The sequence below is a fragment of the Heterodontus francisci genome, chromosome 36 (assembly GCF_036365525.1).
Source record: "Heterodontus francisci isolate sHetFra1 chromosome 36, sHetFra1.hap1, whole genome shotgun sequence".
Taxonomy (NCBI): domain Eukaryota; kingdom Metazoa; phylum Chordata; class Chondrichthyes; order Heterodontiformes; family Heterodontidae; genus Heterodontus; species Heterodontus francisci.
This window is the reverse complement of record NC_090406.1, coordinates 15,305,788-15,882,503: the sequence shown is the minus strand read 5'-3', so window position 1 is coordinate 15,882,503 and position 576,716 is coordinate 15,305,788. Positions and strand designations below refer to the sequence as shown.

The 576,716-nt window shown below is 43.0% G+C and overlaps 4 protein-coding genes and 1 long non-coding RNA gene across 16 annotated transcripts; 4 read left to right on the top strand and 1 right to left on the bottom strand.

Annotated features, from left to right (window-relative positions):
• Positions 1-30,732: 30,732 nt before the first annotated feature.
• LOC137351439 (sperm microtubule associated protein 2-like) lies at positions 30,733-89,704 on the top strand. The gene is made up of 9 exons (XM_068015884.1): positions 30,733-30,856; positions 32,066-32,168; positions 32,790-32,913; positions 36,949-36,971; positions 39,752-39,804; positions 46,818-46,884; positions 53,106-53,238; positions 84,930-85,110; positions 89,454-89,704. Exons 1-9 carry the CDS (start codon positions 30,733-30,735, stop codon positions 89,702-89,704), a joined length of 1,059 nt encoding a protein of 352 aa, XP_067871985.1.
• Positions 89,705-190,665: 100,961 nt separating this feature from the next.
• Positions 190,666-292,424, top strand: LOC137351611 (mesoderm induction early response protein 2-like). 5 transcript variants are annotated; one of them, XM_068016219.1, is made up of 14 exons: positions 190,668-190,839; positions 199,408-199,495; positions 199,992-200,235; positions 216,904-217,025; positions 217,913-218,047; positions 222,814-222,937; positions 238,051-238,139; positions 240,865-240,937; positions 249,797-249,948; positions 253,499-253,580; positions 253,985-254,079; positions 257,268-257,395; positions 280,653-280,783; positions 281,387-292,424. In XM_068016219.1, the coding sequence occupies exons 3-14, from the start codon at positions 200,220-200,222 to the stop codon at positions 281,854-281,856; spliced, it is 1,617 nt and encodes a 538-aa protein (XP_067872320.1). In that variant the 5' UTR covers positions 190,668-190,839; positions 199,408-199,495; positions 199,992-200,219; the 3' UTR covers positions 281,857-292,424. The 5 variants fall into 5 exon arrangements, with proteins under 5 accessions (XP_067872319.1, XP_067872320.1, XP_067872325.1 ...); XM_068016220.1 differs by lacking the exon at positions 190,668-190,839 and adding an exon at positions 191,912-191,950; XM_068016218.1 differs by lacking the exon at positions 199,992-200,235 and having other exon boundaries at positions 190,666-190,678.
• An 11,588-nt stretch (positions 292,425-304,012) lies between these two features.
• Positions 304,013-454,804, top strand: LOC137351608 (interleukin-6 receptor subunit beta-like). Of its 7 annotated transcripts, none has more exons than XM_068016214.1 (18): positions 345,818-345,906; positions 348,630-348,734; positions 350,240-350,299; positions 389,700-389,788; positions 398,933-399,244; positions 409,076-409,208; positions 413,712-413,893; positions 416,327-416,484; positions 421,037-421,190; positions 421,641-421,723; positions 423,020-423,224; positions 433,519-433,704; positions 441,948-442,049; positions 446,299-446,445; positions 448,045-448,185; positions 449,041-449,137; positions 449,248-449,329; positions 450,022-454,804. In XM_068016214.1, exons 4-18 carry the CDS (start codon positions 389,704-389,706, stop codon positions 450,514-450,516), a joined length of 2,562 nt encoding a protein of 853 aa, XP_067872315.1. In that variant the 5' UTR covers positions 345,818-345,906; positions 348,630-348,734; positions 350,240-350,299; positions 389,700-389,703; the 3' UTR covers positions 450,517-454,804. The 7 variants fall into 7 exon arrangements, with proteins under 7 accessions (XP_067872311.1, XP_067872310.1, XP_067872315.1 ...); XM_068016213.1 differs by having other exon boundaries at positions 348,630-348,738; XM_068016210.1 differs by lacking the exons at positions 345,818-345,906; positions 350,240-350,299 and adding an exon at positions 304,013-304,122 and having other exon boundaries at positions 348,630-348,738.
• A 15,845-nt stretch (positions 454,805-470,649) lies between these two features.
• Positions 470,650-473,552, bottom strand: LOC137351610 (uncharacterized). Its single transcript, XR_010969522.1, has 3 exons — positions 473,434-473,552; positions 472,136-472,265; positions 470,650-470,734 (listed from the first exon to the last, which is right to left on the bottom strand). It is a non-coding gene; the product is annotated as an uncharacterized lncRNA (long non-coding RNA).
• A 7,597-nt stretch (positions 473,553-481,149) lies between these two features.
• On the top strand, positions 481,150-569,442 carry LOC137351609 (phospholipid phosphatase 2-like). Of its 2 annotated transcripts, none has more exons than XM_068016217.1 (7): positions 481,150-481,438; positions 481,814-481,905; positions 551,366-551,517; positions 553,655-553,929; positions 558,966-559,023; positions 564,799-564,975; positions 566,679-569,442. In XM_068016217.1, the coding sequence occupies exons 2-7, from the start codon at positions 481,851-481,853 to the stop codon at positions 566,817-566,819; spliced, it is 858 nt and encodes a 285-aa protein (XP_067872318.1). In that variant the 5' UTR covers positions 481,150-481,438; positions 481,814-481,850; the 3' UTR covers positions 566,820-569,442. The 2 variants fall into 2 exon arrangements, with proteins under 2 accessions (XP_067872318.1, XP_067872317.1); XM_068016216.1 differs by having other exon boundaries at positions 481,152-481,695.
• Positions 569,443-576,716: the final 7,274 nt, after the last annotated feature.

Here is a 576,716-nt window from a genome sequence, read left to right as displayed (position 1 = left end):
ATGGGGGGGCCCTCCTTGGTCAGGCTAATTGCCCGTGCTAAGCAGTACCATGCTCAAGGCTGCAAGCTAACTAACTTGTCCCACAATGCCTTGGGTAAATACCCTATTTTGTAACAATATGTGGCTACACTTTCATCTTATATATATATGTGTGTATTTATTTAGCTGCATCGGCCACAATTTTTCCCTCTACAATCCCCCCTTTCGGTAAAGGACTACCCCTAGTCCTGTTAACCGACAGACCTACTTTATTATCCCCGTTTTAACCCTGTCCGGTATTCCCTGCCTCTACGTGCTGGCCAGTCACGTGATTTCAGGAATCCCGGTCACTTAAATCAAATCAATATGACCCAAATTATTGTGCCCCTTTGAGGTTAACCTCCTGTGTTGTTCGTTTACCAAAGCCTTTGCTTTCTTTCACTTAGTATATTGTCCGCATGATCTACAAGTCAATATTCCCTAGGTGGGAGCCAGTACCAATTGCACTCCCACCAACACGTGTGATATTATCCTGATCCAAGGGTGAATATTGATGTTCATCCCCCAATACCAAACTCTTCCCCGCCAGCTTGTTTTCCTTGTTTTGACGTTCCTGTTCAGTATTTTCCTTGAGAACCTTTAACTTTCTTTTTAACTGATGGTAAAGCTTCACTGAGTGACCTACTTTGTCCCGTAATCCGCTCAATTTCTCATCTATGTGTGGGATTGGGGCTTGCTCTGACTCTTTATAATGCTGGAGGTGATCGTGGAGCTGATCAGTTGCATTAATGGTTTCCAGCCCCTGCTGTTGGATAGAAACTATCCAGGCTAGTCCTATAGTGACTGGTTGTTGAGGGGTAAAACAGAAGTCTGGGTATGGTATGGGACAGCGTCAACTTCCATAGCAGTATGATGTTTCGATGGTGGAAACGCAGTACTTTCCATTTCCCTGGTACCCCAACCTTGTAAAATCTCTGTCAGATAATATCAGAGGGAGGTATTGCCCTGTCAATCCAATCTGGTACCTCCCCCCTTTGGAGCTGATCGAGGTTGTGTCTCATTTGTTCCACCATCCACAGCCCATAAGCGTGGCACAATTGTCCCTGCCGGGTCCGGCATCCAAAGTGATTAATAGTCTTGGCATGGGCCTCCAGCACCGCTATTCCATCTAATTGTATTTTCATTGTTCTCTGCTCCAGACCTGTTTGATTGGGCCCCCTCAGCTTGAATTATGAGCTCCCTTATAACCCTCCAGAGTCGTTCCACATTCTCGTTTATCGCTTGTGTATGTAAAGAATTGATTAAAGAAGTCCCAGTATTGATCCCTGTTACTTCATCATTTAATATTTTTTTCCTCCTGTCTCTATGAAATGGGTTACGTCCCCTTATCCTTGTGGCCCCTGTGGCGTCAGCAGCTTGTCGCACTATTACAGTGGCTAACATACTATACAAATTCTTAGCCTGTTCTGAACAATACTCTGGCATCCGGATACCTGAGACATTGATCAACACAGGCACAATTTCATGTTTTACATTATCATACAACGCTTCCCCTGGGCTCGATGTACCCACACACATCCATGTTCCTTTCAACTTTCCTTATCATCTGTTGCCCAATGGGAGGAGCAAACAATTCCAAAGACACAGCTCTCAGTTACCCCTTCCCCTTTCTGTCTGATCACGCAGTTAACACGGTCATCTGTGGAGCACAGTACACATACTGCGTCTTTGCCCGGATTCACCGTAAGCCATGCATTCAAGTAGGTTTACTCGCCATTATACACTTCCCATCCAACATGTTGTGCAATGCCCCATAGTTCATATAGTCCATATTAATACTCCTTTCATTAATCCGTTGTGCATCCATTACCGGGTCTTTGTTCTTCCTCTCTGGATATTAGCATCAGGCCCCACAGCCACTGCAGTCCGGTTCTTTCCCATTCTCCACTAGTGGTTATATCTGTAATTTAAACACACTGCCCTGGTGGTCACCAGGTGTTAGCACTTGTCCATGTTGTGAGTATCCCTGATGAGGGATACATGTCTACCTGTGGGGACCGAACATGTCCTGGGGAATCCAGGAGTTAATTTATATTCTTATCATCTCTACTCTTTGGAAATTATCTATATGGTCCCGTCGTGCTCGGGCTTCGTTCCCCACAATCCTTGCCCAGTTAGTAGCCCATCTAATAATAATCCAAATGCCTATCAATACTACCATTATTCCCAGTCCCCCGAGTAGTCCATTCTCAAGTGTATTCATCCATTCCCGGTATCTCTTTGCGTACCAGGTGGTGTTTATTTCGGAGTCTATCATTTGCTGTTGTCTTTATATACCTTCAGTTGGGACCAATGTTTCCATCGGCCCTTCCCTTTACCATTACTTTGTCTCCCACAATAGGCACCTTTGTCTGTTCCTCTTTCATGTTTCTATAGAACCTCCTGCCTCACCTTGTGCAGTTGTCTGCACAACTCCTTCAAAAATCTTTTAACCCTTTCTCTTGCAGGTCCTATTTCCTCATTACCTGCTACGGCATCCCCTGGCAACCTCATTGCCCTTCCTGTCATTATTAAGGTGTTTAATTTATCCTGATTATTATAAAGTCATTTTCTCTATGTGAGTTGTCTCACTGCACTGGCTGCATTAAACATTTCATGCCATGCTGTTTCTCAAGTCAGTAAACATGTTTGAGACCCACTCGTCAGGTGATCTTATCAAAAGATCAAAAATGGCCAGACTTTCAAATGTAGCTCTCCTAAAAACTCATATCTCCAAGAGAAAACTAACAATTGCCAGTCTTATCTACACTTTCCTGACTTTCACTGGAAAATTCTAGACTTCTTGGAAATTTCACACTATATTAATTTAGCTGTTTGAATTCTAATTTCACCATTTGTTTATCCCCAGAATTCCTTTATTCGCTCTTGCATCAGCCAGATCTAATTGCCAATTCCTATTAATTATAATTCTATTTCATTGAGTCCTGGAGAACCTTTACAATCAATATTCATAATTCCTTAAAACAGAAATCAAACATTTCCATTTGATTCCAGGCATTACTATATATTGTTTTTTTTACCTTAGATGACATTTTAATTCCTTAAATAACTTGCCAAATTAAACCTGGATTTTCGACATCTCAGATTATTCCAAATTCAAATAACTGTAAATTTTCCTTTGAATGCTTTAAATAACCACTCATATCAATTTAATTTTGTTTATCGATTCCAATTTCTTATGCCCAGACTTGGTGATATTGCATTTTTTTACATTAAAGACAGAAGTGCTTGCAACTATCTCTCCTTCTCAAGCACTTTGTCTCATTGATAAAGATAGCTGCAGCAAGATTAATTTCTTTGCTTGGCTCCAAGGGGGCGGAGCATAGTATTCTCAGCTGCGTCGCTTTCGGTAACCTTTTTTTTTCCTTTTCGAAAAGAACTAAACTCCACTTTAATCGTTTTTTTTGGTATCCTTAGGATTTTCAAACAACAAAATCTTTAGTAACATTATCAACTTCAAAGGAAACCATCTCCATCAGGAAAGACAGCATTTTAGATTAAACTCCAATTATTTCCAAACTTTTAGCATCTTTTGTAAGAGATTTCTAGTCCAAGGATTTTATACGGCCGAGATGATTCCAAATTCAGGTTCACGCCAATAAACATTTAAAAGTTTTCCTCAACTTAACAGTTTAGTTAACCTTAACAGTACTAATTTAATTCAGACTTATTAACTTATAATACTTATTAACTACACACAGAACAGAATAGCACGTGCTTATTTTAAAAGATAGGTAAATTACGTCAATTTTCTTCTTTCTTCAGGTGCCTTTTCAAATGACTGTAATAAAATCAAAAACTAACGAAAAAATTAATTAACATTCTTATAACAAAAGATTTAACACCAGCTTTTTAAACAGACAGAATCTTTCCTATATCTCCTTTGTTTATCCATCTCTCCCTGAAACCAATATCCAACTCCTGACATTTGCTACTTAAAACAGTCAGTAAAACATGTCTTTAATTTAAACTCCAAAAAAACTAGAACAGATTTTAAACTGGAACTCCAATTAAAGCAGTAGTTGTAAACTTCAAATTGGATTTCTGCCAAACATCTTCAGACCTTCAAGGCTGAAGCCTATCTCTTAGAAAATTGTTCATTGCCTTTTCACAGTTGCAAAACCAACTTTTAAAATCAAAATAAAATTTTAACTTAAAATATAATTAAATTTTATATCCCATTCCTGGGTGCACAATCTTAAATCGAAATGAACACACTCAACAATCACTTTTCAACCTCATTCAATTCCAAACAACTTAATAGACTCATGCTTTCAACATTAAAGCCAGACAACAAAGAGTTAACGACAGTCAGTTCTACAGAACACAAGTTGTACAGAACACAAGCTGTACATCCCAGACATTCAATTCATTCGTGGATGCTTCCAACATTCTCACATTCGAATCAAAGACAGTAACTTGTTTTTACTCTAAAACATAGTCTTTTACGTCACTCTGCCATAAACATCGTGAATGCTTTTCTTCTTTTTGTCACCACTCCCTTTGTTTTGCGGCAGGGTCGTGGGGATTCCAATTAGATTTAATTATCTTATCGATAAGTTTCTTGTCCTGAACTGCCAAATAACACGTAAGGGAACCCTCTGGTCCCCGCTCGAGCTCTATCTTTTCACTGGCCAGGTTTGGGTAGGATTAGAACCGTTAGAAATCTACTCTCAGAGGTCCGCTTTCAAGCTAGTGCAGCTTGTAGTAGACCGTCTCCTGGCTAACTGTCGGGTCACAAGTCTGTCAGTGTTTTATACAACAAGCTTCTGATATATTCCAAGCCCTCCTCGACAGTGCCCTACGTATCTTAACGAACTACCTACCACCGTTTGACCATTGGTCAGATCCTGTTCACAAATTTGGAATTCGTTGGTCGCTGAACACCAGCCAGTCCCAAGATAAGCTTTGAGCACTTATTATGAGTAAATATACTCACCCGGTACCTCTGATGGTATCAAACGACCACCGAATCCTGTTCTCAAGTTCGGGATCAGACTCCAGCCAACTCCCCCTTGGCCCCTTGGTTCCCTTCGCCCACTTGACCCTGGCCGTCACATGGGACTAAGTCCTCTTAATTCAGGCTCAGGCTGGGTGATTGGGATATCGGGGTCACAGAAGAGCTGACTTACACCTGATCCTGCCGACTACGCCAATTGTTAGCGGGAATGAATCTAGAAGAATCACTCGACACTCAGGTCTGCTCCAACGTCAAACAGTTTATTGAGTTATGCCAGCGGGGTGCAGGTCACTGGGCTGTCCAGATGCCTCTCCACCGAACAAAGGAAAATTCACAATAGATATACAGTTACTCAGCCCATCCCGGCTGGACACAATCCAATCATAACGGTTATTGATTACATATATTACATTCATTACCAATAAAATTATTAATTATGCATCATGTGGTTGTGGGGATAGCTCATGGTACGCCCCTGACCATCTCAGCTTGTTTACCAAACCCCCCTTATCAACTATCCTTGAGTCTTCACAATGAATCCTTCTACCTCTATCAGGCCTGCATTCCTAGTTGCTTTGTGTAGTCTGCAATTAGACAGAGCAGTTGTCTTATGCACTGATATGGGGGGGCCCTCCTTGGTCAGGCTAATTGCCCGTGCTAAGCAGTACCATGCTCAAGGCTGCAAGCTAACTAACTTGTCCCACAATGCCTTGGGTAAATACCCTATTTTGTAACAATATGTGGCTACACTTTCATCTTATATATATGTGTGTATTTATGTAGCTGCATCGGCCACAATTCTTCCCTCTACAGTGGACAGTCTATCCCCAGAGATGGAAACAGAGAAGACGAGGAAGGGAAGCGAAGTGTTGGAGACGGACCATGTGAAGGTGAGAGGAAATTGGAAGTAAAGTTGATGAAGTTTACAAGTTCAGGGTGAGAGCAGGAAACAGCACTGATACAGTCATCAATGTACCTGAAAAAGAGTTGGGGGAGGGGGCCTAAGTCAGACTAGAACAAAGAATGTTCAAAATACCCCACAAAAAGACAGGCATAACTAGTAACACCTTTTACTTGAAGGAAGTGAGTGGAGTTGAAGGAGAAGTTGTTCAATGTGAGAAAAATTTCAGCCAGAGGGTGGTGGTGGATCGGGACTGGTTGGGCCTCTGTTCAAGGAAGAAGCGGAGAGCCCTCAGACCGTCCTGGTGGCGGTTGGAGGTGTAGAGAGATTGGACGTCCATAGTAAAGAGGAGGCGGTTAGGGCCAAGAAACTGCAGAGTGTTGAAATGATGTAGGGCGTCAGAAGAATCACAGATGTAGTTGGGAAGGGGAGAAAAAATAGAATCAAGATAGGAGGAAATGAGTTCAGTGGGGCAGGAACAGGCTGAAACGATGGGTCTACTAGGACAGTCCTGTTGGTGGATTTTGGGAAGGAGGTAGAAATGTGCTGTGCGGGGTTGTGGGACTATGAGCTGGGAAGCTGTAGAGGGAAGATCACCAGAGGAGATGAGCTCAGTGACAGTCCTGGAGACAGTGACTTGATGTTCTGTGGTGGGTCATGATCATGGTTAATCACGCTTGGACAACAACACACTTGGCCTTTCATTGAGTCTTATTGGAGATCAACGTTAAAGCTTTGGGTGCTGTGAGTCAGAACTGATCTTTAAACTACATCAAACGTGCATCTCATCCCCATCCTACCATGTTGCTGGAAAATGAGAGACTTGCAAGCTATAAAAAGCACTGGCTGATGACATTTGACGTGACATCCTTTCTCGCATCCATTACGTTGCAACTCTCCAGTACGTCTTTCTGTTGCTAGGCAGCGCATTTATGTATCATCTGTCATTTCTGCACCGCCTTACATCAGTCACCGAGAGGCGGCAGACAGGAATGAACATCTCTCCAGCATAAAAAAAACAGGCTGACTTCTATCCGTGAAATAACCGCCTTGGCGGTTGTTGTTTCTTGCACTCACCCCTGCAGTCAATGGACCCTCCGAGCGATGACACCGTTTGCCCACAGAATAACGATGGGTGAGATAAGTAAAAGTGTAACAGCCGCTGCTCCTTCTGTTCATTTCTCCCCTCCAAAAAAAAAAATGCGTGCATGGATTTAAGCTGAAAGTTAACGACCTGGACTGTTTATTGCGCTCCAGTCCGCTGGCGTTCACCAACTAAATTGCTTGCCCTTTAGCTTTTTAAAAAATTACACCAAACACCCATCTCATTCCTGTCCTGGCACATTGCTGCAATAAGTATTGACACTGCAACTGTAGGTGAAAGAGAAATGAATAGGCGTCTTTATCAAGGATGATAGATTCATAGTAATGCAACATCTACAGCTCCACGATCATTGTTTCTTCCATGTGACACGTTGGACCACTGGTGTTCATTAATTAATTAACTGGTGTTCTCTGCTTACTTTATTGCCTGGTGACGACTGCCCGTGCATTTTTCTACTGCTATTATCCAAGATAAGCTTTAAAGCTCCATACCTTTTGCAAAGTAATAGTACACCATAGTGATTCAAGCAGGCATGTAAAGCTAGAGATAAGCTAACTAGCAATAATGTAACCCACAATATTTCGCGTTGAACAGTATAGATGCTTGCAATGTGATGTAAGTTAAATCACATAGCACTGTATTCAGCCAAAAGAACACAAACGGCTGTGTAACGTTGGCACTATTGTAAATGGAATTGTTAAAAAGTTATGGGGAGAATCTGAAAAGTGAGTTTCTCCTCCAACTCCAGTGTCACAGTAAATCAGTTTCCAATGCCTTGTAATGTTGGAGTGTAAACAGAGTCAGGTCAAGTGAAATAAAAACAAGAAATGCTGGAAATACTCAGCAGGTCAGGCAGCATCTGTGGAGAGAGAAGCAGAGTTAACGTTTCAGGTCAGTGACCCTTCATCAGGACAAGTGAATCTCCCAGCAGCTGAGGGTGCCTTGAAGTCCACATTCTTTCCCTCAGTGTGGGTAAGAGTTTGGGTGTTTCGGATTTATCAGTTCCAATGGCACTGCCCTCCTCCAGCTCCGCACATTGCGACATCCTGCCCTAAATTAATGTTCAATCTCCTTCCACCCCTGAAGATGTGTCTCCTAGGCCAAACTAGACTATCCCAGTGCAGAAAAAAAAATCAATCAATTCACCTTTATCCTTTTTCTTTTCTCTACCCACTAGTTCTCTCACTACTGTCCAAATTTCTGGGATCTCCCTTCAATTGAGTTGCCATTGTTTACACGCATATTTTGGACAGTGAGTGTTGGCAGACTAATCCATCCAAGGTATGCATGACAACCAGATTAAGGGAGCATTTGGGGGTCCTGGACAGGCAGATACACTCCCAAACCACTGAACGCCTGTACATGGAGACCCCTTTGCAACAACGTGAACTCTCACAGGATCAGTGTAGCCGCCAGGATCGTGCCCCCGCACATTTTCTACTACACAATCAATAATCCTTCTGGAGGGAGACTTACTCATAAATTGCAGTTGCTTTTGACTTCAGTCGCCCTAAGTAAGATGTTTTCTGAACTAGATTCTTACAAATTTTCTCTGCACTTTGGCTATTTCATGAAACTTGAACGAATATAATCAAGGTTGTTTTCATGGTCACTTTTAAATCCTAATAGCCAGCCTACTTGCATCATGCATGCACTTGAATAGATTTATTTTATGGGGACATTATTTGCAGCTTTAATTTCACTTCTTGGTAGAAAAGAAATGAATGAAATTGGTATTGCAGGACCTGTTCAGCCATGATCTTATTGAATGGCGGGGCAGGCTTGAGGCGCCGAATGGCCTACTCCTGCTCCTATTTCTTATGTTCAGTGGGAGAGTCAGTTAGCGGATGTGAGCGGCTATTTGCTTGCCATGTGTGGCACTTCAGTCAAGGTTCAACAGTGACCAAGTTCCAAATATCTCCAAATCGGGGGTCATAGGGTATATGCTGTCTTATAGACATTGATAATGACGTTATGATTTAGTTGGTAAGATTCCCTTTCCTTTTGTTGGGACATTGTTGCCTTCTTTCAGTTTGATTGGGCTCTCTTTTCCCATATTAGTGATGCCTTAAAAGGGATACTTCTGATGACTCTCAGTTGGTGACCTTGGGGCAAACCAACATCACCCTTATTGCTCCATCAAAAAGAGGCCCAGCTGATGTACAGCTTGTAAATTCAGATTGTTAGTGACAACATTGACTTTGCCCCTGTAGCTGAGTTCATAAGTCAACTGCTCAGTATGCAACTTTACTGCATAGAACATAGGGGCGGCACAGTGGCGCAGTGGTTAGCACCGCAGCCTCACAGCTCCAGCGACCCAGGTTCAGTTCTGGGTACTGCCTGTGTGGAGTTTGCAAGTTCTCCCTGTGTCTGCGTGGGTTTCCTCCAGGTGCTCCGGTTTCCTCCCACAGCCAAAGGCTTGCAGGTTGATAGGTAAATTGGCCATTGTAAGTTGCCCCTAGTGTAGGTAGGTGGTAGGAGAATGGTGTGGATGTGGTGGAGAATATGGGATTAATGTAGGATTAGTATAGAACAAAGAACAAAGATAATTACAGCACAGGAACAGGCCCTTCGGCCCTCCAAGCCTGCGCCGATCCAGATCCTCTCTCTAAACATGTCGCCTATTTTCTAAGGTTCTGTATCTCTTTTCTTCCTGCCCATTCATGTATCTGTCTAGATACATCTTAAAAGACTCCATCGTGCCCGCGTCTACCACCTCCGCTGGCAACGCGTTCCAGGTGCCCACCACCCTCTGCGTAAAGAACTTTCCACGCATATCCCCCCTAAACATTTCCCCTTTCACTTTGAACTCGTGTCCTCTAGTAATTGAAACCCCCACTCTGGGAAAAAGCCTCTTGCTGTCCACCCTGTCTATACCTCTCATGATTTTGTACACCTCAATCAGGTCCCCCCTCAACCTCCGTCTTTCTAATGAAAATAATCCTAATCTGCTCAACCTCTCTTCATAGCTAGCGCCCTCCATACCAGGCAACATCCTGGTGAACCTCCTCTGCACCCTCTCCAAAGCATCCACATCCTTTTGATAATGTGGCGACCAGAACTGTACGCAGTATTCCAAATGTGGCCGAACCAAAGTCCTATACAACTGTAACATGACCTGCCAACTCTTGTACTCAATGCCCCGTCCGATGAAGGAAAGCATGCCGTATGCCTTCTTGACCACTCTATTTACCTGCGTTGCCACCTTCAGGGAACAGTGGACCTGAACACCCAAATCTCTCTGGACATCAATTTTCCCCAGGACTTTTCCATTTACTGTATGGTTCACTCTTGAATTGGATCTTCCAAAATGCATCACCTCGCATTTGCCCTGATTGAACTCCATCTGCCATTTCTCTGCCCAACTCTCTAATCTATCTATATTCTGCTGTATTCTCTGCCAGTCCCCTTCACTATCTGCTACTCCACCAATTTTAGTGTCGTCTGCAAACTTGCTAATCAGTCCACCTATACTTTCCTCCAAATCATTAATGTATATCACAAACAACAGTGGTCCCAGCACGGATCCCTGTGGAACACCACTGGTCACACGTCTCCATTTTGAGAAACTCCCCTCTACTGCTACTCTCTGTCTCCTGTTGCCCAGCCAGTTCTTTATCCATCTAGCTAGTACACCTTGGACCCCAAGCGCCTTCACTTTCTCCATCAGCCTGCCATGGGGAACCTTATCAAACGCCTTACTGAAGTCCATGTATATGACATCGACAGCCCTTCCCTCATCAATCAACTTTGTCACTTCCTCAAAGAATTCTATTAAGTTGGTAAGACATGACCTTCCCTGCACAAAACCATGTTGCCTATCACTGATGAGCCCATTTTCTTCCAAATGGGAATAGATCCTATCCCTCAGTATCTTCTCCAGCAGCTTCCCTACCACTGACGTCAGGCTCACCGGTCTATAATTACCTGGATTATCCCTGCTACCCTTCTTAAACAAGGGGACAACATTAGCAATTCTCCAGTCCTCCGGGACCTCACCCGTGTTTAAGGATGCTGCAAAGATATCTGTTAAGGCCCCAGCTATTTCCTCTCTCGCTTCCCTCAGTAACCTGGGATAGATCCCATCCGGACCTGGGGACTTGTCCACCTTAATGCCCTTTAGAATACCCAACACTTCCTCCCTCCTTATGCCGACTTGACCTAGAGTAATCAAACATCTGTTCCTAACCTCAACATCCGTCATGTCCCTCTCCTCGGTGAATATAAATGGGTGGTTGTTGGTCACTACAGACTCGGTGGGCCATAGGGCCTGTTTCAGTGCTGTATCTATAAATAAATAAACAGGAAGGTTCCAAGTTCAATCCTATGTCTGTGGTGTGAGCTGACCCCAGTCCCTGCCCTATGAAGGGAAATATCAGCCTGGTTCCTGCTCCTGATGGAAAGACCCTAATTATACACATTTGATTAGAAAGGAATTTGATGAGGAAATGTACTTAGCTGTGAAACCCTCATGGTAGAGATGTTTGTCAGTACCTACAGTTTGTGTTGACACATGGTCTTTTAGATTATATGTTCATGGAATTTATACCTTAACAAATCAATGATCAGAAAAAAAAGACTTGCATTTATATAGCACCTTTCATGACTACAGGATATCCCAAAGCACTTTACAGCCTATGAAGTACAGTCACTGTTGTAATGTAGAATCACAATAGCCAATTTTCACCAAGCAAGCTTCCACAAACAGCAATGTTTTAATGACCAGATAATTTGTTTTTAGTGATGTTGATCTTTTACATCCACTTAAGAGCACAGGGCATCCCACTTTCTAATTGGTATTCAGTTCTGAGTACTGATGGGAGAGAGGGTTTCTTTGGAGAGTGCAGCGAGAGTAATGACCAGATCAGCATGGTTGGCTCAGCTGTGCAGGGAGGGAGGAGAAAAGACAAGAGAGCAATAGTGGTAGGGGATTCTATAGTTAGGGGAACAGATAGGCATTTCTGTGGTCGCAGACGTGATTCCAGGATGGTATGTTGCCTCCCTGATGCAAGGGCCATGGATATCACCGAGCGGCTACAGGGCATTCTGAAGAGCAAGGGTGCACAGCCAGAGGTCGTGGTCCACATTGGTACCAATGATATAAGAAGAAAGAGGGATGAGGTCCTGCAGGCTGTGTTTAGGGAGTTAGGAATGAGATTAGCAAGCAGGACCTCAAAGGTAGTAATCTCTGGATTACTTCCAAGGCCACATACTAGTGAGTATAGAAATAGGAAAATACACCAGATGAATGAGTGGCTGGAAAGATGGTGCAGGAGGGAGGGCTTCAGATTTCTGGGGCATTGGGATCGGCTCTGGGGAAGGTGGGACCTGTACAAGCCAGATGGTCTGCACCTGAACAGGACTGCTACAAATATCCTTGCAGGATGGTTTGCTAGTGCTGTTGGGGATGGTTTAAACTAGCTTGGCAGGGGGATGGGAACCTGAGCGCAGTCTTAGATAGGACAATTTCAGGGCAGGGAACAGGAGGCATAAAATTAGCGAGTGACTCTGAAAGACAGAAGAAGCAAAGGTTAAAAAGTGTACAGCACAGGAATTTGGCAGTGTTAAAGGGTATTTATTTAAATGCAAGGAGTATAGTAAATAAAGCCGATGAGCTGAGGGCACAGATAGACACAAGGCAACACAATATCGTTGCTATAATGGAAACTTGGCTTAAAGAGGGGCAAGAATGACAATTCAACATCCCTGGACGGGATAGAGAGGGAGATAAAAAGGAGGGGGTGTAGCATTATTAGTTAAGGAATCAATAACAGCTTTGAGGAGGGATGATATGCTAAATGAATCATCAAATGAGGCCATATGGGTAGAGCTCAGAAATAAAAAAGGGGCAGCCACACTACTAGGAGTGTACTATAGACCCCCAAATAGTGAGAGGGAGGTAGAAGAACAAATATGTAGACACATTTCAGAGTGCAAAGACTATAGGGCAATAATACCTGGGGATTTCAACCACCCTAATATCAACTAGGATACAAACAGTGTGAAGGGTACAGAGGGGACAAAATTCTTGAACTGCATTTAAGAGAACTTTTTTAGCCAGCACATAACAAGCCCAATGAGAGGGAGTTTTAGTCTTCAGTGATCAAGCTGGGCATGTGGAGGAAGTAACAGTGGGTGACCATTTTGGAGATAGTGACTATAATACAGTCAATTTTAACATAATCATGGAAAAGGACAAAGATAAAACAGGAGTAAAAGTTCTAAATTGGGGGAAGGCAAATTTTCAGAAACTGAGAGGTAACCTAGCGAAAATGGACTGGATACAGCTGCTTGAAGGAAAATCAGTGCCAAAAACCAGTGGGAGGTATTCAAAAGTAAGATACTATAGGCATAGTGCAGGCATGTCCCCACAAAGATAAAGGGTGTTACTGCCAAATCTAGAGCCCACTGGTTATCTCGAAGCTTACAGGGTAAGTTAAAGCAGAAAAAGAAAACATGACGATCCCTAAAATCTTAATACTTTCGAAAGCCTAGAGGAGTATAGAAAGTGCAGGGGTGAAGTAAAAAAGTAAATTAGAAAAGCCAAGAGAGGACATGAAAAATTATTGGCAGGTAAAATCAAGGAAAACCCAAAAATATTTTATCAGTACATTAAGAGCAAAAGGATAACTAAGGAAAGGGTAGGGCCTATCAGAGATGTACAAGGGAACTTTTGAATAAATGCAGAAGATGTGGGCAGGATTCTGATTGAGTTTTTTGTCTCTGTCTTCACAAAGGAGAGGGTTGATGTAGACATTGTAGTTAAAGAGGAGTATGAAATATTAGATATAATAAGCATAATGAGAGAGGAAGTACTAGAGGATCTGACATCCTTGAAAGTGGATAAATTGCCAGGGCTGGATGGATTGCATCCCAGATTGTTAAAGGAAGCCAGGGAGGAAGTAGCGGATGCGCTGAGGATCATCTTCAAATCCTCACTAGATACAGGAGAGGTACCAGACGATTGGAGGTCTGTGAACGTTGTACCATTGTTTAAAAAGGGTGCAAGGATAGGCCTAATAATTATAGGCCAGTCCGTCTGATCTCGGTGGTGGGTGAATTGTTAGAATCTATTCTGAGGGACAGGATAAAGTGCCACTTAGAAAGGCATGGATTAATCAGGGATAGTCAGCATGGATTTGTTAAGGGAAGGTCATGTCTTACTAACTTAATTGAATTTTTTGAGGAAGTAACAAGAAGGATTGATAAGGATAGTATAGTGGATGTGGTCTACATGGATTTTAGTAAGGCATTTGACAAGGTGCCACATGGCAGACTGGGCAGTAAAATGAAAGCCCATGGGATACAGGAGAATGTGGCAGCTTGGATCCAGAATTGGCTCAGGGACAGGAAACGAAGGGTAGTAGTCGACGGATATTTTTGTGAATGGAAAGCTGTTTCCAGTGGCGTTCCACAGGGCTCAGTGTTGGTTCTCTTGTTGTTTGTGGTATATATTAATGACTTGGACTTAAATGTGGGAGGCATGATTGGGAAATTTGCTGATGACACAAAAATTGGCCCTGTAGTTGATAGTAAAGCGGATTGCCGTAGACTCTGGAAAGATATCAATGGTTTGGTTGAATGGGCTGAAAAGTGGCAAATGGAATTCAATCCAGATAAGTGTGAGGTAATGCATTTGGGGTGGGCAAATAAAGCGAGGGAATACACAATAAACGGGAGGATATTGAGAGGGGTAGAAGAAGTGAGAGACCTTGTAGTGCATGTCCACAGGTCCCTGAATGTGGCAGGACAGGTAGATAGAGTGGTGAAGAAGGCATATGGAATGCTTTCCCTTATTAGCCGAGGTATAGAATTTAAAAGCAGGGATGTAATGCTGGAACTGTATAACATGCTGGTTAGGCCACAGTTGGAGTATTGCGTACAGTTCTGGTCACCACATTACTGGAAGGACATAATTGCTCTGGAGAGAGTACAGAGGAAATTTACAAGAATGTTGCCAGGGCTCGAAAGTTGCAGCTATGAGGAAAGATTGGATAGGCTCGGGTTGTTTTCCTTAGAACAGAGGAGACTGAGGGGTGACTTAATAGAGTTGTACAAAATTATGAGGGGCCTAGACAGAGTAGACAGAAAGGACCTGTTTCTCCTAGCGGAGAGGTCAATTACCAGGGGGCACAGATTTAAGGTAATTGGTAGAAGGATTAGAGGGGACATGAGGAAAAACTTTTTCACCCAGAGGGTGGTGGGTGTCTGGAATTCACTACCAGGAATGGTGGTGGAGGCAGAAACCCTCAAGTCTTTTAAAAGATACCTGGACATGCACCCAAAGTTCTGTAACTGGCAAGGCTATGGACCAGGTGCTGGAAGGCGACTAGTTTTTTCGGCTGGCACGGACACGACAGGCTGAATGGCCTCCTTCTGTGCTGTAATTTTTCTATGGTTCTAGATGGGGCCTCCATTTAACATCTCATCTGAAAGTCGGCACCTTTGACCGTGCACCACTCCCCCATTACTGCACTGGAGTGTCACCCTTGATGTTTTTTTTATGCTCATGTCCTGGAGTGTGGCTTGAACCCACAATTTTCTGACTGAGAAGCAAGAGTGCTCCCAACTGAGCCATACCTGACAAAGGAGAAACAATTGAAGCAAAAAAGGAAAACAGGTACTGGATTTATCCAAAATTATATATACCAGAAATACTAATCGCATTGTTGATAGAGAAATTTTGATTTGGGTTTAGCGAAGGATAAAATTGTTAATTTTGAAACAAGTACCTTGCATTTGCAATGACGGCAACATTAATGAAGCCATAGAACAGATTTCAATTAATAGCAAGCGTGAAGGTATACAACAATTTATCATCTGTGTGGAACAAATGAGCCTGGCAAATACTGTTGGTGATAATGGCAAATGAATACTCAACGCACTCATATGACTTTTCATTGTTTGCTGTTTCAATAAAAAGTGAATATAAAAAAGATTAACACCCATTTTAAAACAGTGGATGTGGCATGCAAGCACATCAAGAATTTGTCAATTAATATCACCAACATTACCTTTTAGACTATGCTGACAATACCTGTTGACAAAGTAAGTTCTTATCTACTAAAAGCTGTATCGTCTTTTGACAGACAATCAAATCGCAAAGGCAAGAACAGATTGTCCAAAAATACTGGTAAGACTCATAGACTCAAGTATCTGAAAACTATATAAAACTGATTCAGAATCTTTAAAATTTCTGTTTTTGTAGTGAACTGTGTTAAAGGTGTCTAATAGAAAAGGTGAAACAACCTGTTGACATTTTAGGTTTAAGGAATTGTAAAAATATTCAAGCACGAGGGCAGGCTGACCTCTAAATGCTCAGGATCAGTACCTCTCAGTATCTGAGAGGGCCCTGCTGCAAATTGCAGTCACTCAGCATCTACCGGGCAGTCTGGCCCAGCTGGTTTCTTTGCATCTGGGCAGGCATTGGCTGAGGAGGGTGGCAACACTTTCCATTTCCAATGCATGGCTGCCCTGTTATCTGACTGCAACCCAAAACTCCCATTAATCTGCAGAAGAGCAGACAGTTGGTTGGACGTCTGTGATCCAATTGAAATCTTTATCTTTTCAGTCTCCCAGCCTAGACAAGGTGGAGGAAATGTTTGAGCCCAGAACCTGCACAGTGGCAAAATGTGTATCTCTGAGAGATGCTAGTAGTGCTGTGACATGTTCCAGTAGGGAGGGATAAGATGTAGCATCCGTTGTGGTGACCACATGCGCCATAATAGACTGCAGAGTGTCAATGCCATGCATCAGAACCCCTCAAAGGTTAATAGTGGACTCTGCCACACTCTCTGACATGTTGCTGAAGCTCTCTGGCTGGCGACCAATGCATTGAGCAATTTGATGGTACACAGAGTCATTTTCCTTTTACAGGTCTGGTCTCTAAATTTTGCATTTCTATTCTCTTCAACTTCTTTGTGACAAGAGCTGGCCCTGTAGTGAGCTGTTGCCTTGGCCATACTTGTAGAGTCATAGTGTCATACAGTCATTACAGCACAGAAGGAGGCCATTTGGCCCATTGAATCTATGCTGGCTCTCTGTAAAGCAATCCAGTCAGTCCCATTCCACTGCTCAATCCCTGTAGCTCTGCAATTTCATTTTCCTCAAACGTCCATCCAATTTCCTTTGGAAATCATTGCTCCTCTCTGCTTCCACCACCCTCATAGGGAGTGAATTCCAGGTCATTACCACTCGCTGCATAAAAAGTTCTTCCTCACATCCCCCCTGCACCTCTTGCCCAAAACCTTAAATCTGTTCCCCCAATCCGTGTGTCTACCTTATCTAAATCTGTCATAATCTTGTACACCTCTGTCAATCTTCTTTGTTCCAAGGGGAACTACCCCAGCTTCTCCAACCTAACCCTTGTAGCTAATAACCCATATCCCTGGAGCCATTCTGGTAAATCTCTTCTGCACTCTGTCAAGGACCCTCAGATTCTTCCTAAAGTGTGGTGACCAGAACTGGTCGCAATACTCTGGTTGTGGCCTAACCAGAATTTTATAAAGATTCAGCATAACCTCCCTACTTTTGTACTCAATGCCTCTATTTATGAAACTTAAGATCCCGTATGCTTTTCTAACTACTCTCAATATATGTCCTGCCACCTTTAAATATCTATGCATATGAAGCCGCAGGTCTCTCTGTCCCTACAAATTCTTTAGAACTGTACCATTTAGTCTATATTGCCTCTCCCTATCCCTTCTGCCAAAATGCATCACCTCACATGTCTCTACAGTAACTCAATCTGCCACCTTCCATTCTGCTAGCCTATCTAAGTCCTGTTGCAGTAAATTGGTATCAATCTCACTGTATGCCACACCTCCAAGTTTGGTATCATTTGCAACTTTTGAGATTTACTCTGTATTCCACTATCCAAGTCATTTATATATATATATCAAAAAAAGACATGGTCCTGCACTGAACCTTGGGGTACACCACTATCTACCATTCTCCAATCTGAAAAGCAACCTTTTACCACAATGCTGTTTTCTGTCCTTAAGCAAATTTTTTAAATCTAAGTTGACACTCACCCTCCTATTCTATGAGCCTCAATTATGGCTTTTTATGTGGTACTTTATGAAACACTTTCTTAAAATCCATGTGGACAACATCCATTGCATTTCCTTCATCAACCTTCTCTGTTACTTTATCAAAAAATGCAGTTAGATTAGACAAACACGATCTGCCTTTTACAAATCCATGCTGGCTCTCTTTAATGAACTCAAACCTCTTCAAGTTCCTGTTGATTTTTTTCTCTGATTATTGTTTCTAAAACCTTACCCACCACTGATGTTAAACTGACCAGCCTGTAGTTATTAGGAATGTCCTTACACCTTTTCTTGAATAAAGATGTCACTTTTGGCAATCTTTCCAATCCTCTGGCACTTCCCTATATCTAGGAAGATTATGGAAAGCCCTTTCAGTATCTCCACTCCCACTTCCTTTAGTAGCCTGGGATGCAAGCCATCCAGACCAGCCTTTCCAGTACATCCGGCCTATCAATTTTTACCCAATCCATTACAACTACCACCTCCACTTCTACCGATATTTTGTCAGCATCATGTTCCTTAGTAAACATTGATACAAGGTTCTCATTAAGTAGTGTAGCCTTACCCTGCACCTCTATCACCCTCCTTGTCCCTAATAGGACCCACTCCACCTCTTACCACCCCCTTTCTATTCACATACCAGTAAAATATTTTTGGGTTTCCTTTAATGTTAACTGCCATTCTATTCTCATATTCTCTCTTTGTCAGTCATACTTTCCTCCTCGCTTCCCCTTTCAACGTATTGTATTTGGTCTGGTTCTCACATGAAGAATTCAACTGGCATACATTATGCACGCTCTTTCATTGTTTCATCATATTTTTTGTCTCCCTTGTCTTCCAAGGAGTCCTGGCTTTGGTTCCCTTGCCTTTCCCTCTTGTTGGAATCTATCTAGCCTGTACCTGAACATCTCCTCCTTAAATTTCACCCATTATTCAGTTACAGTCTTTCCTGTCAATCTTTGGTTCCATTCTACTCTGGTTAGACCCCATCTCATTCCATGGAAGTTAGCCCTCTTCCAATTTAGAAGTTCTACTTTAGATTGTTCCTTGCTGTTCTCCATTACTAATCTAAACCTTATGATATGTTGATCACTCTTACCCAAGTGTTCCACCGGAGATACTTTGTCCACTTGGCTCACCTCTTTACCCAGCACCAGATCCAGCAATGTCTCTACTTCATTGTTGGACCGAGAACAAACCGGTCAAGGAGGTTCTCCTGAACACATTTCAGAAAATCTTCCTCCTCCGTACCCTTTACTTTAACATTATCCGAATTGATATTTGGGTATTTAAAGTCCCCAAATATCACCACTGTGTAGTTCTTGCACGTCTCTGTGATTTCCCTGTAGATTAGCTTCCCTCTCACACTATTTGGAGGCTTATAGAATATCCCTAGTGTGATCATACCCTTTTTGTTTCTCAACTCTAACCAAATAGATTCTGTCCTAGCCCCCTCAAGGATATCCTCTCTTTTCAACACTACAATATCTTCCCTAATCAATACTGCCATCCCACCTCCCTTTTTTCCTTCCCTAACATCATGAGTAAACCTTCCAGCATGGACATTGGTCCCAGTCCTATTGAAGTGCAGTGTATCCCTTTTGAATAGATGTCTCCTGCCCCAGAACTGGTCCCAATACTCCAACAATCTGAAGCCCTCCCTCCTGCATCACATCTTAAGCCACACATTGAGCCTGTTTCTTCCTGTTTCTACTTTTGTGAGCATGTGGCACTGGGAGTAATCCGGAAACTCTTGCCTTTTAGGTCCTACTTTTTAACTTCTTCCCTAGCTCCTGAAAATCTGACCATAGGACCTCTTTCCTGCCCTTGCTCAGTGGTGCTCAATCAATAATCCAGTGTAAACCCTTCTTAACTCACTATCATTGCCCCATGGTGTGCTGATTTCTGTGCAGGTACTTCGAAAGATAAAAGTGAGTAACAGCTCATCATGTGAAGGGGTGATCCCCCACCCCCCCCCCAACTCCCCCAGCCCCCCTTCAATCTGTGGGACTACATCTGTGTCACCTGAAGGACCTAGGCAAAGGGGAAGGTGGATATTATTAGCACGTAATGGAAAGGGTAAGCAGTGGCAGATGAATGGCTGTGCAATGCACCACAGTTTGTTATGCTGTATAAGTTAGACAATTAAGCAGAAAGTGAAAGTGAAGTGTTTGGCCTCCAGCTTAGTCATCTCCAATGTGGTGTTCCCTCTCTCTCCCAATGATATCAAGAGTGGTCTTTGCCAGTGCTGTCAGTGTGTGCAGTTTCTACAGGAAAAACTCCACTCTGAATTATTTTAAAAGTTGTTAACACTTTATTAAACTATATTGATATGAAATCATGGCTTGCTACACTAGTGTACAAAAGTTTAAAGAATGCTTAAAGCGTTCTTCTGAAATTCCTTCCTCTGCTATTTACCTATGTAAATGGTCTGTTTTAGGTGGGGCTGCCAGCAACACGTGAAAAATGTCTGACCCAATATCAGCTCAGATGTCTTTCAGGCAGTCCTTGTGCGTGGGGGACATTGCTCCTCGAAATTGGGCTTTGCTGGACCCATTTTACATCCAATTGGCACGTTAATTGCTGCCCCCAAAAGTTTTATCTTGCCATTTGTAAATGAACAGCCAAGCACACAGAACTAGACCCCATAGGCTCCATACAGAAACAAGGTCTGTACATGTCAAGTAGAATGTCCCAAGATCAGAAGTAACAGAAATATATTGTCATTTTTATCACAGAATTCTATGTACCATGTGGGACACCAACTGGACAAGGTAGGAAATGTTAAAATTGGCTACATGCAAAATGTACTTTGTGACAGTTACAATAAACTTCTCTGCTTGTAGCAGAGCTGTGCAAGTATATCAGTGCATATAGCAACCCTCTTTTCCCCTTTATCAGCCCCTACCAAGCCATGTATTTCCTGCAATCATTTGAATTTGTGAGTAGCCTGAACCCAAGCCACCACCACTTTCACTGCCTGGAAACATCTGCCAGTCCGCTAAGAACATCTTACCCAATTCTTCCCATGTCCTTGGGAGGAGATGCCTTGTCCTGTGTTTGATGCTTCTCTACATGTGCACTGCTGAAATTAGGAATGCATGGAGTGGGGAAATCAGTTCTGTACCCTTGTACATAATGGTGCTGTATGTTGGTCCATGAAAGCACTACAAGCATTGTTAAAAACAATTGCCAATCATTTAGGCTGCTATTTATGCTAATTCATTTACATGAATCTACTACTGGAGTTACAATGGAATATTGGAAGAATTCCAAGAAATTCTATTCCAGTAGGAGGAAGAATCATGTATAATGATAACATGAGTATGGCCCTGAATTTCCTTACTATCTTCATTTGTGCCATTAATGTGCTAGAACAGATGAGGAAAATCGTGTTCAGCACATTCGGATGTTGATGCACTAAATGCAAGTTTCCATGATGTTTTTGTCAGCTTAGATGATCTGGACAGCCAAGTCCCACCAGATTCATTTGCATCGAAGTGTCAGTCACTTGGTGGCACTGTGCCTGAGAATTTCCTGCTTTTATGCCACTACTGCACCTTGGAAAAGGTAGACCCATACAAAACGGGTGCAGCTGCTTCCCCCAGTCAGCTTAGTTAGACAGAGTGGAAACTTTGAGAGCTTTGAGGAGTCCCCAAACTTTACTTGCTAATTTCTAGCTTCAAGGAGGGCATTGAAAACTCTCATCTAATGTTCGCACAGATATATTTCCCATTAGGAATCTCTGGGTGGTGATCAAGGGCAGGAATTTCCATGGCTGTGCTCCCGCTCCACACTCCATTAACTTTGTGGAAGTGTGGCAGAGGCCCCATTAGCACATTTAAGCAGGGTATCCACCGCACTTACATCAAAGTTATAGCAGCAGAGTGAGAGCAGCTCCAGGGAAATTCCCATCCCATGAGTGCAAACACTAGCTGATTGTCCATTCTCCACATGTGGTGGCAGGGACAAGGGAAAGGAGGGGGTGATTAAGGTCAGCTGTAGCATTCCCTATGCTATGCCATCTCAGATCAGCTAACTCAGCCCATTCTGCGTGTACTGATGCACTTACAGCCTAGAGAGCCATCAGAATAATTACATAAATGAATTAAAAGCTGAATTATAATGTAACTTTTATTAACACCTTGTCTGCCAGTCTGGAGAAGAAAATAAAGGTATTTAAGACTAAGGGCTTCAGTTAAGTCCATTCAAAGAGCACCACAGCTGTGCTGGCTTCCTAATTCCGCCTTCAAAAATGTTATTGGGACAAACCTCTGTTGAGATGGATGCCAGAATCTATTTGTCATTGTTCTAGTAACTAGCCCATCATCTTAATTCACAGGTTGGCAGTTTCTTATTGAATAATAAGTTAGCCAGGGTTTTACTCATTTCAACAATTTCATTTTCTTCAGGCAATGCGCCAAGATACATCAAACTCAGCAAACACAAAAATCTCCATAAACAGTTTCAACCAAACAGGTAAATACTTAAATATAAACAGAAAATGCTCGAAATACTCCACAGGTAAGGCAGCATCTTTGGAGAGAGAAACAGGTCTGTGACTTTTCATCAGAATGTACAGGTAAATACCTAAGCTGCTTAGCAATTACAAATGGATGTACAACAAATGTCACAAATTTCTTAATGCATTTTAATAGGTATGACAATAGTTTATGGAATGCAGAAGCGATTTTATTAAGTTTCCATTGCAATTAAATATTAAAAGTGTGACCTAGTGCGATTCTTCTGGCACATCAACTCATTATGGGTACAATTTTGTCCTGTACACTAGTAAAGAATTTTATGCCAGCCCCGTCCTGTTCTTTATAACATTTCTTTCTGTTTGTTTTTAGTTTCAGAAATGTGATCAAGGACACTTGTCCTGTGAATTATTTTTTTTGGAAGTATTTGATGCTGGGTAGGATTTCCATAGGGGTTCTCTCAGTTTCCTGCCATCACTTCAGAAACCCAAGCATAAATGACCATTTACCCCATTTCTCTGGGGTTTCATGGATCTTCTACCAATCTTACGGTGGGAAAACAGGAGAACCCCCACAGAAATTCTACCTCAAGGTCCCATGTGCATTAACGTGGAAAAAAAAAATCCATTTGCACCAGAGGTATAAAGCTATATTCATAGCACTTAAAACACTGTCTATTTCATAATTTAACTTTGAACTCTTCCAGGGCACTCAAGGGCATTTATATGGTGCTGTTAGGTAAATTAAAAAGCAATTTACAGATTACATTAATTTTTGCAGCTCTATTAAACTTGATTAGTATTACATAGCACAATTGGAGTTTAATCCATGAAAATGAGTAGTGGGATAAATTTTCAACTTTTGCATTTTCGACGCAAAGCATCATGTGGCAGGATCACATATCAGCAATTTAGGCACATGTCCAATTTGCAGGCTTACAGTTTTCTATCCACTGTATGGTACGGTATGTTCGTAGACAGAAAACCTCGATAAAATAACTGAAGTGAGTACTTACATCGCTTTATGACAAAATATCAGACAGCGATCCATTGTGTGTAGAACTCACAATACTTCAAGAACTATTTCTGATTATTATTTGGAAGACCCTGATTAATAGAGGATTGACTGATAGGAAATATCTTAACCATAGCCGATGAACTGAGATCAGTAGCTTGCAATTCATTTCATAAGAGAATCTTATACAAATCTTTTAAGCATTTGCGATTGGATACTTCTATTCCAATACAATGCTATAGTTGCAGCATTTCATTATCTTTGACAGACACTACTCCAACAGACATTTATGATAAGTTTTCCCACTACCCTGTTTTAAAATGGTCATAGATCAGGTACAACATAGGTCACCTCACTTATTTCTGGAATAGTTTTTTGTGCAACACGCTCTCCATGGCTGGGATTTTACAAAGCTCCCGACATCAGAATCTGTGGTGAGGGGGTGCCGGAAGATCGTTCTAGTAGCGGCCCACCACAGAGTCCGACGCTGGGAATGCCGGGCCCGATCCTCCTGGCGGCAGCAAGGACCTGTGGAGATCCCCCCACCGCAGGGTGAGGGGACTCGAATTACAATATTTAAATTAATGAGATGAATACATTGAATAGAATTATGAGCAATCGTACCTTCGGGCCGCAATCATCGGAGTGGTGGCTGGTACTCACACGCCTTCACTTTCCCGTCCAGAGAAATACAGCTTAAAACAAATTTTGTTTGAGCAGTTAAAAACTGTACTATAATGGCAATTACTACAAGATATTAATGCTGGGGATGGGAGAGCTTTTGACTGTTAGTGGGAGGTGGGGTATGGTCAGATTTACAGTACTAATGTAGGAGATGGTGGGAAGAGATGACTTCAGCACTTTGTTCAGTTTGGGTGGGGGGTGAAAGGTTAAGTGTTTAAGGTAATAAAAACAAAAAGTGCTGGAAAATACTCAGCAGGTTTGGCAGCATATGGAAAGAGAACCAGAGTTAATGTTTCGGGTCAGTGACCCTATCTAGTTCCGAAGAAGGGTCACTGACCCGAAACGTTAACTCTGCTTCTCTTTCCACAGATGCTGCCAGACCTGCTGAGTGATTCCAGCATTTCTTGTTTTTGTTTCAGATTTCCAGCATCCGCAGTATTTTGCTTTTATATACAATGGATGTTAGGACCCTAGGAAATACAGAGGTTCAGAGGGACCTTGGTATACTTGTTCATAGATCACTGAAGGCAGCAGCACAGGTAGATAAGTGGTTAGGAAGGCATATGGGATACTTACCTTTATTAGCTGAGGCATAGAATATAAGAGCAGGGAGGTTATGAGGGAGCTGTATAAAAAGCTAGTTAGGCCACAGCTGTATACAGTTCTGTTTGTCACACTATAGGAAGGATGTGATTGCCCTAGAGAGGGTGCAGAGGAGATTCACAAGGCTGAAGCATTTCAGTTATGAAGAGAGACTGGATAGGCGAGAGTTGTTTTCCTTAAAGTAGAGAATGCTGAGGGGGGACCTGAATGAGGTATACATGGGTCCTAGTTGTGTCTGTCTTTTTCTCATAGAGTCATAGAGTTATACAGCACAGAAACAGGCCATTTAGCTCATCGTGTCTGTGCCAGCCATCAAGCACCTATCTATTCTAATCCAATTTTCCAGCACTTGGCCTGTAGCCTTGTATGTTATGGGGTTTCAAGTGCTCATCCAAATACTTCTTAAATGCTGTGAGGGTTCCTACCTGTACCGCCCCTTCAGGCAGTGTGTTCCAGATTCTAACCACCCTGTTTAATGTGAGAACAAGTTCAGCAAGGCGGAGGAGGGTGGTGGTGGATGGGGACTGGTTGGGCCTCTGTTCAAGGAAGAAGCGGAGAGCGGAGAGCCCTCAAACTTGGTGGGGGGTGGAGGTGTAGAGAGCTTGGACATCCATAGTGAAGAGGAGGCAGTTAGGGCCAGGAAACTAGAAATTGTCAAAATGACGTAGGCGTCAGAAAGGTTGAAGGTAAGTGTTTTGTGGGGGAGAGGGAAAATATTGAATTTAATTGTTATGGGGGGGGTGGGAAAGGGGCAACAGATTTTTAATCAGTACAGTGGGGGGGGGGGATATAACTTTAAAAATGTAAATGAGCTGGCAGGGCTGGCTGCCCTTTAAAAATGGCACTAGCACCTGTGCACAAGCAGCTGACGCCATTGCCCGCATCGGAGAGTCTGCCCCCTCTACATGATGGGAGCCGGCCCAACCGGCATATTATCATGGGCCATCAGGAGGACGATCATGATGGTCATGGCCCATATGTGCAGGCCGCCATTTTATTGGCCCATCAGCAGCATAAAATCCAACTCCATTTGTGTCACTTTCCACAGTAAGATCAATGAATTGCTCCTGAATTCTGGGTACATGCCTGCACCAAAAGCACAATCTTCCAATATCCTGTGCCAAACAACCCCCATACTTGTTCTTTTTGCGTGTCAGTTATTTGGTAATGCTTGCATGTCTGCGTGATCACAACATGTGGTGTGATGTGAATAGTTGGCACAACAGCAACTTGTAACTGTTACATTTCATAGAAATATTCATCAGTGTAATTACACTGATGTAGGTTTTTTTATTGCCATTAAATATACTCACTTGAAACAAAATCATATTCTTATCAATATTCAAGTGGCCTCTCTGTAGAACGATCATATTTTGATACCATATAATTAGTGTGGTGATTAGTACTTTGACACCTCGTGAATTAGCAGTTTCCACAGGCATGTAATTATACATTTCCACGTGTGCAATAGTATCCATTGTAAGAACTGTAAAGAATCCATCCCTTGATCGTGACAAAAATTGGACTTTTTGAATGCTTTCCGCATTGGCCTTCCTGCCTCCACCCTTTAAAAACTGCAGCTGATCCAGAACTCCTGCAAAGTCACACATGCTCATGTTCTCCATTCTTGCCTAGGTTCCTTGGTTCCCTGAGCCCCAGTGACTTCTATGCAGTGTTTTATTTTTAATTTTAAGTAAAATATAGTTTAACTATTTAGAATTTAATATTTAAAAAAAAACAATAGATGGAGTGGAGTTCTGCTGTACAGTTTAAAACCCATCACATATTTTTAAAGCAATAATATCTTGTAGTAATTGCCATTATAGTATAGTTTTTAACTGCTCATACAAAATTTGTTTTAAGCTGAATTTACTCCTTGGACCCCCTTCATCTCAAAATTTAACATTGAGCCTTTTCAGTATTCTATATTTTAAAGCATCTTGCTGGGAAAACTTGGGAATAGCCTGCTGGATATCCTGCCAAACAGCCTTTCTAGGGTCAATAAGCATTCTTAAAATCAACATCTTGCCTAGGCTTTTGTAATTGTTCTCAAATGCTCCTACGTAAGTATTCACCAAAATATCTTGCTGACCTACGTAGGCAGAGATCATTAGATTCACATAGCAGGGTGAGGACCACAAAATCAGTATTAAAAGATACAAGAAATGAAGGAGGACTGGGCAGTGCAAGTTCACTCAATAGTATCACATTTCCTAGCTGGGGAAAAGTTCTGCTATACCCACCATCCTCACTTTGCCCCGCAACCCCCCCCACCCCACCCCCGCAAACCCACACCCTCGTACCCCACCACCCATTGCACACTTCTTCTGTGGCCTGAATTTTATTTGCGTTTCAACTCGGCAAGGTGCCCACATTCAGCAGCCACCGTCGAGCCCCCGCGATATTACCCGTGGGGGCGCATTAGCATCACTGTGACGCACCTCCCCCATATTACGTGGGGAGAGGCGGGACATCAGGCGCAGTGAGGAACCTTTTGACAGCTGTGCAGCAGGTGCTGGGACCCTATTTGAAGTGTCCCAGCACCTGCTTCCTGACAGCTGTCAAAGAAATACCTCACTGCTGAAGAATGGTGCTGCTGTAAATCTGGCAGTAAAGCAGAAAGTGCTGGAGAAACTCAGCAGGTCAGGCAGCATCTGTGAAGAGAGAAGCAGAGTTAACTTGACCAGGTTCGCAGACCTGAAAGTTAACTGTGCTTCTCTCTTCACAGATGCTGCCTGACCTGCTGAGTTTCCCCAGCACTTTCTGCTTTGCTGCCACATACGTACCCTGCTGTGTCCCGGTGTCCTGTGAAGTTGCGATCCACTTCTTCCATTCAAGTGTTAGATTGCTTCTTGTAGGCGTGCCACACCTGGGTGAATAATCTTCATTTTGAATATTCCAGGACGTGAGGCTTAAATGTACCATAAAAGGCAAATACACAACAGAAACAAAACTATAATTGAAGAATATTTACATACTATGGGCTTCTGATCATCTGACTGTGAAAAGCCGCAGACTAAAATGCATTTGGAATCTGTAGTCATTTCTCTGTTAACTGTTATGTGAAAAGACATGTAACTGCAATTAAACAATCTTCGTAAGAAAACAGGAAAATATGTTCATATTCTAGCTGCATTGACAACTAGAAATATTACACCAATAACTATGATCAGCTGCTGCAGAAGCAAAGTGTTTGTGAACATGTGTCGACATGTGTAATAGTTGAAAAACCATGACAACAGCACAGATTTCCTCACTAATCCTGTACTGGTTTTCAAACATGTGCAAGAGAAACCTTACAGCCAGAAGTTAGAGAGCAGTTATATGGTGGACTCTCCTTTGCATTTAAAGTACCACACCAAAAGTCGAGGATGGCAGACGGGTACTCTAGGGTGGCCCCACAGTTTAGTAAAGCCTCCCTGGTCACGCGCCTCCAGGCTGTGCAGGCAAGGCGGGAGATCCTTTTCACCAGCGCAGGTAAGAAGAGGCCCTCCCGCCTGAACAAGACAGCCTGGCTGAAGATGGCAGAGGAGGTGAGTAGCCGTGGGGGCCATCTGGTGTCAAAAGGTCCAATGCCGGAAGGGGATGAACGATCACTCCCCCAGTCAGCCGGGGCTCTCTAGGCCTCGTGTGCACAGGGTATGACCACAAAATTCATCCACAGCCAATGGGCCATCATATCAGCAGCCTTCCTACAGTCAGGCTGTTGTGGCACCGCATTGGAGAATCCGCAAGCATTTCCAAAAAGCATCGGTGACACAACAATGTAGAAAGGCTGAAAACAAAATCGTCTTCACTAATATGTGCATTTCTTTTACTGTGTGAATGAAATGTGCCAGCATGTACCAATCATGTGCGTCTCCACGGATGCAGTAATATGGACAATGGCTCAGTATTAGTTTAGTTTAGTTTAGAGATACAGCACTGAAACAGCACCGAGTCTGTGCTGACCATCAACCACCCATTTATACTAATCCTGCACTAATCCCATATCCCTACCACATCCCCACCTGTCCCTATATTTCCCTACCACCTACCTATACTAGGGGCAATTTATAATGGCCAATTAACCTATCAACCTGCAAGTCTTTGGCATGTGGGAGGAAACCGGAGCACCCGGAGGAAACCCACGCAGACACAGGGAGAACTTGCAAACTCCACACAGGCAGTACCCAGAATTGAACCCGGGTCGCTGGAGCTGTGAGGCTGCGCCACTGTGCCGCCAGTAATGGTGGATGCAAAGATGTTGCAGATGCGGACTGCTGCACAACAGGTGAACGAGGGTGTTGTGCAGAGCCCATAGTGGTTCCTATGGCGTGGAGAACCTTTGATCAATGAGGTACTGCCTGGCATCCCTAGCTCTTTGCGCGCCCTGCATGCGGTGCTCTCTGTCCTCCCTTGTGCCTTTCCTGTTGTAAGTCCTCAGTGTCCTCATCATCCGAGGATGAGCCCTGCTCATATCTCTCCACTATTGAGTGTGTAGTTGTGCAGAGCACAGCAGACAGCAATGATGTGAGCTACCCTTTCAGGCTCATACTGCAGGGCACCACCCGATCTATCCAGGCAGCAGAATCCCATTTTCAGCATGCCGATTGCCTGCTTAATGGTGGCTCTTGTAGCTCCATGGCTGGTGGTGTATCTCTCTTCTGCAGCAGTGGTGGGGTGTCTCACTAGTGTCAGGAGCCACGTATGCAAGGGGTAGCCCTTGTCTCCAAGAACCAACCCCTTCATCTGAGCCATTTCAGTGAACAGCCACGGCAGCTGGGACTGGCGCAGGATGAAGGCAACATGGCAGCTGCCTGGAAAGCAGGCACAGATTTGCATGAATCGTTTCCGGTGATCACATACGAGCTGCACATTGATTGAGTGGAAACCCTTACAGTTTATGTATTGAGCTGGTCACCCGGCAGGAGCCTTGATGGCCACATGGGTGCAATCTATGATCCCTTGCACCTGTGGGAATCCTGCGATGGAGCCAAAACCAGTGGCCCTCTGGGCCTGGCTTTCAGGGTCCGTTATGAAGCGGATATAGTCACCAGCCCTCTAGAACAGGGCATTGGTGAATTCCCTGATGCAGCGGTGCACTGCTGACTGTATGACCCCACAAAGGTCTCCGGTGGGCCCCTGAAATGATGCAGAGGTGTAAAAATTGAGAGCCGCTGTCACTTTGAGTGCCACAGGCATAGGATGTTTCCTGAAGCCCCTGGGCTGCAGATCATCATTCAGCAGGGCACAGAGATGCGTCACCGCCTCTCTCGACATCCACAGTCGCCTCTGACACTGGCACTCAGACATCTGCAGGTAGGTCACGCGGCAATCTATAATGGTGAGCTCACCTTGGGTGCTGCTGCTCAGGACTGGGGGCCTCTATGTGGGCAGCAACTGCCTGTTGGTTTAGCCTGCGGTGCATATGGATCCTCTCAAGAAGCACATCAATCAATATAGGGTGAACCATCCCCATCTTCAAGTTGCAATTCAACTCGGTTCCTTCAATTCTTCGAAGGTTCCTGACAGGGCAGAGATTGATGTTGAGTGGTACATCAGGTGCTTTCATGCAGCAGCTGTGTGGCATGGCATGGCATTGCCCATCTTAGCTCCCACTAAGAGTGACACCGCATGACCACATAAAGATTGTACAAGCTGCATCGATTGGCCCACAAGCCATATAAGCTTCGCACGCCTACCATCTCTGACACTCTCCACACATACAGGCTGACTTGAGTGCCATTGCTCCTTCACTGACAGAGGCAGTCAATGGCACAGAGCTGCCAACCATTATGGAGGGCGGAATCGCAGTGGCTCCCTACACGTCTGCGGAGGGAGACCCCTGAATATCCCCTCCCAGTGTGCAGAGTGAGACCCCTGAATATCTGAACTTACCTTCGCTGGCAAAAATGTCTACCTCCGATGACCCGTTGGCTTTTCTGTTTGTGAACGGGATGGCACGTGATGGCCAACCGTTCAATGTAAAATCCGGAAGTCTACATGGAGACATGGTGGGCTGCATAATCTGCACAGGTAAGTACCGTTTTGAATATGGTAATTGGGGTGCCGCCGCCGAGCGGTGGGGGAGGGGACCGCATTGAGGTCCCCCCGCCATGAGTAATATGCGGTGGGCCCTGCTCGACGTCAAGGGTCGAGGCAGGCCTCTCCCCGCAGAATTTTACTGGCCCCCAGGCTACGACCCGAAGTGTTGAAGGGTGGGTAAAATTCAGCCCTGTATCGCTGTGTCCAAAGTACCGCTCCACCTTTTTGACCATACTCCTGGGTCTGGGCCATCCTACAAATATGGAGAAATTCTATCCATTGAAACGTGCTGGTAGAACACCAGGACATTGAAGTAATATACCTGTTGCAAGCTACTTTGGTAAAAATGCAGTTTACTGCTTTGTGCCAATTCTTTTGTTAATAATGTCACAATATAGTACAAGGTTTCCTTGTACTAATATCATTCTACAAATGTGACTTGATATTACCTGCATGGCAATTGTCTCAGGCTAGACCAGATTGTGCACAACCATCACCATCCTATTTGACCCAAACTGAGCTTCCAACCCCATATTCTTTCCAGCCAGCATCATCCACTACAGCCTCCGCCTTAGCCCATCAACCATTGAAATCCCCATCCAAGGCTTTGTCACAACCAGACTGGATTATTCCAATGATCTCCTGCTCCAGCCTCCCATCCACCACCCTGAGTAAACCGCAGCTCCTCTAAAGCTTTGCAGCCTGTATCCTGTTTTGTACCAAGTCCTGCTCATGTCCACATTTGCTATTTTAATTTTAAAACTTAAACCCCCTTGTGGCCTTGCATCTCTTTATCTCCATAACATCCTCCAGCCTTACAATCGCCTCGCCAAACTCTCTGTTACTGTGACTCTGGATTCTTGTACATTACCCCTTCCCATAAGCCAAACATAGGTGGCCATGTCTTCAACCACATAGTAACTCCCTTTTTAAACCAATCCTGTCCAGTTTCTCTCCTATTTTCAGACATCCATTCAAGGCCCCTCCTAATTGCTTTCTTTAGCTCAGTGTCCATTTTTTGATTATACCTCTGCGCAGTAGTTTGGAATGGTTTTCTCTATTAATGCTGCCATAAATACAAGCTATTGTTACTGTAGAATTCCCAGTTGCACTGTGTATACCATACATTGATCATGCACCATTTAGATTGACAGGTAGGCATGAGTTAACATTCCCCCCACTGGTCTATAACTTAACTAGATAAGGATCCTACTGTGAATATTCTCTTGGGGCAGTATTATGCTAATAGACTTCACTTGTGGAATAATTTGCGTGGTAAAGCTGTGATGATCCTTACGGTAAGGTTTGTGCTGCAGCAGATGGAGCCAATTCCTATGAAACCGCACTTCTGTTGCAGTGACAGCAATTTCACTGATATAAATTCTCTTTCACATTTCTTAAACAAATCAATCAACATTTAATACAGGGCACCTTGGTGAACAGCTACCCTATTGTGTATGGCACATCTATAAATTGAGTTGGCTTATAAATAGAATTGTCTTACACAACTTTCAAGGACAAGAGCATAGCATCAGTAATTTTTGCCAATGAACATGTAATTATTAACCTGTGCTGCTACTTTTACTGATTTGTGTAACTGTACCCCTAGATCCCCTTGTTCCTCTACCCCATCTAGATACTAACTTTCCAAGGAGTATGTGGCCTCCTTACTTGTCCTTCCAAAATGCACCACCTCAAACTCAAAAATTTGCCAATTACTTGCTCATTCTGCAAGTTTATTAATATCTTCTTGCATTTATTTTATTGGCACATTGGTGTATTTGTTTAAAATTTCCATGGTGACAATCAGAGGCCATGCTTTGCTTGCATTAGGAATGGAACTGCCAGTATGTTATTCTATTGTATACATACATTTTTGTTGTGTAATCAACTGTTCAAAGTAACATTTTCACTTAAAATGTAGACCAGCCATGTGGCCTGTGAAAACTGATGCAATGAAAGCTAAGCCTACACCCAGAACTCAAGAACTAGCTAAGCCAAAGCCAATTCGTAAAGACAACAACTCAATCCAAGCAATTTACGCTAAGGTAAATTGCGCAATTTTTATTTTACATTGTTATTGTAAAATGTTAGCTCTGGTTTACACTGTTCATTTCTCCAAACTAACAATAATAATGCGAAATGTAATATGTTCAACTTATTTTTTTGCTTAAATCTTTCCATTCAGCATGCAGAAGGAAAACTATTAATCAACACTTTTTGGCAATTAGAGCGTTTCACATCTCTGCTAAATTTGAAAAAGGGTACTAATTTTTTATTTCAGGTTCTAAAGATTAAAAATGCACAAGAATGTCTACAAATTAGATTGTGTTTAGCTCTTGTCTAGTTTACAATTATAATCCTATTTGCATTTTAAATCTACTTATTCAAAAATACATACCTGAAAAACATTTTAAAAAAATGACTATAAATTTTTGACTGACCAGAATTTCTCCAGAAATTTTCTGTTAAAGCATTTTAGACTTGGGTATTTGTCACTCTGTATCTCATGAAAAATCCACAAGGAAGGTTACATAGATTAAATTGTGAAAAGTATCCAAGTGTGCAAAATTTTGTTTAAAGACCTCTCTCAGCTGTTCACAGTTAACAAAATCCAACTAAAGAATTTTGAGGTTTACATAAGGAAGCTCTGATAGGCTACTGCATCATAGCCCAATTTTTAAAACTGTGCTAGCTATTAGTAAGTCTTCACACCTGGATTAAGACCTCACAAAATAATCTTTTTGGAACCAGTGAAAGCATGGATTAGCGTAGGATCATCATACAATTATATCAATAACAACAAAACTCAAAAGGCTGAAATATGTGGTGACTAATCACAAGATGTTATCAGAAAGGCTAATCAGGTACTGACACACATCCCAAGAGCTGTTGACTATAGGGTAAATTCAGTAATCCTGCAATTACAGTGAGTAACGACACTCACAGGGAGCACACTTTGGATAAAGGCATTTTACCCCTATCTCTGACCCATCTCCTTTTATAGAATCATAAAATCATAGAATAATACAGCGCAGAGGAAGCCATTTGGCCCATTGTACCTATGCCAACTCTTTGAAAGAGCTATCCCATTAGATCCATTCTCCTGCCTTTTCATAGCTCTGTAAATTGTACCCCTTCACGTATTTATCCAACTCCATTTTGAAAGTTTTCATTGAATCTGCTTCCACCACCTTGTCAGTCAGTGCATTCCAGATCATCAGAACTAGCTGTGTAAAAAAATATTCACCTCATCTTGCCTGTGGTTCATTTGCCAGGTACTTTAAATTTGTGTCCTCTGGTTCCCAACCATCCAACCACTGGAAACAGTTTCTCTTTATTTACTCTATCAGAACCCTTCATGATTTTGAAAATCTCTATCAAATCTCCTTTTAACCTTCTCTGCTCTAAGGAGAAAAACTTCAACTTCTCAAGTCTTTTCATGTAACAGAGGTTCCGCGTCCCTGGTACCAAATAATATGGCACAGAAGTCGGCTCTTCTCATTTTGCACCTGTTATCTCTTAAACGTGGCTATCCACTGGGTGTATGGTATTGTTGAATTTACTGTTGCAGGTCAAATAACCTTAAAAAGATCACATTTGAAATATTTTGGGCTGAATTTTATAAACTAGCCGCACGATTTGCGCGGCGCTGAGCCCCCGCGATATTTCGAGTGGGGGCTCATTTAAATGGAGGGGGCAAAACGGCCGTCCCCGATGACATAGATTCCTCTCCCAGAAGAATTTTCTGGGCACCCCCTCCGCCATGTCCCCCGATACTGGAGGCCTCACAAAATTCAGCTCTTTGTGTGCAATTTCAGGCATCATACTTTGAAAAGAACATTGATGGTTTGATGAAGGAAAAACAATAAGAATAATCCCAAAATTTAGTGATTTAAGTTCTGAAGGGAGACTCACAGAAATGAACTTGTTTACATTAGAGAAAAAAGATTGAAGGAAAACACTCCCCATTTTTAATAAAATTAATGATGCTGTAAAGAAATCAGCATGCAGATTATTCTTAGGGTGGAAGAGAAGCCCATCAAGATTTCCTGGCTGAGGTCATGACCTCTGATGCTTTCTGGACATTCTTTTTGCTTTGTAAAAAATAGAGAGAATTTGAAAGCCCTTTCCTCTGAAATAAATTATTGAGTAAAGTTCTTGAGAGAGCAAGTTGTACATGATAAGCGAACAAAAGCAGGTTCCAAACGAACTTTTCTCATTTTATGCTTCCTGATGTTCTTTCTTGTTAATGTTTACACACTGGGAGGGAGTACTCTGTGAGTATGTGTAGTAACATTGAGCATTCCAGTCGCTGATCCATGCATTGGGAATGCATATCAGGAACTTGGCTGGACCACCCAACCACACCCCTCCCCCACCAAACTCCCCCCAGCCTTCCCCCCCCCCCCCCCCCCCAACCCCCCACCTCCCCTCCAACCCGTCCAGGAATACAGAAGACATAAAAATGACCCCATCATAAGTGTGTTGATGAAGATGTTCCTTGATCAGTATTTAGAGTGTAAAAATAAATACTTTAAGAAAGAATGCTTACAATTTCACTCGGAATCCCAACCAGGGGACATCTTTACGAATCCATTTACAGTGTCACCGCACATAGCGACCAGAGCAATTTGCCCTTCCTCCAACCACACCCCACCCCCCCCCCCCCCCACCCCAATAATGAGTCCAGACAGGACATTAATTCAGGGAGTTTTTTTTTTCCTAGTTAACAATATTTATTTTTCTTGACTGAGCATCTTTCCCCCTTTACTCATCTTGATACATGTTGACATGGTGATACCAGTGGACAGTTATTTTTGTCACATTGATGTTATACGCTCTTCAGTGTGATTTACATCACTGTGTCAGGTGTTTGCAAATACTCACAAAGCCTTTTTGTGAAGATGATGTTACTCAAAATGAATTTTCAAGATTTTAAGTATTGTTTATGGGATCTGCTTGTTTAAAATGCATCCACTTAGGGTCATCATTATCATGCAATATATTTGGACATGACATGCATGCACTTCCAGATCTGTGGCACGTTGCTTAACATTTCTATAAAAACTGGGGGCTGAATTTTATGAGTGTGCCACAGTTCCATGTGGATGCGCCGTCCCTGAGCCCCCGCAATATTACTTGTGGGGGCCCATTTAAATAGAGGAGGCAGAGCAGCCGCCCCAATGACAGAGAGGGGGCAGTCTCCGCGTCCCCGGCAGCGGCATCCGGCACCACCACGCAGGTCCTGCCGCCATTTTTAAAGGGCTTTAAGCCCGCACAAATAAGTTTAATTCTTAAAGGGTATAAAGTAAAAGATTTTTAAGCCATTGCAAGGTACGTGATGGAGGCCATTCCCCAACCCCCCCCCCCCCTCCAATGGTCATTTCAGGCAATGAAATGACCATCAGTTGTTTGTTCCAACACCCGAACTTTCCCCCCAACCTCCAACCTTTTGCCCTTCAACCCCTTCCCACCATCCCCACAGCCAATAAAAGTTGATTTCCCCGCTCCTCCACTCTTCCCACCCTGAAAATCTTATTCCTCCCCCCTCCCCACCAAGTTCTTGCCCGGAACTCTGTATGGAGTTCCGAAGGCGCGCAGAGCACCAACGGCGGCCATAATATCGGAGTGGGGCAGCCACCGCCTGCAGGTAAGTTTATTTAAATATTTTACATGGTCATTTACATATGCTGATGAAGGGCCCGCCGCCAGGCAGCGCGGGGGGGGGATGTGTGTGGTGGGGGCAGGGGGGGCACATAGAGGTCCCGCCGCCACCTGTAATATGCGGCGGGCCCTTCTTGACATCGCAGGTCGAGGCGGGCCTCTCCCCATAGCATTTTACCATCCCCTGCGCCATGACCTGCATTGTCGAGGGGCTGGTAAAATTCAGAGCTGGATGTTTGATAGCTTCCAGTTCCGTGTCTCCATATTGCTAGCTGACCTCTCCTGCATCATCTGAAGCCTTTGAAAAAGAAACCTCAATTACACTGAGGTAGAACATGGGTATTAACAAGCTTAAGCCATAAAATATAACACAAGATTTTCTTGATTCATTAACTGAATTCATGGTTACTTTTCAGGACAAGTCAAAGGCTGCTGATGGGTAAGATATACGTGAATATATAAAACTAATGATATTTTAAAGTATAGTCTCCAGATACTCTTTCAATGTTCCTAGTATAAGGAAAGTTGCAAATTCAGTTAATGTGAAATTTATTGGAATAAGCCATTATTTTATAATCCAGTCTACAACTTGTGAAGCAAATGCATTTCAGTTGGCGGCAGGTTCATGTGCTTAGGATGCAAGACTTTAATGGCAGGCAAATGGAGCGTGGAAGGATGAGTTCCAAAAAAAGCTAGGATCTCCTGGAAGGTAACATGGCCTGGGAATAGACACAACAGCTAGTCAAAAAAAAAATGGGTAGAATTAGGACACTGGTGTGAGCCCTTTGTGCCAATGTGCAAGACAAAACTCAAATAATACAATCTGTTAGGAAGCTGCAGAAATGAGTTCTGCACAATAGTTCTATTTTTCCCATTGGGCAAAAATCATCTTGAGTTTGAACAGATCCAGTGAAGTGCACTGATCCATTATATAACAATAGCTTATTTTTGTAATACTACTGTTGTTTTGCCAGCTAAAGAAATGAATGAGGCATGAGGATCTTTAGCATGGATGAAAGATAAACAGTCATGCAACATCTACTGTGTGATTATCTGTTCATTCTAGTCCTGTAAGAGTGAATTTTAAGATTTTTCTTAAGTGTAAGACACACAGTGTGGGTCACCATTAGCTTATCAACATTTGTTCATTACCCGCTACTGTAAAATATATCAGTGCAAAGAAAAAAATGACACAGGTAAGATTCTTAACTTGCTGCCCAGGCACAAAACTGGCATTGCAGGTCAGCTGCCAGTTGTAGAAACCACCCAATCAGCATGCCAGTTTTATACCCGGGCAGTAGGTTGGAAAATATGCCACATTTTTTTTTCTACAACAAAAATTGTCACAAATTGAAAGCTTCATAGCTTGGGAATGGATTATTTGGCCTGAATGATTCAAGAAACATTAAGGAATGTGAATGCTTTGTAACTTTTTATTCTTTCTAAACATAAAGGAATTATGTATTAGTTGAAATTCATTTTCTTTTATTGCAGATGCATGTAACTTACATTTCATTACACAACAAAACCTTGTTTACCACTTACGAAACTGGAACAGCTCTGACATATGTCAGTTGCTCATCAAGAATTTAAAATTAGCATGATCACAAAAGGTGTACTAATCTGAGAGGCTTTAAAGCATTCGTACAATCTTGATGTTCAGCTAAGTTAGGTAGACCATTCAGACATTTATAATACCATTTGACCCACTCACAATGTGCCTGTGCCCCCCTTTTAAGACAGCCAATGATTCTAGATAATTTCATAATTAAGTGTCTTTTCCGCAGTAACATGTATCGTTGCTTGGAAATCTTGCACACTATTCCGTTCCATGCTTTCTGGTGCAAATCTGATCAATTCATTGTACATTTACCTATTGTTTTATGAAATTACCCAGTTTGTACTGTAGGTTAGCTTCGAGGTTGTTCTTACTCTCCCACTGCTGTCTTATAACAAGCATGCCCCTGCCGACATTTACAGATTTCTGCTTTGTGTGTTTTATTTTGAGTTTAAGTTTCCTACAATGGTTTAATATATCAAGTGGATGCACCAAAATCTGCTGTGTGAGAGGGCAAATCACCAATGAAGAGTTGAGAGCAATTCGAAAAGGCTACCCTTCTTTTTGAAACCCATGTTAAAATGACCAGATACCATATGCCAGGATTGTCCTCTTCTGAGCAGAATTCCAGAAAGGCAGGAGATCTACCCACTCCTCCAGATCAGCCCAACCCTGTATAATCTTGTATGAAAAATGGGGTCCTGGTGGAATTCGTGCCATCAAGAGGGAGTCCACCAGTATGAGAACAGAATATCCTGATGGTGCTGCAATGCAGTTGCCACTGTAGTACCACAAGATTGCTATCAAGGGACCTTAAAAGGGCAGAAGCGCCACAGAGATTGGATCAAGGTTCCAACTGAAGGACTCAGCTGAGGCCTAGACCCTTAACAGGTTAGTTTTTGGGGCCAACTGGAGGGACACGAGGCTGCTACAAGGCGCTCTCCTCCACAGAGGGACCTCAAGACCTTTAGCATTGCTTTCTGGAGTTTACCAATACCTACCATGTATTTGGGGTGGGCAGGAGCAAGACCCCAGGGACCCTGCCACACCCCCCGCTATTTATATTCAGTTGTCAGGGAAGATAGTTGCAGGAGGTGAGGCAAATCCTGCTCAGGCTGATGGCAGTGGGCCTCACCAGCCCAGCATTTCCTCATTCTCTGTCATGATATTTGCCAAATTTGCATGACTCCAAATGATTGGATAAGGCTGCAAATAAAAAAGATACTGTATTATCTATATTGTCACACCTTAGTGCAGTTATGGTACAGATATTAACAGAGCACAGCGGAGAATGAGGAAAATTGGTGTGGGTGTGGTCTACTGTCAGCTCACCTACCTGACTGGGACATCCCTGCCATTCTGGAACTGCCTTCCTTGCCACGAAAGGTGGCAGGAGGGTGGGGGCAAGGCCTAGGTTCCCAGATTTCCATTCTCCCTGTCTCACTTACCACCAGTTCCCAGTGTTCCCACAGAAGAGATGGCGATAGACCCAGAAGGCAATGGTAAAGGTCGTTAACAATTAACAAATTTATTGTCTGCTTTGAACAGATAATGTTACTGACTGGCAATTGTTCCCTATGGCTTTAATAGCTTTTCTAGAATGGGGTATTTAAATTCTCACATTGTTATTCCTCACTAAAATCTGTATCCTCTTTCAACAGTGAACATCCTACAGGCAAAACATCAAAGACAAATAAAGAATACATCATTTATGGTATGTTAGCAAAGAGAAACTGGAGAGGAAGATATGGGATGGAGGGGTGTGGTTGCATGGTACATTGGAAACTTGAAAAATGATATACTGAATGTTAAACTTATACTAAACTTAGTGTTTAAAGTGATTGATTACAAATAGGTCTCTAGAGCTTAATAGAAACACATAGATGCAGTGGGGTAAATTCAGCTAGCATGTGCTACCATCAGGGGAGTATACTCAAAGGGAGAGGTAACAGTGTTGTGTCAATTCTTCAAACATGCTCCCCATTTGCAGCAATCCCTACTAGGAGCTAGGATTGGTAAATTCACCATTATATTGCTGTGGCTGGGCAGGAAGGAAGTAAACATGTAGAGATGACTAACTGAGTAAAATAAACAGCAAGGAAATACAGCTATTATTGTAGATAATCTGTTTTTCCTCCATTATGTACATTTATCATGTACATTATGTACTGTTCTATTTCTCCATTTTGAGGTGATTATATTACACTTTGTTCCCATGAGATTCCACAATCCATGTACTTTACTTAAGCACCAATGTTTTTTAAGTGAGACGCAAATGCTTTTGACTGGTCTTCGGCCTCAGAGAATGCTGCGTCAATTCGAAGAAGGAGTCAATCATTTGATATTAAATATATGAAGAAAATAATGTCAGTGCCAATCTGTAGTGAGATTGCTGTATGTGATAACAACATGCTGCCTCTGGTAATCATCATTTGCTAATAGGCTTTATTCACCAGAGCCCTCAAACTAAGTTACTCCTCTTTAGCAACATTTCAAGTTTTATAAATAGGGGCATAGGTTATTCTTGTAATGATAAATTTGTGCAAAGCAATGGTTAGGCCACCATTAGAGTACTGTGTACATCTTTAAGTACCCCATTCTAGAAAAGATATTAAAGCCATAAGGAACATACAGCATGGATTCAACCATGTCAGCGATAAGAAACTACGGTTATGAAGAATGACCTGAAATTATGGGACTATTTCCACTGGAGGAATAGATAAACCATCAAAGAAGATTTAATAGAGATTTTTTTAATTATAAAGGAGGCGGGAGAGGGACTAGCTGAATTGTTCTTGCAGAGAGGCAGCACGCATACGATGGGCCGATCGGCCTCCTCTGCACTGTAAGCATTCTGTGATTCTACAAAGGACTTTGATGAGCTGAATAAGAAAAGGTTATTTTCTGTGGTTGGAGAATCAGTGACAAGGGATCATCCAATTAAAATTGTCAATAAGAGAATGAGTACAAAGGCTGGGAGAAACTTCAGATACTCCCTGGAGCTTTACCCCAGGGAGTAGAAAGGCAGAGACAATTGCATTTTTTAAGGAGAAATTAATTTAAATAATCAAAACAGAGGAATTTACAGGGATATGAGGAGAGAACAGGGCACTGAGATTGGCTTTAGATTGCTCAGATATGATAAACCAAACTGTGTGGCTATGGTTCTATAAAGGCTCTCGCTTGGTTGATCTGTAATTACCTCACTCAGATTCACAGGAGGTGCAGGCAATTTCAATAACTGAGCCAAGTAACAGGCTTCACCTCACTCTAGCTGCATGTTGAAGAGAGAGAATTAACAAGAATCTGAGCATCAGGCTTCTGTCAAAGACCCCCAAAGAACAAAAGGAAGATCCTTTCGTCTCCTCTCCAACTCCCTCAATACTTTACCCAAGTGACCTTTCTTCACATGAGAGCACTGACAATAGGCTGGATTTTGCAGTCAGTGGTGAGGCAACAGCACTCACTGCTGACTTTGAAGAAAGCTGCCCATCAAGATCTAGCGATCTCTGTGGCATGGATTTTCCCCTTTTCTGAAGACAGTTTAAATCTGGAACCAAGTCAAGGGGATCTCCAAGTGTGCAGCAGCAATGATGTCAGTAAGCAAGGTAAGCAGCCAATCACATTGAAGTATTCTTGCAGACAGCAAACCAAGAATTTAAAAGCATTGAATCCTCTCACTTTTAATTTGTATTCAGAATTGTACTCAACCACAATCTGTAACCTCATGGCCCGGCATATTCCCCACTCTACCATTACCATCAAGCCAGGAGAGCAACCCTGGTTCAATGAAGAGTGCAGGAGGGCATGCCAGGAGCAGCACCAGATATACTTCAAAATGAGGTGTCAACCTGGTGAAGCTACAACACAGGACTATCTGCGTGCCAAACTGCATAAGCAGCATGCAATAGACAGAGCTAAGTGATCCCATAACCAACGGATCAGATCTAAGTTCTGCAATCCTGCCACATCCAGTCGTGAATGGTGGTGGACAATTAAACAACTAACTGGAGGAGGTGGCTCCACAAATATCCCCATCCTCAATGATGGGGGAGCCCAGCACATCAGTGCGAAACATAAGGCTGATGCATTTGCAACAATCTTCAGCCAGAAGTGCCCAGTTGATGATCCATCTCAGCCCCCTCCTGAAGCCCCCAGCATTACAGATGCCAGACTTCAGCCAATTTGATTCACTCCACGTGATATCAAGTAACAACTGAAGGCACTGGATACTGCATAGGCTATGGGTCCTGACAATATTCTGGCAATAGTACTGAAGCCCTGTGCTCCAGAACTTGCCGCACCCCTAGCCAAGCTGTTCCAGTATAGCTACAACACTGGCATCTACCCGGCAATGTGGAAAATTGCCCAGGTATATCCTGTACACAAAAAGTAGGACAAATCCAACCTGGCCAATTACCGCCCCATCAGTCTATTCCTGATCATCAGCAAAGTGATGGAAGGGGTTGTCAATAGTGCTATCAAGTGGCACTTGCTTAGCAATAACCTGCTCACTGATGCTCAGTTTGGGTTCTGCCAGGGCCACTCAGCTCCTGACCTCATTACAGCCTTGGTCCAAACATGGACAAAAGAGCTGAACTAAGAGGTGAGGTGAGAGTGACTGCCCTTGACATCAAGGTAGCATTTGACCGAGTATGGTATCAAGGAGCCCGAGCAAAACTGGAGTCAATGGGAATCGGGAAAAACTCTCCGCTGGTTGGACTCATACCTAGCACAAAGGAAGATGGTTGTGGTTGTTGGAGGTCAACCATCTCAGTCCCAGGACATCACTGCAGGAGTTCCACAGGATAGTGTCCTAGGCCCAACCATCTTCAGCTGCTTCATCAATGACCTTCCCTCCATCATAAGGTCAGAAGTGGGGATGTTCACTGATGATTGCACAATGGTCAGCACCATTTGCGACTCCTCAGACACTGAAGCAACCCATGCCCATATGCAGCGAGACCTGGACAATATCGAGGCTTGGGCTGATAAGTGGCAAGTAACATTTGTGCCGCTCAAGAGCCAGGCAATGACCATCTCAAACAAGAGAGAATCTAACCATCTCGCCTTGATGTTCAATGGCATTATGATCACTGAATCCCCCACTATCAACATCCTGGGTTCACCATTAACCAGAAACTAAACTGGACCAGCCACATTAATGCTGTGGCTACAAGAGCAGGTCAGAGGCTGGGAATTCTGTGGCGAGTAACTCACCTCCTATCTCCCCAATGCTTGTCCACCATCTACAAGGCACAAGTCGGGAATGTGATGGAATACTCTCCACTTGCCTGGATGGGTGCAGCTCCAACAACACTCAAGAAGCTTGACACCTTTCCAGGACAAAGCCGCCTGCTTGATTGGCACCCTATCCACCACCTTCAACATTCACTCCCTCCTTTACTGATGCACAGTGGCAGCAGTGTGCTCCATATACAAGATGCACTGCAGCAACTCACCAAGGCTCCTTCGACAGCACCTTCCAAATCCGCAACCTCTAACACCTAGAAGGACAAGGGCAACAGATGCATGGGAACACCAGCACCTGCAAGCCACACACCATCCTGACTTGGAACTATAATCGCTGTTCTTTCACTGTTGCTGGGTCAAAATCTTGGAATTCCTTTCCTCACAGCACTGTTGGTGTACCTACACCCCAAGCACTGAAGCGCTTAAAGAAGGCAGCTCACCACCACCTTTTCATGGGCAATTAGGGATGGGCAATAAATGCTGGCCTAACCCATGATGCCCACAACCACGAACAAATTAAAAAAACTACAAGCCCTGACCCCAAGGAAAGCCCTTCCCTAGTTACGCCCAAAAACCCGAAAAGGATAAAAGGTGGGTGGGCAATAGGAGCCCGAGCAGCCATGGGCGAGAAGGCAAAGCTGGACAAAGAGCTGGCCCTCCTCAGGCCAAAAAGGATGGTGCTGAGAGCAGGAGTGACGCCCAAAGACCTGCGTGTTTCCATTGTAATAACGCAGGTCACCTTTGAGCTGACTGCTGAAAGTTACAGGGAAAATCTGCAGCATCAATCAGGGCACACCAGACCAGTGCAGGAAAAGGGGCCCTGATGGAAAGCAAAGCAGACCAGGCTGTGGCTTTAACTGCGGCAGTAAACCTACTGCTGTGAGTGCGGGAAAACGTAACGAAATCCCTGTAAGTTACCAGGATTTTGTGTCCCAAGGAAAAGTGGCCCCATACCCCTCCAATGAGGCAAGCAAGCCCATAGGCAAACTTAGGGATACAGGAGCCACCCAATCCCTTCTGCTGGGAAAAGGTATGACCTTTCCCCCTGAGAGTGCATTGAATGCTAGAGTGCTAGTGAATGGTATGAAAGAGCAGTATATGCCTATACCTTTATATCGGGTACACCTAGAGTGCGACCTTGTTTCAGGACCATTAACCATGAGGTTTGTCCCTGGTTTACCTGTGGATGGGTCGACCTGCTCCTGGGTAATGATCTGGCGGGGGCAAAGGTGGCAGCTTCCCCAGTGGTTTCAGAGAAACTGAAGGAGGTCAGGCAGACAGAGCAGTTGCAGGAGAAGGTCCCCGGCCTTTTCCCTGACTGTGTGGTGACTAGGTCCATGGCCAAACAATCTCCATCAGTGGAGGCTGAACTGGCACTGCAGACAGATGACCCTACTATCTGGTTATCTGAAACCTTCTTGGGCATTTAGAGGACCCAAAGGATGTGTTAAACAGGTCTTCCTTGGTTGAGGCTCAGCAAACCGACTCACTATTAAAAAAGTTAGCACAGACTGCCCAAACCGAAGTCAAAGCAGAGGGATTCCTAGAGTGCTACAGGAAGATGGTTGTGGTTGTTGGAGGTCAATCATCTGAGTTCCAGGACATCACTGCAGAAGTTCCTCAGGATAGTGTCCTCGGACCAAACATCTTCAGCTGCTTCATCAATGACCTTCCTTCAATCATAAGGTCAGAAGTGGGGATGTTCGCTGATGATTGCACAATGTTCAGCACCATTCGTGACTCCTCAGATACTGAAGCAGTCCGTGTAGAAATGCAGCAAGACCTGGACAATATCCAGGCTTGGGCTGATAAGTGGCAAGTAACATTCGCGCCACACAAGTGCCAGGCAATGACCATCTCCAACAAGAGAGAATCTAACCATCTCCCCTTGACATTCAACAGCATTACCATCGCTGAATCCCCCACTATCAACATCCTAGGGGCTATCATTGACCAGAAACTGAACTGGAGTAGCCATATAAATACCGTGGCTACAAGAGCAGGTCAGAGGCTAGGAATCCTGAGGCGAGTAACTCACCTCCTGACTCCCCAAAGCCTGTCCACCATCTACAAGGCACAAGTCAGGAGTGTGATGGAATACTCCCCACTTGCCTGGATGGGTGCAGCTCCAACAACACTTAAGAAGCTCGACACCATCCAGAACAAAGCAGCCTGCTTGATCGGCACCCCCATCTACAAACATTCACTCCCTCCACCACCGAGGCACAGTGGCAGCAGTGTGTACCATCTACAAGATGCACTGCAGCAATGCGCCAAGGCTCCTCAGACAGCACCTTCCAAACCCACGACCTCTACCAACTAGAAGGACAAGGGCAGCACATACATGGGAACACAACCATGGGCAAGTTCCCCTCCAAGTCACACACCATCCTGACTTGGAACTATATCGCCGTTCCTTCACTGTCGCTGGGTCAAAATCCTGGAATTCCCTTCCTAACAGCACTGTGGGTCTACCTACCCCACATGGACTGCAGCGGTTCAAGAAGGCAGCTCACCACCACCTTCTCAAGGGCAATTAGGGGATGGCAATAAATGCTGGCCTGGCCAGCGACGCCCACATCCCATGAATGAATAAAAAAAAAATTAATATTTCAGATAGTGAAATAAATGATTATGATTAGATAATCATAGAAGCAAAAATATCATAAACTTTAAAAATAAATTATTATTCTAAAATATGTATAATTTCTGTATCATAATGGAGGAATTTGACATGCCACAACTATAAAGTTAGCATTTCAGAGCCGGTGGGTGTGTTTAGGAGCACTATTAAAAACCCAGTTACACATCATTCAACGAGCTGTAACTTTTTCAAGGGATTTTACAGCGAGACTAACAGCCTAAGAGTGGAAGTTCTCCTTAATTCATGTATTACCTATAGATTGCAGTCTGGGGGATGCCTCAATAGCACACCCTCTGGAAAAACATAGAATCACTGACAGCAGCTTCTGGATTTCTGCTTTATTCTGCACACGTGTGGACTTCCGAAGTTGCTGTCAGTTTCACTGGAGTAATGATGGCCAACGTCAACAGTTTCATTGTCATTACCATTGCAGAATCCAGGCCAATGAGTTTTGGCAGGCTGTTCATCCATGGGGGCCATTGCAGCTGAACATGATCTGTTTCCACCTGAAATCTACACAGGCATTTTTCGGCAGGAATCTCTGGCAAAACACTCCAACAAAGCGACTTGAAATAGGCCCATAGTTGTCTGTGGCATTGGACTAAACCAGAAAAAAAAAGTTGGAGGTTGAAATTGGTCTTGGGCAGTATTGTAAATCGAACGATAGGGAATCGATAGCAGATTTTACACTCTGTTCAATTTTATTTTCCATGGAAAATATACAACCCAAGGTCAGTTTCACCTTTTTTTTAAATGATGCTGAATTAGCTCATAGGGCAGAGGTGATCATTTGCTGTTTTCACTTATTTGACCAATTTTATTCCCTTCAGCTGAAACACCGAGATTCGTTTATCTCAGTGAGCCCAAAAAGCTCTCTGAAGGTTTTGCATCAAACAGGTAAATACATTTAGTCATTTAGCAGGACACAATAGTTCTTAGCTCAGATCATTTCTACACTTACTAATACTGAAACATCTTTAGCAGCACTCCTGTCCAATGCTAATGGCACCGTAACATTGCCTTAATAGTGACAAATGAAGCAAAGTACCTGTTTGCATCTTGGCCATATCCTTTCTGTATACCCAGAGGACACAGTTTGCTAGATGTAATTTTACTGTTGCTAGTATATAAAAATCATTTGTGATTGTTAATTTGCATTGTATTATTGCTCTGCATGGAATGCAATATCCCATCCCCCATTTACCCATTCTTCCCATTTTCTATGTGTTTTTTCCAATTTGAGGGATATGATCATGGACAGTTGTCTCATAGAGGAATGTTTTTCTATTTGAAACTAGTTTTTAATCAAAGAAAGTATTGCTTGGTGATGTGCAACCCTCATTCTCTGGCATCAAGCTAAGGGCCCAGAAATCCAGGAGGAAAGTATATTCCCTCTACCTGAATGGTAAGGCTCAAGTCTCCCAGATATTGGAACTTGGACCTCATTATAGTGGAGCCAGCACAGCATTAGAGCTTGCTGGTGAAAAGTGGTACACAGTTGCTTGGCTACTAAGTCTGGGATTGGAGCCAAGGGTCAGTTCAGGGATCATGGAGGGGAGGAAGCGGCCCAGAAGCGTGGGGCCTAGGATCAGGGGAGTCAGGAAGAGTGATTGTGGGGATTTAGGGCTGGGCCAGGATGTGAGGAGCTGGCGCTGGGAATGGGACAGATTGGAAATCAGGGCTGGTAGGCAGCGGTGATGTGGGGGTGGGAAGTGGGGTTGCTGGTGGCAGCAGCAATGGGGGGGTTGGGGGGACACGCTGATTAGTTTCTTCAATGTGGGGTCAGAAGGCATTCAGATAAGTCACTTACCTTCTTGGACTGCCTCAGGGAAAACCAATCTTGGAGAGGGAGCCTTTTATTTGTATTTGCAAAGGGTCTAATGCCTGGTTCAGGTGGGGGTAAAGGACACATATTTTTGTCCTTACCCAATATGGCAGGTGGCACATTTTCTGTCTGAAAATGTGCATATGCTTCCAGCCCACATATTGGGGCTTGAGCAGCATCAGTAGTGCCTGAAAAGATGATGCTGAATGGACCAATATCATGTGCATCAGGGTTATAAATCATTAAAATAGCACATGAAACATTGGCTTATTCCATAATTTTGATTGTTCTAAATTTTCTGCTATAGCTCAGAACATTTTTAGTTTGATACACTTTTTTAAAAATTGGTTAGAGGTTGGATTCTGCAGTGATTTAGGTGTTGGCCTTTCAGTTCTTGGTTTAATTTAACTTGATTCCAAACTGTATGGTGAAAATCTTGCCTGAGTCTCCTGTTTAGCAACATCCTACATGAAATGAGCTGGGACAATCTCAGCCTAAATTTTTAGTGAGCATTATTTAAGCAAAATTTGGCATTACTTCATGCTGAATAGTCAGTCCTATTCAGAGCAGCCATAGGATCCCTGTGAAATAGAAGTGGAAAAATACAAAACTATTGCAGCAAGAGATGCTATTCTAAGATTAGTGTTGAGGTTAGTCTGTCTGGGTCAGGGGAAGGGGAATTTACTTTGTGCAATGTCTAACTTGGCATGCTGAATGCTGATGTGCCCAGAAATAAAAAGGTGTCCCATTCTCCAATACTGCCACTTCAATCAGCATTATTTCCTGTAAGACAAATTACAGTTTTATTACAATCCTGAAAAATATACTTCTTTTATATGTGTTATGTGATAATTGTATTGCTGTTGCAAACGAGCTAAAATTAATTTTCTGTGTGTGCGTGTAGTTTCCCAAATCCAAATTCAAAACATTGCATTTAACCACATTGAAAGACATTTGCCACACAGGCCCATCCCTCTAACTAACTTAAATCGGATTGCAAGCTGTTGTTCAATTCCAAATTCCCAATCCCTGTGCACAACAGGGTATCCCTCAACAACAGGTATACCGTTTTGGATACTGTTGGGGGAGACGACTTACCAGGGGTAGGCAATGGGATACAGGTCTCTGGCGCAGAGTCTGTCCCTGTTGCTCAGAAGGGAAGGGGGAAGAGGAGCAGAGCATTAGTCATTGGGGACTCCATAGTTAGGGGAACAGATAGGAGGTTTTGTGGGAACGAGAGAGACTCACGGTTGGTGTGTTGCCTCCCAGGTGCCAGGGTACGTGATGTCTCGGATCGTGTTTTTGGGATCCTCAAGGGGGAGGGGGAGTAGCCCCAAGTCATGGTACACATAGGCACCAACGACATAGGTAGGAAGAGAGATGGGGATTTAAGACAGAAATTCAGGGAGCTAGGGTGGAAGCTTAGAGCGAGAACAAACAGAGTTGTTATCTTTGGGTTGTTGCCCGTGCCACGTGCTAGCGAAGTGAGGAATAGGGAGAGAGAGGAGTTGAACACGTGGCTGCAGGGATGGTGTAGGAGGGAGGGTTTTGGTTTCCTGGATAATTGGGGCTCTTTCTGAGGTAGGTGGGACCTCTACAAACAGGATGGTCTTCACCTGAACCAGAGGGGTACCAATATCCTGGGGGGGAGATTTGCTAGTGCTCTTTGGGGGGGTTTAAACTAATTCAGCAGGGGGATGGGAACCTAAATTGTAGTTCCAGTGTGCAGGATGTTGAGAGTAGTGAGGTCAGGGATAAGGTTATAAGGACACAAGAGGGCACTGGCAAGCAAGAGCTTGGTTTAAAATGTGTCTACTTCAACGCCAGGAGCATCCGGAATAAGGTGGGTGAGCTTGCAGCATGGGTTGGTACCTGGGATCTCGATGTTGTGGCCATTTCAGAGACATGGGTAGAGCAGGGACAGGAATGGATGTTGCGGGTTCCGGGATTTAGATGTTTCACTAAGAACAGAGAAGACGGTAAAAGAGGGGGGGGGTGTGGCATTGTTAATCAAGGAAAGTATTACAGCGGCAGAAAGGACGTTTGAGGACTCGTCTACTGAGGTAGTCTGGGCCGAGGTTAGAAACAGGAGAGGAGAGGTCACCCTGTTGGGAGTTTTCTATAGACCTCCAAATAGTTCCAGAGATGTAGAGGAAAGGATAGCAAAGATGATTCTTGACAGGAGCGAGAGTAACAGGGTAGTGGTTATGGGGGACTTTAACTTTCCAAATATTGACTGGAAATACTATAGTTCGAGTACTTTAGATGGGTCTGTTTTTGTCCAGTGTGTGCAGGAGGGTTTTCTGACACAGTATGTAGACAGGCCAACCAGGGGCGATGCCACATTGGATTTGGTACTGGGTAATGAACCCGGCCAGGTGTTAGATTTAGAAGTTGGTGAGCACTTTGGTGATAGTGATCACAATTCGGTTAGGTTTACCTTAGCGATGGGCAGGGACAGGCATATACAGCAGGGCAAGAATTATAGCTGGGGGAAAGGAAATTATGATGCGATTAGGCAAGATTTAGGATGCGTAGGATGGGGAAGGAAACTGCAGGGGATGGGCACAATCGAAATGTGGAGCTTACTCAAGGAGCAGCTACTGCGTGTCCTTGATAAGTATGTACCTGTCAGGCAGGGAGGAAGTTGTCGAGCGAGGGAGCCGTGGTTTACTAAAGAAGTTGAAGAGCTTGTCAAGAGGAAGAAGAAGGCTTATGTTAGGATGAGACGTGAAGGCTCAGTTAGGGCGCTTGAGAGTTACAAGCTAGCCAGGAAGGATCCAAAGGGAGTGATAAGAAGAGCAAGGAGAGGACACGAGAAGTCATTGGTGGATAGGATCAAAGAAAACCCTAAGGCTTTCTATAGGTATATCAGGAATAAAAGAATGACTAGAGATAGGTTAGGGCCAATCAAGGATAGTAGTGGGAAGTTGTGTGTGGAATCGGAGGAGATAGGGGAAGTGTTAAATGAATATTTTGCATCAGTATTTACAGTGGAGAAAGAAAATGTTGTCGAGGAGAATACTGAGATACAGACTACTAGGCTAGATGGGATTGAGGTTCACAAGGAGGAGGTGTTAGCAATTTTGGAAAGTGTGAAAATAGATAAGTCCCCTGGGCCAGATGGGATTTATCCTAGGATTCTCTGGGAAGCCAGGGAGGAGATTGCAGAGCCTTTGTCCTTGATTTTTATGTCATCATTGTCGACAGGAATAGTGCCGGAAGACTGGAGGATAGCAAATGTTGTCCCCTTGTTCAAGAAGGGGAGTAGAGACAGCCCTGGTAATTATAGACCTGTGAGCCTTACTTTGGTTGTGGGTAAAATGTTGGAAAAGGTTATAGGAGATAGGATTTATAATCATCTTGAAAAGAATAAGTTCATTAGAGATAGTCAGCACGGTTTTGTGAAGGGTAGGTCGTGCCTCACAAACCTTATTGAGTTTTTTGACAAGGTGACCAAACAGGTGGATGAGGGTAAAGCCGTGGATGTGGTGTATATGGATTTCAGTAAGGCGTTTGATAAGGTTCCCCACAGTAGGCTATTGCAGAAAATACAGAAGTATGGGATTGAAGGTGAATTAGTGCTTTGGATCAGAAATTGGCTAGCTGAAAGAAGACAGAGGGTGGTGGTTGATGGCAAATGTTCATCCTGGAGTATAGTTTCTAGTGGTGTACCGCAAGGATCTGTTTTGGGGCCACTGCTGTTTGTCATTTTTATAAATGACCTGGATGAGGGTGTAGAAGGGTGGGTTAGTAAATTTGCGGATGACACGAAGGTCGGTGGAGTTGTGGATAGTGCCGAAGGATGTTGTAGGTTACAGAGGGACATAGATAGGCTGCAGAGCTGAGCTGAGAGATGGCAAATGGAGTTTAATGCGGAAAAGTGTGAGGTGATTCACTTCGGAAGGAGTAACAGGATTGCAGAATACTGGGCTCATGGGAAGATTCTTGGTAGTGTAGATGAGCAGAGAGATCTTGGTGTCCAGGTACATAAATCCCTGAAAGTTGCCACCCAGGTTAATAGAGCTGTTAAGAAGGCATATGGTGTGTTAGCTTTTATTAGTAGGGGGATCGTGTTTATGAGCTACAAGGTCATGCTGCAGCTGTACAGAACTCTGGTGCGGCCGCACCTGGAGTATTGCGTGCAGTTCTGGTCACCGCATTACAGGAAGGATGTGGAAGCTTTGGAAAAGGTGCAGAGGAGATTTACTAGGATGTTGCCTGGTATGGAGGGAAGGTCTTACGAGGAAAGGCTGAGGGACTTGAGGTTGTTTTCGTTGGAGAGAAGGAGGAGAAGAGGTGACTTAATAGAGACATATAAGATAATCAGAGGGTTGGACAGGGTGGATAGTGAGAGCCTTTTTCCTCGGATGGTGATGGCAAACATGAGGGGACATAGCTTTAAGTTGAGGGGTGATAGATATAGGACAGATGTCAGAGGTAGCTTCTTTACACAGAGAGTAGTAGGGGCGTGGAACGCCCTGCCTGCAACAGTAGTAGACTCGCCAACTTTAAGGGCATTTAAGTGGTCATTGGATAGACATATGGATGAAAATGGAATAGTGTAGGTCAGATGGTTTCACAGGTCGGCGCAACATCGAGGGCTGAAGGGCCTGTACTGCGCTGTAATGTTCTATGTTCTATGTTCTACAATTGTGTATCATTTGCAAACTTGTGAATGGTCCTATTAATACACTCAACCAAATCATTCATGAAGATGATGAACAGCAGTGGTTCTAATATGAAGCCCTGTGTTCCTCCACTCACTAAGATACACCTTCGGTGCTCGGGCAAGCATATCAAGGTATCATGATCATTCCAATAGACAGTCAGCTACCAACTACATCAATAATATTATCGCATACACTATGTTTGTAAGTAAAATTCTCTTACTAAACATTCTGCACACATAGTAACTAATGTAATATGACTTCTTGTAAAACGACTGAATGAAAATCTGATAAACTCATCAAATATAATTGCTTATTGAACCTTGGTTGATTATTGAGACGTGAGGTTTATGCTTGGAAACCAACAATAGAACATTTTTATGACCCTTTGTTCCATAGATAACAGAAAGACATAGATTGGCAACATATGTCTGTCATTTGTATGTGAATGTATGTGCGTGTGTGCATGTTAACGTGGCCACACATTAGTTTTTTTGGTTATCTAAGATTTCCTTGGTGACTATCAGATGCTGTTCTGTGATTGTATTATGTATGAGATTATCAATATTTGAATACATTGCATTAAGAGCAAGCCGATGCTAACGTGAGCATTTATGATCTAGATTGTCACCTATCTGGCCTGTGAGCCCTAAAACAATGAAAGCTCGGCCCAGTTCCAGAATCCGTGAACTAGCCAAACCAAAGCAGCCTCACAAGGATTGGCAGCCTGGCCGATCAGTTTATTCAGCGGTACGTGTGCACACTTGACTTAATCCTCTGTTTAGTAAATACTAGCCCCAAAATTATGCTGTGGAACACATAAATGTTTAACATGTTTATCTGAAATTCCTTTCTCCATTATTTTAGGTAAGTGTTGATCTGTTTAGGATCTTTGTTGAAATGATTTTCTTAATCATGTCATGTAATATGTCAATTAAATTTGAAAGGATTCAGTGCTTTATTGTTTAGTATCATCTTCCAAAAGAATGAAAATACCACAAGGGCATTTATTTTGTGCATGCTCTGATCGGAATTATAATCTGATGCGAATTTTAGACAGTTATTCAAAAAGCATGCCCAGGAAGGAAATAGAAAACTGAGTTTACCATTCATTTAGAGCTAAGTAAATCAATGTTCTCAATAGAATCTGAGCTGAATCATTTTAAACTTGGGTATCAATCTCTAGATGTCTGGTCATTCATCAGTGAACATTGGTGAGACATAGATCATGATGCAGGAGGTGACTTGAATCTAAATCCACTTTTGTACAATATAGGACCCGCAAATTTATGAATTAGATTTAAGCAGCATTCACACTACAACTTTAGCATCGCACGTGCTTGAATCCAGTGCTAGGATCCTTCCAGACTCAGGAGTGAAAAGGAGTGAGTCTTGCTGGTGTTACTCTGCTTCACTTCACAATTAGCTCAGATTTTGATACTGGATTTGCGCTGCATCAGCAGTATGTTCCAAGGGAGGCATGGGAACGGGTGGGGGTGTTTTCTCATAATCTCCGGCCATAAATTCCATGGAAAACTGGTGACCATCCCAAAGAAACGCTGCAACTAGCCGTTCACTCTGCTTTTTCCGCCAAAGTTGCGGCAGGAGATTGGGGCACCCCTGTGGAAATTCTACTATCACGTGTTCATTGCTGGTGCAAAGCACATTTGTACGCATGAAAAGTTCACTCCTAATCAGGCTCAAGTGGTTGAGAGCAATTTTCCATCTAGTTACGCTGCTAAGCTACAATATTAACAGCTCTGCTGCAATGGGTTGAGAACCATTCTATCAGTTTGACAAATAGTGGCCAGCATAAGCACATAAGAAACAGGAGCAGGGGTAGGCCTTTCAGCCCTTCAAGCCTGCTCTGCTATTCAATACAATCATGGCTGATCTTTTACCTCAATTCCAGCTTCTCGCACTATCCTCATATCTCTCCTCTATTCCTGAAAGCCAGGTGGCAAAGGATAGAACTGTAGCCAATCTTTACACACTATATAAGCTTTTATTTACAGAGATACACATTACAAACATGCACCTCCAAACCCTACTGCTACAATTTCAGGCTCTTTTTTTAAAATATTCTTTCATGGAAAGTGGGCGTCGCTGGCAAGGCCAGCATTTGCTACCCATCCCTAATTGCCCTTGAGAAGGTGATGGTGAGGAGGACAAGTGAATCCCCAGTTAAAGCCCACAATTAAACACAATATAACAATCCCTTAATCCCCTTAGTGCTCAAAAACCTATCATTCTCTGTCTTGAGTATACTCAACCACTGAGCATCCACAGCCTTCTAGGGTAGAGAATTCAAAAGATCCAGAATCCTTTGAGTGAAGGAATTTCTCCTCATCTCAGGCCTGAATGGTCGACCCCTTATTCTGAGCGTGTGGCCCCTAGTTCCTGACCCCCAGCCAGGGGAAACATCCTTCCAGCATCTATCCTATCAAGCCCCTTAATAATGTTATGTGTTTCAATGAGATCAATTCTCATTCTTCTAAATTCTAGGGAATATAGGCTTGTCTACACTATTTCTCCTTATAGGACAACCCTTCATCCCAGGAATCAGTCTAGTGAGCCTTCATTGCATTCCCTCCAAGGCAAGTATATCCTTCCTTAGGTAAGGAGACCAAAACTGTGCACAGTACTTCCAGGTGTGGTTTCATCAAGGCCCTATATAATTGCAGTATGACTTCTTCACTCTTATGCTCAAATTTATTCATGGAAGTGCTGAGAAGAAACTTCACTATTCCCTCCTGTTTGTATATTTCTATATTCCTTCTGTTTCACAACAAATAATCTGTTAAAGATTCAACAGAATCTCACCATTTGTTGACAGAAAGTTTATAATCTATGAACTCTTGGTGATGCACTTTAGAAAATTCCTACATTTGTTTGGAGCACCTCATATTCATGACCAATGATTTGTAGCTCAAAATGTTCTTTTATCATTTGTACTAAGTAAACAAAAAATTGATGACAAGAAGAAGTCAATAGTTCAGTGCATGAAAGTTTCACCACAATTCACTATTGGATGCAGAGTATTGAAACAAAGGAGTCTATTTAGACTGGCATGACCAGCTTTCAAGAGTCCAGTATTGTTTCCAATTGTCAAAGTTGAGTAAATATTGGTGAAGGAATAAGATGCCAGATGCCATATATGGGATGGAGGTGAAATTATTCAGTGAATAGGCAACTTACTAAATGGGAATTCAAATTTTGGTCTTTTTAATACATTCACGGGATGCCCAATTTTACTCTACATAGGGTAGGCATTAGGGTGTGGTTAAAATAAATTTTGTAACCAAATAGCCAATCAAAAAGCTGCTGAAAACATGCTGCTTAACTAGCTAAAGTGCTAGTTACCAGTTATAAATGGCACACTCCAACCCATTCCATGTGTGAAGTGCGCAATACTGTGAGAAACCGAGGGAAAGCGCAGAAAGGCACATAGCAAGATTTTTGAATCAAGATCTGTAGATGGTATGTGCGCGCCTGACAATGTCTAGAGGATGAAGCAAACAGTGTTTGTTATCAGAAAAGTGGTGAATATGAAATCTGCATATCAGGAGATTCTGGAAGGCTATTTGGAATGTGTCAGACTGGAGGAAAGAGACTGAAGCTATCCCTTAAGACCTTAGTGTCTCCTGCTGTACTCCATACAGGATGTCTCTTGATTCTCCAATGTATTAAATGGAGGGAAAGCCTGAAATAATTTGCACCTTTCCCTTAAATTGGTGCTGAACAAATTTATTTTTTAAAAACCTCTTAATACTGGACCAATATGTGAATGTGTATTAATCCAGTCAGTCACAGGACAAATTTTGGTAAAATGCAGTAATGCTTTATCATTGCCAACCAACCAAATTACTACACACTTAACCCACGGAGTAATTTCACCCCCAATAGGTATTCTGTACAAAGTGTTCTAGTGGCCTCTATTGGTAGACCATCAATACTGCTCTAACCTCTTTCTTTTGTAATATTAACAGCCTGTCCATTAAGGATGGCTTGAAGCATTTCTGTGAGGTCCTGAATGGAATAATGAAGAACTATGAACACCAATGGAACACAATTCCGACTAAGATCACAAACGGTGGATGAACGCCATAAGTGGAAATAACAGTTCAAGACATTGTCACTGGTTTAACGGGACAAAAATACAAGTTCCAGAGGTGAAAGTTATGTTGGAAGGAAGTGTAAACAGGATCTTACTGTTAGGTAAACCCATGATGGAGTTAATAAGGATTAATAGTGTAAAATAAAGCATATTCGTTCTTAAGGTCATTTAGTCAGACTAAATGCGAGTCTTTTACTTCTGAAGAATTTTACAGGAATAAAATGCTAAAAAGAAAGCCTAAAAGCCAATCATTTAAAGTAAGCAAATCTCAAATTGGAGCAAGAAAACAATTAAACATTTACAGATTAACAGTCAAGGGGCAAGCATTTTCTCATCAGTTATCAAGATATTCCTATTTGGAGCAATCTGAGAAAATAAAAAATACAGCAGAGCACAGCAAGCATAAAGAAGGTTATCAGAATATCAGAATCTAAGGGAAGAGCAGAGGAACAGAACAACTGTGGCAAATGGGGAGAATAGAGCCCATCATTAAAAGTAAAGGAGAGACAATGCAAAACAGAGGCCCCCTGCTATGGTCCTTTACAAAACTACCCCCACGGCAAATCAGCAAGTTTAAGGAATGGGAATTCTGCAGAGCAGAGGGAATGAAAAGGACGCCCACACCTATAATAAAATAATAACCAATGGTGGACTACATCTACATCAAACCTTCATCCCCATGGCTTAGAAAAGGAAAGATTACTATTCTAGCACGAACAGTACCAAATTGAGATGGGAAGAATATTTGATCTATTCAGATTGAATATCCTTCATTCCATCCAGACAGAAGATTTATCGTAGTCGTTTTCTTTGATCCTTTCTATTTTTTTACACCTGGCAGAGGTATAAGAGCAATACGTTTGATAATATTTAAAAAGATATGTGACTAGCCCTCCATCATACATGCCCTTCTCCCCACCCCATGCTTTAAAAGCAGAAGGGAGTTGGACTTATTTTAAGTATGAAATATACATTAAGGATATGCTGATGGGGTTAGATAAAGTAAGGTGGGAGGGAGACTCGTGTGGAGCCGAAACATTGGTATAGATCTGTTGGGCCGAATGGCCTTTATGTTGTAAATTCTATGTAAAATATTCTTCGCCCAAAATCTATTCATTAATAATTACAAAAATTGCACTTTGTTTTTGCTTTCCTGATTCCTCCCCCACCCCCCACAATATCCCTGACCCCTTGGCGATGCTACATTTTGGTTTTCTTTTGCATATTAGTTATTCCACTGGCGGCACAGTGGCGCAGTGGTTAGCACCGCAGCCTCACAGCTCCAGGGACCCGGGTTCGATTCTGAGTACTGCCTGTGCGGAGTTTGCAAATTCTCCCTGTGACCGTGTGGGTTTTCGCCGGGTGCTCCGGTTTCCACCCACAGCCAAAGACTTGCGGGTGATTGGTAAATTGGCCATTATAAATTGCCCCTAATGTAGGGAGATGGTCGGGAATATGGGATTACTGTAGGGTTAGTATAAATGGGTGGTTGTTGGTCGGCACAGACTCGGTGGGCCAAAGGGCCTGTTTCAGTGCTGTATCTCTAAAATTAAAAAAAAATAAAAAAACATTCTCTCCTCTCCCGCACCTAAGTAAAGAAATAGCTACAAATGAAAATGCTTGCTTACAATTTTTTCAAAAAGGATTTGGAAGACCTTTGACTATTAGAAACCTTAACAGACACAAGAGGATGCACAAAAGGCCCCATCACAGACTGATATTCTACTGAAGTGCTACAGTATATGAATGAATGCTAAATTTTAAATTGCTTTGAAAAGCTTATACACAGGTTCTTGGTATTCAATGGAGGATGTGCAGACTCTTCGTTTGTTAAGCTCGTGAAGTTCTTTACTAAAACTTTCAGTCTAAGATGTCAGGTTGTGTGAAAGAGGTACCACCTTGGTCTTATTACACCAGCTTGAGAAAGATGTCAGAACTTTTGATAGATACTTTCTCAACATAAACGGTAGATCTTCTACTTCTTGAGAACAAGTTAGTCAAACCCTGCAACACCGGAAATTCTCTATAGGGAATTATATAGTATGAGGTCAATACGCTATCAAAAGAAAAGCACCATAGGGCTTATTTTGATTTTATGGTCTGTCCTTGGGACCATAGAGAGAAGAAAAATGTGAAAAAAAGATAATTCTTAAAGCCACCAGGAGATTGTAAACACATTCATTTTGAAAGTTTCTCCTTACAAATTTTAGGATGGAACTCATTTTGGGCAGTAATACAGAATGGGCGATAGCTAATCGGCAGTCCATTTTACAGTCCAATAGAGAGAAAAAAATCAGGCTGAATATAAAATGAGCTGGTGATTCACGATTGTTTGTTTGGTGCTACTGCCCAAGATGTATTTCACCTCCTTTAGTTCCAAAGCAGAGGATGTTCTTTGTTCTCTATGCCTGTGTATAATTCCATGGAATCAGTCTGATTATGGCCTGCTAGCAGCTAATCTTAAATAAAATAGAGTTTAAGCTAAAGGTGGCTTCATACTCCTGCAGAAACTTAGAATGCTATTCTTCCGCTTTCTCCCATCCACCCGAAACTACTAGCGTACATTTCTGTAGGCAATTATCCTGCAACTGGCTCCCTCAAGACCCAGGCAAATTCCTCTTTTCCTGCACCCAAAGACACTGAGGACAGTTTTATTGGCCTTACCAGTAGTCCAGCTGACATCATCCACATCGGTAGACATCAGGAATTAGTCTAGTATAACTCAGTATCACAACTGAGTAGAGTCTTTACCCATTGATCACATGCCTTTGTTCCTCTTCTTGTAGAAGCCCACAGTGGGTCTCTCTTTTTTTAAAATGTACATTCTGAGAGCTGGTATTTTCTTTGAGAGATTTGTGATCTGCATTTCCGGTACCACTGATGAATGACCAAAATAATTGCAAATTGATACCTAAGTTTAAAAGTTATTTCCAGAGGGTTTACAGGAGCAATGATGACTGACGGGCTTAGCAATGTTGTTGAAATCAGCTGACGTGCTGAGGTCAGAGAGTTGGCCGTGATGTGCAATATTAACATACAAATATCATTAATGTAATGAAACCAAAATGAGCCTGGGTTTGAAAATAAATAGCCTGCTTTGCACTTTCCTGCCACAAACTGTTATGTATTTCAGGAGAGGGAAGTACAATGCATGTAAATTAAGTGTGTGGCTATCTGTTCACATACCTATACTATTCCATAATTTGATAGCCATTATTCCCCAGGCTTTTAATTATTCAGGATCCAAGTTCATTTCTGCACCATGGGTGGAAGTGTTAAATGCAACAATGAATTGCACTAACATTGCTAGCCCAGAATTGAAAAATTGATGAGTGGAAGATTACATGTTGCATATGCAATAATGGAAGCTGGCTAGGGATTTCTAAGTTTGTAATTCAGTTGGAGTGTTTTGATACCATCAAAAACCATGGCTTCTAGAAGAGCTCAAGGGATTGATAAACATCATCAACCACAGACTCTTAAATTACAGCCTGAATTTCTACCTCAGAGCTGACAGCATTTGTTTTTTTCCAATTATAAAGACTGAAATATTCTTTAAATAAATGTTTTCTGTATCCTCATTTCAGCTGAGATGTTCATAAGCAGTTGAGTTGGTTTAAAAAAATTACACTGCCAATTGAGCACGATTGAAATACTATAGGAGTGTACATGCTCCCACTCTCAATCATTCTTTCCCAGGCGTTCCAACTGAAAACTTCATACCTCCTTCAGCCTTTCTTTCTTCACACAATCTTCAGACTTTGAAACCTCAAGTTTGGTGCCTCCTGGCCACTACTTTTTGATTTACCTTGTGCTCCCAGATTATTGGATCATTAATAAATTATTGTTTGTGGGACCATACTGTGCGTAAATTTCTGCGGCATTTCCCACATTACAACAATGACTAGATTTCAAAAGTGCTTCATTGGCTGTAAAGTATTTTGGGATGTCCTGAGTTCATGAAATACACTGTAAAAATGCAAGTCTTTGTTTTCTTTATGAAACTTGTAAAAAAAAGACACATGATTGACAGAAGCTAGATTTCTGCAGTAATTTACTAGCAACTGTAAAGTATATGTGTGTTTATAAAAATGACTTCCAATGAATGCAACAGGGTCTGAGGTTAATAAAGGATCACAAGGTAATTACAGATGAAGGAAGTCATTTGGCCCGTCCAGAAATATCCACAAGATAATTTTTTTAGATGTTCTGGAGCAATAACCTGACTAATCAGCCTAAATCATTAGTTGATATCCCACCAGCATAAAAATATATGTCCACATGAACCTTAATAGAATTGATAAGTAGTGAAAAGATACAGTCTGCTCCACTATTCAAACAGATCATGGCTGATCATCTACCTCTACGCCATTTCCCCCGCTATCCCATATCCCTTGATGTTGGCAGTATTCAGAAATCTATCTATTTCTGTCTTGAACATGCTCAATGATTGAGCTTCCACATCCCTCTGGGGTAGACAATTCCAAAGAAAATGTTGTTGAGGAGAATACTGAGATTCAGGCTACTAGGCTAGATGGGATTGAGGTTCACAAGGAGGAGGTGTTATCAATTTTGGAAAGTGTGAAAATAGATAAGTCCCCTGGGCCAGATGGGATTTATCCTAGGATTCTCTGGGAAGCTAGGGAGGAGATTGCAGAGCCTTTGTCCTTGATCTTTATGTCGTCATTGTCGACAGGAATAGTGCCGGAAGACTGGAGGATAGCAAATGTTGTCCCCTTGTTCAAGAAGGGGAGTAGAGACAGCCCTGGTAATTATAGACCTGTGAGCCTTACTTCGGTTGTGGGTAAAATGTTGGAAAAGGTTATAAGAGACAGGATTTATAATCATCTTGAAAAGAATAAGTTCATTAGAGATAGTCAGCACGGTTTTGTGACGGGTAGGTCATGCCTCACAAACCTTAGAGTTTTTCGAGAAGGTGACCAAACAGGTGGATGAGGGTAAAGCAGTGGATGTGGTGTATATGGATTTCAGTAAGGCGTTTGATAAGGTTCCCCACGGTAGGCTATTGCAGAAAATACGGAAGTATGGGGTTGAAGGTGATTTAGAGCTTTGGATCAGAAATTGGCTAGCTGAAAGAAGACAGAGGGTGGTGGTTGATGGCAAATGTTCATCCTGGAGTTTAGTTACTAGTGGTGTACCGCAAGGATCTGTTTTGGGGCCACTGCTGTTTGTCATTTTTATAAATGACCTGGAAGAGGGTGTAGAAGGGTGGGTTAGTAAATTTGCAGATGACACTAAGTTCGGTGGAGTTGTGGATAGTGCCAAAGGATGTTGTAGGGTACAGAGGGACATAGATAGGCTGCAGAGCTGGGCTGAGAGATGGCAAATGGAGTTTAATGCGGAAAAGTGCGAGGTGATTCACTTTGGAAGGAGTAACAGGAATGCAGAGTACTGGGCTAATGGGAAGATTCTTGGTAGTGTAGATGAACAGAGAGATCTTGGTGTCTAGGTGCATAAATCCCTGAAGGTTGCTACCCAGGTTAATAGGGCTGTTAAGAAGGCATATGGTATGTTAGCTTTTATAAGTAGGGGGATCGAGTTTCGGAGCCACGAGGTCATGCTGCAGCTGTACAAAACTCTGGTGAGACCGCACCTGGAGTATTGCGTGCAGTTCTGGTCACCGCATTATAGGAAGGATGTGGAAGCTATGGAAAGGGTGCAGAGGAGATTTACTAGGATGTTGCCTGGTATGGAGGGAAGGTCTTACGAGGAAAGGCTGAGGGACTTGAGGTTGTTTTCGTTGGAGAGAAGGAGGAGGAGAGGTGACTTAATAGAGACATATAAGATAATCAGAGGGTTAGATAGGGTGGATAGTGAGCGTCTTTTTCCTCGGATGGTGATGGCAAACACGAGGGGACATAGCTTCAAGTTGAGGGGTGATAGATATAGGACAGATGCGAAAGGTAGTTTCTTTACTCAGAGAGTAGTAAGGGCGTGGAACGCCCTGCCTGCAGCAGTAGTAGATTCGCCAACTTTAAGGGCATTTAAGTGGTCATTGGATAGACATATGGATGAAAATGGAATAGTGTAGGTCAGATGGTTTCACAGGTCGGCGCAACATCGAGGGCCGAAGGGCCTGTACTGCGCTGTAATGTTCTAATAATCTCTGAATGAGGAAATTCCTCCTCATCTCAGTCTTAAATAGCCTACCCCTTATTCTGAGACTATGTGCCCTGGTTCCAAACTCACCAGCCAGGGGAAACATCCACATCCACCCTGTCACACCCTGTAAGAATTTTGTAATTTTCAATGAGATCACGTCTCATTCTTCGAAACTCTAGATAATACAGGCCCAGTTTCTGCAATCTCTCCTCAAAAGACAATCCTGCCATCCCAGGGATTAGTCCGGTGAACCTCCGTTGCACTCCCTCTATGGCAAGTATATCCTTCCTTACATAAGGGGATCCAAACTGTACACAATACTCCAGGTGTGGTCTCACCAAGGCTTTATAAAATTGAAGCAATACATCTTTACACCTGTACTCAAATCCTCTTGCAATGAAGGCCAACATACCATTTGCCTTCCTAAATGCTTGCTGCACCTGCCTTTTAGTGACTCATGAACAAGGATACCCAGGTCTCTTTGGACATCAACACTTCCTAATCTCTCACCATTTAAGAAATACTTTGCAAACCCCAAACTCACATTGCAACCCACTCATGTGTTCATGGGGATTAAATTGGGTCACACAGCACCCGCTTTTCAGGAGTGAATTGAATTTGAACTAATTTAAACTGAATTTAAAGTAATTCTAGCTTCAGTGTGAAAAAGAGACATGAATGAGGCTTCATTGAACTTCTGGTCACTAGAGCTGATACTGATGGATTAATGGAATGAGTAACCTCAAATGGAAACTCACCATGCCGACTTGGAGGCGTGGCCAGGTTTTGTGGGCAGGGACTGCTTCGGGCAAATTGACTTTTCAACCAATGTAAAAATCAGGGAAACTTGAGTGTAATTTGCATTGTTTCTAATGAAAGCAGACACCTTTGTTGAAATCTGCACCGTATGTGAAATGGTTTTGATTATCACTTGGAAAACCGGTGTAATTAACAGCTTCTAAGTAGACGCAGTGTGCGAGCACTGTTGTTAGCTTTCCTGAATGTACATCTTCGGCCTTACCAGACATAAAAACAAACAAAACGTGCAGAACATAATTGTATTGCTCATCAGTGGACTCATCACAAATAATTAAATTACCCAGGGGACTGCTGGGTAAGTTAAAAACTATATATTTGGGCGGTGGCTGTACCCGAGACACTACATGTGTAGTGTCTCCCACCCACCCTCCTCCTCGAACCAAAAAAAAAAGGACTCTGTTGTGTTGATAAGGTAAGCTTTTTATTTAAAAAGTTCTGTCCGTTGGATTGCTAACCTAACAAGTTTTGACTTTTTTTTGGTTTTTCAGTAGATTTGTTGGGAATTTAGAATAGAGGGAATGGAAGTTAAGGCAGTTGTATGTTCCTCCTGCAGAAGGTGGGAGGTAAGGGTCGCCAAGAGTGTCCCTGCTGACTGCATCTGCGGGAATTGCACCCAACTCCAGCTCCTCGAGAACCGCGTTAGGGAACTGGAGCTGGAGCTGGATGAACTTCGGATCATTCGGGAGGCGGAGGGGGTTATTGAGAGGAGTTATGGGGAGGTAGTCACACCTCAGGTAAAAGAAGTAGGTAGATGGCTTACCGTCAGGGGAAGGAGAGGGAACCAACAGGCAGTGCAGGGATCCCCTGTGGCCGTTTCCCTCAACAACAGGTATACCATTTTGGATACTGTTGCGGGGGACGACTTACCAGGGGTAAGCAATGGGGTACAGGTATCTGGCACAGAGTCTGTCCCTGTTGCTCAGAAGGGAAGGGGGAAGAGGAGCAGAGCATTAGTCATTGGGGACTCCATAGTTAGGGGAACAGATAGGAGGTTCTGTGGGAACGAGAGAGACTCACAGTTGGTATGTTGCCTCCCAGGTGCCAGGGCTCGTGATGTCTCGGATCGTGTTTTTGGGATCCTTAAGGGGGAGGGGGAGCAGCCCCAAGTCGTGGTCCACATAGGCACCAACGACATAGGTAGGAAGAGAGATGGGGATTTAAGACAGAAATTCAGGGAGCTAGGGTGGAAGCTTAGAGCGAGAACAAACAGAGTTGTTATCTCTGGGTTGTTGCCTGTGCCACGTGATAGCGAAGCGAGGAATAGGGAGAGAGAGGAGTTGAACACGTGGCTGCAGGGATGGTGCAGGAGGGAGGGTTTTGGTTTCCTGGATAATTGGGGCTCTTTCTGGGGTAGGTGGGACCTCTACAAACAGGATGGTCTTCACCTGAACCAGAGGGGTACCAATATCCTGGGGGGGAGATTTGCTAGTGCTCTTCGGGGGGGTTTAAACCAATTCAGCAGGGGAATGGGAACCTAAAATGTAGTGCCAGTGTACAGGATGTTGAGAGTAGTGAGGTCAGGGATGAGGTTACAAGGACGCAAGAGGGCACTGGCAAGCAAGAACCTGGTTTAAAGTGTGTCTACTTCAACGCCAGGAGCATCCGGAATAAGGTGGGTGAGCTTGCAGCATGGGTTGGTACCTGGGATCTCGATGTAGTGGCCATTTCGGAGACATGGGTAGAGCAGGGGCAGGAATGGATGTTGCAGGTTCCGGGATTTAGATGTTTCAGTAAGAACAGAGAAGATGGTAAAAGAGGGGGGGGGGGTGTGGCATTGTTAATCAAGGAGAGTATTACAGCGACAGAAAGGACATTTGAGGACTCGTCTACTGAGGTAGTATGGGCCGAGGTTAGAAACAGGAGACGTGAGGTCACCCTGTTGGGAGTCTTTTATAGACCTCCAAATAGTTCCAGAGATGTAGAGGAAAGGATAGCGAAGATGATTCTCGACAGGGGCGAGAGTATCAGGGTAGTTGTTATGGGGGACTTTAACTTTCCAAATATCGACTGGAAATACTATAGTTCGAGTACTTTAGATGGGTCAGTTTTTGTCCAGTGTGTGCAGGAGGGTTTTCTGACACAGTATGTAGACAGGCCAACCAGGGGCGATGCCACATTGGATTTGGTACTGGGTAATGAACCTGGCCAGGTGTTAGATTTAGATGTAGGTGAGCACTTTGGTGATAGTGATCACAATTCGGTTAGGTTTACCTTAGCGATGGGCAGGGACAGGTATATACCGCAGGGCAAAAATTATACCTGGGAGAAAGTAAATTATGATGCGATTAGGCAAAATTTAGGATGCGTAGGATGGGGAAGGAAACTGCAGGGGATGGGAACAATCGAAATGTGGAGCTTATTCAAGGAGCATCTACTGCGTGTCCTTGATAAGTATGTACCTGTCAGGCAGGGAGGAAGTTGTCGAGCGAGGGAGCCGTGGTTTACTAAAGAAGTTGAAGCGCTTGTCAAGAGGAAGAAGAAGGCTTATGTTGGGATGAGACGTGAAGGCTCAGTTAGGGCGCTTGAGAGTTACAAGCTAGCCAGGAAGGATCTAAAGGGAGAGATAAGAAGAGAAAGGAGAGGACACGAGAAGTCATTGGCGGATAGGATCAGGGAAAACCCTAAGGCTTTCTATAGGTATATCAGGAATAAAAGAATGACTGGAGTTAGATTAGGGCCAATCAAGGATAGTAGTGGGAAGTTGTGTGTGGAATCAGAGGAGGTAAGGGGAAGTGTTAAATGAATATTTTGCGTCAGTATTTACAGTAGAGAAAGAAAATGTTGTCAAGGAGAATACTAAGATTCAGACTACTAGGCTAGATGGGATTGAGGTTCACAAGGAGGAGGTGTTATCAATTTTGGAAAGTGTGAAAATAGATAAGTCCCCTGGGCCAGATGGGATTTATCCTAGGATTCTCTGGGAAGCTAGGGGGGAGATTGCAGAGCCTTTGTCCTTGATCTTTATGTCGTCATTGTCGACAGGAATAGTGCCGGAAGACTGGAGGATAGCAAATGTTGTCCCTTTGTTCAAGAAGGGGAGTAGAGACAGCCCTGGTAATTATAGACCTGTGAGCCTTACTTCGGTTGTGGGTAAAATGTTGGAAAAGGTTATAAGAGACAGGATTTATAATCATCTTGAAAAGAATAAGTTCGTTAGCGATAGTCAGCACGGTTTTGTGACGGGTAGGTCGTGCCTCACAAACCTTATTGAGTTTTTCGAGAAGGTGACCAAACAGGTGGATGAGGGTAAAGCAGTGGATGTGGTGTATATGGATTTCAGTAAGGCGTTTGATAAGGTTCCCCATGGTAGGCTATTGCAGAAAATACGGAAGTATGGGGTTGAAGGTGATTTAGAGCTTTGGATCAGAAATTGGCTAGCTGAAAGAAGACAGAGGGTGGTGGTTGATGGCAAATGTTCATCCTGGAGTTTAGTTACTAGTGGTGTACCGCAAGGATCTGTTTTGGGGCCACTGCTGTTTGTCATTTTTATAAATGACCTGGAAGAGGGTGTAGAAGGGTGGGTTAGTAAATTTGCGGATGACACTAAGGTCGGTGGAGTTGTGGATAGTGCCGAAGGATGTTGTAGGGTACAGAGGGACATAGATAGGCTGCAGAACTGTGCTGAGAGATGGCAAATGGAGTTTAATGCGGAAAAGTGCGAGGTGATTCACTTTGGAAGGAGTAACAGGAATGTAGAGTACTGGGCTAATGGGAAGATTCTTGGTAGTGTAGATGAACAGAGAGATCTTGGTGTCCACGTGCATAAATCCCTGAAGGTTGCTACCCAGGTTAATAGGGCTGTTAAGAAGGCATATGGTGTGTTAGCTTTTATTAGTAGGGGGATCGAGTTTCAAAGCCACGAGGTCATGCTGCAGCTGTACAAAACTCTGGTGAGACCGCACCTGGAGTATTGCGTGCAGTTCTGGTCACCGCATTATAGGAAGGATGTGGAAGCTATGGAAAGGGTGCAGAGGAGATTTACTAGGATGTTGCCTGGTATGGAGGGAAGGTCTTATGAGGAAAGGCTGAGGGACTTGAGGTTGTTTTCGTTGGAGAGAAGGAGGAGGAGAGGTGACTTAATAGAGACATATAAGATAATCAGAGGGTTAGATAGGGTGGATAGTGAGAGTCTTTTTCCTCGGATGGTGATGGCAAACACGAGGGGACATAGCTTTAAGTTGAGGGGTGATAGATATAGGACAGATGTCAGAGGTAGTTTCTTTACTCAGAGAGTAGTAGGGGCGTGGAACGCCCTGCCTGCAACAGTAGTAGACTCGCCAACTTTAAGGGCATTTAAGTGGTCATTGGATAGACATATGGATGAAAATGGAATAGTGTAGGTCAGATGGTTTCACAGGTCGGCGCAACATCGAGGGCCGAAGGGCCTGTACTGCGCTGTAATGTTCTAATTCTAATTCTAATTGCAAAAGACTCACATGCGCTAATCTGAGAATTCATCTCCTCACAATGTGTAGCAAAAACCTTCAGTAGATAATCCTGTATAGTTTATTTGTGCTTGGCAAGCAACCGCCATTTTGCACATTATATTGAATGAATACCCGCAGCTTTGGGTAATCAAGTTTTTCCAATGGTATGTTGGTGCTTGCAAAAGCATCCACAAGCTCCATTGTAACCAACTGACGATTTTCTGAGCTCTCAGTTGACTTCTTATAAAGAAACCAAATTGTTGCTTGTTTTTTGGCATGCTCGTTTTCCAGCAGTGTGGTGCTGATTGCTCCCTTTCTGCTGTGATGGCTTTCGGAGTCTAAGTGGCGTTGAACCGTTGCCCGCTGTTTGGGATGTAACAAAATTGTAGCTTGTACAAACTGATATAGCACCATTGGCATGCAGAATTTGGCTTCCAATCCAATGTGCTGCAGTGATGGTTGTGGCCATTTTTGATTTGCTCATTCTGGCATTCTCACTTGTCTACTAACACTGGACTGTTAATTTTGAAACTGCATCGGAAGCTCTCCCTCATCTACCAATCAGTGAACTGAGCCTTGTGTCAGTCAATAAAACATGCAATGTTCGCAACATGCCCAGCAATCAGCAAGGTGAGCCTTGCCTCAACCAGTAAAATGCGCAAAGTTTGCAAAATTTCATGGCGGACCCAATACATCATGATCCATGATGCATTTTTCCTGGCTGTGAATTTGGTAGGGCCCTAGTTATGGGCATAACTCTTTAAATTCTGTGATCTTTCATGCTCTATCAGTTGCTTCCATCCAGATTGCAGTGAAATCTGAGCGTAAAATATGCAGAAACCCCAGGCCCTTAAACTCATTGAAGAGTTCCTCCACTAACCTCAACAAAACCTCTTCATTCACCAGCAGTTGCACATTCTTCACCCTTCCACTTTCAATAACCATCCTATCTCCATCAAGATTTATTGATACCTTCCGCATTGACTGCAGGCATAAAACCATCACCAAATGCAAATCAACATATGAATTAATAAATGAATTTATTAATATATGAATTAATGGCCAGAATTTTACTCTTGTCGGACAGGAGCCATCCAAAAAGTCGGTGGCAATCCCGCTTCCGCCTGGCCTGGGGATCTAGACCACATTTTACGGTCCCCAGGCCCTTACTTGGTCTGTGGCGGAACTTCCACCTCATTGAGGCAGGAAGTCCCACCGAATGGAGCGGTTGGCAGCTATTAGTCCCAGCAGCGCCACCGGGAGCGGTGGTCACTGCTGGGACTGCAACCCAGCTTCAAGAAGAAGAGGAAGGACAGCCCCGAGTAAAGGTAAGTTTTTGGGGCATCGCCGGGGGTGATCAGTCGAGCCCCGGCGAGGCAAGGGTGGTCGATTATGGGGAGGGGGTGTGTTGGGCATTGGGGGTGGTTGGGGCATCGGGTGCAGCCCTTCGTCAAGCACAGGGTGCCTGATCAGGAGGGCCCCCCACCCCCCCAGGCCATCAGAAAGCCGCCTACTTTTAACAGGCAGCTTTTCTCAGGCCTGGGCCACCTGCTTGCCAATGGTAAAATCCCCGTGGCGGCGGGCAGAGGTCATTAGCTGGCTACTTAAAGGCCTTGATTGTCCTGGGCGCAAGGAGCGGTTTTCGCCATCGCCCCACATAAAATTGCAGCAGAGGCTGGAGCGGGTTGGGAAGGACGCCCCGAGCCTCCCACTCTATTTTACGCCACCCCCACTACCATCTTGCTCTTTGGGGGGTGTAAAATTCCAGCCAATATGTCACATTCTGCTAATCACCCTTGTGTATTTCCTTAGTGCCTGTGTTACATGTACCTTTCCCTAACCTTGTGTTCCTATGAGGTGCTTCCCCAATGGCTGGATCTAGGGATGTGTCAAGCTGCTGAAATTCCATTGAGGAGATTGCAGATGGCCTTTGGAAGAGGACCTCAAACAGCTCTGCTTCTAGAGGGTCCGGCTGTAGACTGTACCAACTTGGCCTGGGCTGTAGCCGTCTGGGCCAGCTGGAACTCAGGCAACAGCAAGGGCAATGCTGGAGTTACAGAGATGGAAGCAGGTGGGTGTCACTTTGGGAACTCCTTGCAACAGTGGCACCCATAGTCAAAATAGCATCTGTGCTGTGATGGAAGCTGTCAGATTGATCATTAGATACTCCATCATGGTGGTCCTACATCTGTGCAAATCACGGTGACCACTTGTTTGACATTGGAAAGGACGGGCTCCAAGTTCTGCATAAAGCCCTGTGCTAACTTGAAGCTTGACTCCTCCATGCTCCTAAACATTACATGCAAGCTTTCCAGTTCACCAAGCATTTTGTGGTGCTTGTCCATGAACCATCTTCTGTAGCCTGGCCTATCAAAGTCATCATCTGATTACGCTGCAGCAGCACTGGTGTGTGAAATTGCTCTTCAGTCAGCTGGCACCTGTCGAGCCCTTTCCTCCACCGTCTCACCCCTGTCTCCAGCCTGGTTCCTGCGCACTTCTGCCCAGTGACTCACCATATGCAGATCCTTCCTCTAAACCATTGTCTAAAGTCTGCGTAGTGTAGGTCTCTGAGTTGGTGGCTGCTAGAGTGATGGTGTATCTTCATCATCACTCTTTTCTTCCTCCACTAGCTAAAAAGCTTCAACTTCTGTAATGAAAATGGGATGGTTTAGGCTGTGGTGTGGGGAGAGGAAGAAGAGCACACTGCCACCATCTGAAGCTTCTCAATCAGAAAGCATGGGGAAAGGGATAAGGGACAATTAGGTAATTGGATCAAACTGCTCTACTCAAACATCAGTAGCGCAGTCTCAATCAATGGGTGGGAATCGGAAAGTTTCCCGATCCAACCTGGAGTCAGACAGGGCTGTCCTCTCTCCCCGGTCTTGTTTGTTTGCTGTATTGAACCCTTTGCTGAGTCTATTAGGAAGGATGCGAGCATAAGAGGGGTGACAATCCCAGGCAGCGGAGGCACTCAGGTTAAAACCTCCCTGTACATGGATGACGTCGCCGTCTTCTGTTCGGATCTGCTGTCTGTGCGCAGACTGATGAGCATCTGCGACCAGTTCGAACTGGCCTCGGGAGCCAAAGTTAACCACGGCAAGAGCGAGGCCATGTTCTTTGGGAACTGGGCTGACCGATCCTTTGTCCCCTTCACCGTCAGGTCAGACTACCTGAAGGTGCTGGGGATATGGTTCGGAAGGGCCGGGGCATGCACCAAAACCTGGGAGGAGCGAGTAGCCAAGGTACAACAAATGTTGAGCATGTGGGGGCAGCGATCTCTCTCCATTGTGGGTAAGAATGTGGTCATCAGGTGCGAGGCGCTCACGTTGTTGCTGTACGTGGCGGAGGTCTGGCCCATACCCCACTCCTGCGCTGTGGCCGTCACCCGAGCCATTTTCCGCTTCATCTGGGGATCCAAAATGGACCGGGTCCGGAGGGACACGATGTTCAAATCTCTGGACGAGGGTGGGAAAAATGTACTCAACGTGGCCCTCATCCTGATGCGGCTGCATCAAGCTGTGTGTAGACCTCCAGTACGTAAACTCCAAGTGTCACTACGTGCTGAGGTTCTATCTGTCCCCGGTGTTGCGAAGGATGGGCCTGGTCACATTGCCGCAGAATGCTCCATGCAGTTGGACCCACCTCCTCCTGGAATGTGTCTTTGCAAAGCAGGTTTGGAAAGAGATGCAGTGGTTTTTGTCGAGGTTCATCCCAAGCAGCTCTGTAACACAGGAGTCTGTGCTCTACGGGCTGTTCCCAGGGACGCACACCGAGACAAACATCAACTGCTGCTGGAGGACTATCAATTCAGTGAAAGACGCCCTTTGGTCTGCCCGAAACTTGCTGGTCTTCCAGAACAAAGAGTTGTCCACCACCAAATGTTGCAGACTGGCACATTCCAAGGTCCAGGACTACGTGCTGAGGGACGCACTAAAGCTTGGGGCAGCCGCAGCAAAGGCTCAATGGGGAAAGACCACAGTGTAAGGTCCCCCCACCAAGCTGAACTGAGGGGCTGGATCCATGGGAAACCCTTCGAACTGTATCAGGAAAATTTTCATTTGCTGTAAATGTAATACTGTAATTGGCATGACAAATGTGAAATGGAAGGGTTGTGAAGCAACTCATGATTGTATTGAAGGAAACTGATCTCCCTTGCAATGTTTGTATTTTTTGACTTGATGCTGTTTTAAACTGTTTGGGAATGTATTTTTTACAGATTTTTATGAATAAAGTATATTTTGGAAATTAAAAAAAAATTAGATATGCAATAACCCTACTCAGTGATCCCTCCAGCATTTCCAGTGACCATGTCCTCATCTCTACCCTTTCCCTTGATGGATAGGAGAATCTTCTCCAGAACTGAGTTATGTGAAGGCGTGCTGTTCTTTCACCAGTTGCTGTCTGCTGCCTCTTATTATGCACAATGTTCTCCTGCAAGAAAGAGGGAAATGTATTAGTGAGAGTTCTGCAATATGTCTGGGCAATGTAGCTGTCACAGTTAAATAACTGCCAGTGTGTTTGTGAGCTGTGAGGTTTGGGTGTACAGTTTCTATTGTACTGAGATATGCACTGAAGTGTACAGAACAGATTAATAGAGGTTATAGGCCAGTGGGATGGTGATGGTGTGAATTCAGTAGATCATGAGGCTAGTGGTGCAGCTGTTACGAGATGTCATTTTGAGATCTATCTTACGCTGGAAACTCTTGTCAGATCATTGAACAATACTACATTCAAGTTAGAGCAGCCACACTTTTGGTCACGTCCTTCCACTGCCTCCAATTCATGTTCCTGGAAGGCTTCCTGCATCCCCCTCTCCCTCCCACCGGCAGGCAGATAGTGTCCCTTTGGCTTTCCACCTTCTGCACCAAGACCTCCAGTGCAGCATTGGAGAACCTTGGTGTACTCTCTGGACCACTTTCTGCTATTCTTCAATATAGAACCACAGGTTTCCTACAGATCCAACTGCAGCAAAAATGCAACTCCTTTTTAGGAGGTGCTGCCTGCCTTTAAATAGCATGGCACATTCCCCATTTCCAGTCCCCTCTTGATGCATGCAGTCAATCAACAGCACAAGTAATGTTGGCTGCACACAATGATCACAAAGATTAAACATGCTGCCTGTATCACAATAGAATTTAACCTCCAATAGGCTGTATGTTCTGACATTTGGTCGCTTGTTAAATATTTTCCTTGTTGAATGGTTACCTGCTATAGGGCCTATTAGGGACCATAAGAGTAACCTATGTGTGGAGGGGAAGGATGTGGGTATGGTTCTTAATGGATACTTTGTGTCTGTTCTTACAAAAGAGAGGGATGATCCAGACATTGCAATCAAGGAGGAGGAGTGTGAAATATTAGATGAAATTAACATAGTGAGAGAGGAAGTATTAAGGGGTTTAGCATCTTTGAAAATGGATAAATCCCCTGGCCAGATAAAATGCAGACTAGACTGTTAAGGGAAGCAAGAGAAGAAACAGCAGAGGCTCTGACCATCATTTTCCAATCCTCTTTGGCTACAGGTGTGGTGCCAGAGAACTGGAGGACAGCTAAAGTTGTATCATTGTTTAAAAAGTGAGAAAGGGTTAGACTGAGTAATTACAGGATAGTCAGCCTAACCTCAGTAGTGGCAAAACTTATGAGGGACAGGATAAACCGTCATTTAGAAAGACATGGATTAATCAAAGACAATCCACATGAACTTGTTAATGGAAGGTCGTGTCTGACTAACATGTTTACATTTTTTGAGGAGGTCACAAGGAGGGTCCATGAGGGGAATGTATTTTAGCAAAGCTTTTGATAAGGTCCCACATGGCAGACTGGTCATGAAAGTAAAAGCCCATGGGATCCAAGGCAAGTGGCAAGTTGGATACAGAATTGGCTCAGATGCAGGAAGCAAAGAGTAATGGCCAATGGGTGTTTTTGTGACTGAGAGGATGTTTCTAGCAGGGTTCCACAGGGCTTAGTATTTGGTCCCTTGCTTTTTGTGGTATATGTTGGTGTATAATAAGCTCTGTTAATGAATGTTAAATACCTAGTAGTTGAAGAGAATAGGATGAACAGATGTTGGGTGTTGATTAGTTAATTGTACTCAGATGTATATATAAAGAAGAGTAAGCCAGCACTGGCTAGGTGGGGTTCGGAGTGGAGAAGTAAGCTCTGTGACAAGCAACAAACAGTTTTCACCAAAGCATCCTAGTCTCAGTGTCTTCACAAACAGGTTTGGAAGTTTCTCTAACATTGGTAGCAGAGGATGGATGCCTGAAAGTTAAGATTGTTTTCAGACAGGAGATTAGAATTGGAGTTATTTTTTTTTTGAGAAGGCTGCAATTGGAGTTTTATTTTGAAGAAAGATGACTGAAACCAGATGTAAGGTGTCAGGATATGATTTTCCACTGCTGTTTTGTGAAGCCGAACCTTATGATCAATGGAAGAATGAAGTTGATCTATGGACAGGGGTTATGTTTTTACCAAAAAGGAAGCCAGGAATAGCCCTTGCATTTCCTGCCAGAAGCAAGATCAGGGGCAAAGTGTTCTCAGAGCTAGAGGCTTATCGTTTGGACAATCCCTTTAAAATGTTTGGTAAGACGAATATGAAAGATGACTTATTGAGTGCCTATGAGGCATGGTTGGACATTGATAAATTTAGAAAAATGGATGGTTCTTCCATAGAAGAATATATTATGGAGTTTAACTGACTATACAAGGTTGCAGTGATTCTACTTGGAAATTCCTAGATCAGTACTTGCCTTCAAATTATTGGTTTGTGCTAGGATAGTGAACATGGATAGGCTCTTGGTATTAACAGGAGTTAGATTCAAAGAAAGAGATACTTTTTTGTTCAGATGTCTGACACCCTGAAAATTTTGGGGGGGAAAATATTTCTTTCAGGCCACTTTCATGGTGCAAATGGACTCTTCAGTGGGGACACCGAAGGTGGAGGATACAATGCTAGCAGCATTTTGAGGCTGATCAAATATGGGACCCAAATGTCAGTACGAAAGGAGAATCACACACAAAATGAGGATTGTTATGACCGAGGTGGGAGCAATGCACTATCAATTCAGTTCCATCACTCCACAGGTTGCAGCATATTATTAAAGTTTTCCCACCCAACTGGAAAACAGCCAAATTAAACACTCTAGTAAGCACCAGAATAAAACAGACCAAACCAGATATCTTTAGACCACAACAAATTAACTATTTATTAAAAACTAAATCTTAAACACTATTAAGATAAACCTATGTCTGAAGACCTGAGAACTTCTTATTTTAACCTAACCCCCCATTCTCACACACATACACTCAAAAATCACGGTTAACCCATTTCTTTAAAAACAAAATGATGCTTTTTAAAAATCAGCTGTTTCTTAAAAATAAATAAATAACTGGGTTAATAAGTCTTTGTGGCTTACGTTCCTGGTGGGTGAGGTATCCTAGTGTAAAATAATTAGATACCACTCGAAGTCTCTATGTGGATTTTGATGAAACAGTCTCTTAGTAGATAGGCATTTGGCTGCAGCAGGCATCAAACAGTTCTTTCGACGATGAACACAGCAATAGGTCCACTTGGATTTTAAAACCGACAGTCTCTCAGTGGAAACTTTACTTCAGAAATACAAATGGTCTCTTCAAAGGGTTTTTTCCTCCTTAGGCAATTAACATGGCCTGTAGCTCTTTGTAGAATTTTTGCTGAGAAATAGACAGTCCCTCAAAAACTTGTTCAGACTGGTTTTTGCCAGTTTTTACAGTCAAATTGAAACATTATACCATGTGATCTCTCTCTCCCACTGTGGCCTAGGAGCAGATGCAGCTGGCACACTGTGTCCTGCAGTTTTTAAAGGCACACTGTTTTTAAACAGAGACTTAAAGGCACACTGTTAAACAGAGGAGCAGAAAAAAATAATTCTGTGACAGAATAGAGAACCTTTGGCAGCTATGACAGATGGCAGGTATTGAGCAATTATGGCAGAAGGATGAACCCTAGGAATAACCAAGGGTTGATCAACAGGTGTTTCCGATGTGACTCAAAGTATCATCATGCGTTGCATTGTTTTTGCGTTTTTGAGATGAAACAGAGTTTTTGAGATGACGCATGACCTGGAAGGTTTGGAAGGCGAGGATGGCGCTACTGATCAATCAGAAGGAATTGTACTAGTCACGAGAAACTTCAATCCATTAATGAGTGTCCTCGTCACAGATTCATTCAATTGTGGAGTACTAGACAGTGGGTGTACGTCCACGGTATGTAGAGTGGACTGGTTAAGGTGTTCCATGGATTCTTTAAATAAGGAAGACTGAAGTAAGGGCAAAGAATATAACAGTTGTACCTGTTTCAGGTTTGGGGACGACAACACATTGAAATCACTAAAAAGAGTGGTAATTCCATGTAAAATAGCAGGATAAACCATTTTATTAGTACGGACGTAGCATCCAGTGAAATATCTTTGCTGTTAAGTTAACCATCTGAAAAAGGCTCAGATGAAATTGGATAGGCAATATGATAAGTCTTTGGGAAATCTGTAGCTTTGCACTTTACACAGTCGGGACATTATTGCATTCCTTTACCGAGACCTAACATCTTTAAGCAGGATATTAAAGAGGTATTAATGGCATCCGGGGGGGGGGGGGGGGTGGGGGAGGGATTTATCGGAGAAAATGCAAATTATTTCAAAACTACATTGATGGTTTGTACATCCATTTTGTCATAGGTTAATGATTCTGTTTAAAGATGCAGGGATAATAGATGATGACTACTAAACTTATCGAGGATAGCAGTGAAAAATGTGATATCTGTAAAAAATGCAGGAGGATGCCATCGCAACCCATAACGAGTCTCCCATTAGCAAGGAACTTTAATGAAACTGTAGCAAGGGACTTGAAAGTATGCGATAAAGACAAAAACATTTTTCTTCTACATTTTATAGACGTAGCGACTAGATTTAGTCTGTCAACAGTAATTTTTAGTAAAGACAAAAAGGTAATAGTGGACAAGATAATGAAAAGGTGGATAGGAATGGGATTGGGAGCACCGGCTAGATTTCGAACTGACAATGGAGAAGAATTTGCCAATTATGAGTTCAGCAGTATATGTGAAAATATTAATATTGTAGCAATGAAAAACATGCTTCAAATGGTTGGGGGCTACAGCCCCTATCAATTAGTTTATGGCAGGAATCCGAAAATACCTTTGGTAATGTGGGATCAATTAAACATAGGAACATAGAAAATAGGAGCAGGAGTAGGCCATTCGGCCCTTTGGGCCGGCTCCACCATTCAAAAAAGATCACAGCTGATCGTCTAATTCAGTACCCTGTTCCTGCTTTCTCCCCATATCCCTTGATCCCTTTGGCATTAAGAAATATATCTATTTCCTTCTTGAATATATTTAATGACTTGGCCTCCACTGCCTGCAGTAGAGAATTCCAAGGTTCACCACCCTCTGAGTGAAGAAATTTCTCCGCATCTCAGTTCTAAATGGCATACCCCATATCCTGAGATTGTGACCCCTGGTTCTGGACTCCCCAGCCATCAGGAACATCCTCCACAGTATTATTGCTAATGTGGTTTGACCAATTTATATGTAGATGAACGTCACCCATGACTACAGTTGTACCCTTATTACATGCCTCTCTAATTTCCTGTTTAATGCCATCCCTCACATCTCAACTACTGTTTGGGGGCCTATAGACAACCCCCACCAACTTTTTCTGCCCCTTGGTGTTTCTTAGCTCCACCCAGACAGATTCCACATCATGATTTTCTGAGCCAATATCCTTCCTCACTATTGCATTGATTTCCTCCTTTACTAACAATGCTCCCCCTCCTCCTTTCCCTTTTTGCCTGTCCTTCCTAAATATTGAATCCCCCTGGATGTTCAATTCCCATCCTTGGTCACCTTGCAGCCATGTCTCCTTAATCACTACTATATCATAACCGTTTATATCTATTTGCACTGTTAATTCATCTACCGTATTGCGAATACTCCACGCATAAGACACAATGCCTTTAGACTTGCCTTTTTAACATTATTAGTCATCTTAGCTTTATTTTGCACTGCAGCCCCATTTGTTTCTTGCCCTTGTTTTTTTTTTGCCTTTCACTTTTGCTTCTTACCTTTCTGTCTTTCATTTCTATTCTTGTTTCCCTCTCCTCTGTCTCCCTGCTCAGATTCCCATCCCCCTGCCATTCTAGTTTAAACCCTCTCCGACAACACTAGTGAATACCACCAACCCCCCACCCCCCAACCCCCGAGGAAATTGGTCCCAGTCCTGCCCAGATGCAACCCCTCCAGCTTGTACTGGTCCCACCTTCCCCAGAACCGGTCCCAATGTCCCAGGAATCTGAATCCCTCCCCACCACACCATTTCTCCAGCCACGTATTCATCTGATATATCCTGCTATTTCTGCTCTCGCTAGCATGTGACACTGGTAGTAATCCTGACATTACTACCTTTGAGCTCCTACTTTTTAATTTTCGTCCTAACTCCCTATATTCAGCTTCTAGGAACTCATCCCTTTTTCTACCTATGTCGTTGGTACCGATATGTATCACAACATCTGGCTGCTCACCCTCCCACCCCCCCCCCCCCCCCCCCGCACCCCCACCTCAGAATGCCCTGTAACTGCTCAGAGACATCCTTGACCCTAGCACCCGGGAGGCAACATACCATCCTGGAGTCTCTTTTGCGGCCGCAGAAACTCCTGTCTGTTCCCCTTTCGATTGAATCCCCTATCACTACCAGTCTTCTTCCTCCCCTCCTGTGCAGCAGGGCCACCCATGGTGCCTTGAACTTGGCTCTTGATGCTTTCCCCTGTGCCATCTCCCCAACAATATCCAAAGTGGTATATCTATTAGAGGGGGGGGGATGGCCACAGGGGACTCCTGCACTACCTGCCTTCCTCTACTCTCCCTGGTGGTCACCGATTCCCTTCCTGCCTTTGCAGAACATTTGAATGCCATGCATGCAGGGAGAAGAGGATTTATTAAGGCAGAGCTTTCAGAAAAAATCAAGAGACCTTTGAGGCATCGGATCAGGCCATCAGTAAAGAATTTTAATACCGGGACATGAAGCCCAGGAAACATTATAGGCACAGATAGCAAAATGGCAAAAAAATTTTGCAACATGGCAACCAAACTGTTAGAGTACATTCCTCGCGGCTTATTGGCACTGATTATACATTGATAGAATCTGAACAAATGATGCACCATATACTTCGCATGCACATGTGTCGGACCTTTACAAGCAACAGATTATGGCAGATAACCGGCTAATTGAGAATGGACCAAGTGATAGTGAAGATCAAGATAAGGCCATTTATCCCAAAGGTCAACTAGAGTAACATATATACTAGAAGGGGCTAGTGAATGGAGGGAAGCCACAATTATAAGAAGGGCAGGAAAGGCCACAGGGAAATACAAACATTGGCTAAATGTGCAAGACCAGGGACAGGATATCAGTCCTATAGATTGGCAGAAGGAAGTGAAAATGTGGAAGGCCAGAAAATGCAGTGTAAGTTCAAACAGTGGACCTGAAGATGATCATAGTCCAAGGAAAAGGTCACAAACTTGTGAAAGGAAGTCTGGTCATGGGAGGGACGGGTCGAGTAAAATCAGTCGCGAACAGGATAGAAAATCTCATAAGGGATGTGGTTTCACAACAGCAAGGACCAGAGAGCAGGTGAGGAGCGCCACATGAAGTAGAAGCTCCAGTGGCCATTAACAAGTTAGATGGTAAGTTGGTAAAGGATGCAAAAGAAAAAAGCTCAAGAGTTGGAGAGAGTTTGGTGTATACACAGAGGTGCCAGATAGAGGACAACCAGCATTGTCCCATAGATGTACTTCCCGATGGTACATATAAAGCTAAGACCAGACTTGTAGTTTGAGGATTTGAGGAACAACGAGGTAACCAGGAAGTTAGAGTAGACTCCCCAACAGCAGGAAAAACAAGTGTGAGCATTTTCCTGGCCCTTTTAGCGACACACTCATGGGAATGTATGTCCATTGACATCAAAGCAGCATTTTTGCAAGGGATAAGTATTTTTAAAATCGCCGAAAGAAGCTGGAGATATAGAGAGGAAATTATGGAAGCTAAAGAATGCATCCAGGGTGTGGTATTTTTCAGTTAGGTCCGTCCTAATAAATGCTGGTTGGATTCAGCTAATAGTGGATCCAACAATGTTTATTGGTACAATGAAGAAAAACAAGCAGGTATTTTCTTGATGCACGTAGGCGATTTTATGTGAGGAGGATCAGCAGCATTTGAGATAAAGTTCTACAGGAATTTTAAATTGGAAGTCAGGCTTCTGGAGCTTTTAAATATATAGGGTTGAGTATTAGGCAGACTAAGTTGGGGGTAACCCTAAATCAACAGTCTTACCTAGAGAATGTTAATAGGATTCCAATAAATCAGGCCAGATCCTCTCAAAAGGAAGACCCTGCAACCAAGGAAGAAGCTTAATCGGGCAATTAAACTGGTTGTGTACACAAGCTAGGCCGGATGCTTGCTATGATGTATTAGAATTGAACACTGTGCTGAAACATGCTACTGTTGGGGAAGTGCTGAAAGCAAATAAGACATTGAAGAAATTGAGTTTAAACAAATGTACACTCAAGGTTCCAGCACTGGGTGACCCAGAAGAAATGAAATTAGTCATTTTTAGTGACACCTCACATGCTAATCTTCCCGATGGTTATTCGAGCGCAGCAGGGTTCATTATATTTTTGGTGGGAAGAAATGATAAATGTTGTCCATTAGCCTGGGAGTTGAAGAAAATAAAGAGGATAGTTAAAAGCACCTTAACTGCTGAGACACTTGCACTGGTAGAAACAATAGATTTGGGTATATATTTATCGACTATTTTAAAGCAACTCATATAAGGCACAATCGGAGAAAAATTTTCCTATAGAATGCTCTATAGATAACCATTCTCTCTGGGACAATGTCTATTTGACAAAAAGTGTCACGGAAAGGAGGTTGAGGATTGATCTTGCGAGTATAAAAGAAATGTTGGAAAGAAAAGAAATTTCCAAAATAAAATGGATCGACGCAATTCATCAGTTGGATTGTTTTACGAAGAGAGGTGCTTGTTCAAATAAATTGTTGGATGTCCTCGGAGAGGGCTGTCTTGTGTTGTAATGAGTTAGGAAAATGTGGACATTTTTTTATGTTAAGATCGCTTTGTAATTCTTTAAACAAGTATTTTTGTTAAAAGGGGGGAATATACAGTATGTTGATGACTGGTGCTATTGAAGGTTGATGGTATAATAAAGTAAGATATAGAAAAATTTATCATTATTTTGTCTCTTTGCTTAATATATATGTGTTTAATTTAAAGAAAAGAGGGGAATCTGTTAGTGTGTAATAAGTTCTGTTGAAGGAATGTTAAATACCTAGTAGTTAAAGGTAATAGGGTGAACAGGTATTGGATGTTAGAATTAGAACATTACAGCGCAGTACAGGCCCTTCGGCCCTCGATGTTGCGCCGACCTGTGAAACCATCTGACCTACACTATTCCATTTACATCCATATGTCTATCCAATGACCACTTAAATGCCCTTAAAGTTGGCGAATCTACTACTGCTGCAGGCAGGGCGTTCCACGCCCTTACTACTCTCTGAGTAAAGAAACTACCTCTCACATCTGTCCTATATCTATCACCCCTCAACTTGAAGCTATGTCCCCTCGTGTTTGCCATCACCATCCGAGGAAAAAGACGCTCACTATCCACCCTATCTAACCCTCTGATTATCTTATATGTCTCTATTAAGTCACCTCTCCTCCTCCTTCTCTCCAACGAAAACAACCTCAAGTCCCTCAGCCTTTCCTCGTAAGACCTTCCCTCCATACCAGGCAACATCCTAGTAAATCTCCTCTGCACCCTTTCCATAGCTTCCACATCCTTCCTATAATGCGGTGACCAGAACTGCACGCAATACTCCAGGTGCGGTCTCACCAGAGTTTTGTACAGCTGCAGCATGACCTCGTGGCTCCGAAACTAGATCCCCCTACTAATAAAAGCTAACACACCATATGCCTTCTTAACAGCCCTATTAACCTGGGTAGCAACTTTCAGGGATTTATGCACCTGGACACCAAGATCTCTCTGTTCATCTACATTACCAAGAATCTTCCCATTAGCCCAGTACTCTGCATTCCTGTTACTCCTTCCAAAGTGAATCACCTCACACTTTTCCGCATTAAACTCCATTTGCCATCTCTCAGCCCAGCTCTGCAGCCTATCTATGTCCCTCTGTACCCTACAACATCCTTCGGCACTATCCACAACTCCACCGAACTTAGTGTCATCTGCAAATTTACTAACCCACCCTTCTACACCCTCTTCCAGGTCATTTATAAAAATGACAAACAGCAATGGCCCCAAAACAGATCCTTGCGGTACACCACTAGTAACTAAACTCCAGGATGAACATTTGCCATCAACCACCACCCTCTGTCTTCTTTCAGCTAGCCAATTTCTGATCCAAAGTTCAGCTAGCCAATTTCTGATCCAAAGTTAATTCTGATTAGTTAATTGTTTTCAGATGTATATATAAAGAAGAGCCAGTGAGCGGTGGCTGGATGTTTTTAGGGGTGGAGAAGTAAGCTCTGTGGCAAGCAATAAACAGTCTCCACCAAAGCATCCTAGTCTCAGTGTCTTCTTCACAAACAGGCTTGGAAGTTTCTCTAACAGTATATATCAATGATTTGGGCTTGAATGTAGGGGATATTATTGAGAAGTTTGCAGACAATGTGAAAATTGGCTGTGGTTGATAATGGAGAAGAAAGCTGTGGGAAGTTATCAATGGACTAGTCAGGTGGGTGGAACAGTGACAAATGGAGTTCAATCCAGAGAAGTGTGAGGTAATGCATTTGGGGGAGGCTGACAAGGCAAGGCAATACACAATAAATGGTAGAATACTAAGAAGTGTAGAGGAACAGAGGGACTTTGGAGTGCATGTCCACAGATCCCTGAAGGTGGCTGAACAGGCAGATAAGGTGGTCAAGAAGGCTTATAGATACTTGCCTTTATTAGCTGAGGCACAGAATATAAGAGCTGGGAGATTAAGCTGGAACTGTAAACTATAAAGGCCACAGCTGGAGTACTGCGTGCAGTTCTGGTCACCGCACTACAAGATGTGATTGCACTAGAGAGGGTACAGAGGAGATTTACAAGGATGTTGCCTGAACCAGAGAACTTTAGTTATGAGGATGGTTGGGGAGGTTAGGTTTGTTTTCTTTGGAACAGAGGCTGAGGGGAGACCGAATTGAAGTGTATAAAATTCTGAGGGGTCTAGCTGGAGTAGATAGGAAGACCCTATTCCCCTTGGTTGAGGGGTCCATAACCAGGGGGCATAGATTTAAAGTAAGAGGTAGGAAATATTTTCACCCAGAGGCGGTGGCAGAAACCCTCATAACATTTAAAAAGTACTTGGATATGCACTTAAAGTGCAATAACCTACAAGGCTACGGATCAAGAGCTGAAAAGTGATATTGGGCTGGATGGCTACTTATAGGCTGGCACAGACACGATGGACCAAATGGCCTCCTTACATGCTGTAAATTTCTATGACTCTATGTGTAAGGCATTTGGATATCTCTTGTATTTCTGTTTATAAGTAAAATGTAACCAGTTGTGGTGTTGACTAGTGTGTGGAGCTCACTGGGTGGTGAGAACATGGAGGCGAAGGACATTGAGATGAAGGGAGAAGAATTCTGACTGAAGACATTGTCGCTAGGGTTCATATTGGACTTTTTAAAAATAAAGACAGTGTAACGGAACAAGGACACACACACGCGCGCACGCACACACACGCGCGCACGCACACACACATTCATGCACACACAAACAGACAAGTCAAGACATGCCACTACGGTGGCAGCCCTGGACTATTACCACATCAGACACTCTGCATACCACCACTCTCCTGGACAATGACCTTTTTGGAATATGTGTGAATGGTTTCCTTCTTGCCTTATCAATATGCAGATATTGCATCCATTGCTGGTATACACCTAAGCATCCCCCCCCTTGCTGAGAGCAGGATATGACCTGCAGGTGGTCTTGCATAGCCATGGTGGGATTGATTAGGCACTGAAACCCAATCGGATGACCCAATTTGAGACATTACCTTGTATGTCGAGGGACCAGGGTCAGAAAGGGGTATAACGCCACAGCCCTCAAGGACATTGTTGCTGCAGCCGGGACGTGTGACTTGGTCAGTCACAGGAAGTCGTGGGGAAGAATTCGTTCAGCGGATCTGACCACTCGGGAACGAGCTCCTATATGCGGGTTTGCTAAGCAACTGGTGTTGTAAGTATATACTACTGCTTAGTGAAAATTGTATCCAAAGTTCGTTTCATGCCATTGATATCTAGTACAGGGTGAGGACCTGAAAGGGAAGTGAGACCCCCTGTTTAAGAGTATTGCATATGATAATGCATGTTCTCTATATATGTCCTGTTTAACCATCATTCCATTTTCTTGCTGACCTACATTAGCTCCAGGTCTGACAACACCTCAATTTTAAAATTCTTATGCTTGTTTTCAAATTCCTCCATGGCCTTGCCCTTCCTAACCTCCATAACTGCCTCGAGCTCTACAACCCTCCAAGATCTCTGCACTCCTTCAATTCTGCCCTCTTGTACATCCCTGATTTTAATCACTCCACCATTGGAAACCTTGCTTTCAGCTGTCTAAACCCTAAGCTCTGGAATTCCCTCCCTAAACCTCTCCGCCTCTCTCCTCCTTTCAGATGCTCATTCAAACCTATATCACTAGCCAATTCCTAGTATTTCTTTACATGGCTCGGTGTCAAATTTTGTTTGACAATGCTCTTGTGAAGCGCCTTAAGATGGTTTATTATGTTAAAGGCACTATATAAATGCAAGTTGTTCTTGTTGTAAGATCATCAGCATCACATTGATTCTAGTCTTATTTTATTTTGCAATTTTTGAATCAGATCAATGAAGATATTCTAACTGCTACAAGTTCAGACCGAACGGACCAGCTCGCTCAGCATAAAGCCCACATTGATCCACCTGTCCGAACATCCTACCTGTGGGACTACCCCTACTGGGACCCTGAGATAAGTGAAGGAGCAAAAACCATTTCTCCAAGTAATAGGATTCTAGAATTAGCAAGTAAGAAATTACTGAATTTAAGTGTACCAGCAAAAGGTCTTTACTTTAAATGCTAATTGTAATGCTTAACTGAGAAAATTGAACTTATTTCTAATGCAGCATAAATTTACCAGGTAGAATGAAAAAAAACTTGCTTTCAAATTTGTATCATGGGATACACCAATTGTATCATACACCTATTTGAGGATTAGATAGTAAAAATCCAGTTAAGAGGATAAGAAGCTGTTAGCTCAATCGGTAGTTTTGAAAAGAATTGGCTTGGCTCAGTTGATAGCATTCTTGCCTTTGAGACTTGGAAATTCCCTGGGTTACTGTTTTGGCCACATAGGTGCGAGATTTCTGATGTCTTCAGAGATCAGAGCATTTAAATATTGTTGGTGGGACAAGGGTGAATGTCCCACTAGCAGGATGCTGGATATTCTAGGCCAGGGGGAGGGGTGTGTGGAAAATTTTGGAAAGGGTTTAAAGGAAGAGTGCAGCATGCTTATCTGAAGGGCTACATACAGTTAAAAATCTTGGAAGACGGACTGATAATACTGGTGCTACAGACGGGATAAGGTGAGCATCTGACATCTCTAAGACTGATATTGAGGTGCATTTGGTACATATTAGAGGAAGGAGAGTTGGAATACCAGGGAAAAGCCTGGTAATGGCAATGGGGAAGGAAGTGACAGTGTCTGTCTCAGACCTCCATGTCGTAGAGTTTATTAGTGTAGTGATTATACTAATGGACTTGTAATTCAAGAGAATGAGAGTTCCCAATATGGCAGTTTGATTTGAATTTAATCTAATAAAAATAAAATCTGGAACTACAAAGTTGATATCAATAAAAATAACAATGGCCATGATGCTGACAGACTGTTGTGGAAATCCTGAGAAGGTATGCCCAATGGGTCTGGCTCTCAGTTTCCTAGCAGGCATTGCCACTTCATCTAATTGCTGCCACTTCATCTAATTGCTGCCACTTCATCTAATTGCTGCCACAATGTGTGAGATGGTCTTGGTCACATGTTGCAAGGCTCCCCACATCCCCGCCCCCCCATTCCCACCCCCACACAAGCAGACTGGGCTGAATTTTAAGTGACCATTGAAAATGGGAACACGGCTGGGGTGGGGGGACATAAAAACGGGATGAAAGATGTCAGACAGGAAGTCCAACGTCCAGATTTCTCTTCCACAATTTACTGTCGGCAACCGACATGGAAGGTGGGCTTTGCCCATCCACATGGTGGGAAGGCAATTCAGGTACTCAAGAGCCCAACTGACAGCAATTTTACTCACTGGATCTTATTTAACTGATGGTGAATGGGAACCACAGGCTTCAGAGTCTTGCCTGGTCAAAGGAGGTGACAAAGAGTGGGGAACTCAATGTTGGCTTCACTGGGAAGCTATCAGGAGTTGCAGCATCACTTGGCAGTGAGGGTGGAGGAGGGAGGACATCGGGAATCGCTGTCAGGAGTGGGAGCAAAGATGGCAGCACTGCAGAGAAGCCAATGTTGGTTGAAGCCACCACTGAGCAACCCGCCCCCCCCCCCCCCCCACTCCTTGTCACCTCCTTTAACCAGTGGAAAAGGAGGACCTCCAGGTATGTATCAGCGAATTGAGGGGCAGCCCTGCCCCGGCTTCTCCTCCAAGTCACACACCATCCTGTCTTGGAACTATATCGCCATTCCTTCACTGTCGCTCGGTCAAAATCCTGGAACTCCCTTCCTAACAGTACTGTGGGTGTACCTACCTCACATGGACTGCAGCAGTTCAAGAAGGCAGCTCACCACCAACTTCTAAAGGGCAATTAGGGATGGGCAATAAATGCTGGCCTAGCCAGCAACGCCCACATCCAGTGAATGAATTAAAAAAAACCTCTGCCTTACCTGCTCCATGACTAATACAGCAATTGAATCGGGAAAATGGTCTTTTTAAATCTGGCCTGCACTCTATCAGTCCCCTCTCCATTCCAACCCCTCCCTGCAGCTGCTAATTGACCGCCCAACCTGCCCTCCAGCCAATTAACAGGTCATCCCCTGAGCACCTTTGCACCATCAATGACACTGAGCAGTCAAAGCTATCGGGTTTCACTCTCTCTAAGCATATTAGTGCATTGCTGCTGCATCCATTCAGAGTGGTGCTGCATATGTCTCTCCAAGAGGTTGCCCAATCTCTTAAAGCAGGAGCTCATGTGATCAAATCCCTGAATCATGATGAAGCACAAGCGCTGCATGGACTCCTCCATTGCCTGTCCATGGCTCCTCAAGGACCTCTGACAAATGGAAACTTATTGTTAAACTCCAGAAAACTTGTTATGGAAGGATAATGCTGGAGCCTATCTTTATTCAGTTTCACATCTATTGTACAGAGTAAAAGGATTACAAACATGTAGCTCCTCACTGAAACCCTTCACCAGTCTCAGTAAGTGTCTGCTTATAAGTGCTCAACGAAGACTCCAATTAACACCCTTCACCTGCATATAATCAAACCATTGATATACAATTAAAAGATTAACACTTATTTGCCTCTGGTTCTCGAGGAAGGCCCTCCTTGTCTGTGACACCCGAGGCCCAGCATCTTTGCCCAACGATGCATCGCTATGTCTGTCCTCCATCCTCTGAGGGGGACTGCACACTGCTGACTCTACCTCACCCTCCTCCTCCCGCTCACACGTGCTGTGAGGTTCACCCAGTGCTCTCCTTTCTACACTAATCTGTGGCCCAACCCGAGGTGAGTGTGTCTGCACTGTGGAAGGTGCCGAGGTATGCTGTGACGGAGCAGGTTCCGTAGACACACTGCACCCTCCCTGCCGAGGATGGTGGCGCTGATTCAGCCAACTTTGGTGCCCTTCTGCAACTGGTCCTGGGGGAGAGACAAGAAAATGGTAGTGAGAACTGATCCTTCTCAACAAGTGTCCCATCACAACCATCCTCTCAGATGACACTGGTCTAAGATCCATAGCATACATTGGGTAGGATCTCGTCCATGACTTTCACCTCAAGAAAGCAATCCAATGACTCTGTTGCTCATGTCCTCCTGTCTCACCATCCCCCAATAAATGCCTCCACGGCACCCTAATGATCTCCAACGCCGTCTCCTCCACTGCTGTCAGTGTGGAGCAGGGCCACTCCACCTCCCTATCTCCCTTGTATTATGGGCTCTGTTCTCCCACAGGATGAGAGGAGAATGATTCCTGAGTAGACTGCCCTCCCTCATCTCTTCCAGCATGACATACACTTGGGCTGATGTTCCCTCTGTGATGTTCCCATCTAAATGTCGCTCCATATGTGAGGGTCCCTGGGTCTCACTGTAGTGACCATTGACTTACTCTGACAATGTGAGGGAGAACTATGGACATTCTGTTAGGTCATCTCGTGTGCATTCTGGTGCTTAGAGATTTGGTGTCCAATGAACCAGGTGCCACTGGCCGCTCCCCTTATAGGTCATTGAACCTTTTTCTACACTGGACCCAGATTCCTCTCGTGGGTCCCCAGCTGCTGACCTCAGTGGCCACCTCTATCTATGCCCTCTTAGTCTTGGGGGGCAAATTTCTCCTTACTGAGGCCAGGAAGAACTGTTCTCTCCTCTGTGACATTGCATCAATGAGTGCTCCCAGAGAGGCCAGGGAAACATGTCCATACAGGCCCTCCGATCTCCCTGGTACTGCATCACTGATGGTAAAGGCAAGCCCAGTCATGGCTGCCACTTGCCTTTTAAAATTGCCTTCAGTGACCCATGCGCCCGACTCGTCCCCAGGCTAATTTTATGACTTCCGTTTGAAGATTGCGTCATCACTGACGCGGTGTAGGGTTGGGACCCAGAAATATTCCAGGCGTTGGGTTCCCAACCCCCGTAATGAAAATCCCAGCCTCTAAGTCTGTAGGCGTGATACAAACGGAAAATCCCAAACCTAGATTATAGGATAATACATACAGAACCAGGATAGCATTTTTAAGCTAAAATAAAAGCAAAATACTGCAGATGCTGGAAATCTGAAATTAAAACAAGAAATGCTGGAAATACTCAGCAGGTCTGACAGCATCTGTGGCGAGAGAAGCAGAGTTAACGTTTCAGGTCAGTGACCCTTCATCAGAACTGGGTCCCTGACCTGAAACGTTAACTCTGCTTCTCTCTCCACAGATGCTGCCAGACCTGCTGACTATTTCCAGCATTTCTTGTTTTTATTAGCATTTTTAAACGATGTGCATTTAAGTGAGTTGAGCAACTGAAAAATATATTTGGAATGGATGAAAGAAGACAACAAGAATAAACTTTTCCTGAGCTGCTCAGCTGTGTAATTTGTTTTACATTTTCCCAATGCTTATGTCATAATGCAAGCAATATTATATATTTTCTAGAGCCTAAAGGAAATTATGAAGGCTATGTTCCCAGTAGACCATTGGAGCAACCCGTATCTGAAAGTTCATTAAACTATACAGCCACTGAAAGAATTCAAGAACTTGCTAAACCAAAGGTCCGCACTGTAGTAACCAAGTCTGAAGATCCCTTTGAAATTTCAGCAGCTGCTAAAAATGCCGTTGCAACTCCGAGACTTGAACAACTCGCTGTTCCAATTCCTAGAAAAGTAACACGCAAGAAATTTGGATAAAGTATTCTTGTCTAAGAGTTTCTCATACTTTCTTAATTTAGTACTTTGTATTTTCACTGTTGGTATCTCACTTCTCTTGGGTTGATTAGCTCACTCGCTTCAGGTTAGTTCATTTAATGAAAGTAAGAATGTGCACACAAGCAATTTTTCACTTATTCAAAGTTTAATCCTTCAAATAATGTGAAGTGCTGACAAATCAAGTGAACCTGATTCATAGAGATGAGGCCTATCAAGTGTACAGCTCTTGAGCACAGGTCGAATCATAAGTCCTGTTACAATTCTAAGCAACAAATCATTAATTGAAAAAAGGCATGCAAATACCTCTCTGAGCTGCAAAATATATAATACCAATGGGTAAAGAGGTACTATTGTACTATTGATTGACATGGGTGAGTTGACTTCATCTCAATGTCGTCCTTTCACTTTCCTAGAACATCTTTTCTACCTTCGAGCTTTCTGAACCCATTTTATTAGGCTTTCACCCAGCAGCATTTTTGCCTGTCAATAACCAGGGGCATAGATTTAAGGTAGGGGGCAGGGGGTTTAGAGGGGAATTGGGGAAGAATTTTTTCACCCAGAGGGTGGTTGGAATCTGGAACACACTTACTGAAGGGGTGGTAGAGTCAAGAATCCTCACCACATTTAAGAAGTATCTAGATGAGCACTTGAAACGCCATAGCAGACAAGGCTACGGGCCAAGTGCTGGAAAATGGGATTAGAATAGATAGGTGCTTGATCGCCAGCACAGACGCGATGGGCCAAAGGGCCTGTTCCTGTGCTGTATAACTCTGTTCCTGTATTGAACAATTGGGCTCACAGGTGCTTATCTCTTTCTGGAGACCCAGCTTTTTCACCCCGGTAGAAAAAGCACAAGCATGAGGTTTAGTGTTCATCATCTGCTGTACTTTTGAACTTGGGCTTAAAAATAAATTTAGCTTTTTCTGCCAATGTTGCTAAATAGGTTCATATTCAGCACCATTCACAACTCTTCAGATACTGAAGCAGCCCCTATCCAGATGTAGAAAGACCTGGACAACATCCAGGCTTGGGCTGATAAGTGGTAAGTAACATTTGCACCACATAAGAGCCAGGCAATGACCATCTCAAACAAGAGAGAATCTAACCATCTGCCCTTGATGTCCAATGGCATTACAATTGCTGAATCTCTCATTATCAACATCCTGGGGGTTACCATTGACCAGAAACTGAACTGGACCAGCCACATAAATACTGTGGCTACAAGAGCTGGTCATGGGCTGGGAATTCTGTAAGTAACTCACCTCCTGTCTCCCCAATGCCAGTCCACCATCTACATGGCACAATTCAGGAGTGTGTTGGAATACTCTCCACTTGCCTGGATGGGTGCAGCTCCAACAACACTGAAGAAGCTCGACACCATCCAGGACAAAGCAACTCGCTTGATTGGCACCCCATCTATCACTTTCAACAGTCACTCCCTTCACCACCAACACACTGTGGTAGCAGTGTGTACAATCTACAAGATGCACTGCAGCAACGCACTAAGGCTCCTTCAACAGCACCTTCCAATTTGATGGAATATAGGTAACACATAATTAAGTAGAATTTAGAAATAGTTAAAATATTATTCTTTTAGAATTAAAGATTGAATAAATGGTCAAGTTTTTAAGACTCACTGACATTCCCCTTTAAGAAGGTAGAAAATTTCAAGGTCCCTGTTATGAACCAGAAACAAGTTGGGAAATGCATTTGTGTCTCTGTTGTCAGGGGCTTGGAAGATAAACAGACATTGAAATATCCTGTCAGTAAGAGGTAGCAATAAACTTAATTGGTTTGTGCAGACAGATCGGCTCCGGAAGTTGCTTTGGGGTGCCATGGAAAGGGCAATTATAGATAATGAAACAATAAATGGAATGGACTCACAGGATCAAGAGGTTAAGTAAACACAATTATAAACATTTTGACCAGATAAATGCTCACAACTTCAAAAGCAAAGGAATTCCAGTAAAACATTAAGTGGAGATGGCAATTAAAGATATGGATTTTAAAAGGAAAATAAACACACACGGGAAGGTCACATCTATATGGTAAAAGTCAGATGACACTTCAGAAACAGTATAAATATGAGGTTTTGAAGCAAAGATTAGAAGTGTTGAATCCTCAAACAATGCTTCTCAACTAAGTGGAATTTAAGGTAAAAAGTTTACTTTAAATTTTGATGGATATTCTGGATATTCTAAGATATCTTGCTGTAACATTAGCAAGGTTAAACGTTTGGATTCTGTTAGAAATAAGATTATGTATTACATCTTTTAGTAATATTTGATGTCATGATATGCTTATCCGCTTAGAAGTGTATTAAGTTTAATAAATTTATATAAGTTAATAAATAGTCTCATGTAGTATTCAATATATAACTACAAAGAACTCCCTCTCTGTGTCTCTAAGTGGAGAGATATGTATTGAAGAGAGTTCCCAGATCTTTTAATGTCTGGAATATTTATGACTTAACAATAATTATTAAAAATAGGCTATCCGAATGATGGTAATATTCTGTTGGTTTCCTTTCTTTGAGGGAAAGCTAGTACAATTCTATGGATCCAATTAAGTGTCTATGAGAATTTTGTCTGGTTTGAACTTGATTAAAGAAGATTCATAGGGATATACTCCTGATTTGGTTTAGTCCCTATAAGGGGTTAAAGTCATAAATCACTTCAACAAACCCGCGACCTCTACCACCTAGAAGGACAAGGCAGCAGACACATGGGAACACCACCATCTGCAAGTTCCCCTTCAAGACACACACCATCTTGATTTGGAACTATAATTGCCGTCCTTCACTGTCGCTGGGTCAAAATCCTGGAATGCCCTTCGTAACAGCACTGTTGGTGTACCTACACCCTAAGGACTGTACCGGTCCAGGAAAGCAGCTCACCACCACCTTCTCAAGGGGAATTAGTGATGGGAAATAAATGCTGGCCTCGCCACTGATGCCCACATCCCACAAGCGAATAAAAAAAACCAAATCATCACAAGAAACACGTCATTCTTCAGAGCACAGAAAATATCACTCAAAGCATTGAATCAGATTCTGACATCGACACCTCAGGTGAAGAACATGAGACTACACCTGACGTCAGATATTGTATTCATGAGAGAAAACACCCACCATACTTAATTGACAATGTTATGAAGTGGACTATATATGTTTAAGTTTATTGTTTACATTTTTTGCAAGCAATCTATTGAAACATACTATGTCTCTCATTTACTAAGAAGAGGAGGGATGCAGTGTTTTGAGAATTGCGTTGTACATATTGTTCATTTGAGGCTACTATGCACACATGAGCCAGCAGGGGGAGCTGAAAGTGAAAGTGTCATGCAGGCCCCCTCCTGCCAAGCATGAGGCATATTAATTTTGCCACGTGGACATTAAATTTCAAACTGTTGTTGAAGTGAAAAAAGGACTTGCTTTAAAAAAATTGTCAGATCTTGGCTAGAAAGACATTTGCATATTAACAGACAGTGTTTGGAAGGACAACGCAGCCATTTCTTGACACATTCAACCCACAATGGACCCTTGGCTGGAAAGACATTTGCATATTAACAGACAGTGCTTGAAAAGGACAAAGGATCATTCCTTCACACATTCAACCCATAATGGACTTTTGATCACCAGACATTGAAGGTGAGGGAGCTCACATTCCAAATTGACTACTAAGATGGTCGAATACACAAACGGACATGGTCAAACCAGCTAGTCATATGACTTACCTGCTGGGCAACCTGAGTTTTTTGAATTTGTACAAACAGTTTCGGCAGAAAGCAGAATGCTCCTGGACAGAGAAGATATCTCCTGGCTGGCTCACCACAGCCTCTTCTGTCTGCCTGCTCCCATCTCTTTCTCATGGAACTCCAAATCCCCAAGAGAGAAAAGTCTCCTACAGCAAACAAGGTTTAAGAAGAATACTGGGACACAATGAAAAGCAAGATCTACCTGCAATAAAGGACACTACAGTGAGCTCTAAGAACCGTAACACAAAAAACCTCCTCAAATATTGCCTCAAACTTTTCCACTTTATTTCTCCTGTTTTCTTTCTGTCTGTATCTGTATGTGTGTATCGCATGTGCATGCTGGCGTGAGCGCATCGTGTATCCGTAGGCGTTAACCGAATTAGAGTTTAAGTTTAAGTTTAATATATTTTAACTTTTCTTTAAACCTAAGAAAGCCTGTTTGCACAGGTTTCTTTGCCTCATAATTGGAAAGCGGTGAACAAGGATTCACCAAAGAGGAGCTAAAAACACAGTGTGTTTAAAATTAAACCCTGTTACGGTAAGACCAGGTGAAGGCTGAAAGGGAACCCTAGACCTCTTTTTCACCTGGTCGTAACGGAAAGTAAATCAGAATAAAGAAGACTCCATTATGCTCAACATCATGCTGCCTTTGTCTCATTCTTTGCCTCATATTTCTTACAAAACTCAGTTAAGCCTCACTCCATTCCTGGGAACATCACAAGTCTCTCTTTTGTCCTTGCAGGTGAAACAGGCTCATAATGTCTGGGAAAAGGCCCAAACTGGTGGAGTGGTTCCCTACCTTCATGTGAACTGACTCTGAAAGTGTTGGTGCTCTGGGCAGGGGTGGGACGGTTCCAAGAGAATCTCTCCTCGATAATTTGCTGCCTTACAGCTCTGTCAGCTCATTGTACTGCTGAGCCATGCTTTTCTTCTTCATTGTCCAGCTCCTCATTGCCTTCTCCATCTTCCTGCTCTATTTCCCCTTTCGACGGCAAGGTTGTGGAGCATGCAACAAACAAGAACCATCTTAACACTCTTTCTGGGTGGTACTGAAGGATCCGTCCCAAGCTATCCAGCCAGCGGAACTGCTGTTCAGGATATCGATAATCTGCTCAATCAGAATCTTTGTTGCTCTAGAGTTGTGATGGTACTCCATATCAGTGCCCAGGTTCCTGACAGAGGTCACAAGCCAGTTGGTGAGAGACTATCCCATGTATCCCAGGAGTCAGCATGCCTCCCAATGGTCTAGATGAAACACAGGGAGCGTTGAGCATTGGCATGGCATGCAAGCGTCATTGTTCCATGTGGGGTGTATAAAATGGCTCCTGCCCAAAATCCTTCATTTACAAATCATGACATCAAAGGTCACGTGTATGGCAAAGCAAAGTATACAAAAATATTAAGCCCCAAATATCCCCCATTTCATTAAAAAAATTAATTTCTTTCTTGTCCTTTCAAATTTATCTGTCCCGACATTTATTTCACACAATCTTTAAAGCGTTCAGTTCGTTTTATGGTACACATGTGCAAGTTGTTGTTGGCTGTTCGTCTGGTGTTCCTTGGGTGATGTTGTTGTTGTTCCTTTGAGGAAAGTTGTTGCTGAGGTGATTGTTGCTGCTCATCTGTTGCGCTGGTTGGAGTACAGTTGACCTCTGGGACTGATGGTCATTCAGTTCCTTGCTCAGTTGGTGAACTCAGATCTGTCTCATCAGCTGTTTGCTTGTGAGGGAGCAGCTCCTCCAGTTGAGTGTAGATGTTTGCGGTTGCCTCAATAGATCTGGTCGTTCACCTTCACCTGGTATGATCAAGGTGACAACTTCTTCATGCAGGTCTCAAGTTGCCAAGCGGGCCCAGATGTCATGTGTGTATTGAATAGTTACACTCTGACCTGCTCTCCAATTCGCAGCTCTGGCAATGATTTGGCAGTTTTATCAAAGTGACATTTGACTTTCTTACATTTGCTACAATCTTGTCCCTCACACTTGTTACTACTTCTGGCTTCAGTAGTTTCGTAGCTGTTGGAAGAGTCATCTGGGTGTGGTGCGACATTAGTCAATGGACTGGACTACTTCCCATGCCCTCAGTAGGTGTGTTTCTCCACTTTAAAATTGCCTTCTACACATCTGTGGCAGATCTAGGAGATTTCTTTATGATCCTTTTGGCAATTTTCACTGCTGCCTCAGCCTTTTCATTTGACTGGAGATAATATGGAGATGATGTGCAGTGCTGAATTTCCCAATCGTTCATGAAGCGTCTGAATTCTTCACTCATGAACTGAGGGCCATTGTCGTTCATCACAATGCCGGGAATGCCATGATGACTGAAGTGTGCTTTTAGGCATTCTATGATCTCACTTGTTGACGTCAGCTGGTCTAAATCCCAGTAGTCCAAACAGTAGACGATATAATCAGTTCCAGTGAAAGTGAAGAGGTCTACTCCAAGCTTCATCCAGGTCTGTCTGGGATGTCATGAGCCATGAGCGGCTCTTTAGCTTGCTTAGCTTGATAGTCATTGCAAGCACTGCACTGGCTGATGTGGTCCTTAATTTCATTGCTCGTATTTGGACAGTAGAGCACTTCTCTTGCCTTCCTCACACTAGGCTCGATTCCTTGATGGCTTGCATGGACTTCAGCATCTCTTTTCCCATTTCTTTAGGAATAATGACCCTTGCCCTTTGTACAAGATGCCATCTTGGGCGGTCACATCATCTCTGTATGCCCAATACTCTCTTACAGCAACAGGTGTGTCCTTGATGGTTTTATGCCATCCTTTCATCACAACTTCCTGTAACATGTGAAGAGTTGCATTTCATTGTGTAGTTTGCTTGATCTGAGCAAGATGCTTGTCTCTCAGATTCAATGTCTCTGCTGGGTTGCTGACTTCCAGAGCATGTTGTGCTGTTGCTTCGTTGTGAATCTGGAAGATTTCACACTCTGTAATAGCAGAACAACCTCCTTCAAAGGGATTGCAGCTCTCGACAGCATGTCGGCGATGTATAGCTGCTCCCCTTCCTTGTACTTTACTTTCAAGTGATATCTCTGCAAATGAAGTAACATCTTTTGCAAACACTTTGGAGCAGATAGAAGTGGTTTAGAAAAGATGCTTTGAAGTGGCTTTTGGTCAAACTCTAACATCACTTTCTCGCTCCCTAACAGGTACTGGTTGAAATGCTCATAAGCAAAGATGATAGCCAGACACTCTTTCTCGATCTGTGCATAGCGTTGTTCAGTTTGCATTGATGTCCTGGATGCAAACGCAACTGGTTGTCCTTGCTGCATGAGGGTGGCTCCAAGTCCTGTTTCACTGGCATCACACTACAGGGTGACTTCCTCATGGTCATCATAGTATCTCAGCACCAGTGTTGTCATCACTAGTTGTTTGATGTGAGTGAAAGCTGCTTCTTGTTCTGTGCCTCAATACCAATACCTCAAATACTTTGCAGTGAGATTACATAGAGGTTCACACTCTGACAACAGATTGGACAAAAACTTGGCTAGATAGTTCACAAGCCCACAAATCGTTGAACTGCCGTCACAGGTGTTTGTTGCTGCATCTCTGCTACAGGTTGCACCTTATCAGGATCACAACAAAGTTCTTTAGCTGTCTGTACAAGCCCTATGTACCTGACTTCAGTCATCTACAGCTGCAACTTTTGCTTATTCAGCTTCAGGTTCATTTGGTGAGCTCTCTCCAGCAATCTCATTAGATTCCCACCATGGTCTGCAATGGCAACTTCTATCATTTCTCCACATCCACAGACTAGAAGATCATCCATGATTGCTTCTATTCCTCATAGACCATTAACTATCTGATGCTGAGTGCATTGGTACTCTTCCAGAGCAGTAGAAATGCCAAATGGCATGTGCAATCACCTGTACCTCCCAAATGGTGTCCAGAAAGTAGTCAGAAAGCTGCTGCTTTCATCCAACTTCACTTGCCAGTCTCCATCCTTCGCATCTAGGGTAGTAAAGACATTTGCCTTGGCAAGTTGAGGCAAAATCTCTTCAATGGTTGTTATAGGAGAGTGAGATCTCTTCAAAGTTTTATTGAAGTCCTTTGAATCTAAACACACTGTTGACTTTCCAGTCTGTAGGAGTTATCTCTTTCTTGATTACTCCCATCTTTTCAAGCTCCTCTATCTTGGCTTTCAGGCTAGACTTAAGGGCACTTGGAACTCTCCTCAGAAGAGTTTGCCTCACACTCTTATCAACTTCGAGATGATATTCACCAGGAAGGCATCCAAGACCTGTGAGCACATTTTTGTAATCTGTCAGGATTTGTTCAACAGTCAATGGTTTGGTGTCATGCGAAACACTGCAAATCTCTTCTGGCACAGGGAGGGTTACCAGTCCAAACTTTTAACTTGTTTCAGCTGAGATGAGGGGACTTTGCTTCATGTTCGCTATTTGGAATTGAAGTTCTTCTTTCTTCCCATTGCAGTGGACTCTCAGCTTGGTTTGTCCTCTTGGGGTGAGCATCGTTCCATCATAGAGCCTCAACTTTACCTTCGACGGCTTCATTCTCGGGTCACCATTTTGTGCAGTTTCACACAAGTCTGCGAAGCTCGTGATGTTGCACGTAGAACCAGTGTCTATTTGCGCCTCACATCAGCTTGATGCTCTGCTTCTGCAGTCATCATTTCAACAGTCACAAACCACTTTCTACCTCAAGACTTGACATACCAACATGTTCTAGGGTAGAGACTGATTCGTCAGAATCATCATCCAACATCTTTCCATCAACCATCTTTACAGGTTTGCTTTTCTTCTTTCTAGCGAAACATTTATTTGCCGAGTGGTTCAGCTTCTTGCAGTTAGAGCACTTTCCCCACACTGGACATGCTTCCTTTTCCTTTTTGTCGTGGCCCCACAGTATTTACATCCAGTTCTCTGGCCTTGATCTTTCTGCTGGCCCTACTGAAAGTTTGTACTTCCTTTTCATCATTGACTTGTGCTTGAAAGACTTGGACTGCCTCTCAGCATAGTGCACAGCCTCATTGGTTCTCCCATCAATATTCTTCAGCTTTTGGTTAGTCACCTCAGAGCTTCTGCACGTCAATAGCTTTCTTGAGAGTAAGCTTCTCTTCTCTCAGCAAACCTGCTCTCACAGCAGAATTTCTTGTTCCTAAGACAACCCTATTTCTGATGAAATCATGCTTCAGATGCCCAAACTCACAAGACTCGGCTATATCTCTCAGTACAGTCACATACTTTCAATATTCTCCCTCTGTTCCTGAGCTCTAGTGCTAAACACATAATGTTCATAAATGATATTAGTAGAGGGTTCAAAGTGGGTCTTCAAGACCTTCAAAATTTCACAGATTTCTCTGAGATCTAAGGTGCAATACAGCTTTAACACTCCTTCCCCATCACTGATAACAGAGTTGCTATTTTTTATCTGCTCAGGTTTCTTGTCTTACTCTGTGGCAATCTCATAATTCTGCCATTGAGATTGGAAGAATTGCCAATTCCCTCTCAAATCTCCCTTCATGTCGATTGGAGCAGGTACTGGAAAATTCAAAGCCATAAAGATGTACTCAGCTGTCAATGTCCTGTGCAAAGTTACAGACAGGAGTTGTTTTAAATTCTGACGTTTTGCACATCTGCTGTCTGTCGTACAGCTATCAAAAGCCTTCAAATCCTGGCTGCTCACTTCTGATACCATGGAGGGAATTTTATCCCGGCAATGGGGGTGTTGATGCGGGCAGAAACCGCGCTGAGATCCCTGTGTCACCTCTTTTTCGGAAGGCCTGCCGAATTTAGTGCCAATCAGGCACTTAAGTGGCCTTCCATATGATCTAGGACCCTGTCGCCAGGAGAGCTGCTGGCCAATCAGAGGCGGTGGATACTGCTGGAGGTGACCGTACTGGAGGCCAAGGAGTATTGCTGGAGCCAGACCTCAGGTAGGTCAGGGTAGGATGGGTCTTGTGGGATGGGGGTAATGTGGAAGGTGGGGAGGCAGCAAGGGCAGGGTGTGGCCCTCAGCAGGCCTCCTCTTCCCGATGCCGGATCTCTCATTCAGGCACTGTGCCTTTGAATGAAGGACCCGCACCCCCCCCCCCCCCCCCACCCCCACCGCCCCCGGAGCCGGGCGTGCTTCCCATGCCGAGACAGGGCTGCCCACTGCACAGCTAATTGTGGCTGCAGTGGAAAAGGCCCTTAATTGGGGGTTAATTACCCAGTTAAGGGCCTCAATTGGCAGTGGGACCATTCTCAGGCCTTACCGCCCTGGACTAAATTTTGGCAGAGGCGGGATGATGGCGAGAACCCCCTGCCCAATTTTATGCTCTCCCTGCCTCCATACCCACAGCGGGGGAGAGCATCAAACTCCTCACCACCACCCACCCCCACCGCCCCCCACAATGTTCCATGTGGTGTATAAAATGGCTACTTCCCAAAAGCCTTTATTTACAAATTGTGACATCAGCGGTCACATATGTGTACAGAAAGCCAAACTGTACAAAAGTATTTAGCCAAATAGTGATGACTACTGCCAGGAAACTGGGAACAAACCTAAATGAGTCACTGACTGCAGTCACAAACAAACTGAACATTGAGTGAATAGTTGCCCTACCTGTTAAGAAACAGAGCTGTTTCCTGATGGGAAGCATGCAGAGCTACGTCTGTGTAGTCTAAAATTTAGATGGCTTGTGAAAGCTGCTTATCAATTGCTCCCACTATGATTTGCTGGGCATGTTAATGAAATGATATTTTACCCAGGCACAGATATCAGTTTAACAAAAGGGCCTTGATTAAGGTGCAGGACCCTTATTATCATATTTAAATGATGCCTGTGCTTGTTGCAGGCAGCCACTGAGAGTGGTCGGACCAATATTGCATCATACACACTTGCAGCAGTGTTGCTGCACAGAACGTCATGATGTTGTATTGGATGTTGTTGTGCCCTTTTTGAACCCTGGAAATGTGTGAGAAGCATTGCAATTTCTCCCTCTCTCTGTCAAGATAATACGATGGAACAATTGTTAAAAAAAACCACTTGTGATGCTGGGATTGCTCTGTAGCCAGATCAATGAGCTACACACCCTCAAATGCTGCTAAGACTTTCCCATGCATTGGTTAAAGCACCCTTGGTGTTCGTTGTGTTCAAATTTAGTTATCGTGCTACAAAATGGTTTGAATGCATTGGAGCGGGAGCAGAGGGAAGCAACACAACTGATTTCATGTGTGAAGGAAATCAGCTACGAAGAATGATTCAAGAAAGTCAAGTTCTATAGTTTAAAGAGAAGTTTAATGGAGAATTCATTAAGGTTCATATGGTTTTAAGTGTATAGATAGGGTAAATCCAGAATATTATTCCAAAGTAATTAACTCAAAGGATTCGAAGATATAAATTTAAATCAGGGAAAGAAATTGAAAGCTAATATTAAGAAAGCTTCTCTAAATGTTTCTCTAAATGCTTCTAAATGCATTTCCCCCAGCTGCCATATTAACTGCAACATTTTTTTTAGTTAGCTGAGACAGTCTCCTAAGGCAGGCAGGGCAGGAGCCTCATAAATTCATGCAAATCGGGGTCCTATGGTGCAATAAAGATGACAACATCATTTTAAGATGGAAATCCCAACTAGAGTCCATTCTACCAGTAAATCCTATCAGACCACTGAAACAGTATTTGAAGGGGCACTCACCTGTAGACAATTGGAGTAAAGAATTTGTGTGCCCTTGGAATTGGAAACTGAAGTCTTGCTTCCTAATACTTCTCAATTTTTATATAACAACCAGTTTGATGGTCCAGATTTTGCTGTGACAGAGCATCTAAGGGCATCTGCCATTAGTTAGACTTTTCCTTGCACATTTAAGTTTTGAAATTTTTTCACAGCAGGTTGCTGAAGTGCGAGCTGATAATGTCGCAGTCAGGGAAACTGAACATTTGGGACCTGAGTGAACAGGGAAACCAACTGTGTGTCTCCTTAACCAATCAGATTGAAGAATTGTGAAATTAACAGCAAAAGGCCTAAGAAGGAAGCCTAATTTAGAGTGGGTAAATTCAATGTCAAATCATGTACAGAAAGAGAAATACAGAGATGGAACGAAAGATTGGATTAAGGGAGGAAAAAAAAGATTAAAAAATTAAAAATTTAATATTTTAAAAATCTCCAACAATTAAAACACAGTGGCGCAGTGATTAGCACCGCAGCCTCACAGCTCCAGGGACCCGGGTTTGATTCTGGGTACTGCCTGTGCGGAGTTTGCAAGTTCTCCCTGTGACCACGTGGGTTTTCGCCGGGTGCTCCGGTTTCCTCCCACAGCCAAAGACTTGCAGGTGATAGGTAAATTGGCCGTTGTAAATTGCCCCTAGTGTAGGTAGGGAATATGGGATTACTGTAGGGTTAGCATAAATGGGTGGTTGTTGGTGGGCACAGACTCTGTGGGCCGAAGGGCCTGTTTCAGTGCCGTATCTCTAAATAAATAAAAAAATGAATGAGTCGCCCAACTTACAATGTTTAATTTTCAGTGTCAGAGAGGTTTATTAGTGGCAGCTTACACTTCTGTCATTGTTAAAAGAGTTGAACTGACAAGACTTAACTTTCTATGGTGAGTTTAGTTACATAGAATTACACAATATATATGGCAGAGAAACAGGCTATTCGGCCCAACCAGTCCATGCCAGCATTTGTGCTCCTCTTGAGCCTCCTCCTATCTTCCTCATCTAAATCTTCGTAACTCTCTATTCCCTTCTCCCTCAAATGCTTGCCTAGCTTCCCTTAAACGCATCTACACTATTCACTTCAACCACCCCCTGTGGTAGCCAGTTCCACATTCTCACCACTCTTAGGGTAAAGAAGTTTCTTCTGAATTTCCTATTGGATTTCTTGGTGACAATTTTATATTGATAGCCTCTAGTTATGCTCTTCCCCACAAGAGGAAATATTATCTCTGTATCCACTCTATCAAAAGCTTTCATAATTAAAGATCTCTATTAGGTCACCCTTCAGCTTTTGTTTTTAAAGAGAAAAGAGACCTGGCCTGTTCATTCTGTCCTGAAATGTATACCCACGCATTTCTGAAATCATCCTTGTAAATCTCTGAACTTTCTCCAGTGCCTCTAGTTTGTATCTACCACATAAACACAGCCACTTCATGCCATTCAATACATTTCATTGGTGAAGCAGGTAAGCAAGGTGCCATTTTCATGAAGCTAACAGCAATGTGGCACAACTTGGACAGTAACTTCTGGATATCCGCATTTAACTGCACCTCACCTGAAGTTGCTGTACTATTTGCACATCAGTAACGGAAGAGCCATTGGCCTCACCATTATTTTGACAGCAAATTCTGGTCCAAAGTAATTTAGGAATTGGTTATAAGTGAAAGTCAATTTAAGAACTGTACCAGAATTTGATAAGCCCTTTATTCATGCTGGTGAACTTTGGTCCAGTTCAATTTAAATTATAGCATTCAAAAATGTAAGTAATCTTTTCTTCATGAAGTAAAAACAATTACATATTTTGTGTGAATTGATGTAAACATTCAAGGTTTCCCACAGAATGACTTGACGTCATTTCTGACTAACTGCTGCCTTGGTTTCTATGGTGAGATTATGTTGCATGCCATTTGGTTGTTACTTTGTGCAGCGAATCATTTTAACCAATTTTTACTGAAATGAAATAACACTCTTTCACGCTGAAAATGGTAGAACTGTCAACTGAGGAAGAATGACAATACACGACTAGCAGTGTAATCAGACCTTTGATTTTAAAAGTCAGAAGGACAGTGTAGGTCATCTGTTGAAAATTTCAATGATGCAGCTAATTTTTTCTGACATTCAGAATAAAAGGCAGGTTTAATTATAAAAGGCATCCTTTAACTATTGTGTTCTTCCTCTCTTGGGATATGAACCCCTTTTGCTCCAATTTATTCCTTTTTTTCTGGTCTTCCAATGCCGCATGGCAAATGGCAAAGGGTGGGGGGGGGGGGGGGGGGCGTTCAGGGAATTAACTCCCAAACCTCTTGTAATACCACATTGAGGTCTTGAACATACGAATTAGGAGCAGGTATAGGCCACTCAGCCCTTCAAGCCTGCTCCACCATTCAATGGCTGAACTGATTACTCCATATTTCCACCTACCCCTGATAACCTTCCACCCCCTTGAAAGCTGATATATAAGATTGAGCTGATGATGACCTTGCCATTGATTTTGCCTGGCCCATAATTAATACAAGTGAGAGGGATTTGTAAGTATGAACCCAGAGAAAATATTGCATTTGTATCGTATCTTGTCATTACTCTGAGAAATGTCGCAAAGTGCTTCACATACAATGAATTAATCTGAAGTGCTGTAATGGATTTCTGCCCATTTTCCCAACTGGATAAGCCTGTAAACGTGACAAATCTCACTGGAAAATCTAGCCTTCAACATCAAGCCTCACACCTGAATAATAGACACATGGGGTTGTGAATCTTTGGAATTCTCCACCCCAGATGGCTGTGGAAGCTCAGTCATTGAGTATGTTTAAAGCAGAGATTGACAGATTTCTAAATGCAAATGGCATAAGGGGATATGAGGATAGTGTGGGAAAAAGGCATTGAAGTGGAAGATCAGCCATGATCATATTGAATGGCAGGGCAGGCTCGATGGGCTGAATGGCCTACTCCTGCTCCTATGTATGCAAATAGGACAACCATTGTATATGCAGCAAGACCCCATAAACAACAATGAAATTAATGACCTGTTTTTGATGGTGTTGACGCAGGGAGGAATGTTGGCTAGCACACCAGGAGAGCTTCATGAATTTCCTCAAAGAGTGCAATGAGATATTTAACATTCACATAAATCACCAGAGGAGATGGGAAGATCTTTGGTTTAATGACTCATCTAAAGGACAACACAATGAAAGGTCAGCAACCCCAGGACTGCACTAGAGTGTCACCCTAGAGAATGACGTCACATCCTGCCATGCAATTGCAGAGTGCATGGCACCCCAACAAGCTACACTCAAGCTGCGCCAGTGGCAGCCGCACTTTCAGTAGGAAAATAAGCTGGTCCAGTCATTAAATAATATTGTACACTCCTTAAATCTGAACATCCGTAATGTCACACTGATTAACAAGGCAAATACTAATGCAATTTTATTTTCTATTTAGTCCGCTCTCTCCTCAATTCGAATTTTATCTTCTTCCCTTTAGTCTGTGTTGTCTCCATTAGGTTAACAGCAAAGGATGGATCCATAGATTCCATCAATATATGTCTTTGCTCAAGCCACCAAGAAGTATATTTGAGAAATGTGGGAAAGAACTCCCATTAACATCAGTTTCCAATAGATGACCAAACTGCAGGCAGAAAACTCGACCAGCCCCTAGGGAGATTCCATTCTTGATTTAGTCCCAGCATTTAGGTTGAAATGAATCTGTAGGAACAATAATGCAGTGGCAGATGCCTGGAGTAATGCATCATTTTGGTTGCCAGGATTCTATATAATTGGGGACAGAGACTAGAGGCCTACAATATACCCAATGTGCTTAGGGTATGACATATAGGGGGGTAGAGGGAGGGGATCCCTGCCCTTATGGACAGGGCATGATAGGACCCTGTGTAAAAGGCTCATTTAAACCCCAAAATTACTTAATTAGGAAGAGAGGCCTCTTCATAGTCCAGCCGGAGCACTTGAGCAGTGCGCAAATTGCTAGTTGCCCATTTTCAACAGGTGTGGATGGGAAGGCCTACCAAACACAATTAAAATTTTTGTTTCATTTCCTTGGTTTAGGATGACCCCAACTTAATGTCTGAGTTTTCATGTGGCCTCCAACAGCCAGCCATTCCTTCAATAGGGATTTTATGCCCAACCACTAAAATGACAGCCTTTTACAGCAGCCCTTACATGAATGCTGGCAACTGGTATTCCAGTCTGAGACCCTTGTGGTGCCACCCCTTCCTCCCGTGTCCCACAAAGATATATCATGATCTATGTAGAGAAAGTGCCATTAAAATATTTAAATAAGTTAAGTTCACATCATCATGTGTGGTTACCTCATTTCAGCACAGGGAAGGACAGCATCTAGAGACCATATTTTCAGTCCTCTGGACGAGCTCAGCATCATTGTCATGATGATGCCAGATGGAAAGAATGTGATGACATTTTTGCAGCATTTAGACCTGCTTGTGACATGATTGAGATTTTTGCAATATGAATGGTTTTTTGCCCCAGTGTTGATGCCTTCAATGTATAAATTATGCCTTCTTTTCCTAAAATTAGGATTTGGCTATGAATGTAAGCTCCAACTGATATTATGCAGATTGTTTTATACCTCCTTGTTCCACTGTTAATGAGATGAATGGATTATTCACCTTCTCTTCTCAACTACTTAATGCTCAAAATAAGAGAAGACGTACAAGCAGAAGCTACCCATTAAATTATACAAATTTCTCAGCTTGAATTTTTAAATGGCCTGGGAGGCATGACCAGAAACAGACGGGACTGCAATTTCCCGACAATAGCCGCGTGCTGGTCTCCCGCCATGTTTCAGCCTCCTGGCCATTTTTGTTCCAGGAGGAGCAGGGTGGGGTGACGGCTACCCACCCACAAGCGGCAGGTAGTCTATTAGACCAATTAAATGGCCTTTCATGGCCACTCAGCAAAAGCCGACTGGAATTTCCATGTCGGCTTTCAGGCCCACCACCGAGGCCGAAATAGGGCCAAGAAATGGAGATGGCCTCCCAGCTGCAGACTGATGTGGGAGGGAGCTGGTGGGGGCAGCGCTCCATCCTGCTAGGGATGCCCTCTCACCCCCTGCACATGCCATGGCCATCAGGCCACCACTGCAACCAATGGAGGTTTCCCCTCCACAATGACAGACCGGCAGCTGTGGTCTTTACAAGGATGAAATTTTTTTTTAATCTCTTCATCATGAGGTGCCCCCCCCTCTCTTACCTGTATCAGCAAATCCCACCGCAGACGGTAGGGCAGCTGGTGTCACTGCTGGAGAGCTTCCTACTGGCCTTGGGAGACCGCCCGCCATTCTTAATTGGATGACGAGTGCACACTCCGGCAACTAATTGGCCAGCTGGCCATAGATCGCATCGGGCATCAGGCGACAACGCAACACGGGGTCATGACTCAGAAATTCACCCAATGTTGGGGTCCTGACCCCAGAGCAAAATATCCACCCCCTTATTTTAATTTTAGAATAAACATCAAGGATAAACTTGGAATAAGCATTTTGACTAAATAACATTCCTACATTGTGTGGATAGTTGGAGATGGAAGCTGCCATTAATATGACCTTTCAGTGATGGTAAGATAATCTAAGGTATCTTGTTAAGGTCAGCACTAGTGAAATGTAATACTTCATCAGCCATGGAGGCAGCAAAGCATGAAACTGAACCAACATATCAATGCACTAGTTCATAACGTAAGGTGTTTTGTTTTAATGAAAGCAAAATATACAGGACTCTAATTAACATGAGGAAATCAATCACTTCAGTATAAGTGGAGAACAAGGTATTCTAAGGTTAAAAAAGTGCAATTGATTTAAAAAAAATAATCAGCCAAGTGATCTATTTTCAGCATTCACTTTAGTAAGGACAAAAATATGAGAAAAGAAAATATTATTTTTCATTTTCTGCTCTCTTAAAAGAGTTGTTCTCCTAATGGGGTATCATTCAATAAGCCTTTGGTACCTTCCCCATGTCTGTTATTCAGGTGTGAGGCTTGACATTGAAGGTTAGATTTTCCAGTGAGATTTGCCACATTGACAGGTTGATTCAATTGAGAAAATGGGCAGATCTCCATTACAGCACATATCCACCCATTTTACATTCTGCTGAATTTCTCATGGACAGAGCAAGCCAGTGTATTAATTGTCCACTTCAAACATGTGGGAACTTTATTTAAATGCTAATTTGAAGACACAGACATCCTCCACATCAATTCCCAACATTCAGGCATGCAAATCATTGGGCTGAATTTTATTAGCCCTCGAGGGATTGGCACTCCCTCACACAGCCCCACTCCCACACACCCCCCCACACACTCCCCCACACAGCCCCACACCACCACCCACACACCCCCACATCCACACTCCCCCACACACCCCCACACCACCACCCACACTCCCCCACACCCACACACCCCCCACACCACCATCACACACCCCCACACCACCGCCCACACACTCCCCCACACCCACACACCCCCCACACCCCCACCACACACCCCCACACCACCACCCACACACCCCCACACCCACATACCACCCCCCACACCCACACCCCCCAACACCCACACCCCTCCACACTCCCACACAGCCCCACACCCACACCCACACACCACCCCCCACCCCCACACCCACACATTCCCCCACCCACATACCCCCCACCCCCATATTATTTAATCTGCTTCCAACACCCTTTTAGGCCATGCACTCCAGATCAGCAACTGGATGTGTTACATTTTATTTCCTCATGTCACCTCTGATTTTTTTTGCCAATTATCTTAACTCTGTGTCCTTTTCGTTACTGACCCTTCTGCCACTGGAAACAATTTCTCCCTATTTATTCACCTGAGGTGGGGGGGGGGTTGTGGGGACGAGGTAGAACATGGTTAAGGGGGAATCAGGAGTGATGGAGTTGTTCAGAGCTTGGGTCAGGGTGGGTCAGTGTTGGGATGGATGTATAAGATAGAAGAGATTTGAGCATTTTGTAGGTACTCTGTAACTCACTTGTGCCCAAAATTCCATGATCTTTTAAGCCATGTAATCTGTCTGCAGCCAGTCAGCCATTTTATACGTCTCTCTGCGCATAAATGTGGAGGAAACCCCAGGCCTTTAAGTGGAATTGAGTGGAGAGCAGTGCCTGTGTGGAACCAGTAACGTAACAAACAAGGCCTATGTACTCTTAACAAGCATGAAACCAATAGAAACTCTGCTGAAGAGACCAGTTTGAAACTAACAGAGAAAGGGAACCTCTAATTACTGCTTCCACTTCAATTTCTGATGGCCTCTGCTGAGTTTAGTGTTTATGACAGTGGCCTCTAAACCAAAGACCCAGTGGTCACAGAGGCAGATTTATTTATTTGTGTTAAAAAAAATAAGAAAAAGAGAAAAATAGGTTTAGAGAAACATCCTGACAACAGAAAATACGCTTTAGTTTAGCCCCTAATGTACCAAAGAGCAATTAACCTCCAAATTGACTCCAGGATTTTCTTATTATGGGATCTTGTGGCCTTAAAGAGATGGGACAGCTGGGTGCAAAATAATGCATTGTGAAACATGTGCTGTAATAAGCCTGTACTTATAAATCAGTGTCTTCCAATTTACCAGGATCACTGGCACAGGAGTTCTGCTAGTCTGTAAAAATAAACATTTAATTATTTGGAACACATTCATAAATTGGAAAATAAAACATATGCTGCCAAATCATTTTGTGCAGTTTCCAGCTATCGCTAGTAATGATCATAGCAGGAGTCTTAGGTTCTGCAGTTGCGGAATTACTTGCAACATTAAGTTACTTTTTTTTACATTAATAAAATTTAAATATTGACATATTTGAATATAATGGGATAAGGACTGTTCATGTGTAATTCTGAATCATCTTAAAAAGCTCTCAGTGAATGATATTCTCCACGGCAAACTCTATAATGCTGTCAAGCAAATGTTTCCCTAAATGCATGTTCATGGCAGAATTGCTAAATGAACATTTTGATTTGGTTTTCACAGTAGATGATATAGTAACAGAGGTTCAGGAAAAACTAATATAACACGATTAAAGATGTACAAATCCCCAGGCCCAGAGGGTTTCCAGACAAGGGTATTAAAAATGTAAAGAAATTGGGGCTGCATTAGTTATAAACTTCCAAAACTCACTGCCTTAGTGATAGTACCAAAGCATTAAAAGGCAATATAATACACTTAATTTAAAGAAGGATGAAGGGACAAGCTAAGTAACTATTGATTTGAGAGTTTAATACCAGTTATAGAAATTACAATTGGGAGAGATGTATAATAGGCAACTGATTCGATATCACCGCTGTACACTGTCGCTTAAAGTCCCAATTACCCCCACAGACATCTTCATTACTTGAACCAAAACACAGGCAAGTAGACATCTCATTATTGGTATAGAAATGGATGCCTTAAAAGAATTATCACTAACAATGTTTTGCTTTTCTCCATTTATTTCTGTTAACTCATGTTTTTTTTCCCCCACAGGATATTTGATATAAAGGAGAGGCTCCCATAAATCTAGTTAGTGTTCTGTTGGCTAACTCAGTAAGAAAGACTAACAACTGATTATAAAATGGAGTGAGAGTTATGGGGATCAGTGTAGGCATGGGATATGAAATACCTACATAACATTATCTGTCCTTGGGAGTGTCAACTGTAGATAGGACAGCTTCGGGTCTAAAAGCTACACTGATATTCTAGTTTCTTGTTTGATTGACCTCTGGGTACTCACCCACTTCAGGGGACTAAATAAATGAGAAAAGTCCACAATAGCATAAGTTGTCCACTGGAAAATTGGACTCGATGGGCTGAATTTTATGAGCCCTCCGGCCTCAGTGTCATGGTGGGGGGAACCCGGAAAATTCTTTCAGGAGAGGCCCGCCACGACCCCCGATGCCGAGAAGGGCCCCCCACCCCCACTGCCGCTCGGTGGCGGGGCCTTCATTTCAATATTAAAATGAAGTAAATCAAATGCAAATTAACTTACTTTGTCCTGACAGCCGTCCCATGCCGATATTCTGGCTGCCGGCCGCAACTCGCGGGCCTTCGGAACTCCATTCGGAGTTCCGAGGCGTGACACTGGTGGGGAGGGGATAGGAATGAAAAGGCGGGAGTTGGGGGGATTGGAGAAAACACTTTTTATTGGCTGTCGGGATGGTGGAAAAGAGCAATTCACTCAATTTCATTCTCCCGCCTTCTCCCCGTAACCCTGCACATTCTTCCTTCTCATCTAACAGTCTAATTCCCTTTAGAATGCTTCAATTGAATCTGCCTCCACCAGGTTCTCACACAGAGCATTCCCGACCTTAACCACTCTCTGTGTGGAAAAGTTTTCCTCATGTCACATTTGCTTCTCTTACCAAATACTTTAAATCTGTGCCCTCTCGTTCTCGATCCTTTCACGAGTGGGAACAATATCTCTCTATCTACTCTGTCCAGACCTCTCATGATTTTGAATACCTCTATCAAATCACCTCTCAGCCTTCTCTTCTCCAAGAAAAACAGTCCTAACCTCCAATCTATCTTCATAACTGAAGTTCCTCATCCTTGGAACCATTCTCGTGAATCTTTTTGGCTTCTTCTTCTATGTGAGTTTTCTTTCTATGGTTCTTCTTGTGTTCTTCCTGTCTCTGTGTCTCTGCCTGTGTGTTCGGTAGTCCTGAGCACCCTTCTCTTCTATCTTTTTTCAGAGCTGCCTACATGCCAAACTGCACATTCTCTTAAGTTTTTATTATTCTTTTATTGAATGTGGGCATCACTGGCAAGGCCAGCATTTGTTGCCCATCCCTGGCTTGCTAGGCCATTTCAGAGGGCAGTCAAGAGTCAACAACATTGCTGTGCGTCTGGAGTCACACATAGGCCAGGCCAAGTAAGGATGGCAGATTTCCTTCCCTAAATGTCATTAGTGAACCAGATGGGTTTTTACGACAGTCAATGACAGTTTCAGGGCACCATTACTGAGACTAGCTTTCAATTCCAGATTTTTATTAATTAATTGAATTTATTTAATTGAATTTAAATTCCACCAGCTGCAGAGTCCCTAGGGCATTAATCTGGCCTCTGGATTACTAGTTCAGTGACATTACCACTACGCCATTGTCTCTGCACGCTTGTGCTTCCTGACCTGATACAATTCTAATACTTTTCTCCTAACCTGGGTTAATTTGATTGGCTTCTTTTGTCTCACACCAGACTTTATGGCACCATTTTAGTGTCCTTTTGCAACAGTACAGAACAATTTAAACCTTCACAAAACAACTTTTTAAACAATGCATCTTTAAAAACTATTAATACAACAATCCTTTCAATAAAAACCTTTTCGTAAGTGACTTTAAACGTATTTTACAGTTTTTCCAATCAAAACATGAAGTTAAATATATTTACACCTTTCTAATCAGAACCAGAATTTAAACATATTTTACACGTTCCTACATTGTTACCAGTTTGAAATTATTCAGCATATCTGACCTGGTGTACCCTGTAATTTGTTCTTTCTTCTCATCTTTGTTTTGATTAGTTGGTCTGATGAAGGGACTTCTCCTACTTGACTGTGACAGGTTAGTCATAACTCAGGTGTCATCATTGGCTCAGTGGTAGCAAAAACAGAAGGCTGTGGGTTCAATGCCTATTCCAGAAAAATGAGTATATAATCTCGGGCAATTCTTCAGTGCAGTGCTTTGGGAGTGCTGCATTGTTGGGGATTTTGCCTTTTGGATGACACATTAAACCAAGGCCCTGCCTTCTCTCTTAGATGAATGTAAAATATTGCCTGGAAGTATTCAAAGTGCAATGAAGGTATTCTGCACAACAATTATCCCTCAGACAGCATCACCAAATCAGAGTATCTTGTCATTTACCTCAGCACTGTGTGTGTGAACCTTCCCATGTGCAGCCTGACTGCTGCATATGCCTGTATTACAACAGTGACTAATGTTATGAAAGTGCTTCCATATTTAAATATTTTTTGAGGACTTGTGTTTTAGAATTGTGGAGATGGATTCATTTGAGACTGAAGGGATTCATTCCATGGATGTATTTTTTTAAAGAGTCACTGTAATGACTGTTTAAAAACATCATTTACTGGATATCACATGTCTTCAGTTTAGTAAACAATGGGTGCCTTCTGACTATGGGAGTTGTTTACAAGAGAAATGACATGTCAAGATATATGGTGCTCAAGAGTGGGTTTCATTTTTGAATACTGTCTCGAGTCAGTTTGGCGGTCAGCCTGCTAAAAGAGAAGACCAGTTCATCTTTTCTCCACCTCTTTGAGAAACCCTGAGACTCAAGTGTAAGAAAACCGAAGCAGCATTTCTCCTGAGAAACTTCTGGAAGACTTCCTCTCGACATCTCCTGAAAGAACTGCTTCTGAAAAGATCCCAGTGACCCGTCTACGTGTATGCCATCTGGAACATAACATATCTTATCATTTTTCTTCAAGAATTAACAAGTACTTTGGCCAAAGCATCTTTATTTTTCCTTTAACCAGTGTGTGTGTGTGTGTTGGGTATTTAGAAGGGAATATATATATTTTCTGTTATATTTTAACTTGTGTTAAAGCTTTGCATCTTTATTGACTATGTCTTGTTTTAGAATAAATTAATATTTTGTTGTTTATTAAAGAAACCTGGTTGGTGGATTTTATTCTAAAATAAAAATAGAGTATATAACTGACCGTATCGGTAACTGGGTAAACATTTATATACATGTTGTGACCTTTGGAGAAATAGAACTAGAGAAAGACAGTACACTCCTCCGGCCCCAGTCATAACACTATACTTCAAAAGTATTTCATTAGCTGTAAAAGTCTTTGGTATATTGTGTTCATTCTTTCTTACTTTCTTTTTTTCCCCAAGACATTAAATAATCTCTGTCTTTCAGATATTGACTGACCTGCTATGCATTTTCTGATGGGAAATGGTCAGTCCACTATCCAAACACAACTAAGAAGCCATACATAGGTTAGAGTTGTGACTTCTATATCATAATATTTCTTAAGTAGACTATAAGTAAAGGAACGCTTGCATTTGTCACTAGAAATTGTGGCTAGGATTTTACCAACTCCTGAAAGGGGCATTTCACCAATGACGGGACGAGAAGAAGCGAGGCTGCCTGCTCCTAGGAGGCGGGCAGCCAATTTCCATAAAGGCCCAGTTAGGGGCCGTTTTATGGTGCCTTTGGAATTTTGCTAAATGGAGGCAGCTTCCCAGTGGCAGGCTGACAGAGGGAGCCGCGGGTAGGGAAGGCAGACCCGTAGCCGCAATGATTTCCCCAGAGGAGTTTCCTCTCCAACACTGGGCCCCATGATTTTATTTTTTTTTTCTAAGTTGCTGTCGGCCCAAGATTTCCTGCATTCCTCAGCAGTCACCACCTCTCTCGGTGATGCTGCTGAGGCTTTAGAGCTGCCAGCCCTCTGGCAGCATCAGGAGACCATCTGCCATCCTTACTTGGATGGGAGTGGGGGGGCGGGGGGGGTGGTGCACAGGTGTCCAATTAAGAGGCCACCTGTGGTTAAATTGCTGAGCTGGTCCTGCTGCCGGCAAGTGCAGGCTTGGGACCCACTTTTTGCACCAACATCGGGATCCCGACTCCCCTCGTAAAAAATTCAGTCCTGTATTTAAGCGCAATTAAAGGCGATTGATGAAGGGAAATGCTCATGAGCAGGAATGTTTTAATACGACAGCATAACATCTCATTGTAAACATCTGGGGTGGAAATATAAATAGAAGATAGTCATTCATGAATATTTTATGTTTTTTTAATCTAACACTTAAAGATGTAAGGTCTGAAAGATATTTAATGTAGCTATGCCACTAGTAATTAAAACGCTTGGTTTCCTCAAGTATTAGCATTTAAAATATCAAAGACGTAGTCAGAGATTGTGAAGTATTATTGAAGGTTTAGTCATTCAATTATACTGGCCAGAGATGATAGAGGTGGTTCATCGTTCATAGTACAAGCTCTGTCTTTGATCATACTTCCTATTGTGTACTAGCATGGCCCAATCTATTTTATAGGCTAAAATGTTGATAAATGTACAAAAAAGTACTTGTGAGTATGAGAGGCCTCTAAGACATCACTGTAACCATGGTGATACTAGTTTAAAAAGATCTGTTAAACGTTAATTTGAGGTAAGCGGATTTATGCAATTTGAGGATGGGATTTTGATGGTTGGGAAGAAAGGCAGGAGTTTTAACTGTACAGTGCTGTTTTACATATATTTATTATATTAATTATATCTCCAAAGTAATAGAGTAGACAGGTTAATATGGCTCAACCAACCACTGAATCAATGCACTGAGCTATCAAGGGAACATACCACTTTTTCTCCTCTGCCATTTTCTTGAGCCTCCTGGACTATCCCAGCTAATATGCTGTTCGTAGACCTTTATCAACATTGTTCTTAAATTGCCCATTAGGTGATACATGAACGCATTCCAGACATTTCTCTGAGGAAATATCTGATATACTCGATGCCTATTCGGAGCAAGGCAATTAAAATTGATAAATTAACATATGGGGAAATTGGGCATGAACCCGCAACCTAGCATTCCACAGTAAACTCCTTTGGGGCTCCAATCCACCAGCTGTGTAGTTTACACAAAGGAACTTATCCATGAACAGGGTTCATTGACAATATAACATGACTGTGTTAATGACAATTTCTGTCTGCTTAATTTCTGTTTTCTGGCAATTTTTCCTCTCCCACAGGCATGAATTCCTCACTGGGGTACACTTTCACAGGCATCAGGCACCCTCCAGTACCTTACCCAAATAGTTATTCTTCATGTGTGAGTCTACACACAGTGTCAGTGGGTTTATTAACTACATGAAACATCAAAGCTGAGCTTGATTGTCTTCACCTGAAATCAATTTCCAAAAAAGATCACTGGATAGAAATCAGAAGCAAGTACAGGTCAATTATCCCTCCTTATCCCATAAGTTAATTGCAGTGCCACTAACCCTACTCACCACTTACTGACATCAGCCAATTTAGCACAGACCAGTAATCAAACCAGGAGCTTTCTTGGTTGGTATCATTGAGCTACCTGCTTGAGTAACCAAGAGAGATAATAATGCTGGTTTTGTATGGCTCCTATTCCAGCATGGAGCCTCAGGGTGGAAGGCAGTCATAAAATGGGCCTACAGACGTATGCACACCATATTTTATGGCAAAGAGATATTGAACTTGTGTGAGAGGCACAAAATTTATACAAATAGACCCATTGTCAGAACTCCCATGTTTTTGGCTTGTTCGTTCCCCATAAAGCAAAGGAGCACAATTAATCATTTAACTTAGCATACTCAAGATGAATTCCTAAAGTGGAATTACTGTTATAAAATTTGATAACATTATTTTTCTTTTAACTTTGATATTTGGTTGCATTTTACTCTTTTGTTACTACTTGTTACTGGGGACTGCAAAATGTCTGCATTTTTAGATGCCTTTATTTTATCAACACTCTTTTACATTATTCTTAGTTACTCCTGCAATTGCAATAACACCAACATGATCATCTTTTGGAGTTTCCAATAGTGCTGTATGGAGCTTGATATATGCATAGGGAAAGCACCTACCACCTTTGGGCGACTCATGAATAACACATGGGATAACACCAAGCTGACCCTTAGGACCAAGCTGATGGTTTATAAGGCCTGTGTTCTCAGCACCTTGCTGTATGGCTGTGAAACATGGGTGACTTACAGTTACCATGAAAAAAAGCTCAATAATTTCCAACTTCGCTGTCTGTGGCACATTATGGGTATATCCTGGCAGGACGAAATCACGAACGTGGCAGTCCTCGCAAAGGCAGAGCTCCCAAGTGTGTTGGCACTAATCATACAGAGGTGGCTTCGGTGGATTGGGCACGTCCGCAGGTTAGAAGTAGGTCATACACCCAAGGACATTCTGTATGGTAAGGTAGCTGGAACCAGATGACCAGTGGGGCGCCCAAATCTCTGCTTCAAGAATGCCTGTAAGCGTGACATGAAGGCCCTAAACATTGACTATCGCGCCAAGCTGACGAAAGAGGGAAATGTGACACCTCTTGTGGGCTGGCACACTTCACCATGATAACCAGTGGCTACAGCAGCTTGTCAACAGGCGCAAATGCCAGAAGCAACAACCCAAAACGGCAAATGGCAACTTCATGTGTGGCTCTTGTGGCAGAACCTGCCTCTCAAGGAACCAACCATCAGGAAAGGTGCCCCATATGAAGACACCCCATCTAAATGTATTGTTTGCTGTGTGTCCATCATCTTTCAGAGAGGGAAAGATGCCAACAAACTATATATGGTTTAGATCAGTGGACAACAAATATAGACGCAACACCTGTGGTGTTATGTCCATGCCTTCCGTACCCCAGGGCCCTATTTACAGACCCAGACACTGTCTATTGTCTCTTGTTCACAAAGCATTCGCCACATAGCTATACCATCCCTTGTAGGCCCATCTGCAGCAAACTTGTACCACTGAAAAAGTGAGCTTTAAGCATTTATAGTACTGGATGTCTCCAAGCTCCCACTAAAAAGAGTTCACTGTCCACCCATGCATCAGACAATTATCAGAAGCCTTCTTTGTAAGAGGTAACGTGTTCCTCATTTTCTCTGTGCAAAGGAAGCATCAAATCAATAAGTTACAGAATGCTTCCCAAATTCCATGGTTCTTAAGAGTACAGGGTGTGATACTTGGCACCAATGCACTACAGTCCAACCACCACCTTCTGACACTATCCAAGGCCCCAAACACTCCTTTCAGGTGAAGCAGCGATTTACTTGTACTTCTTTCAATTTAGTATACTGTATTCGCTGCTCACAATGTGGTCTCCTCTACATTGTGGAGACCAAACGCAGATTGGGTGACCACTTTGCGGAACACTTCCGCTCAGTCCAAAAGCATGACGCCGAGCTTCTGGTTGCTAGCCATTTCAACACACCCCCCTGTTCTCATGCCCACATCTCTGTCCTGGGATTGCTGCAGTGTTCCAGTGAACATCAACTTAAGCTCGAGGAACAGCACCTCATTTACTGATTAAGCACACTACAGCTTGCCGGACTGAACATTGAGTTCAATAATTTCAGAGCATGACGGGCCCCCTCCCCCTTTTTATTTTTATTTTTAGTTATTTTTTCTTTTTTATTTGTTTATTTATTTTAGTTTGTTTCTACTATGCCTACCCACTGTTTTTTTCACGTTTGTGCTTGGGGCCAGGGTTGTTCATTTTTCTGTCAATTGACACCCTCTCTGCACTAATGCTTTGTCTTTCAGCACACCATTAACATACCACTTGCCTTTGCTCCATGACCTTCTGGTCAGTTATTTTCTGTGAACTTGTCCTATCAACACCTTCTGTTTGGTTACCTCTTGTCCCACCCTCATTTTACTTGCTTAAAACCTCTTACATTTCTAATATTTGCCAGTTCTGATGAAAGGTCATTGACCTGAAACGTTAACTCTGCTTCTCTCTCCACAGATGCTGCCAGACCTGCTGAGTATTTCTAGCATTTCTTGTTTTTATTTCTGATTTCCAGCATCTGCAGTATTTTGCTTTTAACCTTCTGACATAAAATGGGCGGCAAGATTTTTCAGCTGGCGCAGACATGATGGGCTGAATGGCCTCCTTCTGTGCCGTAATTTTTCCATGGTTTCTAAAAGTCTATTGCTATCCTCTGGGGATGGTGCCCTGAAGTGCCAAAAAATCACTATGCTTCACATCCACCTTACCCCGTTACAAATCCATGTTGCCAGCCATTACACATGTGCTTTGATGTGATTCCACTATTGCATGCTGTCATATTGGGTTTTCTTCCATTTCCTTTTAATCTGCCACTTCTCACCCTATTACACCCCCACAAGGCCTTGGCATAGGCTGAATGTATGTGCAATTCACTTGAAGCCTTATAAAGTCTAAACCATAACTTGCACACATATCTTGTCACTCACCTTTAAATGTGTGTATCTCTTTAAATTTGAACTGCTTGCCAGAATTTGTTTATCTTTCTCCGGGTCATGAATGTGGACTCAATGTGTCACCTTGTCAAAGACTGAAAAGTAGTCTTGAAATGCTGGAAGTTGAAGGAGCACATTCACGTTGTCAAACACGTACACAACCCACACACCAACCTGTGTAGCAATAAGTAACAATGCATCATGCAACTAGGTTTCCTACACTACAATTCAAAAGTAATTAAAAGCGCTATGGGACAGTCTGAGGTCATGAAAGGCACTATATAAATGCAAATCTTTCTTTTTTTGTTAGGTTGTCTGCAATGACTTGAAGCATGACACCCTTGGCAGATTTGGGTGTGGCAAGACTTTCAATTGTATGGTGCATCTTGTACATGTGCTCTTCTGTGATATGGATCTCTATGAGATGTGAGCACTGCCATGGGTGAGCAGTGAACACGGAACAGATTGACAAGCAACATGTAGTAATTTGCAGTCATTGGTCAGTTAAGGTCTACATGAAGCATAATTGGCTTGCCATTCCAGATTCTTTAAACATGCTATCTTCTAACACATTTGTTTCCAGGTCCTGTAGATAGTGAACGCAATGTTGAGCGTGATCATTGGAGAGTAATTGTATCACAGCATTAGATTTATGAATCACTAATCAAATATCTTCTATATTACCACTCATAAATGAGATCCATTATCACATTGTCATATAAACAGCACAAATTAACATATGGTGTGATAATCAGTGCAACGTGTCTGATTTTTTTTAACAAAATGCTAGATGAAACATAGGCCTTTCATCATTAGCTTAGCTTCACAGTTGCATTTCATCTGCTTTCAATAAAGCATTGCAGACTTTATTGCAATTTTATTATGCCAAATGGAATGCGAACGCATAAACTTAATTTTAAACACATAAATTTAATTCAAAAGCTACACAAGTAGTCAGCAATTTTAATAGATGAGCATGATGCACAACAGAGCAGCAAATGAGAGATGGAGGTTATCAATTATATGATGGCATGACTGCCTTAGGAATAATTAATTAGTGTAGTAAAATTTATTTCATTAAAACCAGACGAAAGTTTTAATTTAACATTGATTGAGTCTGAATCTATTATTCTTGGCTATTACTCATAAATGTTAATCTTTTTAACTTGTTAAAATCATCATAGTAGCAGCTGAATATTTCTAACTGTGTAGAGGACAACCAGCATTATGCATGTACAAATGTTTCACCCACTTCTACTATGATCTTCTGTGCTTTTCGCTTACGACAGGTGTTAATGCATTCAAAGCAACTAGGTTAATTCCTGCTATAAAAATGCATAGAAGTCTGAGTTCCAACAGGAGCAGTGAGAGCTGGAAATATATCCTGTAGAACAAACAAAATTCTTGAATAACAGCACAATACAAAAACGCATTTATTTAGCACATTTAATGTAGTAAAATGTCCCAAGATGCTTCATAGACATGTCAGAAAACAAATTTGACATGGATAATAAAAGCAAAATACTGCAGATGCTGGAAATCTGAGACTTCTATACATTTTTACAGCAGGAATTACAGAGATTGGGGAGGGCTGAGGTCATGGGGCTGGATTTTACCAGGCTACCGGCTTTGGGCTCCGTGGCAGGGGTGGGGGGTCGGGGGATGCTGGAAGATCAGGTCTGGGGAAAGCAGGTGTGACACTGGTGGGGAGGGCGAGTAGTTAAGATTTTTAGAATGGGGGGGTGGGGCATGGGGTCAAATAATCGTCATGAGTGTAGGAGATGGTGGGAAGGGGTGAACTGTGAGTTTTTGTACAGTCTGGGGGGGGGGAGATCATATTTGTAAGGGAAGTGTTTTGGGGGTGTGGGAATGGGGCATTAGAATTTTGTTTACAACAGTGGGGCTGGGTGTCTCTTTAAAAATGTAAATTTACCAGCAGGGCTGGCTGCCCTTTAAATACGGCACCAGCGCCTGCCCACAGGCAGCTGACGCCATTGCCATGTGATTGTGGAGGCCCGACCCAGGCATTTAAATGATCTGCCAAGCGATAGATCGCAGTGGCTCAGTGGCGTGCTGCCTGCATGTGCAGGCTGCCATTTTTTCGCTATCCCTTTTAGAACCTTAGGGTATAGGCCATCTGGTCTCAGGGACTTGTCAGATTTTAGTCCCTCAAGTTTCCCCAATACTTTTTTCTTGGCTGATATCAATTTCCTTAATTTCCTCACTCTTTATAGCCCCTAGGTTACTATCTATTTCTGGTGTCGAACTCATGTCTTCTACTATGAAGACAGACACAAAATATTTGTTCAATGCCTCTGCCATTTCCTCATTCCCCATGATCATTTCTCCTGACTCTACCTCTAAGGGACCAACGTCTACTTTAGCTACTCTCTTCCTTTTTATGTACTTATAAAAGTTCTTACAATCTGTTTTTATATTGCTGGCTAGTTTACTCTCATTCAATTTTTTACCCTTTTTATCAATTTTTTGGTGGCCCTTTGCTGGTTTCTAAAACATTCCCAATCCTCAGACTTGCTGCAATTTTTTGCAATATTGTAAGCCGAATACTCTCCTTATTTCCTGAGTGAGCCACAGATGGGTCTTTCTTGACGAGTTTTTCTTTTTGAATGGAATGTACTTTTGTTGAACTCTTTGAATTGTTTCTTTAAATTTTTCCCACTGTTCATTTACCACCGTACCTTCCAGTCCATTTACCCAATTAACCTTAGCCCACTCTCCCCTCCTACCTTCGTAATTGGCTTTGTTTAAGTTTAAGATTCTTGTTTGTGATTGAAATGTGCCACTTTCAAACTTAACATGATATTCAATGGTATTATGATCACTATTTCCCAGTGGATCTTTTACTATGACATTGCTTAGTAAACCTACTTCATTACACAATACAAGATCTAAGATAGCTTTAGTCCTTGTCGGTTTGATTACATATTGCTCCAAGAAGCTGTCACGAAAACATTCTACAAACTCATCTAATAGATTACTGTTGCCAATTTGATTGTCCCAGTCTATATACAGATTAAAGTCCCCTACAATTAATCCTTCTCTAGATAGGTATTCAATAACTCTGTTAGAAGACATGTCCATGAACTTCAGAGGTGAACAAGATCAGGTTTTTCTGTGTTTCTCCCATGAGCAAGTAACCTGTTAATGTTGGAAATGCAAAATTGACAACAACTTTATATAGTGTCTTTAGCATAGAAAAATGAACCAAGGTGCTTCACAGGAGTACTATCAAACAAAATTTGACCCCGAGTTATAGAAAGTAATATCAGTGTTAGTCTGTTAATTGTGTATCAATTGTGTGATTACATGCAGGTGGAGGGTATTAGTTGGAGTCTTACTTGAGCACTTATAAGCAGACATTTACTGAGACTGGTGGAGTGTTTTGAGTGAGCAGCTACATTTTTGTAGTCCTTTTACTCTGTACAATAAATGTGAAACTAAGTAAAGATAGGCTCCGACATTATCCTTCCATGACAGGTTTTCTGGAAGTTAACATGGTAGCAGAGGATGGTTGCTTAAAGCTGAAGGTTGGAAACTAGGATTTTTTTTTACATAGAAAACTAAAATCTCACAGACTATTGTGGAAAATATGGCAGAAAGCAAGTGTAAATTGTCAGGGCATGATTACCCTCCAATGTTCTCTGAATTTGAACCATATGACCAGAGGAAGAATAACGTGGAAATGTGGACACGGGTTACATCTCTACCAAAGAGGAAACAAAGTATGGACTTGGTGTTGTCACTTCCTACCAAAATTAAAATCAAAAGTAAATTTGATTGACCCAGCCCATTGCGCCTTGGGTCCTGGCAGGGGGTGGTGGTGGTGGGGGCTGGGGGGGCAGTAAAATTCTGTGGGGAGAGGCCTGCATATTACCAGTGGCGGGCCCTTCATCTTAATATTCAAATGAACAGTAATGATATGTAAATGCACTTACCTGCTGGCAGTGGCCATCCCACTTCAATTTTACAGCCGCCATTTGTACCTCGCACGCCTTCGGAACACCGTACGGAGTTCTGAGACGAGAACCTGTTGGGGAGGGGGGGACGAATAAAATTTTCAGGGCGGGAGGAGTGGGGGACTGGGGAAAACATTTTTTATTAAATGTGGGGATGGTGGGAAGGGAAAAAGTTAGAAGATTGTGGGGTAAAGTTTGGGTAGGGAAAAAGGTAAGTTTTGGTGATATCAGGCAATGAAATGACGATTGTGGGGGGTTTGGGAAGGGCCTCCACATCATTATTATTTGTTAATAAAAAAATAAATGCATACAGTACCTTTAAAAATTAAAATTACTTCAAAGGGCTTAAAGCCCTTTAAAAATAGTGCCGGCGCTAGACGCTGTTGCCGTGGACACGGCAGCCGCCCCCTCTACGTCATCGGGGGCGGCCGCTCTGCCCCCTCTATTTAAATCAGCCCCCGCGCATAATATCGCAGGGGCTGTGCGGCAGCACTTGCATGTTGGAAGGGCGCCAAGTTCAAAAATCCAGCCCAAAGTGTTTTGTGAATTGGATGCTGGTCGGTTGAATACTAATGAAGGGTTGGATCTTCTGCTCGAATTCTTGGATGAAATTTACAAGAAAGATAACCTAATGAATATGTATGAGCCATGGTCAGACTTTGATAGATTTCAGAAAACAGATTTCAATGGAGGAATATATCATGGACTTTAACAGACTGGATAGATGATTGAGGAAATTCAGTTTGGAGATCCCTGGTTCAGTGCTAGCATTTAAAATGCTAGATTGTGCTAGGGTGTCACCTATGGACAGGCTCCTTGTTCTAAATGGGGTTCGGTTCTTGGACAAAGCCTCCCTGTTGGATCAAATGTCTGCTGCCTTAAAGATATTTCTGGGGAAACAGTCATTTTCTGCAGCCCTGGTAGAACAAATAGAGAATTCTGCAGTGTCACAAAGAATGGATGACTCAATCTTTACTAGATTTTGAAATGGTCCAGATACTGGAAGCAGGCATAAGTACAATGGAAGAGTTAAAGACAGGAGGAAGGAGGATGAAAGCACCTTTAGCAGGTCAGACTATTACAGTGGAAGACAGAATTGGAACAGCAATCATAGGTTAATAAATCCTAGGAATGCCCAATGAACAGTTAATAGGTGCTTTAGATATGACTCAAAGTATCATTATGCAATGAGCTGCCTTAAGCAGAGGGTGGGGGGAGAGCCCTCGAAATAACACCACAATGCAGAGAATTCTGACACAGAAGAGGAAGATACTGATGAATCTGAACGAATTGGACTAGTCATAAGGAGTTTTAGTCCTGTGATGAATGTGTTAGTTATGAATTTGTTCATCTGTGCTGTATTAGATAGTACTTGCACATCAACAGTATGCAGAACTGATTGGTTACAATGTTATCTGGATTCACTTAATAGTGAGGATCGCGCAAGGTTAAGGAGCATAAAAGTACTACTGGCTTTAGGTTTGGTGATGACAACACATTGAGGTCAATGAAGAGAGTAGTAATTCCACGTAAAATAGCTGGGGTAAGCCACTTTATCAGTACTAATGTAATCTCTAGTGAGATACCGGGCTGGACTTTTCCAGGCCCCACAAAGTTGGGGCCCGGAAAATGCCTTCAGAAGAGGCCCGCCATGGGCCTTGACACCTGGAAGGCCCCTCCGCATATTACTGGCAACGGCAAGGCTTCATCGCGGCCCCCTGCCTTTCAGCAACAGGAGCAGGATTTAAATATGTTAATTAATGAATTAATTACCTACCTGCTTCTGTCAGCCGTACCACTGCCATATTCTGGCTGGTTGCCAGGACTCCTGCGCCATCGGATCTCTGACTGGAGATCCGATGCAGGATACTGGTGGGGAGGGGGGAGGAGATGAGTTTTCAGGGAGGGAGCGGTGGGGACCAGTGAAAACTATTGCGATTGGTGGAGGTGATAGTGGGAAGGGATTGAAGGTGAAAGTTAATAAAGTTCAGGGGGAAAGGTAGGGATTGCAAGGTAAGCATTTTTTGGCAGGGAGAGGGCAATCAATAAAGTATTTTGTCATGGGGGGTGTGGGAGAGGGGCTTGAATCATTTATTACATTTTTCAAATTAAATTTCTAATGACTGTTCCCTTAAAAATGTAAATTAAATTTAAGGACTTGAAGCCCTTTAAAAATGGCACTGGACACCATTGCGAGGGACGGAGCACCCGCCCTCTCCGTGTCATCGGGATGGGGGTCTGCCCTGTCCATGTAAATGAGCCACCAGCGGCTCCATGGAGTACATCTCGCACATGCACCCCACCATTTTTGAAGCTCGCCGCTGAGTTCGGAGGCGAGCTGGAAAAATTCAGCCCACCTTTACTATTGTCAGAGATTAAAAACCCTGCTAAAGGATGCAGGTGTGATTGATGAAGAGTATACATGGGTAATAAAAGAGATTCGTGAAAAGTGTGAAATCTGTAAAAAATTATCAGAGGACACCAGCACGTCCTATTGTCAACCTTCCATTGGCATGTGACTTTAACGAGCTAGTTGCCATGTATTTAAAGGTATGGGAAAAAGACAAGAATATTTTCATTCTACATTTTATAGAACTAGCAATTAGACTTAGTCTTTCTACAATAATAAATAGCAAGGACAAAAGGGTGATTATAGAGAAAATTAGAGAAATGGATAGGGACTGGATTTGGGACACCAGCTAAGTTGCTGACCGATAATGAAAGGGAATTTGCCAATGACAAGTTTAGAGGTATGTGTGAAAACATGAGCATTATGGTTATGAATACTGCAGCTGAAAGTCCTTTCAGCAATGGGCTCTGTGAAAGGAATTGCACAGTGGTTGATGAAATGCTGCATAAAATCTTAGCTGACCAGCCAAACTGCAAATTGACAATTGCCCTGGCAGTTGATCTATGTGCGGAATCCCAAATTGCCTTCTGTACTGTGTGACAATCCTCCTACTCTAGAAGGTACTACAATTATTTCCATTTTTTTCTGCACATTTGAATGCTTTACATGCAGGGAGATGGGCTTTCATCAAGGCTGAGGTCTCAGAAAATTCTGAGACTTCTGAGGCATTGTATAAGGTCATCTGAGATGGAATTTAATTCAGGAGATTTGGTGTACTATAAAAGAGAGGGTCATAGGGAATGGAAGGACCCTGGTAAAATAATAGGTCATGCTGGTAAGACAGTAGTTATCAAGCATGGAAGTCAAACTGTTAAAGTTCATTCCTCGTGATTGATTGGGGTTGATTACAAAATCTCAGAATCTAAGCAGTTGATAGAGGGAAATGCTGCACCTTGTACCTCAAATGCTCATATGTTTTGTGATGAAGGTCCCGAGGAACAGAATGAGGTAGATCAAGGGTTGGATAGTAATGTGAGGGATCATGACGCTCAAGAAAGAGTATCGCATCCTAAGGACAATTTCCCCGAGTAGGTACTCAGGTGACATATATTCCAGAGGGGTCTAATAGATGGAGGGATGCAACAATTGTGGGAGGTGCAGGAAAATCTACAGGCAAGTTTAAATATTAGTTAAATGTTCAAGATGATGGCCAAGAAGCAAGGTCTATAGACTGGCAGAATGAGGTGAAAGAGTGGAGGGTAAGAAAGCATAGTGCAAGTTCTAATAGTGAGTCTGGAAGCGACTCTTGCATAAGGAAGCGATCACGTACTGGAGAAAAAGCCTCTGATAATGTGTGAGGAAGAGCCTCTAGCAGTAGTCCTGAAAGACATCAAAGTGCTAATAGAGGCCATAGTTTGAGCAGATTCCACAATGAAACGAAGGCTAGAGAGCAATTTTGGAATAGAATTAAAAGTAGAAGTCCTCATGACTGTGAATTTTTAGTGGCTGCCAATAAACTTGAGGATAAACTAATAAGAGAAGCAAAGCATAAGGAATTAGAGAGTTGGAGAGAGTTTGGAATTTATTCTGAGGTACCAGGTAGGGGACAGCTAGCCTTGTCACATAGATGGATTTGTACTGAAAAAGTCCTTCCTGATGGAACTTAAAAGGCTAAAGCAAGGCTAGTTGCGAGGGGTTTTGAAGAGCAACTGGGTGATACCGATGTTAGAGTGGACTCTCCTACAGCTGGAAAAGTAATCTTGCAAATCTTTTTGGCTCTTTTGGCCACATATTCAGGGGAGTGTAGATCCATTGACATAAAAGCCGCATTGCTGCAAGGTGATACTTTTCAGAGAGAAGTGTTTCTGAAACCACCCAAAGAGGCAGCAGATGCAGAAGGAAAACTATGGAAACTGAACAAATGCATCTATTGCCTAAATGGTGCTTCCAGGGTGTGTTATTTCTTGGTGAGATCTGTTTTGTTGAAAATTGGTTGTGTTCAACTGTCTTCACCTGGTCTTATTGTAATGGGGTTTAATTTTTAAACACACTTTGTTTTGAGCTCCCCCTTGGTGAATCCTTGTTCACCACTTTCCAATTATAAGGCAAAGAAATGAGCACACCAGGTTTTCTTAGGTTTAAAGAAGAAAAATGAAATGTATTAAACTTTCTTAAGCTCTAATTCGGTTAACGCCTATGGATATATGACCCGCCCACACTAGCATGCACACGCAATACACACATGCAAATAGTGACAGAGAAGAGCAGAAGGAAAATAAAGTAGAGAGGTTTGAGGCAGTCTCTGAAGGGGGGCTTCTTGTTACTGTTTCTGTGTTTCCAGCTCACCGTAGAGTCTTTGATTGTAGACAGCTCTTACTTTTCATTGGGGCCCAGTATTCTTCTTAAACCTTGTTCATGTAGGAGACTTTTCTCTCTTTGAGTTCACGTGTCTTCAATGGGTCTTCCGTTCTGTGAGAAAGAGATGGGAGCAGATAGGAGAGAGGTGTTCTCAGTCCGGGAGCAAACAGCTTTCTGAGTTTCTTTCACTCAGCAAGTTCAAATTCAAACAGCCAGTTAGTCATGTGACTAAACAGACCTTACCGGGTCTTCTGTGTATTGGAGAAGCAAGGACTGGGTCCTTTGTTCCAACACTGTCTGCCAGCATGCACATGTCTTTCCAATCAGGAGCTTGGCAATTCCTTGTGGTAGGCCCTCTTCTTCTCAGCCACAATTTTAAGTTTTAATGTTCATGTGATGAAATAATGTGTACTTTAGTCTTGGCAGGTGGGGCCCTGCATGACACTATATTAAGTCAAACCAAGCAAACGGTTATAACACATGGATGAAGTTATAATACGTCATAGAGTGATACAGCACAGAAACAGGCCCTTCAGCCCACTGAGTCTGTGTTGATCAACAACCACCCATTTATACTAATCCTACATTAATCCCATATCCCCTACTACATCCCCACCTATTTACACTAGGGGCAATTTACAAAGGCCAATTTACCTATCAACCTGCAAGTTTTTGGCTGTGGGAGGAAACCAGAGCACCCAGCAGAAACCTACACGGTCACAGGGAAAACTTGCAAACTCTGCACAGGCCGTACCCAGAACTGAACCCATGTTGCTAGAGCTGTGAGGCTGTGGTGCTAACCACTGCACCACTCTATGTTGAACACAGTTATGTTATAATTCTGAAACCAATTTATTGTACTGTTTGTTATGATTGCTTTAGTAATAATTTTATTCTTGACTATTTAGAAATAGTATTATAGGGTTTAGTTATCCACAAAAGTCAGTCCTTGATATCTTGGAGAATTAGTTGAGTTAAATGGGTCCTTTTAATTGAGTTGGTTTATGATGGTCAACCAAGAGTCTAAATGAACTAAGAAGCTATGGAAACCTCAGTCTATATTTCCTACAATGTTTTCTTAAATATTGATTATAGAAGTTGCTAACAGAACACAGTTACAGTGGACTCCATACTCCTTGTAGACATAACGGCCGGAATTTTACGCCGCCCCAGCGGGTCGAATGGTGGCGTGGGGGCGGCATAAAATTGAGCGGCAGGCTTCGGGAGGCCTCACTGCCCCGATTCCGCCTCCGACCAACTTTACGTTGGTCCGGTGGGGGGGCGAGGGGTGAGAGACAGCCTGCCCACCCGATGCCAATCAAGACCCTTAAGTGACCACTTAACGGCCACTTAAGGGCCCTCGCCCACCTCCACGGGTATTTTACCCATGGCAAGCGGGTGTGCCGGGGATGTGAAAGGCCACCCAGCTACAGCTGCTGGCCTTTCTGCACCCTGGGGTTGGGAGGGGGGGGTGCCTGGCAATCGGGCACAGGGTGCCCGATAGAGTGCTGTCCCCACCTTCCATCCCAACTCCAGGAACCAGGACGCACCGCACCCCCCCCCCCCCCACCCAAACGACCACTCTAGCCTCACCAGGGCATGACTGATTCCCCTGGTGAGGCTGCCCGAACTTACCTTCTGTCCCGGTTCCATTGCATCCTCCTCGGTCAGCTGGGCTGCAGTCTCAGCAGTGGCCACCACTCCTGGTGGTGCTGCTGAGACTAAGAGCTGCAGGCCCGCTGATTGGCTGGCAGCTCACTGAGGCGGGAGCTCCTCCCTCAAGTGGGTGGAAGTCCCGCCTCGGGCCAATTAAAGCCTGGGGATCCGTAAAATACGGGACGGATCACCAGGCTGGGCAGCAGCGGGATCGGCACCGACATTTATGTCGGAGTCCGGCTCCCATCCGCCCAGCGTAAAATTCCGGCCAACATGCTTCTTTTGTTCTGTGACTGTGGCTCATGCCTGTAATAGGCTAAATTTGGCATCAAGTTCACAATTCAACATAGCCACATGCTGGCACTAATCTAACACTAATGCATCCAGACGGTTATCACAGAGACCTACTTAGTCTAAAAGTAGACTAGTGCCACAATGGCTTTGTCCCCAATTTTCTTCACTCCACCTTTGGTGTCCGAGTCTTCAGCTGCCTAGGCCCTAAGCTCTGGAACTCCCTCCCTAAACCTCTCCACCTCTCTATCTCATTCTCCTCCTTTAAAATGTTCCTTAAAATCTATCACTGCAACCATCTATCTGTCCTAATATCTCCTTAAGTGGCCTGTGTCAAAGTTTGTTTGAAAATGCCCCTGTCACCTCAGAGCGTTTTAAAAACATTAATAGCACAATATAAGAGCACGTGTTATTCTATGACAGCCTGCGAAAGCACAGTTTCCAAGAAATTAATGCACATCGCAATGCCATGAAGGATGTTGCATTTGGTTAATTTACAGGGTAAATTTTCTCAGCCTCAGCTCCCAGTAAGCAGCCTTGCTGGCCAGCAGCATAGGTCACAGAAATTAGGTCCGTTCTTCCAATTCATCGCGTGCCACTTTGTGATACCATCCAAAGTACTCCTGTTAATTGGTCCATGTCAAACGTCAACTTTTCTTTTGCCATAGCGCTGCATGCCCACCTAAAATGGCTACCTGGATGGCCTGACCTTTAAAAGTAGGCTTCTTCAAGACATGCAACACTTCTCAGAGTTGGTTTGACAGTTTATTTTTGGCTTACTACATTGCTTTTCATTGTTGCAGCATCATTTGTTGCTATTTCTTTACACTGAAGGACACTTATTTCCAGCAAAATGTTTTGAAGATTTAAGATCAGAAGTAAAGGCTATTTTGCACATTCATCCCAATTTGTAAACAGAGCATATGCAACCTACCATGGTATAGACTCTACTTCACCTATTTAATATCCCAAAGGAAATCTTTGCATAAGTATTTACTGATTCTCAAAGGTAATCAAGCAGAACTGTAAAATATTTCCATATTTCCACATGTTTACTCTTCCACTTTGACACCATTGTATCCTGTGATGTACCATTTGGTCACCTCAGTCTATACCTATTTCATAGCACCCAAAATTCAATTCCTATAAGATACATGTCCAGTATCATCCCTTAATTTCTTGAAAGGCTTGGATGAGTAGATTTTCCAGCTGGCAGGCAAAAGTTTTGAACTTGGGCAGGAATCTGTATCCATGTCTCAACCCACATCGCACAGCACTTATTCTTCTCAATCGTTCTTTGACTGTGTCCCTGAAGGAGCAGCTCCATAGCTGCATCAGTCACTGGAGGCCTCCTGTGTGGATGCTGTGCTACTCCTCAGCAACTTGAACCATTTCCTGGCACCTATTTTGTTTCCTACAGAAGCAAATTCGAAAGTCTTTAATAGCACACTGTGATAAATCATTTGCCCTAGACATAAGTTTGATTATTTTCTATATTTGCTGAGGCTTAGACTAGAAGGAAAATGACACAAGCCAAGTGAAAATCTACTAAAAGTTGACTGGGAATTATTTTAAAGTTTGGGAGTTACCACTAAAAATGGCACATCATCGACTTTGTCCTTTAAATTACATTGTAAGATGTTAAGTAAATTAAATGTTTAGATGGAATATCCCACGGTCTCGGTTTAAGGCCTTTAAGAATAAGAATTATTTATAATAGGATGAAATTAAATAAATGTATTTTGTTGAACAAAGACATAAGTCAGCAGAAATCAATGGAATATAGCTTTGCAACTCCCAGGGTTTTGTTTTACATGATACCTGTAAATTACAGATTATAAAATGTTATGAACCAGACAGGGTGTAATAATTACATTTAGTGAAGTAACATACTCAGATGCACAATAAAGCTGAGGGTGAGTGTGACAAGTAACACTGCATTATGTGTTCTAGTTGGTATTTTAAATAATACTGCTGCAAATAAAATAAATAATTCTTATGCAATTCACTATTATCTTTATTTTTGCTAGTATCGTGAAGTGTCGCTTCTAATTTGCTTGCAATCCAAAAATGTGTTAATAGTACCAAGTGTAGTGACAATAATAAAACAGCTGTCACTCCCACAGACTGACTCCCTGAGGAAAGTGTTTGACTATGATTTCAAAAATGATTATGTCATAATTATTTACTTGTATGTGGTGTCTGTTACTAGGATTTCGTAAACATTATGATAACCTTACCAATTTAAAGTGAAGCGCTACTCCTCAGAGAGCTGCAGGTACTACTGCAAACTGCGCATCTGGCTTTATAAGCTGCAGGAAATCAAACTCAAAGGAGCATGTCTATGATTACATTGGTCCCAAACTGTGAACCACTGCAATTAAGTGACATTAAAAATCTCACTTTAGCTGTTTATGTTTAACTTTTCATGCATTAGTGCTCAACTAAATGACATCTTTATTTTCCACAAATTTCTAATAATGAAAAACTTTATAAATGAATGTCTTCAATTATAGCACATCATTAGCTGTACTGTAGAGGGTTCTTAAAAGTGCAATCCTGCATATACGCTAAAGAGAAAAAGAAAGACTTGCATTTATATCGCGCCCTTCACGACCACAGGACCAAAGCACTTTACAGCCAATGAAATACTTTTGAAATGTAGTCACTGTTGTAATGTAGGAAACGTGGCAGTCAATTTGCACTAGCCTGGGAATTATTGTATATGATAATAACATGCAAATGTTTAACACATTCAAATGGCATTATTTTGGCCCTATAATTATGCTGTGGGATCGTAGTAGATGACGACTTACTGCACTTATCCAAAATTCCCCTGACACACAGCTCCACAGAACCCAAAGTGTACATCAGGAGTGCTTAGAGGTCAGTACACAATGTTCTTCTGTTAGATCAGAACTATTAGGGTAGAATTTCCTCAATGGGTGCCCACTGGGCCTTTAGATGAGCATACAGCAGGAGTTACTTAAATTTAAGGAAGGTATTAAAATAAATTACCCCACAGAGCGATGTCAGGGACTTTGTCCACTACTTTAGTTGCAGTGTTATCGTAATTTAATTTAAATAAATAGGCAATGTTACACAAACATATTGGGCTGAATTTTATTAGCGTGCCACACATCGCAGCGGTGCGCTTTGAACTCGGCGGCCTTAAGACACGGAAGCGCCGCCACTGAGCCCCCGCAATATTTTGCGTGGAGGTTCATTTAAATGGAGGGGGGTGGAGCGGCTGCCTCCGATGACATAGGGGGATGGCTGCTCCGTCCCTGACAGGCGCCGGCGCCATCTTTACAGGGTTTCAGGCCCTTCAATTTCATTTTCATCTTTAAAGGTGCTGTTTCAGTAGAAAGTGAATAAAATAGTAAATTATCTTGGATTACCCTCTTTCCTCCCCCCCTCCTCCACTGAGTTCGCATTTCATAAATTTATATTTGCCCCCCCAAAAACCACCATGGAGGGCGTGCGAGTTGCAGCCGGTGGCCATAATATTGGTGCGGGGCAGCTGCCGGGACAGGGTAAGTACATGTAAATTAATTTGCATTGATGTTACTATTTAAATGAAGGCGTCCAGTGGGGGGGGGGGCGGTGGGGGAGGCCGCACTGAGACCTCGCCGCCACCGGTAAAATGCGGCGGGGCCTTCTCGGCATCAGGGGTCGTGGTTGGCCACTCCCGCATGTATTTTATGGGCCCCCCCGCCACAACCCCTGACGTCGAAGGATGGGAAAATTCAGCCCATGAAGTGTTTGGACACTATTATCTTACACAACAATTTAGGCTCATAGGAATATATTTTATGATTTAACACTCCCAGCACAAAGTGTCACATGATATAAAGTTGCCCAAAAAAATGGTTAAGCCTGAGGATTGGGGGTATTTTAAAATTCTGCAAAAGATAACCAAGAAAAAAATTAAGAAAGGGAAAATAGAATATGAAAGTAAACTAGTAAGAAACATAAAAACAGATAGTAAAGGCTTTTATAGGTATTTAAAAAAGAAATGATTAGCAAAAACAAATTTGGGTCCATTACAAGCGGAGTCAGGAGAATTCATAATGGGGGATAAGGAAATGGCACAGAAACTAAACAAATACTTCATGTCAGTCTTCACGCAGGAAAATACTAAAATCTTCCCAGAAATAATGGAAAATCAAGGGACGAATGTAAACAAGGAACTGCAAGATATTATTAGTAAAAAAAAAGTACTAGAGAAATTAATGGGACTTAAGATAGATAAAATCCTCTGGACCTGATGATCTACATCCCAGAGTGTTGAAAGAGGTGGTTGTAGAATAAAGCCTGGCTACCTGACTCAAACCCGACCAAACCCGACTACACGTGTTGGGTTTGGTCGGGTCGGATCTTTATTCGGTGTCCAGCATTCGGGCTCAGGTCGGGTTCAGGTTGGCTGTAGTCGTGTTTTGTATTGTTTTCTTTTTATTCTGCATTTTGACGCGTTTTTTTCTGTACTAACAACATGTTTGCTATTTTTGGGTCGGTGTTTGATATTTTCAGGTCGGGTCGGGCATGATAAAAAATTGAAGGACTCGGGCCTGGGTTGGGCTCGGTTTGGCTGTGGTCGGGTCAGACCCGGGTTGGGTTTAATTTATACCTGAGCCAGGCTTTACTGTAGAGATAGTAGATGCATTGGTGATCATCTTTCAAAATTCTATAGACTCTGGAATGGTTGTAAGGTGGCAATTGTAACCCCACTATTAAGAAAGGAGAGAGAGAGAAAAAGGGGAACTACAGACCTGTTAGTCTAACATGAGTCATAGGGAAAATGATAGAATCTATAATAAAGGATGTGATAACAGGAAACTTAGAAAATAATGGTAGGATTGGGCAGAGTCAACATGGATTTATGAAAGGGACATCATGTTTAACAAACCTGTTGGAGTTTATTGAGGATGTGACTAGCAGAATAGACAAGGGGGAACCAGTAGATATGGTATATTTAGATTTTCAGAATGCTTTTGATAAGGTCCTACACAAGAGTTTAGTAAACAAAACTAGAGCAATTGGGGGAAATATACTGGCATGGATTGAAAACTGGTTAACGGACAGAAAACAGTCAGAATAAGTGGGTCATTTTCACGTTGGCAGGCTGTGACTAGAAGACTTCAAGGGCAAGATGAAGAAAATAAGTCAGCCCTGCCATAGGCACATCTAAAGCCTCTGTGTGTACCCATTGAGGAAAATCTACCCTAACGTCTCTGAGCTAACAGAAGAACATTGCACAATTTCCATTTCGTCATACTGTCTGATGAACGCTGCTGGAAAGTATACATTCATGGTAATCAAATAAGGAAAGTGCAAGGATCAATGCTTGGGCCTCAGCTATTCACAATCTTTATCAATGTTTTGGATGAGGGGATTAAATGTAATATTTCCAAGTTTGCAAATGACACAAAACTAGGTGGAAGTGTGAGTTGTGAGGAGGATGCAAAGATACTTCAAGGGGATTTGGAGAGGTTAAGTGAGTGGGCAAATATTTGGCAGATGGGGTACAATGTGGAGAAATGGGAGGTTATCCAATTTGATAGGAAAAACAGAAATACAGAGTATTTCTTAAATGGTGAGAGGCTGGGAAGTGTTGAACTTCAAAGGGACTTGAGTGTCCTTGTTAAAGAGCCACTGAAAGCTAACATGCAGGTACACAAGCAATTAAGAAGGTAAATGGTATGTTAGACTTTATTACAAGACGATTTGAGTATAGGAGTAAAGATGTCTTTCTGCAATTATTGATAGCTTTGGTGAGACCGCATCTGGAGTATAGTGTGCAGTTTTGGTCTCCTTGCTAAGGAAGGATATGCTTGCCATAGAGGGAGTGCAATGAAGGCTCACCAAACTGATTCCTGTGATGGAGGGATTGTCCTATGAGGAAAGATTAAATAGACTGGGCCTTTAGTCTCTGGAGTTTAGAAGAATGAGAAGTGAGCTCATTCAAACATACATAAATTCTTACAGGGCTCGACAGGGCAGATGAAGGAAGGATGTTTTCCCTGGCTGGGGAGGCTAAACCAGTTGCAGAATAAGGGGCAGGCCATTTAAGACTGAGGAGGGAACACAGGGAGAGAGACAGAGAGACAGAGACAGAGAGGGAGATCAAGATCACTCCTGACAGATAGATATCTATCCAGAATACTCTGCATCACTACATCAAGTATGCGGACAGAGATTGACTACTTATGCAAGCAAAAACACTGCCAGGAATGTCATTAAATCAGTTTTCAATATGGTGATGAGAAAGTAAGTCAATAAATTAATCTTCTCATTTAAAGCTTCTTCACAAAAATGCACATTTGTTGTTGTTTTTATTAGTGAGATAAATTGGAATCGCGGCGGCTCTGCAGAGTGTGCTGGCCACCATGTTTTTCACCCGCCGCCTATTTCGGCAGTAGGCTTTTAAAATGCAGCCCATTAGGTCAGATGACCAAAAGCTTGGTCAAGGAGGTCAAACAGGATATTTATCATGTGCACTACTGTACGTAATAAACTTACATGGAAATTAATTGCAGATATTATTCTGAGAATATAGAAGAATAAAAGAGTTACCATTTTATTCCTCCTTCTATTTCATGCAACTAGATCTGACAACTTTTGTGATTTTGGCATGAGGATTATCACATCCTTACTCAATTCATGACTCGATTTTTCTATTTTATTGTCTGCAGTGAATAACAGAAAAGAGTTGAGTACAGTTGAAAGGTGAAAAAAGTAGGGCAGATTTTATGAATGATCGCTGTCAGTATGGAAATGCGTTGGTTAGCAGGGCATACCAACAAATCATGTGGAGCCCCGCAGGAGTAAAAATTCATAGAATTTACCCTACTTTGAGAGTGAATTAGCATCAGAGGGTGTTCCACATGCACAGGTTAACACTCAAGGGTGTTGTGACTTTATGCATAGAGTAAGACTGTTGATTAGGGAATCGGCAGCAGTTTTATCTCTGTCCTGATTTTTATCGGAAATCACTCATTTTACACGATGGTACAAAGTCAAATTTACCCACAAGGTGTCAGAGCTACACAGTATTTGAATTTGTTACTGTTTATGCAACCTCTTACTCATTCGTTTCATTGTTTTCCTCCTATAATTTTCTCCTCCAGTTGCTGACCCATGCTTGTGCATAATTCCATGGGAGCAGGCTGTCCTTTGATAAGTCACCCAAACACTTATTCTTCATGTATAAGTCTAAACAATGAGTCATGGAACATTACTCATTTGTCTGCTCCTACATTTACCTGACGTTCACACTTTCTAGCACAATTCACTGAATGACAAACCTTTACTGAATCTTTCTCTCCCGAGACCAGATGTACTGAATTCAACTGTTGCTCACCTTCTGCTGCTAAGGCTGAGATCAGCTAATTCAACATAGACCAGGGACTGAATATTCCTAGCCCTTTGGAGATGGGCTGGGAAGAGGGATGGCTGGCAATATGGTGGGGTAAGGCATCGGAGTCTGATGTCTTCCCACCACCATGGCATATTGTCAGTGGTGGGAACCTCAGTTGTGCAGCCGCCCACTGGGCAGCCAACTGAGCCACTTAAGAGTCCAATTAAGGGCCACTTCTGACCTGAAGATAAACCCTGGAGATCTCCCAGCTGGTTCTCGGGGGATGCTCTCCTTTACGGAGCAACGGCACCGTCGATGCACCATGACCCCCCCACCCCAAACCCCACCGATTGCCAGGGCTTCCCTGCTCAGCCCTGGCTTCCTCACAAAAACTTACCTGCTCTTCAAGGGCACCTCAGCATTGAGGCACCCTCTTCCTTGTGCTACAGCCTTAGCAGTGGCCACTGCTAGCAGTGGAGGTGCCAAGGCTGCTGAGCTGCCAGCCTTCTGATTATTCTGGCATCTCTGGGGGTGCGGGCAGCTGCCTTCAATAGGACTGTGGCCCCGGGCAATTGGCCATGGTCGGCAAATTGTCACCCCAGGGTCCAACCGCCCGCCGGAGCAGGGTTGGCTCCCGCTTTCTTCCCCAGCACCAGGACTTGACCCCAAATGGAAAAATTCAACCCCAGGAATCAGATCTTGGCCCTCCCAGTCTATAGCCTCGGTTACTCATTTCTTTATCAATTCAACCATCCATGGAATTCTTTTCGTCCTTCAAATATTGGCAGATATGTGTTACTATGTAGAACTCCAATCTGCAAAGTTCACAAACAAAAGTTTACTTTTGCTAAGCACCTGTGCACAGTATTTTAAAGAAATCATCACTTGATTTATTTTGTATAGGTTAACATTTACATCAAAATAGCAGCCACACGAATTCAGTAGAGCACATTAAGCAGTCATAATCGAATCTTGCCAATTGACATTTTGCCCTACAGAGTTTGGTCTAATTTATTTCAAAATATGAAAACACTAGTGGAGCTTAGCATACTTTGGCAAACCTTCTAGTACTCTGCAGTCATAACCTAAACTTTCTGGCATGTGTGGAAGACAGTGCAGGCCATATAATGTTGTTTAAGCACACAATGCAAGACCTTTATTAGAAGCAGGCAACAGGAGATTCTCCCTCCCCCAACCAGCATCCTTTCATGAATGAAGAATATAGTTAGCAATTAATTCCATGAAATATTAACTCCAGATTTCAGGGAAATATTCACGTGTGTGCTTTTCCAAAGGGTTTCTTTGCTCCCTCTCATCACTATGGCTCTATCTGCTAGATACATATCTGGTTATTCATGGTACTTTTTGCTTCCCATGCTCAAAATGATTATTCATGCAACTGTACCATTTAACAGCAGATTCTAAGGTTAATTATCTGTACATTTTGCACTGCTAGGGTTGGATTTTCTTCTCCTACCACTGAGTGACAGCAGGCAAAAGAGGTGGCGGCCCCACACCACTATGTGGCCACAATCTTCCTTGTGGCGACCCATGACAATCACATGGAGGGGGTGGGCTCTCCGACGCCAGCAATGGCATCAGCTGCCTGTGCGCAGGCACTGGCGCCATTTTAAAAGGGCAGCCAGCCCTACTGGCTCATTTACATTTTTAAAGTAATATCTGCCCAATGTACCGATGAAAAATATATCGTCCCTTTCCCCACACCCCCCAATAACAATTAAATTCAATATTTACCCTCTCCCCCAAAACACTTACCTTCAACATTTAACCTTCCCACCCCAGGCTGAACCAAGTGCAGAGGTCACCCTTTCCCACCATCCCCTACACTCGTAATGCAACTTTGACCCCATTGTCCCCGCCCCCTCCACTGCACTAAACATCATAAGCTCCACCTTCCCCATCACAGTGGCTCCTGCTTTCCCTGGACAGGAAAGTGAAGGCACGTGAATACCGGCCGCCACTCAGAAGATCGCGGCCCGAGGGTAAGATTGAAGTGTATTGTATTTAAATTTATGCATTGTGTTCATTTAAATATTTGAAGCTAGGTCCTGTTGCCCAGCGACGGAGGGGCTGCCACGGAGCCTCGCCACCATCAGGAAGATCGGGCCCGGCACTCCTGGCATCAGACTCCGTGGCGGGCCCATTCCGTGGCCGGAATGATCCCCCAGCACCCCCACCGCCATGGAGCCCGATGTCGGGAGCTCAGTAAAATCCCAGCCCTTATCTCACATATTCATTGTACTATTGCCTTTTTTTCCCCAAAAATATACTTTATTCATAAAAATCTGTAAAAAAAACACATTACAAAACAGTTCCAAGTTGACATTCCAGAAAGTGCAAAAGAAATCAGTTTTCTTCAATACAGAACGTGAATTGCCTCACAACCCTTCCATTCCATTTTACATGCCATGTACATTTGCATTACACAGCAAAACCATATTTTGGCACACACAGCCCAAGGGGTTTTACACAGGTTCCAGCTCCTCAGTTCAGTATGGCCGGAAGACCTTACACAGTGGTCTTTCCCCATTGAGCCTTTGCGGCAGCTGCCCCAAGCTTTAGTGCGTCCCTCAACACGTAGTCCTGGACCTTGGAATGTGCCAGTCTGCAACACTCAGTCGTGGACAACTCTTTGCACTGGAAGACCAGCAAGTTTCGGGCAGACCAAAGAGCGTCTTTCACTGAGTTGATGGTCCCCCAGCAGCAGTTGATAATTATCTTGGTATATGTCCCTGGGAACAGCCCATAGAGCACAGACTCCTGTGTTACGGAGATGCTCGGGATGAACCTTGACAAAAACCACTGCATCTCTTTCCACACCTGCTTTTCAAAGGCACAGTCCAGAAGGAGGTGGGCAACCGTCTCTTCCCCACCACAGCCACCTCAAGGACAGCGTGCGGAGACGGTGAGATTCTGGGTGTGCAGGAAGGATTTGACGGGGAGGGCCCTTCTCACCACCTGCCAAGCTACGTCTTGGTTCTTGTTTGAAAGTTCTGGTGGTGAGGCATTCTACCAAATAACTTTGGCAGTCTGTTGAGGGAACCATCCGACAGGATCCACCATCTCCTTTTCCCGCAGGGCCTTGAGGACCTACAAAATTCTAATAGGACTAGACAGGGTAGATGCAGGAAGGATGTTCCCGATGGTGGGGGAGTCCAGAACCAGGGGTCATAGTCTAAGGATACGGAGTAAAGCTTTCAGGACTGAGATGAGGAGACATTTTTTCACCCAAAGAGTGGTGAGCCTGTGGAATTCGCTACCACAGAAAGCAGTTGTATGTTTTCAAGAAGGAGTTACATATAGCTCTTGGGTCGAAAGGGATCAAAGGGTATGGGGCTAAAGCGGGAACAGGTTACTGAGTTGGATGATCAGCCATGATCATAATGAATGGCGGAGCAGGCTCGAAGGCCCGAATGGCCTACTCCTGCTCCTATTTTCTTTGTTTCTATGTTTCTGGGACATTCCATGCAGACCACTGCCTGATGGATTAGTGGTCAAAGGTGTTTTTCTGCACAAAATTTTCCACAAAGGATAGGTAGTATGGCACGGTCCAACTGGGTGGAGCATTCTGCGGCTATGTGGCCAGACCCATCCTTTGCAACACCAGACAGATAGAGCCTCAGCACGTAGTGACGCTTAGTGTTTGCGTACTGGGGTTCTACGCATAGCTTGATGCAGCCGCACACAAAGTTGGCCATCAGGATGAGGGCGACGTTGGGTACTTTTTTCCCCCTTTATCCAGAGGTTTGAACATTGTGTCCCTGTGGACACAGTCCATTTTGGATCTCCAGATTAAAGGTCTGCAAAGGAAACCCGACCTGAGCCCGAATGCTGGACCTGGAAGCCCGACCTGAGCTGACCCAAACCAACACATGTTGTCGGGTCGGGTCAGGGAGCAGGCCTTTACCCATGTACTAATGTAAAGCAAAAACAAGAAATGCTGGATTCACTCAGCAGGTCTGGCAGCATCTGTGGAAAGAGAAGCAGAGTTAACGTTTCGGGTTAGTGACCCTTCTTCGGAACTCTAATGTAAAGGCCTGCTACACAACCTGACCCTGATGGGTCCCAATGGCATGTGTCAGGCTTGGGTCAGCTCAGGTCGAGCTTCCGGATCCAGCGTTCGGGCTCGGGTCGGGTTTCCTTTGCAGACTTTTACTCCAGATAAAGCAGAAAATGGCTCGGGTGACTGCCATGGCGCTGGAGTGGGGTATGGGCCAAACCTGCACCACGTACAGCAACAACATGAGCACCTCACACCTGATGACCAGGTTCTTACCCACAATAGAGGGAGAACACTGCTCCCACATGCTCAATTTATGGTGTACCATGGCTACTCGCTCTATCCAGGTTTTGGCACACGCCCTGGCCCCTCCGAACCATATCCCCAGCACCTTCAGGTAGTCTGACCTGAGGGTGAAGTGGACAAAGGATCGGTCAGCCCAGTTCCCAAAGAACATGGCCTCGCTCTTGCCGTGATTTACTTTGGCTCCCGAGGCCAATTCGAACTGGTCGCAGATGCTCATTAGTCTGCGAACGGACGGAAGGTCCAAGCAGAAGATGGTGACATCGTTCATGTTCAGGGAGGCTTTGACCTGAGTGCCTCCGCTGCCTGAGATTGCCACCCCTCTTATGCCCGCATCCTTCCTAATGGACTCAGCAAAAGGTTCGATACAGCAAACAAACAAGACAGGGGAGAGAGGACAGCCCTGTCTGACTCCAGATTGGATTGGGAAATTTTCTGATTCCCACCCATTGATTGAGACTGCACTACTGATGTTTGTGCAGAGCAGTTTGATCGAATTGCGGATTCCCTCCCCAAACCCCATTTTGGAGAGCATGTCCATCATGTTGGTGTGTGATATCCTGTCAAAAGCCTTCTCCTGGTCCAGGCTGATGAGGCAGGTGTCCAGCCCCCCGTCCCGTACATAGGCGATCGTATCCTTGAGTAGAGCGAGACTATCAGAGATCTTCCTGCTGGGTACAGTACAGGTCTGGTCAGGGTGAATCACCAACTCCAGAGCAGACTTGACCCGACTGACGATGACTTTGGATAGAAGCTTGTAGTCTATATTAAGCAGTGAGATGGGCCGCCAATTTCTGATTTCTGCCCTCTCCCACTTCCGCTTGTAGATGAGGGTGATGATGTCTTTCCTCATGGATTCTGACATGCTGCCAGCCAGAAGTATACTCTTGTACACTTCCAGCAGGTCTGGGCCAATCCAATCCCACAGAGTCGAATACAACTCAACTGGTAAGCCATTGCGTCTGGGAGTTTTACTCGTCTCAAAGGACCTGACGGCCTTTGTCAGCTTGTCCAGAGTTAGCGGTTTGTCCAGACTCTCCCGCGTGCTGTCACCTAAGATCTCCATGATAGATGACAGGAAGGACTGGGAGGCCGTGCTGTCCATGGGCTTCACGTCGTACAGCCCGGCATAAAAGGATTTTCTGATCCTTAGTATGTCAGACTGCGATGACTTCACCGAGCCATCCTCTTCCTTCAGGCTGCTGATCACAGAGCTCTCTCTGTGTACCTTTTGGAAGAAGAAATGTGAGCAAGTCTCATCCTGCTCAACGGAGCGGACTCAGGACTGGAAGATGATCTTGGAGGCCTCCGTGGCAAAGAGCAAGGCCTGCTGGCTCTTCACCTCTTGGAGATCCTCCTTGACCTCAAACCCCATCGACTGCAGCTGGCGCAGATTCTGCATTCTTTTCTAGAGTTGGTACATTTCCCTCTGCCTCTCTCTCACCTTCTGAACTCCTTTGAGGATAAAGAACCTCTTGATGTTCGCCTTGATCGCTTCCCACCAGTGCACCAGAGACTCAAAGAGGGGTTTCATGGTTCTCCAAACTTTGTAATCCCTTTTGAGTTCCTCACTGTTCTCTGGGGTCAACATGTTACATTCAGCTTCCATGTCCCCCTGCCACACCGCTGGTCATCCTGTAGATGACAGTCGGCCAGTAGGAGGCAGTGGTCAGGGAAGAACACTGGTTTGATGTCGGTGGATCTGACCGTGAATGCACGGGACACAAACAGGAAGTCAATCCTGGAACGGGCAGACCTGTCCGGTATTGACCAGGTGTATCTACGCTGTGCTCCGTCTGCAGGGTTGCTGAAGACGTCGTGCAGCTTGGCATCTTAAAAAACATACTTGACCTCGTCCTCGCCAATCTTCCTGCTGCAGATGCATCTATCCATGACATTATTGGTAGGTGTGACCACTGCACAGTCCTTGTGGAGACAAAGTCCCATCTTTACATTGAGGATACCCTCCATCGTGTTTTGTGGCACTCCACCGTGCTTAATCTGATAGATTTTGAACAGATCTAGCAATGCAAAACTGGGCATCCATGAGGCTGTGGGCCATCAGCAGCAGCACAATTGTTCTCAACCACAATCTGTAACCTCATGGCCCGGCATATTCCCCACTCTACCGTTACCATCAAGCCAGGGCACCAACCCTGGTTCAATGAAGAGTGCAGGAGGGCATGCCAGGAGCAGCACCAGACTTGCCTCAAAATGAAGTGTCAACCTGGCGAAGATACAACACAGGACTACTTGCATGCCAAACTGTGTTAGCAGCATGCGATAGACAGAGCTAAGCGATTCCATAACCAACGGATCAGACCTAAGCTCTGCAGTCCTGCCACATCCACCCGTGAATGGTGGTGGATAATTAAACAACTAACTGGAGGAGGTGGCACCACAAATATCCCCATCCTCAATGATGGGGGAGCCCAGCACATCAGTGCAAAAGATAAGGCTGAAGCTTTGCAACAATTTTCAGCCAGAAGTGCTGAGTTGATGATCCATCTCGGCCTCCTCCTGAAGTCCCCTGCATCACAGATACCAGACTTCAGCCAATTCGATTCACTCCGTGTGATATCACGACACGACTGAAGGCACTGCAAAGGCTATGGGCCCAGACAATATACCAGCAATAGTACTGAAGACCTGTGCTCTAGAAATTGCTGTGCCTCTAGCCAAGCTGTTCCAGTACAGCTACAACACTGGTATCTACCCGGCAATGTGGAAGATTGCCCAGGTATGTCCTGTACACAAAAAGCAGGACAAGTCCAACCCGGCCAATTACCACCCCATCAGCCTACTCTCAATCATCAGTAAAGTGATGGAAGGTGTCATCAACAGTGCTATCAAGCTGCACTTGCTTAGCAATAACCTGCTCAGTGACGCTCAGTTTGGGTTCCACCAGAGCCACTCTGCTCCTGACCTCATTGCAGTTTTGGTTCACACATGGACAAAAGAGCTGAACTGAAGAGGTGAGGTGAGAGTGACTGCCCTTAACATCGTTGATTGCAGCTGCCTCCCCTTTTCTCTCCTTCTCAGACAGATTTTGCTCGCTGTGGGGATGGTTGCTGGCCTTCTTCACAGCATGAGGCACGTTCACCGTTTCTTCCCCCAGCCTCTCCTGTGACCTTGCTGCCTGTCCGTAACTGAGGCAGCACTTGGGGCAGGTCTTGTAGCGGTGGCCTGCCCCACAGGTTGCAGCACTTACTCTGTTTACAGTCCTTTGTATGATGGCCTTCCTGCTTGCAGTTCTTGCAGACGACTCTGCTGCAGTTGGCTACCATGTGACCAGATTTGCCAAAGGTACGACAAACTCTGGGCTGCCCCGCATAGACCAAGAAGCCTCAACTTCCCCCAATAGTAAAGCTGGAGGGAGGATGAACGATGGCTCCGTTGACGTCAACCTTCAAGGTGACCTTGACCTGCCACTTGCTGGTCCAAAGCCCAAACGGGTCCGTGACCTCGATGCTGCTCCCGGCCACCTCGACGTACCTGGCGAGGAAGGTGAGCACATCGACGACCAGGACATGGGGGTTGTAGAGGTGGATTGTCACCACCGGGTTGCTTTGCAACGGCAGCATGAAGAATGGCTCTGCTGTGAGGATCGACAGTGGTGCCTGGTTTCCCCTCTCCTTGAACACCTTAAGGAACTTGATGCATCCTGCCACATTCTTGAAAGTTACGTCGAAATATCCACTGCTGGGAAAGTCCTGCAGGCAGAAGATGTTCACAGCTTGGAATCCACAGCATTCGATCAGGATTTTCTTAATGAAGAAGGCGCGGTCAATGGGTGCACCTCCTTCACTATCTTTCACCTCTGCCCTAACGGTGTTACGCACCCCCTGGCCTGGAGCTCTGGTGTTGTTTGCAGACATTTTTTGCTTGAAGCTTTCCTGGGACAGGTACTAAAACCCCAACCAACAGGAAAACAACAACCACGGTAGATCTCCAATCCCAAAAGGCGAAATGCTGTAAAAAGGTTGCTGAACACCACCACCCACCCCCCCCCACCGACTCCCCCAAAAAAAGCACAAAATCAGCACCTGCAGGATCAAAGCTCACTGATGATGGTCTCTCCCCTGCCAGATAAGTAGCATGGGTGATATCAATCCCCGTATTCTTTATTAACAAGGAATTCTTCCCCTGTGCAATTCACTCAATCTGATACTTTATTGACCACTTTTAATTGATACTGGCAGGAGGGAAAGTGCCTGGTGTATTTTCTAAAGAATCACAATGAACAAGGGATGAATTACAGATGTGTATGGACCCCTTCAGATTTTTGCTATTCATGCACATCTGGGCCAAAACTAATACAAAACTGCATGCATATCTGCATTTTACTCATTGCCAGATCTTTCAGGTTCAATTACTTTAAATAAACTGCTATAGCACCACAGTTACTGTTATGTTTCAAATCAGTTTTAGTGCACAGTCTGTACCAAAGATGAAACTATTTCACATTGATGAAAACTGTGTTGTATAATTCTCTTGTGAAGTCTCCCAGATCAAATGGTGTAACACATCCCTGAGGAAGAATCACACTACTATGGCTTTGCAGCATTTGTAACATAACTGCAGCCAGTAAAACATAAACTTTTAAGAAGTTCCCAGCCAGTCAAAAAAGGCTGCCCTAGAACGTTTTAAACTTTACTTTTAACTTGGTAAAGGGCCAACTGTTCAGTTGGCTCTCTGTTAGTGTTAAATTTAACTGATGGCAATAATTCTATTGTGCCTGGGCAGAAACCTACACACTGCTAGTGGAACAAATCAAGCTAGCTTCACATCACTCCAATGAGGAAATACAGATCTCAGATCAATGCTTGTAAAATATCTGTCCCTTGTTCATATTCATGTGAAACATAATATAACATTTTTTTTATTTAGAGATACAGCACTGAAACAGGCCCTTCAGCCCACCGAGTCTGTGCCAACCAACAACCACCCATTTATACTAACCCTACAGTAATCCCATGCTCCCTACCTACACTAGGGGCAATTTACCTATCACCTGCAAGTCTCTGGCTGTGGGAGGAAACGGGAGCACCCAGCGAAAACCTACGAGGTCACAGGGAGAACTTGCAAACTCCACACAGGCAGTACCCAGAATCGAACCCGGGCCCCTGGTGCTGTGAGGCTGTGGTGCTAACCACTGTGCCGCCCAAAGAGATAAATTTTTATTTTTATTTATTTATTTAGAGATATCGCATTGAAACAGACCCTTCAGCCCACCGAGTCTGTGCTGACCAACAACCACCCATTTATACTAATCCTACATTAATCCCATATTCCCTACCACATCCCCACCATCTACCTACACTCGGGGCAATTTACAATGACCAATTTACCTATCAACCTGCAAGTCTCTTGGCTGTGGGAGGAAACCGGAGCACCTGGCGGAAACCCATGCAATCACAGGGAGAACTTGCAAACTCTGCATAGGCAGTACCCAGAACTGAACCCGGGTTGCTGGAGCTGTGAGGCTGCGGTGCTAACCACTGTGCCACTGTGCCGCCCATGATGCAAACAGAATCCTGCCTATTGTCAAAGCAGGTGAAAGCTAAATTCAGACAAATTAGGTTACTTGCAACCTTTTGCTACTTCTACAGAGCATATTCAGCTCTCTCAGTGTTAGCTTTGGTTCTGTGGTAATACTCTTGACTGTGAGTCAGAAGGTTATAGGTTTATATCCCACTCCAGCCACTTAAACACATAACCCTATTCGAGAGCAGTGCTGAGAGAGTAAAAACAGAAAATGCTGGAAGTACTCAACAGGTCAGGCAGCATCTGTGTGACAGAAAGAGAATTAATATTTTAGGTCAATGATCTTTCATCAGAGCTGGGAAAAATTAGAAATGTAAAAGGTTTGAAGAAAGTAAAAGGGGGGAGGGTGGAAAAAGAACGAAAGGGGAGGCCTGTAATAGGGTGGAAGACAGAAGAGATCAATTGATGAAAGAGTTGGTGGCGCAGGACCAAAGGGATTGGTAATGGGACAAGTAAAGAAAGAAAAGATGTGTCTAGAGGAGGTGTGAATGGCAGAATCATGAACAACTGCTGTCCGAAAGCAAAAACAAAAGCAATACTGAAACATGCAAAGAAAAAGATACAAATGGGGGCAGAGATTATGGTCTGAAATTGTTGAACTCAATGCTGAGTCTAGAAGGCTGTAAAGCACCTAATCAAAAGGCGAGGTACTGCTCGTTGAGCTTCATTGGAACACTGCAGGCGGCCGAGGTCAGCGTGAGAGAAAGGTGGAGAATTAAAATGCAGGCGACTGAAAGCTCAGGGTCATGCTTGCAGACTGAATGGAGGTGTTCCATAAAACGGTCACCCAACCTGTGTTTTGTCTCCCCAGTGTAGAGCAGACCGCATTGTGAGCAGTGAATACAGTATACTAAGTTGAAAGAAGTACACATAAATTGATATTTCACCTGGAAAGAGTATTTGGAGCCTTGGACAATGAGGAGGTAAAAGGGCAGGTATTGCATCTCCTGAGTTTCACACAGGAAATGGCAGAGGATTATCCGTTGAATATGGGATGGGGGGGATGGTAATGGTGGAAAGGTGAGGACAAGGGGAACCCTATGGTGGCTCTGGGAGGGAGGGGAAGGGGTGAGAGCAGAGGTGCAGGAAATGGGACGGACACGGTTGAGGGCCCTGTCTAACGTGGTTGGTGGGGGGGGGGTGGGTGGATTCATCTGTTGTGGAAAAAGATATATCGGAAGCGCTGGTATGGAAGGTTGCATCATCGGAACAATGGAGAAACTGGGAGAATGGAATGGAGTCCTTACATGAAACAGGGTGTGAGGAAATGTAGTCGAGGGAGCTGTGGGAGTCAGTGGGCCTATAGCGAATATCCCCTGATAGCCTATCCCCAAAAATGGAGACAAAGAAATCGAGGAAGGGAAGAGTAGAGTCAGAGATGGATCTTTTTAAGATGAGAGAAGGGTGGAAATTGGAAGCAAAGTTCATGACGTTTTCTAGTTCAGGGTGACAGAAGGAAATGGCGCTGATTCATCAATGTACAGAAAAAGAGGTGAGGGAGAGGCCCTGAGTAGGACCGGAACAAAAAATGTTCCCACATATCTCATAAAAAGGTAGGCCGAGCTAGGACCCATGCAGGTACCCATAGTTTCATTTTCCCTAGGTTTTGTTTTCGAATAGCAGCTGTCCATTATTTTCCCATTAACACCTCCTCTAGACACATCGTTTGTTTCTTTACTTATCCCATTACCACTCCCTTCAGCCTTGCACCATCAACCCTTTTGTCATTCAATCTCTCCGGTCTTCCACCCTATCACAGACCTTTACTTTTGATCTTTTTCTACCCTCCTCCCTGTAACTTGCTTAAAACCTATTATATTTTGAGCTTTACCCAGATCTGATGAAAGGTCACAGAACTGAAATGTTAGGCTGTTTTCTCTCTCTACAGATGCTGCTTAACCTACCGCGTATTTACAGCATTTTCTGTTTCTATTTCAGATTTCCAGCATCCGCAGTATTTTGCTTTTGTATAAGTACTGAGGGAGTGCCGCATTGGTGGAGCTGTCATCTTTCAGGTGATATGTTAAACTGAAGACTTGCCTGGCCTCTCAGATGGATATTAAAGATCCCTTGGCACTATTTGAAGAAAAGCAGAAAAACCATTTCCTGATGTTGAAGGTTACTTAATATTCACAGTGGGCTCCCAGTCTGATGCCTGCTGCCAAGAACAAACCCACCACTGCCCAGGTGCAAAGCAGAGGTGGTGCTGCAGTTGGCTTTTTAAAGGGGCAGAAAAGGCCTGAAGATTTGAAAAGCAGCAGGCCCTAGCAGAGAACAAGGTATTGCAAAGGAAGGTAAGTGGTGCGCATGTTGTAGGGAGATGAGGCCACTGCAAGGGGGACCTCAGAGTTAACATCCCTTCCACAAGTCTATCACCACATTGCACATAGTGGCCCTGGCAAGCAGTGGTAAGAGGGGAGACACTAGGAAAATCCATCAAGGATCCAGGTCCATCTCCTAAATGCCATGGTTGGGAAAGAAGATGGTAGGCATCACCACTGGAATTTTGCCACATTGCTGTGGTTCTGCCCAATTTCTGAGAAGATCACAGAGGAGAATCCAGTCCTAAGATTGCACTCAATTTATTATTTTGGGAATAGTTTTAAACATTGTACAACTCAAGCATTGTATTTCTGTTTATTTGTTGTATTTCCTTCATCATCATCATTTAGGCTGTAGGATGTAACTCCCCTCATGCCTTTTCCATTTATCTCTATCCCTTGCATTTCAAGCCCACGTGGTCCCTAGGTGTGATGTTATGGGCTGAATTTTACCAGCTTGGCTGCGTGCACGCGCGGGATTTACTCCGCAGAGCCACTACAATATTATTTAGCAGCGGCCCCTTTACATGGCCCGTGTGGACCGCCCACTGCCTGATGACATGCTGAGGGCAGGCGTGCCATCCCCGGCAACAGCGTCCAGTGCCACTGCGCAGGCACCGGCACCATTTTTGAAGGGCTTCCAGCCCTTCAATGTAATTTGAATTTTTAAAGAAACCTGATTATAAAAAACTGAATAAAATTATCGTGACCCTCTCCCACCCACCCCCAATGACCTTAAAATTTATTACTTGCCCTCTCCCCCCAAAAAAAACTTACTTTGCAATCCTGACCTTCGCCCACCTCCCCAAGGTTAATGAACTATTAACGTTACCCCTTCCCACCACCCCCCAGACCAATCAAAAAGGTTTGACACCGCTCCCCCCTTTCCGCTCTGAAAATTTACCTCCTCCCCGCTCCCCACCAGTGTTCTGCTATACTTCACTGGTCAGAGATCGGATGGTGTGGGAGTGCTGGCCATCGACTGTAATATCGGAACGGGACAGCCGGCGCGACGAGGTAAATAATTATTTGTTCATTTACATTTATTGACATATTGATCCCATCTGCGAGTGGCGCAGGCACACGGGGGTCTGGTAAAGTACAGCCCGATGTCACTGGGATCTTTTGGGAGCAGTTCTCTTCAGGCAACATCGAGGATTAGTCTGGCAGACTTTCCAGGAAAAACGCAGCACCAGGGGTTTCAGCTATCACACACTGGATTCTCAGGGTTTCTCTGAGAGGTGGAGAAAGGATGAGCTGGGTGCTTCTCAGCAGGCTGCAAACCCAACTGAGTCAAAACAATACCCAAACCACAGCCATCATTTGACCACCATAAATCTTAACATGTCAATTCTCTGTAAACAACTCCCATAGTCAGAAAGCATCTGCTGTTTACTTTTTTTTATTTATTCATTCATGGGATGTGGGCGTAGCTGGCTAGGCCAGCATTTATTTCCCATTCCTAATTGGCCTTGGTTTGATACAACTGAGTCACTTGTTAGGCATTTAAGAGTCAACCACATTACTGTGGGTCTGGAGTCACTTGTAGACCAGACCAGGTAAGTAGAGCAGGTTTCCTTCCCTAAAGGATTTTGGTGAACCAGATGGGTTTTTACAACAATCGACAATGATTTCATGGTCACCATTGGACCAGCTTTTTTTTAAATTCCAGCTTTATTACTTGAATTCAAATTTCACCATCTGCCTTAGTGGGATTCAAACCCATGTCGCCAGAGTATTAGCATGGGCCTCTTGATTACTGGTCCAGTGACATTATCACTATGCTACCATCTCCCCCACACATAGCTGAAGACATGTGACTTCCAGTAAGCGTGTTTTTAAAGCAAGTCCCAAAGTCCTTCCAGTGAGCTTTAAAACAAAACAAAGTCCAGCATCTATGGAATCACTTCAGTCCTTCAAAGAAATCCATTTCCACAATTTTAACACACGAGTCCTCACAAAAATATTAAACATTGGAAGTCCTTTCATAACACAAGGGACCACTTAAACATATTTGTATGACATCCCTCCATTCATTACAATAGCAGAGACATTAACCAATTAAAACTAAAGCTGTAAATGCTGTGTTAAAGTAGCAGACTTATGAAAGTCATATGTCAATGTTAAACGTTCATCCATTAAAACCACCAACAATAATTTCTAGGCTGTTGTCATTCCTGTAAAAATCGACTAGTTGTTTGTTTCAGCTGCAGAATGTTCGAGTTAATTACAGCTCTTAAATTGTATTATTCCAGATGTGTAGTTGAGTATCTCTTGAGGGTATAATTGTTGGTCGGATGCAGATAATACTCAGTTACTGTAATTGTGACTATACTGGACAATCAATGACTCAGGCTATATTCAGCTGAATGCACTCCAGAGCTTCAGTAAATAGTTGAAAGTTGTGGAGTTTGTAATTAGTGTGATTCTTAGCTGGAGGTTCTATGTTAAAATTACTATTATAGATTTTCCAGTCAGCATTAACTCATTTATTTTGAATGGGTCAACACTGCTATTTAAATAACACCAAACAGACAGTCTAGGTAATGTTATGATCCTGTAGTTTATTTTTCCGGGAAGAATGCGGTGTGCCTTTAAGGCTGGAAAAGGAGCAGTTCTGCTTTAAGGCAACAAGCTCCAGAGTCAAAGAGTGCATTCTCGTTGCCGGGATTCAGTCATTTGGAGAACAAGGACACAAGATACACTGTTGCCAATTGGCATTTGAAACTAGCTGGAAAACTGGCTTTTGAGACACATTTAACAGACAGACACAAACTGTCTGCCAGCATATACTGAAGGAAAAGAGAGCTCTCTCTGGGTTTATTTAAACCCTGTTTATTATACTCTCAGAATTCTGATGTCAAACCAGATTAATTTCTTAAAAGAAAATAACCAATTTCTTTAACTACTGAACTGTAATTGTTGAAATTCATCTCTGGAAAAGAAGACTGCTGAATTAGACTATGGACTGTTCTGCTGTTGAAGAACCTTTATTTTCCCCATCGGATGTCTATGAGGACTTCAAGCAACCTTGGACAATTCCACATTGGAAGATTTCACTTCGGCAGGAGCGTAAATATGCAAGGACACTAATTTTTTTCTATTTTAAATGTTGTTTATATCTTAGTAGCGTTTAAGAATTTAGTTTCTCTAATTAAACAATTGATTTGTTTATCTAAAGGCATCTGGTTTGGTTAGCCTCATTCAGGGGTTAATAGATGGTAGAATTTGGCTGGGTCTTTCTTTCTTTATTTATTTAGAGATACAGCACTGAAACAGGCCCTTCGACCCACCGAGTCTGTGCCAACCAACAACTACCCATTTATACAAACCCTACAGTAATGCCATTCCCTATCACCTACCTACACTAGGGGCAATTTACAATGGTCAATTTACCTATCACCTGCAAGTCTTTGGATGTGGGCGAAAACCCACGCAGACACAGAGAGAACTTGCAAACTCCGCACAGGCAGTACCCAGAATCGAACCCGGGTCCCTGGAGCTGTAATGGCCGCGGTGCTAACCACTGCGCCACTGTGCCGCCCATAATTTGGACAGTTTAAAAATGATATGTTAGGTGATCTGTGGAGGGACAGGACTGAATCAACAGTGTGTTTCTCCCACCACAATCAGAATTGTATATTTGATTGGGGGCTTTGACTTGAGCAGTCAGTCATAAGGGTAGTTTTGTTTTGATAAAATCTTGTGGAAATGCTCTGGTTGCTCCTTTGACAATCACTTGAATCAAAACTGAAACATTATGATATGATAGCATTATCTGAAAAATTTAATTTAGCATTAAAATTGTGAAGCATGCAGGAGTTAATGCATTTTGTTGAAAATCTGGCTGTTTTAAAAGTCGTTAAGTATTTTATTAATAGATTGCTAAATAGAATATCTTCAATCTAGTTTCTTCAAAATTAGCTCTTTTCTTGTGTAAACTCTTACACCGTTTTACTAATTAAGACATCATCTAACATGAATATAGTAGTATAGCCTTATATTTAACTTCCCTTAAAAGCTTAACCCTGGATGGCTGGATTCCCCAGATCTCGAGAGATGCAGCCATGTTAAATAAAGCAAGAACAGATTAGATTTTTGGTAAGCAAAGCTATTAAGGGATATGGGCCAAAGGCAGGTATATGGAGTTAGGTCGCGGCTCAACCATGATCTCATTGAATGGTGGGACAGGCTCGAGGGGCTGAATGGCCTACTCCTGTTCCTATCTTCCTTTGTTCCTATCTTCCTATGTTCCTTACAGCTTCAAAGAAAAAGTAAGTGCCCTTTTACAGTGATGCTTGTGTATCAAGAGGAGCAGCAGTGCTTGCTCCAGCACTCAAGCTCCCATTTCCTTTGGACTGGAAACCCCCACCCCCACCATCAGAACCACCCCCCCCCCCCCTCCCCCCCCACCAGTCAGTGATTGGATACCCCCAACAGGATGGGATCCTCCCCTGGAGCCGTGGATCGGATTCCCCCATGGCTCTCCCCCAATGACTGACCTGAATTGTATCCTACCCAACATATTTCGGGTCAAGAAATACATTATTGTGTAAAAGTGATACTAAAGTAACACTAGACATGAACCATTCTCTCTGCTGCTTAAAGTTGAAAACCTAAAAATCATTGCAAATTCTGTGATTACAATATAGAAATAGAACAGACTGCAAATAATCAATTTATTTTTAATGTGAATTTGGATTGATATATGTATATGGTGGCGAATGGACCAGTAGCAGAAGTGTTGAAAATCATTGTATTTATCTGCAAGTCAGGAGCATCTTTCTGCCACTGTTATATATACTACAGCCTGCACAGTGACAGCCTCTATTTTAATCCTCCTAACACACAGTACCACTACCTATCTATGAGCGTGGACTGGGTGGATTATGGTTCTAATTCAATGACTGACGTATCAATAACATACTTAGAAAATGGGCACCTGATGGCTTGCGTGTTCTCAGAAGTGGCACCGCTGAAATTCTTGCCTTAGGTGTAAAGCGAATGCTTTTCCACTTTTAGGGAATTGGTTAGACTTAAGTGATCATCTTGCACAAGCAAAAAATCTGCTAGAGACATTCCCTGGAATGAGTTCTATTGTAGAAATAAAATCACACATTAAATTACTTCTTGAAAATAAATCTGTTTTCAAGCTAAAACAAGCTTAGTCCAACTCATATGATACTACAAATGTCATATAGTATTTCTCCAGATCCTTGGATTTTGGCTCTATAGAAGAATTGAATTGAGAGCTCTTAAACAGCTTGGAACTCCTGTTCTTCATCAGAAACAACTGAGTTTATTGTCAGAAGTTTGAATGGGGTTATCGTTTATGAATCATCCAAGAAGATATGAATAAATAAAGAGCCTCATCCAAGGATAAATATGTTCATCTCAATCTGTGTTATACATTGTAAAACTATAGAATATATTTACTAATCCCATGTTCCCAGCAGAGAGCCACCCAGAAAAGGACCATGGGTCAAAGTAGGACCACAATTCTATAGTACCAATTCTCCATCCCACAGTCTTTCAAATATAGGTCCTCATTAGGAGCAGCGGATGCTATGAATTTTCCTTATATTTTCTTCAATTAATAAGTAGCAGATTTGATGTAGTTCTGCTCATAGCAAATCATCTGTTTAAAAGGGCAGTAGTAATAATACTGCTAATACACAATGTATTACTCTGCTGGAACAGTACCGCTGTAAATTAATGCAACAGTATGTCTTTTTAAGGTGTAATTGTTTGGCCTTCCTGAGTCAACTACAGACTATTTGTTCTTAGGTATATGTTCCCTTAAGGCTACATAGTCCAAACACTAGTGAGTTTACATGGAAGTCATTTAAGAAACTGCTGTACATAGAATGTCATATCGCTTCTTCTAAGAATGTTCCAGAATTGACTGAATGTCAGAAGATGTTCCTGATTGACGCATATGGAAGAACCAAGGAGAGAGTGATGTGATTTGATAGTGGGAATAGTGGGAAGGGGTGGTGAGGTGTGGGAGTATTAGAGATGAGAGCTCTTGGATTATGATAAATGGAAGAAGCTTCCAGGTATTTGGAAAATTGGGGGTGATGTGGGCGTGCATGTAGTAGCACGGTATGGAAGTACTGGTTAAGGGGTTGCTGGTGTGGTCTGAATAGTTCATTACAACAATGGCACTGTGTGGGGAGTTGTGGGGCATAATGTTATATCCTTATGCAGCTGATGATTCCAGAAATGATTATGCTGTTCAAAGTGCTTATTAAGGCCTGTGGCAGCAGGAAGTACAGTGCTACCTGTGTTAGAGACATAGCTTGGGGTGACTCAGTGGGAGGTAAGTATAATAAATGGTTATGTTTAAGCATGATAGGGAAGTTTGAGAACCAAGTATGTGAGACAGAAGTGACATAAATACCATAGTTAAAAATAGTGTTACAGGAAGTAAGTGTGACATTTACAAGAAGTGCATGCTAGACACATGGCTTTTAATATAAGAGAAATAGATAAATAAATACAATGAGATGTTAAAGGTCAGACATATTTTCAAGAACTTTCATTGTAGTGAGCAAGTTATCTGTACCAAATTATTTAACATTATGTGCTGCAAAGTCATTTATAGTAAACAGCATGTGATGCAAGCGAACATATCAGAAGCTGCCCAGGTTGTGTTTTGGAGTTCCTTAAGATTAAAAAGTAATCAATTCTTAAACTGCTTTAAAGATTGTTTGGGTGATGCTGATGCACCTTTTATCTGCTGTTGGCTGCATGCAACCTTGTTATTTTATTTGAAATCATATATTTCTTATGTTCTTTTGTATGATGTAAGGAACATTTTGTACCTTAACTTAAATATCCATATCTAGGCCATTCACGCCCTCTGACTGCTGCAACTTTACTTGGAGTGTTTGATGCATTTTCTAACTAAATTTTTGTATTCACCTTCTTTGAATCTGGATTTTCCTATGTGCTTTTTTAAAAACTATGATGTCTTTCTTCTTTACCGTCAACGTCCAGATCATTCATAAAGGTCAGGAGGGTCATTAACAGTTGTAAAAATGATAAATTTGCATAACTTCAACTGACCCATCAATAGATTGCTTGTTATTACTGGGACTCTACTATAACAAGAACAGTTTTGTACTAAATACATATCTCAGGTATCTAGTTACTGTTAAAAGTCCATTAAGTAAATCAAACAAAACAACTACTGCCATATAACAACAGACAGAGAACGTGTTTAGAGAAATGTAATATCTACAAGTCATAAATGGCATTTTACCAGCAATAATGTTAAGTAACTCCTGAATTACAAGATCATCTTCAAACAGTCTTCTGCATGCAGAATCTTTATTCAATATAGAATTCACCCCTCCCCCCACCCCCACTACCACCTTAAAGTTATTGCTGGTAAAATTCCATTCATGACTCATTTTATTTCTTCTTTTTACTTTGAAGTGCACTTTGTTCATGGGAGAGTGGAGTGTTGTCCTTCCTGTTTATCATGTGAGGTCTACAATGAATATTTTTAGAACTTTATATCAGTTAAATTTGCATTGCCGTTAAATAGCTTGTAGCAATGGTAGCTTAATTGATGTCGTATATAAGTTCTAAAAATATCCATACTTGACACTGCATGAAAATAATGTGTTGATAAACCTTGCTGATGTTACTGCAGCAGGACTTTTGCCATGTTTTATTGACATAGTTTTGCCCAAGGTATAAGTCATATGTACATAAATAAATATCCCTTCCTGATACCAGTAAAATACCCTGAAATCATATGTTACTAAATTATATTTCCTACTTACAGGAAGATCTGAAATTATTCCAATTTATACATTTCTGGGTATCATAGTCTAATTTTTGTATATTCTGTTTGTATCTTTTTATCTATCTTTGGCCTCCTTGTCTCGAGAGACAATGGGTAAGCGCCTGGAGGCGGTTAGTGGTTTGTGAAGCAGTGCATGGAGTAGCTATAAAGGTCAATTCTAGACTCTTCCACAGGTGCTGCTGATAAAATTGTCGGGGTTGTTACACAGTTGGCTCTCCCCTTGCACTTATGTCTTTTTTCCTGCCAACAGCTAAGTCACTTCGACTCGCCACACTTTAGCCCCACCTTTATGGCTGCCTGCCAGCTCTGGGGATCACTGGCAACTGACTCCAACGACTTATGGTCAATGTCACAGGACTTCATGTTGCATTTGCAGACGTCTTTAAAGCGGAGACATGGACTACCGGTGGGTCTGATACCAGTGACGAGCTCGCTGTACAATGTGTCCTTGGGGATCCTGCCATCTTCCATGCGGCTCACATGGCCAAGCCATCTCAAGCGCCGCTGGCTCAGTAGGGTGTATATGCTGGGGATGTTGGCTGCCTCGAGGTCTTCTGTGTTGCAGATACGGTCCTGGCACCTGATGCCAAGGATTCTCCGGAGGCAGCGAAGATGGAATGAATTGAGAAGTCGCGCTTGGCTTACATACGTTGTCCAGGCCTCGCTGCCGTAGAGCAAGGTCTGTTTGTAGAGACATATTAATAATCTATATAAGGGCTAAAAGTTATGGAGGCGAGATCTTTTGCTCTTTCCCTCTCTGAACTTATTGTACATCTGATTTTAACCTGTTCTTGCTGTTTATACTTTTACACAAAGCATGTAGATTACTAATGTACACAAGATGCAATGATTAGAGAGCATTCCTAAAACAACAGTAATAATATACTGGACCTTGCACATAGATTGCCTCTAATTCAGGAATAATTACCAATCCACCTCTGGTGAGCATTTTCACAGATTTGGTACAAGGGCTGAAAGATAGTCTTTCACGGACACTATGCCAGCAATGTATAGAAGGAATTCTCACTGCTTCTACACTGCTGAACAAAAGTGATACATTTGACTATGTTAAGCAAGGTAATATTGTTAAACCATTATTTTAAGGGCTCGACATGGCTGTGTAGATATACACACTTCCAATGTGGTACTCAATCCTAAGGACCAGGAGGTTCCAGGTTCAATCATTGGTTTGTATTAAGGTTAGCTGATCTCCCTTATGAGTACACATTACATGAATAGTTTGAGACAATACATTGTTAAGTATAGTATGCTGATTAAACAAATGTGACTTTGAACCTATGGTTCCTAAAGCTTTCCACCACTGGAGTTTTTCTTGCATCATTTCTGGGTTTGTTATAGACCAATTGATAGAGATTAATTGCTACAATCAGTCAACAATTCCATTTTGCGTATCAGGATGGTAGAAGGTGAACGAGATATACCTTGATCTTCTTTTGTCTAGCAATTCCTATGTTCCCATGAGACATATATAATGCATTACAGTTAGTTGAAGCACACAGTCAAAAAATGTGCCAAGATTCCATGAACTAATCACTATCCAGTGAGCCCTACTGGAAAATTATGTGTATGAGTTTCAACTAAAGACAGGATTAGGCTCGACTGTAATTATCTTCTAGTTGAAAAACTTGGCAATACACATTGCCCATGTTCACTAACAAAGAAGTCACTTGCACAAGGAAAGGTGGGAGAATTAAAAAAAAAATGTAAGATGACTGAGTGAGGTTTGTTCTCCAGTCAGTATGTGGGGAATTTTAGTGCTGGGTTGCTTATTTATCAAGGAATGCGCACAACTTAGCAGTTTAACTGATCTTAAATTCAATTGTATTATATTTTTGCAATGTATCAGAGTAATCAAGTTGTTATGTCGTATCTCAACCAACAGAATGATTGTCACATGTATACCACAATGTTGAAATATTTCATAAGTAACTCCTTTTTTATTGGTAAATATTAAAATGCAAAAGTTTGTTAGTGAATGGCCAAAAACTAAAAGTCAAAGTGGTGAATTTTAACTTGCAGGAAAATATGGGTTTGGGAGTGATGAGGGGTGGGGAGGATGGGGGGATGTTAAAAGTGTGGAAATTCACAGCCAATGGGAAACTGGCTCAAAAGTGCCAACTGCAGCATTTAAGTGCAGCGCCTTAGGCTGCGTGTGAGCCACTGTCTCGGGAGTGGTGAATCAACAATTACAGTCTGTTAATCACTCAATTAAAGTGATAGTAACATGGCTTTGGGAACTTACCCATGGATCCATGGATTTCCTGCACTTCCTGGAACTCGCCAATGAAAGCAAGGTGATAACATAGTGACAATTGAGGAGGCCGAAGGCATGTAGGGAAATACGCCAATAAGTACTGAAACCTCACAGCTGATTTCTAGGGCTAGATTTTTGGCTCCCTCCAGGGCCGGGATCTCGGTGGGCAGGAGTTAGAAATCACCCCACCAGCCAATGAGTCATTTCTCCATCTCCATCCCGTCTCCAGGCCATTTTTGCAAAGGCGGGATTGGGGGCCGACATGGCTACCCGCCCGCACACAGCAGTTGACAATCAGGCTCATTATGGCCAATGGCTAGTCAGCCTCCAAGTTCCTGCAGGCAGTGGGGACCAGTTTAAGTGCCTGGAGGCAGGCACCCAGTGGCAGGCTGGGGGATCAACGCTCCAGACAGATCTGCTTACCTGGGTGCAGGAGCAGCCATAGGCTGACCTGTAGAGGGGCTCCCCCGCACCGAAAGTGGTGGCCTGGCTGCTAAATCTATTCCTTTAATTAAAGATTTAAAAAGTTGGGGAGAGGGCACCTCCATCTTGAAGTGCCCTTTCCCTTACTTACCATCCATCATTCCCTGCTGCTCCATTCAAGCTGAAAGCCCTCTGATTGGCCCTCTAGCTTCAAGAACCTGCCAGCCATCCTTAATTGGACATTGCGCTTGGCCATTGACCATCAGTTGGCCAAATTGAGGAAAATCAAAGGTGAGTGACTGTTTCTTTCCGGGGACAGGTTCAAAACCTGGAAACAGTCCAAACCTCTATTTCGCACCCCCGGATGGAAAATCCAGCCCCTTGTCTATGCAAAAGACTTTGCTCATAGTATTTTTGCAGTGGGATTACTTTCACAACTTTGGATGTTTGTATGTCTGATTTCCACTTTGGAGCTGTGATCCACCAGATCAGCATGAGTGCTGCTCATGCTATTTTACTTTGAACCTCAGATGACGAATCTCGATTTCAAAATAAGGGGAAAGCCACTTAGGACAGAGATGAGGAGAAATTTCTTTACTTAGAGGGTTGTGAATCTTTGGAATTCTTTACCCCAGAGGGCTGTAGAAGCTCAGTCATTGAGTATGTTTAAAGCAGAGATTGACAGATTTCTAAATACCAATGACATAAAGGGATTATGGGGATAGTGTGGGAAAAAGGCATTGAAGTAGATGATCATCCATGATCGTATTAAATGGCAGAGCAGGCTTGATGGGCTGAATGGCCTACTCCTGCTCCTATGTTCCAATGTAAAATGTAACTGATGACACCCATGAGCAAATCAATGAGGCCCAGGAGTAATACAATGAAAGCCACATGGAACTAGATGTGCCATTGCATGCTGAAGATGTGCTTTACTGCCTGGACAGATCTGGAGGTGCCCTTCAATAGCAACAGCTAGGGTCTTCAGAATGGTCTTGGTGTGCTGAGCTCTTCACAACATTGCACAGCAGCTCAGGGTAATGCCCTAGGCTCAATCATCTTCAGCTGCTGCATCAATGACCTTCTGTCCAAGATAAGGTCAGAAATGCGGTTGTTTGCTGACGATTGCACAGTGTTTAGTACTATCCATAACTCCTCAGAAACTGAAACAGTCTGTGCCTGCATGCAGCAAGACCTGGACAACATTCATACCTGGGCTGATAGTGGCTAACAACATTTGTGCCACACAAGTGCCAGACAATGACCATGTCCAACAAGAGAGAGAATCTAACCATTTCCTCTTGACATTCAATGGCATTCCATTGCTGAATCCTCAGCATCAATATCCTGGGGGTGACCATTGACCAGAAACTGAACAGGACCAGCCATATAAATACTGTGACTACAAAAGCAGGTCAGAGGCTGAGAATTCTGAGGGAAGTAACTCACCTTCTGACTCCCCTAAGCCTGCACACCATCCACAAGGCACAAGTCAGGAGTGTGATGGAATACTCTCCACTTGCCCAGATGAGTGTGGCTCCAAGAACACTCAAGAAGCTTGAGGGTGGCACAGTGGCGCAGTGGTTAGCACTGCAGCCTCACAGCTCCAGCGACCTGGGTTCAATTCTGGGTACTGTCTGTGCGGAGTTTGCAAGTTCTCCCTGTGACCGCGTGGGTTTTCGCCGGGTGCTCTGGTTTCCTCCCACAGCCAAAGACTTGCAGGTTGTTAGGTAAATTGGCCATTATAAATTGCCCCTAGTATAGGTAGGTGGTGGGGATGTGGCAGGAATATGGGATTAATGTAGGATTAGTATAAATGGGTGGTTGATGGTTGGCACAGACTTGGTGGGCCAAATGGCCTGTTTCAGTGCTGTATCAATAAATAACCATCAGGACAAAACAGCCCACTTGATCACACCCCATCTACCACCTTAAACATTCACTCCCTCCACCACTGGTGCACAGTGGCACCAGTGTGTACCATCTACAAGATGCACAGCATCAACTCGCCAAGACTCCTTTGACACCAACTTCCAAACCCGCAACCTTTACAACATAGAAGGACAAAGGCAGTAAATGCATGGGAGCACCACTACTTGCAAGTTCCCCTCCAAGTCACACACTATCCTATATCGCCATTCATTCGTTGTCACTGGGCCAAAATTATGGAACTCCCTCCCTAACAGCACTGTGGGTGTACCTACACCACATGAACTGCATCAGTTCAAAACGACGGTTCACCACCACCTCACCAAGGCCAATTAGAGATGGTCAATAAATGTTGGTCTTGCCAGTGATTCCCATAACCCATAAATAAATTTTAAAAAGCAGTGAGGTTTTGACCTACAGAGCATCTTCACATGATTCTGAGGAGGAAGAGGTCAAGCATGGCACTCATTGCTGTCGGAATGCCCTCATTATTGCGAGGTTCACTTTGGTTCCATCAGTCCACCCATCTGAAAATCACAAGCAAAAGCCACTCACGCTCCTCTGCGCTTCCCCCATACCCGCCACATCTCTCTATGTCACTAACACAAGCAGTCCTGCAAACCACCAAGCTACCCTTTCATGGACCCTCATTGCTCGGCATCAATTATTGTTTCACCATCCATCACAAGTGAAAAGGCCACCTGTCTGGCAGCACCCAAAAATGGGCAACACGGGAAAGTGTTGGAAACAATTCATATTTCTGTGGCTCAAAAATTAAACAGAAACTTAATCTAATATTGAGCAACACACCCATGTGCACACACTTGTGCAACTACAAATCTTTACTCTTCCTGTTCCTGGCACGTCTATGTGATGCAACCCCTCGGGCTTCAGAAGGGGGAGCAGCAGCCATAAACATGTCAGCCACCAGGCAGCGAACCACCCCCTATGGTTCAGTGATGCCTCCCTGCAAGTTCTCCTCCAGGCCATCAGGGAAAGGCGGAAGGTCCTCTTCCCTACCGATGGACTCAGAAGACCGTCCCGCCTGACCAAGGTAGCCTGCATGGAGGTAACGGAGGAGGTATGGAACCGTGGGCTTATGCGACAAACCTGGGTTCTGTGTCGAAAGCAGATCAATGACTTGCTCAGATCGGTGAGGGTAAGTGGTCTTGCTGAAGCTGTTGCATTGTTTTTCTCCCTGGCTCGGTGTGCTTAAGACAGAGGGCAGCCAAGGCATGCAGTGGAATGCATGAGCAGCTTTTGTGTCATACACCAAATGGTTGTGTGGAAAGTTGACGTCTGGCATTTTTTATGTGCTTGAATGTGTTGTGCATGTATACAATGGGTGTGATGTATCTTTTGACATGTCCTTAAATCTGCACTGTCTCCTCCAGGATAAACACACCCACAACCAGCGGGAGGGGGCAAAGACTGGTGGAAGTGTCCCAGACATCAGAGTCCTGACAACAGCTGAGGATGAGGCTGTAAAAATTGGAAGAGGAGGGAGGCAGAGCCGTCGCAGATGGCGAGGCAGGATCCTCAAGGCGAAGGATGAAGTATCATCTTCAGCCTTGCAGCCATATGTGCACACCAAAGGAAAGTGTGTGACCTCATGTTTTGCTGATGTTTAAAGCGCGTCTGTTTTTATCTCCACTACAGGTGCCCGAGTGACAGAATGCAGCAGGCCCAAGACTCCGCTTCTGGGGAGGATGCTGCCAATGCCCCAGAGGGTGCACCATCACCTGCCTCTTCTTCCACCTCCGCCAGTGCAGATGTATTCACATGGTCTGTGGGGCGTTTCAGATTAGGACCTGGGTCACAAACTGGTGTGCATGACACAGACATGTCCCAGCAGCTGAGGGAGCATGTGCCAACTGGGTCCCCTGACAATCGGAGGACTGCTGGGGACCAGGCCGCTGTTCAGCACCACACTGATTGTTGCGACAAGAAGTCTGCTGGATTTGCAAAGACATGTGGAAAATATACTGGAGATGCCTGAGGTCAGGCATGTTGTGGAGGAGTCCATGCAAACCATGACATCTGCCATGTCCCATGCATATGAGTGTATGGCTTCCTCAGTCAAGAGTTTGGCGAGCTGCTTGGCAAGTCTGGTTGAGCACTCAAGCCATATGTGCTCTGTCCTGCACTCTATTGCTGTAGCCATGGGCTCCATGCAGCAAAGTCTAAGAAAGAGGCGGACGTTGAACCTGGACTTCCCTATGGGAGATAGGCAGATGCCATTATGCACCCAGATGGAGGATGAACGCGTACCAGTTGTCCCAGGGCCTTCCTCTCAGGACATCTCGTCCTCCCCCACCCCCCAACATTGACCCTTCTACCTCCAGCAGGTGAGCACAAGGGGCATACTCATGCACCAGTGCTGCAGACCCCCAATAGGATGGAGCCATCAAGGCCCTGTACCTCCAGAGGACGCCCGCCACAGTCATCCAGAGTAATGGGGCAGTGCAGTGTGCAGACTGCCTTCACCTCAGCTAATAATAAAGGGGTTGCACCTAGATGTGGTGCTTGGAAAAGGAAAAAAAAAACATTTTTGAGCATGAAAGAGGCACAGGTATTGTAAATATTTGACCCAGATTAATGGCAATTCAGTACAGATTTATTTGCTTTAATGTTTGATGCACTCTTGTAAATCATTCACTTTGTTTCAGTTGAAAAGGAAAATGATTATTGAAGGCCTATTGTAGAAAGACATTGATGCTTGCAAAGCATTTCTGAAAGTGTCCAGTGTCCTTTTATCATTGTGTAACGAAGGTGCTTCCATTTTTAATATTTTTTGAGGGCTCCTGTTCAAATGACTGTGGAAATATTAAAGGAGATGCTGGACTTGTTTTTTTTAAAAAGGGTCACTGGAAGGACACTTGGGACTTGTTTAAAAACAAATACTTACTGGAAGTCACATGTCTTAAGCTAAGTAAACAGCAGGGGCCTCGCTGACTATCGGAGTTGTTTACAGAGAAGTGACATGTCTAGATTTATGGTGATCAAGAGTTAGTTTTGTTTTTGGATATTAGAACATAGAACATAGAACAGTACAGCACAGTACAGGCCCTTCGGCCCACGATGGTGTGCCGAACGTTTAACCTACTCTAAGATCAAACTAACTACCTACCCTTCATTCTACTTTCATCCATGTACCTATCTAAGAGTCGCTTAAATGTCCCTAATGTATCTGCTTCTACTACCACCGCTGACAGCGCATTCCACGCACCCACCACTCTCTGTGTAAAGAACCTACCTCTGACATCTCCCCTAAACCTTCCTCCAATCACTTTAATATTATGCCCCCTGGTGATAGCCCTTTCCACCCTGGGAAAATGTCTCTGGCTATCCACTCTATCTATGCCTCTCATCATCTTGTACCCCTCTATCAAGTCACCTCTCATCCTTCTTCGCTCCAATGAGAAAAGCCCTAGCTCCCTCAATCTTTCTTCGTAGGACATGCCCTCCAGTCCAGGCAGCATCCTGATAAATCTCCTCTGCACCCTCTCTAAAGCTTCCACATCCTTCCTATAATGAGGTGACCAGAACTGAACACAATATTCCAAGTGTGGTCGAACCAGGGCCTTATAGAGCTGCAGCATAACCTCGTGGCTCTTAAACTTAATCCCCCTGTTAATGAAAGCCAACACACCATACGCCTTCTTAACAACCCTATCAACTTGGGTGGCAACTTTGAGCGATCTATGGACATGGACCCCAAGATCCCTCTGTTCCTCCACACTACCAAGAATCCTGTCTTTAAGCCTGTATTCCGCATTCAAATTCGACCTTCCAAAATGAATCACTTCACACTTTTCCAGGTTGAACTCCATCTGCCACTTCTCAGCCCAGCTCTGCATCCTGTCAATGTCCCGTTGCAACCTACAACAGCCTTCCACACTATCTACAACTCCAGCAACCTTCGTGTCATCGGCAAACTTGCTTACCCAGCCTTCCACTTCCTCATCCAAGTCATTTATAAAAATCACTAAGAGCAGAGGTCCCAGAACAGATCCCTGCGGAACACCACTGGTCACCGAGCTCCATGCTGAATACTTTCCATCTACTACCACCCTCTGACTTCTATGGGCCAGCCAATTTTGTATCCAGACAGCCAACTTTCCCTGAATCCCATGCCTCCTTACTTTCTGAATGAGCCTACCATGGGGAACCTTATCAAACCTTGCTGAAATCCATATACACCACATCCACTGCTCTTCCTTCATCAATGTGTTTTGTCACATCTTCAAAGAATTCAATAAGGCTTGTGAGGCATGACCTGGCCCTTACAAAGCCATGCTGACTGTCTCTAATCAAACCATGCTTTTCCAAATAATCATAAATCCTGTCTCTCAGAATCCTCTCCAATAATTTGCCCACTACCGACATAAGACTGACTGGTCTATAATTCCCAGGGTTATCCTTATTCCCTTTCTTGAACAAGGGAACAACATTTGCCACCCTCCAATCATCCGGTACTACTCCAGTGGACAGTGAAGATGCAAAGATCATCGCCAAAGGCGCAGCAATTTCTTCCCTCGCTTCTCGTAATATCCTTGGGTATATCCCGTCTGGCCCCGGGGACTTATCTGTCCTCATATCATTCAAAATTTCCAGCACATCCTCCCTCTTAACCTCAACCTGTTCGAGCATATCAGCCTGTTCCACGCTGTCCTCACAAACGACCAGGTCCCTCTCACTAGTGAATACTGAAGCAAAGTATTCATTTAGGACCTCCCATACCTCCTCCGACTCCAGGCACAAGTTCCCTCCACTATCCCTGATCAGCCCTACCCTCACTCTGGCCATCCTCTTGTTCCTCACATAAGTGTAGAACGCCTTGGGATTTTCCTTAATCCTACCCGCCAAGACTTTTTCATGTCCCCTTCTAGCTCTCCTAAGTCCATTCTTCAGTTCCTTCCTGGCTACCTTGTAACCCTCTAGAGCCCTGTCTAATCCTTGCTTCCTCACCCTGTAGTAAGCTTCCTTCTTCCTTTTGACTAGCTGTTCCACCTCTCTTGTCATCCAAGGTTCCTTCACCCTACCATCCCTTCCCTGCCTCATCGGGACAAACCTATCCAGCAGTCGCAGCAAGTGCTCCCTAAACAACCACCACATTTCTGTCGTGCATTTCCCTGAGAACATCTGTTCCCAATTTATGCTCCCCAGTTCCTGCCTAATAGCATTGTAATTCCCCCTCCCCCAATTAAATATTTTCCCATCCCGTCTGCTCCTGTCCCTGTCCATGACTATAGTAAAGGTCAGGGAGTTGTGATCACTATCACCGAAATGCTCACCCACTGATAGATCTGCCACCTGGCCTGGTTCGTTGCCAAGCACCAAGTCCAACATAGCCTCCCCTCTAGTCGGCCTATCTACATATTGAGTCGGGAAACCTTCCCAGACACACCTGACAAAAACTGCTCCATCCAAACTATTTGCATTAAGGAGGTTCCAATCAATATTAGGGAAGTTGAAGTCACCCATGACAACAACCCTGTTACTTCTGCACCTTTCCAAAATCTGCCTCCCAATCTGTTCCTCCATGTCTCTGTTGCTATTGGGGGGTCTATAGAAAATTCCCAACAAAGTGACTGCTCCTTTCCTGTTTCTGACTTCTACCCATAATGACTCAGTAGACAAACCCTCCTCGACGACCTCCCTTTCTTCAACTGTGATACTATCCCTGATTCGCAATGCCACTCCCCCACCTCTTTTGCCTCCCTCCCTATTCCTTTTGAAACATCTAAACCCCAGAACATCCAACATCCATTCCTGCCCCTGTGATAGCCACGTCTCCGTAATGGCCACAACATCGTAGCTCCAAGTACTTATCCATGCTCTAAGTTCATCACCCTTATTCCTGACATTTCTTGCGTTAAAATAGACACACTTCAACCCATCATACTGGCTGCAACTTTGCCCTGTCAACTGTCTAACCTTCCTCACAGACTCTCTGCACTCAGTATCTGCCTGTTCAACAGCTACCCCATCCACTGATCCGTAGCTCTGGTTCCCATCCCCCTGCCAAACTAGTTTAAACCCTCCCGAAGAGCTCTAGCAAACCTCCGCCCGGGATATTGGTGCCCCTCCAGTTCAGATGCAACCCGTCCTTCTTGTACAGGTCCCACCTTCCCCAGAAGATATCCCAATGATCTACATATCTGAATCCCTCCCTCCTGGACCAGTTCTGTAGCCACATGTTCAGCTGCATTCGCTCCCTGTTTCTAGCCTCACTAGCACGTGGCACCGGTAACAATCCTGAGAATACTACTCTGCTCATCCTGCCTTTCAGCTTCCAACCTAACTCCCCATATTCGCTTTTCAGGTCCCCATCCCTTTTCCTAGCTATGTCATTGGTACCGATATGTACCACGACCTCTGGCTGCTCCCCTTCCCCCTTAAGAATCCTGTAGACTCGATCCGACACATCCCTGACCCTGGCACTCGGGAGGCAACATACCATCCGGGAGTCTCGTTCGTGACCACAGAATCTCCTGTCTGTTCCTCTAACCACTGAATCTCCTATCACTATTGCTCTCCTATTCTCCCCCCTTCCCTTCTGAGTCACTGGGCCAGGCTCAGTGCCAGAGACCTGGCCAATGTGGCTTTCCCCTGGTAGGTCGTCCCCCTCAACCGTATCCAAAACGGTATACTTATTATTGAGGGGGACGGCCACAGGGGATCCCTGCACTGTGCGCCTATTCCTTTTCCCTCCCCTGACGGTCACCCAGCTACCTTTATCCTGTAACTTAGGTGTCACTACTTCCCTATAACTGCTCTCTATCACCCCCTCAGCATCCTGAATGATCCGAAGTTCATCCAGCTCCAGTTCCAGTTCCCTAACGTGGTCTGCGAGGAGCTGGAGTTGGGTGCACTTCTCACAGGTGAAGCCAGCAGGGACACCAGTGGTGACCCTCACCTCCCCCATCCTGCAAGGGGAGGATGCAACTGCCCTAGCTTCAATCCCCTCCGCACTAAATTGACAACAGAGATTTTAAAAAAAGGAAAACCTTACCAAACCCTCCACACAAGAGGCCCTTTTTTTTGGTTAGAGGAGGAGGATGGGTGGGAGACACTACACGTGCAGTGTTTCGGGTTTATCCACTGCCCGAATATACAAGTGATTCCAGCATTTCTTGTTTTTGATACAAGTTTACTTACCCAGCAGTCCCCGTGTCCGCCGAAACAAAAGGTAAGTTATTTTAAACTGAAACTCACCTCCCCAGCTGACACCTTGCTCGCACTATCGCTGCTTCAGAAAAAGCTGCTGAAACAAAAGGTAAGTTATTTTAAACTGAAACTCACCTTCCCAGCTGACACCTCAGCTGATATTGTTTGGAGTTCAGTTGGGGTGTATGCCTGTTAAGAGAGAGAGGCTACCAGCTCATCCTGTTCCACCTCTTTGAGAAACCCTGAGAATCCAGTGTGAGAGCTGGAGAAACTGATGCAGCATTTCTCCTGAGAAGCTTCTGGAAAACTTTCTCTTGACATTTCATGAATGAACTGCTTCTGTAAAGATCCCAATGACAACCGCATGTGTCTAATGACAACCGCATGTGTCTAGTGACACCAGTCTACATGTATCCAGAAGCCAGATCAACTGGAATATTCCATATCTTATCCTTTTCCTTCAAGAATCAACAAGTACTTGGCGAAAGTTTTTTTGTTCTTTAGTAAAGTTAATCTCTGCAGAGAGAGTTTCTTTATTTTTCCTTTAACCAATGTGTGTGTGTGTGTGTGTGTGTGTGTGTGTGTGTGTGTGTGTGTGTGTGTGTGTGTGTGTGTGTGTGTGTGTGTGTGTGTGTGTGTGTGTGTGTGTGTGTGTTGGGGTTATTTAGAAGGGAATATATTTATACTTTCATATTTCAACCTGTGTGTTAATAAGCTTTGCATATTTATTGAATGAGTCTTATTTTATAATAAGTTAATAATTTTGTTGTTTGTAAAGGAAATCTGGTTGGCAGATTTTTATTCTGAATAACGTATATAACTGGCTGTATCCGTAACTGGGTAAAACATTTCAATATATGTTGTGACCTGTGGAGAAGTGGAACTAGAGAAAGACAGTGCACTCCTCCATCCTCGATCGTAACATATAATTGGGGACTTGGTCTGGGATAACCCATAGCTGATGAAGTGCAATTGTAAGCAGGGTAATAATAATTGAAAAGGGGGAAAAGGAAAACACCAGGTTTCTTGTATATTAGAGTAAAGCTGACACTACTGGAATGGTTACTTTTGATCCAAGTGCGTTTGTGCAGCAGTTTGGAATAAGTTATGATTCCTTAAAGGCATTGTCCACTGATGAGTTGTCAAGAGTGGCCGCGCACTTGAAGTTAGATATTGGACCGAAAGCTAGACGGGCTGAAATTCAGAGACTAGTGGCCAGAGAGCTGGCAATTGAAGTGAAAGAGCCAGAGGGATGAGTAGAATCGGAAGAAGACAAGGTAACACTGGCACAGATTCAGTTAGACATGAAGAGGTTAGAGCTAGAATTACAGGACAGACAAAAGGAGCAAGAAAAAGAAAGGAAAATGGAAGAAAGAGAAGAAAGGGCAAGAGAAAGAGTAAAAGAAAGAGAGGAAAAGGAGCGAGAAAGGGAATATGACAATAGAAGGCTGGAACTATAAAAAAAAGCATGCCCTTGACCCTGATGAAAATTTGGGTGGGAAAGACCTGACTCCAACCCAGGACCCAGTGGAGAGCTATTTAAATTTTTGCAAACCCTCCTGAGGTTTGAGGAAAGGGACTTAGAGGCATTTTTCATTTCTTTTGAAAAGTTAGCTAAACAGATGAGGAGGCCAAAAGAAAACTGGACACTGCTCCTGCAAAGCAGGTTGATCAGCAGAGCTCATGAAGTTTATGCCATGCTTTCTGAGCAGGCTTCTGCAGATTATGAGATGGCAAAAAAGGCTATTCACGCCGCTGATGAGTTAGTCCCTGAAGCTTACAGGCAGAAATTTCGGAACCTCCGGAAACAGCCTGGGAAGACTTATATAGAATTTAAGAGGGTAAAGCAAATTAACTTCAATCGTTGGATGTGGGCACTAAATATAGAGACCATGTATGAGACCCTTAGGGAAATAATTCTCCTGGAAAAATTTAAAAATTCACTCCCTTGTTAGTAAGAACCCATGTAGAGAATCAGAAGGTTTCAACAGCCAGATAGGCAGCCGAGATGGTTGATGATGATGAACGTGTTTACAAGCCCAAACCCTTTTTCTGTCACCCTCCCCACAAACCCAAGAAGGATAGAGGGTGGGAAGCTAAAAGGAAGGTAAGTCGCCAGAGCATGAGAAAGGACAGCTGGGAATGTACCAGGATCTCCTCCTCAGGCCAGAAAGGAAGGTGCTAACAGTGGAAGTGAGGTCCAAAAGCTTAAGAGTTTGCATTGCCACAAGGTGGGACACCTTCATGCAGAATGTTGGAAGTTGCGAAGTCAACCCATGGGACTTATTGGGGTATACAAGGCCAATGCAGAGAAAGGGGCTCTGATCGAGAGTATGACAGATAAAGCTGTAGCTCGGACTGCAGCTGTAAGACCAACTATAAACACTGCTGTGAGTGTGGGGAAGGCGAACAAGATACCTGAGAGCGATAAGGAATTCTTCTCAAAAGGGAAAGTAACTCCCTATCCCTCAAATGAGGAAGGTAAACCTATAGTTTTTACTTAAGGATACAGGAGCCACTTTTGCTGGGGAAAGACATGACTTTTCCACCAGAGAATGTATTGAATGCCAAGGTTTTAGCGAATGGTATCGGTGGGGAGCATACACCCATACCTTTGTATCGTGTGCACCTGGAATGTGACCTAACGTCTGGAACAGTAACTGTAGGAGTTGTTCATAGTTTGCCTGTAAATGGAGTTGACCTACTCCTGGGGAATGATTAGGCAGGAGCTTAGTAAAATGGGCGAGGTACTAAATGGGTACTTTGCATCAGTATTCACCAAAGAGAAGGGCTTGGTGGATGATGAGTCTAGGGAAGGGAGTGCAGATAGTCTGGGTCATGTCGTTATCAAAAAGGAGGAGGTGTTGGGCGTCTGGCAAAGCATTAAGGTAGATAAGTCCCCAGGGCCTTTTGGGATCTACCCCAGAATACTGAGGGAGGTAAGGGAAGAAATTGCTGGGCCTTGACAGAAATCTTTGTATCCTCATTGGCTACAGGTGAGGTCCCAGTGGACTGGAGAACAGCCAATGGTGTTCCTTTGTTTAAGAAGGGTAGCGAGGATAATCCAGGAAATTATAGGCCGGAGAGCCTTACGTCAGTGGTAGGGAAATTATTAAAGAGGATTCTTCGGGACAGGATTTACTCCCATTTGGAAACAAATGAACTTATTAGCGAGAGGCAGCATGGTTTTGTGAAGGGGAGGTCGTGTCTCACTAATTTGATCGAGTTTTTTGAGGAAGTGACGAAGATAATTGATGAAGGAAGGGCAGTGGATGTTGTCTATATGGACTTCAGTAAAGCCTTTGACAAGGTCCCTCATGGCAGACTGGTACAAAAGGTGAAGTCACATGGGATCAGAGGTGAGCTGGCAAGATGGATACAGAACTGGCTCTGTCATAGAAGACAGAGGGTAGCAGTGGCAGGGTGCTTTTTTGAATGGAGGGGTGTGACTAGTGGTGTTCCGCAGGGATCAGTGCTGGGACCTTTGCTGTTTGTAGTAGATATAAATGATTTGGAGGAAAATGTAGCTGGTCTGATTAGTAATTTTGCGGACGACACAATGGTTGGTGGAGTTGCGGATAGTGATGAGGATTGTCAGAGGATACAGCAGGATATAGATCGGTTGGGGACTTGGGCGGAGAAATGGCAAATGGAGTTTAATCCGGACAAATGTGTGGTACTGCATTTTGGAAGGTCTAATGCAGGTGGGAGGTATACAGTAAATGGCAGAACCCTTAGGAGTATTGACAGGCAGAGAGATCTGGACGTACAGGTCCACAGGTCACTGAAAGTGGCAAGGCAGGTGGATAAGGTAGTCAAGAAGGCATACGGCATGCTTGCCTTCATCGGTCGGGGCATAGAGTATAAAAATTGGCAAGTCATGCTACAGCTGTACAGAACCTTAGTTAGGCCACATTTAGAATATTGAGTGCAATTCTGGTCGCCACACTACCAGAAGGATGTGGAGGCTTTGGAGAGGGTACATAAGAGGTTTACCAGGATGTTACCTGGTCTGGAGGGCATTAGCTATGAAGAGAGGTTGGATAAACTTGGATTGTTTTCACTGGAACGACGGAGGTGGAGGGGCGACATGATAGAGGTTTACAAAGTTATGAGTGGCATAGACAGAGTGGATAGTCAGAAGCGTTTTTCCAGGATGGAAGAGTCAGTTACTAGGGGACATAGGTTTAAGGTGCGAGGGGCAAAGTTTAGAGGGGATGTGCGAGGCAAGTTCTTTACACAGAGGGTGGTGAGTGTCTGGAACTTGCTGCCGGGGGAGGTGGTGGAAGCAGGTACGATAGCGACGTTTAAGAGGCATCTTGACAAATACATGAATAGGATGGGAATAGAGGGATACGGTCCCCGGAAGTGCAGAAGGTTTTAGTTTAGACAGGCATCAAGATCGACGCAGGCTTGGAGGGCCGAATAGCCTGTTCCTGTGCTGTACTGTTATTTGTTCTTTGTTCTTTGTTCTCCAGTATTCACGAAAAGACCAGGTGAAATTAAGGGGACAGAAGAGTTCCAGGAAAAGGTTCCAGGAATTTTTCCATCAAGTGTAGTGACCCGAGCAATGGCTAAACAAGTTCTATTGTCAGAGGTCAAATTGGCATGACAGGTTGCCGAAATCTGAAATTTTCTTTGGGTATTTGGATAATAGGAAGGAAATGTTCAGTAAGTCTGCTTCGATCATCGGTCAGCAAGCTGATCGAGAGATATATAAAGTGGCACAATCGGCTCTAACTGAAGCTGAAGCAAAGGGAGTTCCAGAAGGCTACTATATTAAAAATGGGATTCTAATCAGGAAGTGGAGACCTCCTCACAGACCTGCGGACGAAGAATGAACAGCTGTTCACCAGATAGTGGAACCGCCCAAGTATCGCTGGGAATTATTAACGATGGCCCATGAAATTCTATGGTGGTACATGTAGGGATCCGGAAGACCCAAACAAGTATTCTTTCTTTTCTTTCTTTCTTTTGGGCCTCCTTATCTCGAGAGACAATGGATACGCGCCTGGAGGTGGTCAGTGGTTTGTGAAGCAGCGCCTGGAGTGGCTATAAAGGCCAATTCTGGAGTGACAGGCTCTTCCACAGGTGCTGCAGAGAAATTTGTTTGTTGGGGCTGTTGCACAGTTGGCTCTCCCCTTACGCCTCTGTCTTTTTTCCTGCCAACTACTAAGTCTCTTCGACTCGCCACAATTTAGCCCTGTCTTTATGGCTGCCCGCCAGCTCTGGCGAATGCTGGCAACTGACTCCCACGACTTGTGATCAATGTCACACGATTTCATGTCGCGTTTGCAGACGTCTTTATAACGGAGACATGGACGGCCAGTGGGTCTGATACCAGTGGCGAGCTCGCTGTACAATGTGTCTTTGGGGATCCTGCCATCTTCCATGCGGCTCACATGGCCAAGCCATCTCAAGCGCCGCTGACTCAGTAGTGTGTATAAGCTGGGGATGTTGGCCGCTTCAAGGACTTCTGTGTTGGAGATATAGTCCTGCCACCTGATGCCAAGTATTCTCCGAAGGCAGCGAAGATGGAATGAATTGAGACGTCGCTCTTGGCTGGCATACGTTGTCCAGGCCTCGCTGCCGTAGAGCAAGGTACTGAGGACACAGGCCTGATACACTCGGACTTTTGTGTTCCGTGTCAGTGCGCCATTTTCCCACACTCTCTTGGCCAGTCTGAACATAGCAGTGGAAGCCTTACCCATGCGCTTGTTGATTTCTGCATCTAGAGACAGGTTACTGGTGATAGTTGAGCCTAGGTAGGTGAACTCTTGAACCACTTCCAGAGCGTGGTCGCCAATATTGATGGATGGAGCATTTCTGACATCCTGCCCCATGATGTTCGTTTTCTTGAGGCTGATGGTTAGGCCAAATTCATTGCAGGCAGACGCAAACCTGTCGATGAGACTCTGCAGGCATTCTTCAGTGTGAGATGTTAAAGCAGCATCGTCAGCAAAGAGGAGTTCTCTGATGAGGACTTTCCGTACTTTGGACTTCGCTCTTAGACGGGCAAGGTTGAACAACCTGCCCCCTGATCTTGTGTGGAGAAAAATTCCTTCTTCAGAGGATTTGAACGCATGTGAAAGCAGCAGGGAGAAGAAAATCCCAAAAAGTGTGGGTGCGAGAACACAGCCCTGTTTCACACCACTCAGGATAGGAAAGGGCTCTGATGAGGAGCCACCATGTTGAATTGTGCCTTTCATATTGTCATGGAATGAGGTGATGATACTTAGTAGCTTTGGTGGACATCCGATCTTTTCTAGTAGTCTGAAGAGACCACGTCTGCTGACGAGGTCAAAGGCTTTGGTGAGATCAATGAAAGCAATGTAGAGGGGCATCTGCTGTTCACGGCATTTCTCCTGTATCTGACGAAGGGAGAACAGCATGTCAATAGTCGATCTCTCTGCACGAAAGCCACACTGTGCCTCAGGGTAGACGCGCTCGGCCAGCTTCTGGAGCCTGTTCAGAGCGACTCGAGCAAAGACTTTCCCCACTATGCTGAGCAGGGAGATTCCACGGTAGTTGTTGCAGTCACCGCGGTCACCTTTGTTTTTATAGAGGGTGATGATGTTGGCATCGCGCATGTCCTGGGGTACTGCTCCCTCGTCCCAGCACAGGCATAGCAGTTCATGTAGTGCTGAGAGTATAGCAGGCTTGGCACTCTTGATTATTTCAGGGGTAATGCTGTCCTTCCCAGGGGCTTTTCCGCTGGCTAGGGAATCAATGGCATCACTGAGTTCCGATTTGGTTGGCTGTATGTCCAGCTCATCCATGACTGGTAGAGGCTGGGCTGCATTGAGGGCAGTCTCAGTGACAGCATTCTCCCTGGAGTACAGTTCTAGGTAGTGCTCAACCCAGCGGTCCATCTGTTTGCGTTGGTCAGTGATTATGTCCCCCGATTTAGATTTGAGGGGGGTGATCTTCTTGATCCAAACAAGTATAAGTCGACATTTTCACTGGCAAGATCTTTACTGGGACGTGGTGCTGTTTTATAAAACGTGCCATACGTGCCAGATTTTGGGAAAACCGCAACCTGCAATAAAAGTGACAGTTCTAATTCCCATACCAGTTTTTGGGAAACCATTTAGTAGGGTGTTGGTCGACTGTGTGGGACCTTTACCAAAAACAAAAGCGGGATATCAATATTTACTCACTTGGTTCCCAGAGGCCATTCTCCTTATAACAATTTCTGCAAAGGTAGTGATAGAAAAGTTAACTCAGTTCTCCCCTGGATATGGATTACTGAATGAGATCCAGTCAGATCAAGGTTCCAATTTTATGTCTAAAATTTTTCAGGGAGGTATGAGTAATCTGAGGGTAACACAGTGTTACGACCAGTTGAGAAAGGTGTCAAGGGGTCCCTCTCAACCTTTACCTGGTCTTGCTGTAACAGGGTAATTTCAAACACACAGTGTTTTTAGCTCCCCCTTGGTGAATCCTTGTTCACCACTTTTCAATTATAAGGCAAAGAAACCAGCACAAATGGGTTTTCTTAGGTTTAAAGAAGAAAGTTGAAATTTATTAAACTTGAACTTAAACTCTAATTCGGTTGACACCTGCAGACACACAACGCACCCACGCTAGCATGCATATGCGATACACACATGCAAATAGAGACATAAAAGAGCAGAAGAAAAATACAATGGAAAAGTTTGAGGCAATATCTGAAGAGTTTTTGTTATGGTTCTTCGAGCTCACTGTAGAGTCCTTGATTGTAGGTAGATCCTGCTTTTCGTTGGGGACCAGTATTCTTCTTAAACCTTGTTCGCTGTAGGAGGCTTTTCTCTCTTGGGGTTCATGTGTCTTCAGTGGATTCAGAGGCTTGTGAGAAAGTGATGGGAGCAGACAGGAGAGATCTTCTCAGTCCAGGAGCAAACAGTCTTTTTGCTCAAACTCTCTGTGGTTAGTTCAAAAAACCCTGGAACTGCCAGTTAGTCATATGACCAGCTAGTCCAACCAGTCCTGGCCCCTGTGGATTGCATCATCCCAGCAGGCCCTGGAATGTGCTTCCCCAAACCCTCACTAGCCAGTGATCAACATCCATTGTGGGTTGAATGTGTCAAGGAATGGTCCTTTGTCTACACAAGCACCATCTGTTAGTATGCAAATGTTTTTTCCATCCATGGCTGATCTATTCAACAAGTCATTTCCTCCCTCCTGCAACAGTAAAGAATCAATGTTCATATGACCAAACCAATGTGCCTTATTCTTGGCAGGTGGGGCCCTGCATGACAACAGTTAAAGTACTCAGAATACCACCCGCAGACACAAAGCACTTTGGAAAGGTACCATCAGACCCTCAAAATGATGATCAGGGCATACTGTCATGAATATCCCCATGATTGGGACAAAAGGCTGGAATTTTTTTTTGGTTGCCACCAGGGATTCACTAATGAGTCTACCTATTTTATTCCTTTTGAATAGTTTATGGATATGAGATAAGAGGGCCTCTGAAACTAATCAAAGAAAGGTTTTTAGAACAGAAGGACAAATCTTCCATGTTAGATTATGTATCCGCATTCCGGGAGTGGCTCATGAGAGCCTGCAAAATCGTTCAGGAACACTTTAAAGCTTTTGAAACAACCATGAAGAAATGGGTAGACAAGCATGCCAAGACCCGAACATTTCAACTAGGGTATGAGGTATGAGTATTGCTGACTTTACAGGGAGAACCGCTGAAAGCACAGTTCAGTGGTCCATATAAAATGGTCAAAAGAATTAGTAAATTATTTGATTGACACTCCAGATCACTGGAAAAAAATCGGCTGTGTCACATCAATATGTTGAAACAATATCATTACTGGGAGGAGGATAAGCAAGTACAGGTATGTCAGGTAGTAGGGACAGTGAAGGATGAAAGGGATAGTGAGGATGAGGCAAAAGGAGGCCTAGATAATTCCCAAATTGAACCTCCTATTAACTGATTAGCTAAACACTATGCTTTCATATTTAGATGCAGAATGAGGAGACCTAACAAGGCTACTCACAGCATTTAAAGGAGTCTGTAGGGACAAACCAGGATGTATGACCTCAGCCATACACGATGTGGATGTAGCAGAATCCTCCCCTATAAAACAGTATCCTTATTGCTTAAGCCCAGAGAAACAAGCCCAGGTAAAAGGAGAAATCCAATACATATTGGAAAACCACCTAATTGAACCCAGTCAAGGCAGCTGGAGTTCCCCAGTTGTGTTACACCTAAACCTGACAGTTCAACTAGATTTTGCATCGACTGCAGAATGGTTAATGCCGTAACAAAGGCAGACTCCTACCCAATTCCTCGCTTAGAAGACTGTATTGACAAAGTTGTCAGTACCATGTTTCTTACCAAAATAGATTTGGTAAAGGGATACTGGCAGGTTCCTTTAACACCCTGAGCTCAGGAAATATCAGTCTTTGTCACACCAGATGGTCTTTTCCAATGCCGACTGATGCTATTTGGGCTAAAAATTGCCCCAACAACTTTCCAGAGACTAATGAACCAAGTGGTAGCCAGTGTTCCTAATTGTGAGGTTTACCTTGATGATGTGCTGGTATACAGTGACACTTGGAAGGACCACTTTGAACAACTAGAAGCTCTGTTTGTAAAAACACGGGTAATCTACCTAGGGTATATAGTAGGGAAAGAACAAGTGTTGCCGAGAACATCAAAAGTACAAGCATTGGTGACGTTCCCTGTCCCTACGTCTAAATGAGAAATCATGAGGTTTTTGGGGACATGTGGTTTCTACTGCATGTTTGTACCAAATTTCAGCACTGTAGCTGCTCCACTGAAAGATTTGCTACAAAAAAAGCCAAGGTATTGAGGTCAGGGGAGTGCCAAGCATCTTTTGAGAGGCTGAAAGCAATTTTGATCAGTGAGCCAGTGTTGGCTGCCCCAAATTTCACTAAGCCCTTCAAGGTAGCAACTGATGCTAGTGACCTGGGGGTAGATGCAGTCCTGTTACAAGATGATGAATCGGGCATAGAGAAACCAATGGGATACTTTTCCAAAAAGCTAAATTGACACCAAAAGAGATATTCTACAGTAGAAAAAGTCACCCTGGGCTTAGCACTAGCTCTTAAGCATTTTGAGGTAGATGTCTGCCACGGCTACAGAGAGACAATTGTATATACTGATTATAACCCCCCAGCCTTCGTGGAAAAATTCAAAAACCAGAATGCCAGACTATATCAATGGAGTTTATTATTGCATCCCTATCACTTAAAGATTATCCAAATTGCAGGTAAAAAACAATGTAATTGCTGATGCTTTGTCTGGAATTTAACTTTGTTTTGAGTTATCTGAGTACAAAGATGGTACAGGGCAGCACTGTATTAGTTACAGCTATAGAGTGAATGAGAATGAGTCTGTAAATGTGTTTCAGATTTTTTTCCATATTCTGTTTTTTTGTCAACACTTTGTAATAAAGCACATTTAAAAATGGCATTTCATTCCTCCAAGGATGGAGGTGCTATGAAGTTGCTTCTATTTTTTATATTTTTTGAGGACTCACGTCCAAATGACTGTAGAAATATTTGAGGAGATACTGGACTTGTTTTTTCTAAAAGAAAAGGGTCACTGGAAGGACACTTGGGACTTTGTTTAAAAACAAGCACGGAAGTCACATATCTTAAGCTAAGTAAACAGCAGGAGCCATTCTGACTATCAAAGTTGCTTACAGATAATTGACATGTCTAGATTTATGGTGGTCTAGAGTTAGTTTTGTTTTTGGATATTCTTTGGAGTTCAGTTGGGGTGTATGCCTGCTAAGAGAGAGAGGCTACCAGCTCATCCTGTTCCACCTCTTTGAGAAACCCTGAGAATCCAGTGTGAGAGCTGGAGAAACTGATGCAGCATTTCTCCTGAGAAGCTTCTGGAAGACTTTCTCTTGACATCTCCTGAATGAACTGCTTCTGTAAAGATCCCAATGACAACCGCATGTATCTAGTGACACCCATCTACATGTATCCGAACGCCAGACCAACTGGAAGATTCCATAACTTATCCTTTTCCTTCAAGAATTTACAAGTACTTGGCAAAAGTATTTTTTTGTTTTTTTGTAATGTTGATCTCTGCAGAGAAAGCTTCTTTATTTTTCCTTTTGTGTGCATGAATGTTGGTGTTATCTAGAAGGGAATATATTCATATTTTCATATATCAACCTGTGTATTAATAAGCTTTGCATCTTTATTGAATGAGTCTTGTTTTATAATAAATTAATTATTTTGTTTATTAAAGAAACCTGGGTGGTAGATTTTCATTCTGAAACTAGAATAGATAAAGTATATAACTGGCTGTATCCGTAACTGGGTAAAACATTTAAATATATGTTGTGACCTGTGGAGAAGTGGAACTAGAGAAAGACAGTGCACTCCTCCATCCTCGATCATAACAATTGATATTTGAGCCTTCAGTCTTCAATGATGGCAGTTTGTCGTATGAAGATTTTGCACATTTTTCCTTACCAACATGCCTTACAATTATAGTTCTGTGATCACCCCTTACATAGGCGTTGTTGCTTTTCCATCGTAACCCAGAAACGATTTCATCTGCCAGTCACATCAAAGTGCTGCTATGTTGTATTTCCATGGGGATGAAGGTCGATTTCAATGAAGTTGATAGCAGACAGGCCGTTTGGCACATCTCCCACTGCAGGTAACCGTGCTGTTGGCAGAAGAGCGCTTCTTTTAGATTGCAGCAATGAATGAGAACTTAGGCATGTGTGAACATATTTTGAGAATTTATTTTCTCCTCCAATGTTCCTTTATTAAGTGCCTCAATGTTGGCTGAAACATGCAAATATGAGGTTCTCCCTGATGTCCCTTGCACGTCTCTCCATGGCCCTTATATCCATAACGGCATCGTTTGCATTGTTTTCCTCCTCCTCACCCTCTTCCTAGTCATCCTCATCTGAGGAGGAATGCTGTTCCTCCTGTTCCTCTACATGCAAAATATGAACGCGTCTAATTGCTAAGTGTGCACAGCAGACAACGATTATTCGTGAGACCTTCTGTGGCGCGTACTAAAGAGCCTCTCCAGACCAGTCAAGGCAGCAGAAGCACATTTTCAACATGGCAATGATGATGGCTCTGGTCGATGTGTGAGCAGCATTGTATCACTCTTCAGCTGCACTTAGGGAATGAAATCATGTCCAAAGAGGGTAACCCTTGTGTTACACCAATGTGTTTTGTTAAATGATAATTTTCTTTGGTCCACTGACTGGAGATCTGAATTTTTTTTGAAGAAGAGAAATTTAAGAAGATCATTTGAAACAGAATGACTGCTAGCAGATTAAGATGATCACCTAGTTTGCTATACTGTATCCTACATTGCAAAGGACTGAGAAGAGGAAGACGAAATGACTGTGCATTTCTCAGCAGGAACCAAGACCCAGGAAGTTTGAAGGAACTACCTGTTCTTTTCAGCAAGCAGAAAGATACTGCTAACTGCTATGTTTGAATCACTGAGTGACTGTCATGTGACAAGACCCTCCCTATCTGTGGTTTTAAGCTGGTATTTTCTCTGCAGCAGGGGAGACGTTACTGGCCACTGACATGAGCAGAACCTAAGTGGGGGTCCCTCTCTCTTTCTCTCTCTCTCTCTCTCCATTCCAATGTGAAAGCTTTCAAATCCTGCCTGTTGACTGACCACCTTTGCATACTCCGGCTACAATCCTAAACCCTTCTATTTCCAAGAGACTCACAGAACCAGTCATCTACCTCTTCAAACTAAAAGCCTCAGGAGCACTGAATTTAGCTAGAAGCCAGCCAAATCTCCAAACTCCACAGATCGTATTTTTGTTTTATGGAATCTAACTCAACCAATCTACCTTTCACCTGTTTGTAACCTACTGGTGTGTGTCTAAACCTCGAGGCTGGGATTTTATAAAGCTCCTGACATCCGGCTCCATGGCGGGAGTGGGGGGCGGTGGGGGGGTGGTTGGTGGGGGTGGGTGGGGGTGGTGCTGGAAGATCATTCCGGCAGCAGCCTGCCACAGAGCCCAACGCCGGAGGGCTGGGCCCGATCCTCCCGGCAATGGCGAGGCTCCGTGGTGGACCCCTCGCCGCTGGGTGATGGCACCCGGATTAAAATATTCAAATCAGCAGAATGCATACATTTCAATAAAGTTGACTCCAATCTTACCGTCGGGCCGCGATCTTCTGAGCAGTGGCCGGCACTCACGCGCCTTTACTTTCATCTGGGGAAAGCAGGTGCCACAGTGCTGGGGAAGGGGGGAGATCTGATTTTTAGTGTGGGGGGGAGAAATGGCATCAAATTTACTTCATTAGTGTAGGTGATGATGGGAAGGGGTGACCTGTGCACTTTGTTTAGTTTTGGGTGGGGAGGAAGTTAAGTGTGGAAGGTAGGTGTTTTAAGGGAATGGGGACAAGTAATGAATTTTATTGTTATTGGGGGTGGGAAAGGGGCAGCAGATTTTTAATCAGTACAGTGGTGGGGTATAACTTTAAAAATTTAAATTAGCCGGCAGGGCTTTAAAATGACGCCAGCATCTGCACACAGGCAGCTAACGCCATTGTCAGTGTCGGAGAGCTTGCCCCCTCCACGTGATTGCGGGTGGGGCGGGGAACAGCCTGCCAGCACATTATTGTGGCGTGGCAGCATAGCGACACGGGCCGCCATTTTATTTGCATAAAATCAGCCCCAAGTATGTGTGTGAGAGTGAAAGCTGGCATGTTGTTTATTATTCTATTAGTTCGGTTTAGGTGCAATAAAGTTAACCTCTTTTTTTGTTAACTCAAGAAAATATGTCCGGTTGGTTCTTGTTATGATCATAGCAAGTAAGTAATCAAACACCTACTGAATTGGCCAGTACATCCACTTTAAGAAAGAATTAATCCTGTTGTGGTCAAACAAGGAGAGGGAAAAGAGGGAAGCCCTTCGGCCCCTCCTCACTTGACTGAAACATCTTGTCACCCAGGATCCAGCCATTAACTTCTGGTTTGTCAAAAATGCCTGGCAGCTCTGAGTTCCACAAAATGTATGAGTCATGGCAGCTCCCTGGGAAGGAAATGCAAATCTGTATGATTCTTCTGTGGTTGCAAAACAGGTTATACGTTCAAGAGTGGAAGACTTTGCAATTCACAAGTGCAGCAGGCTGATCCCAGGGAGCTCTAAAGGCCACATGAGTGCAGTCGATCACCCTTTTCACTCTAGGGAACCCTGCGATGGTGCTGAAGGCCGCAGACCTTGCTGCCAGGCTGTCCTCATCTACAGGTAAGTAGATAAAATCATTGGCATGATGAAATAGGGAATTGGTCACCTCTGCGATGCAACTATGGGTCGCAGACTGTGAGATGCCACATATGTCGTCCGTTGATCCCTGGAAGGCACTGCTAGCAAAAAAATTGAGTGCAGCAGTAACCATGAGAGCAACTGGACTGGATTCCCACTAAATCCAAGGGGTTGCAGGTCATGCTGTAGGATCCTACAAATTTCTGTGACTATTTCATGTGACATCCTTAGAAGTCTCTGGCATTACCTCGCTGACATTTGTCGTTGTCCTAAGGATGCGATGATGTGCCAGCACCCGTCTTCAATAATGACTTTCCTGGATGTTATCATTCTGAGCATCTTCACCTTCTTGTTCTGCCTGCTATTGGCATTCAGGCTTCATCCATTGAAGGAAAAGAGCCCTCCCCAGTCGCTCCCTCTGCTCTTCTCCCTGTGGTAGGAGACAAATTGGGTGTATGAGACCCACATCTTTGCAGTTTTGCATTCCAATTCAGCCTCCTGTTGCCAGTCAGCTGAACCATTGAGGTAATGAGCAGATCGCCTTTATGTGCCTTAACATTGCACCCAGCAGGAAATCCCACCCACCATCATTGGTCTCCTCTCACTCGACTTGTAATCCTCGAGTGGCCACGTGGCTTGCATTATCCTACGAGAAAATGTTGTGTTTATGCTACCAGGCAAGTTTCCCCATCTTCCAACTTCCTCCTGCCACCTTCCAGCCTGCACCCATCACCTTTGACCCTCCCAATGTATCTTTACACCTTACCTCTGTTATCATTAAACCTCCCCCCATTACCTTGGACTGGATCATAATCAATTTATTCATGCCATCCTTCCTCCCTGTTCCTACTCTCGTTACCATCCAACTGCTGACTCTCACCCTTGATCCTCCTCAAATCCACCTTGATGTTATTGCTGAGACCCATTCCCTCGCTGTGATGCTGTAGAATACCCAACCCTAAGTCTTGACCTTCTCCCCCATGAAATCCAATTGCCCCCTGTGACTGTGACCGTTCCGTCTGCCAGCCAGTACCCTGAATTCGCCCCACAGGACCCCAACGGACGCAATACTCTTCCCTCCTTTTAGGCCCCTCATGACCATCTGTTGACTGTAATGCTCAAATCAACCCACCACCCCCGCAGTCACCCTCGTACAGCTTCAGCAGCAATAACAACCACAACACACCCTGAATGCTTTCCTCCTCCCTCCCCTGTTCCTCCATGATCCCAATAACCAACCCCACCCTGTCCTGCCTGTTTTAGGCCGATCACCTTTCATCAACTTGAAACTTTGGACAGGAGTTTACTGGCGGGGTAGGAGGTGGTGGCGGATTTGTAAAATCACAGGGAGCTGTGACGGATCAGCACCCTACATAGTCCCGTCTTCAGCCATTTTACCGACAGTGGGACCAGAAGGCGAGAGGCAGCCCGCTACAAGTCGGCGAGCAGAAAATTTCCATAATTAAAGGCCCATTTTACAGTGCTGTCGGCAAAGGGCGATACCTCCCCATGTGGGGAGGCTGCCAGCTAAATGAAGGCAGCCTCTGAGTAGCAGCTCAGGGGGTAAGGTTTCATTGAACGAAGAGGGGGCCACGGGAGGGAAGACAGGGTTTCCCCTCTGATACGCAACTCCCTGATTTAAAAAAAAATTTAACTTACCTGCTGTGGGTCCGAGGTCTCCTGCATTCCTCAGCAGCGACCACCTCTCCCAGTGGCACTGCTGAGGCTGCAGAGCTGCTGGCTGGCTATTTTGGCCGGCAGCATTAGGAGCCTGCCCACCCTCCTTAATTGGATGGCGGGCCCACAGGCAGCCAATTAGGAGGTAAAATTGCCGAGCGGGTACCGCTGCCCACAAGTGCAGCCTCAGGACATGCTTTTTACCCCGACCTCGAGGTCCTGACTCCCCATGTAAAATTCAGCCTGTTAACTCTGTTTCTCTCTCCACAGGTGCTGCCTGACCTGCTGAGTATCTCCAGCATTTTCTGTTTTTATTTCAGTTTCTCCAAAGCCCTCTTCACAGGTCTCCCAAACTCCATCTGAAACAAACTCATCCCAAAGTATATTGGTCACGTCCTGTCCCAATCAGCCATTGTCCTTGTCCTTGCTGAAATCCATTGGCTTCTTTTCCTTCCAGACACAAAATTTTAATTCCTCATCATCTTTGTAGCCTCACCATTTCTAGTGTAACCTCTGCCAATCTGTATTTATGCAAGTCTTTCTTTAGCACAACGATCTCTAATACTATAGAAGATCAATGCTATAATATGTTTCTCTTGGTTGATATTGTTTGTTGTGTTCTTTATTAAAATTCTAATTATAATGTGACAGTAAATTGGCATATCCATTTGATTCTGTTCTATCTTTTTGTTGAATAAGACAGATCAAAATAGGTGACATTTTGGAACCAAAGTAGAGGGAGTGTGTCTGTTAGGTTTGTCATTTCAAGTGAACTATAATATTTGGTTCCAGTGTGAACTATTTTGATTACAATTTAACCTTAAAACTCATATTTAATGAAAACTAATTAAACTAATATTGACTCTGGGACTGAAATATGCCAAATTTAAAGTAAGAAACATAACAGAATGAAGAATATAACGGCACTAAAGAGTGACAAATCCCCAGGACCAGATGGTTTCCATCCCGAGATTTTAAAAGAAGTAGGTGAGAACATTGCATGTTCCCTTACCATAATCTTCCAAAATTCTCTTGATTCAGGAACTGTTGCTTTAGATTGGAAAATTGTGCATGTCACTCCTTTATTTCAGAACTATGAGAGAGGAAAACTGGGGAATTATAGACCTGTTAGCCCAACATCAGTTGTTAGGAAAGTGCTAGAGTCTATAATTAAGGATAGAGTGACTGAACACCTTGAAATTTTTCAGCTGACCAGAGACAGCCAGCATGGATTTGTAAGGGTAAGTTATGTCTGGCGAACCTCATTGAATTTTTGGAGAGGTGACCAACGTGATGGACATGGAAATGTCTATGGATGTTATCAATATGGAATTGCAGAGAGCATTTGATAAAGCTAAAGTTGAAGCTCCTGGAATTGTTAGACACGATCTCCCCCTGACAAAGCCATGCTGACTATCCTTGATTAATCCCTGCCTCTCCAAATGGAGATTAATCCTGTCCCTCAGACTTTTTTCCAATAGTTTCCCTACCATTGATGTTAGACTCACTGGCCTGTAATGATGACCTGCAAGAATTGTGTTGGGGCCTTAACTATTCACTTCATTTATTATTGACTTAGATGTTGGGATAGAAAGCCAGATATCTAAGTTTGCCAGTGACATAAAGATATACAGTATTGTAAGCAGTTTAGATGGGAGCCTAAAATTACAAAGAAATATTGATAGATTAAGTGAATGGGAAAAACTGTGCCAAATGGATGTTAATGTAGGCTATTGTGAGGTCATCCACTTTGGACCTTAAAAGAATAGAATAGGGCTATTTTCTAAATGGTGAAAACCTAGAAACAGTGGAGGTCCAAAGAGAGTTGGGGGTCCAGGTACACAGATCATTAACATGTCATACACAGGTAGAGAAAATAATCAAAAAGGCTACTGGAATTCTGGTCTTTATATCTAGAGAACTAGAATACAAGTCAATAGAAGTTATGCTGTAGCTGTACAAAGAAAGTCCTAGTTAGACCATACCTGGAGTACTGTGAGCAGTTCTGCGAACCACACCTTAGAAAGGGTATATTGTATATATTATATACTCTGCAAAGGTAAACTTTCCCTCTTCATCATTCTCAACTTATCTGACGCCTTTGACATGGTTGACCACACCCTCCTCTTCCACCTCTTTACTGTTGTTGAGCTGGATGGGACTGCTCTCACCTGGTTCCATTCTTATCTATGTAATTGGATCTCGAGTATCACTTGCAATGGCTTCTCTTCCTGCTCCCGCACCATTACTTCTGGTGTCCACCCGCAACCCTCCCACCCCCCCAAATGATCTATCCTTGGCCGCCCTCCTGTTTCTCATCTACATTCTGCCCCTCGATGACATCATCCAAAAGCACAGTGTTATTTTTCACATGTAAGCTGACAAAATCCAGCTGTACCTCACTACCACCTCTCTCAACTCCTCCAGTGTTGCTAAATTATCAGATTGCTCATCCAACATCCAATACTGAATGAGCAGAAATTTCCTCCAATTAAATATTGGGAAGACTGAAGCCATTGTTTTCGGTCCCTGCTCCAAACCCATTCCCAAGCTACTTACTCTGTCGCAACTCTCCAAGACTAAACCAGTTTGTTCACAGCCTTGGTGTCATATTTGACCCTGAGATGAGCTTCTGACCACATATTCGTGCCATCACTAAGCCCACCTATTTCCACCTCTGTAACATCGTTTGACCACTCCTGTCTCAGCTCATCTGCTGCTGAAACCCTCATTCATGCCTTTCTTACCTCTAGACTTGACTATTCAAACACACTCCTGGCTGGTCTCCCACATTCTACCCTCCATTCTACCCTAAACTTGAGGCCATTCAAATCTCTGATGCACGTGTCTTAACTCTCACCAAGTCTCATTCACCTATCACCCCTATGCTTGCTGACCTACATTGACTCCCGGTCAAGTGACATTTTGATTTTAAAATTCTCATCCTTGTTTTCAAATCCCTCCATGTCATCACTCCTCCCTATTTCTGTAATCTTCTCCAGCTCCACAATCCTCCGAGATATCTGAGCTCATCTAATTTTGGCCACTTGAGCATCCCTGATTTTAATTGCTCCACCAATGGTGACTGTGCCTTTGGTTGCCTAAGCTCTGGAATTCCATCCCTAAACCTCTCCACTTCTTCACGGTTACTTTCCTCCTTTAAGACACTCCTTAAAATCTACCTCTTTGACCAAGCTTTTGAACATCTGACCCAATGGCTCCTTATGACTGGAGAATGTCAGACAGTGGTATTCAGAGTGGAGGATGGTAGATAGTGATGTTTCCCAAGGGTCAGTGCTGGGACCACTGCCTTTTTTTTTGCTATATATAAATGACTTGGATCTTGGAATACAGAGTAGAATCTCAAAATTTGCTGATGACATCAAACGTGGAGTTGTGGCAAATGGTAAGAACTGCCTGCAACAGGACATAGATAGGCTAGCAGAATGAGCAGAGAGGTGGCAGAAGAAATTTAATATAGACAAGTGTGAGGTGATGCATTTTGGCAGAAGGAATAGAGAGAGGCAATATATACTTAATGACTCAGTTCTAATGTGTGTGCAGGGACAGAGGGACCTGGGGGTGCATGTGCATCAATCCTAGAAGGTGGCAGGACATACTGAGAGGGTGGTTAGTAAAGGATATGGGACCTTGAGCTTCATAAACAGAGGCATTTAGTACAACAGCAGGGAGGTTATACTGAACCTTTATAAAGCTCTGGTTAGGCCCCACTGGAGTATTGTGTCCAATTCTGGTCACCACACTTTAAAAAGGATGTGAGGGTCTTTGAGTGGGTGCAGAGGAGATTTACCAGAATGGTTCCAGGGATGGAGGATTTTAATTACAAGGTCAGGTTGGAAAAACTGGGATTGTATCTCCTTAGAATAAAGGAGATTGAGGGGAGATTTTATAGAAATGTGCAGGATTATGACAGGGTTTGGTATGATAAGTTAGACAAGGAAAAACAGTTCCCATTAACTAATGGTACAAGGACTAGAGGGACACAGATTGAAGGTTTTGTGAAAGAGATGCAGGGGGAATATGAGGAAGAACTTTTTTACGCAGCCGGTGGTAATGACCTGGAACTCGCTGCCCACAAGGGTGGTGGAAGCAGAGACAATCAATGCCTTCAAAATGAAATTGGATGGCCACTTGAAGGAAATAGACTTGCAGGACTACGGGGATCGAGCGAGGAAATGGGACTGACAGAACAGCTCTGTGGAGAGCTAGCATGGACTCAATGGGCTGAATGACCTCCTTCTGTGCTGTAAAATGACTCTATGACTCTATGTGACTTGGTTATATTTTGTTTTATAATACTGCTGTGACGCTGGGGCTCTTTTATTACATTGAAGGCACTATTATATAAATATAAGCTGTTGTTGTTGTATTTGCCTTGGAGTAAGTGCAGCATCGATTTACCACAGCAACACCTGGACCCCACGGGTTAAACTACGAAGCGAGATTACATAGAGTTGTATTCCCTGGAACTCAGAAGGGGAATGGGCGATTTGACTGAAGTTCTCAAGATATTAAGGGGAATTGATGGGGCAGATAGAGAGAAACTATTTCTGCTGGTTGGGGAATCTAGAACGAGGGGCATAGTCAAGAAATTAGAGCTAGACCTTTCAGGAGTGAAATTAGAAAATACTTCTACACACAAAGGATGGTAGAATTTGGAACTCTCGTCTGCAAATGGCAATTGTTGCTGGATCAATTATTAATTTTAAATCTGAGATTGATAGATTTCTGTTAACCAATGGTATTAAGGGATATGGGACAAAGGCAGGTATATGGAGTTAGGTCGCAGGTCAGCCATGATCTCACTGAATGGCAGGATAGGCTTGAAGGTTTAAATGGCCTCCTCCTTTTCCTATGTTCCTAAAAGTAAACATAGTTTCATTCTGACTGAGGGTTCCAATGAAAAGCTAACCTCTCTCTTTGGGTGCTAACAGATTTCCAATGTGTTTCTAATATTTTTAATTCATACTGTCATGCAGGTCCCCACCGGCCAAGAATGAGGCATACTAATTTTGCCACAAGGACATTAAATTTCAAATTTTTGCTGGGAAGAAGAGAATGCCTGTTACAAGGACTGCCAGGTCTTGGCTGAAAAAATCATATGCATACGAACAGACATTGAAGGCAGGGAAGTGCATTCCATTCCCTGCTAAGATGATACAATATACAGAGCCAAGACGTGGTCAGACCAGTTAGTCACATGACTAACCTGCTTGGCAACCTGGGGGTTTCTGAATTGTACAGTTTGAATTGACAGCCTTCAGAAAACTGTTTGCTCCTGGATTGAAAAGACCTCTCCTAGCTGGCTCGCCACAGCCTCTCCTGTCTCTTTCTTACAGAACTCCAAAACCCACTGAAGACACATGAAATCCAAGAGAGAAAAGTCTCCTACAGTGGACAAGGTTTAAGAAGAATACTGGGCCCACCAAAAAGCAAGATCTACCTACAATCAAGGACAGTGAGCTTGAAGCACATTAACAAAAAACCCTCTTCAGAGATTGCCTCAAACTTTTCCACTTTATTTTTCTTCTGCTCTTTCTGTCCCTATCTGCATGTGTGTATCACGTAAACCTGCAAGCGTGGGTGCATCGTATATCCGTAGGTGTTAACCAAATTAGAGTTTAAATTTAAGTTTAATAAATTTCAACTTTTCTTCTTTATACCTAAGAAAGCCTGCTTGTGCTGGTTTCTTTGCCTTATAATTGGAAAGCAGTGAACAAGGATTCACCAAGGGGGAGCTGAAAACACAGTGTGTTTAAAATTAAACCCTGTTACAGGAAGAGCAGGTGAAGGCTGAAAGGGAACCCTAGACCTCTTTCTCACCTGGTTGTAACAGTACCCTTTGAAACAAAAAAACGATTGGTTTGTGATCTGTTTGGCGGTTCCAAAAATGAGTCTCTCGCCGCGAGGTGAATGAGATTTTCACTTTCAGTTAGTGACACTGGGGCGACCCAATGTTTCCTAATGGGTCATTTTAGAATATACAGCTACTAACAGACAACTCAACAAAGCAAGAAAGACTCGCAATTATTTTGCACCTTTCATGACCTCAGGACGTCCTAAAGTGCTTTACAGCCAATGAAGTAATTTTTTGAGGAATAGTCACTGTTGTACTGAAGGAAACACAGCAGCCAATTTGTGCATAACAAGCTCCCACAAACAGCAGTGTGATAATGACAAGGTAATCTGTTTTAGTGATGTTGATTGAGGGATAAATATTGACCAGGACACCAGGTAGAACTCTCCTGCTCTTCTTCAAAAGAGTACAATGGGATTTTTTATATCGACCTGAGAGAGGAGGCATGCCCTTGGTTTAATGTCCCATTTGAAAGACATCACAGCACTCCCTCAGTACTGCACCAGAGTGTCAGCCTCCATGTGTGTGCACAGGTCTCTGGAGTGGGACTTAAACCTTCTGACTCAGAGAGAGGAGTGCGACCAACCAAGCCACTGCCAGTGCTGTTGGAGTGAAAGACGTGCATTTCTATAGCGCTTTTCACAACTCCAGGGTGTCCCAGAGAGCTTTACAGCCAAATGAAGTGCTGTAATGTAGGGAAGTGGGGGCTGTTGTTTTGGAGGAGCCAAAGAAAGATGGACAACGTGTCTCTCTCTCTGCACATGCAAGGAGGAGAAAACGGTGACTTGCGACCAGTGGGTCCCTTGAAACGCAATGAAGGCAACTACACTTCCCCAGTGTCAGCCACCCCCTGCTGTAATGCTCTGCAGTCCCGCCGAGCGCCAGCTGCGGCGCTATCTAGCACTAGCCGCCTTCACATCCGGGACCCGGCACTCGGATTTCCCAGGCAGAGACAGAAACAATATGGCGGAGGTGAGGCGGCGCAAGTGCTGGTTTTACCCCGATGTGATTTAATGACTGCGCCGCGTTTTTACCGGCTCCCGAGCGGCCGGCTGTTGAGGTATAGATCGAGGGAGCGGCGCTTGAGCCGCCGGGGTTGGTGAATTTGGAGTCGGCGGGTGCAGGCATTAACGGCGAGTGATTTTTATTTTGTTTTTTGGCGGGGGGGAGAAGGGGGGCGCCTGTCCCGGCCCGGTGCAACCTGACAGCTCCCGGCGCCCAGTGCGCCTGCGCACCAGCGTACTCTGTTTGTAAACTTACTGCCACATTGCCTCAGAGGAGCTCAGCAACTGGAGGAATGAGCCTCAAGGGTTTCCTTGCAACCTGGTGCATAACTGCACTCCGTTTTATATATATATATATATAGATAGATAGAGAGAAAAAATACATATATATTCATAACCGTGTGCCTGCATTTGAGTGCACATCCTTGAAGTCCAAGAAAGCTGAGCATTTCTTGCTAGAGATCTTCCAGCTAGTTTCTGACCAAATATTGAACAGCCCCTGTTGTGCATATGCAGAATGTGATCCAGTGGATGATCCAATTTATACTCGAGATATATATATATATATATATATATAAATGTTGCAGTCAGAATTAATTGCAAAGGTGGGATTTTACTTTTGCAAAATCCGCTTGCAACAGAAGAATTGTTTTTAGTTGTGAAGTGGACCTGGTCAAACCCTCTCATTCGTTTCCAGTCCACACCCTCTCTAAACTGACTGATTGCAGCCTACGGTAAAGTCAGTTGTGCAATGGCAGAAGTTGAAGTGTTGGTTGCCTTTTTTTATAATATATTTAATGTTTTCCCAGAACTTCGAAACAGTTTTATAGTTTCGAAAACTAGGCAGAGTTGTCGGTTTGTGATTGGACATGTTTTGATGCTTGATTTCTGCCGCTAGATTCCACGACCGTGCTGCCACTGCTGTATTCACAGCAATGCTAGCTTGCCTGGAGTATGGCACAACAGCAGTGTAATATAAGACATTATTCCATCACAATTGTATGTGGTAAAGTGTGTCCAATGATCGGCTAAATGACGTAATGTCAGCAAGATGGAAATGCTAGTTTAACTGAATGGGGGAGCGCGTCAAAGGGCTGAAATGCACATAGAACGGAAGATTGTTGTTGAGTTTTAAAAACTCCGTTTTAAATAGACCAAAAGCGTTGGAACCGGGAAGCTTGGAAGAAGCTGGACAGAACGGCAAGCAATGCAGAAGCATATGAGAGCCGAGTGTTGAAAGGTGAAATAATTCTGCATTGCAAAGTAAGGATGAGGATATCCTCAATTAATTTTAATTCGCAAAATGGTAACAACTCCATGTAATCTCTATTTATTATTTCCCAAAAGGTTAAGCATAACCATATATTTCCTATTAAAAAAAAACCGTTTCTTCCCTTGCCACCATGGAATGTTACCTACAAGACATTTATGTTAATGGGTAAAAGAAGCACTGGATATAATGTTGTGGCATAGTACTGTTAATATACTTTTTAGTATACTGTCAACAATTAAATATTCCTTTCAAAAATACAAATTTCATGATCCTACAAGATGAGTGATCCTTGAGTAATGGTTGTTGTTTCTCATGGAAAACTGTAAACAAATTCTTAGCAGTGAAGAGTATTGGTGTGTGTGTGTTTGTGTGCACATCATTGCTGAAGTACAAGAAAGCTGAGAATTTCTTGATTGAAATCTTTTAGCTAGTTTCCTACCAAATATTGGACAGCCATATATTGTGCATATGCAGTGGGTGATCCAACATACAATGATGATCAAAAGAGAACCAAAGCTGCCAGTGTTTATTGATGTCTTTGAGAAACATAGAATGGATTCAGAACAAAAAGAAGCACAGTCAACATCGTTATCCTGCATCAAATATAAGAAAAATACAGAGAGCAGCCTGGACTTCTGCTTAGACATTTGATAAAAGTTGGCAGATCTTGACTGCAGAAACTGCAAGTTTGGATGTCTGGAAAAGGTTGTGCAGATTGTTCACCAATTACATGACTGTTTGTGTGTTAATGATGCCCTTTCCAAACCATTTGACATCTTCAAAGAATCAAACCTGGTTGTGTTCTTGTACTGCACTTCTGTGGTCTCTTTACAACAGTGATTAATGTCACAAAAGATTGGAATGCAGTCACACACATCAGGTTTGGTACATCTGGAAAACTCTTCAGTTTGAGTAGACTGCATGGTTTGGCCAAGGTCATTCACGGACTGTTGATTCCGTTTGAAGCACATACCCAGCAATACTGACAATGTTTCTCACACAAAATCTTACAGTAGTGAAGAATAATGGCCTTACCACAAATCTAAAGAAAGCAGGTGAATGCCAGCCTGCACCCAATAAACAATATGTTAAACCAACATCAATATGCTAGAATGAATATAGTTCATCCACCCTGGAAAGTTTTCTGTTGAATACTACCCTTACTAATCGCAAAGCGTTTTCACATCTGGAAGAACATTTTCTGCTTTGGCAGACTGGAAAGACTGAGGTTAGGGCCAGCCTGGTACAACTTTAAACATAAAACTGGAAGGCTGCTACACAGTTATGATCTCAACTTTTTTCAACCTGGTAATACTACTATGCCATCAAGTTACAGCTGTGTACCCTCCGATTCCTTGTGTATATCAGATGGGAGGATGGCATTGCCAATTGTGAGGTGCTGAAATGTGGTAAATCACTAGCATTAAGACTATGTTAACAAAAACACAGCTGCACTAGGCAAGGCAACTTGTTTGAATTACTGTGGATTTCCCAAGCAGATTCTGTACAGCAAGCTCAAACATGGCAGATATTCTTGTGCTTCCTTTGTCAACTCCATGAAGTTGTGCATGCTTCTGAGGCACTGACGAAGATGATATTCAGTGCTACACAGAAAAAGCAACTTTTGAAATGGAACAAGGGTAACCACATCAACCAAGTAATGGAAGCAAGGCTTCTGTATGCATATGCATTGGGATACCCTGTTTCACAGATCGGGTTAACAGCAATAGAGAATGACAAACTCTTGACCAGCCAGCTGTGAACCACAGTCAATGGAAGTGAGTGGAACTTATCTTGGGATTATATCCCTTTATCAATTTCCAGCCTGGTTCAGTTGGTACTGTAGCAGTACTACTGAGTGCTAGGCTGCTGCTCCACTCAGGATTGAGTATATAATCTAGGCTGATTGTAGCACTCCCTCAGTACTGCACTTAGTCAAAAGTGCCAGCTTTTGGATCTGACTTCAAACATCTGTTAAGTAGACATAAATAATCCCAAGGGACTATTTAAAGGAGAGCTGGATTAAGCTAACATCCTTTTAACTAAAACAACCAAACAGATTATCATTTGCTGTTGGTGAGATGTTATGTGTGCAAATTTGCTTCTATTCTTGCCTACATATCAGTGATTACACTGGAAAAAGTCATTTATTGGTTCTGAAACACCTCAGTATCTAAATATACATCCATTCTTCCTTCTTCACCCACTGCCCCTCACTTTTTGTTTTCTAATTCTGTTTTTCTATTTCCTTGTTATCCGTCAGCCTCTATCTTTTTTCTGTTTTCCTTGATGATTGATGACATTGTATAAGGAATACTCTTGAAAGAGAAAAGTGAAACAAAGATAACAAATTGTCCAACAGAAATTGTCAATTATAATTTCTGCTGATGGGTATGTCATTTTTATTTGGATTGATTTACAATACTCCCATTTATTGACAAAATGTAGTGATGGATCATATCTACATTTTTTTTTTTATTTCCAGAACATCCTGTCACTACTGTGATAGAGCTCTGTTGGGGTACTCATCATGCTGGGTGTCTACACTGTAGCAGATGACCCCTCAAACCTCCTCTGCTGCTATATCTTTCTCACAAGTGCTTGGTGCCTTACTTTTAAGCTTTCTCATCAACATTACTAGGTCTTCTGCCATAATATGTTTATTTCTTGTGGTGACATTTGGTGCTCAGGTGTGTGGTGCTCTTCAGATGGTAGTGTTCTCTGTGTGTTCATACTGTAAGGTAGAGCAGGTAAAGCACATTTGCTCATTTTTGTACTTAATTGCATGTACTGAGGTGATTCACTTTGGAAGGAGTAACAGGAATGCAGAGTACTGGGCTAATGGGAAGATTCTTGGTAGTGTAGATGAACAGAGAGATCTTGGTGTCCAGGTACATAACCTGGGTAGCAACTTTCAGGGATTTAATAGGGCTGTTAAGAAGGCATATGGTGTGTTAGCCTTTATTAGTAGGGGGATCGAGTTTTGGAGCCACGAGGTCATGCTGCAGCTGTACAAAACTCTGGTGAGGCCGCACCTGGAGTATTGCGCGCAGTTCTGGTCACCGCATTATAGGAAGGATGTGGAAGCTTTCGAAAGGGTGCAGAGGAGATTTACCAGGATGTTGCCTGGTATGGAGGGAAGGTCTTACGAGGAAAGGCTGAGGGACTTGAGGTTGTTTTCGTTGGAGAGAAGGAGGAGGAGAGGTGACTTAATAGAGACATATAAGATAATCAGAGGGTTAGATAGGGTGGATAGTGAGAGTCTTTTTCCTCGGATGGTGATGGCAAACACGAGGGGACATAGCTTTAAGTTGAGGGGTGATAGATATAGGACAGATGTTAGAGGTAGTTTCTTTACTCAGAGAGTAGTAGGGGCGTGGAACGCCCTGCCTGCAACAGTAGTAGACCCGCCAACTTTAAGGGCATTTAAGTGGTCATTGGATAGACATATGGATGAAAATGGAATAGTGTAGGTCAGATGGTTTCACAGGTCGGCGCAACATCGAGGGCCAAAGGGTCTGTACTGCGCTGTAATGTTCTAATAAAACTCTTCATCATGGTGATGGCTTGCCAGGTGTGTCGGATACCTAGTTGACCTTAAGTCAAAAGGTATTCCTGAGCTCTACGTTTACCAGCCGTTTTATACTTGAGCAGTCCTTGACCAGTTCTGCTGTGTTCAGAACAAATCTCGGCAGGAACCAATTTTTAGAATGAGAGTGGTGTTCTCAATTGTCTAATGACAGACCATGGAACTGAAAACTGCAAGTGATGTGCACCATAGGATCTCTTTGCTTGATGTCAGTAGATGTCTTTTCAGCCACAAAATGCTGGTTATTTGAGATCTTTGTGGAGCAATTACACTGCAAAGGTAGAACAGTGTTTGAACCTAACACTGCTGGACAGCTATGGGGTAAGTACTTCCCTTTACAGTTTCCTTCCCTCTAATTTGTTATTTATGTGGCATTATTTCATTCCCTGCCGATAGCTGTACAAAGAAAGCTCCAAATTCACAGCATGTTGCACACTCCAGCATTTGAACTTCATTTTGTACAATAACTGCATATAAATGATTTCAATCTTGCTTAAATGCACCATGTTAATAATGAGTAACATAGGTAAATTCATCACTTTTTCAGAAGGTATTCGATAAATATATTGCCGGGCCAGGTGTTCAGATATAATTTTAACCGACATGGAGTTAGCTACAATTGTTCAAGATGTATGTTTAGGTTCATTTTGATTTGCCAAACTTTGTAAAAGTACTGACTTATTAATCCTGTTGGTTCCATGTTACTCTCTGAACATGTAGGGAATGCAAAGCTTAGCTTTAAGTCTTTCCAATGTTAACAAAACTGCAACAAACTGGTAACTTCTCAGCATTTACTACGATAGTTTGAGTCCTCTGACATATTTTGAAGCCTGTTATTTACAGTTACTTTTGCAGTTTTGTAGTACAGTTATGTCTTTGTGTTGTGGTATAGGGAGATAGAAGGTAGATGTAAAAAATGGACTGCGTGTGGCTTACAGAGCATCTCTTTACCAATTTGGTTTAATGATTTTAATGATGGACTACTGCAGTTGTAATTAATCCATTCTCTGATTGAAATTAATCCAATATTAATGTTGGTTTACAATTTCCTTTGTGCATGAACTGCCACTGCCACATATAGAACCACAGATGTGTGATATGCAAGTTGTTGGTCATGAGTGGCATTAAATGGCAAAGTATTTCAGCCCAGTGAGATATGTGGCGCTTGCATTAAGTAGCAGCTCATAGTCCTCTTGTTACAAGTTGGTGCGCTGTGTAACCAAGTAACCAAATGCTGCTTCCATCTCCATGATTCTAAATTTTAAAACTGAAGCACATTGTTTACTCGCTGTGTGGGCATGCGCTGGTATTGGATAACAATGGCAACTTGCATTTATATAACACTTAATGTAGTAAAACGTCCAAAGGCACTTCACAGGAGTGTTATCAAACAAAATTTGACATCGAGCTACATGAGCTATTGGAGCAAATGACCAAAAGCTTGGTTAAAGAGGTAGGTTTTAAGAAGTGTCTGAAAGGAGATAGAGAGGCAGACAGATTTAAGAAGGGAAGTCCAGCGCTTAGGGCCTAGATAGTTAAAAGCACAGCCAATGATGGTAGAGAGATTTAAATTGGGGATGTGCAAAAGGCCGGAATTGGAAGAGGACAGAGATTTGTGACAGTTGTAGGGCTGAGGAGGGGCAAGGCCACAGAGGGACCTGAAAACAAGGATGTAAATTTTCAAATTAGGTGTTGTCAGACCAGGAGCCAGTGTAGGTCAGCAAGCAGAGGGGTAATGAGTGAATGAGACTTGGTGCGCGTTAGGATATAGGCTGCAGAGTTTTGGATGAGCTCAAGTTGATGAAGAGTGGCAGATAGGAGGCTGGCCGGGAAAATGTTGGAGCAGTAAAGTCTAAAGGTAATTAAGGTATGGATGAGGGTTTCAGCAGCAGATGAACTGAGACAGGAGCGGAGACAGGAGGTGGAAGTAAGCGGTCTTAATGATGTGGTAATGTGTTTGGAAGCTCATCTTGGGGTCAAATCTGACACCAACGTTGTTAATGGTCTGGTTCATCCTCACAGTAGCCACGGAGAGGGATTGAGTCAGTACTAGGGAATGGAATTTGTGACAGGGATCAAACGCAATGGTTTTGGTCTTCCTGATATTTAGTTTGAGGAAACTTCTATTCATCTGGTAATGCATGTCTGGCAAATTAGAGACAGTGGAGGGGTCGAGAAAGGTGATGGTGGGCAGAGTTGGGTGTCAATAGCGAACTTGTAGAACCTAAGGTTGTGTTTTCAAATGATGTTGCTGAGAGGCAGCATGTAGATGAGAAGTAACAGGAGAGCAGAAAGAGAAGCCATTCAATAGATAAGAATAGAATAACTTGTAGAAACTGTGTCTCTCAAAGTCACTAATCCTTAGAGTGGTCAATCTAAGTATAATCTGCATGTTGACCAACCAAGGAAGGGATGATGTTTAAGTTTTAGGAGTATCTTGGCGAAGTCAGGTTTTCTAATTGAAGGAAGTTCTCTTTGTGTTGAGGCACATTTCTTCCCTCCTAAACTATTGAGCTGTGTGTGAGACTTTGGTAGTTTTAAGATTATTCTTAAATGTGGAAGCTCTCTTCCTGAATGCTGATATCACTGTCATAGAGAGATACAGCACTGAAACAGGCCTTTCGGCCCACCGAGTGTGTGCCGACCATCAACCACCCATTTATACTAATCCTACATTAATCTCATGATCCCTACCACATCTCCCACCTTCCCTCAATTCTCCTACCACCTACCTACACTACGGGCAATTTACAATGGCCAATTTACCTATCAACCTGCAAGTCTTTGGCTGTGGGAGGAAACCGGTGCACCCGGCGGAAACCCACGCGGTCACAGGGAGAACTTGCAAACTCCGTACAGACAGTACCCAGAACCGAACCCGGGTCGCTGAAGCTGTGAGGCCGCAGTGCTAACCACTGCGCCACAGTGCCGCCCGCTGTATAATTACTTCTTCAATATCTGATGTATTTAGCAACAGCATTATATAATGTATTGAAAATTTGAGATATAAAATTGATACTGACCAGGTATTATGGTGATAATGATGGCAAAGCTGCCAACATTCACCGTTATTGCTCCACTGACACCTTAGAAGTCTGCACCTGCATATTGCAGAAATCCAGAAGTTACTGTCAGTGATTCTAGACTTAGCCAGAGGCTGTTAAGGCAGCTTCCACCATCCCCCTTCTCCCCTCTCCCCGCCCTTTTCTCAGACTGCAATTAATAGGAAATCTTATTAACAAGAACTTACTCTTTAACACTGTTAGTCTCATTGTAAAAAGCCTTGAAACTGTTACATTTGTTGAATGAGGTGTAACTGGGATTTTAGTGGTGTACTAACTTCAGTTACTGCTGAACACTCACTGGCTCTGAGAAGCTAGTTTTATTTGTGGAATGTCAAATTTCTCAATAATAAATTCTACATTAATAAAATTAAGGTTTGTTTATTTTTACCATCTATCTTAATTCAGTCATAATCATTTATTTTGCTATGTGGAAATTGAAATTAGAAATGAAGGCTATCAAATGCTTTTAAATTTCTGGTTTGCTGTCTATGAGAACACTTCAGTGTGATTGGATGCTTATTTGCTCACAGACATCACTCCTGCTGCATGCCAAGATGTCCCCTTGACTTGGTACCATATTTAAACTGCTGTCGGAAAGCGAAAAACCACGCCACAGATATCGCTAAATCTTTGTGGGCAGCTTTCTTCAAGGTCAGCGCCGAGTGCCCTTGCTTTGACGCTGACTGCAAAATCTGGGCTGACACCTTTCTAAAGAATGCTAATAATTTCTGTTGTGGATAAGCTAATTGTTTTTCATTTTGTGTTTTTAGGCCTCTGTTGGTAGGCAGAGTCCACGTGTGGTGTTATATCGAACACAGAATCTATGTTCCTTAGAAAACGGACTTCAGTCTGGAGGAGGTATAGTATATTAGTGGTTTAAGAACAATTCTGATTTATTAAGGATGATTGAAATTCACTTTTTCTGTTCAAAGAATTCTCCTTTCATATCTCAGTCAATGGTTTTTTTTCTGTATAAGACTTTTTTTGCTAACTTAATAGACTCTGGAATAGGTTCTTTCTCTCCCTGCCTGACTATTCTGGCGATGTCAATTCCGGGGAATGACTCCATTGTAAATGTAGGGGTTAAAGCACCAGAAGCCTGAGAATATCTGGGGAGTTATTCACCTTCGGGGATCTGCATTAAATAGCAAATGGAGATGGGTTATAAGCGTGCTATTTTTGTTCCCCCAGTGTTGATGTTATTCATGAGCAATGTTTTGAAGAGTATGCTTGTGTTGTTATAACGTTTCCTAATAATAGTAATCTGTTTTTGTAGGTGGTGAGCAGAAATTTTATGAAATTTTAGTTTAAATACTCCGATTTATGTTCCTATGATTTTGTCCCAAATCTGTAGAAACCCTCAGATGGTGGATGGAGCTGTCGCTCACTCTGAGGGAGGGCACCCATCTGTTTCTACACTGGTCGTAGATTCCTGTTTATTATGGACCCATCTGACTCCAGTTCTTGGTCTGTAAAGCTGAACTCTCTCGCTCAGTCTTAGCCCCTATGCAAGCTGCCCCTGCCCTGGAAATATGAGCCTTAAGGGTAACAAAGTGTGGATAACCGTTTCAGTCGAAGAGGAATGAGGTGGCACAGAGGTAGGCGACTGTATAGAAGTGGAAATAAGTAGTGTTGGTTGAGAGTATGATGTGGAAGTTAAGCTCTGCTTTCAGTTGACATGGACTTTGAGGTATGTTACTGCCTGGTTCTCCCTGAGCGGTTGGTTGGGGAAGGGTTGGAGCCAGTGACCAGGGAATGGTTGGAGCTGAAAATTATGACTTTGGTCTTCCATGAGTTGGAGGTAATTTTGGCTGATTCACGACTTAATGTAGACAGACTGACAACATAGAAATTGAAGGATTAAGGAAAATCATGGAGCGGTAGAGCTGGTTGTCAAGAACAACACATGGAAGCATCCCTTTGACACTGAATGATACCATATAAATAAGTAAAAGGTGGGGTCTGCAGAGTTGATGGGCTGTCGGAAAGAGAAGTCATCGCTGGAGGTGCACTGCGTTAAATTGGTGAGAATGGAGTCTGCTGAGGGCAATCGCGCATCTGGACAGCGCAGGAGAGTCAATGGAGGAGGATGGAATCACTCACTGTATGGAGTGCTATGGATAGGTTGAGGAAGATAAAGAAGGACAATGCGCCATCCTCACAGTCGGAAGCTGTTCATGGGTTTGGCCAAAGTGGTTCTGGTGCTGTGTGTACTGGCAAGGAAAAAGTCTAGAACTGTAATACTGTATTTCATTTGGCATGGTATAAGTGCATCACCTCTGATTCCTCAAGGCAGCAACTAGTGAATTAGAAGATATGACGCTCTGTAGTTCTGCAAGATCACCTCCAAATCCTTCAGAGAAGAATGCAGCTAGCCTAATAATGATGGAAGTAGAGATGGTGTCAACAACTGCAGAGTAGTATCAAGATGATGATCCTTCATCAGACTGATGGCAAAATTGGAGCTAAATTAATTCACTTTTTTTATTCATTCCTATGATATGGGCGTCACTGGCTATGCCAGCATTTATTGCCCATCCCGAATTGCCCTCGAGAAGGTGGTGGTCAGCTGCCTTCTTGAACTGCTGCAGTCCATGTGGGGTAGGTACACCCACAGTGCTGTTAAGAAGGGAGTTCTAGGATTTTGACCCAGTGACGGTGAAGGAATGGTGCTATAGTTCCAAGTTAGGTTGGTGTGTGGCTTGGAGGGGAACTTACAGGTGGTGGTGTTCCCATGCATCTGCTGCCTTTGTCCTTCTAATTGGTAGAGGTCGTGGGTTTGGAAGGTGCTGTCTAAGGAGCCTTGGTGCGTTGCTGCAGTGCATCTTGTAGATGGTACACACTGATGCCACTGTGTGTTGGTGGTGGAGGGAGTGAATCGTTGTAGATGGGGTGCGAATCAAGTGGGTTACTTTGTCCTGGATGGTGTCGAGCCTCTGGAGTGTTGTAGGAGCTGCAACCATCCAGGCAAGTGGAGAGTATTCCATCACACTCCTGACTTGTGCCTTGTAGATGGTGGACAGGCTTTGGGAAGTCAGGAGGTGAGTTGCTCACCGCGGGATTCCCAGCCTCTGACCTGCTCTTGTAGCCACGGTATTTATATGGCTACTCCAGTTCAGTTTCTGGTCAATGGTAACCCGCAGGATGTTGATAGTGGGGGATTCAGCGATGGTAATGCCATTGAATGTCAAGGAGAGATGGTTAGATTCTCTCTTGTTTGAGATAGTCATTGCCTGGCACTTGTATGGTGCGAATGTTACTTGCCACTTATCAGACCAAGCCTGGATATTGTCCAGGTCTTATTGCATTTCTACCCGGACTGCTTCAGTATCTGAGGAGTCACGAATGTTGCTGAACATTGTGCAATCATCAACGAAGATCCTCACTTCTGACCTTATGATTGAAGGAAGGTCATTGATGAAGCAACTGAAGATGGTTGAGCCAAGGACAGTACCCTGAGGAACTCCTGCAGTGATGTCCTGGGATTGCTAGTGAGAAAAGGCAGCGAATGTCCATTTATTTTGACCTAATGCGTGGTCACATTGATGAGCCTAGGGGAATAGTAACTTATATTTGTAGAGTATCCTCTTGTGAAAATATTGTAGGATGCTTAATAATGAAGAGACAGTTAACTAGGTGGTGATGAGAGAGAATGTGGGAGGTTGGACCCAAAAGTAGAAATCGAAGAGAAATGTTTTCAAGATGCTTTTGAAGGAAGTTAGAGAAGTGACCAGGAAGGAATGATTTTGAAAGAGAATTCCAGAAGGCACAGGAATGATTTTTGAAAAATTAGTCACCAGTGGTTTAGCAAGCAGGAAATAAACAACGAGTCAGAAGAGAGCGTAAGATGTATGATAGGGCAAATAAGATTAGTGAAATAAATACGTGGTTCAAAGACTGGTGTGGGAGAAGTGGGTTTTGGTTTGTGGGGCACTGGCACCAGTACTGGGGAAAGTGGGGGCTGTATGGTTGAGACTGTCTGCACCTGAACCGTGCTGGGACCAGTGTTCTAGCAAACGGTATAACTAGGGATGTAGAGAGGGCTTTAAACTAAACAAGGCGGGTGAGGGATCAAGGGGTAGAGTCAAGGCAGGAGAGCAGAATAATAATATGGGAAATGAAAGTCAGAGAATGGCAGGAACAGACCGAGAGAAAAGAACCTAATAATACACCAACAGTCAAGACTAGATGTTACAAAAATAACCATTGGACAAAACTAAAGGCTCTGTATCTGAATGCACATAGTATTCATAACAAAGTAGATGAACTGATAGCGCACGTTGAAGTAAATAAATACGATCTGATAGCCATTATGGAGATGTGGCTGCAGGATGACAGGATTGGGTCCTGAATATTGAGGGGTATATGACGTTCAAGAAGAATAGGAAGCTAGGTAAAGGTGGAGGGGTAGCACTCTTAATCAAGGATGGCATTGGTGCAGTAGTTAGAGATGACCTTGGTTCAGAAGATCAGGATGTAGAATTGGTTTGGGTGGAGATGAGGAATAGTAGGGGAAAGAAGTCACTAGTGGGAGTAGTCTGCAGGCCCCCTAACAGTAACCATAATTTAGGACAAATTATACAAGAAGAAATATTGGGTGCTTGTGATAAAGGGACGACTTTAATCATGGGTGATTTTAATCTACATATAAAGTGGAAAAATCAGATTGGTAATAGTATCCTTGCTGAGGAGTTCATAGAATGCTTTCAAGATAGTTTCTTAGAGCAGCACGTTCTGGAACCAACCAGAGAGCAGGTTATATTAGCCTTGGTGTTGTGTAACATGATAGGTTTAATTAATGACCTCAGAGTAAAGGCATCTCTAGGTAGCAGCGACCACAATATGATTGAATTTTACATCCAGTTTGAAAGAGAGAAGAGTGAGTCTAAGACCTAAATATTATTAAAATTTTAAACCTAAATAAGGGCAACTATGTGGGCATGAAAGCTGAGCTAGCTGAAGTGAACTGGGTTACTAGGCTAGAAGATAGATCAATAGAGAAGCAGTGGCAGACATTCAAGGGGGTATTTCAGAATACTCAGGATAAGTATATTCTGACTATAAAGACAAATTCTAAGGGGAGGACTTGCTATCCGTGGTTAACTAAAGAAGTTAAAGAAAGCATCAAACTTAATGAAAAAGCATATAATTGCGCAAAGATGAGTGGCAGGTCAGCTAATTGGTCAGATTATAAAGAATGGCAGAGAATGACAAAGATTAATCAGGAGAAAGAAATTAGAGTACGAGAGGAAGCTAGCTAGAAATGTAAAAACGGATAGCAAGAGCTTCTATAGGTAATTAAAAAGGAAAAGAATAAATAAATGAGTGTTGGTCCTCCAGAGAGTGAGAATAGGGAGTTGATAGTAGATAATAAGGAAATGGCAGATGAAATTAACAAATATTTTGCTTCTGTGTTGGCTATAGAGAATACAAAAACATTCCAGTAAGAGCTGTAAATCAGGAGGTGGAAGGAATAGAGGAACTTGGTGAAATTACAATCACCAGGGAAGCGGTACTGACCAAACTGATGGAGTTGCAGCTGCCAAGTCCCCGGGTCCTGATGGGCTTCATCCTAGAGTTTTAAAAGAGGTGGCTAATGAGGTAGTAGATGCGTTGGTGTTAATTTTTCAAAATTCGCTAGATTCTGGAAAAGTTCCATCAGACTGGAAAATAGCAAATATAACCCCTCTATTCAAGAAGGGGGGGTGGGGAAGGCAGAAAACAGGTACCTATAGGCCAGTTAGCTTGACGTCTGTCGTGGGGAAGGTGTTGGAATTGATCATTAAGGAGGCTATAGCTGGACACTTAGAAAAACTCAAGGTAATTGAGAATAGTCAGCATGGCTTTGTGAAAGGGCGATCATGTTTTACCCATTTATTGGAGTTCTTGGAAGGAGAAACATAAAGGGGAGCCCATCGACGTACTGTACTTGGATTTCCAGAAGGCATTTGACAAGGTGCCACATATTGTACAAAGTAAGAGCTCATGGTGTAGGGGGTAACATATTCGCATGGATAGAAGATTAGCTGCCAAGCAGAAAATAGAGAGTATGCATAAATCGGTCATTTTCTGATTGGCAGGATGTGATGAGTGGAGTCTGTGCTGGGGCCTCAACTTTTTACAATTTATATCAATGACTTAGATGAGGGGAGTGATGGTATGGTAGCTAAATTTTCAGATGACACAAAGATAGGTAGGAAAGTATGTTGTGAAGAGGACATAAGGAGCTTGCAGACCGATATAGATAGGTTGAGTGAATGGGCAAGAATCTGGTAGATGGAGTATAATGTGGGAAAATGTGAAGTTGTTCACTTTGGCAGGAAGAATAAAAAAATCAGAGTATCACTTAAATGGAGAGCGACTGCAGAACTCCGAGGTGTTCTAGTGCATGAGTCAAAAAGTTAGTATGCAGGTACAGCATGTAATAAAGAAGGCTAATGGAATGCTATCCGTTATTATAAGAGGAATTGAAAGTAAAAATAAGGATGTTACGCTTCAGATATACAGGGCATTGGTGAGACCACATCTCGAATACTGTATGCAGTTTTGGTCTCCTTATTTAAAGAATGATGTGAATGCGTTGAAGGTGGTTCAGAGGAGGTTTAGTAGATTGATACCTGGAATGAGCGGGTTGTCTTATGAGGAAAGGTTGGACAGACTGGGCTTGTTTTCACTGCAGTTTAGAATAGTGAGGGGAGACTTGATTGACATATATAAGATCCTGAATGGTCTTGACAAGGTGAATGTGGAAAGGATTTGCCTCTTGTCAGTTGGTCCAAAACTAGAGGGCACCATTTTAAAATTAGGAGAATTTTTTTCTCTGAGGGTTGTGTGACTTTGGAAATCTGCCTCAGAAGGTGGTGGAGGCAGGGTCATTGAATAATTTTAAGGTGGAGGTTGATAGATTCTTGTAAGGCAAGGGAATCAAAGGCTGTCAGGTAGATGGGAGTGTGGAATTCAGGACACAAACAGATCAGCCATGATCTTATTGGATGTGGAGCAGGCTAGAGGGGCTGAATGGCCTACTCTGCTCCTAATTCATATGTTCATAGAACTTGTTAGAGGTGATCACTTTTCTAAAAAGAGGCAAGGCAATGTAAGTATTATTAAATGTAGATAAAGAAGTTGAGATCAGTGCCAGGAAAGAGTAAAGCCATTATAGTAGTTGGTAAGTGTTTCTAGATAATAGTCTAGACATGGTGGGGAACCTTAGCCCCGTGGAATGTACATCCTGTGCTGTGTGGGAAATCCTGGATGCTTCTCATGGCCTGAACGATCACATGTGCAGTAAGAGTTGCTGGCTTGAGCTCCGGGTTTCGGAGCTTGAGCGGCAGCTGAAGTCACTACAGGGCATCTGCGAGGCTGAGAGCTTCGTGGATAGGTAATTTCTGGAGATGGTCACCCTGCAACTTAAAGACGTGAAGGCAGAGAGGGAATGGGTGATCGCCAGAAGGAAAAGGAAGTCCAGGCAGGTAAGGCGGGGATCCCTGTGAGTGCAACTTGCTCTCCAACCAGTATTCAAGTACTGGTTAGAGTGATAGTTCATCTGGGGGCAGGCAGAGCCACGTCTGTGGCACCGTGGGTGGCTCAGCTGCATAGGGCAGGAAGAAGAAGAGCACAAGAGCAATAGTAGTAGGGGATTTGATAGTGAGGGGAACAGACGGCATTTGTGTAGTCACAGACGTAACTCCAGGATGGTATGCTGCTTTCCTGTTGCCAGGGTCAAGGGTGCCCCTGAGCGGCTACAGGACTTTCTCGGAGTTAACAGTCAGAGGTCATGGTCCATGTCTGCACCATTGACATAAGCAGAAAGAGGGATGAGGTCCTGAAAGCAGAGTTTAGGGAGCTCAGAGAACGCTGGAAAAGCAGTACCTCAAAGGTAGTAATTTCCTTATTACTCCCGCTGCCACGTGCTGGTGAGCACAGAGATAGGAAGATGGACCTGATGAGTACGTGGCTGGAGAGATTGTGCAGAAGGGAGGGCTTTAGATTTCTGAGGCATTGGGACTGCTTCTGGGGGAGATGAGACCTGTATAAGTCGGATGGGCCAGGGCCAATATCCTCGCAGGGGGTTTTTCTCGTGTCTTTGGGGAAGGTTTAAACTAGCTTGGCAGGGGATTGGGAACCTGAGAATAGATTCAGAAGGCAGAGAAGTAAAGTTGGAACTGGAAGGCAGCAAATTAGTAAGCATATTTGAGAGGCAGAGGAACCAAAGGCTAGCATGCAGTCTAGGGAATAAGTCAGATGAGCTGAGAGCACAGATTGACATATGGGAGTATGATATTTTAGCCATTATTGAGAGATGGCTAAAAGAAGGGCAGGAATGGCTGTTCAACATTCCTGGTTGCAGGGTTTTCAGACAAGATAGAGGGATTTTAAAAAAAGGAATGGTGGCCACAATATTGATTAAAGAAACAATTATAGCTGTGAGGAGGGATGATATGGTAGCAGGATCGTCAAATAAGGGCATATGGGTTGAACTGAAGAACAAAAAAGGGGAAATCACACGACTGGGAGTGAGTTTTTTTGTTCTTTCATGGGATTTGGGCGTCACTGGCAAGGCTAGCATTTATTGCCCATTCCTGAATTGCCCTTGAAAAGGTTGTGGTGAGCTGCCTTCTTGAACTGCTGCAGTTCATCTGGTGTGGGCATATCCACAGTGCTGTTAGGCAGGGAGTTCCAGGATTTTGGAACTATACTGTACTATAAACCCCTAAACAGTCAGAGGGAGTTAGAAGAGAAAATATGTAGGAAATCTCCTGAAAAGTACAAAAACAAAAGGGCAGCAATAGCGGGCGATTTCAACTACCCCAATATTAACTGGATAGAATTAGTGCGAAAGGCATAGAGGGAGCAGAATTCTTAAAATGCATTCAGGAGTTTGTAGCAAGCCCAACGGGAGAGGGGGTAGTTCTGGACTTAGTTTTAGGGAATGAAGCTTGGCAGGTAAAAGTTGGGGAGCACTTTGGTGGAAGTGATCATAATTTAGTTAGATTTATGGTAGTTATGGAATGGACAAAGATAGACTAGGAATAAAAGTTCTCAATTGGGGAAAAGATAATTTTACAAAACTGAGATGTCATGGAGCTAGACTGGGAATAGCTACTTGAAGATAAATGCGTGGGAGGCATTCAAGGCAGAGATAGTGAGAGTTCAGAGCAAGTATGTTCCCTTAAAGAAAAATGGTGGGATTAACAAATCCAGAGCCCCCGGATGTCAAGGGGTTTAAAGGAGAGGATAAAGAAAAGAAGGCATGACAGATACAGAGGGCTCAATACTGCAGAAAACCTAAAGGAGTATAAAAAATGGCAGGGTGAAATTAAAAAGAAACTAAGGAAAGAAAAGAGGGCATGAAAAAATATTGGCAAGTAAAATCAAGGAAAGCCCAAAGATTTTTTCTAAATACATAAAGAGAGGATAACTAAAGAAAGAGTAGGGCCTGTGGCGGTGCATGGCACTGATTGTGGATCTCAGTATGCAGCGAGAACAGTAGTAAGAGGAACAGAGTAACAGAAGAACATTGTAAGAGTTGGGCCTATTAGGGACCATAAGGGTAACCAATGTGTGGAAGGGAAGGATGTGGGTATCGTTCTTAATGGATAGTTTGCGTCTGTTTTCACAAAACAGAGGGACAGTACAGACATTGCAATCAGGGAGGAGTGTGAAATATTAGATGAAATTAACATAGTGAGAGAGGACGTATTAAGGGGTTTAACACCTTTTGAAAGTGGATAAATCCCCCCAGGCCCAGATGAAATGTATCCTAGGGTGTTAAGGGAAGCAAAAGAAGTAGTAGTGGAGGCTCTGATCATCATTTTCCAGTCTTCTCTGGCTACTGGCTTGGTGCCAGAGAGCTGGAGGACCACTAACATTGTTTAAAAAGGAGAAAAGGGGTAGACTGAGTAATTACAGGTTTCTGCCTCTACCACCCTTTCAGGCAGTGAATTCCAGATCCCCACCACTATCTGGGTGAAAATATGTCCCCTTGAATCCCCTTTAAACCTCCTACCTCTTACCCACAAAATCCGAGTGTATCAAGCCTGTGTCCTCAGTACCTTGCTCGATGGCAGCGAGGCCTGGACAACGTATGTCAGCCAAGAGCGACGTCTCAATTCATTCCATCTTCGCTGCCTCCGGAGAATCCTTGGCATCAGGTGGCAGGACCGTATCTCCAACACAGAAGTCCTCGAGGCGGCCAACATCCCCAGCTTATACACACTACTGAGTCAGTGGCACTTGAGATGGCTTGGCCATGTGTGCCGCATGGAAGATGGCAGGATCCCCAAAGACATATTGTACAGCGAGCTCGCCACTGGTATCAGACCCACAGGCTGTCCATGTCTCCGCTTTAAAGACGTCTGTAAACGCGCATGAAGTCCTGTGACATTGATCACAAGTCGTGGGAGTCAGTTGCCAGTGATCGCCAGAACTGGCGGGCAACCATAAAGACGGGGATAAAGTGTGGTGAGTCGAAGAGACTTAGCAGTTGGCAGGAAAAAAGACAGAAGCGCAAGGGGAGAGCCAACTGTGTAACAGCCCCGACAAACAAATTTTTCTGCAGCACCTGTGGAAGAGTCTGTCACTCTAGAATTGGCCTTTATAGTCACTCCAGGCGCTGCTCCACAAACCACTGACCGCCTCCAGGCGCTTAACCATTGTCTCTCAAGACAAGGAGGCCAAAGAAGAAGAAAAATACCCCATGTTTATGGACCCCTCAACTAAGGGGAATAGGGCCTTCCTATCCACTCTATCTATACCCCTCATAATTTTATACACTTCAATTAGGTACCAAAGGAAACAACCCTAGCCTATCCAATCTTTCCTCATAACTAAAATTCTCCAGTCCAAGCAACATTCTTGTAAATCTCCTCTGTACCCTTTCTAGTGCAATCGCATCTTTCCTATAGTGCAGTGACCAGAACTGCACACAGTGCTCCAGACTGTCACAAAAGTAAAAGCCCATGGGATCCGAGGCAAAGTGGCAAGTTGGATCCGAAATTGACTCGGAGGCAGGAAGCAAAGGGTAATGGTTGGTGGGTGTTTTTGTGACTGGAATGCTATTTCTAGTGGAGTTCCACAGGACTCAATACTAGGTCACTTGCTTTTTGTGTTATAAATCAATGATTTGGACTTGAATGTAGGGGGTGCGATTAAGAAGTTTAAAGCTGATACAAAAATTGGCCGTGTGGTTGATGATGAAGAAAGCTGTAGACTGCAGGAAGATATCAATGAACTAGTCAGGTGGGTGGAACAGAATCACAGAATTATTTCAGCACAGAAAGAGTCCATTTGGTCTGTCGTGTATGTGCTGGCTCTGAAGGAGCAATGTACCAAGTGCCACTCCCCTGCCTTCTCCCCATCGCCCCGCACATTCTTCCTTTTCAGACAACAATCCAATTCCCTCTTGAATGTCTCAATTGAACCTGCCTCCACCACACACTCAGGTACTGCATTCTGGAACCTAACCACTCGCTGCTTAAAAAAGTTTTTCCTCATGTCGCTATTGCTTCTTCTGCCAATTACCTTAAATCTGTGCCCTCTTGTTCTTGATCCTTCCACCACTGGAAACTGTTTGTTCCTAACTATCTGTCCAGACTCCTCATGATTTTGAATGCCTCTATCAAATGTCCTCTCAACCTTCTCTTCTCCAAGGAAAACAGTCCCAATGTCGCCAATCTAATCTATCCATGTAACAGAAGTTCCTCATTCCTGTAACCATTCCCGTGAGTCTCTTCTGTACTCTCTCTAAAGTGTGGTGCCCAGAACGGGACACAGTACTCCAGTTGAGGTCAAACCAGTGTTCTATACAAGTTTACTATAACTTCCTTGCTTTTGTACTGTATGCCCCTATTAATGAAGCTCAGGATGCTGTATACTCTATTAACTGTGCTCGCAACTTGTCCTGCCACCTTCAATGATTAATGCACATATACTCCCAGGTCCCTCTGCTCCTACACCCACTTTAGAATTGCATCCTTTAGTTTATATTGTCTCTCCGCGATCTTCCTACCAAAATGAATCACTTCACACTCTCTGCATTAAATTGCATCTGCCCCTTGTCCGCCTATTCCAGCAACCTGCCTGTGTCCTTTTGAAGTGCTACACTATCCTCCTCACAGTTCACGATCTTTCCAAGTTTCGTATCATCCGCTGATTTTGAAATTATGCCCTGCACACCAAGGTCTAGTTCATGAGTATATATTAGGATAGCAAGGGTCCCAACACCGATCCTCGGGGAACTCTGCTACAAACCTTACTCCAGTCTGAAAAACATCCATTAACCACTACTGTCTGTTTCTTGTCACTCAGCAAATTTCGTACCCATGTTAAAGGCTGGCTTGGGTCTGCAAATGAAACCCGACCCGAGCCCGACAGAACCACATCCGACCCGAGCCTGACCCAGCCCTAGTCCTTGCATTTTTTCCCGCGCCCGACCCGACCATCAGTTAACCTACCTTCCATTTTTCACTTTGTTACTTATCTGCACAAGCTTAAAAAAATTGTAACTAAACAACCTTTCTAGTCAAAAAAGTACATTAACATTGGAGCCACTTACCGGAGGGCATGCCAGGAAAAGCACCAGGCCCGACCCAAGACCGAATGCCAGACCGGAAGAGCGACCTGATCTGAACCCGACACATGTCGTCTGGGTCGGGTAGCCATGCTCTAATCCATGTTGCTACTGTCCCTTTTATTTCATGAGCTATAAGTTTGCTCACAAGTCTGTTGTGCGGCACTTTATCAAATGCTTTTTGAAAGTCCAAGTACACCATGTCAACAGCATTACCCTGATCAAGCTTCTCTGTTACCACATCAAAAAAACTCCAGTAATTTAGTTAAACACGATTTTCCCTTCACAAATCCGTGCTGGCTTTCCTTAATTAACCCGCATTTGCCCAAGTGACTATTAATTTGTCCTGAATTAATGTTTCTCGGTGCTTCCCCACCACTGAGGTTAAACTGACCGGCCTGTAGTTGCTGGGCTTTTCTTTACACCCTGTTTTGAACAAGGGTGTAATATTTGCAATTCTCCAGTCCTCTGGCACCACTTCTGAATCTAAGGAAGACTGGAAAATTATAGCCAGTGCCTCTGCAATTTTCACTCACTTCCCTCAGTATCCTTGGATACATCTCATCTGGTCCTGGTGCCTTATCAATTTTAAGTACAGCTAGCCTAGCCAATACCACCTCCTTATCAATTTTAAACCCTACAAGTGTCTGAATTACCTCATCTTTCACTATGACCTGCGCAGCATCATCTTCCTTGGTAAAAAAAAGATGCAAAGCATTCATTTAATACCTCAGCCATGCCCCCTGCCTCCATGTCTAAATTTCCTTTTTGGTCCCTAATCAGCCCCACTCCTTTTACCACCCTTTTACTTTTAATATGCCTATAAAAAAAACTTTTGATTCCCCTTTATATTAGCTGCCAGTCTCTTTTCATATTCTCTCTTTGCTTCTCTTATTTGCTTTTTTACATCCCATCTAATTCTTCTTTATTCTGCCTAGTTCTCGGTTGTATCATCTACCTGACATCTGCCATAAGCACAATTTTTCTTCATCTTAATCTGTATTTTGTCATTGAGGGAGCTCTGGATTTGTTTGCCCTACCTTTCCCCTTCGTGAGAATATACCTTTACTGTTCCCAAACTATCTCTTCTTTAAAGGCAGCCTTTAAAGTAAAGTTCAGTTACTGTTTTGCCTGCCAGTCTTTGATTGCAAAACAGTGGCACTTGGAGTTTAATCCGGCGAAGTGTGAGGTAATGCATTTGGGGAAGGTTAACAAGGCAAGGGAATACGCAATAAATGACAAAATACTGAGAAATGTAGAGGAATAGACGGACCATGGAGTGCATGTCCTCAGATCCCTGAAGGTGGCTGGACAGGTAAATAAGATGGTCAAGGAGGCATCCAGGATACTTGCCTTTATTTGCTAAGGCATAGAATATAAGCGCAGGGAGGTTCTGCTGGAACTGTATAAAACACTAGTTAGGCCACAGCTGGAGTACTGCGTGCAGTTCCGGACACCGCACTATAGGAAAGTTGTAATTGTACTAGAGAGGGTACAGACGAGATTTACGAGGATGTTGTCTGGACTGCAGAATTTTAGTTATGAGGAAAGATTGGATAGGCTAGGGTTGTTCTCTTTGGAACAGAGGAGGCTGAGGGAAGACATAATTGGTGTATAAAATTATGAGGCGTATAGATAGAGTGGATAGGAAGCCCCTATTCTCCTTGGTTGAGGGGTCCATAACCAGGATGCATAGATTTAGGGTACATGGTAGGAAGTTTAGAGGGCATTCGAGGGAACACTTTTTCACCCAGAGGGTGATGGGGATCTAAAATTCACTGCCTGATAGGGGTGGTAGAGACAGAAACCCTCATAACGTTTAAAAGGTACTTGGATATATACTTGAAGTGCCGTAACCTACAAGGCTATGGATCAAAAGCTGTAAAGTGGGATGGCTGGATTACGGGCCGATGGACTGAATAGCTCCTTCCGTGCTGTAACTTCTGTGATTAAATGAAATATTTGCAAATAAGAACAAGGACCTTGACATCCTTACACTGGGAACGGTGGAACCCATAAAGTTTGGCAAGAACAGAGGTTATGGGAGTGCATGAAAAGATGTGAGCCATAGATTTCTGAATTATTCAGCACCGTACCCCATCAGCAACTTTAGAAGTGTCAAGGGGTGATGCTTTAATGTCAGTCACATTGAGAATAAAAAGAATCACTTTCTTGACCTTGAGAATGAGAGCATGTGAATGTTATGCCAGTGTGATTTGTTGAATGATAATTTTCTTTAATCCACTGACTGGAGATCTGAATTTATTTTAAAAGACATTTAAAAAAAAAAGCTAAAAGATGATTTTGCTGGCAGCTTTGGATGGTCACTAGTTTGTAACACTATCCTGCATTGCAATGCTTATGAGGAAGAAGACAAAATGTCTGCTCATGCCGCACCAAGAACCAAGACCCAGAAAGTTTAAAGGAACTACCTATTCTTGTTAGCAACAGAGAAATACTGCTAACTGCTGTTTGAATGACTGAGTGACTGTCATGTGACAAGCCCCTCCCCCTTCTGTCATTTTAAGCTGTGTCTTTCTGCAGCAGAGAAAAGAGAAACAACTGGACTCTGACACATACAGACCCAAGTGGGGGTGTCTCTGTCTCTCTCTCTATTCCAGCTTGAAAGCTTCAAATCCTGCTTGTTGACTGACCACCTCTGCATACTCTGGCTACAATCAGAAAACCTGTTGGTGGAAATCATCCACATTGCTGTCTCCAAGAGACCCACCAAACGAGTCATCTACCTCTTCAAACTAAAAGCCTCAGGACCACCGAATTCAGCTGGAAGCCAGTTGAATCATCAAACTCCATAGATTGTATACCTTTTTTTTTCTATGGACTCCAACCAACCGAATTACCTTTCCCCACTCAGTAACCTATTTGTGTGTGTGTGTGTGTGTGAGAGAGAGAGAAAGCTGGCACATAGTTTATTATTATCATTAGTTCGCTTTAGGTACAATAAAGTTGCCTCTTTCTTTGTTAACTCAAGAAAACCTGTCTGATTGGTTTTTGTTATGATCATAGCAAGTAAGTAATCAAACACCTACTGAATTGGCCAGTACACGTGCTTTAAGAAAGAATTAAACCTGTTGTGGTCAAGCAAGGAGAGGGAAAAGAGGGAAGCCTTTCACCCACTCCTCACTTGACCGTAACATGAACATAAGAAATAGGAGCAGGCAATTCGGCCCTTCAAAACTGGTCTGCTATTCAATACGATCATGGCTGATCTATCTCAATTCCACTTTCCCACACTATCCCCATGTTTTTCAATTCCCTTAGTATCCAAAAATCTATCCATCTATCTTGAATATACTGAGAACAACTGTTTGTTTCTTGCACAGAAGCAAGATTTCCAACTATATTTTAAAATTTGTGCATTTGCTTATTTATTGTTTAACTTTCTGTTGTCATAACTTTTAGTCATGTTTTTATGTCCGTCCTTAATGTTGGAACATTTAGAATGGAATTCCTGTATGTAAACATTTGCGGACTCTGGTCAGTATGTGGCACTGTGGATCGAGTTTCTGAAATTTTGCCCAACTCTGGCATCTTGTTTATATGCTTAAAAATCCATCAACTTTTTTTTTTAGAATTAGAATTAGAACATTACAGCGCAGTACAGGCCCTTTGGCCCTCGATGTTGCGCCGACCTGTGAAACCATCTGACCTACACTATTCCATTTTCATCCATATGTCTATCCAATGACCACTTAAATGCCCTTAAAGTTGGCGAGTCTACTACTGTTGCAGGCAGGGCGTTCCATGCCCCTACTACTCTCTGCGTAAAGAAACTACCTCTGACATCTGTCCTATATCTATCACCCCTCAACTTAAAGCTATGTCCCGTCGTGTTTGCCATCACCATCCGAGGAAAAAGACTCTCACTATCCACCCTATCTAACCCTCTGATTATCTTATATGTCTCTATTAAGTCACCTCTCCTCCTCCTCCTCTCCAATGAAAACAACCTCAAGTCCCTCAGCCTTTCCTCGTAAGACCTTCCCTCCACATCAACTTACTATGGGTTCACAGACAATTTACTAATTGTAATTGAGATGTAGCAACAGCAGTTGAGATGTTCCCTGAGCAGGGACGCAAGTCTTGCTTTGATTGATGTGATATTTGCAGTCTTCCACTTGGAGGAAACATGCAAGACTTCAGATTTTTCTCAATTTCATCTGTGATTCATGTAATTCACATGAGTAGCAAAGTGCCCTGGGATTCTCTTAACAGTGTCTGTGTTTCCATCCTTGAGTGGACTAGGAAATCTTCATTAAGATAAAATTTCTGTCCAAGCTGCACTCCTTTCATTTCTATGCAAATCCACAATATTATAAAGTACTTTTACAATCTTAAATTATTTGCTCCACTTCAGCATGTTTATTCTTGCTGGCATGTATCCTTTTAGAAGTATCTACCTTTTGCAGTCCCATTTTCCTCACAGGCATTATTGCAAATGCAACTCTATTCACTTATTTTACATAGGATGATATAGGAGAAACAGCACAAAAACAAGCCATTCGGCCCAGCCAGTCCATGCCAGTGGTTATGCTGCGCCCGAGCCTCTGCCCGTCTTTCCTCATCTAAATCTATCATCATATCCCTCTATTCCCTTCTCCCTGATATGCTTGTCTAGCTCCCCTTTAAATGCATCAATACTGTTCGCTTCAGCTACTCCCTATGGTAGTGAGTTTCACATTCTCACCACTCATTATCTAAAGAAGTTTCTTCTGAATTCCGTATTGGATTTCTTGGTGACTGTCTGATATTGATGGCCTCAAGTTATGCTCTTCCCCACAAGTGGAAGTATTCTTTCTCTATGCACTCTATCAAAAACTTTCATAATTTTAAAGACCTCAATTAGTTCACCCCTCAGCCTTTTTTTTTTAAAGAGAAAAGCGACCCAGCCTGTTCACCGTTTCCTGATATGTATATCCATGCATTTCTGATATTATCCTTGTAGTCTTCTCTGCACCCTCTCCAATGCCTCCATATCCTTTTTATATGGTAACCAGAATTGCACGCAGTACTCCAAGTGTGTTCTAACCAAGGTTTGTTGTTTACTGAATTCTAGTTGCTGTTGGAGGGAAACAGTGTTAATGTTTAGGAAATCCTGAATAGTTATATATACATTTTGATTTTAGCATTCGATTTCAGGCAGAACATTAACAGATCACAAATGAACTGTTTTTTTAACAGTCAGGTAGACTGGCCGCTTCCCATAGAGAGGAGCTGAGCATTGTCCAGCAATAATTAGCCTGTAATTTGCCTCGGCATGTGCTGAGAATTTGAGCAGATGCCTTAAGGGGCACACCAGGATAGTGGCTAAACGTCACAAATGTTTTCCAAATGCTAAAATACCATTGTACATTGTAGTGAAAGATTGGTTAATATGTTGTTCATGATGGGCCAAGTGGCCTCTTTTTGTGTCTTAAAATTTCTATGATTTTATGTTGGTATAAATATAAAATTACATTTCTTTACCAGGCAGCTTTTACACTATCATTTTTAGGACAACCAAAATGTATATGTGGAGAAGTATTTTTTTTGAAAAAATAACGTGAATTAACTTGAGGGTTACTGCTTTATGTCCGTCAGTTCCTAACTCATATTGAGTTGTGTATTTCTCTTTCAGCTGTACTAATATGTGCAAGAGAATATGTAATTGTTAAATTTGATTTTGGTCTTTCAGCTGGCTCAATGGGCTCAGCGGATCACAGATTCAATTTGGCCGATATCCTGTCTCACAATTACACACCTCAGGAAGAAGAGGAAACGCCTGAGGCAGATAAATCATTTGAGGATCTGGAGAGGGTAAATTCATGTTAAGAATTTTTAAACTTTTAAATCCTGAATGTACAGGTATAAGCCTAATGTATCATTTTGTTCAATACTAGATGTGTTTGAGTGTCATCTGTATGACTCTAGAGTGTCATAGCGTATACTGTGTTCTGGTTCTCTTTTCATCTTTTGTTTCCACTTTTCTGCCACTCCCCAACTCGGAGCAATGAACATCATTTGTGCATGATTATACATTGTAGCTACAAGATATATTTGAAAAAGATAGCTGAAATACAGAATTCATTGAATGTTAAAACTGTGTATTTCTTTGATAATTGAAGGCAGATATAAGAATTCCCTGGAAGTTCAGCATTTCAGTCACACAATCGACTTGCTGGCAGACAACTGTAGTGTACTCCGAATAATGGTCTTTTCTTCACTAAATAGGAAATCGTCCAATAACTTACATTTTTTTTATTCATTCGTTGGATGTGGGTATTGCTGGCAAGGTCAGCATTTATTTCCCATCCCTGATTGCCCTTAAGATACAACTGAGCGATTTGCTAGGCCATCACAGAGGGCAGTTAAGAGTTAACCATGTTGCTGCGGGTCTGGAGTCACATATAGGCCAGACCAGGTAAGGACCACTATGTTACCGTACTCCATAAATTAACTAACATAATACAACAAAGTGGGATTCAGAGCGAAAACAACTCATTTGAATTAAGTATAGGCTGTATTTAGCAAAATTGTCAAGTAAAGGCTAGTAATGTGATTTCATCCAGCCTTCCCTTGTGTGGTTTCACTCCTCTGTGTTATGCCATATGTCCTTTTACAGTTATGGTGTATTATATTTGCATTTAAAGAAGGGGGAAAAGGAACCAAAGTTCATGTATGTTTATTTTAATCTCTTTATCTAGGAAAGTGATATGCCTCTAGAAGAACTTCTCGCACTTTATGGTTATGAAGCATCTGATCCAATCTCAGAGCATGAAAGTGAGGGCAGCTCACACAGTGAGCTTGCTGATAACTTGCCAGATATGACCCTGGATAAGGTAAGCATTTCTAGTTGAGTTGATCTGCTCTTCTTAAAGCAATCAAAAATTGGTCCCAACATTTGCTTTCACTTTTATAATAAACTAGCAGATCTTCCTTGATGTTGCTCATATTGATCAAAGGAAAATGTACAAGTTTGAGAGAGATCTAGTATGAGACAGTGATGGAAGTGGATGAGGTGTTTTTGATGTTACTAAAAAATCTGAATCACTGATCAGTGATTTTTTTGAGCTATGGGTACATTTAAAGTTTGCATACTATAATCGACTCTTAAGTATAGGTAGTAGATTGCAGATTTCATGCCTGATTAATGTGGAATGGTGTTTGCTGGTAAAGTTTCTGATTGCTTCCGAATCCATACCTTTAAAAAGGAACTTGTAGCATCTCTGCCACTTTCTCCCCTATAACAACTCTGCTGTCTTTGCATCAGCTTAAGGGCGATGGTAGCATAGTGATAATGTTGCTAGACTAGTAATCCAGAGGCTCAAATTAATGCTCCAGAGACATGAATTCAAATCTCACCACAACAGCTGGAGGAATTTAAGTTCAATTAATCTGGAATAAAACGCTAGACTCTTTAATAATCATGAAACTACTGGATTGTCAAAAAAAACATCTGGCTCACTAATGTCCTTCAGGGGAGGAAATCTGCTGTCCTTACCTGGTCTGGCCTATATGTGACTCCAGACCCACAGCAATGTGGTTGACTCTTAACTATACTCTGAAATGACCTAGCAAGCCACTCAGTTTAAGGGCAATTAGGGATGGGCAATACATGCTGCCCTTGCCAGTGACGTTCAAAACCCATGAATGATTAGAAAAAAACATGGTTTCTTTTTAAACCTGCAGTGGAAATTCGAAATATTGCTTGGCAATTTTCACCATTTTCTACTTTTTAACAGCATCAATTAAGACATTTCTTGGAGCCTGCCGAAATGAGTGAAATGCTTGATAATCATTTCTCATATGTTATCAGTCGAAAGTATCAACCAGCTGGAAAATTTAGCATGGAAGTAAAATGTTTTTTAAGAAATGATAGAAATCTGAGTTGGGAGGTGATGTGGTGAGGAAATGTGGAAAATTAACAGCAGGCTGATCAGTTCATCATTTTAGGCTACACCTGAAACATTAACCTGTCTTTCTCTTTCAGGTGTTGTGCATTTGTAGCAGTTCTATTTTTAGACATGTAATATTTACCTTTTATCAAAACAAGAATGCTCAAATGCTTCATGTCTGGCAATTAGTTTGAATCGCTGCCTCTTAATTTGATTAACATTTGATAACTCACTTGGGCTTTGCTCTTTTGGCTTAAATGTCTCATGCTTCCTTGGATTGCCATCTTATAGCTTGACCCCAGTGATCTATTGGCCTATCTGGTTGAAGGACCAGTAAGACAACACTGTCAATTTATTGCACAACTGGTTAACAAGCTCAACAAATTCCATTAAATTAATCTTGCCAGTAGAGAGTCTTTCAAATTGTATCCCATTTATAAAGGTGTTTCTTTTCAAGTAATTGAGGAAAGATGTATGGTGGTGGTTTGTTTTCATCATTAGTCATAGCAATAGATAAAGTGCATATGTAACTATTTTTATTCATTCACGGGATGTGGAAGTTGCTGCCGCGGCCAGCATTTATTGCCTGTACTTAATTGCGCTTGAGAAGTTTGTGTTGAACTGTCTTATTGAACCGCTGCAGTCCGTGTGGTAAAGGTGCTGTCATAGTGTTATTAGGGAGGGACCATTTTTTTATTCGTTCATGGGATGTGGGCATCACTGGCCAGGCCAGCATTTATTGTCCATCCTTAATTGCCCTTGAGAAGGTGGTGGTGAGCTGCCTTCTTGAATTGCTGCAGTCCATGTGGGGTAGGTACACCCACAGTGCTGTTAGGAAGGGAGTTCCAGGATTTTGACCTAGCGACAGTGAAGGAACGGCGATATAGTTCCAAGTCAGGATGGTGTGTGACTTGGATGGGAACTTGCAGGTGGTGATATTCCCATGCATCTGCTGCTCTTGTCCTTCGAGCTGGTAGAGGTTGCGGGTTTGGAAGGTGCTGTCGAAGGAGCCTTGGTGCATTGCTGCAGTACATCTTGTAGATGGTACACACTGCTGCCACTGTGCGTCGGTGGTGGAGGGAGTGAATGTTTGTTCATGGTGTGCTAATCAAGCGGGCTGCATTGTCCTGGATGGTGTCGAGCTTCTTGAGTGTTGTTGGAGCTGCACCCATCCAGGCAAGTGGAGAGTATTCCATCACACTCCTGATTTGTACCTTGTAGATGGTGGACAGGCTTTGGGGAGTCAGGAGGTGAGTTACTCGCCTCAGGATTCCTAGCCTCTGACCTGCTCTTGTAGCCGCGGTATTTATTTGGCTACTCCAGTTCAGTTTCTGGTCAATGGTAGCCCCTAGGATGTTGATAGTGGGGGATTCAGCGATGGTAATGCCATTGAATGTCATGGGGAGATGGTTAGATTCTGTCATGTTAGAGATGGTCGTTGCCTGGCACTTGTGTGGCACGAATGTTACTTGCCACTTATCAGCCCAAGCCTGGATATTGTCCAGATATGGCTGCATTTCTACACAGACTGCTTCAGTGTTTGAGGAGTTGCGAATGGTGCTGAACATTGTGCAATCATCAGAGAACATCCCCACTTCTGACCTTATGATAGAAGGAAGGTCATTGATGAAGCAGCTGAAGATGGTTGGGCCTAGGACACTACCCTGAGGAACTCCTGCAGTGATGTCCTGGAGCTCAGATGATTGACCTCCAACAACCACAGCCATCTTCCTTTGCACTAGGTATGACTCCAACCAGCAGAGAGTTTTCTCTCTGATTCCCATTGACTCCAGTTTTGCTAGGGCTCTTTGATGCCATACTCAGTCAAATGCTGCCTTGATGTCAAGGGCAGTCACTCTCACCTCACCTCTTGAGTTCAGCTCTTTTGTCCATGTTTGAACCAAGGCTGTAATGAGGTCAGGAGCTGTGTGGTCCTGGCAGAACCCAAACTGAACATCACTGAGCGGGTTATTGCTAAGCAAGTGCTGCTTGATGGCACTGTTGATGACACCTTCCATCACTTTACTGATGATTGAGAGTAGACTGATGGGGCGGTAATTGACCGTGTTGGACTTATCCTGCTTTTTGTGTACAGGACATACCTGGGCAATTTTCCACATTGCCAGGTAGATTCCAGTGTTGTAGCTATACTGGAACAGCTTGGCTAGGGGTGCGGCAAGTTCTGGAGCACAGGTCTTCAGTACTATTGCCGGAATATTGTCAGGGCCCATAGCCTTTGTAGTATCCAGTGCCTTCAGTCGTTTCTTGATATCACGCGGAGTGAATCGAATTGGCTGAAGTCTGGCATCTGTAATGCTGGGGACTTCAGGAGGAGGCCGAGATGGATCATCAGCTCGGCACTTCTGGCTGAAGATTGTTGCAAATGCTTCAGCCTTATCTTTCGCACTGATGTGCTGGGCTTCCCCATCATTGAGGATGGGGATATTTGTGGAGCCACTTCCTCCAGTTAATTGTTTAATTGTCCACCACCATGGCTGGATGTGGCAGGACTGCAGAGCTTAGATCTGATCCGTTGGTTATGGGATCGCTTTGCTCTGTCTATTGCATGCTGCTTATGCAGTTTGGCATGCAAGTAGTCCTGGGTTGTAGCTTCACCAGGTTGACACCTCATTTTAAGGTATGCCTGGTGCTGTTCCTGGCATGCCCTCCTGCACTCTTCATTGAACCAGGGTTGGTCTCCTGGCTTGATGGTAATGGTAGGGTGGGGGATATGCCACGCCATGAGGTTACAGATTGTGGTTGAGTACAATTCTGCTGCTGCTGATGGCCCACAGCGCCTCATGGATGCCTAGTTTTGCATTGCTAGATCTGTTCGAAATCTATCCCATTTAGCACAGTGATAGTGCCGCACAACACGATGGACGGTATCCTTAATGTGAAGGCGGGACTTTGTCTCCACAAGGACTGTGCAGTGGTCGCTCCTACCAGTAATGTCATGGACAGAAGCATCTGCGGCAGGCAGATTGGTGAGGGCAAGGTCAATCCTGACCTCCAGGATTTTTACCCCAGTGATGATGAACAGCTGTATATTTCCAAGTCAGGATGTTGTGTGACTTGGAGGTACTGTTGTTCTCAGGTGCCTGCTTCCCTAGGTTATAGAGGTCACGGGTTTGAGAGGTGCTGTCAAAGAATCCTTGGCGATTTGTCATCCTGCACCTTCTGTAGATGGTACACTGTGCACTGATGATGGAAGAAATGAATGTTTAAGGTGATGGATGGACTGCCAATCATGCAGACTGCTTTGTCCTCAATGATGTCGAGCTTCTTGAGTGTTGGAACTGTACTCATCCTGATTCACGCTTCTGCTTTGTGCCTTTATAGATGGCGGAAAGGCTTTAGGGAGTCAGGAGGTGAGTGAATCACCACAGAATGCCCAACCTCCGTCCTCTTGTAACCACAGTATTTATGTAGCTGGTCTGGTTAAATGTTTGGACAATGGTGACACCCCCTCCACCCCCCCAGGATTTTGGTGTAGGGGATTAGACAGTGGTAATGCAGTTGAATGTCAAGGATGATGGTTAAACTTTGTCTTGTTGAGATGGCCATTGTCTGGTACTTGTTTAGTGCAAATGTTACTTAGCAGGTATCAGCCCAAGTCTGAATGTTGTCCAGGTCTTGCTGCAAATCTGCTTAAATATGAATAACTAAATAAATAAACATAAATAATAAACCCTGCTTTTTGTTTACAGGAACAAATAGCTAAAGATCTTCTTTCTGGAGAAGAGGAGGAAGAAACCCAGTCTTCAGCAGATGATTTGACTCCATCAGTCACTTCCCATGAGGCATCTGATCTTTTTCCTCACCCTCTGAGATGTAAGTTCTATAGTATGATGGTTTACAACGTCCTTATGGATGGGGAAGGCCATTTAACCCATTTTAATTCATTTATCCAGAACAACTCTAAACTCCTTGCATTGCTGTATCTGTTTTTTCTTAAATTATTCCATGATTTTTGCTTCTGCTACTCTGCCTGGAATTCGTTTTAGGTTTGATCACTGAATAAAAGAGAACCTCATATCAGTCTTAAAGTTACCTTTTATTTGTTTGAACCTATGTAGTATTAATTATATCTTTAACTTTTCCATTATTTTCCTCTTGAAGAATGAATTAATTCTGGCCTACAGCAGTTTGCATGCGAAGACGGAGAAAAATGGAATGATCTCATAGTACAAATAATTTAGGAACATCTCCTTATATTCTATATTATTCAACCCTGATATATTCCACATATGACCTTAGACTGTAACAACAAAATAGCTACCTGGGTAACATTTCATATAGGGAAGACCATTAGTTCATCTCCCCTTCCCATTCCAGTTTTTCCTTTCTTTCTAATGAAATATCCCTATCATTTTAATAACCATGAATCCTTTTCAGATCTCAGGAGTGAAACCCCATTTAAAATTTTCTGTACGACTGTCAATGCTGGTAGCGAGTTCTATATGTTGATTATCCTTTTGTTAAGAAGCTTGAATTTATGCAGCTTAGTTCTGAAATTCTGTACAATGCAGAAAAATGAGTCAATTTTTAACTTGTTAAATTTGTTCCCAATTCAGAAAAATTCAATTAAATTTCCACTTAATATTCTCTTCTGGAGAAAGAAAAGTGCCAGCAGTTGATAACTTCATAACTCAGCCCTATGAATTTTGGAATTGTAGCCCTTGTCAAGTGCTCTCAGATTAGCTTAATATCTGTTCTGAAGTAAGAGACCAAACCTGGTCACTGTATTCCAAATGTCTTGATAAGGCCATGTGCAATTTTCAAATCACATCTTCAATTTATGTCATATACTTATAAATTTAAAAGAATTAAGTTGGTTAATATTCATCCAGTTTGGCAGACTGTCCAGTTTGAGAGATGAGATTGGTCTATGGTTACAACATCGCCACTAAATCTGAGCTTTTATTAGATACAATAACCTCTTTAGTCCTTGTTAAATATATGCTTGGCAGTAACCAGTAAGATGTGTGATTCAGTCACTTTTGGCCACCATTTTGCACCTCAGTCTGGTGCTTTCTGCTACTCCCTCTTCCAAATGCTTACTCTACCAGTTTCATCCCCTTCTTCTGATTTGCATCCATGAGGTTTTGCAGTCTTGTCACTTAGTTTTTTTTTTAAAGTATAAAAGTTATCTCAGGTTGGGACTAAAGATGAAAATCAAAAGAGGGACTTGACAGTTTCAATGAAGCTTGGAAATGTATGCATGAAGAAAACTGGAAAATATTGTATGTGTGAATGATCCTGGGATCAGGGACAGTTCTTGCAGGGAGCAGACAAAATCCAGGTAGGAGAGAATGTAGCGAAGAAGAAGATAGAAGACTAGAGGAGAAAGAGGAAGTGACTAAGGTGATAAGGAAGAATCTCCATAATATACTGTGACCCTAAGTTATGGGACACAGGTTCTCAAATGCAAAATGCAGGATGTTTCTGTGTGCTAAAACTTTTACTACTTAGCATTACTCAAGAATATCAATTATGAGAGCATTTAGATTTTTAGAAACAGGAAAAGGCTATTATGACAAATAAGCCCTCTTATTTTTTTAGATCAGTTAGGTCTACTTCACCATATTTCTCATTTATTACTTTCTCCAGAAGCTAATGTGAGCAGGTTATTTGACTTCCTTGACTTCTCTTTGATCAAAGTTTTAAATTCTGGCATCAATTTATTAGAAGCATCACATCTTAGTGGAGCTTCTAAGTTTTTGTCTAGAGGTTGCGAGCGGTACTTGTTGACTTCATTTGAATGATTGTTGCAAACGTTGACTTGCACAACAAAATGCGTACCTGCTTTCCATCCAGAGCACAGTTGGATGCTGCGCACCTTTGGCCATGATTTTGCCTGTTGAAGCTCCTTGTTATTCGTTGGTCATGTTTTTGTCTGCTAACCTAGAGTGGTTGTTATTGGTCAAACTGACCACAAAAACAGGTCCCCTCTCCAACAATGTTGCTAGTGCTTCCATGGTGTTGAAGTCTGGTGTTTTTACCTGTGTTACATATCATTTTAGCAGATAGCCAATAAGCAGTAACCAAAGAGATAAATCGCATCCAATAAATAAACGCTTCCACACTCCACTTTTTATTATTTTACCAAAGAATGCACATAAAGGTTAAAGTACACACGCATACGCTGTGTGACTGAGCATTGAAATCACATGCCCAACGATGGTGTGTAATACTTTTTCTATTTAATAATCAAAATGCAATTAGCTGCATAAATTTGGAAAATTAAAACTTGGCTTTTTTTTAATTAGAAAATGTGTCAAGAATATCATACTTCAAGAATTATTGCTTTAAGATGGAAAGAATTTGCTGTTATATAACACCTTTTACAACCCTTAACGCTTCACTATCGATGAAGTACTTTTGAAATGCAGTCACTTCCGTAAGGAAACATGACAACCAGTTTGCACACAATCCCTTGCAGTGAGATAAATGACTGGATAATCTGTTTGATGATGTTGGTTGAGGGATAAATGTTGGCTAAATTGATTGGACAGCCAGGGATAAAGGAAGCACTGAGGAATGCCTTCAAAACCATCCTTACGCAAATAGAAGCCGTGCGTGCCCCTAGGGTTGAAAGGGCACATGATAAAACAAAAACATATTGGTCATGCCTGAAGCCAAATTAGACAAAAATAGAAACAGGTTGAAGGAAAATAGCTTTTAAGAGCACAGGGCAGGCATTTAACTCTTCTAAGGCAACAAAATGTGCCCTCAGAACAACCAGAAGGACAGTGAAGAAGAGAATAGTAAACAGGTCTTTCTGAGCTATGTTGTGAGGGTAATTAAGGATTATACAGGGCCACTGAGCAATTTCCCAGTGAAGATTCAGGTGAGTTCCCAGGATCTGGTAGAGATTTTAACTGGCAACTTTGCATTACTGCTCAACACTGAAGACGCTAGGTTACCAATGATACAGCATAGGGTGGTATAATTGAAGGTCAAAGTTGATGCATATATAGTCCTGGCTAGAAGAGATCAAAGATGTACTGTATGGCCCTGATGAAGAAACTTGTTAGGGAAACTCGGGGCTGAATTTAGTGAGCCCCTCTCCAGTCCCGTCGGCGGCACTGACCTGCTATTCAGGTGTGCAGCCAGCCCACCACAGTCATGCGGCGGGTGGCCATATAATAATGGAGGCGCGGGGCCCATCCAGTCACATGACGAGGGCAGGATTCAAGGTGCCAAATATGGCGTCAGAATCTGTCTCCGGAGCAGGTGCTGGCTCCATGTTTAAAGCCCTGCTTGCATTGCTGATTTAGACTCACTTGCTGTTTCCTGATTTCTGCTGAAGCCATTGATGGACACCCACCCCCCCCCCCCCACCCCCACCATCTCCCAGTGAAGGGCGCCACAGGATGGCAGAGGCAAGACACCGGGTGGCCCCATGGTTTAGTGATGCCTCCCTGGTTTCCTTACGGAAAGGCGGGAGGTCCTATTCCCCAGCAATGGCAAAAAGAGTTCCGCCCGCTTGACCGAGCAAGCCTGGATGGAAATCGCAGAGGAGGTCAGCGGTTGTGGGGTCACCACCCAAAAATGGGTGCAATGCTGCAAGAGGGTCAATGACCTCCTTCGTTCTGCCCAGGGGAGTGCTCCATACCTCTCCTATTTAGGGGTTGCTGTGCAGGAGGAAGCAAGTCTTGGGGAGGGAGGCATTGGCAAAGGGGGTTAAGCATCACCTCATCCCGTTAGATACATGGCTGCATCCCGACCACAGGCCATCTTTCATGGCACCCTCCATTAACTCCCCTGAGAGCTGATGGGAGGATGAGCCATATAGGAGGAAACCTCAGCAGAGATGAGGGGCTGTCACTTTCTGCAAAGTATGACTATCTCCCTCTTTCCACTTGCCGGACAAGAGGGCTCATAACAGAGGGGGAGACATCGCGGACAGGCGGAGGAATACCAGACATCGTACTTCTCTCATAATAAAATAAAAGCAAAATACTGCAGATGCTGGAAATCTGGAATAAAAACAAGAAATGCTGGAAATACTCAGGTCTGGCAGCATCTGTGGAGAGAGTATCAGAGTTAGCGTTTCAGGTCAGTGACCCTTCATCAGAACTTCACGTGCCCGAGCAGCTTGCTGAGACTGAGACAACCGAGGCCTCTGACAGTCGGAGGACTGCAGGTGACCAGGCCAATTCTGAGCTCCAGGCTCATGACGAACCTCTGGTGTCGACAGCACAGGGCACGCTGGAGTCGCAGAGAAAGGTAAGGCGACATATGACTGAGATGCCAGAGGCCATGCGCAGTCATGAGCGGATGATGGAGGAGTCCATCCATGCCATGAGTGTCACATCTCAGGCATGTGAGTGCATCGCTTCCTCCATTGAGAGGTTGGCGCCCCTCATGGTGAGCCAGTTGCGCGCAGACTTGCACACCATTGCCTTGGCCATGATCTCAACACAGCAGTGGCAAGACGAGAGAAGGATGAGACCCCTAGAGTCTTCTCCAGCTCCATGTCCTTCTCTGGTCAGCAGGGAGGTTCAGAGGTCCTTGAAAGGTAGGAGGGAGAGCCTTACCTCCACAGCTGGAGGCTCCCCTCAGAGCGCTCTGAATGTGGACAGAGGCTCCTCAGCCCCTCCGCCAATGAGTCCAGCTCCAGTAGCCGCAACGCCTGAAAAGAGGTCTGCACCTGTGCAGGAAACCATCAGACAACCGGGGCCCTCCAGGCCACAGGCTGTCAGAGGATGGCCGGCGAATTCATCGCAGGCCAAGGGACAGCCTGATCAGCCTGTCTGCAGCCCAGCTGCTAGCACAGGGGTCACACTTCATAGAAGTCCTCGAAAGTGTATAAAGAAAACCACCTAGACACACTTGGGGTTTCACGCGTGTTTGACATTTGACATTTGTTTTGTCTTATAAAGTTTTTTCGTTATTGAAATGAACTTTCGTTGTGGAAAATACTTATTACATGCCTTAATTGTGAGATGCTGACTTCCTCCTTGGTGGCTGTCGGTGTAGGTACAGCCCCCTCATTTTGTTAGTGTCTCCCATGGGCCACAATGCAAGGTTCATCTGGGTGCTATGCATGGAACATAAATAGAAAGGAGACAACACGCTGAATGCATTGAGGTGTATCTTTATTGATTTCACTCTGAGAGGCCATCATGGTGGTTGGAAGCGGGTAAGTCTGAGACTGTCTCTTGCCTCCTTGGCCATCGTTCAGTGTGCCTGATCTCTGGGTGCAAAGGGTTCAACATCTAGTGCTGCCTGCTCATCACCCTCCTCCGCGTCCTCCTCGTCGGTTGAGGACTGGCGGTCAGTCATGTCCCTGTCATGCAAGGCCTCCCCCCTCTACAGTGCTAGATTGTGCACAGCACAGCAGACCAGCACAATATGCGAGACCGTCGCTGGGGCATACTGCAGGGCTCCAAGGGATCGATCCAGACAATGGAATCTCATCTTCAGCAGCCCGATGGCCTGTTCAGTGGTCACTCGGGTGGAGACGTGGCAAGAGTTGTACCTCTCCTCTGCTGCAGTGCAAGTGTTCCTCACGCGTGTCAGTAGCCATCTCTTTAATGGACAGCCCTTGTCCCTGAGAATCCATCCCTGAAGGTGAGCAGGGGGCGGACAAAGCTGCGGCACCTGGGACTGTCGAAGATTGTAGGCATTGTGTCTGCTTCCCGGGAAACGGGCACACGTCTGCAAGAAACGCTTTCAGTGGTTGCAGACCAGTTGGACGTTGATGCAGTGAAAGCCCTTCCTGTTGATGAAGGCAGCTAGCTGGTCTGTTGAAGCCTTGATGGCCACATGCGTGCAATCTATCACACCCTGCACCTGGGGGAATCCAGCAATGGTCCCGAATCTGATAGCCCTCTCAGCCTGTCAGTGTTGGTCCGGTAGCGCGCATAGTCGCTGGCCCTCTTGAACGGGGCATTGCTCACCTGCTTGATGCAGCAGTGGGTTGCTGCTGGGGAGATGCCACACATGTCCCCAGTGGAACCTTGGAATGATCCAGATGCGTAAAAGTTAAGTGCACAGTGATCTTCAAGGCCATGGGCATAGGGTGACTACCGAATCCCATAGGTCACAACTTGCCCTGCAGCATGGCACATAAGTCAGTGACGGCCTCCCTGAAGAGCTGTAGTTTTTGCTGACAATGACGCTCAGATTTTTGGAGGTAGCTGAATCCACTACGCACTCTGGCGCAGATGGGCCCTTTTGTTGGCATGGCCAGCTGCTGTTGCTCTCATCGTGGAGCTTCATGGGCAGCCTCCTGTTCCCCCTCTTCAGAGGTGCCATACCACAGGGGTCCACAAAGACAGGGTGTATGAGACCCATGCCAGGTGATCGTGGGCCTCCGGACTGCTGTACTTGCAGAGATGAAGTTGCTTTAGCAGCTTTGCCTGTGCTGCACCTCTCGGCTGTTTTGTTAATGGCCCTCAGTGCCCACCCTTGCTGATAGCGAAGCCTCTTGCGCGATAGTATGGCCACCTGACCCTCTCACCCAGCAGACCAAGCCCATCCGGCACTTCCCATCCGAGACCAAGCTCACCCGTGCAGAGCACACAACACTGTAGGCCGACAATGGCCTCCGCTCCCCCCTCTTTCTCTCGGCCGTCATGGCTGCCTTTACATCATGGCACTGAGGCCTCGTCTTTCAGCTTTCAATGGCCGGGATCTGAAAGCATATGAAGGCCGCCCGTCGTTCACTAAATTCTATGCCCCCCATTGAATTGCGTTCAATTACATGTTAATGTATTAAAACTAACTGTTCCACAAGTTAAATTCCAGTCCCGTCACGTCAGGGCGGTGACGCTACCTCCGTGCTTTCCCGCTGCTTACCGACGTCATGATGTCAGATTTCCAGGCGGACATGTCTGCGCTATTCTCCAGCTCCCACACCTCCATTCCTGCTCCAAACAGCCTCACTAAGTTCATCCCTCAGTGTGGCTTCTGGATGATCCTCACTCACTAACTTGGTTTGAATTTTGCTTCAAAGTTAATGGATGTTTGAGGTCCAAGTCAATATTGTGATTGTTGATTTTTGAAAAGACTGTGAAAAGGTGCTTCATGAAAGTCGAAGTATAGTTAAGTCCTGTGGAATTGGTGGAGATTTTGGGTTGAATAAGGACCTTTACCTGTAAATAGTTTTCTCACTAAGTGTTTCAGTTGGCAGTTTGAAAAGAAAAGGTTCAAAATATACTGAGGTGCTGTGATCGAGAGGAAATTTGGTAACGACTTTACAGGTCATTCCCTAATTCAAGGTTTCCAGTCTTTTGTAGTAGAAAGATAGATATGTACCACAACTAGTGAGTAGTGGGCACATTTATCATCATAACACCTTGAGTTAGAATGTGAGACTGCTCATACACACAAACTAAAAAATGCCAGACCCTCAAAACAAAAAGCGAGGCTCCATACACTTAAAAAAAAAAGAGTTCTCTGTACATCCACCTCCACCACCCGCCCAAGTAAAGAAACTCGCTGTACTTCAGCTTAACATTTTGGTTTTCACTTTCTGGTCCAGTTTGATGCTTGTTTCTATCACTCAATCTGGTTTGGTCCAGCACTATCCTCGGTGCCTCAGTTGCAGGCTCCACTCTTGCCTCTGTCTGCAATGAAACTTGGAGATTTGGTCTTTCAAGCTGTCCAGGCCTGAATGACTGGTAAAAGCTGTTTCTTGATTGGCTGCTCTCTCATTGATCCAAATCCATAAATTGGGTCACTATTCCTAGTCCTACAGCATTAAAAGAGCAGAGACTGAGCAAAAGCATAAGCTGTGTTGTGAAGAAGAGTACACTGCAGAAAGGAACCAATCAGTCGATTTTGGTGATTATCCTCCACATGAGTATTCCTAATTCCATTTGGCTGCCTTGTTCCTGTGTTTCTCTATCCCCTTGCCTTCAGCAATCTGTCAAATCTGTTAAATGTTGACCTGGTCTTTGTATCAGCCAATAACCCTGAATCGTGCATTCTACACTCTTTGTAAGAAAGGGATCTTCTACTCTGCCCTAAATCATCGTAGACCCCCCAAACACCTGAAACTTCGATAGTTCGACTACTTGCATGCCAAACTGCGTAAGCAGCATGCGATAGACAGAGCTAAGCGATCCCATAACCAACGGATCAGATCTAAGCTCTGCAGTCCTGCCACATCCAGCCGTGAATGGTGGTGGACAATTAAACAACTAACTGGAGGAGGTGGCTCAATAAATATCCCCATCCTCAATGATGGGGGAGCACAGCACATCAGTGCGAAAGATAAGGCTGAAGCATTTGCAGCAATCTTCAGCCAGAAGTGCCGAGTTGATGATCCATCTCGGCCTTCTCCTGAAGTCCCCAGCATCACAGATGCCAGACTTCAGCCAATTCGATTCACTCTGCATGATATCAAGAAACGACTGAAGGCACTGGAAACTGCAAAAGCTATGGGCCCTGACAATATTCCGGCAATAGTACTGAAGACCTGTGCTCCAGAACTTGCCGCACCCCTAGCCAAGCTGTTCCAGTACAGCTACAACACTGGCATCTACCCTGCAATGTGGAAAATTGCCCAGGTATGTCCTGTACACAAAAAAACAGGACAAGTCCAACCCGGCCAATTGCTGCCCCATCAGCCTCCTCTCAATCATCAGTAAAATGATGGAAGGTGTGATCAACAGTGCCATCAAGCGGCACTTGCTTAGCAATAACCTGCTCAGTGACGCTCCTTTTGGGTTCCGCCAGGGCCACTCAGCTCCTGACCTCATTACAGCCTTGGTTCAAACATGGACAAAAGAGCTGAACTCAAGAGGTGAGGTGAGAGTGACTGCCCTTGACATCAAGGCAGCATTTGACCGAGTATGGCATCAAGGAGCCCTAGCAAAACTGGAGTTAATGGGAATCAGAGGGAAAACTCTGTGCTGGTTGGAGTCATACCTAGCGCAAAGGAAGATGGTTGTGGTTGTTGGAGGTCAACCATCTAAGCTCCAGGACATCACTGCAGGAGTTCCTCAGGGTAGTGTCCTAGGCCCAACCATCTTCAGCTGCTTCATCAATGACCTTCCTTTAATCATAAGGTCAGAAGTGGGGATGTTCGCTGATGATTGCACGATGTTCAGCACCATTCGTGACTCAGATACTGAAGCAGTCCGTGTAGAAATGCAGCAAGACCTGGACAATATCCAGGCTTGGGCTGATAAGTGGCAAATAACATTCGTGCCACACAAGTGCCAGGCAATGACCATCTCCAACAAGAGAGAATCTAACCATCTCCCCTTGACATTCAACGGCATTACCATCACTGAATCCCCCACTATCAACATCCTAGGGGCTACTATTGACCAGAAACTGAACTGGAGTAGCCATATAAATACCGCGGCTACAAGAGGAGGTCAGAGGCTAGGAATCCTGAGGCGAGTAACTCACCTCCTGACTCCCCAAAGCCTGTACACCATCTGCAAGGCACAAGTCAGGAGTGTGATGGAATTCTGTCCACTTGCCTGGATGGGTGCAGCTCCAACAACACTCAAGAAGCTCGACACCATCCAGGACAAAGCAGCTCGCTTGATTGGCACCCCATCTACAAACATTCACTCCCTCCACCACCGACGCACAGTGGCAGCAGTGTGTACCATCTACAAGATGCACTGCAGCAATGCACCAAGGCTCCTTCGACAGCACCTTCCAAACCCGCGACCTCTACCAACTAGAAGGACAAGGGCAGCAAATACATGGGAACACCACCACCTGCAAGTTCCCCTCCAAATCAGACACCATCCTGACTTGGAACTATATCGCCGTTCCTTCACTGTCGCTGGATCAAAATCCTGGAACTCCCTTCCTAACAGCACTGTGGGTATACCTACCCCAAATGGACTGCAGCGGTTCAAGAAGGCAGCTCACCACCACTTCCTCAAGGGCAATTAGGGTTGGGCAATAAATGCTGGCCTGGCCAGTGATGCCTACATCGCATGAATGAATAAATTTAAAAAAAGATACTCCTCTATTTGATTTGGACTGGATTCAAGTCCAGGTTATATAAGTCAACTGGCACTGCTACTCTGCTTGCTTAAGCTGTCTTCTACTTTGAGTTCTGTTTCTGACCATGGCTTGGGCTGTAAATTCAATTTCAAGTTTGGAGAAACAAAGTGCACAATTTCATGGAATCCTCCTTTCATCTTTTAGTTACTCGGTTTTCATTAAGTATAATGATTGGCTACTTGAATTTTTTTTAAAGGGTGTTCTAGTAGTTTAGAGCTTGTGTGGGAAATGCTCCCTAAAAAGAGGAAAAGCCAGTCGTTGGTCACTTTTGCACAGTTCTTCCACTAAGCCTTCCCCGTGTTAAATAATGTCGTGAAAGCCAGCTTACGCTAGCAGTCCACAGTTATGTGCTGAATTTGGACCACCAAAAGTCAGCATGCAAGTACAGCAAGTATTTTGGAAGGCAAATGGAATGTTGGCCCTTATTGCAAAGAGGATGGAGTATAAAAGTAGGGAAGCCTTGCTACAACTGTACAGGGCATTGGTGAGCCTGCACCTCGAGTATTGTGTACGGTTTGGTCACCTTATTTAAGGAGTGACATACTTGCATTGGAAGGTTCAGAGAAGGTTCAACAAAGAACAAAGAAAATTACAGCACAGGAACAGGCCCTTCGGCCCTCCAAGCCTACGCCGATCCAAATCCTCTATCTAAACCTGTCGCCTATTTTCTAAGGGTCTGTATCTCTTTACTTCCTGCCCATTCATGTATCTGTCTAGATACATCTTAAAAGACGCTATCGTGCCCGCGTCTACCACCTCCGCTGGTAATGCGTTCCATGCACCCACCACCCTCTGCGTAAAGAACTTTCCACGGATATCCCCCCTAAACTTTTCCCCTTTCACTTTGAACTCGTGTCCCCTTGTAATTGAATCCCCCACTCTGGGAAAAAGCTTCTTGCTATCCACCCTGTCTATACCTCTCATGATTTTGTACACCTCAATCAGGTCCGCCCTCAACCTCCGTCTTTCTAATGAAAATAATCCTAATCTACTCAACCTCTCTTCATAGCTAGCGCCCTCCATACCTGGCAACATCCTGGTGAACCTCCTCTGCACCCTCTCCAAAGCATCCACATCCTTTTGGGAATGTGGCGACCAGAACTGCACGCAGTATTCCAAATGTGGCCGAACCAAAGTCCTATACAACTGTAACATGACCTGCCAACTCTTGTACTTAATACCCCGTCCAATGAAGGAAAGCATGCCGCATGCCTTCTTGACCACTCTGTTGACCTGCGTTGCCACCTTCAGGGAACAATGGACCTGAACACCCAAATCTCTCTGTACATCAATTTTCCCCAGGACTTTTCCATTTACTGTATAGTTCACCCTTGAATTGGATCTTCCAAAATGCATCACCTCGCATTTGCCCTGATTGAACTCCATCTGCCATTTCTTTGCCCAACTCTCCAGTCTAACTATATTCTGCTGTATTCTCTGACAGTCCCCTTCAGTATCTGCTACTCCACCAATCTTAGTGTCGTCTGCAAACTTGCTAATCAGACCACCTATACTTTCCTCCAAATCATTTATGTATATCACAAACAACAGTGGTCCCAGCACGGATCCCTGTGGAACACCACTGGTCACACGTCTCCATTTTGAGAAACTCCCTTCCACTGCTACTCTCTGTCTCCTGTTGCCCAGCCAGTTCTTTATCCATCTAGCTAGTACACCTTGGACCCCATGCGTCTTCACTTTCTCCATCAGCCTACCATGGGGAACCTTATCAAACGCCTTACTGAAGTCCATGTATATGACATCTACAGCCCTTCCCTCATCAATCAACTTTGTCACTTCCTCAAAGAATTCTATTAAGTTGGTAAGACATAACCTTCCCTACACAAAACCATGTTGCCTATCACTGATAAGCCCATTTTCTTCCAGATGGGAATAGATCCTATCCCTCAGTATCTTCTCCAGCAGCTTCCCTACCACTGACGTCAGGCTCACCGGTCTATAATTACCTGGATTTTCCCTGCTACCCTTCTTAAGCAAGGGGACAACATTAGCAATTCTCCAGTCCTCCGGGACCTCACCATTGTTTAAGGATGTTGCAAAGGTATCTGTTAAGGCCCCAACTATTTCCCCTCTCGCTTCCCACAGTAACCTGGGATAGATCCCATCCGGACCTGGGGACTTGTCCACCTTAATGCCTTTTAGAATACCCAACACTTCCTCCTTATGCCGACTTGACCTAGAGTAATCAAACATCTGTCCCTAACCTCAACATCCGTCATGTCCCTCTCCTCGGTGAATACCGATGCAAAGTACTCGTTTAGAATCTCACCCATTTTCTCTGACTCCACGCATAACTTTCCTCCTTTGTCCTTGAGTGGGCCAATCCTTTCTCTCGTTACCCTCTTGCTCCTTATATATGAATAAAAGGCTTTGGGATTTTCCTTAACCCTGTTTGCTAAAGATATTTCATGACCCCTTTTAGCCTTCTTAATTCCTCGTTTCAGATTGCGCCTACAATCCCGATATTCTTTCAAAGCTTCGTCTTTCTTCAGCCGCCTAGACCTTATGTGTGCTTCCTTTTTCCTCTTAGCTAGTCTCACAATTTCACCTGTCATCCATGGTTCCCTAATCTTGCCATTTCTACCCCTCATTTTCACAGGAACATGTCTCTCCTGCACGCTAATCAACCTCTCTTTAAAAGCCTCCCACATATCAAAAGTGGATTTACCTTCAAACAGCTGCTCCCAATCTACATTCCCCAGCTCCTGCCGAATTTTGGTATAGTTGGCCTTCCCCCAATTTAGCACTCTTCCTTTAGGACCACTCTCGTCTTTGTCCATGAGTATTCTAAAACTTACGGAATTGTGATCACTATTCCCAAAGTAGTCCCCTACTGAAACGTCAACCACCTGGCCCGGCTCATTTCCCAACACCAGGTCCAGTATGGCCCCTTCCCGAGTTGGACTATTTACATACTGCTCTAGAAAACCCTCCTGGATGCTCCTTACAAATTCTGCTCCATCTAGACCTCTAACATTAAGTGAATCCCAGTCAATGTTGGGAAAATTAAAATCTCCTATCACCACCACCCTGTTGCTCCTACAGCTTTCCATAATCTGTTTACATATTTGTACCTCTATCTCACGCTCGCTGTTGGGAGGCCTGTAGTACAGCCCCAACATTGTTACCGCACCCTTCCTATTTCTGAGTTCTGCCCATATTGCCTCACAGCTCGAGTCCTCCATAGTGCCTTCCTTCAGCACAGCTGTGATATCCTCTTTGACCAGTAATGCAACTCCTCCACCCCTTTTACCTCCCTCTCTATCCCGCCTGAAGCATCGGTATCCTGGGATATTTAGTTGCCAATCGTGCCCTTCCCTTAACCAAGTCTCAGTAATAGCAATAACATCATACTCCCAGGTACTAATCCAAGCCCTAAGTTCATCTGCCTTACCTACTACACTTCTTGCATTAAAACAAATACACCTCAGACCACCAGTCCCTTTGCTTTCATCATCTGCTCCCTGCCTACTCTTTCCCTTCGTCACGCTGACTTCAGTCGGCTGATTTGTGGGATGAGGGGTTTGTCTTATGCGGAAAGGTTGGGCCTGTACTCATTGGAGTTTAGAAGATTGAGAGGTGCTCTTATTGAACTATAAGATTCTGAGGGGGCTTGACTGGGTAGATGTTGAGAGGATGTTTCCCCTTGTGGGGAATCTAGAAATAAAGCGTATGGTTTCAAATTAAGGGCTCTCTCCCTTTTAAGACTATGAGGAGGGATTTCTTCTCTCAGAGGGTCATTAGTGTTTGGAAGTCTTTTCCCCAGCGAGGAGTGGAGGCTGACTCATTGAATATATTCAAGGCTAAGTTAGACAGATTTTCGATTGACAAGGGAGTCCAAGGTTATGGGGGGCAGGCAGGAAGGTGAAGTTAAGGCCACAGTCATTCAGCCATGAGCTTATTGAATGGTGGCGCAAGATTGAGGGGCCGAATGGCCTACTCCTGCTCCTGTTTCTTATGTTCAAGGGAAGCTACGAACAGACAGCATAATTTCATACATGATGCACATAGTTTCACACTATTTTCCAGCCTGAGCAATCAGCTTATCTAGCTTCCCCTTGAATGAACAAGTTCCACGTTGAAAAGACTCTCTGGGTGAAGAGCTTTCTCCTGAATTCCCTTTTGGAATTACTAGTGACCACCTTTGTGGCACCTAGTCTGGTCTCAATCGCAAGTGGAAACATCTTCCCAACATCTACCTTGTCAAATCCCGTCATAGGGCTAGATTTTATTCGCTTAGTAAATCTGTTTTTCACCTTCACCAGTGCCTCGAGACCCTTTTTTATAATATGAATTCCAACCAATTAATATCCATTGTGCACTGGTCACTTTGCTGTATGGAAGGGAAACTTTGTAGCACCTCGCAGACTTGACAAATGTCTGTCCATTAATGGAAAGTTATCAATTACTACTAATGGCCCTTAAGTTTGAAAACCTGCGTCAGTGACTCTTAGCCCAAATTAAGTGTATGTGTTTCGTTTGGAATAATGTCTTCTGAAACAGCTTTTATCTTGGTTCAGCAATTAATTAAAGAAAACTCCTTGATTGATGAATCACTTTTAGTGGGTTAAGCTTCTATTTGTAATATCCTTTACTGCAGCCTTCATTGAGACATTTATTTCTATGGAAGTATGTGGGGATGGAGGAAAATGACATGCTCAGTTCAGTTTGTGTCCAGATGAATAATACATACTGCTTTCACTATAAAACTCCAAAATGCTGTTTGAATTATTTACACAAACAGCATAAAAAGATCACAAGAAATTCTTGCTCAGACAACGTTGCTCCTTTTCCTGAAATGAGCTATCCTGTCTGAATTTTACATCAGTGAATTACTCAAGCTGCGTACAATAAAAATTTATTATTTTTGTTTATCTTAATTATAATTAAGCATTTAGTTTAAGTATAAATGACCAGCTTTATTTTGTTTCCAGCTAATTCTATTGAGGATGATAAGGAACTGTCATTATCGGATGAAGACTCTGAAGAAGATGATTCCATTTTGTCTAATGACTGTAAAAAGGTCAGTGCATTTTAGACAAAGCATAAATTATATTTCCCTTCCTTCATCAGTTGCTGAAAACTTGTCATTGCATAGGTCCAGATAGGTTACCATCAGTGGACACCTATCACAGCATAGCTTTGAGTATCGGGTTGTTTTTTATTTAAAAAGCCTATTTCTTACCACATTCTTTCCATTCTTATATTTTTTGCTTTATTTTTCATCTTCAATGCCTTTTCCTCCTCCCTCTTTTGCTTTTTCCTGACAACACTGGAATGTTCCAGTTATAGCATTGAGGCAGTGTGTAGCTGAGTTATACAGACTGAAAGATCTCTGGTTTACTTCCTAGTACTGGGATGCCAGTAGGTGCATCACAATCGACTTACGTACTCCTGGCCTGAGTAGAGGAAAATAAGCCAATATCCTCTTCCTTGTTTGCTACCTAGTGACCTCTGCTGTAAATAGCACAAGAATATTGGAATGATGAAAAGATTGGCCTTGGCTCTGATGACTCCTTCCATGGCTGAATAACCTGCCAGAACTGACTGTTTAGGCTCACATGAATAATCGTTATTTGAAGTATTGAAGGGTGTCCTTTGCCTGCTGAAATGTATCTCATAAGGAGTTAGCAAGACCGTTCGAGTGGGGTTGAGGTGTGGGAGGTGGACGTGAGGTGTGTTTTATTATCTAGACAGACTAACCAATTTCTTGTTCCTTAATCTATGGGAAGAGCAGCTCCCATGTAGCACATTTCAGCTAGGTGACCAACATTGGTTCCTAGTTAAGCAATGCCTCTTTTTAAAAAAAAAAAAAATCCTCATCCTTTTCAAATCCTTCCATGGCCTCACCCCTGCCTATCTCTAACCGCCTCCAACCCTACAATCTCCAAGCTCCCTGTACTCCCAAGTTCTGACCTCTTGCGCATCCTCCAATTCTCTTCCCTCCACCATTGGCAGCTGTGCCTTCAGCTACCCAGGCCCTAAACTCTGGAATTCTCTACCTAAACCTCCCTGCTTCTCCATTGCTCTCTCCTCCTTTGAGATGCTCCTTAAAAATCTACCTCTTTGACCCAACTTTGAGCTGTGCTAATATCTCCTTCTGTGGCTCGGTGAGGTGCTTTGGGATGTTTCACTATGTTAAAGGTGCTCTAGAAATGCAAGTTCTGTAGGGGTCCTTTTTTTGAAACTTGTGAGAATGTACTTTGCTTTTGAAAAAAAACTTAAAAATAACTTTTTTCAAATTCATTCCATGGAAAAATGGCCAAAGTATCCTGAAACATGACACCTATGTTTTGATGCAGTCACTTGTAGAAATAGTGTCACTTGACATTTCTTTTGGGCCTCCTTATCTCGAGAGACAATGGATACGCGCCTGGAGGTGGTCAGTGGTTTGTGAAGCAGCGCCTGGAGTGGCTATAAAGGCCAATTCTGGAGTGACAGGCTCTTCCACAGGTGCTGCAGAGAAATTTGTTTGTTGGGGCTGTTGCACAGTTGGCTCTCCCCTTGCGCCTCTGTCTTTTTTCCTGCCAACTACTAAGTCTCTTCGACTCGCCACAATTTAGCCCTGTCTTTATGGCTGCCCGCCAGCTCTGGCGAATGCTGGCAACTGACTCCCACGACTTGTGATCAATGTCACACGATTTCATGTCGCGTTTGCAGACGTCTTTATAACGGAGACATGGACGGCCGGTGGGTCTGATACCAGTGGCGAGCTCGCTGTACAATGTGTCTTTGGGGATCCTGCCATCTTCCATGCGGCTCACATGGCCAAGCCATGTCACTTGACATAATAACTGTGTTATATAATTAACTTTTTTCAAGTGCCATTTGTTCAAAGAGAATTTAGTAATGAAAATGCAGAAACTCTTATTCGTTCAGTCCACAGGGAAATAAAAATGTAACCTTGTTGAAATGATGTGCAGGTGTAATGTCTAGGGTCTTTTAAATTTATCACTGTATACAATTTTAATTTGGCTGACTTTTTAAAATGAGTCCATTAGGATTAATTGTTATTTATATATTATTTCGAAGGTCAAGTTCATTGGAGTACCTTATGTTTTAGATGTATATAAGTAGATAGAACAAACTAAGTGCTTGTGTTTTTTTTAATTCCCAGTTATTTTTAAGTTTTTTTTTCAGATACTTAGAAGATTTAATTTCATTTATTTTGAATTCTACAGGTGTGCGCTACTAAAAGTGGTATTAAGACTGGTGTAGATTGCATCCTGCCTCAGTTGTTCTAACATTTTTCACAAACTTGCAAAGATGTGCTCAGTTGCCAAATTCTTCCCGATGCTTAGTCGGTGAAAATTTGCCAGCGCAATGAGGTAGCCAAATAACATGGCTGTTGGCAGGCTGAGCAGGTGAAGCACTCCTGACTACCTCAATACAAGCAGCAAAGTTTACCTGTGTCTTCCTCAGCCAATGAGGAGGGGAAGAAGGTAAAGAAGCCAGAGAAATCATTTCAATCGGTGGCTTATAAACAACTGCACGTGCTTACGCATGCATGGATATTACAAATCTGTGATTTTTGCAGTAGGGCTGGCTCCACTTTTGAGTGATTGGAACTTATCCTTGTATAAACTGCTATGTCAAATTGTAAGTTTGCCCTTGGTAAAGACTATGTTAATGGTGTAATCAGCTTTGGTCAGAAGTTGTTGCGATTTAAACCTTTTGGTTGAGCCTTGAGAATGTATTTTACACTCTGAAGGATAACTTGCCCAAATTTGTATTTTGGTTTCTTTTAGGAGATTATGGTGGGACCTCAGTATCAAGCCCCTATTCCACCATTTATTGGCCGATATAAGCAAAATGAAAAAGGTAAGGACAGGCAAGAGTATGTAATGTCATCTTTACTAGCATGTCCTCAAATCTCTCTCTTAGTCTTCTAGACTTAAATGTCTGATCCTTCCTTTATGTAAAGCACAGTTTGAAATGTATTCATCCACATTGATCTGCAGTATTTAGTTAAATATTCTATCCGTTATCAAAAGGTTTTGATAACTAGCTATTTCTTTAAATTTCTGACTTAGGTGTTTTTCCACACCTCAGGGCAATCCATACATTAGGATCACACTGAATAATCTGTTTGTACAGTTTGACATTTTAATGTCAATACATAATGTGAAGTATGTTGAAATGCATTTTACTGCTATACTGTAGAAGGACCAACAAGTTTCAGTTCTCCCCAGTTGCCTTTCTGATATGAAGGCTTGCATGAATCAAAATTTCTTTCAACTCAATGTAGAGAAAACTGAAGGCTCCTCAACTCCATCAACTTCCCTAATTCACAACTCAGGCTATGTTCAGTGATGCAGAAACTTGGTATGTTGTCTGAGTGAGGACTTAAGTTTCCTTACCCACATATGTTCTGTTAACAACACTGTCTTCTCCGACCTTCAAAATGTCACCCATCTCTGCCACTGCCTCTTCTCACAGTGCTGTTAAGTCTCTAATCATCTCTAGATGATGCTCATCTAGCTGGCCGTAGCGCATCCACCTTCCGATCCTCCACAACTTGTTAGAAATTCAGAATGCCTGCTTGCCTGCTCTGAGTCCTATGCTTTTCTGATTCTTGCCCCTTGTTCACTGTTCCTTCTATTGCTACCAAAATCTTTTATCCTTTCCTTCAAATATATTCACAGTCTTGCCCACCCTACCTCAACGATTTCCTTCAGACTTCAGTCATTGCTGACACTTTGACACTGGTCTGCAGTTGTTCTCCATCTTCAATACTTCACAATTGGTAGCCACTCTTTCAGCCGCCATGCCTCTGCGTTCTGTGATTTCCTCCTTAAATCTCTCTGTCTTACCTCCTCCTCCTGCTTTCAAAAACCTTCACAAAATATTCTTCAGCCAATCTATCAATCCCATCACCTAGTTCCATCTACTGGTTCATCCCGCTCATTCAATTTCCATTTGTTTCTTCTTTGCAGTGTAAAGCATTCTGAAAACCTCTTTCCAATGTGTAAAATGTTTTATAAATTTATGTTTCTATTGTTAAATGACCAAATTAACTGCTTCAAATTGCCACACAAACTAGTTTGATGGTTGGTTTATTATTTTTCTGCTGAATAATAAGTGTGAATAATAAGGTATTTGAAAGAATTTTAATTGACCATCAGAAGATGTATGAATGTCTGTAGGGATCTACAGCTTTACAAGTTTGTTCAGGTAGCCATTCATATATTTGAATGAGCTAGAGATTTAACCTAGACCATTAGGTTAAACTGGAGTACAATTTCTTTATTGCTGGACCTTTTTTTATACTGCACAAATCCTGCTCAGTTGAGCTAGTAATAAAATCTAAGAAGCCAAAAGGGCATCGCTTATCCATTGAATAAGCATTTTACAGCCCTCAAATGTAATTTGTCTGGGCTCAGTTGTTGCAGTACTACTAAGTGCCAGTTAGTGGTGATGGTCAGCTTTTGGATCTCGCTATTGTTATACACTGGTAGCATGCACTGGTGTAGTGCTGATTCTGAAGCATCACTCCCATTTTATTTACTGTATAATTACCTAACTTCAGTACTGCAAAAATAAATTGTTACATAAATGATACTTATAAAGAATGATGCATTATTCAAAAAATTGTTAGTATTCTCTGCCGCCTTCTAGCTATTTACAACAACAACTTATATTTATATAGCATCTTTAATGTCATAAAACAAGCCAAGGTGCTTCACAGGAGCATTATAAAACAAAATATGACACTGAGCCACATGGGAGATATTAGAGCGATGACTAAAAGCTTGGTCAAAGAGGTAGGTTTTAAGGAATATCTTAAAGGGGAAAAGCGAGGTAAAGTGGCAGAGAAGGTTAGGGAGGGAATTCCAGAGCTTACAACCTAGGCAGCTGAAGGCATGACCGTCAGTGGTGGGTCGATTAAAATTGGGGATGCTGAAGAAGCCAGAATTAGAGGAGCACAGATATCTCAGAGGGTTGTGAGCTCTGGAAAAGATCAATATCTCGGTCTTCTCTCAAACTTGGCTTCTAAATTCCGGGACTTCTCTGGTCATCAAGACCATGCTTCTGCGCTGGATTGCACTGTAAGGCTCAGCTTTTGTCTCTGATCTGCTGTTCTCTTGCTATAATTTAAAGTAACTTTGATCAGTTTACAACTCTTTCCCACCATTGCTATGACTGAGGGGCTTCAATCCCCTGCTGAGTCTGTGGCTGCCCACTGGTTATACTAATTTTCCAGCTTCAGCTACAGTCTGCTTCTGGCCAGAGACTCTCGCTACAGGACTGAAGTATAAACCTTCACTACTTCTGGATTTTATAGTGTCCTCCAACTTCACCATCATTTTTCTGCCCTGCAATCCAATGTGTCCACCTCCTGGATCTTCATTCTGTCAGAAATACCTCTTAGTGTGCCCTCCAGTACTCTACCCTCAAATTGCTTCTGGACTTCACTCGCTACAGCTGTCTCTGAATATGGATAACAGTTCGTGCCGACTCCATCCTACCTACATCAACATTATTCCACTACACTACCTCTGACTTTAACTCTGGACTCTCTTCTATTAGTAAACAGGACATAGTTAGGAACTATCAGGTTTTGATATATCCTAATAATCACTGTGTAACCAGGCCAATGTAAGTCACGTTTTCCCTATGTCCACTCTCGTGTGCATTTTGGCTGTCACTTTTTTTCTTTATTTACTTTTCTCTTTACCCCTCTTAGACCCCTCTCCTATCGCCATGCCTCCTTTCACTTCTCCCCTCTCAGGTACTGTACCCACCCAAATCCTTACCTCAACCCTACAGAATTTCTTGACCTTCCTGCTCGCCTGATGCCATCCTAGCTTGACTCCTTCTTAGGTAAACCTACAGTTTCCCTCTGCGCCTCTCTTGGCATCCTCAGAAGGGCCTATCAAGACACTCGGTGCTGGCTCATTATGAGCAGCAACTCCAATTGCCCCATACTACTTTCTCACCAGTCTTGCTGCCCAGCTTGCCTGCCATGGCTAATCTTGCCAAATACCCCTCCCATGTTGACCCTGTGGACTCTGCCAGCAGATCATCTTTCATCACCCTTCTTCGTATCTCCCTGCAGAATGTTCATTCACTTGTGAACAAGGCCCTTGCCATCCATGAACCAATTGTGGATGATTGCATCAACGTTGTGGCCTTGATGAAATGCTGGCTGAGGGATGATGACACCTTCCCCCCATAATGAAGCCTCCCCACCTGGCAGTACCTTCCACCATTACCCTGCCAAGATTGTCGCAGTGGCATTGTGGCTCTTATCACTAAATCACACCTTGGCCTGCCCCCTACTCCTCTCGCACTTTCTTCTTTGAGCATCTCGGCTTGTTCCAACCCTCTCACCTCTCATTTTAAAATCCTCGTTCTCTACTGCCCACCCAAGTACCATACAAGTTTTCTCAGCCTTTGCACTGAGCGACTTCTTATCCTTGTTGATTTTAACCCTCATCTCAACTCAGTGCCTCTCTCCTATGAGTTGACTGCCCTCTTATCCTCCCTAAATTTCTCCTCCATGTAAACTCTCTAACCCATTTTCACAGCCACCCCATTGACCTTGCCATCTCACATGGCCTCGCTACTCCCATTGTATCAATCACAGATAAGGCCATCTCTGATCATTTCCTTGTATCACTCTCCACCTGCATCCCCTTTCCATGTCCCAACCCTGCTTCCTTCTGTGTCTGCTCCTGGAAAGAAAACGGCCCCCAATTCACTTACAACTGCACTTTCAAAATCCCAACTGCCGAGACTTTGGCCCTCAACATTTTGCAGCTGGTTTGCTCAGCCACACCCTCAACTCCACCTTTAATGCTGTCGTCTCCGCCAAAACCATTATTCTCTCTCACCCTTTTCCTCACCTCTCCTCCCTTATGTCCAAATGACAAAGTCTTGAACAGATATCGCAGACAATTGGTTTAGCCATTCTGCGCCAGATCTGGCTGGACCACATAAAGCACAATCAGATTCTGCTCTTATCTGCTAAAACTGCTCACTATTCCAGGATCACCCTGGAATGCAAAGATAATCCCTAGCTTTTCTCTACTGCAAACTGTCTTCTTAAACCCCTTCGCCTGTCTCCTCCATCCCCACCTCCAATAAGTGCAAGGAGCACTTTGATAGTGAGATTGAGATCATCCAATCAGCCATCTCTGCCGCTTCCGTCCCTTCCCATCGAGCCAAAGTTTCCCCCTGTCCTCGTCTGAACTCTCATTTTTCTCTAGTTTCTCTTCCATCTCCCCTCATACCCTATCCTTGAGACCCACCTCCTGCTCCCTCAACCCTAATTCCACTAAACTGCTGACCCTCTAACTTCCCTTCCTGGACACCATATTAACTGACTTTGTTAAACCTTTTTCCTTTTCACATACGATCCCCCTCTCCTACAAAACTGCTACAACCCTCAGATGTCTCTGCTTTTCTAATTCTGGCCTCGAGCAGCATCATTGATGGCCACACCTTCAGCTACATAGGGCCTAATTCTCTCCCTAAAACTCTTCGCTGCCTACCTCTCTTTTCTCCTTTAAGACTCTCCTTAAAGCCTACTTTTTTGATCAAGCTTTGGTCCAACTGCCCACTTATGTGGCTCAGTGTCAAATTTTGCTTTGTAATACACATGTGAAGCACCTTGGGACATTTTATTGTGTTAAAGGTGCTATGTAATTACAAGTTGTTGTTGGTTGTGGGGCTGGAGGAGATTATGGAGATGGGGAGGGGAAAGACCATGGAGGAATTTGAAAACAAGGCTGACAATTTTAAAATCAGAGCATTGCTTAACCAGGACCCAATGTAGGTCAGCGAGCACAGGGGTCATAGGTAACGTAACTTTGTATTTATTCCAGCCTTTATTTTGGTTCATTTCATAACTGTATTTGGAAATTTCTTTGTTTGAATTCATTTTTAATTCTGTTCTAATTTGGCGCAGTCTCACTGAAACTAAAAATTCGACTTGGCACAATTCTTCTTAATGTCATTTTTTGAACAGACATAAGTCGCCGAAATGGCCACATTTTGTGCTGTAAACCTCCATGGTTCTAGCACTAACCCTAGATGTAAAAAGTTACAGTCTTGTCAAAATTCCTCATTCTTCCAGTGGATGAAACCATGCATCTGGCTGAGATTTAATCTAAGACATCAGTCAAAGATATTTGTCAATTTTTGCAATACCAGTCAATAGGGTGTATTTTGCCATCTTCCTCTCATCCAATGGGTGGTAGCAATTAGTCAGTTTCTGTGCAAAATATAAATTACACAACAGGAAAATAATTTCTCCAACATCCAATGAGTAGGCTTTGCAATTTTTATGTGGCAGTGAGCATTTGCTTTGACCAGAAGAGTCTCCAGAGAGAAATGTCATTGAGCTGAATTTTACTGAGGGCTTTGGGACCCCGATGTCAGGTTGAAAAGCAGGTCCCGAGCCTGCACTTGTCGGTAGCGGGACAAGCTCGGCAATTTTATCATAGGCAGCCAGCAGCTCTGAAGCCTCAGCAGCTCCACCAGGAGAGCTGCGTGCTGCTGAGGCAGGTTGGAGACATGGAGGCACCCTTATAGAAGTCATTACAAATGAAAATTCAGGATGCCCAAGGGGGAAGGCCTCGCCGGTCATTGGGCAAACCCCTTCGGGTGATGGGGGGGGGCGGGGGATCGTCGGGATCGCTTGGGTTGCCTTACCTGCCTGTGGCTCCTTCTTTGGGTCATCAAGCCTCTGGCTCCAATGGCTGCCTCCCCACGAGGCAGGAGGCCACCTCGCTGTTAGCAAAATACTGGCAGCCCCATAAAATGGCTCTAATTGGGCCCTTAACTATGTAAATCAACTGGCTGTCTCCCTGGAGTTGGCAGCCAATTTGCCTCACAGCCTTCCCCAGCGGCGGGACAGCAATGGGGAACCATCCCGTCGTGACTCCCTGCTATCTATCGTCCGCCCCACCGCCTCTTCTTGCCAGGAAAATTCAGCCCATTGTTTCTGCAGTAGGCCTGCTGCTTTGTAAGTTACAGTAACATCAGCACTGACTATTTTTCTTTCCCACATTTTTTCAGCCTTACTGGTGTCCTGCACAGTGGGTGTTAGTGGCCCTTCCCTAGGTTTCTCAATAAAACAAAAAAATTGCTGGAGGCTTGCCCAAATCCAGTTAGTCATCACCTATAGGAGAGGAGAGAAAACAACTGGGGGAGAAAAACAGTTTCTAAAAGTGGTTTCTGTAACAATGCATTCCAACCACGAAGCAACAGAATTAGAAGGCTCAACCAGCCGTTTTCTATTTTGATAAATATGGTCTCTAAATTATGGGTGGTCAAACATAGTAGATATAAGGCAGTGGAGTCAACTTCTGAAAGCAGGTAATCAAACCACTGAAATCAAGTTGATATCTGCCCCAAACCTGAATTTGTAATGGGGATATTGCTGATTCAATTTGCTCAGTACCAAATAGGCACTGAATTTGCCCTCTGACCAAGTGAGAGCCCTCCATAAATATGCAATTAGTCTCCAAGTGATAACAGTAAAAGTCTTAACTATCTTGTTGACTTGTGTTTATTTTTAAATGAGATGCTAGGTAAATGGGAGCTAAAAGCTTATTTTATATACCTTAAGCTAAAATAACCAGCATCAAGTACATTGTTACTGTTTGTACTGTATAGCTTGTGGACATACTAATTTTAGTTAAAGCTGGTCAGTCATATTATTCAACCTGTTGCTCATGCTTTGCCTCAGCTCTGGGGAGATAATTAGCAGATTCTTCTAAACAAGCTGTTAGAAAGCATACCATTTTCCATTCTTTTGAATGTTTTCAAATGACTACACAATATTAAGCAACATCTTCATGTTTTGAATGCAAGAAAACTCTGTAAATCCTACTCTCCCCATCTGAAAATTGCTTAAAGGTGAATAGCGAAATGCTAAATACTTGAATAGCTACTTAAACGTAGATCGCCTCTTCCTCATTTGTTGAATACGAAAGTTCCCTGCCGAGAAGCATCAATATATGTTTATTTTTTTCTGTTGAGCTGCTCATGATTTTCTTGAGCCTATGAATATGGTACGTGGTAGTTTATTGGCCTGGCTCTCAGAATCTGTGGAAGACTGCTTTCAGTTGTTGTAATAAATTAACAAACTTACTTTTTGCTGGAAAATTTAATTTAAACAAACTGCTCACTGATAACACTTGCAGTAAGCACACTGACCCAATTAAAGCACCTCAGAAGCTGACTCACTTGCACGTCACCACTGTTTTCTGCTTGAGTCATACTTGTCTGGAGAAACATTATTGCCTGAGCTTTGCAAGAAACTGAAGTTCCAGCTGTGTACCAGCAATAGAGTTGAGACTGTTTACTTGCCTGGGGTGGATTGGAGAAAGAAACATTACAAGTCAGATTTTGCTGCAGCTGGGCAGCTAACGACATCTGCCATTAGTTAGACTTGTCCCTGCACTCTTCAGATCAAAACATTCTTGACCACTAAGCTGCTGAAAGTGCAAGCTGATAATGTCACAGCGAGGGAAACCAGGCATCTGAAGCCTGAGTGAAGAAGGATACCAACTATGTATCTCTTGAACCAATCAAATTGAAAGATTGTGAAAAAAATAGCAAAAGAATAAATTAGAGAAATTATAAAGTATAAACTGAGAAGGAAATAGAAATTAGAGTGCGTTAATTTAATGTCAAAGTTGATATAGAAAGAGAGGGAAAGAAAGATTTGGATAGAGAGAAATGAGACACAGGAAAAGTCAATTTGTTTTTCATTTTAAATTTCATGTTTTTAAAAATCTCCATCCATATCTTATACCTGAAGGAATGAGACTCCACACTTGTACTAGTTAATTTTCAGTGCCAGAGAGGTTGATTGGCAGTAAGGAACAATTATCAATTCGTTAAATAGATTCTTATGTTAAAAGTGACAAGACTTTAACTTTCTGTGGCGAGTTTATTTCATACCAACCATGCATATAGAGCAACTTCACGACATTCAGTGCATGTCAGTGGTGAGGCAGACAGCAAAAAGCTTATGCTGGAATGGCACAACTCGAATACCAACCTTTGGATTTTGACATTGGCATCTGCTCCTTGTCCTTAGTTGCTGTATGACTTATGCATAAATAACGACACTGCCATAAGCCTCATTGTTATTTTGACAGCAAAATCTGGCCCAACGTTGTGCCGTGCATTGATTTCTGTAGCACTGTGTTGGCTTCTAGCTATTCTACTGATGTAACACAATAGTATTTTAACATTGGATCATCTATTTGCAGTCCATTACTGGTACAGTTTTTTTGGACAAGACATTAAACAGAAGTCCTGTCTGTCCATTCAGGTGTAGGTAAACAATCTTATGACATTATTCAAAGAAGAGCGGAGGAGTTATTCTAGTGTTCTGGCCAATATTTACTACTAAACCAAGATCAACAAAAATGATTAACTGGTCGTTTGTCTCATCTTTATTGGGCCCTACTGTGCAAATTGGCTACCATGTTTGCCTACAAAACTAATAATGACTGCATTTCAAAAGTAATTAATGGGCTGTAAAGCACTTTGGAATGTGTTGAGGATGTGAAAGGCACTTTATAAGGGTAAATTCTCTCAGTTAAGTGTGCATTTTTGAAACATCAAACTCTGCTTCATTTTATAAGGTGACAGAATTACTAATATTCAGTATTTTATATTATTCTCATTGCACCTGCCCTTTTTCCATATTTACAGTTTATGACAATGAGGACCAGTTGCTTTGGGATCCCTACGTTCTTCCAGAAAGACAAGTTGAAGAGTTTCTATACAAAGCAGTAAAGAGAGCAAGAGATGAGAAAGTGAATGAGAATTTACCTGAAGGAATACTCATTAAAGATAGTGAACAGGTGACTAACAAATCTGTACAGATTAATGGAAAGATGAACTAATCTCTGCCTAGTGCTTTACACTAATAATCTAACGGCTAATTTTAACAGCCCCCCCCCCCCCCCCCCCACCCCCCAACCTATGTCGAGGGTTGTGGTGGGGGGACCCGGAAAATACTCCCGAGCGAGGCCTGCCAGGGGCCCCAATGCCAGGAAGGCCCCGCCCCATTTTACCGGCAGCGGCAAGACCCTCGGGGTGGCTCCCCCGCCACTCGGCGGCAGAGATTTAATTTAAATATGTTAATTAAATTTAAATGAATGACTAATGACATACCTTGTAGCGACGGTCATCCCACGCCGATATTCCGGCCAATTGCCGGAACTCCCGTGCGTTCAGATCTCTGTTCGGAGATCCGAGGCATAACACTGGTGGGGAGGGTGGGGGAGGAGTGCCTTTCTCGGGGCGGGAGAGTGGGAAAAACTATGCCTATTGGTTGCAGGATGGTGGGAAGGGATTGAGGATCAAAGTTAGTGGAGTTCGGTGGGGAAGGTCGATATCTGCGAGAACCTTTTTTTTGGGGCGAGAGGGTAATTTGCATATTGATTCCTCATCGGAGGGTGTAGGCGAGGGGGTTCAAAGTGCGAACAAAAGTTTAATTTTTTTTTGACAGTAGTACCTTTAATAGTGTGACTCTCACACTATTTTAAAGGGCTTGAAGCCCTTTAAAAATGGTGCCGGCGCCAGATGCCGTTGCCGGGATGGAGCAGCCGCCCAGTCTATGTTAGTGGGGGTGGCGTTCCGCCTTCTCTATGTAAATGAGCCGCCGTGGGAAATATCACGGTGGCTCCACGGTGCACATCTCGTTGATGTATAGGAATAGCAAGGTGCACAGAATACTGGGGGAGATAGATAGCACAAGAGTAGGTGGGGTCAGAGTAAGGGAGAAAGTAATAAAGTCTGAATTAGGGTTAATGTGCATGTATGTGAATGCACGGAGTATGGTTGATAAGACTGGTGAGGTGCAGGCACAGATTGCCATGTGCAAATACGATGTGTGGCTATAACAGAGACCTGGTTCAAAGAAGGGCAGGACTGGGTGTTAAATATTCCCGGATACAAGGTATTCAGGAAATGGAAAAAAGGGGGAGGGGTGCCAGTATTGATTAAGGAGAGCATTGCAGTGCTGGAGAAAAAGGATGTCCCAGAGGGGTCGAAGACAGAATCAATTTGGCGAGAGCTAAGGAACATAAAAAGGCGCGGTGACATTGCTCGGTGTTGTCTATAGGCCACCAGCTAGTGGGAAGGACATGGAGGAACAAATTTGCAAGGAAATTACCGTGAGGTGCAAACATTATAGGGTAGTTATAATGGGGGACTTTAATTGTCCCAACATAGACTGGGATAATAGTAGTGTAAAGTAGTGAGGGGCAAGAGTTCCTAGAGTGTGTTCAGGAAAATTTTCTACAACAGCATGTTGCAAGTCCAACGAGAAAGGAGGCACTGCTAGACCTGGTTCTTGGGAATGAGGTGGGCCGAGTGGATCAAGTATCAGTAGGAGAGCATTTAGGGGATAGTGATCATTGTATCATAAGGTTTAGGCTGACTATGGAAAAGGACAAAATGCAATCCAGGGTAAGAATAATTAACTGGGGGGAGGATAACTTCAATGGGGTAAGAATGGAGCTGGGGTGAATAAATTGGAGTCAAAAGCTGGCAGGAAAACTGGTAGATGAACAATGGGCTACCTTCAAAGAAGAGATAGTTCGGGCACAGTCAAGGTATGTTCCCTTGAAGGGGGAATGTAGGGCAAACAAATCTAGAGCTCTCTGGATGATAAAAGAGGTAGAGAATAAGATAAAGAAGAAAAAGGGTGTGCATGACAGATGCCAGGTAGAAAATATTATTGAGAACCAGGCTGAATACAGAAGGTCCAGAGGGGAAGTGAAAAATCAAAAAGGAAGAGAAGCAAAGAGAGACCATGAAAAGAGACTGGCAGCTAGCATTAAAGGAAATCCCAAAGTTTTCTGTAGGCATATAAATAGTAAAAGGGTGGTAAAAGGAGGAGTGGGGCTGATTAGGGACCAGAAAGGGGATTTACACATAGAGGCAGAGGGCATAGCTAAGGTATTAAATGAATACTTTGCATCTGTCTTTACCAAGGAAGAAGATGCAATCCAGGCAATGTTGAAAGAGGAGGTAAGTCAGACACTAGAGGGGTTTAAAATTGATAACGAGGAAATATCAGATAGGCTGTCTGTACTTAAAGTGGATAAAGCACCAGGACCAGATGAGATACATCCGAGGATGCTGAGGGAAGTAAGGGTGGAAATCGCAGAGGCACTGGTCATAATTTTTCAGTCTTCTTTAGACTCTGGGATGGTGCCAGAGGGCTGGAGAATTGCAAACCGTACACCCTTCAAAAGGACATAGACAAGTTGGTGGAATGGGCAAACAGGTGGCAGATGAAGTTCAATGCAGAGAAATGTGAAGTGATTCATTTTGGTAGGAAGAACATGGAGAGACAATATAGAATAAAGGGTACAATTCTAAAGTGGGTGCAGCAGCAGAGGGACCTAGCTGTTTAAGTGTATAAGTCTTTGAAGTGGCAGGACAGGTTGAGAGAGCGGTTAATAAAGAATGCAGTATCATGTGCTTTATTAATAGGGGCATAGAGTACAAGAGCAGGGAAGTTATGTTGAGCTTGTATAAGACACTAGTTCATCATCAGCTGAAGTATTGCGTCCAATTTTGGACGCCATACTTGAACGATGTGAGGGCATTGGAAAGAGTGCAGAAAAGATAGACGAGAATGGTTCCAGGGATGAGGAATTTCAGTTATGAAGATAGATTGGAGAAGTTAGGACTGTTTTCCTTGGAGAAGAGTTGGATGAGAGGTGATTTGATAAAGGTATTCAAAATCATGGGTCTGGACAGAGTAGATAGAGAGAAACTGTTCCCACTCGTGAAAGGATCGAGAATGAGAGAGCACAGATTTAAAGTATTTGGTAAGAGAAACAAAAGTGACGAAGAAAATCTTTTTCACGCAGCAAGTGGTTACGGTCTGGAATGCGCTGCCTGAGAATGTGGCGGAGGCAGGTTCAATTGAAGCATTCAGAAGGGAATTAGACAGTTATATGAAAAGGAAGAATGTGCAGGGTTACAGGGAGAAGGCAGGGGAATGGAACTGAGGGAGTTGCTCTTTCAGAGAGCCGGTGCGGAGACAATGGGCCGAATGGCGACCTCCTGCACTGTAACGATTCTGTGATGTATCGGATATGGAGCCTGAACATATTGCTATCGAAGAGGAAAAAATACATGTTTTTAGTTAAACTGCACACCTGAATTACCAATTGTTCCTGATCTCTCTGTTCTTGTCATGGATGCTACCTCTCCTCCTGTTTGCAGCAATTTCTGTTTTTGGTTGGGATATTTTAAAATTGCTTCAAGCTTTAAGACATTAAAGTCATTTCAGTGATAAATTAGTCCACATTATTATCTGTGCAGCTATTTTCTGATGAGGTAAAATTTCTATGCTATTTATTATTTTTTCAATCCTTGTTAACTCCATAGGCCTTGTATGAACTTGTAAAATGTAACTTCAATGCAGAGGAAGCCCTCAGAAGACTAAGATTTAATGTCAAAGTGGTGCAAGGTATGCAACCTTTTTTTGATGCCTTTCTACCTCTAATCAATAAGACTACGCAGTTATTCATGTTGGGACATGGCCTCTCTTCTGTGGCCAGTACTTCCCAAGTGACCCATTCCTCTTTAGTGATAGATGTATTATAGAGATACTAGGAATGATTGACTTATTCATACTCATCTTCTGCAGTTTCTTGCTTACTTAATTAAGACGGAAAGGCTTTCTGAAATTTCCTTCATACTATTGTAACTTGCTGTCTAACAGCAATTTATTAGAAGGTAACTAGTTTGTGTTGCAAATTGTTACTCAGCTATTAATTCTGAAATAACCTTTCCTTTCTAATTTAGAAATTGTTTTGTCCATGCCCTCACACTATTCTGCAGTAATAACATTTCCCATCTTTGCACTTGCAGATGAACTGTGTGCCTGGAGTGAAGAAGAATGCAGAAATTTTGAACATGGACTTCGAGTTCATGGCAAAAACTTCCATCTCATACAAGCAAATAAGGTAGAATGAAATAAAAGCAGAACACTGCCGATGCTGGAAATCTGAAATTAAAAACAGAAAATGCTGCAAATAGTCCAATTCAGGCAGCTTCTGTGGAGAGAAACAGAGTTCATGTTTCAGGTGTGGCAAAGGCACATTGAACTGAAACATTATTCTCTCTATAGATGCTGCCTGACCTATTGAATGTTTCCAGTATTTTCTCATTGTATTATAGGTATGATGAAATGTCATTTTCAGATTAAGTACATAAATGTTTTTATTTCTCAGTCTCCCGTGGTGTTGCACATAGGGAATCAAGAGCAAGCATAGTCTTCAGGTGAAGCGAGATTAAATAATGGTGTGAATTGGACCAGGGTTTGCCGACATATTTTAGTCCTCGGTGTAACGTCGTGTATTTAGTATATTTCCATTGTAAATTCTTGTGTCCAGATTTATAGGGGGAAAAGGTTGTTAGGAAATGCCTGTAGACACAAGATTTTTATTGTATTATCTTGCTGTGTTACTTCTCTCTAGTCATTTAGCTCTACGCATGCTACTCATGATTTCAAATCTCTCTTTTGAACTCTGTCAGTTTGCCATATGAGCTTTGCACATCCACAGATCCACCGGGTGAGACAGGAAAAGTGATTTACCCACAGTTAATATGCTGCAACAGCTTGGCCAGTCATGAACATTATTATTCATGTATATGAGGATGGGTATTATCGGACATTACTTCCTTTCATGTTCAGCCAGTTGCATACAAAGTTTGAATACCATTTTGTGCAGATGTAATTGCAATCTTGGCCTTTTTCAGGTTTGCAATTTTGTTGGCAAGTTCAAATTTCAAGCATGCATAGTCACTGCTTCTGAATGGGCAAGGAATCTGGAGCATTAATTTGTGCTCATTGGTAGCCATAGAGGTTGTGAATTTGACTCTGGTCTTTAAAGAAGTAGATTACACAAAAGAGATAACCATTTTGAGACATGGGACTGCATGATGATTCTCTCACCCATTTGACTTTGCTCACATCTGTGAACACTCAAAGTTGATGCTCATGAACGAACAGTATCCTCATGTTCCAAAATTGAATACCGTAGATCCAGTCAAGCAGCTGACTGAAATAAGAACATAAATAAGAGCCGGACCAGGCCATACAGCACCTTGAGCTTGCTCTGCCATTCAGTAAGATCATGGCTGATTTGATCTTGGCCTCAACTCCACTTTCCTGCCTATTCCCCATAACTGTTGACTGCCCTATAGATTAGAAATTTGTCTGTCTAAGCCTTGAATATATTCAATGACTCAGCCTCCACAGCTGTCGGGGGAGAGAATTCCAAAGATTCACGGATCTCAGGGAAGACATTCCTCCTCATCTCCATCTTAAATGGGAAACCCCTTATTCTGAAACTGTGCCTTCTAGTTCTAGATTCCCCCACGAGGGGAAATATTCTCTCAGCATCTACCATGTCAGGCCCCCTCAGAATCTTAAATGTTTCAACATGATCACCACTCATTCTTTTAAAGTCAACCTCACACAGCCAGCTTGGGAGGAACATTGGTCGGTAAACAGAAAACACACATTTAAAGTAATTGGCAAAAGAACCAGAGGCAACATGATTTTTTTAAACACAGCCAGTTGTTGTGATCTGAAATGCACTGCCTGAAATGTTGGTAGAAGCTGATTTAATAGACTAGATTTTACTTCAGGTGGACGGGAGCTGGCCACCAAGGTAAAAGTCGGTGGTAAACCCGCTTCCGCCCGACCCGGGGATCCGACCCGCATTTTACGGGTCCCCAGGCTTTAATTGTTCCGAGGCGGGACTTCCACCCACTTGAGGGAGGAATTCCCGCCTCATTGAGCTGCCAGCCAATCATTGGGCTGACAGCTCTTAGTACCAGTAGCGCCACCGAGAGCGGTGGCTACTGCTGGGACTGCAGCCCAGCCGAGGACATTGAGCCAAGACAGGTAAGTTTGGTTTGCCTCGTTGGTGTGATCAGTCGCGTCCTGGCGAGGCAAGGGTGGTCATGTGGGGGGGGAACAGGGGTGGCCCTCAATCGGACACCCTTTGCTCGTTTGTCAGGGCCCACACCCGGGGCGCTGAGAGGCTACCAGCTTTCACTGGCGGCCTTTCACATCTCCTGGAATCCGGATGCCATGGGTAAAATCCTGTGGAGGCAGGCGAAGGCCCTTAAGTGGGCCTTAAGGGCCTTGATTGGCCTGGAGTGGGCAGCCCATTTCTAGCCCCCTTCCCCCCCCCCCCCCCCCCCACCATCCCCCCATGGCCCACGTAAAGTGGGGTGGAGGCAGAAGTGGGTCGGGAAGGCCTCCCGGAGCCTTCCGCTCAATTTTGCGCTCGCCCCCTGCCACCATCCGGCTCGCTGGGGTGGCGTAAAATTCCAGCCAATAACTTCCAGAAGGGATTTGGATAAATATTTGAGGGAAAAAAATTACAGGCATGATGGACCAAATATCATCCTCCTGTGTTGTATCAGTCTTTAATTCTGTGATTGAATTATTACTGACCACAAATTGTATACGTTAAATAATGTAGTTTTAACATAAATCCCATCAGTAATTTGAGCTGGAGTACTGTGTACAGTTCTGGGCATCACACTATAGGAAGGATGTGACTGCACTGGAGAGGGTGCAGAGGAGATTCACCAGGATGTTGCCTGGGCTGGAGCATTTCAGCTATGAAGAGAGACTGAAAAGGCTAGGGTTGTTTTCCTTAGAACAGAGAAGGATGAGGGGGGACATGATTGAGGTATACAAAATTATGAGGGGCATTGATAGGTTAGATAGGAAGAGACTTTTTCCCTAAGCGGAGGGGTCAATAACCAGGGGGCATGGATTTAAGGTAAGGGGCAGAGGATTTGAGGAAAAAAAATTTCACCCGGAGGGTGGTTGGAATCTGGAATACACTGCCTGAAGAGGTGGTAGAGGCAGGAACCTTCACAACATTTAAGAAGTATTTAGATGAGCACTTGAAACGCCATAGCATACAAGGCTATGGGCCAAGTGCTGGAAAATGGGATTAGAATAGGTAGGTGCTTGATGGCTGGCACAGACACGATGGGCCGAAGGGCCTATTTCTGTGCTGTACAACTCTAGGACTCTATGAAATTGGATGGTGGTGTTGATCATTAAAATTGTAGATTTGCTCCACGACATTACAGCATTCTTGAACCCATGTTATATGTCTAGGTCAGAACACGTTCAGTTGGCGAGTGTGTTGCATATTATTATATGTGGAAGAAATCCGAACGTTATGACTATTTTGCTCAGCAAACCAAATTCGGAAAGAAGAAGTACAGCCTGCATCCAGGTGTCCTGTAAGTATTATTCTGAATATTTAATCAGTGGGTTGTTTTTAATTTTGTGGTGAAAGCAATGTGGCAATTATTTGAGATCATTAAGGAGGCTATAACTGGGCACTTAGAAAAACTCGAGGTAATTGGGAATAGTCAGCATGGTTTTGTGAAAGGGAAATCATGTTTAACCAATTTATTGGAGTTCTTTGAAGGAGTAACATGTGCTGTGGATAAAGGGGAGCCGGTTGACATACTGTACTTGGATTTCCAGAAGGCACTTGACAAGGTGCCACATAAAAGGTTATTCGCAAAGTAGGAGCTCAGGGTGTAGGGGGTAACATATTAGCATGGATAGAAGATTGGCTGGATGGCAGAAAACAGAGAGTATTCCTAAATGGGTCTTTTTCTGATTGGCAGGATGTGATGAGTGGAGTCCCACATGGGTCTGTGCTGGGGCCTCAACATTTTACAATTTATATCACTGATTTAGATGAGGGGAGCGATGGCATGGTAGCTAAATTTGCAGGTGACACAGATAGGTAGGAAAGTATGTTATGAAGAGGACATATGGAGGTTGCAGACTGATGTAGATAGGTTGAGTGAGTGGGCAGAAATCTAGCAGATGGAGTATAATGGGGGAAAATGTGAAGTTGTTCACTTTGGCAGGAAGAATAAAAAAGCAGAGTATTACTTAAACAGAGAAACACTGCAGAATTCCAGGATGCAGAGGAATCCAGGTGCTCTAGTGCATTATAATAAAGAAGGCTAATGGAATGCTATCCTTTATTATGAGAGGAATTTAAAATAAAAGTAAGGATGTTATGCTTCAGTTATTCAGAGCATTGGTGAGACCACATCTCGAGTACTGTGTGCAGTTTTGGTCTCCTTATTTAAGGAAGGATATAATTGCATTGGAGGCGGTTCAGAGGAGGTTTACTAGATTGATGCCTGGAATGAGCGGGTTGTCTTATGAGGAAAGGTTGGACAGACTGGGCTTGTTTTCACTGGAGTTTAGAAGAGTGAGGGGAGACTTGATTGAAGTATATAAGATCCTGAATGGTCTTGACAAGGTGGATGTGGAAAGGATGTTTCCTCTTGTGGGTGAGTCCAGAACTAGGGGACACTGTTTTAAATTTAGGGGTGATCCTTTTAGGACAGAGATGAGATTTTTTTCTCTGAGAATTGTGCGACTTTGGAACACTCTGCCTCAGATGGTGGTGGAGGCGGGGTCATTGAATATTTTTAAGGCGGAGGTAGATAGATTCTTGTTAGGCAAGGGAATCAAAGGTTATCCAGGTAGATGGGAGTGTGGAATTTGAGACACAAACGGATCAGCCATGATCTTATTGAATGGTGGAACAGCTGGAGGGGCCAAATGGCCTACTTCTGCACCTAATTCGTATGTTCGTAAAGTGCATGGAAGTCAAGAAGTTTAATTCTAATTTTTCTGATCTCTTGCTTTCATTTGCTCAAACGTTGACTCTCCTCTGACCATAGAAAATTAATTCAGGGCGATTTCTGGTACGCAAGTTTGCATTATAGACTGTTTCTACACAATAAACTATTGCTAATCTTTCATTATTTCAACTGATATTTGAGTCCAGTACAGAGCTTATTGAAATGAATGCCCCTTTCCAGGATACAGCTTAATCTGTGGTGGTATTTACCAGTGGTTTCATTGAGTTTTTTTTCAAGCTTAAATTTTTACAAGTTATTTATGAATAAGGAAGGCAATTTGGCTTATTCATTTACAAATGACCTAAAGTTCCTCCATTGTAGCATCTAATTAGTTGTTAAATGTTTCCAGGGTTTTCACCTCCAATGCTCTATCCAGATGTCCAATCCATATGATGAACTTCCTGAAAATTTGCCTTTTACTAATTTGAATGCGTAGCCCCTTGTTCTATTCCAAGCTCTATTTTAAAATTTTAAATAAATTTACTTACTTTGCTTTTAGTTTTTTCACACTTTTTTTTTTATATAACTCTTGAGCTTAATTTTCAAACACCTTCTTTCCAGGCTGAAAAAGGCAAGATTTGTCTAATCTTATAACTCAGACCCCTTGGGTTCAGCCTCGCATCTCTTCTCTGCACTGGCTCCAGTGCTTGAATGTCTCCCTGGTTTCCACGTGCCAAGAACTTGTGGTCTGACCAGAGCACTGTACAATTTTTAATTAAAGCCCATGAAATAAAAAGGATGGTGGCAGCATGGATACAAAGTTGACTGAGTGACAGGAAACTGGAGAGTAGTGGTGAACAGTAGTTTTTCAGACTGGAGGAAGGTGTATAGTTGGGTTCCACGCTATTAGGACCTTTTTTTTTCTTTATATTAATAACCTTGACTTTGTTGTGCAGCGCACAATTTCAAAATTTGCAGGTGACACAAAACTTGGGAGTATTGTGAACTGTGAGGCAGATAGTAGTAAACTTCAAGGATAGAGACAAGCTGGTGGAATGGGCAAAACACGTGGCAGATGAAATTTAATGCAGAGAAGTGTGAAGTGGTACATTTTGGAAGGAAGAACAATCAGAGACAAAACAATATAAAGGATACAATTCTAAAATGGGGTACAGGAGCAGAGGGATATGGGGGGTATATGTGCACAAATCATTGAAAGTGGCAGGACAGGTTGAGAAAGTGATTAATAAGGTATATAGGATCTTGGGCTGTATAAATAGTCATAAGAGTACAAAAGCAAGGAAGTTATGGTGAACCTTTTTATACAATACTGGTTCTGCCTCAACTGGAGCATTGTGTCCAATTCTGGGCAACACACTTTAGGAAGGATGTGAAGGCATTAGAGAAGGTGCAGAAAAGATTTACAAAAATGTTTCCATTGATAGATTGGCGAAGTAGGGGCTGTTCTCTTTTTAAAGAAAAGCAGGTTGGGAGGAGATTTGATAAGAGATGTTCAAAATCATGAGAGGTCTGGACAGAGTAGATAAATAGAAACTGTTCCCCTTAGCAGAAGAGTCAAGAACCAGAGGACACTGATTTAAGATGAATGGTAAAAGAACCAAAGGCAATATGAGGGAAAACATTTCTATGCAGCGAGTGTTTAGGATCTGGAATGAGATCACTGCCTGAGAGTGTGATGGAGGCAGATTCAATCGTGGCTTTTAAAAGGGACTTGGATAAGTATATGAACAGATAACATTTGCAGCCCTGGTAAAAGGCAGGGGAGTGGGGGTTTTTTTTAAGGTTCATGGGTTGTGAGCTTCACAAGTAAGACCAGCATTTGTGGCCTGTTCCTAATTGCCGTTGAGAGGGTCATGGTGAGCTGCCTTCTTGAACCACTGCAGTCCATGTACTGTTAGGGAGGGAGTTCCAGGTTTTTGACTGACAGTGATGGAATGGTAATACAGTTTCAAGTCGGGGTGGTGCATGACTTGGAGGGGAACTTGCAGGTGGTGTTGTTCCCATACGTCTGCTGCCTTTATCTTTCTAGGTGGTAGAGGTCATGGGTTTGGAAGGTGCTGTCATAGAAGGCTTGGCAAGTTTCCTATCATTCTGCAGAAAGAGGATATCCTTGAGGGGTCAAGGTCGGAATTTGTTTGGTTAGAGCTAAGAAACAATAGAGGTACCATTACACTACTGGGTGCATTCTATCAGCCACCAACTAGTGGGAAATTATAGAGGTGCAAGAATTATAGAGTAGTTATAAGAGGGGATTTTAATTACCCCAGTATAGACTGGGATAGTAATAGTGTAAAGGACAGAGAGAGGGAGAAGAGTTTAAGTGGGTCCAGGAGAATTTTCTAGATCAGTATGTTTCTAGCTCAATGAAGAAGGAAGCGTTACTGGATCTGCTTCTAGGGAATGAGGTAGTTCAAATGGATCCAGTGTCATATCCAGGGGAATATTTAGAGGACAGTGATCGTAGTATCATAAGGTTTAGGTTAGCTATGGAAAAGAACAGGAGCAATCCAAAGTAAAAATAATTAATTGTGTGAGGACCAATTTCCCAATGGGGTGAGAACAGATATGGCCCGGGTAAATTGGAATCAGAGATTTACAGCAAAAACTGTACTGGAACAAAAGGGCTGCCTTTAAAGAGAAGATGGTTCAGCTAGAGTCTGGGTACGTTCCCATGAAGGGAAAGGTAGGTCAAACAAGGGCAGAGCTCCCTGGATGATGGACGAGATAGAAAGGAAGATAAAGCAGAAAAATGGCACATATGAAAGATGTCAGTTTGATGATACAGGTGAGAACTAGGCTGAATGTAGAAGGATCAGAGGGGAAGTGAAAAAAAGAAATAAGGGAAACAACGAGAGAGTATGAGAAGAGACTGGCAGCCAACATAAAAGGGAATGCAAAAGTCTTCTATAGGCATATGAATAGTAAAAGGTAGTAAAAGTAGGAGCAGGGCCAAAAAAGGGATTTATGCATGGAGGCAGAGCGCATGGCTGGAGTACTTTGCAACTGTCTTTGCCAAGGAAGAAGATGCTGCCAAAGTCATAGTGAAAGAGGAAGTAGTTGAGACACTGGATGGGCTAAAAATTGTTAAAGAGGAGGTATTAGTTAGGTTTGCTGAACTTAAAGTTGATAAGTCACCAGACCGGGTAAGATGCATCCAAGGATACTGAGGGAAGTAACAGTGGAAATTGCTGAGGCATTGGCCATAACCTTCCAATGCTTCTTCGATACAGGGGTGGTGCCAGTGGTCTGGAGAATTACAAATATTACACCCTTGTCCAAAAAAGGGGTAGGGATAAATCCAGCAACTACAGGCCAGTCACTTCAACTTCGCAGGTGGGAAAGTTTTTAGAAACACTGATCCGGGATACAATTAACAAACACTTGGGCAAATGTAGATTAATTAAGAAAAGCCAGCATGGAATTGTTAAGGGCAAATTGTGTTTTACTAATTTGATCGGGTTTTTTTGGTAAGATAACTGAGATGGTTGATGAGGGTAATGTGGGAGTTCCAGGATTTTGATCCAGTGACAGTGAAAGAATGGCAATATCGTTTCAAGGCAGGATGATGTGTGGCTTGGAGGAGAACTTGCAGTTGATGGTGTTCCATGCGGCTGCTGCCCTTGTCCTTCTACGTGGTAGAGGTCACGGGTTTGGAAGGTGCTGTCGAAGGAGCCAAGAGGAGGCGAGTTGCTGCAATGCATCTTGTATATAGTACATACTGTTGCATTGTATGCCAGTGATGGAGGGAGTGGATGGAGGGCTGCCAATCAAGCAGGCTGCTTTGCCTGGATGGTGTCAAGCTTCTTGAGTATTGTTGGAGCTGCACTCAGCCAGGCAAGTGTACTCCATCACACTCCTGACTTGTGCCTTCTGGATGGTGGACAGGCCTTGGGGAGTCAGTAGGTGATTTACTTGCCACAGAATTGCCAGCCTCTGACCTGCTCTTGTAGCCATAGTATATGACTGGTCCAGTTCAGTTTCTGGTCAATGGTAACCCCCAGGATGCTGATGGTGGGGGATTCAGCGATAGTAATGCCATTGAACATCAAGAGATGGTTAGATTCTCTCCTGTAGGAGGTCATTGACTGGCACGTGTGGTGCAAATGTTAATTGCAACTTATCAGCCGAAGCCTGAATGGTTTCTAGGTCTTGCTGCATGTGGGTATGGAATGCTTCAGTATCTGAGGAGTTGGAATGGTACTGAACACTGCAATCATCAGAGAACATCCCCACTTCTGACGTAATGATGGAGGGAAGGTCATTGATGAAGCAGCTGAAGATGGTTGAGCCTAGGACATTACCTTGAGGAACTCTAACAGTGATGTCCTGGGGCTGAGATGATTGACCTCCAATAACCACGACCATCTTCCTTTGTGCTCGGTATGACATCAACCAGTAGAGTTTTTCCCCTGATTCCAATTGACTTCAATTTTGCTCCTTGATGCCACATTTGGTCAAATGCTGCCTTGATGTCAAGGGCAATCACGCTTGCCTCATCTCTGGAATTCAGCTCTTTTGTCCATGTTTGGACCAAGGCTGTGATGAAGTCTGGAGCTGAATGTCCCTAGCGGAACCCAAACAGAGCATTGGTGAGCAGGTTATTGCTGAGGAAGTCCCGCTTGATAGCAGTGACATTTTCCATCACTTTGCTGATGATTGACAGTAGACTGATGGGGCAGTAATTGGCAGGATTGGATTTGACCTTTTTGTGGACATACCTGGCCATGTGATTGCAGATTATGCTTGAGGGCATATCCCTCACTCTGACATTACAATCAAGCCAGGTGATCAGCCCTGGATCGGTGAGGAGTGCAGAAGAGCACGCCAGTTGCAGACCAGTCAAACCGAAAAATGAGGTGCCAACCTGGTGAATTACAACATAGAATGCTAAATAGTGGAAGTGACAGAACCAGTTGATCCCACAACCAAACAATTAGATCAAAGCTCTGCAGTACTGTCACACCTCGGGCTTCCTTTTAACTTTACTCAGCCAATGAGTTGTATCTAACCGCTATGAAGTCAATAAAAACGAATGAAACCGAACGGACCACCTGGCATCGACCTAGGTACCGGAAACGACAACGACAAACCCAGCCCTGTCGACCCTGCAAAGTTGTCCTTACTAACATCTGGGGGCTTGTGCCAAAGTTGGGAGAGCTTTCCCACAGACTAGTCAAGCAACAGCCTGACAGAGTCATACTCAGGGAACCATACCTGACAGACAATGTCCTAGACACTGCTATCACCATCCCCGGGTATGTCCTGTCCCACCGGCAGGGTGGCAGCACAGTGGTATACAGTAGGGAAGGAGTTGACCTGGGAGTCCTCAACATCGACGCTGGACCTCATGAAGTCTCATGGCATCAGATCAAACATGGACAAGGAAACCTCCTGCTGATTATCACCTACCACCCTCCCTCAGCTGATGAGTCAGTACTCCTCCATGTTGAACAGCACTTGGAGGAAGCGCTGAGGGTGGCAAGGGCACAGAATGTACTCTGGGTGGGGGACTTCAATGTCCATCACCAAGAGTGGCTCGGTAGCACCACTACTGACCAAGCTGGCCGAGTCCTAAAGGACATATCTGCTCGACTGGGTATGCGGCAGGTGGTGAGGGAACCGACAAGAGGGGAAAACATACTTGACCTCGTCCTCACCAATCTGCCTGCCGCAGATGCATCTGCCCATGAGTATTGGTAGGAGTGACCACCGCACAGTCGTTGCGGAGACGATGCCCCGCCTTCACATTGAGGATACCCTCCTTCGTGTTCTATGGCACTACCACAGTGCTAAATGGGATAGATTTTGAACAGATCTAGCAATGCAAAACTGGGCATCCATGAGGCGCTGTGGGCCATCAGCAGCAGCAGAATTGTACTCAACCACAATCTGTAACCTCATGGCCCGGCATATCCCCCACTCTACCATTACCATCAAGCCAGGAGACCAACCCTGGTTCAATGAAGAGTGCAGAAGGGCATGCCAGGCGCAGCACCAGGCATACCTCAAAATGAGGCGTCAACCTGGTGAAGCTGCAACACAGGACTATCTACGTGCCAGACTGCGTAAGCAGCATGCGATAGACGGAGCTAAGCGATCCCATAACCAACGGATCAGATCTAAGCTCTGTAGTCCTGCCACATCCTATCGTGAATGGTGGTGGACAATTAAACAACTAACTGGCGGAGGTGGCTCCACAAATACCGCCATCCTCAATGATGGGGGAGCCCAGCACATCAGTGCGAAAGATGAGGCTGAAGCATTTGCAACAATGTTCAGCCAGAAGTGCCGATTTGATGATCCATCTCAGCCTCCTCCTGAAGTCCCCAGCATCACAGATGCCAGACTTCAGCCAATTCGATTCACTCCGCATGATATCAAGAGACGACTGAAGGCACTGGACACTGCAAAGATTATGGCCCTGACAATATTCCGGAAGACCTGTGCTCCAGAACTTGCCGCGCCCCTAGCCAAGCTATTCCAGTATATCTGCAACACTGGCACCTACCCTGCAATGTGGAAAATTGCTCAGGTATGTCCTGTACACAAAAAGCAGGACAAGTCCAACCCGGCCAGTTACTGCCCCATCAGCCTACTCTCAATCATCAGTAAAGTGTTGGAAGGTGTCATCAACAATACCATCAAGTGGCACTTGCTTAGCAATAACCTGCTCAGTGAAGCTCAGTTTGGGTTCCACCAGGGCCACTCAGCTCCTGACCTCATTACAGCCTTGGTTCAAACACGGACAAAAGAGGTGAGGTGAGAGTGACTGCCCTTGACATCAAGACAGCATTTGACCGAGTATGGCATCAAGGAGCCCTAGCAAAACTGAAGTCAATGGGAATCAGGGGGAAAACTCTCCGCTGGTTGGAGTCATACCTAGCGCAAGGGAAGGTGGTTGTGGTTGTTGGAGGTCAATCATCTGAGCTCCAGGACATCATCACTGCAGGAGTTCCTCAGGGTAGTGTCCTATGCTCAACCATCTTCAGCTGCTTCATCAATGACCTTCCGTCAATCATAAGGTCAGAAGTGGGGATGTTCTCTGATGATTGCACAATGTTCAGCACCATTCGTGACTCCTCAGATACTGAAGCAGTCCGTGTAGAAGTGCAGCAAGACCTGGACAATATCCAGGCTTGGGCTGATAAGTGGCAAATAACATTCGCGCCACACGTGCCAGGCAATGACCGTCTCCAACAAGAGAGAATCTAACCATCTCCTCTTGACATTCAATGGCATTACCATCACTGAATCCTCCACTATCAACATCCTAGGGGCTACCATTGACTGAAAACTGAACTGGAGTAGCCATATAAATACGTGACTACAAGAGCAGGTCAGAGGCTAGGAATCCTGTGGCGAGTGACTCACCTCCTGACTCCCCAAAGCCTGTCCACCATGTACAAGGCACAAGTCAGGAGTGTGATGGAATACTCTCCACTTGCCTGGATGGGTGCAGCTCCAACAACACTCAAGAAGCTCGACACCATCCAGGACAATGCAGCCCGCTTGATTCGCACCCCATCTACAAACATTCACTCCCTCCACCACCGACGGACAGTGGCAGCAGTGTGTACCATCTACAAGATGCACTGCAGCAATGCACCAAGGCTCCTTAGACAGCATCTTCCAAACCCGCGACCTCTACCAACTAGAAGGACAAGGGCAGCAAATGCATGGGAACACCACCACCTGCAAGTTCCCCTCCAAGTCTCACACCATACTGACTTGGAACTATATCGCCGTTCCTTCACTGTTGCTGGGTCAAAATCCTGGAATTCCCTTCCTAACAGCGCAGTGGGTGTACCTACCCCACATGGACTGCAGCAGTTCAAGAAGGCAGCTCACCACCACCTTCTCAAGGGCAATTAGGGATGGGCAATAAATGCTGGCTTGGCCAGCGGCGCCCATATCCCAGGAATAATAAAAAAAAATCTCGACAGTCTTCTCCAACTAATTCGGTAATTTACGAGCTATCTCCTTAAATTTCACTGCCACTTTTAGTTTACTGTCATATTGCAACAAATTTGACCAGTTTGCATTATGTTGGAGTCCAATTCTTTGATGTAAATTGGACACAGTGGTCCAGGCATATGTCCCTGGAGTACCAAGCACAATACTCTGCCCCCCCCTTCCTCCTGCACGCACCCCCCATTCTCCCCCCACCCTGCCATTTCCTACTTTCCCTCCTCTAACTTTATTACTTCACTGTTTCTCTCACTATATATCTGCTCTAGAATTAACTAAAGTTTTCAGCCCCTAAAACTTTTCACATTAACAGTGATTCTTCCATTTTCTATGATTTAGACTCAACAGAACTTGTTAACTCCTGCAAGTCATTGTATACCTCACAATAGTTTCAAAATGATCCATTTGTTACTTTTATTTTAGTTAATTGTTCATGACCACACTCTCCAGCAAAGATTGCTTTGTGCTCACAATCTATAGTTATAGGACTTGAATATTCATTCACATTGAGACAGAATTTTCCATTATTTTTCAAAGCGTATAATTCTGTGATATTGGTCGACCATTTTGTCACCTTTTAGCACAGAAATTCCGCAATGCTAATATTGGGAATCTCGTAGCTCAACAGACCTTTATGCCTTCCCTTGTCATACACTAATGCTTGAGTGGGAGATGCAACTTTAAACTCTGGCCCTATTCAACTCTTTAGCTGTAAATTATCCCAATAATATTTTCTTTTCAAACTCATTCTCCAGTGATGTTGCACTGTTCTGCACTACAATATGCATAATCTAGTCTCCTTAGAAGTCTTTGGGGCTTTCATTTCCATTCTGTTGCATAGAAAATGCTGTTCAAACAGTGCTAGAGAATCCATTGAATTACTTTTTGTAAGCAAGCTGCTTATTTTCTTATTACTACACTTCGCTTTGTGATCATGCACCTATATTTGCACTTGTGTGCTAACTGCAAGCAGCAGAAATCAAAAATTTATCTATTTGGGCACAGAATTTGCATTATTTAGGTGTCCCCTAAATACCATTTGCAAAGCAATTAACCTACAATGTCAGGCTAGCCATTTCTCCTAAAGAACTATTGGAAGATCTGTAAAAGATGCTTGACATAAAGAATGAATTTTACATGTGTATCAAATGCCAGTTACTCTGCAATGCCTGAGACTGGCCCCTCTTTTGATTTCAGTCACTGGTGTAGGAGGAGCAGGACAGTTGGAAAAATTGAGGTGATACAGAGCAGACTGTAAAAGTACATAGTGTTAAATGTGACTTGAGCTGTCAGCCATGGTGTGAAATGGGGAATAAGCCTGTGGTCATTAGGGTAGAATCAAGCATATGTACCCAGATGTTGTACAACGAACCTGCTCAAATTAATTTTTATCCTGTAATTTATCTTGAATTACTACACTTAAATTTGTTTTTTGGAGAGTCAAGAAGAACAGAAACGGCTTATATGTTTAACTGGCTAAAATAGGCATTCCCCCCCCCCCCCCACTCGTGTTGTTAATATGCATGTATAGATTTTATACAATTTTTAAAAGCTGCATGTTTTCTGAATTGTGCATTCAGAAATTTATTTACTTCACAGTTATGAAGCAGAAATTAAACATTGCAATAATAGTGTAGACCATGCTTGCTTGTCTCATGGAATCTATTTGCTATATTGTGGTATAGATCTGTAACCTCTAATATTGACTGTGATCCTCATACACTCTGCTCTAATTTCAGTAGATCAAGCTGTTCCATGATGAAAGTATTGATTGGGTTTTGCTTTGAACTGGGTCTATATGCTGGGTGTATGATTGAAGCATGTTACTACAGTGTGTTAACATAATGTTGCGAGCAGGTGAGAAAGGGTTCTAGGGGTTCCCTCTCAGCCTTTGCCTGGTTTGACCGTAACAGGGTTTAATTTTTAAAACAGCATGTTTTTAGCTCCCCCTCAGTGAATCCTTGTTCACTGCACTCTAATTGTAAGTCAAAGAAATCAACCAGACATGTTTTCTTAGATTTAAACAAGGAAGATGGAGGTTTATTGACCTAAAACTAATTCGGTTAACGACTACGAATACGCAACGCAACCACGCTAGCATGCATACGCGATAAACACATGCAGATAGAGACAGAAAAGTAGAAAGAATAAAGGGGAAAAGTTTGTGGCAATAGATGGGATTTATTTACAGTCCTTTGAGTTCGATGTCGACTCTTTGATTGCTGGTAAGTCTTGCTGTTTCATTGGGGCCCAGTGAACGCTTTAAAACTTGTTTCGATGTAGGAGTCTTTCCTCTCTTGAGGTTTAAATGACTTCACTGGATCCGGAGATTCGTGAGAGAGAGAGTGCTAGCCAGGAGAGAAGTTCTCTTCTTCCAAGTTCAGTTGCAATCTGATCTAAACTGTCCTGTGAGCAGTTCAAACAAAAACCTGGGCCAGCAAGTTAGTCATGCGACTAGCTGTTTTAACAAACTCCTGCGTTTGTGGATTCTCCATTTTAGCAGACACCCTGGAATGCTGGCTTTCTTGCACATTCAATGTCTGGTGATCAAAATCCATTTGGGTTAATTGGATCAGGGAGCCGTTCTGTTGTCTCTGGGCACTGTCTCTTAGTATGCAAATGTTTTCCAGCCACTGCTGATCTCCTTAAACAAGTCATTTCTTCATTCCAGCAACAGTTTAATTTTAATGTTCATATGATGAAATTAATATGCCTCATTCTTGGCAGTTGGGGTCTTCATGACACCGCCACACCCAGCAGAATGAAATGTGATTTTTTAAAGAGCATTTCATTAAAAGGGACTAGAGAGAAGAGCAGGTGCAGGAAAACACACATGCATCTCTCTCATTCATTGTCATTCATTCAGAAATCCTAAAAATTTTTAAGCCTGTCTTTTCTTGGTAGCAGTGCTGCTTTAAACTGCCCTTTTTGGCATCCCAATAAATGTGATTTTTGGGGAAGTTTTTCAGTTTACACATTTCCATGACTGCCTAGGGTGTCTTTGTTTCTGTTGAGGTCTGCAAGGGCAAGGTTAGATTTAATTAGCCTCAGGTTGGAGTTCTGCTCATGGGCGTCGGCAGTGGGTAGATCCACTCTGAGCTCTCTTTCAGTGCTTTGATGAGTCATGCAAGGGCTTTTCACCTTGGGGGATGGTTGGTTCCCTTTATTCCTGACTTTGGGGGTGGATTCTTTGCTAATCTTCCCTTTGTCCTCTGGGACACTTCTGCTTGCAAGTATTTGTCCAGATTCTACTCCACTGCCCTGCGGCACTTTGACAAGGTGAGGCATCACCCTCGCGGTTTCTCTGTCCTCTTGAGGACTTTCTTTGTCTCTGCAGGTTCCTGTAAATGCTGTGAGAAACTCTGGTGGGGTGCTTCTGGTGTCTGCAGTTACATAGGAGGATGTGGGGTCTAACTTTTTAAACATTTCCAGGTTGGCTGACCAGACAGTAGGGGTTTACATTTGCGATTCCTCCTGGACTTCCTTTAACCTGCCCTCTTGGTCCATTTTTCCCCTTTCCTGTCTACCTTTTTGCTAGCCTCGTGCCTGCCTGTCCCCTTTTGTTCTCAGCAGAGGTCCCTTACAGTTCACCAGCCCTCTGCTGGAGGGTCCTCCAAACACCGATACAGGACTTAGGGGTGCGGATTTCACTTTAGGTTTGGGTTTTCCCTCAACCTGGCACATGTGGCAACTCCCGCGGTACTCCACCATATCTTTGTGGAGTTTTGGCCAGTCAAACTGCTGTCTTACGCGGGCTCATGTTTTTTGTGTACCGACATGCACAGCCACTGTCCACTCCTTGCCCACAGGTCTGCAAGGAGAACTGCACTTCCTCATCAGTGCCTCATTCTTTAAATAGTAGCAATCAGGGACTCCCTTTGCTTCAGTTTCAGACTGGGCAGCCTGTGCTAACTCTCTCAATGCTGGGTCAGCTCACTGAGCCTTAGCTAGGGAAGATTCATTTAATTCATTCCCTGGGTCTTCTAACTTTCCAAAGAAAGTCTCAGACAGACAGACCTCATGGTTATCTGCCTGCAGTGCCAATGCAGTCTCCTTTGGGGGAGCTGGTTTGATCATGGCCTGATACACTACACATTCAGGGAAACTGCAGGGTTCTGTCTCCTGCCACTGCCCTGTCTCTCTGACCACCTGCAGTTTCTCTTTCACTACTGGGGAAGCTACCACCTTCGTCCCCGTCAGATCATTACCTAGGTGCAGGTCAACCCTGTCGACAGGCAAACTAGAAACAATCCCTACGGTCACCAATCCCGAAACTATGTCGCACTCCAAGCGCATCCGGTGTAAAGGTACAGGCATACACTGCCCTCCAATACCATTTACCACCATCTGGTGTTTACTGCACTCTGGGGGAAAGGGATCTAGTGGCCCCCGTGTCCTTGAGGATTACTATGGAATTACTTGCCCCACACGAGGGGTATGGGGTTACTCTCCCTTCAGACACAAAACTCTGATAACCTTCAGGAATCCTATTAAATTTTCCTGCACTTGCAGTGGTAGGCTTCCTGGTCTTACTGCATGAAAGTCACCGCTTGTTCTGCTATGCTTTCCATCAGGGCCCGTTCTCCTTCACTGAGCGGGTGTGCCCTGATTAACCCTCCCGGTTTGCCCTTCCATTTCCAGCAGTCAGCTCTTAGATGTCCTGCGGCACAGTGGCGCAGTGGTTAGCACCGCAGCCTCACAGCTCCGGCGACCCGGGTTCAATTCTGGGTACTGCCTGTGTGGAGTTTGCAAGTTCTCCCTGTGTTTGCGTGGGTTTCCCCCGGGTGCTCCGGTTTCCTCCCACAGGCCAAAGACTTGCTGGTTGATAGGTTAATTGGACATTATAAATTGCCCCTAGTATAGGTAGGTGGTAGGGAAATATAGGGACAGGTGGGGATGTGGTAGGAATATAGGATTAGTATAAATGGGTGGTTGATGGTCGGCACAGACTTGGTGGGCCGAAGGGCCTGTTTCAGTGCTGTATCTCTAAACTAAACTAAAAACTGGAAGCACAGGTCTCTGGATCTCACTCCTACTGACAGCATCTTCCTTTTTGGTTGGTGGAGGGACCCTGTGTCTCCTGCTTTTCTTTCCCTCTTGGGCTTCTATCACCTTCCAACCCTTTGCCCTTTTCGGATTTGTGGGGGTGACTAGGAAACCGACTTATAAATGAGAGCAAAGTCATCAGCCAGAACAGTGGCTTGCCGGGCTCTATGAACCTTCTGTTCCTCTACATGTGTCTTTATGAAGAGTGGGAGAGAATTTTTAAATTCCTCTCGCAAAATTACCTCTCAGATTTTCATAGCTGATTTTCATAGCTGGGCCCGCAGCCACTGGTCAAAAGCCAGCTGCTTACTTCTCTCAAACTCCAGGTAAGTTTTATCAGCTTGATTCTTGAGAGTTCTAAATTTTTGGCGATAGGCTTCCGGTACTAACCCAATGCCGAAGGATAGCATTTTTTGTCAGTTCATAATTTGATGAAGTCTCATCTGGCAACTGGGAATAAATCTCATGGGCTTTTCCTGTTAGCTTGCTTTGTAGCAGGAGAGTCTAAGCCTCAGCTGGCCACTTTAACTGCCTTGCAAGTTTTTCAAAAGATACAAAAAATGCTTCCACGTCTCCCTCATTGAATTTTGGAATCAATTGGGGAAATTTTAACAATTCTGTGCCCAGCCCTGAATTACGATCCTCCATATTGGCCATGCTTTCACTGGGGTTACTCTGTCGCCCCCTAGTTAACTCAAGCCGCCTCAGCGCTCTCTCTTTGTATTCCTTCTGGAAGGTTCTCTCTTTCTCTCTCCTCTCTCCCCTCTCCCCTCTTTTTCTTCACGTTCCTTCTGGAAGGTTCTTTCTTTCTCTCACTCTCCTCAAATTCAAGTTTCCTCTGCTCCAATTGTATCTTTGCTAGCAATACCCTGTCGGAGTCTACTTCTAACCCTGTTTCTGCTTCAGATTCAAGGGAAAAATGATTAGCCACTCGTCTAAGGAGTTTAGACTTTCTAGCCTTGGCACAGACAGTGATCCCACACTGCTCAGCCGTTTTTCTCAACTCTTCCATAGATAGTGCTTTTAACTTATCCGAAGTTACTTCACCTTGGCTTGGGGAATTACTGACTTCAGTTGCAGACATGTTAGTATTCTGGCACACACAACCACAAGAAAAACTGTATTGAAATCTTTTCTCTTTTTTAAAAATTGGGGTCAATTTGAATTCCCACTTCCAGTTTTCTCGTTTGTCTGTAATAACCAGGTGAGAAATGGTGTGGGGTTCCCTCTCAGCCTTTGTCTGGTTTGACCGTAACAGGGTTTAATTTTTAAAACACCGTGTTTTTTAGCTCCCCCTCAGTGAATCCTTGTTCACTGCACTCCAATTGTCAGGCAAAGAAATCAACCAGATAGGTTTTCTTAGATTTAAACAAGGAAGATGGAAGTTTATTAACCTAAAACTCTAATTCGGTTAACGACTACGAATATGTGATGTGACCATGCTAGCATGCATACACGATAAACGCATACACAGATGGAGACAGAAAAGCAGAAAGAATAAAGGGGAAAAGTTCGACGCAATAGCTGGGATTTATTTACGGTCCTTTTAGTTCGATGTTGAGTCTGTGATTGCCGCTACGTCTTGCCGTTTCGTTGGGGCCCAGTGCACGTTTTTAAACTTGTTTCGATGTAGCAGTCTTTTCTCTCTTGAGGTTTAAATGACTTCACTAGAACTGGAGATTCGTGAGAGAGAGAGCTAGCCAGGAGAGAGGCTCTCTTCTTCCAAGTTCAGTTGCAATCTGACCCAAACTGTCCTGTGAGCAGTGCAAATAAAACTTGGGCCAGGAGGTTCGTCATGTGACTAGCTGTTTCAACAAACCCCTGCGATTGTGGATTCTTCATCTTAGCAGACATCCTGGAATGCTGGCTTTCTTACACATTCAGTGTCTGGTGAACAAAATCCATTTGGGTTAATTGGATTAGGGAGCTGTTCTATTGTCTCCAGGCACTGTCTCTTAGTATGCAAACGTTGTCCAGCCACTATTGATCTCTTTAAACAAGTCATTTCTTCATTCCAGCAACAGTTCAAAATTAATTTTCATATGATGAAATTAATATGCCTCATTCTTGGCAGTTGGGGTCTTCATGACAATAAAATGTAATCAAGTTAGACTAGCAGAATTTGCAAATGGTTTGCAATTCATGCTGATAGAAATTGACCGCAATTGTTGACAACGCGATCGGAAGGTGGCGCTGTTTTGGCACATGCGCAAATACAGCATGTGCCACGAAAGCGTCACAGCTTGCGATTGCAGCAGCTGCCAGGACTAAAGATGGCACTGCTCAAAGAATCACAGAGATGAAACCTAACAAACATGTGGCAGAATACATTGGCCGGAGTGAGAGAGCAGGGCGGGGGCCGGGGAGAGCAGGGCGGGGGCCGGGGAGAGCAGGGCGGGGGGGGAAGACAGCAGCGCGGGGGGCGGGGAGAGCAGCGCGGGGAGACCAGCGGTGCCGGGGGCAGGGGGGGAGAAAGAGGGAGCGGGAGGGGGGAGAAAGAGGGAGCGGGAGGGGGGAGAAAGAGGGAGCGGGAGGGGGGAGAAAGAGGGTGAGGGAGGGAGGGAGGGGTAAGGAAGGGGGGAGGGGGAGAGCTGGAGGGAGAGGGAGGAAGGGGAGAGAGTGGGGGGGAGCAGCGGAACGGAAGAGGAGTGCCTTTTTCTGTGCATGCGCCATAAACACAACAGCAAAAGACTTACTGGCCAGTCCCTGGGCCCGGTGACACCAAGGTCTTCGCACGCTCGCTCCCCGCGGCTCTCTACGGCCTCTCGCTTCCGGCCCTCTCCATTCAGCCGTTCCCTCCAGCTGCGGATGCCCAATCCAGTTGCTTTCTCCCCTACCCAGTTGCTTTCTCTACTTCTCCACAGTACTTCAGGCATTGCAACTGTCTGGTCCCTGCATTTTGCATGCTCCCTCTCCCCACCCCTCCCCGCTCTCCCCACCCCTCCCCGCTCTCCCCACCCCTCCCCCTCTTCACCCACCCCTCCCCCTCTTCACCCACCCCTCCCTCTACCCCCCCACCATAGTTGAATATCTGAAGTGCAGTTGCAAAGTCGTGGAAATAGCATGCAAAACAAAACCTCAACAATTCTGGGTTTAATTATTGAAAAGTTTTATTAAGTTCATTAAGTATCCGAGAAACTGCTGTGCATGGATACATTAGTGTTGTGTCGAGCATTCCCGTTAGACAGACAGGCCGAGTCTCTGCTATGCACAGCTAAAGAGATTGTTCCTGGAGAGCCTTGTGGTGAATGAACGCTTGGCTCTCTATTCCACTACTGTATTGTCCATGTGAAGAAGGCAAAGTCACAAGAGTCTGAGCTCAATCTATTGGTGAATGTTCCCCAAGCGCATCCCAATATGCGCACCACTTCATCCATAAATGCAAGGTTCCTTTCCACATCATGACAAGCTCCGCAGCATGATCTGGTTGCCTTCGTTGCTTGAATGCTGAACTTAAGTCTCAAGGATTGTTTTCTCAAGGGCATATTTTACATGAAAAGAAATAAAGAAAGAAAATCAGTGTCAGAGCTTCCCTCCTATGAAATTACTGTTGAGCATGCTTTATGTTCTGCAGTAAAGGCATGTACTGATAACACTGCCAATGAAGCACTTATTACCCACCTCAGATGCAGGAATCAGCACATCCTTGCGTCCTCTCCCGCACTGCCTCCTTTGCTTGAATGCCGTCCTTAAGTGTCAAGGATTGTTTTCTCAAGGGCACGTTTTACATGAAAGGAAATAAGGAAAGAACATCAGTGTCAGAGCTTCCCTCCCTCCAATGGAATTACTGTTGAGCATGCTTTGTGTTCTGCGGTAAAGGCATGTACTGATAACACTGCCAATGAATCACTTAGTACCCACCTCAGCTGTAGGAGGCAGGATAATGTTACTGCCCCTATCTCGTGATGGTTCAATGCTGCTCTCAGGGAAAACATGAATGATGTGAGGGTGCTGGAAAAAGAAGCACATTTCTTTTGGGCTATGAACATAAAGCTGGCCATTTAGCCCAGCAGTTCCCTGCTAGTGGTTATGTTACTCGTGCGTCTTTCCATCCATTCCCATTTAATCCTGCCTACTACTATCACCAGTTGTGTTCACAGCAAGAGCATTCACATTTCTGCTACCACTGGACACGGCATGCTTGTTTCTTTTAGTGGTCAGTCTCTTCTTGCTGAATGTTCCCCAAGTGCTTGACCCCTTTGGACGCCCTCTCTGCTTGACAGGCAGCAGCTGGCAATTGCAGAGTCTCACAAGGCTCTGCATGGTTGTTTCAAAGTCGGATGGGGAAACAGGTGGCTGTGTGTCCATGTGCACTGCTCTGATGGGTGTAGGAGCAGCTAACTGTGTGTCCATGTGCACTGCTCTGATGGGTGTAGGAACAGCTAACTGTTTGTCCATGAGCACTGCTCTGATGGGTGTAGGAGCAGGTAACTGTGTGTCCATGTGCACTGCTCTGATGGGTGTAGGAGCAGGTAACTGTGTGCCCATGTGCACTGCTCTGATGGGTGTAGGAGCAGGTAACTGTGTGCCCATGTGCACTGCTCTGATGGGTGTAGGAGCAGGTAACTGTGTGTCCATGTGCACTGCCCTGATGGGTGCAGGAACAAGTGACTGTGTAACTGAGCAGCAAGGAGAGGGTACCGCAGGTAGGGGAAGTGGAGATTTGAACAGGCAGGCATATGTATGGTCCATCAGATCATTAGGCCAGGGGGTGAGACGCTCAGGATCCAGGGTTTGTGACACGTGACTGATGTCCAGCGCCCGGCCACCTCCATCCGAAGGTTCTTCCGGGCAATTGTTGGGCATAGTAAATGGCTCCATCTCATCAGCCAGTCCTTGCTGCCAGCGGAGAGTCTGTTGCCGCAGCCAGTCCAGTCTCCTCATGAATGCTGCCGTTCCACTCTGCAGAACGGCCTGTTGTAGCTGATACAATTGAGCTGAAAGCAAGCGGTATTTTTCATTGTGGCTGAGGGGCCTTGGCTGTTCCTCTGTAATCACAATGGCAGCAGCCATGCCTGTCGTCGTTGGTGTCTGAGATTCACGCCAGCGGCAATTGGGGGGCGAGCCTGTCCAAAGGCAGACCCAGATGCCTCTGCACAACAACAGCATGTTTGCAGGGCAACAAAGTCTGAATGAAGAAGATGCAGCTGCAGGTAGCCTGGCCATCATGTATCTGCAGTGTGTGCTGTTTGGTGCCAGAAATCACAGTCACTGTGCCTTCATCCTGCTCCTTGACATGTACTCGCTGAATGTGGCTATGATCCTGATGCATCAGCTTCATAGCATGACTGGTGAATCCTGTGTAAAATGATTGTAGATCTGCTGGGGCCTCTGCGATGCACTTGAAAGAGGCTCCCTGCAGGAATGTGTAATAGGCACGCTCCCGATCCAAGACACTATTGTGGAATATCAGCGCTGAGATGCATTCCTTCATGGATGAGGAGGAGTGGAGCAGGTGCTTTATCTTGCCATTCTCTGACTCAATGCAATTGTTGGTGTTGTTCCCAAACGTTAGGACTTTACTGCGTGAACATGCTGCCCACATCTCCTTCTGTGGAATCCAGTTTGTAAGCAGGTAGTCCTGCAGGGGTGGGTAGAGGTGTCCAATCCTTTCTACACAACTTGTGAGCTTCTCCTCCAAAGGTGCATGAACCATTTCCTTGCAGATCATAAACAACTGATCCCTCAGTTCACCATTCAGTGGGTAGCTGCTGAACTTCCACCTCATGCTCTGCATCACATGGAACTGACAGAGGAGAACCGATGCAGCTGGGAGATGCTTTCTGATCGCATTGATCTCATTGATGTCTTTATCCACAATGGCTGATCTCACGCAGCAGGCGCTGGATCCCATGAAATCGACAAAAACACCCACAATCTCGTCCAGCATCTGAGCTGTCTCATTCCTCACCATGGCATAGAACACAGCCCTGCCCCTACCAACATTGTCCTGCACCATCACTTGGTACAGAGGGTAGCCGCATTTGTTCACCTTGTACGTTCCGTCCATGAACAGCGGTTCAGGAAAGGCCTGCATGTGGGCCTTCATGGCTGGTGTCATGAAGGCAATATAGAGGATGCTGTTTCCCTGCAGGCCAACCCGCACTGCAGCCCCGTCCTGCTGAATCTTCTCCAGCGTATCACACAGCGCATCCATGCTGTCTTCCCCTGTTTTGAGCTGGGATTTTACATTTCTAATGTCACTAAGGGTCACGGTCTTATTGAATGAACGCTCGATATAATCCTTCAGCTGTTTGTTCCCAGCCTGCAGCTTGACCAACTCTTCTACCTTCTGCCTTTCATCGTGGTTCAGTTGTCGTCTCCTTGCATAGAAGCGTAAACATTCTGGATGCAAAACATGACCGGTATGCACAAGATGGTAGGAGCTGACACACAGTTTGTTCTTGGTCGTATTGAATTTCACACTGATGAAGACCTCACAGCCCAGGGCAAGATACCTGAAAAATAACACCGACGTTCAATGAGCACGCCCCACGTGCCTCGTGCCCTCACGAAAACGCCAGCCATCCCCAGGTGTGTTGCTGACAGCAGTTTACATGTGCACCATGACAAGGTCCCAACATCTGGTGCGCACCTGTTTCGCAGTCCAGAGGAGGTTCCGCTGAGGTGGTCGCCCAGCCATTGGTCTATCCAGGAAATCACAACAAAGGCAGTCCGTAGACACGGGGGCGGTATGCGCGTGGCTTTGTGGGCACAGGATCTCACTGACGAGATGTATTGATACTGCAAATCTAATCTTGGTTCAATGCACATCAAGGAACAGCTTTACAGGACTGACAAGCTACACAAGTGGAAATGTAGTGACCGCAGCACCTACCTCTGATTCGGTCTCACTCCAGTGGAACGGATGCGTGGCTGCCCATAGTGTACACAGCACAGCCTCACTGAGGCATACTTAAAGCGGATGGGAATTTCGACTCGCCGTCTCTTGTTTTCCCTCTCAAGCGTACGGGTGCTCACTTTTTAAAATAGACTCCCCGTTGCCTGTAAGCACAACAGCAAAGCGCATTTAAATAGCATTGTTAACATAGTGAAACATAACAAGGCACATCACAGGATGTGCCTGCAGACCATGCTACCTGTTGAAACATCTCAAGTTTACTGCTGAAGTCGTCATAACTCTCGAACTCCTGGGTTGTGAAGGTGGCAAGGAACTGCTCTGTGGAATCTACTGACGTTGCCATGACCGAAGTTTGAAGTTCAGGAAGGCTATTAAGGGACCACACGGGAAACATGAGATGAGATAAGAAATACAGAATGCACTCCATTAAAACGTTACAAAAACGAAAGTGACCGTTAAGATGGTAGGTTGCAGCACATGTACTGCCTGCACACAGCAACTCACAACAGGGGTTGGAGAACATGCGGTGGCCCAGACAATGGAAATGTTTTCAGAGCAACTGACAACAGGGGCTGGAGAACATGCGGTGGCCCAGACAATGGAAATGTTTTCAGAGCAACTCACAACAGGGGCTGGAGAACATGCGGTGGCCCAGACAATGGAAATGTTTTCAAAGCAACTTACAAAGTCAGAGCAACTTACCTTGGAACAATCTCCTGTGTCAAATAAAAATGAAGCAAGTCTCCAAAACGAATAAATAATTCAGATAAAATGCGAGAAATGCCCGATGAAACCTCTCCTCCTTCCACTTTCAAAAAGTCGCGCCGAAGCTTTGACGCAGGCGCATCCTGATGACGTGAGCGATGACGTAGCGTTGTCATGAATTACTTTGATAGAAATTACTGGGCTAGACCTGAGCGGAAGTTAAAAGGAGTTGGGAGGGAACTTCATCCAGCCCCACACGATGAAGAGAGCGTTTACAGTTTTTCTGTAATGTGATTAGCAGTTCATCTGTACTACATTAAATTTTGGAGTCATGCACTTGTTATTTGAACATCATCTTTCTGTGACACACAGTAATACCTACAGCTGTACAATTCTACTAGTTGGAGCTCCATAAACTGCAGATCCCCACACCTATAACTACGCTATCACTGATGTACTTCCAGAGAAGTAAGTTTTGTCCTGACTTTCTATGGGCAAAACTACGTGAAATCTACTGGTGTAGAGAATGTATACGGTGTGCTTCATTCTTTTTTTTCATGGAAACTATAAACTGCTGTTAATCCAGTTAAAAAAATGCAAAGTAATTTACTGTATTCTCCCCTGCCCCTCACACACTCATTTTGCATTTGTGCATTATGTTCATACCCTTAGTGATCTGTTGGTGATGGAAAATCATCTGCTGTCATATTTTGTCAGGGCTGAATTTTAGATGGGAGGAACACCTTGTATATCTTTTGCCAGAAGGAAGATAATAATGAGTTACAGATAGGAACAAAGTTACTTAACTGCTTGTCATGCTGCCCAAACGAACTGAAGACCCCGTGTGTCTATAACTTATCCATGATCATTGTATGTCTCCTAGCCACAATTTGGCTCATTATTTGTGGCCACATTATAATGTATGAAGGTTGTTGTAACATCTAAGGTCTGGATTTTCCTCTTTTGTACTGGGACGTACATAACTGTTAGGGTGAAGAACATGGAGGAAATATGGGCAGGGAGGACCACGTGGCTGTAATGGAATCTGTCTGATTTTCCTTTGTGCATTCAACCCACTCGAGTACAAAAGAGGAGTATCTGTCATGTGTTTATCTGAGATCATATTGAAAACTGGCGAGCTGAATTTCCACAAATTGTAATTAATTTCTCTATATATTTGTTTTCTTGCAAAAGTCTTGGGTGTCAGTTCCCTTCTTGTTTAGAAATACATGTTACATTTAAGCAACACTAACATTTTTCTTGTCTCCCTTTTACAAGAGATTACATGGACCAGGAGTTGGATGGTATCGAGGGTGAGAGTTGCAGCCAAGCTCCAAACTCTCCACTTATCTCCTCCACTGCCAGTAGACTAGACTCTGAGCAGGATCCACTAGTCCTTCAGAACTCAGGTAATCACTTCTCTGTGCCCAGAGACGACATCAATAGTTTTAGGTAAAACGTATCACCCTGAAATGCCAGAGCACTTTAGAAAAAAAGTTTATTTTTAAAGTGTATTGATTGTTGTTTATGATATCTTTGGTTTTCATTCTCCTCTGGTTTAAATGTAATGGATAGGATTTCCTTCTTGGCACTCCTGCACTCGCAATCTTGAAACCCAGTTGGGTTGGTCACTTAATCGAATAGAATTTCATAAGTGACTTAAATTGGATCTCTGAGCAGGATTAGTACGGTAGCTGAAATTTTCCTGCCAGAATATTGGCTGGAGCACTGAGGTTACTCCCAGTTTACACTATTTTTGTGTTCCTCAACTAGGTAGGGATTTAAATTTGCGCTGCTCTTAACATATTTTCTTTTTCCAAATGGATTTTTCCACACCATGACTTTTACAATTGTAGTACATCAATGGAAGTAATTTCTAATTTAGTTATATATACGTAAAATAAATTCATCTACATAGATGTTCAAATGTATGTCATATCAAATTATTGAATTATTTTGCTTTTAATACTCTTTTTTTTTTTTCCCCCCCCCCCCCAAACATTTTGTTACAGAACAGCAAGATGTTGAAATTGCAGTTTGCGCCATGAGTGGTAACAGCCAGATATTTGAGTACTGCAGTCCTTCAGTGAACAGATCTGAAACAAGTTGTTCGTTGGATCCCATCTGTGGCCAAGGAAGAGTTACACCTACACACGATTGTGATACTGTTACCTTAAGTCAAGCAGAATCAGGGTTTTTCCAGCTGGAACTGGATCAAGTCATTCTGGACAGACCAGCGTTGGAGATGTCCACAAAAAAATTGAAGATGGATTTCTCTCTGCCTAAAACATTCAATGACGGACTGCCTGATAATCCTGGCAGTGTGGATTTTGAAAACCACACTTCACACATTGCTCAGGCAAAAATGTCTGTTGCTGTGACGGATTTTGGAAGTATTGATGTTGGGGATGTGAACAGCTTGCTCAGTGCTCACACATTGCACCACCCTGCAACTATTCAGTCGGAATCGTTATCTCAGTGAGAGCTAGATGTCTCACAGAATATTTTATTTATATTTTACTTTAAAAGTTACTGGAAGTCTAATTTTTGGCATGACATCAGTGATGTCTTTATTTATTTACAGTGTGTATTTGTTTCTTGAGAGGAAAGAACCATTTTATTTTTGGGCCCAGATACATGGATAGGATCTATCCCTTTTGGATGTTACATGGAGTGGAGACTTTCCCCACACTTTACAGAGCAACCTTTTCACCTATTCAGTTTTTATATTCATCTTGTCTGTGAAATTGGATTCATAACGCTATCGCCAAAAAGTCTCATTCATGGCATTCTAGTCATAGACGTTATAATTTTTTTTTATTGTGCACGGTGTTTAAAGCCTAACTCCAGTCATCTCCTGCATCTCTAAGAAGCTAATCAGTATTCTTTTTGGACAAGGGTGTGTGTGTACATTTGCCTGTAACGGATTTCTAGTCGTACCTTCGATTTAACCAAACCTCCTGATTGGTGGAGGAAGCTACTTTCATGGCTGAGAAAGAGAAATATGGAATAGCTGTGTCTGTGGTTTGAGTGAATATGAGCTATTCAATTTAAGGAAACTCCATTCCATATCAAGTGTTTATCTGTCCCCTTTTTGGATCCAGCCAGTAGAGGTGAGCCAACTTTGAACCATTTTGAACTGGTACAAAACAATGATCTGGGTGCCAGGACAGGGCACATATTATCCAATCACTAGAACCAGGATAGTGCTAGGGATTGCTGAAACTGGGTCCCAGGGACTCCTTATACCAAAAAGTGAGCCAGTTGCTGTGTTAGATTTATGGCACTAGATGATGGTTTGTGATAATTACTTTGCTGTACGTCTAGTGTTAATAAAAGGGTACTGCATGGACCAGAAAGGATTTGTATTTCCATTGCCATGAACATAAGGGTGTAGAAGTTTGGAATTTCATTTCTCTTATGCAAGGCTTTTCATGCAAGAGAAAACTCCTCACCCCTCCTCACCCAAATTAAAAATACAATTCTTGTTTGACAGCTGCTAAATCTCTTTTTAAAAAGAAGCCAGTGTATATCATTTAGGTATAAAAACAAGAAATGCTGGAACCACTCAGATTTCCAGCATCCGCAGTATTTTGCTTTTATATATCATTTAGATAGCTGGCCAGTTAACTGGTCATTAAGTTAAACACTTAGAACTGCTTCCTTTTTAGAAACACATTTAGTTTGTCACAAATGCTGATCCTACATATCTGAAGGACTGGGCTGTCAGTAGTTAAAATTTATACTCATTATTGGGAAATGATGATTAACCCAATATGCTTTGTGATTGAAATTCTCCTCCATGAAGTAAAGTTGAAGCACATTTTTAAAATAGTTTAACTGCATGTCTTTTGTAGAACACTGCAGTGTAGTGAAACGATTTTCCATGTGCTACAGTTGAGTTGCCTCTTAATTTAGACAGTGATGCAACACTGTTTGGGTAGCTGGGGGTTGCAGTAACCTTTGCCTTCCAGCGTGTATATTTAATAAAACAAAACTTTAATAATCTTGCACTGAAAAAGATTCTGTGCACTCCAACATTACTAGCTTTCTCTCACATCACATCATTGTGCTACTTCAAAACAATCCCTGTGTGTTAAAACAGGTTTGCTGTCTCTGAAAGACTGCAATAGACAAATGCACATAAGGTAATACACTTAAAGCCATTTATGTTGCACATTTTTTTTTACAATGATGCTGAAAATCTTAGTGGTCATCAGATCACCTTGCCCTCCCCAACCCCAGCCAGCCATGCTAATAACTTGATCATCATAACCGACTTATGCACTTTTTCTTCTATAAGTTGATCCAATGGCCTCACTGAATATCAATAGAACTCTTCAGAATTAGCATAGTATCATTTACTGTTCAATATTTTTAAACTATCCATAAAAGTCACTGTGTAACTCATTTTACTTACCAAGTTGGCAAATGGAGAATTTCTCTCTAACGTAGCACTCTTGATGTTTGTGATAGCTTTCTTAGTAAAAAAAAATTATTTCCCAATTCAAATTATTTCTTGAAAAAAAAAATTCTAAATTCCTGAATATTTACACCTTCAGAGCTAACCCTTATTCATGTGAGCATAACTGAAGTTACTTAGTTTGAATGTCAGTAGTCTTTAGTCCTCAATCACAGTCAAATAACTGACTACCTGAGGGCTGTTAATAGTAAATGCATACAGGAAAGCTTAAATACTTGGTAATTAACCATGTGAGTAAAGAAAACACAACTTTTGTCTAATGATGTCAGCCTTATCGGAGTGGTGGTACTATAGCATTTGCGTCACCATTCACACACCATTCTAGGCCTTGAACACACAACTACGCTGACATTTCAGGGCAGTACTGAGGAGCGCCATCTTTCAGGTGAAACATTAAACCTTTCAGGTGGACGCGCAACATCCCATGGAACTATTCCAAAAAGAGCAGTTGACTTCTCCCAGATTATCAGATTGTTTAGTTCTTTTTGAAAAGTAACAGAATGCTACGATTAGTTAGTAGGAGTTAGACTGAAAATTTCATAGAATCTGTCAGTTGGTAAGTTAGATACAATGTTAATTCATCTCTCCGTGAGTAAAGATGATGATTGCAGTTGCATTAAACACCAAGTTCACTGCCTTTAAGTTGTGATTTACTTTAAATCCAGAAGTGCTCCAAGTTGTACGGTCTGTCATTTGCAACACAATATACAGTCGAGTTATTCACCCTCTCCAAGACATAACAGCCATTTAGTTCTTAAATTTAGATTTTGCAATGAAGTAAAAATTGCTGCAAATCTGTGCTGCTATTTTACAGGAGCCTTTTCAGGTTTAATTTTTAATGTAAATCATCTAATTGAAATCCTGGTCTAATACTGAGGAGCCACAAACTTGCATGAAACCCTTTATCATATCAATGCCAGAATACTTGACAGAACCTCTGACAATGTTATTCTTTTTCTTGATTGTGTTCCAAGGGAATACAAGGTATTTCCAGGACAGTTGTTCCCACTTGCAAACGATGCATTCTGCCGTTTATATCTCCGAGCACAATAAAAACAGATCTGATGAGAGAAAATCTGAAGAGGATTAATTTGTTGCAATTATTGTGTATAAAAAATTAATGTCATGAGTTCTCTTAGTGTGAATGAGTATTAAAAGTCTATTCAACAAGAACCTTGAATTCCCCTAGTGAGTCCTGCTAGGTTCATTGGGAGGAGGTCCCTTCATTTCGAGGAGCATAAATCAAACTGAACCAAAGTTCTGCAGTTACTTTTAGAAATGTCAAATATTCTTGTAGTGAAGAAACAGAGATTGCTCAGTAATGATGAACAAATTTTGAAGAAAAGTTCTTCAAATGCTAATTTGTGCTGCAGTTTAATAATGTGTTTCTCTTATGGCTACTTCTGTGGGCAGTTTAATCATTGATGCCTGTATAAGATATGAAGAGTGCTAGATTTGGAATGTTCTCAGGGTCATTCTTTTTTTGTTGTATAGGACAAGACTTGTGCAACTGTTGAAAATGTCCATATTCTAACAGCCACTTATTTCAAACAGTATTCTAATGAATTCAAACTTGCACTGTTACTACATAGGTGAGGAGTAGTAGCTGCTAAAATATGGTGTGGGAATAAGGATGCGGCAAACCAAAAATTCTGAACAGATTTGAACAGTAAGCATATTGCACATCACTAGTGTTCAAATGTATCACTTGCTGGCACATTGAAATTTTAAATGCGCCCCCAGAGCCATTGGAGGGCAGCTTATGTTTCGTGTGTTCAGCGAGTCTATTTTCTGTCCTGATGAGCAGCATCTGCTGTTTGAATGAAACTTGATATTTTCTGTATGGCCTGATTTCTTTTTAATTTTTTCTCCCTCCCTTGCCAGCATCTGAATAATGTTCTTTTAATATTTATAAACTTGAGCTCCTTAAAGAATGGATCTGATCTTTCGATGGTTTTTGTGAACAAAGTATCATTAGTTAGAACTACTGAGTTTCTTGTATTTTATCACTTGCACAGTATGTCGGTAGTCTCTTTGGAGTGAAATTACTCTTTTTAGCCAGAATCTGAAGAATGTCTGCTCTCTGTATTTAACTACTCATTGACAATATTGCAAGGAGGTGCCATGTTGAAATGTGCAATTTCATTAGCAGGTCATTAATTGCATAGAAAAGCAGACATTTTCTTGTATATACAAGATGTTGCCTTCATTCATTAAGTTTGGGGATGTAATGTTTCTTGCTGCCAAAGGAGGGAGGAGGAACTTTATTTTCCCATCCAGGAAGGAACACTGGGCACACAAATCTGGCCATTCTTCAGATTAATGGTTAAAACTACCGACTGGGAAGAATCATGAATTTAGTAAATAGTCCTATTCTGCATACTTCTCTAATTCACATAATGCTTAGAATAGACTGAAGCATTGATCTGACTTTGTCACTTACTTTCCCCATCCAAGTTGTTTTTAGACCTGCTTTAAAGTTGATGAAATTGTGAGGTTGGTGTGGCTCTAAGGAAAATTATCATATTAAAGACTTATCTCAGTCAAGACTGGACTGGCTGTTCTTATTGGTAGATGATGGTTATTTTATGTTTATTACCATTTGCATTATTTATTCATGCACTCTATGTACACATTCCTTCTTGAAACCTTTCTTTCACCTTTGCTTTGTTGCTTCCTTTTGTTTTTTACTTGTGCCATGGACTCCCCGTCTGCAGTTATGATAACTTCTGGTTTTCCAAAATTTTTCATTATGATTTTTAATAAATCTTGCAGCAAGATGGCCAAACCACAAAAATTATTTTGTTCAAATTAATTTATTTTTGGAGGTTGTGGGATGAAAAGAATAAATAAGAGCAGGGAGTGAACATGTTCACATCTTAACGAACCCAGCGCTAAGGCTTTTTCATTTGTTGTGGAGATGTGACCGTAACCACATCACTAGGTCCATAACAACAGTTAAATAGCAACAAATCTGATTAACATTGGGGAGCCTTACTACAACTCACAATGGTCAGCTCCATGAGGACAGCTGAAGCGCTGAACTGAATGGGGGAGAAAATGTGTGTTCTTGAGCAATGTTGGGAGATCACAAAAGCTGTATGTATGTATTACTACCCAGGGAATTGGCCAGGCTTGCAAAATACAAAAAAGTTAATACTATCGAGTTAGATTGGCTTAATTATCTGCAATCCTTGCCAAGTTTGTATTTCTGAAACTAATAATAGACGTTTACAGTTTCCACAAACTTCAAATACTCTGTAAAAATAAAATCAGCCGTTCTATTAATGAAGCTGTAGGTGTTCATGCAATGGTTAGAAGCAGCAATAAGTCGCAGTCCATGGTGTATTATATTGAGAGAAAATGGAAACTTTATTCTTGTTCTGTGTAGTATAACCTGAACTAATAACAGATGTATTTTTGTGAGAATATCCTACAGGAATGTAGAGTTCCATTGCAATATAACCCTATAATGTGGCATTGAATTGATTTCTAATGGCACAATAACTGGGTATTTGGGTGGTTGCTGGATCATATCTGCCATGTGTTTCTGTCATACAGTGACATGATCCTCCTTGTCATTGATGGACTGAATTATAAGATCAGAAGTAAACGTAGTATGTATATTTGTATATTTTCAGTCATGTATTTAATCCGTGCCAGCCATTAATTATATTTGAATGACATTTAACCCCTTCACTGGCCTGATTAATTTAAATAGACCTAACACCAGCCTAAGTGCATCTTGTTCAAACCAAAATTAATTTCAAGCCAGTGAAGGGGTTGGAGTTCCCTAAATTTCACTTGTCTATGCATTTTATAACAGTCAGACTTCATTAGATTAAACAAAACTTGTGCATCAATTCAGTAGACAAATACAAGGAAGTTCATACTGTTACAATGGGTTATGAAGAGCAACCTATTCACTTAGTTGCAAAGATCCTACACTTAGGTGTTGAATCCTAGTGGCTGATGATCTAACTCCCGACAAGTGTTTTCTTTAATTTTGGTTAGGACTCCAAGGTAGAATCAGCCATGGAGGGGACCAGGAATTTGGAAACAGGTGTGCGGTTCAGGGTGTTAAAAGGGAATGCGCTTCAGAAAAATAGGTGGTATTGATATTTTCCTTTTCAAAGCATCTTGGGCTGTTCTTGGATACTGTAGCCAGGAACACATAGAGAAGTCATGTATGTTGCAAAACATGTGGTGCATTGTAAAATATTGCACTTGCTCTATATTTGTACTAATTGAAACAAAAGTGCTGTCTATCAGAAGAAACTAATAAGAATAAGTGTGGTGCGTGTTTTAAAAGAAAAAAAATCTGTCTTGCTGCTGTTGTTTTAACCTTTGTTTTTTTGCCTTGGGTGTGCTATCTTTTCTTAATGCTTCAGAATTGGGTGTCACAGAAAACTTAACTTCACAAGACGAGCACAAACTGAACCTAAAATCTACTCAATCTTGTGAATTTTTTTTGGTTTTACAAAAGAAAACTCAATTATATTTGGAAGTTTTGCCGATTTTTCACTTGTACTTTTGATGTTTTTGTGTATATAATATATAAATTTTCACTTTTTTTAATTTCAGGTGTTGGCATCAATCTTTTTGCACTTGGTCCAACTCAGCATAGTTAAATGAACCAAAGACCAAGGCTAGGTGGATTATTCCCACTCTGAAGTGTTCCATGTGCAATTTTTGGGTTGAAAATGTGTTTAAAATCATTAGTACGGGAACCAGTTATGTTCCTGTACTACCTGCCATATCCTCCATTCGCCCCGATTTAGGATCCTTTTTGTGCCATGATCAGTATGCCTATAGACAAAAGCACATAAACCATTCAAATATGCTCTTCACAGAAGGAGAATGAGATTGAAATTTGAAATTATTGTCCTCTTCAAAAATTGGCATGTGACTTCCCTGATGACATAGCAAATTGATCCAATGAGTAATCCAAACAGATCAGCAGGATAGCAGGCTCAGTACTCTGTCTGCAGTCAGCAGATCACAAGCAGGGTGGCAGTAGAGGCCCTGGGTTAGGAGGCCAAAATTAGTCATGGTTTCAATTTCTGATTTCTATTCCAGCAGGGATCAATGAAGTGCAAAAGTTAGGTGAGGACAAGATGGGGCCAAGCTGTGATCCTCCCACAATTAATAGTTTGCCCACAGTCTAGGTTTACACAGCCTTGTTTGGATAAGGTACCCAATGCTATGGGTGACTGAAACTATCTCGCAAGGAGTCAAGATGAAGGAAGTACAGTCCCATAGATTTCTAATTTTTGCTTTTTTTAAATGCACATTTTTCAGAGGCATTTAAACCATGTGTGTATATTTAAAAACAGCATTCGTTATTTATAGGTTACTAGTCATATTTTTAAATAAGATCAACTTCTTTAAAAATATGCAAGTTTTCTTTCCTGATATTTTAAAGAACAAAGCTTGTACATTGAGGAGGACAAATGATGCGTATGCATTCTCCAATGTATGCTTCAGGCAAAGTGTGACTGGATTAAATGTGTTCGATGAAGTTGAAAATAAGCCTATCTACTACTTGCGAACATTTGTTGTCTTGTATGAATCTAAATATGCTTTTTATATGTTAACTAGATTGGAGAAAGTGGCTATGTATTAGACACCGCTTTCATGCATGTTACATGTATGTGACTTCACTATGCGATAGAATAAGGACCCAATATTTGGATAGCCAATTGCACATTTGTAAATTGCAACATTCCTTGTATGTGACTGACCTCTATTACTCTTGGACTGTGGCTACACCTACAGCTTGGCAGTAAAAGTCTGAAATGCATAAGAAATTCCTGTTGTAAAGAAGAAAATAGTGGGAAAATATTTTTGATGTTTCTTTGTAAATATAAGTTATAAGACTGTATGATGCTGTAATAATGTTAAAACTCCTGTAGTTCATATGTTGTAGATTTCCTGGACTGCCTAGATTGTCAGAAAGAAGCACTCTGCCGCAATCTAGGAAGTAACCACTAGATGGTGAAATATATTTATTTTTGTGGTTATTTAGTTGGCGAAGTCTACACTACACTTTATAAGGTGGTAATGGATAACAACATTCTGTGCCTGTAAGATTTTATATTCAGGACTTTAAAAGAACTATTGAGGACATTCTGCACAGGCTGATTTCCAGAACTCAGTTTTATATTGCACAGTATTTTATACTTTCATTGGGAGTAATTTGTTCATCAGCCACTCTTCAAAACAAGAGAAATGCCTCTCTGTTGCATATACATTTTGTCAGGACCAGTATTAGTGGCACTTCTCTGTTTTGTGTGGATAGTTACAATAACATCCTTGTTTCATTGCAGTATATCCCGGTTCTCTCAAATTTGATGTTTTTCAATATTTCAGTTTGAGTTAATTGAGATGAGCAATTTGCTGTATGGTGTAATTTATCATTACATTTGAGCCACCTACTTCAAGAAGACTGCAAAACATTTTGTTCCACTTTGAGCTATTAGTCCACCTTGTTCAGAAAATCTTTCTACTGAACATTCCAACAGGCATTATTCTTTTCATATAATGCACGTTTCACTGTGCTGCAATTATCATTTTGATCTGTTGTAGTGTCTAATACATTGTGAACTAGTTTGAAAATAAGATGGTTATCAATGTAGTTAATGTTTTGCACAGTTATCAGTTGGCCCAACATATTTAGATTACTGTGTTACATATTAATGCCCTTTTGAAACCTTCAAAATAGTTGAAAATGTTGAGAATTTTGTTCAAATGCAGAAAAGTATGTCATTGTGACTTGTTAACTCCAGCTTACACAGATCTGTAATAAAGTGTCTAAACTATTGTGCTCAAAGTCCAAGAAGTGAAAGTCCAATACAGTGATGAAAGCAGATACTTTACAAGTATTTAATATCTTCATTATTGCCTTATGGTGAATTTTATCTTATGATCTTGGCGTTTGAGTGCTGGCCATTGGCATGAAAGATCCTCAGCCCATTACCATTCTGCATGGCATTCTATGAAAGTGCAAACTGTGCTTATACTAGCCATAACTAGAACTATTTAGAATTCATTAACTTATTGAAAATAATTACAGTGCTGGTTGTGTGAGAGACCATTTTGTTTTTCAAATGTAGCTATTTAAAAACTGGTGCTCTTGCAATGGTTAAAGCAGAAACTTTGCTTTCATAGAGGGCATAACTGATATAAATATCAAATTGCGTACATGAATTGGGGGGAAAAAGCTGTCATCTGAAAGTAGAGTAACTTAAGCCAAGTTCTATAAGTTCATGAATATGTTGTGCTCAACTATTCTGCTTATTCATTGCAAATAATGCCTTTTTTGAATGAACAGCTCAGCTGGTAGAGGAAATGTACGTGCAGCTTCTTGAAATCAAAGGAAATTCTGAAAAAAAATTGTCTAATATCTGAAACCACTGAGTAAAAGTGGTAAATGTGAAGATAACTGAAGAAATGTTTCATCTATATACATTTGTGTGCATTTGGAATTGTGAAATTGCGGCTGTGAAACCTTTGCTAACGTGGAATAACGCGTTTTTGAATTTGTCATTGGTGGCATTGTTTTCGGTAATTGCTGAACTTGATCACTACATACTACCCTCTAAATGGAACATAAGGGGGTGAAAATGAACATAGGTCATTTTTGTATGCCATCTAATAGCTGGTTATAAGTGGCAGAGATCTGGATGAATGTAGTTGGGGAGGGGGGGACAGAGAATTCTTTTTATAAAAACTTGTACCAGTGATTTTGCACATACAGCTTTTGGTTGTGAGAAAATGTCTCAGTAACTCAGTGGCACCTCTGGTGGTCATTGGTTTCAGAAGTAAAGGTCTCAGTTTGAGGTGTAATGGTGAAACTCCATTTTCAAAGATTTGTGTTGTTAACTTGTTTGCTTTCGTCATCTTCTCTCATCTGCCAAAGTATGGTTTTGAAAGGACGTCTGTTGGAAGTGTGGAAAAAGGTACATTGGGAAATGACAGATTCTTGCTGTAATCTTTGGCTTCTAAAAGGTGCACTACATAAAATGTATCCCCTCCCCATGAAGTTTCGGAAAAGCTCTTCTAATTCCAGAATTTAAAGTATGTCTTCGGTAACTGTGGCATTTTAATGTTTCTCTACAGCCAGCCACAACAAAAGTCTCTTTTGTTTCTAATTTCGCCCAAGTATTTCTATAAGTGACTATTGTGCATGTACTGTAATTGCATCCTCCAGTTTCGCAGGTTGCAAAACAGTGACTGGCTACGCATGTAATTAAGTGTGGACCCATCCTGGGTGTTAAATTGATGTGGGCCACATCCTGTTGATGCAAAATTACTGTACATGGCCAATTTGATTTGATACTTAACACAGTACCTCAGTAATCTTGCTTCATTATACCAGTTTCTCTACAGTTTTCCTTTATATGGAAATATTTGTATTTAACATTTCTTAATGTACTTTTGAAATAGTTCTTGATTCAGTTGAAATAATTGAAAGTATTGTAGACTTCCCTCTCAAACTGTGACCAGTTTAGTATTGTTTGTCTAGTGTGAAAGCCTATGTTTGTCATTTTGTACTATACAATAAAACCTTGATAAATAAAATCACTTTCCTAGCTTGTTTGTCTTGGTGATGAGTTGTTTTGTGTAGATTTATCCCTTTCCATTCCTTATCTCCCTTTTAAAACAAAAATTGAGACATTGAAGCAGACATGGGGAAGAAAGAAAATACAGATAATTGTCAGCACATTAGTGCAATACTTAATACCTTACTGAACTAGTTAACTCTAAGAACAGCTGTCTTTATTAAAGTGTATGTCATTATCAATTCTCTTTCTTTGAAGAAAAACCTGCTGCACTAACTTTCAATACTAAAATTATCTCTAGCTTTCTTCCTCCTACCCTCCCACAGTTAGTTGCTTTCTCTTTATCCTGCCTGATCAATATTTTTTTAAATCATTCCTTATCTCGAGCTGATGGGGCTGTTGGTCTCTTTTGCTAACCTCTCTAGTGCGTCAGGCTTCCAAACCTTTACTTAAACCATATGATAAATGTTTTCCAGATATATTCACAATATTTCCATTCCAAAGACCACTCCTTGCAGCGTTCATGCATCACTGTCTCCATTAATGTGGACATGGCAGAAACCAGTTCTCCCCACTGTAGCACCCAGGGTTCTTGGGAAGCAGTTTTGAAATGTCACTGTTCTATACTAGGCAAAAAAGCTTCACCCCTATATTCGCTAGTCACAAGGTAGTGCGTTGAAGCCACAGAGTTTGCAAGAGCACTTGGAAACTGCAGGAATTATCTCAATTCATAACCAATGCAAAAATACTTAAGTTGAACAACAGAATCGTGGCTATAAGAGACCCAGATACAGCCAAAGTTTATTGTTTCGTTAAAAAAAAAACAAATGGAGGGTGATGGCAATCTTCCACGTTAACACCACTAATTCTAAATTTTTCATTACGTTTTATGTCTGTTACAATTACACATTTTGCCAATATATACTGCAAATTGAATCCTAGTATGTGTTACTGCTATGTATAGAATTTAATCACAAGGGGTGCGACCTTTTTTTGGGCGCTACGTGTGCCTTTAGAGAAACAAAATGGTGTCTGCATGCACTTCGGGTATGACGCATGCCAGGCGCCATATTGGTGAGAGCGTTGCATTTTGTGCATTGAGTGTCCACCAGAAGTATGCAGAATAGGCAGGTCATAATGCTAATCAGCATGTAATGCTAATTTGACATCACGTTACCATTTTGGAGCTCAATGCTTCAGCTAACACCCTCTTTTAATCATGCATGGCTGAACAAGTGTTCAGCAATAAGGGACCCTCCCTGCACTAGTGCTATTTCAAGTTAGTTGCTGATCTACTGGCTGTTGCTGCAATTGTGAAAGCGTTTGCTCACTAGAGTTCTTTAAAGTTGCTGAAGTCTACAAAGAGTGGTCCTGACTTCAAGACTTTTGCACAAACAAATTACTCCTAGGCTTTGGTGCATTAGTAGATATTCTGCTTGGAATGCAGCATTTCTGGAAAAAGAGCAGGGCAAGATGCTAGAAGAGGGTGGAGGAGCGAGGGTGTGGAAAAGGGCTCCTGCAGTAGGCCATGGCTGCCTTAGGTGTTCAGGGATCAGTTCTCTGAAGAATAGTGTCTGTGCTTCTGTAGTGGCGTCCTCACTGAAATCTGCAGTCACACGTGCAACCTCAGAGAAGGGCGAGGACCCTGTTGCCAGTGGCTGCAAAGGTAACTGTCCATGACCTTTTCTGTGTTCGGGCTCCTTCCAGTCTGGAGCTGGTGATATTTACAGCATCTCACAGTTTGCTATCCACTGTTGTGTAATGGAGTTCAGTGACCCTGTCTATTCAAAGGGAGCTGACTACGATGCATTCTTTTTTTGCCAGGGAACATCAGACAGAGCAAGCACACAGCTTCAGGAGGATTGTAGGCTTCCCCATGGTGCAGGTTACCATTGACTGCATGCACTTTGCTTTGTGGGTGCCTCATGTCAATTCTGAGATGTACCACAACTGAAAGAAATTCCACTCCCTCGACCTGCAGCTGGTGTGAATGGTGTATAGATGGTCATATGCAGCATATCATGCATGGTATCTTGGCAACGGTCATGCTGCCTTCATTTCTGCAGCAGTTCGCTGTACCATTTTCATTTCAGCCACTGCAACAAACCAAAGGGTGCTTTGGGATAACACGAGCTATCCACTGACAACATAGCTCATGACGCTGATGCGTGGCCCATGCACACATGAGCAGCATGTATACAATGAAAGCCATGCTGTCATATGAAATGCAGAATTCAGAATATGCTGGAACAATACTAATGCTGCCTGGATTGCTCTTGATGCGACCTGCACTACCTGGCAGAATGGGTCTTCGATACGCTCTACAACTTTGCACCAGCTATACAGTGAGCAGCTGAGGAAGAGGAAGCGAGGGTGTAATCTAGACAGCCTTTTTTATTTATTTCCAAAATATACTTTATTCATAAAAAAACTGTGGAAAAAAATACATTACAAAACAGTTCCAAAAAGCACAAAGTCAAATAATACAAAGAGTGCAAAAGAGATCAGTTTCCTTCTATACAGGAGTGAGTTGCCTCACAACCCTTCCATTTCATTTTACATGCCATGTACATTTTACAGCAAAACAAATATTTTCTGGATACAGTTCGAGGGGTTTTCCATGGATCCAGCCCCTCAGTTCACCTTGGGGGGGGGGGGACCTTACACTGTGGTCTTTCCCCATTGAGCCTTTGCCGTGGCTGCCCCAAGCTTTAGTGCGTCCCTCAGCACGTAGTCCTGGACCTTGGAATGTGCCAGTCTGCAACATTCGGTCGTGGACAACTCTTTGCACTGGAAGACCAGCAAGTTTCAGGCAGACCAAAAGGCATCTTCCACCGAATTGATCGTCCTCCAGCAGCAGTTGATGTTTGTCTTGGTGTGCGTCCCTGGGAACAGCCCGTAGAGCACAGACTCCTGTGTTACAGAGCTGCTTGGGATGAACCGCGACAAAAACCACTGTATCTCCACACCTGCTTTGCAAAGACACATTCCAGAAGGAGGTGGGCAACCGTCTCTTCCCCACCACAGCCACCTCAAGGGCATTGTGCGGAGGGGGTGAGACTTCAGCCGTGCAGGAAGGATCTGACGGGGAGGGCTCTTCTCGCCACCAGCCAAGCTACATCTTGGTGCTTGTTTGAAAGTTCTGGTGATGAGGCATTCCACCAAATGACTTTGACAGTCTGCTTGGGGAACCATCCGATAGGATCCACCATCTCTTTTTTTTATTTCCAAAATATACTTTATTCATAAAAATTTGTAAAAAATACATTACCAAACATTTTCAAACAGCACCAAGTCAAAAAATACAAACAGTGCCAGGGAGATCAGTATCCTTCAAGACAATCATAAGTTGCCTCACAACCCTTCCATTTCATTTGTCATGCCATTTATATTTTTACATTTTACAGCAAATGATAATTTTCCCAATACAGTTCGAGGGGCTTCCCATGGTTCCAGCCCCTCGGTTCAGCTTGGTGGGGGGACCTTACACAGTGTTCTTTCCCCATTGAGCCTTTGCTGCGGCTGCCCCAAACTTTACTGCGTCCCTCAGCACATAGTCCTGGACCTTGGAATGTGCCAGTCTGCAACATTCAGTCGTGGACAACTCTTTGCGCTGGAAGACCAGCAAGTTTCGGGCAGGCCAAAGGGCGTCTTTCACCGAATTGATAGTCCTCCAGCAGTAGTTGATGTTTGTCTCGGTGTGCGTCCCTGGGAACAGCCCGTAGAGCACAGACTCCTGTGTTACAGAGCTGCTTGGGATGTACCTCTACAAAAACCACTGCATTTCTTTCCACACCTGCTTTGCAAAGACACATTCCAGAAGGAGGTGGGCAACCGTCTCTTCCCCCACCACAGCCACCGCGGGGGCATTGTGCGGAGGGGGTGAGACTTCAGCCGTGCAGGAAGGATCTGACTGGAGGGCTCTTCTCACCAGCCAAGCTACATCTTGGTGCTTGTTTGAAAGTTCTGGTGATGAGGCATTCTGCAAAATGACTTTGGCGGTCTGCTCGGGGAACCGTCCGACAGGATCCACCATCTCCTTTTCCTGTAGGGCCTTGAGGACATTCCGTGCAGACCACTGCCTGGGATCGGTGGTCAAAGGTGTTTTCCCGCAGAAACTGCTCCACGAAGGATAGGTGATTCGGCACGGTCCAACTGGATGGAGCGTTCCGCGGCAATGTGACCAGGCCCATCCTTCGCAACACCGGGCACAGATAGAACCTCAGCACGTAGTGACACTTGGAGTTTGCATACTGGAGGTCTACACACAGACTGATGCAGCCACACACGAGGGTAGTCATCAGGATGAGGGCGACGTTATCCAGAGGTTTGAACATCGTGTCCCTCCGGACCCGGTCCATTTTGGATCCCCAGATGAAGCGGAAAATGGCTCGTGTGACCACCACAGCACAGGAGTGGGGTATGGGCCAGACCTGCGCCACGTACAGCAACAACGTGAGCGCCTCGCACCTGATGACCAGGTTCTTACCCACAATGGAGAGAGATCGCTGCCCCCACATTCTCAGCTTGTGTTGTACCTTGACTACTCACTCCTCCCAGGTTTTGGTGCACGCCCCGGCCCCTCCGAACCATATCCCCAGCACCTTCAGATAGTGAAGGGGACAAAGGATCAGTCAGCCCAGTTCCCAAAGAACATGGCCTCGCTCTTGCCGTGGTTAACTTTGGCTCCCGAGGCCAGTTCGCACTGGTCGCAGATGCTCATCAGTCTGCGTGCAGACAGCGGATCCGAGCAGAAGACGGCGACGTCATCCATGTACAGGGAGGTTTTCACCTGAGTGCCTCCACTGCCTGGGATTGTCACCCCTCTTATGCTCCCATCCTTCCTAATAGACTCAGCAAAGGGTTCAATACAGCAAACAAACAAGACCGGGGAGAGAGGACAGCCCTGTCTGACTCCAGATTGGATCAGCTTTTGACTCCAATTTATTCACCCCAGCTCCATTCTTACCCCATTGAAATTGGCCTTCCCCCAGTTACTTATTCTTACCTTGGATTGCTCTTTGTCCTTTTCCATAGTCAGCCTAAACCTTATGATACAATGATCACTATCCCCTAAATGCTCTCCTACTGATACTTGATCCACTTTGCCCACCTCATTTCCAAGAACCAGTTCTAGCAGTGCCTCCTTTCTCGTTGACTAGTAACATACTGTTGTAGAAAATTTTCCTGAACATTACTCTAGGAACTCTTGCCCCTCACTACTTTACACTACTATTATCCCAGTCTGGAGTTGTGTACCTATCACAACCTCTGCATCACCAACTCGCTCTTTCATACTAAACCCTGTCACCAGGTTTCATGGAGGCACCCAAGATCATGTCGTTGGTACCAGCTGGCGAGCCTCTGTAAACAGTGTCCAAATCACACGCAGCTTCCACAGTGCAGACTGCGATACCGTCCACTCCCTGGTGTGCAGCAAAGTTAGACTCAAACCAAAGAAGCTGCATCACTCCAAGCAGAAGGGCCGCCGCGTATCAACACTAACAGAATTTCTTATCCACGGCTGTTACATAAGTTTCTAAATTCATTTGAAAAAGCCCTTCAAAATACTCCTACAGGGAATGCAGAGACCAAGTGGGCCCACATCACAGATGCCATCTATGACTCAGCAATGACCACCTTTGACAAACATGAGAAGCAGAATGCAGACTGGTTTCAATCTCACTTTGAACAGCTGGAACCTGTCATAGCCGCTAAGCACATTGCACTGTTGAACTACAAGAAAGCCCCCAGTGAGTTAACATCCGTAGCACTTAAAGTAGCCAGAAGCGCTGCACAAAGAACAGCCAGGCGCTGTGCAAATGACTACTGGCAACACCTATGCAGTAGGCCTCCGACACCGGAAACATCAGAGGAATGTATGATGGCATTAAGAAAGCTTTTGGGCCAACCATCAAGAAGATCGTCCCCCTCAAGTCTAAATCAGGGGACACGATCACTGACCAACGCAAGCAAATGGACCGCTGGGTGGAGCACTACCTAGAACTCTACTCCAGGGAAAATGTTGTCATTGAGATCACGCTCAATGCAGTCCAGTCTCTGCCAGTCATGGATGGGCTGGACGAACAACCAACAAAATCGGAACTCAGTGATGCCATTGATTCTCTAGCCCGTGGAAAAGCCCCTGGGAAGGACGGCATTACCCCTAAAATAAGCAAGAGTGCCAACCCTGCTATACTCTCAGCACTCCATGAACTGCTTTGCCTGTGCTGGGATGAGGGAGCAGTACCATAGGACATGAGCGATGCCAATATCATCACCCTCCATAATAACAAGGGTGACCGCAGTGACTGCAACAACTACTGTGGAATCTTCCTGCTCAGCATAGTGGGGAAAGTCTTTGCTCGAGTCGCTCTAAACAGGCTCCAGAAGCTGGCTGAGCGTGTCTACCCTGAGGCACAGTGTGGCTTTCAAGCAGAGAGATCCACCATTGACATGCTGTTCTCTCTTCGCCAGCTACAGGAGAAATGCCCTTCTACGTTGCTTTCATAGATCTCACCAAAGCCTTTGACCTCATCAGCAGACGTGGTCTCTTCAGACTACTAGCAAAGATCGGATGTCCACTAAAGCTACTAAGTATCATCACTTCATTCCATGACAATATGAAAGGCACAATTCAGCATAGCGGTGACATCAGACCGCTTTCCTATCCTGAGTGCTGTGAAACGGGGCTGTGTTCTCGCACCTACTCTGTTTGGGATCTTCTTCTCCCTGCTGCTCTCACATGTGTTTAAGTTTTCAGAAGAAGGAAGATGGCACGTTGTTCAACCTTGCCTGTCTAAGAGCGAAGACCAAAGTATGGAAAGTCCTCATCAGGGAACTCCTCTTTACTGATGATGTTGCATTAACATCCCACACAGAAGAGTGTCTGCAGAGACTCATCAACAGGATTGCAGCTGCCTGCAACGAATTTGGCCTAACCATCTGCCTCAAGAAAACGAACATCATGGGACAGGACGTCAGAAATGCTCCATCCATCAATATCGGCGACTACGCTCTGGAAGTGGTTCAAGACTTCACCTGCCTAGGCTCAACTATCACCAGTAACCCGTCTCTCGATGCAGAAATCAACACGCGCATGGGAAAGGCGTCCGCTGCTATGTCCAGACTGGCCAAGAGAGTGTGGGAAAATGGCGCACTGACACGGAACACAAAAGTACGTGTGTATCAAGCCTGTGTCCTCAGTACCTTGCTCTACAGCAGCGAGGCCTGGACAACGTATGTCAGCCAAGAGCGACGTCTCAATTCATTCCATCTTCGCTGCCTCCGGAGAATCCTTGTCATCAGGTGGCAGGACCGTATCTCCAACGCAGAAATCCTCGAGGCGGCCAACATCCCCAGCATATGCACCCCACTGAGCCAGCGGTGCTTGAGATGGCTTGGCCATGTGAGCCGCATGGAAGATGGCAGGATCCCCAAGGACACATTGTACAGCGAACTCGTCACTGGTATCAGACCCACCGGCCGTCCATGTCTCCGCTTTAAAGACGTCTGCAAACGCGACATGAAGTCCTGTGACATTGTTCACAAGTTGTGGGAGTCAGTTGCCAGTGATCGCCAGAGCTGGCGGACGGCCATAAAGGTGGGACTAAAGTGTGGCGAGTCGAAGAGACTTAGCTGTTGGCAGGAAAAAAGACAGAAGCGCAAGGAGCGAGCCAACTATGTAACAGCCCCGACAACCAATTTTATCTGCAGCACCTGTGGAAGAGTCTGACACACTAGAATTGGCCTTTATTGCCACTCCAGGCGCTGCTTCACAAACCACTGACCACCTCCGGGCACTTACCCATTGTCTCTCGAGAAAGGAGGCCAAAGAAAGAAGAAGAAGATCCCAGTCTATGTTTGGATAATTAAAGTCCCCCATTATAACTACCCTATAATTTTTGCACCTCACTGTAATTTCCTTGCAAATTTGTTCCTCCATGTCCTTCCCACTAGCAGGTGACCTATAGACAACGCCAAGCAATGTCACCACACCTTTTTTGTTCCTTAGCTCCAGCCAAATTGATTCTGTCTTCGATCCCTCTGGGACATCCTTTTTCTCCAGCACTGCAATGCTCTCCTTAATCAATGCTGGCACCCCCTCCCCCTTTTTTCCCTTTCCTATCTTTCCTGAACACCTTGTATCCAGAAATATTTAACACCCAGTCTTGCCCTTCTTTGAGTCAGGTCTCTGTCATAGCCACAACATCATATTTCCACATGGCAATCTGCGCCTGTACCTCACCAGTCTTATTAACCACACTTTGTGCATTCACATACATACACATTAACCCTTTGAATACTGGTATCCACAGCCATGACGGCAGCAAGCTGACCTTGCATGACTTCAGTCTGAGCTTCCACTGCAGCACTCGATGTTGGGTGGCTTCAGCGGAAGCTGAGACATTGACCAATAGATGCTGCATTATGGTTGGGTCTGGAAGTGTGCTAATCAAGTTGGTCACCACTTCTACGCTGGAAAAGATGTGCACCAGGTTCTGTGTGAAGTTCATGTCAGATTCCTCCATGCTCCTTGACATTACATGCAGGCTTCCTAGCAGGCCTGCCGATGCACCAAGCATTTCATTATGCATTCCAATCAGCCTTTTTCTGTGGCCTGCCATTCAGTTGTTCATCTGAGACCTCTGCGGCAGAACTCCTGCACAACTTTGCCTTCTGGCGAGCTGGCACCTATGCTACCCTTACCCCCTGACCTGGCTGCAGGCCACTCATGCCTGATGTCTCAACACATGCGTATCCTGCCTCTAGGTTCTCCTCTAAAGTAGAAGCGGTGTCAGTATCTGAGCTGGTGGCCGCAAGTGTGAGACCAAGTGACTGTGTTTCTTCATTATCACTGTCTTCTTGCTTTTCCAACTTGGCCCCACCTCATTCTGCACTGCCTGGCCAGGTTGCAGTTTTTGGGTATCTGAAAGGAGAAAGACACAGGGGTAGGTTGTGCTGAGGGGGGAATCAGAAGCAATTGTGGGTCGTGGGGCAAGTGGGATGTGAGAAGGATGTGGTATGAGAAACAGCCATCTCTTATCGTTTCAGCCCCACTGCTGGCCACAGCCTCAACAATAATGGCAAACACTGTCTCCCACATGGACTTAAGGACATGAAGTTGTGCTTTCTCCCACCAGTTAGCACCTGCTGCCTCCGGTTGTGAGCAACTTGTCCTGCAAGAGACAGGGAAGTGTGTCAGTGAATATCACGCAATCTTTTTGGTGAAGTGGCAGTCATGATTGAATAGCTGGCTGTGTGTGCAATCTGTGAAAGGTGGATGTGTAGCTGGCAGCTATGCTGAGTGTGTGAGGGTGAGACGAAGCTATGAATGATAGTTATGAGTCATGATTGATAGAGATTGTTGGTAGGTGAGTAATGGCGATGTGATGCATTGAGCAATCTCAGAGACTAGTGATGGAGTTGGAGATACATTTGAAGATGCATTCACTGACCTTGACCACTCGTGTGAGGTCATTGAACTTTTTGCGGTACGACATCCAAGTCATCGAGGCTAGACTCCTAGCATTGGACGATCAGCTATTTGGTTCCACTCCCTTATGAGAATTCATCTGGCTCCCTATGGATAGAGTACATCGCTCCTCCTCGACGAAGGCCACCAATGCAGTGTTGAAAAATCACAGAATCTGCTCTCTTCCGTGTTCCATTCTTGTGTCTTTCCCAGGTCAGAATCAGTTGTAGAATGACTTCCAGCGCCTGTTCCAGCAACAATGGACCATGGCTAAAAGAAGTGCAGGCTGGCTTTAACTGGTACTAGCTAGCCTCTCATGATTTTGGGCCCCCTGCTGAGGAGTGCAGCCACTCTACAGTATGGTTAGCACTGGTTGCATGCTACAATCATGTCAATTATCAGGCAGTACGAAGTTGGCGTGTTAATCCTGCTTCGCATTCTCCGTGTCCATTTCTGTGGGCTATTGAATGTAGCCCACAAGGGGTCATGTTACAAATTAAGGACAATCAAAGGAAAATCAGGAGGAACCTTTTACCAAAAAACAATGCATGGAACAGAATACCAACATGGGTAGAGGAATAAACCTTTTATGGGTTTCAAAGCAGAACTAAACAGGTTCTTGACAACAAATGGGATTCAGCATTGTTAGAAATGTACCAAGGGCATGCCGTGGAGAGGTGAGCTGCATAGACTGTCGATCTTTTGCTTGAAACTTACTTTGTTAGATATTCCTAATCAAGTAAAATTCAGTGTAAAACTTGTATTCCAAATAACTTGGAATTTCTACTTGAAATAATTCTTCCATTAACTACTCCCTTGTATTAAGTTTTTATTCAAAAAATATTAACATATGACATTTCTAAACTGTCCATGTGCAGGGAGGTACCTCAAAGTTCTTTAAAATTAGGAGGTAAAACAGATTGTGAGCAGGAGGGAAAGCAGAGATGGGCAAAGTGAGAAGCAAAGGTATGGCTGGAGAGGTTTAAATACAGCAGAGATGGGGGATGGGGGGGCAACAAGGCAGATAGATCTCAGTAAGGAACTCTGGTGGTGGGGCTGCATGTAAGGGCAGCTTGGCTCAATGAGTGTCAACTAATGGTGGAACAGCAAGTGAAGAATTAATCAGCGTGAAAGGAATGGAGGGAATGTTGCCTGGAGGAATTCGCTGAAGTAAGACTGGCCTGGGCTGTATGGGAATGTAAAAGTGAGGATAAGAATAATAGCAAATTGCATGAGATATTTCTCACTTGTAGCTAGCCAGATTACCAAGCAATGATATGTGAGCAATGAACTTGCATGTTTTGTGCATTTTGTGTCATTTTATTCCTTTAAATAGAGTGCAGAATGGCTATTCAAACACTGAAGCATTGATCCCTGTCACATTGTTAGCAAAGTGCGTTTTCATAGAATTCCTGAGTTAAGAAATAGCTTCCATGTGTTAACATTTCCAGTTCTCTGTACTTTTGGTAAACATTACAATGATGACTTTTAAAGACAGTTTAATCATGCTACTAGAAAATGGAAAGATAGTGACTTTCAATTGATGCAGATGGACAAACAACACATCAGAGCTTAGAACGTATTATCAGTGCCGAGGCTCTAAGTTCTGGAATTCCCCCCAAACCTCTTCACCTCTCTACCCCTCTTTCCTTCTTGAAGATGCTCCCTAAAACTTAACATTTTCCTGTTCTAATATATCCTTATGCAGTTCAGTCAAATTTTGTTTGCTAATGTTTCTGTGAAGTGCCTTGAGATGTTTTAGTACATTAAAGGTACTAGTCTTCCTTTTGCATGAGATGTGAATTGACTAAAAATATCATGGAGCCTACTGACTTCATTTAACCACTTCAGAGGAGGCAGTAGAAGTTGGTGAAAACCGATTAATCCTCAAAGGTGCCTCTTATAAGAGCACAATCTTGTTGTACAATTAACAGTATTCAGAACAACCTCTTTGATAATGCAAATATGACAGACTTTAGATTTAGTTTTGGTGACTAATTGCTTACACATGCCAAAAGCACATGGCAATGCAGTGATGACTTCATTACTAATAGAAAACGTCATTTATAGGATTCTGTAAATGATTAACATGAAAGAAAACGAACCCAGACAAAATGATAACTAACAGCTGGGAAGAGGAAAAGTTTCTGAGTTGCCCTTTCTCCTCCCAGCAACGAATATTTCTAGTAACTCCAGAAACGTGAGAGGCGTACCTGAAGACTGCAGGTTAGTAAATGTTCTCCTGAAATTGTCTACACTTAATTTGAAGTCACGTAATTGAAATTGTGGTTTCAATTTTTGTTCAAAATATATCCTGTGCTATTTTGCATCAAATTGCTTAATTCAAATTATGAGAAAATTTAATATTTTCAAGCAAAAAAAACATTCAATTAACAGGGAGCAGACAAAATTCAAAAAGATTATCGGACATGAACCTAGAAATTGTAGATGATTTCGCCAATTATCTTAAAATGCCTCACATCAGTATATGTGATGCTGGCAAAGCTCAGCTAATGAGGACAGGGGTTATGGATTTGTGCTTTATTAATCTATTGTAATGCTTTGAGGTGATAATGAAGCCAGTAGATAACCACTGGAAGTAGTTAGCAAATTCTGCTACCTTGGGTCCACGGTGACGGACAATCTGTCCCTTGATGCAGAGCTCAATACACCGATAGGGAAAACATCTACCACCTTTGGCCGAAACACGCATGGGATAACAATCAGCTGACCCTTAGGACCAAGCTGATGGTTTATAAGGCCTGTGTTCTCAGCACCTTGCTGTATGGCTGTGAAACATGGGCGACTTACAGCTACCAGGAAAAGAAGCTCAATAATTTCCATCTTCGCTGTCTGCAGCACATTATGGGTATATCTTGGCAGGACAAGATCACAAATGTGGCAGTCCTCTCAAAGGCAGAGCTCCCATGTGTGTTGGCAATAATCAAACCTAGGCAGCTTTGGTGGATCGGACATGTCTGCAGCATGGAAGACAGTCACATACCCAAGGACCTTCTTTATAGTGGGGTAGCCAGTGCCAGACAACCAGTGGGGCACCCAAAACTCCGCTTCAAGGATGCTTGCAAGCTTGACATGAAGCCCCTAAATGTCAACTATCGCACTGGCGAAAGAAAGAAATGGTGACACATCCTGTAGACTGGTGTGCACTACCATGATGACCCGTTGCTACAGCAGCTTGGCAACGGGCACCAACATTAAAAACAACAACTCACAGTGTCACTTGGCAGCTTCACGTCCAGCACTTTTGGCAGAACCTGCCTCTCAAGGATTGGACTTCACAGCCATCAGCAAAGGTGCACCAAGATAAGACACCCCACCTAAATAGATTGTTTGCTGCCTGTTCATCATCTTTCATAGACGGACAACCCAGATAAGGAATGTCTTTTCCTTGGATTTTCAGAAGGTATTTGATTCATGTATCAGACTTTTACAGAAGGTAGCAGCTCTGATTTGATCCCATGTTAGACAGCTCGAGCAAACAAAAGCAAAATACTGCAGATGTTGGAGAACTGAAACAAAATCCTAAACACATGGGAAGAGAAGTGACAAGTTAATGTTTCAGACATAATTGTTCAGAAGAAGGAGATGGACCGCTTATAAGAAGGAGCAGAGTCAGGTAAATGGGGAAGAATTGCACACCAAATGTACAAGCTGTAAAGTAATTAGGTGGGAGAACATGAGGTGATTAACTGACAAGTGATAATTACGTCAGACAAATGGAGGCATGATGAGAGAAATAAAAGACACATTAGAGACCTAGAATTCATGAATAGTTAAAACAGGTCAAAAATGGAGAGAAGGAACACAGAAACGTGACAAAGCACAGCTGTCTGCAGTGATCCAAAAGTGTGGAGGTAGGAAACGATAAATAAGCACCAGGCTGCAGACGACTCCACCACTGGTGTAGTAATGGAGAACTTCATCACGGGCGCCAAGTTAAGTGTATGTTGTTTCTGCTTCATAATAGACTGAATATTTAGTATTCTGTATAAACTCCAGGATGAAATATGTATAGTTGAGATAAATAAGCAAGGGCATTTTTTTCCTGCAACACTTACTGCAGGTTAGAAAGTGAGAGGAACAAGAAAAGTTTCCTGTAGGGTCACCACAGCTGTTTCCAGATCAGCATCCTTTCCTCAGCTGCTTAGCACATACCATAGAACCATAGAAAAACTACGGCACAGGAGGAGGCCATTCAGCCCATCGTGTCTGCGCCGGCTGAAAAATCTAGCCACCCAATCTAATCCCACCTTTCAGCACCTGGTCCATATCCTGGACAGTTACAGCACTTCAGGTGCATTTCCAGGTACCTTTTAAATGAGTTGAGGATTTCTGCCTCCATCACCATTTCTGGCAGTGAATTCCAGACATCCACCACCCTCTGGGTGAAAAAGTTTTTCCTTATGTCCCCTCTAATCCTTCTACCAATCGCCTTAAATCTGTGTCCCCTGGTAACTGACCTCTCCATCAGGGGAAACAGGTCCTTCCAGTCTACCCTATCTAGGCTCCTCATAATTTTGTACTCCTCAATTAAGTCACGCCTCAGCCTCCTCTGTTGAAAGGAAAACAACCCTAACCGATTCAATCTTTCCTCATAGCTGCATCTTTCAAGCCCTGGCAACATTCTTGTAAATCTCCTCTGTACTCTCTCCAGAGCAATTATGTCCTTCCTGGAATATGGTGACCAGAATTGCACACAGTACTCCAGCTGTGGCCTAATCAGCATTTTATACAGTTCCAACATTACATCCCTGCATTTGCATTCCATACCTTGGCCAAAAAAGGAAAGCATTCCATATGCCTTCTGAACCACTCTACCTGTCCTGCCACCTTCAAGAACTGTGGACATGCACGCCAAGGTCTCTCACTTCTTCTGCCACTCTCAATATCCTCCCGTTTATTGTGTATTTCCTCGCTTTGCTTGCCCTCCCCAAACACATACCACAAAAAACTTTCTGTATGAGGTGACTAATTTACATTGCAGTCTCAGCCAGGAGGTCTAGCACACTCCACAATGCTGGAGAGCAAATAACTAGCTGTGCGTTGCAGTTAGATTAATGCAGGATCAGTGCCTCCATAATGTGAATTGCCTGCCACCAGATGAATAAATGGGCAGAGTTAAAAAGAAGCACGAATCTGAGGAACTTAAAGTAAAATCAGAAAATGCTGGAAATACATTCTGCATTTTCTATTTTAAATTTTAGTACAATAACAACTATGTTTTGGGGTTACCTATCAGAATGAGAGTGATTTCTTATTAACGTTACCCACTGCAAATCCAAATTTTACCAAATCACTACAAACATTTTGAGAACTTAATATGAATCACACAACAAAATTAGGACTCTGGACTCTGTACCACTGTGGTTCTGTTCAGAAATTATACAAACATCCAAACAAAGCAATAGTTTTTTTTTTCTTTTTGGAAAAACAAAAGATAAATCTTGAAGCCAGATTTACTGACAATTTTAGCATGCAAGTGTGTTGGTTGGACAGCCTAATAGTTCCCTAGATACGAAACAAATAAAATGGTTCCAAAGAAACTTTCTCATTTCAGCTCATAATGACTAAATTAGTTACTGACCCTTTCATTTTCCAAGGATGACCTATGATTTGTATTACAGAACATCTGCCAAGAAAGCATAAGTTCAAATTTCTGGTGCTGAATTTTAAAATAACATTGAGTATAATAGGACATTTCTATTTAATATTAGAAATGAGTTTTCTGCTGGTTTTGTGGGGTTAACATTTTGTCCAATTGGGTACTGAGCATCCCTGATTTTAACCTTTGGTAGCCGTGCCTTCAGCGGCCTGGGTCCAAAACTCTGGAATTCCCTCCCTAGACCCCTCCGCCTCTTTACCTCTTCTCTCCTCCATTAAGATACTTCTTAAAACCTACCTCTTTGACCAAGCTTTTGGTCATCTGCCCTAATATGTTGCTCAGTGTTATATTTTGCTTTTTAACTTTCCTGTGAAGCACCTTGGGCTGTTTTATTACATTAAAGGCACTATATAAATACAAGTTTGTTGTAGTTGTTGAGCCAGGCAGACCAAGGAGGTCCTAATATGGGCCTCTGGTTTGTGCTCTGCTCTAGTAGCAGTTGGTCATTACAGATTTAATGAGCTGGATTTAATAATCACGCTGCCGGGTGTCATGGCGAGTGTGCAAAATGGGTGTGCTCCCACTTGTCCCATCATCAGTGGTGCTGCTGCGATTACGCAGTGGGTGGCCATTTTGCATAATGGAGGCAGCCATTCCACCCCCCCTGCCAATCATGTGGCGGGGCGGAAAAGGAGATGGCGTTCACAGTGTCACCTGATGTAGAACCAGGTTGAAGTGGGACCAAAGGGTCAACATTAGTAGATTTAGCAGTAGAAAGCATTAATAATCTTAGAAAGAACACTGTAGTTGTGAGGGACGCTTTGGATGATGGGATACTTGACCATTATTCTGAGATTGTACAACTCAGAACTTAATTGCCTCAACAGCCTGTGTAAACAAGCTGTCCTTACTTCACTAAGAAAAGAGAAAAGGGGAAACAGGAGACGCGACAGACAGCAATAAACCATGGGAACTATCAGTTTCAAGTTGGGGGCTGAGATAACAGGAAACATTTGCTGGGGCCATACAATCCAGTTTATTGATCAAGTCGTTAACCTGCTATGCATCAGGGGTCATCTGAACAATGAGTAATGACTATTGTACCCTATAAACATGTGCTGTAAACTCTATGTCTTTGAGAAGGCTCGGGGGGTTGGGGGGGTGGGGTAACTGAGGTCTTCTTCCTTGCATTTGCTTGAATAAAGTCTTTATTTGCTTTAATCCCGTTGACTCGAAAGTGGTTAGATTTTTCCACAACAAGGTGCTGGCGCCATCTTTAAAAGCCTGCCAGCCTTGCATTCATTCTCTCTCTGCATTCTACAGAAGCTCACTGAAGCAACACTTCTGTGCACTTCCAAAAAGTTAAAACTCAGCAAGCCACCCCACTGGGCATCCTTCTGATCATGTCAGAGGTGCGAGCAAGGTTGGCCCCACAGTTCAGTGATGTCTCCCTGCTTGTTCTCCTCCGGGCAGCAAGGGAAAGGCAGGAGGTCCTTTTCCTCGGCAATCTCAAGAGGAGGTCCTCCCACCCTTACCAAGCAAGCCTGGACGGAGATCACAGAGGAGGTTAGTAGGTTAGGAGACAAAACTGTCTCCAGTGTAGGAAGAAAGTCAATGCCCTCCTGTGTTCAGCAAAGGTAAGTGACACTGTTATGTCTCCTGGTTGTTTTCTGGTTCCCATAAGTTAGAAATAATCACACTTTAAACTTGGAAAGGCTTTAGCTCTTTGTTTTAATCATTTAGCCACCATGCTATCTCGTTTGGGACTGCCCCTAGGCTGGTTTCCTGTTACACATCAGGTAAGTCTCCAGTGCAACTGTGAATGTGGCCCCTGGGTCACTTACACATGAGAATTAGTTCCTAGCTAATTAGTTCCTAGCACTTTGCAAATAGTATAACAATATGTAACAGGCACGTTCCAAAATTGCTTGGTGTGATCTGGTTATCATTACATGGTATGCCACTTGGGCACATGCCTGCCTCCGGTCCAGATGCTGTCGCAGGGGACGTACCACGCAGAAGCACATGCAAACATATAAAAAAGACAGCTTGACACACATGGGTATTCACGGGTGAAACAGATATCTCATGATTAATGTAATTAAAAGTTCACTGGTGCAAATCCTCAGCTTTTATTGATGGAAAACCACACTCCACCATGGCATGATTATGACTCCTGCAATCCCCTCAGCACCTTACTACATTGGCAAAGTGACAGCTGACATCATTAACATGCCAATGAGCATCATTGTTTCATTACTCGAATTATGTCACATGGGCACTGGCTGAATTGGATGTTGCCATTCATGCTGGAGGGCAAGGTAGTACGGAAGCAGAAAACTTGACACTACATGCATGAGGGTGAGTTTTTGTCAGAAGTATCTTTATTGCAAATCATGGATTTTGGAAATGCTCCATTATAGCTCTCTGCCTTGCTTCCCTTGCACGTTGTTCAAAATGTCTGCCCTCCATCACTCCACTAAGATCTTCTATGGCTGCTTGGCCTTGTGTGCCATCTGTGTACATTTCATCAGAGGAAGTCTCATACTCTCGCATTTCTTCCTCTTACAAGGCCTTCCCCCTCTGTAGTGCTATGTTATGTAGAATGCAGCAGACCACAACAAGGCACGCAACCTTCTGTGGGACATACTGAAGGGCTCCATCAGATCTATCGAGGCAGCGGAACCACATCTTCAGCATACCTGCTCGATGGTCGCTCTGGTGGAGCCATGGCAGGCATTGTGACACTCCTCCGCATCAGTGCTGGGGTTCCTTACAGGCAGCAGTAGCCATGTCCTCAATAGTAGCCCTTATCCCTGAGAATCCACCCTTGAAGGTGAGCAGCAGGAGTGAAAAGATGTGGCACCTGGGACTGTCGAAGTATGTATGAGCCCGGAAAGCAGGCACACACTTGTAGGAAGCACTTTCTGTGGTCGCATACAAGTTGCACATTAGTGGAATGAAAATCCTTCCTGCTGGCGAAGGCGGCTGGTTGGTCCGTGGGAGCCTTGATGGCCACATGCGTGCAGTTGATCACACCTTGGACCTGTGGCAATCCCACAATGGTCCCAAATCCAATGGCCCTCTCGGTCTGACTCTCAGGGCCTTTCCTGTAGCACATAGTTGCTGGCCCTCCTGAACGGAGCATTGGTCACCTCCTTGATACAGCACTGCGGATTGAGAGCCCCCACACATGTCCCGGTGGATCCCTGGAATGATCCAGAGGCATAAATGTTTACGGCCACAGTAATCTTCAGGGCCACAGGACCACCAAAATCCATTGGTCGCAAATCATCATTGAGCAGTGCTCAGTGGTCTGTGATGGCCTCTCTGGTCAGCTGCAGTCCTCTCCAGCAGTTCTGCTCAGATATCTGCAGGTATGTCAGGCGAGTCCTATATAATCACGACTGTATCTATGCTCTTTGTTGCATTGTCAGCTGCTGCTGGGAGTTCCTCTTGAGCCATGGCTGCCTCTTGGGCCCACCTCCAGTGGATTCACCTCAGTACGGCAAGGGGATCCAAGAAAACAGGGTGACTCATACCCAGCTCTATCCTCCTTGGACCTCCGGCTTCCTTCAAAGGTGGAGTTTACCTATCTGGGCAAAGCGATGTTTGATTTTTGGTTACGGGAAGCCAACATTAGCTCCATGGTATCAATTGATGTTGGACCTGCAGCATTTCCAAAAGTCTGACGCACCATGAGCAAACAAACAACATTTCAGTGCCCTGCACTGGCCTTCCGAAAGAAAACCACCTCTACACTTGCCGAGTTCTCCCAACCAACCACCCCTCACAGACAATGCAGTTGCCGAGTTCTTCCAACCTAACCACTTCCCCTAGATAACAGTGGTAAAATAAATTACTCTTTCCAGTCACCGAGGACTCTCGTTTCGGTGCTGCCAGCTTTTTAAAGACACAAAACTGAACGCACGTGACTGCCGCACGTCCAACACAAGATTGCCAACACCTTGTAAGATCTCTATAAATTACATTCAGATGTGTATGGAGTGTTTAACATATGTAAATGCCAGTTCTGTCGCGGCACTTCATCGCCTCGGACAGAATCGGAACGCAGTATCATGGCATTGGGTTCCATGGCAGATGACTCCATGCCAATTCTCCATGCCCTGCTCCCCTCCACCTAAAAACACACCTTCCAGAGGAGCATAAAATTCAGCGCAATGTTTCTGTGCTAAGGAGGAGAAAACATCAGCCAGGGTTACTGCTTAAATTGCTATTCATTGCTGGAAAATGTGCAGGCCAGACAGGATTGGGCTCCTAGTGATGACAGAAGAACAAATGAAATAAGAAATGAGAGCTGGAATAGGTCAGATGGCCTGAACAGCTTCCTCAATAAGATCATGGATAATCTTCTGCCTTGATTTCACTTTCCAACCCTATTCCCATATCCCTTGATGCCCTTAATGACCCCTAGGATAAAGCAAAAAGCCTGTAAACACTGCTAAGGCTCACAAGAAAATACCATTGAATGAGGTATTAAATGACATTTTGGAACAGTTTTCCAATGCATGTCTCAACTACAGTCAGAAAGATATTTCTATCATCTAATATATCAGTGGTTACAGTGCTGAACTGTACAAATTTCTTGTTTTTTTCCAAAATTTTTTTGTCACCTTTAGGATGTAATAGCAGAAGTAAAATCAGGAAGAAATTAGTTATTGAATAAAACAGTCGCATTTTTTGGCAGCTGAATTGTGTCAGCTGTGTCTCAGTTGGTAGTATTTTTGCTTCTGAGTTAGAAGTTGTGGGTTCAAGTCCCAGTGCAGGAGTTAAGCACAAAAATCTAAGCTTACAGTACTGAGGGAGTACTGCACTTTCAGAGATGCTGTCTTTCAGATGAGATACTGAACTGAGGTCTTGACTGCACTCTCAGGTGGACATAAACAATGCTATGGCACTGTTTTGAAGAAGAGCAGGGAAGTTACCCCCGGTGTCCTGGTCAATATTTATCCCTCAATCAACATCATAAAAACAGATTATCTGGCCGTTATCACATGGCTGTTTGTGGGAACTTGCTTTGTGTAAATTGGCTGCCCCGTTTCCTACATTACATCAGTGACTACACTTCAAAAAAGTACTTCATTGGCTGCAAAGTGCTTTGGGATGTTCTATGGTTGTAAAAGGGTTATATAAATGCAAGTTTTTTTTAAAAATCTTTTATTTAGAACTATAGTGAAGATGTTCTGTTGCTTTCTGCTGGTTGTGTTTGTTTATGACCAGTTTGGGGGATTTGACAGGTGTCGGGGTTGGAGTGGGAACATTCAAAAGTTCAGGGAGAGTCATTGCCCTGTTGTAGATTTCGATCAGGTTGCCTTTATGATATGTGATTTTGGGCTAATTAGCCAAGACATGAAACTGTCAGATTGTGTTATAACATTGTCAGGCAGTAAATTTATGAAATATAGAAGGAATATTGAGTCCGAAATCCAGTAGGTGATCAATATTAGTTCCAGTGCAAAAAAATCTTTGTCCCTTTTCCCAACAAAAGTGCATTAGACAGTTGGGTTAGAATTTACCACTAATGTCAGAGATTTAAAAGATGTGTAAATTAACTTGCCTTTGATCCATCTTATCCAGCACAGGTGATACTGACAGTAATCTAAGTTAAATGATGACAACATAATACTGAGAGAAATGACTAACTCCTCTTTGCCATAGTTATCAAAGATGTTGTTGGATGCAGTGATGTGTAACTAATACTAACAAGTAAATCTGACAGCAGCAACAACAACAACAACCTGCATTTATACAGCACCTTTAACTTAGTAAAACATCCCAAGGTGTTTTACAGGTGCATTATCAAACAAAATTTGATACCGAGCTACATAAGAAGATAGTAGGACAGCTGACCAAAAGCCTGGTCACAGAGGAAGGCTTTAAGGAGCATCTTAAAGGAGGAGAGGTAGAGAGGCAGAAATGTTTAGGGAGGGAATTCCACAGCTATAGGCCTAGGCAGTTGAAAGCACAGCCACCAATGGTGGAGTGATTAAAGTAAGGAATGTGCGAGAGGCCTGAATTGGAGGAGTGCAGAGGTCTCCAAGGGTTGTGGGGCTTGATGAGGGTAGAGAGATAAGGAGGGGCAGTTAACAACATAGCAAGGATAAAGCACTGAGGATCAAATAAAGTAATTATAGATATATTAATTGAGGTACAAACCTAATTGAAGTATATCACAGCATTTAAGGGTTTGTTGGGTTTTTTTTGCTTTGAATATAACTTGTATGTTATATTGTCCAAAAGTATTGGCCCAAGATTTACAAGGTTAACCTTACAGTTTACCTTCAACATAGCTGGAATATTTCTGGACCAATTGACTAAGTGACTGAGAAATTCTGTTCTTGGGAAATTGCCAACATGTTAAGAACACATGCCCGAAGAGGAGGGCACGAAACCTGTTCCAAATTGTGCCTTGGGCCTGATTGCCATAATACGGATGAGCTGTGGACAACAATTGGGTATCCCAATGCAGCTTACCAAACGGGCCTTCCCAAAATTGCCTGGTTCAGATGCTGAGCTGGCTAAGGGTAAGTTTGGGTGTGGGTGGAGGGGTGGAGCAAACAGGAGAGGGTCGAGCGCAGGTCAGCAGCCGACAGTAGTATTGAGGTAGGGCTGGGAGGAGCACTCCGCCATCTTCTAGACCCACAGTAAGGCAAATGAAAAAAGAGAAACTTACCTCTTTCCTGACATCCTCCAGTGATTCTTTAAGGTTAGGATGTCAAAGACCCTAATAAACTGAGTGGATTATGTTCACTGCATGCTCCACTGAATGTTTCCTGAATTTGGCACTTGGGTCATGAAACAGCTCTTAGGCCCTTCAGTCTCATATTTAAGGGGGCTAACATCTGTTTTAGACTGCCAGATTGGCATCTGCCGCACCTCTGGGATGAATCAAGTGTGGATGATAGCAATCGGAAATTAGTCCTCCACACTGAATTTCACGTCCAAAACACAGGCACGGCAGGGGCCAATTTCTCCCCCTGTAATCAAACTGCTCTATCACTGGAGTTGCGGTATGCAATACTTACAACCTCTAACAACCTCTATCACCAAGAAGGAACAAAACAGCAGGATTATGGAAATAGCATCACTTCTGTCACAGATCATCCTGTCTTGGACGTTTATTACCATTCCTTTGTTGTTAGCTGAGGCAGTCACCTCTCTGATCCTGCAAGTAATCCAATGGTTATACAGCCTAATCAGATAGATTTTTTTTACTCTTCGTCTTTTGGATGAATATTTGCAGTTGTATTGTGCTGTACAAGTGAATAAAATGTTCTTTAGAAACCTAGAGTTATTTTATAGTGACCTTCATTCACTTTATTTAGTGGAAATCAAGCCATTGTCATGACTGAATACTTGTTTCATAAGCTTATTTTTCTGTGTCGTCACTGAGTTTTCCAATTAATCTTCAATTAAAATTTGACTTTAACCACACAATGTGGTGATTTATTCATCTCTGTCTCATTATTTTTAAATTTTGGAACTTGCTAAAGAAACAAAAGGAGGTGTCATACATTGTCCCCTTGAAAGCAACGGATACAAAGGTAATACTTTACTGTGCAACCACAGGAAAAAGACTAAAACAAGAACATATTTCTGTATCTATAGTAAGTTAAAAATCAAATATACGAGCTGTCTGAAAAGAACAGATATAAGGATTTATCACTCACATAAAATTGTTCAATAATACCCTTGAACCTTATGCTCATTAAAATGTTTAACTCAGACGTGCAAAGGTCAAAGTCAGTTAACCACCTATTCTTACATCAAACATTTTCGTATAATACAAGAAGCCTCATTTTCCTCTCTAAGCCACACAGAGTGGAGTCATAAGGAACACGTTTAGCTTGAGGTACACAATGAGCAACATTTTCATCCCCGTGTTTTAATCCCTCCACTGCCTCACCCCTCCCTATGTCTGTAACCTCCTCCAACTGTCCAAGTACTTAGCATTCTTGCAATTCTGACCTCTTGTGCATTCCCTACTTTCTTCACCCCATCATTGGCAGCCATGCCTTCAGCCGTCTAGGCCCTAAGTTCTGGAATTCCCTCCCTAAATCATAACATATCACCATATCTTCTCCTTTAAATCGCTTCTTAAAACCTACTTCCTTGACCAAGCTTTCGGTCAGTTGGCCTAACATATCCTTCTTTATCTTGGTGTCAGTTGTTGTCTAATTACATGCCTATGCCGCACCTTTAAATGTTTTACTACATTAAGAGTACTAAATAAATGCAGATTCTTGTTGAGCCATTTTTGAATGCAGTAGATGCCATGCTGCGACTTACCAGCTGTGGGAAGGTGAAAACCTGTCTGGCTTCCACACTGAACCAGCCAGCAGTCAGATCCTGGGGATAGTCGGGTGGGAAGAGGTGATCTCAGCAGGGGCCTCACACAGGTCAGCAGCGTGCCAGAGTTTTTTGTGGGCTCAGGAGGAGCAACCTCCAGCAGCCCATTAAGGAAAAACGTTCAGGTCTTTCAATGCCTAGTACAAATGGGCACTACAAGACTCTGAGAAAGGTGTTATATAAATACAAGCTATTTCTTTCTTTGCAATTGAACCAACTCTAGATAATATAAATGTCACACTTTTCACGAACTGATTGACAAACATGGAAAGCACATTTGTTATAGTAATATTGTAGGATGTACCAACTGTCATTTTTAGACCACTAGCAACAGAGTAATTCTTTGTAACATTGCATTCCATTCATTAACCTATAATGTGTTCATGTAGTGCCTGGTGACTGTGAGTCTGTTTTATCTACTCAAAGATTTATTGTTATGTGATATGCAATAAAAAAACATTTTGATGCAGAAACTTAGAAGAAGTTTATTTGGGGCCTTGGATCGTTAAAGATGCCTTTAGTCGGCAGTTACAGGTAATGAGGACTCATTATTTCATCACATCAATACATTATTGTTCAGTTGTGACTGCTGACAGATCTCAGCCTACATCAGTGAACAGTATTCCAAGATTTATATATGAAACCACGATGAAAATACTTCAAAGTATGAACTGCACAGGAGAAAATTTATCATTCTCAGCAAAACCTTTAAAGAATTTTTCTGGTCCCTGAATTTCAGCTCAATAAGTTCTAAATTACTTTCTTCATTTTGTTTAATGTTGAAAATTCCTACTTCACAGCAAGAAACAGTGCTTATGAATAACTCAAATGAATACACTTTTATGTGGCAAAGGGGAAAGACTCTTGGATGTTTATTGCTTATTAGCATTTGCTCTATTGTGTGAAGAAAACAAAATGAGGAACAGTTGGATGAAATAGTTTTTAGCATAGCTGTTGTTTTAAGTCTGTGATTAATTTATCTTGTAGACAAATTTGACATGATACTTCTCAAACTTTCTGCTATTTGCAATCAACAAATCTTCTTGTGATGTTGCATTTGATCACACACCAAACTGATAAGCAAATCCCTTGAAGGCCACAGGTGACAAATAACTTGACTTAGAAATGTGCCCCACTCTCTGCCATGGGTACCATTGGATTAAACTCATTTTCTAACACCAACTGCATTGTGATGTAGCATAAAACACAAATTCCATGGAGCTGTTGATTCAGGCCCATCTACTCTTGCAAAATTCTTAAGATGAACATTTTGTGCAAAAAAGCATGAAACTTCAGAATGTGCCCGCAAGTAATGTGCCAACAGGTAACAATCAAGCACCCCTATCGGTGACCAAATTAGATTTAACTAGCCTATTTGGAGATCCTGGGAAGGAAAACTGTAATAAAAATGACACATTTGTAAAGGTCTGCTTTGTTATCCATACTGCCTGAGAAAAAGTGCCCTTATCATTTAGGAAATTCACCACCTCCATGTCAGTATGTATACTGGAAGCCAATATGTATAATTTGGTTGATTCAAAACAGAAAAAAAAAAACCCTCTGAAACAGTTTGGGATAAGGTTTCAGTGACTAAGGTCTACCTCTCACAGGGGTCAGCCAGACAAGGCAATGGTGACCTCAAACTTAGCATTCTTCTGAACTCTCATGCAATCACAAGTCAAAGTGCAATCGGGGCTCTTCACTTGCAGGCATGTTGAAGTTTTGGTCATCGGAATAACACAGCCATATATACGGAGGGACAGCTGTAACCTAGTGTGTGCATTTGGCTCTCATAGCCTGTGATGGGTCAATTCCAGCAGTGGCTTCTACCAGCCACTGTCCTCCAAACCAATTCTAATTACTTCCTGAGCTTCTAATTCTGTGTGAAACACGCCTAATTCTCTCTCTGATCACTTTTACTGTACTTGTTTTGTGAATGTAGAGAGTGGCTGCTCAACTGTTAGAATGGGAACCTGCCTAGATTGATAAGGTATCAGGATAAGGCGCAACTTTTCAGCCATAAGGAGATCCATTTGTTTTCCTTCCTTGGCTAGCTATAACATTTGTTTTTACTAACTACAATTTAAATTAGTTTTTGATTTACTAGCTGATTTTCCAATTCATATTACTTTTAGTGTTCAACTCGAACACAATCATCCACTCATCCTGATTGACCATTTTAACACTCAGTTGAAAACTCTCATGATGATCCACATCTAAAAACATTCAGTTTTTAGTCAAGTATTACTGTGTTAATTTGTTTTCTCATTTTTTTTGGAGGTTTGTAATTTAGATTTAGTATTGTCTGTAACCATTCGACCTGTCTGGTGCTATTTCCAAGGTTACTATTGAATGAAATAATCACACCTGGATCAGTCGCAGTTATTCTACTGAAGTTGAAGCTAAGTCACTTCAGATAACTGGATTCTTGTTCACCCTCATTAGGGCAGGACTGTGGTCACACTTTTGCATTTATCCTTTTAAATAATTTACCATAATTATTCCTGACATTTCCTACTTTATCTTTTTGTGACTGTCGTGTTTATTTGTTTTCCCTCACTGTGTGATTCTGTGTCTGAGCGCCAGTTCTGCAATGGCAGTCCTTGTTCTGAAGTTATTGCCAAAACCACGTTTTCTTTTGGGTGCCAGATTACAACAGCATTTTTTGACTGGAACTATGTGTACTAGCTGGCTGCAGTTGTAGCAATAACTTGATTTATGACTATGAAGTTCATTTCATCAGTTTCCTAATTCTTTTATGAGAAGTGAAATGGTTTTCAGATTGAATTTTCTCATCCAGGAATCAGATTGGATGTAACATTTGGCTGCTTTAGCTTTCAAAAGTGATTATGGTTTTAAAATATAATTTTTAAAGATTAATTCTCAAATATGACTATGCAATATTAAACTGCCCAGAAAAGGAGCCCATAAGAATCTTTTTGTCTAACTTACTTTTAAATCCTTTATGCAGTTTCTTCTTACTACTTTTCCCCTCCCTTTTTATGCCAGCTTTTTCTCCCCTGCTCTCGTCTCCTGAAGGTGTTGGCTGCTTGCTGTGGAAGGGGTGTACAGATATAGCATCTTGCCCAAATGACCATCATTTCCGTGTGAGCCTTGGCAGAGTGTATAGGTAGGCTGTTCAACTGAAAGGTGAACATAGCCAAGCCTAATCTTAATAATCAACAGAAGTAGGAATGCAGTCACCCGACAGGAAACATATAGGGAGGAATTTTAACTTTCTTGACCTGCCTAGGGCAGTGGGGCATGGAGGAAGTGATGTGAGGGTGGTACAGCGCAGGAAACATTGAAATCTGAGCTCCCCCCACAGACTGTGGAGTTTTAACTCCACAATATGTGTGTGGCATCACTGACAACTTCCCGGCCCAGAAGCCAGCCTGATTGGCAGGCTTAGCTTCTAGGTGGGCGGGAAGCAGCTGCAGGACCAAGTAGGTCCATGCCTCGACCGGTGAGCGGGGCCAGGTGATGGGGTGTCTGATCTCAGGGGGTTCCAATTCCTGCGGGAAGGTGGCCGACCTGGAGAAGGCTGATCCTCGGATTGTGAGAGGTTGTATGTTGGCCTGAAATTGGAGGCCTGGGGGAGATGGAAGATTGGAGGGCTCGGGGGAGGGGGCAAGATTGAAGGCCTGAGGAATTGGAGCCTGGTGGGGGAGTAGTTGGAGGCCTGGAAAAGGGAGGTCAGTGGGGAGATCAGAAGAGTGTGGGGCTGACGGGGGTGTCTGATCATGAGGCGGTTGGCCAGGCAGGCATCCTAGATCCAGCAGGTAAGTGGAAAGGCACTTATCACTAATCCAGCATTTCTGCACCTTGGATTAGTTGGTATGTTTCCTGAGACTCAGGAAACCCATACAGTTAGGGTTAGATTTCAAATGGTGAATAAAAATAAAGCACACACCTCATTATAATATTTAAAGTGCCACCCACGTCCTTGGAGCAGGTTGGTCACCCACCTCCTGACCTGCCTCCATTTAAACTGTAGCTGAGTTGGTATCAGAATTCAGATTTTTAACACTTTAATCCCTACCCGACTCAAACCTGCCCATTTGTTGGGGTTAAAATTTCCCTCATAGGGCCTGATTTTAACCCATTGAAAACCCACCCATTTGCACAGAGATAAAATCGGGCCCACATGTATCTTTTCACTAAGGAGAGATCGTTGCTGAGAGAAATCATTTCCAAATCTCCCAGGATGCCAAATAGGATGAACTAGCAGAGTGAAAAACATATGAAAAATGGAAACTGATTCATAGAAGCATCATGGACCTGACAGCCATATATTGTTGAACACGCATGGCCTATGTAGTCTTTTGAAAATTGCACTGTACATTTTGTCCATTTAAGGCTACTATCAAACATATACAAGCAGAGGGAGTCGATAAGGGAATAAAGGAATCCATGTTTAAAAAGCACGTGCAGTTCTGATTCTGAATGCTTCTTACCAAATCTTACTGTTTAGTCCCAGGAACATCACAGCCGATGGTTGTAGTTTGGACACCCCAAAGGTTGAGACAACATTGTGGAATAAATCAGCTAGCTGCCATTGTTTATTGCTTAATATTTCTCCTTTGAGATGATTGAAGAAAGAGTCACCAGTGTTTTGAGACAAGGATTTTCATGGGAATCATTTTGAAGTGAGAAACACAGCATCTAGTGTGTCCATAAGGGATGCATTGTGTGTTAATTATTGACTGTGTGTTATTAAATGTGTTAATTAAGTCTGAATTGTCTGCCTTGGTCTACATTGAATGAACTCCCTACTTAACAGCACTGTGGGAGCACCTTCATTACAGTGGTTCAAGAAGGTAGCTCAGCACCATCTTCTCAAGAGTGATAAGGGATGGGCAATGGCAGTGACACCAACATCCCATAAATGAATAATAAAAAAGGGAGTTGTAGTGAAACATAAGGGGTTCTGTATTGCCTCTATACCAATTTTCTTCAAGTAATGTGTTTCAAAGTTTGTTAAATTAGTAAGTATCATATTATGAATCTACTTTAAACGTGGTAAGATTATCAGAATAACAAAATCTATTTTAATAATGCTACTGTATACAACTCTGATGTATCTTAATTGATATGCATAAGAAATCCATTTGGGGTAAATATGCTATTTTAATTTAATTTTAAAAGCCATATTTGCACATATTTATTTTTAATTGTGTAATGACAAACACTGCCCCTAGCTTTAATTAATAATTATGGTGCATTATTATACATAATTTTAGACAGTGCTTTGCGTGTTGTGCATAATTGGCCTGAATTTTCAAAACGCAGTCAATGTTCATTTGAGACCACATAAATAGCTATGTGACATTATGCACAATCAAAGCTGCTGCATGCAAATTAGGGCTGAGGTATTCCTTTAAGTGCAATATTGAATTAGAACAACATTTTATTGAGCTTAATCTCCATTTCTACTTATTTCCCTATGTGGCTACTCAGTCTTTTAGCTCTTTCCTCAATAATCCAAGTGTGTAGTCATCAGCTCCCTTAAGAGGACCTAAGTCTGGATCAAAACATTGTAAATGAAAAATGTAAAGCAACAATGATTGGATTTGTTGCAAGCTTCATGCAGCTCATAGAAATGATTTATATATTTTCTTTATTTTTCTTTAATTTTGATATTCATGTTCCAATTTTAAATTAATATATTCGCCTGTCCATCCTGTACAATGCAATGCATTCTGTCCACAAGGGTGGCTGGACTCACTGTCTGTAATCAATTGCAAGAAGGCACACAAAAATGGTATCAAATATTTTCCTGTGTAGTTTTTGTCATTCTTCCCTTGGAAATGCACTTGCTCCTTGCCCAAGCACTCATCAGGCAGCTTACCTCCGAACAGTACATGAATCATAACTGCAAATCAAAAGCATATGTGCATCAACGTACTGCGCCAATATATAGTTTTACATATTGAAGGACATTGGTGCTAGAGAATAGAGCATTGTTCTACTTTTTGGAATCAAGTATCAGAACTACCTGGACCCTTCCCCCTGGCCGCTTACCCGCTCTTGATCTCTTCATTGAAAACTGTCTTCGAGACATTGGTCATCTCAATTTCTCTGCTCCCCTCACTCACTCTAACCTGTTCCCCTCTGAACTTGAGGCACTCCGTTCTCTCAGGTCTAACCCTGACATGGTCATCAAACCTGCAGACAAGGGTGGTGCTGTTGTTGTATGGCGTACCGACCTCTACCTTGCAGAAGCTCAACGCCAACTCACAGACACTTCTTCCTACCTCCCTCTGGACCATGACCCCACCACCGAACATCAAGCCACCGTCCAAAGGCCTGTCACTGACCTCATCTCCTCTGGAGATCTTCCCTCTACAGCATCCCGCGACCCCAGACTGACCCGCATCTACCTCCTTCCCAAAATCCACAATCGGGACGGCAGACCCATTGTGTCAGCCTGCTCCTGCCCCACTGAACTTATTTCTTCCTATCTTGACTCTATCTTTTCTCCGCTGGTCCAGTAACTTCCCACCTACATCCGTGACTCTTCTGACGCCCTATGTCATTTTGACAATTTCCAGTTTCCTGGTCCCAACTGCCTCCTCTTCACTATGGACGTCCAATCGCTCGACACCTCCATCCCCCACCAGAATGGTTTGAGGGCTCTCCGCTTCTTCCTGGAACAGAGGCCCAACCAGTCCCCGTCCACCACCACCCTCCTCCACCTCACTGAACTTGTTCTCACATTGAACAATTTCTCCTTCAACTCCACGCACTTCCTTCAAGTAAAAGGTGTCGCTATGGGTACCCGCATGGGTCCTAGTTACGTCTGTCTTTTTGTGGGATATGTCGAGCATTCTTTGTTCCAGTCCTACTCAGGCCCCCTCCCCCAACATTGATGACTGTATTGGTGCCGTTCCCTGCTCCCGCCCCGAACTGGAAAACTTTATCAACTTTGCTTCTAATTTCCACCCTTCTCTCACCTTTACATGGTCCATCTCTGACACTTCCCTTCCCTTCCTCGACTTCTCGATCTCCATCTCTGGGGATAGGTTGTCTACTAATATCCATTATAAGTCCACCGACTCCCACAGCTACCTCGACTACACTTCTTCACACCCTACCTCCTGTAAGGACTCCATTCCATTTTCCCAGTTTCTCCGTCTCCGACACATCTGCTCTGATGATGCTACCTTCCATGACGGTGCTTCTGATATGACCTCCTTTTTCCTCAACCGAGGAATCCCCCCCACTGTTGTTGCCATCATTACAACTGCAACATCTGGGACATTACTTTTTCACACTTCCCCAATCAAATCCTTATTTCCAATCTCAGATGAGCACCTCCCCCTGTATTAGTGTGGCACTTCCAACTCAAACCTGTATAGCTCCTCTGTGTGAAACTGCCTTTTTTTGACAATAGGAATTGGATTAAAACTTCCTAAACTCATTTTCCCTCAACCGTGTCCGGCCCATTTCCCGCACCTCTGCCCTCAACCCTTCCCCTCCCTCCCAGAACCGTGACAGGGTTCCCCTTGTCCTAACTTTCCACCCCATCAGCCTCCAGATCCAAAGGATCATCCTCCACCATTTCCGCCACCTCCAGCATGATGCCACTACCAAATGCATCTTCCCCTCCCTTCCCCTGTCAGCATTCCGAAGGGATCGTTCCCTCTGCGACACCCTGGTCCACTCCACCCCCACCACCTCATCCCCGTCCTATGGCACCTTCCCCTGCAATCGCAGGAGGTGCAATACCTGCCCATTTGCCTCCTCTCTCCTCACTATCCCAGGCCCCAAACACTCCTTTCAGGTGAAGCAGCGATTTACTTGTACTTCTTTCAATGTAGTATACTGTTTTCGCTGCTCACAATGTGGTCTCCTCTACATTGGGGAGACCAAGCGCAGACTGGGTGACCGCTTTGCGGAACACCTCCGCTCAGTCTGCAAGCAGGACCCTGAGCTTCCGGTTGCTTGCCATTTCAACACTTCCCCCTGCTCTCATGCTCACATCTCTGTCCTGGGATTGCTGCAGTGTTCCAGTGAACATCAACGCAAGCTTGAGGAACAGCATCTCATCTACCGATTAGGCACACTACAGCCTGCTGGGCTGAACATTGAGTTCAATAATTTCAGATCATGACAGCCCCCTATTTTACTTTTTTGCGTTTTTACATTTTTTACAATCTTTTTTGTGCATTTATTTCATTTCATCTTAGTTTGTTCAGTTTGCTTACCCACTGTTTTTTTTCATGTTTGCACTTGCTGCTGTTCAATATTCAGTCCGTTAACCCCTTATCTGTACTAATACTTTGTCTTTCAACACACCATTAACATATTGTTTGCCTTTGCTCCATGACCTTTTGGTCAGCTATGTGGCCTTGTCCAATCTACACCTTCTCCTTTGTTATCTCTTGCCCCACCCCCACCTCACTTGCTCATAACCTGTGACATTTCTAATATTTGTCAGTTCCGAAGAAGGGTCACTGACCCGAAACGTTAACTCTGCTTCTCTTTCCACAGATGCTGCCAGACCTGCTGAGTGGTTCCAGCATTTCTTGTTTTTATATCAGAACTAAGCGCCCTCACATTAGGTCTAAATGGTTTAAATGCAGAGTCAATTTTGCGTTAAGTGGTGAAGTGATGGCAATCGCCATTGACCTCGAAGAAAGCTACCCAAAAAGATCTAGTGATCTCTGTGGCATGGATTTCACCCTTTCTAACATTAATTTAAATCTGGCACCGTCAAGGGGATCTCTCGGTGCCCAGCAACAGCGATGTCATCAAGCATGATAAGCAGCCCGTCACGTGGCAGAATTCTCACAGGCAGCAAACCAGGAAGTAAAATGCACTGAATAGCCCTCACTTTTTATAAATGTTACAAAGAACAATGTAAAGATTGGGACATACACATTAGTAATTGCAGTACTATAAACAAACTTTTAAAAATTGTTATATTAAAAAGCTATGGAATTTCTATCAGAATGGAAAAAATTTACATTACAATATAAAATTAGTCTTTCAGGGCCAGAGAGGTTATTCAGCAGAAGTTATGACTTAGTTCGCCATTAAAAGCCCAGTTACACCTGATTAACAAGGCGTAACATTCTCAGGGGTTTTTAACAGCACTATTACAGCGGAAAAGGGAAAGTTCTTTTCAGTTCAGTGATTTCTAAAGATTTCCATCTGTGGATCTTCAATGGCACACCCTGGGGAGGAGCAAGAAATCACTAACATCAGCTTCTGGATTTCTGCATTTAACTTGACCAGAAGTTGCTGCTGGTTACACAGGGCAATGGCAGCAAATGCTGATGGTTTTGCCATCATTACAACTGCAACATCTGGGGCATTACTTTTTCACACTTCCCCAATCAAATCCTTATTTCCAATCTCAGATGAGCACCTCCCCCTGTATTAGTGTGGCACTTCCAACTCAAACCTGTATAGCTCCTCTGTGTGAAACTGCCTTTGTTTGACAATAGGAATTGGATTAAAACTTCCTAAACTCATTTCATTTAGGACTGTAAAGTCATCTGATAAAGAGGCATGCAGCCAATAACTTCTGCTAAATTTGAACTCATATTCTAATTGACACCGCAAGACTGAAACTGAGTTTATTGCTGAATTTGTTTAATAGTCTGCCAGGGGGCTATTTATATTGGCATTTTTTCGCAAGAGTGCAAAGGTTATTCTTTTGTATTTCTTCTCTCTCCCCTCTCAAAAACATGCTATAAAAATTAAACTTAATTGCTATTTTTATATATTAGGTGTAATTTTGACTTCGGGGAATAGGATAAAATGGGCAAAGTCAATGTTATACATCTTTTGATTTTCATGTCAAATGAAGTTTATTGATGTTGCCCGCCTTATGCCAACATCCAAAATCAAAATTACCCCCATGGAGGGTAAGCCCCTACTTCCTGGAGTATACTTTCTGCTCTTCAGAAAATCATGATGGCTAAAGTTATCACATTCATATGATGTTTTCCAAAGAAGTGGTATATTTTCAATGGCTGGATGGGTTATGAAATTGATTATTCACCCATGGTGTGCTACAGACAGCAATCAATTGTTACACATATTCATGTGAGCAGTTTACTGTTTAGGTAAAAGTATATGAATGAGGTGTGAATGGTCTGCTGCTCAATCATTCACTGTTTTGTGTCACCCTGTGTGAAGAACTTCCTGGTATCTGAGTAAATGTTGCCATTTAGCGAGTTTGAAGCTGTGACTTCTTGTCCTACGGTAACAGCTTAACTAGAAATATTGTTCTGGATTTACCTTTTGTATGCCAATTACTTTCTTATATCTTTAACTGAGATGCTCTTTTAGTCACTCCCTCGCAAGGCTGAAAAGTCCACATTTCTCCTGTTTTTCCTCATAACTCGGTCTTCTAACTTTAGGAATTAGCCTTGTGATTCTTCTCCAGAGCTGCAATATTCCCTTAAAAGTTCTGACAAAAGATCATTGACCTGAAGCTTTGGGCGGCGGCGGATGTAAACTATGTTGGAGCACCCGTGCGGACTGCACGTCATGGAGCCGCTGTGATATTAAACATGGCGCTTCTTTAAAATGGTCGGGGCAGGACGCACCCCCACCCCCCCCGCCCGATGGCGTGGAAGGAGTAGGCAGTCCGTCCCCGGCAGTGATGTCAGGTGCCATTGCACAGGCGCCAATGCCGTTTTTAAAGGGCTTCGAACCCTTCCATTTAATTTAAATATTTAATGATATAGTCATTTTCAATTGATACAAAAAAATTAAATACATTTTTCTAGCCCCTTTCCCACCTCCCCCAATAACCATACAATTCATTCCTTGCCCTCTCCCCACCAAAATACTTACCTTGTGCACCTGACCCCCCACCACCACCAAAGTTCATAAACTCTGAATTTTACCCATTCCCATCATACCCTACACCACACAGATGAGTTTGACCCTGCTCCCCGCACCACCCCCCCCCCCCACCACCCCCCGCCGCATTGAAACACTTACCTGCTCCCCCCTCCCCAACAGTGTTCCGCCTCGGATCCCCGGACAGGGTTCCAAAGGCGCAGGAGTGCCGGCCACCGGCAGCAATTTTCCTAGCCATTCTGTATTAGCTAACCGGATAGCAGGAGGTTCAATTTGAGAATTGTCTAGGCTCGCTTCTGCCTCATCCTCACTATCCTTTTCCTTCTCAACAGTCCCCATTATCTGACATACCTGGACTGGCTTATCCTCCTCCCTGTGAAAGTATTGCTTTAACATATTGATATGACACAGCCAATTCTTTTTCCGGCAATCACTCTTTTGATCACTTTATATGGACCACTGAACCATGCTTTTAATGGTTCACCCTGTAAAGGTAACAATACTAATACTTCATCTGCTGGTTGAAAATTTCGGGTCTTTGCATTCTTGCCTGCCCATTTTTTCTTACTGGCTTGGGATGCTTTAAGATGTTCCTGATCCACATTGCAAGCTTTTGTGAGCCTTTCCCGGCACATAGTCTAGTATCGGAGATTCATTCCTTTGTTCTAAGAACCTGTCTTTGATGAGTTTCAGAGGACCTCTTATTTCATGTCCAGAAACCAATTTGAAAGGACTAAAGCCTGTAGACTCATTCGGTGAATCTCTAGTGGCAAATAAAAGAAAGTCTAGCCCTTTATCCCAATCATGGGGATATTTGTGACAGTATGTTCTAATCATTGTTTTGAGAGTTTGATGGTACCTCTCTAAAGCTCCCTGTGTCTGTGGGTGATATGCTGAAGATTTTAACTGTTTGATACCCAAATTATCCATGACTTTCTGAAATATTTTAGACGTGAAATTAGAACCTTGATCCGAATGAACTTCAAGTGGTAATCCATATCTCATAAAGAATTGGGTTAACTTCTCTACTGCTACTTTAGCAATCATTGTCCTCAAAGGGAATGGCCTCTGGAAATCGAGTAGCCATATCCATGATAGTGAGTATATATTTATGTCCCACTTTTGTTTTTGGCAAGGGTCCTACGCAGTCTACCAATACCCTATTAAATGGTTCCACAATAACTGGTGTGGGAATTAGTGGTGCCGGTTTTATGGTAGGTTGCGGTTTTCCCACCATTTGGCACGTTTGGCATGTCCTACAAAACTGCCTCATGTCCTTTGTAAGGCATGGCAAGTAATAATGTTGACTTATATGTGATTTAGTCTTCCAGATCCCCTTGTGTCCTGCTAGAGGAATGTCATGTGCTAACCTTAATAATTCCTGGTGATATTTAGGTGGTACCACTACCTGTTGAACAACCGTCCACTCTTCATCCGCAGGTCTATAAGGCGGTCTCCATTTCCTCCTCAGAATTCCGTCTTCAACATAGTAGCCTTCTGGAACTCCTTTCGCCTCAGCTTCTATCAGAGCCGACCTTGCTATTCTGTATAATTCTGGATCAGCTTGTTGTGCTGCGATTAAAGAAGACTTGTTAAAAATCTCATTTGGATTATCTAAATCCCCAAGGAAAGTTTCAGATACTCGACTATCTGTTTGTGGTGCCAATTTTACCTCCGACAATGGAACTTGTTTCGCCATTGCTTGGGTTACTACATACGCAGGAGATATTCCTGGAACATGTTTTTGTAATTGTTCTGTTTCTTTAACTTCACTTGGTTTCTCTGTGACTACAGGAGAAACTGATACTCTTGCTCTGGCCAAATCATTCCCTAGGAGTAGGTCAATTCCCTCTACTGACAAACTATGGACAACTCCTGCAGTTACCATCCCAGACAGTAGGTCACACTCCAGGTGCACTTGATACAAAGGTACGGGCAAACAATCCTTGCCAATACCTTTAACTAAGACTTTAGCATTCAGTGCACTCTCTGATGGAAATGTTATACCTTTCCCCAGCAAAAGTGTTTGAGTTGCTCCTGTATCCGTTATAATGATAGTTTTGCCTGCCTCACCTGAGGGATATGGAGTTACTTTTCCTTTTAACAAAAATTTGTTTTAACTTTCAGGTATCTTATTCTCAACCTTTACACTCACTAGGGTTTTTTTTAAATGGTTTTACCGCTGCCGTTAAAACTACAGCCCGGTCTGCTGTACTCTCAGTCAGAGCTCCTTTCTCTGCATTAACTTTATGTATCCCAACAAGCCCCACGAGTTTATCTCACAACTTCCAGCCCTTTGAACGAAGATGTCCCACCTTGTGGCAATGATAACACTTCGGCTTGCAGACCTCACTTCTACCCTCAGCACCTTCCTTTCTGGCCTGAGGAGGGGATCCTGGGACATTCCCAGCTGCTCCTTCTTGTCCCCAGCTACTTGCCTTCCTTTCACTCTCCCACTTTCTATCCTTCTCGGGTTTGTGGGGGTGACAGACATTAGGTTTTGGCTTATTCACAAGCTCAAAATTATCAGCGATTTCCACTGCTTGCCTGCCTTTTGAAACTTTCAGGTTCACTACATGAGTTCTCACTACTGGAGAGATTGAATTTTTAAACTCTTCCAAGAGAATCAATTCTCTAAGTTTCTTATACGTGGCTTCCATCTTTACTGCCCGTATCCAACAATCCAAAATTAATTTGCTTCACCCTCTCAATTTCAACATAAGTCTGCCCGGCCAATCTCCGTAAGTTCCGAAACTTCTGTTGGTAAGTTTCAGGGACTAACTCATACGCAGCAAGATTAGCCTTTTTTGCCATCTCATAATCTGCAGAAGCCTTGTCAGGAAGCATGGCATAAACCTCATGAACTCTGCCCATCAACATGCTTTGCATAAGCAGTGTCCAGCTTTCCTTCGGCCACTTCATTTGTTTGGCTATTTTTTCAAACGAAATTAAAAATGCCTCTATGTCCCTTTCCTCAAACTTAGGGAGAGCTTGTAAGAATTTAAATAGCTTTTCGCTGAGTCCTGGGCTGGATTCAGATTCTTCCTGACCAGAATTTTCCCTGGAATCAAGACGAACCCTTTGTCTTAGTTTCATCTCTTTTAATTTGAATTCCCTTGCTTCTCTCTCACTTTCTGTTTGAACTTCAATCCTAAGTCTTTCCAATGTTATTGCTGTTTCTTTTTCTTTTTCCTTGTCAAGTTTTCTTAATTCTATTTCTTTTTCCTGCTCAAGTTTTTTGGTTTCTAACTGAATCTTAGCCAATTTAACTGCATCACTCTCTGACTTACTACGTTCTTCTTCCAATTTTAAATGTTGGGCTATTTCATCAATTATCTCTACTTTATTAGCACCTGATTTCAATTCTAACCCCAAATGTGCTGCCAATTCTTTTAGTTTAACCTTGGTTAAAGTTTTCATTCTCCTTTCCCAGAGAAGCTGCAGCAACTACTAATGCCATTCCGATGGTATAGCCTTTACCCTATTATACAAGAAACCGGGTTCTTTTATTCTTTTCTCTTTCAAATTATTACTGCCCTCACAATTAAGGTAATTAGCATTGGAAACAATCCGGATAAAAGCCCCCAATTAATATGTTACGGCCAAGGTGGGAGTAATGCACTATTAATTCAGTCCCACTACTCCACAGGTCATAGCATATCAAATAAAGTTTCCCACCTATCAAAGACTAGCCAAATTAAACACTGTACTTTTCCCCCAGAATAAAGCACAACAATCCAGGTTTTTTTAAACAACAACAACATTTACTATTTAGTGGAAAAGAAATAATAGGTCTTAACTACTAACAAGATAAATCTATATTTTTCTGAGAAAACTCCTTAATCCTTTAACATACATCCAAAACGAAATGGTTAACCGGTTTCAACAGGGTGTTTTGCAATACAACTGTTTCTTAGGAATAGTAGGATGGTTTCTGTAAGGTGAGGTGTCCCAGAGTCAAATCGTCGGATACCACTCGAAGTCTCACCAGTTGAGGTTGATGAATAGTTTGTGGTAGGTGTTCACAACAATTTAACTGCAGCAGGCATCTTCTATCAGGGGTGTAGCAACAGGTTTGCTTGGGTTTTGGAAGCAGCAGTCTAGCAGTAGAAGAATTCTTCAGACTTCAGGATTTTCTTAGAACACAGGAGGCAGCAGGAAGCTCACTGGATGCAGAAATACTTCAGAGACTGAAGGCAACAGGAATATTCCACCTTTCAAATGCAGAATTCCTTTTCAAGGGATGCAAGACACCTTTACAGAGAGCAGTAACACTTTTCTGGGTATTTTCGCTCTCTTGCTCTAGGCAAGGCAAGCAAAGATTTCAAATGCCTGCCCTTTGTTCAATTCACAGGCTTTTAAAGGATCCAAAGTGAAAAAAGAACCTGCCTGAACATGGTCACATGCTCAGACACAGTGCCTCCCCCAGTTCAAAAGCTGCTCTGACAAAAAGTCAAACCCCTGTGATTTCCTTGAAACTGCTGACCTTCCCATCCTTTTACAAGTTTAACTTCCTTTCAAAACATTGCAGGAATTCCAATTATTTTTGCAAGTACCTTTCACTGAGCATAATCCCTTTTTTCAGTTTTTTTTTTGAAACACATAGAAGTCCAAGATTTTAGTACAAAAATAAAACCTTTTGTGACAGCATCCACAGTCTTTTACTTCAATATTCCATTCATGTCTTGGTGGCCAGAAGTGGACACAGTATTCAAAAATAAAAGAATTTCAAATGCAGCCCAGCTAACCTTGTCCTTACTAATTTTACTCAAACAGAAACCTATGTATGAAGTAAAAATTTATCTATAATAATATATTGAGATAAATTATATAATTACTTAGAAAATAAAAAGAGGAGACATATTAAATAAATGAATCAAACTCAAAGAGGATAAAACGCCTGGGCTGGATGGATTACATCTGAGCATGTTAAAACAATCTAGGGAAAGGATAGCAGTGGCACCATTACACATATTTAATTGGAGGTGGGCAGCTTCCCATTCTCTCCACCCCACCCTCACATTGAAAATCATGGACTGTCTCAAAGGTGTTGGGTTCCAGAGACGACTTCTGTGTGACAGGTTTAGATAAGGTAGACAAGGAAAACCGTTACCATTATTTGATGGTACAAGGACTAGGGGACAAAGATTTAAGGTTTGGGTCAAGAGATGCAGGGGGAATGTGAGGAGGAACTCTTTATGCAGAGAGTGGCGGTCAATGATTTCAAAAGGAAATTTGGATGGGTATTGGAAGGAAGTAAACTTGCAGGACTACCTGGATACAGCAGGGGAATGGGACTGATTGGATTGCTCTATGGAGAGCAGGTATGGACTTGAAGGGCCAAATGGCCTCCTTCTGTGCTGTAAATGACTATGACCACAATTTTCAAGTTACGTCTGCTCCAGGTTCCGACCCCACTGCCCTTGGAAAATCCAGCCCCCGATCTCTTTGTAATGCCAACTCCTGCTGCCTTTCCCTGCTTCCTTCTTCTGCCTGTCTTGCTGCTAAACCCCTCTCTGCTCCTACCCACCAAGCAAAGTGTGCATCAGTGTCTCCCCTCCTCTCCCACTCCCTGCAATCAGTGCACTTTCCCTCTAATTTGACAGTCGTCTTTAACTACTCCTGGATTTGATGGTACAAATTTTATACTGACTTTTAAAAATGTGGCAATTTTCTAATAAAAATTGTACTACATAGCTTGCATGAACCAGTTATCTGATTCATTGAATATATGAGATTAATAATTTTTCTTACACTATGGCATTTTTCCAAATTTGATCTTCTGAGTCAGTAAGATGTTTGGCATTATAAAATACCCACATTTCTTTAGTGAATGGAGTGACTTTTATCATATTTGATTAAATTCTAAACTGTAATTTTGAACCCACTCTATGTTTTTCAGTTGTCTGACTCATAGTTTACATCATACATAATTATTGCTCCTTTTCTAAATCTGTTGAGTGTTTAATTATCTACCTACTTAAGAACCTTGGTATTTGTTTATTCATTGTCATATATCTATAAGAGCTACAATTTTATACAGTTATTATAGCCCAAAATGTTCCAAGGCAAAGTGAGTCAGACTGCTCTTGCATGCCTCTCAGTGGCCAATTATAGAGTGGCAATAGTGCAGAGCTGAAAGGCATTTATCACTCTGCTTGGTTGGGTTGTTGCACAAAATCTGCTGGAAACAGAAACAGATGGTATAGTTGTGAGAACCAAACTCCCTGAACACTTAGAAAACAGCTCTCTATATTCTATATTAAACAGAAATTCAGTACTTGGGATGAACTCGAGGTCATCCAAATTTCTGCTGCCCATGTCCTAACACACACAAAATCCTATTCATCTATCACCCCTGTACTCGCTGACCCAAATTGGCTCCTCGTTAAGCAATGCCTCAATTTTAAAATTCTCATCCTTGCTTCAAAATCTATTCATGGCCTCACCCTTCCCGATCTCTGTAATCTTCTCCAGTCCGACACCACTCCAAGATATCTGCACTCCTCTAATTCTGGCCTCGTGAACATCCTCGATTATAATTATTCTATCATCGGTTGCTGGGCCTTCAGCTGCCTGGGCCCTAGGCTTTGGAATCTCTCCCTAAACCTCTCCGCCTCTCTCTCTAACTCACTCTTTCCTCCTTGACGGCACTCTTTGACCAAGCTTTTAGTCATTTGTCCTAATATCTCCTTTTGTGGGTCGGTGCCATATTTTGTTTTATAATGCCCCTCTGAAGTGCCCTGGGGGGGGTCTTATTACATTAAAGGTGCTATGTAAATACAAGTTGTTGTTGTTGTACTTGCCTTTGAATGAAAATCAGAGTTAAACAGTTGATTTGCTCTCAGCGCAAAATGGCCATGTTGCACTATTGCAAATGTCAATGATATTTTAACACATGGTTAGAATGTTATTATTTTCTTTTTTTTATTCATTCATGGGATGTGAGCATCGCTGGCTAGGCCAGCATTTATTGCCCATCCCTAATTGCCCTTGAGAAGGTAGTGGTGAGCTGTCTTCTTGAACCGCTGCAGTCCATGTGGGGTAGGTGCACCCACAGTGCTGTTACGAAGGGAGTTCCAGGATTTTGACCCAGTGTCAGTGAAGCAATGGCGATATATTTCCAAGCCAGGATGGTGTGTGACTTGGAGGGGAACTTGCAGGTGGTGGTGTTCCCATGCATCTGCTGCCCTTGTCAAGTGATATTGTACATACCACATCACCTTTCTTATAACAGTGATGTGATTGTTTACTGGAAATGAAATGGAGATGGGCAGAAAGTTCATCAGCAACTGAAAGAAGAAAAACAGGTAATATTTTGGATGAAGTACCTCTGTTACCCTGTTATTTTTCTCTTTCAACACAAGTGAACCTGCCATTTATTTCCAGCAACTTACGTTTCTATTTCTGATTGCTATTATTTGCAGGTTTATTTTACTGAGTGGTAGCTACATGTTATAAAGTAGCTTCACTCAGAAACATAATATTAGAAACAATATTAGCTTAATTTTCTGGAACAAATGGGTTCCTTGTTTCATGTATGGAATGTTTCTGTGGAATATGCCGACCCCTCAACAACTAAGTGCCTGTAAAAAATGTATCTGTGACTTAGAATTAAAGTACAGCAGACCGTTGGCTTGTTAAAATAAGGTTCCAGAATAAGATTTAAGATGACTCGGAGTAAGTAGCAGAATTCGTGGTATTTGCACAATGTTGCTTTAGATGTTGCTTTACGCTTTTCCATAAAGGAATTAAGTCAGGAAAAGGTGCATGTGGGATAGGGAACAAAGTGATCAGGTGCTGTTTCTTTTGTTCAATCACAACTCAGCATATGGATAAATGTGCTCTACTTAGAACCCAAGGTTGCCCATAACCAGGACAGAGGGTCAACCAGCCTAACTCAAGCTGTTGACTGGAAATGGGGAAATGATACTCAATGAGTGTTGAAGGGAAGTTGTACTGCCAAGGGTGTTGGAGAAGCTGCACTTGGAGTGGAGGTGCCACCATGCAGTAAGCTTTTTTCCATTTGTTGTGATCTTTCATACTATGACTTTTGTGGTATAGCATTATGAGAGGGCCCGCAAATATTACTCACCTTTCTTTTATCAGGCAGCTGCTGTCGGCCGCAGCATTAGTGTTACGAAGAATTATATCAAGTCTACAAGAAACAGGACATTCAACCCAACTGGTCTATGCCGGCATTTATGTTCCATACGAATATTCTCCCACCTTTCCTTATCCTGTCTATTCCTTTCTCCCTCATGTGATAATCTAGCTTCCTTTTAAATGCATCTATACTATTTGCCTCAATTACACTTTGTTGTTGTGCATTCCACAGTCTTAATACCAGTTGTTGCAGGGACATTCCATGACCTTGCACATAGAAATTCTAAGTCACAAACATCCCAATAGGGTCACAGCTCTTTGTAGCAACCTGCCACTACTTTGTTAAGGAGTAGGACAAGTACCCCCTGTAGGAACACTATTGGCATTGGATTTGGGGATGTGAAAATCCTTGGATAAATTCACATCTTTTTATTTCTAATTGGTATGTTTTTCATGCAGAGTGTTTGAAAGACTATGTTAGTGTGGACAGAGTAAGGTTGAGTAGGTGGAATGAGTGGAGGTTACAACATGTGTTCTTTCATTAACATTCATAGCTGCACTGTGTAATTTACTGAAAGTAGTTGACAATCATTTGCATGGTAACTCCTTCCAAACTGACCTACACGTCTTCTTGGGGAGGCTACAGGTCTCCAATCCTCCTGGGCAACTACATATTCACACCTAGACTAATCATGACGTTGTGAGGTATACAGCGAATGGTGATGATCTTGCTCACCTTGTTTGGAGTGTACAGCAGCACTCTCCTGAGCAGTCCAAATGTTGCTTCAGTACATCTGCAGTATTCTCATCTACTGGTAGATTGGGCTTAATTGTATCATTACCCTGCTGCTCTATAGGGGCTCTTGATTGGTGCAAAGAGTAGCCCTGATTTCCCAAAATCCAACCATTTACCTCAAATTGTGGCAGTAGAGTGGACTATTGCAGAGTAAAATAAAACATGGCTGTTCCTAGGACCAGGTCATTGATGTATAGGATTGTATTTCCATTGTCACCACTTATCTGCACATTTATGGAGTTGCAATCTCTGATGCTCAAATGGCCCACTGGATTCCATCAATGATGTCCTGCTTTTGTGGAAACCCAGTAAATTGGAAAATGTTCATGCCTTCTGAATTGCCGCATCCTTTCCGCTCAGAGAGCAATGGATAGACTGTATCTGAGAAAACATGGTGATCACCACACATTGTATATTGAGTACAGCTGACTGACTCAGCTGTCTCCTACAGCAGTTGGAATAGCTCAATAATTGCTTCTCGACTGAAGGAGAGGCAACCAAGAGCAGTCTGAGCCAAATAAACTTTTCTCTGTAGTCATTTCAGAGGAAACAGCAGGAAGGAAAATTTAAAAACACACAGGACCAGATTCTGACTCATATATTCATTTTATGTGGGTGAGAAGCCCATTGCGGGTGGAACCGTGCCCAAAGTTGAAAATCTGGCATGGGACTTTTGTATTAAAACAAGGATTGGCCGGGCCAAAGTGCTGCTTACATTTTTGAAGGGAAAATATTGGCACAGAAGGTTGGTGGCCTGAATTTCTGAACCCACATGGCTTCTAATAAGGCTCCATCTTTTCTGTAAACCTTTAGAATATTTACCATACCAATCAATCACCTTTGGCACTGTATACAGGGAGTCACAATGAAGTATACTATTCAGGTCAAGCAGGGCTAGAAAGCAGGGACAGGGAATGAGGAGGAGATGAGACAGATGGGAGGGAAAGAGGGTAAGACGGAGGATAAAGGAGGATAGAGCAAGGGCAGAGGTAATGAGAGGGAGGAGTGAGGGGGGAGAAAGGGATGGGGAATGGAAATGAGAAGGAGGGGGGAGTGAGAGAAAGGGACAAGGACAGAAGGACAAATAAGAGCGTTATTTGTATTCAGATGGTGGGCATTAACTGGGGATTCAGACTGAAACTGTGGTGGTTGGGTTTGGAGGTGCACGTTTTTAATGTGTATCTCTGAAAATAAAAGCTTATAACTGTGTAAAGATTAGGCTCCAAGTTCTATCCTTCACTACCTGGCTTTCTAGATTAGAACAAAGAGGAGTGGAAATCAGAAAGCAGAGAGGGAGAGGGAAGAAAGGCAGGGACAGGGATAGATGGAACAGGAGGGGGAGGAGAGGTGGAGAGGAAGGGAATGGGGACAGGGAGAGGTACAGATGATAGGGAAGAGGAGAGGAAGTGGAAGAGGAGGGGGATAAGGAGGAGGAGGAGTAAATGGGGAACTGGGGAGAGGGAGAGGAGAAAAGTCAGAGAAACTAATTTGAGGGGATAAGTCCTTTTTCCTTCTGCAGACTCAGATCTCCATCTCAGCAGGGCCTAGATTTGGTCTTAGTGGGGAAGAATCATCAATGTGGTAGTTCACAGGCAGGTGAGGGAGAGTCAGACAACTGGTTGCATAGTTTTAAAAAAGGGCATCAAGTGATTCGTTACACCATAACTAAAAATATTGTAATTGCAACTGATATTTTTACTAAGCTATTAGGATTTAACACACCCTTTAATGTACAGCCAGCTAAATCCCAGTGTATGGAATACACTCCACTCTTGAATCACCAGAAAGCAATGACACTACTTTTGGAAGCTTATCACATTATCTGTCCTGTGGGGTGAGTTGATCGAGGTATTTGAAATTTTGAAGGGATGAGACAAAGTGGATAGAAACAGACTGTTTCCAGTGAATGAGGAGTTTAGAATACAAGGGGATAGAAGCCATACTAGAATACAAGGGGGTAGAAGTTAAACTTCAGATATACAAAACCCTGGTTAGATCCCACTTGGAGTACTGTGAGCAGTTCTGGGCACCACATCTTAGGAAGGATATATTGGCCTTGGAGGGAGTGCAGCGTATATTTACCAGAATAACACCTGGACTTCAATGGTTAAATTATGAGGAGAGGTAACACAAACTAGGGTTGTATTTCCTGGAATTTAGAAAGTTAAGGGGTAATTCGATTGAAATTTTCAAGATACTAAGGAGAACAGATAGGGTAGGTAGAAAGAAACTATTTCCGCAGGTTATGAAGACCAGAGCTGGGGGTATTCTCTAAAGATTAGAGCTGGAGCTTTCAGGAGTGAAACTGGGAAACACCTCTACACAAAAAGGGTGATAGAGATTTGGAACTCTCTTCTGCCAATGGTGATTAATGCACGATTAATTATTAATTTTAAATCTGAGATTGATAGAGTTTTGTTAACCAAAAGAATTAAGAGTTATGGGGCAAAGGCAGGTAAATGAAATTAGGTCACAGACCAGCTGTGATCTCATTGAATGGTGGAACAGACTCGAGGGGCTGAATGGCCTCCTCCTGTTCCTATGTTCCTATTGTAGACCAAGGGATCATAAATAAATTTAAGGTAAGAGATTTAGAATGGAGAGCAGGAGAAACTTTTTTAGACAGAAATTTGTGAGGCTGTGGAATGCATTAGTGATTCTTCGGGACAGGATTTACTCCCATTTGGAAACAAACGAACTTATTAGCGAGAGGCAGCATGGTTTTGTGAAGGAGAGATCGTGTCTCACTAATTTGATTGAGTTTTTTGAGGGAGTGACAAAGATGATTAATGAAGGAAGGGCAGTGAATGTTGTCTATATGGACTTCAGTAAAGCCTTTGACAAGGTCCCTCATGGCAGACTGGTACAAAAGGTGAAGTCTCACGGGATCAGAGGTGAGCTGGCAAGATGGATACAGAACTGGCTCTGTCATAGAAGACAGAGGGTAGCAGTGGAAGGGTGCTTTTCTGAATGGAGGGCTGTGACTAGTGGTGTTCCGCAGGGATCAGTGCTGGGACCTTTGCTCTTTGTAGTGTATATAAATGATTTGGAGGAAAATGTAGCTGGTCTGATTAGTAAGTTTGCAGGCGACACAAAGGTTGGTGGAGTTACGGATAGTGATGAGGATTGTCAGAGGATACAGCAGGATATAGATCGGTTGGAGACTTGGGCGGAGAAATGGCTGATGGAGTTTAATCCGAACAAATGTGAGGTATTGCATTTTGGAAGATCTAATGCAGGTAAGAAATATACAGTAAATGGCAGAACCCTTAGCAGTATTGACAGGCAGAGAGATCTGGGCGTACAGGTCCACAGGTCACTGAAAGTGGCAACGCAGGTAGATAAGGTAGTCAAGAAGGCATACGGCATGCTTGCCTTCATCGGTCGGGGCATACAGTATAAAAATTGACAAGTCATGCTGCAGCTGTACAGAACTTTTGTTAGGCCACACTTAGAATATTGCGTGCAATTCTGGTCACCACACTACCAGAAGGACGTGGAGGCTTTGGAGAGGGTACAGAAGAGGTTTACCAGGATGTTGCCTGATCTGGAGGGCATTAGCTATGAGGAGAGGTTGGATAAACTCGGATTGTTTTCACTGGAACGACGGAGGTGGAGGGGCGACATGATAGAGGTTTACAAAGTTATGAGCGGCATGGACAGAGTGGATAGTCAGAAGCTTTTTCCCAGGGTGGAAGAGTCACTAGGGGACATAGGTTTAAGGTGAGAGGGGCAAAGTTTAGAGGGGATGTGCGAGGCAAGTGTTTTACACAGAGGGTGGTGAGTGCCTGGAACTTGCTGCCGGGGGAGGTGGTGGAAGCAGGTACGATAGCGACGCTTAAGAGGTATCTTGACAAATACATGAATAGGATGGGAATAAAGGGATACGGTCCCCGGAAGTGCAGAAGGTTTTAGTTTAGGCAGTCATCAAGATCGGCGCAGGCTTGGAGGGCCGAATGGCCTGTTCCTGTGCTGTACTGTTCTTTGTTCTTTGATTAAAGCAGAGACTATGTCAACATTTAGGAATAAGTTAAATAGGTGGCTGAAGGAAAGAGAAATAAAGGGAAACGATTGCACGACAGGTAGATGGGATTAGAGTTACTGCATGGAGAAATACCAATATGGACTGAATGGGACAAACAGTCTATTTCTGTTATAATTTTATTTTCTTCTTTGCCCTATTATGTTTTACTTATCGCAGTTCTATCTACAATGTTTCAATTTCAGCTGCTTCATCAATGACCTTCCCTCCATCATAAGGTCAGAAGTGAGGATGTTCACTGATGATTGCATAGTGCTCAGTTCCATTCACAAGTCCTCAGGTAATAAAGCAGTCCGTGCCCTCAGGCAGCAAGACCCGGACAACATTTAAGCTTGCACTGATAAGTGACAAGTAACATTCGTGCCACACAATTACCAGTCAATGACCATCTCTAACAAGAGAGAGTCTAACCACCACCCCTTGACATTCAATAGCATTATCATCGCTGAATCCCCCACCATGAACATACGGGGGATGGTGGGGGGGAGGTCTAAAGGCCTGTTTGGGTATACAATTTAAACTCGTACCGGGCCTGACCCAACCACATCTAACCCGAACCTGACCTGGGCCCGAGTCCTTTGGTTTTTCCCGCGCCCGACCAGACCCTACCCGATCCGACTTGACTACCAGAAATTAATGACGCTTACTCTTACTCTCACTTCCCTTTCACTCCCTGACCAAAAGGCAGCACTGCCACTGTGCCCAACCTGGCCCAACCCAACCTGAGCCCGAATGCTGGACCTGGAAGAGAAACCTGACCCAATCCTAACCTGACACATGTCGTCGGGTCCCATTGGGTTCGAGTTCGGTAGCCATGCTCCTGGGACCTGGAAGGTCACTATTGACCAAAACCTAACTGGATCAGCCATATAAATACAGTGGCTACCAGAGTAGGTCAGAGGCTACTTATTCTGCAGTGAGTGACTCACCATTTGATTCCCCAAAGCCTTTCCACTACCTACAAGGCACAAGTCAGTAGTGTGATGGAATACTCTCCATTTACTTGGATGAGTTCAACTCCAACAACATTCAAGAAGCTCAACACCAGCCACGACAAAGTAGCCTTCTTGGTCAGCACCCCAGCTACCACTTTAAACATTCGTTCCCTCCGCCACTGGTGTACCAGATCTACAAGATGCACTGCAGCAACTCGCCTAGCCTCCTTCAACATCACCTTCCAAACCTGCGACCTCTACCACCTAGAAGAACAAGGGCACCAAACACATAGGAACACCACCATCTGCAAGTTCCCTTCCAAGTCTTGCACCATCCTGACTTGGAAATATATTGTTGTTTCTTCACTGTCACTGGGTTGGAATCCTAGAACTCCTTCCCTAACAGTACTGTGGGTGTGCCTACACCACATGAACTGCAGGGGTTTAAGAAGGCAGTTCACTGCCACTTTGTCAAGGGCATTTAGGGGTGGGCAACAAATGCTGGCCTTGCCAGCAACCTCCACATCCCATGAATGAATAAACAAAAATAAATATTGCATATCATTATGTGACTCATCATGGTTACGTGTGATGTTGATGTGAAAGAAAGGAAGAAAGGAAGGAAGAAACTACTTTTGAAGTGTAGTCACTATTGTAATGTAGGAAATGCAGCAGCAAATTTGCGCACAGCAAGCTCCTACAAACAACAATGTGATAATGACCAGATAATCTGTTTTAGTGATGTTGCTCGAAAGACAAACATTGGCCAAGTTCCTTGCTCTTCTTCAAAATAGCCAAGTGAAGTATAGCTGCAATTGTAAAGTGGGGAAAGGCAGCAGCCAATTTGCACACAGCAAGCTCCTGCAAACTGCAATGAGATAATGATCAGATAAACTGATTTACTGGTGCTGGTTGAGGAATATGTATTATCCAGGACAACAGGGTAACTGCCCTGAGCTTCTGTGGGTGTATTACTTCCCTGAGGTGAGAGTACTAGCACTGAGCCACGGATATGGTACACACCTCATCAGCTCACAAGGATAAACATCTTGAACACCCCTGGCAAATTGGAAGTGTTAAGTACAGAAGTCTCCTGAGAAGTCTCTGATGGGGCTGTTTGAAATCTGCTCACTGCCCACCCTTATGTGTTTCAGACCCTATATGACAAGAGTAGCCTGCATCCAACTTAAGGGTCTGCATTCTTCACAGTGCTTCTCCTGTCACTTGCCTAGTGACAGATGCTGCAAGTGAATGATGGCAACTTGCAAGCCAGCTGCCTATTCCTGTGTTTCTGCATACCAACCACTGCTGGAAACTAAGTCCTCAATAACAGCAACTAATTCCTGTGAGTAGAGAATGAAGCATCACTTTATTCCTCCCTGTTGTTTATCCTGACTGTGTTACATTTGGCTTTTTTCTTTCTTGGTCTGTGGGCTTTAACATATTCACATTACTGGGAGCATTTCCAAGAGACACTCCAATTGTATTTGCCACCTTTGCGACTGTGATACTCTTTGCAATCTCAAACCAACTTGCATCATCTCAAGCAATGAGACAATGATTTGCTTCCTAATTCAGGATCATTAAATATTCTTCTTTAAACCAGTGGCACATGAGGGCAAAGTCACAAAGGGACTCAGCAGAGCCCATCAACCTCTATCCTCCAGCAACTCGTCCTTAGTTCCCATGAACGACTCACCCTGTAAAACTCACCTTGATCCTTGTAAGTATCTGTTTTTGAAATGGATGCCTGCTTCAAGTAGCATGGATGACACAGGATGCCGAGGTGATTATTACAGCCTTACAGAACCCGATTTGTCCTCCTGAGCTTGTGACTTTTCTGTAAAAAGACAATGGCATAGGATAAGGCTGTGTGTATTTTCAAGGACACATTTGTACAGATAGCATAACATTTTTCATGGAGATACACACACTGATTTTCAGCTGCTTTAAGTCAAAAATATTTACCTAGTGAATGGGTTCGCTTATCTTTTCACAAACTAGGAGTCTTTTTGCCTCGTGCTTTATATCACTTCTCAGCCTCAGATTACCATTATAATCTCATAAAACGTAAGGAAAATCACTTGTTGTATTCCACTGCCAACCTTCATCCAGGCTGTCTTCTTCTGCAAATAGAAGATCGATATTCAATGAGCGAGAAATATGTTGACAAGGAATGGCTGGGCAACAGTGTACATATTTCTATCTGCAGTAGACAACATATCAAACATATTTAAAGCTAGTCTAATGATGGCCATGAAACCATTGTCGATTGTTGTAAAAACCCATCTGGTTCACTAATGTCCTTTAGGGAAGGAAATCTGCTGTCCTACCTGGTCTGGCCTACATGTGACTCCAGATCCACAGCAATGTGGTTGACTCTTACATGCCCTCGAAATGGCCTAGCAAGCCATTCAGTTCAAGGGCAATTAGGGATGGACAATAAATCCTGGCCTGGCCTGCGACGCCCACATCCCATGAATGAATAAAAAAATATAATTTCCTTCCTAGCTGCACTTAAAAGATCAGTGTAACTATTTGAGGATGAGGTGTGTTATGTTCATTCTTCCCTCCATATGATCACTGTTCACATTTGCTGGACCAATTGCTTGCTTACAGATTGCCCTTCAGAACTGTTTTTCCCTGTATACATAGAATCTGTAGCACGGAGAGAGGCAATTCTTCATCCCATCTTGTCTATGCTGGTGTTTAAACTGCACACAAGTCTGCTCCCACTCTAATTACCTCTTCTCACACTGCTCCAATATTCCTTTATTCCCTTCCTCCTCCCATGCATCACGCTTCCCCTTAAATATGGCAATGCTATCGGCTTCAACCAATCCACGCAGCAGCGAATTCCACATTCTCACCACACTCTGTGTAAAGAAATTCCTCATAAATTCTTTATTTGGTCTTTAGTGACTAACTTATATTTATGCCTCCTTTTCTCCACATCCGCCCTCTCGAAACCCCTTATAATTTTAAGGACCTTTATCTTGATCTCGTTTCCAGAAAAAAGAGAAACCCCCCTCCCCCACAGCTTACTCAATCTTACCTGATAATTGCATTTGCTCAATTATGATAACATCCTTGTAAATCTTTTCTTTTCTTATCTCAGTGATTCATTACCGTTTTGTAACATGGAGAGGCTGGTTGGAATCTTCCAGGTCCTGCCGAGGTGGGTTTGAAGGCAGGTAGCTAATTGGAGGTCATTAAGTGACCACTTGTGGGCAGATAGGGGACGCTGCCCGGATCTCACCTGGTCCCCAGAGCCACAGGCGCTCCCATTGGCTCTCCTGCCTGTTCAACCCTCCTGGATCCTGAATTGGACAGGGCTCCTGGAAAGTCGTGCAGATGGGCAGGACTAACAGACCATCGGGTTTGGGATCCACATTTGTCTCCGATGGAAGAATATTTTCAAAGAGGACAAGATTCTGCCTGATGGAAGAGAAGGAATGACAGAGATGGGGATAGGAGAGAAGAGGGTGAAGACAGAGGCAAGGGGGAGGGGAGGAGAAATGTGGAGAGGAGGATGGGGATAGGGACATGGCATAGTGTAAGGAGAATGGGAGAGATGGGCAAGGGGGTAGAAGAGGCATAGAGGGAGTAAGGGGGGAAAGGAGGGGAGGCAGAAAAGGAATGAGGTGTGTTGAGAGGGAAAAGCTGGAAAGAAGAGGAAGCGGAGAGGATGGAGAGTTACCCAGGGGGGAAAAAAGGACAGGAGGAGCTTTCTGAATGCCTCATTCATCCATGGTTAGCTGTCGTGCCTTTCATATAATTTTTTTAAATTAATTTTTGAATTTGAGAATCTTGCATTATTTTAGCTTCTTTGTGCCTTTGCATGTAACCTTTGTTAAAAATGTCTTTAACTTTCTGTATTAACCCCAAGATGGTTTAATCATTCTTAATTTATCGTGTAATGTTATGTTGCATAATATTATTCTCACAGCACTGCCTGCAGTTGTAATACCTTTGCAATGTTACAATCATGTGATGTATTTAATTTTATATACATAAAGAATAACACAAGTAAATAAATGAATACTTATGTCACCCTTGCATGTTAAATTTACATAAATAAGTTAGTTTCTTTGTGTGATATTGTATAGCTACTTTTTTATTTATTCACAGGATGGCAAGGCCTAATTGCCTTGAGAAGATGGCTTGCTAGGCCATTTCAAATGGCAGTTAAGAGACAATCATATTGCTTTGGGCCTGGGGTCACATGTAGGCCAGACCGGGTAAAGACAGTAGATTTCCTTCCCTAAAGGGCATTAGTGAACCAGATGGGTTTTTGCAATAATCCAGCAGTTTCATGGTCATCATTACGGATACCAGCTTTTTATTCCAGTTTTATTTGAATTGACCTTAAACTTCCCAGCTACCATGATGGGATTTGAACTTCTGTTTCCTGATCATTAGTCTGGGCTCTGGATTACTGGTCCAGTAACATAACCACTATAGTACTGTACCCCTCACGAAACAGCCCTCTGTACATCAAAATAATAACAAAATACTGCAGCTGCTGAAAATTTCAAATAAAAAAAAATGCTGGAAACATTTAACGGCATGTGGGGAGAGAGAAACAACGTTAAAGGTCAGATATTAGGCAGTAATCAGTGTTCGCCATCATTAACGCATCGAAACTGACAGCAATTCCTGGAGTTTGCATACATGTGGAAATCCAGACGTTACTGTCGGTGATTCTACACTTCACCAAAGAATGTGCTCTTGAGGGCAATCCCCAAGCAATCGACAAATTTACATTTTCTGGTCATTTATCTCATTGCTGTCCGTGGGATCTTGCTGTGCGTGCTGTGTTTCCTACATTGCAACAGTAACTACTCTTCAAAAATACTTCATTTACTATAAAGGGCTATAGGAAGTCCTAAGATTATGAAAGCTGCAGTATAAATGCAAGTTCTTTTATACATGTGTTTAAAAAAGTCTCTTGAAGGGCTGTGGGTGCCAGTTAAACAGTTACCCCAGCATGAGTCACGGCCTTCGAGAATAGATGATAGAGTGATAGCGAATTGGTCTCGACAGATCCAGCGGAGACAGCATCAATCCTTCACAGGCATGACATTCTTGTAAAATGATTGGTGATTAAGCACTGGGCGTCGCCCTAGTTCACTTTCTCATTGGTTTTATTGCGCTGTCAATCATGCACACAAGCCATCCAGTAGTTATAAGATTTCCACGAACCGAAGTTGCCAGACAAATGATCCCACATGTTGGTAAGAAGCATGTATTATTTTTAAAGTGTTAAAATGTGAGAAATAAATTCTTTGGTCGTTGTATTTTGGACTGTAAGGTAAGTGGTTATTTTTTTTTATATTGCCACATTGTTGCGAGATACTTTTAATGAGCCAAGTAATGTATTCGGGGTGCAGATGTTTCAGGGAGAAGATTTTAAGCAACGTCGTAATTTTTTTAAAAATAGATTTGAATCCGAATCTGAATTGAACTGGGTTTAACGTTGCGCATGCCCTCCAAGCTGGCTCCAGTTTAAAAACTGTGGGACCAACTCCTGTTTCACCAGTTACCTTCAAATTAACACGCTGTATACGAAGCAGCTTTCAGTACTTTCTGGAAGATTTGTGGAGAGCTTCTTCAATGGCTCAGTGCGGAGGTGAAACAGTCGGATCGTAAACGTCTCATTTGTGATCATGTTACCTCCATCTGTAACTTTCAGAATTGTGTTCGCAACTTTGTCTCGCACAAGTTACTGAAGTGATGTAGAAGTGTTGCATTGTAACATTCAGTAAGATCTGTTAGTGAGGTAAAGTGTTTTCTTAATGTTACGGAATGGTTAAAGTTGCGGATTGAAGTCCCACTCCAGGACTTGAGCGCAAAAATCAGGGCTGACCCCACCAGTGCAGCACTGAGGGAGCGCTGCATTGTCAAAGGTGCTCTTTCAGATGGGATGTTAAACTGAGGCCCTTTTTGCGCTCGCAATTGGACATGTAAACTCCATGGCACTATTATGAAGAGCAGGGGAGTTATCCCTGGTGTTCTGGCCAATATTTATCCATCAATCAACATCACAAAAACAGATTATCTGGTCATTATCACATTGCTGTTTGTGGGAGTTTTCTGCGCACAAATTGGCTGCCACATTTCCTACATTACAACAGTCAGTACACTCCAAAGGTACTTCATTGACTATAAAGTGATGTTCTAAAGACACTACAAAAATGCAAGTCTTTTTTAATGATTGTCTTCAAGCTTGTTTTCAGGATTGAATATTCTTGCTCAAACTGTTCCAAGTATTTTCCCCACTAAAACCAGTTTGAAATAGCAGGAAAAATGAATTGCACTCTTAGATAATCATTATTAGCAGTTGTTAGTCTCAATGCCCATGCACTTTACTTGGCATTTTTGAATCATACATTTAATGTAGAAATAAATTGCAACAATAATAGGCACAATATGGCTTGGAGAATTGTACTTTCTATTAGATCGCAATGTCAGAAGAAAGAACTACATCTAAAATTATTCTGGGGAAATAAATGGAATGCTGGCTACCTTTCTCAAGGGTGGCATTGATGCTGAGTAGTCAAAATTCAGAATTTAATTTAAAGTCATTGAAAATATAGAGAATATTGGATACACTGAACAGGCTAAGAGCTTAGTTTAAGAATTCACATCATTGCATGTTGTTTCAAAGTAGCACTTTTCGATCATGTGTGGAAGCAAACCTGAATCTGGGGTGGGGGGAGGGTGCGGGGGCTGAACAAATCACAAGTGAAAAAGGTGTGAGTTGTGCATTTCACTTATGAGATGGATAAGTTCTGTATTCACTAACTTACCATTAAGTTCCAGTTTGTATGGGTGTTACATTAAATTGGGGCAAATTAGAGTCATAGAGTTATACAGCACAGAAACAGGCCCTTCGGCCCATCGTGTCTGTGCCAGCCATCAAGGACCGAACTATTCTAATCCCATTTTCCAGCACTTGGCCCGTAGCCTTGTATGCTATGGCATTTCAGGTGCTCATCTAAATACTTCTTAAATGTTGTGAGGGTTCCTGCCTCTAGCACCCCTTCAGAAAGTGCATTCCAGATTCCAACCACCCTCTGGGTGAAAAATCTTTTCCTCAAATCCCCTCTAAACCTCCTGCCCCTTACCTTAAATCTATGCCCCCTGGTTACTGACCCCTCCGCTAAGGGAAAAGGTTTCTTCCTATCTAACCTATTAATGCCCCTCATAATTTTGTATACCTCAATCATATCTCCCCTCAGCCTTCTCTGCTCTAAGGAAAACAACCCTAGCCTATCCAGTCTCTCTTCATAGCTGAAATGCACCAGCCCAGACAACATCCTGGTGAATCTCCTCTGCACCCTCTCCAGTGCAATCACCACCTTCCAATATTATGGCGACCAGAACTGTACACAGTACTCCAGCTGTGGCCTAACTAGCGTTTTATACAGCTCCATCATAACCTCCCTGCTCTTATATTCTGTGCTTCGGCTAATAAAGGCAAGTATCCCATATGCTTTCCTAACCACCTTATCTACCTGTGCTGCTGCCTTCAGTGATCTATGGACAAGTACACCAAGGTTCCTCTGACCCTCTGTATTTCCTAGGGTCCCATCATCAATTGTATATTCCCTTGCCATGTTAGTCCTCCCAAAATGCTTACTTCTTGTTGTCTGTTGCTGGAATGAAGAGTTCCTTAACATCTACCAGGGCTTTATTTTGAAGCAGCTTTCTATTCTTTCTGGAAGATTTGGGGAATTGAAATGTAGAAATGTGGAAATGAGACATTCAGATCATAAAGGTTTTGTGTTCAATCCTTAGTCTATGCTGAGTGAGCAGAGCTGAGGTTGAGGTTTGGGTGGACAGTAAGGATGATCTAATTGGCCTTAGTGGTTCTAAGGAAGAGAAATAACAAACAAGATACCTGCTCTTGTTTCCAGTGACTGCAGCTGTAAATGGTCATTTGTGGATGTCGGGTGAACAGAAGACTACCTGAGCTGTGGGGGTTCCCAACTATTGAATAATCTGCTGTGCTTGCTGTCTGTGCTCCCACAGGAGGAACAACCACTTGAATCAATTATGAGAAAGTGCTTATGCCTGTTGAACCAGACAAGGCAATAAAGAGAAACGGAGGGTAAACTCGAAAAGACAAAAGAAATTGTAGGTGAGCATTTCCTCAACAAATGCATGAAATGATAATTTGCCAACAGTTACCCTAAAAATTCTCATCCTGATTTTCAATTCACTTCACGACCTTGCCTCTCTTTATCTCTGTAACCTCCCTCAGCCCTACAACTCTCTGAGATTTCTGTGCTCCACAAATTCCAGCCTATTAAATATTTCCGATTTTAATCACTCCACCATTGGCAGCAATGTCTTCAGCTGCCTGAGCCCTAAGCTCTGGAATTCCCTTCCTATATTTTTCCATCTCTCACCCTCTCTTTCTTCCTTTAAGCCACTCCTTAAAATCTACCTCTTTGACCAAGCTTTTGGTCATATGCTGTAATATCTCCTTATGTGGCTCGGTGTCCAATTTTGTTTCATAATGCTCCTGTGAAGTGCCTTGGGATATTTTATTACATTCAAGATGGTGTATAAATGCAACTTGTTGTTTTCTTTACCTTAGTAAAACTTAAGAAGCATACTCCTTGCATTCTGTTTCCTTCTGAATGGCAAAAGCTGACTGGAGACAGTTGATAGGACAATTAGTAGAGTACACATTGGTAGGAGAGGAGCTGGCAAATAGCAGTACACAATCTAAGCAAGCATGCATGAAATGGTCACTGTTTCACTGTGGTAGGTAACTTTGCTGTTTACACTGTTTCGCAAACACTGACTGATATTTTTTTGTTGCAAATCTGACAATGTTTTGCATGGGGTTGTCAACATAGTAAAACATATTGCAAATCTGGAAACCGAATAATAATTGTCTTACGGTAAGGAGAATCGGGTTTATAAAACTGTATCAATGGCTGAGCAGAATTAAACAAACTCCATTTTAATGCTTCTTCAATAGACTGGAAACATAAAGTGAAAAAGATAGAAAGGCTGACTTTCTGAATTTGCATTATTAGTGCGAAGCCTTGCTCAGCATTCATGCCACAGATCAGGAAATTGCAAATGCACTGCCTACGATTTGTCATCGTCTCCTGTACTTTCCTGACCTGTGCACTACTGGTGATCAAGATTCCCCAGTGGTAAAGTACATTTGCAAAATTAGCCCTCGTAAGCAATGATTAGCAAAACTATTTTTACCCAGTAACAAAGTTATACTTTCGTTTGTTTCCATCCATCCACACTGTAGTCTCTCTTATGTTGGTAGTTGCTCTTTATTCCCCTTTTTGGAGTGGAATGTTGACACCACTTTGTCAGCCAATGAGTTGGAGGCAGGGTGGGACCTGCCTTTTTCATTTACAGGTGCCTCTGAACTCTTGACCGAAACCACGATGAACAGAGTCCTCTGAATACAACAGGATTATTTCTCCAGCAAAATGCAGTGAGTGGTGGATAGTTACGTAATACAAATTGATCATTTCTCTTACTTACAGCAATGAATAATGGAGCAATTACTCAATCATCTCCATTCTGTCATTACATGCAGCTTTCAGTTTTGGTTGTCTCAGCTAGTTTTCTTACCATGCCCTTAAACTGTTCCTTTGTTTCAGATACAAATAACTCTGAACCAATTGTTCAGATGAACCAAAAGATGCACTACTGAACAACAGGTGGGGCTTGATGTGACTATATGTACACTAATGCATAATGGATCAGGACATGTGCATCACAGAGTCTAGTGCTGTATCTGTTAACAACAACTTATAATTATATAGCACCATTAACGTAATAAAACATCCCAGGGTGCTTCATAGGTGCATTATTTAAAAAACAGAGCCACAAAAGATGATATTAGGTCAGATGACCAAAAGCTTGGTAAAAGAGGTATGTTTTAAGGAGTGTCTTAAAGGAGGAAAGTGAGGTAGAGAGGAGTGGGAGGGTACTCCAGAGCTTAAGGCCCAGGCAGCTGAAGCCACAACCACCAATGGTCATAGAGTCATAGAGTTGTACAGTATAGAAACAGGCCCTTCGGCCCACCGCGTCCATGCCGACCATAATGCCGATCTATATTAATCCCACCTGCCTGCATTAATTCCATATCCCTCTATACCTTGCTCATTCAAGCACCTGTCCAGATGCCTCTTAAATGTTGCTACTGTTCCTGCCTCCACCACCTCCTCAGGCAGCTCATTCCAGATACCCACTATTCTTTGTGTGAAAAATTTACCCCTTTGATCCCCTTTAAACCTCCTCCATCTCACCTTAAATCTATGCCCTCTGGTTTTAGTCACCCCTACCATGGGAAACAGACTCTGGCTATCTACCCTATCTATGCCTCTCATAATTTTATATACCTCTATCATGTCCCCTCTCAGCCTCCTTCACTCCAGGGAAAACAGACCCAGCCTATCAAATCTCTCTTTATAACTCAAGCCCTCCAAACCAGGCAACATCCTTGTGAATCTTTTCTGCACCCTCTCTAACTTAATCACATCTTTCCTAAAGTGCGGCAAAACCCACACAGTCACAGGGAGAACTTGCAAACTCCACACAGGCAGTGCCCAGAACCAAAACCAGGTCGCTGGAGCTGTGAGGCTGCGGTGCTAACTACTGCACCACTGTGCCAACCTTTGTGGTGCAGTGGTTAGCTCCGCAGCCTCACAGCAATTAAAATCAGGGATGCACAAGAGGCCAGAATTAGAGGAGCGCAGATAACTCGGAGGGTTGTGGGGTTGGATGAAATTACAGAGGTAGGGAGGGGCAAGACCATGGAGGTATTTGAAAACAAGGATGAGAATTTTAAAATCAAGATGTTGCTTGACTGGGAGCCAATGTAGGTCAGAAAACACAGAGGTGATAGGTGAATGGGACTTGGTGCGAGTTAAGACACAAGCAGCACAGTTTTGTTTACAGAGGGTAGAATGTGGGTCACCAACCAGGAGTGTGTTGGAATAGAACAAAGAACAAAGAACAGTACAGCACAGGAACAGGCCATTCGGCCTTCCAAGCCTGCGCCGATCTTGATGCCTGCCTAAACTAACACCTTCTGCACTTCCGGGGCCCATATCCCTCTATTCCCTTCCTATTCATGTATTTGTCAAGATGTCTCTTAAACATCGCTATCGTATCTGCTTCCACCACCTCCCCTGGCAGCAAGTTCCAGGCACTCACCACCCTCTGTGTAAAACACTTGCCTCGCACATCCCCTCTAAACTTTGACCCTCGCACCTTAAACCTATGTCCCCTAGTAACTGACTCTTCCACCCTGGGAAAAAGCTTCTGACTATTCACTCTGTCTATGCCACTCATAACTTTGTAAACCTCTATCATGTCGCCCCTCCACCTCCGTCGTTCCAGTGAAAAAAATCCGAATTTTTCCAACCTCTCCTCATAGCTAATGCCCTCCAGACCAGGCAACATCCTGGTACACCTCCACTGTACCCTCTCCAAAGCCTCCACATCCTTCTGGTAGTGTGGCGACCAGAATTCCACACAATATTCTAAGTGTGGGCTAACTAAGGTTCTGTACAGCTGCAACATGACTTGCCAATTTTCATACTCTATGCCCCGACTGATGAAGGCAAGCATGCCGTATGCCTTCTTGACTACCTTATCCACCTGCGTTGCCACTTTCAGTGACCTGTGGACCTGTACGCCCAGATCTCTCTGCCTGTCAATACTCCTAAGGGTTCTGCCATTTACTGTATACCTCCCACCTGCATTAGACCTTCCAAAATGCATTACCTCACATTTGTCTGGATTAAACTCCATTTGCCATTTCTCCGCCCAAGTCTCCAACCGATCTGTATCCTCTGACAATCCTCATCATTATCCGCAACTCCACCAACCTTTGTGTCGTCCGCAAACTTACTAATCAGACCAGCTACATTTTCCTCCAAATCATTTATATATACTACAAAGAGCAAAGGTCCCAGCACTGATCCCTGTGGAACACCACTAGTCACATCCCTCCATTCAGAAAAACACCCATCCACTGATACCCTCTGTCTTCTATGACCAAGCCAGTTCTGTATCCATCTTGCCAGCTCACCTCTGATCCTGTGTGACCTCACCTTTTGTACCAGTCTACCATGCGGGACCTCATCAAAGGCTTTACTGAAGTCCATATAGATAACATCCACTGCCCTTCCTTCATCAATCATCTTCGTCACTTCCTCAAAAAACTCAATCAAATTAGTAAGACACGACCTCCCCTTCACAAAGCAATGCTGTCTCTCGCGAATAAGTTCGTTTGTTTCCAAATGGGAGTAAATCCTGTCCTGAATAATCCTCTCTAATAGTTTCCCTACCACTGACGTAAGGCTCACCGGCCTATAATTTCCTGGATTATCCTTGCCACCCTTCTTAAACAAAGGAACAACACTGGCTATTCTCCAGTCCTCTGGGACCTCACCTGTAGCCAATGCAAAGATTTCTGTCAAGGCCCCAGCAATTTCTTCCCTTGCCTCACTCAGTATTCTAGGGTAGATCCCATCAGGCCCTGGGGACTTATCTACCTTAATGCTTTGCAAGACACCCAACACCTCCTCCTTTTTGATAATGAGATGACTGAGACTATCTGCACTCCTTTCCCTAGGCTCATCATCCACCAAGTCCTTCTCTTTGGTGAATACTGATGCAAGGTACTCATTTAGCACCTCGCCCATTTCCTCTGGCTCCACACATAGATTCCCATTTCTGTCCTTGAGTGGGCCAACCCTTTCCCTGGTTACCCTCTTGCTCTTTATATACGTATAAAAAGCCTTGGGATTTTCCTTAATCCTGTTTGCCAATGACTTTTCATGACCCCTTTTAGCCCTCCTAACTCCTTGCGTAAGTTCCTTCCTACTGTCTTTATATTCCTCAAGTGCTTCGTCTGTTCCTAGCCTTCCAGCCCTTACAAATGCTTCCTTTTTCTTTTTGACGAGGCTCACAATATCCCGTGTTATCCAAGCTTCTCGAAACTTGCCAAACTTGTCTTTCTTCCTCACAGGAACATGCTGTTCCTGGATTCTAATCAGCTGACGTTTGAAAGACTCCCACATGTCAGATGTTGATTTACCCTCAAACAGCCGCCCCCAATCTAAATTCTTCAGTTCCTGCCTAATATCGTTATAATTAGCCTTCCCCCAATTTAGCACCTTCACCCGAGGACTACTCGTATCCTTATCCACAAGTACCTTAAAACTTATGCTGCCGAAATGCTCCCCCACTGAAACTTCGACCACCTGGCCGGGCTCATTCCCCAATACCAGGTCCAGAATGGCCCCATCCCTAGTTGGACTATCTACATACTGTTTCAAGAAGCCCTCCTGGATGCTCCTCAAATTCTGCCCCATCCAAGCCCCTAGCACTAAGTGAGTCCCAGTCAATATAGGGGAAGTTAAAATCACCCACCACCACAACCCTGTTACCATTACATCTTTCCAAAATCTGTCTACATATCTGCTCCTCTACCTCCCGCTGGCTGTTGGGAGGCCTGTAGTAAATCCCCAACATCGTGACTGCACCCTTCCTATTCCTGAGCTCCACCCATATTGCCTCGCTGCATGACCGCTCTGAGGTGTCCTCCCGCAGTACAGTTGTGATATTCTCCTTAACCAGTAATGCAACTCCCCCACCCCTTTTACATCCCCCTCTATCCCGCCTGAAGCTTCTAAAGCCAGGAACATTTAGCTGCCAATCCTGTCCTTCCCTCAACCAAGTCTCTGTAATAACAACAACATCATATTTCCAAGTACTAATCCAAGCTCTAAGTTCATCTGCCTTACCTGTTATACTTCTCGTCAAGCCTAGAGTTAACAAAGGCAGGAATTAGGGATTCAGCAGCAGGTGGGCCAAAAAAGGGGTGGTCGGGCAATGTTACGCAGAAGGAAATAGGCGGTCTTAGTGATGCAGCGAATATGTGGGCGGAAACTCATCTCTGAGTCAAATGTGACACCAACATTGCAAATAGACTGGTTTACTCACACACTGTTGCCAGGGATAGGAATGGAGTCAAAAACAAGAAATGCTGGATTCACTCAGCAGGTCTGGCAGCATCTGTGGAAAGAGAAGCAGAGTTAACGTTTCGGGTCAGTGACCCTTCTTCGGAACTGACAAATATTAGAAAAGTCACAGATTATAAACAAGTGAGGTGGGGGTTGGGCAAGAGATAACAAAGGAGAAGGTGCAGATTGGACCAGGCCACATAGCTGACCAAAAGGTCATGGAGCAAAGGCAAACAATATGTTAATGGTGTGTTGAAAGACAAAGCATTAGTACAGATTAGGTGTGAATATACTGAATATTGAACATCAGCAAGTGCAAACCTGAAGAAAAACAACCTGAAAAAAACAGTGGGTGAGCAAACTGAACAAACTAAGATGAACTGAAATAAATACAAAAAAAGATAGGAATGGAGTCAGTAGCTAGGGAATGGAGTTTGGAGTTGGGACCAAAAACAATAGGTTCAGTCTTCCCAATATTTAGTTGGAGGAAATTTCTGCTTAACCAGTATTGGATGTTGGATAGGCAGTCTGATAATTTAGCAACAGTAGAGGAATCGAGAGAGATAGTGATGAGGTAGAGCTGGTTGTCATCAGCGTACATGTGAAAACTAACACTGTGCAGTAACAGAAGGCAGTAACAGGGGGAATGGCCAGGATGAGAGAGAGAGATGGTTTTATTCGGCACTAGGGCATCGAAGGTAGAGATAAGGTTGAGCAAATCAGTAGCTGCAAAAGCTGTGGCAAGTGGAGGGCCAAAGTTGGGATTTTGAAAGTGCAGTTGTAAGTGAATTGGGGATACTTTTCTCCATGGATGGATACAGAAGGAGATATGATTGGGGTATGGCAGAGTCATGAGTGATGCAAGAAAGTGACCAGAGATGGCTTACCTGTAGTCGATACAATGGGACTAGCAAGACACGTAACATAGCAAGGTCAAGTGGGTGGCTGTGAACATGGGTTGGGGAGATTACATTGGGAGAGATTTAGGGAGAATAAGAGGACAATGAACTCAGAGAAGATAGAACATGATGAGTTGAACTGGAGATTGAAATCACCAAGGATGAGAAGTTGTTTGATGCAGAGATTGAGGAAGGAAAGCAGTGAAGATATCTTGGTGAGAAAACTTTTGGTGTACCTGGGAGGGGGGGGGTGTGGTTAGAGAACGATGATTTTGAAAGAGAGGTGCGAGAGGCACTTGAAGGAGGAGAGAGTGCCAGAGGAGTAGGGGTTCAGGCCAAGGTGTGATCTGGTGATAGGCGGCACTGCCACTGTGACGGTCTTGGGCGGAGCAAGTGGTGGAGGATGTAGCCAGGTGGGGTGGCTTCATTAAGAGGTAAGGTTTCATCACCCCTCAGCCAGGTTTTCATTAAGGTGATGATGTCAGTGCAATCATCAATGAGTTCATGGATGGCAAGGGCCTTGTTCACAATGAATGGACATTCTGGAGGGAGATGAGTAGAGGGGTGGTGAGAGCTGATCTGCTGGCAGAGGCAGCTGTATGTTAGGCCACACTTAGAATATTGCATGCAATTCTGGTCGCCACACTACCAGAAGGACATGGAGGCTTTGGAGAGGGTACAGAAGAGGTTTACCAGGATGTTGCCTGGTCTGGAGGGCTTTAGCTATGAGGAGAGGTTGGATAAACTCGGATTGTTTTCACTGGAACGACGGAGGTGGAGGGGTGACATGATAGAGGTTTACAAAGTTATGAGCATCATGGACAGAGTGGATAGTCTGAAGCTTTTTCCCAGGGTGGACGAGTCAGTTACTAGGGGACATAGGTTTAAGGTGCGAGTGGCAAAGTTTAGAGGGGATGTGCGAGGCAAGTTCTTTACACAGAGGGTGGTGAGTGCCTGGAACTTGCTGCCGGGGGAGGTTGTGGAAGCAGGTATGATAGCGACGTTTAAGAGGCATCTTGACAAATACATGAATAGGATGGGAATGGAGGGATATGGACCCCGGAAGTGCAGAAGGTTTTAGTTTAGGCAGGCATCAAGATTGGCGCAGACTTGGAGGTCCGAATGGCCTGTTCCTGTGCTGTACTGTTCTTTGTTCTTTGTTGTTCTTTGTGTCAGCAGTTGGAAGGGTGAGTTGGACAGGAGGAAGATCAGCAAGAATAGTCCCCAAAGAGCGCACTGGGCAGGAAGGATTGGTGTTGCTGCTCATAATGAGCCAACACTGAGTGCCTCGACGTGCCCATCAGAGGATGCCAAGAAAGGCAAAGATTGAAGCTGTAGGCTTAACTAAGAGGGAGTAAAGCCTGGGTCGGTGGCAAAAGAGCTGGAAGTTTGAGGAATGCTGAAAGGCTGGGGTAAGGAATTGAGGCAGAGTACCTGAGAGTGGAGAAGTGAAAGGAGGCATGACAATAGAAGGGAGGGGTCTAAGAAGGGTGAAGGGAAAAGAAGCTAAGAGGAAAGAGCAAACATGAAAATAGATTTTTTTAATTCTTTCATGGGATGTGGGCTTCACTGGAAGGCCAGCATATGTTGCTCATCCCTAATTGCCCTTGACTTGTTAGGTCATTTCAGAGAGCAGTTAAGAGTCAACCACGTTGCTGTGGGTCTGTAGTCACCTGTAGGCCAGACCAGGTAATGATGGCAGATTTCCCTACCTAAAGGGCATTAGTGAACCCAATGAGTTTTTATGACAAATGATGGCACCATTACTGAGACTAGCTTTTAATTCCAGACCTCTATTAATTAATTGAAATTAAATTCTATCAGCTACTATGGTAGGAGGTGAGCCCATGTCCCCAGGATATTAGCCAAGGCTTCTAAATTACTAGATTAATGACATTACCAATACGCCACTATTTCCCCTTATGATGTGCTCAGGTCCGGAATGGCAGCCAGAATGTGCATGTGAATGGAACTCAAGGAGAGCTCAAGTTACATAGGTCTGGTTACATAAAAATTAGTGTACATGAAAACCTGATAATAAACAGGAAATAGATAGGAGATAACAGGAAGGAGTCCAGAGTTAAAATTGGAGATCCCATAGTGGGAAAACGATGGCTTAGGTAGGATGGAGTCAGCATGGAGCGTTGACAAGCTGTTGTCTGAGATTGGAAACAAGTGTGGGAAGTGAAGTCCCGAAACTATTTGAGGATAGAGTGTTGGCGGTCCCACTGATGGAGATATTTTCATCGGAATGAAGATCCAGGAGATGTACAGAGTCAGTTGCAGGATAGAAAGATGGTGGCGAAGTTGGAGGCCACGATAAAATCCGGAGAGTTTGCTCTTCAGCCCAGGCGAGTGATTTTCTGGCCAGAAACAAACTGAAACTGAAAAACCAGTATAACCAATGGCCAATCACATGTTTAGCAGGAGATTGAAGATCAATCACAGCTGGGGGAGGGGCTGTAAACTGATTGATGTTGCTTTAAATATCACAAAAAAGCAAATCAGAGACCTTATGGTATAGCCAGTGTAGTCCAGAGCAGAAGTGTCCTCTTGATGGCGAGAGAAATTCAAGAATTTGAAGCCAAGTTTGAGAGAAGATCTGGATCTCGATCTCAACTTTTTTCATATCTTTTCCACAGATCACTGATCAAAAAAGAGCAGATTATAGACAGAAGCAGAGTCTTACAGTTTATTTCCAATGTATGCCAGCTCTGAAATGTGGTCTTGATGTCCAAAGAAGTCTAGGAATTTGAAGCCAGATTTGAGAGAAAATCCACATCCAGGTCATTTCTAGGACTTTACCAGAGCTCTCAAGGTAAAGTCGGGGGATGGGGTTTGAACTAACCAATCAGAGGCCATTTAAACTAGCTGATAATTTGAATTTTGAGCTAAAATGCACCCACTGTTAGAAACAAAGGAAGTTAAGCAGCAGAAGAGAGGATTTAAGGGGAGAGAGATGGCAAGCAGATGGCCATGGATAGACGTACATAGTGAGGAGCTCCCTGGGGAGCTGACTGCCCAGGAGCCATTTTGAATAAAACTTGAATAAGTAACAAAGGATTTTGGTGTATTATTACAAATTTAATGTCGAAGAGACTTAGCAGTTGGCAGGAAAAAAGACAGAAGCGCAAGGGGAGAGCCAACTGCGAAACAGCCCTGACAACCAATTTTATCTGCAGCACCTGTGGAAGAGTCTGTCACTCTAGTATTAGCCTTTATAGCCACTCCAGGCGCTGCTCCACAAACCACTGACCACCTCCAGGCGCTTACCCATTGTCTCCCGAGACAAGGAGGCCAAAGAAGAAGAAGGACATTTAATATGAAGCTGAGATCAAAAAGAGCAATTAAGTACTACGATGCACCTCAAGGGAATTTTGTTATTGATCAAAATAAGTTATTCTAATCTTGTGTAGATCAGTAACTGAAGTATTGGGTAAATTTATGAATTGTCTTGCAGTCCACTGCTTCGCATGCTGGGAGTGCCTGTTGAGAATTTGGGTGCAATTCCCCCTTCATGGTTTTTCATTCATAATGAATGGCACATTGTAGCGGTGTACACACAGGTTCTTGATGGGGGTTCCAGGCAAGCACATTAAGCCTTTCTTTATGTTCATTGTTCATGCTTTTATTAAGATCAGAAAGCTTTTTCCACACTTCCTGCCAAATCTATTGGACATGCGAAGCTGCATATCTATTCTTGCTATTTTTCACTTTGTACAGCGCCAATGGTTATTGATAGCACCACAAAGATATTGCTCCTTCATACTGTTAGCAAAAACTTGCAGAACCACCTCTCTAAGATAAATCTTTCTTTGCCTTCTTCACTGCAACACTGCCGCAGAATATTACACCCACCCCTGTTGGATTTGCAAGCTATTTATGTTTGTACCAGTTAATTGGTTTGTTTAAAAAGTGGGTCAGTAGCCTGATTGCAGCTGTGTTCTGATTGGTTTATTAGCTGTTTTTTTAGGGAAAGAAAAACTTGCAATTATATCGCGCTTTTCACAACGACCAGACTTCTCAAAGTGCTTTATAGCCAATGAAGTTCTTTTGAAGTGTATTTACTGTCATGCAACAGCTAATTTGCCCAAAGCAAACTTCCACAAACAGTGATATGACAATGACCAGATAATCTCTTTTTGTGATGTTACTCGAGGGATAAACTTTGACTAGGACATTGGGGAATAAACTCCGCTGCCCTTCTTCAAACTAATATGATGGGCTCTTTTGCATTCACTTGGCCTTGATTTAACATCTCATCATAAAGATAGCATCTCCAACAGTCCAACACTCCTGAGTACACACTTAGCCTTGATTTTTGCACTCAAGTCCTAGAGTGGGACTTGAACCCAAAACCTTCGAACTGAGAGGCAAGAATGCTACCAACTGAGTGACAACTGACACATATAGCCAACTTCTGAAAAGGCTTACCCTTGCTTGCCCCATTCTTTGGCTGATTTCATCCTTGAGCACTAACCATCATTTCACCCCACCCAGCGGAGAGGCGAAAGAACAGAAACATAGCCAATTCCTGAGTCCTCTTTCAAAAATTCTTCTTCAACCTCTCATGGGTGATCAGCATGCCTCTGGAGATCCCAAACTTATTCATTATTTTCCAGACTAATTTACTGTTACTTCCCATGTGATATATGGTTTGCCAGAAATCCATTTGATACCTCTGTAACGGATCAATCTTTGCCACTTTCTCCGGTGTCCTGTTCCACAGATCAATTATCCTCCTGGAAAAATTACATTTCTGGACCTTCAGCTTTACCCCTAGCACCTCAGTTTATAATGGTGACTCTTAATTCTTTTTGGCTCCATCACCTCACATATAATCTGCTTTTATGGCATCCATGCTTTTAAAAAACTTAAATACCTGTACTGGATTCCTTTTTAAATTATGCATGCATTCTAGCAAAACAAAACACTGCTTTTAACATTTTTCCAAGTGCAAAGAGGAGTGCAAAGTGCATTTAAAATCAAAGCAAGCTTATCAAAGATGAGGACAAAATCGAGATTTCAGTAAACTTCAGATATTGTATGGGAAACATTTCTGTTTTCTGTGGGGTTAGGTATCTATTATAAGAACAAAGAACAAAGAAAATTACAGCACAGGAACAGGCCCTTCGGCCCTCCAAGCCTGCGCCGATCCAGATCCTCTATCTAAACATGTCGCCTATTTTCTAAGGGTCTGTATTTCTTTTCTTCCTGCCCATTCATGTATCTGTCTAGATACATCTTAAAAGACGCCATCGTGCCCGCATCTACCACCTCCGCTGGCAACGCGTTCCAGGCACCCACCACCCTCTGCGTAAAGAACTTTCCACGCATATCCCCCCTAAACTTTTCCCCTTTCACTTTGAACTCGTGTCCTCTAGTAATTGAATCCCCCACTCTGGGAAAAAGCCTCTTGCTATCCACCCTGTCTATACCTCTCATGATTTTGTACACCTCAATCAGGTCCCCCCTCAACCTCCATCTTTCTAATGAAAATAATCCTAATCTGCTCAACCTCTCTTCATAGCTAGCGCCCTCCATACCAGGCAACATCCTGGTGAACCTCCTCTGCACCCTCTCCAAAGCATCCACATCCTTTTGGTAATGTGGCGACCAGAACTGCACGCAGTATTCCAAATGTGGCCGAACCAAAGTCCTATACAACTGTAACATGACCTGCCAACTCTTGTACTCAATACCCCGTCCGATGAAGGAAAGCATGCCGTATGCCTTCTTGACCACTCTATTTACCTGCGTTGCCACCTTCAGGGAACAGTGGACCTGAACACCCAAATCTCTCTGGACATCAATTTTCCCCAGGACTTTTCCATTTACTGTATAGTTCACTCTTGAATTGGATCTTCCAAAATGCATCACCTCGCATTTGCCCTGATTGAACTCCATCTGCCATTTCTCTGCCCAACTCTCCAATCTATCTATATTCTGCTGTATTCTCTGCCAGTCCCCTTCACTATCTGCTACTCCACCAATCTTAGTGTCGTCTGCAAACTTGCTAATCAGTCCACCTATACTTTCCTCCAAATCATTAATGTATATCACAAACAACAGTGGTCCCAGCACGGATCCCTGTGGAACACCACTGGTCACACGTCTCCATTTTGAGAAAAATAGCATGGACTACAAGATGCTGGGTGGTTTATAGGATTTTGCAAAGTAGGGTGATCCATGCAACAATTTTAAAAGATATTGAAAAATAATAGAAAAGAAAGGAAGGTACTTAATTGCAGGACCAGACAAGGGAACCCAGAACAGGGCAACTGTAGTGTAAGTAACGTATGGAACAAATTAGTTCAGGTTTCAAACCAGTTCAATTCTGAATATTCAAATAAATTGTTGAGTGATAGTGCTTACTTTGAAGAGTAAAAATCTACAATGAAATGGAAGTTTTCCTCCCCTGCTCTCTTGATTGTAGTTCAGCCTTCTGAAACTCACTGATAAAGCTCATGGATGAAAAACAAGTTCAGTGTTTTGTGCACCCATTCGTTAAAAGATACCTGAAATCCGCGAGCATGCATCAAAGAAAATCGTGACCTGTTGCCTTGTCACTGGCAAGGACCCAGAAAATCTACCCTCATGAATTAAGCAGAGCATCATATCCAGAATTTACTGCCCAATGCCCTGATCATCTCATATAGAGCCTTTCCCTATATCTTGATGTAAGCATCGGGAAATTAGCCAATGAGTAATCCTTAAAGAGAACCTTTTTTGGTGATCTTGTAGGCTGGACTCATGGCATTGCTTGTTTAGTCTCAAAGTCTAAATGGTAGAAAAAAAAGATGTGCATTACCTTGCTGAACTATTTAGTCACCAACAAAAAAACTTGTATATTTCTATTTGCTAATTGGAAACTGTGAGTGATGTTTTCAACTTTATGTCCAATTACACAGCTTGCATACAACATCAGTCAGGAGTTGTTGACAATTTGTCCATGCAGTTGTGCAAGTTGCTCATCAAATGTTCAGTATCATTGGAAATTAACTGAAGGTGCCCTGGATATTGAAGGAGGAAATATGGCAGGGATGAAAGGAAGAGAGGTGATAAAGATACAGGGAGGTTTTGGGAGTGAATTCCAGAGCAATTCCAGGTGCACAGCTACCAATGGTAGGGAAAAGGGAGGAGGAATGTATAAAAGTTGGAGGAGTGCAGCGTTCTTGGAGGGTTTTGGAAGTGGAGGAGATTACAGAGTTAGGGTGGTGGTGAACCCATAAATGGATCTGGGTGATGGTTGAGGGAGATTTTGTGATCGTTAGGATATGGCAGAAAAGTTTTGGATGAGCTAAAGTTTACGGGAGACTGGCCAGTAAAGCATTGGAACATTTGAGTCTGGAGGTGACAATGGCATAAATGAAGGTTTCAGCAGAAGGTGGGCTGAGTTGACGTGGAGGTGGGTAATTGTTATGGAGGTGCTAGTAGGCAATCTTTTGATGAAGGGGATGTTAGGATGTATTTTGTAATAAGCAATTCCATGGTGGCATGTCCATGTATCAGAAATGAGTGTGAATGATATGAAGTCTAACACTTGGACAATTATTAAGAGTTAAATGAATGTACCGTATACTCACAGCTAACACCCAAGGTTACAAGAAATACAAATTACAGTCAGATGAATTCAATCTTCTAATCTCTCTTTCTTCTAACTTCAGGTTACCAAGTCTCCATTCTTATATCATAAAAACTAAATTTTTTCACATGATCTTGATGCATTTCATACCTGTTCTTCAGTCCTTATGTTCCAGGCTCTTTAATCATCTTATCAGCCAAGACTTCCTTTCTGATGTCTGTGGTCCCATGGCTGTTAGGTGTTTAGATTCTTCATGATGGGCCGAATGGCCTCCTTCTGTGCTGTAACCATTCTCTGATTCTGCGATTGTATTTTAGCTTTGCTACAGATAACTTTTATTCCCTGGGCATTTAGAACCAGTGATAAAGCTAGGCCTAAATGTAAACATAAGTAGCCTGACCTAGAAAGCAGGCTGTTTTTGACCTCTGCAGAGACTGAAAAGTTCTGCAGGCTTTTAACTTTTAGATCTTAATATAATACCAATTCTTATTTAAAAAATTGGTCCTTTTACTCGCTCTCAGTTTTGATCTTTCATGAGGACATGGGGTTGGAAGTTCAGCTCAGTTGTGTATATGACACTGAAATTGCAAAGCCTGAGCCAGGGTTGGAGTCAGTGGTAGGGGCTGCAGATGATGGCTTCAGACTTCCCGGTGCTCAACTGGAAAAAATTATTAGCTCATACAAAACTGGATTTTGGACAGGTAATATGACAACACAGAGGCAGTGGAGGTGGCTAGAGAGGTGGTGAAGAGGTAGAGCTGAGTATCATCAGCATACATATCTTCCTTTGATGTTACTAAGAGCTAGCATATAGATGAGGAAGAGGAGAGGGCCAAGGGTATATTCTTGGGGGACTCCAATGATAACGGTGCGGAGGCAGGAAAAGAAGCCATTGCTGGCATTGCTGTAGCTATGACTGGATAGACAAGAGTAAAACTAAACAAGGGTAATCCCGAATAAAAACAGAAAATGCTGGAAATACTCAGCAGATCTGGTAGCATCTGTGGCAATAGAAGCGAGTTCATATTTCAGGTCATTGACCTTTCATCAGAACTGGTGAAAGTTAGAGATGTAACAGCTTTTAAGCAAGGACAGAGGTAGAGAAAGGAAGGGGGACAAAAGGAACAAAAGGTAAGGTCTGAGATATTGTTGAAGGCAGGAAAGATTAAATTACAAAAGGGATGATCGGGTGAGGCAAAAGGAGACAGTAATGGAACAAGTAAAGAAACAAAAGATGGATCGAAAGGAGGTGTAAATGGTAACAGCAAATACATTACCAGCATCTGCTGTCCAAAAAGCTGGGAACACTGGTTATGATCTGAAATTATTGAACTCAAATGATGAGTCCAAAGACTATCATTCATAGTACAATCATTCTCAATCACTCCCTTGGTTATATCCCAAACTATTTTTCTAATTTCTGTTAAGTGAGCCTCTCTTTGCCTGGGTTAAAGTATAATTGAGATGTATACCTTTGCTATGGGCACTGTATGAGCCCATGTTGGTAAAAGGTTTATGTTTGTTAAAATGTACATTAGTGTCAGATTGGGGTAATCTTAGATAGAAATGTCAAAGCAAGTAAGCAAGCCAAGAGAAAGTGTTTCCATGATGGTGATTAATGAAATAATGTTTGAGGTTAATGGGATAAGGGCTCTTATGAAATTTTCCCTTGCAACAATTATGCCTTTTAAGTCGAGAGACGTTGCAGCTATTGATAGATTCTGGGATACTGCACTCCCCTGTCTCATAGATACAGGTAGGTGACTGGAGTGAGGGGTGAACAGGGTTTAATGCAGGGTTTTGGACAATTTGGAGTTTACGGAGGTTGGAGGCCTTTTGCTGTACATTGACTTTTCCATTAAGTATACAAACTAAAAAAATGACTGAAAACGAATACACGGTAATGTGTCTATTATACAGCAAAACTGGAATATTGTGCATATTTCCCCTCTGTAAAACTTTATTATGTTCCAGCTTTCCCCTCTAGCTTCCAGATGAGGAATCAAAATATTTATAAATTAATAGCCTAGGGTGCAATAAGTAGCAATTTAAAAGTTTGAGAAACCGACAGCACTCTTATTAAAAAAAAGATCTGTTAATCACTGGATTATATGAAACATGACATAATCTCTGCTGTGAGGAATGTTTTTTTTCTGAATGATGAGACTAGATGCCACTTAACTCAAGTATGCTGAAAGCAGTGTAACAAAGGCTGCTGGCTTTATTGAGCTTGGGCTGATTCATATAATTACACAAAGGAAGAACTTGCATTTATATAATACCTTCCACAACCTGAGGATATTGACTTTGCAACCAAGCAAAGTGCAGATACTGTTGTAATGTCGGAATCACGGCACCCTATTCATGCACAGCAAGGTCACACAAACACAATGTGCTAATGATCAGATAATGTGGTTTAGTGACGTTAGTGATGTTTTAGTTTAGAGTCACCAGAGGAACGCTCTCTGGCTGTTCTTCAGATGGGGCCATGGGATCTTTTTAGTTCACATGGAGTGCAAATGGGACCTTGGTTTAATGTCTCATCCAATAGGCGGCACCAGTGCAGCACTCCTCAGCACTGCACTGAAGTACCAGCCTGGATTATGTGCTCAAGTCTTGAGTGGGAATTGAGTCCATGACATTCTGACGCAAAATTGAGTGTGCTATCTCTTTGAAATGATGCTTTGTGAATATTAGCATGCAACCACTTAACTTGTTCATAATAAAATTCTAAGCGGAGCTGCACAGGCTTACCTCCATTGTAGAAGTGTGGGAGGTGCCGCTGGCCCTTGCGACCCACATGGGGTGAGGTGACTGGAGTGGTGCACACAGGGAACGCACCTGTGTACACCTGAAGTGGTTGAAAGGGTGAGATCACGATGGGCTGATGCAACGCACAAATAGTAATATTGGCCAACAAATGTGCAAGGGCGCTTTCCTTATTCACTCCTGAAACAACAAGCCAAAGCAAGCAAGTTGGACCCTATACTGGGGCTATTTAAAGAGCCACTCAACAAGTTGCAGCGGAGGTGCTTTTGACTTACTTGTGTTCAGGCAAAGTTGGTGAAGGCACTGTAGTGGAGGAGATTGAAGGTTCCTGCTGACCACAGAAAGGCTGAGAGAATTACATTGCCTTGCATCGGGCAGTAGTTGCAGTGCCACTAGCTCTGTAAGTGGGACATTCAGGAGAGGAAGGTGAAGGAGGGCTCGCCTGAGAAGGCCCCACCCCGAGAGGGTCTTCCAGGAGCACTAGTCCTAAGTTGGGGTGAGCTAGGAGTAGTGCCTCAGGAGGCTTCACTTTACTGAGGAGGTGGTGACGGAGTTGTGTCACCTCCTTCACGAAGACCGAGAGCCTGGAGGGTGAGGATGGCCCTCCCAGTGCCAGTGAAGATCACCGTCACCCTTTCGTTCTTCGCAACCAAGCAGGAACTGGCAATATTAGCAACGTGGCATAATTCGCCATCCACAGAAGCACTTGGGAGGTGACAGAGATGCACCGCAGGAGGAGAGGAAATCTCCTCCTCTTCTCCCTGAGGAAGCAAGACCAGGATGAGAAAGCAAGTGGATTCGCTAGCATAGTGGGCTTCCCGCCACATCAGTCAGGATATCACAATCGCAGAGGCTTCCATTCAGTCACTGTGCAATTAGTGTGCAACTACACCAAGAAATTCATCTTGGGAAATGCCTGCTATCATGGTAGCACATGCGATGTTTTCATCCTGCAACAGCCAGCGATACCAACTGTTTTCGTGTCTCCAAGACAGACAACAGGATGGTTGTTCAAAGATAAGGGATAAGAACATAAAAACATAAGAATTAGGAGCAGGAGTAGACCATATGGCCGCTCAAGCATTTCAATCATGGCTGATCTTCTGTCTCAACTCCTCTTTCCCGCCCACTCCCCATATTCCTTGATTCCTTGAAAGACCAAAAATCTGTCTATCTCAGCCTTAAATATATTCAACAATGGAGCATCACTCTTGGGTAGGGAATTCCAAAGATTTGTAACCCTCTGACTGAAGAAATCTCTCCTCATCTCAGTCCTAAGTAATTGGCCCAAGGCTGTGCCCCCATGCTCTAGATTCCCCAGCCAGGGAAACAACCTCTTAGTTTCTACCTTATCAAGCCCCTTCAGAATCTTGTATGTTTCAATGAGGTCACCTCTCATTCATCTAAACTCCAGAGAGGTTACCCTCTCCACATATAGCTCATGAACCCCTTTCGCCATCTCACCATGCAAGCCCAGGGGGCCTTCAACAGGAGCCATGGAACCACAGGTAGCATCTTGGAGCAGGCCATTGGTTTCCTGAGAAAGAGCTTTTGCTGCCTAGATCGCTCGGGTTGGGGAGGGGGCTGTGGTGGGGTGGTGGTTTCCACAGTACTCGCCCAAGATGGTCTCCATGTTTGTGGTGGTGTGACGTGTCCTACACAACCTTGCAATCATGAGGGCTCAGCCTTTACCACCTGGGATATGGAGGCCACCTCAGAGGAGGAGGGGAAGGAAGGGAGGAGACCACATGCAGCAGGTGCAACTAGAGGAAGCAAGAGGAACTGCATAGTGAGGCTTCGCTTCGGTTGAATGGAACTTCCTCATCCACAACATGCACCCACCATTCCCTTACAATATATCCATTTCAGACTCCCCATAGCAAGTCCCCTTGCCCTATATCACTCAATAAAGGCCAACAGCAATAACCTTTACACAACAACTTTATTCATCCATACATCAATAATCCAAAAAAATAGCATTAATGACTCTTAAGCAATGCCTTAGTGCTTATCTTGAGGGTGCCCTTGCCTATCCTAGTGTTCCTACGCAGTGCTACCCCAGTGGCTGCAGCATGGCTGCTGACTGCAATTGGCCTTGCAGGACAACCTCGAGCTCTGGGCCTTGAGGACCTGACTTGGGACTGCACCACCTCGGCATGGGTGGCAGCAGTCTGGGCTGGTTAGCTGTGAAGTGCCAGTAATGGCACTGACAGCGTGGCGGTGGTGAGAGCACGAATGCAGTCGTCCTGAGAGAGGACATCGGATTCCTGCTCCACAGCGCCACTGCCACTCCCATGGGGAGGTTGCATCCTTCCATCTACAAAAGATGATGGACACGCAGCAAACAATCCATTTAGGTGGGGTGTGTTCTCTTGGTGCACATTTGTTGATGCTGTGGAAGCCAATACTTGAGAAGCAGGTTCTGCCACAAGCGCCGCATGTGAAGCTATCAAGTGACGCTGTGAGTTGTAGTTTTTTGACATTGACGCCGGTTGCCAAGTTGCTGTAGCCACTGACTATTGCTGTGGTCCATAGAATGTGTTGCCATTTCCCTCTTTTGCCAGCTAATGACTCCCAGGTGCGAAAGTCGACATTCAGAGCCTTCATGTCAAGTTTGCAAGCATCATTGAAGCAGGCTTTGGGCATTCCACTGGTCGTCTGGTCCCGGCTACCTCACCACACAGAAGGTCCTTGGGTATGCGACTGTCTTTCATCCTGTGGACGTGTCCAATCCACCGAAGCCGTCTTGGTTTGATTCGTGCCAACACACTTGGGAGCTCTGCCTTTGAGAGGACTGCCACATTTGTGATTTTGCCCAGCCAGGATATACCCATTAAGCACTGCAGACAGCGAAGACAGAAATTATTGAGCTTTGTTTCCTAGTAGCTTTAAGTCTCCCATGTTTCACAGCCCCACAGCAAGGTGCTGAGAACACTTTGGGGAGACACCTCAGCAATCCTTGCCTTCTGCTGGAGCACAGATTGCTGAACTGCAGTGAGAGCCTGCATGCCCCATTGACCACTGAGAACCACATTCATGATGGCAGCAGTCTGAGGTACCATGCTAGCATCCAGGGGTCTCATAACCTCTGTCTGAGATTCCACTGCAGCACTGAGATATCAGCAGGACTCTGCCTGTGTGACAATGGAAGCTAAGACACGGGCCAGCAGATGCTCCATGATGCATTGGTCTGGCAGTGCTGCGATGGAGTTGCCCACCACTTCTGCGGTGGAAAGGATGGGCTGTAAGCTCTCTGTGACGCCCCATGCCACAATGGAGCTGAACTCCTCTTATGTTCCTAGTCAGTGGCAGGCCCACCAATGCAGAAAGCATCTTGGTGTGCATGTTGTTACGACCAGGTGAGAAAGGTGTCTAGGGTTCCCTTTCAGCCTTCACCTGGTCTTACTGCAACAGGGTTTAATTTTAAACACACCGTGTTTTGAGCTCCCCCTTGGTGAATCCTTGTTCACCGCTTTCCAATTATAAGGCAAAGAAACCAACACAAAAGGTTTTCTTAGGTTTAAAGAAGAAAGGTGACATTTTATTAAACTTAAACTCTAATTCGGTTAACACCTATGGATACACGACGCGCCCATGCTAGAATGCACACGCGATACACACATGCAAATAGAGACAGAAAAGAGCAGAAGAAATAAAGTGGAAAAGTTTGAGGCAATGTCTGAAGAGTTTTTGTTACGGATCTTCGAGCACACTGTCGAGTCTTTGATTGTAGGTAGATCTTGCTTTTCGTTGGAGCCCGGTATTCTTCTTAAATCTTGTTCGCTGTTGGGTTCATGTTTATTCAGTGGATTCAGAGGCTTGTGAGAAAGAGATGGGAGCAGATAGGAGAGGCTATGGCGAGCCAGCCAGGAGAGATCTTTTCAATCCAGGAGCAAACAGCTTTCTGTAGACTCCCAGTTCAAACAGTACAGTTCAGAAAAAAACCCAGACTGCCAAGCAGGTTAGTCATGTGACTGACTGGTTTGACCACATCTGTTTGTGGATTGTATTGGAGCAGGGGATGGCTCCTTTGTTCCAAGCACTGTCTGTTTATATGCAAAAATGTATTTCCAGCCAGGCGCCTGACAACCCCTTGACACAGGCCTTCTCTTTTTCCCAGCAGCAATTTGAAATTTAATGTCCATGTGGCGAAATTAATGTGCCTCATTCCATGACAATGTCATCAGCGTTTTTCCTGTGAGGTCCTCCATCTGAGTCCCCTGCAGCAGAACTGATGTGTGACCTATCGCCCTGGCCTGGCTGCAGCTCACCCTGTGCAGATCCCGACTCTAAATTAGCCTCTAACATTTGCGCAGTGCCAGTATCTGAGATCAAAGCTGTGAGTGTTAGGTCGAGTGATAGTGCTTCTTCCTCAAAATGTATCTTCCTCCTCTCACCTTTCCACTTGCTTCTGCAGGAACTTAGCAACTGGCATTTCTTAGCTACCTGAAAGCACGAAAGGATAAGTGTAGGGTAGGGGTAAGGAAAGAGTACGTGGGGAGGAAATCAGGAGGTCCACGGTCACTCCATCTGCAGTTTCCATTTCATGGCTCCTTTCAGGATGAGGGTGAGAAGTTAGTGGTGAAGGTGCATAAGGCAGTAACTTATCATCATCCAGGATGGCTTCAGCAGCATCAGGTGCCACTGGCTCCATGGCACTGCTGCCCATGATCCACAGGACCATCTCCTCCAGGGTGCTGAGGGGATATATTTGTGCTGACCATCTGCCGGTCCTCTGGCATTCACAACTGTTGTGTGCACCCTTCTCCTGCAAGAGAGAGGCCAGAATGTCAATGACTTTGTGTCAGTGTGTTTGGGTGAAGCCTGTCATAGCTGAATAACTGGAGGCAGTGAGAGATGTGTGTGTGTGTGTGTGTGGCTGTTATGCTCTGAAGGTGCGTGTGGGTGAGGTGTAGTGTAAGGATATTAGAGGTGAGGCCAGAGTGTCAGAGTGCTGCTGAAAGAGTAATGAGGGTGTGGTGCATTGAGCAGTGTGAGAGGTGGGTGTGGGTGCAAGATGTGACGTGCAGATGCATTCGCTCACCTTGACCACCTGAGTGAGGCCTTTGGACTTTTTGTGGCACTGATGCCATACTCTGGGCATTCACTACCCTCTGCATGCACTCCCATTCACTTTGCAGGGTCAGGTGTGGAGGGTTCTTGCCCACCCACCCCTGGCACCCCACCCCCCTGGAACATGGCCTACTTCCAAGCTTCAACCTCTCCACAGAGTGAGTCCAGGACAGCTTTGCTAAATCTGGGAGCCCTCTCCTTCCCTTGGTGTGACATTGCCTCCCAGTCATCGCCCATAAGCAATTACCAGCAGCCTGCAGTGCATTGCTGCACCTTCTCCTTTCATATAGACTGCACCTTTAAGAAGGAAAGGCTGCCTAAAGCACGTGATTTCTGAAGAACGAAAGTCAGACCCCTGGATTATGCAAAGGACGCCTGCACTGGAATGAAGCCTGGCAGCCACTCCTTGCCATATTGCAATCATGGAAGTAAGATGGGTAGCCAAACTTCCTGTCTTACCCACCCTTTTTCCAATGGGTATGGGTACACTGTGAGCTATGGCGCTTGCGCCCAAATTTCAGAACGGTTTAATTTAATGCCTCCATTTTCCATTATGGTATTGGAAACTATTTAAAATAGCCTAAAGTTCAGTTAAAGCAGCAAAGAATTTGTGTCTGGTTCAGTTTCTTCTATTCTGCCTGTTTAAGTGAAATTGTTTGGTGTTTATTAAAATGCATTAATTTTTCAAGGTTATTCACCTTAAGGCTGAATCCGTCTGCTGTTGTAGGACATTGTACTTCAAGAGTTAGTGAGTTAACCTCACTCATAACTTGGCATCTGTGTTAATTAGATTAATAATAACCTTTGTGGTTTCCTTTCGGTCAATAGATACAATAACATTAATTATTGTGTTGTGCATCCATTATACATCCAAACTCTTAATCAAAAAGTGTAAAACAGCATATTCCAGTATGAGAAAAATAGACCTCAAAAATTAAAAATAACCCATTATTTATCTGTATTTAACACACAGGAAATTCAAGCCATACATAATTTAGATAGAATGGGGGACATTTCCTCTGCTTGCTGTTTGTAGTGAAATTGTAATTGCACTATGAACAGCGGAAGACTTTTAAGTTGTATTTTGTAGGGTAATGTATTTTAAAGGGATAGAAAAATACTACTGATTTGTCCTTTACTAGAAAAAAGTATTCATTACACTTTATTTTCTCAACCTATGACTAAGTGTATGATTCTTTAGTTTCCATTTCCCCTTATTTTGTTTTTAATCCATGAACTGTCATAACTGGCTAGGCTGTTATTCCTTGGTAGTGGATATATTTCTCCTGTACTTAATTGATCACCATTTTAAATGCTTCCCACTTCTGTTCGATTTCTTTGCCAGTAAATTTTTCCATTTTACTTTCCTTAATTCCATTTGAATCTCCTTAAAATCAATCTTGTTTTCCAATGTATTACTTTGTCTTATTTATGTCCTTCTTAATTATTATCTTAAACCTTATGATGTTGTGATCGCTATTGCCTGGATGCTTCCCTATGCTTACTTCCTTTAACTGTTTTGGTTCATTTCCCATTACTAAATAGAAGGATATGCTGAGAGGTTAGATGAGGGGTTGGAGAAGGCCAGTGTGGAGCAGTTGGGCCTGTTTCCGTGCTGTACATTGGATGTCATTCGATGTCTATGTCAGATGTAAGTGCAGCCTTCGGTCGTCTGAGGAAAAGAGTGTTTGGTGACAAAGACCGCAAACCTGGCATCAAGCTCATGGTCTACAGGGCCAGAGTGTTACCTGCCCTCCTGTATGCAACGGAAACATGGACACTGTACAGCAGACATCTCAAAGTCCTGGAGAGATATCACCAGCGGTGCCTCCGCAAGATTCACTAGCAGGACAGGAGCTCCAATATCAGTATCCTCTCTCAGGTCAACATCCCCAGTATCGAGACACTGGTCATGGATAGTCAGTTACGCTGGGTGGGCCACATCATCCGCATGCCTGACACAAGACTCCCAAAACAAGCTTTCTACTCTGAGCTCCGTCACAGCAAGAGGCTACCAGGAGGGCAGAGGAAACACTACAAAGATGTCCTTAAAGCCTCCCTGAAAAAATGTGACAGCTCCACTGATTCATGAGAACCTCTTGCCCGCGACTGTCCAAAATGGAGAAGAAGCATCTGGGAAGGTGCGAGCCAGTTCGAACAATGTCGACATGCCCAGGCAGCAACTAAGTGCAAACAGCGGAAGGAGTGATTGGAAATTCGAGCATCCCATTCACTTGCTTCACCAAGCATCACTTGCCTCCCCTGTGGCAGTGTGCGGATCCAGAATTGGACTATTCAGTCACCTAAGGACCTACAACCCTGGAGTGAAAGAAAGTCATCCTCGTTCCTGAGGGACTGCCTAAGAAGAAGATGTCAGATTGATGCATTGCTATGTGGATGTAACACACCCAGTAACATATGGGAAATCTGGGTTAATTTTTTAAAAAGCACCTTTGGTCAAACACTTACAGGGGGAAATGATTCCAAAGTGACTGGGATCAACCCATCAACTGGTGTCCAAGTCCTTTGAAAAAAATTACATTGAGATTCTAATGGGAAGATTTTCCACCTGTTTAATGTCCGGTTTGTAGCAGATTCTGGAGGAAAAGGAAGTTCAAAAACTCATTTCAATTCTCTTCCTTGCTCATTATAGATGTCCTTCAGTGCCTTCTGTAGTCTAGGATGGCATGCAAATGAGATTTATTTAAGCCTCTGAAATACAAGGTTGGATTTTCCATTTTTACAGCAGTGAACTACCTCCAAACAAAACTGCTGTGCAAAAATGTTGTTGCTGGTTGCGAGGTAGTGTCATCCAGTTAGAAGTATTGTTAAAAGTCACCTGCTAGGATAATGTACTTTGGAAGCAATTATTGCTGAAGAATTGCTGTTTTTTTAAGGAGGTTTTCCATTTGCAGCATCCTTATTGATTTTGCACTGTTGCTGCTGCTATGGAATTGCTTGGACCTTAAGCCATGAAGCACAGGACATGAAGGTAGTCCCATAAAGGAGTTTCCTGCACCTGCATTATGAGGAGGAGGAAAAGTAAATAGGCCTGCTTCAGAAAGAAGTAGCCAGCTGATAGGCTTTGTAATGCAACTCATAAGGGACACCCTAGACCTAAATTAAACCCATGACAAGTGGAAATTCAGTCGTGCCTTCATGGCCCTCTTTTAACAACTACATTGACTCAGTTATTTGTTGAAATTCGGTCTGCTTCACAATTATCAAGGCTGCCATCTGGAAAGCACTCTGCTACTCTTTTCCAGTGGCATTCCTCCACCTTGTCTTAAATCAGTACATATCCTGTCAGTGCTAAAAACATTTGCAAAAAATCTGTGTGCCCTCCTACTATTTTATGCCACTATACCTCGCCTTGGTGCCTACCGTTATAAATCCTTTCACTCCAAACTTCCTACGTGTCCTTGGTACTCCCTCAGTGGCAGGATGTTCCGAACTGGCTGGCTCCAAACATCATATTAGCATCTGCAATATGGTTCTCCATTGGTAATATATTATGGACTTTCAGCTAAATACATCAAGTACTTCTCCAGTTATCCAAAGACACTTGCAGTGAATTTTCATGCGTTAAGTTGTGCTGCTGTTACGCCATGTTTCCTAGGTTAGCTCAGTTGCAAACTGTTTGGAGTAAATCCTGTATAAGAAATTTAGCAAAATTGCTGAATTTTTGCTAATTCACAGGAATCAACTGAAGCATTTGTAGTAAGTCTTCTGCAGAACAGAAAGAACTGAAGAAATGAGAAAGAGGCTTAATGTTAAGTCTAATGTTTCTTGGGAGTTTAGGGAGTGACAAGGCATTGAAGTGAACAATTCTATGGTATTCAATCAAGGGGTTGGTTTTGAAATGCCACAAACATAATATTTCATGTTGTAATGTTATGAGATAACGGAAGGCATACCAGGGAGATCAGCAGGCACCAGGCAAACTGCAGGCCTGGTACACTTCCCCCCCACTGTGGCTGACAGGGCCCTCAACCATGTCCGGCCCATTTCCCGCACCTCTACCCTCACCCCTTCCCCTCCCTCCCAGAACCGTGACAGGGTTCCCCTTGTCCTGATTTTCCACCCCATCACCCTCCATATCCAAAGGATCATCTTCTGCCATTTCTGCCACCTCCAGCGTGATGCCACTACCAAACGCATCTTCCCCTCCCTTCCCCTGTCAGCATTCTGAAGGGATTGTTCCCTCTGGGAGACCCTGGTCCACTCCTCCATTACCCCCATCACCTCATCCCCTTCCAACAGCACCTTCCCCTGTAATTGCAGGAGGTGTAATATCTGCGCATTTAGCTCCTCTCTCCTCACTATCCCAGGCCCCAAACACTGCTTTCAGGTGAAGCAGCGATTTACTTTATTTATTTAGAGATACAGCACTGAAACAGGCCCTTCGGCCCACCGAGTCTGTGCCGACCAAGAACCACCCACTTATACTAACCCTACTGTAATCCCATATTCCCTACCACCTACCTACACTATGGGCAATTTACAATGGCCAATTTACCTATCACCTGCAAGTCTTTGGCTGTGGGAGGAAACTGGAGCACCCAGCGAAAACCCATGCGGTGACAGGGAGAACTTGCAAACTCCGCACAGGCAGTACCCAGAATTGAACCCCGGTCCCTGGAGCTGTGAGGCTGCGGTGCTAACCACTGCGCCACTGTGCCGCCCCTTCTTGTACTTCTTTCAATGTAGTATACTGTATTCGCTGCTCACAATGTGGTCTTCTCAACATTGGGGAGACCAAACGTAGACTGGGTGACTGCATTGCGGAACACCTCCACTTAGTCTGAAAGCATGACCCCGAGCTTCCGGTTACTTACCATTTCAACACTCCCCCCTGCTCTCATGCTCACATCTCTGTCCTGGGATTGCTGCAGTGTTCCAGTGAACATCAACGCAAGCTCGAGGAACAGCATCTCATTTACCAATTAGGCACACTGCAGCCTGCCGGACTGAACATTGAGTTCAATAATTTCAGAGCATGACAGGCGCCCCATTTTACTTTTATTTTTAGTTATTTTTTCTTTTTTTTTCTTCTTTTTTTTGTGTTTATTTTATTTTATCTTAGTTTGTTCAGTTTGCCTACCACTTTTTTATTTCACGTTTGTGCTTGTGGCTGTTCAGTTTTCTGTCCATTAACACCCTATCTGTACTAATGCTTTGTCTTTCAACACACCATTAACATATTGTTTGCCTTTGCTCCATGACCTTCTGGTCGGTTATTCTCTGTGACCTTGTCCTATCTACACCTTCTCCTTTGTTATCTCTTGCCCCAGCCCTGCTTTACTTGCTTAAAACCTAATATCTGCTAGTTCTGAAGAAGGTTCACTGACCTGAAACGTTAACTCTACTTCTCTCTCCACAGATGCTGCCAGACCTGCTGAGTATTTCCAGTGTTTCTTGTTTTTATTTCAGATTTCCAGCATCCACCGTATTTTGCTTTTATTATTATGGCCTGGTACACTTAACTGGCAATGACAAAAGGAAACCTACTCTTCAAATGCCAGGCCATTATCGAGCCAGTTGAAGATCTGTGCCATCAACTGTAATCCTGCAGTCATCTTGTACCATAGGGACAGTACAGCCAGGGCACTCAAGGTCACCATCTGTTTTTTGCCTTTCTTCTAGGCTAGCATAGGAATTATATGTAATATTAGCCAATGTGCTGACCACACATGGATCAAAGAGGTGAGTGATGCATAGGTTAGTATGGCCAGCACTTTACTCTCCTTTTCTGCTGAATAACATTGGTAGCCCAACATTATCACACAGCTGTATTTCAAAAAATAAGTGGATAATTGATGGGTGTAAGTTGTATGTTGCAGCTTGAATGGTGTCCGTTGGGAGTGCAGGAATGCATGATAAGCACAAGAAGAGCTGTAAAGTTGGGTGGGAGCTTGGCATTGTAAATGTGGAACAGGCTGACAGGTAACATTTTCTGGCATGCTTACTTCAGCCATCTGCCTGGAAAGTGGTACTGTTATGTAGTATTACCACGGCAGCCTCCTTATGGTGTAGCATATTCTTCTGTATCTGTTCGCAAGTTGTACAACTCCTGCTACACTGCTGTTTTCTGTGAAGGATGTGCTAAAGAGTGCAATGCTCCTTTCATTCAATAATGTGACAGGGCCTCCACTCCTTGCCAGCCATCAAATAGGAGCTATTGCTACATTGCTTCATCACTTGGCCACAGGCTTTCATTTCCTGCTATATAGCTGTCGAAGATACTTGGTGCGCACTTAGCAAAGCTATAAGCTTAGCTCCAAAATTTTGCACAAACTTTGGTGGCCAACCATAAGCGACAGATCTTAATTTTTGTTACCAGCATTAAAAAAAGCTATAATTTGTTGATAAACTACAAGCCAGTCAGTTTAACCTCACTGGTGGGAAAGCTTTTAGAGATTATAATCTGGGAGAAAATTAACGATCACTTGAACAAGTGTCGATTAATTAGGGAAAGCCAGCACAGATTTGTTAAAGGCAAATCACATTTAACTAACTAGATTGGGCTTTTTGATAAGGTAACAGAGATGGTTGATGAGGACAATAAGGACTTCAAAAAGTCGTTTGAGAAAGTGCCATGTAGTAGATTTGTCAGCAAAGTTGAAGCCCATGGAATAAAAGGGAAAATAGCGGCATGGATACGAAGATGGCTGAGTGACAGGAAACAGAGAGTAGTGATGAAAGATTGTTTTTCAAACTGGAGGAAAGTATGCAGTGGGGTTCCCCAGGAATCTGTACTAGGACCATTGTTTTGCTTAATCTATATTAATGACCGAGACTTGGGCGTGCAGGGCACAATTTCAAAATTTGCAGATGACACAAAACTTGGAAGTATTGTGAATTATGAGGAAGATAGTGATAAACTTCAAGAAGACATAGAGACAATGTTGGAATGGGTGGACACGTGGCGGATGAAATTTAATGCAGAGAAGCGTGAAGTGGTACAATTTAAAAGGAAGAACAAGGGGAGGCAATATAAAATAAAGGTTCAGTTCTGAAGGAACAGAGAGACCTGGGGGTATACGTGCACAAATCGTTGAAGGTGGCAGGGCAGGTTGAGAAATTGGTTAAAAAGACATATGGGACCCTAGACTTTATAAATAGAGGCATAGAGTACAAAAGCAAGGAAGTTATGAAGAACCTTTATAAACTGTTGGTTTGGGCTCTGGTATCCAATTCAGGATACCACACTTTAGGAAAGTTATGAAGGCTTTACAGGAATGGTTTCAGGGATGAGGAACTTCAGTTACATGGATAGATTGGAGAAGCTTGGGTTGTCCTTAGAGAAGAGAAGGTTGAGAGGAGATTTTATACAAGCTTTCACAATCATCAGCGGTCTAGACACAATAGATAGAAGGAAACTGCTTCCCTCAACAGAAGGGTCGAAAACTAGAGGGCTATGATTTGGGTGATTGGTAAAAGAACCAATGGCGACATGAGGGGCCGGATTTTAACAAGCCCTCGATGTTGTGATCCATGGCGGAAGGACCCTGAAGATGGCTCCGGATGTGTCCCACCACAGATTTAATGCCGGCAGGGCCAGTTCCGATCCTCCGGCGGTGGCGAGGCTGCATGGTGGCCCCTCCCCAACTGCTGGGCAATGGGACCACAATTTAAATTTGCAAATCTATAAAATTAATAAATTTAAATACACTTACCTCCAATATTGAGGGCCTGCCGCTATCTTCGGTGTGGCGGCCAGCACTCCCCGCCATCCGGGGAAACGTGACACCACATTGGTGGGGAGGGGGGAGGAGGTAACTTTGTCAGTGCGGGAGTGGGGTGAATGGGGTCAAATATACGCAATGGGTGTAGGGGATGGTAGGAAGGGTTGACCTTTAAACTTTGTGCAGTTTGTGGGGGGACGGTCAGATGTAAAAGGTAAGTGTTTTGGGGCTGAAAGGGAAAATAGTTATTGTAATTGTTTTTGGGGGCATGGGAAAGGGGTGTTAAAAATTTATTTATTTAATTTTGGGGGATCTTTCTTTAAAAATTTTATTTATGCCCGCAGGGCTGTCTGTCCTTTAAAAAGGGCGCCAGCACCTGCGCATAGGCTGTTGATGCCATTGCCGGGGATGGACAGCCCACTCCTTCCACATGTTTGGGAGAGAGTGGGCCGCCCCAGCTATGTAAATGAGCCGCTGCACTTAAGATCGCAGCAGCACTTCTGCGTTGCGGCCCATTTTTTGAGCTCACCGTCGAGATCGGCAGCAGGCTCTTAAAATCCAGCCCGAGGAAAAATGTTTTTTTACTTGGGGAGCGGTTAGAATCTGGAATGCACTGCCTGAGAGTGTGGTTGAGGCCGATATAATCGGGACTTGCAAAAGGGAATTGGATAAGCACCTGAAGAGAATAAATTTGCAGGACTACGAGGAAAGGTCGGGGGAGTGGGACCAGCTGAGTTGCTCTTGCAGAGCTGGCATAGACACGACAGGCACAATGGCCTCCTGTGCTGTAACTGTTCTATGTTTCTTTGAAACGACACAGCGATTTGCTGATGTGTGTGGTTTTTGACTTTCCCGATGGCTGAGAGATTTTTTTCCAGTGAGTGACGGAGCCAGCCAGCTTCACATCTGCGATTTGTACTAATATAACTAATCTCAGCTGAGGTGACGCTAGATGATGACAATTGGGCTCAGCACCAACACACTTCATAAGTGTATTGGTAATTAATCTGGGAGTATAAAATCCTTTTCAGAGGACAGTTTTCAACTCCATTTGTAAATAATTCGGACTTTACATTTAGCTCAAATGGTAAAAAATCTCAACATGCGATCTGACAAATTATTCTTTTTGTACACTGTCATGCAGACCCCCACTTGCCAAAAATGAGGCATATTAATTTCATCACATGGACATTAAATTTCAAATTGTTGCTGGGAAGAAGATCAGGCCTGATACAAGGGGTTGCCAAGCCCCCTGGCTGGAAGGACATTTTTACATATTACTAGCAGGCAGTGTTGGAAAAAAGGAGCTTTCCCCTGACCCACCCAATACACAGAACCAACCTGGTCAGACCAGTTTAGTCACATGACTAACTGGCTGTTGCAGAATTTTGAACTGAGAGTTTTAAATTGGAGAAACCGTGTTTGGAGACAGAAAGCTGTTTGCTCCTGGCCTGAGAAGACCTCTCTCCTGTCTGATCCCATCTCTTTCTCACCAGCTTCAAAATCCATTGAAGACACATGAACCCAAAGAGAGAAAAGTCTCCTACAGTGAACAAGGTTTAAGAAGAATACTGAGCCCCAACAAAAAGCAAGATCCACCTACAATCAAAGACTCCACAGTGAGCTCGAAGAACCATAACAATCTCTTCATATATTACCTCAAACCTTTTCACTTTATCTTTCTTCTGCTCTTTTCTGTCTCTATTTGCATGTGTGTATCGCGTATGCATGCAAGCGTGGGTGCATCGTGTATCCGTAGGCATCAATCGAATTAGAGTTTAAGCTTAAGTTTTAATAAATTTCACCTTTCTTCTTTAAACCTCAGAAAGCCTGTTTGTGTTCATTTCTTTACCTTATAATTGGAAAGCGGTGAATAAGGATTCACCAAGGGGGAGCTCAAAACACAGTGTGTTTAAAAATAAAACTCTAAGACCAGGTGAAGGCTGAAAGGGACCCCTGGACACCTTTCTCACCTGGTTATAACACATTGACAAGGGTTTTTCCTGTTATCAACAATGTGAGAAAGTACTTGTTATATTTTTGCACCTGGACGCCTACACTGATGAAGCGTTCAGCATGCCCATAAAATGAACTTGTGTCGAAGTCATTACCTTAGCCTGCTAAAGTTAGATTCCTAAAGCAAACTTTCTGTTCAAAAATTGATACAGTTTTTTTTTGTGGGATCAATAATGGTGGAACCTATTGTATTTTGCCTGGCATTAGTTTCTGTTGCTGTAGTAGACACCAGTTTTACATAAGAAATGGGAGCAGGAATAGGCGATTCAGCCCATCTCCACCATTCAGTGCAATTTTGCATAATTTTCTTTGACAGGAATTTCTCCCAGTATTTCTCCTTGCTGCTGCAGTGTAACTTACAGAAAACAAATGCTGGGGATAGGAATTTCTTTGGGAATTCACATAGCACTTCATAATTTAGAGGGGAAAGACAAAATCATGAGGGGGCCTGAAAATCATTGGCCCTCATATTTAAGGGAGGGGAACGACCTCAACAAGACCAGGGTTGGCAGTGCCCCATTTGGATATTCGGCAGACTCACACCCGATCACTGGCCAAATTGGTAGCCTGGCTGCTGAGTGGGAGCAGGAATTTGCGGCCCCTTGCCATTCGTGGGTGGGGGTCTGGCCAAAATGGGGACGGTGTGTCTGGGCACGATCGGGGCAAGGGTGAGGGAATCTGACCGTGAGGAGGGGGAGGGGCTTTTGGCTGCAATCAGGAGGGAGGGTTGCCTGGCTACATTTGGAAGATAGATGATGGTTAACCCAATGCAAGGGAGGCCCAAGGCTTCATTATGAGGTCAGGAGCAGCACTCCTGCCCCTCCTGGCTCACATGGGAAACTAAATTTAAATCTTATCTTCTGGACCTCTTCTAGCCCAAGACCCATTTCCCAACAGTTTTGCCTGACAGGGAATCAACACTGCCGCATGTCCCTCCCCCCACTCCCAACTCATTCTCAGGCTTCAGCTGAAACTGCAGGTTGGATCCTGTCGACATTGGACCTGATCTACATATTCCTCTGAGTGCCCTGCTTGCCTGTTCAAAAGAGCAGTTTAATATTGGGACATGGTGGGAAGTAAGAGGGATAGGAGAGGGTAACTGACGTGAGTAATTTTAACTGCTTCCACCACTGACCTCCTGCTGCCCCAGTTTCTGCCAGGTGGGGACATTTAAAATTGGGACCATTATGTTAGTCTCCCAGGATCTGTATTTATACATGCTGCTATTCCTACCTGTTTGTCTTCCCCACCTCCACTTCACTTGAGAGACTGTCACTGAGTTGTGCTATCTGCTCTAGGCTTACCTATGGAAAGCTACAAAAGGGGTGTCTCTGTAGCTGTGAAGGTTGTCACAGCATAAAACTTTTATGCTTCTGGATTCATTCAGCCGAGAGCAAGGGGCATCTATAGACCATTGATGCATTCAGCATATCTCATACATGGGGCCTAAAAATTAGTCCTTGCAATGCCCTTTAGCGGTCAAACTCCAATATGTTGCTCACTGTGCTACTGTTGTGTAATGAATGCCTGTGATACTGAGTGTAAGAGTAAAGGTAACAATGAGATTAAGAAATGAGGATACTTGTTGAGTAGTGGATAGTACTAATTCCTCCAAGTTCTCCCAGCTCCTTCTCAGACTTTGAGCTGAGAGTTTTTCAAGGCCTCCTCAACTCTGAACAGTTCTTTGACATCAGTTGGCCCCCTTGCTAGTACATTCTCACTTGAAGTGATTGTGAGCAGGATTTTCCCTGAAGCATGCTATGTACATCCAGATGTTAGAAATTGACAGAACATAAAATAATTATTGTTGCAGACAGGACACATCCTTCCTGTGTGAGTGTATTGCAACGTAGTGAGCATATACGTTTCTGGTGACAGTGCTGGTTCAGAGCACAGCTCTCAACATTTGAGTGTCTCAGAAAGTGTGCCCATCAGCTATTCTGCAATTGTAGGGTGCAGAAAACGGGAAAGGTTTTCTCAATCCTCTTCATGCTACTTCCCTAATGGTAGTGCAGTGCACATTTTTATTTATGCCAGGTGATCTATGTTCCAGTGGTATGCAAACGAACAAAGATTTACTTTGGCACACATCCTGAAAAAAATGCAATTCCCATTTGTTTCTTATGGAATTAGGAACATCCATTCGCTCTGCAACTGTCATGCAAAAAGCTTTAACTACCATTCCAATAGTGCAACTTTCTTTTGCTGTCCTCCTTGCAGTAGGACCTCTCAGGGACCATTAAAATGGAGAGAATAACCTCGTATTCCTGTTTGTCTCCACTATCAGTTGCAGAAAAGTTTGTTCAGCCAAACAAGAAAAGTACTTCCCTTTAATGCTGTTCAAAATCTTCCAAAGAATTGTTTTGTTTGGACTTCCTACCCATCAGCCAATTACACTAAAATTAGGGGAAAAGCCTAGCTTCACAGAATTTGGTGAGGCTAGCCCTTCCAGTGCTGGCAGAATCCCAGCCACTGCCATTGTAAAATTGGACCTTTTGTGTTGTAACTCATTAAAACCCTTGTATACATGCAAAGAAATTTACATGAATAGTTAATGCAATTTTATAGCCTTTTCACTGGAATTACATTTTCGCCACAAAATCCAATTTGAAGGAGAACGCAATGTATGAAGGAACCCTTAAAGGGCCTTTGGATATTTTTTGTTATTCAACAGTGGCATTACCATTTTAATATGGCGCTGTTCTGGTTAGCGATATTTTCAATATATCTTAAAATAATAATTTTTAACTTACTCATTACAGTAAACTTGTTTTTTAATGTATCAAAAAAGTCCATTATTGCTCACAAAGAAGTGGCATATCTATAGTGCCTTATCACATACTGAAGATATTTCAAAGAACTTCACAACCAATGAACTACCAATGAAATGCATTCACAAGGCAGTTGCAGCAACCAGTTTGTACACGGGAAGGTCCAACAAACAGGAAGCAAATTGCATTACCAGTTTATCTGTTTTTGATTTGAGGGTGGAATGTTGGTCAGGACATCAGGAGAACTCCCTGCTCGTATGTGAATCGTGTATGGAATCTTTTATGTCCACCTGAACGAGCATACAATGTCTGCTACAAAAGACAGCTCCCTAATGATGTAACACTCCCTTGAACTGCACTGATGTATCACCCTAGATTATGTGCTTAAGTTCAGGAGTGGGGCTTAAATGCATAACCTTCTGAGCTGAGAGGGCTGTCAACTGAGCCAAGTTGATACCCCAAGTCACTAGAAAGGGAACTATAAGCAAATCATTTACAAGGTATAATAGGAAAAGGTGAAAAAGACGGCACATGAAAATAATTCTGCCAATACCAACTTTCACAGAAGCTCAAGGAGCCACAAAGCATCCATTCTCAGCAGTTCACAAATCAGCAATAGGAACAGCAGGAAAGTCTTGAATGCAAAATGGAAGGTTTCATAAAAATGGAGGAAGGCACAGACAAAGAATGAAAAACATTAAGTAGAAAACGTACCAGGGCTGAAATGCTAAGTCACAAAAAGTAACACCTTCAAGTTCAAATACAAAAACAAACTAGATTTACAATGACAATGAAAACAATTATGGCTTGTAGTTCTGTTTATGTGAGTAAGGTGAACATTGGGAATGGGTCTCGGGAAAATGTTGGAAAATTCGGCATGGAATCTCATTTAGTAGTGCAGAGATTGCAAGGTATGGTCTATGAAGCATGCTCCCAATTTCATAAGCTTTGCATGCCCACAGCGATGCTCTGTCATGAGAAATATTTTGAATGGGTAAATGTACAGCATTGAAGACCAAAATGATTCTTTGGTTTAATCTTTGCTTTCTGCTGAGTTAGTTGCTATCACTTGAGGCAGCAGTAGAGACAGTTTACAGTTTGCATCCATGCTGATAGTCCTGCTTCCTAAAAAGTGACATCTCCCGTGTTGACAATAAATGAGAACAGGACTGGTTTTGGCCGCAGTGTTCTCTCATGATTGTATTTAATGGCGGTGCAGGCTTGAGGGGTCATATGGTTCACTTCTGCCCTTATTTCTTATGTTCTTATGGACAGTTTAACAGAAAGTTGACACCAACTCCCTGAGCTCAAATGAAGAGTACCCATTCCAGTAAGGTCCTAGAGGGCTGCCAGTACCAGTAGAGCCTGCCATAAGTTAGTGCTTTCAGGGCAGCAAAGGAGCAAATTAGATGAAAGAAGCTTCATATTTTGTATCAGTGGTAACTCGCTTGAAAACTGTTTATTATTTGTTTTCCAAATGTCCATAAGAACTTTGTAAGGAAGCTTAAACTTGGTAAATTTTCAAAACAATTAAAATCTAATTTAAGTATAGATTTCATGCCTGTGAATCTTGTATCACTTACAATAAATTAATTTGTGATTGGTAGGAAATCTATATTTGGGGTAAATGTTAAATAGTTGTCCCCTTGTGCACCAAAGTGACAAAGATGCACCAAGAGAAGACAGCCCACCTAAATGGGTTGTTTGCTGCATGTCCATCATCTTTCATACATAGAAGGATGCCAACTCATACCATTTTCATATCAGGAGATGCTTAACAAATGTAAACAAAAGCATTTGTTGGGCTTAACATTAACTTGGAACACTTTGAGTTGTGAACGATTGCAGCAAATTATCGCTTGTGTGAATCAGAATAAAATTCACTAAATGAATGAAAAAGGAGTAGTGACAAGACAGGTCAGACTAGAACGAATAAGCACGTGATAACTGCAAAATACTGAGGATGCTGGAAACCTGATGAAAGGTCACGGACCTGAAACGTTAACTCTGCTTCTCTCTCCACAGATGCTGCCGGACCTGCTGAGTGTTTCCAGCACTTCCTGTTTTTTATTATAAACAAATGATAACGATTGTAAATGCATATGCTTTCCAATTGACGCAGTATGTAGAAAAGTGCCTGTTTCTTGCACAGTAACATTTCACCAAGATGTTTAATATTGCCAGCTGTAAGGGAGCCAACAGAGCTTTTCAGCAGATAATTAAACACTAATTGCCCAAAGAGTACAGAATTGGGCAATGCAATTAAAATGTTATTTGACAGCAATTTATATATCATTTATCTATTTACATAATTGCCTTGGAGGCATTTCAACAAAATTTCACCACATTGATTCCTGGGATGAGAGGAGTATGAGGAGAGATTAAGACGGGCATTTATTCCGAGTTTAGAAGAATTTAAATATATGAAATTCTTAGAGGGCTTGACAGGGTAGAGGCTGAAAGGCTGTTTTCCTTGATTGGAGAGCCTAGAACTAGTAGTCATAGTCCCAGCATAAGGGGTTGGCCATTTGAAAGTGAGAAGTGGAGACATTTTTTCACAGGGTTGTGAATCTTTGGAATTCTCTACCCCAGAAAGCTGTGGTGTTCAGTCATTGTGTATATTCGAGAATGAGGTCAATAGATTTTTGAACACCAAGGGAATCAAGGGTTATGGGGATAGGGCAGGAAGATGGAATTGACGTAGAAGACTAGCCATGATCTTATTAAATGACATTGCAGGCTCAAGGGGCCTTATGGCCTACTCCTCTTATTTCTTATGTTCTTATATGCAGCAGACCTAAGGTGGCAGTTTTCTACATTGAAGGTTGAACTTGAAGACCCTGGGCTGCTTTCCTTCTTTGTGATCACTTAGGTTTTTAGAACATTTCCAACATTGACAACAAATTTTTGTTTCCCAGTTGCAGTTCTTCCTCGCAAATAAAGAACATTGGATTACCCCATAGTGCAAAGGACTGCAAATAAAGCCTTATTGACAAATACTAGGACTGTTATATTTGCTGTCTAATGGGAATGTTGGTTTGGTTCTGGTTTTAGAGCTCTAGGAACAGGTGTAGGCCTTTCAGCCTCTCAAGCCTCCAGCTTTAGTTAGATCGTGGTTGACCTGTACCGCAACTCTATTTACATAACTTGGCTCCATATCCCTTGATATCCTTACCCAACAAAAATCCATCAGTCTCAGTTTTGAAAGCTCCAATTAAGCAAAATGTTCCCGGTCCCGTGGAGGCAGGCTTAAAGGCGGGACTGGGAGGACATTTAGAAATAAGGGCGAGGGTCAGCATTCCGATGCATTCTCGCCCCTGTGCAATCTTGCCAGAAGTGGGTCATCACCGGCAACGGTTACCCACCCGGCAATGGAGTTGGCGGGGGCGGAGGGGTAGAGGGGTAGTGAATTTGAATAATTTAAGTGCGTAGTTGTGGGCTGATTGGGAATGCTGTGTTAACTAGTGATTGTGATTCTAATTCTATCACCCATTTATGTCAAAATGTCTTAAAAATTTTGCACAACTCAGTACATAATGTATCTCATTGTTTAATTTTACAACCAGCCTCCCTTTCACCAGAAACTGAAGTGGGCCCAATAAATGTGTAGCAAAGTATCTGACTTCTTAAATCTACTGGCATTTTAATCCTTTAGTCCCAGGATTTGTATGTTTGCTAAGTCTCTACTCTTTGATGTGCTTTTGGTTTTATTAAGATCGGCTGCAAGGTGATTTGATTAAATAGCGTTAAATACCACTGAAGTGCTGAGGCAGAATTTTTTTGTATGCTAATAATAGAGCCAAACTGAAGTTCAAAAATCTGAATGGAGGACTCTTGTGATGACTCTTGACAATTGAGGCCCTAAATGCCCAGCGGCGGGTGAGCCCGAGTTAAAAGGCATTGGGAAAATGGGGGCCTACGGAGAGCCAACCCATGCCCTTGCTGCTGACCCCCCTACACCTCACTGTCCTGCAACCCCAACCCCACGAGACCCCGCTGGCCCTGACCTACCTGTGCCTTGGTCCAGCGTTGCTCCTGGGCCTCTGATTGGCTGACAGCTCTCAGAGGGCGGGACTTCCATCACCAGGGTCCTTGATCCCATGGAAGGCCCACCACTGTCCAGTTAAGTGCCTAATTGGCACTTGATTTGGCTGGCCTCCCACAGAAGGGGCGATGCAGCGTTCCTGGCAGCACTTTTGTCAGTGGCCAAGACCCCCATCGCCCGGATAAAATCCCGGCCATAGAGGCTGCAAAGAGATATAGATGTGTTAAGTGAGTGGGCAACAAGCTGGCAAATGGGGTTTAATGTGGGGAAGTGTTGGGCTATTCAGTTTGGTGATAACAATAAAAAAGCAGAATATTTTTAAAAAGGCATGAAAATTATAAATGTTGATGTTCATAGGGACTTGAGTGTTACAAAAAAACACAAAAAATTAGCAGGCACAGAAGGCAATTCGGAAGGCAAATGTCATGTTGATCTTTAATGCAAGTGCGTAGGAGTACAAGATTAAGAAAGTCTTACTACAGTTGCACAGAATAAGTGGGTTGATCATTTAAGACAGAGATGAGGAGAAATTTCTTCACTCAGAGGATTGTGAATCTTTGGAATCGTCTACCCCAGAGGGTTGTGGATGCTCCATCGTTGAGTATATTCAAGAATGAAATCAATAGATTCTCGATCTCTCAGGGAATCAAGCGATGTGCAGAAAGGGTAGGAAAGTGAGGTTGAGCCATGATTGAATTGAATGGCAGAACAGGCTTGAGGGGCTGAATGGTTAACTCCTCCTATTTCTTATGTTCTGCAGTAAGGTAGAATGGCTGAGAGTAAGGCTAGTGAATTGAGTAGTGTGTGCCAAGTGGCACAGGACAGGCGAAGTAAGGGATGCGGAGGTATGAGGCTGTTAAAGTGGAGCAATGGGTTTTATTGTAAGTAATTGCTATGAGGGTAGCTGGATAGCCATAGTGCAAGGTGTCCAGTTGGAGCCCCCTTAAAAAAATAACTGTTTTATTGTGTGATGTTGTACATTCTTCTCCTCTGACTTGGTGCAATGCCCTGTTGCCCTTAGGCTGCATATGGTCCTTAATTTTGTACAAGTATAATAAAACAATTACTGAGACATTTAAGGTTCATGCGAACATAGATCTGTTGGGCTGAATGGCCCGTTTCTGTGTTGCAAGTACTTTGTAATGCATGCACTGAAGTTTCAGAGAGTGAATTGAAAGATCCAAGTACTGTTTGCTTTTCACCTGTTTATCACCCAGTCTGCTGCTGAAGAGTGTAGGCTGAACAATCCCTGTAAAGGCTGCACAGGAGTTTCCAGGTAGTTCAGCTGCTTAGATCTGTTTAACACAGGTTTTGCACCAATGGGAGTGATTCAGGATTGAGTAGATTCAGGAAACGTACCTCTTCCTCAGAGGCCTCTGGTGGATGCAATAGTCTTTCTTTGTTGCAACAGCAGTGTAAATCATTTGAGGATGTTTATTTGTCCAGTTTATGGGAGAAAATCTCATGCAGTGAATCTCCCATATGCCCACCATAACTTTGGCAGAAGAGCTACAGAAATGGCAACGAAAGCAAAGTATGTGGTGGTAGAGTAACAAATGACTTGGTTTAATGGGAATTGTGGGAAGTTTCTGTTTGCAAAGAATGTCTTTGATGCCTGTACTAATTGTTTACTTAGGGCTGTGGCTGTGTTTAAGTTGCAATTGCTAAATATTTCCAGGGTAGCTTAAGGATAGGATCCTGACGGGTCTTGACAGGGTGGATGTGGAAAGGATGTTTATCCTTGTGGGAGAATCTAGAACTAGGGGTCAATGTTTAAAAATAAGGGGCCGCCCATTTAAGACAGAGATGAGGAGAAATTATTTCTCTCAGAGGGTCATGAGTCTTTGGAATTCTCTTCCTCAAAAGTTGGTGGAAGCAGAGTCTTTGAATATTTTTAAGGCAGTGGTAGATAGATTCTTGATAAGCAAGGGGGTGGAAGGTTATCAGGGTAGGTGGAAATGTGGAGTAATCAGTTCAGCCATGAACTTATTGAATGGCAGAACAGGCTCAAAGGGCCGAGTGGCCTACTCCTGCTACTAATTCGTATGTTCGTAATTAATTTGATCTGCCTAATCACTGAACCAAATGGAAATTGTGCTGCTTCAAGAAAACATGAAAGCAAGTTCTCGTAACTTTTTATATTTCAAAAATATTAATATTTGATAAATTGTTTCACAAAAACATTTTGCATATTATTTGAATTAGTACGTTATTATTCTTGTTGTTATTTTTAGATTAATGAGAACAATAACAAGCATGGCAGCAAACGTGTGCTTCTCAAAGCTGGAGGTCTGGTTTCTGTTGGTCCCCTTCATTGGTGCAGGTAAGTTTATGGGTGATTAACAAACATATAAATTTTAGGAACTAGAACTGAGATATAATCTATTAACAAGTTGCTATTTTGCAACATGTTAGAAATCACTGGCAGCAATGGAACCTGATGTTGATGTTTTTAACAAAAAGTTTTATGTAGTACCTTTATCACTTCACAGATAAAAATGGACGCCAGGTCAAAGAAGGAGATATTAGATGATCAAAAAAACTGGTCAAAGAAGTGGGTTTTAAGGAGAGTCTTAAAGGAGGAGAAAGAGGTGGAGCGACAGGGGGGTTAGGGATGGAATTCCAGAGCATGGAGCACTTGGTGAACTGAAGGGAGACACAAGATGCCAGAGTCACAGGAACAGAGAGGTCTGTTGGAGGGGAGGGGGGTGGTTTGGGGGTAGGGGGGGGGGTGGGTGGTTGGCGGGAGTCACGAAAAGACCATGAATGGATTTAGACACTAGGATGAGAACTTTAACTTTAAATTTGAGGCATTTACAACTAAATTATATTATTGTTGCTATCGTGACAAAAACACAGCATCAGTGCACTCTGATACAGAAACTGCATTAAATGCATGGAGTAATTGACATACTCAGATGCAGGAAATCCATTACATATCTATCAGTCATACATTAAAAACCTTGCAACTGAGCACTTTTCTTGTCCACTTTTCCCCTTTATAAATTCCTAGCCACATGTTTCCAACGGAACACCATGACAAAATGAGGTGACTTTGCAGAGCTAGTTTCCATTATAAATATAGATGTAGGAATTTTAAATGGAAATATAAAAATATGGAGAGCATATTTGACATTAAAATGAGGACAACTACATCTGTGTGTTCTGACCCAATTATTGGGCCACCCTCTAACACTCTTTCACTTGAAGACTACATTTGGTCTTCTGCAGCGAGTGACTTATCTCCTGACTCCCCACAGTCTTTTTACCATCTATAAGGCACAAGGCAGGAGTGTGATGGAATACTCTCCACTTGCCTGGATGAGTGCAGTTCCATAAACACTCAAGAAACTCGAGACTATCCATGACAAAACAGCCTGCTTGATCAGCACCCCATCCACTACATTAAACATGCACTCCCTCCAGCACCAGCACAACGTGACTGCAGTGTGCACATCTGCAAGATGCACTCCAGCAATTCACCAAGGCTTCTTTGACAGCATCTCCCAAACCTGTGACCTCTATCGCCTGGAAGGACAAGACAGCAGGCACATGGCAACACCATCATCTCCAAGTTCCCCTCTAGGTCACACACCATCCTGACTTAGAAATATATCACTTTTCCTTCATCATCGCTGTGTCAAAATCCTGGAACTCCTACCTAACAGCACTGTGGGTGTAACTTCACCACACGGACAACAGTGTTTCAAGAAGGTGGCTCACCATCACCTTCTCAAGGGTAATTTGAAATGGGCAATAAATTCTGTCCTTGTCAGCGATGCCCACAACCCAAGAATGAAAAAATGAAAGGCAGCAACCAAGGAAAAAGCAAATGGAAGTTATGAGATTGAGTCCAAGATCCTCTGCTCATCAGCCAGGGAAATAATGAGCAACCTTGTTCTCATAGGAGTCATTCACCCTGTGTTCCTTCTCATTCAAACAATATGAACACCATGGACTATTGCATAATGGAGGCAAGATGGCTGCTTCCTGGATCACAGTCCCTGATGTGCACAATTATCTTTCTGTACAAATATCACCTGAACAGCATTGAGTGCAAACCCTTTCTGTTCAGGAAAGCTACGTGATTAATGAAGAACCCTGACACCAACAAGGATACCATCCGCAATGCTTCTCACTGAACAGAGCTCTACTTTCTGGTGAAAACTGCTCTCTAGTTGATGCCTCCTTTCCACAGCAGAAGTGATAAAACCATTGACCACTGCAGACATATTCATTGATACATGAATGCACTGCAGATTACCTGATGTAGCACATCTCTGCTGAGGTAGCTTGGAGGGATTCAGTAGCATGAAAATTTCATAATGTGGTAACTTTCACTTCTACAAAAAGAGCTATCCCTGATGCAAGTGTTTTCCACAGGCCAATGTGCATCAGATGATGCGACTACAGCAACACATTTTGTGAAATGATGGTCGGGCCCCATTGATATGTCCAGGTACGTACATGTGGAAAAATCGATAAGCGCAGCTCCCAGGACTGGAGCTGAGTATGGCCGAAATTACTTTTGTTGCACTTGCATCTGCTGGCCTCTTCTTCCTCATCCTACTTATGCAACATGTTTGGAAGCCCCAACAGAATATCTATCCTCATGAAACAATATATGTACAGGAAATAAAAGCAAAAATGCAGGATCACCCTGCTAATCCAATCAATGCTTAGAACAGAATGCAGCAAAGTATATTCAGAAATCCATTTTTTTTTTACCTGCAACGAAAGCAGTCTCTAAGAAGGTTATTTGAGAAGACCGAGTCTTAGGCCTCATCGTACACCCAGGTTTTATGGATGAGACTCACGATGCGGGAAAATCTTTACCCAAAGATGTGAAATTTGGTGTGGGACCTTTTAACAAGTTATTTAAATATTGAAATTAGACTGCACATGCCGGTTGCTTTTGGTCTCCTCACATAGTGGGATATAACAGCATTTGATTGCTTCTTAAATAATTCCGGGGTTTCTGTTCCATATGGAAGTCCATTCCAGGTGTTGATCACTCTTTTTATGAGAGAGAGCATCCTGACGTCATTCCTAAATTCTCACTAGTTTGTACTTGTGTCCCATATTCTAGTCTCATAATTTAATTTGAAGTAATTTTCGGTATCAGACTTCCTATACCATTTACTCTCTTGTGTACTTCACACTTGATGTATTGCTACTTGGGTGATGTATTTGAGGGCTGCCCGATTGAGTTGTACTCACTAAGAAGCAGTGCTTTTGAGAGAAGAGGAGAAAATTGAAAAATAAAAGACTGCCTAAGGGATGCTGATCGCAAGTAGTCTGATTTGCTAAAGTTGTTTTGAATCCTTTTAGTAAAATACAGAAACAACAATCACTGAGTCAGGCTCAGACCAACTACTGATAGCCAAGGAAATGGTTTTGTCTTTCCATTAATACACAGCCAAGGTTCTTCTCCAAGCCACCAGTGACGCCTCAAACTATCTTCAGAAGAATGTGACAAAAGTGGAAATGCTTGGGATAACAAGGATTTTTTTTTGTACATGCAAATTCTTGAATTGTATGTAGATTGGTAGACCTATCGTTTTAACCTGTTCCTGTCCCAATGAATGGATTTCTTCCTATCTCAACTCTTTTTTTTCTCCCCTTGTCCAGTCTCTTCGCAGCTACATCTGTGACTCTTCTGATGCCCTCCGTCATTTTAGCAGTTTCCAATTTCCTGGCCCTAACCGTCTTCTCTTTGCCATGGATGTCCAATCCCTCTACACGTCCATCCCCTCCAGGACAGTCTGAGGGGTCTCCATTTCTTCCGTAAACAGAGGCCCAACCAGTCTCCAGCCACCATCACCCTCCTCCGCCTCGCTGAACTTGTTCTCAAGTTGAACAACTTCTCCTTCAACTCCACTCACTTCCTCCAAGTAAAAGGTGTTGTTATTGTTACCTGCATGGGTCCTAGCTGTGCCTGTCTTTTTGTGGGATATGTGGAACATTCCTTGTTCCAGCCCTACTCAGGCCCCCTCCCGCACCTCTTTTTCTGGTATATTGATGACTGTATCGGTGCCACTTCCTGGTCTCGTCCTGAAGTGGAAAACTTCATCATCTTTGCTTCCAATTTCCACCCTTCTCTCACCTTCACGTGGTCCATCTCTGACTCTTCCCTTCCCTTCCCTTCCTCAACATCTCTGTCTCCATTTCTGGGGTAGGCTATCAATGAATATTCAGTATAAGCCTACTGACTCCCACAGCTACCTTGACTTCACTTCCTCATACCCCATTTCTCATAAGGACTCGATTACTTTTTCCCAGTTTCTCCATCTTCATCACATCTGTTCTGATGATGCAACTTTCCATACCAGTGTTTCTTATATGTCTTCCTTTTTCCTCAACCAAGGATTCCCACCGCACCCCCCCCCCCACCATGATTGAAAGGACCCTCGACCATGCCACTCCCATTTCCAACGTCTTTGCTCTCACTCCTTTCCCTTCCTCCCAGAACCATGATAGGGTTCCCCTTGTCCGCGCTTCCACCCCACCAGTCTTTGTGCTCAACAGATCATCCTCCACCATTTCCGCCACCTCCAGCATGATGCCATCACCAAACACATCTTCCCCTCCCCTCCCATTGCACCCTTCCAAAGGGACCGTTCCCTCCGCAACTTCCTGGTCCACTCCACAATCACCCGAATAACTCTCTTCCATTCCCACGGAACAGTCCATGCAAGTGCAGGAAATGCAACACCTGCCCTTTTACCTCCTCTTTCCCCACCATCCAAGGGCCCAAACACTCCTTCCAAGTGAAACAGCAATTCACATGTACTTCTTTCACTTTAGTATTCACTGCTCATAATGCAGTCTGCTGTCCACTGGGGAGACCAAACGCAGATTGGGTGACTGCTTTGCAGAGCACCTTCGTTCAGTCTGCAAGCATAACCCCCTCATTTCTGGTTGCCTGTCATTTTAATTCTCCACCTTGCTCCCACTCTGATGTCTCTGTCCTCGGCCTCCTACAGTGTTCCACTGAAGTTCAATGTAAGCTCAAGGGACAGCACCTCATCTTTCGATGAGGCATTCCACAGCCTATTGGATTCAACATTGAGTTTAACAGTTTCAGACTGTAATCTCTACCTCATTTTGATTCCTTTTCTTTGCAGGCTTTGGTCTCAGTCTTGTTTTCCCCTTGTTTTTGCTTTCGGAATGCAGCTGTTCATCATTCTGCTACTGGCACCTCCTCTCGACACATCTTTTGTTTCTTTACTTACTCTCTTTGGCCTTGCACCACCAACTATTTTATCATTTAATCGCTTCTGTCTCCCATCCTATCATAGACCTTCACTTTTGTTCTTTTTCCACCCTACCTCTTTTCAGTTGCTTAAAACCTGTTACATTTCTAACTTTACCCAGTTCTGATGAAAGATCATCATAGACCTGAAATGTCAACTCTCTTTCGCTCTCAACAGATGCTGCTTGGCCTGCTGAGTATTCCCAGCATTTTCAGATTTTATTTTGTGTTTGTTTAATTTTGTTGGCTTATGAAAAGAGGATAGGAGATTGATCTGGTCTGTGGTTTAAAATTGCATAAATTTCATTGTTACTTATGCACACAATGACCTTAACTATCCTAACATCACATGCATGTTTATAGTTCACTCCTGCCTGGTTGTCATTATTTCTTGATTCACACTCAACCTCAGGAATGTATGGATAAGTTGTCTGCATATGTAAGGAAGCAATTGACAATGAACACATTCTAGTTCACTGAAAGCCTGAGCATGTTGGAAAATCAATGAGCATGGATTCTATTGAAAAGAGATTTAAAAACTAATGTTCTTCTAAGCTACAAGAATCAGGTTGGTGGAGTATCTCTTAACAGCCACAAAGTTCACAAAGCTTTGCTGATATCTAAATGTTGAGCAACTATCACCATTGGAGCCAAAAAATTAGAGTATGCAAATCTTGTAATTTTTTTTACCAGAAAAAATAATGAATGATATTTGACACTGTTCACTTATGTTGCTCACAGTAGTTATTCTGCATTCAACTGCACTGTTTTGTACAATTCAGTATCAGAGAATATGAATCATTAATTGAAGTCAGTTAACTTTTTTTAATGGTGCTTCACTGGTATGAATAGATATTTAGTGGTTCCAGCTACAAAAAGCAGTTACATTTAAATGTTTGCTACTCAATGGATCATCATGAACAAGCTTTAAACCCTGGTGCTAATCATGCATCTCAATGCCCATCGTACTAATCCATTTCAGGTGGTAGTAGGAAGTCTTAAGGACTTGGGTGGACAGAGTGGCACTGCACTCATTAATGAGCTCCAACTACATTTATACTGGTCAAAGTGAGACTTGAACCAGGCCTCCCTGGCTTAGGTGGGAGCATCATTAGCTGAACCATATATTTGAGAGAAAGTTGGTGGTTTTTCTTCTTTAGGGAACTAATTAGTCGAAAGTGCTAAGTGTAAATGCCAATTCCTGTGTTTGCAGGTATTAAAAGGATGGATTTTTTTTCAAATTGTATCATTCAATTCAGAATTAGGAGCTAATGTATATCAATATTGTCACTGTGTAATGCCAAGAATGAAGCATGGTTTTACTGTGGTTTCATGTTAAAACTGGTGATGTGGGATATATGAAAATCACTGTGGATTGTATTCAACCTGCATAGTTATTTCAAGAAAATTTTTAACAGGTCACTACTTTGATTTTTTTTTTGAGGCCTTGCGTTGTTTAAAATGGCTATCCTGTTTGCTTGTAAAATGATTGTGACTTCATCCAGACAATAGTTTGTTGGTCTTAATGCTTTAGGAAGTCTTCAGGATGTGAACAGGACTATAAAATCAAAGTCATTTCTTTTATCTATTTGAATCATATTTTGGAAGATTATTTCATCTGCACTAAAAATAAAAGCACAAATTCTGTCAACGACCACATTGTAGGGGTAATGGGGTAAACTGGACATCATAGAGGGTTTGGATAGTGTTTGGTGCGGGGTGAGAAGCGGCCGAGTATGGAGGTAAGCTTGTTGGTTCTGGGAGTAATGCTCATGCTGCTCCTGAGTCACAAGCAGTGCAATAAAAGCACTTGCCTCATGGATCTGACCCTCCTTGCCTTTTTACCTGTTGGGATTCCTGATGCTTAGGTGGGAATCCTAGCCTCCATGTGTTAAAATAAAAACCCTTAAAAGATTTTAGTGACTGAGCCAGCTCCTGAGAGTGAATTGCTTTCCACTCTTTCCACACCTGCCCCACCTCCTTTAAGACTGTGGGTGGGTGGTCAGGGATCAGGTTTGAGAAGTAAACAAAGAACAAAAGAACAAAGAACAGTACAGCACAGGAACAGGCCATTCGGCCCCCCAAGCCTGCGCCGATCTTAATGCCTGCCTGAACTAACACCTTCTGCACTTCCGGGGACTGTATCCCTCTATTCCCATCCTATTCATGTATTTGTCAAGATGCCTCTTAAACGTCATTATCGTACCTGCTTCCACCACCTCCCGCGGCAGCAAGTTCCAGGCACTCACCACCCTCTTTGTAAAGAACTTGCCTCGCACATCCCCTCTAAACTTTGCCCCTCGCACCTTAAACCTATGTCCCCTAGTAACTGATTCTTCCACCTTGGGAAAAAGCTTCTGACTATCCACTCTGTCCATGCTGCTCATAACTTTGTAAACCTCTATCATGTCGCCCCTCCACCTCCGTCGTTCCAGTGAAAACAATCTGAGTTTATCCAACCTCTCCTCATAGCTAATGCCCTCCAGACCAGGCAACATCCTGGTAAACCTCTTCTGTGCCCTCTCCAAAGCCTCCACGTCCTTCTGGTAGTGTGGCGACCAGAATTGCACGCAATATTCTAAGTGTGGCCTGACTAAAGTTCTGCACAGCTGCAGCATGACTTGCCAAGTTTTATACTCTATGCCCCGACCGATGAAGGCAAGCATGCCGTATGCCTTCTTGACTACCTTATCCACCTGTGTTGCCACTTTCAGTGACCTGTGGACCTGTACGCCCAGATCTCTCTGCCTGTCAATACTCCTAAGGGTTCTGCCATTTACTGTATACTTCCCACCTGCATTAGACCTTCTAAAATGCATTACCTCACATTTGTCTGGATTAGACTCCATCTGCCATTTCTCCGCCCAAGTCTCCAACTGATCTATATCCTGCTGTATCCTCTGACAATCCTCATCACTATCCGCAACTCCACCAACCTTTGTGTCGTCCGCAAACTTACTAATCAGACCAGCTACATTTTCCTCCAAATCATTTATATACACTACAAAGAGCAAAGGTCCCAGCACTGATCCCTGCGGAACACCACTAGTCACATCCCTCCATTCAGAAAAGCACCCTTCCACTGTTACCCTCGGTCTTCTATGACAGAGCCAGTTCTGTATCCATCTTGCCAGCTCACCTCTGATCCCGTGTGACTTCACCTTTTGTACCAGTCTGCCATGATGGACCTTGTCAAAGGCTTTACTGAAGTCCATATAGATAACATCCATTGCCCTTCCTTCATCAATCACCTTTGTCACTTCCTCAAAAAACTCAATCAAATTAGTGAGACACAACCTCCCCTTCACAAAACCATGCTGCCTCTCGCTAATAAGTTTGTTTGTTTCCAAATGGGAGTAAATCCTGTCCCGAAGAATCCTCTCTAATAATTTCCCTACCACTGACGTAAGGCTCACCGGCCTATAATTTCCTGGATTATCCTTGCTACCCTTCTTAAACAAAGGAACAACATTGGCTATTCTCCAGTCCTCTGGGACCTCACCTGTAGCCAATGAGGATGCAAAGATTTCTGTCAAGGCCCCAGCAATTTCTTCCCTTGCCTCACTCAGTATTCTAGGGTAGATCCCATCAGGCCCTGGGGACTTATTTACCTTAATGCTTTGCAAGACACCCAACACCTCCTCCTTTTTGATAATGAGATGACTGAGACTATCTGCACTCCCTTCCCTAGGCTCATCATCCACCAAGTCCTTCTCTTTGGTGAATACTGATGCAAAGTACTCATTTAGTACCTCGCCCATTTCCTCTGGCTCCACACATAGATTCCCTTCTCTGTCCTTGAGCGGGCCAACCCTTTCCCTGGTTACCCTCTTGCTCTTTAAACATTTTTACCTTCCTACCTTCCCCCAACCCACCTGCTCTTGGAGGTTAAAATTACCTCCCTTCATATCTGTAAAGATTTTCAACTGCGCTAAAGAAGAAACTTGCATTTATAAGAACCTTGTCACATCTCCTGACACCCAACAGCAATTGAGGTACAATAGTTACTCTGCAGCAACATTGTGTGCATTTCATGGGTGAAGGCTGCAGCCATTTGTGCACATGAAGTTCTCGCAAACAGAGGGGATGAATAACCTAGTTAATCTGTTTAAACAAGTCTTCTATGATAAGTATGCAGACTTTGTCGTCCATAAAGTTCATGACTTAGTTCTGCTTCAGGGATCACTAACAATGTGCTGTTTTAATCTTCAGGTACTGCCTGTGTGTTCTGGGAAAACTGCACTCACATGACATTGAATTCGCCAGTTCATCACCTTGGTAATCCTTTGAGAGCAACTTGCCAACTGAAAAGTGAAGACTGCACTCTTGATTGCAGACTTAATGCAACTGACATAGTCTGGCGAATGAATGAAGAGGAGATTTCAAGAAGCCAGTACAGTGTGACCGATAGACTGTCAACAGTGAGCATACCTAGTTTTGATCGACTGAAAGGGAATCTGACTTGTTACGTCTGGTACAATGAGTCACTGCAGCTACTTCAATGGGCTGAGGTCAAAGCTGGATGTGAGTTCAGAATTGAAGTGAATGGGATTGCAGTTAATGAAAGTCAAAATGCATTACTGTGCTAAGTTGTCTTCAGCTGGTTTTCAGCTTCATTAACATGTAGCAGTTTTTAATATTGATCCACCTCATCAACATTCTTCATATTTACACAATATTCATTTTCAGCCAGCCTTAAAAAAAATTAGTAAGCAGTTAAATATTCTGATTTAATATTGGGGTGTTCTTCAACTGACTGCTGTCTGTTTCTTGCCTTACAGCTGACAGGCAGTTGAAAATTGGGGGGAGGGGATGTTGGGCATTTTAGCTGCTTGCTTGATGTCCAAGGCCTGTCTGGTGCAATTTTCAGGCAGTCCTGTAGGCGAACGAGTAACCTGTAGAAGACGACTCAAATATACAAATAAGGGTGCTACGCCAGTTATAGCAACCTCTTTGCAATTTTCAGCATCAAATGAGTGAAGAAGTCGGTGAGTGGGTTAACTGGCAGAGACTTAAGAAAAAAGGTGACAGTTTTCTGGGGGGGAGAATTGCATGAAGACATGAGGAGCGGGAGTGCTTCTCCTGGCTCTGCTAGAATACTGTGGCCCGCTGCCTGTCTGTGCTTAATTCCTTGCAGCAATGCATTTCCCCCTTTTAAACCAGGCTTAACCTGCTGGCTGGCTCAGCCTGGGAAACAACCCATTCTCCCATCCTCCCACAACCAGCAAAATGCAGCAGGGTTCCAGTCTGGCACCCACAACTTTCTTCCCCTGCCCCCAACATTCAAATGAGACTTAAACCCCCAAATAGTTTTTTTTTCTCCCCCACCATCTTTTGTTTTATGTGTTCATGGGATGTGGGTGTCACTGGCTAGGCCAGCATTTCTTGCCCATCCCTAATTGCCCTCGAGAAGGCAGCTTTGAGTAGGCAAAGCGACAACTCTGCCGACAGCACCTGTAAGTCAAAATACCTCTCGCATCCTTGTTTCTGAAGTTGACTAGCAATGTAGTCCTTAGCAGTGTTTGTTGTTCTAGCAGTAATGAATAAAATGTCAATAAGAAAAGAAATTAAAAGCTTTCCACGTCTGTTCGTTTTTACAGTAACGTCTGTCGTTACCTGGCCTCCCCTGATAGCTGATGGAGCAAATGAAAGACTTTTTGAGTCCCTGGGCAAGGCTGCATTTTCTTGTGCCTTTCCCCTTCTAGCGGGTGTCCAAGATGTGCCCATGTTAATTAGGGAACCTGCTCCTGACTCTAGATACTTCAAGGGAAGGGAGGCGGGGTGGGAGGGTGGTGCGGGATCAGGAGTGGAGATCCTCGATGGGAACTCTCCAGCAGTCTGACTCTTTCATATTTTATATTCCTTTTATATTGCATCTTATGCATCTCTCCCTCCCTTCACCTCGTGCCTACAGCTGCCTAGGTATGTTGTGGAACAGTGCCCCCCCCCCCAAACAACCACTAAATCCTCTTCTCCTTTTAAGACCTGCCTTAAGACTCACTTCTTTGACCAGGTTTTTGGTTACAATTCTTAGTATTTCCTTCTTTGGCTTGGTATCCATTTATATGCCTCTGTGAAGCAACTTGGGACAAGATTCTACTTTCAAGATATTATAATAAATACAGGTGTTGTTACAAAATATGCTAAGCACTTTACCATTCCTTACTAAATACGCTGCTTATACAATAAGTGGGATTATTTTGTTTTAAATGAATATATCAGTTTATTTTTGTTTTAGTTTTAATGGTGCTGATTACAGACATCAAAGTCAATTTGGTACTTCTCATCATGTAATGTGAACTGTTTCGCTCAACCCTTTCCAGATGACGCTTGCAAGCCCCCTATGAAGCATCACATCAGAACTGCAGTGTGATGACTGCTGCTAGGTTCCATCAAGTTCAACCAGAATTTTTTTTTCTATTCTTTCATGGGATGTGGACATCATTGGCAAGGCCTGCATTTGTTGCCCATCCCTAATTGCCCTTGACAACTGAGTGGCTTGCTAGGCCATTTCAGAGGGCAGTTAAGAGTCAACCACATTGCTGTGGGTCTGGAGTCGCATGTAGGCCAGACCAGGTAAGGACGGCAGATTTCCTTCCCCAAAGGACATTAGAGAATCAGATGGGTTTTTAACGACAATTGATGATAGTAATGGTGTCATGAAACTGAGACTAGTTTACAATTCCAGATTTTTGTTAATTGGATTTAAATTCCACCAGCTGCCATGGCGGGATTTGAACCCGTGTCCCTAGGGCACCAGTCTGGGCCTCTGGATTACTATAATAAAAGCAAAATACTGCGGATGCTGGAAATCTGAAACAAAAACAAGAAATGCTGGAGTCACTCAGCAGGTCTGGCAGCATCTGTGGAAAGAGAAGCAGAGTTAACGTTTCGGGTCAGTGACCCTTCTTCGGAACTGACAAATATTAGAAAAGTCACAGATTATAAACAAGCGAGGTGGGGGTGGGGCAAGAGATAACAAAGGAGAAGGTGCAGATTGGACCAGGCCACATAGCTGACCAAAAGGTCACGGAGCAAAGGCAAACAATATGTTAATGGTGTGTTGAAAGACAAAGCATTAGTACAGATTAGGTGTGAATACACTGAATATTGAACAGCAGCAAGTGCAAACCTGAAGAAAAACAACCTGAAAAAAACAGTGGGTAAGCAAACTGAACAAACTAAGATGAAATGAAATAAATGCAAAAAAAAGCCCCCCAGTTTACTTTCATTTTTAGTTATTTTTTCTTCCTTTTTTTTTACATTCCTTTTTACATTTTTTACAATTTTTTTTGCATTTATTTCATTTCATCTTAGTTTGTTCAGTTTGCTTACCCACTGTTTTTTTCAGGTTGTTTTTCTTCAGGTTTGCACTTGCTGCTGTTCAATATTCAGTGTATTCACACCTAATCTGTACTAATGCTTTGTCTTTCAACACACCATTAACATATTGTTTGCCTTTGCTCCGTGACCTTTTGGTCAGCTATGTGGCCTGGTCCAATCTGCACCTTCTCCTTTGTTATCTCTTGCCCCACCCCCACCTCACTTGTTTATAATCTGTGACTTTTCTAATATTTGTCAGTTCCGAAGAAGGGTCACTGACCCGAAACGTTAACTCTGCTTCTCTTTCCACAGATGCTGCCAGACCTGCTGAGTGACTCCAGCATTTCTTGTTTTTGCCTCTGGATTACTAGTTCAGTGAACGAGCAGGGGAAGTGGAACTAATTGTCTAGTTCCAAGAGCTAGCACAGGCGTGAAGGACCAAATGGCCTCTTTATGTGCTATAAGATTGTATTTTTTTTCTGTGCTGCATGAAATACTGAATTCAGAGGAAATTCAACTATTAACGTGAAAGAACTATGGCCCTAGCATATGTATGGTGCTCAGGATACTAGAAAAGTAAAGTATGAATGTGTGTATGTTTCCCTTACAGCTGGCAGTAGCCACATATACAGAAATGCTGCTATTGCACTGTAGGTCAGGCAGTAAGATGTAAGTGCATAAACATAGCCATAGATCATTTGAATGTGACAAATTTACAGGAACAATTACAGGAGATTTGTTTCCCGTTGAGAGGTCACATCATATGACAGAGTGCAATTATATCTGACCAAGATCTATTGCAGCAGGTCAGCAAAACAAACAACTTTCACTTGCAGTGTGACACAAGTAACCAGAGGCATCAGGAGTCAGGAGGGGGCAGGAGGATGGGTGCTTATAGCCCTGTAAGAGGTTATAAGGAGAAGTGATGAAAGGAATTATTTACAAGGATGAGAAGTTTAAATCTGAGGCGTTGCGAGTCTGGAATCCGATGTTGATCAGCAAGGACTGGGTGGGTGGTGTGATGGCTGAGCAGAACCTGGGGAGTAATTTTAATCTAACTCACCTAGCGAGAAGCTCACAAACTTTGGCCGTCCATTTTACACAGCATTGGTTTTGCTTTCCATTGAAGTCAAGGAAAAATGCATTGAGCCTTTTGATGGTAGCTTACCCGCCCCCAACACAGAAGCTGCAGGATTCAAATCTGCTCCAGGCAGTCCCGACTCCAGCTCTATATTCTAGGTTGACATCCAGTGCGATACTCATGTCATCCAATGGGTTGCGGCTGCCTATTTTTAAAAAAAAATTCTTCTACCTTATGGGATTAACCCCCTCTAAAATAAATGGAAGCCATGGAAGGAGCGATCAGGGTATAGACTGTTAATCAATCTGCAGGTCCTTCCATTAGTTCACAACTACCTTCAAAGGAAGAAAGTGACAATACGAAAACAACAATGGAAAATTAAAATTGAACGGTGTGCAAAATAGGTGGCTGCTGAATTTCGCACCAACTATAAGTTAGGCTAAAACTACCCAGTGCTGTAGATCACCAATGCAGGCAGTAAAAGATAGTGTTCAGAACACTCTGATGAAGGAGTCCACTAGATCCTGATTGATTTTAAATATAGATTTCCAAAGTTTTGTTTTTATTTAGATTTTATGTAAACTTCTATTTGGATTCACTGAGAATTCAACAATACATCTGCCGGCAACCAGAACTTTGACATTAAACCAAGGCCCCGTTCTGGTCTTTCGGCTGGATTCCATGGCACTATTTTGCAGAAGAGCAGGGGAGTTCTCCCTGGTGCCCTGGCCAAAATTTATCCCACAATCAACCTCACAAAATCGGATTATCTGGTCATGATTACATTGCCGTTTGTAGGAATATGCAGTGTGAAAATTGGCTGCTGCAATTCCTACATTACAACATTGACTACAATTCAAAAAGTATTTCATTGGCTGTAAAGCACTTTGGGATGTCCTGAGGTTGTGAAAGTTGCTATATAAATGCAAGTCTTTTTTTTCATTTTCACCATTCCCTGACTAAGCAGGCTAGATAGATTACATGCTCCCAGCTGTCTGCTAGTATGATTCCGGAGCTGGTTACTGGTGAGTAAGTATCTGAAGTCCTCTTGTTCCAGGAAGGTGAGAAAGAGGTCTCGGGTTCCCTTTCAGCCTTCACCTGGTCTTGCTGTAACAGGGTTTAGTTTTAAACACACCGTGTTTTTAGCTCCCCCTTGGTGAATCCTTGTTCACCGCTTTCCAATTATAAGGCAAAGAAACCAGCACAAACAGACTTTCTTAGGTTTAAAGAAGAAAACTGAAATTTTATTAAACTTAAACTCTAATTTGATTAACGCCTACGGATACACGACACACTCACGCTAGCATGCATACGCGATACACACATGCAGATAGGGACAGAAAAGAGAAGAAATAAAGTGGAAAAGTTTGAGACAATCTCTGAAGAGTTTTTGTTACGGGTCTTCGAGCTCACTGTAGAGTCCTTGCTTCTACGTAGATCTTGCTTTTCGTTGGGGCCCAATATTCTTCTTAAACCTTGTTCACTGTAGGAGACTTTTCTCTCTTTGGGTTCATGTGTCTTCAATGGATTCAGAAGCTGGTGAGAAAAAGATGGGAGCAGACAGGCAAACAGGAGGTGGTCTTCGTCCAGGAGCATTCTGCTTTCTGCCGGCTTTCAGTTCAAAACTCTGCAACCGCCAGTTAGTCATGTGACTAACTGGTCTCACCACGTCTGTTTTTGGTTGAATTGGAGCAGGGAATAGCTCCTTTGTCTACAAGCGCTGTCTGTTAATATGCAAAAATGTCTCTCCAGCCGGGGGCCTGGCAACCCCTTGTCACAGGCCTTCTCTTCTTCCCAGCAACAATTTGAAATTTAATGTCCATGTGGCAAAATTAATGTGCCTCATTCTTGGCAGGTGGGGGCCTGCATGACACCTTTTTTTTTCCACCTCCACTAGACAGCAGAGTTGAGACTATGGCCCAATTTTAACTCTGAGCAAATGGATGGGTTTTGAATGAGTTAAAATCTCACTCCATGTGTCATGCACCTACTCTTTGCGTAACCCTCCCTACCATAGTTTAGACTGAAATAACTGGGGCAGGGCGGGGGGCAGATATTAGACATTTAGATTAAAGATTTAGATCTAAAGGAAATATGAAGATAATATTACAAATATTTTCAAGGTTTGAAAGAACAAGATACTATTTATAACACTAGCTAGTTACCAACATATATTTAAGAGCAAATTATTTGTGTCAATATTTCACAGCTGTTTAAATGATAGAATGCAATGTGTGAACATGGTTTGTGTATAAAGCCCACCATTAACAAAACAATAAATCTCACCAAGCAGTCCATTAATGCAGCAGAATTATCTTAAGAATGAGAATTTTTATACTACAATATTGAGTTTGCTAAAGACACCTTGTGAGATCCAGGAAATTACTGTCACCTACTGGAATATGAAGTGTACAACACTAAAGTTCAGTATTTCCAGTTACAAGTATTATGAAAGTGCTTCCCTTTTTAATGAGGACTCATGTTTAAAAATTGTGAATATTGATTCATTTGAAAGACTGAAGAGATTCCGTAGATGCTGGACTTTGTTTTTTTTTTAAAACAAGGTCACTGGAAGGACTTAGTTTAAAAACAAACCCTTACTGGAAGTCACATGTCATAAGCTAAGTAAACAGCAGGAGCCTTGGTAACTAGGAGAGTTGTTTACAGAGAAGTGACATGACAAGATTTATGGTGGTCAAGAGTTGGTTTTGTTTTGGAATTGTTTTGAATCAGTTGGGGTTAAGCCTGCTAAGAGAGAAGCCACCAGCTCATCCTTTTTCCACCTCTTTGAGAAACCCTGAGAATCCTGTGTGATAGCTGAAACCCCTGATGCTGTGATTCTTCAAGAAAGCCTGTCAGACTAATCCTCGACATTGCCTGAAGAGAACTGCTCCAGAAAGATCCCAGTGACAGGCATCCAAGGATATCTGAATGTCAGAATAAAAACCATCTTGGAACATATATCTTATCATTTTTCCTGCAAGAATTAACAAGTATTAGGCCATTTTTGTAAAGAGATCTCGGCAGAGAAAACTTTATTTTTTCTTTAAACAGTGTGTGTACATGTGTTAGTTTAGAAGGGAACTTTCATATTTCAACCTGTGTTAATAAGCTTCGCATCTTTATTGAATAAGTCTTGTTTTATAATTAATAGTCATAGAGTTACACAGCACAGAAATAGGCCCTTTGGCCCACCGTGTCCATGCCGGCCATCAAGCCTATCTATTCTAATCCCATATTCCTGCACTTGGCATTTCAAGTGCTCATCTAAATACTTCTTAAATGTTGTGAGGGTTCCTGCCTCTACCACTGCTTCAGGCAGTGTGTTCCAGATTCCAACCACCCTCTGAGTGAAAAATGTTTTCCTCAAATCCCCTCTAAACCTCCTGCCCCTTACCTTAAATCTGTGCCCCCTGGTTATTGACACCTCTGCTAAGTGAAAAAGTTTCTTCCTATCTACCCTATGTCCCTCATAATTTTGTATACCTCAATCAGGTCCCCCCTCAGCCTTCTCTGCTCTAAGGAAAACAATAATTCTGTTTATTAAAGAAACCTGGTTGGTGCATTTTATTCTGAAACTAAAACAAAGTATATAATTGGCTGTATCGGTAACTGGGTAAAACATTTAAATATATGTTGTGATCCGTGGGGGAAACAAGCTCCTGGAATTGGAAAATTAGCGGCCAGAGGGTGGGATCTTGAAGCTGGAGGGCCAATAGAAGGCCCTCCAGCTTGAAAGCGCAACAGGATGCCATGCAGTTAAGAGAGAAGTGCTTAAAATGGAGGTGCCCTCTCTCCAACTCTTTCAAATTTAAAATTAAAAAATGACCTTTCCAGTATGAGCACCATTATGGGGGTGGGGGGGGGGGGGGGGGCACCACAGGGCAGCCTGCAGTTGATACTGAATGCAGACAGGCAGGGTGTCCTCTAAGACAGCCAGGAGCACTGGCCCCCGGTCTGCGGCTGGGAGGCTGCCTTCAGGCAGCTGTACTGTCCCCCATGGCCTGCTGGGACCAGAAAGCCAACTGGAAAATCTCAGTCAGCCTCCGACAACAGGCTGCAATAGTCCTTTAATTCAATGGGCTACCTGCTGCTTGTGGGCGTGTAGCCATGCTCTCCCCTCCTCCCCCCCCCCCCCCCCCCCCCGCACTCCATCCCACCTCTGGGAAAAATGACCTGGAGGCAAGATGGAGCGTAGGCATCAGCACGCCAGCTGGTGGCACTATATTTAGCGCCAGCCACTTCCGTTCTTGGCCCAGCGGGGTCTAATAATGCTGCCCCACATCCTCCTGCAGTTGCTTGCAGTGGCAGGCCTGGAATTTTGTGTCCAAACACTGACGTGCTTTCTCGGCACGGAGAACGCCTCCATGCATCTGTAATTTCCACGATCCAGGAAACGGATCAGAGTTGCAGCAGTATTGGAGATGCAGTCAGAAATCTCGACCTAGCAAAACCCTATCACTGGAAGAAAAGTCCTGGTCACGTGATGATGGTATTCTTGAAAGAAAAGGAAGAGCACAAAATCATTCGTACAACATAAAATCTTTGCTTGCAAAGAAAAAGGTCAAGTACAATTGACTGTGGAAGTTATTAGTTAAATTATTTGTGGAGGGAAAAGTTACAGACTATGCACAAATCATTGAAGGTGGCAGGTTGAGAAAGTGGTTAAAAAGGCATGGGATCCTGGGCTTTATAAATCGAAGCATAGGGCAGAATTTAATGGACGGCTGGGAGGCTGGAGGGCCTGTGGAACTGCGGAGTGAGGGGCCTGTCACCTTCCCGTCACACAGTAACTACGTCGGGGCGTGAAAGGACGATGACAGCCTTCCCACCCAGTGGTCAACTGAGACCCTTAAGTAGCCAATCACTAACCACCTAAGAGCCTCTTGCTGCTGGTATTAAACTAGTGGCGAGGGGTGGGGATGGGGTCCTCCACCACGCAGGGAGGTCGTCCAGTGAAACAAGGTGGCCTCCCTGTACACTACTGGGGGGAGGGGGGGCCGCCTCCGTGGGCAATCTGCAGCCCACGGAGGGCCCCTGGTGGCAAAGGCCACCCTTTCATGAAAACTTTTTTCCCCCACACCCTCTTCCTTCAACGTCCACCCTCCTCTTCTCCGTTCCCCCGCCCCACACTTTCTGATTAGCCGGAAGCTCTTGGAGGTGGGATCCCCTCCTTAAAGGGACAGGGACCACGCACCGGCCGTTAATTGCCCGAGTCCTGTTGAATTGTATCGGGGAGACTCTGAAGGGCCAAGGCGGGGTTACCCTCACCTTTACGACTGGGTGTTAGGACCCCCACTGGCTTTACTAATTTCAGCCCATAGGGTGCAAAAGCAAAGAAGCTATGATGAACCTTTATAAAACATTGATTTGGCCTCAAGTGGAGTATTTTGTCCACTTCTGGGCACTATGTTTTAGGAAGAATGTGAAGGCTTTAGAAAGGGGGCAGAAAAGATTTACGAGAATGGTTCCAAGGGTAGATTGGAGATGCTCTTCTCCTTCGAGAAGAGAAGATTGAAGGGAGATTTGATGGAGGTGTTCGAAATCATGAGGGGTCTAGACCGAGTAGATAGGGAGAAACTGTTTTATTGATGGAAGGGTTGAGAACCAGAGGACACTAATTTAAAATGAACAGCAAAAGGACCATTGGCAACGTGAAAAACTTTTCTATGCAATGAGTGGTTGGGATTAAGAATGCACTGCCTGAGTGAATCTGCCTCAACCACACAATCAAGGCTTTCAAAAGGAATTGGATAAACATCTAAAGAGAGAAAATTTGCAGGGCGGCAAGCGGGACTAATAGAGTTGCTCTTAAAGAGTCGGCAGAGACTCAATGGACCGATTGTGGTTGTAACTACTCTATGATTCTAGAACAGTGCAAGTCTTGGTGCAGTGCGGTGTATGCATTTGTGCAACAAAGATGAAGACAACTGCTATTTTCTTTCTTCCAGTTCCTCCAGAGATGCCACGTCTTTTATACTGCATCTCTTACTGGACTTCATTTTTGCTACAAAGCATCATTTGTAATTGGGATCCAGGACCTGAAACATATCTAGAAACCAACTTCACGCTATATATATCTGAGTGAGTAATCCGATTCAGCATTTAACTTTGTTCATTCAAACTGAGTGATTGTGGTGATAGGTTTACCAGACATAACAAAATCCATCAAACTCAAAGCTGTGAACCAACCATTTTCCATTCATATTGCTAATACAACTGTAATTAATGGGAAAAGTAGAATAATTTTCCAAAATTAACTTTTTTAGTGACTATATTTGGTTGGTTAGCCCTTTTAATTTATGTTTTTAGGTGTGGGGTATTTTTAAAATTTATTTCTGTACACTGAGGATAAACCACTTTTCCATTTTGGGCACTGCCATATCACCCTCAAACATTCTCAGGTCATCTATAGCATAAATGCAGAGTACATGTCCCAACAATACATGTTAACCGCATCCACAGAAGAACAATGTATTGATCTAAATTTCTGTTTCATATAATCTTGGACCACACCAGTTGTCCTAATGGCCTCTTTAAGTGAGATTGCTGATTAATGCTGAATTATGAGCAATTTGTGAAGGAGATCCATATCCATAGATACTTCATTGAGCTTACCAAAACTTAAATCACATAGAACCCAGTGTCAGCAGAGAGGGGAGATTTTTATACTATTTGTTGTATGCCTTTAAGAGTGATATTCTTTTAAGATCTTAGTATGCTAATGAGCTGAGTGCCAGGATGTAGTCATGTAACTCGAAGCCAGAGTCGCTCTGCAACTGTATATAACAGTCTAGCTGTAAAAAACATGTTTGAGATCTTCAACCAACTGGACTCCGCACATCTCAGTTATGTTGCATCAGACAACATAAAAGAACTCGGGCGGCACAGTGGTTAGCACCGCAGCCTCACAGCTCCAGCGACCCGGGTTCAATTCTGGGTACTGCCTGCGTGGAGTTTGCAAGTTATCCCTGTATCTGCGTTGGTTTTCTCCGGGTGCTCCAGTTTCCTCCCACAAGCCAAAAGACTTGCAGGTTGGTAGGTAAATTGGCCATTATAAATTGCCCCTAGTATAGGTAGGTGGTAGGGAAATATAGAGACAGGTGGGGATGTGGTAGGAATATGAGATTAGTGTAGGATTAGTATATATGGGTGGTTGATGGTCGATACAGACTCGGTGGGCTGAAGGGCCTGTTTCAGTGCTGTATCTCTAAACTAAACTAAAACTAAACTCATTACATCATTGGTCTGGATTGGATGCAAATTTGGGTCTTAGTGCAAAGTGCAGTGTTTCGATACAGCTGTAGACACCTTTCTACATTTTTATTATTTTGTAATATAAATTTGTCAAAGGTAAAATGCTTCCATGCATTACTTGTTTTAGATTTCAAAGCTGACACTGCAGATTTAGCAAATGTGAAGGAGCTAGACAGGGTCACTTAACTCAGTTGGCTAGATGACTGGATTATGGTGCAGAATAACGCCAACAGTATGGGCTCAATCCCCGTACCAGCTGAGGTAGTTCTTGGAACCTGCCTCCTTGCCTTGCCCCATAGAGATATTGTGGCTTGAGCCATGATTACCAACCCTGGGATAACGAGGATGCTAACATGGAGAGAGGGAGAATGAGATAGTAGTCGAGGCTGTTAGTCTGCAAATTCTCTTGTTGGTAGTTTATCTCAACCTTACCTGATCCTGGAAGAATACTCCAGGTGACCCAGCAACTACAAAAACAAACATCACAAGAATCTTCACAAAAGCAATACCTGTATTATCCCTGTACCTATTGTCTAGAATAAGACTTCTGCAGTGTTCCTTTAATGACAAGTTAGTATCTGGTTGTCTTTTGCAGAATGTTTTCTGTTCATCATGGAAGTGGATCATCCCAAAGAAGTAATCTGATTTTAATCTGTACAATAAACCTACATCACTAAAAGGATGATGCCTTGGAAATGGGGGGAGGGGAGAAAGCTTTAGAAAGGAAATTTTGATCTTGTATGCATGACCAGATCTTTATCAATTTTACCTGGAGGAGAAGGCACACAACTGGCAGACTCATCACGATTCAATTTTACATCATTTCATTTCACAGTTTCTTAATGCCTCATTAGAGTAACCAATTGCTACTACTTACTAATAAAAATCTGTCACCAATTTTTGGTGCATCAATGCTCAGTCCCTCCTCAGCTGTCAACCATTTTCACTACGCTGTGTTTGATGACCTCAAATAGTACTCCCCACATCTCTATGACTAAAGATGGCTCCAAAGAGGCTTTATTCATCTTTTGTAGCACTTCTATTGCTTTGTCAACCCTTCCAAACCCATCAAGGTTCTTTTAACACTTCTCTTGCACTCTAAGAAAAAGCTTGTCATCTGATGGGGAATGTTTCTCCCACCTCTTTCAATTTCAGTCTCTCGCTCATGCGCATTCTCTCCCTTGCAATGCAACTTTTATTGTCAATCCATTTTATCAATAGTATGATGTTCAGTGCACTTCTGAACCTCCCTGTTCTGATTTTCCCAAGTTGCAAAAATACTTCCTTACACACTCCTCGGGCTAGATTTTCGTTCCCAGGCCCCGATCCTACTGTCGGGGCGAAATGTTGGTCAGGAACCCATAAATGCCGGCGGCAGGACCCAGAGGGCGATTTTTTGGAGGAGGTGGCCATTTAAGTGGCTGCCTCCAGGAACCCCTTCCAATTAATGACAGCAGGCAGGCTCCCAAGTCAGGTGGGCCAATAGGAGGCTATCAAGCAAAGATCAGCAGCTGGTGGGAGCTACTGAAGTATGTAGGGAGATGCAAGGGCACTTCCATTCCTGGTCACCAGGCACAAATGAGGTAGGTAAGAGAGTCAGAAGGGTTAGGGCCTTTGGACTGAAGGGATGGTAGAGGCAGGAACTCTCATAACATTTAAGAAGTATTTAGATGAGCACTTGAAATGCCATAGCATACAACGCTACGGGCCAAGTGCTGGAAAATGGGATTAGAATAGATAGGTGCTTGATGGCTGGCATGGACACGATGGGCCAAAGTGCCTGTTTCTGTGCTGTATAACTCTATGACATCAAGGGGGAAAAGCCCCCACAGTAACATGCACTGCTGCGGTTGCGGGCGTTTTTGTTTGGAGCGGCACCTTCAAAATTGATTGGAGCCTTTGGCTCAGATGTCTACCCGGTCTTCCAGTGGGAGGCGGCCATGGTTTCAGACGGTCTGCTGATGCAACGGGCATCCCATGCGTCAGATTGAGAATCCGGTCGGCATGGGAGAATGCCCTTAATTAAGCCCTCAAGGGGCTTCGTTGGTAACCTGCCAGGGCTGGGCGGGAAGCCTTTCCCGCCATCACCCCGACTCCTGCATAATCCCGTGGAGCTGGCTTGACAGTATTTCCCTCCTGTTTTCAGCCCCTCCCCTGCTCCGCACCAAGGCTCCAGACCTGCCTCCACAGGCCAGTGAAAATTCAGCCCTTCATTTTAAACAGTGTTAAAGATTGTAGGGGTAAAGGAAGACTGAAGGAGCTGAGGGCTTCCACAGTTTTGAGATCTTGGAAAAGAATGGATTTGATGAGGCGACAGAACAATAAACCTTGATTTCAACACAGTGAAGATGGAGTTAGGAATACATGTAGGATAGTTTTTGGAGCTTAGGAGAAACAAGGTAGGAAATTACACCGAGGACAAATTGTTGTGATTTAAGTAAGGTTAAGACGAAAAAGATTTCAACAAAAGAAAATTGAAAGTTTTAATGGTGACAGGAGAATCGCCTATGAGACAATTAGCTTATCCTTGCATTTTGTTAAGGAGTGAAAGATAATCGTGAAAGGATGAGCTACAAATTTATGCTGACGCGCTCCAAGTGGAATTAAACAACCAATAACTTTAAATTTTTGCACCTGTTGAACTGACAGTACAGGTTACTTAGGGAGTCTTCACAGAGCTTCTCTCACTTTATTGCCATGTTTTTGATGAAACTTTGGTGGAGTTCCTGCCGCACTTCCAACCAGGTTGCTTGCAGTGCCAGTGAAGCATCAAAAGCTCTGGGAAAATTTAGGAGTTTATAATGGTTATCTCCTAATCGAGATTGGTGAATCGGATCCCAGTGACATTGAAGGTTTGGCAACCCATGTCCAAGTCAGGATGGTGTGTGACTTGGAGCAGAACTTGGGAGCTAATGATGTACCCATGTACCTGAGGCCTTGTCCTTCTACGTGATGGAGGTTGCAAGTTTTGAAAGTAAAGTCGAGGGATCCTTGGTCAGTTGCCGCAACGCATCCTGTAGATGGCATATATGGCAGCTGCGGTATGCCAGTTGTGGATGTTTAAGCAAGTCATTGGGGTGGCGAACAAACAAACTGTTTTATCCTGGATCGTGTTGAGCCTCTTGAGTGTTGTTTCAGGCAAGTGGAGACTTTTGACTTGTGGAGTCAGGAGGTGAGCCACTCATTGCAGAATACCTACCCTCTAACCTGCTTTAGTAGCCATGGCCATTTATGTAGCTGGTCCAGTTCAGTATTGTGTTTGTACACTTGGTGCATATGTGAAATACAGCCAACTTTATTCTGAAGTGTTATATTTCTTGACTATTACAGAACTATTGGAAACTGCAGTGCCAGATATTTAGACCCAAAGAATTGTACTACAAATAGGACCAAGAATTCGTGCATGGTACTTGTTTCAAATTTGGCTTCTTACCATGACATCTGGGTGACTGCTAAGAATGGGCTTGGTACAGAGACGTCCGACCACATGTGCCTTGATGGCATGCTAATAGGTAATAAGAGATTTTATTAACTTTTGACAACAACAAGACAGATGTTTTGGTTTATGTAAGATAAAAATGCATTATGTAAAAAAAAACAGCTGATTCACTCTTCGGAATTGTAATCCATCACAGTTTAGCCACCTTCTGTAACTTTTGTGAAATGAAGTTTGTCTTGAATGTAATTTAATCCTAAAACTCCATAAAATTTTCAAAATAAAGACATTTTTATTCCACCATTTGAAATCAGTAATTCCTTTTATAGTACAGAACTGCTTTCATTAGAAGTGATTCTTTAATATGCTAGGGCCTTTGGTTTTAATACATAAGAAATGAGAAATAGGAGCAGGCCACTCAGTCCTAAGGGCAACAAATGGACTTCCCTTAGCATTTTCGGTTGATAAATCTGCGATTACTCTCACCAAACCAACTGGAAGCTTGTTTCACTGATCTGCTGATTAGAACTAAAGCAAAGCAAACAGAGCATTGTTTGCTCTCTCAGTGGGAAAATACAACTCACTTCCAGTCCAAACTGTGTTAATCTTTTCTCAGCTAATGATGCCAGCATCATTCAAGTGTAATGCCTCCTTTCTTTTATTGGTTTTGCAATCTGCTATTGTCAGCCACATGCTCAGCAGTACCCAATAGCAACTCTACATTTAATTTTACAGATACAAAACATTTCTAACAGCAATATATAGTAACTATAACATTTTCAAATAATGCATTTGAAATTATGTCCTGATAAACTTGCAATAAGGGTTGGCTTTGAATCCAAGTCCTAAGAGTGAATGGCCAGTATGTAATCCATAACAGCACTAACTTTCTCCCCCACCCACCCTCTATTTTACTGTAATAAAATAGATTGAACAATGTCTGGTCTATGTCAGTGCTTGAAGCAGTCATGATCAATTCTGATTGATTACTTGAATAAAGCACATGTGACACTAAATTAGAATAGTACACTTGAAGTCAGTTGAAGAAACCTGAGTGAACATTCAGTGATGCTCAAGTGATTGATCTCACACTAGAATCTTTGCCTTTTCAAATCGGGGACTTCGATTATACTGACAGAATGTAAATCACCTCTGTCTCATTTATAAAGATTTTAAGTTACTGAGTTATGGAATCCTTTGTAATTTGGCATTGAGGGATATGGGGATGGGACAGGAAAGTGGTGTTAGCCATGATCTTATTTAATGGTAGAGCAAACTCGAAAGGCTGAATCGCCTACTGCTCTTATTTCTTATGTTCTTGACCCTAATTCATAATAAGGGTAGCAGACTTAATTTTTTAAAAAGCCATCTGATTGGGAACATCACACTGTTGGTGCTTTTTTGAAGCAAACTATTAGTTACACCAGTGGAAGATTTCCCTCTCTGCATGAAATGCACAATATTGTAAGCACTTCATTCATGAATATATTGACAGTTTTGCTGCATCTACACATAGAGGAAAATTCATCCATTGTTGGACATCTAACCTGTGTTTTACACGATCGGGCTGATTATTTGGAGCATGGTATTCCTGCAGGGAGCCTTTCTAGGAAAATAGCAAGTGCAATCCTCACAATATTCTGCTCGCTGGAACCACTTGCTGGGAAATTCCGAGCGTGAACCCTATGAGTTACTGTCCATTAAAGTTGTTGGATGAAATTGTAGCTAGGATTTCCCAATATGCTCTCCCATCTAGCAAGGTCCCACTTCAGGAGCGAGCATTCAGAAAATTCATCCCGCTTTTGGATAATATAATTGCCATGCTATTTTATTTGCATTTCATGGGGATGAAGTTAAAATCAACAATGGAGAAAAACCATTCAGAGTAACATTAACACAGTCAGCTATCAATATAGTTCATCTAAACAATTAATACTTAACTGTAATATGAACAACTTTCATAATGTGGTTTAAACAGAATACATGTTGCTGGAGAATATGGAATACATTGATGTCTATTTATACTTTTCATACCTCACTATTTTTGTCTTTCTTGAGTAAGAAGTTAGTGTCAGTGTTGAATGGACACTTTAACCCAAAGCTCCTTGTTATGTTTACTGTGGGTATCTGACATTAGAGCACCTGACTCTGATCTGATACAAGCTGTGAAAAAGGAAATATTTCCCATTACCCAACAATGATACCACTGCTCGTGTTGAGTATAACGGTTTTGGTTGGTCATACAGAATAGGAAATAGTGAATTGGCGACTCATTTTGCGTCCTGCCCAATTTTCCTTCTTCTTTGATGTCAACAGAAATGAAATTTGGGCAGGTGTAAATCAGACTGCCAGTTTACCACCCAAGATGAATTACGCTTCCAACATTTCAAAAACAAATGCTGGAAAGGTGGCGTTGGTAACTTAATCAATCTTCACTCCTTAATGTTACAAAAATAATTTTAGGTTGATGTGTAAGGATGCACTAACTAATAGTTTGCTTATTTCACAGTAAAATTCAAAGCTCCTCAAATAATTGCAGTGAAACAAGACACACAGCAAAATGATTGTTTACTTGGATATTGGGAGATGCCATTTGAAATGGCCAATCACAGTAAGGCTGCATTTGAGATCCAGTACAAGGCACTTGATGAAGACAAATGGACCCAGGTGATTTTTCTATATTAAAATTGACAGCATTTTAATTATTCTGATTGAAACTACACCTGAGTTGCAGTTCTGTATCAGTTTCTACTTAAGAATACCCTTGTGGCAGCAAAACAACTGTGCATTCCTATTAAGTAAGAAATATATTTACTAATTCCAATTAACTTCAGTTTGTCCCATAATATTTTTGTTTCTGTTATGACTTGCAGCTGGATTATAAACTTAAACATCTGGATATTGACTTCCTGCCTTTTGTTAGAGCATTCAAACTAAAACCAATTTAATCAATGGTCTATATTTGCAAAGTTAAAAGTTATAAATAGGAATAAGTCATTTCATTGTGGCAAGGGGATGACAGAAGAAGCATCTCAATCCATCTCAAAGAGCAGGTTTCCAGGAGGTGAAAAAAACTGTCATTTTACACTTGCCCAAGAGTTCCTTGGTATTAGATATAATATTCTATGATGATACGATAAAATGGTATGAAATATTTGGATGAGATCCATTTCAAGACAAAAAGTTGTCCTAAGAAAGAGTGCAAGAATATGGAAAGGGAGAAGGCTAATTGATCTATCAACCATTCCTTCTAACAAGAATAACTAGCATTTATAAAGTTCTTTTAAGTAGCAATGCATCTCAAGACATTTCACAAGCTGAGGGTGAGACCTGAGTAGAAGTAGGGAGGAGAGTTAGGAGAAATGTCCAAAGAAGCAGTCTAAAAAAGCAGGCTTTCAACAAATCTCTTGAAAATGAAAAGCAATGTGGCAAGGCATATTGGCTTAGGACGAGAATCCAGAGTGTGGCGCGAGGAAGGCTGAAGCCACTAATATTTTTTTGAGAAGTTAAACTGAGGTACTATCTCCTAATTCATGTGGTCGCGAGGCACCACTCAAAGAAAAGTAGTAAGTTCATTTGGTTTCAGGCCATTATTTATTCCTCGACCAACACCACCAGACAGGTTAGGCTAGTCATATCTCTTTGCTGATTCTGGGACCTTACTACTCGCAAATTGGCTGTTGTGTTTGCCCACCTAACAACAATGACAACATGTCATTGGCACTGAAGCACTTTGGGATGTCCCAAGGACATGAAAGGCACTCTATAAATGTTCTTTGCCCTTTCCTAACAAGCAATGCAAAAACTAATAATCGGAGCCACGCCATCTTAATGCTATGACCTGATCAAGTTGTCATTGTTCTTTCAACAGAAAACACATCAGTTCAAAGAATTGCAAAAGGAAGGATTTGACAATGGGTATCCTGATTTGGCAGTGTTATGGCAGGGCATTCAATCACAACCAAACTGGATTTGTGCATCTGCGGAATTTTGGCCCAAGCAGGATTCAGTTTTATTGATTCATCAATAAGGAACAATATGATATTTATCACTGTCCTGATTCAGATTTGTGCTTTTAAGGCTGTTAATTCCACAAATGCATTCTGCTACATATCGTAAGGGTATACACAGACTTGGCTACCGTGATTCCACTTGACACAATTCTGGCAATTTTTTTAGGTGTCTGGGAAATATTTACTGAGTCTAGGCCATGATCTAACATTGGCAGAGGATGTTCTAGGAATCTGCCAGCCTTCTGTGGAAACCACTGTGCCAGTCATGCCTCGCACAATTATTCAATCATGGAAAGTTTAGAACATGAACCAGCGAAAACAGAGTTCTGAGGCACTGAGAAAGCAGTTTTAAATTTTGTAAACCACACTAATTAAAATGTAGTTACTTTTTGGCAGATTATTAGTTGTTTCATACTTACTCCTTCCTTTCTATTGCACTATAGCGTTTTTAGGAAAATAAGTTGTGGTCCACATCTTCTTCTTTTGGGCCTCCTTATCTCGAGAGACAATGGATACGCGCCTGGAGGTGGTCAGTGGTTTGTGGAGCAGCGCCTGGAGTGGCTATAAAGGCCAATTCTGGAGTGACAGGCTCTTCCACAGGTGCTGCAGAGAAATTTGTTTGTCGGGGCTGTTGCACAGTTGGCTCTCCCCTTGCGCCTCTGTCTTTTTTCCTGCCAACTACTAAGTCTCTTCGACTCGCCACAATTTAGCCCTGTCTTTATTGCTGCCCGCCAGCTCTGGCGAATGCTGGCAACTGACTCCCACGACTTGTGATCAATGTCACACGATTTCATGTCGCGTTTGCAGACGTCTTTATAGCGGAGACATGGACGGCCGGTGGGTCTGATACCAGTGGCGAGCTCGCTGTACAATGTGTCTTTGGGGATCCTGCCATCTTCCATGCGGCTCACATGGCTAAGCCATCTCAAGCGCCGCTGACTCAGTAGTGTGTATAAGCTGGGGGTGTTGGCCGCTTCAAGGACTTCTGTGTTGGAGATATAGTCCTGCCACCTGATGCCAAGTATTCTCTGAAGGCAGCGAAGATGGAATGAATTGAGACGTCGCTCTTGGCTGGCATACGTTGTCCAGGCCTCGCTGCCGTAGAGCAAGGTACTGAGGACACAGGCCTGATACACTCGGACTTTTGTGTTCCGTGTCAGTGCGCCATTTTCCCACACTCTCTTGGCCAGTCTGGACATAGCAGTGGAAGCCTTACCCATGCGCTTGTTGATTTCTGCATCTAGAGACAGGTTACTGGTGATAGTTGAGCCTAGGTAGTTGAACTCTTGAACCACTTCCAGAGCGTGGTCGCCAATATTGATGGATGGAGCATTTCTGACGTCCTGCCCCATGATGTTCGTTTTCTTGAGGCTGATGGTTAGGCCAAATTCATCCACATAGATCCACATAGAAACCTGTATTAAAAGAAAATTATGTTGAATTCTGCAACATCAGTTGCAGCAGGTATCTATAATGTATCATCCTGAATATAAAAGACTATTTGGGGGAAATTTGGCATTTATCCCATAAGTGACAGTATTGTCAATGTCATAGAAGGTCCGCCACGTCCATGAAAATTCCTAAGAATTCTCTTGTAGTTTTGGTCAGACATAAAGCAAGTCTTGTGGGCCCCCTCCAGTTGTACTTTGACTCTATTTCACACCATAGTGCTAAAATACTTTTATTCAAATCTAAATGAATGTTCAAATTGATCAGGAAAGTTTGTATCTTATAATGAACGTGAGACAAAGGCCAGTCAGAGAGATGAGCTTCTTTTCTTGAATACAAAGAACAAAGAACAGTACAGCACAGGAACAGGCCATTTGGCCCTCCAAGCCTGCGCTGATCTTGATGCCTGCCTAAACTAACACCTTCTGCACTTCCGGGGACCGTATCCCTCTATTCCCATCCTATTCATGTATTTGTCAAGATGCCTCTTAAACGTCGCTATGGTACCTGCTTCCACCGCCTCCCCCAGCAGCAAGTTCCAGGCACTCACCACCATCTGTGTAAAACACTTGCCTCGCACATCCCCTCTAAACTTTGCCCCTCGCACCTTAAACCTATGTCCCCCAGCAACTGACTTGTCCACCTGGGAAAAAGCTTCTGACTATCCACTCTGTCCATGCCACTCATAACTTTGTAAACCTCTATCATGTCACCCCTCCACCTCCGTCGTTCCAGTGAAAACGATCTGAGTTTATCCAACCTCTCCTCATAGCTAATACCCTCCAGTCCAGGCAACATCCTGGTAAACCTCTTCTGTACCCTCTCCAAAGCCTCCACATCCTTCTGGTAGTGTGGCGACCAGAATTGCACGCAATATTCTAAGTGTGGCCTAACTAAGGTTCTGTACAGCTGCAGCATGATTTGCCAAAATACAACAGCATTTGATCTGCAAAGTTATTTTGTAGAGTGCATCTCTAGGATCATTTTATGCTTTAAGCTGCCGTCAGCATTTCAGGCCTCTTGAGTGCTGAAATGTTTAGCATTTACCAGTTTGTGATGAGAAAAGAGATTAATGGTCTCTGGAGCATTCGTGTCCTGTGGCCAAGAGAACAGACAGCCAATTTTTCAGCAGTCTTCTGCCAGTGCTGATCACAACCAGCAGTTGTTAACAGTTGAAACCAAGGAAAGAGAGGTGTCTAGTCTGTGCGCAATAAGAACATAGGAGCAGGAGTAGGGAATTCAGCCCATTGAGTCTGCTCCGCCATTTAATTGGATCATGGCTGATCATCTACCTCAACAAAACCTCACTGCGCTATCCTCGTATCCCTTGATGCCAGTGTCTCCACACAGCAGCATGTGCCTGCTGGTGCACTTACTATACCACCAAAGCAGTAGGACATGAATATTCCAATTGCCTTCTTTAGTCAGGTTGAAATGTTCTATCGTAACCCTCATATGGTTTAAGAGTAGGGCAGTAAGAGATTAGTGCTTTACAGAATAGAATTATACTTTCACAGAAACGTGTTTGATTTGGACAAAAAAAAAACTCTACATAATTTTCAAAAAGTTGTTAACTGACAAAGATGATTTTCTCTCAGAATGTTCTAAAGCCTCTGGTGAGGTGATGACCTCCTCCGTCCCCAAATACCTTATTATACTGTCAGTTTGAAAAAGCACAATAAAATCCTGGCTATTGTGACTTTAGGGTTTTAGCGGCACTGAATAGTTAATCTAAAGTGCTTTTCTTCCTTACACAGGCTCCTTTAACAGTAATAAATAGTACATTCTTCAGACAGTGCAATCTCCTACCTTACACTGAGTACCAGCTAAAGATTCGTTGTAAGCAGAAAACTGAAACCAGTCCATGGAGTGAATGGAGTAATCAGAATACAGGAATTACATCAGAGTGTGGTGCGTACCAAAATACTCCAAGCTGCTGCAGTTGCCTTAAGTTATAACCTTTGATCACAGATCACAGCTGCCAAAACTGTCATATTTGTAATGATGCAATTACTATTATGTATTTTTCTTGTCCACTGTCTTCATTAAACAATCTCATGAAATCTGAGAGGTGTAGAGACTTGGTAAAGGATGTCCAGCCATTTACATTTTCTCCCTGTGCACTTTGGGATTCTGTACCAATACTTTCCTTTGTACAGTTAGTTTTTAAACATGTGTAATCATGTTTTTTTAATGCACAAAATCTCATTCCACTGATTCTTTACAAGTGTAGTTCGTTGACTTGGCTTTCAAATTATTTTCAAAGAATATCAAATTGCAAGGAGCTAAGTAATATTTTGACTAACTGTAGTTGTACTTTTGGTATTTTCCTCAATTGCTGTGCTTCTTTCTTGCTATTAGCTCCAGCTCAAAAACTACAGATTTGGAGAAGCATTGAGGCCCCTGACTCAAATGGAACTCGGAGGGTGCGCCTAATGTGGAAGGTACTCTTTAATATTAATCAGTAGAATAGAGATGTTATCATTTCAAGTCAGAAATATTTCCTGACCGTCAGCAGCATTACTGCAAGCTCGTGCTGTTTACACATTGATGTTGTGCATTGAAATGAAAATACTTAAAAGACAAGCAAAAGGTGATGCTTTCACCTATGACAAGTCAAAATAGTTTGCAATGCAAAGAAAAATTCAACTCCCGTGTCCATAAAGTCCAGAGAAGAAGTAGGTTTTGATTTTAAAATAATGTTCATAAGGCAACAAAAATACTACAGATTGAATTAGTTTTGCAAGCAAGTATGTAATGAATTCAACAGTTCGTCTCGTTAAAGTGCTATGATTTCAATTGGTGTCATTTTTTTAACATTGTTGCCTAGGCAGTAAATTGCTGGAATGGATTACCTGCCTGATGTAGAAACTGCCTGATTTTTATCCATTAGTTTCAGATTTCCGCCCAGGTGATAAGGTTGGAAATTGGCTGTGAAAAGTCTGATTTCAGAACATTACAGTAAATAAGTATATTATTATAGAGAAATTAAAAAAGTGTTTTTTGGCTAGACTTTGACTCAACATCTTATCCAATGAAGATTTTGTGCAATCTTAATTAATTATAATGCACTTTGAAGCTGTTTTTACCACTGTATGCACTAGTGGCCTGATGAGCTGAAGGCCCTCCCCTGTGCTGTAAGATTTAGGGCGGCACAGTGGCGCAGTGGTTAGCACCGCAGCCTCACAGCTCCAGCGACCCGGGTTCAGTTCTGGGTACTGCCTGTGTGGAGTTTGCAAGTTCTCCCTGTGTCTGCGTGGGTTTCCTCTGGGTGCTCCGGTTTCCTCCCACATGCCAAAGACTTGCAGGTTGATAGGTAAATTGGCCATTATAAATTGCCCCTAGTATAGGTAGGTGGTAGGGAAATATAGGGACAGATGGGGATGTGGTAGGAATATGGAATTAGTGTAGGGTTAGTATAAATGGGTGGTTGATGGTCGGCACAGACTCGGTGGGCCGAAGGGCCTGTTTCAGTGCTGTATCTCTAAATAAAAAAATTAATTTAAAAAATTCTATGATACTAAAGAACATATAAAAGCTACAAGTGAGGTAACAACTAAGTAGGCTGAGATGGAGATAGCTACTAAAGGTTTCAAGCAAACATTATCGCTGTCATTTTTCGACTGTGCTATCAACTAGAAAAACTTTAACTTCGTTTGTTCTAATCATATTCATTAAACTATCACACCCATCTGAATAGCACCATTAAATTACCATTAAACCTTAACCATTTTTCACAGCCTCTGAAAAAGAACGCAGCAAATGGGAAGATTTTGGGGTACAGGATCAACCTGCATGAACCGGAGACTCGAGTGTACAACACTTCAAACTTAGAGTGCAGCTTCCACCTACCTGATGGAAACTACAGGATCCAAGTGGCTGCTTACAATTCAGTGGGAGAATCCCCAGAGGCTCAGATTATCATCCCTTCATCTAACGAACTAGGTAACCCAAATCACACATCTTTAGCAATATAATAGCAAAAGAAAATCCATTTGATACGGGTTAGGTCTTTGCAGAAGAAAATTGTGTCAAACAGATTCCACAGGACAAAATTGCATTAAAATTAAATTCTAAATCTAAATTTGATGATATGCCACTGGATTGTATTGGATAGATGTATCTAAGCAGCAAGAAGAGTAACGTACAAGCAACCAACTCAACTTTATTCTGATATTTGATTCTCATGGTGGATAAATAATAACCAAAGAAACTGCTATTCGGTTTCCTAATGGTGACTCATAAATTGTATCAATATGTTTGTTTAATCAAATGATCTGATTTTTACTGGGGAAATTAATAATGAAATTCCAGCATTAAGGATTAGGTGATGCTTGTTGTTACACTTTGCTTACAAGAGCTACTACAGTATCTATGCTGCACGAATAGAGAGAGATGGCCAGGAGACAATGTAAACAGCAGAAGCAAATGGACATTTTCCAAATTGGTGAGATGTGGGTTGCGATCATCTCCAGGGATCTGTGCTGGAACCTCTTTTATTTCCTGTTGATATCAATTATTTTTATATTAATATAGGCATAAATTAGAGTCTGCTAATAATGCCAAATTAGAGAGCATGCCAAACTCTGAAGAAAAGGTACAGAAGGTTACAGGAGGGAACAGTTGGGTTAGCAGAGTGAGCAGATCAGTGCAAACACTGTTTAATGTAGAAAATTGTTCAGTAGTGCATCTCGAGGGGAGAAAAAAACAATCAAAAACCCTAAACCTAACCTAACACAGTTAAATCCTTAACTGAGTGGCGGAATAGAGAGATCTAGGGATGTAGATGCTTATAATCTTTACAAACCATAAAACCAAATGTGATGGCATGCAGCTTAACATGGAACCCTAGCCTTAGCACTGTGCACGAGGCTTATTTATTGAACCTGTCTGTTTTGGCTATGTAGGTGAGGCACCCTCTTTTCGATTTTTTCTGTGATTGCTGGGAATGGAAGACTTTTTGCAGATTAAAACTCTGATCCAATGATGCTCTTACTGCAAATTCCTTTAATTTCCCATAGCAGCCACTTTATGGTCTCTCTGCATTGTGTTACCAATATATATTGAAATGAGAACTGAGTTTTGTGTTGTGGGGCCATATCCAATAGGATGCATTTAACACAGGACTGTTAGAGCAAGAGAGAGAAGGTTTTCAGAAAGAAAGACTTACATTTTTATAGCACCACGCATGACCTGAGGATGCCCTGAAGCACTTTAGCCGATGAAGTACTTTTGAACTGTAGCCACTGTTGTAATGTCATAAATGTGGCAGTCAATTTGTGCACAACAATGTGATAATGACCAGATAATTTTTTTGTAATGATGTTGGCTAAGGGATAAATTTTGGGCAAGATAAAAGGGTGAACTCCCCTGCTGTTCTTTGAAGTAGTGCCAAGGGATCTTTTACATCTACCTGAGAGGGCAAACAGGGCCTGGGTTTAATGCCTCTTTCGAAAAACAGCATCTCTGACAGTGCAGCACTCTCTTAGTACTGCAGTGGAGTACTTTATCCATGTGGATAGGAGTAAAATAAAGTTCCAATGCACTATCCCACATGTCCAGAGTACTATTCCTTGTAATTTAAGAAGCATGTGTAAATTTCAAAATTTTTTATGAAAGTGCTTCTATTTTTTAACATTTTTTGAGGGCTCATGGTTGAAGATTGTAGAAATGGACTCATTTGAAGGACTGAAGTGATTCCATAGATGCTGGACTTTGTTTTTTTTTAGAAAAGGTCAGTGGAAGGACTTTTGGACTTGAATTTTGTTTTAAAAAAACAAACCCTTACTGGATGTCACATGCCTTAAGCTAAATAAAATACAAACGCCTTGGTGACTAGGGGAGTTGCTTACAGAGAAGTGACATGTCAATGGGCGGCACAGTGGCGCAGTGGTTAGCACCGCAGCCTCACAGCTCCAGGGACCCGGGTTCGATTCCGGGTACTGCCTGTGTGGAGTTTGCAAGTTCTCCCTGTGTCTGCGTGGGTTTTCTCCGGGTGCTCCGGTTTCCTCCCACAAGCCAAAAGTCTTGCAGGTTGGTAGGTAAATTGGCCATTATATATTGTCACTAGTATAGGTAGGTGGTAGGGAAATATAGGGACAGGTGGAGATGTTTGGTAGGAATATGGGATTAGTGTAGGATTAGTATAAATGGGTGGTTGATGTTCGGCACAGACTCGGTGGGCCGAAGGGCCTGTTTCAGTGCTGTATCTCTAATCTAATCTAATCAAATTTATGGAAGTTGAGAGTTGGTTTCATTTTGTATTCTGTTTTGACTCAGTTGTGGAGTCAGCCTGCTAAGAGACAAGACATCAGTTCATCTTTTCTCCACCTCTCTGAGAAACCCTGCGAATCCAGTGTGATAGCTGAAATCCCTGATGCTGCATTTCTCCTGGAAAGCCCACCAGACTAATCCTCAATGTCGCCTGAAGAGAACTGCTCCAAAGAAATCTCAGTGACTGCTGTCTACGCATATTTGGGATGCCAGAAAAATGGGACAACTGCTATCATTCTATATATTCTCCTTTTCCTTCAAGAATTAACAAGTATTTGGCCAAGTCTTTTTGTAAAAAGATCTCTGCACAGAAAACCTCTTTATTTTTTCTTCAACCGGGGTGTGTGTGTGTGCTTGTGTGTGCGTTGGACGATGGTGGAGGGCACTTTTTTTTATTCGTTCATTGGATGTGGGTATCATGGGCTAGGACAGCATTTATTGCCCATCCCTAATTGCCCTTGAGAAGGTGGTGGTGAGCCACCTTCTTGAACCGCTGCAGTCCCTGTGAGGTCAGTACACCACAGTGCTGTTAGGAAGGGAGTTCCAGGATTTTGACCCAGCGGCAGTGAAGGCAGGGCGGCATAATTCCAAGTCTGGATGGTGTGTGGCTTAGAGGGGAACTTGCAGGTGGTGGTGTTCCCATGCATCTGCTGCCCTTGTCTTTCTAGGTGGTAGAGGTCACGGGTTTGGAAGGTGCTATCGAAGGAGCTTTGCTGCATTGCATCTTGTAATGGTACACACAGCTACCACTGTGTGTCGTGGAGGGAGTGAATGTTGAAGGTGGTGGATGGGGTGCCAATCAAGCAGGCTGCTTTGTCCTGGATGGTAAAAACAAACAACACTGGAAATACTCAGCAGGTCTGGCAGCATCTTTAGAGAGAGAAGCAGAGTTAACGTTTTAGGTCAGTGACCCTTCTTCAGAACTGGTTTTGTTTTTATTATTATTGTCCTGGATGGTGTCGAGCTTCTTGAGTGTTCTTGGAGCTGCACCTATCCAGGCAAGTGGAGAGTATTCCATCACACTCCTGACTTGTGCCTTGTAGATGGTGGACAGGCTTTGGGGAGACAGGAGGTGAGTTACTCATCTTTTTATATTTCAATCTGTGTGTTAATGCTTTGCATCTTTACTCTATACATCTTGTTTTATAATAATTTGATAATTTTGTCATTTATCAAAGGAACCTGGTTGGTGGATTTTACTCTGAAATGAAAATAGAGTATATAATTGGCCGTATCTTTAACTGGGTAAATATTTAGAGTCATAGAATTATACGGCACAAAAACAGGCCCTTCGGCCCATCATGTCTGTGCCAGCCATCCAGCACCCAACTATTCTAATCCCATATTCCTGCACTTGGCTTGTAGCCTTGTATGCTATGGCCTTGTATGCTAGTTCTCATCTAAATACTTTTTAAATGTTGTGAGGGTTCCTGCCTCCACCACCTCTTCAGGCAGTGCATTCCAGATTCCAACCACCCTCAGGTGAAAAGATTTTTCCTCAAATCCCCTCTAAACCTCCTGCCCCTTACTCTAAATCTATGCCTCCTGGTTCTTGACCCCTCTGCTAAGGGAAAAAGTTTCTTCCTATCTAACCTATCAATGCCCCTCATAATCTTGTACACTTCAATCATGTCCCCCCTCAAATACATGTTGCGACCTGTGCAGAAGTGGAACTAGAGAAAGATGGTGCGATCCTCCCACCTCGATTGGAACGTATAATTGCGGGCTCTGTGTGGGATAACCCAAAGCCGACAATGTGCAATTGTAAATGGGGTAATAACTGGCAAGAGGAAAAGGAAAACATCAGGTTTCTTGTACATTAGAGTAAAGATTACACTACCGGAATGGCTTTGTCAGCTGCTATGACCTTTCTGGGGAGGGAGGATTTATCCCTGAGTGATTTAAAAAATTTAACCAAGGCTAGACAAAAGGAATTGGCAGCAAAGTGGAGTTAGAGTTAAACCAGGGGCTAAGAAAATAGACATAATTGAAGTAATAGCACAGCATTTGAAATTGGAAATAGGAAAAGGCAATCCAGATGGTAGCTTGGTTGAATTAGCTAGGATTCAGTTGCAGATAAAGCAGCTTGAACTGGAAAGGGAGAAGGAATAAAGACAGATAAAGGAAAGCAAATTAGAAGCAAAAAAACTTGAGCTTGAGCAGGAAAGAGAAATGAAAAACTGAACTATAATTTCAAAAGGGAGGCAGGAGAGAAAGAAAAAAAGAAAGGGTATTTGAATTTTAAAAAAGCTAGAACTTAAAAAAAAAAAAAGGGTGGCCTGACTCCAGTGAAAATTCAGGTGAGGAAAGAGCTGATTTCAGCCCAGGACCCAGTGGAGAACTATTTAAATTTGTTTGCAGAAAGGAACATAGAGGCATTTTTCATTTCTTGTGAAAAGATAGCTAGACAGATGAAGTGGCTGAAGGAAAACTGGACACTGCTTATGCAGAGCAGCTTGCTGGGCAGAGCTCATGAAGTTTATGCCATGCTTTCTGAGGAGGCTTCTGCAGATTGTGAAATGGCAAAAAATGCTATTCTCACCGCTTATGAGTTAGTCCCTGAAGCTTACAGGCAGATATTTTGGAACTTCCAGAAACAGCCTGGGTAAACTTGCATAGAATTTGAAAGGGTAAAGCAAATTAACTTTGATCATTGGATGTGAGTAGTAAAGGTAGAGACCATGTATGAGACCCTTAGGGAAATAATTCTCTTGGAAGAATTTAAAAATTCACTCCCTCCATTATTAAGCATCCATGTAGAGAATCAGTAGGTTTCAACAGCCAGACAGGCAGCTGAGATTGCTGATAAATATGAGCTTGTGAATAAGCCCAAACTGTTTTTTCCATCAACCCCACAAACCCAAGAAGGATAGAAGGTGGGAGGGTGAAAGGAAGGCAAGTAGCAAGTGACAAGAACAGATAGCTGGAACGCCCCGGGATCTCCTCCTCAGGCCAGAAAGGAAGATGCTGAGGATGGAAGTGAGGTCCGAAAGCCTAAGTGTTTCCTTTGCCACAAGGTGGGGCACCTTCATACAGAAGGCTTGAAGTTGCGGGGTAAACCCATGAGACTTACTGGAGCACACAAGGGCAATGGAGGGATAGAGGCCCTGATTGGAAGTGTGACAGAACAAGCTGTAGCTCTGACTGCAGCTGTGAAGCCAAGTACAAAAACCATTGTGAGTGCGGGGGTCATGAATAAGATACCTGAGAGTTATAGGGAATTTTTGTCAAAATGAAAACTAACTCCTTATCCCTCAAGTGAGGCAAGTAAACCTATAGTTATATTTAGGGATATAGGATCCACCCAAACTCCTTTGCTGGGGAAAGGCATAACTTTTCCACCAGACAGCACACTGAATGCCAAGATTTTAGTGAATGGTATCGCTGGGGAGTATATACCCATACCTTTGTATCAGGTGCACCTGACATGTGACCTAATATCTGGATCAGTAACCTTGGGAGTTGTCCATAGTTTGTCTGTAGACGGAGTTGATCTACTCCTGGGGAATGATTTGGCCAGTGAAGGTAATAGCTTCTCCAGTAGTCATGGAAGGACGAAGTAAAGTCAGAGACAGAGCAGTTACAGGAAAAGGTTCCAGGAATTTTTCCTTCATTTGTAGTGACTCCAGCAATGGCTAAACAAGTTCTATTGTCGGAGGTCAAATTGTCACCACAGACAGATATTCAGCTATCTGAAACTTTCTTTGGGGATTTGGGTAATCCAAAGGAAATGTTCAATAGGTCTTCTCTGATCAAGGCTCAGCAAGCCGATCCAGAGTTAAGTAAAGTGGCACAATCAGCTCTAACTGAAGCTGAAGCAAAGGGAGTTCCAGAAGGCTACTATATTAAAAATGGGATTCTAATGAGAAAGTGGAGACCTCCCCACAGCCGTACGGATGAATAATGGACAGTAGTTCACCAGGTAGTGGCACTGCCCAAGTATTGCCGGGAAAAGGATAGCCCATGAAATTCCTATGGTGGGACATGTGGGGATCCAGAAGACCCAATCACGTATAAGTCAACATTTTCACTGGCCAGGTCTTTACAAGGATATGGTGCAGTTTTGTATAATGTGACAGATTGTGGGAAAACCAAAACCTTCCATCAAACTGGCACCTCTAATTCCCATACCAGTTTTTGGGGAACCATTTAGTAGGGTGTTGGTTAGACTGTGTGGGACCTTTACCAAAAACAAAAGCGAGATATCATTATATACTCATTATTATGGAGAAGGCTACTCAGTTCCCAAAGGTCATTCCCTTGAGAACAATTTCCGCAAAGATAGTGGTAGAAAAGTTAATTCAGTTCTTCACTCAATATGGATTACCGATTGAGATTCAGTAGGATCAAGGTTCCAATTTTATGTCTAAAATTTTCCAGCAAGTTATGGGTAACCTGGGTTTAACACAGTTAAAGTCGTCCGCCTACGACCCACAGACATGAGGGGCTTTAGAACGGTACCATAAGACGCTCAAAACAATGATCAGGTCATCTTGCCATGGATATCATCGTGATCGAGATAAAGGGTTGGAATTTCTTTTGCTACTAGGGATTCACTTAATGAGTTTATCGGTTTTAGTCCTTTTGAATTAGTTTATGGACCTGAGGTAAGAGCTCCTCTAAAACTAATCAAAGAAAAGTTTTTAGAACAGAGGGATGTACCTTCAGTGTTAGATTATGTATCTGTGTTCCGGGAGTGGCTCACGAGAGCCTGCAAAGTGGCTCAGGAACATCTGAAAGCTTCCCAAAAAACCCTGAAGAAATGGGCAGACAAGCATGCCAAGACCCGAACATTTCAACCAGGGGATGAGGTGTTAGTATTACTGCCTTTACAGGGTGAACCACTGAAAGCACGGTTCAGTGGACCATATAAAGTAGTCAAAAGAATTGGTGAATAAATTATTTGATTGACACCCCAGATTGCCGGAGAAAGAATCGGCTGTGTCACATCAATATGTTGAAACAATATCACCACCGGGAGGAGGATAAGCAAACACAGGTTTGTTAGGTAGTTGGACCAATGAAGGATGAAAGGGACAGTGAGGATGAAACAGAAGGAGGCCAAGACAATTCTCAAATTGAACCTCCTATTATCTGGTTAGTTAATACTGAATTGTTAGGGAGATTAGGAACATAGGAGCAGGAATAGGCCATTCAGCCCATCGAGCCTGCTCCACCATTCAATATGATCATGGCTGATCATCTACTTCAATGCCTTTTTCCCACATTATCCTCCTATCCCTTTATGTCATTGGTATTTAGAAATATTAGACACTATGCTTTCCTATTCAGATGCAGAACAACGTGAACACCTAACAAGGCTACTCACAGCATTTAAAGGGGTCTGTAGGGACAAACCAGGATGTACAACCTTAGCCATACATGATGTGGATGTAGGAGAATCCTCTCCTATAAAGCAGCGTCCTTATCGCTTAAGTCCAGTGAAACAGGCCCAGGTGAAAGCAGAAATCCAATACATTTTGGAAAACCACCTAACTGAACCCAGTCAAAGCAGCTGGAATTCCCCAATCGTGTTAGAGCCTAAGCCTGAAGGCTCAACTAGGTTTTGCATAGACTACAGAAAGGTTAATGCAGTAACAAAAGCCGACTCCTACCCAATTCCTCACTTGGAATTGACAGAGTTGGCAGTGCCACATTGCTTACCTAAATAGATTTGTTAAAGGGATACTGGCAAGTTCCTTTAACACCCTGAGCTCAAGAAATATCTGCCTTTGTCACACCGCTAGTCTTTTCCAATGCCGGATGATGCCATTCAGGCTAAAAAAAAATGCCACAACCACTTTTCAGAGGCGGATGAACCAAGTGGTAGCCAGTGTTCCTAACTGTGTGGCTTTTCCTTGACGATGTGCTCGTATACAGTGACACTTGGAAGGACCACTTGGAATAATGAAAAGCTCTGTTTACAAAATTACAGTTGGCTGATTTGGTGATAAACCTTGCCAAAAGTGAATTTGCAAAAGCATGGGTAACCTACCTAGGGCATATAGTAGGGCAAGGACAAGGGTTGCTGAGAACAGTAAAAGTACAAGCATTGATGGCATTCCCTGCCCTAAGAATAAGCGAGAAATCATGAGGTTTTTGGGGAGGTGTGGTTTCTACCACAAGTTTATACCAAATAGCACTATAGCTGCTCCACTGACGGATTTCCTACAAAAAAAGAAAGCCAAGGTAGTGTGGTCAGGAGACTGTTGAGCATCTTTTGAGAGGCTGAAAGCAATTTTGATCAATGAACCAGTGTTGGCTGCCCCAAATTTCACTAAGCCCTTCAAGGTAGCAATTGATGCTAGTAACCTGGGGTCAGTGCAGTCCTGTTACAAGATGATGAATCGGGTATAGAAAGGCCAGTGGGATACATTTTCAAAAAGCTAAATCAACATCAAAAGAGATACTCAACAGTGAAAAAAGAAACCCTGGGCTTACTAGTAACTCTTAAGCATTTTGAAGTATATGTCCGCTACGACTACAGAGAGACACTGGTATATGCAGATCATAAACCTTTGTGGAAAAATTCAAAAACCAGAATGCCTGACTATTTCGATGGAGTTGACTGTTACAACCTTATCATTTAAAGATTATCCACATTGCAGGGAAAAATAATATAATTGCTGATACTTTGTCTGGAATTTAACTTTAGATTGCGTTGTCTGAGTACAAAGATGGTACAAAGCAGAACTGTATTAGTTATAGTTAAAGAATGAATGAGACTGTGTTTAAATGTGATTTAATTTTTTCATATTCGGTTTTTCCTGCTCTTTGTTATGAAACACATTTAAAATGGTGTTTCATTCCTCCCAGGATGGAGGTGTTATGAAGGTGCTTCTATTTGTTAAATAATTTTGTACGGACTCATGGTTGAAGATTGTAGAGATGGATTCATATGGAGGACTGAAGTGATTCCATAGATGCTTTACTTTGTTTTCTTTTAGAAAAGTTACTGGAAGGACTTTGGGACTTGAACTTTGTTTTTTTTTTAAAAAACCTTTACTGGATGTCACATGCCTTAAGCTAAATAAACAACAGCCTTGGTGACTAGCGGAGTTGTTTACAGAGAAGTGACATGTCAAGATCTATGGTAGTCAAGAGTTGGTTTCATTTTGAATACTGTCTTGAGTCAGTTTGGGAGTCAGCCTACTAAGAGACAAGACATCAGTTCATCTTTTCCCACCTCTCTGAGAATCCCTGCAAATGCAGTGTGATACCTGAAACCCCTGATGCCACATTTCTCCTGGAAAGCCTGCCAGCCTAATCCTCAACATCGCCTGAAGAAAACTGTTCCAAAAAAACCCAGTCACAGCCATATATGTGTACTTGGGATGCCAGAAAAATGGGACAACTAATATCATTCCATATAGTCTCCTTTTTCCTTCAAGAGTTAACAAGTATTTGGCTGAAGTATTTCGGTTTTTTGTATGAAGATGTCTGCAGAGAAAAACCTTTTCATCTTTTCTTTAACCAGTGTGTGTGTGTGTGCTATATGTATTGGGCTAAGGTAGAAGGGAACTTTCGTATTTCAATTTGTGTGTTAATGCCTTTCATCTTTACCGAATATGTCTTGTTTTATAATAAATTGATAATTTTTTTGTTTATTAAAGGAACCTGGTTGGTGGATTTTATTCTGAAATAAAAATAGAGTATATAATTGGCTCTATTGGTAACTGGGTAAATATTTAAATATAAGTTGTGACCTATGGAGAAGTAGAACTAGGGAAAGACAGTGCATACCTCCCACCTCAGTCGTAACACTTTAAACCAAAGAATTAAATTCTTTTGCTACCATTAAATATTCTAATTGCATGCTCCTAGCACAAAGCATCACCCACCATAAGGGGATATCAAAAAATTGTGAAAGCAGCAACCTTTTGTCCATTAAAATGACCTTATAAGATATGGCACTTTTTTCTAGGGCAAAATAATCACTACAACTTTCTTTAAATTACATGAGCAGAGTTTCCACCACTATCCCATCTTGTTGCTTCTTCAAATGGCAACAGCAGCCTTCTAATGCAATGGGAGCCTCCCAACATGACGACAACTGGTTATGTGCTCGAATGGTGCGTGGTGTCTGAGAAAATTGCCTGTAATATCAACTGGAAAAATGTACCTGCCAACAATACAAAAGCAATTGTACAAGGTAAGTAATTGAATGCTAAATTCTTGGATGAACTTTATTAGCCTAATCATGGTTTTGTTAGCACTTTTTAAACTTGAGATACTTTGAAGAAGCATGACTCATAGTACAGGTCACCACTAGGGATAACTAGATTAGGAGAAGACAATGTCATGCTAGGCCCCCACCTGCCAAGAATGAGGCACATTAATTTTGTCATGAACATTGATTTTTAACTGTTGCTGAAGCGAGGAAATGACTTGCTAAACAGACCAGCCATGGCTGGAAAAGACATTTGCATATTAACAGAGAGTACTTGGAAGGACAAAGGACCATTCCCTGACACATTCAACCCACAATGGATGTTGATCACTGAACAGTGAGGGGTTGGGGAAGCACATTCAGAACCTGCTGGGGTGATGCAATCCACAGGGACGAGGACTGGTTAGACCAATTGGTCACATGACTAACTGGCTGTTCCAGTTTCTTGAACTAGCCACAGACAGTTTGAACTCAGAAAGGCTGTTTGCTCCTGGACTGAGAAGATCTCTCCTGTCCACTCCCATCGCTTTCTCACAAGCCTCTGAATCCACTGAAGATGCATAAACCCCAAGAGAGAAAAGTATCCTGCAGCAAACAAGGTTTAAGAGGAATACTGTGCCCCAATGAAAAGCAAGATCTACCTACAATTAAGGACTCTACAATGAGCTCGAAGAACTGTAAGAAAAACTCTTCAGATATTGCCTCAAATTTTCCACTTTATTTTCCTTCTCTTTTCTGTCTCCATTTGCATGTGTGTATTGCGTATGCATGCTAGTGTGGTGCGTCGTGTATCCGTAGGCATCAACCAAATTTGAGTTTAAAAAACCTGTTTGTGCTGGTTTCTTTGCCTTATAATTGGAAAGCAGTGAACAAGGATACACCAAGAGGGAGCTAAAAACAGAGTGTGTTTAAAATTAATCCATGTTACGGTAAGACCAGGTAAAGGCCGAGAGGGACCCCTAGACACCTTTCTCACTGGGTCGTAACAGAAATCTGGGGGCTCATCCAGGATTTTACCCACAGACAAACAAGAAATTGGAAGCGGAAAGCCAAATTGCTCCCAATCAAAAAAGAGCAAGATTTCAGTACAGGTTTTCTTGTGGTTGTGTATGCTTGAATACTAACACATTTGCAACTGAAGCTAGTAGCTCCCCAAGCCAGGGTGAAGTAACTTGGGATCAGTTAAAAGCACTAGATATGGAGGAGTTGAGGAAAATGGCTGAGCAGTGTGGGATCACTGTACGTGGCAAGGCTAGGATGTCTGAACTCCTAGGACTAGTGGCCAACCGTTTTTCTCTTGAATCTGAAGAAGCAGAAGCAGGGTTAGAAGTAGATCCAGACAGGTACTGATAGCAAAGATACATTTGGAACAAAGGAAACGAATTAGAAGACAGGGAAAGAGAAAGAGAGAGACAGGAGAGGGAGAAAGAAAGAGTTTTCCAGAAGGAACGTGAAGTAAAAGAAAGACAGGAGAAGGAACGAGAGAGAGAGAGAATACTCTTGGAAGGAATGTAAAGAAAGAGAGCTAAGGCAGCTTGAGTTAACTAGGGGGCGACAGAGTAACCCCAGCGAAAGCATGGTCAATCTGGAGGAGTGTAATTCAGGGCTGGGTACAGAATTGTTAAAACTAGCTCAACTAATTTCAAGATTCAATGAGGAAGATGTAGAAACATTTTATGTGTCCTTTGAAAAACTGGCAAGGCAGCTGAAATGGCCAGCTGAGACCTAGCCTCTTTTACTGCAAAGTAACCTAACTGGGAAAGCCCATGAGGTTTCTATCCTGTTGCTAGATGAGAGTTCATCAAATTATCAACTGATAAAAAGTGCTATCCTCGGGGCATATGAATTAGTACCCGAAGCATATCGCCAAAAGTTTAGAACCCTCAAGAAGCAAGCTAATCAAACTTACCTGGAGTTTGAAAGAAGTAAGCAGCTGGCTTTTGACCAGTGGCTGAGAGCTCAGCTATGAGAATCTCAGAAGTAATTCTGTTAGAGGAATTTAAAAACTCTCTCCCACTCTCCATTAAGACACATGTAGAGGAGCAACGGGTTCAGAGAGCCCGGCAAGCAGCTGTTCTAGACGATGAGTTTGCTTTAATTTAGAAGTCGGTTTCCCAGGGGAAATCCTTTCCTAGTCACCCCCACAAATCCAAAAAGGACCAAAAGGTGGGAAGGTGATAGGAGCCCAAGCAGTCCTGGGAGAGAAAGAAAAGCAGGAGACACAGGGGACCTTCTCTGGCCAAACAGGAAGGTGCTGGAAGCAGGAGTGAGACTTGGAGACCTGTGTGTTTCCATTGTAATAAGGTAGGATATCTAAAAGCTGACTGTCGGAAACTAAAAGGTAAACCGGTAGGGTTAATCAGGGCACACCCGCTCACTGAAGAAGCGAATCTGATGGAAAGACAGCAGAACAAGCTATGGCTTTAACAGCAGTAAGAGTGAGACCCAGAAAGCTTACGGCTGCACGTGCAGGAAAATTTAATAAGATTCCTGAAGGTTATCAGGGTTTTGTGTCTGAAGGGAAAGTAACCCCCTACCCCTCGAGTGGGGCAAGCAAGCCCATAGTAATTCTCAGGGACACAGGGGCCACTAGATCCCTTTTACTGGGAAAAGGCCTGACCTTTTCCCCAGATTGTGCAGTGGACACCAGAATAGTGGTGAATAGTATTGGAGGGCAGTGTATGCCTGTACCCGTACACCGGGTGCACCTGGAGTGCAACCTAGTTTCGGGACCCTGACCATAGGGATTGCCCCTAGTTTGCCTGTGGATGGAGTTGACCTGTTCCTAGGTAATGATCTGGCAGGGATGAAGGTGGTAGCTTCCACAGTAGTGAAAGAAAGACCGCAGGAGGTCAGAGAGACAAGGGTAGTGGCAGGAGACGGACCCTGCAGTTTCTCTGAATGTGTAGTGGATTAGGCCATGATCAAACCAGCTCCCCCAGAGGAGACTGAATTGGCACTGCAGGTAGATGACCTGGAAGTCTGTCTGAGACTTTTTTTGGAAAGTTAGGAGACCCAGGGAATGAATTAAATGGATTTTCCCTAGCTGAGGCTCAGTGAGCCGACCCAGTATTGCAAGAGTTAGCACAGGCTGCCCAGTCTGAAAGTGAAGCAGAGGGAGTCTCTGCTTGCTCCTATTTAAAGAACGAGATACTGATGAGGAAATGGAGTTCTCCTCACAGACATGAGAGCAAGGAGTGGACAGTAGTTCACCAGTTAGTGGTGCTGCAGAAGTGCCAGAGAGAGATATTAAGAAGGGCGCACGAGACTACAGTGGCTGTACATGCCAGTATACAAAAGACCAAAGCCCTCATAAGACAGCAGTTTGACTGGCCAAAACTCCACAAAGATGTGGTGGAGTACTGCAGGAGTTGCCACATGTGTCAGGTTGAGGGGAAACCCCACCCTACAATGAAACCTGCACCCTTAAGTCCTGTACTGGTGTTAGGAGGACCCTCCAGCAGAGGGCTGGTGAACTGTAAGGGATCCCCGCCGAGAACAAAAGGGGACAGGTAGGTACAAGGCTGGCAAAAGGTTAGAAAGGGAAGGGGAAAAAGCGACCAAGAGGGCAGGTTAAAGGAAGTCCGGGAGGAATCCTGGATGAAAACCCTTATTGTCCAGTCAGCCAGTCTCAAAAAATGTGAAAAAATAAACCCCAAATCCTCTTATGTAAATGCAGACACTAGAAGCACCCCCCATAGTTGCTAACAGCATTTACAGGAACCTGCAGAGACAAAGAAAGACCTCTAGAGGCAGAGAAAACGTGAGGGTGATGCCTCCCCTAGTCGAAGTGCCACATGAGAGTGCAGTAGAGTCTGCACAAATACCCGTAGGCAGAAGTATCCCAGAGAACAAAGGGGAGAGTAGCAAAGAATTCTCCCCCACAGTCAGCGAGGGACCTTGGAATGAATGCCCACAGATCCCTGAAGGTGGCAGGACAGGTCGATAAGGTGGTTAAGAAGGCATAAGGAATCCTTTCCTTTATTAGCCGAGGTATAGAATACAAGAGAAGGGAGGTTATGCTGGAACTGTATAACTCATTGGTTAGGCCACAACTTGAGAACTGTGTGCAGTTCTGGTCACCTCATCTCAGGAAGGATGTAATTGCACCAGAGAGGGTACAGAGGAGATTTACGAGGATGTTGCCAGGACTGGAAAAATGCAGCTATGAGGAAAGATTGGACAGGCTGGGGTTGCTCTCCTTGGAACAGAGAAGGCTAAGGGGAGATCTGATTGAAATGTACAAAATTTTGAGGGGCCTGGATAGAGTGGAGGTGAAGGGTCTATTCACTTTAGCAGAGAGGTCAGTGACGAGGGGTCATAGATTTAAAGTGATTGGTAGAAAAATTAGAGGGGAGATGAGGAAAAAAATTTTCACCCAGAGGGTGGTGATGGTCTGGAAGTCACTGGCCATTGAGGCAGAGACCCTCAACTCATTCAAAAGGTGTCTGGATATGCAACTCAAGTGCCGTAGGCTGAAGGGCTACGGACCAAATGCTGGAAGGTGGGATTAGAATAGGGGGATCATTTTTTGGCTGGCACAGACACAGTGGCCCAAGTGGCCTCTTTCTGTGCCTTAAACTTTCTATGATTCTAACTAGCCACAGAGCGTTTGAACTCAAAGTCTGTTTGCTCCTGAACTGAGAAGATCTCTCCTGTCTGCTCCCATCTCTTCTTCTCAGAAGCCTCTGAATCCACTGAAGACACATGAACCCCAAGAGAGAAAAGTCTCCTATAGCGAACAAGGTTTGAGAAGAATACTGGGCCCCAACGAAAAGCAAGATCTACCTACAATCAAGGACTCTACAGTGAACTCGAAGAACCATAACAAAAACTCTTCAGATATTGCCTCAACTTTATTTTCCTTCAGTTTTAAATCTCAGGATTTTCTTTATGCTTCCGCTCTCCATTTTTCCACCAGCTTTGCTCCCTCATCAGCTTGCACAATGCCGACATCCCAGTATCGTAATGCCTTGACTGACATCTGCACCAACCAATTGATAACAGCCACCCAAAAGAATATGACATTAACTCCACAGGGCCTTGTTTTGATTCATTTCTGCCCAACTTTGCAATTTTCAAAAGGGACAATGCGCCACATGCAATGCTCAGGATGCAACATGCATTACAGTAGCTGCAAGTTGCGCAAGATTTCTTTTGTTTTTTCTAAGAGTCGTAGTCATTGAGTCCTTTACGGCAGAGAAGGAGGCCATTCAGCCCGTTGAGTCCATGCTGGCTTTCCATGGAGCTATCCAGTCAGTCTCACTCTCCCGCTCGATTCCCCGTAGCCATCAAAGTTTAGTTCCTTCAAGTGGCCATCCAGTTTCATTTTTGAAGTTGTTGATAGTCTCTGCTTCCACCACCCTATGGGCAACGAGTTCCAGGTCATTACCACCCGCTGTGTGAAAAAAGTTCTTCCTCATATTCCCCCGCATCTCTTGCCCAAAATCTTCACTCTGTGACCCCTAGTCGTTGCACCATTAGTTAATGGGAATAGTTTTTCCTTGTCTAACTCATCTAAGCCTGCCTTAATCTTTTATACCTCTATTAGGTCTCCCTTCAATCTCCTTTGCTTTAAGGAGAACCCCAGCTTTTCCAACCTAACCTTTATAAGTAAAATCCCCATCCCTGGAAACATTCTGGTAAATCTCAAAGATGCTCACATCCTTCCTAAAGTGTGGTGAATTGAACTGGATGCAATACTCTGGTTGGAAATAATAATAAACCAACAAGGAGATATTGGGGACTTCCCATCAAACAGAGGTATCCTCTCTTTTTTTTAAGAAGGGCACAACAAATAAAGAACTGAACCATAATAAAAGGAAATGTAAAATTAAATATTATCACCCTTGTCCAGCTGTCAACCCCATCACTGTCACACTGTCATTGTAACCTTAAACTGAGATGCATAGCAATATGGTGATAACAAGTGGGATTTTTAAAAAGTTTTTTGTAAAACATTTTCATACGCAGTCATGTCGTTTTTGTAAAGAGCTCTGACCTGTTAGGGATTAAGTAAGCTACTAATGAGGTTTATAAACCAGCTGCCAATCTTTATCGGTTTGTCTCATGATTTTTAAAAGGTCCGTCTCATGATTTATGTCTGCTTTTTATTCATGTTCACCACAAAAGGCAGCTTCCAGTGCAGCACTGTTCCGTGATTTGAAGCTTAAGCCTGCAGCTAAATTGAGAGGGATGTAATATGCCTCAAGGCTAACAATCTGCACTTTTACTTGAATAAACAGAAATCCACAATGTACTCCTGATCCTTCAATAGGTGGAAAAATTCTACACTGACTGTCCATATATTTCAGGATCAAGCAAGAAGCAACTTGCAATAATGTAGCACCTTTCATGATTGCAGCGTGCCCCAAAGCACTTCACCGGCACTGAAATGTAGTCACTATTACAATGTAACGAAATACAGCAGCTAATTTGTACACATCAGATTACCACAAACAACAATTAGATAAATAACCAGATAATCTTTTTTTTTTTAAATGAGTTGCTGGAAGAGATTAATGTTGGCTGGGACAACTCCCCAGCTCTTCAAATCTTGCTATGGGATATTTTACACCCACCTGAGAGGGTAGATAAGGCTTCTGCCTGACATCACATCTGGAAGTCAACATTTCTTGCCAGCACAGCACTCTATCAGTACTGAACTGAAGTGCTCGTCTAGGTTATGAGCTTAAGCCTCAGGTGCAGCTTAAGCCAACAACCTTCTGACTCAGAGGCAAGAGAGCTAACACTGATCCAAGGCTGTCACTCCAACATAAGTTATAAATTGTTTATGAATAATATACATCCACAGAAGCAAGTTACATCAATAGATAAAATAGAAATACTAAATTTGACTTTTACCATATTGAACTGTTAAAAGCCCAACATAAGAAATCATTTTAAGATTTTAGTTTTTTTCCAGAGTCCTTTTTAATTTGGGTCTTTTGATACGCTTTTTAATGAAAGCACACACCTCAGTGCTCACTTACACTTGTTTTGACATGGAAGTACAATGCATTTGAGTGGCAGTAAAGATGAGTGTGAGGAACGTGTATCAAAATAAACAGCTCGTGTCAGATTCTAACTTTGAGACAACAATAGCAGGATACTTCCAATGGGACAGCTGTTACAAATAATATGTCTGTTTAATCGTAGTAGAGAACTGCCTGCATGGATCGATTAATTTTTAAAAAATTGTCCTGATGGGGAGTTATCTGCAAGCAATTAATATACACAGATGTGCCATGCTTTCTATCTAACACATGTCTCCATACAGCAGCTGTGTCTTTACTTCACCATACACAACAACTTGCATTTATATAGCACCTTTAATGTAGTGGAACAGACCAAGACACTTCACGGGAGTGCTTTACAAACAAAATTTGACACTGAGCCACATGAAGAAATATTCGGACAGGTAACCAAAAGCTTGGTCAAAGAGGTGGTTTTTAAGGAGGAGAGAGAGTGGAAAAGTTTAGGGAGGGAATTCCAGAGTTTAGGGCCTAGGCAGCTGAATGCATAGCCACCAGTGGTGGAGCAATTAAAATTGGGGATGCTCGAGGCCAGAATTGGAGGATCACAAGAGATCTCGGAGGGTTGTAGGGCTGGAGGGGGTTACAGAGATGGAGAGAAGTGAGGTCATGGAGGGATTTGAAAACAAGAATGAGAATTTTAAAATCAAGATGTTGCTGGACCGGGAGCCAGTGTAGATCAGTGAGAACAGGGTTGTTGAATCTGAAAGTAACAAAGCCTCCAAATCTTCCGATTGTCCTTTTATTAATTTATCATAGAGTTCATGTGCAATTCCCTGTTTAGCCAGACCTTTACATTGATGTTGTTTGCATGAAAAATAATGGCCTGTTTCAGAGAGCTAGAAGGCGGTATTGTTGGATTGAGGTAAAGTGCAGTAAATGTCAAAATGATGATGTTTCCAAATTGGATTGAGGATCAAATTACCTTTCAAACCATTGTTATTGAAAGAAATATTAATAGAATAAAACTCACTTTCCACACAAAAGTGACTCTCAAAAATTGTTTATTTTTGCTGAGTTGTGATCCTGTAAAAACTATTGGTAAATTAACCACAGGAACACATTGTGAAAAACTTCTAACCTAGCCAAATTGGGAATTTCTTTAGGAGAGAAATATTAAAGGATTATTAGTGATGAGAGGGATATTTCTATGTTAAAGCTGTACTGAAATGCTGTGAATTTCCTTTCCAGACAATATTGAGCCAATGCACCTCTATAATATTTTGGTTTACCCGCTTTTTGATGGTTTAGCAGGAGTTCCAGCATCTACACAGGCATATTCAAAAGAAGGTGGTAAGTACTATGAATAGAATTTGCCATTTTGCTTTTGTGTACAGTATCAATTTTTAACAATTTACTGTTTATTATTACCAAGATAATACATGAGGGAAGATTTAATGAATACAGAAGTATACGAGAAATGATGAGCATGCGTGCCATTTCCTGATGCATTTCTCTGCATTTGAACATGTAAAATCAGCCCTAATGTGATATATTAATATCCTGAATGCATATGGAAGTAAGATTTTTAGTCACTGACCATCTCCTGTACCTCGCTCAAGTTGCAGTTCTCTGTATGACCTGGATGGTATATGTCAGCACACTGTGTTGCAGTGTATGGCAGCAAGTTTGAGCTGAATACAGTCCTCAGATTAAATCCACGCCAGGCATATCTTTCCAGCATGGGATAGTGACCGGGTCTAGGCTACCCGGCTGAATTTTCCCCTACCTGTTCAGAGGGGCTGCAACCAACTGTAGTATACTTATCGATGCCTTGGCTGAGTTCACTTACTTCAGCGTAGCCTATTGATTGGTACTTGCTGATCTTGGTGGCTACTCGGTTACACTGGGTAGTGCAGTGAAATATTGGGTATGAAAATTTTAAACACTTCTGTTAGACACCATTTGGTTGCCAATTTGGCTCCAGAGCAACTCGGTGATTCTGTTACACTGAGCAAATGATGATTCCCCTGTTTGACAGCCTTTTTATGCCTTTGTTCTTGGGATGTGAGTGATGCTGGTAGGGCCTCATTGCCCTTTTCTAGTTTCCTTAACCATCTAGTGGCAGATGTATACAACCCGAAAGACAGTAAAAATCAGCCACATAGTGTAGACTGGAGTCATGTGTAGGCCAGACAGCTTAGCAATGGCTGGCTCCCTATTGTGAAGGATAGTAGTGAACCACTGTTTTTAAAATATCTGGCAGCTTTCAAGGTCATTTGTTTCCTCTGTTGCCAGCCTACAAATTACCAGATTTAATTAACTCAATTACTTGGTGGGATTTAAGCTCACAACCTCTGGGTTTGTTAGTCCAGTACCATACATTATCATACCCTAGGATATTAGACCAATAGCTAATTCATAAATGGAAGTTGTCAATAGAGCTATTGGTTTCAGTCTGCATTAGGAATCCTACTTTGGCCATCAAATGGATGCAACTTTAAGTATCAACTATGAAGCTGAGGCAGCTGCTAAATTGTGTCTGCAGTCCTGAAAATGTAAAAGCCTTAGCAGGGATGTTGAAGAAAAGCTATAAGTCATAGGCTCAGCTTAGGGAAAAAAATACAATTTAGCATAGCTTTTTTTTGTTTGGTTCATAGGATGCGGGCATCACTGGTAAGGTCGTTCATCTTCTAATTGGCACACACTGCAGCCACTGTGCACCAGTGGTGGAGGGAGTGAATCTTTAATGTGGTAAATGGAGTGCCAATCAAGCGTGCTGCTTTGCCCTGGATGGTGTCGAGCCTCTTGAGTGTTGTTGAAGCTGCACTCATCCAGGCAAGTAGGGTGTAATCAATCACACATCTGACTTGTGCCTTTTACATGGTGGGCAGGCTTTGGGGACTCAGGAAGTGAGTTAATCATGGCGGAATTCCCAGCCTCTGACCTGCTCTTGTAGACACAGTACTTGTGGTTGGTCCAGTTAAGTTTCTGGTCAACAGTAACCCCCAGGATTTTGGTGGTGGGGGATTCAGCAAAAGTTATGCTGTTGAACATCAAGGGAGATGTTCAAATTCTCTTTTCTTGAAGATGGTCATTGCCTGGCACTTGTGTGGCACGAATGTTACTTGCCACTTATCAGCCCAAGCTTGAATGTTGTCCAGGCCTTCTTGTATTAGGACATGGACTGCTTCAGTTATGATGAGTTATAAATGAACATTTATCAGTGAATATCTGACCTTTATGATGAAGGGAAGGTCATTGATGGAGCAGCTATAGATGGTCGGGCCTAGGACACTACCCTGAGTAACTCTTGCAGCGATGTCCTAGATGACAGAAATAAAAAGCGGTAGAATTACAGAAAACAGTGTATAGCTGGCTATTAAATCACAACTGACAGTGACCAACCACCCCTTACAAAACCATTCAAAAGTCCCACCCTTGACCCATCTGATCTTGGAAGCTACTGCCATGTCTTCTATTTCCCTTTCTTGAATGTGTTGCCACCTCCCAAATCCATATCCATCTTTTCTGCAACTCTACAATTAGGTTTTCACCCATGCACTGAAATGGCCTTAATCAAAGTTGCACATTACAAGCTCTGTATCTGTGACCAGGATGAATTATTCATGATCATTCTTCTTGGCTTCTTTGTAGCCACACCATCCTCCTCCATTAACCAGCTCAGTGGGACTACCCTCACTTGGTTCCACTCTTACTTATACAATCATAGTGAGAACATCGCCAGAAATTTTTTTTTCTCCAGCCCTACACCGTTACTTTCAGGATCCTTTAAGAATCTATCCTTGGTCACCTCTTCCCCAACTACAATGCTACACCTTGGCAACATCATCTACAGACATGGCGTCAGCTTTTACATGTACATTACTGGCATCAGCTCCACATCACCACCCCCTGCCTTGATCCCTCCACTGCCTCTGTGCTGTCAGACTGCCCATGTGTAAGTCTTGAGGTGGAAGAGAATACGATGAGTTTAATGTGGGCTGGCAGTAGTGCACAGTAGTTCTGTGGAGCAGAGGCACCTGGAAAAAGATACTTACATTTTGGTGGCGGCCTCCAGTGGTTCCTTTAAGGACTACAGGTTAGGCTGTATGTAAAGTGAATAATCTTAAACCCGGTCTGGAAAGTTGCCTTTACTAATACGATGGTTCCTGTAACACAAGCACAGATAGTTGTGTGGAACATTGCTCCTGAAATTGGTTCTTTTGCCTTTTTCTACCCAGAAAGCAGGCACAAGGACCAGTTTCTCCCCCTATGCCTGGCATCTTTGCAGTTACAGTCAACAAACTCTTAACAACACAACTTAGTAATCAATATACCTGCTTACAGGCTTCCCTATCCCTAGCAAAGGCATGATGAAATATAGGAATAATGATCAGCAGGGAGTGTGGATTTTAAGGCTGGCTTCTTTTCTTTGAAGATGAAATAGTTTTTTTTCTAAATAATCAGACAATCAAAATCTTAACCATTTTTAACACTTTGATATTTCTATAAGAGTCGCAGGAACTAATGCTTCCTGGTTCCCAATAATCTATTTTTGAAACCTGATAGAAATTGGAAATCCCAATTTTGTCTGTGTGGCTGAAACAAAATTAACACACAGGTACCGCTTAGAGCAGAATTCAAGCAGCCATTACAATATTCCAAGAAAATGCTTAATGTAACACAACTCTAAATAATAGATAAATGTCTCGTGAGTGGAAACTATCTTTGTCACATTTAGTGAGAGGGCTAGCTGCTGAAGTTCCTATTCAGTTTGCACATGTGAATGCCCACTGAAAACATGATTAGGCTCAACTGAGATGTTCCCCAAGGTCAGGAAGTGTTTTAGATGCACCCATGAAGGAAATCCACTTGGACAAAGTAATGTCCATGAAACAGTATAGCAGCAAGGATGGAGGAAGGGAAGGTGGCTATAAAAGCATGTCAGAGGCTGGGAATTCTGAGGTGAATAACTCCCCAAAGCCTGTCCACCATTTCCAAGACACAAGTCAGGAGTGTGATGGTATACTCTCCACTTGCCTCGATGAGTGCAGTTCCAACAACACTCAAGTTCGACACTATTCAGGCAAAAGATTAGCACCTGATCCACTATCTTAAACATTCACTCCCTCCACCACCAGTGCACAGTGGCAGCAGTGTGTACCATCTACAAGATGCACTGCAACAACTCGTCAAGGCTCCTTTGACAGCACCTTACAAACCCATGGCCTCTACCATCCAGAAGAATAAGGGCTGCAGGTGATTGGGAACACCACCATCTGCAAGTTCCCCTCCAAGTTGTACACCATCCTGACTTGGAAATATATTGCTGCTCCTTCACTATCTCTGGGTCAAAATTCTGGAACTTCCTGCCTAACAGCACTGTGGGTGTTCCTGCATCTACACTGCAGCGGTTCAAGAAGGTAGCTCACTATCACCTCCTTGAGGGTAATTAGGGATGGACAATATATGCTGGCCTTTCCAGCAGCACACTCATTCCATGAATCAACAAAAAAAAAACAAGTGGGCAGTTAAGGTTGAGAGAAAATAATTTTAAAACATCCTGTTTGCTCTTTCACTGATGTCATTAATATTGCAGCCCCACGACGCAGTCCTGTAATTAGATCGAAGCAGATCTGGAAAACCAAAGTTCAGCTCGAGTGGGATGAGCTTCCAGTTGATGATCGGAATGGCTTCATCAGGAACTACACAGTATTATATAAAAATAAGAATGGCAAGCTACATTGTAAGTAAAACCATCAGTAATGTCTTTGATTCATTTAATTAAGATTGGAGCAAATTAACTGTTAAGACACAGATTCACTCAAACTGCCATTTTCATTGCCTCTAGCACATTTAATGAAAGATTGTGGTACTGGAACAGTTTTAGTGGAGATGTTGAGCTACATTTACTTTAGGGGCATAAGAGGGAGAGAGTTAAAAAAAGAAGTAACATTTATACAAGGCAATATTTAGGCCATAGTTGGCATACTGTGCACAATATAAAGTAATTGTGATGAGTTTTGATAGAATAATTAGGGAAGTCTCTTTCCTTTGTTTGGGCCTTAACAATTTTAAATTTTCATGGACAATGAGGAGAGAGGTTAGGAGGAATTCCTTTACACGGCATGCAATGCTTTACCATAAGGAGTGGCAGAGGTGGAGAATGGAAAATTAGATGAAGCACAGGAAAATACAAGGCTATTTGGAGAGCACGTCAAGGGGAGTAGTTATAGATTGCTCCAGCAAAGTGCCAGCACAGACACAATGGACTAAATGGCCTCCTTTGATCTGTAAACCTAACCTGGGCAGGTTAGGCCCAATCCCGCACCTCCTCCTCTAAAAGGAACCTTTTTTTAAAAAAAAAGTTTAAAAACAGACCTTCTTCTTGAGTTGGAGTTTACCAGCCATTGGGACACGACATTGTTATTTAAATATAGTTCCCACTCTTCTGGGCCTACAGGGCCTGAAGTTAAGTAGGAAAAAATGGTGGGAGGAGGGAAGGCCTCAGTGATGTGGTGCAAACACTCCCTTCCCATTCTACCCCCATTAGATTAATCACTAGGTCAAAGGGTGCCTGCTGCCATCTTAGATTTAAAGAGACATGAAAGATATTTTTCGCAACTGTTATACCTGTTTATTTTAAATGAGGCGTTGAAATAATGCTGATTAGAAAATCCAGGGTGCAGAGCCCAGCTAATGGAAAACTGAGGCCACCTCTGTCAGTATAATCCCTCTCTGTCTTTGAGTTTTGAAGGATATGTGGGAACAACTTCCCAACACAGCTTGAAGACTTCATGTGGGTCAAATTGTGTTGGCTATTTCTTTAGTGTTTCTTATACCTCGTAGTTTCTTGAAAACATGTATTACAAAAGAAGTTTTCAAAAATGACAGTGTTCTGATACCAGCTGAATAAACTTTACATTTGGTTCAGCTACCACTGGCCTTGCAGAATGAAATATACAGAAGAACAAGAGACATACGAGCAGGAGTATACTGCATGGCCCCTCAAGCCTGCTGCACTATTCAAATAAGATCATAGCAAATCTTCTACCTCAACTCCACTTTCTCACCCATATACCTGGATTCCCTTTAGTGTCCAAAAATCTATCGATCTCAGACTAGAATATACTCAACGACTGAGCATTCGCAGCTCTCCTGGGTACAGATTCCAATGATACATTTTATTCTCCCGATGACCACAAACGATTTGTCACACTTGTTAAGATTGAAAACCATTTTAGACTTATATGAGCTGGGAGGTTTCCTAACCTGTTTATTTAGAGGTGTGTCTGCAGAATTTCTCCGACTCCAACAGAAGTGTTTAGCTTTTTCTTCTCCTCAGCTGTTGTTGTAAATGGATCTGAACACGATTACATCCTTGCTGGTCTGTCGGCAAGCACAGAGTATGACGTGAACATTATGGTCTCCACAGAAGGAGGGAGCACTACTGGTCCCAAGCTGGCCATTACTACCAAGATATTTGGTAAGAATTGTAGCTTGGATGCAGAGACCTTTATAGTTTTGCAAGGTTTAAAAGAAACATGTTACTAACCTTATTGCAATAAAAAACAGCATACTCCTTGAGCTTCATTTAAGTATTTTACCAAATGACTTAAAACAAATTAAAGTTTTACTGGTGAACAATGCTGCGCTGGTTTTAATTGCAGCAGAATATTTCTCAATTTTAATTGCTTGTTAGTTAAGTTAGTATATCTGATCAGTTTGTGTGGAAGAGCTGCAAAGATAAAGCATGTAATCTATGCGAAAGCAACTTAATTCAAGAAAATTACAATTAACATACAAATTTGCTGGATTGTAAATTTTACTTGAGTAAGTACTAGTGTAGTATGGGTAATAGCACATCCGCAGCTCATTTAGTATTCCGTCTGATTTTTCTTTGTCATTGACATCAATGCAGCAAAAATGGCTTAGAGATCCTCTCAAGAACAAGGAGGGGGTTTGGGCATGGATTGTGTACTCCTGCAACCACTAGGCCTCATGAACATCCCCAAATCTCAGGTACACCTTCCCCCCCCCCTCTCCCACCCCCACCACACTTCACAGCCTAGCGAAACCCACCTAATTGAGGCTGGACTTCAGCAACTCATGCACAAAGTTCACTCACACAGAGACATTATTCTAGCATAAGCATGTGGCAGCGAGAACCCCCCCCCCCCAACCCCCCATTCACGTTTAGCTGACGTATACTGTCTTTTGCAAGGTAGTGCCTGCTCAATGTAACTTTAACCTAATTTGCAGGTTTTCACCCGCTGGTTTTACACTGTGAAAAGTTATCATTGTGTTTGATGTTAATAACAGTTACATTTCCTATTACCAGATGATGGAGAAATTGAAGCCTTCCTGATGGTCATCTTTTTATTCTCTCTGATGATAGCACTGATTTCAATAGCAGCCTGTATCTACCAGCGACGCAGGTATATGGCAACAATGTGTTTTGACTTGTTAAAATGTCAATAAGACGGTTCTGGAAGCATCATAGTAAAGCAGCATTTTTTTTTTCTCCATTTACCTCTTGAATCCACAGAATTAAGAAACATTTCTGGCCCAACGTTCCAGATCCTGCAAATAGTACTCTCGCTCATTGGATGCCAAAGAAATTATGGGAGGTAATTCTTGTCCAATTGATCATGCTTCATATATGAGAGTGATGAGCCCTCTTGATTCTACATATAGTGCCACATATAGAACAATACCCCTTAAGAAATCAACATAAGTAGTAGTTATAAGAATTCAGTTGTCCAGATAAACTATGACAGCTTAGATCAAGCAACTTACCATATACAAGATTATCGTTTCCTTGATAGTCTTGCTGTTAACAACTTCAGTTGTAACCTTCACAGTGAAACTGCAGTAAAGAGCCAGTATAGACATGATGGGCCAAATGGTTTCCTTCTGTGGTGGAAATTGAGTTTAGGCAATTTTGTTATGGAAATGATACTGTACAAGTGCAGATTTTTGCAGATGATTGTTGAGGTAAAGACTCATGACCCAATTTGAAATCATTGCTATTGTCTCTCATGCCCACTAAGCTGAGATGATATTAGCATTAGAAGACTTTTATTATTTGTTCAGAGGATGTGGGTGACACTGGCATGACCACATTTATTATCCATCCCTGATTGCATTGAGCAGTTGGTATTGGATCATCATCTCGAGCCATTGCAGTCCTTCTGCTAATGGTGCTCCCATGATGTAGTTAAGCAGGGAGTAGACAGCATTCTAGGATAGATAAATGTTGGCAGATACATCACCAAACTGTAACTGTTCTAACTTATCCTACTTTTTTTGCTTTAAAAAGGATGTAAAAGAGCTTCAAGAAGAGCAGAGTCCAAGGACTCAGGTCCAGGTTGTCCATTGTGGTGGTCTGACCAAAGCCAACATCAGTAGCACCAAATATTACTGGACACAGATAAAATATGGGCACTATCCAAAGACTGAGACCAACAGCAGCACCGAGCAATCGTTACAGGCTGTCAGTTCCTGGCAAAGTGAGTCAGATCCACAGGAAAGTTTCCAGAACCTCTATCTTGCACTGGAGTATAACAAGGTGACCATAAATGAGTATAAGAAACATAGGAATCCAACATTTGCTGTTGTCCCATCAGACTCAACTCAGCCCCTTCTCTCTTGCTTATCTCAAATTATTCCTAGTGAAGACCAAAACCAGTTATCACTGTTCCACAGTATCCCAGACAACAGCCATGGTAAAAGACTGCAGGAGTCAAATGTTTCAGTATATGAACGGGAACTGTTACAAGGTTTTCCTTTCTTAATGAACTTAAATATACATTAAAGTCCTGAAATATATTAAACTGAATATATTGTGATGCACAAAGGTTGTATGGACCAAAGGGTCTTTTCCTTCCCTCATTGTTCATATATTCGTGTAACAACTACAATAACTTGCATTTATATAGCGCCTTTAACATAATAAAACATTCCAAGGCACAACACAGGAGCTTTATCAAACAAAAAATCTGACACTGAGCCACGGAAGGAGATATTAGGACAGGTGACCAAAAGCTTGAGCAAAGGGGCAGGTTTTAAGGAGTGCGTTAAAGAGAGAGAGGAGAAGAGAGTTGGGGAAGTTTAAAGGTGGGAATTCCAGGACTTAGGCGGCTGAAGGCATGGGCACCAATGCTGGAGCGATTAAAATCAAGAATACGTAGCAAGCCAGAATTGTAGCAGCACAGATATCCCGACGAATTGTCAGTCCAGAGAAGGTTACAGAGATAGGGATAGAGATAAGAGTATCAAGAATGCTAATACTATGCTTTCAAGATTGTGCTCTCCTCAAAATACCAGTCAAAAGTCACATTGCCAATGTGCACCAAAGCTTGTTTCCTGCAGCAATTTACTTGTCCTACCATTGGGGGAAAATAGGACATATGCTTATAAAACAGAATAATCAAAGTGGGTAAAGGTGAAACAAAGTTTGAGTTTAATCCACTATTTTTAAAATTTCAGTAATGTGCAGTGAAAGCTGATTAAAAGTAATTTTAAAGTAACTAAGATTTTAATTTTTTTTAATTTCCAGAATATACTTTATTCATAAAAATCTGGAAAAAATACATGACAAACCAGTTCCAAAAAACAAGTCAAAAAATACAAACAGAGCAAAGGAGATCAGTTTCCTTCAATACAGGAGTGAGTTGCCTTACAACACTTCCATTTCATTTTTCATGCCATATACATTTTATAGCACACGAAAATTTTCCCGATTCAGTTCGAGGGGTTTCCCACTAAGATTTTAATAAGTTCTCAAAGTTATCACTACACATCTTTCTGAAATGCAGCCCATGATGAAATGAAAACAAAATACTCAAAAGAACCTCCCCTTATTGTCACCATGGATAGATAAAGGCTGTTAAAACCCAAAGTTCTTGAAATAAATGGGCTGATGCCTCAATCACAATAGTAGGCAGGAGTTTCATACAAACACATTAGAATTCTATGTTAGTATTCAGTCAAGTGTGCGTGCAATGCAAAATATAGTTGTGTACTTGTAGAATGTGCGTGTCTTAATATCTTCTCCCTAACCTGAGTTATAAACATTGGCCAGTCAATGAGCAGTGATTATTTCAACTTTGAACATATATTTTACATTCTATGTATAACTGGCAAAACATTGATCAATGAGCATAATGTAATAATGGCTCCTTCTAATCAGTAAGGGGCTTTAATAATTCCCCCTATAATAGCATCAAAATTTTGAAAATCATATTATTACTTCTAACCATTATCTGTTTCTGCTTATAAAGTGGATCAACTTAGAGTGTTAAAAGTTCTCCAGCCCCAGTAGAAAATCAGTTGCTATGGTACTGAAATCTTACACTTTACAATCATTTGCACACTGTTGCTTACAGTTTTTCACCATCTTATTACTGTTGCCTCCTAGCCCCTACTGGTTCTGTTGCTAAGAATCTTGGTGACTTTGGTACTTTTGACCATATTAGATTCTAGCTCTCTGTTTCTCTCATGTCTCCTTCTCTCTCCTACCCATTCCCCTCATACCTAATGTGAGGGAAAAAGCTGGTGCAAATATAAAACCTCACTAGAGGACCACAGATCAGCAGGAGTCATCGATCTCTGTCTAGTGCCATTCAACTGGCTAGGCTGAACTTGGCAGCAATCCCTCCTTCCTTTGTAATGAAGAACAGTGCAAAAAGGAGAAAACGTAAAAGAAAGAGAATTGAAAACCAGTGAGAATCCATAGTAACTTTCAAAGGGCAATTGGACATGCACTCAAAAGATGACTAATTTGCAGGGTTATGGGGGCAAAGACAAGGGGCTAGATTTTTGTGTAGAAAATGGCGGCCGCCCCACACTGGACCCACGCTGCCGCGATTACACAGTGGGCAGCTACTTAACATATTGGCGGCAACTGCCCCATGGCACCCCCCCCCCCCCAATCATGGGGCAGGGGTGGCATTTGCGACGTCGTTTACGATGTCACCTGATGCAGGAACAGGTGCTGGCGCCATTTTTAACAGGCTGCCAGCCCTGCACACAATGCAACATAATGCAGAGCTTAATTATACACTAAATAATGCGGAGTTGATCCCTTCCTCCACCTTGGAGGCGCCAGCTTCTCCTGGACAGCAGTGATGCATGACATGCTCAAGATTGGGAACGTAAGGTAAGATCGCGGGGGAGTTAAATTTTAAATTTATACAGAGAGGTATTTTAAAATAGGTAAAGTAGGGTCCCGTCACAGAGCGGCGGAGGTGACGCCACGGAGCCTCACCGCCACTGGGAAGATCAGTACCGACAATCCCGGTGTCTGCTTCCGTGGCGGCTGCTGTCACTCTGATTCTCCAGCCCCGCCCCCTCACCATGAAACCTGATGTCAGGCTTAAAACAGAATCCAGCCCAAGGTGTGGGACTAATTGAACAGCTCTTTCAAAGAGCCTGCGCAGACACATGGGCCCAATAGCTTCTTTGTGCTGTAGGATTTTATTATTCTTTCTCTTAAATAAAAAAAATTGTAGGCTAAGAAAAGGAGTGACAGTAAACTTACAAACAATGAGAAGTAAAAACTTGAATCAGAATTTTGAAGCAGATGATGAGAAATTAAAAGAAAAATAAAGATACGATTTAAAATTGAAAGGGAAGAAAAATATAAACACTGACTTTGCTCATAAAATGATGTCAGCCCTGAAACAGAAATTAGGGCACAGTGTGAACTTGCAATAACTTATTCCAAGTAGAAGCTGCAAATACTATATTTGGAAATAATCGAAACACTCTGGTAACTATGACACACTAATGATTGAATTAAGTCTAAAGAATACCCACTGGGTACGTGTGGTGTATGGAAAGTATATCGAGTAATCTCTTACTGAGGCCACAGATCTGAGTCAACTACAGATCTATAAATCAACCATCTCCATACCTTCAACTTGTCAGCTTCTGTTCTTTATACACGTAATGAAAGTGAACTTTTTAATTAAAATTGAATATAAAAATGTGTACACAGCCTCCGCCTAATGGCCAATGGAAGCAGAGCTGTTTCATTTACCTTTTGTTCCATATGCTGGATCATTGCTGTGCACTTCAGTAACATAGGGTGGCATTTTACCTGTGGCGCGCCGTTCCCTGACAGCGAAAACAGGAGTGGGCAGCTCTTCTACTCTCTTCCTTTTTGCCAGTTCCCGCACGATTACTATTAAAATTTAAAGGGCTGGCAGTGGGCACGGGAGCAGGGGTGGGGTGGCTTATCATTGGTGTAACCCTCCGTCAGTCAGCGATGCATCTGGTACGGGCAGGCTATAAAAGAGCCTCCTACACAAACAGAAAGGCTCTGCAGTATGGCTGTTATTGACTGAAGACCTTAATATTTATTTGCAGAAGTTGTTAGTTGCCCTCACCCCCACCCCCATTGCTTCATACACAATCACTACCTCATTTATAAATTATTTTTTGTTCTCCACCAACACCCCCCGCCAAACCCCATGCTCCAAAAAACTTGCCTCATATGTCCTAATATGGTTCAGTTTCAAATTTTGCTTGAAAACACTCCTGTAAAGTGCTTTGGTACATTTTACTACATAAAAAGGTGCTATACAAATGCAAGCTGTTGTTGAAATATAGTTCCTGGCCTCACAATATGAAATAATTGCAACTCAGACTTTGACTTTGAAATGACACCTTTGTGTACTTGTGTACAATTGTTTAACATGTAGGCTTGAACTCCCTTTGATAGCAGCGAAAGGAGTTTCATGGAACGTATGAAGGTTGCATGTTACATTAACACATTTTCCCTAAGAAAAAAATAGTATAAGTATAAAATAAATGCTTGTAATGTAAATGTTTGGAAAATGTCTTATTCAGTTCATTAATATGTTGCAGTAGCAGTTTGTATTTGTAAAAAAAAAAGAGAAATTTGGACAAAAAATATATTTTTATATGCTTATAATTTCATTGACAATTCCATGAAGTTGTGGAGTCCTCTGATGGCTATTTTGTGTAACTACAGCCTTTTTTGTAAAAACTCTTTCTTGCAGTGCAATGTTGAAGTCTACTGAGCCATCACAGCAATCTTACCTCTTGCACAATAAATCTTTAATATATGAAACTAATGAACGTTTCCCTACAATATTTCAATAGAACAAAGGAACATAGAAAATAGGAGCAGGTGGCAACCTCTGAAAGTGGCAACGCAGGTGGATAAGGTAGTCAAGAAGGCATACGGCATGCTTGCCTTCATCGGTCGGGGCATAGAGTATAGAAATTGGCAAGTCATGCTGCAGCTGTACAGAACCTTAGTTAGGCCACACTTAGAATATTGCGTGCAATTCTGGTCGCCACACTACCAGAAGGACGTGGAGGCTTTGGAGAGGGTACAGAGGAGGTTTACCAGGATGTTGCCTGGTCTGGAGGGCATTAGCTATGAGGAGAGGTTGGATAAACTCGGATTGTTTTCACTGGAACGACGGAGGTGGAGGGGCGACATGATCAAGGTTTACGAAGTTATGAGCGGCATGGACAGAGTGGATAGTCAGAAGCTTTTTCCCAGGGTCGAAGAATCAGTTACTAGGGGACATATGTTTAAGGTGCGAGGGGCAAAGTTTAGAGGGGATGTGTGAGGCAAATTCTTTACACAGAGGGTGGTGAGTGCCTGGAACTTGCTGCCGGGAGAGGTGGTGGAAGCAGGTACGATAGCGACGTTTAAGAGGCATCTTGCCAAAACATGAATAGGATGGGAATAGAGGGATACGGTCCCCAGAAGTGCAGAAGGTTTTAGTTTAGGCAGGCATCAAGATCGGCGCAGGCTTGGAAGGCTGAATGGCCTGTTCCTGTGCTGTACTGTTCTTTGAGTAGGCATTCAGCCCCCTAGAGCCTGCTCTGCCATTCAGCTAGATCATGGCTGATTTTCTACCTCAACGCCATTTTCCTTCACTATCCCCCATCCCTTGGTATCTTTAACATTGTTACGACCGGATGAGGAAGGGGTCTCATGCTTTCCTCTTGCCCCTTTCCTGGTTTGGCCGTAACTGGGCTTAACGTTTAAAACAGTGTTTTTAGCTTAACCCCTGTGAGTCCTTGCTCACTGCTCTCTAAATGTAATTGCAAATGAACCAAATAGACAGGTTTGCTCAGGTTTAAACAAGATGTACATTTATTAGCCTTATCAGTCTCAGTTAAAATTACTAAAATATGCGATGCAACACTAGCATGCATACGAGATAAACACACACAAATAGATACAGAGGGGGAGAAAGAATTAAAAGGGGGAGGTTTAAGTAGAGTTGGCAATAAATAGAATTTAGTTCCTGTCTTTTGGTTTTGGTGTAAAGTCCTTGGTTGGAGTTGAGGTCTTGCAGTTCTCGGTGGGGTCCAGTGCACACTTTCAAACTTGCTTCTCTGATACCAGAAGGCTAAAGGGGTGCTCTGTCTTGAGGCTAAAGCTGCTGCCGTGGGACTTCAGGACTTTGCTGGAGATAGAGAGACAGAGAGAGACACAGACAGACAGAGAAAGAGAGGGGGGGGGGGGGAGAGGAGAGGAGGGAGAGAGAGAGGGAGGGGGGAGAGAGAGAGACACACACACACAGAGACCTTCATTCTCTTTTTTGTCTGCAAATTGCAGTCCCTCTAAAACCGTTCTGTGAGGCACAATTCAAACAATTCCCAGTCTGGCCAGCAGGTAAGTCATGTGACCAGCTCTTTGTTTGAAACGGCATCTTCTGCGAAGATTGTTGATTCTCAAAGTTCTCCAGTCACACTCGGTGGGGTGTGGAGCTCTGGCTCTTGCCCAGACAAAGAAGGTTGATTCTTATGCTTGCCCAGACCAATCTTGTTAATTGAATTAGTGAGCACTCCCATTGTCACTCTATTCAACTGTCTCTCAGAATGCAAATGTGCAACCACGTTTCAGCTGTCTAACTCTGGGCTTTTTTTTAAACGAGTTCAGTGCAATGTCCAGTAAAAGGATTCAAGTAGTGTTCCATCTGATGAAATTAATATGTTTCCATTTGGCAGGTGTGGTTTCTGTCACAATATCGAGAAATCCATCGATCTCTGTCTTGAATATACTCAGAGCCTCCACAGTCCTCTGGGGTAAGAATTCCAAAGATTCAGCAGTCTCTGAGTGAAGAAATTCCTCCTCATCTCAGTCCTAAATGGCCTACCTCTTATTCTGAGAGTATGTCGCCTTGTTCTAGACCCGCCCCACCCACCCCCAGCCAGGGGAAACTTCCTTCCTGCATCCACCCTGTCGAGCCCTGTCAGAAGTTTGTATGCTACAATGAGATCACCTCTCGTTCTTCTAAACTCAAAAGAATAAAGGCTCAGTCTCTCATCACAGGACAATCCCGCCATCCCAGGGATCAGTCCGGTGAATCTTCGTTGCACTCCTTCTATGGCAAGTATATCCTTCCTGAGGTAAGGAGACCAAAACTGTACACAGTACTCAAGGTGCGGTCTCACCAGGGTTCAATATAATTGCAGCAAGACCTCTTTACTCTTGTACTCAAATCCTCTTGCAGTAAAGACCAACATAGTATTTGCCTTCCTAATTGCTTGCTGCACCTGCATGTTAGCTTTCCGTGACTTATGAGCAAGGACACCCAGGTCTGTCTGGACATCAACACTTCCCAATCTCTTAGCATTTAAGAAATACTCTTCATTTCTGTTTTTCCTACTGAAGTGGAAAACTTCAAATTTTTCCACATAATATTCCATCTGCCATGTTCTTGCCCACTCAGTTCTCCTGTCTATATCACCTTGAAGCCTCTTTGCATCCTCCTCACAATTTTAATTCCCAAATAGTTTCATGTCATCAGAAAACTTGGAAATATTGGTCTGGATTTTGCAGTCCCGCGGCCGGGAGCAGCCGTCCCCCATGGGACCTGCACCGTCGTGCCACCATGATTCTGCAGCGGGCAGCCACTTTAGATATTCGCAGGCGCCCACCCCAATAATGTGGTGGGGACGGCATTGCGATGCTGTTCGTGGCATCACCGATGCGGAAGCAGGTGCTGGTGCCATTTCTAAAAGGCCGCCAGCCCTGTAGACAGTTCAAAGTGCAGAGTTCACCCATCCCCAGCCTTCCCTATACACAAATTGCAGAGCTTACTCTTTCTCTCCCCACCCCAATCAGAGTGCAGGGGTTCACCCCTTCCCCATTTCGGTGGCGCCAGCTTTCCCTGGACGGGAAAGTGAAGGCGGGTGAGTGCTGCCGGAACTGAAGGTAAGATCGCTGTGGTTCATATTTTAATTCATGCAAATGTGTTGTTAAAATATGCTAAATCGGGTCACGTCACAGAGCAGCAGAGTAGACACCATGGAGCTTCCCCGCCGCTGGGAAGATCGGGCCAGACAATCCCGGCATCAGATTCTGTGGCTGCCGCTCCGATTTTCCATCCCCCCACCCCGGCCACAGAATCCGACATCAGGCTCGGAACAAAATCCAGCCCATTACCTTTGATCCCCACATCCAAATCATTGACGTAGATTGTGAATAGCTGGGGCCCAAGCATTGATCCATGCCGTACCCCACTAGTCACAGCCTGCCAACCTGAAAATGACCAGTTTATTCCTATTTTCTAGTTTCTGTCCGTTAACCAATTTTCAATCCATGTCAGTATATTAATCCCAATCCCATGTGCTCTAATTTTGCTTACTAACCTCCTGCCTGGGACCTTATCAAAAGCCTTCTGAAAATCCAAATAACCACATCCACTTGTTCCCCCTCATCTATTCTGCTAGTTACATCCTCAAAAAATTCCAACAGGTTTGTCAATCATGATTTTTCATTTCATAAATCCACGTTGACTCTGTTCAATCCTACCATTATTTTCTAAGTGTCCAGTTATCACATCCTTCTTAATAGATTCTAGCATTTTCCCTACGACTGATGTCAGGCTAACAGGTCTGTAGTTCTGCATTTTCTCTCTCCCTCCTTTAATAGTGGGGTTACATTTGCTACCTTCCAATCTGCAGGAATTGTTCCAGAATCCATTGAATTTTGGAATGTGACCACCAACGCATCGATTATGTCTACAGCCAGCTCTTTCAACACTCTGGGAGGGCGATCATCAGGTCCAGGGGATTTTATCAACTTTCAGTCCCATTAATTTCTCTAGTACTTTTTTTTTAAAACCAAAACTAATTTCGTTCAGTTCCTCATTCTCGCTAGTCCCTTGGTTTTCCAGTATTCCTGTGAAGTGTTTTGTATCTTCCTCCGTGAAGACAGACAAAAGAATTTGCTTAGTTTCTTTGCCATTTCCTTATTCCCCAATTTAAATTCTATTATCTCTGCCTGGAGTGGGCCCACATTTGTCTTTGTTAATCTTTTCCTTTTTACATACCTATAGAAGCTTTTACAGTCTGTTTTTCTGTTTCTCGCTATTTAACTTTCATATTTCATTTTCCCTTTCTTTATCAATTTCTTGGTCCTCCTTTGCTGAATTCTAAAATGCTCCCAATCTTCAAGTTTACTACTTTTTTGACAACTTTATAAGCTTCTTCCTTTGATCTAATACAATCTTTAACTTCTCTTGTTAGCCACAGTTGGAACACCTTTCCTGCTGGGTTCTCGCACCTCAAAGGAATGGAAATTTGTTGTAACCCATTTATTAATTCTTTAAACGCTGGTAATTGCCTGCCTACGGTCATACCTTTTAAATCTGGTTTCCCAATCTACCACAGACAATTTGCTCCTCATACCTTTGTAGTTTACTTTGTTAGATTCTAGTTTTGGATTGAACTACATCACTTTCAAATTTAATGTAAAATTCTTTCAGATATCTGGATCATTGGGATCTCTTCAGGGACAGGTGGGACCTGTACAAGAAGGACGGGTTGCATTTAAACTGGAGGGGCACAAATATCTTGGCTGTGAGGTTTGCTAGCGTCACTCGGGAGGGTTTAAACTAGTGTGGCAGGGGGGTGGGAACCAGAGCAGTAGGACAGCAGGTGAAATAAATAAGGGGGAACTAGTAAATAAGGCCAGTAAGACTAAGAGGAAGAGCAGGCAGGGAGATGTTGCTGAGCACAGCGGGACTGGTGGTCTGAAGTGCATTTGTTTCAATGCGAGAAGTATAACAGTTAAGGCAGATGAACTTAGAGCTTGGATTAGTACTTGGAACTATGATGTTGTTGCTATTACAGAGACTTGGTTGAGGGAAGGGCAGGATTGGCAGCTAAATGTTCCGGGGTTTAGAAGCTTCAGGCGGGATAGAGGGGGATGTAAAAGGGGTGGGGGAGTTACATTACTGGTTAAGGAGAATATCACAACTGTACTGCGGGAGGACACCTCGGAGGGGTCATGCAGCGAGGCAATATGGGTGGAGCTCAGAAATAGGAAGGGTGCAGTCACGGTGTTGGGGGTTTACTACAGGCCTCCCAACAGCCAGCAGGAGGTAGAGGAGCAGATATGTAGACAGATTTTGGAAAGATGTAAAGGTAACAGGGTTGTAGTGGTGGGTGATTTTAACTTCCCCTATATTGACCGGGACTCACTTAGTGCTAGGGGCTTGGATGGGGCAGAATTTGTAAGGAGCATCCAGGAGGGCTTCTTGAAACAATATGTAGATAGTCCAACTAGGGAAAGGGCCGTACTGGACCTGGTATTAGGGAATGAGCCCGGCCAAGTGGTTGAAGTTTCAGTAGGGGAGCATTTCGGGAACAGTGACCATAATTCCATAAGTTTTAAGTACTTGTGGATAAGGTTTAAGAGTAGTCCTCGGGTAAAGGTGCTAAATTAGTGGAAGGCTAATTATAACAATATTAGGCAGGAACTGAAGAATTTAGATTGGGGGCGGCTGTTTGAGGGTAAATCAACATCTGACATGTGGGAGTCTTTCAAACGTCAGTTGATTAGAATCCAGGACCAGCATGTTCCTGTGAGGAAGAAGGATAAGTTTGGCAAGTTTCGGGAAACTTGGATAACGCGAGATATTGTGAGCCTAGTCAAAAAGAAAAAGGAAGCATTCATAAGGGCTGGAAGGCTGGGAACAGACGAAGCCCTTGAGGAATATAAAGACAGTAGAAAGGAACTTAAGCAAGGAGTCAGGAGGGCTAAAAGGGGTAATGAAATGTCCTTGGCAAACAGGATTAAGGAAAATCCCAAGGCTTTTTATACGTATATAAAGAGCAAGAGGGTAAACAGGGAAAGGGTTGGCCCATTCAAGGACATAGGATGGAATCTATGTGTGGAGCCAGAGGAAATGGGCGAGGTACTAAATGAGTACTTTGCATCAGTATTCACCAAAGAGAAGGACTTGGTGGATGATGAGTATAGGGAAGGGAGTGTAGATAGTCTGGGTCATGTCGTTATCAAAAAGGAGGAGGTGTTGGGCGTCTTGCAAAGCATTAAGGTAGATAAGTCCCCAGGGCCTGATGGGATCGACTCCAGAATACTGAGGAAGGCAAGGGAAGAAATTGCTGGGGCCTTGACAGAAATCTTTGTATCCTCCTTGGCTACAGATGAAGTCCCAGAGGACTGGAGAATAGCCAATGTTGTTCCTTTGTTTAAGAAGGGTAGCAAGGATAATCCAGGAAATTATAGGCCGGTGAGCCTTACGTCAGTGGTAGGGAAATTATTAGAGAGGATTCTTCGGGACAGGATTCAATCCCATTTGGAAACAAATGAACTTATTAGCGAGAGGCAGCATGGTTTTGTGAAGGGGAGGTCGTGTCTCACTAACTTGATTGAGTTTTTTGAGGAAGTGACAAAGATGATTGATGAAGGAAGGGCAGTGGATGTTGTCTATATGGACTTCAGTAAAGCCTTTGACAAGGTCCCTCATGGCAGACTGGTGCAAAACGTGAAGTCACACGGGATCAGAGGTGAGCTGGCAAGATGGATACAGAACTGGCTCGGTCATAGAAGACAGAGGCTAGCAGTGGAAGGGTGCTTTTCTGAATGGAGGGCTGTGACTAGTGGAGTTCCGCAGGGATCGGTGCTGGGACCTTTGCTGTTTGTAGTAGATATAAATGATTTGGAGGAAAATGTAGCTGGTCTGATTAGTAAGTTTGCGGATGACACAAAGGTTGGTGGAGTTGCGGATAATGATGAGGGTTGTCAGAGGATACAGCAGGATATAGATCGGTTGGAGACTTGGGCGGAGAAATGGCAGATGGAGTTTAATCCGGACAAATGTGAGGTAATGCATTTTGGAAGGTCTAATGCAGGTGGGAAGTATACAGTAAATGGCAGAACCCTTAGGAGTATTGACAGGCAGAGAGATCTGGGCGTACAGGTCCACAGGTCACTGAAAGTGGCAACACAGGTGGATAAGGTAGTCAAGAAGGCATACGGCATGCTTGCCTTCATCGGTTGGGGCATAGAGTATAAAAATTGGCAAGTCATGCTGCAGCTGTACAGAACTTTATTTAGGCCACACTTCGAATATTGCGTGCAATTCTGGTCGACACACTACCAGAAGGACGTGAAGACTTTGGAGAGGGTACAGAAGAGGTTTACCAGGATGTTGCCTGGTCTGGAGGGCATTAGCTATGAGGAGAGGTTGGATAAACTCGGATTGTTTTCACTGGAACGACGGAGGTGGAGGGGCGACATGATAGAGGTTTACAAAGTTATGAGTGGCATGGACAGAGTGGATAGTCAGAAGCTTTTTCCCCAGGGTGGAAGAGTCAGTTATTGGGGGACATAGGTTTAAGGTGCGAGGGGCAAAGTTTAGAGGGGATGTGCGAGGCAAGTGTTTTACACAGAGGGTGGTGAGTGCCTGGAACTTGCTGCCGGGGGAGGTGGTGGAAGCAGGTACGATAGCGACGTTTAAGAGGCATCTTGACATGAATAGGATGGGAGTAGAGGGATACGGTCCCCGGAAGTGCAGAAGGTTTTAGTTTAGGCAGGCATCAAGATCGGCGCTGGCTTGGAGGGCCGAATGGCCTGTTCTGTGCTGTACTGTTCTTTGTTCTTATATCAACATGAGTGCAGGTCACTCATTCTGCTATATTGTTCTTCAGCATTAACCCTCAGAACTACAGTACAATTTTTCTTTGGAGAAGGAAAGACTTGCATTTATGTAGCATATTTTACAGCCTCAGAACCACTGTTCCCTCATGCCTGCGCTGCAACCCATAAGTTCCCGTGCAGGTTGCACACAAGTTAACCAGTTACCGTGTGTGCATGGCTGCGCAAAAAAATTAAAGGGATCACGCATTTAAACAAATTGTCTGCGCACTGAAAAAAAAGTTATAGGATATGTTGCTCAGGGCGCTCCGAAACATTTTACAGCCAATGACATACTTTTGAAGTGTAGTGACTGTTGTAATGTAGGAAACGTGGTTGCTAATTTCTGACAGCAAGCTCCCACAAACAGCAATGTGATCATTACTAGATAATTAGTTTTTTTAGTGATGTTGATTGTGTGACAATTCATTATTGTAAAACTGTTTCTTGCAGTGCAGTAAAGCACCAAAATGAAATAATATCTAATAGATAATAAGCTGAAATGGTCAGTCGGTAAATGCACTGTCTATCATGAGCTATTCTGATCAGAAAGCTCCTGGTTATGATCCTTAGATCTTTGTTGAGTTGGCTGGTCTCAGCCAGGCCAGCAACAGGAGTGCTTTAGTTGGCCCTAACACCCTGGTCAGGTTTCCTGTTCTTTGTCACTGTTCAGAGACCCCCATGATGGAGGTATTATGTGATTGCCTTTAAGCGTGATGTCCCTTTAAGATCTTTGTATGCTAATGAGCCAAGTACCAGGATGCAATCATCTGACTCAAAGCCAGCAGCATTCTGTAACTGCAACACCAAGAGGCAAGTTCTGTTAATAGTTAGCTCTGCACTGTATATATTAGTCATATGTTCAACAAAACCTGTTTGAGATCTTCAACAACATGAACTCAATGCATCGCATTTATGTTGCATCAGACAACATAAAAAGCTTCTCATTACAAGGTGGCAGCTGTAGTGAGAAGACAAAATCCAAGATTGAAGACCACAGGAAAACAGCTTTAAAAACTACCTACAGCTAAAAGAGAGAAATTTAAAAGAAACACTAGCCAAAACAGTGTAAAGAAGAAAAAACTCGCCTCCAGATGTAGAGGACAGAGCTAAACGAGAGGCTGCAGATCAATCACTGTGAGTGGGTGAGTCACTGTGCCATCAGTACAGGAACCCCAAGTTTAAAAAAAGGTGCTTTCAAAGTTGAATTTTCTTTGAAAAGGCTCAGTAAAAGAAAAAAAACCAGGAAAAATCCAAAACCTATCTTGGGCTGATCGATTGTTTTCAAAGGCTCCCCCAGGCTGATCAAGTCCACCACATTACAGGAGGTGTCGGACAGCAAAAAGTGCGGGAGTCATCCATTCAAGCAGCTCACAGCTGAAGCTATAAAAAGATACCCATTAAATCACTCCAGTGTTAAAAGCTTTCATTCACTCAGCCTGAGTTTAAAATAAAAATAAAAACCATTCAACTGTGAAGAATTGCCTATTGAATGGCTATATACACAAACTCTGGCAAAGAAAAGAAAAGCACTTGAAAGACCTATTGCACAACTGTATAAACAAACAGACTAGAGTGCTGGAATCTAGATAAACTGAAAACATTTACAATTGTCTGCTCCTGTCAATCAAAGCAGCCAGAAGAGTTTCTTAAAGGGAAGACAGTACAGAGTCACACAACCAGATCTTAAAGCAAGTTTCAAAGCAAAAGAACAGCAGGATAATGGGCACCAATTTTCCCAGCATGAACTGGAAAACTTGGATATTCTATCAGATTTCAAACTGTTCCAGCAAAGAATGCAATTATGCTTTACAGACCAAGTAATTGCAGAACCAGAAAAACAGGCTGTAAAAATAATGATAGCAATTGAAAGTGAGGGATTACACAGAACCAATACCTCAGGCTTATCTCAAGAGGACCGGAAAGAACCCGCAAAGATATGGAAAGGGCTAGAAGATCAGCTCCAGTTATGAGTGAACTTCAGAATTCACCACCTGGAATTGATGTCCTACAGGCAACAGCCACAGGAATCAATTGACCAGTTTGTCAGTACATAAGGTAGTAAGGGCAAAAAATACAATTTCTCAGAAGCTGAACAGTCAGACAGAATAATGGTGATTGTATCAATTGAAGCATCTCAGAAAGACCTCTTGGGGAAACGGAAAAGCCACTACAATGACACACTGCTGGAAGATGGCAGGAAATACGAATCCATTGTAGCTGGACAGCAGCATCTGCAAGCTGTAGTGCAGCCAACAGTATTGGCACCATAACCAGGTTGAAAGGAGCAAGTAAGTGGTGCAAAAGGACACTGGGCCCGCCAATGCAGGAATTCTGGCTCCAAAGACGCAGCCAGAAGTCACGGTCAGATGCAAACGAACAGACAACAGGGTGACAGCAGCAAGGAAAGCGCCAGAGACCAGAGTAAATGCAAGCCAATACACAAAATCCATGGCAAAACAGACCTGAGACAAGATCCAGAGAGTAGTTCTCAGACAGAAGATGAGCAAGCATTCCACATTGACTTCATAAATGTGATGCGTCAGGTTGACAAACAATTGGAAGCTTTCACCACTATTAACATCACATGCACAAAGAAAGATGGCTCTCAGGGTCCAAGTTGACACCGGCACTAGTACAAATATCCTACCAGTCCAAATCCTCAAAGATATGTACCAGAGTAATTGGAAATCAATGACACAACCGACAATTGCCAAGTTATCTGCATACAATGGGTCACGGATCCCTTGCAGTGGCACATTAACAATGCAATGCAAACATGGCAAGTCGGTATGGAAACCACAAAAGTTCTACCTTGTAGACACGAGTCGACCAGCAGTGGCAGGGCTTGCAGCATGTAAGGACCTCAATATCATAATGATCTATGAAAGAATGAAGAGGAGAAATCTCCAAGGACTGGAACCTACTCGCAGACTCCAACCAGCATCAAACAGTGCAGTTTGGAAACCCAGGAACAGCACAACTATGCCATGCCTTCACTTCTGCTATCTAGAGAACTACCAGCACCACAATGGACAGGTATTTCCATGAGACCAAGTACTCTTCCCCCAACAAATCCTCAACCTTGAGCCCCAAGCCTTCAGACATGGAGAATGAGGAGAGGCAAAAGACACGCAATGCCCTGAAGAGGCAGAGGAGGAATGAAGAATTGTCTATTGGCTCTTTGAGATGAGGTGCCGGAACTTTCCAAGAATGACAAGGTCCCAAAAGCAGTCGTCTTGAGAAAAGTAACAGAGTATGTTAGCAGGCTGAAGGCAGAGCAACAGAAACTGACTGCAGAGAGACAGAAACTTCAGAAAGAACAGCAATAGATGAGACACAAACTCCCCGAGTAAGAGTTGTCAAACCACTGTGACAATAAATGGACTGTTGAGTCTCTATATCTGTAAATTTCACATTCTCCTCCATGTGTAAAATAACTTTGATATTATCAAATTCTATGTATTTTTACTTTTAACATATAAAACTTATCTTTGGAAAGAAGGGGGATGTTGTGTGATTGCCTTTAAGATCTTCGTATGCTCATCAGCCAAGTACCAGGATGCAGTCATGTGACTCAGAGCCAGAGGCACACTGTAACTGTGACACCAAGAGGCAAGTTCTATTAATAGTTAGCTCTGCACTGTATATATTAGTTATTTGCTTAATAAACCTATTTGAGATCTTCAACAACCTGGACTCGGCGCATCTCATTTGTGTTGCATCAGACAACATAAAAAGCTGCTCATTACAGGAGGTGCAGGATAGATGCTGAGTGAGGCTAGGATATCTCCAGATGACTTTTTATTTGGGGGAGGGGGGTGGTGTATACCAGGGAATAGTGAAAATACTTATTTGTTATGCTTGAAGGCTGAAGCCAAAATGATAATTAAACATTGTCATATGTAGTCCTTAATATATCTTTAAGGTAATTGGCAAGAGAACCAGAGGCGATTGTTTTTTTTTAAAAAACAGCAAGTTGTTTTGATCTGGAGTGCCCTGCCTCAAAGGGCAGTTGAAGCAGATACAACAATAATTGTCAAAATGGGAATTGGAAAGTTACTTGAAGGGGGCAGATTTGCAGGGCTACAGGTAAAGGGTAGGGAAATGGTCCTAATTAGATAGCTCATTCAAAGAGCCAAAACTAATGACCTCCTTCTGTGCGTTATTATTCTATAATTATTCTATAATGGGCGGCACAGTGGCGCAGTGGTTAGCACCGCAGCCTCACAGCTCCAGGGACCCGGGTTCGATTCTGGGTACTGCCTGTGCAGAGTTTGCAAGTTCTCCCTGTGTCTCCGTGGGTTTTTGCCGGGTGCTCCGGTTTCCTCCCACATCCAAAGACTTGCAGGTGATAGGTAAATTGGCCGTTGTAAATACCCCTAGTGTAGGGAGGTGATAGGGAATATGGGATTACTGTAGGGTTAGTATAAATGGGTGGTTGTTGGTCGGCACAGACTCGGTGGGCCGAAGGGCCTGTTTCAGTGCTGTATTTCTAAATAAATAAACAAATTCTGTACATTACCATTATTATATACGATGTATGAGCCACTTTCATGTATTGTTTATTATGTACAATGACTAATCCTTCATATTTCCATGAAGTACTATGTTTCTATTTCCTAAACTTAAAGATTATTAATGCAGACTGATGACAAGTCCCATGCCACTATTAATTGGACAATTATGAATGAATAGTGACCCATAAATGTATTTTTCCCTGCCTCTTGCTGAAGCTGGGAATAAGATGCATCTCATTCTTGACACTATCAGCCCTCCTAAGACGTGTCCAAGGGATGATAGGATTGCTGAGTGAGCTAATTGAGCCACTTTTAATTTTGAAAAAGCCCCAAGTTTGAAGACTTGGGCGGCACAGTGGCGCAGTGGTTAGCACCGCAGCCTCACAGCTCCAGGGACCTGGGTTCGATTCCGGGTACTGTCTGTGTGGAGTTTGCAAGTTCTCCCTGTGTCTGCGTGGGTTTTCTCCGGGTGCTCCGGTTTCCTCCCACAAGCCAAAAGACTTGCAGGTTGATAGGTAAATTGGCCATTATAAATTGTCACTCGTATAGGGAAATATATAGGGACAGGTGGGGATGTTTGGTAGGAATATGGGATTAGTGTAGGATTAGTATAAATGGGTGGTTGATGTTCGGCACAGACTCGGTGGGCTGAAGGGCCTGTTTCAGTGCTGTATCTCTAATCTAATCTAATCTAATCTACTTGTGCATTAATGAAGACGCAGTGTAACAGCAGTCAGCTGAAAGATGAAGAGAAAAGGTAATGAGATGCCACTGCCTATCACAAACATGGCAAGTTTCAAGCAGCGAACCTAAATGGCCACTTGGCTCTCATAAAAGTCAGATTCTGGCTCCGAAAGCACAAGTTGGCAACTTAAGCACAAGCGAACATTTGTGGCCCAAATCTTTACTGTGCAATATGGTGTTACTTCTGGAATGGAATAAGATCTACTGAGGAGGTCAAAATGTGCTGAATTTCCAATAAATTTAAAAAAAAATGCAGCAACATCTTTTGATTTTTGTAGGTTTGTTATCAAGTCTGTCATAATGTTTCATCTTGCGTTTAGATTTTTTCACCCTTCCCCATATACGCTCCATTCACCATTCAGAGAAAGAGAAGACTGGAAACCATTCTGTTCCTGGGTCCCTCACAAACCTGTTCATGGGCATCCAAGAGTTGCTGTGGTGACTGGTCTTATCTAATTGTTTTGATGGCCTAAAGGGATCGGAAAATAATTTTCCATCTCTTTTTCCCTTAACTTTTATCTAGTTTTATTGTCTCTTGCAGGAAATTATACAACTTTCAATGAGGTGGAGAGCATCTATGTCATGATACTCAAGGCATCGCTGTTGCGTGGGGCAGGCTGAATGGACCAGTGGGTCTTATCCAGTCTGTCATTGTCGTATGTATGTAGTTAGAATTCAACTTGGCTGCACTGGCACAGCTCGGATCAAAAATGATCATGTGGTGAAAACATGGATCCAAACACATATTGTTTAACTTCATGCAAAAATGTCTCAGCATCTTAACCTGCTTAGCTCATTTGGTAGCACTTTAGTTTCCAAATTAAAAGAGTGTCGGCTGATTTTTACCACCCCCCCCCAACCCCCACCCCCCCCCGTCCCTGACGCCGGGGGTCATGGTGGGGGTGCCTGGAAAATTCCTCTGGGAGAGGCCCATCACGGGCCTTGACGCTGGGAAGGCCAGGTCCCGTATTGCTGGCGCAATGAGGCCTCGTGGCGACACACCCCCCCCCCAACCCCCGCCGCTCAGTGACGGGAGCAGAATGTAAATATGTTAATGAATGTAAATTAATGAATTAATGACCTACCCGCTCCTGCGGCCATCCTGCTCCAACACTATGGTCTGCCCCGGCCATGTAAATGAGCTGCCACGTTTATTATCGCAGTTGCTCTGCGGAATAAAGACCACGTATGTGGGCCGCCACTGATATAAAATCCAGGCTTGTATATTCATGCCCCATTTGAGCATTTTTTTCTTGGCAAATATTTTTTATCTAGATATAACTAGCCTTGAAAATCAGATACGAGTGGTGAAATGTTTCTCGGGGTTGTGCTTATGAAGTTGAGGGCTGTTAATACTGGGAGTGCAGCACTCTTCATTTTGGGAATTAGTATCAACGCCAATCATTTCCAGATAGATTTAACACTTTGTGCCAACAATGGCCTCAGTCCTAGGACTCCTATGGGAGTAGACCTACCCTGCAGATGAGCAGGAAACTAGTTAAACTATTTAACCCAAATCGCCTCCATTCCAGAACCAAGGCCGTTCCAACCTCTGTCATCGAGCTGCAGTCCGCTGATGATACTTGTGTACGTGCACACTCAGAAACCGAGCTTCAAACCCTCGTCGTGCATTCACGGAGGCGTATGAAAGAATGGGCCTCAAGTTAAACATCCGAAAGACAAAGGCCCTCTACCAGCCTGCTCCCACAGCACAACACTGCCCCCTGAATATCAAGATCCACAGCAAACCACTGGACAATGTGGATCACTTCTCATACCTTGGGAGCCTCCTCTAAGCAAGGGCAGACATCGATGATGAAACTCAGTCTGAGGAGAAAAGAGCGTTTGATGACAAACACTGGCACCACGCTCACGGTCTACAGGGCCGCAGTGTTACCTGCCCTCCTGTATGCCTCGGAAACATGGACACTCTACAGCAGACATCTCAAAGTCCTGGAGAGATATCACCGGCGGTACTTCTGCAAGATCCTGCAAATTCAGTGGCAGGACAGATGCTCCAATATCAGTGTCCTCAGACCAACACCCCCAGTATCGAGACACTGGTCATGGCTAGTCAGTTACGTTGGGCGGGCCACATCGTCCTCATGCCTGACACTTCTAAAACAAGCTTTCCACTCAGAGCTCTGTCACGGCAAGAGGCTGCCAGGAGGGCAGAGGAAATGTTTAAAGCCTCCCTGAAAAAATATGACATCTCACTAATTCATGAGAATCTCCTGCCCAAGATCATCCAAAATGGAGAAGAAGCAGCTGTGAAGGTGCCAGCCAGTTCGAACACCATCAACATGCCCAGCTAGCAACCAAGTGCAAACAGTGGAACGAGCATTTGGAAATTCGAGGATCCCATCTACACACCTCACCAAACACCACCTGTGGCAGAGCGTGCAGATCCAAAATTGGACTATTCAGTCACCTAAGGACCCACAACCCTGGAGTGGAAGAAAGTCATCCTTGTTCCCGAGGGACTGCCTAAGAAGAAGACAGTCCTAGGATCAGAAGAGCTCCCAGCATTGCAATAATGTGGCATTTTCCATTTCCCACACAATCCATCCCGGACTGCTCCGATACCATAGTCATCACATAAATACACATCTAACATTGAGGCTTTTCAGTGTGGGGCATTGGCTTCTTCACAGATATCCCAATAATGTTTTATATTGAATGATTGAAGGCAGAAAGGAAGGAGGAGGGCTCCACGCTGATTATTGAAGCTTACCATTTCTCTGGGACTGCCGAAAAGTACATTCCATCTGAATGAGTTCTTCAAGAATTGGTGATTTTTTTTTTGCAAGATCTTTGCCAGGCTTCTGAAAAATGAATAAATGTTCTGAAGAGTTGATTCCTAACTGTGTAAATCGATGTTTAACAGAGATTTTAAAAACAATTTGAAGCAAGCTAACAGATACAGCATTAGAAGAACTTAATGGGAGTATACTCTATCCAGCCTGTCAATCACTCCTTCTGCAGTGACAGGAGTAAAGTTGCTCCCTTTTGGGGCCAACATGACTTGGCTTCATTCCAATAAAAATAATAAATGTTGTGCACAGTGACATATATACATTGAAAATAAAATCCTAATGGTTGCCAGTGGTATAATATTGACTTACCTTTTTTAGATAAACATATAGTTCAATAGTCAGAATAATCTAAAATCTGTTTGTTTATCTATCATCAGCTTTGCACTTTAACCAAACCATTTCAAAAAAGACCTCCAGTCCCAAATTTGGGGTTACACTAGAAGGGAAAGGAATTATCATTTTTAAAGATGGAAGAGCAAAACTGCTGAGGCTTTCATATCCCTGCCAGACAAGAAGTACTGCCAAGATACGCAGGGTAGTTAATGAATTGATGTCCTTACCACTCGACTTCCACGTTTTCATATTGAAATAATTCACGTTCATTCAGCCATGGACCTCATTCTTTCCCCACCCCTCCCCCCAACCTACACACACGCAAAGCTAAATTAAAGTTCATGCACCCATCTTACCTCCAGTGACACTAAGTAACTGTTACATTTGCCATTTTATATCTGCCCTTTGTATAACATTCTACTTAAGTACAAAAGTAAGGCACTCTGAAAAACTTTATAGTTAAGTATGTGACTCACTCTGCTGATTATAATTATTAATGACAAGATGGTTTTAAAATGTAATTAATATGACTTTTTTAAACTGCAAAGCCGCACTATTTCAGTTTTCTTTAAATGCTTGTAATAAAACTCTATCTCTTTTTCCAATTTTCTCCCTTCCGCTTAAAGCAATGCCTTAACGTTGGTTGTGGTTTCTCAGGAACGTGACAGCCATCTTCTAGCTCATTAAAGTGGGCTTCCTGTATGATCATGTTGGTAGAACATTGATAGGTTATTAAATTGTGTGGGGAGATGGGAGACGAGTGTTGTTTTGTTTTTATTGTTAGGCTTCCTAATAACCCAGCATCAAGCTATAAAGAAAAATAATTTGGTGTATGATGATTGAAAAGAATTTTACAATTGTGCAACTTTCAGCAGTTCAAGCTCTGCTTACAACCTCAATCATGCAGAATCGGCTACTTCTGCTGTCTGACTTTAATTGCTCGTGCTTAGTTGAAACCATTTCCATGATTAAATGGATATATCATTACATCCAGCCTTTAAAACTAACATTTGCAATTACAACTAAACATTTCTTTTAATATTTTACTTGCATTATTGATTACATAACAGAACTTACCTATACCGTAACAAAGGATTTCTTTACTTCCTTTAACACATCTCCATGAACCTTTCTGGGTGTTTAATCTCACAATGTGTTCATACTCCAGAGAGCTCGCCTGGCCTTCCATCACCTTATCTATTGGTTTCTGATATACCAGATGGTAAGAAAAGATAACAGCTGGGTTAGACTCACTGCATTGCTGCATCCTCAATGGCTGATACATTCTTCATTTTCTAATGTTCCAGTGTTTAACTGTCTTAAGCAACACAACTGCCTTGTTTGCATTAAGCCATCCCTTTAAGTCTTCCCACATTCCTTGCTGGTTGTGATTCCAGCTTTAATCTGTTGTCTATCCTAACAGTTTTCGAAGTGCTGAGACTTTTCCCAAGCGATATGATATAAATTTTCCTAGTTATTGACCATAACTAACAGCCTGGGCTCATCTTTCTACTGCAGCATAGAGTCATAGAACAGCACAGAAACAGGCCCTTCGACCCATCGCGTCCATGCCAGCCATCAAGCACCTATCTATTCTAATCCCATTTTCGAGCACTTGGCCCGTAGCCTTGTATGCTATGGCATTTCAAGTGCTCATCTAAATACTTCTTAAATGTTGATGGTTCCTGCCTCTACCACCCCTTCAGGCAGGATGTGTACAAAAGCTGAGAATTTCATACTGTTAAGATTAATGGTTCATTGGGGATGATGTCATCAGACTATGTCAGCTCAGATATTCCAAATACACTTTTGTCTTGATTAAAATTGCAGATTGATTCTTCGAATAACTTGCAGTACCTTCCAAAATCTTTTTGGATGAACTTCACACTATTACGACACCCACTAAAGTGTCAGTGTGGTTACATGTCATATTCACATACCCGTATGTATAGTTCTTTGACACATCCACCCCGATTTTAACTCGGATGCAAGCGGCAAGCTCCAATGGCCATGCCTTGTGGGATTTTAATTCCCGGACCACATTTCAATGTTGGAGGTCCTACTCCACACCAATCCCCCAAACCCGGCAGAAATCAGCAACAGGTGGGATTTTGGGTACAATAGAACCAAGGGAATGGTCCCTGGTATTAAGGTAAGTGGATAAGAGATGAAGGAAGAATAATGGGCAAGGAAGCCCTAAGGTTTCCTCATAAGAACATAAGAATTAGGAGGAGGAGTAGGCCATTCGGCCCCTCAAGCCTGCGCCACCATTCAATAAGATCATGGCTGATCTGCCCAGACCCCAGACCTCAGCTCCTCTTTTGTGCCAGCTCCTCATAGCCCTCAACTCCCCGATATTTCAAAAATCTATTTACCTGCTCTTTGGTGGTCAGAAGAAGCATTCCTGATCCTCCTGAAAGCCATTTAAAAAAATAATTAAACTTGCTTTCTGGTCCTGGGTCCAGCTTTCTCTGTCGAGGAAGTCACACAGACCTTTCCATGCAGTCTTCGGGTTAAAATGGCAGTCGGGCCCCTGTGATGTCACTAAGGGCCAAATATTCACATTTAAAGTCGGAACCTATTACCTTCCAGCATCTGGTGAAAATAGCAGCCAAAGACTTGCAGGTTGATAGGTAAATTGGCCATTATAAATTGCCCCTAGTATAGATAGGTGGTAGGGGAATATAGGGACAGGTGGGGAAGTGGTAGGAATGTGGGATTAGTGTATGATTAGTATAAACGGGTGGTTGATGGTCGGCACAGACTTTGTGGGCCGAAGGGCCTGTTTCAGTGCTGTATCTCTAAATAAAATAAATAAATAAAAACTCAATCTTGCACCAGGAAGGCAGTGGGATCCCAGAGGTAAGTCGCTTCCTTGATTTTAACTGCCCGCCTGGTATTTGCCAAGCAGGCAGAGTTAAAATCAGGGCTAGTGTGTTAAAATATGTGGTGCAATGCCAAAGGGAAACAGTAAGAATCTGTACTTTCCATAGGAATGTGCAGAATTTGCAACATGCTTCATTCAATTTCATTTGCCAGAAACCTAAAGTATTTTTCAATAGCAAAATGGATCACAATTTTCTTACAAGTTGAAATGTTCCCCCATCAGTAACCTTGTTCAGGAGCCCAAGCAAATTCACAATCTACCACTCCTTTGGACAACAGTCGCTAATGTGTTAATACATTCTGCCTGTACTCTTCCTGAGTTTCAAGTCCTCCATTTTATTAAGCTGGGTGTTTTTCCCTACTTCCAGCAGTGTAAACAATACTCTTCTACATGGACAGATTAATGGGATAATTTATTTATCAATCCTGAATTGACGTCACTCTGGCAAACAACCCAATCTTGAAACTAATATTAGTGTTCCATCTGTTTAAGTCGTCCATACCCTAGGCCATGTTGAGCTTTCACTGTCATTACTGTTTTTACCAGTTGAATTTTTTTTTAAACAAGCACATCTTTTTGACAACACTGCTAACAATAACAAGCTGTCAGCCTTGGCTTAGTCAGTAGCACTCTCACTTCTGAGTCAGAAGGTTGTGAGATGAGGACCCACTCCTGAGACACGAGCACAAAATCTAGGCTAATGCTGCAGTGCAGTATTGAGGGAGGCTGCACTGTCGGAGCTACCGTCTTTTGTTGAGACATTAAACCAAGGCCCTGTCTGCCCTTTCAGATGGATGTAAAAGATCCTATGACAGTATTTGAAGTGCAGGGGAATTCTTCCTGCTGGCCAATATTTAACCGTGAACCAACATCACTATAACAGATTATCTGATCATTAATCTCATTGCTGCTTGTAGGAACATGCTGTGAGCAAGTTGGCTGCTGCATTTCCTCATTACAACTGTGCCTACACTTCAAAAGTGCATCACTGGCTGTAAAGCCAATGGGACACCCTGAGGTTGTGAAAGGTGTTATTTAAGTTTGAGTCTTTCTTTTCTTTACCTTGTTACCAACAAACAAATCACATAACTTGTATTACAGTGTGGTGATACAGGACTGTACCAACCCAAACAAATCCTTATTACTTTAAATAAAAAGCATCTGTTCTACAAATGATTCCCTTTCAGATGGTACAACAGTACAGATAGAAAAAGTAAGAAGCCTTGAAATTTGAGTGAGTTTAACCCAGGAGTTGGGTGAATATGGGATTGGTCTTGGCTAGGACACTCACTGTAATGCTGTACAGGGAGCTTTGGGAGAGGTAGGCATGGAGCAGGGATGCAACAGCATATTCCAAGACTTTAGGGAGAAAAAGGAGGTCGAGAGACGGAATGATATATTAGTTGATGAGTAAGATTTTATAGATATTCCTCTAATATCTGTCAACCTCTGTGCTTCAATTATCATTTTTAAACCACTTTTCTCCCCTCCTCTTCTCCTGAAGCCACAGTAGGTATGATACCAATCCCCTTGTAGTACCTCAGCCAAGTGGTTAACATGGTGCAGCACAGATTCAGCAGAATGATATCAGGGCTGAAAGGGTTAAATTATGAGGACAGGTTGCATAGATTAAGCTTGTATTCCCAAAATAAAAGCAAAATACTACAGATGCTGGAAATCTGAAATAAAAACAGGAAGTGCTGGAAATACTCAGCAGGTCAGGCAGCATCTGTGGAGAGAGAAGCAGAGTTAACATTTCAGGTCTGTGACCTTTCATCAGAACACCTTTCTCTTTTTATTTAAGCTTGTATTCCCTTGAGTTTAAAACATTAAGTGGGGGGGGGGGATCTAACTGAGGTGTTTGAGATGATCAAAGGAGGGTAGATAGAAAGAAACTATTTCCTCTGATGGGGGAAATCCAGAAAATAAAATTGGAGCTAGTCTTTTCGGGGATGATATCATGAAACATTTCTTCACAGAAAGGGTAGTGGAAATTTGGAACACTCTCCTCCAAAAAGCTGCTAAGGTTGGAGTTCAATTGAAAATTTCCAACTGTGATTGATAGATTTGTGTTAGACAAGGTAAATAAGGGTTCCAAAACAAAGGTGGGTACATGGGGATAAGACATCATGATCTCATTAAATGGTGGAACAGGTTCAAGGGGCTGAATAGCCTACTCCTATTTCTGTGTTCCCATGCCAGTTGAGTATTTGTCCGTAGAGGGCATCTTAGCTAAGCTTACTCATGCACACTTTCTAACAAGGATCATTGGATAGTGATCAGGAGCAGGAATCCTGCCACATCGTTCTCCCTCTAACTCACAAGTGTTGTAGAAACCCAAATGCCAACTGCCCTGAAAACAGCCAACTCTGCACTGCCCAGAAATCAAACCTGTGATCTTCTGGCCTGAAAAGTGTTAGGCCCCTCATTTACATATTTAAAAGGCTTAATGTCTGCTTTAGGTAACTGCCCAGGACACCTAGAAAATGGAATTTAGCAGTGAGACCAACATCTGTACAGATTGCAGGAGATAGATGAGTAAAATCATTTCATTCATCCTTATTGTGGCCACTTGTCTCTTCAATATCTAGGGCTTGAATGCCACAAATTCCATCTTTAAGTATTTATTTTAGAGATCAAGGGCTGAAATTTCAATCCAGGGTTGAGAACCCGACGACCAGATCATTTCTGGGTCCCGACCGCACCACGTCAGCGTCAGTGACATGATGTGATTTTAAAGGGGAGGTGAGTTCGGCACCCAGTTAGGGGTGCTGGGTATTGGAAGGAGGTAGGAACTAATCCTGGAGTAAATAAAAGCAAAATACTGCGAATGCTAGAAATCTGAAACACTCAGCAGGTCTGGCAGAATCTGTCGTGAGAGAGAGAAGCAGAATTAATGTTTCAGGTCCGTGAACTTTCATCAGAACTAATTCTGGGGGGGCGCTTTAAAAAGACAAACAGCAGCCATTACTGGGCTTGCTGTTGCCTGGAGGAATGGAGCAGGCAGGAGAGCAGAGGACCAGCAGCCTCAAGGCCTACACAAGTGCCCAAACGCTCACTCCTCAAGTACTCAAGCCGCTCTGCTCAAGTAATGGCAAGATTGTGCCACTGCGTGAGCACCTCAGTTTGACTATCTTTTTTTAGACAAGATTGTTCATCAGTAGCCATAATCAATAATGGCTCCCTGCTGTGCTCCCAACAGCTGTGCACTAACATGTACCAGGCCATTCGCTCTTCCCATCATTACTTTTGAAAGTTTAATTCTGTTCCTCTCCAGCCTGTTAACAAGCTCAATGAGCTCAACAGCAAGTTAATTGGAAGTTGCTGGCCCCCAACCCCCACCCCCTGGCCTTCCCTTTAAAAATTCCAGTGCATCATGGAGGCATTGGAAGACTGACACGCTATCTGCATGCACTATTTTCAGAGTGAGTCTGCACCCAGCACTGCCCCCATGGGTGATTGAAAATCCAGCCTCAAGTTTTCTCGGAGGCACATAATGTATCTGTAAAGAATGATGTTTTCTTCAAAGGTGCGGTGGCCATTGTATTTTTAGCACAGCTGACCTATAGAACATAGTTCACCATTTCCACTAGCATCTTTGTGCCAACCAGCAGAGCTATTTTAATATGCGACTGCTACTTCATCACAGGTCAATGTCAGCCTTAACTTCCTACTAATTCTCCACGGTACCTAACTGAGCCAATTAGGCTAGACTTTCTATAGGCTAGAATAGGAAATCTCCAGGATTCAGTTACAATTATAACATGTGAGTCACATGTGAACAATAGTATATAGGAAATAGTTAATTATCCACCTTTCATCGCAGAAAAAAACCTTCAGGAAATTATTCATTGTTTCGCAAGGTTATCAGTGTTCATGTTATAATTAACTGGAACATTGTGTGACGGAGCTGGCTATTAATATATCCCTCAACTAAACTAAACACCCCATAATGCAATTCCTTACAATGTCATCACCAAGTGGGGCTCTGCTACTCTAGGAAAAGTAAATATCAAAATGTATGTCTGTCAAGATGAGGAGTGTTATTGATGGCAATGCACTATTGGGCACATGGTGTAACTATAGAATTATACAGATTATACAGCACAGAAACAGGCCATTTGGGCCAACCAGTTCATGATGGCATTTATGCTCCACTTGAATCTCCTCCCATTCTTCCTCATCTAAATGTATCAGTATAATCCTCTATTCCCTTCTTCCTCATATGCTTAGCACGCTTCATTCACATTATCAATATTATTTGTCTCAACTACTCACTATGCTGGCGAGTTCCACATTCTCACCACTCTTTGGGTAAAGAGGTTTCTTCTGAATTCTCTCTTTGATTCCTTGGTGATTATCTTATATTGATGGCCTCTAGTTTTGCTGTTCTCCACAAGTGAAAACAATTTGTGTCTACTACACTCAAAGGGTTGTGAATCTTTGGAATTCTCTACTCCAGAGGGTTGTGAATGCTCCATCATTGAATATATTTAAGGCTGGGATCGATAGATTTTTGGTCTCACAGGGAATCAAGGGATATGGGGAGTGGGCAGGAAAGTGGAATTGAAGCCCAAGATCAGCCATGATCGTATTGAATGGAGGAGCAGGCTCGATGGGTCATATGGTCTACTTCTGCTCCTATTCCTTGTGTTCTTGTGTACTCTATCAAAACCTTTCATAATTTTAAAGACCTCTACTAGGTCACCCTTCAGTCTTCTCTTTCCCAGCATGTTCATTCTTTCCTGATAGATATAACCACAATATTCTGATATTATTCTTGTCAATCTTTTTTGCACTCTCTCTAGTGCCTCTATATCCCTTTTATAATATGGTGACCAGAACTGTACACAGTAGTCCAAGTGTGGGCTAGCAAAGGTTCAATACAAGTTTAGCAAAACCTCTTTACCTTTCAATTCTATCTGTCTGGAAATAAACATTATAACTAAATTATGAAGTACTCCCAGTTCAAATACAACATAGACAGATACAGAATAAACTTCCATCTACTCTGATCTGGCATGCCTACCCCAATCTCAGATGAATTCCTACCTCCACCACATGCACCAGTATTCATTTCTCCACTTTTGTGGCCTATCAGAAAAAGATGATCAACTTAGCACCATTTGTATCAAATTAGGGGCAGTATTGTGCTGTGGGCTTTGCACTATTTGTAGGAACAGAATTAGGATAGCTCAGAATCTGTTCATTATAGGACTCTTCCTGTCAACAGAGTGGAAGCTTTCACTGATCAGCTGGAGGTGGATTCAATCCCCCATCCTAGAGGTGAGAAGATCGCAGAGTCTAAACTCATGACCCCAATCAATCTTTGCTTTTCTTTTGTTTTATACTTCATTGACATAATGTGCTCCTTAGATTCTTAGGTATCCATTATGATTCAACAGTTCAAGTTCCAGAATGACCAGCAAGGATAGAAGCCAAGCTAAAAGAGTTAACTACCTCTTTACCATGGCTAATGGCCCATGCCCCTTCCATATTTATATTTAATAGTCCCTCTAAATGAAGTATTTGTCTCTTTTCCTAGCTCTACTAATGGTGTCCATGATGATCCATACATTCCATACTCGTGAATACTATTAGGAAGTTTTAATTTTCTCAGTTACATTATATTTCTGTTTAACAGAGTAAACCCATCACTTGGTCCAAGCTATGAAAAGTCAGAAGCAGCACTGCCCAGAGGACTCGATAGGGACCATGCCAGCATCCACAACACCAGAGAAATGTGATCTAGCTGTGAGTCCTCTAAAAACATTAATTTCAAAGCATCACTAGAATTGTCCAAGTAGCTGTTTTTTTTAAGAGAAATCACTAATCTTAAACAATGATGGTCTATTTGACAACGTGAACCATCACAGTCTGGTCATATATTTCCTGCAGGGGTAGTTATGCACTGAGCAGAATTGTGGTCCTGCGCTACTGATTGAAATCAATTACCAACACAGCCCTGAAACAAAGCTGCCACCTTCCTCAATGCCACATAATGCAGCCTAGTGACAAGCTAAACACTTGAGAAGCGACCTTCTTTAAAAATGTTAATGAAGGAAGAGATTGCATTCATATAGCACCTTTCACATCCTTAGGGTGTCCGAAGTGCTTCACAGCCAATGAAGTGTGGTCACTGTTATTTTCTAAGTAAATGCGGTAGCCAATTTAGCATGATCCCAGAAACAATGAGATAATTCCCCTGTTAATCTGTTTTTGAGAGTGCTGGTTCAATGCAATACAGCAGAAGAACTCACCAGTTATTCTTCGAATAGAGCCGAGGGTCTTTTACAGCCACCTGAGAAGGTTTGGGTTTAATATCTAATCTAATATTTAATATAAGGTAGGTAGTGACAGTGCAGTATTCCCTCAGTGCTAAACTCTATGCTTAAGCATTGCACAGGGGCTTGAACCTCCAACCTCCTAACACAGAGGGAAGAGATAAAAACAAGAAATGCTGGAACCTCTCAGCAGGTCCGGCAGCATCTGTGAAAAGAGAAGCAGAGTTAACGTTTCGGGTCAGTGACCCTTCTTCGGAACTGACGAAGAAGGGTCACTGACCCGAAACGTTAACTCTGCTTCTCTTTTCCACAGATGCTGCCAGACCTGCTGAGAGGTTCCAGCATTTCTTGTTTTTATTTCAGATTTCCAGCATCCGCAATATTTTGCTTTTATTACAGAGGGAAGAGAGTTACTACTGAGTATAGACTGATGTTTGTCAGGCTGCTGTGCTCATACAAAGGGGGGAGAGGGGGAAGAGGGAGGGAAGATCAAATACAGTCTTCAGGTGAAAGTGGATTAGAAGGTGGGGTTAATTGGATTGAGACGTGCAAACATTATTCAGTCCCCATTTTGGAGTCACACAGTCTTTCCATATGTTTCAATAATATCTATGGCATGTTTTGGAACCAGTAGAGTTGATTAGACCATTAAAGATTCTCTGCAGTACAGGGTGAGGAACTGAGATGGGCCATCAACAATAGTAGAAGGGCGCAATTATCGCGTGGCAAATTGACAGAAGACGGTTTCATGCATAAATGCGCACCTAGAAAATTATAATGGGGGAAAAGTTGGTGCAGAAAATGCAGATAGACATATGGTTTTTAATATTCTGCAGATATGTAAGTGATAGGTACTGCTTTAAGCACACTGTGCAGACGCCGTAAATCATTTTCAAAAACCCACAAAATTAGACTTTGAACTGTATTAAAGGTGTGCTGAATGCAAATAACGCTCATTACCACAGCCCGAAGAGGGTTGGAGAAACTTGCGGTCGTTCCTTGTTCTGAGCTTAACGAAAAGCGAAGAGGAAAATAATTGTCTTGTTTTATAACCTCGTGTCACCTCACAACTTGACAATTGCCCTAAACTGAACTTGGCCCTTGCTCGGGAGAAACTTGTGTTCGACCCTGTACCTCTGCCAGCTTTGAGGAGTAGTCCTGACGTCAGATGTCTTCCCCACACTGGATCGGAACAAGAGCGAACTGAAGGTTCATTCATTAATTTCTTTCTTTTGCTGGAGTTGGAGGGCGGGGGACGCAGAACAAAGCAAGTTAGTTGCTTGCGAGGATAGCAGCGTGAGTTGGTCCAGTTCCGCCTCAATTTGTAAGTTTCAGCCCCCTCCGCGGTGAAACTGACCAACACTGCGGAGAGCAGCAACACTAAAGCGAGCAGGAAAAGTCCAAAGTAGTCTGTGGGATTGCAAATCGAGACAGGTACTTCGATTCCGGAAGAACTCGAAATTCAGGTTGCTGCCTTTTTTGTGGTTGTTAATATTGTACGGTGTTTTTTTTTTTAAAAAAGTTGTGTTAACGATTTAAGTCTCTTTTGCGTTTTCTGAATATCTGCATCAAAATTGCTTCCAGGAAGGTCGTGAAGAATTTCAAACGTTTTCATCGCAAGATGTTCGAAAGAAGAAATATTTTCGTCCTGGTGGATGTGCTGTGTGTGATCGTGGGTAAGTTTGTTCCTGAACGTTCCTATGTTTTTTTTTAAAATTGCCTTGCAACTTTCTCCCCCGCCCGAAGTTTGCTGGTAACTTCTGAAACTACCTTATCTGCAGAAAATATTGTAATCTTTTTACCGCCCTAAATGCTTCTGGGTTTTGTTTTGCTTTGCAATGCTAAACGTCACTTAAAATTAAGGATTGGGCCGGTTGTGGGCGCACTGTGTAAGGATTCAGGGGGGAAAAAAAGTTTCAGGCAGCTGAAGTGTTGAATATAAAGTTATTTGATTCCCATCTCCGCTTAAAACAGAAGGGAGTACTGGCGGAGTGCCTCCACATGTTATTTAAAGGTACATTCACGCGGAAGGAGTACTGGAAGATTCATGGTAGTTCCGCTTGAGTCAATACTTTGTAATATAAAAGATCCACCAGCGCGGAAAGATTTGTGTTTTACAAACTGCCATGGAGCCCTCCGTTCCAGCAACCGAGCTGGATTTCTTTATTTTTAAGCTGTGACAATCTGAAATATGTGGGTGGTTTGGGTGGTGAGGTGAGGTAGGGGGTGGTGGTCGGGTCACTGGATTTAAGTTTTTGTGCTGACACCTTTTAATAAGTTTCCCTACGTTACAAGGTGTTGGCAATCTTCCATCTGCGGAAGATGATGGACACACAGCAAAGCAATCCAGTTAGGGGGAAGTGTCTTTTGGTGCATCTTTGCTGATGGCTGTGAAAGCCTATCTTTCAGAGGCAGGTTCTGCCACAAGTGCTGCATGTGAAGCTGCCAAGTGACGCTGTGAGTTATTGTTTTTGACATTGGTGCCTGTTGCCAAGTTGCTGCAGCAACTGGTCATTGTGATAGTGCACGCCGGTCCACAGGATGTGTCGCCATTGCCTTCTTTCACCGGCCAGTGACTCCCAGGTGCAATAGTCGCTGTTTAAGGCCTTCATGTCGCGCTTGCAAGCATCCTTGAGGTGGCCAACTGCACACTGAAGGTCCTTGGGTATGCGACTATCTTCCATCCTGCGGATGTGTCCGATTATAAAAGTAACTACATTTAATACTTCATTGGCTGTAAAGTGCTTTGGGATGCCCTGCGGATGTGAGGCGCGATACAAATGCGGTTTCTTCATTGGGTTGTTGGAGAGTGGTGTCCATGAACATAGGCACTTGTATCACGAATTATAAAAAGAGAAAATGCTGGAAATACTCAGCAGGTCTGGCAGCATCTGTGAAGAGAGAAATAGTTAACATTTCTGGGTCTGCCTCACTAAATCTGGTTTCCTTGTCACGATGATAGAATCGTGGACTCGGGAGGAAATCCAATCCATGACCTTGCAACCTGGAGCTGGCTTGCAGATGCTGGCCTCTGGAATCTGATAATTGAGCAGATGCAGCAACATCAGCTAAAGCAATGCTTGGAGTTCACAGGTTTTTCTTTTGGATATCTTGTTCTCCTATGTCTCTTAAATGAGGCAAAGGCATATCTATCTAGTAAGAGACACTACCTTTTACGCATTCATTCTTGGGATATGGATATTGCTGGCATACCAGCATTTATTGCCCTTCTGAAGATGGTGGTGAAGGTACTCCCACAACAATGTTAACTAGGTTGGGGGCTCCAGGATATTGCTCCAGCAACAATGAAGAAATGGATAAGTTGGGACAGTCAGTGACTTTGATGTAACTTGGAGGTGCTGGAGTTTGCGAGTTTAGGAGATGCTATTGAAGAAGACTTGGTGAGTGGCTGCAGCGCACCTGTAGAGAGTACATGCAACAGCCACAGTGTGCCAGTGGTGAATGGGCTACCGATCAAGTGGATTACTTTACTCTGGATGGTGGTGAGCTTCTTGAGTGCAGTTGCAGCTGCACCCATCCAGGCAAGTATTCCAATCCAAGCAGAGTATTCTACCACACTCCTGACTTGTGCTTTTATTTAAATTTATCCTATTTTCCTTTTGTGGCATTTTGGAGTTTTGCCTGAAGCTGCAGCAGATCAGCCAATAATAATACTTAATAATGGCCACAGCTATTTATTACATCAATATTATTGAAAACATGTTTAACGTTGGGAGCAGGATTGCACTCCCATCTTCATAGCCCAGTCAACGTCATTAATCTAGGATTAGCACAGTGCACCATATTTTCTTACCTTTGAATATAAATTTTAATGAAATCTAGCTGTGTCCAGGCACTACTGGGACTTGAGTTTGAACCTCATACAGCCAGATGGGATGAGAGTCTCCTGCTCTTGGTGCCCATAAGATGTCCAAGTGAAACCTAGGGTTGGCTATCTCAGTCCAATTGCTGATGAGTACAGACCACCGATTAAAATAGCCCACAAATTGGGAGTTTCATCCACTAGGAATGGAGAAATTCAGGTTTGTGTAGGACAGGGTTGAGATTTGAGGCTAATGGCACATTTCTGGCAAAGCTATATCTTCCAGCTGGCTGTGCTAGACCTAAGCTCAGTGCTCAATGCTCTACAGTCTGCTGAAAGTAGAACACTCTATAATGGCCAATATTGATGCATCTTGAATAAAGTGGGAAGGGGGTCGGGGGTGGAAGAGGTGGTAGTCCATCTGCTTCAACAGACTGCCTTTGTCCTTGAGTAACCTCCAAGAAGTATCTCTGTCACTAGATCTTTCATAAGTGCATCTGTAAGAATTTTCTGACTTAACTAATCACTGCAGGGACAGAGGTCCAAATGGCCAAAAATTCCTGGTCTTACCCACAGACTAGGAATGGAAACATTTAATTACTGATGCAGTAGGGGTTGAGATGGGAGGTGGGTATTGACACAGCTAGCTGACCTCTAGAATATTTACTGCTCAGCGGTTTACTAGAAGTGGAAAGAAATTTGTAGTCCGCTGTGTGAAGTGTCTTGCATAGAGTAGCTGGAGTATCTTTAATGCTCAAAGAGATTACCTTTCTCCTTGAATATCCACAGCAGTATCTCTCTCAATAGACCACTTAAGAGGGGTAATCTATGGCCATGCGGTCTAATAACCTGACATTGCTTTTTTTTTAAAACTATACTGTTATCAGTACGTTAGAACAAACGTTTCATTCACGCCAATATGTTTCAATGCATGGCACTCTTTTAATTTTTTAATTGGGGGGTAGAGAGTACAAGAATAAAGAATTAATTATGAAGTTGTAAATGGCGGGCAGCCATAAAGACAGGGCTAAAATGTGGCGAGTCGAAGAGACTTCGTAGTTGGCAGGAAAAAAGACAGAGGCGCAAGGGGAGAGCCAACTGTGCAACAGCCCCGACAAACAAATTTCTCTGCAGCACCTGTGGAAGAGCCTGTCACTCTAGAATTAGCCTTTATAGCCACTCCAGGCGCTGCTTCACAAACCACTGACCACCTCCAGGCGCGTATCCATTGTCTCTCGAGATAAGGAGGCCCAAAAGGAAAGAAAGATAAAGAAATGGTTATGCCTCTGTGAGCAGTTTTGGGGACCCCCATTATAGAAAGGACTTAAAGTCATAGAATGTGTACAGTGTAGGCTCACCAGATGGGAAACCATTTTGGGGAGACACTTGATATACTGAAGCAGAGAAGTCCAAGGAGATTTGAGAGGTTTTGCTTGATAGTCCCTCCCTATTCTCACTATTTCCTCTGGTTGGTGAGGTCAGTGATGAGCGGTCATCAATTTAAGATTGCCACCTTAGTGAGTGAGGAGAGGGCTCAGGAGAAAATGTTTTACTCAGAAGATTGCTGGAAGATGAAATGCTTTGTCATTAGGAGTGGTTGAGGCAGAGACCATTGCATCTTTTAAGGCAAAATTGGATAAATAGTTGAAACTGAGGAAATGCAGAGCTCTGAGCACAGAGTGGGGGAGTGGGATCAGTTTTAGATTGCTCTAACAAAGAGCTCGCACCAACTCAATGGGAGGATTGGCCTCCTGCACTGTAAACTTCTGTGAATGATCATCTCAAATGGCTTCCATCTCTGCAAAGAGAATTGACAGACTTGTACTCACTAGTACCCCACCCTTGGGTTTATATAACTCAAAATATTATCCCTGCATGTGACTCCAGTTTCAAATGACAAAATCAATAATTTGGCCTGATTGATGTTTTTCACAGCTCAACTGGATATCCAGTACTACAAATGTTTCACAAACAGGCCAGCGATGGTGGTGTGAAAACTGCATGTCATTGGCCTTTCATCTTTTTAAAATGGTGAATCAATAATTTGATGCTATGACAAATCAAGGACATAATTTGTTTCTGCTTATTTTATCAATGAGGGCTTTGTAAATGAAGCTAATCTAAAGAATGTGTTGTAACCAGAATTTTAGCAAACATAGCAGAGATTGAGTGAAATTTGTACACAATTGAACTGAAGGAAAATTTTTTTCACTTGTATTCTGTATAGTGGCGGTGTGTGAACTTGTGAATTTTTTTGTGCAATGTCCATTTGGAACTTTTAAAAAATGTTCAGCTGTACAGTTAGAACAGAGAATCCAATTTGTTCAGATTTAATGGGGAAAGTTTTATACTTGCAACAAGGTCTCTAAAACTATTACTATGTTAATCTATTTTGTTTAGTTATGGCGTCCAACTTAAAATCTGCAAATTTGCATTTCGAGAAACTGAAATCTGCAGTTTAATAAAAATAAAATTTGAAATATTACTACTCCTTTCCTCGAACTTTGAAGAGCTTCAGTGGCGACATGCTATGCGTTAGTGTTGGCAAGATTGTTTGAAAGAGGAACTTGGGCTGGTAAGGCACATGGTGCTAATTTGTTTTCACAGTCATTTATGGTCTCATTCTCGTGAACCCACAGGTACTTTAAATGCGAAGATTTTACCAACAGGAAGATAAAACCCCAAACTTTAAAGGCAACTTTCTAAGTCACTAAATAAATTTGGTGTGAATCAATTTGGCAACTGCTCATTATGACAGTCTGCTAAAACTGTTTGTATTTCTTTCTGTGTTAGAGAAGCCATGTATATTAGGGGCAATTTGAATATACTTATTGAACATGTATAGTAGTCTGACATTTTTTTATCTGACGTGTGTAGCCTTTTATGGCTTCAGAATATGAACTTGTAGCTCAGAGAAGGACTTTAAGAACATACGAAATAGGAGCAGGAGTAGGCTATCCAGCCTTTTGAGCCCACTCTGCCATTCAATGAGATCATGGCTGATCTACTTCAACACCATTTTCCTGCACTATCCCCATATCCCTTGAACTTAATGTGTAGAAATTCATTGATCTCTGTCTTGAACATACTCAATGACTGAGCCTCCACAGCCCTTTGGGGCAGAGAATTCCAAAGATTCACCACCCTCTGAGTGAAAAAATACCTCCTTATCTCAGTCCCAAATGGCCTTCCCCTTATTCTGAGATTGTGTGCCCTGGTTCCAGACTCTCCAGCAAGGGGAAACATCCTTCCTGCATCTACCCTGTCAAGTCATTGTATGTTTCAATGAGATCACACCTCATTCTTCTAAACTCTAGGGAATAAAGGCACAGTCTTTTTAATCTTTCCTCATAGACCACAATCCCTCCATCCCAGGAATTTTTTTGGGGGGAGGCAGAAAACAGGTAACTATAGGCCAGGTAGCTTGACGTCATTCAAAGAACAGTATAGCACAGGAACAGGCCCTTTGGCCCTCCAAGCCTACGCCGATCTTGATGCCTGCCTAAACTAAAACCATCTGCACTTCCGGGGACCATATCCCTCTATTCCCATTCTACTCATGTATTTGTCAAGATGCCTCTTAAACATCGCTATCGTACCTGCTTCCACCACCTCCCTTGGCAGCAAGTTCCAGGCACTCGCCACCCTCTGTGTAAAGAACTTGCCTTGCACATCCCCTCTAAACTTTGCCCCTCGCACCTTAAACCTATGTCCCCTAGTAACTGACTCTTCCACCCTGGGGAAAAGTTTCTGACTATTCACTCTGTCCATGCTGCTCATAACTTTGTAAACCTCTATCATGTCGCCCCTCCACCTCTGTCATTCCAGTGAAAACAATCCGAGTTTATCCAACCTCTCCTCATATCTAATGCCCACCAGACCAGGCAACATCCTGGTAAACCTCTTCTGTACCCTCTCCAAAGCCTCCATGTCCTTCTGGTAGTGTGGCGACCAGAATTTGCACGCAATATTCTAGGTGTGGCCTAACTAAATTTCTGTACAGCTGCAGCATGACTTGCCAATTTTTATACTCTATGCCCCGACCGATGAAGGCAAGCATGCCGTATGCCTTCTTAACTACCTTATCCACCTGCGTTGCCGCTTTCAGTGACCTGTGGACCTATATGCCCAGATCTCTCTGCCTGTCAATACTCCTAAGGGTTCTGCCATTTATGGTATACGTCCCACCTGCATTAGACCTTCCAAAGTGCATTACCTCACATTTGTCCGGATTAAACTCCATCTGCCATTTCTCCGCCCAAGTCTCCAACCGATCTATATCCTGCTGTATCCTCTGACAACCCTCATCATTATCCGCAACTCCACCAACCTTTGTGTCGTCAGCAAACTTATTAATCAGGCCAGCTACATTTTCCTCCAAATCATTTATATCTACTACAAACAGCAAAGGTCCCAGCACTGATCCCTGCGGAACACCACTAGTCACAGCCCTCCATTCAGAAAAGCACCCTTCCACTGCTACCCTCTGTCTTCTATGACTGAGCCAGCTCTGTAACCATCTTGCCAGCTCACCTCTGATCCTGTGTGACTTCACCTTTTGTACCAGTCTGCCATGAGGGACCTTGACTGAAGTCCATATAGATAAGATCCACTGCCCTTTCTTCATCAATCATCTTTGTCACTTCCTCAAAAAACTCAAATCAAGTTAGTGAGACACGACCTCCCCTTCACAAAACCATGCTGCCTCTCGCCAATAAGTTTGTTTGTTTCCAAATGGGAGTAAATCCTGTCCTGAAGAATCCTCTCTAATAATTTCCCTACCACTGGGGAAGTTGTTGGAATCGATCATTAAGGAGGTTATAGCTGGGCACTTAGAAAAACTCAAGGTAATCAAGAATAGTCAGCATGGTTTTGTGAAAGGAAAATCATGTTTAACCAATTTATTGGAGTTCTTTATAGGGGTAACATGGACTGTGGTTAAAGCGGAGCCTGTTGACGTACTGTACTTGGATCTCCAGAAGGCATTTGACAAGGTGCCACATAAAAGGTTATTGCAAAAATTAGGAGCTCATGGTGTAGGGGGGAACAGGTTAGCATGAATAGAAGATTGGCTGGCTGGCTGGCAGAAAACAGAGTATGCATCAATGGGTCCTTTTCTGATTGGCAGGATGTGATGAGTGAAGTCCCGCAGGGGGTCTTTGCTGGGCCCTCAAGTTTTTACAATTTATATTAATGACTTAGATGAGGGGAGCCATGGTATGGTAGGTAAATTTGCAGATGACCCAAAGATAAGTAGGAAAGTATGTTGTGAAGAGGACATAAGGAGGTTGCAGACTGATTTATAGATAGGTTGAGTGAGTGGGCAAAAATCTGGCAGATGGAGTATGATGTGGGAAAATGTGAAGTTGTTCACTTTGGCAGGAAGAATAAAAAAAGAGTATTGCATAAACAGAAAATGACTGCAGAATTCCAGGGTGCAGGGGGATCTAGGTGTTCTAGTGCATGAGTCACAAAAAGTTAATATGCAGGAACAGCAAGTAATAAAAAAGGCTAATGGAATGCTATCCTTTATTAGAGGAATTCATAATAAAAGTAAGGATGTTATGCTTCAGTTATACAGGGTATTGGTGAGACCACATCTTGAATACTCTCTGCAGTTTTGGTCTCATTTAAGGAAGGATGTAGGTGGTGGTTCAGAGGAGGTTTACTAGATTGATACCTGGAATGAGCGGGTTGTCTTATGAGGAAAGGTTGGACAGACTGGGCTTTTTTTCACTGGAGTTTAGAAGAGTGAAGGGAGACTTGATTGAAGTATATAAGATCCTGAATGGTCTTGACAAGGTGGATGTGGAAAGGATGTTTCCTCTGGTAGGTGAGCCCAGAAATAGGGGGCACTGTTTTAAAATTAGGGGTCGCCCTCTTAGGACAGATGAGGAGAAATTTTTTCTCTGAGGGTTGTGTGACTTTGGAACACTCTGCCTCAGAAGGTGGTGGAGGCAGGGTCATTGAATATTTTTAAGGCAGAGGTAGATAGATTCTTAGGCAAGGGAATCAAAAGTTATCAGGGGTAGATGGGAGTGTGGAAAATGAAACACAAACAGATCAGCCATGATCTTATTGAATGGCGGAGCAGGCTTGTGAGGCCGGATGGCCAACTTCTCCTAGTTTGTATGTTCGTATAATCTTCATTGCACTCCCTCTATGGCAAGTATATCTTTCCTTGGGTAAGGAGACCAAAACTGCGCACACTACTCCAAGTGCGGTCTCGCCAAGGCTTTATATAAATGCAATAAGACATACTCTCATTCTCTTGTAATAAAGGCCAACATACCATTTGACGACATAATTGGTTGCTCTACCTGCATGTTAGCTTTCAGTGACCCATGAACAAAGACACCAAGTTCCTTTGAGTTCAACACTTCCCAGCCTCTCTCCATTTAAGAAATACTCCTGTATTTCTGTTTTTCCTACCAAAGTAGATAACCTCACATTTCTCCATATTGCATTCAATGTGCCAAATTTTTGCCCAATCACTTAGCCTCTCTAAATCTCCTTGAAGCATCTTTGCATCCTCCTCACAACTCACACTTTCACCTAATTTTGCGTCATCTGCAAACTTGGAAATATTACATTTAATCCCCACATCCAAATCATTGATGTAGATTGTGAATAGCTGGGGCCCAAACATTGATCCTTGTGGTATCCCACTAGTCACAGCCTGCCAACCTGAAAATGACCCATTTATTGCTATTCTCTGAGAACTGGTTAGCAGTCAGAAAGCGATGCATGTCAGTGTATTCCACCCAACCACACCACCCCTCCCCCCCCCCCCCCCCCACTCCCCAATCCCATGTGCTGTAATTTTATTTATTAACCTCTTGTGTGGGACCTTATCAAAAGCTTTCTGAAAATCTAAACATACCACATCCACCTGTTCCCCCTTATCTATTCTGCTAGTTACATCCTCAAAAAATTCCAACAGGTTTGTCAAACATGATTTCCCTTTCATAAATCCATATTGACTCTGCCCAACTAATTGCAATTAGATTAGATTAGAGATACAGCACTGAAACAGGCCCTTCGGCCCACCGAGTCTGTGCTGAACATCAACCACCCATTTATACTAATCCTACACTAATCCCATATTCCTACCAAACATCCCCACCTGTCCCTATATTTCCCTACCACCTACCTATACTAGTGACAATTTATAATGGCCAATTTACCTATCAACCTGCAAGTCTTTTGGCTTGTGGGAGGAAACCGGAGCACCCGGAGAAAACCCACGCAGACACAGGGAGAACTTGCAAACTCCACACAGGCAGTACCCGGAATCGAACCCGGGTCCCTGGAGCTGTGAGGCTGCGGTGCTAACCACTGCGCCGCCCTAATTCTCCAGAGCAGGATAAAACATAGAGGTGTGCACAGTCCACCTGTCCTAGCAGTTAAACATTATTTTGGAGAACACAGGTAGGAATAAATATGTTCTCCACTTTTCGATTAACACGAAAGCAAGTTTCGTAAGTGCTGTGGGAGTTTAAGAAACCGGATTTAACACTGTATTTAATGGGATATTAAAGACACAACCTCCTCTACTGGTTTTCCACTGCTACTCTTCAAACTCAAATAGGGGCCCGATTCTTGAGATGTACTGAAAGTTTAACATCTCTTCAAAGTTGTAATTGCTTCACAGAAATGCTAAAATTGCAGAATAGAAGCATTCTGGAAGATGAGAGAAGATTAACTTTTCGCTGCAGGCCTTCACTTTCTCTCAGGTTTTTGGCATTCAGCTCTGTATGTTCTGCATTTTATCTGAGTTCCCATATTTTGCATTTTTTCCATTTTATCCTGTCTAAGGGTTTATGATCCATTCCGGTTATTTTTCATTCTTGCAAAGACTGGTCATATGAACATGTCTCTGGCCATGGGGTGCTCTCCTATTGACTCTCAAAGACAACTTCATGGGGGAGTTGTGTGTCCATGGTATAGAGAATAAAAAGCTACTTTCAACATTCATTTACTTGAAAGGGTATTTGTTGCTTTTTTTGATTAAAGGATAGTAATTGTCACTGTTGAATGTTTTTAGGTAATTCAACACAATAAACCAGTTCCACAATGACACTTTGTGTTGATAAGCACCAAGAAGTTGTGCCAACCAACTTCACAGTGGTGACAATGCCTGTTTAAAGTAACTCGTACCACTTCAACAAGACTCTGATCATCAGCGTGTACAATGCCAGATCATGCAGCAAATACCACAGCATTGAGTTTGTATTGCTGTTCTCAGATTTTAGCATAATGTGGAGCTTGTTAGAATGTTAACTAGTGACTGTGCAGTTTAATTTTTTTTTTGTAGAAAGTTGTTTCATATCCTCGTTCCTTAATGACAGTACTTTATTTTTGTGGGTGCCCATATGTTTCAGATTGGCAGATTTGCTGCATTGCATGGAACAAGCCATGCCAGACCTAGATGGTCTTGAGCTCAATTTCCAGCTGTCCTGAGCTAACTGATCTTAACCAGGGCAGTAGTTTGTGTGTTAGAATTGGCCACGACACCCTAGCTTTGAAGAGGAAAAATCAACTCCTTGTTCTTCTCATAGTTCTTTAGCATGCCGACATTCACAGTCTAAGCCTATGTGAAGATCAGCCAATTAGGTGAGGTTTGGAAAGATGGCCTGTGCCCATGGAACTGTTCCCCTAGATGAGTCAGCACTTCAGCAAGAAATTTAATCACTCTCCTGACATTCAGTGTTTCGCTCTTGGAATGAGGTTGATTTAAGTTTGTGACTTTTTTTAAACAGCAGCCTTGTGTTGTAGCACATTCAGCATTTCTGAATAAAGAAAAGGATTCAGGTCTGCCAGCCCATGATTTTTAACAATAGTTAGTGTTGTTCGTTGGGGGAGAGTCTCTCTCTTTGGCCTCCTTGTCTCGAGAGACAATGGGTAAGCGCCTAGAGGTGGTCAGTGATTTGTGGAGTAGCGCCTGGATTGGCTATAAAGGCCAATTCTAGTGTGACAGACTCTTCCACAGGTGCTGCCTGTTGGTTATCGGGGCTGTTGTACAGTTGGCTCTCTCCTTGCGCTTCTGTCTTTTTTTTCCTGCCAACTGCTAAGTTTCTTCGACTCGCCACTCTTTAGCCCCGCCTTTATGGCCGTCTGCCAGCTCTGGCGATCACTAGCAATTGACTCCCATGACTTGTGGTCAATGTCACAGGATTTCATGTCACGTTTGCAGATGTCTTTAAAGCGGAGACATGGACAGTTGGTGGGTCTGATACCAGTGACGAGCTCGCTGTACAATGTGTCCTTGGGGATCCTGCCATCTCCCATGCGGCTCACATGGCCAAGCCATCTCAAGCACCACTGGCTCAGTAGGGTGTTTATGCTGGGGATGTTGGCCTCCTCGAGGACTTCTGCGTTGGAGATGCCGTTCTGCCACCTGAGGCCAAGGATTCTTTTGGAGGCAGCAAAGATGGAATGAGTTGAGACATCGCTCTTGGCTGACATATGTTGTCCAGGCCTCGCTGCTGTAGAGCAAGGTACTGAGGACACAGGTTTGAAACACTCAGACTTTTGTTTTCCATGTCAGTGTGCCATTTTCCCACACCCTCTTGGCCAGTCTGGACATAGCAGTGGATGCCTTTCCCATGCACTTGTTGATTTCTGCATCGAGAGACAGGTTACTGGTGATAGTTGAGCCTAGGTAGGTGAACTCTTGAACCACTTCCAGAGCGTGGTCACTGATATTGATGAATGGAGCATTTCTGACATCCTGTCCCATGATGTTCGTTTTCTTGAGGCTGATGGTTAGGCCAAATTTGTTGCAGGCAGCTGCAAACCTGTCGATGAGATTCTGCAGACACTCTTCTGTGTGGGATGTTAATGCAGAATCATCAGCAAAGAGGAGTTCCCTGATGAGGACTTTCCATACTTTGGTCTTCGCTCTTAGACGGGCAAGGTTGAACAACGTGCCATCTGATCTTGTGTGGAGGAAAATTTCTTCTTCTGAAGACTTGAACGCATGTGAGAGCAGCAGGGAGAAGAAGATCCCAAACAGTGTAGGTGCGAGAACATAGCCCTGCCTCACGCCACTCAGGATAGGAAAGGGGTCTGATGAGGCGCCGCTATGCTGAATTGTGCCTTTCATATTGTCATGAAATGAAGTGATGATACTTAGTAGCTTTGGTGGACATTCGATCTTTGCTAGTAGTCTGAAGAGACCACGTCTGCTGACGAGGTCAAAGGCTTTGGTGAGATCATTGAAAGCAACGTAGAGGGGCATCTGTTGTTTGTGGCATTTCTCCTGTAACTGACGAAGGGAGAACAGCATGCCAATGGTGGATCTCTCTGCTCGAAAGCCGCACTGTGCCTCAGGGCAGACATGCTCAGCCAGCTTCTGGAATATGTTTAAAATGACTCGAGCAAAGACTTTCCTCACTATGCTGAGCAGGGAGATTCCACGGTAGTTGTTGCAGTCATCGCAGTCACCCTTGTTCTTATAAAGGGTGATGATATTGGCATCACACATGTCATGTGGTACTGCTCCCTCGTCCCAGCACAGGCAATGCAGTTCATGGAGTGCTGAGAGTATAGCAGGCTTGGCACTCTTGATTATTTCAGGGGTAATGCCGTCCTTTCCAGGGGCTTTTCCACTGGCTAGAGAATCAATGGCATCACTGAGTTCCGATTTTGTTGGTTGTTCGTCCAGCTCATCCATGACTGGCAGAGACTGGGCTGCATTGAGGGTGGTATCTGTGACAACATTTTCCCTGGAGTACAGTTCTAGGTAGTGCTCCACCCAGCGGTCCATTTGCTTGTGTTGGTCAGTGATCGTGTCCCCTGATTTCGACTTGAGGGGGGGGCGATCTTCTTGATGGTTTGCCCAAAAGCTCTCTTTAATGCCATCATACATTCCTCCTGATGTTTCGGGTGTTGGAGGCCAGCTGAATACGACTGCATAGGTGTTTCCAGTAGTCATTTGCACAGCGCCTGGTTGTTCTTTGTGCAGTGCTTCTGGCTACTTTTAAGTGCTACGGATGTTAACTAACTGGGGGCTTTCTTGTAGTTCAACAGTGCAATGCGCTTAGCGGCTATGACAGGTTCCAGCTCTTCAAAGTGAGATTGAAACCAGTCTGCATTCTGCTTCTCACGTTTGCCAAAGGTGGTCATTGCTGAGTCATAGATGGCGTCTCTGATTAGGGCCCACTTCGTCTCTGCATCCCCTGCAGGAGTGTTTTGAAGGGTTTTTTCAAGTGAATTTTAGATACTTATGTAACAGCTGTAGATAAGAAATTCTGTTAGTGTTGATGCACAAGCGGCCCTTTTGCTTGGAGTGATGTAGCTTCTTTGGTTTGAGTCTAACTTTGCTGCACACCAGGGAGTGGTTGGTATCGCGGTCTGCACTGTGGAAGCTGTGCGTGATTTGGACACTGTTTATAGAGGCTCGCCTTGTGACGATGAGGTCCAGCTGGTGCCAACGGGGGAGAGTGGAGGTAGCTTTATTTGGATACTTGTGTACTTTGATATACAGAGAGATTTTAAAAAGTTGTTGAGCTTGAAGCTCGAGATTGCATTGAGATGTTAAGAGGGTTCGCTTTTGTCTTCAGGGTTCAAGATTTTTAAATTCTCTGTTTGTTTAACCTCTGAGCCACTACTGAACGGTTCGCTTCTGCATAAATGATTAAATTTCATCAAAGTAAGAGACATCAGTGCTGAAGAAGGGAACATTTCTCTTGTTTATTGCTAGTGTCCACATTGATCTGCCTAAAAGAACACACTGTACCCATGTTCGTTTTCCATTTGTAATGCTTGCTCTGAACGAGGTTGTAGATTGAAGCAGGTTTAAGGCTGTCGATTTCTGCCCATTTAGTAAATTGTTACTGCTCCATCCTTGGTGAACCAACTAAGATCAGGAACTCATTACGTGTTTGGAGCTTCAATTGTAACTCTGTAATCCGACCCTTTACTCTCTTTTCCCCCAAAAAGTTATTGAGGATGGGTCAACTGAAAATTTCAAAGTTGAGCTTGATAGATTTTTGGTAGGCAAGGGCATCAAGGTGGGTAGATGGAGTTAAGATACAGGTCAGCCATGATCTAATTGAATAGCAGACGGCTCGAAGGAGTGAATGGCCGACTCCAGTTTGTGTTTGCGGTTGTACATTAATCCTGTAATACGCTTGCCCAGGTTGTAACTTTAGCACTGACTGGAGTTTCTGCCTCTGTTTCTGTATATTCATAATTTTCAGCCGTTGGGGTTGGGAGCTGATAGAATATACTGGTGAAAAGAATTCTAACATTGCCATTGTTAAAAGAATATATAGCAGCTGATGTTATGAATTGGGCTACTACACAAAATATTTTCGTGTTGTAGCCTCCGCTGCTGGTCTGGTACACGGAGCTGGAGTGCTGCTTTTCTAACCAACATCTAGGTAAAAGATAGCAAAACCTGACAGAGAACCCATACACTGTACACCGACTACTGGAATATACTTGTGGTGCCATGTGAATTCTCCTATCTCCAAAAAAAATTCCAGAATATATTTTTATATATAATATAAAATATTAACATGTATTGCTTGATTCTTAAACACACTGCTTTTTTTGAAACATTGCACTCAATTTTTAACTTCCAGGTAGGAATGCAACAGTGATTTTAATGGCCAAGTGTCATTTGCCTCCCCTTGCTGATTTCCCATCTCAACCAGCTGGGAGGTCAGAGGGAAATGGTTGCCCAGCCATTTCAAATCAGGTGGCAGAAAGTTCCTGTCGGTGACCCGGGGGTACAATCCCCAGGCACAAGATGAGTGCTGCACGGAGGAAATCACAATCGGTGAAGGAAGTCTGGGGAAGGGGAACAAGTCTGGGGCAGTGGAGACCCAAAGTGTCCTTGAGGAAATCATGGAGGAGCATTCCTGCACCTATTGGCTCACAAGGAAACTTGAAAAGTTTTTAAACTTACTTTGCTGGGTAGCTTCTGGCCCTGCCTGCAGTTGCTGACAGGTTTTGCCTGGCAGTGAAGAGGCCACCACTCCGCTGCTTCGGTGTCTGGTCAGAATGACAGATCAGGTCATCGTCCGAGCCCGATCTGCATATTTAAAGAGGACCCTGCCTGCTTGGGGTGGGTGTCCTTGCCACCTGCAATTTGGAATTGCAGTCCTCCAGCTCAGGGGAGGAAAGAGGGTAGTAACATCCCCTCTCCAATTTAACTCCCTCATCTGCCTGGTAAAAACCAAGTGAGAAGTTAAAATTAAGCCCAGCTTGCTATATATCCTTAATCTACTCTTTCTAATATCATTGTAGTTAGCCTATATTCTCTTTGTAACAAAAGATTTCTGTGCATTAACTTTTTTATTGACTCCCTGTCATGGGAAGCTGATATAAAATGCCCTTATTTTCATTCGTTATTTGCTTAAGTCTGAAAGATGTTGCTACTGTAACTTTTTAACTCTTAATTATTCTATTCCAAAAGTATACAACAATTTTTTCTTTGTTCTAATGGAAACCTAACTTAATTAACCTAATTCCCAAATCAGTAAATTGTAAACCAGTACTGTGAACATATCTTGCTCTCACTAAGACAGTCACTGTGACGCACATAGTCACATTTGAATTCACTCACTCTTGATCATCCTTCTGTTTAGTAACGTGGTAGTCTGCTGGAATAAGCAAAATTACAATATGCCTACATCCTGTGAGAAGTCTGGGCTTGCGAAGAGAGCTGGTACTTTGGTAACTTGAACTATGATTCAAACAGGAACAGATAATTGTGCAATTTTAAGCAGGAAGGAATTGGTGAAACATTAGCTGTGATTTGCTTAATGAAGTCAAGGATGGATTTGTCACTGTACTGATGGAGCTGATTTAGATTTGTTACATGAGGTACTTTTTGAAAATCTAAAAGATGCATTTCACATCTATTGGATGATGGGCAACTGAATCTCACCATACAAGTGTGTCTCTGTTTTTATTCTTGACTTAGGTGGTGTACAAAGTTCTGCAGTTGAAACGTTGAGATTGGTCCAACCCTAGTTGTCTTAAGCAGCTTTTAAGGAAAAACTTAATTTTCTATAGTGTTGTTCTTGGCCTCTGGAGATCTCATGTTTCACAGCCAATGAAGTACTTTAAGTGTTCTACACTGTAATATATGGAAACATGACACACTATTGGAGTTCAAAGTCTCATAAACAGCGATCAGATAATCAGTTTTTTTTTGTTGGTTGAGGGATAAATATTGGGTACGACACTGAGAGCATTCAGTGCCTGTTCTCAGAATAGTGCTGTGGGATCTTCAACATCCGCCTGAGGGGGCAGTTGTCGTCGGTTTAACATTCAAAAGATGACCCCTCCAATAGTGTAGCATTCCCTTGGTATTGCAGCAGAGTGTCAATGTAGATTACATGCTCAAGTCCCAGGAGTGCGGCATGAAGCCATTTCTGGCTTGGAGGAGTGAGGGTTCTCGGTCTGGCACCTTTTTGACAGGGTCCAAGAAAGTGGCCTGTGCGTGCATCCATCTCCTGTTTACACAGTGAACACATTTCAGCCTCTGTGTAGGCCACTCTTCAAGAAGAAAAGCCCTTAGAATGATCATGGCCACTTTTCCTTTCCTTGTATGCAAATGAGCAATCCACTGATTCTGTCAGCAAGCTGCGACAGTGCCGGAGCATGTTTGCATGCTTTGCATCGTGGTGGAAAAATGCTGATATGCCTCACTGAATTATTGACAGAGGTCAGAGTTCTGGCAACAGATCTGGATACCTACAAAGATTTTGCCATGTTAATGCCTGTCAGTCTATATTGGCTGTGTTATTGAGTAGCAAATGCCTGCATATTGGGACTTGCATTTATATAGGGTCTTTCATGACCTCAGGATATCAAAATGCTTTACAGCCAATGAAGTACTTTTGGAGTGTGGTCGCTGTTGTAATGTAGGAAACACGGCAGCTAAACTGCACACAGAGGCCTCGCAAACAGCAATGTGATAATGATCAGATAATCTGTTTGTGATGTCAGTTGATGGATAAATATTGGCCAGGTCACCAGGGAAAATGCCCCTGTTCCTCTTTATTTTTTAAAGTAGTGCTATGAGATCTTCTACGCCCACTTAAGAGGGTAGACAGGGTCTAGGTTTAACATTTCATCCAAAAGGCAGCACCTCCAACAGTGCAGCATTCCCTTGGTACTGCACCGAAGTGTCAGCCTAGATTATGTACTCTGGTTTCTGGAGTGGAGCTTGAATCCACAACCTTCAGAGGTGCAAGTGTTACCCACTGAACCACTGTTGACAACATTGAAGAAAGTAGCAGAATCTTTGAAATTTTCTCTTTAAAGGATTTGAGTAGATCTTGCAAGTATGTTTTTTAAATCAAAGGCACCATGCTCTGGTCTATATCTAGCTGCTGGCAGCAGTGCCAGAACTGTCAATTGTGACTGTATAATTCTTTCCTGTTCTGCCAACTTGGTGACTCCCCTTTAATGAATTGGACAAGGTCAGTAACTCGTTCTGTTGGAAATTGTAGCCTAGATAAATTCTGCCAAAAATCCTTGTTCAAAGCAACTAAAAAAAAAATGCTTAAAGCAACTTTTGAAACAGTGGTCAAATATACTCTCAAAAGGAGAATGGCAGCTGAGTTGCTCCAGGCTGTTGTCTCGTTACAATGAGCAGCTCAAGAATATCCTTGTATTTTGGAAAGAGGTAGCCCTTTAGTAGCAGTGCATGTTACAAAAAGACATTGTAGACCTGAGAATAACAGGGACACCGATTTAAGGTGATTGGCAAAAGAACCAGAGACAGCATGAGGAAATATTTATTTACCGTGACAAAAGTGTGTCCATTTTTTAATATTTGATTTTTTTTGAGGAATTGTGTTAAAACTGAAAAGATTCCATGGATTTTGTTACCAAGTCCACCGAAATGACACTTGAAATGTTTGAAAAACCAACTGTGCTGGAAGTCATGTGCTTTGGACTCAGTAAACAACAGAACCTTGGTGACCTGGGGGAAAAATGGTTACAGAGAAGCCACATGTCAAGGTTTATGGAGGTCAGGAGGTCAACTTTGGGGTTTAGACATTGTTTTCAGTTTAGTTGTGTGTGAACTATTTGAAGACAGTTGGTGTTTATCGTACCAAGGAAAAATAAACCACACAGCTCACCTCTTTCTCTACTTCTTTGAAGAATTCCTGCAAGGATCCAGTGTGGGAGAGCCAACATCCCTGGTGCTGCATAGCTCCTGAGAAGCTGGGGGAAAAATCCTATGATTCAAGTGTGTGCTGGTAGAAAAACCCTAATGCCACATTTCTCCTAGGAAGCCTACTAGAATAATTCTCGACAGCTTCTGAAACGATCCCAATGACCCATCTCTGTATACCTGGACGCCAGACCAAGAAAGGGGCAACTGACATCCTTCCATATCTTTTTTTTTTCCATCAAGAATTAGCAGGTATTCGGCCAAAGTAGTCTTTTAGTCTTTATTTTTGTAACATACCTCTGCAGAGAGAATTTCTGTATTTTTTTCGTGTGTGTTTGGGTGTAGTTGGGGAATTTTAAAAAGGTAATTTTCATATTTCAATCTGTTAATGCTTTGCTTAATTACTAGTTAAGTATTGTTTCATAATAAACTGATCTTGTTTATTAAAGAAACCTGGTTGATTTTATTTATCCCAGAATAAAATGCAAGAGTATATGATTGGCTGTATCGGTAACTGGTAAACATTTAAATAGATGTGACCTGTGGAGAAGTGGAACTAGAAAAGATAGTGCACTCCTCCCGCCTCATTCACAACATTACATAGCGAGTTGTTGTGATCTGGAATACGCTGCCTGAATGGTTGATGGAAGCAGATTCAATAGTAACTTTCAAAAGGGAATTGGATAAATACTTGAAGGGGAAAATCATGTGCCAGGCTATGGGGAAAGAGCAAGGGAGTGGGAGTATTTGTATAGCTCTACCTAAGAGCTAACACAGGCACAATGGGTTAAATGGCCTCCTTGGCTGATCATTCTATGATTTTTCCTGAAAATTTTTTTAAAATTAGGAGGGATCCGTTTTTTTTATATATAAATGTGTGAAACATTTTTCGAGTGATCAAGCAATTTGAAAAAAGGTTTTGTTCTGCAATTGAACAGAAAAATTGGGGGCAGGTTGGACAAAAAATTCAGATTTAAAGGGTATTGACATTGTTCTGGGGTTGGAATGAGCTCAATGTCCTGTTCAGCGTGATGTCGTACACATTACTATATGGATTATGCTGCACTTATTTAAAAAGCAGTGGAGGACTGTCTGCATTCCTTTAAGAAAAGATTTTTGCCCGAATCAGTAAATAGTCTTGTCTTGCATTATAGTTATGACTCACAAATGAGGAGGAGCATTGTTTACATATTCTGTAGACATTTACTGGAATTCTGTGCTCTTCCTGGTCATCTCCACTTAAGACTCTGTAAGGCTTTGAAAACTGTACGGAAGTGTTTGGATTTTAAAGGTGAAACTCCCACTGTTTGACCTTGCAGTTGCCAGGGCAGCAGATTTGCATCAGGTTAATATGAACCTCTGATGGGAATCTCTCGTTACTTTCAACTGGAGATCAAAACTGAGCATGTGCATCAGGCAAGAAATATAATATTCAAGCATGCACAAACGGATAAGGCTTTGTGTAGACGTTGGCCCATGCTGAATGCAAATTCTGTGCAGCTTTAAATGGCATTGTGAGCAGCTGAGATAAAGTTTTTGAGTTCTACATTAACTCCTTCACTGATAGTAAATAATGTAACCATATTAGGTTGAAGAAAATTTTCTGTAGTTGCTGTTGGCTGATTAATTATTAGATTCAGCCATATCATTGGTATTGGCAGCCACTTTAAAGCAAATCAGCAATATTCCTTTGGCTATTATCTTTATATTTGCTACTAGATATTATCTGAGGACTGATATTTCCAACTGACATTGTGTTCATTCTCACTCACACTCTCTCCTCGCCTCACCTCGCCCAGAATGAATCACTCCCAGGACTTTGGGAGCCTTCAAAACCTGCACTCATCTGATGGGGTTTCCTATGGGGGTGAAGTGGTATCATGGCACATGCTGCACAGAGTGATGTTCATTCTTTTTCTTTTGGATTCTTTAAAAACTGCTTCCCCAAGCAGAACAACTGAGGTGGGAATGTTTTTTTGTTTAAGAAGTTCAACATTCCTTACATGCTGCAAAATTTTGACCCTTTGGGATCGAAGCTGTGGAAGAGTATGTTTATGTTAAAGTTTGCAACCTGCAGTTCAGGTCTCACATTAGATGGTATTGGGGTTAGACAGACAGGTCTACAGCTTAATTTGATCTACCATGGATTCCATTTACAGAATCTCTTTGCAGCCACGTTAATGGTATGTGAATGTATCCTGTGAAGCAGACATCCTTTTTTAAAAAAAGAAATACTCGCATTCATATAGCAACTTTCATGAGCTTTGGGAAATGCCACATTCATATAGCAACTTTCATTAGCTTTGGGAAATGCCAAATCACTTTACAGCCAATGAAATACTTTTGAAATGTACTCCCTTTTTTGTAGGATAGGGGCAACCAATTTGCTCACAGCAAGCTCCCACAGATAGCAATGTGATAATGGCCAGATAATCTGTTTTACTAATGTTGGTCAGTGGACGAACTCCCCTGCTCATTTTTTGAAAATAGGGATATGGGTTTAAGATATTACTTATGGGTTTAATGTCCCATCTGAAAGACGGCACCTCTGACAATGCAGCACTCCCTCAGTACTAGAGTGTCAGCCTAGACTTCTGTGCTTAAGCTTCAATGTATATTTTAGTATTTTTAAGTCAGCATCTCCAAAAAAAAAAAAGGAAGACTTGCACTTACATAGCACCTTTCATGACCAAAATATGTCCCAAAGGAGCTACCAAACAGCAAGGGGTAGCAAACATTGGTGGGAGTTGTTTATAGGCCACCAAACATTAGTGGTAATGTTGGGCGTGGTATAAATCAGGAAATTAGAGGTGCTTGTAATATGAGTTATACAGTAATAATGGACGACTTCAATTTACATATAGACTGGGTAAACCTAATCAGCACCAATGCTGTGGAGGATGAATTCCTGGAGTGTGTACAAGATTGGGTTTCTGGAGCAGTACGTTGAAGAACCAACTAGGAATCTGGCTGTTTTAGATTTAGGATGATGTAATGAGAAAGTGCTAATTAATAACCTTGCTATAAAGGAGCCATTGGAAAATACTGACCATAATATGATAGAATTTTACATTTAAGTTTGAAAGTGATATCGTTCATTCTGAAACTCTGGTCTTAAATCTGAACAAAGGAAACTATGGAGGTATGAGGGGGAGGTTGGCTATGTTGGATTGGGGAAAATACATAAAGATTTGACAGTAGACGGGCAGTGGCGAGTATTTTAAAGTAGTATTACATTGTTTGCAACAAATATACATTCCTCTAAGATACAAAAACCCAACAGTAAAGATGAACCAACCATAGCTAACAAGAAGCTAAAGATTGCATTAGATCAAAAGAAGTGGCTTATAAGGTTGCCAGAAAAAGTAGTAAGCCTGAGGATTAGGAGCAATTTAGAATCCAGCAAAGGATGCCCAAGAAACTGATAAAGGGAAAAGAGAATATGAATGCAAGCTAGCGATTAAATATGAAGGCAGACTGGAAATGCTTTTTTCGGTATGTGAAAAGGAAAAGATTAGCAAGGACAAATGTAGGTCCATTACAGGTGGCGACAGGAGAATTTATAATGGAGAATAGGGAAATGGCAGAGAAACTAAACAATTACTTTGTCTGTCTTCACAGAGGAAAAATAGAGAAAATCTCCCAGAAATACCAGAGAACCAAGGGACTTGTGAAAATAAGGAACTGAAAATAATTGGTATTAATAAAGAAGTAGTACTCAAAATTAACTGGATTGAAGCTTGATAAATCCCCTGGACCAAATGAGCTACATCCCAGAGTGTTGAGGGAGGTGGCTATAGAGATAGTGGATGCATTGGTGGTTATCTTGCAAAATTCTTTAGATTCTGGAAAGGTTCCTGCAGACTGGAAAGTAGCAAATGTACCCCTACTATTTAAGAAGGGAGGGAGAGAGAAAACAGGGAACTACAGACCTGTTAGTTTCATGTTAGTAGTAGGGAAAACATTAGAATCTATTATAAAGGATGTGATAATTAGACACTTTATAAAAAATAAAAAAAATGATTGGGAAAAGTCAACATGGATTTATAAAAGGGAAATTGTGTTTAACAAACCTGTTGGAGTTTTTGAGGATGTTACTTGTAGCATAGATAAAGGAGAACCAGTGGATCTGGTGTATTTGGATTTTCAGAAGGCTTTTGATATGGTCCCACACAGGTTAGGAAACAAAATTAGGTTCTGATGAAAGGTCACTGACCTGAAACGTTAACTCTGCTTCTCTCTCCACAGATGCTGCCAGACCTGCTGAGTATTTCCAGCATTTCTTGTTTTTATTTCAGAATTCCAGCATCTTCAGTATTTTGCTTTTATTAGTAGAGCACATGGGATTGGGCATAATATACTGATATGGATTGAGAATTGGTTAACAGCTAGAAAACAGAGTAGGAATAAATGGGTCATTCTCCGGATGGCAGGCTGTTACGAGTGGGGTACCACAAGGATCAGTGCTGGGGCCACAGCTCTTCACAATCTATATAAATGATTTGGATGTGGGGACCAAATGTAATATTTCCAAATTTACAAAACTAGGTGGGAATGATAATTGTGAGGAGGATGCAAGGAGGCTTCAGGAAGACTCGGACAGGTTAAGTGAATGGGCTAGAACACGGCAGATGGAATATAATGTGAATAAGTGTGAAGTTATCCGCTTTGGTAGAAAAAAAACAGGAAGACCGAGTATTTCTTAAATGGTGAGAGGTTGGGCAGTGTTGATGTCCAAAGGGACCTGGGTGTCCTTGTTCATGAGTCACTAAAAGCTAGCATGCAGGTGCATCAAGCAATTAGAAAGGAAAATTGTATGTTGGCCTTCATCGCAAGGCATTTTGATTACAGGAGTAAAGAATTCTTGCTGCAATTGTATAAAGCCTTGGTGAGACCACACCTGGAGTATTGTGTACAGTTTTGTTCTCCTCATCTAAGGAAGGATATACTTGCCATAGAGGGAGTGCAACAGAGGTTCAGATCCCTAGGATGGCAGGATTGTCTTATGAGGACAGATTAGAGAATACAGGCCCAGTTTCCTCAGTGCTTTGAAGAATGAGAGGTGATCTCATTGAAACTTACAAAATTCTACTGGGCGTGACAGGGTGGATGTAGATAGAATGTTTCCCCTGGCTGGTGAATCTAGAACCAGGGCATATAGTCTCAGAATAAGGGGTAGGCCATTTAAGACTGAGATGAGGAGGAATTTCTTCACTCTGAGGGTGGTGAATCTTCAGAATTCTCTACCTCAGAAGGTTGTGGAAGCTCTCTGTGAAATTGATAGATAACTAGATACTAATGACATCGAGATATGGGTATAGCACTGGAAAGTAGCGTTTAGGTAGATGATCAGCCATGATCTAATTGAATGGCAGAACAGGCTCGACAAGCTGGCCTACTCCTGCTCCTATGTTCCCAACCAATGAATTACTTTTGAAGTGTAATCTCTGTTGTAATATAGGAAACACGGCAGCAAATTCCCACAAATAACAATGTGATGTTGATTTGAGGGATAGATATTGGGTAGGAAACTGGGAATAGCTCCCCTGTTCCTCAAAATAACATCATTGAATCTTTTACATCTATCTGAGAGGGCAACAATGCAGCACTCCCTCAGTATAGAAACGTAGAAAAATAGGAGCAGGAGCAGACCATTCGGCCCTTCAAGCTTGCTCCGCCATTCAATACGATCATGGCTGATCATCCAAACTCAATAACCTGTTCCTGCTTTCTCCCCGTATCCCTTGATCACATTAGTCCTAAGAACTATATCTAACTCTTTCTTGAATATATTTAATGATTTGTCCTCAACTGCTTTCCGTGGTAGAGAATTCCGCAGGTTCACCACTCTCTGGATGAAGAAATCTCTCCTCATCTCAGTCCTAAAATGGCTTACCCCTTCTCCTTAGACTGTGACCCCTGGTCCTGGACTTCCCCGCTATCGGGAACATCCTTTCTGCATCTAGTCTGTCCAGTCCTGTTAGAATTTTTGTAGGTTTCTGTGAGATCCCCTCTCATTCTCCTAAACTCTAGCGAATACAAGTCTAATCAACCTAATCTCTCCTCTTAAGTCAGTCCTGCCATCCCAGTAATCAGTCTGATGAACCTTCGCTGCATTCCCTCCATAGCAAGAACATCCTTCCTCAGATAAGGAGACCAAAACTGCACACAATACTCCAGATGTGGTCTCACCAAGGCCTTGTATAATTGCAGCAAGACATCCTTGCTCCTGTATTCGAATCCTCTCGCTATGAAGGCCAACATACCATTTGCTGCCTGAACGGCCTCCTGCACCTGCATGCTTACTTTCAGCGACTGGGGCACAAAGGATACCCAGGTCTCGCTGCACCTCCCCCTTTCCCAATCTATCGCCATTCAGATAATCTGCCTTTATGGTTTTGCCACCAAAGTGGATAACCTCACATTTATCCACATTGTACTACATCTGCCATGTATTTGCCCACTCAACCTGTCCAAATCACACTGGAGCTTCTTTGCATCCTCCTCGCAGCTCACACTCCCACCCGGCTTTGTGTCATCTGCAAACTTGGATATATTACATTTAATTTCCTCATCTATGTCATTAATATTGTGAATAGCTGGGGTCCCAGCACTGACCCCTGCGGTACCCCACTAGTCACTGTCTGCCATTTGGAAAAAGACCCATTTATTCCTAATCTTTGTTTCCTGTCTGCCAACCAGTTCTCTATCCATGTCAGTACCTTACCCCCAATCACGTGCTTTAATTTTGCATGCTATTCTCTTATGTGGGACCTTATCAAAAGCTTTCTGAAGTCCAAATACACCACATCCACTGGTTCTCCCTTATCTATTCTACCAGCTACATCCTCAAAATATGGCACTAGAATGTCAGTCTAGGTTTTTGTGCTCGAGTCCTGGACTGGGGCTTTAACCAACAACCTTCTGACTTAGAAGGTATGAGTGCTGCCCACTGAGCCACACCTGACACCTACTACAGTATTGCATTTAAGCAAAGCATATATAATGTGTGGCTAATATGGTCATACACAGTGGCGCAGTGGTTAGCACCGCAGCCTCACAGCTCCAGCGACCCGGGTTCAATTCTGGGTACTGCCTGTGTGGAGTTTTCAAGTTCTCTGTGTCTGCGTGGGTTTTCGCTAGGTGCTCCGGTTTCCTCCCACCACCAAAGACTTGCAGTTGATAGGTAAATTGGCCATTGTAAATTGTCCCTAGTAGAGGTTGGTGGTAGGGCAATATAGGGACAGGTGGGGATGTTGTAGGAATATGGGATTAGTGTAGGATTAGTATAAATGGGTGGTTGATGGTCGGCACAGACTCGGTGGGCCGAAGGGCCTGTTTCAGTGCTGTATCTCTAAATAAATAAATAAACATGGTGCTGCAAAGGCTACAGACCAAATACAATGGACTGTCCCATTTCACCAAGCAAACAGAGAAAGGGAAATATCTGGAAGTTGAACTTGCATTGTTCAGTAACAGGATAACTGCAGATGTTGGGCCTTTAGGCAAAAGGTGAACCATATTGTGGCTGTGACAGTTGAGCAATGGAGGCACATTTCTAACAAAATTTGAATAGCTTGTTTCAGTTACTTAAAGATTGCACTGTTTCTTTTGATCAGAAGATGAAATAAGTTTGCTTCCTTGATTCAATTAAGAGTGTCCCTTTTGAAATGTTTTTTCCTGTTGTACAGATATATATGTCTGAATACACACAGAAAGGTCCAGAACTGTCGGGATATGTATCATTGTACTTTCGACATCTGTTCTCCATTGTGAATTATGTTCATATATGAAGTTTGGTTGCATTCATTTGCAAACCTTGACTTCAAAGCAAATGAACACAAGTGTTGATTTTAAATGTTGAAATCCAGACCAGAGCTAACAATTCTTTCAAATTCTGGTGAATGCTCTGCTTTGCTGCTAGCTTAAGTGATATGTTATAAATCATTCTGTGCAGAGGCAAAAACATTTCAATACACCACACCAGCAATTAATGTCTATTGAATCATAAGTTTTTTGGAAATTACAGTACAACAGGAAGCCATTCTGCCCATTGTGCCTCTGCTGTTGCTACCTCTTCAACTGGCGACATCTACTCTGATACATTTTCTTGCTCTTCCCCTGAAATAATCATAGATGTCATGAGGTTTTTTTTATATTTCATCCTTAAGTACTTGCAATGAGTATTTCACCTATTATAGATTGCATGTGCATGTGTGCACATAGACCAATGCAGTTATTTATATTTGAGTATTTTTTGCATTTTTGTGTTGCTTGTTGATGTTTAATTATAAATAAAGCTACTCCGTGCTTCAGTCTATGAACCTCTGGTCCACGTGTCAAGGCTCACCATTTCCAGGGAAGTTCCATATTATAAGATTACATGAAATCCAGTAGTCCAATTGTAAAAACAAAGTGGTGCAAAAACAGGTCTGGCAGCATCGGGAGAGAGAAGCAGAGTTAACGTTTCAGGTCAGTGACCTTTTCAATTGTAACTGGGGTAAATTCTGTGATCCTGCACTCAAAGGCGAGCCATGCTATTGGGAGCGTGGATCGGACAATTAAGGCTACAAAGTTATAACACTCAATGGCTTGTGCCGTTATCCTGTGCAGCTTCCACATTGGGAGAACAGAAACTGCCCAAATCCCTTAAATGTTCATTTCTGCAAGGATGTCAGCCAAGGCTCAGTTTTTTTTATTTCCAAAATATACTTTATTCATAAAAATCTGTAAAAATTACATTCTCAAACAGTTTAAAACAGCATCAAGTCAAAAAATACAAACAGTGCAAAGGTGATCAGTTTCCTTCTAAACCATCATGTGTTGCCTCACAACCCTTCCATTGCATTGTCATGCCATATACATTTTTACATTTACAGCACACCAAATTTTCCCGATACAGTTCGAGGGGTTTCCCATGGATCCAGCCCCTCAGTTCAGCTTGGTGGGGGGACCTTACACTGTGGTCTTTCCCCATTGAGCCTTTGCTGCGGCTGCCCCAAGCTTTAGTACGTCCCTCAGCACGTAGTCCTGGACCTTGGAATGTGCCAGTCTGCAACATTAGGTGGTGGACAACTCTTTGCGCTGGAAGGGCCCTCCCCGTCAGATCCTTCATGCACACCCGAAGTCTCGCCCCCTCCGCACAATGCCCCCGCGGTGGCTGTGGTGGGGAAGAGACGGTCGCCCACCTCCTCCTGGAATGTGTCTTCACAAAGCAGGTGTGGAAAGAGATGCAGTGGTTTTTGTCGAGGTTCATCCCAAGCAGCTCTGTAACACAGGAGTCTGTGCTCTGCGGGCTGTTCCCAGGGACGCACACCGAGACAAACATCAACTGCTGCTGGAGGACTATCAATTCGGTGAAAGACGCACTTTGGTCTGCCCAAAACATGCTGGTCTTCCAGTGCAAAGAGTTGTCCACCACCGAATGTTGCAGACTGGCACATTCCAAGGTCCAGGACTACGTGCTGAGGGACGCACTAAAGCTTTGGGCAGCCGCAGCAAAGGCTCAATGGGGAAAGACCACAGTGTAAGGTCCCCCCACCAAGCTGAACTGAGGGGCTGGATCCATGGGAAACCCCTCGAACTGTATTGCTAATATTTTCTTTTGCTGTAAATGTAATACTGTAATTGGCATGACAATTGTGAAATGGAAGGGTTATGAAGAAACTCGTGATGGTATTGAAGGAAACTGATCTCCCTTGCAATGTTTGTATTTTTTGGTGCTGTTTGAAACTGTTTGGCAATGTAATTTTTACAGATTTTTATGAATAAAGTATATTTTGGAAATAAAAAAAAGTTATTTCATTAAAAAGTGTGATTTATGTTGATATTTTCATGACTTGCTTTCCCAGTATTATTATTCTTCCTGGTTGTGGGAACAGCAAGGGAGTGGAACTAATTGGAAAGCTCAAAATAAAAATTAAGACCAAAAACCTCCCCATTTATAAATATTTAGTGGCTTCACCTTTTAAACAAGCAGAAGTTTCTATATTGGTTTGAGCATAATTCTTCCCTAGCAATGTCAATCCGTATGTACTGAATTTGAATTCATTTTAACACATACCAATTTCTAGCCCCATATTCTGGTACCATCCCCACTGCTGATAGTAACAGGGTTCGTACTGGTGTGATTGGCCCTGTATATGCAATGGCTGGTATAATGCAATAACATTAATAATGTTAAATCATTCCAGATAGTTGCTCTTGCTGCATGGCTGCTTTTTCCACTGTCTGTAATTATAACTTCTTTTGTTCCATGAAAATCTCAATCAGTGGCTTTGCTCATAGTTTGAAATTAATGGCCGATATAATTTTGAATGAAAATAAATGGATATTTTTCCCCCAAAGATTGCCAGAGAGGAAACAGTTAAAATATTAATGCTGTTTTTCAAGGATAGGTCAGTTTCCTTGGTCTTTAAAACCTTTCTATGGTAGAGAGAGAATGCAGTGCATTGTAGGGTGTTAGTTGGCACCTGTGGTTCCCATAAGGCATGGACTGAATGATTGCGGGCTTGATAATCCTCACATTCTTTCTGTGCATGTTGATTTTTGTGTGAAGGATTAAGTTTGAGGCTTTATGTAATTATACAAAATAGTGAGTAAAGTTGTTTTGTTTCTGCCTGAAATAAACAAAGCACGAAAGACACTATAACCAGCAACTTTCAAATTGTCATTAATGCAAATGGATGATGGTTATTGCATTCTGGCTGATTGTAAGCAACTGCCCATTTTTAAACATGGATGTTTTAATTGGTGTCTCTACTGCCCTTTGTTTAGAGGAACTGTTTTTCCAGATGATTTCTTTTGATTGATGAGGTTAATTACTTGTAATCAAGTGAAAAATACTAACACTGTAATTCCGCTTTGCAAAGAAAGCGAGGCTTGCATTTATGCAGCGCCTTTCATCTCAAGATGCCCCAAAGCACTTTACAGCCAACATATTTTTTGAAGTGTTTCAGGAAACAGCAGCCGAATTGTGCACAGCAAGCTCCCACAAACAATAATGGGCAGTTACCTGTTTTTGTGATGTTGATTGAGGGATAATTAGTGGCCAGGACAAGGGCGATAACTCTCTGCTCTTGTGCGAAGGCGTGCCATAGGATCTCTTATGTCCACCTGAGAGAGCAGACTGGGCTTTGGTTTAATGTCTCCTCCGAAAGACAGCACCCCCTCCATACTGCTCTGGAGTGTCAGCCTAGATTTGTGTGCTCAAGTCTCTGGAGCGGGACTCGAACCCACAACCTTCTGCATCAGAGGCGTGAGCGTGCTCCCAACTGAGCCATGGCTAACACCAAAAGTGAAGTGTGTTGATTTTCTTGATTTTTTTGTTCTTGTTCATTTGTCTTTCAGTCAGTGGTGTATTTAGGTTGATGCTTTGGAGGGGGGCATAGGCAGAAGGCTGGGCCTTCTTAAGGTAACACAGCTTGGCTGAAATTTTACTTTCAGTCAACCAGATATATTTTAGAAATGATAGGGTGTACGAGTTCAGTCAGGGGTCCTTGCAGCATAATAGACAGAGCAGTAGGACTAAGCAATTCGAGCACTCTTGTGAAATTACAGGATTGAATTGCAGTCTGAACTCCCTGTCAATTGCTGTTTGTCATATGTATAGTGAAAACCACGTGTGCTTATCCCAGCCTTCCTGAATTCCCAAACCTATAGCATGATCTGCAATAATTCTGTCTAAGAAATCATTCACATGCAGATTTTTATTCATATGCAAGTAAACCATTTATCACTTCTGCGAGTGCTGTGTTCACTCACATTCAAGTCCTGCTCGCTGATAATGTTTTTTTCCATAGACACTTGTTTTTGGTTCAATTTGAGGAGACTGATATCCATACCAGAACCCTATGTTAGCACTGCCTTATTCTGCTGGTAGAACCGTAGACCCACTGTCTAAACCTTGTGTTGCTACTGCTAACAGTTGTCACGAAGGCTTATGGAACATACTGCTCAAATTTAGCTGCCCTCTGAGGTTTGTTACCATCCTCTGTCTATTCCATGATGACGTGCAAGCATCACCAATAGAACCACCACAGACCCTATCTCAGTCAAGATTAGAGTCGAGCAAGGTCGTGTCATTACATCAACCCTCTTCTCCATTTTCCTCGCTGCAATGTTACACCTCACCTCCAGATAACTACCCACAGGCGTGGAGATAATCTACAGAACAGACTGTTCAACCTACACCGCCCTCAATCCAAAACCAAATTCACTCCAACCTCAGTCATCGAGCTTTAGTATGCAGATGACACTTGCGTGTGCGCTCACTCTGAAACTAAGCTCCAGATCATTGTCAGCTCCTTCTCCAAAGCCTATGAGAAACTGGGCTGTAAAGGCCTGCTACCCAACCCGAACTTGATGGGACCCGATAACGTGTGTCCTGTTCGGGTCAGATCGGGTTGCACTTCCGGAACCGGCATTCGGGCTCGGGTCGGACACGCTCCATCACAGGTAAGTGGCTCCAATGTTAATTTAATTTTTGAACCAGAAAGGTGGTTTTGTTATTTTAAGCTTGTGCAGATCAGCAACAAAGTGAAAAACGGAAGGTAAGTTAACTGATGGTCGGGCGTGGGAAAAAATGGAAGGTCTTGGTGGATCTGGTTCTGTCAGGCTCGGGTCGTTTTTTTCTTTGCAGACCCGGGAAGGCCTTTACTGGGCTGTATTTTATCAGCGCGACATGCTGTGAACTTGGCGGCCTTCCGACACAAAGTGCCGCCGCCGAGCCCCAGCGATATTATGTGCGGGGGCCTCGTTTAAATAAAGAGGGCTTCAATCCCTTACATTTTTAAAGGGCTTCAATCCCTTAGATGAAATTTCAATGTTTAAAGGGACTGTTTTGTTAACGCTTCCCTCCTCTCCACCAGTGTCTCGCCTCGGAACTCTGTACAGAGTTCCGAAGGCGTGCGAGTTGCCGTCAATTGGCCGTAAAATCAGCATGGGATGGCTGGCGGAGGCAGGTAAGTTCATTTGCATGTTAATTTATCTTATTTTAATATTTAAATGAAAGCGGCGGGGGTCTACACAGAGTCCTCACCCTTCTTTGGCCTCCTTATCTCGAGAGACAATGGATAAGCGCCTGGAGGTGGTCAGTAGTTTGTGAATGTTAATATTTTAATATTTAAATGAAGGCCCCGCCACAAAGCGGCGGGGGTCTACACCGAGTCCTCACCACCGCCGCTAATATCCAGCGGGGTCTTATTAGCCTCGTGGGTCGTGGCGGGGAGGCCTGTAAAATGCTAGCGGGAGCTTGAAACCATCCTGGATGGAGAAAGCACATTGGGGAAGGCATCGTACACCTCGAGGGGCTTTGTCGGGGACATGTGGAGGTGAAGCCGAGGTGTTGGAGGGAGCACACACCTCCAAACTGCTCATCTACCTGCCCCTCGTGCAGAGTCTGCAGATCATGCATTGGACTGATCAGCCATTTCAGAACCCAGTGAGCTGGAGTGGCAGCAAGTCATCCTCACTCTCAATGGACTACCTAAGAATACTGCTATCAGTTGCCAGTGCAAGGTTTCAGCTTTGCTCCTCTCTATCATTCTCCAGCAAGAGGAAGTAGGACAATGCTACAGGAAGATGCAGTCTGTATTTTTCTCAATAGGCCAATGATTTAAATGAGGTCTTTTCCTTCCCTTAATTGCTGTTGGCACGACCATTTCTAAAACTATAACCCATAAAGTGGAGTGGTTATGTGTAGAATTGGCAAGTCACATTTGCAGTTCTTGAACCATAAAAGATACTCAGCAATGTAAGTTTTGGCCTTCCAAACTTGGGTTGTATCTGGGGAAAACATTTTGAGATGCGGAGGTGTAGAATTCAGAGTATTGCGTGATACTCAACACAACCAGTGCCGTTTCTTTTACAGCTGCTTGCTATCAATGTGTTAAACTAGTCTCCTGTCAATTGTTGATAAGATAATTAATTCCTGACTGAATAGACTCTTTTTAGAATTTCTATATTTTTGGTGTGAGATTGCACAAATAGAAGCTCTGAGATAAATAAGTCTGAAAAATTCATGACCTCACATAATGAGTACCTTTTATTAATAGGTTGTTACTGGGGAGAGGTATAGAGACACCATCTAATGCATGCCCAGCATTCAGGTTTCACATTGACAGTCAGCAGTTTGGACTCGTGGCCTCTAGTCTGCAGTTACCAGAAGCAGAGCCATCTCTGGTTCATACCTGATGCTGCTGCTATTCCAGGTGTTTGAACAGTGCTGCACACTGACTGGAATTTAACTGTCAAGCTTTGCGGCATTGTCTGTTTGCCTAGAATGGCAACTGCATCTGCTGAGAGATGGAGAGATTAGAGGAAGAAATAATGATGGCATTGTTGTGTGATTGCCTTTAAGAGTAATGCACCTTCAAGAACTTAGTATGCTAATGAGCCAAGCACCAGTATGTATTCATGTAATCAGGTGACTCGGAGCCAGACTCTCACTGCTATTGTAACACTGAGGCATGCACTGTATATATACTTAGCTGTTAGTAAACCTGTTTGAGATCTTCAATCAGCTGAACTCCACGCATCTCATTCATGTTGCATCAGACAACATCAAAAGCTTCTCATTACATGGTGGCAACTTGGAGGAGTGATGGTCTCTTTACAGACCTCCTCCAGCTCTACAATCCTGCAAGAACTCTGTTACTCCCACTCTGACTTCCCTGTGCACACTCCAGTTTCTCTGTTCCATCACCGGCAGCTATTCCTTCTGCTATCTAAGCCTCAAGCTTTGAAATTTCCTCCCAAAACCGCTTCCTATTAAGACGCTGCTTAAAACCTACCCTTTTGTCCAAGCTTTTGGTCACCTGTCCTAACGTTTTCTTTGGCGCAATGTCAAAGTTTAATAACGCTCCTGCAAAGCACCGCGGGACGTTTTGCTATGTTAAAGGTGCTATGAAAATGTCTATTGTTGCCTTGAGAGAAAGGTGGAGAAAGTTGTTGTTGTTGTTGTAGCCATAGTCCCAAAGGACCATAGGCATCTCTCTCCATGAGAGAGACAGTTGATGATGTATAGCTTGAGGGTCACCACTCCTCAAGCATGGGGCGAGGCAAGGAGGCAGGCCTCCATCAACTACCACAGCCACTACAGGAATTGAACCCACGCTGTTGGCATCTTTTTACATCACACTCTAGCATTCTCGCTAACTGACACCCCACCCTCCTAGTGGTGGAGAAATTAGCAAGTGGGGAATTCTCAGCCCAATCTAAGTGTTAATGGGGGAAACATTTCAGCATGAAATAGGTGAAAAGAAGTTATGGTCACAGCATGAACTGTGAGTGGGGGGGGGGCTGAATAATGCCCCTGGTATCAATCAAATTTAGTAATTGAGAATACCAATAAAATAGCATTTTCCCCACAAGAAATTTGTCATCGTCTTCCATTGTACTAATGAGAATTTTGGAGCTTAAGTTCTGCCATATCTGTGCCCACTAACTTTCAATAACTACTTTTATGTAGGCTTGCTTTCAGAGCTTCTATTCAGCTGCCAGCTAGATTGGTATGTGTGCATACTGTGTGCTGCAGGGTATTTTGGATAGAATACACCTTGCTAAGGACTACACAGGAGGAGATTTTCCCAGGCCCTTGGAGGTGGGGGTAAGCAAATTCTAGATTAAAAAGTTGTCTGGTCGGTTTGTTGATTTGAGTTCCTGCCTCCGGTTGTTTTACCCAGGGTAGGAGGTTGGTGAGGATTGTGCCTGGTGTTGGCAACCAGCAGGTTGTGACGGAATACCAATTAAGGTTGTTGACTGACATGCCACACGGAAATTTTGTCGGTGTCGCGTGGGCACTCCACCCCCGTGTCAGCACCCAGCAACTAAGAGGAAGCAGCCTCACAGTGGGAGGTCAGAGCTGTGTGAGAACTGAAGGAGTTTTAATGGTTACCTGCAGAAAACGGTAAGGCTGCTGTCTTCCCGTCCCAGTCTTGTCATGGAGTGAGGATTTCCTGGAGATGGATGTCTCCAACCGTCATGGCACTAAGGCAGTGCCAGCCGCTCCCTTGATGTTGATGGTGCCTCCATTACTACCCTGCTGCTGCTGCTGCTTGGCCCTCAGCAGTGGTCTCACTAGTGACACAGTGAGGGGTAGTGGCCTCACTGCATCCACCCGCCTCTGGAACCCACCCGCCACCCCTAATTGGACAGCAGCCGCAGAGGCGGCCTGCTAATTGACTGCCTCCCGTAAAATTAAGCAGGCACACCACAGCAACGAGTGAGCTCGGGACCTGGAAATGATCCGGCCTGCCTCACGTTTTCAATGTCGGGAAAATTCAGCCCATGAAGTCTATAGTAGTGAAATGGGCCATTGGTCCCAAATGGTCCAAGCCTGTGTTTATGCTCTGCACAAGCTTCTTTCACTCCTTCTTCTCTAACCTCATTTAGCAGATCTTCAGTTCTTACGAATGAACACTTTATTTTGGAGAGTTCTTGTACCATTGAATGCACATGTGTTCCTGCACAAGTATATTCACTGACCATCATCCAGGATTCCCATATTCAAGTAAAATGTGCAGAAACCCTCCAGATCTGTGACTCTGCTCTCTCCAGCTGATGGTCCTCCTCACTCCCTCTCTCCTCCTCCTTTTAAAGCCACTGTTCTGTTGTGTATAAAAAAGAAACTTGATGCTACTGACGAGCTGGAAATGCAACTTTGAGTGGAGTCTCCTATTCCATAGCATTTCATAGGATATACAGCACAGAGATATGCTATTCAGCCCAACCAGTCCGTGCTAGCTCTATGGTCCACTCAAGCCTCCTCCCATCTTTCCTCATCTAAATCAATCGTCATAATTCTCTATTTCCTTTTCCCTCATGCTTGTCTAGCTTCCCCTTAAATGTATCTATACTGTTCACTTCAATCATTTTCTCTGGTAGTGAGTTCCATATTCTCATCACTCTTTGGGTATAGAAGTTTCTTTTGAATTCCCTATTGGATTTCTTGGTGTGCGTACCATGCAAGTCGGCACTTTGAGTGCATAAGGACCGCCTACATTGAGCAGGTCAGTGGCATCTTCATTGTTTGAGAGTAAACGTTATGAATGTGTAATTCCAGTGTGGAATCTCACTCACAGTGAGTGTATATCAGGAATTATGTACACTGGCTCCCACCATTTTAAACAAAGGGGAAATCATGGAAAGGAGAGCATTTTCCTAATGTGTACATCCAGTGGATGAGACTTCACGTCAGGAGTATTTGTAAAAAGTACCCTCTCAGTCGCCTCATCAAATATTGGGTTTTGTGGGCTAACCAAAGAAAAGTTGTAAAAGTTGAATTTTTCTCAAGTTTTCATTATTCAAATCTGGAGGGCTGTTGAGAAAGAAGGATTTGAGAGAACATTGCTCAATGTGTCTAATCACTGCACTGCTGCCATCAGCAAAGCAAGTAGGCTGGTGGGTGTAGTCAGAACAGTTAGGTACAAGTTGGAAGAGGTCTTGATAAATTAAACTGCATCAACACCAGTAACCTTGCTTTAGTAACCTTGCTTTAGTGTTACTGGTTGTGCACATAAACCAACCTAGAAAATTAACACAAGCTGACCAACAAATTCAAAAAAAAAAAGTTGACCACTCAAAACGGACATATATTGTATATAGCATTTATGTCATGTGTGAAGATGAGGAATTCGACCGAGCGTGCTTGGATGGCAATTGGAATGTGCCTGCCAGGAATCTTCACTAAAGGCTGAGCATCTCCTGCTTAGTGGGAAAATCTCCAAAAGGATATGATGGAACCTCCCATTATTTTCCATCCAATGGATAATAGAAATTGGCATATAATTGAGGAGCATTAAACTGTTGGTCTTGTACATATAATGCAGCAATACCTTGGGCATCAGAATGAAGATAAATTACAATGTAGGTAACAAGCTGAGGTAAACTGCTCTTGGAACTAGAACCATATACTTGGGAGAGAGTGCTACATTGTCAGAGTTGCCAATTTTTGGATGAGACTGAAGCCACACCCTCCTACCCTGATGGATATAAAAGATCGTATGGGATTGCCCAAAGAGCATGGTGTTCTCCTGTTGTCTAGGCCTACACTACCAAAAAAAAATCATCTCTCTTGTTTCTGGAATTTGGCTGTGTGCAAATTGGCTGCAGTGTTTACATATATACTTCAAACGTAATTCACTGGTTGTATAGCATTGGGAGATCTGGAGGATGCATTTTATAAATACAAGTTTGTTCTTTGAGTCAGACTGTTCTGAGACGGAATAACCTGAGGGACAACCCACCACGTTGGTACTAATTTATGAATGCCCACAGAATGGTATTGATGTCAGTGTTTTTTTTTCATCTAACCATAAGTATTGGGCTATACAGCCCAAAGAAGTGTCACACACACACAGTCAGAATTTTGAAGGAACTTAGTCCTTCAGGGGTTAGCCATCTGTTGTTTATTATGATATAATTATATGTTGCATGGTTAATTACACAACAGCACTGTCGGTGATAATGATCCGTACTGTATTCTGACATTTATTGCCTTGTAATATGCTGGAGTCGGTGGTTGCAGTTGCAGATTGCAGTTTAACAGGATGTTAATCACACATACCACCATTCCCAGATTTCAAAATCTTCTTTCTCAGGCAGTCCCATGGGATTTAGAAGGCAGTGCAGGGAACTAGTGTATTTCAATGAATCAAATATTGTCTAATTCAACTCCCCAGTACCCAACCTGAGGTAACAAATATCATCAGTCAAGAGAATTCATTCTCTGCCTCAGTGCTCCTAGTTTATAAGAGGGGAAAATCTTTCACGTTTGTCAATCTCATTGACGTTCGGTGATCGCCGCTGCAAAGCGCAAGGTGAAGTTGGGTTCAGCCTCAACAGTGATGCTGAATAGCCTCACAGTTCTTCAGCTCGCACATAGTTATTGGCAAGTAGTTTTGTGTTGTTCTTTGGCTAACTATAAAATGTAGGTCATTCCCCACCACCCCCCAACTCTGCTGGGTAGATCAATAAAGACATTATGTAATATTTAGACAACTTTTTTTCTTTTGCAATTTCATGTTTCTAGATAAGTCTGTAGACCGTTTGAGGCAGTACAGAGAAGGTTTACTAGACTGATCTCTGGAATTGGCGGGCTGTCTTATTAGGAAAGATTGAACAGGCTAGGCTTGTATCTGCTGGAGTTTAGAAGAGTAAGAGGCGATTTGATTAAAACATATAAGATCCTGAAGGGTCTTGACAGGGTGGATGTGGAAAGGATGCTCCCCTTGTGGGAGAATCTATCTACCACTAGGGGTAGGGGAGCTAGGGGTCACGGTTTAAAAATAAGGGGTTGCCCATTTAAGACCGAGATGAGAAATTTTTTCTCTGAGGGTCGTGAGTCTTTGGAATTCTCTTCCTCAAAAGGCGGTGGAAGCAGAGTCTGAATATTTTTAAGGCAGAGGTAGATAGATTCTTGATAAGCAAGGGGGTGGAAGGTTATCGGGGGAAGTGGAAATGTGGAGTAATCAGTCCAGCCATGAACTTATTGAATAGTGGAGCAGGCTCGAGTGACCTACTCCTAATTCGTATGTATGTTCGTAACATGGAAGCCCTATTTAGGAGAAAGGTAATTTTACAGCAACAACAAACTTGCATTTACATTGCGTCTAGAAAAAAAAAGTCTTGAGATCCTTTGCCAGGGAGTAGGTTTACCTGCAGTGGCACTGATCCAGAGACAGGGCCATGTGAACTACAGCTAGACTTGCTAATGGATTACTTGTCCTTTCCACCCTATAGTATGTGTTATCCATTTTCACCATGATAATCTTGGAAGCCACATGGTTCATCTGCTTTGATGGTGTAAAGAGGTTACAAGGGAAGCTAAGCCGAAAAAGTTTTGTTGAGTGTATGTAATGTCCAAGGTTGTTCATAAGCTAGCAGATGTCGTCATACTAAAATGAAAATGAGCGTGTACTTGTGCTCATGCTGCAATTAATTTGAATTTGCATTCTATTGTTGACTTGGCCACATAAATGCTACAATCTCTATTGTTAAACTGCAGACTGGAGATGTAGTAATATGGCACTTTTCCCCAAGGGTGAGTTCCAAGTCTATGTATCATGGACATTCTGGAAATGGTTGAAGAATCTGAGGGAGGGAAATGAGCACAATAAACAAAACAATTTTTGAAAGTTTTAAGCCCCAGTGATCTCACCTTTCTTAAAGGCACTGGCTCCAGTGGGGGTCTAGTTAGATGGTATGCTTGCTATTCCCCAGTACTTCTGTTAACTGTGTATGCCTTGGGCACCAAGAGAGCAAATTTAACCTAACCTGGGCACCAGGAAGCTGATGGAATCTGGTGCTATGCTGATTTTTCCCCACGTAATTTTTCCTGGAGCTTAATATCGGGCAGGGTGTAAAAACCAGCTTTCCACCCAATCCCAAGGCATTTCCACCCAGTGCGTAAGGTTATAATTGCCACTTCCATCCCCCCGACCCCTCCAAATATTGACAGGAAAGTTAATTTTGTGTATGTTTTTAGTGAGAGCAAACACTACAGTTGAGTCCAATCCGGTCCTTCTACAGAGAGGCACTTTGTAAAGAGAAGCTTTTTATGTTGTCTGACTAAACAAAAATGAGATGCGTGGAGTCCCGGTTGTTGAAGATCTCAAACAGGTTTATTATAGCTAAACTAATATATACAATGCAGAGCTAACTATTTACGGGACTAGCCTCTTGGTGTTACAGTTAGTGAGACTGGCATGTAGTCACATGACTGCATCCTGGTACTCAGCTCATTAGCATACTGAGCTCTTAAAGGTGCATTACTCTTAAAGGCAATCGCACAACATAATTAACAGCAGTAATTCAGTTGTTGAGCAATTGAAAATAGAAGTATCCTGACTGAATATATTTATTTTCTTGACTTAGCCTAGAGACTGAGAACAATTGTAATGTTCCAACGTGCAGTTCCAGATTAGATCAGAAAGTGATTTTTTTCTTTGGTAAGATATTTGTCTGACCTTTCACTACCTTCAATGTGGTGTTGCAATCTACATTACTCAGCCACTGTGTGGTTATATTGCACTTTCCCATGAACAGAACTGGAGTCACAGTGTCTCATTGTCTATTTAGAAATCTGTACTGAAGGAAGTTATGCATGTATAGGATCACCAATCTTCCAGGATTGTCTCGGCCCCTCCAGGCTTAATCTCCATGACATTTTTTGGGGGGAAAGCAGGAGAATCAATCATTAGGGCATTAAAAAACTAATTTCTTTCAACACTTCTGTTTATTAGTTATAATAATGTTAGACTTGGGAAAGGAAAGGCTGCTTGACTGATTTTCAAAAATCATCCATTTGGGTAATGGTGTCTGGGTGGAATTTTATGCTTTTCCCCCGGGGTGGGTTCGGAGGCATGGAGAACTTAAAATCGGGTGAGATTTATTCTGGGGTGGGGAGGCCTGTGAATGGCATTCAGGCTTTTTTAATTGGTAATCCCTAATTAAGGTCCCCTTCCCATCACAGCTGCAATTACCCGTGCGGCCCTGTTGTCGCGTGAGAAGCATGACACTGAAAACCATGCGGGATGCTTCCCCTGGAGAGTGGGGGTGGGATCCCTTTATTCAGGGGCCAACCCCTGCCCTTGCTGCTGTTTGTTTTTTTTTTCTCCCATGAGATCCCTCCCACCCTGACCTAACAAGCCTGGTTCCAGTGCTGCTCCTTGATGTCTGGTTGCTGCCGTTACCTCCGAAAGGCCAGCAGCTCTGCAAGGCTGGGACATCCGGTAAAGGGGTCCTAAATCCTACGGAAGGCCCGGTACTGTCAAGTTAAGCGCCTGATTGGCACTACATTCAGTGGGCCTTCCATACAAGAGGCAACCCGGGGATTTCAGCATCGGTTTCCCCCCCCCTCCACGTCGAGATCCCTGCCGCCAGCATAAAATTCCACCCTCTGTTTGTTTATTGTCCATTTGGGTGAGGAAGGACATGTGGGGTGATCAACTGCAGGGGCGGGCCAGTTGGAGAGAGGAGGTCGGGCAATGAAGCCTCTGGGATTATTTCCAAGCAGAGTTGGCAACCCTGTGTATAGACCTTGTATTTCTCTTTTTTAGGAATGCAGACTACAGTTTTGGGAAAAAATTAAAATTACCAACAGAATTTACACTTCCCATGAATAATAATTATTACTCCCAGTCCTCCTCTTCTTACCTCATCAACATATTCTAATAATAAATGGGATTGCTTAAAGAAGTGCATTTGATACAGCAATTGCCAATAGTCAACTCCCTCTGAGTTTAAGAACAAATTAACGGCAAGACCTAAGTGGCAAGACACATCTGCCCATTCATTCCATCATTACAACAGTGATGGATCCTAGATGATGGGCGGAAGGAGGCTCGGGTGGAGCATAAACAGCGGAATGGACTATTGAGCCGAATGTTCTGTTTCTGTGCTGTGAATACCTTGTAATTGCAATCTTAACCATATAACACAGTGGTGCAGCAGTGAAACAAATCCAGCGCTGTCATTCCTCAGGGTCAAAACCAAAGAACTTCTCATCCTCCCTTTCCTGCCTCCCTATAGAAACAACGACCAGCTCCTTCAGAGTTCTCGATCATCATCCAGCTCTAAAGGCTCTTATCTGCATTAAGCGGGGGAGATTGCCCATCAGGATGCGGGAAATGTCTCTTGGGTACAGTACAGTACAGTGCTGATTCACCATTTCAATTGCCCAACAGCCAGGCGATGCTATGCAAGAGAGTACTGCTCGGTCCCTAAAGCTTTCATTTTTCTCACCACATCTTTGGGCATAGGACTCATTTTATCCACCTCGGGACAATGATAGCTTGAGGGAACCCTATTCTGATTCAAACTCATGACTTTCCAGCCCCAAGTCTTGTGCTGAACCAATTGAACTACCCAACTTATGATCCCCATAAGTCACTGTTTCCGCTGATCTAATATCACACAAATCTACTATTCAGAGATCCCAATTTTTTTCCCTTGACACGTCCTGTATGGAAGAAGTGTTTCTAATTGATTCCTACAGTACCTGCTGGACAAAAGAGTATTTTCTTTTGCTAATTTTCTTGCTTTTTTCCCCCAATTTCATCAACTCCACAAATTTGTAATAGGCTCAATTTGTAACACTCCCATCTCCTTGAGTCCAAGGTTGTGAGTTCACAGCCCAGACAAGATTTGAGCGCATGTCCAGGCTGACATTTCAGTGCTGTAAAATGTATGTGTTCTCCCTCAGGAAGTGCTGCATTGGTGGAGGTTAAACATGACCTATTCGAAGAGCAAAGAGGCTCTCTCCATATCCTGACTGGTATTTATTCTCAACCAACACCATCAAAACAGAATAACTGTTTGTTCGTCATATTGCTGTTTGTGTGACCTTACTGCGCCACATTTTCCTCCAAAACAACAGTAACTATACTTCAAAAGTAATTATTTGGCTGTAAAATGCTTTGGAACGTCCTGAGGATGTATAAGGCACAGTGTGTGCAAGTTCATTTGTTCCTCAGTCTGTTTTGAATATAACTTCCAGATGCTGTGCACTTTTAAATTTTTTTTTAAAAGTTACTTTGGAAAACAGGACACAGAGACTCCTCTGGAACACAATGGACTGGAGGAGTCAGGTTGACAATCCCACCCACCCCCCCCCCCCCCCCCCTCCACTCCCCGAATTGCCCAGGAGCCTTCTGGAGGGGAGGAGGAATCTTCTGCGCACTGCTGCTTATGACCCAGACGTAAAGTAGAACTTCTGCTACTGAGAGCTGCTTACTCAGTGACGAGCAGGGCCCTTTAAATGTCCTGCCGCACCAGCCAGCTCTCCCTCCCCTGGTGTCATAAGCAAGTTGATTTCTAATTTTTTTAAACTGGCATTTATCCACTTTACATTTTTAAAATATTTGGAAGCTCTGCTCCAGAACAAGCCTTTCCGATTCAAAACCGGACAGGCTGCAACCCCAAAGATTTCACCAAAATGCCGACCTTTTACGAAAGCTTTTAAGACTTTGGGCTATGCAATTCTATAATTAAAGTTAATTTGAATAAGGTAAAGATCTTCTTGCACTTTGTAATTATAGAAAAGACTTGCATTTAGATAGCGCCTTTCATGACCACAGGACATCCCTTTACAGAAAATGAAGTGTTTTTTGTAAGTCTATTCACTGTAATGTAGGAAAGTATGGATATAAGTGTTTTGCTACTTTTGATCTTGCCATTGATTTGTTCCTAGTCAACTTTCTCGGACTTTGCTATTGACAGATGCTATATCAAATGTATCTATTGCATTTATTCATGCAATCCCCTCTATTATTTTGTACATATTTGCATGTGTGTGTTTTTAAGTAGTGGAAGTTTGTGAAAGCAGGCTTGCAGATAAACAGTTAACTAGGATTTTGTCAGTCAGTGGCAAAGTGACGGCGCTCACTGCTGACCTCGAAGAAGCTGCCCCCAAAGATCTAGCAATCTCTGTGATATGGATTTCATCTTTCCCAAGGTTAATCTAATTCTGGTACCAACTATAGGGAATCACTGGTGTCCAGCAACAGTGATGTCATCAAACCGGCTAAGCAGCATATCACGTAGAAGAATTCTCGACAGCAAACCAGGAAATAAAAAGCACTGATTAGTCTTCACTTTTCAATAATTTTACAGAGAATGAAATAAAGATTGGGGCATTTGGAGTGGGGGGTGGGGTTAAGATAGAAGCTGAAATATCATAAACTTAAAAAAAAATTAAAAATCTATGGATTTTTTTTTATCATAAGGGAGAAATTTGGCATTCTACAAAAATAGCATTGGTTTTTCAGAGCCAGAGAGGTCGTTCATCAATAATTGTGACTTGGTATGCTGTTTTAAAAACCCAGTTGCACTTCATTCAACAAGGCATAACTTTTTCAAAGGTAAATAATGTAAAAAGTGGAAGTTCATGTCAAATCAAGTGATTCCCAAGGCTTCCATCTGCAAGAACTTCCAACACACCCTGTGGTGTAGCAGGAAATCATGACAGCAATTTCTGGATTTCCACGTTTAACTGCACATGTGCAGACACCAGATGTTGCTGCTAGTTTCACGGTTGCAATGTCAGTGAACACTGATGGGTTTGCTATCAATACAACTGCAAAATCCAGGCCATTCTTGTGTCCTGGCCTGCAGACAATAATGTGAATGAAAATTAGTAGTCTCAAGCCATTTCTTCCAAATCTGTCCCTCTTTTGCCGCTTCCCAAATAAGAGTTTCCCCCATCACAACTGTGTTTAGAAATGCTGCTAATCTGTTTGAGGAGAAATAAAGGCCAGAATTTTACGTTGGGCGGGAAGTCCTGTCCACCAGCCAAAATGTCGGGGGCGAGCCCACCTCCACCAGGCCTGGGGAGCCATGCCAGGATTTTACGCTCCCCAGGCCCCTGAGTGGCCTCGGGTGGGACCTCCGCCGTTCTGGGGCAGGACGTCCTGCCTAATAGAGCTGCTGGTCAGTCAGCAGACTGGCAGCGCTCGGTCTCGGCAGCACCACCAGGAGCAGTGGCCACTGCTGGGACTGCACCTAGCCACAACAGGATCGTGGACGCTGGCCTGGAAAAAAGGTAAGTCTTTGTTGTCCCCAGCAAGGCCCCAATCAGCTGGGTCCCGGCGAGGCAAGGGGGGTCAGTTGGGGTGGGGGTTGTATGCAGTCGGGGGCTCCCTCTGTGGGGCACAGGGTGCCTGATCAGGATTGGCCACTTAAGGGCTTTGGCCTGGGGTGGGTGGGCCAATTCTTACCACCACAGCCCTTGTAAAATGGCAGCAGGGGTGGGAAGGCATCCTGAACGTTTTCCCCATGCCCCCGCCCCCACTCCCCACCGCTTTTCACTCAATTTCATCACACAACAATTTGAAATTTAATGTCTATGTGGTGAAATTACTATGCCTCATTCTTGGCAGGTGCGGGCCTGCATGACAAATGTCAGTGAAGTGTGGTAGAAATGCAAGCAAAGGACACTGTTCTCATGTTATGACTTTTATTAAAATATACTGGTGAATGTTACATTTCAAGCATCAATAAAATATTAATGTTAATCATCAGAAAGCTAGTAAATCAATAAATCGCTCGGCTCTCAGCTGCCAATTTAGGAGTCATTAAATCACCATAAAAAATTCATAGTGAGTGATAATCTTGTGAGCATCGGGGAAGGTTTAAATGGTGACGCACCCTTGACGTATAGCACAATTGCCAGCCAATCAGATCAGTTGGAATGCAGGGCTGGTAGTTTTCCAAATCAATTGGATTGGTTGGATGGCAGGTTTGTAGCTTGATGGAACCAATTAGATGTTACCTCTCCACTGCTGGCCTTGCACGGGTTGGAGGGTTTTAAGATGAGCTGATGGTTTCTGAGAGTCACAGTTACATGTTTGCTTATTGAGTGTTTACCCCAGAAAAAGCTGTATTAAATGAACTGCTAATTTATTTTTTAAATCCTGTCAATTTCTTCAGGATGTATGGTGTAGAGTTGTCTAATGTAAAGGTTTATCCCCCCCAGTTGTAGCGGGTTTTTGAGATAAGGTGGATGTGAAAGTATTAATTACTTTATTTCACTGCTTACAAAATTGCCAGTCTTTGGGAGTATTGTAGGAAGTGGCCTTAGAGTGGGACTAGAGATTTCCATATATAGGGTTTTCCCACAGTGTAATGCCTGTAATGTGAATCAGACTGATGATTGTTTTGTAGGTGAGTGTAGTTTTTTAAAAGAAATTTGTTCATGGGATGTGGGCGTCACTGGCTAGGCCATCATTTAAGGTGCAAGGTCCTCCCACCAAAGTGAACTGAGGGGCTGGACCCATGGGAAACCCCTCGGGCTGTATACACCAGATATGGGTTTGCTGTAAAATGCACACAGCATGTAAAATGGAATGGAAGGGTTGTGAGGCAACTCACTCCTGTTTCGAAGAAAACTGACTTCCTTTGCACTTTTTGGAATGTCAACTTGGTGCTGTTTTGAATTGTTTCGTAGTACATTTTTTTTACAAATTTTTATGAATAAAGTATATTTTTGGGAAAAAAAGGCCAGCATTTATTGCCCATCCCTAATTTCCCTTGAGAAGGTGGTGGTGGTGAGCTGCCTTCTTGAACTGCTGCAGTCCATGTGGTGTAGGTACACCCACAGTGCTGTTAGGAAGGGAGTTCCAGGATTTTGACCCAGCGACAGTGAAGGAACGGCAATATAGTTCCAAGTCAGGACTTCAGGAGGAGGCCGAGATGGATCATCAACTTGGCACTTCTGGCTAAAGATTGTTGCAAATGCTTCAGCCTTATCTTTCGCACTGATGTGCTGGGCTCCCCCATCATTGAGGATGGGGATATTTGTGGAGCCACCTCCTTCAGTTAGTTGTTTAATTGTCCACCACCATTCACGACTGGATGTGGCAGAACTGCAGAGGCTGGATCTGATCTGTTTGTTATGGGATCACTTAGCTCTGTCTATCGCATGCTGCTTACGCAGTTTGGCATGCAAATGGTCCTGGGTTGTAGCTTCACCAGGTTGACACCTCATTTTGAGGTATGCCTGGTGCTGCTCCTGGCATGCCCTCCTGCACTCTTCATTGAACCAGGGTTGGTCTCCTGGCTTGATGGTAATGGTAGAGTGGGGAATATGCCGGGCCATGAGGTTACAGATTGTGGTTGAGTACAATTCTGCTGCTGCTGATGGCCCACAGCACCTCATGGATGCCCAGTTTTGCATTGCTAGATCTGTTCAAAATCTATCCCATTTAGCACTGTGATGTTGCCACACAACATGATGGAGGGTATCCTCAATGTGAAGGTGGGACTTCGTCTCCACAAGGACTGTGCGCTGGTTACTCCTACCAGCACTGTCATGGTCAGATGCATCTGCGGCAGGCAGATTGGTGAGGATGAGGTCAAGTATGTTTTTCCCTCACGTTGTTCCCCTCATCACCTGCCGCAGACCCAGTCTAGCAGCTATGTCCTTTAGGATTCAGCCAGCTCGGTCAATAGTGGTGCTACCGTGCCACTCTTGGTGATGGACATTGAAGTCCCCCACCCAGAGTACATTCTGTGCCCTTGCCACCCTCAGTGCTTCGTTCAAGTGGTGTTCAACATGGAGGAGTACTGAGTCATCAGCTGAGGAAGGGCGGTAGGTGGTAATCAGCAGGAGGTTTCCTTGTCCATGTTTGACCTGATGCCATGAGACTTCATGAGGTCCGGAGTCGATGTTGAGGACTCCCAGGGCAACTCCCTCCCTACTGTATACCACTGTGCCACCACCTCTTCTGGGTCTGTCCTGCCGGTGGGACAGGTCATAGCCAGAGATGGTGATGGTGGTGTCAGGGACATTGTCCAGAAGGTATGTTTCCGTGAGTATGACTATGTCAAGCTGATGCTTAACTAGTCTGTGGGACCGCTCTCCCAACTTTGGCACAAGCCCCCAGATGTTAGTAGGGAGGACTTTGCAGGGTCGACAGGGCTGGGTTTGCTGTTGTCGTTTCCGGTTCCTAGGTCAATGATTGGTCTGTCCGGTACTATGGAAGTGCTGCACTGGCAGAGGATCGGTGCTGTGGGAGCGCTGCACTGGCGGAGGATCGGTGCTGTGGGAGCGCTGCACTGGCGGAGGATCGGTACTGTGGGAGCGCTGCACTGGCGGAGGATCGGTACTGTGGGAGCGCTGCACTGGCGGAGGATCGGTACTGTGGGAGCGCTGCACTGGCGGAGGATCGGTACTGTGGGAGCGCTGCACTGGCGGAGGATCGGTACTGTGGGAGCGCTGCACTGGCGGAGGATCGGTACTGTGGGAGCGCTGCACTGGCGGAGGATCGGTACTGTGGGAGCGCTGCACTGGCGGAGGATCGGTACTGTGGGAGCGCTGCACTGTCAGAGGTGCTCTCTTAGGGATATAAAAGATCCCATGGCTGCTAGTTGGAAGAAAAGCAGGAGAGCTCTTCTGTTGACCTTGTAAAAATTTATCTTTTAATCAACATCACGAAATAAAAAATTATCTGCTCATTATCACATTGCTGTTTGTGGGATCTTGCTGTGTGCAATTTGACTGCCATGTTTCCTCCTTAGTGCAAATAGTTTGGATGGAGCAGTTTTTGTCAGGTGTGTCCAGGAAGGTTTCCTGACTCAATATGTAGATAGGCCGACTAGTGGGGAAACTATGTTGGACTTGGTGCTTGGCAACGAACCAGGCCAGGTGGCAGATCTCTCGGTGGGAGAGCATTTCAGTGATAGTGATCACAACTCCCTGACCTTTACTATAGTCATGGAGAGGGACAACAGCAGACGGGATGGGAAAATATTTAATTGGGGGAGGGGGAATTACAATGCTATTAGGCAGGAACTGAGGAGCATAAATTGGGAACATATGTTCTCAGGGAAATGCACGACAGAAATGTGGAGGTTATTTAGGGAGCACTGGCTGCGACTGCTGGATAGGTTTGTCCCGATGAGGCAGGGAAGGGATGGTAGGGTGAAGGAACCTTGGATGACAAGAGATGTGGAACAGCTAGTCAAGAGGAAGAAGGAAGTTTACTTAAGGTTGAGGAAGCAAGGATCAGACAGGGCTCTAGAGGGTTACAAGGTAGCCAGGAAGGAACTGAAGAATGGACTTTGGAGAGCTAGAAGGGGACATGAAAAAGTCTTGGCGGGTAGGATTAAGGAAAATCGCAAGGCGTTCTACACTTATGCGAGGAACAAGAGGATGGCCAGAGTGAGGGTAGGGCCGATCAGGGATAGTGGAGGGAACTTGTGCCTGGAGTCAGAGGAGGTAGGGGAGGTCCTAAATGAATACTTTGCTTCAGTATTCACTAGTGAGAGGGACCTGGTCGTTTGTGAGGACAGCGTGGAACAGGCTGATATGCTCGAACAGGTCGAGGTTAAGAGGGAGGATGTGCTGGAAATTTTGAATGATATGAGGACAGATAAGTCCCCGGGGCCAGACGGGATATACCCAAGGATATTACGGGAAGCGAGGGAAGAGATTGCTGCGCCTTTGGCGATGGTCTTTGCATCTTCACTCCACTGGAGTAGTACTGGATGATTGGAGGATGGCAACTGTTGTTCCCTTGTTCAAGAAAGGGAATAAGGATAACCCTGGGAATTATAGACCAGTCAGTCTTACGTCCGTAGTGGACAAATTATTGGAGAGGATTCTGAGAGACAGGATTTATGATTATTTGGAAAAGCATGGTTTGAATAGAGACAATCAGCATGGCTTTGTGAGGGGCAGGTCATGCCTCAAGCCTTATAGAATTCTTTGAAGATGTGACAAAACACATTGATGAAGGAAGAGCAGTGGATGTGGTATATATGGATTTTAGCAAGGCTTTTGATAAGGTTCCCCATGGTAGGCTCATTCAGAAAGTAAGGAGGCATGGGATTCAGGGAAAGCTGGCTGTCTGGATACAAAATTGGCTGGCTCATAGAAGACAGAAGGTGGTAGTAGATGGAAAGTATTCAGCATGGAGCTCAGTGACCAGTGGTGTTCCACAAGGATCTGTTCTGGGACCTCTGCTCTTTGTGCTTTTTATAAATGACTTGGATGAGGAAGTGGAAGGCTGGGTTAGCAAGTTTGCCGATGACACGAAGGTTGCTGGAGTTGTGGATAGTGTGGAAGGCTGTTGTAGGTTGCAACGGGACATTGACAGGATGCAGAGCTGGGCTGAGAAGTGGCAGATGGAGTTCAACCTGGAAAAGTGTGAAGTGATTCATTTTGGAAGGTCGAATTTGAATGCAGAATACAGGCTTAAAGACAGGATTCTTGGTAGTGTGGAGGAACAGAGGGATCTTGGGGTCCATGTCCATAGATCGCTCAAAGTTGCCACCCAAGTTGATAGGGTTGTTAAGAAGGCGTATGGTGTGTTGGCTTTCATGAACAGGGGAATTGAGTTTAAGAGCCGCGAGGTTATGCTGCAGCTCTATAAGGCCCTGGTTCGACCACACTTGGAATATTGTGTTCAGTTCTGGTCGCCTCATTATAGGAAGGATGTGGAAGCTTTAGAGAGGGTGCAGAGGAGATTTACCAGGATGCTGCCTGGACTGGAGGGCATGTCCTACGAAGAAAGACTGAGGGAGCTAGGGCTTTTCTCATTGGAGCGAAGAAGGATGAGAGGTGACTTGATAGAGGGGTACAAGATGATGAGAGGCATAGATAGAGTGGATAGTCAGAGACTTTTTCCCAGGGTTGAAAGGGCTATCACCAGGGGGCATAATTTTAAGGTGATTGGAGGAAGGTTTAGGGGAGATGTCAGAGGTAGGTTCTTTACACAGAGAGTGGTGGGTGCGTGGAATGCACTGCCAGCGGTGGTAGCAGAAGCAGATACATTAGGGGCATTTAAGCGACTCTTGGATAGGTACATGGATGATAGTAGAATGAAGGGTAGGTAGTTAGTTTGATCTTAGAGTAGGTTAAAGGTTCGGCACAACATCATGGGCCGAAGGGCCTGTACTATGCTGTACTGTTCTATGTTCTATGTACCACCACCACCAGTCCACTCCTGCGGGATTGTGAGGGGGGGTGGGGTGCGTAAAGTTCTGGCCAAAGAATTATGCTGTTAAATGTGTGTATTTAAATCAAACATGCATGTGTATAAAAACATGTGAGTGACAGGAAGCTTCTGTTGAATTCAATGCAGTTAGCAGGTTTACACAAAGAAGGACTTGAGAGAAGAATATAACTGCTGTTATGTAGTGCTGCCTTTGTTTTGAAAAGCCATCAGTGAGCTTGTATGTTTTACATTTTCTTCTAAGTAAAGAAGTTTCCAGTGGAAGTATTTGTGAAACCCAACACATGGCAGGTTTTATTTTAAAATGTGCAGTCAGTTTCCTGCAATGATTGTGTCCTCTTGGCAAAAACAAAAATTCTCACAAGACATTAACTTCGCAGGCCGTTTGTATTCAACATTGCAGCAACCATGAAGTATACTGACGAAAGGTCAATAACCTGAAACGTTAGCTCTTTCTCCACGGATGCTGCCTAACCCGCTGAGTGTTTCAGATTTCCAGCATTTGCAATATTTTTCTTTTGAGGAAGTTTACTGTTCTGTTTTGAGCCATTCATTGATGTACTCTTGCTGGTTCAACATCAGGTTTATGACCCCATTTCTCATCATTTGTTTCTTTGTAACTCTTAATGTCATCATTACTTCGATAGAGGGGGAGATCAAAGGTCTTGCGTTGGGATATACATTGACTTTCCTGTTTAATTTTGGACCTCCTGAGAGGGAGATCAGAAGCCAACCTTGTAATTTCACCAGAAAGAGCTAACTGAAATGGTCCATGATCTGAGTCTGTAGCAGCCAACTCTCATTCTTCCTAATATGGATAGGTTCCCTTTCTGTTTCTGGATGTTACTAATCTGTAAATCAGATTCCGTACCAGTTGAGTCTTGCATTGTCTGAGTGGGTCGATTCCAGTCAGGAGGCCTGGGATTGAGTGCCACCTGAGGTAGATTTGTTAACCTACACACTGCTTCATGTCATTCCATTTACTCTCGCTGTCTCAGCCTGCGGGGCTGTACAAGTACACATTGGAGAATTGAGTTCATTCTTCCAAGGACGGCACTGTGCAGAAGCAGGATATTTATGCTGGATTGGTTTGCTTTTTAAAGGGTGTGGTCATACCAGCCTGGCATGTTTCAGCACGATTATGGTTGAAATCGGGCGGTGCTGCAGTAAAAGCAGCAGATCTTGTTTGTGGTTGCAGATTAGGGTCAAGATGTGATGCAAGTTTCAACACAGTCATTGAAAGGCTCGTAATCATTAAGGAACAGGCCTATAACAGAAAAGCCCAGAGGCTGCCTATTTATTGACATTGTCATTGATTGTTTAAAAAAGAAAGCACATTCTTAGGATTTGCCTGAAAGTTCCATGCAGTTAATTATTTCCAGTGGCGTTCCACAGGACTCCGTGTTGGGTCCCTTGCTGTTTGTGGTATATATTAATGATTTGGACTTAAATGTGGGTGGCATGATTGGGAAACTTGCTGATGACATCAAAATTAGCCATGTAGTTAAGAGTGAGAAGGAAAGCCGTGGACTCCAGAATGATATCAATGTTTTGGTTGAGTGGGCAGAAAAGTGGCAAATGGAATTCAATCCAGAGAAGTGAGAGGTATTGCATTTGGGGAGGGGAAATAAAACTAAGGAATATACAACAAACGGGAGGATATTGAGAGGGATAGAAGTGAGAGAGCTTGGAGTGCATGTCCACAGTTCCCTGAAGGTGGCAGGACATGCTGATAGAGTGGTGAAGAAGGCATATGGATTGCTTTCCTTTATTGGTCAAGGTATAGAATACTAAAGCAGGGATGTGATGCTGGAACAGTTCAGCTGTGGCCTAACCAATGCTCTAGAGTATTGCATGCAGTTCTGGTCACCACATTACAGAAAGGACATAATTGCTCTGGAGAGAGTACAGAGGAGATTTACAAGAATGTTGCCAGGGCTTGAAGGTTGCAGCTATGAGGAAAGATTGGATAGGCTAGGGTTGTTTTCCCTGAAACTGAGGAGGTTGAGGGGTGACTTGATTGAGGTGTACAAAATTATGAGGGGCCTAGATAGAGTGGATAGGAAGGACCTGTTTCCCCTGGTGGGGAGGTCAGTTACCAGGGGACACAGATTTAAGGTGATTGGTGGAAGGATTAGAGGGGACATGAGGGGAAACTTTCACCCAGAGGGTTGTGGATGTCTGGAACCCGCTGCTAGGATCAGTGGCAGAGGCAGAAATCCTCAATTCTTTTAAAAGGTACCTGGACATCAACCTGAGGTGCTGTAACCTGCGGTGCTATGGACCCAGATGCTGGAAGGTGGGATTAGTTTGGGCGGCTAGTTTATTCGGCCGGTGCAGACACAATGGGCTGAATGGTCTCCTTCTGTGCTGTACTTTTTATATGGTACTATGGTTCTATTTGTCAACTGTGGCAACGTGAGCACTTTACATGCAGGTTAGCATGTTCAAAATCCTATTGTAAAATTGTTTTTTCAAGACCCTCCATGGCCCGGACTTTCCCTATCTCTATACAGTCCTACAACCTTCCAAGATCTCTCTGCTCCTCCAATACTGGCCTCTTGCACATCCCTGCTTTTAATCACTCCACCTTTGGCAGCCTAAACTCTGGAATTCCCTCCCTAAGCCTCTCTACCTCTGTCTCTTTTAAAGACATTCACTTGAAAACCTATCTCCTTGAGAAACCTTTTGGTCATCTGTCTTAATATCACCTAATGTAGCTCGTGTCAACTTCTGTTTGATAATGGTCGTGTGAAGCATCTTAGGATGTTTTACTAAGTTAAAGGTGCTAGTTAAATGCAGGTGGTTGTTACAACCTGAGGTGCCAAATGTGAGTCATTTGGTGCTAGTGAGCACATATTTGTGCTGGAAAATGGAAGGCTTTTTTTGAAGTTGTGAAGCATACTTCATACTTGAAAGGCTGATTGGTCTACTTCTGTTCCTATGAGTGTTTTGTTACAGGTAAAGACATCTATATTTGAACCAAAGGAAGATGCATAGCTATGGAGAGAACAGGGCAATGGGATTAGTTTTGGATTGTTCTGGCAAATTGTTAGCACAGACACAATGGGGTGAAACTCCATCGCTGCTCTAAATGTCTATAGTTTCATGGTATTGGTTTTGGCCTGTACCTAATGGTATGGCATCTACTACCTTTCGGTATACATAGGAGGGCACACTGGACAACTGATAGTGTTTGGTGTGTTATATCATAATTAAAAGGTGATTGGCATGCTGTCCCACTCACCTATATACATGAGTGCAGGTTTCAATTCATGGAAGGCTCAGTCTGCTTATGAAAACTGCCTCTTCGCTGCGAATTCATGTTGGCAAAATAGTAGGGAGGAGGAAGTGTGGTCGGGCAGGAATATTTATCTGCAGCTGATGAGCAACAAATAAGAGTTTAGAGGAGCACTGACTATGAATTTAGCTTAAAATAGAGATGAAAGATGTTATGACAGGGATATGATGTGAAAATAGATGCCGGAGATGAAACCGCTAGAAGGATAAGGGTATCACATCACTAGTCTTGTGCATCTCTATATGCTTCCTGTGTAGAACGCAAGTTGCTACCAAGCGCCACAAGTTTGCGTAAAAGGTCCCAGAGGCAGCAAAAATGCCAGTATCTGAGCAAAGACAAATTACTTGCCACAACAAATCACTTTCTTTAATTATCAGACAACAAGTTTTTCTGTTGCATCCTGGCCAGGAGCACCCAGGAAAGAAAGAACTTGCATTTATGTATTACCTGTCACAATCCTGGGACGTTCCAACGCACTTTATAGCTAATGAAGTATTTTTGAAGTGTAGTCACTGTTATAATGTAGGAAACACAGCTGCCAATTTGTGCACAGCAAGCTCCCTCAAACAGCAAATTGATAATAGCCAGATAATTTTTTTTTTAAGTGATATTGGATGAAAGATAAATATTGGCGAGCTAACTGGGGATAACTCCCTTGCTGTACGTTGAAATTGTGCTCTGGGATTTTTTTCATCCACCTGACAGGGCAGCCAGGGCCTCTCTTTAATGTCTAATCTAAGAGATATTAAGAGGCTCCCCACATATAAGGTTAATATTTAAGTCTTGGCAGACTTGCTGTTTACTAGGAGTTGAGTTTTTGAGAGAAAATAATGAACTCAAAAGATGAATCTGAGCTTTTTGCAGTCTACTTTAACAATGGAGAGATCAAGGTAGTGTTCGAAGCAAGAATGAGAGACAAAGTAGGACAAAGGATAGAACTATCAAAGATAATATGTGTTGGTTGGATAGGCAGCCTCAACAAATTGATCTAAGTGTGTACCCTAGTCCTGACTGCAATTTTGTATTTACCCATCCTCTCCAAAGATTTCATTTCTTTAATTACAGAAAGCACGTTCATATTTTTGTGTCATGTCCTGCCAAAGCATCATAATTGACCATTTGTTGTGCAGAAATCCAGATCCTTAAAGAATTCATTCATTGCTTATTGCTAGAAAGTTCTCCAATGGTCAAGCTTAGTATCTTTTTAAATTGCAATGCCCTGGGATTTTTAAAACTGTGATTTGCTTCTCAATGAATGCAAGAATCCTAAGTAAAATGATGTTGGGAAATTTTCAATCCGACTTCCAGAGGGGTCAAAACTGCTCCTAATTGGGCACTAAGTTGGAAATCTTACTCTGACGATTTAAAAGATGGCTGGTCTGGAAAATAGAGAAATATCATAAAACACATTGATGGCTGAGGAATATTGTTAGGATAGAGTGGAGGGAGTTTTGTTTTGCACTGACCATGCTCTATCTGATCAAGGAGTTTTTCTTGTCAGAGAGTCTTGCAGCTTCTAACATTTTTCCCCTCTCTTCCTGAAGCCGTCAACTGATTGTTGGGTACAGTTTCAGAGGGGCTAGATATCCTATGCTACCTGACTCAAATGACCATTCCTCATTTGAGAGCTTTAATGGAGTGAGTGTCGGCAGAACATTCAACTACTGAGGCAACAGAATTGAGCCCAATTCTGTCCGCATACCTGGAGTTCAAATGGGAGACGCTGGATAACAATCATGATTTTCTCCTCCCTGGCCTACAGGTATTTTGTCTTTCTTAGGACATATTATTCAAACAACTATTGTCCGGCCATTAGGACCACAATAGCAGCTCAGTGATTAATGGATGTTGTCTGGCAGCAGGGTTGACCAGATGACATTAAGGATAAATGCTCAAGCCCTGTTTTTTTTTTTTTATTTAAATACACCTTTCAGCTTGGGTTTTCAAACCATTTGCAACTATCTTCAAACAAAAGCTAAAGTTTAACTATTATAGAATAGGCAAAACCTATAGTTCCTGGTCTGTCCCAGATTTACCAGGGAATTTATGTAGAGGTAAGATGTTGCCAGAATTGCAATGGAGCTTGATCATGAGCTTGTGAGAATATTTGCTTGAATTGTGAAAAATACCCAGGAGTACAATTCCAGACTTTCCTCCGAAACTTTGGTTGTGTCTGGAGAGGGCATTTTGAACTATGCAGAGTGGTAGGTACAGGACTATCAGTGGTGATGTTGAAACAGTTTAAGGTGATAGATTGAGAGCATCAATTAAGGCAGAAAGTGATTTTGTTTCTCCCCTGAAGTGTACTGGTATCAACACACTGAGCCTGATGACCACACTGGCTAAATATTTAATTTTGCAGAGCAGTTTTCCCCATTTAAGCCAATATTTATCTCTAAACCAGCATCACTAAACAAGCAGATGATCTGATCATTTAATTCACTGCTGTTTGTAGAACATTTCTATAGGAAACTGCTACATTTCAACAGTGACTGCACTTCCAGAAAAAAACTTCATTGGCTGGAAAACACTTTGGGATATGCTGAGCTCATGAAAGGTGCTATATAAATATAAATCTTTTTATATTGGGCGGCACAGTGGCGCAGTTAGCACCGCAGCCCCACAGCTCTAGCGACCCGGGTTCAATTCCGGGTACTGCCTGTGCGGTGTTTGCAAGTTCTCCCTGTGACTGCGTGGGCTTTCGCCGGGTGCTCCAGTTTCCTCCCACAGCCAAAGACTTGCAGGTTGATAGGTAAATTGGCCATTATAAATTGCCCCTAGTGTAGGTAGGTGGTAGGGGAATTGAGGGAAGGTGGGGATATGGTAGGAATATGGGATTAATGTAGGATTAGTATAAATGGGTGGTTGATGATCGGCACAGACCCGGTGGGCTGAAGGGCCTGTTTCAGCGCAGTATCTCTAAATAAAAAAATAAATAAACAAATATAATTGAGTGCAGTAAAATAATCACTTAGTATTTAATACTGGATAACAATTCCGGAGAAAGATCATATCTTGCAGGTTCTACTCTCTGGACTCAGCCAATACCCCTTTTTTTTTAGCCAGGAAGGGAACGGAAGGAATGATTAGAAAAAGGAAGGAAGGGAATAGAAAAGCCAGTGCACAGTCGTGGTCATCACTATGTCCAAATCCTATTCTAGCAGTTGATGCCACATAATCTTTTCTCAAACAATAAATAGCAAAGTCAGTCAACATTTGTGAAGAGAATAGATGAACTGATTTTTCAGGTGTAGACCCTATGTCAGAAAGAACTCAAAACTAATGACTGATCTGAGTGTTACGAGCATTTTCTGATTTTTGTCTCAGATTTTCAACATCTGCAGGATTTTATTTTGCTTCTTACAATAGTTTCAATTTCCTTTTGACTTTGATTTTAAAATATCTGACATGAGGATGAAAGTGCACTTCCTTTCTAAAGAAATAAAGTGAATTGTATGATACCACTCCTTAAATTCTATGGTAACATGCCCGATTAAATGACTCTGCTTTCAGGCAATATTGTCACATTTGAATCTTACTCGGTACAGCCTTTTTGTGTTGTGAAGACCCAGCTTGGTGTCTCAGATCCTCATTGCATCATTTGCATCTGAAATTTTGGGTGGCATATGCATCGTGACTATTTTAACCCAAAAAGGTTGATATCCCTTTAATAAAGTGTATGTTTTGAGAGAAACCGCACAAGATGTCTGATCTAAATGTCAGTGTTATTATCAGGCCACCTGCATTGTAAAGGTGAATCAGTAAAGGAACTACCTCCTATTGTATAAATGCAGCTTCTGTTCTCTGCTATCTTTGCCTTCAGTTCATCGTCCTTTGACTGGATTAAAACTTGCTGATAATCATGTGTTCTCTTCGCCGTATGAGTGACATATAATTGTAAGCATTTCAATTGAAACCACTCCCTGATCAAGGTTAAGCACAATACCCACCTTTTACTTCTTACGCACTTGCACCTTTTTCGTAAAGCAATTGAAGTCCAAAAGTGACCATTCCTCTTGCCTCCAAAAATTTGTTTGCATTACACCTTCTTGAAAAAGCAGCCATTCAAACCAAAACAAAGCGCAGCTATAATTAAATAGTAAACTGAAACTGGTATTTATATGAACTGTGCTGCACCTAACTGATTACTGAAATATTTTCTCGAAGGCCACTATTTTTTTGAAAAAAGTCAGTCCTGTCTGCGCCATCATTCTAATATGAAGGAGCTGATGTCCGCATCTAATGAGCTGGCATCAGATTTCTCATGTCCTCTTCGTATCTTATGAAGATCCGTGGGGCTAGTTCCATTGCAATTATCATTTATGTAGGGAAAGATGAAAGTTGGAAGTAGCCAGCACAGATTTCAAACAATGATCATATTTAGCTCCTTAAAGAATTCTATGAGGTGTTCTATCGAATATGGTATGTGGAGAAAATGCAGTGGATACTGTATATATGAACTTCAGCAAAGCCTTTGACAAGATACTGCACAAGAGATTATTAAAGAAGATTAAAGGATTTAGAAATAAGGAGAAAATACCAAACTGGATACAAAATTGGTTAGAAGAGGAAAAACAAAGAGTAGGGAATAACAGCAGTTTTTCAGAGAGGTTGGTGGTGTTCCTCCGGGTTCAGTTCTGGTGTCACTTCAGCTCGCTATGCATATCATTGGACTTTGGGGGTCACTGAAAAGTGATTTAAGTGCAGGAATCTTAGCTGATTTTCTTCCCACTGTCAGTCAACGGACACTGAGACCAGTTGCTTCATCCCTCTGTTGCTATCACTCTGGGTAACTCAGCCTAAATTGGCACCAAACTGGAGTCTATAGAATAGAACATTGTGTAGGGTGTGGCTGCAATTTTCCAATATGCCAAGTGAGTCACGTAGCCTCACATAGCTCTCTGATCCCAGGGTATTGTCCTACATCATTAATCTTGCATAAACCCAAGATATAACCAATTTAAAGGTCTGCAGCAAATGAATCCATTGGGATGGGAAAAAAAAAATCAGTAACATGTTTTTCTGTGCAGGAAATATTTGACAATGACCTTAGCAACCCTTCTCATTTAAAATGCTATCAATTGTGACTAACTGTCCGAAGGATACACTGTTATTTGCTTTTACACTTCTGGCGCTCTTTGATTAATCAGCCAACAGGATAAGCTACTTGAAGGCAGTCTGCGAATTTATGGCATTATTTACATTTTCAGATCCCATTTCCGGGACATTGTGGCAGTTTTTCAGTCTCAAAGGATGACCTTGTCCAAAACATGAAACAAAAAAACTGTTTACAGAATATATTTTGACACCTCTAGGATATTTCCATTGGATGCAGTTTCTATTGATCTCTTCACATACCTTGCCCCTACTATACAACCCGTGATTATTAAACCACATTGGGCTGAATTTTCCCAGCCCCTTGGAGGTGGGAGTGCTGGCAGTATGGTGGGGGAAGGTGGTGTGGGGGGGAAAAAAGAGGGGGCAGCCCTACGTCTTTCCCTGCCATGATATGCTGCCAGCAGCAGGAACCTTAGTGGCACAGGTGGCCAATTAAGCCACTTACTGGCCCAATTAAGGGCCACTTATTGCCCCAGGGGTATTCTTCCCACATCAGAGGCCTGTGGCCATGTGGGGACCACCAGGTAAACCCTGGTTGCCTCCCAGTGGGTCCTCGGGGGAACTCTGTGACTCACGGAGGGGCCCTCCGATGGCAATGGCCACCCCCATGGCGACACCATCGCTGGTGCACACAACAGCCCTGTCCATTGACTTCAGTGGAGCGTAAAATCGAACAGGGTGTAAAACCAGCATTGCCCTGCATCCCACCAGTTTTCTGGACGAATTAGGTTAAAATTGCCCCCATTAATAGGTCAGTCAGTAGCTGTGAGCACAACACAAAAGTTTACATTCCGAGTGCGAACCCTTCTTCGTAACTGAGAAATAAGCTGGTGGACGTGTAAATACAATTTAAAAAAAGACTGAGGCAGAAATTTGTTTTCTATATAAATACAGAAAGGAATTGTGCGTGGAATGGTGCAACTTATCAACTCAGTCAAGTAATAAACAGAAGCACTAAGACTGTGAAGAAATAAAGGATGGGTCGATCAATAAGAAAGGGGAGAGATGAAAAATTTTGATTAGGTATGAAACTCAAACGGGATAGAAAATGCAGACGTGGCTAAAGTCTGAAGTTAGTATTCAAACTGTGGAGGGTTGCAGGGTGCCGAGGAGAAATCTGAGCTACTGCTCTTGAAACTTTAGTTAAACTGTTGGAAAAGTGTGAGGCTAGCGGGTGAGGTCAGGGTGAGAATGGGAAGGGGAGTTAAAGTGGAAAGCCACAGGGAATACATGGAGACACTAACATAATGTAGAGGTTTTGCAAAATGATCACCTACTCTGTATCTAATATTCCCATTGCAGGGAGGACTGCGCAATGTACAGCAAATGCAGTATAGTAGGTTAGAAAAAATGAATGTTGTCTCACGTGGAAGGAGTTTTGGGGCCCTGAACAACTGTGTGTGAGGAACTCCTCAATCCTCCTGGAGCCTTTGGCATTGATCACCCAATTCTCCACCACCTCTTCTCTGTGGTTTATCTCTATGTCTGCATAAATAGTTTCTGCTCCTGTGTGCTCTCTGTCACTTGTGTACCCCTGCACTCCCATCCTTGGCACTCTCCAGTTTGTCATTGGCATGCCACTGCTTGGTAGTGCCTAACTCTACCTCACCCCCACCAGCATGAATATTGACGGCCTTTTATTCAACTGAATGCATGCAAAATTGAAGCCACCTATTCCAACTCCCCACCACCTCCAGCTCCGAATTTATCAACCCAAAACTGCATTCTTCCCTCTTATTCCCTCTTAATAATCTGCATTAGTTATTGTTGCAGAACCTTGTTTCTGGTGAATTTTTGACATGCCAGCCTTTTCTATTGACTCGTGCAAATACTGAGCAGAAGCTCAGGACTCGCTTGCCATTCATATTCTCCTTCTTCATTCTAGTAGTTCCACACAAGTTTCTCTCTTTTGCCTTTAACAAGCACATCTTGAACAAACCTTATTGAGCAATGTTTCTCTTTATTTTATTCATAAGTTAAGTTTCAGGCCTTTTACAATGCGATTAAGCCAAGACTTAATGCTAGAGTCAGAATTTGGCGTATTTCCGGTAACTACCATTCATGTATACTCATGTCGTTTTTAATCCCACATAAGGAGAATATGTACCATAATGGGCTCTGCCATTGGGGATTTTTGCTCCTGTATGATTGACATGTGGTCTACAGAAAATATCCTGTCTGGGCAACAATTCTCGATTCCTGTACAGGGTTGTTAAAATCTACTTTCAATATTATTTAAAGATAGTTTTTGAGATAATTTAATTTTGTTCTTAATCACATTTAATTTGTATTCACAAATGTCAAAATTTTGCCATTTGCACCAACTAAAGATTGCTTCATTGAGAGACCCATGTCCAGTGTAGTGTTGTCCCCCATCTTGTTTAGCAGGAGAATCTACCACTATTCACAATCACATACATTTCTAGGATTTTCATAGGAAACGATTACTTTTGAAGTATGAAACATATGCCTTTGGTTATTAAGGTGCTTCATCTTTAAGGATTTTAATTGTGGTGAAAATAATTACAGATAAGAAGGGCCATTTGTCCCATCTTGGTTCATACTTTCAGAATGGATAACGGTACTCCATTCAACACATTCAGAATTGGAGTCTTAGACCACAATAACTGTTTTGGTGGGCTCTCAAATTGCCTAGGAGCAAAACAAACTGGACCAGCACAGTGTCGTGATTTGGTTTCTGTCCTGGCGATCGTTGACTTTTTCCCACAGATTTTTCGATTATGCACCACGCAATTATGTGAATCTGTTTGGATTTGAGTAGCAGTTGATACCTCTGGTTGTGTTTCTTCAGGTCAGAGGTCAGGGCCCAAGGATTCAATATAAAAAATTTGTGAAAATTTGAATTTCCGGAGGTTTCCAGTTAATTTTGATCAACAGTTAAACTTTCACTTGAAGTAACTGCAAGTTATATAAACCTTAACTCTTTTTGGTCAAAATGTGGATTGGCTGCATTGCATAATTGTGAAATGTGATTCTTGGATCTGGTGGCATCCTGCAAACTGATCTGTAACACCATGTGATTAACACAAAATGAAAGGGCAGTTTGAGATGGTGCAATCTTAGAGGCACAATAAATTTTTATTGAGATAAATTGTTGTAAACAAGAAGTCCTTCCCTCACTGGCCACATATCCACTTCCTGATAGCAGTCACTAACAATTAAGAGGGTGGGGTCTCTGTTTTATTCACCCCATCCCCCTGTAGCACAGTGGCACTGAGGCCAATTCCGGCACCTGTACTGTTAACACAGTCTGGAGATAAACTTGATCTAGATACCTGGATTTCATATTGGACAGTGTATTTACCAACTGAGTAATGGGGACAGCAAGCAAAAGTACTGGTACAGCGAAGTTTGATTATTTTCACTGGAGAATGTGAAGCAATGTTTAGGTGATATGGTATTGGAGCATAATGTACAAAGAAGGGAACCTGTTGTAATTAGAATATTTAATATTAATGGAGGCACTTCTGTCTCCTCCTGGGAATTAATGGCCATCAGATAGACTGGAAACTCTATCTGATATGTCTTTCCCTAAAGTGAATTTCATTTCCAGAAATGTGGTCCTGTTCTTTATTTGTTAATTATACTGAAACGCGACACCTTTGCTGACAGGATATGTTGCCTCACCTCTCAGCCATAGCCTTCCCAGTCTTGTTGCATTACAGCATCTGAGATTTAATCCTGTTGCTAAGGAAAATTATGCCTTCTGCTAGGACCTTTCTCTAATGAGAGGGGGAAAAAAAACTGCCACTGCTGGAAATTGGAAGCAAAAAGCAAAAATGTTGGGAATAGACAGTACGTCTATCAGCATCAGGTTAACATTTCAGGTGCACAGATGTTTTGCCAGAACAGATCCTCTGGCACATTTTCATTCACGTCTTCTAGTGTAATGCGGCAGATTTTTTTTTTAATGTAGCTTTTGATTACTGCTCCCCTAATGGCCTAGTTATTGCCAGCACTGGCTGCACTAATGGAACACACTATAGAGGAGGTCCTGAGGTTAGATTCTTGCTCTGTACTGGGTGACAGAAGAAATGTGGGAGGAAAATCAAATCAGTCAAGGTTCCGCCTCCAGATTGGCAGGAAAAGAGAAGTGCCCTGATGCCAAATAAATGGAAAATGGAAAATATGTCAGTCCAGATTGTGCTAACAATTATGTAACTAGAGTACTTGAAATAATTGAACTTAAAACATTGGGTATTCTGGAGAATAATAGATGCCTGAGGCATGATGTTTAAGGCTCAAATCCAATTGTGGGATTAAAGTCTCAAACAATAGTGTTCGAACTTGGGGTATGTGCACAGCTCCTGCTTCCTGCCACCTCGTTTTCCACCACCCCACCCCCTGCACCCCAACCCAAGCCCTGGCAATCAAGTCTTGAAGCACAAGCAACTCCATCCTATTTGCACTAGAGTTTCTTTCTTTTCTTTTCTGTTCTGTGCAGTTTGAATTCCGTGGGCTGGAGGGTTGGAAAGGACAGTTTTTAGTGCTGTTATCTCACAGGTGGATAACTCCAAAATCTGAACTCCAGGATCTCTCCATGTCAGCATGGAGGTATATGCAAATTAGGTGGGAAGGTGCATTTAAACTCTAGATCTGACACCCCCTTGTGGTACACCTATGCAGCCAACAAAGTCACAGGTTTGGTTACCTTTTGGTGTTGAACAATCATCTGAATTGATTTTGTTTTGGTTATATATTTGATATTCTCTCCCTGTTTTCTCCTGATGGTAACACTTCCCTCAGCCAAGAAGCCAACTGACAGACTTCAGTGCTAGTTTTTATGAAGCACTTTTACATTTACCCATTGTTTTGGGAGGCCAATGCCAAGCCTAGCCCCTGGTCCTTGTTTTCCCCTCTAAGCCCACATGCTCGGGTTACCAACCCTCCTACATTATACTGGAGTCTCCAGGAATTAAAGATTCATCTCCTGGAGCCCTCTGCAAGTAATCCAGGAGAAAAATTATACGGGCATTTAAAAAAAATGTTTCTTTCGACACAGACATTTTATTTGTTGTAAAGTTACTAGAAATGGGGAAAAAGGCTGTTGGGGTGCACTTGGAGGTGGGAAGTCATGTAATGAAAACTCTAGCTATAAATTTTGAGTTGGTGACCCTACAACATGCACAGAAAACCTGATCTCCCTTTTCTATATTGTATTGTATTCCTTTAATGGATTTAGAGGCACGAACATACGAATTAGGAGCAGGAGTGGGCCACTCGGCCCCTCAAGCCTGCTCCGCCATTCAATAAGATCATGGCTGATCTGATTGTAACCTCAACTCCCGCCTACCCCTTTGCTTATCAAGAATCTATCTACCTCTACCTTAAAAATATTCAAAGACTCTGCTTCCACTGCCTTTTGAGGAAGAGAATTGCAAAGACTCATGGCCCTCTGAGAGAAAAATTTCTCCTCGTCTCTGTCTTAAATGGGCAACCCCTTACTTTTAAACAGTGACCCCTAGATCTAGATTCACCCATAGGGGAAACATCCTTTCCACATCCACCCTGTCAAGACCCCTCAGGATCTTGTATGTTTCAATTAAGTCAACCTTTACTCTTCTAAACTCCAGCGGGTACAAGTCTAGCCTGTCCAACCTTTCCTCCATAAGACAACCTGCTCATTCCAGGTATTAATCTAGTAAACCTTCTCTGAACTGCTTCCAACGCATTTACATCCTTCCTTAAATAAGGAGACCGATACTGTACACAGTACTCCAGATGTGGTCTCACCAATACCCTGTATAACTGAAGCATAACCTCCCTACTTTTGTATTCAATTCCCCTCACAATAAACAATAACATTCTGTTCGCTTTCCTAATTACTTGCTGTACCTGCATATTAACCTTTTGTGATTCATGCACTAGGACACTCAGATCCCTCCGCATCTCCAAGCTCTGCAATCTCTCACCATTTAGATAATCTCTCTTATTCCTGCCAAAATGGACAATTTCACATTTTCCCACATTATACTCCATTTGCCAGATCTTTGCCCACTCACTTAAACTATCAATAATCCCTTTGTAGCCTCCTTATGTTCTCTTCACAAGTTACTTTCCTACCTATCTTTGTGTCATCCAAATATTTAGCAACCATACCTTCGGTCCCTTCATCGAAGTCATTTATATAAATTGTAAAAAGTTGAAACCCCTGTGGCACACCACTCGTTACATCTTGCCAACCAGAAAATGACCCATGTATGCCTACACTGTTTCCTGTTAGCTAGCCAATCTTCTATCCATGACAATATGTTACCCCCTACACCATGAGCTTTTATTTTCTGCAATAACCTTTGATGTGGCACCTTATCAAATGCCTTCTGGAAATCTAAGTACAATACATCCACGGGTTTTCCTTTATCCACAGCACATGTAACTCCTTCAAAGAACTCCTCCAATAAATTGGTTAAACATGATTTCCCTTTCACAAAACCATGTTGACTCTGCCTGATTACCTTGAATTTTTCTAAATGCCCTGCTATAACGTCTTTAATAATAGCTTCTAATATTTTCCCTAAGACAGATGTGAAGCTAACTGGCCTGTAGTTTCCTGCTTTTTGTCTCCCTCCGTTCTTTGAATAAAAGAGTTACAGTGTTACTTGCCACTCAGCCCAAGCCTGAATATTGTTAGTCTTGCTGCATTTCTACACGGACTGCTTCAGTATCTGAGGAGTCGCGAATGATGCCGAACATTGTGCAGTCATCAGCAATCATCCTCACTTCTGACTGTTATGATTGAAGGAATATCATTGATGAAGCAGCTGAAAGAGGGTTGGGCCTAGGACCCGACCCTGAAGAACTCCTGCAGTGATGTGCTGCAGCTGCGATGATTAACCTCCAGCAACCACAACCATCTTTCTTTTTGCTAGGTACTACTCCAACCAGTGGAGAGTTTTCCCCCTGCTTCCCTTTGACTCCAGTTTTGCTAGGGCTCCTTTGATGCCATATTTGGTCAAACGCTGCCTTGATGTCAAGGGCCGTCACTCTTGCCTCATCTAAACGTAATGCATGTAGGGATGTTGGGAAGGGTTGAACTGTAAACTTTGTGCAGTTTGGGTGAGGGATGGGGGGGAAACAAGGTCAGATGGTAAATTAGTGTTTTTTGGGGAGGGGTGAAGGACAAATAGTTAATGTAATTGTTATTGGGGGGGGGTGGGAAAGTGGCGTTGGAAATTTATTTAATTTTGGGGGGTCTGACTTAAAAAAATTAGGCGTCAGGGTTGACTGCCGTTTAAAAATGGCCGCAGCGCCTGCGCACAGGCAGCTGATGCCATTGCCGGAGACGGACATCCTGCCCCCTCCATGAGATGGGGGGGGGGGGGGGTGGGGGTGGAAAACGGGCTTGCCCGGCTATTTAAATGAGGCACCACGCTTAAGATCCCAGTGGCTCTTTGGTGGTGGCCCGCATGGGCGTGTCGCCATTTATTGAGCTCACCGCCAGGCTCTTAAAATCTAGCCCAGTGACTTGTTGTGAAGTGTTTTTCACTTCTTCATCTTGGATTTATTTTTGATTTTTTTTTCAAAAAAAAGCTTTGTTTTTCGGATTAGACTAGAGGAGATCTTGGGCCCTGATCTCTTAACATTGTATCTTATGAATAAGATCTGATTGCAATCATCTAACTTTTGAAAGTTTTGCATCTGCTTTCATTGCTTTGCAGGATTTTTTTTAATTTTGGGATTTGGAGAAATAAATTATTGTTGTCCATTTGTATACCCCTCACTCTGTTGTCAAAAAGCTATGCATCCCCCTACTAAATGTTATACTATCAGCCAAATCAGTGCATTCACCAACCACTATGAAGCAATTAAATCTGAACTATTCACTGTCCTCCTCCTGAGCTTGATCATATTCCATCCTTTGCATATTTTTTCAGCCTTTGCGCAGTTTCAAAGTTAGTTGCTGCTAAGTTATTGACTGCTTTTGGGCGAAATCCTCAATGAATTTATGTCAGAGTTAAATTGTCTTTGACAAATAACTTGGGTGAAATTTTGTTCATTGAAGCTACAATTAGTCCATTACTATAGCCTACATCAATATCGTGAGCTCTTTATGCTGCTGTTAAGCCTCAGAAAAAATGTCTTACACGATGCTTTACCTGTCTGAGTCAGCCCTTTAGATAAATAGTTTAACTCACCAAAACACTGCTACCAACATCCCAACCTCACCAGCCTTTGCACTTTGCCAGACATTTTTCTTTTTTATATATATATATAAAAAGCTTGGTCAAAGAGAGAGGTTCTAATGAATGCTTTAAAGGAGGAGAGAGGTGGAGAAGTTTAAGGAAGGGAATTCCAGAGCTTAGGACGTAGGCAGCTAAAGGCATGGTGCCAGTGGTTTAATGAAGAAAATAGGCGTTGCTCAAGAGGCCAGAATTGAAGAAGCACAAAGATGTCTGAATGTTGTAGGGTTGGAGGAAGTTAGAGAAAAGGGGGTGGGGGTGGGGGGGGGGGGGGGGTGGTGGTGTGGTGAAGCCATGGAGGGATTTGAAAACGAGAATAAGAAATTTAAAATCAAGGCGTTGCCAGTCCAAAAAATTTGTTAGCTATATAATCTTTTTAGGATCAAATTAGACAATGGAAGTGGCAAATCTAAACTGTTGGATTAGTTTTTTCTATGGGGGTCTGAAAGGAACAACTGCAAAAGGCTCATGTGCAGAGTCTGTTTTTTTTTTAAGAGGCTTTGAAGAACATTCCAGAAATGTGTAAACTTTGAAAGATTGTCAATATAAATCATGAAATAGATCCAAGAAAAACGATTCCTTAACATTGCCAGTGTTTCCTGTATCCTGACTGTGTTTTGTTTCTTCTGAATGTTCTTTGAGCAGAAGTCTCTGGTGATATTGAACAGCCTAATTTCCATTTCCATTGAATGGCTTAATGCCCTCCATTGTCCCTAATCATTCTTAAAACTGTGTGTGTGTGAGATAATCCAGACAAATACCAATTGTAGACATATAAAGTAACCATTGGTCACTTTGGGTGGAATTTTATGCTGTTGGCAGGGGTATTGATGTCGGGGGAAACTGACACCAAAATGTCCACGTTGCCTCTTCTCCGGAAGGCCCGGCGAATTTAGTGCCAATCGGGCACTTAACTGGACAGTGGCGGGCCTTCCATAGGATTTAGGACCCTGTTGCCGGATGTCCCGGCATTGCAGAGCTGCCAGCCAAATTCTGGCAGCTGCCGCGCCAATGCAGAGGCGGTGGCTGCTACTGTACCTGCAGCGACCAGACACCGCGGAGTGGCACTGGAACCAGGCTTGAGGTAGGTCAGGGCGGGAGGGATATTGTGGGGTGGGGGTCGTGGGTTCGGCACCAAGGGCAGCGGGACCCTCCTTCCCAATACTGGGGCCCTTGTTCAGGAATGTGGGACCCCCGCCCCGCCTCCAGGACCGGAAAGCAGCACGCACGATTTTTCGTGCTGTGCTCCCCGTGCAGCGACAGGACCGCACGGGTAATTGCAGCTGTGGTGGGAAGAGGCCCTTAATTGGGGGTTAATTACCCAGTTAAGGGCCTCAATTGGCAGGCTTTCATGCCCCAGACTAAATTTCGGCAGGGACAGGATGGTGGCGGGGCCCACCCCATTTAATGCTCTCTCCCCTCCCAACCCGCCGCGGGGGAGAGCATAAAATTCCACCCCTAGTCTGTTTTCTCAAAAGCTTGAATTTGTATTGCTGCAGAATTCATTTCGAGATTGCTCTTGCCTCTATGTAGCATTTTTGGCCAGTTTAGTTTTTTTCCTCCTAATATCATGAAAATAGCACTAACACAAGGACTAAGTGTCACTGAGTAAAGACTTGGCTCTCCGTACTGAATCTGCTATATTATAGCTGTTTGCATTCTCAGACTGTCATTGTTGCTTTCTCCTTTCTGACTTCCATCAAGACTCCTGTTTCTCTTTCCCTCCTGATTTCCTGCCTTGGATTCAAATGATTTTTGTTTTAATTTCTCTACTTCTGGGTCAAATCATTCTCATTATCAAATCATGGGAATTTTTCATGGAAAGTTTCACTTAGCTGTCAGCTATGGCTCAGTGGTCGCACTCACCTCTGCCTTGGAAGATCACAGACTTGAGCACGTTACCTAGACTGACACCTCAGTGCAATACTGAGGGAGTGCTGCCCTGTTGGCAGTGCCGTCTTTCAAATTGGAGTTACCCTGTCTGCCTTCTCAGGTGCACTTAAAAAAAAAACCCATGGCTCTTTTTCAAGAAGAGGAGGGGAGTTCTCCCTAGTGTCGCAATCCATATTCATCCTTCATACAATAATACTAAAATAAATGATGTAACCATGATCTCATTACTATTTGTGGGCCCTTGTGTGTGCAGTTTGGCTGCCGTGTTTCCAACATTACAACAGAACTATACTTCAGACGCTCTTGAGTTTGGCTGTGAAGTGCTTTGGGGCTACCCGAGGTTGTGAAATGTGTCTTTTTAGTATCAATCGCTGGCTGTGCATATTATTTAGTGTCTGTTGATTGTGGGTCTACGGGAATTATAAAGGCTGCCTATTTCTCCACTTGTCACTGAGATAGCAGTGAAGTCACAGCTGGACTGGTGGATGAAGGGAGGGAAGAGGCTCTGCAGCAATCCATCTGTCAAGTCTGTGCAAATCGGTTTAGGAGTTGTAATTATAGCGTAAATGTAAGCTAAATTCCACAGCAGGGCCCAATCTGATGCCAAAACTAGGTTTAATGAGGCTCCCTCGATAAATAAAAGCAAAATACTGCAGATGCTGGAAATCTGAAATAAAAACAGAAAGTGCTGGACACTCCTTGCCTTTGTCCCAGGACAGCTTTGTTATTTAATCTCTCCTGCCCTCTGCCCTATCACACAGCTTCCCTTTTGTGCTCTTCACCCCCTATCCTCTTCACTTGTTTAAGACCCCTAATTCGTTACTAACCTTTGCCACAGACCTGAAACGTTAACTCTGCTTCTCTCTCCAGCCTGACCTGCTGAGTATTTCCAGCACTTTCTGTTTTTATCCCTAGATAAATAGTTTTGCCTAGCTTCTTTTTGCTTTGCTTGCAAGTTACTTGAGCCGTGGCAATCTTTACCCACTCCTGAGTTTAGTGTCTTTTGTGAAGCAGTTTCAGCAGTGTGTTCATGCTAAACCTGTGGATTGTGACAGTGCCTCAGAGCATACCTCACGACAGACTCTCAAGAGGCAATGATAGTGGAATGCTTCTTCTGTGTTATACAGCTGCACACCGTGTAAGTATGCACTGTGTCTCTGACATTCCTTTGATTTTTCTTTTATTTTTTCCGTTTGCAGCAGCGTTACCGTTTGCCATATTAACACTGCAGGCTAAGCCAAATATTCGAGGATTTTACTGCAATGACGACAGCATAAAATATCCATACAAAAAGGACACCATTTCACATTGGCTGATGGCAGCAGTTATTATTCCAGTCTGTATCATAATTGTAAGTGACTGAATTTACTACTTGTTTTTGATTAAATACCACCAGACTGCATACTTGTGTATGTTTTTAAAAAAAAATATTTGTTGCCAGGCACTATTTGAAAAGGAAAATAAAAGCAAAATACTGTGGATGCTGGAAATCTGAAATAAAAACAAGAAATGCTGGAAATACTCAGCAGGCCTGGCAGCATCTGTGGAGAGAGAAGTAGAGTTAACGTTTCGGGTCAGTGACCCTTCTTCGGAACTATTTGCAAAGGGGCAGCTTCTCCTATTTGCTAAGTGATACCAAGCACTAATTGGTATGGAGCTCAGTTATATTGTCCAGAAGGTCTTGAACTCCAGCCAGAATCCTGCTGAGTTAGCTAAACCTTGGTCAGAGGTGACTGGAGTATTACAATTGGCCTTTGTAAACCCAGAACTAGGGAGGTGGAAAGAAATTGGCCAGAGAATTGCTGCTGTTCACTACCTAGTAACCCCTAGTGGATATGGCTGTGACACCCACTGTGTTAAAAGCGTCTGTTGACACTCACTGTCCAGACTTCGTGATTTAAGCATGAGCTGCCAATATTCAATGAGCCATATACTCTAGCATAAGTTAGCACCTCCAGAACAGTGCAACCAAGGAAACAGATCATTTCTTTAACATAGCTCGTTAAAGTTCCGCACTATCTACAGACATGTGGATATGTGCAGTAGATATTATCTGAACATGATGTATTGTTCTTTGGGAAGAGTATGACCCTTTTTTTTTGCATTGCATACATTTTGTTCAGTCTTTTGTAAATCAACAAAAGGATCCTGAGCCGAATGCTATATTAGCTGTTCACATCAACCCTCAACACAATTACTCCATTAGACAAATGAAGGGCCTTGTGGTGCCGTGCCAATGTTGATTTATAATTTTTTGGTGCCTGTTTTCTCCTCACCCCTCCTTCTCCTGAAGGTGTTTACTGCTTGCTGGAGAACCATTCCACAGCCTCCTTTCTGCCCTCTGGTACATTGCCTGATTGGCCATTGTTATTGTATGAATCTTATAATGAGTGTTAGTAAACTATTCACTAGTGTGGTGTCGGGAGACAGGAAGAGACAGCAATATCTACACAGCTATTCCTAGTGATAGCTCTAGTTGATTTTCCCACTGCCAAGCTCAGGGCCACCTGTATCAATTTTGCCATTGCTGGCTGTGATCAGCTGGCTCAACACAAGCAATTTATTGGATCAGGGACCCTTCCCATCTAATGGATTAGCTAACCACTAGGTAATGTTGTGAGCCATTGAGGAATCACTAATTGGTGATTTTCATGCACTTTGCATTAGTGTTATATTCTTTCTGGATTGTCAGACACATAAAGCTCACATCTTGAAACACTGGTTGAAGTTATCATGCTGTAAGCTCTATTGAACACTATGTAGAGACGCAGTGCATGCACTGTATAAAGGCATCCATTTAGCGTTAGGTGTTTGCCTTTTAGGATTTTCTGTTTGTTTCCCTGAGCCCTTGTGGGTTGATCCTGACGTACATGAAGTCAAACATCCAGCATTCTTGAAGATCAAAACACATCCGCACAGGTAGATGGGTGCTGGTTAAAGAACTTGGTGCCTAAAATAGGCACCTCAAATGCACACCTATTCCTAACAAATATGCATGGCTCAGTGCAATTTCAAGATGTATTACTTGATGCACCATTGTTTTTTCTCTTGCGTGTTTTCTCCTCTTGTCCCCTTTCTCTCGCCTGTAAGTTATAATTCTTCTTGGGATACAGTTCCAGGCCACCATCCTTGAGCTAGTCCATTTTCCATCAGTGATGTTTGGCAGTATCAGCAGGCAATCCAATTATGGGGACATCACAGCCAAGCCAGCACTGTCCTTGTTCAGCATATCAACTTTCCAGCAGGATAGCAACGAGAAGTGGCCATCCTGACTTTGTCCCCCACCCTCCCTGAGCACAGGATTGCTGTAGCCAATTATATCACTGTGTGCCCCTTTAAACCTGCACTGGCTGAAATTAGCTAGCTCTGGGATCAAACCTGGTGCCTTACTGGTTGAAGGGATCAGCTACTGTGTGTCTTAACCAGCTGACTTGTCTAACTGGGTTTTGTCCCTCCACATGCCTCACCTGTCTGTTTTCTTTATATAGATTACTGTCGGAGAAGCATTTATGGTTCGTCTAAAGCAATTGTATTCAAGGTCTGAGTTCAACAACTATGTGGCTGCCTTGTACAAGGTGGTGGGAACCTTCTTGTTCGGTGCTTCAGTGAGCCAATCATTGACCGACGTTGCAAAATACACAGTTGGACGTCTTCGGCCAAGTTTTCTGGCGTTATGTAAGCCCAATATGTCACTGGTGGACTGTTCACAGTATGTCCAGTCAGACGTTTGCACGGGGGCAGCTAGTGATATCACTGAGGCAAGGTATGTAGCTGATCAACATGCAAGTCAAAAAAAACTTTACTACTTCAATATCCAAACAATAAAGCAATGGTTCAATCTTACCAGGTGCTGAGCTTTCAATTAACTTTTGAGTGACAAGTTCAATATTCAAAGGCAGAAAGGTTGTCAACCCTTTTTTGGGTCGGTGGTAGTCAATCAAAAATGAATCCATGTTATTACGACCAGGTAAGAAAGAGGTCTAGGGTTCCCTCTCAGCCTTCACCTGGTCTTACTGTAACCGGATTTAATTTTTAACACACTGTTTTAGCTTCCTCCTTGGTGAATCCTTGTTCACTACTTTCCAATTATAAGGCAAAGAAACCAGCCAAACAGGTTTTCTTAGGTTTAAAGAAGAAAGGTTGAACTTTATTAAACTTAAAACTCTAATTCGGTTAATGCCTATGGATACACAACGCTCCCACGTGAACATGCATACGCGATAAACACGCATGCAGATAGAGACAGAAAAGAGCAGAAGAAATCAAAAGAAGCAAGCCACAGGGGTATGGCCTGTGTCCGTGATATAGTTATGAAAATGGTGGCAATATTCTCACGAATTTCTCCAGTGAGGTTTGCTGGTTCTATTGCCACTCATGGGAAGTCCTGGTGCCAACATAATGTGGGTTAAACCTCAAGCTTGTCCGTTGTCTATTGGCCAATTCGTGACGCTTCATCTGAGTGAGTTGTTGGAGAGAATAAAGGATAAACGGGGTCTCTTTGGTTGCAAGATGATGTGCTTACTGTTAATGGTAGATTAATTATTTTGTTAAAGATACATAGGTGAAGGGCATTGTTTTAATTCAGGACTTAACAGCAGAGATAGAGAGCCTGCTGGGACATGGATGGGGGGCGCGTGGTGGGTGGCAAGGCACGAGGCAGAGAAATATAATGCTGCATTCTGTGAATAAACCAGATATCAAGAAAAGGACCTGTGTCTAGCTTCATTCTTCACCATTTGGCTTGGATTTGTATAACACTAACCAATGGAAATTCAGAACCATACTCTTACAATCTGATAGCAGAGCCAGGCAGGTGTACAGTACTCCAAGGCAATGTTAATGATTAGCCAATCAGTCTGATTCAATAATGGAACCAGGAGGTTACACCTGTTTCTGGGGACAGGGATGTTCTTCCCACTTGGTTTCAGACAACACTGAAAGCCAATCTCTTGACAGATAAGGATGCTCCTGTCTGAACATGCAGCTCTCTGCTGAAAGGTTGTGTGATGGTAACTGCTTAAAATTCTAGCAGTCCCCCTAGGCAAACTTGGGGGTGGGTAGGGTGGGGTGGAGGGAGAGGTGATATGGGAGCACCCTAAGCTTTGGCTCTCAAGTTGCAGTTTACTGTCTGGTCTTAGGCAGGTACTTATGAGTTTATACTCCATATCAGACAACAGAAACGGTACTTGTGCCAATTTCTCAGGAGCCTTATTTGGAGACTCTTAAAATTGGCGACAGGTTTTCTGTGCTTGTCAGACATATGCTGATACAAATTTTAAAAAAAAAAGGCACAGACTGTGGACTGAATCTGAGCCTTCTGAGTGTGCAGAGCTCAGTACTGCAGCTACAGTGTATTTAGCCACTAAACCACTGATCCAGTATTTAGACAAGACTATACAGAAGGAGCAAATCACACCACTAATTCAACATCGTCATGGGATATAAAATAATTGATATCTATATGAAAACTTTAATGAATCCATTTAAAAGAGAGTACAAGTTATTCGTTGTTCCATTCAGTATGAGCTGCTCTGAAACTATGCTCATATGACAAGCAAACATTTCGATTTGGCAAATAAGCACAGGGTCAAAGTTGACTAGAAGTATTTCCTAACAGAAGAACGTACTGACAGCCACAAAAATGGCACAGCTGAACAGAATGAAGCACAAGACAGAACTGGTATCAATCAGTGTTCAGAATGGATGTCCTGGCAATGGAGGCTTTCAAAAATTCTCCATTGTTCATAAACACTTTATAGAACATTCTTACAGAATATGGTAGAGAAATATCAGTATAGCATTCTAGCTGTTGAGATTAAGGAATATGCTCAGTTTATACTCAGAATGTAAAGGGAGAGTACTGAGCCCTGTACTCGTATCTGGCCTCCATGTGACTCTCTCCACCAGCTGTGTGCCAAGTCTGACTTTCCTTATTTGTACATGTGGACATCTGCCTTCAGCTTGATGAAGGGACCTAGACAGAGCTGCATGTGATCCTCCAGCCTACTTAATGTTTTAAGCATTGAAGTCCAGGGCCATATCCCAGGCTTACCCATCGCCAACTGCTCACTTCAGGCCCTAGTTGAAGGGCTTTAGCAAAGAAGTTTGTCATAAATCTGGCTTTCTCCAAGTATTTTCTTCCTCCCTTTCCCCTTTGTGGTACAATACTGGAGAAAGCCAGTATTTCTGCCTGCTCTTGAGCAGTGCAAAGCCATGCTACCATACTTGAAGAAACCCACGCATATATATGCCACTGATTAGACAATTATTCAATATGGGGGAATGAACTCCCTAGATGTCCAGGTGATCTCCAATACTACCTACAAAAGAAGGAGAAAGGCTGCACTTTCAGAAATGGCTGGAACTGACATCCTAGGGGTTATTCCTTATGCCTTCATTGAAGACATTGAATAGAGTTGAATATTCTGGACAACCTTGCCTCATTTCTTTATTTCCTAGAGCAGATTTTAGGAGTTTGGCAGGACCATCATCCAAGCCTGCCCACTCTGCCATTAGCTAGATAGAGTGATAGCTGCATTCTTCCATTTAGCTGATTCATTTAAGGCCTTCAATTCCATCAGTGATCCTAAATCATAGGCTAATTCTGTCATCACCCATGGTCAAACTGGTTACTTTGGGCAGCACAGTGTTCTTTCCCAATCTCCATGCAGATCGGTCTTTATTGCTGCTTGATGGGTCAGGTACCAATTTATGTCTTCTCTGGTCCTATGAGATGGCTTCGTGGATTGGTTGGAGAGCACCAGCCTCGTCAATCTTTGGCATTGGCCCAAAAGAACCCTTTTGACCAAGCTTGAAGCACTTCAACAAAAGGGAAATGATTTGGGATCATTTGCAGATGATCCTATTTCATCGCACTGAACCAACAAAAATTTACATTTTTTTAGCACCTTTAATGTTCCTGACCTTGTGACATACTGCATCATAGCAGTAGCAGTTCTTCATTGTTCCGAAGAGGCTTCAACAAATTAAAGCTTAAAGCAACAGCTTTAAAGGCTACCTGCCTTCATCAAACTGAAAGCTACCTTAACAAGATGCTGCTTAGCAGATGAGCGGCTGCCAGGCTCAAGCTTCAGTTTATTTATGACTTCAGCTGCAATGGCAAGGGAATCAATAGCCACATTATTTGCCTTTGAGTCTATGCAACAATCACATAGACCTCATCCCAGGCTTCGTGTTCTGCGTTCACCTTGTGACTGAACGCTTTGGCTCAATCAGTCATAGCATGGAATCCAAAAAAACCACTTCAACTTGGCAGTCATCCTTGATTACAAGGCCAGCATCTTGCCTAAGACAGCCAACAGCTGCCCTCTGAAGGCTGTAACCAGCCAAGGGCCTGATGTTTCCAGATGACTAACAGTGTATTTGGAAAACAAAGGCTGTGCTGAGCTATTCACTGCAGCATGTTCAACTGATATGCTGTTGTGTACCTCATACAGATATTACTTGGTTGCTGAACTTCAGAATGCACCATTGCTGGAAGGATTTCCACTAATTTTGTAGGGGTCCAAAGCTAAGGTGCAATGGACAGCCTTTCCATGAGATCATCAGCCTAAAGTCTTGAGGTTCCTTTATCCCTCTGAAATTACACAACTTTGGAAGAATATGTACAGATCTTTCAAACCAAATCCTAGCGACCTTACCATATTTTTGCCCTGACAAGGTAAACTGAACACACCTCAACTTCCACTATAAACAAATCCTAATCAATGATCAGAGGCAGACCCTGAGTCCCTGAAGGCAAATATACATCCAATCCTGGGAAAGGAAGAATAAAATATATTGAGTTCTTCCATCCAAGGAGTTGGTAATTCAAGTAGCAAAGAGAGTGAAGCTCTTTGAAAATAATCCATACATTCCATTTTAGAGTGATCCCTTAGACAGGTCAAGGATATTGGCCAATACAGCACACAAATGAATACACATACTGTGTATGCATGCGTGCACGTGTGTGTGTCATAGGGTGTGGGCAGTACTGTCCAGCCCTCATTGCCATTTTGAAAGTGGTGGTGAGCCATCATCTTGAATATATATAATTAGCTTGTAATTTAAGGCAATTTCAAAGGGCACTCGAGTATTAACCACATTGAGAACGTGAGTTTCCATCCCCGCTAATGCAGTGCCTTGAGCTGCATCTTTTGAGGTACTAGTGCTGGGTGATGGGATCGCATGATTGAATTGATCTAGAGATCCTTATCAAGATGTGTCTGAAGAGTATCCTTCATTCTGTCTGTCCAAAGGTAGTTGGTCTGGGGGTGTGGGGGGGTCAACAGAAGGGGTGTTATAATGGCCACAGTGTCCTTAGATTAACTAGGCCAAAAGTCATCTAGGGATACCACTCCTGATCACTATTCGTTGACCGCTGCTGGAATGTGCACCAGCAAGATTGGGTTCAAATGTGATGCCCTTCACTGTCGGATAGGCTACTAATACTCTTTTTGCAAGCTCACTATTGAATGAAATATGGGAGAGGGATCAGCTTCCATTGAACTGTGCATCACCGTGAATTGGCACCTTCGGGAGAAAGATAGAAAATGGGAATCTGATTTCCTCTTTTTGGAAAGAGGATCAAAATTATTTCGAGATGCAGACTCAATTTTAATACTCCAAGCGTTAACTGATGGCATGTAACTCTAATTTCATCGTCAATAATGGTATAGATCTACTTGTATAATAATGGACTACGGTTTCATCCTTGCACAGTCCTATACCCTGACTGTTGTGTGTGGAGCCATGATGGTGTATTTTCATCCAACTAACTAAATATTGAATATTTTGCAGGTTATCATTTTATTCTGGCCACTCGTCATTTGGAATGTACTGCATGGTGTTTCTTTCGGTACGTACCCATTAATTGCCTGTTATGTAAAGGCCAGTATCTGTGGATCAGTTGTTTGCTTCCTGCTGTGAAGAACCCCTAATGCTGCAGGTGCAAGCAAGTTTTTTTTCAAAAAAGCCCTGTCTATATATAGACTTTTCTATAATAAGTAAAAAGACAATAGGAATGTGCAGCCATCTGGTGCAAAATATTCTACGTCTTTGGTGCAGTGGGAGATTAAAATGCTTCAAGTCTGCAGGCTGTAGGTCATTGCCAAAATGTCCTTGTTTTCCCAGATAATCAGAATAATGCAGAATGATTTTGTACAGTTGGATTCAGAAGGATCTACACTTTGGTGACAGGCTTACTTAACATTTGTCATGTTGAGGGCTTCAGATGCTTGTCTGAGGACCAACGATAATGTAATGGTTTTACATTTATTTTTACTTACTCTGCTCGTCTCTTTCATCAACAGCAACTTGCACGTATGTGGTGGCTTTAGTGTAGAAAATATCTGGGGATACTGTCCCTGAGGAGGCGGTATGAAATAGAAGTAGGAAGAGATTAGGTGGTGACACTGAAAGCTTTGCCGAAAATAATGTTTTCAAGGAAGTTTTTAATGATGGAAGAGCAAAGGAAGGCAGAAGGGTTTAGAGAGGGAATTTGAGAGTAGGGTCAAGGTGGTGGAAGATCCTGTCACCAGTGGTGAAGCATAGGAAACTGGGAGGGGAGGCAACCTTACCTGAACCCACAGCTAGTTTATGACACACTGATTCATATAGGATTTGCCTTTTTTTTGTTCCTTTCTTTCAAGATAGCACAAAACTCTTATCGAGGCACTCTGTTACAATGAGCTATTCAAGAATTGTTGAAATTCATTCTAGCTGAAAGATGCTGTCAAACGTCCCAACATCTGACTTGACTTAAAAATCTGTGGTATAATTATCAGGCCGCTGGACTCAATTGCTCCTCTTCAATGGCAGACACCTACTGAGCCAGCTTTCCTGTGTAACTTGGCTTTGGCCATTTCTTCAGCTGTTCTCTGCAACTTGAACTTCAAAAAAAAAAGGCCTTGCCTTTTCGAGTGTCCCAATTGATTTACTGAACTTGGTGTTAATCTCTGCCAGTTTATGCAGTCATGTCTTTCCATCTGTCTCTTATTTGATTAATCACGTCTGAGTTGCTTCGTGATGTTCTGAATTCTCAGAATCCTCCTGCAACGATGCAGTCAAATTTGTTATGGAGACCATGGATTTTTCTAATAATGAGAAACCAAGGTAAGTAAAGAGTCGAGGCCCATACAGTTGGATATCACCAAGGCTGTAAAAAGTGGAAAGGGGAAGGTAAATTGGGAATAGGTCAAGCAATTAAAACCACAATCTAGCGTCAAGATTGTATGAGAAAAAAGACGGCTCAAGTTTGTAAAGAGCTCCATAATTTTGAGATCCTAGGAAGGATTGCGTTAGAATATGGTACTGAAGAACTAGAAAGACAAGGGTAGCAGACATAAAGGCATACCATCCCCTCCAAGTCGCACACCATCCTGACTTGGAAATGTATTGCTATTCCACGAACTCCCTACCTAACAGCACTGTGGGAGTACTTTCAGCACACGGACTGCAGCAGTTCAAGAAGGTTACTTGCCACCATGTTCTTGAGGGCAAATAGGAATGGGTGACGAATCCTGGCCTTGCCAGTGATATCCACATCCTGTGAATGAATAATATAGAAGAGACTATATTTCAATATTGTAGGGATGTAAGAAGTGGTGTCTATCTCAATATTTGGGTTATAAGGAGGAAATAGTTTGTGCATGAATAGATTTTGAAGCTTGAAATGATCATGAAAGGTTCGGGGGATGATCCTACAAGAAAGTAATGGCCCACATGCACTTTATTTTTCTGAGAACTCCCTCTAGTGACTGATCCCTAAATGACCAACTTCTGCTTTTGAAATTTTGTGCAAGAATTAGTTCAGTGCCTCAAACAGCCTTACAGCACAAGTGGTTGAGATGCAGTAATGCCTTTCCCCCATATTCCCATTCATACATTTCTTTATCCAAATCCATTTGACCCAAATACTATTAAAATGGTGACAAATCAACCCCCAGCTAGATGCTTTAAAACCTGGTAGTTTAGAAATGGGGCTTTGGAATTTATTGTTTTCCACGTGAGATTGAAATCCTATGCTTCGTAGTCAATATTTGACTTCTGTGAAAGTCACTGCACTTTAAACACACAACGGATGAATGAGTGTGCCACTGCACGTCCTCTGCTTCCTCTGCCTCCTTTGCGTCTTCATCCTATAATCTCTCCCTACCCTCCACCACCCTGGCTCCACCATTAAATGGCAGGGTTGCAGCCATTTTTTAGCCCTACAGAGTGGTTCTGATTCAGTTGGTGGTACTCTTGCATCTCCGTGAGAAACATTGTAAGTTTAAGACCCACTCCAGAGACTTAAGCACATAATCCAGGCTGAGGGAGTGCTGCACAGCTGGAGGTGCCATCTTTTGGGTGAAACGTTACATCAAGGTCCTGTTTAGTCTTGCATGAAGATGTAAAAGATCGCATGGCACTATTTTGAAGAGGAGGAAAAGTGATCTTCCTGGTGTTCTGGCCAATATTTATCCCTCAACCAACATCACTAAGTGACAGACGATCTAGTCATTATCTCATTACTTTATGGGAATTTGCTGCGTGAAAGTTAGTTGCTGTGTTTCCTACATTGCAACAATGACTACACTTCAAAAATACTTAATTTGCTGTAAAGAATTTTGGAATGTCCTAAGGTTATGAAAGGAGCTATATAAATGCAAGTTCTTTTCTTTCCTTTTTTTTAAACCACCAGACCTGTTGCCTTTGTCTTCGCCCTCTATTTCTTGGATAACGCCTTTGGTCACCTTCCCAAACTCACTTTATCCTCTTCCTTTATCTGGTGTTTGTCTTCCTGAAATGGTAGAAGAACATCACATTGGCAGTTCAGAAGTTCATTGGCAAGTCAACATTGTAGACAACTTTGGAAATATTGTCCCTGGGGCATAAAATAAATTTACTGTGAGTGCGCACATATTTCTTATTGGGAAGAAAAGAGAGTTTTATCCCATGCAGGTTGGAACTCACACCCAACTGTTCCATCTCGCTACACTATGCTATCCCTCTTGCTTGTTGGCTGATATATAATCTGTTGTGAATTTTGTTCCATTTACATTGAGCTTTAAATCATTTTTCTGCTGAATTTAACCCAGTGCGTAAATCAAATCTATTGGCAAACTGAATCCCAGTTTTCTTCAGTACATTTTAACCAAGGTAAGGATTTGACTGTAAGCCAGCAAATCCTGACTGCACACATGTGGGCAAACAACACATTTCAGTGTTTCATACATTTTACTGGACTCCCAAAACCTATCCTCAACATCAATAGTGGTTCTATGAGTGGCATAGTGCCTAAGATTATGGCCCTATTGTTGCTATGGTAAATCTTCATTCTTTGTGGTTCATCATATTACATGATTCATATACCTTGTGAATAAGTCTTTAAATCATTCACTGGCTGCAGATTTATTTCTGGTTAGATTCTAAGCTCGTGTTTGCTGCAACTGTTAAAGCATATTTCCTGCTTACTTCAATAAGCGTAGATTGTCCTAACTTTATAAAACTCAATTTTGAAGATCTGTAAAGTATACTCGTACTAAACTGATGCGTTCAGTGGGTATACTGAGCCAAGAATCTCCCAAGTATCATCCTCTATCTCCTGAAGCAGCAGTTGGGAGGCTGTAATTAGCCTCTACGTCTGAGCCATGAAGTGGAGAAAAAAAAATCAGCCACAGTTCCCACTCAACATAAAATAAAAACTTTGGACACTAAGGAAGTCAAGTCATGTGGAGATTGGGTGGGAAAATGGAGTTGAGGAGACGATCAGCTATGATTTTAGGAAGTTGAGGCAGGCTCGAGGAGCCTTATGGCCTACTCCTGCTCTGGTTTCTTATGTTAGTATTTTGTGTGTGTATGGGTATCAGATTCAGCTGCAATAACCCAATCTCATGGTTAATAATCTGCCATACTGACTATGTGGGTTCACATATGAAGAATGGCCTTTTCGGTGAGATACTAGAGAATGCTTGGCAGCCTTAGAATAGAACCTCGATATCAGTCAGAAGCTTCAGGAAAGAAGGGGAAAAAGTCAGGAAGACAATATTTTTATGCTAATGTTTACATATCTTTGACCAGCCATTTTGGCAGTGGCAGGAACATGTCAACTCTCCAAATAGCAAGCTTCTCAAGTAATCACTGTGCAGAGTAGCTTTTGTAACAGTTAGTGTCCCAGATTGTCAAATTTGAAGTGTTTTGAGTGCAGTATTTATAAAGTGTATTATTGCTGGGACTAGTTAACAACTCCATTATTATTGAATTGTGTGACCACCAGTATGGTGGAAGGTGAATTAGATGGGCCTTTTTTTTGTCTAGTAATCTGTGTTCCTAATGATTACTTCTGGCAGCAGCTGCTTGGAATCTTACTGGTCCAATAATGTGCCACTGAAAACTCTTGTCAAATTATTAAAGAGCAAGTAAAATATCCTGATTCTATAATAATTCCTAAAAATTGTAAAAGGTGTCTGTGTACTTTTTTTAAAAAAAGGTTTTCATTGTCCTATGTTGTTTTTTTAGTATCTCAACTTCCTCTTGGAAAATACCTGAGAGCAGATGTTTTGTGCAGACTGCCTCTGCATGGAATATTGAAATAAAATGGGAGAATGTGTGCAATACTCACTACATGGAAATAGCTAATGGGTATTATGCACAAAATGTCTGTTTCCAAGCTGCTCCTATTCGATAGCTCGAAATATGAAACACAGTAACACCATACGCTTGAGAGATATCTGTAAACATATAGATGTTTCCGTCATCTATTCAGGCTTGTGAAAATGTCTGAAAGTGACTAACTCCAATTTCCCCAGCATCGTTAGACCATGGGCTCCCCATGCTGGTCCAGCAGAGATCAATACTTCAGCAGCTGGAATATTATGGCACAGCCCACTGAATCATTCAACACATAACACTGAAATTGATGCTCGCCTTCATAACACTGCAGAACTCTAAGGCAGCTCAGTAGGGCATGCAGCCAATGAAGTGACAATTTTTTTTCTGTGTGGACTCTGTGACATAGTTATTGTCACTTTTTAGATTCCACTCAACGATTCTGGAGTTAACCTATTTGTTTCCATATGCCACAGACGGTGCTGAATACATAGTCAGAACAATCATAACTTTTGCAATAAGGGTGCAAGGATGTAAAAAGTTTCAACATTGGCTCAATGGTACCATTCTTCCTGGGTCAATAGGTTGTGGGTTCATGCCCCACTCCAGGACTTGGGCACATAATTGATATTACAGTGCAATACTGAGGTAATGCTGCCCTGTCAGAAACGCTGTCTTTCACATGAGATATTAAATGGAGGTCATGTTCTCCCAGGATCCTGACCAACGTTCATTGCTTGTGGGATCTTACTGTGTGCGAATTAACTCCACGTTTGCTTACATAACAGTGACTGTGTTTCAACAATAATTCAGTGGCTGTGAAATGCTTTGGGGTGTACTGAGGATGTGACAGGCACTATATAAATGACAGTTTGTTTGTTCATCATTGCATACCATTTGCAGGTTCTGTGCTTTTATCATTCTCTGCCTTGGAGCACTTTACTTTCCAAACCCACTTGTTAAAATATTAACTTTTTTATTCACCTGTTGAAGAAAATGTAGCTTCTATTAATTTTTTTTTTGCTTTCTCTTTTCCACATAGCTGTATGTGCAGGTCCGTTTATGTGCAAAATGGGCTAGGCTTTTGCGGCCAACCATCCAGTTCTTCCTGTTGGCTTTTGCGATTTATGTGGGCTATACACGTGTCTCTGACTACCGACACTACTGGAGTGACGTGTTGGCTGGATTCTTCCAAGGAGCTGTGGTCGCTATTTTAATTGTGAGTATTGAAGGCAGAATTGTCCTGGTGTTTCAGGTAAATGATGTACCAGAATGACAGTAATTTCACTGCCCACAATGTTCTCTTATGAGTGGCTGTGATTTCCAGCCGGCTTCACAAATAATGCAACTTGCTGAGCTCTATGCCTTTCAGTTAAGCGACAGATGTGGCTTAGTGGGGGTAGCACTCTCGCGTCTGAGTCAGGAGTTTGTGGGTTCATGACCCGCTCCAGAGATGTGAGCATAAACTCCAGGCCAATGCTATACTGAGGGAGTGCTGCACTTTCAGAGGTGCCATCTTTCAGAGGGGACATTAAATGAAGGCCATGCCTTCATGTTAAATGCATGTCTGCCCCTTCAGTTGGACCTAAATGATCCCAAGGCACAATTTGAAGAAGAGCAGGGGAGTTTCCCCAGTGTCCTAGCAAAAATTTATCCCTCAACCAACATCACTAAAACTAAAGAATTTTGTCATTATCTTATTGCTGTCTGCGGGACCTTACTTTGAGCAAATTGGCTGCTGCATTTCCTGCATTACAACTGGTGACAACATGTCCAAAAAAAAGTTATTTCCTTGGCTGTAAAGCACTTTGTAACATCCTGAGGTCATGAAATGCTCTTTATAAATGCAAGACTTTTTTCCTTTTTTTGAAGAGGGACATAAGTGATTGGAGTTCGAGTTATGGAGCTGAACTGATGACTGGAAAATGTAACTGCATGATATGAAATCGTGCAGTAACAACCCAGGAAGGTCGCTGATTTAATTGTTGGTCTGCGCCGAGTGAGATGATCTTGGCCAGAATGAAAATAACTTTGCTGCGATTGTCCTTGGTGTCCCTGGACTCCAGAGGATAGATAAAATCAGCCACCATTCCTGCTCCTGATCACTGTACATCCCTGTCGGAGAGTACTTGTGTACGGAGATCAGGTGAGGGCGAGGTTGAAATTTTACGACAAAGCCCTCCTCCATTAAAACAACCTGTCAGCACTCTCTCTAAGCTTGCACATGAAGAGCGCTAAGGTACCAGCGGGCTTTTAACAGAGAAAGAGAAATGAAGAAGGTGGGGGCAGGGAAGAAAAAAGACTAGTCAAGTAGTTTCACAGCCATACATCTCCAAGTTCATCTTGTCCATGATGCCCACTTCTGGCTCCCTGGATTCCCTCCCACAAAACCATAGATGCTCACAACACAGAAGGAGGCTGTTCAGCCCACCATGTCTGTACTGGCTTTTGTCTAGAGCAGTCCAAACTAATTCGCTTGCTCTGCTGCCTTGCCCAGAGCCCTGCACCTTCTTCCAATCAAATACTTATCCAATATTCCTTTCAAAGGCACCAAAGTCTGTAGCTTCAACCACTCCCTGTGCAAATTGTCCATGATCCAACAGCTGTCTGTGTGAAGGAATTTTTCTTTTTACTTAATCAGCAACCATTTTAAATTCATGATCGCTTTTTGCTAACTCCCACTCAATTCAGAGGAGGAAGAGATTAGTTAAGAAAATCTGGAGCAATACACAGTAACTTTTTGCCTTGAGAATGAATTGCAATTCAGCAGCAATTTTCCAACCTATGCAGTGAGATTCCATACAAGAAAAATGGCCTTCGATATAAGGCTGTGCCTCTATCTAAATTTGTATAGATGATGTATATATGTGGACTTGTCTTCCAAAAAAGAAATCCTTAATGATGAATTTCTTTCCATGACAGGTGCGATATGTTTCAGATTTCTACAAACAGAGGCCTCAGTGTTCGGAGGATTTAGAAGCTTCAGAGCCTGAGAGAAAACCCAACATTCCGTTAACTGAAACCGAGCCTATGAATCACTATGGCACTCGACACATGTACTGACTCACCGGTGCCCATTCCCATGCCACAAAATCAGTGCCTTTCCAATCGCGCATTAAAGGAAACCTAGGATTTCCTTCCTTCATATTTTAAACTTTGTTCTGTTTTCTGTGGGTTAACACTGCAGACACATTCAGTCTCTGGGGTAAAAGGAGCATTGACTTTCTTTTTTGTATGCTTGACACAATGAGACCGGATACAGATATGCTCACAGATAAACAGATGAAGCATATTGCCACATTTATCACTGCCAGGAGTAAAAAGGGAAAGATCGTGCCAGAAAATACTAATTATGTCTTTAATATTAAAGGAATTTTCACAATTTATGTAGATGCCATTTTTCAACAACAAAATTTCATCCTATTCTTTTGAGACCCTGGGCCCTGTTCTGAATGCAAGAAGTGGGTAGATTTAGGTAGCTGACTGTGTTGCCAGCGCTTTGCAATGCTACTCTACAACCATCTGTTGGATGATGTGTGCAAGCCATCCAGGACTGTTTTCCCTGAGCTCTCCATGTTTTTTTTTGTAGTCTTTTTATTTCTCCTCACCAGAGAGCTATTTTGAGATAAGGAACTCCCCATGCAGGCAATGATGGAGAGAACGCAGCAAATCCCTTACATTTAATGCAAAGAACATAGTGGAGCAGCTTGACCTGATGTCTGAGGAACACCGTTGAGGAGGATTTGGTTTGGTGAGATACTTTTTGAGAAGTCAGAACAAAAACTTAGATTGCCTCTGCTCTTAAGCTTTCAATGTGCATTGAAAGACAATACTCCCCCATCCTTCCTCCATGTTACAATAGGGAAATATTCTGTGATACAGGACTTGGTTAAATTAGTTAATCTCAGTTGGCAATGTTCAAGCAGTATGTTTGGCCCCAGTGGTCCTGGACTAGGGATAGGGTCAATGAATCCAGAGTTTCTGCTCCTAATCACAACCCAACTGGTTGTACAGGTATCAGGTGTGGGCTGCATTAGGCTCAACACTGACATCCCCTGCCCCTCATGAGTAAATAGTCATTTACTACTGATGGGAGATGATTTTGACATGATGCTTGTACTTGTAGAGCCATGCCTAACACAGCTCACTGGGTTTTGGAGAGGAGGAAAGAAAATTGGAAGGTTCAGACATGACTGGAGTTTAATAGATAAGAACTTTGAATCTATACATTAATCTGAGCGCTTTCTTGCCAAGTGCCGAAACAAGGATCAATGTGTTTACAATGTGTAATACAGTAATAATACTCTCTCTTTAATTCCTAAGTAGGAACAGCTTCTGAAGCATGCAAGATAAGTACTTTCCAATGAATGTGTTGAGTCACAGAAAACAAGAACAAAGATTAAATCCTTATTCTAAGGCAGAGACTGAATAATCTGAGCAATACTGTAACCAGCTCTAATATAAACAAATATCTGTTTTTTTAAAAAAAACTGGCAGCTAGTGTTGTGCGACTTATTTACTATGTTGATCCTGATAGGCTCTTAATGAATTACTTGTGTATATAATGCCCTGATTTTAGTGTATGAGCCCAGTGTGATGTTGGACACTTGGGACTGCCTTGAGCTCAAAGCTCACCACCATTTGTATTGAATTCAGTTAATATGAAGCAAGTCTCTTCGTTGATGAGACCACATGAAAATTTAGATGAGCGTAACTTGCTGCATTTGTATCATGACACAATTACAGTATAGAAAGGTAGGATAGGTTTCTAGATGTTAGCCTTAATGACACCTGATAGCTGCTGATCTAAACTGAGATGTTGCCATGTCTTCCAATATGAAATATTAATGTCACGGGTCTTTCTTCCAAACACCTAATGGAATTGGACCTGTCAAGACTCCTAGAAGTGAGGAAGCCCAGTAGGGATAGCATTTGAGGGCATCTTGATCCCTACTGACCAAGTCCTCCACCCCAAAGGAGAGCCATGCTCTGTGGTCTTTTTTTTAAATCGTTTCAAGGGTTGGTGGACGCCACAATGCTTGTGCCTGTGTGTTTAGACGTGCAAGAAATCAGTATGAATTTGATACATAGTCCAGTAATCAAAGGGTAGGTGCTCCTCTTTATATGGGCATGGTTAACATGGCCAGCTTAATATTGAAGATGAAACTATACCAGGTTTTTATACCACTTTTAAGTTCAGGAGTGTAAACAGCTCTTGAGATGCTTGTTTTGAAGCTGAATCTTGAAGCTTTTTTTTTAGGTCTTTTGTATATAACTACATAAGTAGTCTAGACATTAAGGAACCTAATTTGGGAAATGGGAGTTTAGCTTGTGACAAAAAATAGTTTAAGTTCAGGATTTATATTTCACCAATATACAAAAATGATAAATATATGCAAGTTAAATGTGTAGATCTCTTTTTGCAAAATAAAGTAATCAAAATGATGGCTCACATTCCTCCAAATATTCACCAGCATCTGTACTTTGTTTAAAGCAGTCTTTTTAGAAACTGTTAATGCAGTTCAAATTTTTATAGTGTGGTCCAACTCTTTGAATTAGTTGTAAAATTGCTTTAGGTTTGTGGGTGAAAAATTGTACTTCTGATGAAATACATACATTTTCTTGTGTTATAAATGCAATATAAAAGATTTTATTAATGATGTATTAAAATGATTTTTTTTACATACTGGTGGTAATGTGGTCTAATTCATAACTGAATTGTTTCTGGCTAATTTTAAATACCTCACAGAAATGTTATAGTGCATTCACACCTCACCTGCTGCAGAGCTAAACTTAGTGTAAATCAAGTGTTGAGGCCTGAACCGACTCCAAAAGTAAACGGATCGGGACCAGCTTCTCCAGGAAGTATTGCACCTCTTCGCTCTGTGTTGGCTCAGGTCAACTCTAGATTCAGGCTGCATTTACACTGACTGCAGTGATAACCCTCTTCGCACCAATGCTACCATTATGTGAATGGACCTTTTAATTCACTGATCTCCTTGCGCTAAACAATGAGATTTGAAAAAAGATTGTGGCAAAGCAGGAGGTTAGGGGTTAGAGGTAAAGAGGGGCATCAGCTATCCGATAACAAGCTTTCTGTTGTTCCTCCCAAGTACTCCAGTTGCATCTGCTTCTGGTACCTTCACTGATGTTGAAAATTATCACACTGTCTTCTACTCTCGCTTATCTTTTCAAGGATCTCAAAACTATGAAACTCCTAGAGGAACATGAGAGTAGGAATAGGCCATTCAAATCTTCAGGCCTGTTCTGTCGTTCAGTTAGATCATGGCTGATCTGTACCTTAATGCATCACAGAGCTGTCTCTGTGTACCTTTTGGAAAAAGAGACCTGAGCACGTTTTATCCTGCTCCGGACCGAAAGATGAGCTTCGAGGACTCCCGATCAAAGCCTGATGGCCCTTCACCTCTTTGAGATCCTCCCCGACATCTGCTCGCCTTAGTTCCACAACCCTTAATATGCTTACCTAACAAAAATATGTCAATCTCCAGTTTTGAATTTTTAAATTGACCTAGCCTCAACAACTTTTTATGGGGGGGTGGAGATTTCTAGATTTTCATTACCCTTTGTATAAAGATCCCAATTGGCAAATGCAAAAAAAAAAAGTGGAAACCAAATCTAACATTACAATATACTTTATTCAGCCCTGACTGGTTACATTCCACAGATATTTCCATCGCTCAACGTCCCTAAAAACCATATCACACATAGTATTTGGTCATTTATGGCTTTATAGCTTTGAACTTTCAGTCCCTTTTTTAACCAGATATGTCCAGTTATTTGTGCTCACCAAAACCCCAACTTCTATTCCATCTAGCCTCATGTCCTGCCTGACGGGAATATTTTGGAGGTTGCCTCATCGCTGACTACTGCCCAGTTAATCCTGTTTTTATTGATTGTTCATGAGCTAAGAGGCACCATCTCTCCCTCATCTGCCATTCAAAGTTAATTTAATGTGTTTGGCATTTCCAGATTTACCCTATGATCTCTCTACCTTGATTTTCAAAAGTCTTTAATGCATTGCTCTTGCCTCTTATACTCATTTTATTTATCCATGTATTTTTGTAGGACACACAGTGGTTTGTAACACTGATTTCTTTTTATGCCTTTTTTGCATTAAAAAGCAGAACTCTTTACAGTTTTATTTCAGCCTCTAGTTGGTTGCTGACATTCTGGTCTCTGCCTTGCTGTTCTTTCAGCTCTCCTTTCTTAGGTAACTTTAGTATTTTTTAAATAAGTACATTATTTTCTATCATATTTTGTGTTTTATAAACATCAGTTCCCTATCTATCTCACACCCCATGGATTTTACTTTCCTAAACTTGCAAATCAATTTTTTAGGACATTCAAATTTATCTTAACCATGGCAAAAACTTGGGTCTATCGATTGTTAACAGGGATCTGCTAAATACTAAATCTGATTTTGCATCTGCCTTCATAAGCTTCATGTGGTGGGTCAAGAGGCAGTCACCCATTGCCTCAATGATACTGGCTACATTTTCAGCCCTCCCTTGCTGTTGGCCCTGGTTTTGTAAGTTTGCTTTCAGGCTATTTGAAATTCCCCATAATCACCACATTCCTTGTACTTGCCTGAATAACCCTCCATTGGTCCCTTCACCTTGATCTGACATGGTGTGACAGTTGCCAATTACTGCTTTATCATTACTGATAGTTTTCTATATTGCTTCTGCCAGCTCAATCCCTCCTACTATTTCCATCTTTTTGATGGCTGTCATGTCATCCTTTACCAGTAATGTCGCCTTTCCAACTAGATTAATATGTCTATCTTTACAAACCACTTTTTGCGCACTTAACATATTTGCAGCTTCCAGTCATGTTGCTGTGCTGATATCAATATTTTTGTCAGTTGCAAATTCCTTCCACTTTTGCAAAAGGCTTCCTCCATCACTAAAAGCATTTTTAAAAATTTCTGCTTATTTGAATCCTTTATTATATTTGCATTCCTCTCTCCATGCATATTATTTCTGGTCTGGAGCTAGAGGGAAATAATGAGTTGCTCCTCTGTGTATACAAATACCTAAAACCTTTGCTGGCCAAATGTACTTTAAATTCACACAATATAAAAAGTCTGAAGACATTTTTTTTAAAAAACATTTGTAAAGAATGGAATTTTCTGACTTTGTATCTTGTTTGAGGAAAATTAAAATATAGTCGTGGGGGAGGTGAGGGAAGATCTTATCCTAGGGCTATTTAGGCTGCTGGAACTGAATTTGATACAATTCAAATGGTCGGGTCACTGAAGCAATTTGAGGTAATGATTACAGAGCAGATCTATTCTCTGGTGACACTCCATTTTTTAAAAATGCAAAGCACTGGGGGAAAATCGGCAAGAGCCTTGTAAGCCATGGTCACTTCCACCCTTACAACCCCCCACCGCTTGACGCTACATGAGCACTTAAGATCATAGTTCAGGCAGTGGTCTCCCCTTTTCATTTCAAAGGTGTCATTATTTAAATTCAATTTACAGTACCATCCATTGATGCCATTGCACCTGCAAGCAGAATCCCTGGCCTGACCAGCTGTCAATGGAGGCAACCTCACCCTTCATCCAAATAGCTCCTTGCCCTCCTAGACAATCACCCCAACCTGCTGCTCACCTATGCTCTGTGCATCACCCTCCCCGGCAACTGAGACTGAACCAGACCTTTGGCAAACTTGGTGTGATATTTGATTAAAACCACCTATTCCCACCTCTGTATCATCATCTGACTCTACCCCTGTCTGAGCTCATCTGCTGCTGAAACCCTCATCCATGCCTTTGTTACATCCAGACTTGACTATTCCAACGTACCCCTGGCCGGTTCCCATGTTCTGCTCCCCAAAAACTTGAGGTCATCCCAAACTCTGTGACCTGTGTCCTAACTTGCACCAAGTCCCATTCACCCATCACCCCTGTGTCCACTGACTACCTTGTTAACAACATCTTGATTTTAAATCCCTTCATGGCCTACCCCTCCTTATCTCTGTAATCTCCTCCAGCCCCATAACCCTCCATGATCTCTGTTGTACTCCAACTCTGGCTTCTTGAGCATTCCCCATTTTAATTGCTTCACCATTGGTGGCTGTGCCTTGAGCTGCCTAGACCCTAGACTCTGTGATTCCCTCCCTAATCCTCTCCACCTCACTACCTCCCTTTCTTTAATACGCTCCTTAAAACCTACCTCTTTGGCCCAGCCTTTGATCATCTGCCCCACTATCTCTCTATGTGGCTCAGTGTCAAATTTTGGTTTATGACAATCCTGTGAACTACCTTGGGCCGTTTGATTCAGTTAAAAGTGCTATATAAATACAAGTTGTTGTTGTAAATTCCCTCCAGAAGGATACAGCTGTGTTGACACATGCCACTGTGAAATCCAATGATGGGGTGTTGAGCGGAACATGTTCTAAGGGCCCAGGGACAGTTTGGTAGTCTATATCTGCAGAGACGGAATGGCAAAAACTGTTCGGAGCACTTTCTCAGAATAACGTATGGGTAAAAATCTTCAAAAGGCAGTTTTAAATGTCAATTTAAAAATGTGTTCACCACCCTGCACCTCCCCCCCCCACCCCCACCTTTATAATTGAAATGTTACCATTTGGTGATGCTATGCAGAAGCTGAGTCAGTATTCACACATGCCCAGCTCTACCTTGCCACCTCCTCCATTGTCCCCGGTTCTTGCCGTCATCTCCAACTGCCCATCTGACATTGATGCGGGTGAGCCAAAACATCCTCCACTTTTTTGTTGGCAAACAAAAGCAGCCTCTTCAGCTCCTGAAAACACACACATGCCTCCAGCCTTGACTCCACCTTCTTCTGTCGCTGCCAGCTCATGCTTGTTTCAGATATGCAAAACATTGGTGCATTGCTCAACCTCATCTCAGCTTCCTCTCCCCTCCCCATCTAAGTCTGTCATCAAATTCATTTTCCTTCATATCTGCAATATTGCCAGCACCAGGTGGTGGCTCCCTTTCCTGCTGTGAAACCGTAATCCGCACTTTTATCATTTATAGCTACAAGTCATCGGCAATGAAAACAAAAAATGCTGGAAATTCTCAGCAGTTCTGGCAGCATCTGTGGGCAGAGAAAAACAGTTACCATATCAGATCAATGACGTTTTGTCAGAAAGTCATCTGCAATGCTACTATGTGTCCCCTCCCTCAGACCAACCTCCCATTGCCCCTCCATTCCTAATCAAGCTCCAATGTCTTTCCATGTCCCAGAAAAATAAACTTTAAGACCTTCTGCTTGCCTTCAAATCTGTATGGCCTCTTTCTTCACCCCTCCCCTCCAGCTCTGTGTCCTTGCCCACATACTACAGACCTCCACCTCCAGCCTACTTTCCATTTCCCTTGCTTTACATTCGGCAGCCCTTTCTTCAGCCATCTTGCTCCTGTACCCCTGGATCTCTCTTCATTAACATCTCTGCTTTTTGTCCTCCCACTACCATTTGCATTGAAATACCTCACATTCCAGGACATCGAATTGGTGACGCATGCCTAACTAGGACCCATGTCTAATTTGTCTAACTTATCTATGCCTGTCATAATCATGTACACCTCTATTAAATCTCCCCTCAATTTCCTTAGCTCTAAGGAGAACAACTCCCGCTTTTCCAACCTAACCTTCTAACTAAAATCCTCCATCCCTGGAACCATTCTGGTAAATCTCCTCTGCACCCTCTCAAGGACCCTCACATCCTTCCTAAAGTGTGGTGACCAGAACTGGATGCAATGCTCCAGTTGGGGCTGCAATGAGAAGCTTTCTTTATGTTGTCTGATGCAACATAAATGTGGAGTTCAGGTTGTTTGAAGATCTCAAAACAGGTTTATTAAATAGCTAACTAATATATACAGTACAGAGCTAATTATTACAGGACTTGCCTCTTGGTGTTACAGTAGCAGAGTGAGACTGGCATGTAGTCACATTACTATGTTCTGATACTTGGCTCATTAGCATACTAAGATCTTAAAGGCAATCACACAATCTAACCAGATCTTTATAAAGTTTCAGCATAACTTCCCTGCTTTTGTACTCAATGCCTCTATTTATGAAGCCCAAGATCCCATATGCTTTACTAACCACTCTCTCAATATGCCCTGCCACCTTCAGAGATCAATGCACATGCAATTCTGCAATTTTTAATCACAATCTCTTATAAAATCATGACTGAAAAAAACTATAAATAATATTTAACTATTTTGATAGGTAATCAATTGAAGTGATAATGGGTGTGAGGGAATAAAGTCGAGTGATAGTTGAGGCCAAACAACCTGAAGACTCTGAGTGCCCAGACAATTGCAAGTTACATTTTTTTAAAGCAATGTGCATTTTAAAAAATATATATAAAAAAATATTTTGCTCTATTCATGTCTGGAGCAGCTCAGTGGGTTTGGAGCCAGCAACTTGAAGGCGTGCTTTATTGCAGCTAATACTATGAGATTTTTTTTTTTTTTCACAATTTTCTCTCCTCTTCCTCACTCCCCTCCTTTCCTGAAGGTTTTGGTTCATGTTCCATAAGTTGATCTTTATATGTGAGCCTAGTTCTACTCAGTATCTGTTGGCAGGCTATTTGACCACGCACAGTATCACACATTGATCCTGTCCTCAGTCTAGGTTCACGTGCTGGAAATTTCCAACAGCGCGCTGTCAGTTATAACTGAATATGGGAAAGAAACCATGAAAATGAAGATAAAACATTTTTTTCTGCTTGCCTGAACATGAAGTTTGGAAGACGAGCATGTGTGGTCCTTCTGGCTCCACATTAAAACTGTAATCGGCTACTCGCCCCTTCTGATCTCCTTGTCTCCTCAGACTCACCCGTTGGCCGACATGTGTCCTCTTCAAAAGAGGCACAGTCAGTGCCCCCAGCAAGCCAGTTGCATCCTGTTGGCGCATGAAAACAAGTTTTACGTGGTGCTCTTGTACACCAATTTTGGCACCATGTTCATTGCCACCACTGGCTTTGTGCCAAATCTGGGCGCAAGCCAATTTCTAGGCCATGGCGTTTATCCGGTCTCACAGATGTCCTCCATTTTAAATAGGGAGTCAGGATATGTAAATTTATCTGTAAGATTCACTTTACATGTTTTTAATATTTACTGCAAAAAGTAGCTCGCGTCAAAACTAAACTTAAATTTACTTGGCATTATTCCACAACAATGCAAGGATAAGTTTGTTTTCCCAGGAATTCTAGCATCTTCAAATAGAATAGTTAATTTTTCTCGTGTTGTCGAACAAAATGATCTATTCATTGGCTCAGAAACAAACACATCATGGAAGTGAGCATTTGACCAAAATCTGTGGTGAACAGTGGTTCAGCTGTATCTCAGTACCATAGGGGTGGTAGGAAGCAATTTATTGAATATCATACAAGTGAAGAATATAATGGGCGAGATTTTACTGACCCCTGGTGCCGGGCTAGGAGGCGGGGGTGGGTTGGGGGGGGCGGTCAGTAAAATGCCGGGGAGCCTCAACGGGAGAGATCCCGATGCAATCCCGCCGTCAGCTGAAAGAAGGCATATTCCTGTCATAATTTTTTTTTAATGCAGTGCTTGGTTAAAATTGCTCCAGACCTATTTTTCTGTGCTAATATAAACATCCAGCCTATAAGAGACAAAGATGTCTTACTCCCAGAGAAATATTATTCCCAGAGAGTAGACTCATTGGACAGGATTTTCTCAATGGGACTATTGTACCAGTGGTGGCAATGGCAGCATATTTTATATATTTTATGGAAGTGTATTTTCCCATGGTTTGTGAACTTTCATATTTTTATGTAGAATAGAAATAAATCTGCAGCAACAAATTCAATTAGCAACACGAGACAAACATCACACTGCAAGCCATGCCCACAACCCTTCATGCTGAGTGAATGTGACCATTTTACCAGCGGCAGGATGGCAGCAGCTCGGCTGGCCAATTTAGCCTATTAAAGGCCCAA

Coding starts and splice junctions, on each gene's coding strand:
- LOC137351608 (XM_068016210.1), top strand. CDS start 389,704: ATGAGAACAATAACAAGCATGGCAGCAAACGTGTGCTTCTCAAAGCTG. Junction 421,724..423,019: donor GGGTGCGCCTAATGTGGAAG/GTACTCTTTAAT, acceptor CATTTTTCACAG/CCTCTGAAAAAGAACGCAGC. Junction 446,446..448,044: donor TAAGAATGGCAAGCTACATT/GTAAGTAAAACC, acceptor TCTTCTCCTCAG/CTGTTGTTGTAAATGGATCT.
- LOC137351609 (XM_068016217.1), top strand. CDS start 481,851: ATGTTCGAAAGAAGAAATATTTTCGTCCTGGTGGATGTGCTGTGTGTG. Junction 481,906..551,365: donor TGTGCTGTGTGTGATCGTGG/GTAAGTTTGTTC, acceptor TTCCGTTTGCAG/CAGCGTTACCGTTTGCCATA. Junction 553,930..558,965: donor AGTGATATCACTGAGGCAAG/GTATGTAGCTGA, acceptor AATATTTTGCAG/GTTATCATTTTATTCTGGCC.
- LOC137351611 (XM_068016218.1), top strand. Junction 238,140..240,864: donor TGTCTAATGACTGTAAAAAG/GTCAGTGCATTT, acceptor GGTTTCTTTTAG/GAGATTATGGTGGGACCTCA. Junction 253,581..253,984: donor TAATGTCAAAGTGGTGCAAG/GTATGCAACCTT, acceptor TTGCACTTGCAG/ATGAACTGTGTGCCTGGAGT.
- LOC137351439 (XM_068015884.1), top strand. CDS start 30,733: ATGTCTACCTCCGATGACCCGTTGGCTTTTCTGTTTGTGAACGGGATG. Junction 30,857..32,065: donor GGGCTGCATAATCTGCACAG/GTAAGTACCGTT, acceptor TAACTTAACTAG/ATAAGGATCCTACTGTGAAT. Junction 32,914..36,948: donor TCCAAGCAATTTACGCTAAG/GTAAATTGCGCA, acceptor GTTACTTTTCAG/GACAAGTCAAAGGCTGCTGA.